Here is a 576,716-nt window from a genome sequence, read left to right on the forward strand (position 1 = left end):
ACTGAATAAACTTAAGTTGTCTCTACAGTAATAATTCTATTTCCATATCCTTATATACTGAGGCACAGACACGTGGGAGGTCCCTGTGGAGATGAGGGAGCAATGGGGTGGCACAGGGAAGAGCTGAAGGAGGCCCCAGAGAGAGCACGCTCCAACCTGCTAAAGAAGTCATCATTGCTCCTCTTTGCCAATAAATGTGTGAAAACCCCAGTGGCAAGCACAGATCACTCCAGCAGCTGATCCTCATCACGAATGGTAAGTACTGCCCATTACCTTGAGTCCATACTAGAATCCATGCTGAGAACCAAAAGCTTGCAAACATGATGCTCTACCGGTCAGGAATCAGTATGATTCTATGTAAAGAATTCCTGGGGCTTTTGCTCTTGTTTGATCTTTGATAACCACAAGAATGTGCACAGAAAACAAGTGAAAAGTATGTTCAAGTTGCAGTCTATTATGGAGAAGTTCTGAAATCTTAGGATTATCTTCATGACTTTGATTTATCCCTTTTGTCCTTGCACAAGGGTGGCAAAGTGAGCTTGAATTATGAGAGCACAGCTGGTTGGTATAATTTATTCAGATTTCAAAAAGGTTTTTGACAAAGTTCCATGCAAGGAGCTACTACAGAAACTAGGATATTGCCAGGGAAAAAAGGCAAACAAGTGTCATGGATGACTATCTGGTTGGAGCAAGTAAATCAAAAGTGTAAGATTAAATGTTTTAGGGTTTAGATTTTTTTTTATTATGACAAAAGATTGACAGCAGGATCCTTCTGCGTCCTATACTCAGTCTACTGTTCTTTAATATAATAACTCAGACCACAGAGAGAGGGAGAGATAGGAACAGGTAAAAAACAGTAATATGCCAGAATCTGCAGATATCAAAAATTTATTTAGGAGAAAGGGAGATTGAAAGTAAGTTCAGTACAACTTCTGTTACATGAATGAACAGTGCAATAACAAAAGATTCACCACCGAGATGAATATGAAACTGTGCATAAGAGAAACTTCAAACAAGCTATATAACCTCCAAAGCTGATAGAGCCCCATGCTCAGTATGTAGCAGCAGCCAAAGATACTGCATAACATGCTGGATTCCATAAAAAAACAGGTCACAGAGTACTATCAAATACATATATGTTGTAATCGGAGGCATAACCTTGCTTAGAATACCACATGCAGCGTAAGTCATCTTTACTGAAAACCAGAATATCGTAGCGTTATATAGAATTGGGAGAGAACCAAGGCAATGAGCAAAAGTTGGGAGTAATTCTCATAGGAAAAGGGTGAAAAATTTTCTGTCAAAAATCTGTCATGCTCAAAGTATATAAAATAATGAATAGTACAGAGAAGGTAAACATGAATTTATGGGGTTTTTTGGTCTTAAAGCACAAGATAATATTTAGTTAAATAGATAAGGAAAAAATCAAAAGAAATACATTTTTATGTAATTCACAACTCAACATGCTACTCTGCCACTCGCTGCCATTACAGAGTTTTAATGCTATGAAAATATTAAACTTTATACCAGTATAAAGACTACACACCTAGATCAGTAACAAAATCTGAAGACCTATTAAACTATTGCTCTAGTGCTTGTATCGAACTATTAAAGATTTGGATACTTATGGGAAAGTATTACCTCACATCTGCCTTCTGTAGCCTTTCCTTTTCCTCTGATACACTGAAACTAGTCAACATCATGGATAAGAAAAGGTGAAGAAGAATACCTGTGACCAACAGTAGCGATTCCTGTTTTCCCATGCACAGGACAGATTTATTCACTGGAAGTTGATTGTGGCATTGCGTTGCTCTTATTGCCATAGGTGTGACCTGCTCAACTGCGTTCTACCTAATTCTGTTCTGACTACAATTTAATACATTTTCTCATAAACATTTCAATGGCATCTAAGTATTCCATAAAGATTAATGGATTTATTTTCATAACATCGTGGGAGGGGATGCTATCTGGTTTTTAAATGGGAAACTGGAATAAAAAGACTGAGATAACAAAGATCCACAAGTCTGATTTGCCTAGGTCCTATCTTCCCAGAGTACTTCCTTCAATAGTTTCTATGCCCAAAACACAGCCTTGCCTTCAAAAGTTAAGCAAACACAGACCCAGGACCTCAAAGCAAAGCACTTGTAAAATAAAAAACATATAATTAGTCATGCAAGATATCACATGTGGCAATGTGACAAGGCAGAAACTTGCATACGACACCACAGTACATTGGTAAGTCTACAGACAATTATGGAGCAAATAAAAATCTAGCCCCTACAGTTTTTTTCATTTCCCTCCCTTCTTGGCATCCAGTTTTACAAATACTTACAGCGTGTCTACGCAGATGGGTCCAGACAGAGCTGAACTTGCTCTGAGTAAACCAAGCTGTTTAAACCTGTTGGCATAGATATATCTTGATGCACGTGTCTACCACTACTTACCCAAGGAGCTGCACAGATGCCAGAGGCTCATTGTGAAGCAGTGTGAACTGCTTCTAAGATATGATTATTAGTGCTCCTGTAGCTCCAGCAGATTAAGTAATACTAAAAACACAACTTCACCAACATGTGAAGGGAAAAGATAAACTGCAGAAAACTACATATTGTCTTCCATACTGTCTACTTCTGCTTGCTAGTGGAAGCCAATACCAACGCATCATCAATTTATGGGCCACCAGATTACGGCATTTGTTGTAAAACCAAGTCGTTCAATGAGTTGAGCTCAGGCAAATCACCTGCCCTCCTTGTTACAGCCTTGTTTCAGGTGTCAAAGCTTTACTAATAGAGAAGGTTGTGGGGGTTTTATCCACCCTAACGGCACGAATATGTACCAAGAGTCTTCAAGTGGCAAATGCAACCAGAATTTGTTGACAGACATGAGGTACTGCCTCAGGCAACAACTGCAATGGAAACTGCACAAACCCAATTTCTGTCTTTCCCAGTGGTCCCACGTCTGAGTATACCCCTCCGTACTCACACCTACGAACTAACTTAGTTCAAAACAATGACTCTTCATGCACTTTATACCAGGGCAGCTAGGAATGTACAGCCACTGGTCCACCACCTGCTCCTACCAGCTAAACAGCTGCCACACAAAGTCAAAATCGATCTTTTCTTAGGATCCTTTAAAAAAAAATCATGGGAAGCCACATTGCAGCAGAGCTAGAAAGGCTGTTTCTACAGCTCTCAAAAAAAAAAAAAAAAAAAAAAGAGAGAGAGAAAGAAAAAGAAAGCTGAATATAAAACTTTACTTTTTTCCTTTATAAAAGTGACCTTGCCAAAGAAGGGAGGAAAAAAAAAGTCAACCTCAACTTTAAAAAAGGAAGAAATAAAGAAGGAAAGGCAGAAAAGGGAGAGAGCTAGTTTCACAGATTTGCCGGTGGTCCCAAGGACAATGAACAGGCGTGAGGCGGCTCTGGCGGCACGGAGAAAAGGAAATCTCTCCGAATCCTTGACGTGTCTTTTGTTTAACTTCCCCTAATTGCTTTTTTGGCGTGACCAAAAAAGCCCGGACGGTCTGAACAACCAGTTCGAAGAGCCAGCCCTCACAGCTGGGAAGCTGGGCTTTTCCACAACAAAAACAAAACAGTAAAAAAACCAAAATAAAGCCATACGGCGGCGTGCGCGCACAACTCCCGCCCCCGAGCCACCAGTCCCTGGGGGGCACAGTTTAGTGTGAAAACACCCGCCCCCAGCGAGCCTCGTCCCCCGGGCTACGGAGCTGTGGCACCCCTGGACACAAGCGACGGGTGACGCGGGCAGGTCGGCGGGAATGAGGTGGGAAGGGCGGGCGAAGGGCACTCGGTCGGCGGGTAATGGCCCGGATCGCGCCACCGCCGGCGGGACCTCGGTCCGCGCCGCACAACTTCCCGCCTGGCGTGGCGCTGGCCCACGGCACCTTCAGTCAGTGTCAGTCAGTCAGTCAGTCAGTCAGTGTGCCGTGCCCGGCTCGCCTCACTGACCTACAGGCGCACTCGCCACGGAGCAGCCACCAGCCCCAAGGGTCACCCATCTCGGAGCGAGTCGCCAGCCTCCGGCTGCCACCAGGTCCTTGTTAACTGACGTGACTCACCAGCTGCCCTCCCTCCCCCCGGTCGGGATGTAACAGCTGTTTTATCTCCCGCTGTAATTGCGCCACATAAAAATAGTTACAAGGTACTTGGGGGAGGGTTTGCTGTTAAAACGCTGTTGCTTCCCCTGGTACAGCGAGTGCGGATTTGTGCGGGTGCTCGCACCGCCGGGAGCGGAGGGTAGTGTGCAGCGAGTGATCCCTGCTCTGCCGTAGGAATCGATTATTTCATCAGCCTTTTAAGGCGCCCGTTGCTCACTCCCCGCGCCTGCCCGGCCGGGAGTAACTCCGCACGTGCCGGTGCGGGAGCGACACAAACACGCTCCCGTGGAATCATTAATGCCGCACCCGCACGCCTGTTTCGAGGCGAAGCGGCTTCTTTTACTTTCCACGGGGAAACCTTCGCCCGTGACACTTCAGCACGCCGGCTGGGTGTCCTGCACTTTGGAGCAGGGGCACCTGGCTTTGTCAGGCGGGCGGCGGGGGGGGGGGGGGGAACGGGAGCAGCTGCCGAGGCCGTCCGTGCCGGTGGAGGGCTCTCCCCTCCGCGACGCTCGGAGGGAAGCTGGAGCGAGCTGCTGGTAGGTCCCGCGTTTCCCATACCGGAGGAAAATAAACTGTTGCTGTGCAGCGCGTGCTCGCCCGAGAGGGATGAGTCAAGCTGTGAGACTTCTCTCTTTTACAGCTACGAGCATGTGCCGTAGCAAAACCTACCGCGCGGGCGGGGGGAGTGGTGGGGGAGAAAAACAACCTTTTACGAACTGATGTAAAAATAACCGCAGAAATGGGGCTCGCCTTCCCCGCGGGGGCAGGAGGTGGCCAGCACCGGCCAACCAGGGCTCTGTCAGCACCACTGGGGATGGGGGGGGGGGAACAGCCTCCGCTCGGCAGCCGGAATGGGGGCGCCGGTCTTTGGAGGGCTCTTTTCCTTCCCCTGCCGTACGAACTCTTCTTTCTTCTCCCCTATTCACGCGAAGGAGTGGGTGGTTCGTCCGGCAGCAACAGGAGGAGGCTAGTCAAGGGCAGCTGTCACAATCTCCCCCCACCGCCTCTTCCTTCTCCTCCTTCCCAGTTTAATGATCAAACGTCTGCTTGGAAGAAAGGCGAGGGAGCGGGAAGCACGCAGAGCTCCCCCCGCCGCCGCTGTTGTGTGTGCATGAGCGAGCGGGTACGGGCGGACACCCCCCCGCTCCGGCCGGTCCCTCCCCTCCTGTCTGACAGAGCCCCAGCAGGCCGGGAGGGGAGGGAGGAGAGAGGAGGAGGAGGCAGCCGCCGCGAGTGCCAGTGCAGCGCTCGGTTACTCTCCCGTACTCAGTGCGGGGAGGTGGGGGAGGGCGGGCGCTGTGTACCTTTTTCTCCCGTGCCTTTCCTCACTTTAACAGGCCGGGGCCAATCGCCGGCAGAAGGGAACAAAGGGAAGGGGGGAGGGAAGCCCACCCCGGCCACACCAGAAAGCCCCCGGGGAGGCAGAGCCCTGCGGCTCCCGCTGACAGCAGCGCGGCCCCGGACCGGGCGCCTGGCTCCGCGGCGGTGCTGCTTCTTCCTTCGTCGACCTTCTCCTTCTCGCCGAGCTTAAAGGGGGAGCTGCGTCCGGCGAAGGGAGAGAAACTTGGGTCGGTGCGTGGGGTGTCCTGCGATCGGCTCGGTCCTCGCGATCAAGATGAAAAGTAAAAAAGGTAGTTGTGATGGGGCGCCGGGACAAAGCGGGGTGCCCCGCGCACCTGCCCGGGGTGGAAACGGGAAGGGGGGCTGTCGCTAAGCCAGGCGGAGGCTCTTTACCTTCTAGGCCGTTTTGTCCCCCGTGCCCCCCCCCCCCCCCGGCCTGGCTCCCGTGGGAGACTGCAGTGGATGCTCCACTCCCAGACAAAACATGCGGGGCTGTTGTTTGGAGGCGGTCGCCTCTCCGCGCTGCTGGCTCTCTGTCAGAAACATGTCCAGCCGCCCGCCTCGTGCCTCCTCCGCCAAGTTTTGTTCTCTCCCCCTCCGCCAACCCTCTTCCCCCCGTCCTCTCGTAAAACACTTTTAAACTGTTTTCCGCACCAAGCCCCGCCGTCCCGGTGTGGGGACGAGGGTGCAGGTCGTTTTCCCAACTTGGGGCGAGGAAACAGGGGCTGTCCGGCAACTCTTTGTTCGCGGGCACGGCATCATGGGGCTGGGGGGTGGGCATCGGCGGGAGGGCTTCAAACCCCCTCCCCGCCCTCGGCCGCCTTGATTTGCTGAAAGTTGATGCCTTTTCCGTCCCTTTTATCCCTTAGAACGGGACGAAAGAAAAAGTACAAAAGTTTTGACACGGGGTTAAAAGGAGAAAGACTTTTTTTTTCCTTATAAGCACAAGGCTCTTTGGGTTTTCTTTCTTTGTTCACTTCTAAACAGACAAACTTTACAGTTAAGAGGATCGTTAGTCATTGCGCTCGTGGTGCCTTTTAAGTGCCTTTAAATTACTCCTTGGCCACAAAGACTCGGAACGTGCTTTCGGATTTAACGCTCCTACGCTGGCTGGGAAGAAGTTCACAGGAAAGCAGTGTCTGTTCAGTTGCGATTTGCCAGTCGGTGGTGTGGCTGAGGGATGTTTTGCATTCAAAGACCATTAAATGCTCCGAAGTGGAGGGTTAGAGGGGAGCAGTGCGCATGTTCAGTACTCCAGAGTTGTGCTGTTTTCCCCCTGCTATGCATTCCTACGGCTCTGTAGTAGGGCAGCCTCCTCGCTCATTGTTAATATCCTTGGAGCAATTAAGGCATATGTAGTTCGTGAAATCATTGGGCTGCTGCAGACATGGTGTGTACTAATATGGTTTGTAGCCTTCGTCAAAAGTTTTTTTGGACGTGCCACTCGGCTAAGAGGAGCGCACACAAAAGGGAACTGAGCCACAAAGGCGAAGTTTAAAGAGCGGGCAGGGTGGTGCTGAGGAGCGCAGCGTCCCGCGGGAGCGGAGTGGGGCTTGATCCCGGTCACAGCCTGGGCTGCACGCCGAGCTCAGCCCCCTGCGCGCAGAGACGGTGGCAGCGCTGGCTTTTAAATGTTTCCGTCGTCTTAGGCAGGTTGAGATTCTTGACCCTATTGGGAGCAGTTTGTGGCTTTTCGTGTCCACCCCCTCCCCCCCCCTTTTTTTTATAGTTTCACTGAATTAATTTAGCCCAGTTATTTTTAGGACATTCCTATGCTCCCTATTTGCACAGCAGTGGTGAGCTGGTTTCCTGTCTGCTGTTGCTTCCATTGTTCAGACTTCTCTCCCCGAGGGCAGCTGCTGGTTGGTGAAATACCAAACTCCCTGCACTTTCAACTGTTGTTCTTGCCACCCCCGAAATAAATGCGTGTAGAAAACGCTGACGTAGTTTCTAGGTATGCATGTGTAGGGCTTTGTGTGTGAGAGTGTGTGTGTGTAAGCTCTGCTTTGAGGATTGCAAATCCTGGGCTGAAACAATGGAAACAATGAAAGGTGACAGGCGGGAGGGAGAACTTTTGAGAGGGGCCGTGGGCCTGGGGTTTGCGTGGCACAAATTAAAAGGTGGGGAGACAAAGACGGAAACTTTAAAAGATGTTAGGGCTGGGGTGCCTTTGTTTTAATAGAAGTTGGGCTTGTAGTTATTTGTGATCTGGCATTCGAGGCTCATTCAGGAAGTTTCAAAGAGTGACTTTATTACAGATTTCTTGCTTGCACTCCTAGCAAAATCCCATTTAAAAGCAAAAAAAGTATAGTACAGCCAAGTCTGGCTGGTTTAGAAGCAGTAGAGTGCAAGCTGTGAAGTGCAGAGAAAAAATAAGCTGGTTCCTAAATTATGAAACTTATTCAGAGGAAAGAGTTTTTTTACTCTGGAAATTCCCTTCTGCATCCTTGTAGTTCTTTGTTACTTATAAATAATTTTAAACCTTTATTTTTGTTGTTGGTTTTTAAACTCGCATTAAATTTTTATTCTTTTTTTGGTATGTGTTTTGGATTTTTAATTTTTTGTGTGTTTGAGTGTGGTGTGTTTTTCTTGTTGATTGGTTTTGATGGGCTTTTTGTTTGTTTTTGTGGCCTTTTTTTTTAAGCTAACAGTCTGTGGATTAAAACCCCGAGGACTCTTCTATGGGTAGTTTCATTTACAAATAATAACGTGATAGCAATCACACTGAACATACTCGGTTTGTTAATTAGCTGATTTAGAACACAGTCTCGCAAAGGCACAGGCATGTGCTCAAGTTTATACATGTGAAGAATCTTACTGCACTTGGTTTCAACAGGATCGGAGCCTCAGATGGGAACTGGTTCTGTTTATCTGTGCTCATAAAAAAATCTGGTTTAAGATATTCAGAGAACCCTAAGGGGTGGGAGGTTTTCTTTAAGGTGATTTTTGTCCATTCCTTCTTTGGAGGGCAGAGATTGTTCCTTGTGGCATACTTTGTCCTCTTTTGAGTAACAATTGGCTTCTGCCACTTCCTTAGTGAAGCTCTTCCTCGACACAATGGGATAGTTGTTTTTTGGTGTTGTTTTTTTTTTTTTCCCCTGATACTCAGCCTAAATTTTTCATTTGCTTAACTTCCATTTTATTTGTCTCAGTCTCTCTAAATACTTTGTCCTCCCCCTCAAAGTATTTCAGTATGCCTTTTTGAGTGGCAGTAGTTTATTTTGAAATCAGCTTTAGTCATCACTGTACTTTTACTCAAGTTGTTTCAAACTGTTAACTAACGTTTGGGTGTTGAGCCTAGACTCGAGATCCTAGGTGTAATCTTCCCTGAGCTGATTACAGGAGGACCTGTAAAGTCTTTTGGCTGTGATACAACGCAGTGGTGCATTCAATCATGTATATGACTTCATCTGGGAAGCCAGGAGGATAAAGTGATTGATAAAGAAGAGATGCTGATCATGTAGTTCTTAAGTCATTAGTAGTGGGGACTGCTCATTTAAGTGGCTATGGTGGAAGTGGAGGACTGGGATTTTGTGTGGTTTCTCAGACCTCTCTGCAAATGAACTCGTGCTGCTTTAATTTAGTCCTACTGAAGCAAGTTGGTTTTTTTTTTTTTGGATTAAATGTATTTAGGAGGAGGCAAAAAATAACGTGACCCTAGCCTGCTTTTAATACAAAATAAATTAGTGGGTCAGCTGGGGCTACTCGTCGTGTCCACAGGCCTTTATTCCGGGTGTAAATAACAGTAAGCCAATGGTCCAGTCGTGGAGCCTGGCCAGGAGCCTTTTCAGTTGGGCCCTGTTAAAACAGGAAACCAGCAGCGAATAGGCTGATTACTAACAAGACGGAAAAACAAAGCAGGGTTGTAATCAGCAGGAATGCTTTAATGAAAACAGAGCCTTGACACCAACAATGTGGCTCCTGCTCTAGTAAAAAATATCAGCTGGGTAGTGCGAGATTTCTAGCCATGACTTCCTGTTGCTGCTAACTCTGAACCGCGCCGGAGAGATCTGCCACGAGTTCAAAGGGCTGATCAGCTATTTAAATGAGCTCATCTGAATGAGCAGAACTTGTACTACACTGGGTTTCCTGCTTAACCAAAACCTGCTTTGTGTCACTAACTTACTGTGTCAATTAATATGACACACTAAGCGAGCGGGTCAAAGGGCTGGCTCTGCTGGTGACTCATTTCTCTCTAGTTAGGTTACGGTTAGTCAGATGGCAACTTTTACTTTAGCAAAAGATCTTGTTTGCAAAAGAGAGAAACGTTTTTATACTGCTGACTTTCAGACAGTATCTTGCCACACTTTTTTAAAGGTGAAATAGAGCAGCAGTTCTAGAAGAGGTTTTACTCTCATGTCAGTTTTCTGAAATTTGGTAGTCTTTTAGTTGTGTGGTAGATCTTGGAAAGGTTATTCCAGATGGGGTAGTGTGTGTCTGGAGTACTTTTTCTTATGCCATGTAAATATGGCACGATACCCATTAGATGCTTAACTTTCTTGTGTGAGTAGTTTCTTTGGCTTCTCTTCCTTCTTGTTTCCATCCCTTGCTGTTTGCCTCTCCCTGTTTTCAAAGGTCTTGCCTTACTGCCTTTTATATTTAAAAACAAACAAAAAACCCAACCCACTGAAGTGCTGCAACACTTCTGGTTTCTGACAAACAAGAACAGCGCACTTCACAACATTGTCTGAATAGCATAGGCTAGTTTTAGCTAGTTTTTAAATTCAATTTTAAAGGGATGAGCTGCTTTGCAGAGCTGTCCTGTTGTCTGCGTTAGGATCTTTGTTCCCAGAAGTGCTTCTCATGGCTCCAGGAGCCCATGGTACAAGGCAGGTTTTCAGTTTAGGTTGCAAGTGTGACAGCACTTTCCATGAAGCTATGACAAATACAAAGCGGTTTGCTTGGAATCATTTTAAAGCAAACTTGACATACTTTCTACATGAATTAAGAACCTGTTTACATAATTTGGAGTTTATCTTGTGTTGGCTATTTAAATATTGTCCTATTGTTCCTGTTCCATGAGTGGATAATTTATGTGGCTAATCAGCAGATGAAAAATTTGGTATGTCAGTTTGGTGGTTGTCGGTTACATAAATCAGCAATTGGGAGAATGAAAACAATACCAAGTAAGTTACTGAAGTAACTATGCCAGACGGATTGTAGATTGATCATCCTATTTGGAATGCTTGTGTATCAAAACTATGCGTTGCAAATTGGACAACTTAAACTAAATTTAAGGATGTTGGAGCTATTCACAAATAGGGGAAGGAAAGAACAATTTACCATGTCAGCTTTGGCTGAAGTTTGAAAGTGTGAGGAAAGGTCCTTCTCTGCTTTCCTCCCTACCATCCTGCCAAGTATTAAGGAAAACTTGCACATGTACAGCTTCTTTCTTTCTGTGGTGGTGGGGTTTTTGGTGATTGATTGGGGTTTTTTAAAGGACGTTAATTCCTTCTGTGTCTTTACTTATGGGTATAACAATACCTTTATATAGTTTTATACTTTCACAGGAACACTTTTTGTATTTTAGGGCTTACTTTGTTTCCTTCAATAGAATTTTTTAATTATGGGTGGTTGCCCATATAAAATTTTACTTTTGACATTTATCTGACTTTTACTATTAAGAGTTTTAGTTTTGATGTTACAAATGAGCAAGTTTCTTCCTCCCCACCCTCTCACCCCCAAATCTAAGTTCAAAAGACAGAAAGATTAAGGGCTTGTTTTCCTCCTATAGTTCCTAAAGAATGCTTCTGAAAGACAGTGTAAGTTCACTTGAGATTAGTATTAATTTGTACTAGCTGAACATAGGTAATATCTTATGTAAGATTCCTAAAATTTCTGGCAAATTTAACCTGGTGAGTATTTAAAGCCTGGTTTTTATTGTATTTTATAGTACTAATGACTTGTGTATCCTACCAAAGGAGTAGAATTGTAGCCTTCCTAACTATTGAATACTTGCTTGTTGGTTTGCTTTACATACCATAGCTTCATGTTCCTAGTAATGTGGTGTATGTATAAAGGGTTAATCAGATTTTGAAATCGTCTCTTCCTTTGTGTTGAATAGACAAGGTGTGCAGTTAACTTGTAAATTCAGAGACTTTGTAGTGAGCATAGCACAGAACACATTTCCATAGATTAAAATTTGAGATGAAAACCATAAAGTTGAAAAAAATAGCAGGATGGTTTTAAAACAAATTCACCTAAACATACAGAATGCGATTAAATTAGAGCTGGTGGACTTTTACGCACCTGATTCTTTCCTTTTCTTGCACTTTTTTTCCTTCATAAGTGAAAATTCCCTTTGGGGGGCAGGGCAGATACAGTTTTTCCCTTTCCTCTTCCCTTCTTCCATTAGTTTTTATTAATAGATATAATTATTCATTTATAAAATCTACAAGCTATCTCTCCCAGGAGGGAAGGATCAGCATGCTAAGAAGTAATTAAATAACCCATTGCTTGAGTTGGGTGTTTTTAAGTTCTTCCTTTCTTCATTATTGACCTTTTGCCCAGACACTGGATTGTTATCCTTGAAGAAAAGCGTAGGATGCATACCATAGCAAGCAAATTTGGACAATATTGGCATTAGATAGAAGCTATCTGATAACGTGCAGCAGATAAAAGGTTGCCAGGGGAACAAGGAAATGAAGGTTTGCAGTGAAGAATTCCTTTAGGAACAGATCATTGGTGCTACTTTTTGTTCAGCTGACAGAAAAGCTACAGCATGACAAGTTAACGCTGCGGGACGAATCTCCAGTATAAGAGCCTATACCCTCATTCGTAGTGAAGACAGTTAATGTGAAACGTCTGTACCATACAATGCTGGAGCTGAATAGTTTATGAATATAGGAGGCTGATTGTTCTTATCTTGTAATTGTAGGTGTAGTTGCAATATCAGGCAGTGAAACAGAGGATGATGACACTATGGATGTCCCACTGGATCTTTCCTCATCTGCTGGCTCAGGCAAACGGAGGAGACGTGGCAACCTGCCCAAGGAATCTGTGCAGATTCTTCGGGACTGGCTGTATGAGCACCGCTACAATGCTTATCCTTCAGAGCAAGAAAAAGCGCTGTTATCCCGACAAACACACCTTTCCACACTACAGGTATTTTAAAAAGTAGTTCTCTCTTCAGAAGGAGCTGTTTTCTATTTTAATTTACCTGTGATCTACTCATGGATACAAATGTTTACACTGCATGTGAGATTTCCTATTTTATTGTTACTATCCTGCTGATGGCACTTGTAAGGAGAGATACAGATTGATTGTGTGTTACGATGATCTTTGTTTGTTGGGATAAAATTATTTTTCTGGGAGAACAAACAGTTACGAATTTGAGCATGCATGCTAATTTCTTGTGGAATCGTGTCCCAAAAGACATAAAATGTCTGTACAAGGTAATTTATTGTGAGAGGAAGGTATTTATTTGTCAACAGAGGTTTTATGGTGATACATATGCAGCTTAACATATAACTCTTTGCTTCTTAAACTGCAACTTGAGGCTCGTTCCCGTAGAACATGCACATATATAATTATGTGTATGATGACTTCCATTATGATCAGTGGAACAACTTATACGGGATAGAGCTACTGAAGTGTGTTAGTACAGGTATGGTGAGGCTTTTGTGTGGTTACTTTGGATTCTCATCCTGGGATGCCACTGGCATCTGTGAGGTCCCTTGGACGCATCATTCTCATCTTCTGTGATCGATCATCTTTGGTGGAATAGCTGTTGACCATTGCTGCTTTTCATCCCTTGTGGGAAGGTGGCTGCATGAGAAGTTGGGTAAACCTGGGTTTGGTTTTGAGAGGTGCTAAATAGAGAGCAATCTTGTTGACCTCTGGGCTTTATTTTTCTATATTAATTAATTAGTAGAAATTTCATAATTGTCTATAAAGTAAGATTTCCTTAATATAACATCATAAAGAAAACTTCCTTTATGTAGTAAACAGAAAAAAGACATTGAACTATAAACTATCCTGTATTGCCCAGGAAACTGGTTTGATATTTAAACAAGGACAAACTTAAATGAGGTAATTCATGTTATGTCTGTCGACACAGTCAGTTGAACAAGGAAAATCAGTAACTATTGGAGGGAGGAGTGGCTCTCTTCAGAGAGAAAAAGTTTTCCTGTTGTTAATTAACCTGAGCTAGGGAACAATAGCCAATAGGTTAATGTGTGTGCACAGAGTTAAAAGCTAACCCATCAGTCTGGGCTTCTCAAAGCCTTCAGATGTCCAGGGGCTTTCTGTAACAGGAGCAGGGAGTCAGTGGTACAGCCAGGACAAGGGAAGGGCCTTTGCCAGGCGTGTCAGAACTTGTCAGTAGGTCTCTTTCTTTTGTTGTGTAGCGAAGGAAACTGCTTGGAGGGATTAATTAACCCAGTGGCTCTAATGGCACATAGTTGGAAATGAATAAAGGTAGAAATTAAGATGTCATTTTATTCCCAGGTCTGCAACTGGTTTATCAATGCACGCCGCAGGCTCTTACCTGACATGTTGAGGAAGGATGGCAAAGACCCAAATCAGTTCACTATCTCGCGGCGAGGGACCAAACTTCCCGAGGGCAGCCTGATGGAGTCTGCTATCAGCACAAAGAACTACATTCCCCTGCTGGAGGAGACTGCCTTCCTTCCCGCTGCTGCACCGCTTGGCAAGACTGTGTCCTCTTCCAAGCCAGCTTCCCCGGGATCGGTCCTGGCTCGGCCATCGGTGATTTGCCATACGACTGTGACTGCGTTGAAAGATGCCCCTTTCCACTTTTGCCAGCCAGCTGATGTAGGCCAGACCACGGACCTACAGCAGCCCCCAGCCGGCAGCTTCACAGACAACCCCCTTGCCTGCCATGAGGACGCATCTAAACTAGGACCTGGTACAAACACACAAAGTGGGCTCTTTAACACTCCTCCTCCAACACCACCAGACCTTAACCAGGATTTTAGTGGTTTTCAGCTACTGGTGGATGTTGCACTCAAAAGGGCGGCAGAAATGGAGTTGCAGGCGAAACTTATGGCCTAAATCCCCTTCCTTCTCCTTCCCCGTTTTGTTTTACCAGGCAGGGATCTAACAGCTGTGTGGTTATTGCCACCCACACAATATCAAAAGACTTCACTGCATTATTATTATTTTTTTTTATTAATCTTATTTGCACAAGGGGATTGCTGAAATGAAGCTTCCTGTCACTGAGATGGTCTTCAGTGGAATACGGTCATTCCAAGAATTATAAACTTAAAGCTACTGTAGAAAGAAAGGATTGTGTGTTTTGTTTTTTTTTTTTTTAATGTTTTCTTTGTAGGTTTTTCATAATGTGAGATGGTTCCCAAGATCATGTGATTTGTTTTCGTTTCTTTCAGACTGTGCAATATCTAGTAATGATATAGAGTCTTCTTATCATTCCCACGTGGAACGGAATATACCGACATGCTGTTTAAATTTTCAATTTTTTTAACAATACAAACTTTGGATGATCATGCTTTTTTCCCATAATGTAATAAAATATTTTCTTTAAAAATTACGTATACAGAGTATTTTGTTGCATACGAGCTTTGCAGAAAGCACAGCTTACCCCTGAAATAAATGGTAGAAATATTTTTGAGCTCATGCTGACTTTGTTTGGTTTAGACAGCTATGCTAACCGTTGTTGTTAACCAGATGTTTAAAGGAATGCTGAAAAGTAGGCCAGAAGTACCTGTGTTCTGGTATGTTGAAATTTTTTAAGGGGCCCAAGGGAGCTGTGTAGGCAACTGACTAAATTTCAGAGGGTTATCTTAGGCCCCTCTAAGAGTTCCAGCTTTTGGGTCCTAGAAGTACTTAAAGGCTGGGAAATGTGATGGTCCATGGGTAAGGTTTCATGAAGATGAAATGAAGAGACCAGAAGAGGGGTTGGGGCAAGTGTTCTTTAGAAGCAGGTTTTTGTGATGCAGGTAGTAGACATGACTGTTGACACATTTTGATGGGGGAGGGCAAGGACTTTCTACCCTTACTTTTCTTGGACTAGCAATGAGAAGGTTTTTACTCAGTAATTCTAGCAAATTGAAATAAAGTAGACTGTATTGTGTTGAAATCTGAGTTCCGGGAAGCCAGATCTTTGTGAGATGCTTAAACAGGTGGTTGGCTCAAATGTAGAAAAGGTCCCTGTTGTATTGGGGTGTATTTTTTTGCCAACAGAATCTGTATTACCTTTCAGAAAAGGACTTTGCTATCAAAATGACTTATTACTGAAAAATGTGAAGACTTGCAGCTCACATTTCAGCTTACTTGAATGTCAGTCACCCACCCTTATCCTTCCAACAACAGTGAAATAAGAGACCTCCAGGGTAAAAAATCGGTTCTGGCTAATCCTTAAAAACAAACGATTTGTCTATTTGGGAGGTTGGGGGAGGGCTTTGTGGAGCAGGAGAGTTGATGAATTTAAGGATATCGTGAGTAGAAGACTGCAGTATCCAGACTACAATATGTATGGATTCTGTTTTGCTGTGGCCTCTGTGGGTTTTTTTGTGTCTGAAATGCTTTGTTTTCTGGAGTGCTCTTTGAAATTCTGAACTTCTGCCTTCCTTTAACCTTCAAGTTTAAAATCAAAATGGCAAATAGTAAACATGGGCTTACTCCTGTCTGCATCAGCTTCAGTAACACAGAGTCATCCTAATATACTCTATGAATATGGGATTATTTTTTTTTAAATACTATGGAAATAAAACTGGAAAAGAATTTTGAACATAGAGATGGCTGTATACTCTGCCTTGAAGGAATTGCATGTGAGTACAGAAAGAGCCTTGTGTATTATCACTCTGGACACACTGTACTTGATACTTAAAAGCTATTTTTCCTGGGGATACCGATGTATGTATTATAATAATTTGGTTAGGTTTCTTTAATGCTTAATTATAAAACGAATGGAAGTATGCTTCTTTATGACTGAGGTAACTGTTGAGGGAAAAGTTGGTCAATAGACATGCTTTTTTGGCACAGGTGATTTATCTCAAGGGATGCTAGAGACCCTAAGATGAATGTTTGGGAGATGCTTCCTTCTTCTTTCCTGTCCTCGCAGGAAGGAACTTTATCACAACACTCCTTACACCCATGATGAAGGAAAAGCAGCCTCACACAAATGTTTGAATTGTTTGATTTGAATTGTTTGACATTTTCCTCTTAAGTTTTCTTTTTTCAGAGCATTTTGCTGGTGTGCTGTGGGGTAGAGGAAACGTGGGGCACTTGGATCATTAAAGGGCATTTTCAGAGAACTTTACTCTTCTTTACTCTGCCCTTTAAAATAAAAAAAATGTCAGCAAGTTTAGAAAGAAAAAAAAATGCTTTGCTGGCTGAGCTGACCAGTTCTGTAATTCCACTATAGCAGCTGCAGTACTGAAAATGAAAATAGGATGAGGAAGAAAGCTGTTGCCTTTCAGGTTAACAGTTTTCATTGAAAGTAAAAGCCTGTGGTGTCTCTGCTGTTTTCATCTACTGTTATGCCACACAAAATGGTGTTAGTGTAAATGAGCACCAAAGTCCTGTCTGTGTGATGAGCACTGCTTTTCCATTTTGCTGACTGACTTATCCTGGGAACTTCACTTGTGACCAGTTTTGCTTGAGGCTAGTTATATGCTTTTTAAGTTATTACTTATGTTAAGGTTACACCCAGAGGTTCAGCTGTAGTCATAAGTGAGACACCGTTGGCTGAGTAGCACCTGACACACTGTGTAAAGCTTTTCCTTACCCTGAGGTGTTATTTAACTTGGAGGAAGGAAATGACTCATTGAGTACCCACTAAAATGTATCAAAAGGGGAGTTTCTGCTTTCCTGAAATCTATAGCATTGATAGTTTTGGTGCAGGCTATTGAACTTTGTCTGAACCTCTGATTTCTGAGCAGAAACCTGAAGTAACTTCAGATAAAATTATCAAAGGTAGGTAGATGTAGGGCATTGGGTGGAGCTAAGATCCAGAACTGAGCAGGAGTCCTAGTAACAAACCAAAGGCTTCACATGCTGGTTGTACATCCCTGATAGAGCAAAGGAAAAGTTTTATTTCCTAAACTTGTTTTACTGTGGAAAAGAAAAGAAGGATAAAGAAACAATGAGACAACATGGGCGGTTTTGCTGTTCTTGAAGCAATAATAAACCTAATTGCAAAGCAGCTTTGTTAAAACCTGACCTCTGACTGAAAACTCACACTTTGGCTACTCTGAAGCTGAAGGGAAGGCATTGCTGTGTGTTATTGGAGACTGTGTGGCCAGCCAGGGCGTCAGCGAGCTAAGAGGTATGACAAATTCACGCCAGGGAAAACAGCTCACACGCAGACTTCATCAACCTTGTTTTCATGGCTTTTGTGTCTTGTAAACAAGTTGTGGCAGCTGCATGTGATAAATCTCTGCACAGAGCAAAAATAATTACAATAGGGAGGGAATCTTGAACCAGGCGTCGCTGCCTGCTTGCACAGGGGCTGTGGGGTGGTGTCTCACTGCCTGTTGGTGGGGGTGGCTTGTGGTATCCCACATGTCTCCCAGCTTCTGCCATGAGGTGAGTGTACATGTCTGTAAAACCGTTGAAGCTGTAACAGCTGGCCTTGTGCTATGGGGGAGGGAAGGGGTGTAAGGACAGCTGGAAGCTGGGCTAACTTGCACAGCTTCAACCTCCAGGGCAATGCCAGCTCTGCTGCCAGAAGGATGCTGCTGCCTAGGCAGAGCAGGGGGCAGGCAATAACTACATTGGAAAAGGGGTGGCAGGAGCAAGTAAGCAGAAACCAGTGAGAGAGAGTTGGTGGCGAAGAATAATCAGTTTTCCCCTTGGAGATGAAGTAAAGCTGCAGTGGGAAGCCCAGCCTGTAGAAGGTGCAGTGCAGCTGGGAGCCCAGGTGCACCATGACCCTGTTCAGTGTCACTCTTACACCTTTGATATTTAGGCCATTTGCTGTTAATGGTGTCCTGCCTGTCAAAATCTATTTTTGTTTTTCTTGTAGCACTCACGCAGTTTTTTTAGTAACCTTTGGAGTACTTCATACTCCTAAAACTAACTCATTTGAGTTTTCTTTTTTCTTCCTCGACTTGGCATCTTGCAGTTGTCAACTTCCTGCCTGGCTTTTCCCCAGTAGGGATTACTGGCATGAATACAGCTCATGTTCACTTTTCAGGACATTACTTGTTTTAAGTGTCTTATTCACCAACTACTGGAATTGTTATGTCTCTTTCCTGTTTCACTGGTTCAGCAGGCTCTTCTCCCATGAGTTCCAATGTTGAGACTGAAGGGGAAGAGATTAGATTAGCCACTCACTCTAGCAAAATGTCACTTAAAGCTGTTGCTGTTCCAGACATAATAATTGCACCCACGTGTGCTGTATGTGGTTCAGTGTGTATTCCAGTCCCTATCATGACAATCTGTGCCTGGAGTTCTCCACACACAGAAAATTACATAAACCGGTGCTAACTATGCTACAAAGTGAAAACTCAAGCTGCTTTTTCCATCTATGTTTTGCATGCATTTGTGCTGACAGCTCAAAGCCATTTTGCTCACCTTTCACTGTTATTCCTTAAAACTCCCTGTTCTTTCTGAAGCTTAGGCATCAGGTCTGGGACTAAAATTGGCAGGTATCTCAAGTCTTGCTACACAGGCTTGCAGGTAGGGTAGCTTCCACCAACAGGTAGACTTCACAGCCCTTTGTAGTGCTGTAATGCTGCCTCACTGTACAGTATGAATCACAGTTCCTGAAAGTGATGCAGACATGGATAAGTCACATCTGCCTCCCAGCTAATCCCTGTTCCACTGGATAGCAGGGTTTCTGCCAAATTCCACGTGTTTCTACTGACAAACAAGGTGTTGATCTTTCAGCTGCTTACACCGATGTGTAATAAACCTTCAAAGATGTACAGAGGTAGCAGTGCTTTGAATTAGTGACTTAACTGGGGGGGGGGAGGAGGTGGCAGCTTGTGAGTTGAATGAGTGCACACGTCAGTTATCTAACCTGGTTATTCTTGGACAGCTTCTCTGGGACCACAGACCAGCTCTGTGGCTACTTTCTCTAATTGCATCTTAGGCCGTGCCTGCCCTGGGTGTTGAGCCCTGTCTCTAGATGTGTAACAACGTGACACAGAGCAAATAACCCTTGTCTGGGCATATGTAAACCCTGCACGTGGTGTTTGTTATGAGCCTTTCGTCATATAATTTAGCTGACAGTGAAGAGGATTGACCAGACTACAGTGAGAGCAGGTCAGTCCCAGTGCTGTGGGGTTTGCAGTAGTTATATATGTTTCCATGGCTTCTCCGAGTCTTTCCCTCTTTGCAGCGCGTCCATGCTGCAGGGGAAATACTGTCCTGGAGCTCTTCAATCAGTGACATTTCACAAATTGGCAGGACTCAGCTTCTTTCTGAGAATATTCATTTTTATCAGTAGTAATACAGAAAAAATTCTCAACTGTGAGACCTGTAGTTTTACTAGTATAGTATTAAGTAAATATACAGAAAATGTTTGATCCTGCCTTTGAAGTCCCTACAGCCTGTTAGCTGTTTGGGAAATCATGTGTCATACACTTCATACTTGCTTCTGCTTCCTTCTTCAAATCAAACACTTAGGGCCTTGAGTGGCTTACATTAAGGATAAACCATTTGGTTTCTTTAACTGATGTGTCTTATCTAGTTTCAACATAAACCAAGTGTTCTTTGCTATCTCAGTGTTGCCTCTGGTGTCCTAGCTCTTTTGCCAGAGCAAAATTGTTTTCTCCTGACTGGCAAATAGATTTTAGTGCTTGGCTGGGGGCTTTCAGCCTTTTAAACTCTCCTTTAGAAGCTGTTGATGGAGAAGACAGTTTTCATTGTTATTTGCAACAGCTTATAGATTTTACATATATATATGTAAATTATATAAATGTGATGTGATATATATATATACACACACACACACACACACACATATATTGCAGAAAGGATACTATACATATATCAGTCCTGGTATTTATATAAAAAATAAACAAAATCACTTGACCGATTGTGAGAAGAACATGATGTCCTCCAGCTTGCTTTTATGGATTTGTGTAGCTTCTCTTGGAAATTGTTCTGGAGCAGACACGTAACTGGTGGTAAGGATCACAACAGTTTTGTAATTTTCCTGAGTAAGCATTCAGCTGTTTTGCCAGAGCCTGTAATTTCACTTCCTTTTCTAGCCTGCAGTGTTCTGATTGCCTGACCTTGTGTCCAACGTCTTATTTTGTTTTGTTTTGTACTTCTAGTCTCATTCCTTGTTTGAACTCTCATTCCAACATCTCTCTCTCTGTTTGACTTGAGAGTGCTTACATAATATCATCCATAGTCTATTTAACTAGGTTAGAGATATTTGACTAGTTTTGTACTGTTTTGAATCCCTGCTACCCCACTACACTAACCACAACAGCAAATCTTGCTCTGATGTAAACAACTCAACTTCTGTTCATGAGAAAAAGCACATTTTCCCTGTGTAGATAGCTTGACTTTTTTCTAACTTCTGCTTTCTATGTTGTAATGGGGTAAGCCAAAGAGAGAAGCAATTAATAATAAAATCCATCAGGCATTTTCAAAAATGGAGAGATTCTTTTTAGTTTCAAGTTGGTGGTGTTGCTTTCAGCACGCAGTTCTGGCTCTGTTGACATGATCCTTCCCCAGGTGAATGTCCCACCTGGTGAGGTGTGAAGCAGACATTCCTCTGCCAACCTCCACTAAAAGGTTAGTTCAGGTTATTGTATTAAATGCTACTTAGGCAGTTGTTGCTGTAACTCATTCTTCATGTTAAATTCAGCTGGCTTGTGTTCAGCCAAGGTATTTCCAGTGATGTGCTGCCAACTTTCTCCAAGGGCCTCCTCAAAAGTATTTCTTCCTTAGCTGGTGATACACAGAAAAAAAAGTCCTGTAAATATCTCCTTTTAGTGTGTAGATTTTCATCTGCAAAATACATAATGTCTGTGGTAAAGATATCAGTCCCTGCACCTTTCCTTCTACCAAATCAGGCCTCCTTGACCCCCTGCTACAGATATGCTACTGTGTCCATAATACCTGGGGCACGGGGTAATGTCCCAGTCACCCTCTGAAGGGAGGGTGGCATCCCTTGCCATCTCTTTGCACCCTAGAAGGAGGTGGTGGGTATGTGATCATGGGAGCAGTGGAAGTGGCACAGGTGGCCAGGCCAGAAGGGTGCTGGTGGTCTTAGGGAGGGCAGCATGTGAAGCCCGGCTGGGGAAGGTGCTAACAGCCAGCACCACTCTCTGAGTTTCCTCTGATGTGGCAATGTGAGTATAAATAAGCAGAAGGCATGGAGGGAGGTGTGGGGCCCTGCATCATTTTCTCCCATATTTGCACTGATAAGCGACACGTATTTCCACTCTGAAAAATCTGATTTCCTTTCCTTTCAAACTGCAGTGATGAAGAAGCTCAGGTTTCCTTCCACAGGGTCAGAAGAGCAAGGAGGGGTGCATGGACCAGCTGATGTCTGTGTTGGCCAGACTGTCCCTGTCCAGCAGAAGTGACTCATCGGTGGCATGACCCAGCTGCTCTGTGAGCCTTGTTGAACTTAGGGGGAATTTGACTTCAGATTCTCTACTTCCTTGAAGATTTTTGTCCTTGCCTTACCCCAGCCCTCTTATGCATTTGCTAGCCAGTCTGGGCTGAAGTAGGCTGCCCCAGGTGCCTTTGTGGCACTGGTGGCTCCCTTCTTAGGGTGTGGGGAGCTGCCATTGCAGAGCTGGAGCTGCTTCCTCCACCTGGGGCTCATTACATGCTGCTTCCTCTCCAGCTGCCAGGGGTCTGGACAGAGGACAGGGAAATCACATGCAAGATGCTTGTAAAATCTTCTGCCCTGTCTACCATTGAAGGAAGAGCTGGCTGAGCCTCCCTCCCTGCAGGACGGGCTTCCTGTCCTAGGAAATCCCTGCTGTAAGGCAGCCCAGAAGACCCACCTTGGGGATCTTAAACTGCAGCCAGTCAGCACTGGCTGGGTACAGGATGAGAGCTATAAGTTTTGAGAAAGCCTAATAAACCTTTTGATTATACATCAGAAAAAAAATAAATAATCCTCCCTGCTCCTCAGCTCTGTGGTTTGCCTAAACTTACTTCCCTGGGATACGTTGGAGTTTGATCTTTGAGAAATGGTATCTAAAAAGCCCACATGTAAAAACTTAACTGTTCCAGTGATAGGATCATAATCTGCCTTTGATCCCATAAATTGTTGAACCACAACTCTATCCGTTGCCCAAGGACTGCAGGAAATGTACACAGGGTTATGCAAATCTCTAGGAGAGGGAATGTTTTGCAGGACTGCGGGGCAGGAGGAGGGGGGGAAGATGGCTCTTGCTGCAACTGTCGGTTTCTGGATTGCAGCTGAATAGTTTGGCAGTCCCTACGCTCTCCTGTGTTACCCTGATGCCAGTTCCCACGGCTCCTACCCCTCTCTGCTCCCTGTCCAGTTGTGCAAGTCTGGAGCGGTGAGGTTTTTCAGAGCTCTCCCTGTGTATGCTGGTGGCATTTACAAGCAGTCTGCAAGCTTGGACCTTCATCTGCATTTTTCTCCAAACCACTACTGTGAGTGCACTGTTCATGTTTCACCTCTAAATCCCCAAGACTTTTGCTGGGTGGGGATATTTGCGTGGGAGTCGGTGAATCAGATGGTAAGGTACAAAATAGCTTTTTTGGAAACCTTGAGGAGAGGTAAGTCTGCACCAGAGCCCAGTCAAGGCAGGACACAGCAACAACACAGCAGGGACACAGCCTGCAGCTGGGGAGCTGTCAGGCAGAACTTTAATTTTGTGTAAAATGTGGATTTTCCTCCTTCCCAGACTTATAAGAGAATACTCAAACCCTTGTAAAGAGGCAGGTTGGGTGCAGTGTGGGAGTACATCCATCACAACATTCAAAACAATGGTGCTTTACATCTTAACCGTAGCTCAGGATAGCAGATCCTATTTAAAAAAAAAAAAATAAATAAAGATCCCTTGATCCTTTCTCCATTCTTTCTTTTTTTTTTTTTTTTTTTTCTCCTTTTGGTATGTAAGCTAAGTGACGTGACACTGGACTTTGGTACTTCACTCGATTTATTTTAATTTGCATGTTGAAGGAAGATGTGAAAAGGGCAAGATGAGCCCACCCTCGACCAGCTGCCCTGGCAGGGCTCCCCTGGCAGGGCTCCGCTGGCAGGCATGCCCTGATGCCATGCTGTGCCAGGGAAGGCTGTGCTGCATCCAGTGCACAGCCCGTCCTTTAGTGTAAGCTGCCTGTGCTGTACAGGTACAGCACTGTGCACACCAGAATGTGGGGCAGTGCTGCACGAGCTGGGTGCGAGTTTGTTTTGCTGTTTCTGTTTGGTTTTTTCACCTCGGTGATAATTCTTACCCAATGCGGGATCTCTGCTCTGTGTACTTTACTACTCCTTGTGATAATCAAAATCCGGCCCTGAACTTTTTCACTACAAAGGAAACAAGAACTTTGCCCTGTTGGCTGTTAATAGGACATTCAACGATGCTGCAGCCTCTTCTCACATGCAAAAAACCCCAAAGTCTGTGGAAATCAATGTTATGCTGATGGCAGAACACTCAGTGTTTTTCACCACCGTGGGTGGAGATCAGGCATTTTGACATGACATGAGATTTCTGGAGTCAGCCTCCTCTTGAAAAAAAAGCAGGCACCCAACCAGTTGGTGGAAAAAAACCTTTAGATGCCAGGACCGCCAATAACGCGCTGTATAAGGCTCAAAGTGCAACCTGTGATGGGCAAGTGCTGAAACATTAACCAGACCTTGGGACACTGTCTGTAGTTGCCGCTCGGTGCCCACACCATTGCTCCTGGAAGCGGGAAATGAGGTCTGCACTATTATTAGTCCGCGTGGAGAAAGGGCACCGTGGTGTTTGCACAGTGCGTACGGAAGTGCTGGCGGCCACCCCGAGGTGTTGTGTGTGGGGCAGCAATAAAAAGGTACGAGCTTCCCCATATGGCAAGAGGGAGAGGCCGAGCGCTTAAATCCCAGTCTCTTTCTCTTGCTGAAGTGCTCTGATGAGCACTGCAGTGGTGGTGGTGTGAAGCTGTCCTTCCACATATACTCTCATGTTTGCAGGTATAGCCCGCCTCATGTGAAACCTCTGACTCTAAGCCTCCCCCTGTCCTCAAATGAGGTAAGACTGGTAGGAAGAACAAATATAATTTATGAAGTTACAGGTTGCAATGTAAGGGGAAAGGACAATGCTAGAGCTGCTTCTGGGCCCACACCTCAGATGGTTTGGATCTAAGTGGTGTTTCAGTGTTGTTTTCTTTTTAACACTGGTGAGGTGTCCTGTAGATTGGATGAGGAGATATAAGGAGTCAGAAAGCATTTCTGAACACACAAGTGTTGTAATCACATTACTGCTCCCTAAGCTCAGCTGACTCAAGAGACAGGTAAACATCTCCCACTGCCCAGGTAGGTGACAGTATATAAATCTTCAGAACACCCTGAGGAATAACAAGTCTTTTGCAACTTTGTCTTTGAACTCTGAAGGAGTTATGCTTGCATGATGGATGACAGCAGCGGCCAGCCATACTCTGAGGGATAGTGCAGCTCCCAACTACCTTGCAGAGGTTTTATCCTCAGCTGGAGGAAGGGTATAGCCAAGCTGTGCATCATGCCGACACTTGCAGCTGTAGAAACTTGTTATTTCCTTTCCAAACATCAGCACCCTCAGCAAGGCACTTGGCATCGGGCCAAAATCCATTCCTATAGTGTCTTTTTGTGCTATATACATGTGTAATGTTAACTTACCTGATTCCTGCTGTGGGTTTCTCCACAACCACTGACACATATATATATATATCTTGTCTGTGTGGTGTCTTTGGGAGCAGCTTTTTCCATTAAGGCTTAGAATTTACCTGAGATTCTGTCCCCAGTTCAGGAGCAGCAAGTGATGCTTTACCCTGCTCATGCTGAATCATTCGTAGCTGGCAAGAGTTTGGGAACTGAGAGATCATACTTTATTGTAGTATATTACAGCTGCAGAAAAGGTAGTGGATTCTGAGTTTATATCAAAAGACTAATTCTTGGTCAGGATGATAAAGTCTTTAGGTCTAGAGCTTTGCCTTCACAGTTCTGTGTAAAGTAATTGCTCTTGTAGTAGTGGCAAAAGAAAGGACATGCTCATTTATGGTGCTGTAAATCATACAAATAATTTCCAAAGACAAATAAAAAAAAACATAACAGAGAGCTCTGGTGCAGGGCTCCTTCTTGGATTGTAAACACTGCAAGACAGAAATCATCAATATTTACACAGTATTCAGCCCAGCCCAGCTTCTCTGGTTGGGCCTTTGCAGGCACTAATAGTAATATTAAATCATGCTGAATACCTTCTTACAATATTTACAATTTAACGATAACCAGTGTGTGTGCCCAACACTGTGGATTGTGACCATGTGCCGCCAGAACCAGAAAACCCACGATCAGGCCAAGCGTTGCGATATGAGCCCTAGCTCTTCCCCCTGCTTATCAGACATTCCCTGTGGTGGCCAGGACCCTTTATGGTGCTGCCAACATTCATCAGAAGCAACTTCTTAGAAGGAACAATTCAAGAGTAACTTTGTTACTGTGTGAGCTGTCACCAGTTGTGCCAAGGACTGTGAGCTGAAAAGTCAGGGCAGGAAAAGAAGCATTACAGATACCATTGCCACTGCCCTCTGGGCTTGCAGAAATGTGACACAGAGAAAAATTAGCCTTTTGCAGTTTCATGTTGCCTTGACCTTTTGAAAGGAATTAAAAAACAGATCCAACTTCTGCTCCCAGTTACAATGCTGAAAGTCCAGAGTAAATGTAATACACTGGCTTCTGAGGTGCAAGAGCAGAATTTCATGTTGTCTATTAAAAAATCAGAGAGAGAGAAAAAGCTGAGGTGTAAAGATAATTGAACAAAAATGTGTGAGTTCAAAGCTAAACCTCCATCCCTGGTAAGTGTAATTATTGGTATTTGAGTGTAATTTTGGTGTTCAAGGAGATTCATTCAATGTGCTCTGGTGGGATTTCTGTCTTGGCATCATGAGAGGTAAAGAGAAAACATGTGCAATGCCCTCTTACCACATGAGTGAGAGATGTACCACAAGGGAAGGCTCCCGGACACCATCACTGCAGCTGACAAACTCTGGCAACTATGGCTAACGTGTGTGGCAGGGATGCTGTGACAGCACCTGCAATCACATCACTTGACACTTGGGAAGGCCTTGAACCATTAGCATTAAACTCACACATGCTGCCTTGACGTGAAAACAGTTCCAGTTAAAAATCATTTCAGAATTGTTATGTTGGCTCATGCAACTTTTGACAAACAAAATCCACTTGGATTACACTTGAATGAAAAAGTCTGCATGCTTTGAGAGGTTTTCTTTGTTTTGGTTTGGTTTCCTGGTTTTACTTCTCACCTTCCAATAAAAAACTTTGTAGCTTAGAGAGAGAGAAAATAGAGGAGGTGAGCTGCTTCCTACCTGAAATCTCAGCATTGCCTGGCAGAAGCTGATCGACATGAATCATTGGAGTGAATGCAGTACTGCACACAAGTAGCTTTTTTACAAGGACACGTCTCTTACGCAAAGGGTGGGAAACACGTGGAGTACACTGCAGTTTGCTAATGTATGGCTGGGTTCCCAGGTCCGTGTACATTCTTGCAGACAGGCTGCAGTTGTCATGATGCTATTGCCAGGAAAAACGTAAACAAAAGGAAACTTCTTGTCAGTTGAAGCATTAGGTCAGTAATACAAAAGAGTACTTCTTAGGGTCCTTCAGACTGGTACACACCATCTATTTGTCAAAAATGTTTTTTCTTGCATGTAGTCATACAGACTCATTGACGTAAGTCACCAGTTTTTACATTTTTTTTAAAATCACAGCAGTATTTACTATGTGGTGAGTCAGGGCAGTGAGTAAGGTCATAGGATTCTCTTGCAGAGGATCATGATTTAGAGTTCAAGTGTTTTAGACAAAGCTCTTTTGGGTTCACTTGAAGACTGACAAATGGATGTTTCCATTGAAGTTGCTAAAAGTTTGTCTTATGTATGCCTCCACTAAGTTTTATAGCTGGCCATTAGCCTGGGATGAAGTCTGGTTTCTCTTCCAACACTGCAAATGCAATTGTGTAACTTCACTAAAAATCCAAACCTGGTGTTTATGCTGGATTAAAACAGTAGTTAGCAACGTGAAAACAGGAGTCACCCTTTCAAACTCTTCTTTCCCACTACGGCAGCTTAATTCATGGAAGCAAGAGCCATCTGACCTGGATTACTTTTTGATTATGTTATTTGTGTTTAATCAACACCACATTCCCCCAGAGTTGTCATTGTTTCAATAGTGTGTAAGAAAGCCCTGCCCTGTGCAAGGGCTGCTGTTGCCCAGGGGCCTGCATTCCCCTGTCCTCAGCTGGTGCCATGATACTGCCCTGGTACCTCTGAGGCTTGCAAATAGCACCATGGAATTTGTGGGACTGTTATGGTGACACTGATGCACTGGGAAGGGATGTCACATATTTAGAAACTATTTACTGAAATGTTGCTCCAAGATGGGAAGGAATTTCTGCTTTCAGTTGTTGGTACAGGTTGTGATTTCACCCCAGTATCACAGCATGGCAAAATGCTGTCTCGGTTTTGGTGCATTATTTGTGAGCTCTCTGACCCATACCAATTTTTTTCCCTTTTGTTGTCAATTATTGAATGGAGACATGAGGAATGACACATGCTTAAGTGCATCAGTTATCTTTATTTGCTTCCCCTTAGGCCTAGCTTAGCCATGGTTTACCAGAACAGTTTACAAAATGAAGAAATTTGTTTCGTTTTGTTTTGTTTTTTTTCAGGTGATAGGAGCTTTCTTCCCAAGACTGGCAAAATGACTGGAGCACAGTGAGTTATTATTACGACCACTTACAACCACGTGATGTAAGGTGACAAATAATACAGCTCAACTCGTACAATGCATTAACTTCTCAGTGCTACTTATTTTGTGGAGCATGCACAGCAAAAGCAGGGATGATCACGGTTCTGAACACACACTCACAAAGCGATTCCAGATTGCAATTGGGAGCTCCCATAGTCAGTACAATAGGAAAAAATAAGACATAGTGTTTTAAGGACATGACTTTGATAATTCTCTAGTTAGAAGGCAGGGATAAGTGATGGGTTGGAGATTCCCACTGGGGAAATAGGTTAGTTCCACTGGAATGGGTTACCCTTTACTATTCAACATCTCAGCTCCCCAGTTACCATCTCCAAACTAAAGTGTTTGCCTCAGCACATGGTTGTTTACACAAGTGACTTATCTTACATTGGTAAGGCATTTGATACCCATAAAACATCCATCACACCTTGTCCTACTGCTTTTCTTTAACTCAAGATGAGGCCCTTCGCTCTCCCTGAACCTTTGACAGCTTTGAAATGTGGCAGAGCGTCACTGTCGGTGCAGCTCAGGGGCTGTGCAATGGTTGCCTTCTCCGGGGGCTCTGCAACACTTCAGCATTTCCCCCTCTTTGAATAGAGGTGGCAAATCAAGAATTGCTTCCATTCTGATTGGCTAAGAATGAGGAAAATCTCGGCACCCAATCACGGAGATAGTTAAGTGAAGAGTCAACACGATGAAGGCCTCTGCATCAGGAGTTGCCCATAATAGGTGGTGGTAATGTCACAGCCGAGCTTGTTTTTTAGTATAGTGCTTTTTTTTCTCCTTTCATGTGTTCGTTTTTTTCCCTCTGGGTGGAGCCAAGCTGGGGAGGTGATGACTTACCTGCCACAGCTTGGTAGATTGCAATCTGGAACTGGCAGAGTGTTAACACAATGCCCCAGCAGAGCTTTTCTGTCTCTAATTTCAATGATTATGTTGTCACTGGATCAGTGAAGAGAACCATGAAAAACACAATTACCAGGAAGCCCTGTTCCTTTCCTCGCCCCTTTGTCTCACTGTGAATCGGGCATGTGACTCACAGAGCAATAGAGGACCCGCTGTAATCACGCGCACTACCGAAAAGGGTGCTGTCCGCCGATGGGACCCAAGCGTGGGAAAGCCTGACTGCTGGCTGGAAGGGCTGGTCACGTCATGTTTTGCAGCTGGTGTCCAAATGCATCCCAATGAATCAAGTGATAGCAGCTACCTTCTCCTGCCACAACGGTGGCCAAGCAAACAGGCAGAAGAAGGGCTGTAAAAGGCCCCCCGCTGCATACAAAAGCATGGGGAAGGGAAGCTATTGTGGATGAGCTTGCCATGACAGGACAGCAATGTTTTTTAGGTCACTGGCATAGCATCAGACTAAAGGGAAAGGGGTTGAGTGTGTTTCAACTGTGGGTGCTGGTCCCAAGTTTGCTCAGTGGAAGACCACTGGTGCATCATGACTATTGGGGCTGACCCACATCATTATGTGATGCAGAGCTGAAAAAGAGAATTTCACTTGCTGACTGCAAATCATTTATAAACCTAAGACTTCAACAGCAAGTGCCCATAGCAGCAGAGCAGCCAATATTTTTATCATTAATTGCTATCAAAAATGCCAGCTCAAAGTAAACACCAACTCTGAACAGATCTGATAGGCGAGCATGCTCCAAACTGGTGGTTGGAAATGAATTATTTGCCTATTGCGTGCTGCAAAAACAATGTCTTGCAGGAGAGAACACACTTTGGCAAACAAACTGACATCGAGCTATGCTTGTGGGGAAGGCTCCTGATTTGATCTGGAAGGAAACATTGAGCTCAGATAGGGATAAAGTTTACCTTAAGCATGCATGAAAGGCAGGGCTGAGCCATGGTTCAGGATTCTTCATTAGTCTGCTGGAGAACAGCATGAAACATAGCTGCTATTTTACTCCCTCCGAGCTATTCTCATTACAAAAATGTACAAGACACTTCAGAAACGTTTTTAAATAATAAACCATTCCCCCCCCCCCCTCCGGTGCATCCATTTATCAGTGACCATGAGCACATAAATACCAGCAGGTGAAGAAAAATCTCTTCGTCTTGGTGGTAAGCAGAAGTTCCCCTGCCCAAAAGCCCCTAGCACAAGTCTTTCTCATCCTCCTGTGCTGAAGGTCTAAGCATGGGCAGACAGTCCATGGTGCAGCACTGATATGCTATTAATGTAACTATTAGGCTCTACAGACCAAATCAGGACCTGCTTAAGTACTGGTATAGACATGAACAACATAATCTAGGACATACTTCTGTGTGATTTGGCGACTGTCTTTATTTCACGTAGTGGGAAAAACCCCATTTGGAAGCAGGATTCCATTGACGGGAAAGTCAGCTATGCCTGCCAGGGATCTCTTTTGCCCCCAAAATTCAGACATCACTGGAGATAAGCAGAAGATGAAGGGAACCAGCGAGGGGAAAAACAAACAGGCTGGGGGTTTCTTGCCACGTCTTTTGAAGTCACCAGTGTAACTCCTGGCATCTTCAGTGGGGTTTGGCTGGGCTCCGTGCAGAAGCGCCTTTGAAGATTTTGCTAAGGCTCAAGGCCTTGATCACGGCAAGTTTTATGCCTGTGAGCAACTCTGTGCAGATGAGCACTTCCAGGGCACTCAGCAGGATGCTTCGGATGAGACTTTGCAGGATTGGTCTTAAGCAATGAGAGCTTAAGAGAAACATTCTGCTTGTCGTGCTTTTATCCTTGACCACATCAAATGAAAAGTCTTGGCAGTTCTGCGAGAACGAATTTGCATTGAAAACCCACAGCTCTTACAAGCAGTGCATTAATTATTTTATTAATTTGCTCTTTTTACATTATGGGAAACATTCATCTATTTACATTTTCCTGTCCACACACAAACCAGATAGATAATCCTATGGAAACCCAATTCGTTAAGCCATAGAAACACTCTTCTCTGTCTAAAGGCTTTCAAATTTGTGTCTTTTGTTTCAAATCAAAAACATTTCTAAAATCACGTTTGGGAATGCAGGTAGGCCAGTGATTTACATTCCAGTAAATTAAAATATGCATTTGACCATTTCCCTAAAAAAAAAATACCCAAACCAAAAAAACCCAATAAATTCACAAAGATACAGTTTAAATTAAAATGATAGTGCACATCAAAGCATTAAGGGAACACCAATAAATAAACTGAAATATATTACAAATAAATTATTTCTATTTACCTTTTCAAATATTAAAAATCTTTAATCCATTTCTTCATCTTTCTTTACAAAAAGATTATGAGAATTTTATGGAAACATCTGCAAAAAATATAATAAATACCTCTTTTTTTTTTTTTTTTAAACTTTTGAAGCAGGAGACGAAACCAACCTTTTCTAAAATTTCCCCTAAGAAAAAAAAAACCCAGTAGTTTAGTCCCAAAGTGAAACAGAATATAGGCATTTTTAATATACACTGGGCAGGTTAGACTAAAAACAAATAGTTACAAATTATACTGAAACAGATGATGGAGCAAATATACTAGCATTAGTGTTGGTAAATGAGTCAAGTGGCTAACTAGTGGCATTCTAGGGGCAGAATTATTTTATTTTATATTTTCTCGTATTGGCAGTATTTTTAATATTTTGCTAAAAAACTAGGCTAACACCATAATAACCTTTCCAGTGCCAAATGAACTAAGAAGCATTCAGCTAAGAATAAATTCATTTAAGATAGATACAAAAAATATTCTATGATATACATATACAATAATTTGTAATGTACAAGACTAGGTAGTCTTTGCTTTTCTGCTCTTTTAGGGGGGAACTTGCTGGATATAAATTTCTGTAGCCACTTGTCAACCAAAGTCTTAACTCATCTTTCATAAAACGTTCACAAAACTAAGTAAGTCTGCGACACAGTTGTGAATGTGGACTCTCACCTGGGTACTGCTTTGAATACTTCAGTACAAATGAGTTCCAAATAATTAGTACTTCTTATGACTATATATGCTCAAAAGTGGCAGTTGGCACTATTACGTACTGCAAACACGGTGATGTTTTGTTGCTGCTAAAAGTTAAATGCAGTGTTTCAAAACTAGCAAATACACTGGTATTCAAACACTTAGAGGGTCAAACCTTTCAAAGCTCCCGTAACACCAAGCACTCTAGGGTTACACTGGATTTCTGATCACTCTAGTTAAAAGTCTTTTATATATTAAATTATTAGCCCTTATCTTGTAAACCACAGCAGTAAATAGTTGTGCCCTGTTTATAAAGACATAGCTCAGATATCGATGGCTTTGAGAGGTAGCAAATTCTCTAGTGGTTTTAGTATGCTCTCATGAAAATACTTGGTGCCAGAACCTATTACCTCTCCTATTTTTTGAATAAAATTAAATTAGCACCTGGCTATGATGTCGTCGGAAAAGAAGCTGTCTGGCATGGTCTCGATGAATAGTTTTAGCAAGAGCTTAACTTTTCGATGACGATTTTCAATGCTTTTTAAGTGCAAGCTGCAGAATTACACCACACGTGCAGTGGGATTTTTCACTGGTTGGACTGTCCGTACAGGTTTAGCAGCTATGGGCACAGCCAGCCAGCACTGGCATGCGGCAAGGGCTGCAACCTGTGCCCCTCCGTGGGAGGGCTGTCCCTGTGCCTGTGCCCACTGGGAGCAGAAAGCAGCCTGCCTTCCTCTCCTGCGTACCCCTGCCCTGGCAGGCACAGGGTGAAGAGCATGTAGGGACCAGTGGAGTCCAGAAAGCCCTGCCTCAGGACTGTAAACACACTGAGGGCTGCACAGCGCTCCTCTGCCCCAGATCGGTCCTGTCACCCAAACCAGCTCACGCTAATTCTGCTGTCAGCAGCACATGCCAGCTAGGCACGCGTGTGCGCACACACACACACTCACACGCACACACACAACTTGCTTTCAGCAACATGCCTGACATTGCTTTCCTAATGTTGGCACAAGAGAATCCAGTAGCAGTGTGGTTGGCATCATCCCTCATCAGAGAAGCTGGAGGACGAGTCCCTGCCCCAGTCAGGGGTGGCTGGAGGGGACAGACACGCAGGAGCTGACCTCTCAGGCTCCTCTCCAGCCCTATTATCTGCCATTTCTGCCCACTATTAATGAGCTACTTAGGATGCATATTTTTCATGATTGCAAAACAATGGCAGAAGCCAGGGTCTGAAGGCTTGTCGTGAAAAATATTAAGTTCATATTGATCCCATAACTTGTGAAAAATAGTCTATTGTTCTTGCTCAAATGGGAACTTTATACTATTAAGAGGAGGCTGAATTAGAAATTTACTCCTAGACATGGATGGTTTGGTGATAAGCAATCTGAACTGTAGCATACAACTGGCTGTGGATAGAGCAAAGCAAGCCTGGCCTGAAAATGCATCAGGGGCTCCACGTACAGTAATGTGGCTGGCATCCTTGTGTGGCTGCGTGGACATATGAGATTGGATGGTCCCACCGAGATTAAGACATCAACAAAACCAAGCTTTTTTTCTTTTTTTTTTTTCTTTTTTTTTTTTTTTTACCAATATAATCCGTACAATACAATACAAGAGGAATTGACAATACAGTACAATTTTAAAAATTCTTAATACTTGGACAAGAAAATCCTTCTTTTATATTATCTCTTCAACTGTCATTACTTCTTATCTCCTTCCTTTTCACTCTTTTATTGCCTTTCAAAATAGATTATTTCCCTGGAAGATCGAATTTACAATCTTCTGCTGATTGAAATGTTTAAGTAGTGATTGATGACATAAAAATGAGGCAGTTTGTGCAGCTGTGAGTGTGCAGGTATCTTTCCACAGGATCTTTTATATCCCTTGCCTGTGGGATATACTTCCATCTCACCTGTGGGATACACTTCCACTTTTTCACCTGCCAGAGCTGTGGGGTTTTTTTTTAATTCCCCGCCTCCCCACTCCCACCCCAGCCCCCTCCCCTTGTGTGACTCCTTAATTCAGGTGAGAAGATGTGATTCGGAGGTTTAGAATAAAGTGCGCCATCTGCTTTAAAAAAAACAGTAATAAAAAGAAGGGAATCCAAGTAATAGCTCCTTTCATCTTTTGTGAGGAAGACGGCAGAGTCCAAAAGGATCACCCTGCATGACTGAAATTTCCGAAGTTCCCTACAGTTTGATATTGCTGTACACTGGGTAACTGACTAGCTTTAGACCAACTAAAGATCATGAGTAAGTTAAATGGAGCATCTACTGTACAGGTGCGCAGGTGCGTGGAAGTCTGAGCGCTGCGTTTATTTGTTTCAAACAGAAAAAAAAAAGGATCATACTCATTTACATGAGGCAAAGTGGCAGCATCAGTACATGTGACAAAGCATCGTGATGACATGGGCGAACCTTCAGAAAGCAAGGGTGATTAGAGGACATCTCTCGGAGGACCGACAACTACGCCACGGCAGTGGAGTTCACTGGGAGCATCGGGGCAGCTGTGTACAGAGAGAGGGGAGGGGGAGAGGAGGGAAGAGAGAGTGAGAGAGAGAAGAGGAGGTACAAATACTTCGTGGTGACCTTGAGCAGGAGCCTAGAGGGGCAGATTATACATGAGGCTTGTCTTGCCAGAGAGAGTCCTCCTGGTTGGATCCCTTCATAGCCTGGTCTGGGCTTCGGGGATGTATATCTCAATGCTTTCGGCGCTCTCGGTAGCTGAGTTCTGGCGGACCGATGCAGCGCGCTTGGCAGCCATCAGCCGTTTCCGGGCCTCTTGACGCTGCGAGCTTTCCAGAGAGCGTTCTCGTATGAGTGGCACCTGACCTTTCGATGGCTTCTTTGGCACTGGAGGAGGGACCCTTCTCTCCTGATCAAAGCAGAAGGTTAATGGCATTATACAGCTTCTCAGGGAAAGGTGGGAAAAACTAGGATACGTCAGTAGTTAGAACACACATTTTACCTAAGGTTTGTTAGCTCTTATCTGCCTTTCTGTCTTCAGTCAACTGGCTTTTGTGCTCAAGGGTTCATAAACATGGGACAAGGGCAAAGGGGAGGGGAGAGCTGGCCGCCGTGCTACTTCTCCTCAGGGATGGTGCTACTGGGGCCGAGGCCCCCACCGCTAACCGCTTAGTGCCGGGGACTAGGAGAGAGACCGGCCTCCCCTCGCCAGTGCAGCCAGCAGGGAACGCTGCTCTCAGCAGAGAAACTCTCGAGAGCCCCAGCTCCTGGGCCACCCTCTTCTATGTGTGCATAATGCTAGGTGCTCTTGCAACACGGAGGTGCCATGGCTTTGGCGTTCCCAAATGCAGATGGGAACTAGCTGTCTGCAGCTGGTGTATCTGAATAAGTAGCTTTAAAAAAAACATATATTTATGTATCTATTTTGTAGCAGTTTAATGACTGCTCAAGAACCCACATTTTGAGTCTCACTGTGCAAGCTCACACACTCTAGTCTCCTGCTAAATAGACATGAAGATACAATCAGCTAGAAAGAGAAAAAACTGGTAGGAAAAACTTAAAAATCATTAAGAGAACATGCATTAATCATCGTGGTGGCAGCTAGCTCCAGATACGTGATCAACACGGAGGACTTTAATGTATATCCTGGTGCATGTACACGCACACACACACACACACACACACAGGAAAAAAAAAGAAAAAAAAAGTCCAACAAAAAAAAACCCTTCAGAGAGGGATCTCTCCCGAAAAAGAAAAGTGTATTCAGGACTGAATTTCAGGCGGCCACAAAGACTTTGTCAAGTTAATTAGATTGTCTTTTAAGTTACATCCCCTTCCAACTGTGAACACGGTCTCTGAGTGAAGGGATTTTATCACACTACAAAGGTCCCATTCTGCCCTTTCGTTTTCTCTCATGCTGCTCACAACAGCTTCCATGGCTTGAAATATAAAGGTGCTTAGTAACCCTTATTCATACTTTGTTTTTTCTCTCCATCCAAGGATTGCTTATAAAGGGCCCAGTGGCAAAGGCCAAAGGCAAATATCAATTCCACAGAAAGTTTTTTCTATTTTTTTACCCTTTCAGAAAGGTGATGATCTGTTTCATCTAAAATCATAGACAAATGCTCTTGAAACAGGAACACAGTGTAATTCTTTAAAATCTTTACCTTCCTACTGTACGTCCCTTTCTTCAGCACTACTTAACCTGTTATAGTCTTCTTTTTGTTGGAAACTCTTTGAAATGTTTTTCAGAAGCAAAGAAAAGGCACATTTTTTTTAAGGAAAGCTCTTGTTTCTTACCGCTGCAATTGTGAACACTCAGCCTACCCGCTTTACCGTAAAAGCTAATCAAAGACCATATACCAGCATTTATGTGCATGCATGTTTGACAATTTTAACTTCCTTTTCTGACAGATACTGGAAAAAGAAAAAAAGAAGATAAGAAAATGACTTGCCTTCAGTACCTTGGGCTAGGAAAACACATTCCCATTCATTCCCCTACAAAACACACTAGGTGTGCACAAATGGTGTGAACATGGAACTCCTAAGTCAGGAATGAGTATTTAGTCTTGATTGGAGGAGGAGGAATAGTGCTACCAGCACTGGCTTTACAAGCTTCCTGCTGCAAGATTAATGGGGTTTGATATTATTATGGTTATTTGTCCAAAAGAAAATACCGCTTTGGTCATTGGCAGCCAGCTGAGCTGTAAGACTCCTGTCTGAGCCGCTGTACCTGTAAGTCATGTTTTCCCTCCTTCTGGAGATCCTACCTGTTGGCTGTATTCATTGCTATCAGACCAGCCACAGTGGAAATTCAGCCATCAAATTACATACCTATAGGAGCGCAACATTAGACCATTGATTCCTTTAGGAATGGGTCTGTGTTTTAAAGATTTTCTGAAACATTTGTGTATTTTGGCTCACCCAACTGATGTTTGTCTTGAGGTGGATAGTGAGGAGAAAAAAAGGCAATGGTGCCAAATGAGAATGTAAAGTGAAATGTGGCTCACACTTGGAGATGTGGTAGTTTTTCATGATGACAGAAGAAGACTACATTTACCAAAAAAAAAAAAAAAAAGACCAAAGTTCCAGATGATTTTTATGCTACCTTGGAAAAACAACACTACCAGCGAAGTGAACATGTTTGTGAAATCATCCATTTAAAGAAAGCCCAAAATAAATAAAAAAACAAACAAATGGACAAAAAAATGTAGTTCTTTCATGTAACATTTTGGAAGGCATATTTTTGATATTGCTCTGTTTGTAATCTGGCTACCAAAGTCAGCGATGGTTACAATGCTTCCCTAGTTTTTTCAGCAACACAACCTAGAACTCTTGCTGTATGCAATAATATGAACCGTAAATGTGATTTATTTAATTTTAAGAATCAATATATAAGGCAGTTCCTTCCAACGATTGATCGTCTAATATGATTAAATGTAAAGCTTAACAAAGTACCACATTCCCATTATCCGATTCACAAAGACAGATTTGGTTTAAAAATATGCCTGAAACATATTACAGATAATATCCCAGATGATTATTATGTAAACATTGTTATTACAATGAAATTAAGTTGATATGAGCTTCATTTCACATTTTTTAATGTCAACGCTGTAACACAGAGGCCTATTTAATCTGTCCAGTATTTGTGCAGGGTTTTAAATGAAGCATACAAAATCTACAGTGTTCTACCTTCTTGTCATGAGGATCCATCTGTTTCCAATTATTGGCCTTTAACTGATGAAGTTCATCAAATTTCATACTAATATTTTCTATGGACAACTGCAGCATATCCCAAAACCCTGCTAAATCCTGGGAAGTCGGCCGTGGATGTGCATTAGGATTCTGTGCAACAGAAGAAAAAAACATGTTGGCTTTAGTACTTCTTAATGTAAAACATTTGTGCAAATGGTTACGAATCTCACTAGCAAAGCACTTTCAGCAAATCCAAGCGAGTGGTAAGACACAGAGGGAGAAGCAGAGCAGAGCACTACTTACTGTCGAGTTTATTTCAAGGAGCCTGGCTTGGTGTTGAGCTGCTGTGCCCCTGCAAGCAGCCTCTCACCAAAGGCACCAGCTACCCTCCTCAGACTAGGGGTAAAGTCCATGTGTCAGGTTCCCTGTGGCAAGATCTGCCCAGGGATGTTCCTGGGCACAACTGGTGATAATCCTAACCGCACTGAAATTAATTGCCAGCCTCCTCTTCACCTTCACGAGCAAGGATTCCCTGCCATGTTCACACTTGTAAAAAGACTGATACCTGTGCAAATGTACATTTGCTGCATGTGCAAACAGTGATATACCGATGTGTGAACACTTTTCCCACCCTCTGAGATCCTAAGGTTTACAAAAATACACTATTTCAAGAAAAAATTGTCTCATTCACCTCAGGCCAATTTCCCCCTTTTTTTTTTTTTTTTTTTTTTTAAAGAATAACCTGTGCAGGATGAAAAGCTCAGAAGAAAACATGCAGAAACACAGTAAATCCATTTTTACAGGTGGATTTTTTGGAAGAATGAAACTGGGACACAGGTGGGGAGCATAGCTTTGTGTCCCAAAGGACAGCAAACTCATCAGCCCAAGAGTATTGCTCAGAAGAGTGTATCTGGATGGATAGCATCTTCAGCACAGGGTGGACCAGAGGCTGGTGACCCAAAAAGTTCTGTCCTACCTTCTGTCCCTTCACTGCAAACCAGCTCTGAACGCTTCTTGCATGCATAAGGCATACATGAAACCATCCCTGCTCCATTGGCAAGGTTTGTACGAGGGAAGGCTTTCTACAGGATGTCTCTATAAGCTGGTTCTCAGTTGAAGCTCTTTAAATGAGATGTTGCATACACTCACTTCAAGCATGTTTTTTCATAAATGCTGAGTGCCTACACAAATCTGAGTAAGCAAGATTTCATGGGTGCTGTGGCCTCATCAGATTGCATTGATATATTGTTATTAATTAATAAATAGATAAACTAGTAGTAGCACCTTGTATGATGTTTTACGTGGCTCAAGTTTTACTCTGCCTTTAAGTTTTCTTCCTCACCAGAAGCAATAACCCAAAAGAGTCAGTTGCTTGCCTTATGAAATTTCTATTTGTGCTTTTTGCAGCCACACTGACAAAAGATTTTATTAGGATAATTATACCATCAAAGGAGCAATTAATGAAAACAATGAAGTATATATTTTAGATTCATAAGGAGACCAGAGATTACATTTGGATTCCTAGTTTTTCAGTGCTTGATGCTAGCAGGTTGCACTTTATTTACGAAGATGTGCAATCAGAATGGTTTTTCAATTTTTGTGTCAAGAATTGGAAGTCTTATTCAGACAGAGCCAGTTTCTGTTGCATTTGTCCACTAAAGCAGGCTTGTTTCCCATGAACACATGGGAAAGCCCCACTCAGGAGATTTCTGATCCACCCTGAAAGACCTTAAGGTCTTTTTCCCCATCTGTGGGCCCAGGAACTTGGGGGTCAACGGACGGATCTTTGCTCCTCTGAAGTCAGTAGCAGAGCCACGGTGACAGTTCACTCAAAGTTTTTTGCCTGTCATTATTTTAAGGCTCTCAAGCTATTGTGAAACTCATGCTGACTCTGACAAGTTTGAGTTACTCCTGAATTCATATCAAGGCCCTCACTGGAAAAACTGTCATGTTAGTCAAAAAATCAGTCTAGTTTACATAGGATTATTCACAGGGTTAGTAGAAGGCACACAACAATGTGTAGTAGAAAAATTACATACCAGGTTTTCTTCACAAAGTTCTCTGAACTGGTAAAATTTCTGGGCCATGAGAAGCTGGGCACTGCCAACTGCAGTTCGAATTTTCCCTAGAACTAAGAGAAAAAGAAAAGTAAGTCACCTTAAGTAAGTCACAGTAAGCTTTCTTTGCTATAGGCAACTAAAAGCACAGAAAAAGAGAGAAGAAAGGTGCACAGTAGTCGGTTCTGGCTTTCAAAAAGCATCTTATCTTTCAGTCACAGATTAGAGAGAAGCTGACAAATCTAAGGCCAGATCTCCACTAGGCAAAAATATGTGAAAAGTTGCTGCATCTTACTCTCATTCCCCCAGTGAGACCAGTTGTATCCAGTTGCAATGACAGTGGCTAATCAAGAGCTTTTGCGGCCTCTATAGAAAGCTCACCAGAAATGTCACCAGGCCTCATCACTATGACCCAGGCTCAGGCTTTGAACATAAACCCAGCCCCCCACACAAGGACATGCAGCTCTCAAACCCTGTTTGCTTCTACACCTCTCTTAGCAACTCAGGCCTTACTGTCAGGTGTAGCTGAGTGTTGCTATATCAGAGCCCCAGAAAGGGAACATTTAGTGCATGCCAATTAATCTCATTTGGACCTTCTAAGTATTTTCCATGAGCACAATCTGAGGCTGCTTCTGCCTTTGAATTCAGGCAATCACACTTAAGGGAGCAATCACACCCTGGCTTCTCCTCCTTGATGGTGGCTTGGAGGGAGGTGTCAAAGAGTCCTAGCCCAGCTCTTGCACTGTCTGTGGACTCCTTTGTACTGACAGCTGGGTACTTACTGCCCCTTTAGACTGACCAGAGTGCTGTGAAGGACTGAAGTGAACCAGAAGACAGCCCACAGTAAATGCCTCTGAATAAAACAGAGGGTCATACTGTTTTGGTTGCATTCAACCTCACTGAAACATTGGGCTTTTACTGCTTCAAGAGGTAGTAGCTGGGAATATACTACCCATAACCGAGGCATAGACTGGTGTATTCAGAGAAGTTCCCTGGGGCTTTGCTGAGTTCTGGTCCAGGGGGAGACTCTGTGTGTACACGTTTCAATGTGTGTGTGTGTATATGTGTGTGTACCTGTACCTGTGTGTGTACCTGTACCTGTGTGTACATGTGTGTACCTCTGTGTGTGTATGTGAAAAAAGAAGCAAGAATGAAGAAACACAGCAGACAGACAGACATGGCCTCAGCTGGCAGTAGGACAGTGAATCCAGAAAAGAGAGTGTGAATTTGGGGACTGCTGATTGAAAGAAAATTGATATTATGAGCAAGAAAGCAGCTACTGGATTGTTTGAGACTTTCAATGCTCAGGAAAAGAAAAATAAAATTACGTTTATTCTCTGCCTATAAATAAACTGGTTGGCATCATGGATTTATCTGGCTCCATCATTAATTTTCCCTCTCGGCTTAAGCAACTTATGATCCCCAATTTTCTGGTTAACGACTGATTTAAAAATGAATTTAAATTAATTTTTAAAATTACCACTTCCTTAATGAAACACATGAATGGCAGCCACTGTGTCACAATTTTCGCTATCATTCATACTCAGAGATATTTGCATTGTCCCAGCCCTCAAATAAACACAGCAACTTTTCCATGATAAATTTACAGCCTGGATATATGAGAGAGGTGAAGAAAGAATAGGAAAAACAAAGAGATGAAGTGGCCTGCTCAAGGTGAGTACATTGTTAGCAGAGCCCAGAAGAGATACTAAGCTGCCATCTTCTGCACGATCCTTTGGGCATGGTCACTTTTTGAATAAAAGCTAACACAGCATTAACAGAGCTCCACTGGGGAAATACTGATAAGTAGTTTGACTTACCAGAGTGAAAAATAAATAAATAAATAGATATATACATAAATACATATGACTTTGCTACAACCCCTTCTAACAAAATTTTTAGGGTCTCATTGGTCCTGTGACTGGCTGCAGTGCTTGTGACCAGAATGCCACCATGCAGTGCTTGGTAAGAGAAAGGCCTCTCCAAGGGATTCACTTGTGAAGCCACATGCTAAGCAGACTGGCACAAAAACTCATGATAAACTGAAACCAGACACACAGTAATACGAAATCTCTGTTCTGCTCCTTCAAGGCAAATGGCTTTTCCTCAAGCAGCTTTAAAGCTCACTTTTAAGGCTGCTGAAGGAAAAGTGGGATGTGGAGTTCATTTATACTTCAGACATACAAAGAGGGGGGGAAAAGAAGGGGGAGGGAATAGAGTCTTTTCACATTTTTTTCAGAAACTATAGGAGAGAGCTCTGTGAACACACACAGAGCCCAGACTTTCATTTTGTTCCCAGAACTCGGCTCAGCACTGCCAGGAAATAGCCGTGAGCTGGAAGATTCACTAAGCAGAATATTTTCAGCATATTGCGCAGGGACTTTTGCACACAACTCTCATTATTGTTAGCAAGGCTTGCGTGTCTAATTCTATGCGCACAGTGCTGAAAATGGACCCCTTGGTGTGTCTAGTCATTTATGCAACCCAATATGCAAACCACTCAACTGAAAGGACTTTTCAATAGTAGGAGGAGCTACTCCGGGAGCTTTCATGTGGTTCCCATTGTTATGAAAACTCTTCCCACTGAGTATATTTGGGAACAGCTGCCTCATCTGGAGCTTGGCCACTCTGATGCTTCCTAAGATCTGAGAAGGGGAGAAAAACGGTCTCTTGACTTCTTGGGACAGAAATAAAGAGGATGAGGTGGGCTCTTTCTGGAAACCTGCGCCAACTGAGCTGGAAATCACATCCCAAGCATGAAGAAATGTAAATACAACTTGTTGGTGATGGATGGGAATGTGCCTCTTTCTTTCAGGGAAGAAGAGCTTAATATTCAGAGATCCCAGCAGAGGGAAAAGGAAGTCCTTGTCCTTGGCTGCCTAGCGACTGGCTATTTGCCTAAAAACCATCATCCCAGCTGACTGCGGGATGCATGCTGATGCTGTTCTCTATTGTTGCCACTTCTGCTGTAGCTGCGGCTGTATCTAGTCAAGTGTCACTGATTCCTTGCCCCTCAAAAGCAAGGGGTCTGTTAATGTGCAACCCGTCAACAACCAACTCTGTCACGGAACTCAGAGGGGAAAAGAAACCAAAAAACAAAGCATGCGAAAAGCTGAAAGGAATCGCTCCAGAAGGCACAAAACCTTATCAATAGCCTAATTTTTGTTTTCAAACCCAAGCTGCTTTTAGTGTTTCAAGGCAGAATGCTTACTCAGTCAAAACCTCCAGTGCCAAAGAGAAAGGCCAAGGTGTAGTGAAAAACCAAAAAGTAAAAATAGACTGATATTTCCTTAGAAGAAAAGCCTTCAAGGTTTGAAGCCAAATACCAAGAAATACATAGAATTGCAAAGATAATACTCAAAACACATCAGAAAAGAATTAGAGAAATTTTTAACAGCTAGGGAGATAGGGTACAGGAGGGAAAACATAAACATTCAAGTTGATGTGTTCAGCTAATAGGATACAAAGAAAATGTATAAAACCAAGCAACAAAAAACCCTGACCCATCAAGATGCAATCATAATGGATTTAAACACCTATATAATGTTATTCATGTCTGCTTTCTATTCCATACAGGGCTATACAGCACACTCAGCACTGTTGGATCTGAATGCCTTCCAGTAATGCATTAAGCAACATTATTAACATCCATCATATGCTTTGCTGTCACCCCTTCCCCAGAGGGAGAAGTGTGTGTACTGCAGTGTTTTGTTTTTATAGTTTGAATTTTTCCTTTTTTTTTTTTTCCTCCCTCCTTGCTTTGACCTCTCTTCCTTGTAAATCTCGTTCTCTCATGTGACAATTTTTTAAAAATAGGCAATTATGTCTATTCAGGAAGAACTGCTTCATATAGCTATTTGGATGGAATTCAGCTATTGTGGAGTGCCTTGTCACTATTACTGTTCTTAACTAGAGGTCGCAGAATGTTTTTCTAGGATAGACACATGCCAGTGAATTTCCTTGTGTCTCTAATCCCCAACGTGTTCTTTTAAAACTCTTAAAAATAGACTTGGACTATGTGCTGTTCAAGCAGTAAGTTCTTGCTTGGGCCTAAGAATTGCATAGGACCTGCTCCGAAATTGTAGAGCTCTATGTATCTCCCCCCTCCGTGTCTTCACAGGAAAAGAAATAAAACAACAAAAAAAGGAATTGCGAAACAAGCAAAAAATGGTGTTATTGTCATCTGCTCTACCTTGGAAGATGACTCTGTGTGTAACAAGAATAACAAAATATAAGAAAATAACAAAACCCACCTGAAGTCATGTGAAAAGTCATCACATAGAAGCCAGGGGAGTTTTGAGAAGGGGCAGCATTTTTTGGCCTTAAAACACCAACTGATGTATTTGCATTTCAACTTTGACAGCCCCAGGTTCTAACAAGTGACAAAAGAGGCATTTTAGGACTGTGACTGTAAAAAGCCCTTAATGTGAAAACACCTGGTTGATAGGCAGGGCCCAGGCTAGGGAACAGAATACCAGGGACTTGCTCATTGCATCCAGGAGCAAGTGGCAGGAACAACGGCTGAAATTACAGGGACACAGCCTGACATTTGCGTTTCAGATGGTGGCTGGGCACTATGCATATGAAGCAATTCTGCCATAGAGCTGTCACAATCCATTCCCAAGCCAGGATGGACCAGCATTTTAGCCTATTCATGTTGGCAGACCTACATTTAAATAACGCCAAGCATGACAAAAGCCAGGAAATTCAAAGTTAAAGCTACTGCTCAGGTCTTAAGCTCAGCTATTAAGGAGAAAACAGCCAAATGGAACAAACTAGGGAAGGAGCAGTTCTTGCTTTGAGTCATATACACTTATAGGAGTGATCTCACTGAAATTAATAGGGCTGTCTAGATGAGCAAATGCTGTTCATTTGGATTAAAGCACTTTCCATGTGTTCTTTGACTTTCTTGGCTTTTATTAGCACACAATGTTTTTTTTCCCCTAAATAGATTGTTTCCTTGCTTGTGGATTTCTCTTTTTGCCTTGCTGGCCTCTGGGCACTAGTAGGGCTTTCCTTGCTGACTTTCCTTGGAGAAACCCTGTGTATGGAGAAGTCCCTTTGGCAGAGAAAAGAAAACCAAAACATGAAAAGGATGAGTTGGGTACGTGGCCAAAGGCATGTAGCCAGGGGGATTTCAGCAAGCCTCAGCCGCATGTCAGGCTGGTGATCGTCCTCCTGCACGTCTTCCCCAGCCCACTGCAGGATGAGGCCGCCTTGCTCCTGAAGGTCAGGAGCCAAGATTGCTTGGGGAAGCTCTGCAGAGGAATGGCAAGTGGTTTTCCTTGCTCGTGGCTGAGAGTGAACGCACAGTCTCCTTTCCTTTTGCCATGCACAGCTATTAAAAAAAAAAAGTACCTTTTCCTTAACTTTTTTTCTCTTGTGTCTAGCCTTTACTCCCTAAGCTTTCCTTTGAAACTAACAAAACAAACCAAAACAGCAGATAGCGTGTAAGCACTGCATAAATTGCCCGAACTGGCTGAATTTGTAGGGGCTCTGATCCTAAGCAGTGAGGTTCCTGAAGATTTGAGGTCAACCTTTGTTCATGAACTAGCCCAGAGGACTATCATATGCATGCAAGAGAGTTATAACAGCATGTCTTGTCAGAGCCATGTTTTTCTCTTTTGATTCTTGTTTGATTGGCCTGGTTTGCCTCACCACTAAACCCACATTACACCTGACTTGTGGTGAATCAGGCCCACAGTTTACTTCCGATGATTATCTTACAGATTGCAGCCACAGTACAACCCCATGTGGAAGAGAAACTTCTCAAGGGAGGGTTTGGGGGTGGCAAAATTAAACCCTCTCGTTCTTTCAAGGAGGTCAGTGCCTCATGTGAAATTCAAACAACAGCAAAAAAATCCATCAAAAGCCAGGCTGAGGCCATAGGAGTATGTTCTTGTGCCCACCACTACTGGGAAAAGAAGCAGTCAGAGCTGTGCAGGGAGCCAGGTCTGTTGCTGCTAATTTTGTGTATAAATGGTTACAACAGGGGCCTGAGCCAAAAGTCACCAACAACAGTGGTGAGGCTCTGACTCTTTGAAATTTTGCAGGGGAGAGGTAGGAGGAGCAAGCAGACGGTTGAGGAGAAAACAAAAAAAAGGTCAACAGTTGATTTCACTTGAGGCCTGTCCAAAGTGTCAATCAACTCTCACAAGGTGTTTAGCCTCAAATGCTACACATCTTTTTCTTTTTTTTATGAGAGCCCCAGAATTTGTAGCCAACTTCCCTGTAGCAGCAAAATAAACTGAAACCATATCAAGTATCCTAGTTTAAACTGTGAGTAGTATTCATCTGCCTGTCACACATGCCAAGGCTTTATCAGAAAATTATTTCAGATAAAACCAGAATATACTGTACAATAAATAATTCATGGTAGAAGGGAAGCCACATTTCTCTCTATATTGGCATTTCATCGTGCAGCCACTGAACCACAGCTTGTTTTTATACAGAGCAGCAGACTCCATTTCCCAGCTAGAAACATTCAATCCCATCTGGTAGATTCATTCCCAGCTAGATAATACCCAACGTATCTATGTAACATACAAGCTACTGTCAAACAGCAGCGAGCCGTCTCCCTGAGACAGCTGTTCCGCACAAGGCCTGCATTGTCTGAAGGAAGCATGGATCGGTTTACGTGGAGCAACGGGGGGATGAGCCCTCTGTCAGCTGCCATGGCATCGAGAAAACCTCGCTCATCACACGTTCTCGTTATTTTGTTATCTGGCCAAACACATGCTGGGGATGTCAGGTTGAAAACAAAGGATGCATTCCCTGCTCTGGTTATATTTCACTAGGAAAAGCAAAGCAAACACACCTCTTCTCCTCCTTTCCTCCCTCTCTTTAAAGTTTATAGATGTATGAAAAAGACTTATTTCGGGACAGGGTTTGTAACAACCAGGCTTTTGTTTCTGGCACTGCTGAGTGGGCAGAGTGGCCCTGGCCATGTGTTTCTCCTTGGCACCAGGTAGAGTGGGGAGTGCTGAGCCGCGGCAGAAAGCCCCACGCAGCGTCTGTGGGAGGCAACTGCCACGTGCTGGAGCAGCTGACAGTGTCCCACCCAAATAAGTGCTTCTACAGTGACTACAAAACCCAGGTGACCCTTCTTCTCCTTCTATTTCCTGCAATCACAAGAAGTGCTGGTCAGAGAAGGGAAGAGAAGTAGTAATCTGCAGGACACATGCCATGTGCCCTGTAAGGAAGCATTGGGAATAGCCAGCCCAAACAGTCTATCTTCCCCATAACTGGCTCCTCCCACTGACTGCTCAAAGAAGAGCCCTTTAAAACTATCATATATCAAAGACACCAAGAAATTGAGAGAAAATTCTGTACACAGATATAGATGTTCTGCATCTATCAACCTGGTAAAATTCACCCCATGTTCCTTTCCCCAAGATTAATAACTATTTTGGTGCACAAAAAAAAATATTTATAGGTTTTTCCAGTATTATCAGTTCACAGAATGACAGAATAGTTTGGGTCGGAGATGACCTTTAAAGATCATCTAGTTCCAGCCCCCACTGCCATAAGCAGGGACATCTTCCACCAGACCAGGTTGCTCAAAGCCCCAACCAACATGGCCTCGAACACCTCCAGGAATGGGGCATCCACAACTTCTCTGGGCAACCTGTTCCAGTGCCTCCCCACCCTCATCACAGAATCTTTTCCTTATGTCCAGCCTAAGTTGTTGTGGCAAAGAGAAAGCAATTGAGCTTTGTGGTTTAGACTTCTAAATATTTTGTATTTCCTACTTGTGTGTTCACACTTCTTTTTCAAGAATCTCATAGTTCATGAGGTTTATTTCTTGCATAGTAACAACAGAAACCCTTTTATTCTGATATGTGTTCAAAGAGATTTTTGAATGTATTGAAGATGTAAATTAAAAATGAGATTCAAATATTCTAAAACTTGGGCAATGTGAATTTGCTTTGAAGGTCAAACCTTCTATATTTTTCCTTCAGAAGAAATTGTTAGCCTATTATATAGCAGAAATTTTGTAGAAATATGAAACCTTTACATATCTTAAGGTTATCTCATACTTGCCATTAAAAGTCAATTTCTAATTGCTTACAATAGTCACTATCTAGATCAAACTTTTTCATTCATTGGGTTGAACAGAAAGTTTCAGCAGAAGTAGCTTATGTATTTCTAAGAATGTAATTTTTTTTTGCCAGTGTTAATTTCTTTCCTTTCATAAATCAAAAGCTTCACATCTCAAACAAATTCAAATGTCTGTCTTCTTGAGAGAAGGGTTTAGAAATTTTGAAGAAGCAGTTCTGGAGCTGAAGTAGTAGTCTTTGCTTTGGTAGGAGCTAATCTGGGGGTCGTAAAAGTGTTACGTGTATATCCAGGAAAATATGCTTAGGTGTGCCTAAATTATACAAAAACTGAATTCTCTACATGCAGCTGCTTCTCTAGAAGCTCCTTGCCAGAATTTGAAAAAGCTTCATTCACAGAGAGCATGCTCCTTAGCTCACAGGTTTACCTATGTCCAAAATTTGACAGCTAGCAATAGTACTGCTCCTTGTAATGGAAGTAAATGGAAAAAACTTCAATTTTTACTGGGAGAAAAATAATATGGACAGAGAAGCACATGTTAAGACCTTCTGCCCTAACCGGAGTGAATGAATAAGACGTGAGCTACTCAACCCTCAACCTTCTTAGTAATGAAGGTTTATTAGACATTTCCATTACCTTACAGGTGGAATGATATTTCTGGCAGCAGTGACAACTGAGATGTACTTTGGATGTGTGTGTTTTTTGACACACATAAGAGCTTGTTTTACTGGGACAATCAAAGTCAAATGAGAACAGTAAGGTAGATGAAGGGAGGCTGGAGAGTGGAAGACAGAGAACAACTTGGAAGCATAACTGAAATATCTTTCAGTTGGGACAAGCATTTAAATACTCTGATGTCAATCACCATCTGAAAAGGCAACTAAAATATGAATTTAATGAAAAGGAACTACAATCTGTTGAATTATATTCTAAGGTTATGAGAAGTGATTTCAAATGGAAGACTTAAGAAACACTAATACTACAGGATCCCTAACCACACTCTCCTAATTATCCATTGAACTATGCAATCCCAAAAGCTAATACCACTGGAGTTTCAGAAGTGCTGAGCATTTGCATTCCCTGTCAGCTTTAATAAGGATTATTACATACATACATACATACAGTCCTTTTGAGAATCACAACCATAGTTTCATTAGCTAAATAAAAAAGGGGCACAACACAGAATTCACTGGAGTGAATTTGACCTATATTAAATATTTTGCAGTTGAAATATTATTGTATGCAGTTACTTACTGTCCTCAGGTAAGTTGTTTTCACGTTCTTCTCTCTCCATCTGTTGGCACCAACCCTCCATACGATCTCTCTCTGCCTGAAGTAGCTTCAGAAACCAGTGGCCGTCACGTGGGCACACTGACCTTTGAACAGCTTCCAGAGGATCTTCAGTAATAGAGTCAATCCAGGGGTCAGGAGGAGGTAAAATTGATGGATCAAAATCTGTCTCAAAGTCATCATCCACTGCACATGCATGGTAATGGTTTCCTGACCCTTGTATGCTAACGGTAGATGTGCTTGCATCTCGGGAAAATTGTCTTGATATTTGTCCAGAACATGTATTGTCCTCTTGAGGGTCGATTATTTCAAAGTTCTCATGGAAATCCAGGTCTGCTTGCACGGCTGTTGTTACACTGTTAGATCGCGTAAACCTGCGAAAGCTTTGGAGAGCACAAACAGAGCATGTTTAGAAAGCTTTTTCTGTGTAGCTCAGTGAGGAAGGAATTATTCAGATTCTGCCACTCTTCTTAAGACTGGCAGTCACACCTCACAGTGCTACACTCAGGTGTTTTTTCTTGAAATGATCAGCATAAACTTTTTTCCTCATTGCAAGCAAACAAACAAGCATCTCTCTTTTTCCACCCAAGCTCACTGTTAATTGAGGCAAGTACCTCTAATTGTTGTGCAGTTTAACAAAGACAGAGGCTAGCCCAAGAGGCAGCTAACACTCTCAGTAGCTCAGGATTTTAGGTTACTGATTAATGAAAAGTTAAAGGGGCCCAATTTTCAGAAGTGGTTTATCTTCCAATTTTTAAAACTCACACCTCTTTGAAGTTACACATCCAAACTCACAAGTCACATTTAAAAATCATACATATGAGAGTGATAAAAGAGTAATAGCAATGAGTCTACTATCTAAATAAAATTATACATTCCATTTATTAAAAAAAAAGTATTTTTAACTCGCATAAGTATTTTTATTGCTTCTTCATAATTAAGTGTCTGCCATCTCTTACAGTTTTAGTGCCCACTACCAGCACTGAGATATTTTGGTTTTTTACATACAGTTTCAAAATGGTCTTCTCTATTTACCAAAGCTAGCATGCTGCCTCTATGTTACCCTCATTGTGGTGGCTGCTACCCTGTAGGTAGGCTCCTTTCACCTTGCATAGTTTCCCTCTGTTGGACCTTCTGAAGGCAGAGAACAAACCCTGAGTGTAAAGGCAAAAACAGGGGAGAGAGGAGGTTTGGGGATTTGGGGTTTTGGATGGGTTTTCTTTATATAAACAGCACTCCAATTTCTGCAGTCCAAGGCATCTGAGGTGAAGAGACTGACAGAGGAGGAACAGAGGGAAGTGTAAAGAGTGAGAGATACTTAATGCTGTTGCAGGGGGTGGTAGAGGGAGCAGCAAATTGTGGTGGGAGACACCTGTCTCACCCCATGATGAAAAAGAAGGTAGAACCGTAAAGTAGTTAACATAGATGTTTCTTATATTAGTAATATTTAGGCTTCAGAATTAACACAGTTTTGAACTGAATAAGGACAGATTCCTACTGCTTCTTCTTACTCACTCAGGATGCCTGTGCACTTATGCAGCTAATTTGTTCACAATCTCACATCTGCACTTGAAACTAGTTTTAGGACCCATTTCCCTGTGATGTTTTGGCTGCTTTGCCCTTGCCAGTTTTATTTTAATTTGAGGTCAAACAGCAATGAAAATGCTGAAGAGATGGTGGAGATGGAGACTGGGCATGATTTCACTCCCTTTCATTTATATTCCACCTTCCACTGAAGAGCAATAGCTAATTAGACAAGTACAACTGACAGAAAAATTTCATCAAGTATATTTAGTTTGCATTTGGGGAGGGAGGAGATGGAAGGATAATGAGGGAGAATTTAATGTCCTGTATACCTGGTGCATCCAGATAGCTCAAGAGGAGTGCAGCAGACTTCGAGGAGGACCATAATAGGTCCTGCTGATAGAGGAAATTAGTGGCTGTTGATCTGGGGCTTTCAGAGGAGGAAAGCAAAGCAAAACAGGAGTTGAGAAAGGTTATCCAATTAAAAGAAAAAAAGCCAATTCCTCTGCAGAAGAAAGCCCAAATTAACTTCTCAGCCACACAGATCCCTGGAAAATTTTACTAATAAATTGTATACATATTTTGTTTTATAATGGCCTAGAATTTAAACATTTTATCATAGTGCCTGCTGCTTATGATTCTTTTGAAACAGGTATTGTTAAACGATGAAAAAGACATGGTTATGCCACTGTAGTTGTGCACAATATGCACCAGCAAACTGAAAAGTATGGAGTGAGCATTTTCAGCTTGGTAGTATTTATCCTTTGGCAAGCAGAGAAAAGCATTTTTCTAGGGACTGATATAGCAGAAAAAGTTAGAAAGAGAAGACAAGGATCATTGAAGAGATGATATGATTTCCGTAGGAGAAAATGTTTAGATGGCTGAAGAAGACTATGAGAGACCTGTGAAATCCTGACCAGGTGATGTTTCACTATTTCTCAGAGTGCAATAACTGTGCGGAGGAAAACAGCAAGCTGCAAGGCTTTGAGGTCTAAAGATCTACATCTAGTGAAAGGAAGTACTTCTTCACACAATATGTAATTAAATTGTCACAGAATCCTGGGAAAACCAAAGGTAAAAATAGGTTCAAAGAGAATCTGATCGAATTCACAGGAGATAGATCCAGGAAGAGCCATTACACAGATGTCATATCAGGCATAGGAAGTCCCTGAACAACAGAATACTAATCTGGGAATGTCTACTGGGAGAAGTAGTGTTTAATACACACCTTATACTTTACAGACACTCCTTTACACTTTTCCTAAGTATTTGCTACTAGCCCCTGGCAGAGAAAAGCTTGTTTTTTTTATACAGCTATTAGTGGCTAGAAAGACACTAGCTTTAGGCTGACATTAGTGAAAATCTATTGGTCCAATCTATGCTATTGTTTTTAGAAACTGCTTTAATTTGGCCACCAACCTGACAAATCCCTTATCTGCACTGAATTGTGTGCATGCAAACACACACACAACACAAAAACACAACACAGGCACATGCTCACACAGGATTTCTTTTAAGGCATTTAGTCAGGGTTCACTGAGATCCAAGTGTAGTGTTCCACACCTTCCGCAGCACTGGAGAGAAAAGCAAACGCCTTAATCCAGGCTCACTTTTCTCCATTCCCCTATCTCCACATCACAGCCACCCTCTGCTTTACCCAGAGTCCTAAACTCTGATAGCCTTCTGTTTCAGATGACCATTTGTATTTTCAGTAAACACTCCGGCTTCTCAGTGTACAGCAAAACCCAAATGTGAAAACATCAAGGTGTACTTGACAGGAGGATGTCTTGCTGGAGGCACTACATTTCAAGTCTTTCAAGAGTGTACTCTTACTGGGTTCAATATTAGCTAATACCACCAAGACTGGACTCTGCTTAACAAACAAAATAGAATGACCTACTTTTTTTGCCTTTGTTTTATCTATATAATAGTATGCTACAGGCTTGCTTGACAGATTCTTGGCACTGGATTATGTAACCTATCTTCAAAAGAAAAACAACTTGGCAATAGAATATAGCATGAGTTCAAAATTAAAAAAGAATACGTCCAAGGAAATGTATGTTGAATAAAATGGAAATGCAGGAAGGCACCCACTATCTGCCTGCCTCTAGCTCATCTATACAAAATGCCTAATAGTTGGTAATTTTAGCCTCTGACACAGCTTCCTCACTCATTTTCAGGATGTTTCACACTTGCAAAATACTGTCTGTGTCCCACATGAGCCTTTTTTTATTGGCACTCAGTTAAAGCTTCCTACTATAGGAATGCTGCTGAAGCTAATGCCTAAGTTTTCACTAATTCTACTATATAAAACATTCACAAGTCTACAAAAAAAAAGTTGTTGTAAGTTGCTGGTAATTGTTAAAAACAAGGTTTGCTTCTTCCTTTGCTTTCAGGTTTGGCCCTTTTGTACTCAGTTGTGCCCTGCAGGCACAAGATGTAATAATTACAGCTTCAGAGAACTGCAGCAGATATCTGGCCTAAGGTGCAGAAAGCCATGAAACCTCAGACCGGATAAACCAGTACGGAGAACAACAGAATGATGTGTTTTGAACAACAACAACACGGCCACTTGTTAGCATTCAAGTCTCAGCTTCTACGTCTTCTTTTGCTTTCTTTTGCAAAACATTTACAATTCAACTTAGAGAACTTATTTCAGTCCTAAAAAAAAGACTAAATCCAAAACCCCAGAAAAGATGCACGTTTCAGACCAAGTGATGCATGGTGAATCTCAGAGGCACTTACATTAAATTCAGTCTGCCTTACTTTACCCATTGGCTGTACTCTTCTCAGCGTGGGCTTCTCTGCTAAGGTTGCAGCTGCTGTCAGCAGAACAAAACAAACTGCAGAAGGAATTAGCAGATATGGTACCATGTCTTCTAATGGCCAGAACAATATTCCTGCTCCAACCCCATTCCCTACAGCAGTGTTCTTACTTCAGAAACTACTATTGTTTCAGTATTCAAAAATACTCATGATGGCAAATCAAGTACAATTACCAGCTGATGGTACATGTAGACCAATGAGCAAGGCAATTTTGGGGATGAGAATGTAATGGGAGGAGATATAGCGGCAGACAAGGTAAAATGCAAGAGAGACTAAAAGTGATTATAGATCTATGGGACTGAGAGCCCCTTGTTTAAGAAGGATGCATGCAGAATATATTACTTCTTTTTCTCTGGGTCATTAGAACTGGTTGACTTCTAACTGGTTGATTTCTAACAATTCAATTATCTTCTGTAAGTGAGAAATTGAAGGTGGTCCTTTGAGGTCAAGAAGTCACAGGTAGAGAGAAAGGACAAACAGAAATGGATAGAAATGGAAGTGCCCTGAGATTCCACTGATCAGCTTCATTAGATATACATTTCAAAATTGCCCTGGAAGCGGTAGGTCATGGAAGGAAAGGGGAGGAATATTTTGGTTAGGGTTTTGTCAGCATCATGGTGAAGATCAGGTGAGAGATAAGACAGTAACAGCAGGAAGATCACGGGGTGAAAAGAACTGCATACCAATTTTTTTCCCAAGAGAAGGACTTGACAGGGGTACTCTATAAATGCTAGAAATCACAGAGCTGCAGTTAGGGAATGAGCATGAAAAAGATTATTGAGACCAGGCAGCATAAAGAACTGATGATAAGATGAATAGCAGCGATTGATCCAGTTGTAATGTGGTCAGGTAGCAGTAGTCATGCTTTTCCTTTGAGCAGTACAAGAAGGGTAGGCGGACTGAGGCATTTTTCTTGGCAGGAAGCCCAGGTTACAGAGAGTGAAGGGCCAATGAAAGGTCTGAGTCGAGATGGAATATTGAAGAGAGAGAGCTGTCCTCTGAAGATGCTCTGTTTTTGCGTTACTTAGATCAAGAAATGGAGGTAAACCTTTTGCTTATTTGGTCCAAGCAGAGAAGCAGGAATATTTAAAAGGACATGAGGAGGTAAGACTCCTTAGTGTAAGAATGACAGTTGTCTGAGGTGAGGGAAAGGGGGAGGAAAAAGCAGGAAGCAAAGAAGAGGATTGAAAGTGTGGTAAGCTTTTGGTGCATTAGGCAAAGAGCTTTCTTATTTTGTAACAGTGCACTTAATAGCTTAGACTGGCAAGGAAACATGATCAATTGACTGTATTTATCCCTTCTGCAGTGTCATTCTTCTCATTTTATACTTATTTAACATTTCTGAAGACTGGAATATTTTTAAAAACATTAATTTCTCAAAGATTCAACTCAAAAGGGCTTTTTTAGGCTTTGCAGATGTTTTCGTGTGGGGGCAGTGAAGAATGCACTGTATTTACAATTCTATTCCTGCAACAGATAATCAATATATTGTGCCCTGCTGCGTTAGGGAAAAAAAAGAATATAAGTGCCCAACTGTGATGATAAGCCCTTTGTGTCTTGAGTGCACTCATTTTCTAAGGATTAGGGGCTGTCCTTTATCAGCCGGTTCATTTCTGAAAGTCCATGATAGATTGCTTTTTGCCTGTCTGCTCCAAACAGCAGCAAGCTCAACTTTATCAGCAAGGAAACCCCCAAACACAGCTGCCAGAAAGTAATGCAGAAATATTGCTTTCTTAGGGCAGACTCTCACAGGCAAATCTTATGTTTTTCTCTGGAGCAATAAAAACTGCAGTAGAGAGAGGACTTTGCAAGTAAGGTATTTACAAACAGCCATTTCTTTCTTTCTTTGCGGGGAAGGGGAGGGTTGGGCTTTTGGGGTAGTTATTTCCTTTGTGCTCTGGCTGAAGTGAAATGGTCCTTCAGCATCTATTCTAGTGTGCTCATTTATCTAGCTGGAAGAGTTGTGGGTAAATAGGGCTAAGGTCTAACATAAAGAAATGTCTAAAGCAAGAGATGTTTTAGCAGGTTAATGAGGAACTTGGTAACAGCCTAGCAGGGTCGTTGCAAAATCACATTTCTTTTTGCTGAAATCACTTTAGCCTTTTAAAACCACAAGAAAATACTCTGATACTTGACAGGAAGATATGGTTGAATTGAAAATGGTGTAGACAATGTGTTATTTTTGAGTATTTTTAGCAGATGCAGGAAAAAAACAGTGCAAAAAAGGACATCTCCACTTGCTCCTGCAGTTGCGAGGCAGAGGAGAGAGAGGGCCCTAATTTTGTCAGCTCAGATTTGCTCCACTCAGATTTTCTCTGAAGAGATTTCAAGGGTGACTCTTTCCTCATTGACCACCGAGGCTTTTCCTACGACACATCACGGTACAGAGAGTTATCAAGAAAATGGCTCCAGGACTGAAAAGTTTCACCATGCCCAAGTGGGTTGCAGAAAGCATGCAAAGACTTGGGTGGGTGCTTAGAGCCACAGCAACACTGGGCAGGCCTGCACATTCAGAGGCAAGGGGAGAGCCTGGCTTTTCTTCAGCCCCTGAGTCCAGTTTTTGGCAGGAATTAAAATCTGCAGTTGTGGTCAAGGACTCAAAACCCTTATGCGACTGGAAAGTGCTATGTCCAGTTATGCTGCCCTGCAATGTAACTGCAATTTGTCATCAGAAAGCTCTTTGTGCTTCTGTGACAACTGTTCTGTTTTTTTTTTTCTTTTTAAAATTTTTCTCAGACCGTATTTGTTGACTGATTCGTGGTATACTGCACACTGGAGAGAGAACCGAGTTTTGCAGGCTTGCTTTGCAATCTCAACGTTTTTTTTTGCAAGGGAGCAATTGTAATGAAGAGATGTCTGGGAGAGATACCTGAGCAAAAGCAATCAGTTTGGCTCTGCCACTGCACTGCTACACGTGGCTGATATTATTCTGCTGAAAAACAAGGTAAACTTTTCTGCATAATTTCCATGCTGCTGCAGCCATCTCAACACTAATACCCCAGCTGGAACACTGTCCACTGTTTAGGTAGATTTCCTGAGGAAAAAGAGCTTATTACAAGTGTATGTGGCACTTCTCTTCCAGTTCTCTCACTGGTCCTGAAAAATCCCCTCTGAGAAATAAGAGCTACAACATTTATAAGACTCAGCTTTTCAGCTGGGTGATCTAACAATTCATCCAGGAAGCAGGCTTATGTGGTCATGGGGTCAGAGGAACTAGGGCTCTTAAAAATTAGTTGTGACATAATTATTTACTTTAGAAAAACAGTATTAACTTTTACTCACCACTTCTCCTCCTCTACTTGAACTCCTATGGACTGGAACTTACTGGTTGCTTTATTTTCACCTGGTGTGGTGGATTCTTCAGCACCATCAACCTCAAAAAAACCAGAACACAGCAGCTAATTATAATGTATTTTAGCAGAGATATCACCCAGCTACTTGCAGTTTCTATGGAGTACAACTATGAGTGTCTGCACATAGAGCTTGTATCATGAATTCCTTCATCTAGTCAGATAGCTTGTCTGTGGTGTGCTCATTTCTGATGTTATTAGTGAATGTTCATAATTCCTGTTAATTATTTCTGGTAAGTCAGCATTCAGCTTGCAATATGCAGATGGAGTTTATTCAGTATTTTATGGAGGCTGGATGCTCACATTTGTCAGAGCACATCTCTGAGCAGCTATAACTTCAGTTACTGTGCTCCACCATGTCTGATTTTACCTTCTAGTCTGTATGTGCAGGCATATGTGAACTCATGTCAAAATTATGTATTTATTTTGTTTAAATGTTAGTGCCTTGAATCAGAGCAGAGGTCTTTCCTTCCCTTTTCCCTCACCTCATACAACTGTAATACTCACAATAAGGAGACACCCTGTACAGACAAGATTTAAAGAAAGCAGATATGACTCTTAGGTGCATTTTCTTTACTCCTTCATCATGCAAACAGGTGTCCCCAGGAGCACAGGGAGGCACTTTATACCACATGTCTGTCTCCATAAGCAGATTTATACCAATGGTATAAAGCAGATTTATACCAATGGTATAAAGCTAAAATTTACCCACAGATGTGTCTTTGAGTAAAATCACAAAATTTTTGGGTCCAATCAGTGTAGTTGTTAATTCCCAATGCTATGTATAACACCGTTAGTTATAAAAGAAAAAGATTTCCAGCAAATAGAATCTTTGGGCCACAGCAGTGTCATGAAGTGATCTGTGGATCCACGCTGACCACGGGTGTACAAAATCTCCAGCTGTAGTTAGTGGCTGTTCCATCACTAAGTAAGCTGCTTCTTGAGAGCCACTTGAACAGCCTATGCAGGAAAAGTGCTCAATGAGGGACAGGAGTTACAGAAGCTATTCTCTGAAGAGAGGTACTTACCTGATAGGAGGCCTCTGGGGAGATAACTACACCTTAAATCCCACAACTGACAGAGTGAAGCAACTTTTTGATGGAAGGGTTTTTCTTTGTTAACTGTGCTTGTTTGCTAAACAGATTTACAGCAAAGGCTTGCGATGTCCTTGGAATGACTGAGGGGTGCAGAGGACACTCATGGAGGTTCATCGTAAGTGCACATTAGGTTTATTTGCTAGAGAAGGAAACAAACTAAGAATATGCCTCTGGCTAATGCAGCTTGACCTGCTCTACAGAGATGGATCAAACTATAATTAAAGTGTGTACTTGGTCTGACTTCACACTAAGCCTGAATTAGGCTCCCTTTACAGTCAGTGGAGAGAAACTGACTCTATACTGCCAGTCAGAGGACTGAAAGTGTACTTACCTACTTTAGGGCAGTTGTTTGTAAGAGAAGTTATTTCTGGCATCAACAGCTATCTTATGGTATTTCTACTCCCACACTACCCCTTCAGCTGTACCAGCATGATTGCTTGTGCAATGATGCTGCAAAATGGATGAGACAGCATAGTGAAGTAGTTTTCTTTTATTTGTGAAGCCTGTCTGACTCTAAAAATTTCATTGATGGCCACAACTGTGAGGGTGGCACTGTACACAGGCAGGAAACTTATAAGGCTGTATTGCTGCCGAAGGTTTTGCTTCATGTAACCACAGCTTTAGGGATCTCCATTGGTTTGTACACAAAACCTATCCTGGCAGACTTTCATTTACCATCCCCAGAAAGCTTTAATGATTGTTTCATATGATTATATTGGTCACCTGTAAACTTAAAAGTTTTAAGAGGTAGATTTTTGAAGGCTTGAACACGTTTTGGAGCTCTGTTTTCCTCAGATCTTAGGAAACTAAGGCCTCTATACCTTTCAGAAGCAGCATTTGTTACTTGCAACACTACCTTAAGAAGAGACAGTGGGGAGACAGTCTCTCAAGAACCGTGATTCACATTACCGTTGTTCCTTTTGGCTTCTGCAAACATGGAAATTACTTCCTTGTACCCATTATTTTTCAGGGTGTTTCTCTGCTAAGGAGTCTTTGTTTCTTTGCTTGGTAAAGCAAGGGATTACAATAATAAAATGGCACCTTTGTCTTGGCTGGGAATGTGAATAAGTAATAGAAGAGCTTTCCTCTATCCCTGTTCCACCTGGACCTTGCTCCTGTGTTTTAACACTGAACATCAGCCCTTCTTTCAGAATATATCCAAAACAAACAGCTGTGAAGCAGAAAAGGTCTACAACAAAGGCAGTGAACTGAACCCACAGGCGATAGTAATTATTCCTCTTCCAAGAAGAAATAAAAGTCATAGCTTCTCCAGGAGCTGCCCCTGGAATGGCATACTTCAACAGAATGCCTCTCATCTATCTCATCAGGCTGATACAGAGATTTCACAGCAAATTCTTAGGCTCTGCTAATCAGATAAGCCTGTCCAGGCACATAGTGCTGTGCTTACAACCACCTTCTTCAAGAAAAAAACCATCATGGCTTCTTGTGAAGGCTGATAAACTGTGGATTGCTATTCTATTTGTTTGGGATTCATCTCTCATCAAAACCTGTGTTGATTCTCAGTTGATTTTAAGTTCAAGCACTTTGTTGCAAAAGCTAATCCTGCAAGCAGATAGTCAGGAGTCCCATGAACATTTTCTTTGTGGGGGGGAAGGGGGATATATAGGAAAGATTAATTAAGAAAGCAGATTACGTTGGTCTAGTTTATTTGCTCTTCTCCTTTCTGTAAACAGGAATGAACTTTGGCGGGGTTATTTTTCTTGTTTGTTTCCACTAGAGGTAAGAAAATGTAATTTTCTTTAACAAGGGCAAATCAGAAGGAACTTATCTTCTGCTCTTGAGGGTGAGATAGGAACAATGCTGCCTCATTCAAGTGGCTACCAGTCATTATGAAATGCATGAATAAGCAGCGACAATTAATTCAGTGAGGCTGGACGAAAATATTTTTTGGGTGATAGTGTAACGTAAATCATTGTTTTACACATTCCCTTTCAATGATTTAATTCATGCCTTTCTGACCCCCACTGTGTTATGATTCATAGATTAGTGCTCATGTGTATAATTTAACAGAGCTGAATAACAAGCAGCAAGAAGACTTAAACAAATCCTTGCATCTGATGTTTTTTATGATAAATTAAGAAAACATCATTAGTACCACGCAGAATGATTATGCTGATGCAATTTCTACATAGGTACCTGTCAGGACAAGTAGAAAAATACACAAAACATTGTATAATGAGCAGTAAAACAGATGTAGAAGTCCAAAACAATGGCAGGCAGATTATCCATGCCATGTACTGTACCTGTATTCCAATAGATAAGCATCTGTTTTTCTTGAAGTGGTCCTTCTTCCTATCTTCTACTGCAACAGTGGCAATGGTTGTGGTGGTGGTGACTGTGGCAGTGTTGTTCCCTACATGTTGACTTGCAGGGCCATGGATCTGTGCATTGGCAGCTTCGATAGCAGCTGTCAGCGCCTTCATACTATCCAAGCTTTCTGTGGAGTTGCTAAGTCCAGACTGACTGATGATATCTCCCCTCTGCCCATGCCCATCCATATATGCATCTTGGGCAGACTCTGTGCTGCTCTGGGCTGTGATGGAAATAAATGGTTTGGTGGTAGTTCTTGGTGGGACTGGAGGCGGTGTCTTCTTATAGGTGGTAATGCAGGATGACACTAGAAAAAACATATGAGAGTTCTTGATTTATTGATGCTGCAGGGAAAATGGATGCAAATATGATATCAATGCATCAGTAAGCATGGACAGAGCAGAGATGAGGAGGAGTCTGAGAGCCAAAGAGCCCCCAAAAACTCCAATCTAAGTGCCATGGAAATGCCTTGCCTATCAGTGTCTTCTATTCCTCCTAACATGAGTAGCAGAATTGCCAATAGAGAAAATAGAGAAAGTACCTATTTGCCAAGTTCCTCCTTGGTCTTTTTAGGATTATTTTCCTCAGTATATTTTCTCCTAACTGCTTTAAGTACCATGGGAACAAGTCCTCCCACCAAAATGTTTGTTCTGCTCATGGCCCCAAACAAGATTCACAAGGATAAATCTCCAACCACATATCCTAGCTAAACTGTACTTCAAGCAATTTTACTGCAATTATTTTTTGTCTCTCCACCCTGTCCTGTTATACTTACCAAGCTTTTGCAGAATTTTAACTACATTTTCTGATCAGAGAGAGATTCCCAAATCATCCTATCAAAGTTTGTTAACACTCACCATGCTTGGACTTGTGTATTTCTTTCTATAAAATGTCTCACTTGTTGCACAGACTTCTCAAATACTTTGAAATGATTTGTAAGCTGCGGAGGACATATTTAAAAGAACATTTTGCCATGCTTAATTTCTCATCATAAATATAACATCAGTTCTAGAAAAAAAAAATCGCTTGTTTTTACACATAGGGAATTAGTGCAATGAAGTCAACAGTTAAAACCTGTCAGTCATTGGGCTTACTTAAAGAAAAGTATAAATATAAATGTTTGCAACAAAAAAGGCTTTAATAAAGCTTTATGAGAACTCTTCATATTTTGAAGGCCATGCTTTCTTTCTAAGAGCTGCTATATGGATTTAGAAGCTTAGCTTGAAGTTCTCAGGTTAAAAATTATTGTTCTGTGTACACAGATTTACATGCAGAAAGCACTACACAGAGATAAAAACATCGTCTTTTAAGGGTTAGTTGGCAGCTCTGCATTACTGAAGTCCTGGAATGCTTTCAAGTGAGGAAAGAAAGCCCATTAAGAACAAAAAAACAACCATGATATGCTCTATTTTTTAAGAAAATAAATGCAGGCATGAACCTGTGCAAAGTTCAGACACAAACATGTTAACATAAATTCTTATTAACAGTAATCATATGGCTAGAAATGATTCATCAGATCATTTTAATTGGCAGACGTCTATGCCACCCACATAAAAGGTAACTCTACTACAGCTGTTCTGCTCTCTCTTTGCACTGTATCTGCTTGTCGAGCCAGAAGCCATTATGGCATTAATTTGACTAGCTCAGATCCATATGCCTCATATCTCCCCATTGCTGTAGGAATACTTATAGTGTAAAAGGTGTTTCCAGGGCATGAAATCACACGAGATTTTTTTAAAGGACTCTAGTATAAGTTTCTGATAACGTGTCTGAACCCATGTTAAACATGTTGAACGCTAATGGAAAAAGAGTGTTTCACGTAGTGAGGGTTTTGAAACTATGATTCACTTCTGAAGAATCAAACAGAAACCACAGCATCCCTGAGAGAAGAAATGGCTAAAAATGGACGTGCTAAATTTTAACTCCGGGGAAGTGAATAGTTAATAGGGGTTAAAGGTGTTTTATAAAGTGCTTATGACAAGACCAGTATCTGGAACTTACAGAAAGCATGATGATAGTTTTGCAAAAGAGATCACGCATGTTGTTCCATTCTTCATTGTTTTTGACACTGCCCAAAAGCATTTGCTGTGACTGTATGTTCAGGTAAATCAGCTGCATTTGCTGCAGCACAAGTATGTACTCCAGGACTCATGGAGAATTATGGAGGCTGCTGCTTGGGTCATGATATCCCAGAAACACCCCAGGTGGTTCATGGTCTGGAGAATGTTCTCTGAGTGGTGGAAATACAAACTGAAATTCAGCACTGGAGGAATTCAAAGCACATATATATGTATATATCCAGGTAACTCTTTGAGAAGCTGGTGCAAAACTTGTCTAATAGAGGTTTGTGCGCAATGCTACTTTGCAATTCAGCAAAGTATAAATTACACCATTTAAAATATGCTAGGCAAGGTCACTGGGGAACTTCTGGGGACATGCCAGCACCTTCAAGACATCCCAGCAAGGCACATGAGTCTAATTTTTCCTACATAGCAGAAAGGAAAATGATAATGAAACACACTTGAAAAGGGCTCTTAGGCAGGAAAGAGAGCATCAAAAAACAACAAGACTGGTCCCCACATCACTGGGCATCCCCCACTAGAAAAGGAGCCAATAGCAACTGTCTGTTGACAGCTACAATGCTCTCGGGACACAGCAGTACAAATACAGAGTCACCTGATTAAGATGTCTTTCATTTTGTTGGTAAATGTACTCAATGAGGAGTCTAATCCACACTGCAATGAAAGATGTTTGCACTCAGCTAATTAAATCTGAAGTTATTCTTAAGAGGGGGAGAGAATTGACAAGTCATATGGTGAAATTGTAAAGAGAAATAGCACAACGTTCTCTTAACAAGTCAAAACAAATCCTCAGTTTCCTGGAGTCACGCAGCACATACTGTACAGCTCCAGAGAAGCAGAGTGTGCAAGTCATAAAAGAACCCCAGGCACTTCATTACTGGAAATGATGTAAGCTCCTGCCGCTCCTCTGGAGAAACGACAACAAAACAATGTTGGGGCCGCTGCCGCTGTTGGAGGCAGCTGCACTCTAAACGTCGGAGCTGTCTGAGCCCTCTGAATGGCTGAAGCACAACAATGAAATGGATTTGGTGCACCACTTTTTCTTTCTCCATGTGCTTTCAAGTACCTGGCAACTTGTGACACGGCCACCGAAAGGATCTGCGGCTGCTCAAGTGGCTACGGTATTTTAAATGCTAAGCTGCTTGAAAACTGAAATGAGTACTCCCCCAGAAAATTGACAAACCCCTGGCATTCTCCTTGTCCGACCAAGAGAGCTTAAGCATTCAGATGGTGCAGCAAGAGCACATGTGGCATTCTGTCGCTGCGGGCAAAGAGGGGAAACTCATCTATTCAGCTTTCTTGCAGTAGAGACAGATTCCAAGGGCGAATACTACAGGATCAAAGGACACATGAAAAAGTAGGAGAAATCCTCATGTCACACAGGGAACTTTCAAAGGGTTTTGCACATGGAAGTTAGTTTAATTCACATAAGGAAGTGAATTTAAAGGGCTGTATAAATTCCCCGATAAATATGTTCTTGGACATAGATCAAGGAGTGAAGTTCTGAACGAAAACTGATCTGACTGGAGAGTCAAGTCAAAGTAGTCTCATGATGCATTAAAATTGTTTAGACATGCAGTTACTCAGAAATACCTTTATCTGGATAGTCAAAGTGCATATGAACCTACATTTTGACACAGTATAGACTAGCTATTCTCATTATTTTCCAGAGTGCACATGCTGCTGGAGCAAGTACGCATTCCTCTCCTAGGGTATATGCACGGTTTAATGCAGAAACTAGTTAAGTCATGCACAAGAATCTTCAGATTCCCAAAGCACCTTGAATCAGGCTCACTGTTTCCAGCTGCATCAATCCACCAAGTTATGCTTTCCATTTCCTTTTGATCTTTATCCTATTTCTGCAGACTACCTTTGGGTTACAGTTTAATCCCAAATACCTAGTGAAAAAAACCACATTCTCCAGATTAAAAAAAAAAAAAGAAAAAGAGAAGAGCCACGGTGTTTCTTCTCCTAGCCAGTATTTCCAAACAACTAGCTCATGGGACAGGAATTTGGAACAGGGAGTGTCAACCACCCAGTTCAGAAGGAAGTCTAATGATAAAAAAAAAAAATCCCAGATTGCATAATAATAAAGGCTTGAATTTGAATGTTTCATTGTAAGGGCACTTCAGTTGTTTAAACATGCTTACTAGGGGAGATGAGCCCTTGGGAACAGCATGCAAACATAGATTTTTAACTCAGTGAATGGGTGCTCAGGAGAACCCCAAGGCAGATTAATATTTGTGAAATGATCAAATTCATGCAAGTACTTTGAACAATTTAAGTGATGAGACACAAAAGCAGTATCTTTCTAATTTGACAGTCTTATATAAACTTGGTTAAAATATACAAGAATAAATGAAAGTGCAAATTTAAAGTTAAGTAACATAATAGTGTTTCTTTTGAGAAAAGGGGATCTCTGTGGTTTAAAAGGACCAACAAAGAACACAACTTTCTCAGCACAAGAAAGATGTGGACCTGTTGGAGTGGATCCAGAGGAGGTCCATGAAGGCTGAGAAGAGAAAGCTCCAGGAAGGCCTCATTGAGGCTTCCAGTATTTTAAGGAGCATTATAAAAAGAAGGGAGAGGGACTTTTTATACAGTCATGTAGTGACAGGACAAGGAGCAGTGGTTTTAAATGGAAAGAGGGCAGATTTAGATTAGATGCTAAGAAGTAATTAGTTACTCAGAGGGTGGTGAAGCACTGGAACAGGTTATCCAGAGAGGCTGTGGATGCCCCATCCCTGAAAGTGTTCAAGGGCAGGTTAGATGAGGCCCTGAGTAACCTTGTCTAGTGGGTGAAATAGATGACCTTTAGGGTCACTTTCAACCCAAACCATTCTATGATTCTATGATTCTAACTTGTACACAAATAAGTATTAAGGTACAAAGCAGGAGTTCTTCCACCGCACACAGATGGACGTCAGTGTCTTGATTTACTGCCTGTAAAATGGGTGTGGTAACAGCAGTGCCCTTGCATCTCACACAACTGCTACACAAACATGGATGTAGGGATCTCCCAGCAGACGTAAGCCTCAGAACGGCAGCTCCTGATTTCAGAGGTGCAGTGCTTGATTTGGCTTGTTACACTCCAACAGAGATGTTATTCTCTTTACCATACACTTATTTCCTTATTTTGCTGAGGTTTGCAGGGACTGCTTGGACGGAGGGTTTCAGGTCCCGTATTGTTATTTTTACATGCAAAGAATTGGTATGAAAACAGAGCATGCATTATCTTAATAAAAAACTAAGCAGATGGCTTCTGAGGATGTAGTGATTTACTTTTACAAAACTGAAATAAAGACTTTTATAAGAAGTTTTAAACCACCCAGGGGAATAATACCACAGTGAGTTATGGATGTCATTATCCCAAATGAGAACTACTGAAATCTATGTACTACGCCATCAGGAGTTCTGCCAAGGCCATGCTTTTTCCATAACTCCCTCACTGCCAAGCCAGATACCTTATTTGACAAAAGCCTAAGCTTCATTGGGTTAGGAAACAGGCATAACATATAACAAAAATCCTGTAGAAATTGATACCGAGTATTTAAACTATTTTTACCGCACACAGTAGGACCAAAGATTTAATATCCCGTGTACTCTGAGGTTTAAAGCCACTGCTGGTGACCTTTCCATAAGTCTGCACATTTTCGTTTGCAAGTAGGGTGCCTTCAGCTTCCCAACTGGATACAGTGAAGGATCTCCTAAAGGTGAGGCTAAATATGGTTCCTCCTGCAACTCAAATGAATTGAGCTGGAAAATCTACATGTCCATAGTCAGTGGATGACAGGTGAATATTTCTCCAGTAGATCTTTTTTCTCCTTTTAATTTCTTTTGCTGGAAGCTGCTGATGCCAGTCAGAAGTTTAATTGCTATCCCAGGGAAGCTGAATTAGTGTGCAGAGAACAGGTGAGACAGCCAAAGGTGTCAGCTAAATGCAGTTTATCACTAGGATATCACCACAAATTATGGATGCACAGAAAGAATTCAGGGCATGTAGGCTTCCTATGAGACCCACTTTACTCCTTGTACTACAGAGCCATAGCTGAACTTCTCTCTGTATAAATCCAACAACCAGTATATTAATAACACACAACTTCAGCAATTCAACTCTTTCAGATGAAAAGCCAGGAGTATATAAACAACGGAAACTCTGGAGAAAAGATTTCACATAAACTGAAAGTTATTACCCCAAATGGATCATTGATGGTTTATAAGACTTTACTCCCAAAACCTGTGATCTTTACTGGTGTCAAGCAATTAGCTTCTGGCTCTATCTTTTCTGAAGTCAAAGACAAAATATGTAAGAATATGAACATGTGAAAACACCAGATTTCATTTCACTTAATGCATATGAACCATCTTTCCTTTTTACACAGAGTGAGCAGTTGGAGACAGCAGGAGCAATTGCTTCTGCTGTTCCCTCAGCAGTCAGGCTGAGAGAGAAGTCAGGAGTGAAACTTTTGGCCTTGCCCCTAAACTTTGGCTACCAGCAAAGCATCTGGAAAAACACCATCAAGAACTGCAGGGATGAGGATATGAGTCTGTTCTGGACACATGCTCTCCTAGAGGTTTGATGGCTGAAAGTGCTTTAAAACAGTCATGGTAGAAGGTCTGTGATACCGAATGTCAACCTCTACGCACAATGAAACATGCTGAAGAAGAGGGTAAAAGAAAAAGAAAACAATACAGCAGAATGGTCTGTTTTAGTTCGCATGTAATTATTTGTCATCTCTCTTCACCTGTACAGCATTATGTCTGAGAAAATCAGGGAAACACTGCTTGATCTATTGCCTAAACTAAGTCTAGCAAACAATTCAAATGCTTTTTTTGCACTTTACCAAAACCTTCTTATTTCCCCCCATCTTGGAGCAGTAATGGAAAACAGGAGATGTTATAATTTTAGATAAAAAAGGGTACTTAAAAGTATTTTATGTTTCAGAACTTATATGTCATCAAATCATCATGGTAAGAAATTAATAAGCTTTCTACCTATCAGTACTTTCATTTTATAAAAGGCATTTATGGAAAACAGAGGAAACCTTGTGAAATATGGTAGTTTATACCACTTAGACCAAGAATGTGTAACAGTAAATAAATGTAATAATATGCAGCTTAATGCAGCTTAATTCTTTTCCCATATATTTTCCAGGAAGCAACTTCACTGGCACTTTGATATAACACTTTGTTAAGTGTTACTGCAGAACTCTAAAATTCCAGAATTTGCATTTTTTTCCCTGTGGCAATACTGTTAATAAAACAAAATGGGCATTTTCTTTTTTAATGTGGAGTTCTGCTAACCAAATACAGACATATATATGTAAACAGCTCTTTAAGTAAAAACACAGTGCAAGAACCAAAACCTGGATATTCACAAACACAAGGGTTTGAACTCTCTGCAAGTATCTACATCACTGGGAGATGTATTTAAAAATTTTCAAATTCGAGCATACTCTGAAAAACTAATCTTTTTTTTTTTTTTTTTTTGCCTACCAAAGAATGGTTAAATGTAAAGACTTTGTCTACAGGTGCACATTGCAAGTTCCTTGGGCTAACCTTGAAAACCTGTCTCTTATTTACATTTCTAAATGGTATTTGGATTCTTGAAAACCTGACCCGAACTGTGAATACACAACCTAATTTACAGACTATATCAGCAGCTCTTCCAATATGCCAAAAGCAAGTGTGCCACCGTGGACTCCACACTTGCCACTCTGTCTGGGCATATCACAGTAGGTGCTATTTCTTTAAATTACCATGTAATATTTGTAAGTACTGGTGCTGGACATCTTAATACACTCTTGTATCTATGTGTAACACTCTTTCTCATCAGTTACAGATGGAATAGTTAATATCTGAGCAGCCAATACATAGAAGACTTAAATCCCAGAGATACATGAGGGCAGATGTATGGTCAGAAGCAAGCCCACAAGTAAATAAAGAACTCCTGAAGCAAGTACTGTATGTTCTGCCCTCCTTCACAGTTTGTTAAGAAGCACTGCATTTTGTCCTTCCTGAGCCTCTGCTGCCAATATCTCATGCTCCCATGGTGGCAGTGGATCTGACTGGTGACAATGTAAGTTTAGCAGCTGATCACTTTAGGAGGAGCTTGTCACAAATTTGATGGAGAAATTGGAGGTTGAAATTGTGCAGCTATTGTCACAGAGGAGGTTGGACTAAAGAATAATTAGGATTCTCCTCTTCTAAATCCACAAATCCCAGAAACTAACCTGTGAACATAAAGGAGACTTAAGCAAGCCAATTACCTCTGAGTAATCTGATCATGTAGCATTTAAGACAGCTAGGTATTAACGTTGCATCACTCTTTTCAACATTACAATAAGGATTTTTTTTAAGCTTTTCACTGCAGCTAACTTTCAAAAGGCAGCACTTGGCTGGGGTATTGGCATTTAAAGTGTAATTTCTGTATGGAGAAAAGATTACTCTAAAAGTTGTTCCCTCTTCCTCAATAGGAAAATGTACCTTCTTTGTTTGGTGCTGATGTTAGCAACAAAACAAGTTTCTACTGGTTTTTACTCCCAATGGTTTTCTGAATACTTAATAAACTTAAGGTAGGGTAAGCAGAATTCTGTATTATTGCACACATTGGCACCAAGCTGGTCTCATAGAATTTGATTAGTCATGTATCTAAATTGGCTTAGAAATTAATTAGTTTAAATTGCTGCAACCCCCCCCCCCCGATGTGAACACATTTAGAAGTGGATATGTCTTTTTAAAAACTTAAATGAAAATGAATAGGAAATAAGAGTGATTCCCTAAAATAATTTACCAAATTGAAATTAACTGTATCAGTTCAATGATTTTAAAGTAATTTCCCTTCATGCCATGGTGTACAAACAAGCTGTACATTGTTATTAGTTATATTCCTTTAAATCCAGTGAAAACGGTTTAGGTATGATTAAACCCAGTAACAATTTGTGAAATTTAGTTTTTTGGGTCAAAATCATTTCTTGGGGTTGCAGTATTTGAGTTCGTTTGTGCCTGCATGGTATGCTTACTTTTATATCTGGAATTTTTTTAATGCTACAATAAAACAGAGAACACAATGAACAGGCATCGTTCTAATGCATTATTACTAGTGAAATTTTCAAAGTTGACCCATACTGAGGAAGTTCTGCACTATAAGACAGGTATCTCTCTCTCTCTCTCTGTCTCTCTCTCTCTCTCTCTAACAGTTATATTCCTCCAGTCATTAGGGGACTGGTATACACAGCAAATACAGAAATGTAGGTACACAAGCTTTGTATGTTATTCAACCCTAAGATTGTTCAGAAGCTTTTAAGCCATCAAGAAAGTTATTGCTCTGACATAGACTATTCAAATGTGTTCAATACAGCCTATATGAGGTGGAATTTACTATTTTTGGTGCAGTAGCCACCTACTTCACTAATCAAACTACCTTATGATGCTGATGTGAGGCTGTGGCTCCTCTTAGCAGAAAGCACTTTGTCACCTGATTCAGCAACCCACTCAAATCTCTTTAAACTCTTAAAAAGAAAGTATATGCTTAAGATTTTTTTGCTCAGTACCTGATGACATCAAGGCTTTACTGCTTTCATATTTTCTCAAAAGTCAGTATTTCAGTTTTGAGAATCTTATTTTATGCTATTTGATATCCAAGATTGTATTAAATAGTTTTGTTAGGAGTTAAAAGTTATTAAAATGACAGGGATGGTGAAGGTCTTCTTTCTTTTAATCAGATATATGTTGGGAAGAAACTGTACAAATGCCAAAGACAAGAAAATAAAAGCCAGTATCAACTAAAAGAAGAATGTAATTGATAAAAACAATATGAACAGCTTTTTAGATACTATGAAGTTCCATGAAGCACCACAACTATAACTCAAAAGTTCTGTGCAGGTATAACAACACACTATGTTATTCTCATAGATAATTACTAATAAACATTATGTAGAAAATGTAGAAAACCAACATCAGGAAGAAAAGTGTCATGTGCATATTGAGCAAGAACATCTGTTCAGACTGGGACGTACTGACTTTTTTTTAAACAGCCAGTACTGCATTTTTCAGCACACTTATCGCTTTTGGGGTGTTCCAATCCAAGTAGGAATTGCAAAAACAAGCAAGTCAGTCTCGTGCACTTCCTAAAGAAAACCAAACCAAAACCAAAAGCAAGAGCCACCTGTGGTAGGAGGAAGGAAGGGAAGAAGGAATATTACTACTAGATCTGTGCTCTGGGCTGAACAGTGATTTGTCACCTGAGAGAGAGAATTATGACCCAGCTCAAAAGTTCTGCCCCTGCTGATAAGGCTATCAGATGACCTGCAAAAAGTCACATGTCAGAGCAGATCCTCTAGTGCCGTGGGGGAAAATTCAATCCTTTCTTAAAGGAGGGGGAAATGTGGACAAAGGGTTTACACAAGAACTTATACCTATCTTCAGCCCATTTCAGGTAAAATAGCAAAACTGACTCAAGCTTGAGGATGTTGACATTTTTCTTGAGTTAAGTTGAAAAAATTTAATCGTTTGGTGAACAATATATGTGGAAAATGTGTTTGAAATACATATTTGTGTTGAGAGGAGTTAAAATCTACACCAAAACCTGATTTCTATCTTCTCATTTTACATTCAAATGGACAAGTTACGTCCCTGCTCAGGGACAGGTTTGAGGTCACTGTGAGTGACCTCATCCTTTTAGCTATTTGCTTGGTTTTATGACAAGAGTCCTATTTAATAATGCAACAAATCAGCTGAAAATACTTAGTGTGAAAAATTCCTAATGATCAACCCAAGTGCCCTGAGCACAAAAAACACTGACATTTAATTTACAGTCACTATAGTGTACAGATAAGAGTGCCCCAATAAATCTGAGCATTAAAATCATTTATTATTGGGAGTCCAAAACTAGCACCCAGAAGATATTTAGACAAAGAAAGGTGGTAGCCCAGGCATGCATGAAAGAGGACAGACCAGTCTTGTGTGGCTTTTAAGCAAGGTTTGAGTGAAAGACATTGTAATTTCTTTCCACATATTTCCCCATTTATTAAAGAAATGCCTCTAAACCAGGCCTGGAGGAACACAGATTCACAGTTTGCAGGAGACGTCAGACACAAACCACCACGACTTCCTTGGAGACACCAGCTGCGTGCCTGATGATAATACAACAGCTTTTCCCCCCTATTTTTGTTTGTTTCTTTTTTATGAAAAAAAAAATCATTCTGGTATAGGTGGAAATTTTTAAACTTGCCAACATGATCCTGAAACTCTGATGTCTGAATTCATATCATGTCATTCCAGTGGCAAAAATCAGAGGTTTATTTACATAATTTCCACAAGGACAATTTTGCAGTATAGAACCATGAGAATTAACTTTTCTCTCTACAAACCACACAGTATTTATTTTCCACTTAAAAATTCCTTTAGCCAGAGATTTTGGAATTAGTGCTCATCATGAGCACCTCCCTCTTCTCTAACCCATAGACAAAATAACATTAGCATTTCTCACGTTTACATAAATGTAAAAAAACGAATGATGCATTTTGATCTCACTTAGCTAAAAGATAAACCCAAACATGGTTAACCCAGCTGTTTAAGCTAAAAGGTAGACCCAGAGCCTCTATTTGATACACATGAAGGGAAAGCAAACACTCAAATAAATTTTGACACTTCAAATTATTTAGACCATTTGAATATCCACATTATATAAATGCTTTCTGAAGATCGCAAGGCCAATACAAAATCTTTGCAAAGCCAGAAAAGTAGATCCTACAAATCCATATACTTTCACATGCACATAGCAAATCCTCCACACTTCTAAGTGCATGAGATGTAGGAAAGATTAAATTTTTAACCGAAGCTCCAAATTTGAATTTTGTCCCTACTGTTTTCTGCCCCAGCCTGAAACTTCCTCTTCTGAGTCATCCCTGTAATAAGACCCCTTTATCACACACTCACATTACCCCTACCAACTTGGTGTTTCTTTTCAATTAAAAATCTGTTTCTGAGACTTTACTGGGTAACCCCAAATCTCTGACTGAAGATGCTATCACAGGCTTACAGGATGTGAAAGAAAGGGGAAGAATTGGGGAAGAATTAAGTCTGGACCCTCTTGTCCAAATTGGTCAGTAAAAAATAAATAAATAATTAATTAAATAAATACGAATAGCCATGAATGTTGGTCAAAACCATGAATGCTCAGCAGAGCAACCTGCAATCTGGTTCAACTCAGGCTGTTTCGTTAGGCTCTGCTTTGCTTGAAAACCTTTATGTGACCTCGATTTCTGTTTGCACGGATGTTTAAAGAATGGCTGTCTTAATACCAGCACCTTTATCTGCCTGGTTAACATGTGGTTATTCATTATTTGTTATTCTCATCAAATTACAGAGTCTGAGCAGCATCACTGTCAAGTGCCGATCACCCAGCACAAAACCCAAATAATTAAAAAGGACAGATGATGAATAATCCACAGGCCAGGATCTGCTTTTCCTAAATTGTCTGTTAACAAATGAAAAACAAATACATGTGTAATAATGAGGACTGTTCGCAAACAACTTTGGAACCGGGAAAAAGAATTTACAATTCAAGACTAAAATCAGTCCCAGTGAGTAAATCAGTCAGCTCTTGTTACCAACAATATTAATATCATTTGCTTTTTATCACAGGAGATCTGAGAGGATATACAGACTGTGCATAGCTGTAGGTCACAGCAGCATCATCCAGGGCTGCACTGCACCCTGCTGAGAGGAGGGGTTGAGGCTGCTTGGGCGCTTTCCAGAAGAGCTATTACTCTGGAATAATTATGCATTTTGGAAGTGGTTTAAACTGAATCACGGCACCCCCACCTTTTATTTGAGATTAAGGGTATCCAGATGAAGAGCTATTCTGGAATAACCACAGTACTTTTGGAGAATTTCCAGAGTCAGGGAGATTTTACTGCAGAGAGAAGTGCAGCACACTGAGCCAGCAGTCTCCTCCTGCAACCTTTGTTTTCTTCAAAGTCTGTCAAAGTGCTGGCAAGTCTAACTCCCTTCAGCTTTTAAAGACTGAAAAGCGTAATATTCAAGGTACTTTGGCTGAATGTCTTGGGTGAAGAAAACAGCAACAAAGTGTGTGCATGAACTTGCCTCTGTCTAAGATTTCTCAGGGCACAGACTTCCCTACCTGCACAATGATTAGAAAAAGTGTGAACAATTAGATTTTAATAATTTCAAAGGCATCTTATTCTTTTGTGTCTAAAACTGCTGTTTAATTCATGTACACCAGAAGTGAAATATAAGGTAAAAAGGAATTTTCTTAGCAGTTTTCCTGAATTTAGTGCTTAGGACTGTAGGTGAGTCATATTTTTCTTGTTATCCCATTCAGCTGACTTTTCTATACATGTGTTGAATGTGCTATGTATTAACAGCCAAGTAGGCCACCACAGCAGTTTTCTTTGAGATTGGGAACCTGCTGATTTGACCTGTTTATCAAGAGAAAAGTGTCATCTCTGTAGGACAAGACTGTTTTCTATTTCTCCTCCCTTTTTTCTTCTTGTGAGTAATTTCTTTTTAACCTCTTAGAGTCAAGTAAAAAGTCACAACTAGGATTTTTTTCCTTTTTCTTATTTTCTAATATTTTTACATAATTCAAAAAATACAGAAACAGTTTTCTTTATATAAAAGTTTAAAATGTGAAGTTGGAAAAGCATACCCTTAATGCTCTTTAGAGATGCTTGTGTGAAATTACTTTGGTCTATTTTTAAGCACATCAAGTGGAATTTAGACTCTTATGAGGGAAAAATAACTATCTATATTTTATGAAAAACCCTATAATGATAAAGGAAAAAGTGCAAAACCTGTCATGACAGAAATAAGTTCAAACCTTGCCATGATCACACAACAGAATGGGTGTTAGGTCTGTTGAGCACACAATCATAGAACCATTAAGGTTGGAGAAGATCTCCAAGATCATCAAGTCCAACCTTAGACCAAATACTACCTACTAAAACCATATCATGAATCACCACGTTTTCTTCTTTTTTGAACATTTCCAGGTATGTTGACTTCATCCCTTCACTAGGGAGCCTGTTCCACTGCTTAGCATGTTAAGAGTCCTCCAGAATGGAAGGCACTGTTCACTCTAATTTAAATTAGTGTTACAGTCAAAGAGCTTTTGGCTTTAAAACTGTCATAAGCTGCTCTGAAATGTTCCAGAGCTTTCTTTTCCTTACTTCTACTTTTACAAGTTAAAAGTAAGATGTCCTAGATCATTGTATTAGCCTCACTAAGGAGAACTGAGTGCACGATACTTCTCCCTCCACTATAAATTACACATCGTCAAAAGAAAAATTGGGTTTAAAAGCCTATATTTCACATTCTTCAGACTGCTGCATGCCTCTTGGTCAACATCTGAGGTTCCCATGACCTTTCACAGACTGCCATGTGCGAAATGCATCCTACGTGACAATTTTAACATCAGTTGCATCATTAACACATGTTTCTGACTGTACAGTGTTTTTTTGCAGTTTGCCAGATGAGGCGGAGGCTAGATGAATTGTTACTGTGCACATGCAATTTTTCTAATAAAAACAAGATGGGCATTATTATTCTTGGAAACGCATTTGGAAAGTCTTACTCTACATTGTATAATACACATTAGGGTGACAGGTAGGCGAGGCGCCGGATGTGGGGTAAGAAAGAGGAGTCCACAAGTACAATAAATACCCGTGTGCATGTACTTGCCTGAACACAGAAATACAGCCATCCATGCATACACGTACAAAGCTACGTTCATTTTGAGCTCCGCCTTTGAGTTTTGCTTTTGTTCTTATCTTACATGATGCAAAAAATGTCAAGGCATACATTTCTCCTGAATTTCAAATTGTATCTTCGGTTTTTTAATGAGATGCTCCTTTTGGATAACATTCTCAGCTTCCTCAGCATATGACACTGCGAGGGATTATTTAGTCTGTACACAGCTTTCATGCAATACATTCTGAGTCCCAAAGTATCTTGTAACACTAACCATTCAGACTCAAACCCCAAAACTAAATGAAAATACATAAAATGTGCAGTAAAAAAAGGCTAAATTCTAAAAACTGAAATGCTATGGGAAGTGAGCAGAAGAGCTTCAAGAGCTTGGCCAGTGTCCTGGGCCTTTCTAGGTGACGATGAAGCTGCCCAGGTGATCCTTTCCTACAGGTAAACTAGTTTATTTGAGACCACAGATTAAAGAGGTCAGTGTCCCCAGCATGAACTGGTTTGGATCCAGATGCAACTTAGTCCCCTGCCAGTTCTTCATTTCACAGAACAGCATATGAAGATATACTCAGAAATGGTTTTTCTTGAAACAGTCTTCTGCAGCTTTAAGGTAAGTGTACGTGCACGTGCATTTGTTTGTATAAAGGTGTTATGTTACTGGGACATGGAGGTAATTATAGTTAATAGCACCAGATGTCCACAGCTTTTTGTCAAAGACAAAAAACCTGAAGCTCAGTTGCTCACTATGGGCTAAAAAAAAAATCTGCTTATGAGGAAAATAATGCACATTATTTCACCGCTCATTCTAACACCAGCCCTATAATTACTGGATCCTCAACTATCTTCCACATTGCCCTTGAGCTGTGAATTACAAGTTTTCAGCATATTGGATATTAGTACTGTGGCATGATTAGATTACCATTTCCACAGGTTGCCAAAGCAGAAGAATGGCTCATCTAAGTATGAATAGATTCATTTACTTAAAGAGAATTTTCTTTACCTTCCAGACTAATCGTCGTGTTTAACATAGGGTAAAAAGAACAGAAATTATTTGCAGGCTAGCTTCTCTTAGAAAATAAAATGAACCCCCGAGCTTTTACATCCCAGTGTTTGAAGGTATGAAGATTTTGGGGTTTTGTCTGGCTGCTCAGAAGAAAGCTGTTGTTTGCAGAATGCAGATACAGACCTGTTTGCTGTTGTAGACAGAATCCATTAGTCACTAAGGAGGCTAAAGCATAATGGAGAGTAGCCATTTTGTGTTCATTTTAGTGCTCAGCCTTGGAGGGGAGAAGCACACAAATCTACGTCATTTTTGATGTGCTATTAAATAGAATATAAAGACCATAAATATTTTATTAGTCTTTTATGAGTTAAAAAGGTAATTTGCACAGAGTAAATACTTCCCTTTGGAATTCACAAAAACATAACGAGTTTGAATCTGAAATAAGAACCAGCATTTGGGGATATTTGTTATTTGCAGGCTATTTGTAATGTGAACACTTAAAAATGTATGCTCAGAAATACTCAGATCACCAGTATGCCAGGAACACCTGTTGCAGTGACACCAAGCAGCTGTAAGCCCAGCCTAATGGGCAGCACCTGTCAGATTCATAGCTCTCTTGTGCTGCCAGAACTGCAGGCAAAGCAGGCAGGTGAGTCCACTCTACTGTCCATTCAAAAAAATAGGCAATAGGTCTCCTGCAAGATGCTTAATTTTTCGTGCAAGCTGATATGCTGCATGTGGCAATGCAGGTCAGAATCAGCCTTGGTGGCTCACTGGCTCCACTCACCCTTTGTTGATGAGACCCTGGTTTTGCCAAAATGCATTCACATCCTTGCCTTACACAATAGGATAAAGCACGCAGTGCCACATGTTGCCTTCCCAGCTGTTCACATTTTATGACAGGTTTTTGGTGGATGCAAAGGCTGAACCATGCAGAATGCCAAAGAAATCTGTGCAAACTCATAGGTTTTTCCACCAGCAAGCATCCTTAGTGGGCCATCCCTTATGTTTGCAAATGAAATTCCTGCCACACATCTGTGGCCTGCTTGGCACTATTCTTGTCTGTGTTTTAACTCTCCGGTTTATGATTTTATTATTTTAATATGGTCTCCAGACCATCTGCAAACCACCTACAAGGCCTGGCAGCTTGCACAATTTGGGAAGCATTGCCTTATGATATTTCTCTCTAGTGATTACATTAAAACCTTGTTAAGAAGGCAAATCTAAACAACTTTGGCGATGTTCAAGAAGAACTACAGATTTGTTCTTGACATGCATCATTGTATAGTTACAGAACATTCCATGAAACACAAGGATATTTATTATTAAACAGATTACACTCTGTTACAGCTTAAGTTAGCCTGGAGAAAAAAAAAAGAACAACATTATTTAATTAATGATGGTCTTCAAATTACATCCAGAGAGAGAATAGCTGCCTTTTCAGTCTTTGTTAGCCCACATGTGCTCACAGAAATACTACTCCCTTCTCCCTTGCTTGCATACAGTCACACACAACATTCTCCTGACTTTGTCCTGACTGTTCCTGAACAGTTTTCCATTCAAACAAGCATCTAGGCAAACAGAAACATGCTTCCTGTAGGAAAAAGAAGCCCTTTACCTCAGGGTGTCCATGTCTCTCTGTAGGACAAACACTCATTGTGTTTTCTACTGTGGCCTCTCTCCAAGCTTTCCACCCCTGCCTGAGCCCTGCCTCGCATCAGAGCCTTGTGGATGCTCTTCCTGAGTCTCATTGCTTTTCCTCAAACAGGTGTGATTGCAGCAAATTCCTCCTTCTCTACAGACTCATACAATGCCTGGCAGTTCCACGCATCATTCTATTGCCAGCCTCTTGTGCATGTGCTGTTTTGCTTTCTATAACAACGTAGTAAAAGTCACACTCTTTGTCCAGAAGGATAAGTCCCTGTTTAAGTGCCTACTCACTGCACAGAGTATGTACAAAATACCTGAAGTTTTCCAACATGGTGTTTAAGCCCTGTTGCAGTACTGTCTGTCTGAAAATCCCAGATATGACCTCACTCCTGTGTGCTGAGCAGTTTCAATCTGGATAATTTCAGTTCCTTGCTGCAAAAGGAAATCCAAAACAAATACAGAACACACTCACAATCCACTTAGCAAATTTATCCAGAAAACAAATGAAGAGATGTTCTGGGAGAACATGTATAAATGGCTATAAATACCTGGAAACCATAGGCACTATGGCAAGTAATTTATCCCACTCTCCTTACAAGAGCTGTATTTGAAGGGGATGAACTGCCCTTTGGCAGTGTCTGCCTCCCTTCCTTTACTGAACATCAGGCCCAGATGACTAATTTTGGATGGCCAATTAGGCAAGAGGAATCCCAATGCTAAACAATTTCAGCATGTTGCTGCACAAAGTTGCCCCTGTTTATATTTGATCCCTTTTCTCCATTTTTATCGAGCTTTGGTATGAAAATCTAGAGACAAAGAGATATTATTCTAGCTGCAGAGTTTATCTGTTTTGGATGCAGTGCTTTTCTATATGCAGAAGAGCTCCACTTTGCTGTTTGTGTAGTTCTGTGCAATGGAAATCAGCAGCTTGTAGACAGCTCTTTCAAAGATGAGCAAGAACAAACACTTGTTTCTTTCCTCTCTGATTTCCTCTGGGTTAACAATAGATATTGACCTTATGGAGTCACTGTAGCACATTGTGAATTATGTATGAAATGCAATTTCCTTGTCTGCTGTAGACATGTTTGACTGTACTGTTTGCAGCACTCACCATCGGAGGGCTTTCAGTGTTCTCAGACACACAGCTAGGGCTACCAAACTGACAATAAACTGTAAATTTGCAACTCAAATAAAATCCTTTTTCATTTCTTAAAATCGTCCCAGCAAACAGCTTCTCATAACTCCTGTCCCGTCTCCTAAAACAGTTAAAATCTTTTCCTAGAATCATGGGATTGGTAAGGCTGGAGAAGACCCCCAAGATCACAGGTTCCAGCTGTTGACTCAGCACTGCCAAATCCACCACTATACCATAGACCCAAATGCCACATCCACATGTTTTCTGAACGCTTCCAGTGATTCCACCACTTCCTTGGGCAGCCTATTCCAACGCCTGACCACCCTTTCAGCGAAGAAATTTTTCCTGATATCTAACATAAACTTGCCTTGGCACAACTTGAGGCCATTTCCTCCTGTTCTGTCAGTAGTTACTAGGGAGACGAGACTGACTGCCACGTCGCTACACCTTCTTTTCAGGTAGTTGTAGAGAGCAATAAGATCTCCTCTGAGCCTCCTTTTCCTCAGGCTAAACAACCCCAGCTCCCTCAGCTTCTCCTCATGAGTTGTGCTCTAAAAGCATATTTTATTATCTGAGGATTCAGCATGGCCTTGTAGGTAAAATGCAAGTAAACTGAATGCTAGAGAACAGAATAGAATGGATTGGAATAGAAAGGAAAGGAATGGAATGGAATAGAATGGAATAGAATAGAATAGAAAGAATAGAATAGAATAGAATAGAATAGAATAGAATAGAATAGAATAGAATAGAATAGAATAGAATAGAATAGAATAGAATAGAATAGAATAGAATAGAATAGAATATTTTCTTTGGAAAGGTCCTACAACAATCACCTAGTCCAACTGCCTGACCACTTCAGGGCTGACCAGAAGTTAAACTGAATTATTAAGAATATTTTCCAAATGCCCCTTAAACACTGACAGGGATGGGGCATCAACCACCTCCCTAGGAAGTGTGTTAAAAAAACCAACAAACACAGAAACACAACAAAGGGAGATTCAAAAACATGGGCAGATGTCTCCCTAGCAAGTCTAGAGTCTAGAAATCAACAATTACTATAGCAATCTCTCAGATTGCATCAAGTGAGTGATCTCAAATACTGGGTCCCATACAGAGAAAACCTAACTTGTGCGCTCCAATTTGATCTTCTGTAAGGTTTATCCATGTGACTAGTTTCAGTGACTAAGGCAAATCAGAAAGAATTATCTGATGTCTCAGTGGGAAGACATTTTTAAAATTCTAATCAGGATATTTCTCCATAGCTGGGTTGTTAAGAAGTTGGAACATAAGCACATTTTTACAGTATTATTCATTTTTTTCCTCCTTTTGTTACATCCAGTTTTAAAGTTTCTAATGATTTTTTTTGCCCTCATCCTACTTTTATTATCATCCTAGAAAAAAAAGCCAATGTAACAATGTAAAATAAACGGAAGCACTAACTAACAATATATAAAAGCTGCAGAAGAGGACTGAATTACTGAAGCTATCATGAGGAAATTTCAGCCAGCTGGTTTTTTTTCTCTTTCCTCTCATGGAAGCCTCATTGACAATGTACAGTATGCACATTAGCATGGTCCTGGATATATAATGGGGTAGGAGTCTAGCAGAAGCCCCCAGCAACATGGGAACAGCATCCAGCCCCACTACTGTTTTTCTGAGACTGAAATTTTTTGGGGGGAGTAGAGATTACCCTCACACTTGAGATTGTAACATAAGTAGAAGCAGAAAGCATAAGCAAGCTACCTTCAACTGATGATGGCATGAGTAAATCAGACGAGTACTCAAGTAGGTTTTTTTTCATTTTTAATCAAGTAGATTTGCATCAATAGTTCATTCTGCTGATGCAGGGGTTGTCCTGTAAACTGCACCCAAAAGCAAGCAGAGTTGGCTTGGAATGTTTACTTCTGAAAATGAATCATAAAATGGATTATTTAAATGCACCGAATCCTGAGTTCTTTGTGGGCATGTATAATTTGTACTCATGGAAACCGTAGGAGCCTTCTTTTTTTCCTGCTCTCAAGTAATTAAAAGTGCAACTGTTCAGCTATTTGCATGCAATGAATTTGCTGTTCCCTCACACTGCTATGTCCTGTTATACATTACACATCCAAGGATTATGTATTTTATACACATAATTGCTTTTGATGTTGTGGTGGAAATAAATTTTATAAGCCAGCCAAACTTCTCTTAACCACGTATACATCTGCTGTCTCCCTGAAGCTTGCTTACAGTTAATTCCCTTCACATCTCCTGTAGCTGCACAAGAGGTACTGTTCCCAGTGCCCTTGCAAGGTTACAGCCAGCTCCCACCCCACATGATTAAATCAAAGCATTCCAAAAAACCAAAGGGACAGTCAAGTCTCTGGAATTTCAAAGCAAACATTTTCTGTATGTCTGGTGCTTCAACTCCTGCCAACTCATTTCTACTGGTAATCGTGTGTTTTGTTTAGCACACCAGCCCAGCTCCTGACTCCCATTTCACTGACAGAGCAGAGGCTTTGATTCTGGCCTGACATACACCTGGATAAATCCACCAAGGTCAACAGAACTACACAGGTATAAACTGAAATGAAATAGATCCAGATTTGTGACTGTGTACACATGTATCATGTCGTAAAAACACACCATGATTTTTGCAGTACATCCATAGGCACACTGACCAGCCATGCACAGTGCTCTGCTGGGAATGGGGCATCAGTGTGGCAAGAGAGTAGGCAGCTTGCGATGGATAATACACTGTTATCCATCTGAGGACAACTCAGGGCTGGGTATGGGACTGTGCCACATTGCAAAGCAGAGCTGTGAGCTTGTGCCACTCCACCGACTCAAGGCCATGTGGTTGTGTCAGAAGGTCAGATCCAACACTGCAAGGGCTAAACAGCAAGATTTGCCCAGCCATGCTGAAGGGGAAGCTGGGCAGAAGATGTTAGTAATAATGAAGAGCAAATGGACTAATCACAGTGAGTCTCACTTGGACGCTTCTCTGGGCCACATCCAGTATGGCACTATCTGTGATGGTATGGGGTGGTCATCACACAGTTCATAGAATCATAAAAGGGTTTGGCTTGAAAGGGACCTTAAAGATCATCTAGTTCCAATCCCCTGCCATGGGCAGGGACACCTTCTACTAGACCAGGCTGCTCAAAGCCCCATCCCACTTGGCCTTGATGCGATCCAGGTCTCCGTCCAGGTGCGATAATACGATCTCCTTTGGTGGATAACTGCCAGTACCTAGAGAGAACTGGCAAGAGCGGTAGCTCTTGTGCCTGCTCTGGGTGGATTTCCAAGGCAATGGTTCTCTGGCACCACCCTTGCCTTCCTGGGAGAAGGAGCCATCGACCACTCCTCTGCTCAACCCAGATTAACAGTAGTCTTCAGTAAAGAGTCCCATTTTCTTAAGAGGTGTAAATCTAACAAACCTTCATGAGAATCAATCCAAGTTTTTAATCTAAATATGGAGTCTGCACACAACAGGAGAGAGAAGCAGAAGGAAAAAAGAAAGGAAGGAAAGCAAGCAGGTCCAGACGCAACACTGGGCTGCACTCTCTGTATAACCTAAGGACAGGCATAATTTCCCAGCTTTACTCACACAAGAAAGAGCAGTTCCCTCTCACACACACACATGCTACTCCCTCACACTCTTTCCCTTCTGTCCTTACTCAATCAATGCCTGCTCTAAGTTTCTTTAAACTGCAATTGGATAATGTTCCCGGCTTTGAGGGAAGCACTGTCGGGGGGGATTCCTGGGAATGTCACTCCTATCTGATGAAACAAAGAGTAGCTAAATTGCCAAAACACTGACTAGAGATATGGTTCTTTCTTTGTAGTAGAATCCCCTTTTAACAGCAACTATTTTTAAGGATCCCTTAATACAATACATATGCTTATACATTCATGCTTCTTTATTTTATTTTCTATGGAATAAGATGCTGAATTTCTGAATATTGCAATCTCTGTCTGTGCCTAATTGGAACTTCTGATCTTAGCTTGTGTGCTTGTTACCTTCGACCTCAGAGATCCCAAATGTGTAGGCACCATTTGAACTTATTTCCTCCCAAATTTCATTTTTTTTACTCTCTCTGCATATGCATGTGGCTCTTATTCACATGCAAAATGTCTGTGCCTAACAACACACAGACAACACTGCAGTAAATGTAAAGAGGGGATTGCTTCATCCCTTTAGGTTTCGAGTGTCTTCTCTCTTTGCCCTGAGCCATGTCCCACAATCTAATTTGCTTTAAAGAATAGCCCTCCAAATACTTTTCAGGAACTTGGTTAATCTGGTATTACTTTTGCTTCTAATATTTCAAGGAAGACCTTGAGTGACATTTAGCTAACAGGCAGCATGTAACTACAGATATAATTATTTCTGAGGTAAAGACCCTGAGCTGAATGTGCATATGGTTTACATTTATTTTTAAGAGAAGTCTCTAATGAAGCACATTCCCTATACCACAAGGCATAAGAGTCTGCAAAAATGGTGGAGATGAAGTCTTATCATTAATAATTAAATTTTTGTTTTTGCCACAGTGGTGAGCATTAGGCAATTGCCTTTTGTCTTTGGAGCTATTTTCTCAGACAGATTTGTAAATAGATCCCTGCTTTCAAGGGTCTGATACATTAAAAAAAAAAACCAAACCCCAACCACAAGATACTTCTTTTCCAGAAGATGCCAAGGACTTCTGCGAATGTAATGGGTTCTGCACCAGCCACCATATGCATTTTGTCTGCATTTTGTTCAGTCTTTAGTGTATTTATCAATAAGCTATAAGAGGAAAGCAATATCCACTACTTTTACTCATTTCAAAATTAGGTAGAGAATATTTCTGAGGAAGTATAATGACTCTGAGTCAATGCAAGGAGTTGTTTAGGCCACCACTGTCAATACATGAAACTCTCGGGTTTGCTTCTGTGCTTAACAAGTGTAGGTGGTATGTCTCAGTCCCACCAATAACACAATCTTTCCAACAACCACCTGCACAGCTCAGTGTTGCAACCTCATGCACAAGTGACCCAGAAAGAGGAGGCAGAGCTCATGCACAGGTAGATTTGGGATGTCCTTCATACTGCCACTAGAGGGGACACAATGGATGGGACTCAGTGACTGCTGCTGGCCAAGTGTCCTCGACAAAGAGAGTTGTTGACCTGTTGATGCTGCCTCTTTCTTCAATGGCAGCATCCTTAGCAAGTCTTGCTTCCCAGGACCCCAGGCAGGCCAGGGCTCAGAAGCTTCCATGCACATGCTTGAGCCCATACAATTTACACTATGATCCTGTCTTAATACCCTCCTTTGATATCCATACCAAAATCCAGATGTTGGAACTTGAAGTTTGAAGGTGTGCTGGTTTTCTTTTTTTGTAAGTTTTCCAGCATCAGTACCATGTTTGAGATGCTGCTGCTTTTTCCTTTCTTTTTGCTTGCTCTTAAATAAAACACATTTTTTTGTGGAAAGGAACAATGAGGATGGCTCTATATTTTGGATCGTAGAAAGCTGTGAATGAGCCAGTGAAACTATGCTAAGAAGAAACCTGGGCTAAAGTCTTTATAACCAATAATGAATGTAGCCACCCCTTTTTCTATTCACAAAGCTTGCAAAAACTTTTTGGTATTTTTTTTGTTATGCAGCGTCATTCAGTAACACCTCTTATGGATCTAGGTCAGGTTTTAACACTTGTTAATAGACAGTTCACTGTAACTATATCTTAGCATATTCAGTGTTGATGGTTTGTTGCTGAGCAATTTTCATCACACCTGACTGTTAATGTTTGTTTGTTTGTTTGTTAATGGAAACTTTTGTAAAGGGCAGAGAGATTGGCACCTTCAAAATGCCTGCAAAACCAATCTGTGTGTCTGAGAAAGGAAAAGTGCTCTTTGAATTTTCCATGAAAAATACCTGGAAAGAGCAAAGAATGTTATTCAAAGAGACTTTATGTTACTTTTCAGACAAAAATTATATGGGGGATTTAGGGTTACAGGTCCCTGTTGCTGGGTGAGAATTAAAAAAATGGAACTCTGTAGCACTTATTCCTAAACCAAACATTATACAAGGTGGAATTCAACAGCAAAGTTAAATATAAAATAAATCCAACAAGATTATAGAAGGGCACCATAACCCTGTCCCTGCAGTGACCCATGTAATAGCTCTGTGCTGGTGCTTGTGATGACATGTCAGCAATCCCACATTAAATGTACTTTAAAGGTACATTAGCTTCTCCTCTTCTTTGTGTGTCTGGAGGTTTCCTTCACTCCTTTACAAACACATTTCGGCGCCTTCTACCCTCTTCCCCTTACCCCCACATTATCTGAGAGCAGTGTTACGTTGTTCTCTCTTGACCTTCCCCCTCAGCTGACTGCTGCAGCAAGGAAAGTATTTTGAGATACCAGGTCTTTTTTTTTTCTAGTCTGTTTTTAGCAGAAATTCTTTCATAGCAGCTTGTTCCAAATAGCTGCTGTGTGTAAGCGCTTTTGCAGCCACGTTTGCTTTAATGCTGGCAAACATTAAATGCATTAAAGCATTAAAACCGTCTTCCTGAGACACGGAGGTAACAGAGACAGACACAGTCCTAGAGCAGGCATAAATAAGGGCACAAGGAACAGTTCTGTGCGCCAGGTAAATACTATATGGGGTGAGTGGAATCAAATGTTCTTGATGAACTGGAGCATGGATAGATATAAGGGGTTATTTAATACCATAATTGACAGCTGTGAAGTTACATGTTACAGAGCATTCAATATAGGCTTTTGTCACTTTATTTCAATTAGCTCTTCCAGAAAATCAGTCCTAAAATTCTAAGCTTGTGAGAGCTTAAAACACTATAATTGCTCCATATATGGTTTGGGTAGGCAGAGAGAGTCTGAATGAAAACCCCACAAACTTCTTATTTTAAGGCCACAATTAAAATCTCCAAGTTTGAAGGCTGGCAAGAGTGAGGACAATTTTTCCATGAGAAACAGAGTGGATGAAGCCTGTTTTCCCCTGGATTACTTCTTTCTCACTTCAGCCCCTCCTCTCTCCATATATCCATCTCCCCTCTTCTTTCACCTCTTTTCAGTATCTCCAGGTCCCTCACAGCCCATGTGAAACGTGGCCAATTACATATTTTGGATGTAGGAGCCTTATTAAAATCCATTGGTTCATGCTATGTGCAAACAAAAAAAAGGTACATTCCTCTCGCATATATAGCTACTTTCTCCGTGCATATGCTTTTCATTTACTCCAAACTTTTTCAACACTTGCTTTTGTTTTTCTTGCTGAAAAATAACACAAAATTATTCCTTGTGCCTCTTAACAGTATTCCCTTTCCCAGTGTGCCAACATATAATATGGGAAAGTGGTCATGGCCTTGTAGAAAGCAATAATAGAAATTATCCATAATTCCTAGAAGTCCTATTTATACAAAGTATTGCCAATCTTGGCATTTTATCAGTAAGCTCTCAAAGCTCTGGCCCTTGAATTAGGTTAATATGCCTGTAATAAATCAATTGCACCTGAACTGTGTAGAACTCAAAGTCTAAGTATAGAGAAATTTCTTTTTAACATCTCATTATTGTGAGGTACTCATCCTACTCCCAGATTTGGAGTTGATGCTGCATACAAATGACAGTGAATGGTTTGGGATACTTTGGACCAGGGAAAACCTCATAACTAAAAAAATAACTAAAAATTTATTTTTCCATAAGTCATATATGGTGGTCCCAGATTTTCTGGGGGCCTCTGATAGGCAGGAAGAATAGAATGTACATGATTCCTCCTTTTCTCTTGTTTTTTTCTTCCCTTAATATTTTAAAATCTGAACCTTTCAAACCACTGCTCTAAGCTAGCAAAATCAATTTATGGGGGAAAGAACAATTTATGGGGGAAAAAAAGAAATGTTATATTCCGTTTTACTAATTCAAAAGAGAAAAGATATCGCACTGTGGTACTATTTTGAATTTTGTTTCGGGTATCACTGAAATAAAACACATAAAAGCAAGGTTAAAAGAGAAATTAACAGCCTCATAGTCTGAACAATAAATATTATTTCAGAAAAGGGAAGATTTCAAGCCCTCACACTGTCAGGCAGGGGCCTGTACCACCCTGGTATTACAGCCTCTCTTTTTTTTTAGGTCCTGAAAGCATAAACATGGAGTAATATTACTTTTGAGACACTCTGCCTAGCACAGTTTGTGTGGGAGTTTTCTGAAAGTTTGCCCTGATAAATGATTTACCAGGACTGTAAAAAGATCAAGAAAGCGCTGAGCTGGCCTCTCAAAATGAATTAGTTTCTTCACTCACTCCTTGAAATCCTTTAAAAACTTATTGTAATGATTAATTTTCAAGAATTCTAAAATCTGTTGAAGTCCTGAGCCCATGACTACCACATATCTCTCCTAGGATACAGGCACATTATGGTCTTGGATTGAATTTTGTCTGGTGCATCCACATGTCTGCTGTGGGTATCCATTTGCTTTACTTGTTTCCTGAATTTTCATACAGAGTCATTGGGGTTTTGATATTTTATAATGCTGCACATCTTACTACTAAACAAAACAGTGTTTTGCCCTCCTTCTTTACCTTTGTTTTGTCAAAATAGTTTGTTTCAGTCATAGTAAAGACAAAATCAGACTCACAAGGAGGAAGGAGGGAAGATGCCAATAAAGCCAGAGGAGACAGACAGGGAACATAGAAAGAAAAGACTGCACATACTCAGAGGCCTTCACTGCTTTTCTGTGATACTGGTGCCTCACTGGACCCCTGAGGAGTTTTGTGATACACATAATAAAGAAGTGGTGGTAGGAGACACATGGAGAAGCCCAATTAGGACAACAATGAGAAAAAAATTTACAGGAATAATTGTGCCTCATTAGAGGTATGATAATAAACAATGATATGTATTTCTGGCGATAATGATCCTGCAGTTCACTCTCTCCACTTATTCCAATTCCCCCTACAGTGCCACTGCTGTCTAATATAGGATAGTTATGCAAAAGATGAGTTAGAAGAAAATTGGATTCCATTATAAAAGCATCAGATATAATAACCAAAGCTATGGAAAATAACCTGTTCTGCTTCTGCACCTGTCATTTCCAGTGGTTTCCACCACCCACCCATAGACATTAAACATTTGACAGGCATTACTAAGTCTCATATTCTCTTCATTTTACTGAAGGAGAAACTGAGGCATAGAACAACTGTCCTATCAAGCAGCTGGGCTAGGCACCAGGCCAGCCTGCAGTCACACGCTTTAACTGTTTCTGATGCTTCCATATAGAATATTATTAATTACTCGTAATTTGTAGTAGGCAAATCCATGTGAAGGCGTTATTAGCAGTGTGTGAACATGGGGAGAAGAGCTTCTGCTCCCCAGAGGAGGTCCCAAACACTTTCAGTTTTAATAGCCTCTAGAAACTCACATTGGGAATAAAGATCTTTCAAAACATTGCTCCCATAGTAATCTTGATTATGGCAGATAATTAGTCAGCAAACCCAAGCTCAGGGACTGCTTATTGAGCAAAGAAAACCTCACATGCACAGCTGTGGCTGCGACTACAAGCTAGAGTGCCTCACAGTGCTTACAAAAGCAACTAGAGAAATAGTTTCAAGACCTTTAGCAGACTCTGGCAGGACAGCTTATTTACCTACCACTACTGGGCTGTTCAGCTCTCAAAACTAGGGAGGAGAAAAGGTGCTGGTGATGCAGACACTGCCATGGGGGCAGTCAAAGGTCAGGCTTTCATCCCCTATTTAGCAGTAATTTGGTACCTAAGGGCTGCATGTGCCTTTGAAGCGCAGTGCAGCTGTTTTTAAAGGCTCCCATCAACCAACCCATAGTGTAAGTGAGCAGAAACAGCAGTGTAATAGCAGACACAATATTCTTCTTGCAGAGTCTGCAATTCTCCGACACGTTTGCTTGACTCTCCTTTCATGGCGGACAAACCTCCCCTCAGGAACCAGTTAACAGGGACAGTGAGGAGCAGCACTAACATGCAGCAGCTTTGGAGGAAAGCAGTCATGTATTTAAAAAGGAAAACTACCACCAAGAAGCCCACAAAAAAGCCACACTATTTATTTTTCTGGGAGGTGAGTGGGAAGACTTTCAAAGCATGGCTGTTATGCTGTTTTGGCACAAAAAGCACTTTTCCAAATTGAAATCTTCCATCAGGCTGGCTTGGAAAACGGCATGTGGTTTATAACCATGGCTTGTTCCTTTAAGCTTTGCCTCCTCTTCCAGGTTAAAGTCAGCAGCTAGGAGCATCTCTTGGAGGAGAGAGGAGTATGTAAGGACCACAGTATCCCCAGTGTGTTTCCACTGGCTGGCCCTGGGATCTGCAGGTAGTAAACACAAGCGCTTTCCATAAAAGGACCTTGGTTGGCAGGATACTGAGGGGAAAAAAAAAGAGACTATTGCTGAGGTGGGTAACGAAAAGAAGTTATTTGCTGGCAGAGGGGAAAGGAATGAAGGATGCTGAAAGGGTACTGGGCAGCTGCTTTTCCGGCTGCTCTGGGAGCCAAGGGAAGAGCCTTTGATCTGCTGAGCAGGCCTGGGCTTGCTGCCAGGACCTACATCCTTTCTCCAGCACTGACAGCAGGCTTCCTCACTAGTTCCTCTCTGATTGCCGAGTCAAAAAATAAGTGACGTAACTCATACAGGGACCTCACTGAAATGTTTCTATTATCATCAGCTCTGCAGAAAACATATGCTACAGATCCTCAATCTGAAATTATCTTCTTGTCCAAGGCAATAAAAAAAAAAAGAAAAGAAACCATGAAGTCCTCTGGATTACATCTTGCAAAGCCTCATAAAAAACCCTCTAGCATAACAGTGGATTAAGCAAACCCATCGGCCAAGCAAGCTCTTCTCCAAATGGTCATGTACTCTTACCTCTTGTGACAGGGAGATTGAAATAGGGATATCATTTCCAGATCTATGCCTCAAATAATGGCATCAAGATAGCATTTACTAAAGAATGAGCTGTTTCAAAGTAATTGCCAACAATTTTTAGTATAGAGTAATCTGAAGACCAGTCTGATAGATTTGTGATGTTGCCCAAGAAAGGAGAACATGAAGGCAGCTGTGCTCCTCAGCTCTCAGACCAGAACAACCAGAGTGCACAGAATTTCCTCCAGTACCAGCATGTCTTTAGTATTTATCAGCATAAAACATTATTGTCATCACTGAAGGTAAATTCTGCTTCAACACGACCCAGGCTTACATCCTACCCCAGAATCAGCCAGGACTTGAAAGTCTCATCACTTGAAGCACAGAAACTTGCTACATTCTATTTCTAATGAAGCTGAATCATAAGTTTTTGCATGACAAAATCAAAAATTCACTTAACTTTCTTTGCAGAACAACAGCTTTTGCGCTGTTGTCTCCCCTTCCTTTTGATGCTCACCATCACTACCGAGAAAACAACCTTGCAAGACACTAGAAGTACTGGCTCAGGAGGTGCCATAAAGCTAATGCAACCAAGCACTTCTGTTGTGTCAATAATGCTTCCATCTTGCTCTCAGGTACTTGCTGCTCTGTATTAATGTTACTTGCATGGCAGTAGCAGCTTCTCTTGGGGGGATCATCTGCAAGATGCATTGGGTGGCTCTGTATTAGTTCTCTCTACAAGGTCACAGCTTAACTCTGCGGGATGCAATAACAATTGCACCAGGTGTGCTGTTTTCATGATGTTTAGCTCTGCTGTGCTCAGCTGGAGCCTTGATATTTGAGTCAGATTCTGTCTCCAGCCACAATTATATTGACTTCAACTTCACAGAATCATAGAATAACATGTCGGAAGGACCTCAAGGATCATCTGGTCCAAACTTTGCTGGCAAAAGCAGAGTCTAGACAGGATGGCCCAGCACACTGACCAGCTGAATCTTAGAAGTGTTCAGTGTTGGGGAATTCACCACCTCCCTGAGGAGATTATTTTCATTGTGATAAATTTTCTTCTAGTCTAATCAGAATCCACCCTGGCATAACTTGGACTCATTACTCCTTTTCCATGTGACTACTTGTGAAAAGGGAGTCTCTATCTTTGTATCCATCCTTTAAATAGTGGAACATACTGACAAGGTCTTCCCTAAACTTTCTTTTCTTGAGGCCAAACACACCCAGTTCTTTCCTCATATGGTAGGCTTTCCAGTCCTTTAATCATCCTTGTTTCCCCTCTCTGGACACTTTCCAGCCTGTTCACATCTTTTTCCTCCACAGAAGCTTTCCATGGGCACCACTGCCCCTCACTCTCCCCTTCTGCTTCCCACCTGAGCTTTGCATGAGCTGAAGTTTGCTCTTCTAAAGTCTAAACCCTGTGTTTTAGTACTAACCTTCAGCATGCCCAGCCAAATCCCAAACTCCACAATATTGTGATCACTGTAGCCAAGGTTATCACTAACCAAGATATTTCAAAGCAGGTTTTCTCTGTTTGTGAGTAGCACAAACAGCAGTGCCTCATTCCTGGTCAGCACATCTAACACCTGTGTGAGGAAGTAGGCCTCCTAAGCATTCCAAGAGCTTGATGGATGACATGTGAGCTGCTCTGCTGTTCTTCCAACAAATGTCTGGACAGTTGAAGTCACAAGAAACAGGTTCTGTTAACCTTCCAAAGCTCGCTTAAGTGACTCAAGTGCTGCTTCGTTGGTTTGGAGGTCAGTAGCAGTTGCCTACTGAAAGATCCCCACTGGAGATGACCTCTCTGATCTTGACCCAAAGACATGCTGTAGGGCTTCCACAATTGCCATAGTTGACTACTATACATTTAAGATTCTCCTTAACACAGAACGTGACTCCTTCTTTTTTGCCCTGTCTGTCTTTTGAAACAACTTGTAGCCATCCATCTCAATCCTCCAGTCACGTGAGTTGTCCCACCATTTTTCAGTTATTCTAGGCATAACTTTGCTCTTGATGAAACCCTTAGTCCCTGAGGCAACTTGAGGCACCAGTTTCAATCTGTGATGCTGCCTGCTGCTGTTCATGTGGACAGAAGTTGCAAAGATTTTGTGCTCTTTTCTCCTCCCGGCTGCTGAGTTTTACTGAACCTATCAGACATTGCTACACACGAGAAGACATTTCAAACAGAAACTTATTATTTATGAAGCTGGGTGTATTAAGAAAAGAACAAACCATAGAATACGTGTAACAAGTTTTCAAATCACTGGTTAAATTCTGCCTTCTAGCACACACAATGAACTTTTATAGAGTTCTTTTTGAATCTGTATACCTGAAACCTGATTTTTTTTCACTTGAGATGCTGTGTCAATTGTGTGTGATTACTTGAAAACAAGGCAACACAAATCTGTGGAACTCCTACCTGGAGTAAACCCATACCAACAATTAGGATTTCTGTTAAAGAAGCTGTTTTGCTCACTGGAAGAGCAATCAAACCTCCACTTCATTAGAGCTGTCTCGGATAGTGGCTGAGGCAGGCTGCACAAGACAAGAACAAAACAAGGAATATTCTCTCTTCCAGTCACTCTCCCAGCTCCAGTGACTTGCAGTACAGCACTTTCCCTAGTCTGATGTGGTATCCTTTGCAATCCCTTAGTGGATTTTAATTTATTTTTATAATTGCTTCTTGAATCCATATAGTAACAACAAAATATCTAAATAGTTTTGCACATTTCATAAAAACAGTGCATTTTTTTTCCTAGCCCTGTGCAATTCAATTTCAGAATTTTTTGCACACTTATATCAAAACCACACTTTAAAATAACATGTCTGACAAATGGAAAAGAGAAACATTGATTAGGAAAGAAATTATGCTATCCATCTTTCAACTGCACATTGCAAAAGATAGAAAGTTTCTTAAGAAGGATAACTTTGAAAAAGTTGACACTTTAATTTTTAAAATAACTGAATGATGAAATTTTCTGTGTAAAAACTGAAGCGTTATTCTTAATTTGTTTTCAGTAATAAATACACAAGTGTAGAGATGTTAGTAGCTGAGTTTAAAGGAACTTAACACAGATATAACTAGAGATAACTCTGGAAATATACAACAGCAAAGTCATCTTCACTCTATGCCCAGAGCTGCATAGGAACAAGTCAGCTGAAGGAGTTGTCAGAATTATCATGTGGCAAGGTATTAAAAAGATGAAATTTGGCCCAAATAGATGGCATAAAAAACCATTTTGTCATGCCAGATTTTGCCTGCCATTGGCTTCTTGAAGGTTAAGCTGCACGATGGCTTTATTTTTCTATGGCTGGGAAGCAGGTGTCCATAGCCTCCAACAGCCCTTGTCACTCACCTTCTTGATGTGGCATCAGCAAGAACCCTTAGCACCTTCCTTCTGGAATTCAGGGCCAAACAGCCCAAGTCTGGAGATCAGGAGGGAGATCTAATGCCAATAATTCTTCATCTAGTAGCTCTTCTTTCTACCCTTTTCTCATGCCTGTGACTCTGGCAAATGATTCATTCATTTAAAGGGCATCACATACTTAGAGAGCTTCCTAAATTGGTACCATCCAGATCCTACTTAGCAAAGCAGGCTCCTGGGACGTAGAGCTGGAACTTAGCCTGCTGAAAAACCAGCTTAGGCTATATGCTTTTGCAATCTGGTGGTAATAAAAACCAGCAGTAAATCTCCTAAGCCTCTTCTTCAGCCTGTTGACAGTTCTATGTGTCTAGTATGTAACTGGCATCAGACAAAGGGAGGAAAGCCTATAGAGTCAGAAATAGAAAACACTCACTAAACCAGATGCATTGCAGCTATCATAGTTTCCACTTATTTTTGCACATCTTTGATAATTGCCAATCTGAAATGGCACCAGCTGACTGGCTGCAATATATAACAAATATGTTCATGTTTATATATGACCCTAGTTTCCTTCCCCACATGTACACGTTTGAAAATCCTCATGTTTTGCAGCCTCACCCAAACATCTGCAATCATTTATGGAATAGAACAGTCTGCCATCTCAGCCTAGGTTTTGCAGTGCATACTACAACTGATGTCATTTTTGTATCTTGGATTTTCAAAAGAAACAGATATGTTTCCAGGCAAACCACATCACAGAACATGCCACGGTTATCACTTCAAAGAGTCTCACTGGCTCAGCAGCTAGTGCTGTGTTTCATTTAGTCTTCCTGAGGTCAGGCAGGGAAATACACACCAGGAATACACATCTGTATGTATACAAACAGCTTCAGTCTTCAGTCTTCTCCTTGACTGCCCCCCAAAACAATCCTCTGCAAACCACAAGAACTGTCAAGTACAGGCTTGGACAAAGGTAGACTTTAATACGAATCATGCAACATTATGGAGTGTGTGTGTTTTGTGTGTCGTTTTAGGGATGAAGGAAATCAGACTGATTGGAATGTAGATTGTTACTGCAGTGCCCCATCACATTACTATGAAAAGGTTCCTTAAACTTATATACAAAAGTGTATTCTGCTTACATTTTGTCTTTCATCTAAGCCATACCAGAGCTAGGGTGAGAAATATACTTCTTAAGGATCCCAGAGAGTGGAAGTAAGACCGGATTCAGGATGGACTACTTAAACTTTTGCTTCTCCAATTTAGCAAAAGAAGCTAGACGTAGTTTGGGTTCCCAAAGGACCTAGCATGGATCCAGGCTAGGTGATTAGACTGGACACAGCAGAGGCAAACCAGAACTGCCTCTGGGGCTGCTCCTGGCTAACTTGAACATGGTTTCAGTTACTAACTTCATGCTGATGCCTATGAAACTTTTCTGCAGCAAATGCAGCTGTATAAATGAAACTAAGGTTTTGTAGTAAAGGGGATGAGAGCGTAACAGCTCAGCATCGGTAGGCATCAATTAAACACTTTGCCGACTAATTCTGACAGGCTACTAGGGATAAAATTCCATCAGGTTCTGAAGGCATCCAGTAAACTTTCTAAAGAACTATCCTTTACTGAATTTAGACGAATAAACAGTTCAGGGAACTTAAAGGAGTGCTGAGTTTTTTAATACATAAATCTTTTGGATTTAGTCTGGTAAATGGGTTCAAATGTAGTTGAGATATAGAAAATATGCTGTAGTAGACATTGTATTTCAGATGAGGTGGAAAGGCTTCAGTTTCAGAGGACTGCAAACATCAAATGAAATGTCCTAATACCTCAATGTAGCAACTTAAGATGGAAATGAAGAAAATCCAAAAGATGGCTGTAAGAGTGACTCAGAAGTTTCACCCTTGAAAATCAGTCCCTGTGTTGTCACTGGGACTACTATCCAGTGCTTCTCTTCTCTGTTTGTGGTCTGACATGTGGAGGCAAACACTGCTGTGAATAAGATCAATTTTATCCTGGGTTACGTGTCCTTATGAAAGGGCTCCAGAAGGTGGGTGTTGTTCAAAGCAGGCATTCAAAAGCACAGGTTTCTAAAAATGTGTTATTAAAGCAGACTTATACGAGCTTTGCAAGCCATATCTTCTCAAGGGCAAGTTGACCTTTCTTTTTTTTTTCCATGTTCTTATCCCTGAGGTGTGGGATTTCTTTTCATAGACAGATCCTGAAAGTTCCTTTAGAGAAATGACTCTTTATGCTACAAATGCCTCCTCTGCTGTGTGTACACCTTGCCTGGCAGAGCCTTTTGAGCTTTAAAGTAACATCACAATGATTAGTTTTGAATGCAAATCATGTTTGGCTTTTCAAAATTTAACTTTTTGCAGTGCTCTGGGTTTACACAAATATGATAGCACCAATGTTTTAGGGGACTTGTTCCTTCCACAGGCGTGTTTATCTGATGAATACATTTAACATTCATAAGCATGTGACATTCCTTCACATCTGCCTTGTTCCAACAATATGGTACTGATATTCCTTTTGGACTTGAGATGTGAGTCAATTTTGGATTAGATGGCTGCTATTGCCAGGAAAGGACTGTGGTGATGGAGTAAGCATCAATCTTTGAAATTTTGCTAACAAAGAATAAAGGGAATCCGATGTTCTTCAACTCTGGAAGCATCAAAGAGACAACGATTTCTGTCTTGCAAATCTAAGCTGCTATCTGCACATATATTATTCCCATCTGCCTCCAGCATCTTGCCCTGAGGTTTTCTTTGCTATATCTAGTTTTGATGTACCTGTGTGAGTGTCTGTTGTTTCTGTCTCATGCTGATAGGTACAGCTCAACAAATTGATGCCCCAGCTCCTGTGTTTGCTATTGCACATTGGTCTTAAAAGATATTCACCATGCTTTTATGTTTTGGGTGATAACAACATACATATTGCTTCAGGTTTATAAACCAGTTTGTTTTGGATATCTGTACTCAAAGAAGGACAGTTGTTACAGCCACAAACTCCGGTGCAGCTTCTCCCCATTCCCCAGCAAGCCAATATTCTCCAGGCCAAACATCAGGATTAATCATAAAAGTTACTACAGAAAAAATGGTATTGCCCTTCACCTCAGTGCTACAATGCTGTTGCAGAAGAAACACATGCACTACTAAGGAGTTGTGGGCAAGTCACATAGAAATGTTTTAGCCTCACATAGAAGTGACACAAGGACATGTTTAAAAGTCTGCAATGGAAATGTCCCCATTGAATGGCTGTTCACAAAGGATCACTTCAGCTCCTTTCAGAGCATGTATTAAGGACAAGGTTTGATGGTAGCTGTCTTCAGTGCCAGCACTGATGCAGATACCTGTACTAAAACATACCAGTTGGATGGTGCTGTCAACCAGATCAGGTACATGATACGTATCCATCCTTTTACATTCAGTTTCCCCCTCCCTTTTCACTATTTTTATTTTTCTTCTTCTTTTTTTTTTTTTTTTTTTTTTTTTTTTTTTTAAGCCATATTCACAGCACAGGTCCAGAAAATAGCTGTATGAGCAGAGTTGCAGGGAGAAAGAAACCGAAATAGGAACAGAGATACAATATGACAATATCACTTCTGAAGACAGCATGCTATCACTACTGTCTAACTTAAGGTGCACAGAGAGCTCCTGTCTTTACACTGATTATGAGAGCTTCCCAAGGAGTTTTATTTTCCAAAGCTGAAGTTGGTCATATATATAACCTTTATTTCTCTCCATATTGTAGGAAGTATCAAATTTATACACTTATTCTTACCTTCAAAATGAGGAGAAATGTATTACTTTGCAACCAAGGAATCACAGCTGAAGTCACAGAGATACTGATATTTAAACGATTTGCAAAACTAAACCTACTTAAGCATCTGGTCTGCATAGAGTTTCTGTGAATTTCACCTGTCTGCATCATCAAATATCTAAACACATTTCTCCTCCTCTACCTTCACACTGGTGCAATTGAGACAAGAGTTTGATTCTAGTTCTCTCAGGGTTCTATTTTACTTATTGGAAGAAAAAGGTTTACTGCCTGGATAATTCATGTATGGTTCTGTTTTAATGAATCAACAATTAAACACCCACCTCTAATAACGCCCAGATCTTTTAAAAGATCTTGACAATGCAAGTCATCCACCCGGATGTATGAAGCGTCTTCTATGTTCGCCACTGTAACAATGCCAAGATCCTCTTTTTGTGCTGGTGAGCTCTGTAAAGCTGACACACCTAAGAAGAGAATAGGCTGATCTCCATTAGATCTTACACACCCGCAATAAAACTGTTAAGAAAAATAGTTTTGTTGCAGATCCTTTGCTTGGCAACATTGTGAAAGCCAGGGGTATGCAATTTAACATCAGGCTCAGCCAGGATTTACTTTGATATTCATCAATGAAAGGGTGATTTTTACAGGATACCCTTTTGAGAATAGAAAAGAACTTTGAAGTCTTCTGCTGAAAAGGCAGCTGAGTTATGTAATGAGCTGATCTTTGCTTCATATTCATATTCCACAGGTGGCACTCACTGTAATAGCTGTGGAAATTTAAGCACCATGTCAATGATAGAAACTAAAAGCAATCAGTGCAGAAGCATTAATTACAATTAAAAGCAGAGAATGACTCTTCACTTTAGTTCATTGTCTTGGAAGTTCATCAGTGAACTGGAGAAGCTTTCCACCTGCCCCAGCATTGTGTGAAGTGTAATGGAATTGGGTCGTTTTGTTCATTAAAATGATTTTCTAAAAGACACTGGCATAGATTCACCTTGGGGGTGAAGGTGTTTTTTCTTTCAATCAGTTACTGCAAATTGAGCAGTTGTAAGAGGCTCTGTATGGAGAGCCCGGGGGATGCACTTTTCCTGGTCATGGCCAGCTGAAACTTATGGGCAGAAGCACAGACTTTTAGGAGGTGCAAAATGCAGGTATAGCTGCTGAAAGGACAGCCTATTTCCAGGGGGTAGATAACCCACTCGCTTCTTTTCTATCTGTGTACCCAGATTTGCTTCCATGGAAGACCAGGGCATCTGGTTTCATCTTGGTCACTTTGCAGCATGCAGGACTCTAAGGAACCAGGACTCTGAGGGTCCAAGGACTTCATCAGTTAAGACAAAGACACTCTGACAGAGGAAGAGCATGCATGGATGGACCAGGAGAAAAGACTGCTTTAAAAAACAGGTGAAAAGGTTACTTCTTATTGCCTGCTCATCTGTCTCTGAACACTGAACTGAAAGCCTCTAGTACTGTGAAGAGATGTAAAAAAGTTACTGGAGGGTAAGTGGGTATTACATTGCTGGCACAAAGAATCAGTACACTGGAATCAGCACTGAAAATTGGTGAAGAACACAAACTCTTTCAAACAACACTAGAATGTGGTTTCACCATTTATATTTTGTACAGTCATGTCACCTGAACTTTTTCTTTGGCTAGAAACCTCACCCACACTATTAACAAACACTGTTGCCTGAGGCTTTCCTTTCCTAACTCTCCAGTAGAACAATTACTCCCTCTGGTGTTTGCCTGCTATTCTTGCTGCCTCAGCCATAGCTCTGGGAAACCCTGCCGAATGATATATGTACAATAAACTCTCTTTCCTTCGTCGATGGCATTTTACACTTTGGGCAGAAAGGCCAGTTTGCACCCATTGGGCCGGTCCCAGGAGTGCTCAGGTCTGCAGGGAACATTTCTGCATCAGGAAAAGTGGAAAGCCGAACTCCACTGCTGCCGAGCGCTCATGCTGCCAAAGACTCATTTATGTGCTCCCTGCATTCATTTAATTACAAGAACAGTACGCTTACTGCAATGTGTCTTGATGCTTTATTTGATGAATGCTGGAACTTACCAACCCAGTCCCGAGGGGGTCAGGATACACATAGGGGTACATCAAACGGCTGGATGTTAGTTCAGAGTTAATGAATTGCTGTGCTCTGCTCTTGGGACAGACAATGTGGAACTCTTATTCAGCGGCAAGCTTGTTTACAGGAATGCTGTAACAGATTCGAGGCTCAAATCTGACCTACAAGTGAGCTTCAAGCTACATGGAAGCAAACTGAGATGCAAGAGAATTAAGCTCATGCCCTTCGGGCTAGACCTTACCTATATGTTGCCATAGTAATGCCGATTGTCAATTTTATTAATTTAAAATTCACAAGAAAATCTAAACTTTTAATGTTAAATATATATTGAACAATATTTTTAAGTACATACTCAATAATTTTCTTTTTCAGATTTCATCTGTAATTAGATGATGAAAACAAATCTGCAAGACAAGATGAAGGGAACTAAAAGTTTGAGTTATGCATTTTGTCAAAAACAAGAGGCTATTTTGATGGGCTATTTAATAGAAATTCCTTCCTATGATCATTGAACTGGGTGCTCACTCCAAACAGCCCACAGGCTTTTTATATTTGACCTAAATGTCTGGATTTTTTTTCTTTTCTTCAGCATATCACAGAACAGGAATCTGTAAGCTGATTATTGTTGCTTAATTCACTTCTGAATGCAAACATCTTCGCATATTTCAAACACGGCCATATAGAGCTGAAATCAGAAAAGCTAAAAGAGGTTGAAAGCTCATTCTAAATCCCGACTGTCTGGCTCCCTGGCCAATGCATGGTATTATAGAAAGTGTGTAACCATACTACACCTTTGATGTAAAACAACCTTTTTTTAATGTGCTGTAATCTCTTATTCCTTTTGTTTCTGAAATAATAATCCTCTTGCACATGGTAATCCTCAAAATCACATATACTCTTTAAAGCTTTTCTTTTGGAAAGTATTCATATCCATTTTCTGGCCACTGGCAACTAAATATTACAGAAAATCTGATTCTTCTGACTTTGACCAAGACAGTTTGAATTTTTTTGTATTTCATATTTGCTGCTTGGCTGGAACTGGGTCAACAAAACGAGTAAACAGTTTCTAATTGTCCAACAGAGCCATAATGTGAGGACTGTTTGTTTGGCCAAGGCAGAAGCACAACATGGCTGTGAGACTTAACAGGAAACAAGTAAAATGACATTTTCTCTTTGTGTTGTAAAACAAAGAATGAGATTTAATTGTCTAGAATGATTTAAAAATATGTTCTCCTGGACTGCTAATACAAGCTAGTAAAAGAAAAATTCTCACCTCCTCAGCAGTAATAATCAAGCCCCCTAGCACTGTCTTCTGGACATTTACAAGCATGCTCCTGGCTACTCAAAAGTTTCATTATTGCATGCTACTGGCTACTCAAAGTTTCATTATTGCAAGGTTAAATGTTTTTAGATATTACCACCTTAAATCAGAAGTAGAGGTCTAGACTAGGATTACTTAATCAGATCAGCATGTTGATTTAAATGATCTAATCATGACAAAAGGTGATGACTATCACGGAGTCTCATCTAGTCAAATGTAAGATCCTAAATGACATAAACTGCATTAATTGCAGGACACGATGAATATTAGCCCTAGAGTTCAAAAAGAGAAATCTTTTAAAAGATCTTAAATGACCTTTTTATTTGTTGGCAAACATGCACATTGCCATAAGGAATTTGTAGCAAGTTAGGAGAAGTGCTGAGGTACAGCTTCCAATGATACAACAGCACAATCTGCTGATCAGACCACCTCATCTTGTCTGTCCAAGCCCAGCCAGTTTGCCTCACTTGCTCCCTGAAAGACCAAGCACAGAAATTTTTGCAGGTTTGCTTTTTACGGAGGGTAGAGTCTGCTCTTCTGTCAGCAGGGCAGATCCTGGTTGTACTGCTGAATATCTAGGGGCATTTTATTTTTGCCCTTGTTGGGAGGTGCTTCCCCCCATTTTTTGGCTTGGGCATCACCCGTCCATAACCCCTCTGCATTAATCTGTCTTACACAGGCATGTTATCCTCTCCCCTCCTGGGCCAGCATAGCAGGCAGACCAAGAATCAGCCATGGGCTCTGGGTCAGCTGCTGACTCACAGCAGCTGCCCTGGGGATGATGGATATAGACCTGAGCTAAACAGCACAGCTCTCTGGCATCCTGAGTTAACGTTTCACTGTGTTTGTCATTTGATCTTGTGACTACAAGAGGCTTAAAGTTTCTCCTAAAGTTCTGCGAAATGGTCATTCTTGTACAAAATCAAGATCACTTTGTACTTCCTTCATTCAGATTGTAACCTATACCTCATGAGTCACAAAACAGAACGCAAACTCCCCTATTTTGAGAGTCTGAGGCAAGGGATCTTGATGATCTCTCAGTCTAAGCAGATTTGAACCCTGTTGGAGGTTTAGGGATGCCCCAAAACTTGCAGGTCCCTCTTGGCAGTGAATTGTGGTAGCAAATATGTCGTAGCTCAAAGACTTCTATCCAGGCTTAACAAGAACAATAAATAGTGCCAATAAACGCTCCAAGTTGAAGTGGGCTCCATGTGGGAATCAGGCAGTACTATTTCTAAAAGAAAGGCAGGAAATTAGGCTCTCTTATGCCATTTCAAACGTTTACAGTAAATCAGCAAAATTAATGGTTGTAGCAGATAGAAACTCTACTCTGACTGAGAAATTCACTGTACTCCAAGCAAACAAGCCAAATATTAATTTCCTTACAGCTGTTTTCACCATTTATTTCCTTGATTTCCCAAAACGATGTCAGCTGAATTTTCTCATGAGTGCAAACATTTGTGTTGCAAAAAATAAGAAACTCAAGGATTTAATCCATTTTTAGGAAATCAAGTTAACTTGTCAACTATAAGTGTTAATCTTCCCATCTCACATGAAAGTCCAGAAACTTCAGATAGATATAAACACTTGGGTAACTTAACTGTTTGCAGTTAAGATTTAGATTCTAAACATTGAAGGCATACACCTGTCAAAAGGAACTAGGTTTAATTTGGTAAGCAGAAAAAAAGAGATGTAAAACACCAAGGTTAAAAACAAGATCCCTAGAAGGACGCTAAACAAAATTTTTCATACAGATGCATCAATGTATATAAAAAATAAATAACCTCATCTCCTTCATTCGTCTCTCTAAGGAAGATTAGAAGTCCAGCTGTCACAGGGAGCATCCTTCCTTTCTTTAGTTCTCATCTTGGTGATGACAAGTAACTCTAGTCTGCCAAAGCTTAATTAAGTAATCACTTTGCCAATCTTTGTTAGCAGTATATTGATTAGACAAACAGAACTTTTAAATTTTGAAATATGTTGCCTGGCTCAGTTTCTGAACTTTTAAAATCAGGATTTTCATTCCTAATTCACTGCTTCTATATTGATCGCAAAACAGTTCATTGAGGTAATTATATATATATATCTCACTACATTTTTTCTTTAATCTTAATTCTGAATTGAAATGAGATTAAATGAACAGGAATTAAAATAGAAGAAAATGTAAAACCATTGCATATATGTTATTACTATGAGGACAAGAAAACGTTAGTATTCAGATGGGAGTAAGACTGGAATCAGGAGGTCCAGATTAAAATTCAAACTCTAATTCCCTTTTTATTTCGGTTTTCTTTCTGAAAATGTTTATGCAGAAATTTTTGAAAGTTAATCTTATTACAAGCACAGCTATCTTTTGATGCGTGTATGAGTAGAGTCTAAGATTTTCATTTTACAGAAGAGTGGTTGTATAGACAAAGAACAGGAGTAGGGAACAAGTAAAATTTTGTAGATAAGTAGATTCTAAATCACCTAGTGATATCTGAAAAAGAAACTACAAACCCCTACTTAATTACCTATCTGTATTAAGAAAAAAAATAACCCTTCCACTTGGAGAATTCATGGAGGACATAAATGGCATAATAGTGTAACTAATCATATAAGAAGAAAAAAATCTCCTTAAAATATTAAAATTCATGTGGGCAGAAGTCATCAATCAGAGTTTAAGATAGCACATGACAAGTATAATCGGCTTATTATTTTTCCAGGCAGTCAGTAGAACAAGATGAATGACAAACCTTACAAGTTACAGCAATTTATCAGTTGCTTGTAAACTAATTTAGCTATATTGCTTTATAAATGTGTCTTGCTATACGTCAGGAAATGGTCTGACTCTCTTTTTTGCATCATGGACATCATCTGTTTACCTCTCCTCTGCAGTGGATTTTCAGGATTCACTCCACTGACAAACATGGGAGTGAAAATGCTTTGGAAAATTTGTCCTCTTAACTTTTTCACTCCTAATCTCAGCAAAATTTCACACCTGTTTATCACTCAAAACAATGTTACTTAGTGGACACAAGCATGTTTCCATGCAGAAGAGCCAGTCAAAATTAATCCTACATTTGCATTTATGGCTGAAACACAGAAATTCCAACTCACTTCACATTCTAGGCACTTGTAAATCAATATGAAGGCTCCATCACATGAACTCCAATGTGATTTTTGTTCTAATTTCATTTGTTTGGGTTGCAGGAACAGGCAACTGATTTAGTTATTTTTTTCAAAAATAAACTCAAGGTCATCTTATATTCTGTTCTAAAAAAAACCTTCAGGAGCAATTAAGTGAATCAGGGATATAACATGGATAACCTTTGGCAAGGTGTACAAATGTAGCTATTTGCTATGGAGAAATGTCAGCTCTTTTTATGATCTGTATATTATGATCTGTATGTTATGTAACAAGAAGATAAGACTAAAATGACAGAATTTTAAAAGTGACTCTAAAACTACTAGGTTTTGCATGCTGACACACTTACCTGTGTGGTACCTTTCTGTCCTGACTGATTAAAATGTGGAATCATTTTAAAATGAACCAACATGACATCAAAACTATGATACCACGAGTGTGCTTTGTTTTTCTGCAGAAATGGAATCCTTCATTAATTGCATTCACAGTTAATATGACAGTAATTTGAAGAAAAACAGTTTAATGACAGGCATTGGTCTAGATATTCAATTTCCACAGAAAAACAAGGAAGAACTCATGATAACATTTGACTGTCATAAAATCAAAGAATCATGGAATCATTTAGAATGGAAAACCCCCATAATATTATAAAGTCTAACCGTTAACCTAGCACTGCCAAGCCCATCACTAAACCATGTCCCCAGGTGTCACATCTACACAGCTTTTAAATACCTTCAGGGAGGATGACTCAACCACTTCCCTGGGCAGCCTGTTCTAATGCCTTGCCACTCTTCACTCTTTCAGTGAAGAAATTTTTCCTAATATTCAATCTAAACCTCTGCCAGTGCCATTTGAGGCCATTTCCTCTTGATCTGTTGCTTGTTACTTGGGAGAAGAGAGCAACATCAACCTCACTACAACCCCCTTTCAGCCTTCCTACAACACACTCACACCCAATTTGGTGTTTTCTCCAAACTGGCTGAAGGTGCACCCAATCCCCTTATTCAGATTACTGATGAAGATACTAAATGGTGCTGGCCCCAGTACTGAGCCCTGGAGACACCACCAGTGGCCAGATGCCAGCTGGATGTAATTCCATTCACCACCACTCCTTGGGCCTGGCCGTCCAGTCAGTTTTTTACTCAGTGAAGAGTGCAGCCAATCAAGCCATGGGCAGTCAGTTTCTTCAGGAGAATGCAGCGGGAAATGGTGTCATAGGCTTTACTAAAGTCCAAGTAGACAATATCTACAGCCTTTCTCTCATCCACTGTGCGGGTCAGGTTGGTCAAGTGGGACTTGCCTTTCTGAAACCCATGATGGCTGGGCTGATCACCTGGTTGTTCTGTACATGTTGCATGATGGCACTCAAGATAATCTGCTCCATGACCTTTGCTGGCACTGAGATCATGCTGATAGGCCTGTAGTTCCCTGGATCCTCCTTCCGGCCCTTCCTGTAGACAGGAGTCACACTGGCTCACCTCCAGTCAACTGGGACCTCCCTGGTCAGCCAGGACTGCTTGTAAATGATGCAAAGTAGCTCGGTGAGCACTTCTGCTAGCTCCCTCAGTACCCTTGGGTTGATCTCATCCAGACCCATAGACTTGTGTGTGTTTAAGTGGTGTAGCAGGTTGCTGACCATTTCCCCTTGGATTACGGGAGTTTCAGTCTGCTCCCTGTCCCTGTCTTCCAGCTCAGGGCACTGTGTACCTGAAGAACAACTGGTCTTACTATTCAAGACTAAGGCAAAGAAGGCATTAAGTACATTGGTCTTTTCCTCATCCATAAAGATATCATCTCTTCTCATTTCAAAGCAGTGTTAAAACCCTCAGTTAAGAGATGCAGTCTATCACTATGTCAAATCCCAGGCTTTTAACACCAAACACATGACTAGTGTTGTCAGCTCTGTCAAAATTCCACAACTTCAGCAGATACTAAATGCAGTAGCACGACTTGATTGTTGGCAGCTCGTCGGCTCTAGTGGGGCTCACCACAGGACCAGGGTCAGGATGCCTCTCTGGGAGGATTCTAAGGCTCCCTATCTCCTTCTGCTCCCAGCAGTCCATTAGGGTGACCTTGTGGGCTTTCACCTTCTCTAAGACACTCTGGGTGAGCCTGAGTATAGGGCAAGCTTTCTTGATGATGGACAGACAGTGAAGGAATTTAACAGGTGGCTGGTGGCTTGACTTTCTGTTTAATTGACCATCTTAATTCTACTGAGATCAAATTATATTGTTTACAGTGTGTTATGAAAGACTACTTTGGAATGGCTATTTTTCATTATTACTGAAATCAGGGAACTGAATGCAAAGGGCAGCTGTGCGGGAAACATATTTTGTAGCCAACACCATATTGTATTACACTATATTACCAAGAGTCACACAATGAATGTCAGAGGGTGTAAGTTTTCACTGGCTCAAGTCTTCTGAAGCTGCATCTTTCCCAAATAAAGATATATTACAAGAACAACTAAAAAAAATTTAGAGTTTCAGTTTTCAAAGAATTTCTTGTATAGTTGCTATGTGCCCAACTCTTTATGGCTCAAGCTTTGAAATCATAAAACCAAATAGATATATATATATTAGACTTATGAAAGCTTTTCATGCCAGAAATTGATAATTTCAACTTTGATACATCGGGTCCTTACAGAATTTGAAAGAAGCAGCTGCACAGAACAATTAGGCAGCTGGAGATCAACCCTCTGCAGCGATATAAAGCTCCAGTTTCTGAGCCTGCAGGGATATGCGATATCAGATTTTAAGTAGTGACGTCTTAACATGCAGAAGAGCTGTCACTGCTGTTTTCAGTTTCAAGAAGGGAAATTATTTCTGGGGGTAAAGCCAAATTTAAGGAGGAAATATTTTGGCAGTGTACTAAGGCTAAATCTTGAAACTCTTTGATATGGGAAACATGTTTGAAACAGCAAAGTTTAAGTCTTCCTTTTACTCATTACTTATCATTGCCTTTACCTTTTCCAAAATACTTGATTTTTAAGCTTGTTTACAATGTGTTCTAGTGCATTTGTGTGCAATAAGACTTACAATCCAAAGGACAACATGGTAACAGCCTGTGGGATCAACTTTGTTCCAGCCTTTTTCAGTTTCTGCAACTTTTTTTTTAATGATAGCTTTTTTATATTTGTGATTCTATTAAGATGACTGGTTAAATCTGTAGACCCTTAAATACTGCATGGAAAGCATATAAAAATGCTCTACATGTACCAACACTAAATACTGCAAAAACCGGGGGGAGCGCTCTGAGAGGTAGTCAGGTACTGTAGGATCCCCAACAGTGCTTAGCTGCGTTTGCATCTTCTGCTTATGAAAGAACTCTGTGTGACAGCTGAAATGACTTAGAGTCTCATTATTAACAAAAATGGTTATAATAGCCATATACTGGAGATACCAGGGGAAAGCATGCACACAGAGGCGTAAGCTACAATTTTGACTAAATTGAAACTGAGGAGAAATCAGATGACAAAAGATTAGTTATAAAGTGTATATTATATATTATATATTTTTCTGTATAATCAATGTAGCCATATATCTGAACATAATGCATAAGCCTTCCTTGAGGATACTCTCAATAAGTGACCTATAAGTAAATTGTAAAAAAAATCACAGCCCTTATAAGCCTTAAATTAGCGCAATTGACTATTTCTTTACAAAATGGCTGCTTATTAAGTACCCAGAAAAAACAGTGCTTATCTGATGAGCAACTCTGCCATACATTGGGTCTTCCTTCCTGTTCAAGGTGCAGTCCCATGACAGATCTATTGAACCCAGCTCACACTATACCCAAAAGACAGAATTTCTATTTACCTTGGTGACAATCATTTTCTTTCAGAAAAAAAAAAAGTATTTTAAAATCACCCTTCTGAGGAAAAATGAGTTTAATTACTGCCATTGCAGAGGTGGGGAAGTGAGAAGCAAAATAGCTGAATTTAAGATTACCTACAGTTCTGAGAGCCCAGTTTGAGACGCTGCCCAATTTTCCAGATTACATCACCTCCCACATGCACAGGAGAGCTACCTATGACTTCAGTTCTGCCTTGGAACTTAACCAACCGAGCTGACATCTCCAGAGACCTATGCAACAAGTTCAAAGCAAGCAGACATATCACTTCCAATGGCAGGAGGGTTGGGAACTAGCTGGTCTTTAAAGGTCCCTTCCAACCCAAACTGTGTCTGTGACGACACCTGCAGAAAATTATTTAACACCATGCAGGAGCTCTGTGTCAAAAGCTGGACAGAATCCAGCCCCCCAGGGCAGCTTTCCTCTGCTTTCCTGAGCAATTTTCACTCACAGCTTCTTCGCCAGAATGGTCTTCAGTCTTTCTTATTTCTATGCTGTCTCGTCGAGTCACTTTGAATTTTCTGTATTTTAGAAAGGAACTACTTGAGGTTAAAGTCTAGTAAAATTTATCTTTTCAAGTTTAAAAGCTCTTCTAGGTCTTTTTGGGAAACTCACTATAAGGAATAGGCTAAACATGATCTACATCAAAACATAACAGACTCAAGGTCCTTTCAGCTAGTCCCAGCTGAATCTCCCTATGATCATGGTGGGTCCTCTTAGAGATGACAGTTTAACACTTTTCTTCCTGTGGCTTGACACCTAAGTCTTTTTGCCTTGTCTGTCACTACCATCCTAATTTTAAGTCCCAGGTTTACCACAATGCCATTCAGTCTCTTCGTCCATCTCAAGTGTCATCAGCATTTTATAGGTGTCCTATGAGGTGACTACTTTGTCTTCCTGACATTTGCTCTTGCAGCTCCCCAAGAGAGCTTGCTTAGACAAACACCTGGCACTGGAGTTGAACATCTGTCTTTCAGTTGCCTTTTTTTTTTTTTAAACAAAGTACATCACCATGGTGTGGTGCTTCAGAGACTTTTTCCCCTCAGCATGTGAAAAAGCTTCAGTTTTGGGAAGAAAATGATCTTGTTGAACATGTTATGCATTATCTTTTTTTTTTTTTTTTAATTATGACTATGAAAGACAGTAACTGTGTTTATATTCTACTTTAGTCTCTTTACTAGGAAGCAATACTTGCTACAAACATGATTTTAAGGGAACCAGGTATCCATATGTTAGGTGAAGATCTCTGGAAGAAATCATTAGCTATTTTCTTTAAATGATTCCCTTTATTCCAACGTGATCACATATGCATAAGTAAAACCAGCTGTTCTCAGGCTTCACAAAAGTGATCTCTGTCTGTGTCAATGTGAAAGGCCAGAGAACCACAGCATTGCTTGGTAGGGCTTATTGCTGATGTTAATGAAGAACAATCATGCCAGAGGAGGAAGCAGCCACATCTCATTTTCATCATTGGTCTGCTGGAAAGCTATGACCCACATTTGCAGTTACCTCCAAGAAAGTTCTCATTTATTCATTTCCAGTTTGAAAAAGCACAAGCCTATATCTTTCAGGGGAATGTGAAGTTGTACTGCAACTTTCTGCCTGGGACCAATTTTTACACTATATTGGGGGTGGAAGCAATGCAAACTGATGCAAGTGATGCAAGTAATGCAAGTAATGTAAAGAGGAAAATTCACTGAATAAAGCTGACAAAACCAAAAATTCACAAAATGGAGGCATGACAAGCTTTCAAGAAAATAAGAATTGTTAATAATAAATTTGCAAACCTCTGAAATAGAACAGGCACAATTCAAGTAGAGCACCTGTTGAAGTATTTTAATAGCCTTCCAAATAAAAAATGTCATTTCACATTCCTTGTTTCCAGGATCAGATGTCAGTCTCCTTGGAAGCAGGAGGTGCAGCAGATAATGTCCTCTGTTTCACTTTCAACAGTGTTTGCTAACTGTAACTTTCCAAGCATGTCTTTCTGGTTTTCTAAACATTGTGAGAACAGTTTTAGTTTTTGCAAATGAGGGGAGTAGTGGTATCATGGCAGTTGCACAATTTCCAGAAAAGTGAAAGACAAAGGGCACGCTGGCGCCATTCATGCTGTGCTGCAGTTCACACTCAGATGAACTTCACTCTTTGGAACTGACTGTCCTCAGCACTGTCTGCAGCTGTGAAATTCAGAGCTGTGCCTTGGCTGCTGCTATCTACAGCATGGCACAGTCACACATCACAGGCTGTCAAGCACTCCTCTAATAAAGGAACTAGCACTAAGCACACCTGCACGATTTTGTTGTGATTTCACAGATATCCTCAGCTGCTTGGCTTCAAAAGACACGAAATTCATGGATTTACTTCTGATATACAAAAAAGATAATTTAGGATGCATTTATTTCAGGACAAAATTCACTGTGGCTATAGAAACAGTTTTGCCTTCAGTGTTCAGTAAGAATTTTTAACATTTCAGTTAAGGTACATTAAAAGAAAAAGGGATCAGCTCATAACTTTTCAGATATCGTAACTATACTTAATTCATACTACTTCTGTTATTATCAACCTAATTCTTGTAAAGGGAACTGTATTTAGTTTAAACCTATTTAACAGTTTTGTATCTTGTGCTGGAGTAGATCCTTATGGCCAATTCTGACCCATTAATAAAATGAGGGTTCCCTGAAAGCATCAAATAAGATAAATCAACAAATGCAAATGTAGTTATTAAAAAACTTGACCCTGTGCCACACAGTTCATGCATCTGAATGAAACATAGGCCTTACTTTTGCCAATATATGTTACATTTTAAAATCTGTAAGTTGAAACAACACAATATACTGTAATTGTACTGTATTTGTAAAAACTTGTTCAAAAAGAGATTTTTGTAAAAGAACAATCATGAAGGGGAACTGAGCCAGCCAGATTACTGGCAAAGCTTCCTGCTGAATATGATTAGATAAAGAGAAAACGGAGACTGGAGAAAATTGATCCTCTCAGCAGAATTTGCCATAATTATATGCAGGATGAGGAATTAGTTATTATTCTGCTGTTAAATTCCTCAAGTGGCCAGAAGGAACACTCTTGCATAATCTACTTTTTCAATCTAGTCCATGAAAAATGAAGATCCTGTTAAGAAAAATGGAGATGTGGCTGATCAAACTCTATAAACCTGGTAAATTTTTTTCCATAAGGAAAAGTGGAAAGTGGAAAGATCCATTGGTATTACCTTACCAGCACTTCTCCGATAGCTTGCTAGCTTTTGTTTAACAGAAGTTTTCATTTCAAGAAATAAAATCACTCAATTTCATACATGCATTAATCCCTGGCAAGTTGCAATGCAGAATAGCCTCACCTCAAATGCTGTTCTTGTAAGGCAACCTCTTTGCAATGGTTCACTGCTAGCATGACCTGAACTCTGTCTTGTTGCAAAAGTAATCACATTGTTGTGATTTGAATTCTTGTGTTTTTACTAATACAACAGGACTTCTCTGATTGCAAGCTCCTGTTTATGCAAGGAATGCATGGTTTGGAGCACAGCTTTCTCATTGTTACCTAATTCAGGTGGAGATGGTACTAATAAGACGAAATAATAATTCAGAAAAGATACAAAAGACTCATTAACACAAACAGAGAATAGGGTGTGTAGCCTAACAAGAAGGGAAGGTGGATTGTTCTTGATGTTACTGAGTGCAGTGAAATGGCAGCAACGAAATTGCGATAGGTGGGCATTCCTGGCCCACCGGCTGACAGCTGAGTTTGGTAACAGAGGGACCATGAGCAGAGCTATACAAGTAGAAATATCAGTGCTTCTCCTTTCCAAAAATCAGAAACGGTTACATAATTATTCAAATTAGCAACATGAAACAGAATCAGAGGATGAGGAAACAAAAGGAAAAAGCAGTGAAAAGGGACAGCTTGTCCGAAAGATAATTGCATACACTTGAAAAGATCAAGAAAAAAAGCACTGCTATTGTATGCCTCTAGATTAGCAATGATCTTTCCTTAAATGCAGTCTCATTTGCTAATTTCCCCCATTTCTTTTATTATAGAAGTTGCAAACATGATGGTTTCATAGTTCATGACTGGGTGGGTGACCTTAGCTGCAGTATTACTACAAGCCACTCATATCCAGTCTGCTGAGATGGCCTCACTGTAATTCTACTAATTAAAACACTAAAAGGAAAAAAAAAAGGACAATCTGATTTACTGGTAAGGGCCTAGAAAAATCTTTCAAGTTGTCAGAGCTGAAACACTGTCATCTCCTCTTCACTTCCTGCAGCCCCATGTGTAACCCATCCACTTTCCTCAGACAGCAATGACATTTGTCTGCTGGACCAGCTTATCCAACAGCACATTGGACTGGGAATGCAGAGAGTTCCTCTTCATGCTAACCAGAAAGGTGCAACTGGGAGAAATCAGAAAATTAACATATAGACAAAATTTAGAGAAAATGACTGTTACAGTGATTAATATGCATGTGCACAGTGGGGAGCTTTGCAGACCAGAAATGTTGTGCAGTAATGCTTTTAGCAGATATAAAATATGACTGTAAGGGATACTATTCCAGAGAAAGCAGCTGCATTCAAGAGGCGGCTGCAGAGGTGGAAATTCAATTAAAGGTCTTCAGACAACAAGTATCTAGCTATTTGGGCAAACAGCATCTAGAACACTATCTGGGAACTTTTCCCTAGGAATGTCTTTATTTATTCTGTACATACCACTGTCTCAGATGCAGCAAATACTTCTATGCCATATAATTTTTAGATATTCTAATTTACATATTTAAGATGGAAGCAGATAGCAGCATATCTTTAGAGGGTTTCTCAGAACATAGTTATCCACTACCGGAGGACAGTCCTTCAATTTTTGTGAAAATGTCAATTGATAAGTCTGTAGTCTAACTGCTGGAGGTGTTGCTGGCTGACAAACTAAAATGTATCTACATTTTTCATAGTCATGAAAAGGTGAAAGATAAAATTCCATGGGATAAAAATAATTATGGATACATCATTGGTTTTCTCCAAAGCAGTATAAAAGAATGGTTGGAGGGCCATTATTTGTAAAGAATCAGAATAAATGTTCTAGGAAAAATGGTGACTGACATGAATGTCATGAGGTCATCAGATACAGTTTACTAAACAGCAGGTTTTACTGAGGAAATGAGCTATCCCATTAGCTTCAACTTGTCCCCAAACAAATTTTCATTAACTAAGCACTTCTGTGAAGCATGGCAGTCTTGGTTATTGTGGGAAGTCATCAGGGACTGCACCAGAGAAATCAGTGCAAATACAAGTCCAGGAGAAGACATGCCAGTTGCCTTCAACATCAGCAAGTATTAAAATATTAATTAAAGGGAGATAAATAGTAAATATGCAATGAGAGTAAGGATGAATCAAAGGGTATGAAATTAAAAGTTCTCTACAAAAACACATTTTAAGCAGACAAACTGATAAAAATCAGCAAAGCAGCTAAAGTGAACAGTGGAAAGCTGACTGGCAGATGACTTTATGCATCAGCAGCATGTGAGGCATTAGCAGTCTTTGTTCTACAAAGTGATTTAATGACAGTACCACTTTCACGATGCTAAATTATTTTCATGTAATCTAATTTGAGAAATTCAACACTTTCCTTTATTTGATGAAAAAACACGATTTTGTAACTTATTGCACTTTTAGGAAGATGTATGATAATTTTGATTTTGCAAAATCTCTACAAACTGCCCCAGTAGAAAGATACTGACTTCTTCCTGATATATTATCAAAAAGCAAATGAGCACCAGTTCTATTTTACAAATGAAATGTTTTTCATAACAATATGAATGAGAGAGATATTGCTGACAGCTTGAATAAATAATTTCCCTGGGCTTCTTTCTATCTCTCCAAAGAAGCATATTGTCATGCTCTAATAATAGTAATAGACTTTTCAGGAGAATAAAATTAGATGTAAAAGATGATGCCAGATGATGCCAATGCAGCCAGTACACTTCAGTATCAGAAGATGACAATGCCTCAGGCCCCAAATTAGTTAATGTCACGTTGAAAGTGAGAAAAAGGAAGCTTAGACCAGGTCGGTAGGCCTAATTCCACACCTATGATTAATGTCACATATTCCCAATTACTACATTTATGTTGTTCAATAAGCACACTGTTTATTTTTGGAGATTAGTGATGGTGATTGGCAACATTTTGCAATTACGTAGGTTTTGACTTGGGATAAAAATACTTTCTTCCTCGTGCTTCTGCATAGGCATTGGCCTAAGTAACACCCTAACAGAGTCCCTGACTCCTCTCTATGCCTGCTGGAGAGGCAGTTGTCTGAAGATGGAGTAAGGCTTCCTCTCCTCATCAGAAGGATCTGTAAAAGTTAATTTTTTGCAATTTTCAAAAGATATGCATGTACTAAACCCAGTGTGCTGAGGAGGAGACAACACCAATGGTTTGGGGGAAGTGCACATGATTGCAGTGCAAATAGAAACAACCCCTTTAATGGAGTCATGCTAGTTTGGCAATGGGTGGTCTTTTTTTATCATTGTTTAGCACACCTACATGAAATATTGTGGTAGTGGTCAATTCACAACAAGGTGCTATGTACAGCAGGTACAAGGCATCCGGTATTGCTCCATCTCATTCTTCTGAGCTAATTTTGGAGGTGGAAAGAAAGATACAACTGCCCCTTCTATCTCTTACATTTATGAATGTGTCAAAAAATCTTGGGTAAAAAAATCAGTTTTTCTTATGCTGCAAATTTGTCTGCTACTACAGGATAGGGGAAGTGTAAATATTTATCTCACTGGCATTTCCTAAGATTTCATCTTTTTAACAGCATAATGGAAAAAACCCCACAGAATTTGAAAAGATTCCCTGAAAATTATGTTTTGCAAGCCATGTCTGTATTATTCCCTACAATCTGGTTGCACAATTTAAGCTTTCAACAGCAAAAGGACTAGAAATGCTTACATTTTTGTGTTCTAAAAAATATCATAAACTGGGTTCCAACAGATTTATACTCCTGATCCAGACTCTTCTGGTTGTAAAGGTACCTGCAGTGAAATAGAAGAGCCAGATGTTTCTGTGACACCAGGCATATGGAAATTTAGAACTGATTCTAAGATGTTGGCAGCTGAGGACCCTCAGCATCTTATAAAACTAGACCCTTAGCTGAGCAAAGCTTGCAGGAAAAGAAAAATCTGTCTCAATTTTGGAACTTAACAGACTGCTCTGATCTGCAATATTGCACTTATAATATTAAGAAGTGTATCTGCAAAAGAGATGGGAGAAAGCATTCCTCTTCATTTGATGAAATTCCAACAGCGCTACTGCAGTTCCACAAATTCCCACAGCTATTTAAGCTTTCTATCTAGTGCCTGCTTATCTGTCATGTTCATTATTTTCCATTCACTAACTTTGCCAACCCTTAGAAGACAATAAAGGGATTCTGGACACCATTAACTTGATGACCATCTCACATCCCTCTATATCTCCTGCCTGCAGGGACTCTGGAGTTTCATCACAATCAGAAAACATATTCTAAAATAAGTGTCAAAAACTGGCTACAGTGGGAGCTCAAACAGCATCAATAAAATGTGCTAGACAGCACACCATGTCCATCTATTCTACACACCAAGTCATATGTGATGAAGCAATAAAGAGAAGACAAAGCATTTTGGAAAAAATCAGGTTAAAAGCTCTGGGCATCTGTTTCTCACCATCAACTATTCACACAGTGAAATGTGTTAGTGATTCTACATAATGAATGATTTTTAAAGTGCAGGCCACATTTCCGTTTTAGAAAACCCTTTCGGACCTGCTTTTCGGACTTTTTTTTCTTGTCCTTCTCCCTCCCCTTTTGTCACTTTTCACCTTTTTTATTTAGCCATCAAACTCTTTGCCCTTCAATGAAAGGAAGTATGCAGAATTAAAAATAAATAAATAAATAAATAAATAAATAAATATATAGTCAAAACTGCTTTAACTGGTACTTATTTACATATACATATTTTCTCCTGTGGTGCATGTCACCTGTAGGGTGGGCTACTGTATCTTCTTAAATAAAAAAATACCCACTCACATGTTTTCAGGCTCAGTACCCCTTCACCCTACAAGTATCACTCAACCATCCCACCTTAACTCACAGGACATAAGACTGATCTTTGTACTCAGTGCAAGTCTTCTCAACTAACTTAGCAGCATCAACTCTCCGTAAGAGAGATACATACACTCTCAGTAAGCCTTGACAGAAACAGGAAAAGGCTCGCAGGACTACAGCACATATTTGAAGTCCAGAAAAAGGGATGACTGGGAATGTAAATCAGATTATGGGAGCGAGCTCTTATGTATAATGCCTTGTGTAAGACACTGGAACAGATGTTGATGTTGATGTGCCACAGCCTGCAGAGCCTGTGTAGACAAGGAGTGCCTGTTTAAGCATTAACCCCACAGGTAGCTGAAGTGAGGTTAAACACAACTGCCCATTTACACAAAATGACATTGTACACTTATGGGTGAATGTGACGCAGCTTCTTGGCTGTGGACAAAGTCCTAGAGGAAGATTTAGAAAGGGTGAATGTTGATATTGGAAATCTTAACTAATGACTCCTTGTGCTTACTTCTCTCCCTTTTTTTTTTTCTCTTAAAAGAGAATAAGCATTTTGATCAGAGCATGCAGCCTTGCCAACCACACAACCAGAGCTTTCAACACAGATGCTTCCCCTCACCCCACCTCCATCTCTTGGAATACCTTCTTCTCTTGCTTCCCCCTTTTTAAATAAAAAAAAAAGAATCAAATGATAAAATGTCACATGAGCATTCAGGGAACTGTGTGAGAAAGGACAGTGTAAGACCATGGCACTGGGCGACAACTAGTTCTGTCACCTGGATGTAAATTACCCTTCATGCAAAATGGAAAGCAGCAGATTTTCTCAGGACTTCCTGAGGCAGTCAGACTGGGGCTAGTAATTCATGGATGAGTTGGATTTTATTCATAACTTGGTTATTTTGGTCTAGTAAGACCCAGATTTTTTTTCTGCCACAGATGTATATAATTTCATTTGACTCTCACCAAAATTCAGAAGAGAGTTAAAAGAAATTGAGAGCAAGAAATTTCAAAACAGAATAGCCTGCTAGCATTTATTTTGCTATTCTATTACAATGTTCTGACTTCCATCTAAACTTTCCCGTGGGGATACAGATCTACATCTTACTTTAGCTAAAGACAGAATTAATTTGAAATATTATCACAGCAAAGAGAAGAGTTATCAAGCCACCATCATCTGCACTATGTAGAGACAAAAAGTAAGCATCTTTCTCAACAGAACAAGCAAGAAGTCTGTCACATTAGAGAGTTCTGTGATATTATTTATTGAGGGTTTTTTCTCCTCTTCTAGCTTAGGTCAAATCCTTGATCAAAGCAACCAGGAATTGTTCTGCTCAGATGGCTTACTGCATTTTAAGTGGAATGCAATTTAGCACTCTCCCATCTGACCAAAGCTAAATTCAGTAAGGGAAAACAATTTCTAAAGACCAACACATCAATTTCCCCCTCGAGAGGCCAGACAAAGGTTGTGGCATTAGAACAGATTACCAGCATCTGCCTACAGTGTGCCTTTGATAAAAGGCACTGTTAGACTGTAATGGCAGCCAGACTGTCCCTCTTTGCAAAATAGCATTAGGTGTTTTCCAGATCCCAGTGTTTAGGTTGCATTGTGCTTGTTACTGAGCACTGTAAGAAGCAGTGCAGTGAGATTGGTGTAATAGCAAGAAATAAAAACAGTAAATCACATCTCTGTGTATACTTCAGAGGCTTTGCAATTTTTTTTTAATGCACAGTTTTCTTTGCTGCCACATTTCCTTTGGGTTTGTCTGAGATATTATTAAAGAAACAAGGCAGTGTTTGTTTCAAAAAGTGGTTAATAATATGCATACCCCATAGTCTACCATAGCTTCAAAGAGTCAATTACTGTTAGACTGTTGCATAAACACATATTTAAGAAGCACGAAATTGTGCAATTATTTACAGGATTCAGTACTTAATACATCATATTTGAGCTCTGAAATGGGAATTACTGACATGATGAAATATAATGGCTCCAAACAAATTGCTGTAGTACAAGAGGGGCCCTGCAGAGCTGTACTCATTAAACACACTTACTAAAAATTCTTACTTAGTTTTTTGAAAATCCAAAATCATTCAGTCACTTTAAAAAGCTCATCATCACCAAATATCTCATCTGTAACTTCTTGGAAAATCCTATGGCTCAAGAGAGCTTTGTTAGTATTGTATCTGAGGACAACCAAAATACTTAGGTTTGTCTTAAAGAATTGGTGTGGAACTTACTGCAGCACATTGCTGGAGATTGGACAGTAGCACAAATGAAAAAAAAACAACCTGAGTTATTTTTATCCACTGGATGTATTAATTAAGCATAGCCCCTTCAGGAAAGAGGTCTAAGTCCTGCTTCCCAAAAGACAACTGTAGTTAAAAGCCTCCACATTAGTCTGTTTTAGGAAAATGGCAGGAATTATTACTGAAAATATGATCACATTATATAAATTGGGGCATGTCTTCAGTTTACTGATTCAGCTCATTTCTGTCACTGCATCACAAAAATATTGCATTGGAAATAAGACAGAACAAAGAAAAGATTCCAGGTTTTGTTGTCTTTTTCCATAAAGTGAAAATTTTATTATTTGCTCTTGATTTGTTATTGACATTTCAGCTAAGGAATGATGTATCTCTAATTCTCAGAGTTCTGTGTTTTTAGAGCAATGACCAGTGCCTGAGAACAACATTTTGACAAAGGTTATATTGTCCTCTAGCAATTTTCAAGTGGAAAAGGTTTGTGGTTTTATTTTATGTTCTGCTGCACATCCCACCCATTAGTTTGCAATTTTAAATCTGTTTCCTTATGATGTGATTTCAGGCATATTTCAAAGAAAGTTGATTCCTCCCCCTGTCTGCAAGTCAGAAAATGTTGTCCCCAAAAACACAGATATGCAAGGCTGCTGAGTCAGACCTGCTGAAGTCACACCAGCCTTGCCCTGTACCTGAGCTTGCTGTTAGGGCACCAGACCTGAGCTAAACTGCTGCTCCTATCTGAGGTAGACCTGCCAGCCAGCCCAAGCCTGATGGCAAAGGGCAGTCCTTGCTTGCAGCAGCGAGCAGGAGAGATAGTTTGCCATAATTCATGGCTCTGTGGATCGTGGCACAATCACTGATGTTTCATGCTTGTTTATAGGCTTAGAAAAATGTTAATTCTCAGCTAATGAGACTTGAGGCATGCAGTTCTCAGTCAACAGAGCAACTTTCAAACTACTATTTTGCTTGTAATGCCCTTTTGTTCATTTGCTATGGTAAATTAAGTGGCATCTTGTCTCATCTAGGTGCTGGATATTCAGGTTCTGTAACACTCTTAGGTATGGCTGCAGGCTCCATCAGGGGTACTTACACAAAGAACATGCACACCAGCAGGACCATGGGACCTGGGTTGTCTCACTGCATTAGTACATCAGAGGATCTCCATCTAACTGGGACCCTGAACACCCCTACAACAATCTCCAGGTAGCAGTGCATTTGATAACACACATGCCTACTCTGAAACTAAAGTGCAGTTCAGATCCAAACACACTCTGTATTCCTTTAGGCAGAACTATATAAGTCACATCACCTGAAATGATTATTACTATAGTATGTGCAGTATAAACAAAAGAAATTAATTAATGGCAAAATGTATTTAAGCACATTCCATATAGACATATGCAAAAGGCTTCCATAAAATTTTTCATATCTGTAAATTAATTAACAAATAACGAGACACTACATGTTTTGTAACTAATCCCTGTATCCTCTTTATTTGTGCTCCACTAGATAAACAATGCACTTAAAAGTTCTTTTCACAGAACAATTTCTGTGAAGAGATTTCTGTTAAGTTCTCCTTCTTCTCTAAATTTTTTTTTCCCATTTCACTTGAGACTGACAACTCACAGGTCTGATGGTCATCCTATTCCCAGTATCAGAACAGGTCCATAGGGTTCTGCAGAGCATCAGGCTGAGCAGATGCCAGCAGTGTATCTTTGCACCAAGGATTGCTGACTGCATGCCAAAGCACAGCTGGTGGTTTGAGGGAGGTGTAGTGCTGGTGAGACCACATCTCAAGTGTGTGCCCTGTGTGGCACTCCTCAGAATGAGAGAAACATGGACATTGACAGAGTTGGTGGGGAGTATGATATACCCATTTTCAACCTTGGAAATGTCCACATTGTTGAGACAACTGGAGAATTCAACCAAAAAAGTGCTGAACAAAATAGCAGAGTTGTTTCGTGTTTCTGGAAATGTTCACCAAGTAAGACATTATTGACATATAGACATATTCCTTCAAGACATATAAGATCACAGTTTTGAATGATTAAGATCTTTCTTGTATTCTTACCTCACTAAGAGCCTTAGCCCAGATGTTTAGGAGCTTATAAAGCAAATAAACAATAAGAATAATAAGAAAAGATTGAATACCATAGGGTAAAACTGATCTTTCATTTCCTGCATTTGAAACACACTCATAACTTTGGAGAGTCCTGTAAACTCCTGCAAGCTTAAAATTTTCAGAGGTGGAAAAAAATAAATAGGCCATGCCCTACAAAACAAAGTCCTTCTCTCACCTTTTTTCTTTATGAAGTACAGCGTGCTTTTAAGCTCAGCAAATTGCCTTGAGCTTTACCTGAAATTGCAAGGACTGAGCACTTTCCTGCTGCGCTGTGAGGGAAGGCAGACTTGTCATAAAGAAACCAAAATCACCAAGCTCTATGCTGAATGCCACAGGTTGTCTCTCTCCATATCTGGGCAGCATTTCAGATAGGACCAAATGGTTTAAATTTAATATTCATAATCACACAGAGAAAAGAGGTAGAACTAGGGAGTATGATAAAAAATCATGCAATACTTTCCACTATCTGATCACTCAAATTGTGAACCCTCTTTAACTACCAAGTAGTCTTAAAGTAGGGACCTGTATAATATTTATTCCAGCAACCCCTGACTTTCAGTCCACAAAGTTGCATGTGTCTTCAGGACACATGGACCTTACCCCCAAAAGGTAAAATGTGTTTTACCAAACTTACTACAGTTTCTGTTCTCAACTGGCATGAAACTACACCACATGTCAACAAACCTGGTGCAACCTGCCAAATATTTGGGTAGCATTTCCATGGCTGACTCCTTCTCATGGATCAGTTCTGCTCCTTCTCAGAGTCTCATTACAAGAGCAATGTCCATGAGTTCATTGCATCACACTTTACATCAGTTAGAAATGTTCCAGCAAGAGCTCTGTTGTGAGTTTCCCATTCAAAACCTTCACTGGCTTCAAAAACATGGGGGTGGTTTGGTGTGATGTGGAGCCTAACATTCATAAAGCTGACTACTGGGACAGACAAGATGAAACTTGTTCTAGCTGCAGTCAAATGCCTCTGAAATTGAAATAGGTATTTTACTCCAAGGTCAGCTCCTTATTAGTAAAGGAAAACATTTTTAAGTGCTTGTCTAAGCAATTTGATAGCAGATCGAAAGGCAGAATGCATTTCAGGATTACTCAAGGAAACAGAGGAAATGAACCATGTAAATTCTTTGTCAAACAGTTTTCTACACTCTTCAAATCTATTTTAAGGTTCAACATCTCTGTGAAGGCCTTGACTTAGTTATATTTCTTGAGACCTTCTGAAGAAATATCTTAATTTTGGTGCAGATACAGAAACCAACCCTAGCTTCAACTGGAAATCACATTTGAATTCCTAATCCCTTATTTCCTTTTGAACAGAGCAATTTCTGAAAGGACAGCTCTGAGGAGGCCAGGAGACCTTGAACACATCTGGCATACACTCAGTTACAGCCTCCTTATCCACAGGATTCGATTTTATTCTAGAATTCTGTCTGGAACATGTAAATTTTTAAACTTGTTTGCATTTCTATTTATTTATTTAATTAATTATTTGTTTATTTGTTTATCTTTAATTGGCTAGATAGCCCCTCAGAGATTTTCCACAAAATACCTGACTTATCTTGGTCAGTTGTTTAAATGGACAGAAGGAAAACAGCTTGCTCAGCTGAAACACCATAATTAGCATATACTGTGTTAGCTCTTTGTCCTTCCCTAACCTTCTGGGTCCACAGCATAATTTCCTTGGAATTTGTGTTTGTTTTGTTTTTAAGCAGAAGTGTAATATTACTGAGAATCACCAGATGGCATTGCTGCAGATAACTTTGATATTTCTCTTTTCCTGACTCTGCAGAGTACTGAGGCAGTACTTATTGCAATCTAGAGTAGAGTTTTTATGATGTTACTACTTGAGCTGTGCTAGAGAGACATAATTTTCAAATTAAACATATCCAGTCTCAATTATATATTTGTATGCAAGTCATAAGGTTTGTTTGCAGCAAAGGATCATGCATGGCTGCACAGGCATGGTTTAGAAACACAGACACAAGAAATGTGGGAGTAAGATGTTCTTTAGACTACTTTAACACTTCATTGTTTCTTTGTTACTGTATTCTTTAAGCTCATTGAAATGATTTACAGACTTTTAATTGTTAAAAGGCTACCTGTTTAGTGACTGAATTGGCTATTGGCCAAAGAGCTGCAGCTACAATAGTTGCATCTGCAAGTAACCTGGGATCAAATTGTGTAATAGCTCACAGCTCATTAAACTCCTCTGAAGAGATCAAATGACATGGGTTAATTTTTAGTGTTGGCTATAGTGTATAACATATGTCAGCACTTCAGAGCTGCTGTACCTCCCAGCCTTCACAGCCCCATGCCCAGGGATGGCCCCAGCCAGTATGCAGCTGCCTCCATGGGTACCACTGATGCTGAGGGAGCAAATATGAGGGTGAATGGACCTTTTCAACTGCTTAGCTTTCAAAGCATGATGAAACTGTGACATAGCACTTATTTATATTTCCATATAAAGTGTCAAGATTACTTTTACTCTTCTTCATTTCAAAATGCTTCATTTAAAAACAAGGATAAAGGACAAGTGTAGCTAGGTGGCTATGACCACTTGGTTGTAACCAGGTAGGGGCTGGCCTCTTCTCCCAGGCAACTAGTGACGGGATGAGAGAACATGGTCTTAAGCTGTGCCAGGGAAAGTTAGACATTAAGAAGAATTTCTTCACAGAAATGGTGATTAGATACTGGAATGGGCAGCCCAGGGAGGTGTTAGAGTCACCATTGCTGGAGGTGTTCAAGAAAAGACTGGATGTGGTGCTTAGCGCTGTGGTCTAGTTGGCATGGTAGTGTTGGGTCATAGGTTCCACTCAATAATGTCAGAGCTCTTTTTCAACCTAATTGATTCTGTGATTCTGTGATAAAACATCAAGATTCCCTTATGAACAAAGCAGTCAACCTCCCAGATATATGCAGACTTTGGTAAGGTTATGATTTTCCTCCCCACTCACAGTGTAACACTTCATCCCATTGGTGACAACAAGTTTGTACCTACACTCCCATTTTTACACTTGAGCTCAGTTTCAGCCATATGCAGTCACCCCTCAGTGTTTCTGCAGCAATGCTAAGATCAGTGCAGGCTGCAGAGGCCACCAGTCAGGCAGCCACCTGTAGCTGCGCTCTGTGCCATAGCAAGTGCACGAGCACCAGATTTATAGTTAAATTGAGCACGTTCTCAGGAACTGAGCTAGAGATGTATTCCTAATTGCAGAACTGAACCTCCAACACTATGTGGCAAAAGGAAATTAAAACCTGAGGCTGCCACCACCACAGCAAAGGCTAACAGGCAGAAGTAAGTGTGATTTTTGTCCATAGTGCTTATTTAATATTTTCATCCAGATGCCCTGGAAAGTTGTGGGTCATTGCTTTGGAGGAATAATTTTGAATCCAGTGGACAGGCAGCTCTCCTGTCTTTTCCATCATTATCAAGCTGTCATTTTCCTGGGCTTCCAGCAGTAAAGAGGTTCCCAATATCAGTGTATGATCACAGCTTTGCGTATCAGTTAATTAAAAGCAATGTCTTTGAGGGAATTGCTAATGTTGATGAAAAGAATCTTTCCTAGTTGAACAGGCAGAGTTGGTTTTGGGGCAGGAGGACAGTTCTCTCATTTGGGGATGTTACATCTGTAGTTTAGATCATAACTGCCCTCATGTCTCCCACAAAAGCATTTGAAAGATCACCTCGTGGAGATAAGTCTCATATACTGTTCTCATTTCTTCATGTCTGCCTAGCTGTTGTGCCACTTCCCATTTTATTGAAGCAGATAGAAATAGAAACCATCAATGATACCTTTCATGTTTCTCTTCTGTGAGCCAGCCACAGGCAACAGTGGTAGTCAATATAGATGCTTTCGAATGGAATTAATTCAATTCTAATCCCCATTAAACAGATAGTGATATGTAAGTCAGGTGGTAAAAAAGACAAGTTGTCTTAAATGCTACTGGCAGAAGGGATGGGCCCCTGGGAGCCTAAGAACTAAAAAATGAGTAAGATAACTCAGTAAAATTCCCACAGCAGAAAATAGGTACCTACATCAATCTTTAAATGCTTCTATGTACGTCCAAAGAGAGTTCTGCAAATAATTCCTCTCTGCATTTTAAGGGCCTCACCACAGAAGTGGTAACCCAAGACAGACCTACTGGATTATGTTTTTCCATAACATAGTTTTGTTCTTATAATTTTTAATAAAGCCAGCTACCCAGAGAAGAGACCAGGCCTCTGTTTGTGGCTGTACTACAAAGAAAGGAGCATAAACAAAACATAGTTTACAATAAAGATTTTCCTCTTTCAGGTTTTTCAGTGGTTTTGGCTGATATACACATCCAACTCTCTCCATTTATAGACCATCATCCCCAAACACAGGCATCATTTTCCTAAGTAACGGGAACAACCTCTTACATATACATAATGAAAATATAGTTGTACTCTTCTGTATTAATGATCATGGTTATTTTTATAAAGGAAAAGCATTAACAAAGCCATTGTCAAAGAACAGAAACCCACTCTGGGATCAACTCGAGCTGATCTAATAAAGGTTAATGCACACTGGAAAATCCCTGAAAACTCCCATCTTTTAGTTTTTGCCTCAGAACACATTTGACACAAACTAATACTGCACAATGACGTCATTGCATAAACACCTTATGCAAATCTTGTCTTTGTGGTGTGGTGTAAACCCTGTGTGCCCACAAGGGGTATTTCTATAGCAGAAATGCTGTCATGTGAATACTATTTCTTAAGGGTTAGTGATTTAGATGAGACCTGCTCTGCAGCATTGTTAAGAACGCTTTGATGTTTGCAATATACTGCCAATGTATTTCCAACAGTACTTAAACTTGCTGCTTTTAGAAAAATCTTGAATTTAGCTGAACATTTATGGTAAAAAGATTGAAAGTGTTTTTTGATGACATAAACCAATTGACAAGCAGCTTTAAAAAAGAGTGGAGGGAGAGATAAAGAATTTACAAGGAATAAACAACTGCACCTGTCAGATAACACACAAAAAGGCAAAAGTTTACAGAAAACAGAAATAAAAAAAGACAGGAAAAGAGACAGTAAGTACAGTGCAACATGTAGTCAATATTAGTCAAGAATATGAATATTATATGAAGATTGTGTAAAACAGTGAAATGTATGCACAGAAGTCAAAAGAAAGGCCTTCTCTCATCCTGCCACAGGGAAAAACACACACATGTAATGGCTCCTGCCTCTTCTTTTCCTGAATAAGAGGCATATTTGGATTTTTGTTTGACTTGCTTTTTCTTCCCCTTAAGCACTATTTTGGTGACAAAATCTGGAATTCATCATGGTTATTTCCAAAAGAAAAGCAATATCATACATTAAAAGGAAGGTTGGAAGTCTCATGTTGATACTGAAACATCTCTCTTGCAAGGCTTGAATAGTCTGAACTGCAGAAATAATGTAACAGCAAGATGTGAACGTGTAACCTGTAGCCTGCTTCTTTCCTTCTTTATTCCTACCTCTTATATTGGCCTAGAGAGCTGTAACAGTTTCTCTAAGCCAGTAAACACCACGTCTGATAACTTGTAAGATCACCTCATCTTTGTAAAAAACCTGAGCAGAGGGACCCTCCTCTGCTGGTAGGAGCCAGCAGAGCTGCTAACCCAGAGCCTTCTTGTTCAGCCTTGTCAAATTGTGATTGCTCTTTTGGGGAGGAGAGCAAGAGGAGACATGACTTTGAATTTCCCTTCTATGTGCTTTTAGCTCAGAATAAATTAGCTTGGACATAGCAGGAAACACGACTGCATCATCTTGATCCGTGTGTAGTTTGAGGCTGATTAGCCTGTCCAGCTCCCTTGTGAAACACAGACTCTCTTATGGGCTTGGTGCCTGAGAGAGAAGAGCTCATCGTTGATCTGATGGAGCCGCACAGAAAAGTACTTCCCTTTCTGCCACACCTCTGGATTTCCCTTTGTGTTACTCACCAGTACTGCTCTGGATGGTCCTCACTGTGGTGGTTGTACGTGGGGGAGATGAGGACCGCAGTGATATGCACTCATCGTCCTGGGAACAGCCCTTCTCAATGGCTCTGACATAGCTGTGGCTCCTCATGCGGAAGCATCCTGGCATAGGCAGATCCAGTGCTTCCACTGCCTGAGACTCGAGTTCACTGAACACCGACTCGCAGACAGATTCAAACTGACCGTTCACCTCCATCTCACTCACCTGCAGACAAAGACCAGGCATGTTCAGTACATCCTATACATGGATATTGCATGCTACCTGGTACAAACACAAGCTACAGTGGCACAATGGCCAACATCTGTTAGAAGGTCCCTTTGCACGTGAAGAAAGGTGAATGGCACATAAGCACATCCTGTAGCACAAAGCAACAATTGTAAGAGGAAAAAACAGGGTATGGAAAGGGGAGACAGAGGCATTGGGCAGAGATTCAGCTGAGTTGGGACTCTTGGTGGGAAACTGGGAGCCCTCAAAAGCAGAGTCTGTTTTATGTCACCCTGGGTACACAACACGTATTGAAAAATAACACTTTCTTTGCGGGACGAGGAAAACCCAAAAAGGTCAGCTTAACCTCAGTACATAATCAGTGCAACCCACAGTCAATCACAGTGATAAACCTGAGCAGCTGGGAAAATGGAGGGTAGAAGTAGTAACAAACAGCTGGGAAGGGGAGATTGATAAGGGAACCAGCCCTGTTGCAGGGGAAAAATGTATAACTACATCTCTGGCTGAAAGCAAGAGACACACGGGAATCCTTAGACCCTGTGTGGAACAGACACTAGGTGGTGACAAAGACTTGCACTCGTGCGGGTTAAGCATGCAGACTAGCTGCAGGTCTTACAAACCCGGAAACCATTTACCTTGGCTTAATTGGCAGTGGATGTTCATGTTTCTAAACTGGGAATCGAGCCCTGAGTTTGGCATTAAAACATCATAATTATCACTGTAAGAAATGTGCAGATGGAAACCAGCACTTGAGGATTTCGTTAGTTTTCAAGCATGCAAAAGGCCAAGATAGCCAGAAAAGATAAAACTATGTTAGGGTGGTAGGAATAAAACCATTAGAAATTATTTTCCAGGACTAATGTTACCAAGAAAAATGTTTCGCTGATCTTTGTACACATAATTGAATAATGTCAAAAAGTAGAACACATTTTTTTTTCCAAAAGGAAACTGAATTAATGCTTTTTAAAAACAAAAACCCAGCTTCTTCACATTGCAAATGATTGGCTGATGGCTTTGTGTAAGTGTTAGATGCCCAGCTAAATAAGGAGCCTAACCTAATGTTCATGTAGTTGCCTTTGACACCTGAATTTCAATGCTGTTTTCTCCTAGATACATCCTGACCCTCTTTTTAGAGTGTCAGCCCATGCCCTATGCAAAGTGCTTCGCTACAAAATACACAGGTGAATACTCTGAAGTTGAAGTGTCTAAATATAGTACACTGCAGAAATTAAAACTACAGCTCCAAGTTGAATGGCACACATATTTGTTAGGGCCATAGCTGAAGTCCTGGCATCACGGATGTCATGCACTTTTTTGACATTGCAATGACTTGATATGCCAGTTATATGGGGCCAGTATCTGGCCCCACAAATCCTGCCTGCTGCACTTCTGGACTAGTGTAATAAAGTTCTTTCATCCAAGTGATTTACCCAAATGATCCACTTAAGAAAACATGCCAAAAATCATACCAAGGAGCTACAGGATTTAGCAGATGAACTACTGGTCCACTGCTCTGTGGTGTGCTAGCACTTCTGCACTTCTTTCAGATCTGTTCCTTATGAATTCAAATGTACAAGCACACTGCATGGAAGAATGGGCTATTTTTTGAAATTAAGACTCATAAACTGAATGTGTCACAGTGGACTTAATTTTTCTTCTAGTTTAGAGTGAGCACGAAGAAGTCTTGCAGGATTTCAGGGCAACAATATAGACGGATCTTTGCACTTAATATATATACTGCAACACTTGTACTATATAGGTGAAAAGTTCAGAGGTGCACAAGGTTAAGAATGCGTAAAATAGCATAAAGAAAGCTCTAAAGTTTCTAATAAAATTCTGATAAAATTGTAAAATACAAATTACTAAGGACTTAATTTTCCTTTAGCATCTCACTCAGCATATGAACCTTTTTTTTTTAGGCATTCAATAATTTTTGACTGGAGGCACTAAGCACAAGATCCCTAAGAGAACCCTTTTTAAATACACTGTTGGTGAGAAAAATAAAAAGTTAGACTGCTCCTTCAAAGGAACTGCATGCTGTGCCATTCATCTGTTTGCAAAGAGCAGGTTATAGCACTGTCAAGTGTTCCCCTCCCACAAACAGTCCTTTTTCCTTAAAAAATGTTATGAAAATGTGCGGTATGGGATGGCCTGTTTCCACTCGAAGCAAAATTGAGTTTCTCCTATTGCAAGTGTTCAATCAGTGTCCAGCGTGACAGCTGCTCTCCAGGCTGCCACAGGTGCATGTCACCCACCTGACTGATGGTGCTCATGGCTCTCATGTAGCTCTCGTTGCGGGAGCGGAACTTTGGGGATGTCAGCAGCCCCGCAGGGTCCAGGCTGTCCAGACTCCTATTGATGGACACTTCGCTCACTGCCCTCAGGTAACTGTGGCTCCGGATCTGAAGCTTTGGTGAGTGTTCACTGGATATCCTGGGAGTTTTGAGAAGGAAAAAAAGAAAAAGAAAGAAAAAAGATATTTCGTCAAATCTAAATGGCCTTGCCAGGAGTGAGAATAACCAGGTGTTTTTCACTGGAACAGCATGATTTGAACAAGTCACTAAACAGTCCTTGTATAATTATAAAATAAGGATAATATCAGTACTTTTATTTGGATTGCCCAACCCTTTTTTTTGGTGGGAGAAAGAGAGAAGGAAGGAAAGGGTTTTCTTTTCATGTTTTTGTAAACCAAGTCTAAGCAGAATGGCAAAATCACTTCCATTTTGTTTACTAACAGCAGCATGGAAAAATTTTACAGTGTACTGACAGTGACAGCAACTAGCTCCAGCAAGTCCCCCACTATCAGGGACTTTTGAAGTGACAACACTGAAATTATTTCAGGTGTTGGATTTAAAAAAGCAAGGGGAGCCTTTGAGATGAGCCCATCAGCGAAAGCCTTGTGTCTTTACAGAGCTCAATGCAGCAACCACTAAAACCAGCTGGGGAGGGGGGGTAACGAAAGAAGAGGCCTGATAGTAAGATTGGCTGGATGATCCTAAACTTATCAGCTGAATGTCCACTTCTTGAAATGCTGCTGGTGATGTGACTCTGACATGTACTCATGTATGTACCCATTAACAGGGCTGCTTCTCATGGAGCTTTCAAGGGTGTACAGGCCAATAGGGCAGGCAGATCATACAAAACATGCAAAATGCACTCATAGTACACCTTAACCTGGGAAATCATTCCAAGAACTTAGGGCACCTGGTAAGGTTTGGTATGCTTTAAATTTTATTTTAATTGTGGCTTAAGCTGCAAGTTAACAAAATGTAGGCTAGGGAAGTAGCTTTACATGGTGATGTCAAATTAGAAGTTTAAAAGACACAGTCGTGTTTCTGAACTGATAACTTTGTCTATATTTTCTGTACAAGTGACAGATGAGATGTACAAGCAATCAAAACCAACCAGCAGCCCTGTTCCCTCCCACCAGGGAATGTGTACTGCTGTACTCCTGCCATGTGTGCTTAGAGTCAGCTAGCAAAGGTTGTAGAAACAATCATCCACCTGCAAGAGGTTGTATCCTCTGAACACGCTAGCTAAGTGCTGTCTTCACAGTCTGAAGCATTCTATAAAGATTCTATAAAGATTTGAGTCACGAAAAGTGATCCATGTCATAGCTCACATGAAATACAATAAATTTGGGGGATATTGCTCTTGAAATTCATCTCATCGATGAATAAAGTATTGAAAGGGTGGTTCTTCAATATATTTTTTGTTTCTTTAATATTTTCTAAGTATCACAAAGCAAGTTAATTAAAATATTAAATAAATTTTCCCTTTTAAAATGTAAATCTCCCATGGATGTTTACAGATATACGACAGACAAATCTGTAACATAATTACAGGCTTAATCTTGGTCCCCTAGTTTTTAGAAATACATACACAGCTGACCTGAAAGAAGAGAATCCATTTTATGTCTAATTCCTCAAGCATTTGCAGATATTTTGTATTCAAGTATCTAATGATGGTAATTAGTATGAGCAATTTCCCAGTGGCATGCACAATTCTGGTAATTGTAAGTGTATTTTAGGAGGACAATTCCATTGTGTAATCGCACACCTAAGTAGTTCAGAAACTGGGTCTGTTTCTGAATGGTATAATAGTGCAATAAAATCTAGGCCATCTCTGCAATACCTGGCTGCTAATTACCTGCCTAATAAAAATATGTAAACTTATGCTAATTACTTGATACTCCTGTCACCAGCTGAAGATAAAGCCTTTGCTTGTCATTTTCACTGTGTTGTACGGTGCAATACAGCAGCTGCATTCATTTTGACTCCTTACCCCACTTGATTTCACGTGACAAAAGTAGAAGGTTTTTAGACATCACAATTAGTGCTGTTCTAAAGAACTCAAAAAAGGCAGAGAAAGTGATGAAAAGGCGACTGCTACTAGTGGTTAGCTACAACATTTTGTTAACTAACGCTAGCTGTGCAACTCTTGAAGAAAAATCCTTGTCTTTACTGGATTAAAAAAAAAAAAAAGATAAAATAGAATGAATAATTCAACAGACATAAGTTTTCTGATTCATGTGAGCTACTTTGCCATGCTGCAGATCTGCAAACTCATCAGCACTGCCTGAAATGCATTTCTTAAATTAATTCAAAATGTATTCTATGAATATGTTGTGAAGAGTTTGCTGCCAGTATGTGACATGCAAAATTCAAATATGCTTGATTAGCTGCCAGTTTGTAAATACGTCACCTGGGGCTTGTCACTGTTCACTGATTAGCTGAGCTTGCAAGAAGACTGCAGCAATCACAAAATTCAATGCACAGATATTGCTAGACAGAAATCTGCAAGTACTGAGGCAGGTGCTCTTTAAAGACTGGAACCAATACAACAAGATGCAAGCACCCACACAAGATTTTGCTATGGCAGCTGGAGTAACAATCATATCAGATGTTCATGGAAGTGTCATGGAAAGCCACTATGTAGCCACTAAAAGAAAAGAAATTTATTTTCTGTATGCATTAGTGTTGCATAATATTTTCCCAACTCTGCTTGAAACAAGGGCATTCATCCATAAGAGTAAATGTTTCCCTGTTTCAGCGAAACATTTTGTTGTGGGTGGTCAGCACAGCTGCTTTCTTTTTCTTTTTGTTCCTGACTATATGACTGGCCAGTTTGACACAAATCCAGAACCATATTTTACGGGTGGCTACTTATCTGTGCATGTCTCCCATCTGTTGTATAAATCAAACTAGGTTATTGGCTGCTGTTGAAGGAGGTGGCTCCTTGCTTACTGATTACTATAATCTCTGTTTCACTAGATGTAGCGATGGGGAAAGGAAGAAAAAGAAGAAGGATTTAAACATAGAGAAAGAAACATCTGAAGGTTTATAGCTGTGTGATAAATTGTCCCTATGTTCTACAGTAAAGTTTAGTGAACAGCTGTAATTCCACTGGAAACTTTGATAGTATTCCATTTAGGAATAAATCTAACTACGCATGACGTGCAAGATCTGAATGTCTAATTTATTTTCTCAGAGTTACTATTACCAGTAACCTGTAAATCAAAATACTATTTTCTTCCTTAAGGGTTCAAGTCCATCACTTCTTTATTCTTTATTATATAAACTTCTGTTTGTACCATCATAATTTCCCCAGCTAAGTACAACATGCAAAGGACTGAGACTTTGGGACAGCTCTTTGGATCCACTCACTGCATTGGATATACTAACTGGCAGAAGGGGAATGTGAATCATTAAAGCTCTTAAACAAGCTCCTTAAGCATGCTTCATCATTTCTGTGCTGCCGTGTCTGCTGGTGTGATGTGGGACAAGTGGTGAAGCACTGACCTCAGAGCCTGAGTCCTTTCAGGGAGGTTTACACAATAGCTCATCCTTACTGCTATGGTAAAAGAGAGATTTTTCCTGGGAGGCTTCTAGCCCCTTATTGATACAAAATGTGATGATGTTGGTTGAAAGTGCACTCATGGAGCTTGCAGCACTCTTCGGGGTTGGGCTGTCCCCAAAGACAGCATGCTCCACTTACAAATGGCAGGTCCCCAAACCAACTGCACCATTGTTTTTTCCCATACTGCTGCCTTTGCCCCAGGCCTCACCACAGAGGATGGGAGCACAGCCACAACAGCAACACACTTACATCACATAGGGTGGAAGGTGCAACACTATTAGATGTGCTTCCCAAAAAACACAGCTAGAGGCACCAGAAGAAGATGAGGGCTTTGTGTCTCTGCTGCTCTGCTGATTGCCACTGTACGTGTCCCAAGGGGATTGACCAAAGAAGGAGCCAGCCCTGAGCTGAGGTGGGTGGAAATGGAGTCTGCTGAGTCCCAGTGGATAAATAAATGCTCCTCTGGACAGAGGAAGGCAAGTGCCTCTGATCCACACTATGCCTCAGGGAAGATTAAGGTACTCCACCAGTGAGGGCAAAATGGTACAGAAAGTCTGTGAGGGGCTCTGAGAGGCAGGACAGTGTTCATTTAATTGGAAAACATATTCTAGTGAAGCATCTAGAACAGAAAATAATGTAGATGTGTAAAGGAAATCTTTGCATATTACACCGTGATTTCCACTCCATATATTTCAAGCACACTGAGGCCGATCTTCCTGTTTTCATTCAAATAGAGAAATGAAAATATTTAAAACATGCCCATCCAATCACCCTACTACTGTTGCAACACATACGCTAAGAAATACTTTTAACCACTGTATGTTACAGATATGTTTGAATTTACAAAATATTAATAAAATTTACATGATTTAATTCAGATGGAAACACATTTTGGTCCCTCATTTATTCAGCTATTTCCAGAGTAAAGAATTGGTTGGCATAGGCAGGCATGAGAGGAGCTAGACTCAGCTGCTTTGTTCTGATTAGTACAGGGAAGTCTGAGATAGAGTCAGGAAATAGTCTTAGTGTGATGCCCAACTCAGATGATGATCCGGGATGAATGAAGGGGGAAGGAAAGCTATAGAATGTCTTTACACACTGCCTTGTCATTTCTGACTTGTATATGTTGACCAGAATTTAGCTCATTCAAATATATATATATGGCTGATGAACATATGAATATTATATATATACATATATATATATATATATATATATATGTATATATATATATATATATATATATACACGGTTGATGCAAAACTCAACATGAACTGGAAATGTGTGCTCACAGCTCATAATCTGCTGTCATGAGACTCCAACTGGAGTACTCCGTACAGTTCTGGTGTTCCCAACACATGAAGGACATGGAACTGTTGAAGCAAGTCCAGAAGAGGGCCATGAAGTTGATAAGAGGACTGGATCACCTCCCCTATGAAGACAGGCTGCCCCTATGAAGACAGGCTGAAAAAGTTGGAGCTGTTCAGCCTGGAGAAGAGAAGGTTGCGTGAAGACCACATAGCAACCTTCCAGTACCTGAAGGAGGCCTACAGGGAAGCTGGAGAGGGACTCTTCATCAGGAACTGTAGTGATAGGACAAGGAGTAATGGGTACAAATTGAAATGGGGAAATTTAGGTTAGATATTAGGAAGAAATTCTTGACTGTGAGAGTGGTGAAGAGGTTGGAAGAACTGGAAGAGGTTGCCCACAGAGATTGTGGATGCCCCAACCCTGGCAGTGTTCAAAACCAGGTTGGATAGGGCCTTGAGCAACCTGGTCTAGAGTAGGAGGTGTCCCTGCCCATGGCAGTGGGGGTGGGGACTGGATGATCTTCAAGATCCATTCCAGTCCCTTAAGATTCTATGATTCTGTGGTTCTATGATTCTACATCAAAGGGTTCAAAATGCAGTGTTAGCAATTAGCAGTGAAACAACTTTGAATATATTCCTGGAAGAGTTCCTTTGCCTTCAAAATGTCTTTCAAATGACAAAGAGAAGAATAGACAACAGGGATTTACAAGAGCAGGAAGCTTTAGTTTCAAATATTTCCTTTTAATTTAGGAATGCACAATGCATTCTGTCATATATGTAAAACACTTCCACTTATTACATTTCATTTCTGAATGAAAAAAGAAAAGGCCAAGATTAATGATTGATGGTGGCTGCTTTTTTCTCCCTTTAGGCCAGACACAATATAAAAAAAGTAGTCCTAAGACAGTACTGTCTTCTGCAAGTTCAGCATTCAGAATCACAGCACAAAGTGCAGTGATGTGCCAGATGGGTACTGTGTTCTGCCAACAGAAAATGACAAAGCAGAACAAAGTGAAAGTCCAAAAACATGTCCTGCATGCTTCTGTAAGCCAGCAGAGGAGTGTGCTAAAATTTGCCTTTGAAGAAAGAGGAAGCCCCCAAAAATACACCACACAAAACCTGAAGCCAAGAAAAAACAAACCTCACTGCCACCACTACTGTTAAGTATCTCAGCTCTCAATTTTGCAACCTACAAAGGACAGCTTAGTTCCCTGGGGATTAATTATCCTTGGCTGAACCTCCTACCTCTAGCATGACTGGTGGGTACATCCTATGTACATTTCTGCACTTAATTTTAATTGTATTTTAGTGTTGCTAGAAGGTAGAATAATCTAGTGGAGCCTGACATAAGGCAAACTGAAGGACATCAGGGAGGAACATGTACAGAACAAAGTTACTGAGGTGTATCTCTCTGATCCTGGTCATGACATGGGCGACCAGGCTGGGTAAATTTCTTCATGTTGGCACCTGTGTTCTGCTGCTTTTTTGGTGCAGTGAACACAGAGCTGTCATGTTACTGATTGAGACAAGGGCAGCACGTAAACAGTTTTGAGCATTCACCCCCCTCCCCTATTTTTCCAGGTTTGAAGATATCCTTTTGTGTTCTTGCTTATAAACAAGTGAACATCCTCATGGAGATTTCCTACCTTGAAGCTAAAAAGGAACCCCAAACAATAAAACCTCTCTTCAAGTCCTTATTGTGCTGCTAAAGGGTCAAGTGTGAGAAAGAAAAATCTAAAACTTGGATATATCCAGAAAAAGCTCATCTGCCAAAGAGTAATTCAAGGTAATCAGCACAAAAATGTCATTTACTTCCTTTTGCATTATAAAAGATTCTACTAACAGACTACAAATCATCCACGCTGCATGGATCAGCCAACACATACTAAAAAAACTGCAAGGACATGCCTGTGACACAGGGTTTTTCCCATGGTGAGAAGAGGCAGACATTGCAGTATGGTGCATTTGACTCTGTCTGATATATCAGATTCTAGTAGGGCTATAGAGGAAAGCACTTAGAAAGAAAAAAAATATAACCCAAAAGTCCCTACAGTTCGGTGTCACACATCTCTCTGTCTATCTCCAGCTGTTGTTCACTTTTTGAGTAAGCACATCGTGTCCTGCCAGTTTGTTTGATTGAGGGCAGCAGGAACTGGATCAATGTTTTTTTTGGTAGCAAATGTTTTTAAAAAGCCCCGTTCCTTTCTGCCAGCTTCAGAATCAGCCATGAGACCATTTCTCTGTGATTTTGTTACAAACATGCTTTCCTCTCAAAGGACACAAAAGCTTTGAGTTAGGTTGCTTTCTTTTTTTTTTCCTTTTTGGGACGTGGAGATATTGAAGCTGTATGGCTTTGTTTCAAGAGCAATCTTTGGTTATTAAAATATTAGCAAACAAAGACGACTACTGCATATGAATTCACATATACATTAAAACAAAGCTTTCCTTTTATCTCAAAGATCCTCTCAGGTGCTTTGTAAAATCAAAAAAAACCCCCAGGCTAACAAATTTAAGGAATATTTCCCTTGTCATTGACATACTGTATTTTTTTCTTGCTTTCTAGACATGGTGAAAGAATAGAGCACAGCACTAAAGTGGCACATATGTAATAGAATTGGCAAGAAAAGCAGATGGAAGATGATGCAGACAGACATTATACAATTCTCTTTAATCACAAATCTGGTCTACATGCTGGTTTTGATTCCTGTGTGCGGGTGTGTGTGTGGGAATAGTTCTGAGCACTTTTCTCTTCCCCCCCCTGGAGAGTGAAAAGAGATGCTGGAAGGTAGAAATAGTTCAACTCAGATGAACCAGCTCAAACCAGTGATGCCAGAGTAAGCTGCTTCTGTATAAAACCACACATTTTTTGTTTACACTGGAAGACAAATCCACCTTATCTTGTCACATGAAGCAGGGTAAAATATAACATTTTTGAGAGCAACCGGCTTGAGAAGAATAGCTCTCCTCTCAGAAGACCCTTTGAGGAAAGCTGTGGGCCCTAACATCCTCCTCTTGCAAATCTTACTGAGTACATGTTCAAAGGGGTTTTTGGATGTTCTTGCTGGAAAAGTTGTCTGAGCCTATACCAAATGCATGACACAAGACTCTTGCCTTTTTCAGCACAACTCTTTTGGGTTGGTACTAATAGCCCCAGGAACCAGTGCTGCCCAGTACAGAGGGATATATTTACGAGAACTGGAAAAGCTCTTGCTTTGTATCAAGTATATAGCACTAAGAATGTACACTGCCTGAGGGTCTGATCAGGTCAGCCATGCCCACAGCCCTCCTTGGAGCCCTTTGGACCCTGCTGGGATAAGGATGAATCTCTGGCTTCTTTTCCTATTAAAGTCTTCTACCATAACTTTGTTGAACTCCTTCTTTGTCAGCACAAAAGTTATACTCTCCTTCCTGCAGGAGCCACTCCTTCATCTCTGCTCATTGAGGTTAGGGTCATCTATCTGATCCCACATCACTTGGTTACTTCCGCGCCACCTCTCCTCACTAGTGAGACTCAAAATTCAACCCCAGTCTGCTCAGATGAAATTCTTACTTTAATAATTCAAGCATTTTGATATGCTGGCCAGCCACCTGCAAGCATGTGTATGAGGGCAAGCCCTCCAAGAAAGAGGGAAGGAGATGACTGCAGGTCCACTCAGGCACAGCTTTTGACATTGGACAAAGATCATTTCATTGCCACTTCTATCTTTGCAGCTATCACAAGTGAGTCAAATCACATTATTATTTTCCTTCTCTCTGGTATCTAGTGTATACACGCTGGAAACATCCTCTCACATACCTGTGGATTTGCATTTCCTTGCTTTCATGGCAAGCAGTTAGTCTCTCTTAGTCTGTGTTAATATTAAGGTTACTCCAACTCAGAATGCTGACAGGCAGCTTTTTTTCTGTTTTACCTCAGGGTATGTAGGATCATAGAATCATAGAACTGCTTGGGTTGGAAGGGACCTTATACCTTACAGATCATCTAGTTCCATCTAGTCTAGTTCCACTAGACCATATTGCTCAGAATTTCATCCATCCTGGCCTTGAACACTTCCAGGGACATCCACAGCTTCTCTGGGCAACCTGTTCCAGTGTCTCACTGCCCTAACAGAATTTCTTCCTAATATCTAATGTACTTCCTAATATCTAATTTTCTTTCTAATATCTAATCTAAACTTGCTCCTTTTCAGTTTGCCGCCATTCCCCTCCTTGTCCTATCACTATATGCACTGGTAAAAGGTCCTTCTCCAGCTCTCTTATAGGCCCTCTTTAGGTACTAGAAGGCTTCTCTAAGGTATTCCCTATTGTCATCATGGCTAGGTTTCGCGAACGAAGATTTGGGAAGGCTCTATCCACACTTCCTATTGTAGTCCTTGTAAAATCACAGTCTCTACAAGCTTGGACTTCACCTGCTTAGCTTAATTTTCAGGTCTCTCCCACTCATACATTAAAAGTTTGATTAATTCTGCCAGTGGGAACACCGAAGAATTACAGCTGTCTGCCAAACCACAAAAGGAAAGTAGTTACTTTTCAGGAATGTCACCTGGCTGCGTGCTGAGCTGGCAGCACAACCAGCCCTGACTACTTAGCACCCGAATTTATGCAGGAGCTCTGGCTTGTTCCTGAGAATGGGAGGGTAGAGCTCCAGCTCAGCTAAAAGGCATCTTCTAGGCAGACTTCCCATAACTGAAAGGTCCTCCCATGCTACTCCAAGTTACAATATTGGGCAGTATTTATCTACAAATAATGTTTTCTAGGCAAATACTAAGAAAGTATTTGCCCCATTGAATGTCACTGCAGTATTTATTTAAAGAGCAATTTTTTCTGAAAACTTGCAATGCATTTTCAGTGTTCAGTGTCCTCAACTCCACAGATCCTCCTGGACCTGAAACCAGGTGATGATCACCCACACACTGCAAAGCCATGAGCCTGCAAGCCCTGTCATGTATTTGCTTTTGAGTCACCTACTTCAGAAGACATTTCCAAACATCCAGGTTAGATCTGCATGAACATCTCCTAGTGAGATTAGTTTTGCATCTTTGTTTTGCAAGTCAACAACGTTACTCCAAAATCTTCACATGCATAAGCAGCCACCTGCATTTTCCAAAAAATGCATTTTACATATGCAGCAGTTTTTCACTTCCTATTCAGTTTTCTGCCATTTCGAAAGTTTCAGTTACCTTCTAAAGGAAAAAAAGAAAAGCAAAACCAGCAGATTCAACACCATCTGTACAGATGTGCAACATAAGCCAAACTACTGAGGAAACTGAAAAGCAAGCACATTTTAAAGCATTGAGGAGGGTAGGTTAGTAACTCTTCAAGGGAGAAGGGAAAAATCCCAAATTCAACTACGCTAAGGGTCTGAGCTCACCTCCTTACACCTCAAAGTAACAGTCCTACCTCCAAATGAAAGTCTGAGACAGCAAGATTCAACACAGGGCAAAGCATGCTACCTTACAAGTACTGTGAGTATATCACCTTTTGTGGGAACACATTATTTCCTGATAACACTTGCAAATTGTTGATCTGGAGTGCAATATGTGCTCGTGACCATGGAATTTCTCTCCTCTTCTCTATTGATGGGGTCATTTTGAAAGATCATATGTGCACTCTTACCAAGTGGCTATTTCAGTAATCCTCTATTTCAGCTGGCTTGTATTTGAAGAACACTATGCAGTTTAAAACGCCCGAAGGGAAGCCTGTTTTTTCTTCTTTTATAAGCAAGCACTTCTCACTTACACCTGGAAGATGATGACTTGAAATCCAATCCAGTTACTCCTGACAGCACAAATATTGGGTGTGGGGTGAGGAGGTGAGAGTGCGATAAGACTGTTCCTGGATAACTCTACAGCCAGTGTCTTGAGGTGTGTCTGGGTAAATACAGCTTGGAGCTCAGATGTGACTTTCAGCTGTCTCCTCCGGACAAAAAAAGCAAAGATTTTTGGAGGAATTGTTCAGCTGGGAGTTATCACTGACTAAGATAAAACTGTGGAATTTCTCCTGTCATACCAAAAAATCTGGAAATAGTAACTTTTAGTCTATATTTTTATTTAAAGTAATGTCTACATTGCAAGTAAAATAAAACAAGTGATGGTATGTAGTAGGGTTTCTGGTAACATCTTCACTGATTCTCTCTCTGGGCATCAGTCGGCTGCTCTGGGGGATTTTCCCTTTTCTCATTGATCTTGCTCAGCAAAAGTGATATCCCAGGAGCAGGGAGAATTTTTCTCCATGTAACTTTACCAGAGCTATTCCTCAGAGAAAAAGGAGCAGCTACCACTTTCCTTTCAGATGATTTTACATCAAAAGAAATCCCTCAAAACAAGCCCAACTAATTCCAAAAACCCAGTTATCCGTGTGTATTTTAATATTCTCTCTTTCCATTACAAAGTCTTTCCAGTTTTGTTCTGCAGTAATTACAAAAAGAGCTGTCTGCTGTACTAAGATACAACATGAGGTTATAACCTGTTATTTCAGGTATACATATATTGGTCTGGGTAACTCGTCTTGTCAAAGTTCTTATAAATAGGGCCAAAGCATCTCAAGGTGAAAGTGTGCAATTGATTTCCATTATGAAAATTTTTCTGATAAATAGAAATTTGCTGAAAAGATGTGAAATTGTGCTTAACACACATCTTTAGACTTTTTTTTCCTCCTCTTAAAAAACTCTCACATACCTTTTGTGTTACAGGCTATATAATGTTGGGCTGAACTTGTACAGAATAAATACTGATAAAATAGAGCTAATTTTATTTTGGAGAGAACCAAGGAAATAAATGTCTTAAGAAATCAGTAAATAATGCAAAATCCTTTTACTTTTTTTCTTCTTCTTCCCCCCTCCCCCCAGTTCTTTAGAATAGGAACACATGAAACATTTCTTTGAGTCTATGAGTAAAGGAATGGACAACCAGTTATCATGTCATCCATTAAGCTGTTAGTGTCAAGTGCAATGATTCAGATGGAGATAACGAGAATGTAAAAAATATTTCCAAAGAGTGGATGCACTTCAGAGTTGGGGAACTTCAAAAGGTTTGTGAAGCTCATTTTAAAGGAAGAAAGCCTTAACTTCTGAGAACATCAGGTGGCTTCTTGACCTGTAGCAGTAGGCATTCTTAAGTATTTTCAAATATTTATTTGAATTTAATTATCATACTTGAAATTAAAATATGTGGGTTACTGAACTGGTACACTCTTTTTTTCCAATGAAAAATTAAAGGAAAAAAGATAAAAAAATCCATCAATGTTGGATGAAAAAAAATAAAAAAAGCCCAAATGTCTGTGTTTTCATACTGAAGGGGATAAAGCCAGTTCCTTACAGACAGATGATTGATTAGTAGTATGCTCTCTATTCCATAATAGTCACAAACATCCAACCACTTAGTTAGTGAATGCATTAAGAAAACCTTCTCTCCCTTTTGGAACACAATGTTTGGATACAGGGTAAAGCTGAAGATGGCCTTCTGTCCTGCTCAGAAGGTGAAAATACTTGGATATCTATGCTTTTGATTAAAACACCATAACGGAAAAAAACAAACAACAAACCAACCAACCAACCAAACCAAATCAAACCAAAGCAACCAACCAACCAAAAAACCCCACAACTCTCTAAACTTTTTGGATAAATACCCTCTACCTGACATTCAAAACCACAGGCAATGGACTGTGGCTCATGGGTTCAGACTTCAGTGTTGACTGAAATTTGCTGTGTCACCTGCAGGAGAAGTCATATAAACTCTCGCTCTCAGAAAACAGTTATGTTAATACTTCCCTACAGCACCTCTGTGGCTGTAGATGGCTTTGTGATGATGAACTAAAGTCAACAAATGTAACTGAGATTCTTTGATGGAACTGAATAGCAGCACCATGTTTTTATTGTATTACTGGAGGCCTAAGTCACAGAACAACTTAAATAACTCTAGGCCCAGAGACTGATATTGTATATAAAGTAGAATGGTTAATAAAGAGTAAAAAATGTTTGGTGTGATGGTCAAAAGGTATTTTAGAAGAAGTATATTTTATGATTAAAACCATTATTAACTATGGATGGTGATTTATGATATCATCTCAAGTCAATAGTTTTGCTGAGGCAGGACAGAACTGCTTGAAAATATCTGCAGCCTACAAAAACTTCGGTGAGTACGGAAAAGTTTAATGTCTAAAATTTAAAGCAAACTGTAATGAAACCTGTATTACTTTCTAAATCCTTACAGCTCTTATAAGGGTGGCTGCAATTTTGCTCTGAAGTTACATAATTTAATTATGTTGTATGAGTAAGTACCCTCGTTCTCAGATGACCTCTTCCTCAGGCTGTCTGTCACCTTGATAAGGAAAACAACATTATGATAATATATTAATCCATTTCTTATTGTCAGGGTCATTGGGGCAGAGACCTGTCTGATGATGTTTGAACACCAGCAGGTAGGTTGCCACCTTCTAAGTGTCCTTAATGTCTCAGTGTCCTGGGACTTTGGTTTCTCTGTGATGTGCCAGGTAAGGGTCAGTTTGTCAACCCACTAAATTTTGTGGATATCTACTCCAACTAAGTAGATAAGGGTTGAAGATAGGTAAAATTAGGTCGAGCATTTCAATTCTGCAACTGCTTTACATTTTCTTGAACTATCCATGAAGGGATGTGTCAGTTCTCACTTATTGACATGAGCATGCCTTAGCTGCCCACTGGTGTATGAGCATGCACTGACACATCCAAGGAGATGGAAGAAACACTAGTCTTCTGCTCACTGTTCAAAACAGTTCTCTGTGTTGCGCCATTACTAGGCAAACTGAGCTGCTTCAAATTCATCACTTTTTCTGTTTAGTATACATCAGAGATCAACTGTGCTAAATTACCATGTGAAATCACAAAAATACAATAGAACTGGGTCGATCTTCCTTACCTGGGAATCATGTAATATCATGTACAGGAGGGACTGGGAAAGCTTGAAAACACTGTAAAGAGGTGACCTGGAAAAACTAAAACACTGGTCATATAGTCATGGATGTGTACACAGAGGCACCATGGATTACCAAGCAGGCAGGGAGCTGGAGGATGCTAACCTGAAAAAAGTAAGTTTCCAGTAGCTAAACTAATGGAATAATTCCTCAAGATCATAATAAAGAGCTACACTTATTCTCACTGGAGCCAGCCAGCCACTAGAGGGAGGAATGATCTAGTGCTGCCAATGATTGCTATTTATTATGCTTCTGCAATTCATTATATTTTTCTTAAAGTGCATCTCATGAGGCTTGCAAAACCTTCCCATTTAAAGGAAAAAAACCATCGAGCTTTCACAGCTGGTGAAGAAAACACACAAACATGAAGTGCAAGGACTCAAGAAACAGAAAGCATACAAAAAGAGAATCTGCACGTCTACTATATCTTAGAATATATTCTGATTTTTATAGCCCAGATGAATTGTGGACCTTATTTTCAATTAATTAGGATTCACAGGGCAAATTACTTTCATAGCATTCAGCATATCATTAGAAAAATTGTAGGATTGAAGGGTTTTTCTGTGCCTTTTGTGATTCAAAGTACTTTTCTCGGTGACTAGAAAGGTCAGGTCAGTACTGAGGTTGAAAAAGAAATTTTCCTTCTATACAGAAACCAGCAACTTGCTAAAAATGTAACTTCCATATTCTTTAACAATAAAGCTACTTGAAAGTAGAAACCAAAGAAAAGACCAACACAATAACACACTCTCAGTGGCTGCATTACTAATCTTGCACCTTTCACTCCAGATTACTATGCTAAATATCCATTTATAGCAGGAAGAAAGCAATTTAGATATGTGAAACAGGTTTTTTTGTGTAGAGCTATTCACTGCTCTCTGATAAGGAGATATTCACAAACAGGAGAATGCTAAATAAAATTAAAAAGTTGCTTTTATCTGAAGAAAAGCAAGTAATTAATGAGATAGGTAATTGCTAGACATTTAGTAGGTTTAAAAATCTTAGTTTGCTGAAGGTCTATCAATGGAAGAGTCTGAATCACATTTTTTTTCCTCAACTGAGACAAATTCTGCTTGAGTTAGCAGGCCCAGGTCTGCCCTCCCAAACAGGAAAAAAACAAGCTTAAACTCAGAAGAAAAAAATTCTTCATAAAAAGACTGGAAAGCTCAAGGATCATCTCTGTTTTGAGTGCACTAAAAGCTTGGGATCTAAGTAGAAAATTGCTCCTCCACTAGCTCTTCTGGATTTTACTGTCCCTGGCTCTTAGTGGGCAATTAGGCTGCCACCAGTGTAGAACCATCCACGCTGCTGTCTACCCTCTCCAAAAAAGAGAAATCAGGAGACAATAACAGAGACAAATGTTTCTCGCAGCCTTCCAAATGGCTTTTCATCAGAAAATTCACAGGTTTTCCAGGAATAGGCATGCACAGAGTATACAGTGGGAACCCCCTCCACTCAACCAGACTGCGATTTTCAGTTGGTGTGCTTGCTTCTCTCTGCAGTACACACCATGGCAGCTTAGGTTCTGAAAAGTACTAAAATATCTTTTCCTAGCTCTGAAGGCGTTCCCTATGGGGGGAAAAAAAACAGTTAAAAAAGGCATTTTAAGATTCCCTTCTGCTAGAGTGCGAAGGGTAACGAATACAGAGAAAATTTATAGAGGAGTGGGAAGCTGTGCGTTAGCGTATGTAGGCAGGGCGTAGACGGAAGAGCATGCCCCCTGTGAGAGTAGCTGAACCACCTCTAGGACATATGTTAGCAATGGGTGTGGGCTGCACGATGGCAAGAGACAAGGAGGTCTGTCAAGCTACGAGAAGATTGTACCTAGGAATTTCAATATACGCAGCAAAATGCATCATGACTTACTGTTACTCCTAGGAGTAGCATGCTCCCCTTTGGCTTTTACACATCACAGGGAGAGCAAAGATGTGCAGCAGGTGGAAGGAGAGAAAAGAAGGGAAGCACAGGTGAAGAGGTACTACCCCCTTTTATCCCTGGCTGGAGTCTTGCCAGCCTCTGCAGTTCTTCCTCTGGCAGGGAAGTATAAGGATGATTTAACTTCTCCCCATGCTGTGCTTCACTGCTCATGCAGTATGGTGGAGCTCTTCCCAGACATCTCAGTAAGCACAAGGGAGTGCTGCTGCAAGCCTTGCTTCAGGAGTACAAAACAGGAGCCAAGAGCAAGGGGGCAATGACTAACAATGACTGTATTAGCACCTCCGAAGCCTCTTTAGAAGGTTCTGTAATTTCTGCACTAGCTGTAATGAATCAATCCTCGTGACAATCCACTGTGCAGGAGGTGTGTTATTATCCTTTTTTACCCACAGCTGGAGTTACAGTGATGCCCGTGGCAGGGAAGAGGCCAGGAAGGGAACAGCAGCAATGGGGTGCCCAGCCCTCCATCCTCAGGCCCTGCTCCCAAAGCCAGAATCTCCTCCCATGGAGGCACAGAACGCTGGTGCGGGGGCCGGTCTCCCACCATTCTGCACCTCTTTGGCAGAGGAAGGGGCATGACACCTGAGAGCTTTGCAATTTCAGTCCTTCATTTTAATTGCTCAACTGATCCTCCCCTTCCCTATAGGAACACTGCAAGCCAGGCTCTTGTTCCAGGTGCACCTCTCAGGCTCTTTTTTGACCTGAGAAACACTGAGCAGCCAAATCATATGTTAGAGTGCTCCTGAACTATAATTAATCTCAGTGTATCATTTTTTATGGAAGAGAAAGCTGTTAAATTTGTCTGAATTCAAAAAACTTGGAAGAAGAGTGGCAAGATAATGTTTTTTAACAAGCAGCTTGATTAATTCATGGCAGAGGTTATCATCCCATTGTGTTGGGTAGGAGGCTGACATTTAAAACCTCATATCTACTTTGTCAGAAGGGAAAACCCCCCCTTGATAGCTCAGATTTTAAATGCTACACTTGAGACTTGTAAACAACACACTGCAGAATCCAACACTGAGGACCCAGATCCCAATTGCATAGTATTCCCAGGGACTATCAGAGAAACAGTCGACAATCATTTTTATGTGTCTTAGTCCTATTAAGTCTCATGCCTTAGGGAAAAAAAAGTGTTGATTTTATGTACGATGCATATGTCCCCGTGAAGCAGGATGCCATCCCAATGGATATCTAAGGCCTGCACTGGGGACAGTAGATAGCCCAGGGAGAAAGGCAAGGGATTTACATTCACCTCCGATCTAACCTGGATCAGGTCTAACCTTCCCATTCTGGCCGGCTTCAGTCCTGTCCATGATAGAAACACTGAGGGAGTAATTGTGAAATATAAGATAGTGTAATAGAAAGTGTAAGATTCAACTCAGAAGTAAACTTTTATCTGTTTTTAGCTACTAAACAAGACTAATTTTACTTTTCATCTCAAGAAATGAAAAAATACTCTATTTATGAGAAGGGTTTAGATTTTTAAAAAATATTGATAACTAAAAATGTTCTAAAACAGACTTGCAAATAAGCATCAAGAAAACCTAAAATCAGAGTTTCAAGTATTACTTTACATATCAATTTTATTTCATCCTCTTCTTTAAAAATATTCCTTAAAAATAAAGATTTTCCCTCTATTTATTTTTTATTACTGTCTATTTTGTACCTCATTTAAAGGACTTACACAAAACACATAATCTGAGAACATATTCAAAAGAAGATGAATCTCTGCAACTACCGTGTCAAAATATGGCCCTGTTTTTTAAAGAGACAGCTATTTGAGTGATTCATGGCTTGCATGAACCTCAAATGGATTATTTTATTATTCTTTGGGCTGTTGCCCTAAAGGGAACTAGTTACATTAAATAACAAACTTCCATTATATGGACATACTGATTCCGAGAACAGGGGAAAGAAATATAGTCATAACAGGCAATTTCAAAGGAAAATGAGGGCTTGTCTATCTTCTGCCAGAGGCAAAGCACTCAGATGGATACCACAGTCATCACAGAGATATAATGAATCTGATTAACTTCTCTGGAGATGGAACAATTAGAGCTGATGGGATAAAGCCTGCTTGGCGTTCACGTGTGTTTGCACAGGGATCAGTGTGCAAGGGCTTCCTGACCGCTGGTCAATGGCAAGGCTGCCGCAGCTGCTGGGCTGTGGTCCTGAGATACTGCAGAAGTTCTGTCTCGAGAAATGGAGCAGGGAGCAAACCCATTTGCTGAGGAAATCAAAGATAGCTTGAAGTCCAACTGAGTGCAACTACCCACCATGTCTGTGGCGGCAGCAATGCAGCACCAAAAGGAAGGAAGGCTTTTTAACACAAACTGCATGCCTTCCCAGTGAGAAAGGATGCAAAGAGAAGGATCCAAGAGTGCTAGCAACAGACCAGTTCTATTCGGGACAAGAAACTGTGGGATAAAAGAACTGTGAAAGGCTCACAAGGATGATATTAGTAACAGCACTAGTGAAAAAAAAAAATTAATAATTAAATGACCACTATTGAAAATTTAGCAGGAAGATGTGTTAGGATCAGGGCTATGACAAATGAAAGCAGAAGAAACTGCTACACACTCATTATTTCCAAAGGCTTAAAATTTACTATAAAAGGAAATAAATAAGCAGTAGGGAGATGGAAATATAGAAATAGTTGATATGTCATTCTGTCACTGTGTGAAGGGACAATGACTCTTAAGTGTAGTCTTCTTCATGCAAATCTTGTCTCTTTTAATGGAGAAAGGACATAGCTAAGTACTGCGTTTTATTACTTGAGAATATTAAGGAATCACTTATTAAAAAAAAAGAGAGAGAAAAGGGACCGCAGAAATAGTGGCTTAGTGCTGACACTCATTCCAGCCACTGTTAGTCTAATATCTTATTTATGAATAAGGCATCATCCACTCCTTCTTGTTCATCACAGGGAAACAACAACTGCTTTGTACCTCAAATCAAAGGATCTTTAAGTAGGGGGCAGGGAAGAGGTTGGGGGAGAGGGGGAAGAAATAGGCAGAGTTACTGCTCTGCCAGAAATGACATTCTACCCAACAGTAAATGTCTGAACAACTGCAGTGGAACAGCCTGACTCACCAGCATTTCAAACAAGTCTGAGCAGCGTATCTCTGCCAAAGCCCTGTTGTCTCACAGCTCTTACAGCCACATGGCTGACATGAGTCCGACAGATCCTACATCAGGCTGAAATCCATGGCTAGAGGTTTATATTGGACCTTATTGACTAGGCAGTGCCATCATTTCTGAGATTTCTAACACTTTTGATTGCAACTTCACAGGGTAGTTGAATGACATGTTGGTTACATCCCATTAGAATAAGGTAGAAAAGACTTTTCAAAGTAGAAATTTTCTCCCTGTGAAATTCCATCTTTTATAAATATAATTTCTATTACTGCTACAAACATAAATATTATGTGATTAAGCTGACTCAGTTGATGTCATTGACAGCATTTCGCCCAGAGTGTTTGTAAGCTTTCGGCATTATATATTTATCCTTGGTTTTGAGATTTATGCCAAGTTCAGAACCAAATAACTTATTTAAATGTGATAAAAGCGAAGTAGCAGTTTTATGTTTTGTAAAACAAAGAGTGAAAGTAAAAAATGAAATAAGAACCTTATATTATTTATCATTATAGTACATCTTCCAACTTTTGTTATGCAGACAGTACTAAATAAAGTTCATTATGAGAGAGTTTTAGTAAATGTCTATATCATAGCTATTTTTCTGTGATAAAGCAATAAATAACTGTGAACATTTTTTAGCAATAGCCCAAGGAGGACTACCTCCCCAAAGAAGTTTTTCAAGATTTCCTTTCACTTGTAGAGTAATGAAGGCTTAGCACAGATTTGCTGTAGCAATTTTCATTATATATAAAAGAGGACAAATTTGTATGCTAGTCCTGAAAGTTCCTGAGATTGCCTTCAGCATGAAACATCACTGTCACAGTGCAGAGTTGCACAGACACAACCCAAGCATGGCTGCCAGCCCAACGTCATATAAAGAGAGAGAAGGATTTGGGTGCTCTGGATGTGGCTGCTGGCATTTGGGGATGACAAAACCAGTTAGTGCTTTCTGTGGTCACTGGGCTTGCTGCAGGCAAAGCTGCTGGGCAGCTGGGGTGCAGGCTGGTTGGGTAGCACAGCCCTTCTGGGGGGACAATGGGAACCTGCATTTTTCACATCAGCGAATTAAACAAACAGTGATTACGTGATGGTTCTCTGTCTTTGTGGTGTACACTGATTAAGAAAGCAAACACGATGTAAAAAAATCTTTGAGGATTTTCTCTCATTTCTCCAGTCCTGAAAAGATTTATAACTTCATTAGGAGGGGAGGAGACTTTAAAAAGTCAAGTCTCTTCAGATGAACTTTCATTCACATGTGTCACAGGGACTAGAGTGATATTTGATGCTTGCAGCTACTTCAGTGGCTGTACACTTCCTTTGCTGCCATGTGCCCCTAACCTTCACCCCATACTGCACCCAAGCCAGCAGAGAATTACTAAATTAAGTTGAAAGTTGCTCTATCTTAGCAGTAATATAATCACAAAAAAATACAAGAAACAAATAACTGGACATCAATAAGACTTAGTATCTTTTATTCGTGAGGGCAGAGCCATTCTTCATTCTCAACTCTCTTTCTTCCACCCTAACACGATGCAAGTTAACAGGAGATTCAAAAACATGCCTGCAGAAATGCTATTTGTCTTTCATATTAAAACTAAAGCAATATACACTGTTTTAACTTTTCCATTTTTAATCTGAAAGGGCTCCACCATTTCACAGTGAAAAAAAAGATTGCACTTCTAGTTGATCAGAATAGAAATTTATTATGAATAATTAACTTAATTATTATTGCCTGTTTCCTTATTTTATTATGTAGAACACTAAGGACTCCAGAATGAATTTTGTGCAAATGCACATCTCTTTTTATGCCTGTGAATTTTCTGCATGACAGATTCAATACATCAGCTGAGCTCCCCTTAGCAAACTAAACCAGATAGTACAAGATCACATACCAAGGGTCAAGTATGGTATGGCTGGCAGCAGTGGGAACATAATTTCAAAATGCTAGTGATGAAATAACATTTAAAGAACATGAAAGAATTGCGCAGCACTGCTGTGGGTGGGATATCTATATTTACTGTTCAACAGCAGGCCTTCAGGAATAATTTGGTCCTGATGAGAATTTTATTTTTATATTTAAAAAATAAGTTAAGACAAGGAAGTAAGAACAGTGATAATGGGTATATTCAATAGCCTGAGAAAGACAGACAGAGAATCCTAAAAGGTAGATCTGGAGGGGTCTTCAGGAGGTCATTTGGTCCCTCCTTCTACCCTGAAGCAGAATCAGCAATACCTAAATTTGTCCTGACAGACATTTTTTACCATTTTCTTGAAAACGTCCAGTGAAGTGATTTCTTTTGGCAATCCACTCCCATGCTTAACTATCGTTACTGTTAGGAAAATTTTTGTAACATATAGCCCTTGTGTATGCCCTTGCAGTCTAAGGCAGTACTTTTTCTCCTGTCTCCACTGGACATTTTTAAGTCTATTTCTGAGGCAGCCTTTTAAGTCAGTGGGCAGAAGTAGGGTTAAAAATAAACAAGACCAGTTTGGCACACAAACATGCAGGTAGGCTGTGTACAGACTATACACTGAAAGAGGTGGCTGAAAAACACATTTTGGTGTTGTAATTGTAATTGTTTTTGTAATTGTAATTGTAACTGTTTTCTTAACACAAGCCTTAGAAGTGCCCATTTGATCCATAAAATGCAGTGATATGTTTTGCTTTTTAAAACAGACAATGAGGTGAATTTGCATTCATCAACATAATTTTCTGTAAAATGCATAATTATTTATAGGATCTAACAGAGAGAAGCAAAGAAGTTGGAAGTCCTAACTTTCATCTGTAACTATGTTGAACATAAAGCTAAATCTTATGCAAAGGTGAGCCAGATGACTAGATAGAGGACAAGGATTTTAATTTCTGCAAATAAAGCAATCATCTAAATGAGATTGGCATTTTTAATCAATTACTGACTTACAAAACTCTTCTTTAGTATTGCCGAAAAATCACACTTTGACTATTAAAGTTATAGGCTTTTTCTTTTTTGGCTAGTATTTATGCCTGGAAAACAGAAGGCTCCAGGTTGACCTTCCTGTGGCCTTTCAGTACCTAAAGGGGGCCTGTAAGAGAGCTGGAGAGGGGCTTCTGACAAGGGCATGTAGTGGTAAGACAAGGGGGAATGACTTTCAACTGAAAGAGGGCAGGTTTAGATTAACTATTAGGAAGAAATTCTTTACTGTGAGAGTGGTGAGCACTGGAGCAGGTTGCCCAGAGGAGTTGTGGATGCACCATTCTTGGAGGTGTTCAAGGACAGGTTGTGTGGAGCTGTGAGCAACCTCGTCTAGTGGAAGGTGTCCCTGCCCAAGGCAGGGGGGCTAGAATGAGGTGATCTGTAAGGTCCCTTCCATTCTATGATTCTATGATTCCATATTTATTTTTATGTAATTTAATGGTAACTGTTTCATTTCCTCAAATTTCGGCATACAAAGGTAAAAGTACAAGAGGGACAACAACAGTAGTATAGGTCACAGATTACAACAAAATTCTCACTTCTTGTCTTAGAGAAAAAAGAAATAACTTTATACAAATGTGACAGTATTGGTATAACAGGGCATATGAAGCTAGGTGTGGAATAACAGAAGGGTAAGTTTTAGGATGACATAAGCTACCAGTGAGATTGTAATATCTAGGGAGTCTCAGTTTCATTGTAAGATAAACTTATGGGGATCATCACAGAAGTAGAGAGGAGTGCTCATCCTACCCATGTACTATGCAGTGAACTGTAGGGATGTCCTGTCTCCACAGAGGGTTGTACAGAGAGATAAGTGGATTGATTTCTGTACTGTGAAGGCATACATGCCTTTGTGTGAGGGGAAACAAAGCCTAGAAGGGAAGCTGCCATGGGGCACAAGCTTTCTCTCATGCCCATCAGGGATACTAAGCCTTAACTGACTGCATATGCTTTATAAATTCATCAATAACAACTGTTCATTAAAAACTCCAAGCTCAAAGTTCCTTGAATAAATCAATATCCCCTGCTCCTTAAATGCCATGTACACAAAAGAGATGTCAGTTGCCATAAGGAAAGCATTGGCTTCAGAAGTATGACCACCTACTACCTCAAAATAAATATATTTTTCTTTGTCTTGCCTTTCAAATTTTCTTCTGACTTATAAATTATTCACTGAACTTAATCATACCTGACACACAAGCATGAAAAGTGAGGACTGTGTCCAACAGCTTCTCCCTAGTTTCAGATGGAAGAGAGAATGGATTGCAATAATATGAATAAAAAGTTAAGTAATATATCATGCATCAGTGACTACGAGCTAGGAAAGTTACTACCTAGGCAAATAATAGTTCCAGAATACTAATCCTCAGGCTGCATGTCCAAAGCTCAGGGAGATGCTCCTGTCTCTTTAATGTGAAATCCAAAAAACTCCCTCTTCCAGAGAACAAACAAAACACACCTCAAGGAAAATAAAAACAATTCTTTCCAGTTAGCTACAGGTTTGATGAAAATGAAAGAGACTGCAACATGAAACAATTAAACTAACTGTACTGAAAACATACTGCAAAACACTAGTGAAAGGTTAATCAGACTTATTCCTTTTGTACTAATTAGCAAAGTAGTTGTTCCCTAATTGGAAGTCACTCAACAAGAAAGAAAATTAACAAGCTTCCCTGCATGTGTCTAAAAATATTCACCATCATGAAAATGTGGTATTGTACCATCTCTCTTTTCCCTCTCCCTTCCCCCATGTCTGTGATCTGGGTCAGATCATTTCAGCAGAATGAGGACACCACGTAAATTAAAAAAAAAAAAAAAGTATGCTTTTGTTTATATGACACCTTTTTTTCTGGATATTTTGGGAGTACCTTATAGTAATATAGAAACACCTCAAGTAAATAGGAGCTCATTCCCAAGCCCGGAACGGTTATCACATCTAAGGATGTATGCTGTGCCTTGTGATGAAGTGTAGTGTAAGGACATCAGCTTCAATTTGCTCAAATGCCAGAAGAGCCTAGCCAGTGTTTCAGGCTACAATTATCTTTCCATCTCTTACGATTTCCCTCAGTATAGACACTTCCCCAGGATCAATTCTACAAGGATCAGGGGATTTTCTATCTGAAACATCTTATACTAAGTAACAATGCGGTGGTTTGATTCTCTTTTCAAGTCATCCTAGCAGAGTTGGTTCTGCAACTCTGTCAAGCTTTGATTAGTAATATAGGTTGACTCTAGCTTGGTAGTTTTTCCTCCAGAAACTGACTTGAACAATTCTCAGAAAGGTGATGAAAAAGTTGGAATTAAGGATGTATAAATCCGATCTACCTCTTTCTTCTTGCTCTTGTCACCGCTACTAAGCTTGCTACCAGATTCTACCACTTGACTGAGCTTGATTATCTATTGTGATTTTATAGGATATTAAGAAAAATGACACAGAGGTTTTCAAAACAGTTTTATCTTCAGATTCCCATAAACATACAAGTCAAAAGTACTTATGATATTTGTATTAACACATCAAAATGTAAGTGTGAGTAGGCACATATTTTGAAATATTAATTTTGGAATGTCTCTGATAAACTTTAGAGTTAGGAATTGTTTGGTTTATTCTAAGTATCACCCATCTAAGCAGTAAATCATAGGAATAGATTCAGTGGTGACAGAAGTTATATAGACCAATTCTTTACCAGGAGACAAAAAGGAGAAAAGCCTAATGCTTTTTGCTTATATACTCACATACTTTTTCATCATCAGTGGTGAAACCTGGTGCTTTAAAAAGTGTTTGTGGTGTTTAGAATTGTGTTTCTCCAAGTCACATCTGACTGGAAAAACAACAAATGTCTAGTAAAATACTTTGAAAATAAATATTTGCTAAGAAAAACTTAATTTCTGTTCTTACTTCTCTCCTTTTTACATAAATCCTATAAATGCATCTCCAAAGTATCAAGACAATTGACATTTTCAATTCACTAATGATCACAGAGTAGAACTTGTCTCAGAAAAAAATCTACATGATCAAATATGAGTTCAAAGGAACAATGCCACAGCTGTATATAACCCAAACCGATGTCAATAAATAGATTACCATTAAGTTCTGTAATATTTTGCAAAAACAAAAAACCCCACCAGCACCACCACCAGCACAAAAAAAGCCCCAAAAGCACCTCCCCCAAAAAAAACCCAACAAAAAAATCCACCCAAAACCCCAACAAGAGCAAACAAAAAATCCCACCCAGAATTCAAAAGACTCTAGTGGCTGAAGTCCCCACAATAGCAGCAATGTTGACTTTGGAAGCATAATCTGAAGCTGTACTTTTAACAGAGTGTGCCTGCAAAGGAAAAGAGGAAAGGGGGAAAATGAAGTGGAATAACTATGGTGACAGGATCCATCCCTTAGATTTCTTGTCCTCAACAGAGTTTTCCAGTTCTTTTCATATTCCTTATCTTTCAGGCTGGGAAAATGCTGCCATCACATTATTCCCAGTGCTGACTCACCAGCTAGTTTGCCCATAGTCTTTCAAAGGAACAAACAAGACGGCTGCAGATCCTTCTCTGACTTATCCAGCTACTTCACAAAGTTTGCTGGAGCTTCATATCTTTCAGATTTCAGTCTTTCTAGCAAACTTGCTGAGAGTTGGCCAATGGATTCAAAAGTTATTGGGAGGTGGATGTGACAGGTTGGCATGTGGACAGCAATGGAATTGCATACTTTTTTCCCAACAGAAACCAGGCTAAAAATGAACAAAGTACATACAGATAGTGAAGGGATATGTCCTGAATCAAACTCAGCTGTAACAGAATTGTCAGATATCTGTCACCTGCACCCTCTTTAGAAGTTAGATAACCAGTCCATTTTTAATCTGCTTACAGGTAAAAGATAAACTTCTGCCACTTCTCAGGAATGGGAAAGAAAATACCACCTTTGTTTTCAGCTGGATCAGTTTATCTAGTCTGTGAAAGCTTAAACACCAAGAGGATACTGCCACCAAAGACAGAGAAAAAAATCTGCTTACTTTCTGGTAGGATAATGAGAATGCAGCAGCGGAGGTGTGTATTTCAAAATCACAGCAAGCTGTGCTTTATCCAGAATGGTCCCACAGCATTTGACACATGTACTGTAACCACATGGAAACCATGGCAATGGAGGAAAATTGTAGGAGGGAGACTGTATGGTATAGCAAGGAAAAAACCTTGGCAAAACCAGGAAAATAAATTTTTATTATGTAAAGGAGATATGACACAGTTGTGCTGTTCAAAGGTTATTCCTCACATAAAAAGAAACATTGGTAATAATGAAAATCCTTTCTTAGAAGAGTAGGCGCATGAGCAATGGTAGGTAGGTAGGTGGGAGGAACAGTGTGGGTTGTGAGACCAATATTAGACTTAAAGTATTCAGAGAGGAAAAGTCCCACAAGATGAAAAATCCCTTTAAAAACAACAGTGAAAGCAAAAGGGAACCTGTTTTTAAGTTGTTTGCTTTGCCACAGATGAAAGTGAAGCCAACTAGAGGCTGTATATAGCAAACAGAGAAAGGGAGTAGCAGAAAGAAGTACAGAAGATCCCTGACAGTTACTGCTGTAGAAACACCTTTGTTCTTCACAGACAGAAAAAGCATAATTAAAGGAATGAACTAACACTCAGCTTTAAGGTGTTAATATCCTGCAAGGTCAACTAGAAGGTCCACTAGTGACAGCAAAAGGCTGCCTGCTGCCTAGAGTGGCTTTTGGCTCATTTCCACAAAGCTCTTATTCAGGTGCAAATTGAACTCAACTGAGTAAGCCAAGGAAATAACTTGTTATCACACATCACACATCTGCTTGATGACCTATGAGTGAGTTAGGGGTCCTAGTTTAGTCTCTATCCTACACACCAGCAAAAATATCACAACTCTCAGAGTAATCAGGGTAGACATGAGATGAAGAAGCAATGTCATGGTCAAGGCGAAGTCACATTGCTAAAAAAGTATGAAGAAGTCTGCAAGGATCTAGCTTAAGAAGACTTTAATTCCCAGAGCAAACACTTAGCTGTTTCTCATACCCCCCCCCCCCCCGAAATTATCATGTTCAGCAGAAAGGAATAAAAGCGATGCATAATTATATATCATACAAATTGCCTCTGAAAGTGAAAGCCTTCCCAGGAAGAGATATTTCTATAAAATATCAGCATAGATTAAAAGAGATCATTCTATGTCATTCCAATTTATGTTGCATAGTCATTGAAAAAGAAAAGTTATTTCATGTTTTCTCCTCTTTTTTGTTTTACTATCATTTACCATTTCCTTCTTCTATCTTGTGATTTACATCCTACTTCTGCACAGCTCTCAAACTTACATGAATTTTACAGAGTACAGCTTAAAATGAAAAAGATTCCTAAAAGCTTTTCTGAATAGGAAGGGATTAAAAACCATGTGAAATTAAGTATTTGTACAAGCACTTTGCTGAATTACAGTGACTTCAAAGCTAAACACAAAAACATTTGCTGCCTGGTCCCTCTGATCCAACATCCTCTGTGGCTGAATAGTGACATGCAGGACTTTTTATTTTTCATAATTTTATATATTCTTTTGCAAATCTTTTATCTACAGAGAACAGAAATGACCACAAGCAAATACACTCACTGTGGTGCATTGTACTTCATGCACATATTATGGAACTCTGGAACTCATGTTTCTAAAGATTCAAAAAGAATAAGCTCCGTGCCTGATAGTGTGTCCGTGCATAAAGCATGGCTTGATGGAGTTTGTGGTGGTATGTAACATTTATGTTCACCTTGCAGAGGTTGCAATTACTGGTCTCAGAGGAGGAGTTTTGGCTCAGAAAAGGATGTGGTAAAGTCTTCTGCATGATGAAAGGAATCGCTGGATCCCCTGAGCAAGCACCAGCTAGATTATGAAAATCCCTGCAGAAACTGAGACTGCTTTTGCCTTTGGACACTAATGGAAAGACAGAGCTGAAGCAATTGCTGACTTCCCTTGAGACAAAATCAGGCAGGCTGCTATGGGGAGCTGCAGTAAGCACGCCTTTTGCTGCTAGTCTATTCATTGCTGATGTCAAGAGCATGACATTCTTAACAAGGATCAAACACTTTTCTCTAAAATCTATTTCTCAGATAAGGTCTATGGGAAAAAATGGGGTAGAAGAGGACAAGGAAGGAGAGGAAATTAATAAGGGAAATGCAGAAGTATTCTTTTGATGCTAATCATGGATATCAGAAGATATAGAGATACTTTTAATTTTTTCTCCATTTTAAAGCTACAGCCTTGGGGAAATCATACTAAAATTAGGTTATTTTTGGTCCAGTGAACTATGATTCACTATTATATCTAAGAATTTTGTAGAAGACAGACAAGAACAATCGTTGATTTTAAATCCACACTATTTTCTTATATAGATATAATTTATTTTCTTGCTTTAGGGTACTTAATTTTAGAATTATTTAAAAAAAACCCACTAATACCAAAATTGTCAATTTGTGCAATTTTCCTGAGAATTTGGGTGGCTTTTTTAAAAGGCCCAAATAAAAGTAAAACACATAGTGACATTTAAAAACCATAAACTCATGATTCTTTTTGACTAGAACTTTCATAAACAATTAAACAAGTTCCAGGTTTTGGTTCTCCACAAAGTACAGTGCAATTCTGAGTGGAAAACACGGATTTGCCTACTTTCAAACAGACTTTGTTCTTTTTAATTAAATGTCAGACACCCTCTTATGAGTTGCAAAGACTAGCTTAGGGCTAATTTCACATGTTGAGTATATATAAATACACAGTTTTGCAAAGTTTTGTAGGCCAAATCTATAATTCAGGGAAGTACTTAAAGAGCAGACCTGCTCTTTACATATCTGGATACTCAACACTAACATGTTAAAATACTTTGCAATTTTCAGAATAATATCGAAATGCATCCCCAAATTTACTCTTGTTCAGAAAAAAAACATGCAAAATAAGCATGACCGAACACACTTGTTCAAATATTTTCTCAACCAATAGCTGGAAGTAAAGAGTAGAAACAAATAGGAACAGAAACTGTATGTCTTAATGGAGAGCTCTATATGTTGTAGAAAACATGGACTTACTTGAGGGTGGTGAGCTCTGTAAGGGATGGCTGGGTGGCCTTGAGATAGCTCTCTCTCCGTGCAGCAATCTTTGGAGATGGCTTCGGACTTGTGTCTGAGTCTCCACTGTCATCATCCCCCATGGCTTTGATGTAACTGCCACTACGCATTCGTCGGCAGGGAATCTCGTCATCTTTTCCTCGTGGGGTGTACCCAGTCCATTCATCTTGAGGAACCTAAAGTGATAAACACAATTCTCATTTTAGTACACTCCTGATGTTATTTCATAGCAAGATTTGACTGTGATAAGCCACAACAGAGCCATAACAAAAACTCTGATGGCCAAAGGCCCATTCTCAATCGTATTTGACCACGTGTTGCTGTTTGCAATGGAGACCCATTCTCCCTCTGCATAGTCACAAGCATGTCTGGAGTTCTTTGCTATTTTCCATTACTTCATTGGGAAGTTTCTAGCAAACATGCTGACACAGAAGCCTCAGTAAGGTCTAATACTGGGCTGGACAAATCTGTTTTTTTTGGGATATTTTCATTCGAAGCATTTATAAAACAGATCAGGGTGCTTTTGGTTCAACTCAACATACTGAACATCCCTGGGGAGGCACAAAGGCTGAAATGTGAATGTCTATATTACAATGTTTTGTGATAGAGTGTGCATAGGAACACTTACCGGGATGATTTTGGTTCAAGATACATTTCAGATTAGTGGAGCTATGTATTAATCATCACAAAAGTAGGTTTGCAAGTGTGAAATTTTACTACTATTGCTTCTATAGCATAATTTGTGTGACTGAACACCTGACAGTTTGCAGGGATCCTCCTTTTAAATTGTGTTAGGCTGAGTGTCTGAGTCATACATCTCTTTATTCCTTCCTTTTTTCTTCTTCTTATTGATGTGCATTATTTATCTGAAGTGTGTCTTGTCCCTTCTTTTTACTGGAAATCTGGAACACTGGGAATGTGCATTCATGAGATTTTGAGACATAACAAAGGACAGTCCAAGAGCAAAGTGCTCTTGCCCACTCATTGTCTCCTTTCCTCTGCTCTTGGGGCTTCTGACCATGTAAACCAACATCCTTCTTTTTCCTGTAACTACAGAAACAACACGCAGTGGAGTAGGGTTTTTGAAGCTATTTTGCAGAAACGCTGCTTTTTATGCTAAAGTTGAACCCTCAAAAGGGCTTTTTAGTAAACACAGTTTGTGTTAGACTTGAATACAAGTAGCTGTGAATTTTTAGTTTGCTGCTTTGATTATTCTCAGTGAATCAAGTCTATAAAGCCAGCTATAGCTATAATGCTCAGAAAACCTTAGGAGCCACATTAAACAAGGAGTCACGAATCTGGGTTACTAAATTTGTCTTGCAACTTACAAATACTAACACCTACCAGGATAATCAGTGTGTCTTTTCTATGGAAAGTCTGGTCTTCATCAACATTGAACTTTGGCTGAGGATCTTGTGTATCCATTGCTTCCCAGTTTACAACCAGGGCATATACACACCAGTTTGTTTAGAAAACCAAAACTGAAACATTGAAATGTTTGCTAACAGTTTAGCTGTTTATTCCCACGACAAATATAAGTCTAAGTCCAGAGGCTGTAAGGCCTTTCAACTGTTACCGTTAATATAAGTAAAATTTTTGATGGCCTTTTATCAACCTATACTGCTATAAACTGCAAATCAAAACCCACTGTGATATACAAAGGAACAAAGATTTTTAATGGTCCTAAGCCTTTATCAACTTATTACTAATTATAACCAATTTTATTAATTAAACTATTCACAAGCTATGCCTTTGCTTTGTTTCCTGATGATTTCAAACCCAAGACCCTGCCAACTTTCTTCCTCCATGGACTCTTCTTTCCCTGATACTGACATAATGATTTAGGGCTTTCCTTGAACTACCAGGCTCAAACAGCCCTTTCCTCTTGTGTTCTGTTCTCCCAGATCTCTCTTGGTCAAGTTTGGCCTTGAAACTCAATTGGAGCTTTAATATTTTCCTCAAAGGACTGAAGATTTAATCCAGGAAGTCTACTTTAGTTTGCACCTTTATCAATATTTCTTCTTATGACTCAGTCTTCCTTCTCAGGACTTAGACCTCCTTCTCAACTGCTACATGTTTTATTTAACTAATTCTTTCTATGTGCCTTTTTAAAGTAAATTTCCATGTTGTCTTTAAATATCCTTTAGTTAACAGCTCTGGTAGCTCTACTTCTGAGAGACATTTAATTTCTTATCTTCCAGCAGCTTGCAGTGTTTGTTGCATACTGATATTTTTTTTAGAAATACATTTTCCTGTCCTTCAAGAATATAAATTCCTTAAGGCAGGAATATAGCTCAAATTCCAGTTTTCTTACTGAATGATGGCATGCAGAATTGGGCATCTATAGGAAGTTATTGAATAAATACACCTAAACACTCTTAAAATATTTTTCTAGAAAAGGGTAAGACTGAGAGTATGGAATCCACTGGAGGAAAAGGATTGAATAAACAGCTCTGATATTTTTCCATGTTAAAAAAAAAAAAAAAGAAAAGAAAAAAAAAGAAAAAGCAATATTTCAGTTCTATGACTTCTAAGTTTATGCCTAGACAGCAGATCTGGAAAGCTGATGCTTTCCTGATATGTAAACCTTTTTAAAGTCCAAATGAAGCTGGGACTTGGTAGTGGTTTTGATTGTGATTTTTGATGTAGAAGAGTACACAGCATTTTACATTCCACCCCCAGCCCCTTATGACAGACAGAGAATAACATTTTTTTCAGGTCTTATTCTTGCACTGTTTCTAGGCCTAGAACATCATCAAACAGTGAATATACAATCATACCATCTCTCACATACATTATGGAACCTACAGCTTCTGCTTGTCAACTGTAAAATCTTGGCTTTTCAAATCACTCATAAAAAACAGAAGTTAAGATAGGTTTAGTAAAATCAAGCTCTGATGACATTTTGATGACATGCTCGAACTTCAGTCAGAAGTTTAAAACCTGTAACAGTGTATTTCCAATCAGTTTTTAGGCAGATATTAGATATCAAAGTCAGAGTATGTAGAGAATCTGTGAATTCTCAGAGGATATGCACTTCGATCTGTTTAATATTTTATTCATTATGCTTTAATTGAAGATATTTGCTTTTTCTCGTTAAGATAAATTAGTGAATTGATCTTTAGTGCACTAAATGAAATATGTTAGTATAATGTTAGGGTTGGTGTCTTTAATGGAAAAAAAGTCATAGGAGTTAAAGTTACAATGTTCATACAGCACCCTTAATTCAGTTAAGCTGAATGCTTGTAGTTTTATTAAATAATAGATATACTGTTAAATTTAATGTTGCATTTTATAAGTGCAGTACAAGTGATGAGACATAGTTACTGTGGGCACACTTTCTCTGGAATTATTGAGTTCTGTTATCAATAACCCCATGTATACATACAATACTTTTTATCCCAAAGCTTCTCAAAGTGATTTAGCTATGATAGGCCAGGTTTTGAATCCTGGTTGAAATGGATTTACCATGAAACTTCCTATTTACACATGCAAACACTATGATGAGGTTTGAATGCATTGCTCTAGTCCCACAATTTGTATGATGCGATCAGAAGTTTCCAGTTTGAGCTCTGCTCATATCTGTGAAGCAAGCAATCACTGAAAAACAACACTCTACCTTTTTAGTAGCTTTTCTGTCTTTTAAAAACACTAGATGCAGAGAAAGAAAGCTGAGCTGTTCACATAGAGACCAGGGCAAAGCAATCTCAATGAGTTCCACAAACCTACTGGCTTGGTTTGCACATTGAAAGTTACCTGCATGTGCAAAACCAAAGGAAATGATACCAAAGTGACCCAAGTTCCAATTCTGTATTATGGGTTTAAGGGTAAAGTCTGTATGCCCCAAAGAGAAAAGGATGGCTTTGGTTACAAAAGGCATCCAGATTCAGAGAAAAGCCTAAAATACCAATTCAGATATGCTTCTAATTTCAGTTAACACATTGAGGAAGTCAGAGTGTTTGTACAATCTTGCCTGCCTAGACAAAGCTGCAGTAAAAGAATGTGATGGATATCTGATTAAAAAGCTTTTTTAGTTAAGTAGTTTAACCAGGTTTTTTCTGTAGGCATTTAAGTCTGTTTATTTTTTAAAATTTTGGTTTTACTCCTTTTTTTTTTTTTTAATAGTAACATTTCAGTATATAAGAGAATATTAGGGGCAGAAATTTGGGTCCAGCTCCCTTTAATCTTGTTTTTTGTTTGGAGTAAGAGAAAACAGTAAGAACTCGTGTAACTGATAAAGAGCATTTGCAGTGTAAAGAGACACTTTAGAAGTTTTGCTTTGGCTATTACTAGTTGTAATACATTTTATGAAAGGGTCTCAGAGCACTGTCTGTGTATTATTTGAGTAGGACAAACAACCCTTAAAGCTCAGCGTTTCTTTTCATTGTACCTATTTTACTGTTTAAAAAATACAGACAGATAAAATAATGTCAACTGTTGTGCCTATAGTCAAAACCTCAAGCAATACCTACTAAAAGAAGTGACCTGTTTTTCAGAGTGCTTTCTTTGGTGCCTAAAAGTAATGGCTGTAACAGCTCATGCGGACAGTGCAATTTACTGTCACAGTAAAGTGTTTCACATTATGAGAAAAAAGTAAAACCCTCCAAAATACAAAGCCCTCTCCAAAATAAAACCTACAAAAATAAAATAAATCAGATTATTTAATACATTCTGTTTCTATACATATGGTACTAATCATCCTGTAGTGTGTTTTCTTCTGCTGATCCAGAAAAAATGCCGAGAGAAGTGTCTCTGTGAACCTCCATCTCTTTTATTTTTTTCAGTCAGGGAGTCTGCACAAATTTTCCCACAGGCTCTTACTTTGTTTGAATGTCCAAAATTATGTCTTGCAAGGTCACGTATTACACTGCACACAAGTGCATATGCAAGGTATCTGCTGCCTTAGAGGATTAATGAGATTAAGATTGACATACTTGAGATAAAGCTGTTTCATGCTTTTAAGAAAATCATATTATCCAATTACCTTAGCAATAGCATTTTTCCAGTATCAAAATATCAAGCAGGAACATCACTTGCATGATTGTTTTTACTCTCATGAAAAAAGGGGAAGAGCTAAACTCAGATCTAACAATGAACACGATTGTTTTTGATAAAATAGAACTATTATTATTCACACTATCAAAGTAATAGAGAACCTGGAAACATTTCATTCTGCAAATGATCTTTAGGCTAATGTACAATTCTTTCTTTACAAGCCTAAAAATGAAGAGTACACTTCACTTACACAAAAAGCATAGTGAATCAGAACACCATTATTACACGAAAATATATAGAAAATAGTTGACAAAGGCCTCTGAGACATGCAGCTTGCTGAAACTTAAGACTTCAGCATACACCTAGAAATAAATTGTTACATGTATGAAAGCTAAGTCTGACAATAGTTTCTTCTGGTTAAGTTGCTGATATTCTCTTGTAAACAGAGGAGACTATAAAGATGAAGTACTGCTACTAGCCAACATCTTACCTGGATTCAGCATCATTTAGTGTATAGATTACCTGTCCTGATCTTTAACTAAATTTATGTTATTCTGGAAGTGTTCACACTTTGTCATTAGCCAGGCTGGACTGACTAGTCATTTCCTTTAATGCATTTTTTGATCTAAAGGAACTGGATTTTTCTAATAGGTAGTCTAGGACCCCAAATACAGAGATCAAGCAAACAGGTATACTAGTCTCTCTCTTTTCAAACATTAATTTCAAAAGCTCACACATAGTGATATGTGAAATAAGACCAGAATGTAGTGACAAAAGTAAAGAAAACAGTTTTTATTCAATTTCTAAACAATTAAATTAGAATACTTAATTTCCTTCTTTTTTTGCCCCAAATAGTTATTAACTTACCTTACTGGATGAAATAGCAAACAGACTGTCTCTATAACAAATTAAGTTCATTATTGATCTCGTTTGATTTGGTTTATTGCAGCTGAAATCATTAAAGCTTCTCCCCATGCTTTGCCAAAGCAGTGTGGATGACTGTAGAAGTAAACAAAAGAACTGGAAGGAGTGGCTAGCGATTGCTCACAGCAGTAGACTTGTAACTTTAGCTTTCTATTAGTATGCAAATACTTAATGAATTGAAATCACATAACTGAAGAACAATGCTTAATGACTGCTCAGTGCAGATTTTTCAAACCCATGCAATTTGGTCTTAGTCATTATTATGCCTCTTCTGAATGCTGTAAAGGAAGTTTCAATTGCCATCTTCCATTTACTAAGCCTATTCCTGGCACTCATGAATATTGAATTAATCAGACCAATAAGTATGAGTAGCATTTTTTTCTTTCAATGTGCATATGTTAAGAATCATTGAAGTATGCAAAAAAAGGAAGCCTTAGAAAGCAGGAAGAACAATATATGTTTAATAAGCCTCAAGTGTTTTCATAAAGGCAGATAGGAGGGTTGCCTCTCTTTAGGACAAACTTAATATACTCAGTATCTGTAGCAACACTTGCTTTAGCTTGTACTCTTTGAGCAATCATGTTCTACTATAAATTAATTTAATTTAGCTGACTTATCTCCATATTTTTTTACGAGAAGAAAATTAATAGCCAGAAAATTAATAGCCAGAACAAAGAGCCTGTCCAAGAGGGAACATTATTTCCACAATTCTGTGCCTACCCCTTGCATCAAACATGAACAAACAGGGTGAAGAACTGCAATCCTCCTTCACACAACGGTAATTTGGAAATTCTTCTAAACCAGTATGAATCCTCATAGAGTCAGCCAATAGACAAAATTCTGCAAGCACCACTCCAGTTTATAATGTTCATCCATCAAAAAGTGTCTTACCCACTGGCTTGTCAATCTGATTCACATTCAGTTTTATGTAGAGGAATGTGTGTCTTTTACATGAAACTACCATGTCTTGATTCCAGATACATTTTCTCCTTCTGCTTTATGCATAAAAATCCAACCAACCAACCCTGAAAAGGGCCATGCCAATACAATGATTCCAGCCAAGTGCCTTACATGTTCTGCAGAAAGGAAGGCAAACAGCAACTACCATGTCCATTAGCTGAGGGAAACGTAACTGAAGATCACAGAACAGGACTCTCGGCTGGGACCTCAAACTAAAACTGCTTCAGTGATACTCATGTATGATATTCTCTCAGTGGCAGAGGGTAGACATTTGTTCTCATCTTTCACAATACCCTTGAAGCACTCTATGCCATTGTTTATAATGACATATGGCTTCTTGCCCAGTTAAGGACAACAGGATGACTGTTAACATGAATACCAATCCTTGAAAGGACACTTTCAATGACTAGCAATGGAGAAATGTTTTCTCATTTCTTCTATATATCTTCTTTTGTGGTGACTGGTTGCCATCAAAAGCAATCCTGTTAGATGAGATGTCATTTTATCTCTCTTTCACTACACACCACCACAAGCCCACTATCAAGCAGACAGCAGGAGACTAGCTAGTGGGTGGAGAACATGTAGCTGAATCTGAATCCTTGGAAGAAAACACATGTGGTGGAGAGAGCATTTTGAGAAACAGCGCTTACGCTGTTTCTTTTGGCTGACTGTAACTGGGTAGTCTCTGGTGCTTTGCTAATGTGCTCTCACAGGCAGTTGCTGTAAGTAATGCAGTTAAGATGCCATCTCCAGCTGGTTATTATCTTCTGTCACATTTTAGTGGCCAGTGGACAGACTTCACTGAATCTTCCACAACCCTTTGTTTGGATTACAGCAATGCAATATACCTGCATAAGAAGATTTCATTTGGCTGTAAGGAAACTTTCTTGGTTTCAGAAAACCACACTGTGTATTTGCAGTGACTCTAAATGGTCACCTCTCTTCTACACTAGTGTCCCCTTTGATATCAAATCTAGGTGACTGTCTTGACTCTTATCTGCTGGGAACTGAATTGCTGTAGACCAGGAAACCTCAAATATTTCCTAAAAACTGGTTAGCAGGCTGGGGTTATGTCAGTAAAACAAAATTAGACACAAACTTATTTGCATAAAAGACTCCTGGACACAATTCAAAGACTGTCTTTGGAAGCCCTGGCCCATCAGAACTGTCACAGTGCCTCATCCATCTGCATGACACATTGTTTAGCCTTTGGTGAGAGACATACATATCTATCAGAAATCTAAAGAAGACAGTCCATTGTACAATTTTAGGGTAAGAGGATGAAAGGACAAAGAATATACAACAGATTGATGTTCTTATTCCTTAATTCACTAGTGACAGGAGCTCACCTGTGCAACAAGCACAGCACAAGGCAGAATAGAAAATGTGGCCAGCTGACCAGGCTCAGACCACTCTTCTGGCACTGTAGTGTTTCCTCACTCAAGAGCTGTACTATAAATTCCATTTTTGAAACAAACAAACAAAATATCCAGTAACTGGATTAAGGGAAATACTCCTTATGACTTTGCACAGACTGAGGAAAATGTATTGCTGCTCAGCGTTTTCTTCCCCATCTACTTTGCATGTTTCCACAACAAAAGTTAAGCTTTCAAACTCAGATGCAGGTTGAAATGTTGTTTCTGTTGTTGTTGCTGTTTGTTTTTTTTTTTGTTTTTTTTTTTACAGTGACATTACTGAAAATGGTAAGATTAGAATTCTCCAAACATTTAAGGCTACAGAAAGAAGTCAGATCCAGGACTGAATCAAATCTTATCCATGAAGGAACTGAAATAGATACCAAGTGCCAACTGTTATGTGCAGCCATAATTTTAATAAACATTTCTCACATAACAGTGTATGTAATGTAGTGTCACCCAAGTATGTTGCTAACTCCTACTTATGCTATGCTAGCAATAGGATCCAGTTGCCAGAATTATGTTCCTTAATGGATGTGCTATTAGAATGTAAGGATGGTAACAGAATGAACTGATGGTAATTCAAGTTAATGTAGAAAAAATAAGATCAGTGCCAGTATATTCAATATTAAGAAGTTACAGGATGGTAATAAAACTAAAGGACAGAGAATTATCACTTAAAGAAACACGGGCAGATAAAACTGCAGCTAAATGTGAAGTACTCACATTGCTGTAGAACAGCTCTCTGTAGAACAGTACTTAGGAGGTCTCCATTACTGAATTACTGAAGACACCAAAGGTCAGTACAGGTTTTAATTAAATGAATAAGAACACAACAGTTGTTCGTGGTGAAATATGTGGCAAGATCACTCTTACCAACACAGTTGAAAATTTCTTTTTTTACTAATTTTTTTTTAGCTAAAATAAAGGACTGCAAAGATAAGGAAGACAATTATACTGAAATGCTCTCCTATATATTTGTCTCAGTATAGCACTGACATCTGAGTGGGTTTGCAGGTAGGCTAAATAACCAAGATATAGATTTAAAGGAATTACCTCTTAGTAATATAGTTTTTAAAAATACGTTATTTTGTGCTTTCTTTATATTTTCCACAAATTCCCTAATTGTATTCATTATTCCTATTACCTATGTCACTATTTAAAAACTGAAGTAAATTAGTTTTCTGTGAATATTTTTTTCAGTTTTAATGTTCCTAGATACTAGCTGATTTCAAAAATCATGAATATTTAAGAATTTCCAAATGTTTTCATGATTATCCTATTACCTGGAAGCTGACATAGAAAACATTAAAACATTTGATGCTTTATTTCACAATTGTCCAAATCATTTCCCTAGCTTTACCAGAAGTATGTTTCATATGAGCTCAATAAAAAAACTTGACACTTATACCTCATGTACTTCGTAGTTCTGACTGGAAAATTGAAGGAGAAATAACATATGCACTAATTTTCAATTTATAAGGGAATATGGAGAAAAAAAAGCAAGTCTTGAGATACATGAAAAATGGAAGGTCTATATTAATGGATATTAATACAACTTTCATCTACATATATACATATATATATAGGAAGATTTGAACATGGTAGTTGCATCTGAAATGCAAACACTACAAATGAGGAAAACATAGACATAACCTGAAAATGCAGATGGACTGGCATAGATAAGCCCAGTATAACAGATCTAACATAAATTGCTGTGGCGTAAGGATGAACACCTTGTAATTTAACATACCATGTTAACAAATCATAATGTACTTACTGGTCCTTATTAGCACCCTGAACCTAGGATCTATTTGGCCATCCATGGACATAGGCAACAGAAAGAGGCTGGAACTGGGACTGAGCAGTATCTCCTAAGAAACTATGGAAGTGCCTTGTCCTGAGACTGGAAAACAAGTCACTTAGATTATGAGTTTCTTAGCACTACACATGGCATAATAATGCCCATTATAGGCAACCTTCACACAGGAAACCCAGTGCAGTATGAACCGGAACCCTTTGCCACCAGAAAATTCTGACTACATCTAGAAACTTATATTTTTTTTATAGTATTTCTCAGTGTATCTCACCAAATGGCAAGCAATGCAAATGTGGAACTCTAAGGGTTGCACTGCTGTCTCCACCTACTGCACTTCAGTTTTGAGAAATAAAATTTCCATCCTCAGCCCCAAGTGTCTGACACAACTGACTTCAATCTCATCAGTTGTGACTAAAGGAAAACTTATGACTGACTCACATAAGAAGAAAAGAGGATTAACACAAAAAATGTCATCCTTTGTATTTTTCTCAATCTCTTAACAAATGGACCAAGGACAACGTGAACAGCAATTACGGGGAACATTGAATGGCAAAACTATAATCAGAGACAAACTCTGCAGTGTATTTTATACTCTATTAGCTCCAAAAATCATGAATTCATAGAAAACAAGACTGTCAAAAATATCCCAATGTATTTAGACCCTATTGTTCGAAGAAAAGAACTGCCGCTTACATTTTGTCTTTATAGCATTGCCTCATTTCATTTTTTCCAGAGGAGAAGCTAGTGGAGAAATAGAGGCTGTCCACTGCCTTATAAGTTTTTCTTTCAAGGGAGGGAAACCATTTTGAAGAAGAATTTTGATAAAACATGAACAGTTCTTTCTCACCTTCCTTCACTTTTGTCCAACCATAAACCCGGATCAAACAGAAGCACTTTCCTGAAGTAAAAATCAGCCAAAAAAAAGGACATTATCTTTGTACAATCCAGCTCATCACTCTTAAAAGAAGAAATAGAAAATAAAAATGCAATTCTGTTCCCAAAATGCAGGTAAGAGGAAAACATTTGCTTGGCGGTCTTTAGACTAGTCTGGGATAACATCTCTTTCTGAAGATGCACCTTTCTGAACCTCCCCTAGACCTCCAAGGATGAACATTGTGCCTCAGCACCAGGGCTGGAAACAGAGCCAGATGGGGTAAAGAAAGACAGTGCAATGCAGGAAGACTCTGCACTCGATACAAATTCCAAACTATGAGAAATAAGCCCATCTGCAATACAAACTACTGCCAACTCCTTCCACAGAACACTTATATGGAAAATATCACAGCAAGCTAGATAATTGTTTGTTATTTCCATGTATTTACACTGAGAATTCATGCAGATACATTTATGATAAAAGCCCTTACGAGCAAATGTGAAATCAATGTTGCCTGTGATCTCTAATGTACTCAGATCTGTCAAGATAAAGAAAATTATCCTGAGTACCCTGAGTTGAATTCTGATACTGTCACAAGATGAGCTTGCATAAACAAATAGTTGCCTCTTTGAAGGATCAGTTTAGGTCGTGAGAGTTTATGTCCTGGGCCACAGACAATAACTTAAATTACAAATGAGTTGATAAAAGCATCTATTAAACAGTTAATGGGTTAAATAAAGCAACAAAGAAGCATCATAATAATGAAATTAAATTCTCATTTGTCCACTGTGGTAATGAATTTCCAGCTTTCTTCTTACTTTGGGTATTTCTAATTGTTCTAACACAGGACACCAGCCTTTTGGTACAATTGTGAGAAGGTCACCAGGAAAACAACAGATATACAGAATAATTCTACAACCCACTAACAGACTAGTACTCTGCTGCTGTTAATACACATTTATATTGCAGGACAGCTAAAAGGCCTCAGTTAGGTCCTGTGCCCCATTGTAGAAATACAAAAGGGAACAAAGTCCAAGCCCCAAAGGGCTTGTAGTGTAAAAAGATAAGTGATACAGTGAAGAGAAAAGCAATGGGATGCATTCAAAATAGACTGACTCTTTTAATACCTATATGCATTTTTCATCCTTTCAAGCTGCCAAGAGTGAAGAATAATCCTGACTCGCTTCCTTGAATCTACTGTACTCTTTGAATATTACTTCCAATGTTAACTGATGCTTGGATAAGATTTTCCTTTAAAAAACCCCAACAATTTCAAACCTGTTATATTTCCCTTGTTTTTATAATGACATATCATTAAAAAAAATGAAACAAAATTAAGTGAAAACCAAAATGAAACTACCAGTAAGGATGGGAAACACAGCGAGAATTTAGTTATTCTAAGTGAGAATTTAGTTATTCTTACCCTTGACAATTGTTGGACGTATTTTCATACAGACACAGATAATGTCCTCTAATTCCACTTCAGGAGTCTATTCCTGTCAGCTAAACATTATCTAAAGGTCCCTATGGAGGTGTTCATTTAAAGCTGATGCTGGCACAGTTTTTCACTCTTTTCTAGCCATCTGGTCACATACTGAATTGTCAGCTATTTTATCTGAGACCAAGAGGAAGACTGAAGGAGTAAACAAAAACATCAACAAAAGAAATCTCAGAGTCCAAAGTAACCACAGCAATCAAGACTAAAGTTATGATTTCTTCTCACCCACAAAATTCAGACAAAAGAGACTTAATAAAAAGAAACCCCAAAGCTCAAAAGGTTGCAGCCTGAGGCTATTTTGAAACCCCTTTCCCTCTGCAGTCCATACACAGATCTGTAAACACACTCTGAGCATTTGTATTGCCTCCTCTTCCCCCACCCCACCCTCCTAACAATTAATATAAAATATACATATCCATTCATTTACATTTAAAAATTAGAATCCCAGAGGCTGGCTATCAAAATTATTTTGCATGCCACTCCATAAAACCTTTTAATATCAATTTTTAAATGCGGATGCCTCAGTCCTACGCTTTGTCTGCATACTGACTTAAAAAACAGAATGTGGAAGCTGACTGTCTCATTCAAGCAACCATATGAGAGATCTCGCTACAGTTTCTATACAGATAGACAAGAGTCCCACTACATTAAAATGAAACCAAATCATCTTAGCAAACCTCTTTTTTCCTCATGGTCTTCTCTCTTCTCTGTGCGACGTTGTTCCATCTTACACACACACTTAGATGTGCCATAAGTGCTTCATTTAAAGTGCATAAAAGCTATCCACAGCTCTCCTAAGAATGAAACAGTTTTAATATTTTCTGATCCATGTTCCTGCCACAAACATTCACCGGCAGTGTGATAGCTCCAAGAGGAGACATCTGATTCTTGACATTTAAAGATACAATACTGGTGAAAAATAGTGACGCTGTATTAACTGCAAACAGCTTGTGAGGGAGTAGGTGATGTACTCCTAAAGTGTATAATCAGAACAAGCAATAATTTCAACCTTTTGATTTTTTATTTTTGACTCAAAGCCATGAAAAAGAGGAATAGCCCAATAAACAAATCTGGACACGTTACAATAACTGTTTTAAGAGAATTTATATTCTATGTCTAAAAGAAAAGTATGCTGTTTTCCTGCTGGAGAAAGTACTCAGGTACCCTGAAGTTTCTCAAAAGGGTCTCAAAAGCTTTCATAAAAAAATGAGCAGTAAATGAAGGCAAATCTCAAAATTACAGAAATCAAAGAATTTGTATCCTGGTAACATTCAGTTAATTGACATTGTAATGCTAAATGCAAGCACTACAACATCAAATTCCCTATACCCCTACTGTGACAGCCTTATAAATTCAAAAAGTACACAGAAAGGTCTTATTTTTCTCACATGAAAAAAAATAATCCTGTTCTAACATGAACTGTTTGAAATACTGAATGCTGGCAAAAAAAAAAAAAAAAAAAGAAAAAAAGAAAAAGTTGATTTATTTTTAATTTCAGCAGCAGTACCACTTGTTTGTTGATCAGTTACTTCTGGGTAAAGTTGAGACATCAGAGCAAACCTCTATCCCCCACAAACACCTGAAACAAGGCAGAGCACAGTTAACAGCAATCAGTTCTCCACACTGTACCTGGAGGTACTGACATGACCGTTCCTGTTGACACGTCTCTGCCTTCACCACTGTCTGGTCCATGTTAACTGATGCTTTCTGGTAAACTTCACGGGCTCTGCTCACGGTTAATGTAGAGGACCAAGAGCTTTTCTTCATTAACTGGGAGTCCAAATTCACAGGCAGGTTTGCACAGGTAGAGCATTTGACATCGTTATTGCTTCTGGAGGACTTCACAGTATGTTCGCTAATAGTGTTATAGGCTTCCATAAAGTATTGGGAAGAAGAACGATCAGGGCATCTTCCCATGGTCATGACCCCACTGGGACCATGATAAATGCAAACATCATTGTCCAAGTTGTCATCTGAACTCCACCATCCTGATGCATTGGATCTGGGCTTACCTTCTGATCGCCTTTCTTTACTCTTGCTGCGCTTCCCATACCTCATTGTCTGTGACTCTTCTGGGCTTGCTTTCCCCCCATTGACATTCCCCTTGGATGGTCCCTCCAGTGAATGGGACTTGGTAAAGAGCTTTTGGACAGAATGAACCAGGTGCCGGATCCTCCCCGGGCTGTCACTGCGGTGCTCCATGGCAGTTCGTTTGTACTGCAGAGTGTGGTAGCCATCCCGATTCAGAGGCAGCTGCCGCTCAAACTGGTCCAAAAGGTTGGCAGGAATGCGATTGGTCTTGTTGGCAGTTCCATGGGGAACCAGAGCACACTCGTCCTTGAGTTCATGGTGGGAACTATAATGCCTCCTGGGAAATGTGCTGCTGGCAATCTGATCATTGTAGGGCACCATGCACTCTGCCTGAAAAGAGTTCCTTTGAGTGTAGTAAGGGTGGTCTGCAGGATGGGGGTCCACTGGGTTTAACAAATATGGCTTCCTGTCCTGGTGGTGTGGCAGACTGTCACATGGAGAGTCACAGGCAACCCCATGATGATGACTACGGCTGCTAGACAATCCCTTCATCGTTGATGGAAAGCAAGTCCCAAAGTCATCTAATACGTATGGCTGTGCAACAGGCAGATCTCAGAGAAAGGCCTAAAAGAATGAAATACAACAGAGGCCATAAGATATTCAAGCTAAGACAATAAACAGCATGTGTATGTTTAGCATTCTTTGTTTCTTATTGCAAAAATAGTTGGAATAAACATTTTCTGATTCTTTTTATCGCTTAATATTTCCCATGTCCAACATAGTGATAGGGATACCAAAATAGTATACAAGAAAAATTATCTTGTTCCATTAGCTGGAAAGCAGATGAAAGAAAATTTTCCTGATACAAAAAGTAAGATAAGTATCATCACCTGTACTCTAAAACCTCAGTCCTGAAAACATTCAAGGACAGGGGCCTTCCAGGATGTCTTAACTGCTCATCTGCATGTTTTCAGGGCCAAATGGATGCATTAAAAAAGATCATGTCCTTAATGGAACACTTTCTGGACTTCTTAGGCCACACACAAAGCATGGTGAAATTACTGGGAAATATTTCTCTGACTTAAATGCATATTTTTCATGACTTGAGTGCAGTTTTACTCAATGTGCATATTGTTTGCCCAGACTGTAAGCATCGCAAGACAATATTAATACGTTATTTCTGTAAGTTATTTTCAAATTAAGAATAAAATAACAATGCATTACACTAACTGCCAAAATGAAACCAAACTAACTATTTAATAACCTATATATTTGGAGGGTTGTATTTAATATTTGCTATTATTAATATATTAATGAATATATTAATATTTAATATTCACAAAAAAAAATCATCTTATTCTGCTAATGCATGACTTAGTTTAATTCTCCATAGATTTTCAGTGTACTAAGCAGTGTTCAAATATCCCTACCTGCTTCTACCATATAGAGGAACTGGTATAGCCACAACTTCCACATGGCAATAACAATGTAAGAGATTTCAACACTTAATTCTTGATTGCAGTTATTTGTCCCTGAAGTGACTCAAAATGCTATAGAATATTGATTACAACAAGTTGAAAATGGAAATCTTCATCCCAAGTGATATAATAACCACTCTGAGGCCAGATGCTCTTATTTCAGTCCTCAACACTAGCAAAAGTCTGTATGCAACTGCTACTGTAACCTCTGAGCTACTAATGTATAAATTATGGGTTTCAGATGTGCCAAAACAGTCTCGAGGTGCTGTCTCAGCTCCTGAAGGGCAGAGGACTTAGAGGATGTCCTCTTAAGAGGGCAGTGGCAGTCACTCAGCTACTTTATTCTTTTCCAGCACCCCTAATCACAAAATGCTTTTGGAAATGTAACTCTTGAGATCTCTCTTGTAGAACCAATAAACATCCATAGCAATCAGGTTTCCACTATGTTCCTCCAGTGTTCTCTCTGCTAAAGTTCACGTTTTAACAGGTTGTAGACATTGTACCTACTGACAAATTGGCAACAATGAAGTTTTCTAAAATAGCATTTAGTTAATGTCAGTCTGGAAAAGCATGCTCTGCATTTCATCAGAACATATTTTATATTTTCTTCTGAATCTGTGGTGAGCCAAAGAGGATTTTTTTTCAAAATGCTTCAAAGCTAATCTGGATGTCCTGCATTTCATTTCCCCTCACCGGATCCCTGCAATGCAGAAAATGTTCCTTCTCAAGAGACCTTTAATTCCAAAAAAAAAGAGTTTTCAAAATACTGCAAAAGGCTCTTGAAATATTCCGAAAGGAGAGGCTAACTGGTTTACCTTAAGAGGAGAAGGGCTAAAGGCACCTTTGAAAGCACAAAAATAATATATTCAGAGAACTGGACTTGTCAATTTTACTGTAGTGACAATACTTAGCACTTCCAAAGAGCATTTTATATCCCTACCAACTGTTTTAAAAATGTGATCTATTAGATTGTAATCAAGAAACATCCAAAAGGATGTAGTAGTAGATTCATTACTCAGGTAATTGAAAATATGACTTGAACAAAAATATGTCATCATGAAGAATATTTCTGAAGGATACAGAGACCAAATCAAAATACTCCAGTCCCTGGTATCTATGAATATCTTTCGCACATCAAGGCTTACGAAAACAAAGCTTCAGCCAGTTAAGTTTTATTTAAATCCATTTACTATCATTCAACTGTCCTTAAGATGATTGATAAGTTCTCTTAAAGCAATAGATTAGTGTGTTATATAAGATAAAAAAAAATTAGAATCTTTCCTTAAATAGTTCAATAAACTGGGACATGCCCAAACACAGTGATTTATTTTCATTTTTTCATTATCTGAGTGACTATGAAATTTTCATTTTTGTGCACTGTGGAAAAAGAGTATATGTAAACAAAGAACCAAAAGAACCGATAATTTATAGCATAGTGAAGCCATCGCAGGCATAGGAGATGTCATGGAATTATTTAGAATATGTAGTCTTATAGAGCAAAATGGCTGGGATGAGGAAACACTTGATCTGCTGGGACAGAATATTGTGGAACATCTTGAAGCTAAAGATGAGTTTAAAAGATATAACTATGGTTTGACCAATGGGAACAGCCATGTTACCAGCTGTGTTTTGGATGGACTGGCAATATGGATGCTAAGGAGGATGTGCAAGAAGTGGTAAAAAGAGAAAAAGTTACATTTGTCTATATAGAGTGACAGCGACAGGCTTTCAAAAAATTGTGGAGGAAGCTTGGCTAAGCACTGCTATATGAGCTTGGATGGCAAGTAGGATCGAAACGTTTAGGAGAAAAGATACATATAGTTCTACACCTATTTTGAGTCTGAGCTGTCAATGAATCTTCTATGAGGAAGTACCAGAGAAAAAAGCAGAAGATAGAGAGGATGATCTGCCCAAAAGGAATCAGATGAACAGATACAGAGAATAACAGAGAAAATATGCTTGTGAAAGCAAAAGATCATAGGGTTAAGAAAAAGCAGATTCAAAAGGGGAGGAAGAAAAGAAGAAACAAAAAAAGAAAGAAAGACCACAGAGTGATAGAAAAACCAAACCAAAACCAAAAGGGAGCAACAAATCTGTGTAACCAAAAGGAGTGACAGTAAAGGTTCCAAAACATGGGAGAAATTGCAATTCAGAGTAAAACCTCTTTATTCCCAAATCCTAGATTGCTGGATGCATTAAAAGAGGTTTTTTTTCTTTTTTTTCCCTGCTGTTACAACACTGAAAACATCTATTTTATCACGTCAATTGTGATTAAAAACATGAGCATGTAGTCGAATATAGCTTCATTTTACCTTAACAGTATTACTGCTATGAAGTAGGAAAAAAACCCTAAACAATCATGTACCATAGTGTGGGGGGAAGCACTAGGCCCGTTAAGCCCCTAGAAGTTGAACCCCTAGACAAGCACAATATATTGGATGGCATAAGACTGTTCCCGTGAGAGCAGAGAAGCTTATTAACCATTCCCATGAACAGTGCAGCCTTGAGAAGTGGGGAGTTAACTGGAAAGGTGATAAGTAGGTTTAGGGAGGATAAAATGTACAAGGACGAAAATGTTGGCTATGTTCATGGTGCAGGTGCATGGTGGTGGTGTTCTGTAGAAATTATATTATTTACAAAAAGTGTGTGAAAAAATGTGGGCTAGTTGTCCTAATAAAGGATGCTGCTGCGCTGAGGCAACAGACAGCACTTGTCTCAACTCCTTGTGCAGCGTGTGTATATATGTGTGTGTGCTTTTCTATCGGCCAAACCTAACAGCTACGATAGATACTCCGCGACACCATAGTGCACCTTCCAGGAGGGAAAGAATAAGTATAATATTCTGAATATTGAAGAAAGGAGTGTTGCTTTTCTTAAATATTTAGTGGACAGTTCCTCTGCACAAAAGTCCCATCCTACAGTCTCTGATTTCATTAGTATTTTTCAAAGAATATGCATAATTTTCCATAATTGTGTTGGCTGAACCTATACATCAATGTTTAGTGACATTAACAGCTGGAGACAGGGCTATCTGATCATGCCATGAATAGCTGAGAGGAAGCTGATTAAGACTTTTATTGTATTGTTATTTTTTGGCCAAAATAAGAACATTTAATTACTCATTAAATAAATTAAGACAATCGATGAACATAGTAATAAACAGTGGAAATAGTAATTCTACAGACAGCAGACCAAAACTACTCGATGGCATAGGATAAATGAGATGTTAAATAGATACAGCATTATAAGGCTGAAGAATGCTTATTACTTTCAACATTCATGTTACATTTGCTTTTGTTTTCTTAAGGATGCCCTGGGTAGGAAGGGTATGAATATATTCATCCTTGTTGTTAATGAAGTGTCCCTAATGCACAACAATTTGCTGGAATAGCCTAGTGGCTAGAAAAATACCTATTTAAATCCTATGTAATTAAAGTGAAAATGAATGCAAAATAACAAAACCTGAATGCAGAAACTACCTATTCTTTTACAAATTTCATTTAACTATATTGTCTGTATTGTTTCAAGTTTATACATAAAGCACATGTTCAAGAAATATGTTCTTTCTGTTAGATAAATGTGCAAACTTCTGTTCTATAAAAGATTTACTGATATGCCACAGAGCCCCTCCAACTTTATCTCACGAGACTACAGAATTATGTTTCTAACATTTTTAAAGGAAGCTGTGAAATCAATCAGATAACAAGTCTTTCCACTTAAATAATGTGTACATAGGTATGTACAGAGTATGTAGATAATATAGATGAATGTAGCAGGTAGTACAAAATAGATAATTAATAAATCAAAATTACTAATATAATAAAAAGGGTTTATGGCCATTAGCAACTTACAAAACTTCATAATTGACATACATTTTATAGGCTAATTATGAAGAGACAACGCTCATACTTTTTTTTTCAATAATTTGATTATGTTATAGCAGTTCAAGACCTAGAGCAAAGCAAACTGTCATATGCACAATATAATGCGTAATGTAAAGTTTAAGCTCAATAACTGCTAAGATAACTGATATTAGAAGGATGTGGACCTCTTGGAGCGAGACCAGAGGAGGCCACAAAGATCCTCAGAGGGCTGGAGCTCCTCTCCTATGAGCAAAGCCTGAGAAAGTTGGTGTTGTTCAGCCTGGAGACAAGAAGGCTCTGGAGAGACCTTAGAGCTCCTTCCAGTATCTAAAGGGGGCCTACAAGTGTGTTGGAGAGGGACTTTATACAAGGGCATGTAATGATAGCACAATAGGGGAATGGCTTCAAACTGAAGAGGAGCAAGTCTAGATTAGATATTAGGAAGAAATTCTTCACTGTGCCTGTGGTAAGACATTGGAACAGGTTGCCCAGAGAAGCTTGAATGACCCATCTAGCCTGGAAGTGTTCAAGGCCAGGTTGGATGGGGCTTTGAGCAGTGTGCTCTAGTGCAAGGTGCAGGGAGGGTGTAACTAGATGATTTCTAAGGTCCCTTGCAACCCAAACAATTCTATAATGATATATTCTACTATATCAAGGTGTATAACTTAACTATAAAAATATTCAAATAAGATACGTATGAGACACAGGCAGAGTGCCCTAGATCATATTACTCAGGATGTGTTCAGACAGCTTTTGAATATCTCCAGTGAGGGAGACACCACTTGATCTCTGGGCAATCTAGTCCAGTGCTTAGTCATTCCACAATAATGTTCTTCCTTATATTCAGGTGGAACTTCCTGAACATCAGTTTCTGCCAGTTGCCTCTTGTCCTATTGCTTGGCACCATCGAGCAGAGCCTGGCTCCATCCTCTTGGCATCCTCCCTTCAGATACTTGTTTCCATTGATGAGGTCCCTTCTCTGTTGTCTCTTTGTGAAGCCGAACAGGCCCAACTCTCTCAGGCTTTCCTCATAAGTGAGATGCTCCATTCTCTTAATCATCCCTGTAGCCCCCTGCTGGACCTGCTCCAGAAGCTCCACGTCTCTCTGGTACTGAGACACCCAGAACTGGACACAGCACTCCAGATGGGGCCTCACCAGGGCTGAGCAGAGGGAAAGGATCACCTCCTTTGCCCTACTGACAATGGCCTTCCTAATGCACCTCAGCAGATCACTGGCCTTCTTGGTAACAGGGGCACACTGCTGGCTCATGGACAGCTTGTTGTCCGTTGGGACTCCCAGAGTTGGGACTCTTTCTCCACAGAGCTACTTCCCAGCAGGCCAGTCCCCAACCTGTACTGGTGTCTGGCATCATTATTCCACAGGTGCAGGACCCTGCACTTGCCTTTGTGGAATTTCAGAATGTTTTCCTCTGCCCATCTCTCCAACATGCCAAGGTTCCTCTGAAGGGCTGCACATCACTCTGGGCTATTGGCCACTCCTCACAGCTTTGTTTCATCAGTGAACTTGCTGAGGAGGCATCTACCGCTTCATGCAAGTAATTGATGAATGTTAGACAATACTGGACCCAGTTTTGACCCTTGGGGGACACTGCTAGTGATAGGCCTCAAACTAGGCCCTATATCACTGATCATGAACCTCTGAGATCTGCCATTCAGACAGTTCTCAATCCACTGGTCCAGCCTGCACTTCCTTAGCCTGTCTATGAGGATATCATGGGAGACAGTGTCATAAGCCATGCTGAAGTCCAGGTAGACAACATCTACTGCTCTCCCTTCATCTATCCAGTCAGTTGTTCCATCATAGAAGGCAATCATTTTGGCTAAGCACAATTTCCCTTTGATGAATTCATGCTGACTACTCCTAATCACTTCTTTGTCTTCCTCATGCTTAGAGATGGCCTTCAGGATGAGCTGCTCCACCACCTTTCCAAGGCTTGAGGAGTGGTGGTGTATTGGGTTTGCATGACCAGGTTTTGGTAGCAGGGGGGACTACAAGGATGGCTTCTGTGAGAAGCTGCTAGAAGCTCACCCCATGTCCGACAAAGCCAATACCAGCTGGATCCAGGACAGACCCACCGCTGGCCAAGGCTGAACCTACTGGTGATGGTAGTAACACCTCTGTGATAACATTCAGGAGGGGGAAAAAAACCAACTTATTGTGCAGATGTAATTGTGACCAGAGAACAGAGGAGTTGAGAATATGTGAGAGGAACAATTCTGCAGACACCAAGGCCAGTGGAGAAAATAGGAGAGGAGGTGCTTCAGGTACCAGAGTTGAGATTCCCCTGCAGCCCATGGTGAAGACCATGGTGAAGCAAGCTGTCCTCCTGCAGTCCATGGAGGTTAATGGGAGTGCAGAGATCCACCTTCAGCCGGTGGAGGAGACCCACAACTGAGCAGGTTGATGCCTGAAGAAAGGCACTGTGACCCCATGGGAAGGCCGACTGGAGCAGGCTCCTGGCAGGGACCTGTGGACCTGTGAAGAGAGGAGCCCATGCTAAAGCAGGTTTCCTTGTACAATTTGTGACCCTGGGGTGGACCCCTATTTCAGCAGGCTCTTCTTGAACGACTGTGGAAGAGTGACCCACATTGGAGCAGTTTGTGAAGAACTGTTGCCCATGGGAAGGACTCATGCTGGAGAAGTTCACAGAGAACTGTCTCATGTGGGAGAGACCTCACACTGGAGCAGAGGAAGGATTCCTCTCCCTGAACAGCAGCAGAAAGTGTGATGAAGTGTGATGAATAGAGTGTAACCCCCTTCTCAACTCCCTGTGCCACTGACGGTGAGGAGGTAGAGCCCAGGAAGGAGGGGAGGGTGGAGGGAAGGTGTTTTTAAGATTTGTTTTACTTCTCATCATCCTGCTCTGATTTTGACTGGTAATAAATTCAATTATTTCCCCAAGTTGAGTCTGTTTTGCCCATTATGGTAATCAGTTTGTGATCTGTCCCTGTGATTATGAGCCTTTAATTTTTCTCTCCCTGGTCCAGTTGCAAAGGGGAGTGATAGAAGAGAGGTGGGCACCTGGCATCCAACCAGGGCTAACACACCACAGGCTGACTGGCCTGTAGTTGCTTGGGTCCTCCTTCTTTCCCTTTTTTAAGGCTGGGGTGACATTTGCTTTCTTCCAGTCCTCAAGTACTTTTCCTGACTGCCACGATCTTTCTAAGACAATTGAGAGTAGTTTAGCAATGATGTCCGCCAGTTCCCTCAACACTTGTGGATGCATCCCATCAGGGTCTATGGACTTGTGGATGTCAAGTTTGACTCCACGGTCTCTAACCTAGTCCTGCTCAACTAAAGGGAATTCTTCTTTTCTCAAAGAGAGAAATTACAGAGTTAATTACTACAAGAGACATGCTAACTAAGCACCATCAGGTCCACAGGACCTTGAGTCTAATAACCTTGTCTGTTCAGAAACTAAGCAGCGAGAAATGTTGATTTTTTTTTTATTTTTTGATGAATGTGGTTCTTCTAAGATACCATTCACTGAGTCAGAGGACAGTCCTGAATCCTCAGGTGTATGCCAGGTCCAGAAACCAAATGGCTGGGACACAAGTGGAAGGCAATGTAAATACATAATGTTATGTATGTAGAGCTTTGAGTCAGGAGGGTATTTAACCATGCGCACAAATCGAAGCACACGATATTGGTACTTATATTTCAGATTGTAGCAGTCTTTTCAAAGAAATGCTGTGTTACTGTTTGAACTGAGAGAGGACGTAAATGATGTTTTTTAGCAGTACTGTGTGTAGTTGTGATCTCATTTTATGCTCTGTGGCAAACAAAAAGAGGTTCTAATTTCCACGGTGAACTCAAAGATTCTCAGAATTTGCTTATTTATTTACTCCCACACCACGGAATGTTCCCAGAGAAATTCCTCTCCCTAATACTCAAACTTTTACAAACAAGTGGAAGATACGTTTATGCTGAGAATCACACTTCCACATGTTCCTCATGTAGCACATTGCTTTATCCCAAAGGTCTTGATATTTTGCAGTCATTATGTTTGGCCTTTCTGTTACATTACATCACATTAATGAAAATCTAGACATCAATAAAAGGATACATATTCTAAAATGCACCTATCCACATATTTTATTAAAGGTGTTCAGAAGAAAATGAGGTCTCAAATTATCTTCTTAATACATTTTGTCATGTAATATGGATATTTCAGTGCCTTGGGTAAAACTCTCAAGAGAATGTCTAATTTTTGCTTCCATGTCAGCAATCACACCAGGCAAGTGATATTTACAACATAATTTAATCTTGAGCAGTGGACTGGGAATCATAAGGGAAATGTTTTGGCCAGTAACATCAACTCATTCCAAGTACATGGGCAGATCAATAAGTGGGAGTTACTGGGAGAAAAAATGTAATTAAACTCTAGCTGATCTGTGAGGAGACCCTTGTGAATGGTACGCATACAGAAGAAAACGAGACATCCCACCAATGACGTAATAAAAATTGGTGTGTATTTTTTTTTCTGTCTGCATCCAACAATCTTTAGTTCGCATATACTTGTGGTGAGAAGTTTCACATTTACATTTGACAACTTTTTTCATTCATGTGCTTCTGGTGAGCAACTGTGGCAGTTAGTACCAGGATATTATGTGCCTTAAAGTTTTGGGTTTGGCTTTCTTTTCTTCTCCTAATTTCTGTGGCTAATAGCAAGTTGATTCTCCACTAAGATTGTCACGAAAACTGTAGTCACTGAAGTAACCTAACACATAATTAATCTCTGAGTCATATCTAAATACATTACAAGAATTGTAGCAGTAATATGTCAGCAAAATTTTGAAACGAATAGTCTGATTTTTTCAATCCTCTTAGGAATGTGACTGGCAATATGCAGGATTGCATGCAAAGATCTTGGGGCTACAAAAAGAAATACTAAACTGTGATTATCTGCTCTTCCACTCTCCTTATTTTTGCGCACAATTAACAGTCAACTTCAAAAACAAATTCTGATCTTCTTCAGTGAGTAATAATATACTGTGCAATTAGACTTCTTATGCCTTTCCTGTGGTCTAGGACACCAAGTCTCTCTGACTCAATAAGGTATAGCGCCTTGTTTGGAGAGCCTGTTGTGAATTTCACTGCAAATTCAGAACTGCCAAAGGACATTTTCTTTTCCCAGAAAGAGAACAACCAGATTATTACATCTGTATAATATGCATGTAAGAAAATATACTAAATTGAATCATTTCATAAATGTCATATAGGCAGTGTTGAAGCATACACCTCATACACAAATTTAGATGTCGCATTTTATCCTTTTCAGTCTCTGGGATGATGAACTTTATGATCTTAATATTTTTTAAGCAGAACTTACAGAATTTTTAGAATGCCATTTCATCTGGAGAAACAGCAAAAGGGAATCAAAAGGAAGGAAACTGAAAATTTGGAATGAGGTTAACACATACTTACCTGGGTTGCTCTCTTTTAAGTACCCTACTGTTGCACCTAAGTTTGCAACTCTAGAGATATTTTGCTTAATTTCTTCATAGAAGATTTCTTAAAATGAAAGTATTACAGTCACTACCTTCTATCAATTGCAGATAATCAGTGGGATATGGGTGTCTTATATATCTCAGATAATAAAAGGAAGCAAGTACAAGGGACAGGTCACACATTCCTACAGCACTGACATCTGGTAAAAATAGAGAGCCTATCAAAGTGGCATAAAACATATAAAATTAAATGACTAATACCCATATGGAGATATCAGGTATGTATCTAGATTTCTGAAACCCAGTCAGTTATGAATGTCAAAGGTTTATTTTTCTAGTAGGAATGAGGTGATCAGCAGATAAAACCTACATACAACATCTCCAATGGACTTCTCCTGTCAAAGTCAAATAAATTCATGCTCCACAATGTGGTCACATATTGAAAATGGACATCCTTGTACTAAAAGAAGATCCTGATCCTCTTTGCAAGGACACCAGGGTGACTAAGCAAAGGAGCCACTATAGGAACTAGTGACTGACAGTGATCTAATGGAAAATGCTAATCTGTGTCAGACCTTGAACCAACATTACACAAACCCCATCTGCATGGGTCAATAACTCATTTTCTACCAGTTTTTTAGTGTTCTGAAATTCTGTAGCATGGCAATTTTGTGACAGGTGTCACAGTAAATTGTTGCCCAAGCTACAGGTTTTCATGATCTCTAGAGTTTTTCTACACATATATTGAAAGAACAATATTTACTGTCAAGCCAGGGAAATGGCTTTGCTTAGTCCTGTGCACTACAGTGCACTCAAGGCACATGATACCTGAGAATCCATACTTTGATTTCTATGATGGCAGTGACAGTGTGATTGTGTGATTATATGATTTTGATGGTCTTAATCAGCAAATCTCATGATTAAAAGTGTCTCAGAGCTTTTTACTCTTTACTATTTAGAAATTAAGTGAAAGACTGTGTTAAATATTTCTTGCTCCGTAAAAAATCACTCAATTCACTCATTTCACTCGAAGCACTCATTTTAATTTAATGAAGCATAGTTTTATGAGACTCTCTACAGCTTCAGTCTTACTCACAAACCTAGACCTCATTTAGCAAAAATAGAGATTGATTTCCTTGAAAAATGTTCTTTCAAGTACATTATATTCTAAGTCCAAGAAAAGTGAATGCTACAAAAACATACAAGCACCAGAATCACTATGCTTGGAGATGGTCTCCCATCTTGGCTTTCAATTGGTAGCTCTATCTGAATGGTACCACCCCTGAACACCTCTTGTCAGCCTCAGAAACTAATGAAAAAGTGTCTTAGTGGAGAAAAGCCGTGAAAACATTACAGAAGCTCTATGAAGACCAAGGGTAAGAGTTGTGAAGATGTCACTTTTAACAGAATGACAATACAGGGCTTATTAATCATCACACTAGCCCCAGTAGTTCCCCTCACTAACTCTCCTCACTAGTCCACCAGGAAGAACCTGCAAAGCCTCAGAGAAACCGTCTCATATCGTAACTATGAGCAAGAACTTCCTGGAAAATTCACTTCATAGTCATACTAGTATTATGGAGCTTTGACTGTATCAACAAATGTCACCACTATGATCAACCAGCTTGGTCATGGATATGTTCCAGCTTCTGTGTGCCCAAGCCAGGTTTCTCCACTGAGGCAATAGGAAAAGAGATGAGGCATACAGTGCCAAGAACGTTCTGCTCATATCCAAGGCCAGTGAACTTCTACATGGGAGAAAACTGACTCCTGTAAGAAAGAGAAGCCCTCTCTGAAGGTATGAGATAAAAGAGCTCAGCCAGCAAGCCAGAAAAGCTCATTGGGTTAGTACAAAACAGTCATGCTTAGATCAAAACTTAATTTTTCTCATTTCAAGCTGTTTCTCCCAGCCCAATCTAAAAGTAAAAACCAGCAATTTTGAGCTCAGTTTGGCACTGAATATGAAACATCTGATTAAAAGACAGAGAGTAACAGAATAATTTTAACTAAATAATTCCCTAAATCAGGGCTTTAACACTGAACTTTCTGAGTTTAAGGTTTATAAAACTGCACAAAGAACTAAAAAACTGAACCAAACCCTCATATATACTGTGGAATATTAATGCAGTTAAATAACTTTTAACCATCTTATCTTTGATGGCTACAGTAACTGATCAATACTTGTTGTGTCATAGCAGATGAAATAGAAATAATTTATGGTTTTATAGCAATGTGTGGAATAGAGTTAGATTTGGCGGAAGTCTTAAGCCGCTTGCTCAAATCGACGTGTTTCATTTCACCTCTACTGGCATAAAAAATAATAAGATACATAAAAATTTTATTTTTAGAGGGCAACATTTACTACAAATAGTTTCTCATGCAGCTTCATTTCTTCTTATGAAGAAATTGAAATAGCAACCACTTTTAAAGGGGATTATTTTTCACAGAACTCCATGAAATATTTCTGAGCTATGGCAAACTGGGAAATAAATCCTAATTTATGAGAATGTCTGAAAAAAATGACTGGTACTTTCAAAAAGCTATTTATCAAGTACCTCATAGAGTAAAATGTGACAGCAAAAGTAAGAGAAATTCTGTGGGCAAAATGTTTTTCCCCAGGCACAGGACAAGACAGGGCTACATCTCCTCTGGGAGACTATTCTGCCCTTGAACAGAGGACACAAGTCCTCTTTACTGCTTTGAGGCTTCATTCAATTCCACCTAAACCACTGAACCACTAGCTACATTTAATCTATTAATTTACAACAGTAATAATTTAAAAGTTTTACAAAAACCTCATAACTAACTTTCATTTTATTTGGATATTATTCTGACTGAAAATATAAAAAATTAAAAAAGAGTACCATGCCTCTTTTTTGGTGTTTTTTTTTTTCGTTTGTTTGTTTTTTGTTTTTGTTTTGGGTTTGGGGTTTTTTTGGTGCATTTTCCAATGGTCTGCACATACCTAGAAAAAAGTAAATTTAAGGATTAAAGAATACTTTTGAAAAGTTCATTTTTAACTTTGTTCATGTATGGTGAGGTATGCATACAGATGGTATCTGATAAGAATCTGATTGTAGGAATTATGCTTATCCAATTCAGAATCAAAAAAAATGTTCTATTATTATACAGGTAAAATCAAAACAAAGCTTAATTACTGAGTACAAACTAATGAAATGATGCAAACATGCTAAAAAGCATTCATAGAAATAAAATTTTCAGAGCAGTGAATGTGCCTTAAGCATTCCAGAAAAGGCTTTCAGAATATCTTTTAAATCAGAAAGAGGTAAAAATAATTGAAAAAATTATTTTATGAAATTACTTATTATTGATAATATTCTGTTTGATGTTGGATGGCCAAAAAGGAAAAATGATTAAACATGCTTATATTCTGAATTGCGTAGTTCATCTTTTTAATGTCACAGGACTTAACTGTGATTTGTTTATTTCCACAGTTTGTGACTAATCTTTTATCAGGTTGATGAGGCCACAGAGGATTCACTCCAAGGCTTCGACACCATGAGCATAATGGTGATGGTACCCCTACGTTAGGTGCCACCTAAAATGCTTCTGCATGTACTTCATGTATATGTTTGTAAGAAACTCAGATCTGAAGGTGATTTCTTTTTCACTGTATGCATTCTGTACAGAAGCTTACCACAAATCATTGTGCTGACATACGCAAAATAGTAAATGAATATCTTACTGCTGAAGGATGACTGACTTAATCAGCACATTAGGCATTTATACACTGCATGTTTCACTCCTGGGGGCTCAGAGGGAATACCAAAGCACCAGACTGTTATTTTATACTATCCTTGACAGAACTTCACAGATTGTTGTTACTAAACACAATAATAAAGAATATATTTTGTATTATTATCTATTATAATTTCTTTATATAGCAGAACATAGAATAAAGAATTAGAATAAAAAATTATCTATTATAAATAATGACTTTACATAGAGGGAGTCAAGAAGTCAAAATCAAGGAAAATATAGTTAAGAATATTTCCTTTTCACTTGAACTTCATTGTACTAAAGAGTATTCATTGATACAGAAAAATCTAAGTGAGGGAGGGATTGGAAAAGAAAGCACTAAATTAAGAGGAGGAAAAGGAAGTATGAGCTTAATTCTCTTTTTTAGCATGTTACTATTTCCAGCAATACCCCAACTGATATAACTTCACAGATCTCAGTGGAATTGCACCTGAGTGAGACCAGCATGAATATCATGTAAGCGAACAGAATGAACTTAATCTCAGCTTTTAGTATTTACTGGTTTAAAGTAGTAACAGAAAATAAGTATTCTCCATAATATTAAGTAGGTACAGTTTTAAAACTATTAATAATGCACTTTAGAAGATAATGCTATTAGTAACTCATTGCTTCATCACATAGAACTGCCATAAATGAAATACACTTCAAGGAGCTCCTGAAATTTATTTTACATGTAATTGCAAATAATAGAGTGCACATCTACTGGAATAATGCACGCTTTAAAGAGAAAAGTTTTATTTCTAGGTTCTTTTGCAAAACATCTTGTAATAAATATTTAAAAAAATCATTTAAGTAATACATTCTAAGTTAGTTTTAGTTAAATTAAGTTCTAATATTGTGTAAAAACTGCCTACAGAATAATATGTGGGTGTGCATTAAATATTTCCTTAGCATTGAAAATACGTCAGAAAGATGATTCTTTAAAAGAGAAACACCATGGACAGACCGGTGATATATGCACCTTGTTGCTTACTCCTCCTAATTTAATTTCATTTCAAGGTGAACCGTAAATGTATTATTCATACAATCTTCTTTAATATGTGTACAAACAAGCCATGCTCCCTTAAACCCAAATAAAAAGTACACAGCCTTTTCACTTTATTACATCTTAGACACTCAACTGAAATCTCATCTTTTCTTTCAAAACATGAGGTTCATCATATGTTAAATGTCAGCATTATTGTGTAAGTTCAGGAGGAGCCACAGTGGGCTTCGCTGTTTGTCCTCATACATAAGGGTTATAAAAACCACCCATAACTGCTACTCTGGAACTACAATCTGTTGTTGACATAGAGTAAACCTTGTAGAAAGATAGCATTTCTGATTTTAAAGCTAAGAAGTAACAGAATCTGCCACATTTCCAAGAAAATTGTTCTGGTAATGAGCCACTGATACATAGCTGCATCTGAATGTGTCTGGTATCCAATTCCAGCTAATAGCTCTGGAGTTTTTTGAATAGACTTTTTCAGAAGCCCTTACTATGAGCCATGTTTCCTTCTGCTGCTACAAGATAGAATAATTTCATGCCCTTCTCTGTCATAAACTAAAATAACTGGGTTTCTCAATCGCATTTGAAGGTGGATTTCCAGGCCATTCGTCACTCCAGAAGCTTCCTCCCATCCAGCCTTTGACTACTTTATAAAATGCAGTTCTTATCAGATATGCAATAATGTTGTTAGGCTGCATCAGTAGCTACAGATTTGTTCTTCTGAATTCCTCAGTCTACAAAGAATTTAACTGAAAACGTCCAGTAAACTTCTCATAGCAGGGCTTGAGTTTTTCCTTGCTTTTCCCTATGAAGAACCTAGTTTGGACTGCAAACGCAATACAATGTATCGTAAAAGACACTTATTGACAGCTATTTTCAGTTCATACGATAGATTTTTTTGTTTGTTTGTTTAGATTTGGGATGTTAATTTAAAGCAATCATTTTTATATTCTTTAAATCATGCCCACACAGGAAGACAGATTCACAATTTAGCAATAATTAGATAAATTAAAAGCACTTCTCTGGAGAGCAGTCATATTAACCTACATTTTCACAAATGTACCTCAGAATCATACACAATGTTCACGTAAACTAATTTTATTTTTCTTTCATATTTTCAGCCACTACTGTTTACCAATGTTAAATCTGTACTGCAGAAACAAAATTGCATTAGCCCCATAAAACAGTACCTCATCTAAAATTTCATGTTTACCCTCTCTCTTGGGAAGCTCACAGTAAAGCCAGAGCCAGTGATTGTTATCTCCTCTGACAGTCAGTCTGACCCCTTCTGGAACATCAATGCATATGAGCACTAGCAAAGAACCAGGACACAGCACTTAGAAAAACTACACTACTGCAACTACAGTACTCAGTGTACTTTCAGACTGTACATTTTAAACACTGTAGAGAAGATCCAAGGAAAGAATTTTATAAGATAAAATGGATAGCTGCTTTCAGAAATGTACGATTTCGGTAGTACTATTTCCAGCAGATAAATGAAGAGCACTGGTTTTGGTAAATATCCATTTGAAAGTACTTGAGCATGAATCTTATTTAAAAATAAAAAAAAAAATGGAAAAGGTAAATAAATTACTTCTTTTAGCTTAAAGGATGACAGCTGCTTAAAGGATATTAGTAAACTAATTGTATTATCTTTATTCCAATGATAATATGCATTGATATTCTGAAACTTTTTAAAGGACTAGTAGCCAATGAGTATTTAGGGTAGAGATTAGTTCTTCTAGAGGTTATAAACCTCCTCATTATTTTCTGAATTAGTGAAGGTAAAACAGCAGCAAAACACAAGTGAATGGTAACATGGGTTGAATCTTGTGTTGTGGTGGGCAGAGTCCAGGAATTTTCAAACTGTACAGTCACAGAGAGTTTGGCCATTTGCACTTTGAATTCCTTTTTTTCCATCCTTGACTGAATGGAATAAGGTATGGTTCAGCAATATCAGAATATATATTTCTTTTATCCTGTCTCTTGCTTCCATTTTATTTCAGGCTTAAGAAGAAATGTGGTTAAGGTGAGATGAGAGGAAGGCCCATAATTTTATTGCACCATCTTCTGTAACAGGTTTTTGTAGAACAGTGTGAAACGGAAGACAAAACAAAACACATATATTCCACAAACTCACTGAAAATGCACCAAAGAAGAGCACACAAGCAGTTCCAATAAATACAGTTAATCTTTTCATGAGTGAATATGTGGAATGTTAAAAAGTGATGATCCTACTCTTTTTCTTTTTTTTATTATTAGGATAAGTACTTTATTGACTCATGATAAAACTGTGTTTAGAAGAGTCTTGAGTACTCTTAAAAAGTCATTCTTCTCTTTTCCAAAATGAACAGAGACCTGCAGGTCAAGTGTACACAAAGTTCAGAATAAAACTCTGGAAACAGCATGAAGAGGTCTATGATGTCTTCTACCCTAAGCGATTAGGAAAAAACCTGCCAAGCCTGCAAAGTCTGTTAACATTGGCTTAGTTTCATAAAACAGTGATTTAAAAAGAAGTTTTTATGGTCTTTATATAGCCATTAAGAGCATGGTCTCGGACAACTGCATTGTCTCTTTGAAGTCTACAGGAGAGATGATGGACAGCAATAAAAATGACCTGTTAAGCACTATTTGCCAGGTTTCCTTGGTAATAAGGTTTATACAATCCCCCTATCTGTGCACTCATGCCCATTCTCCCACCCACCACCCTACCTCCTGCCCTGCCTCCCTACTTCAAATTTGAACTGGCAAGGGTTGAAATACAAGATTTGTACAACCCCTGAAAGTTTTGGCAAAGAGAGGCAAATCCCACCTCTTTCCTGACAGTGGGAAGAACCATAAAAGAAGCCTGAATCTTCTTAAGAGATGAAAGAATCTTATTTTTGGACCTTTTCTGGCTCCAGTGGCACAAGGCATCAGGACACCATTCAGAGACAGGACCTTTTGAAGATTCACAGCGTTGGAAATGGTGGCAGCTGAACGTAACGGATAAGAGCAAAAGACACAGAGGGCATCATGTATACTCCAAGCTCTTCCTTCAGTATGCATTGTCCTCCCAAGTATGCTGCTTGGCAACCTGGGAAAGCCAATGGATTGATCCCTTCTTAGGTTTCTTGCAATCAGCCCTCAAGGTTTGCCTGATGCAGGAAGAGTTGTTAGGCTCAGATGTGGCCACCTAATTTGTTTTCTTTGGTCCTGCAGTTTGAATCTTCTGAGCTGACTGAGCATCTCCTATTGTACTACTCTTAAAGCAGACCTGGGAAACTTCCTCCATGTGCTCAGGTTGATTTGACCTCTGTTAATTCTTACACTACTGGGAAGTGTGCAAAAGAATATTTTTTCCCCTTTAGTTTTGAAGACTGTGTGATTGTTTTGACTGATATGTAGCTATATTTTCTGACATTTTCTTGTAAAATTTTGAACTCAAATCTGATTAAGGCAACTGTAGTACCTGTAAAGATGATTACATTCTTAAAAGTCTCATCAAAAAATAGGAACTCACACCAGGGCTGAACATTTAGAAGTTCATTTCTCATAACTTTTTATTCCTGTGTCTGATTACTCCAGTTGAAGAAAACAGCCTGTCTGCTGCTGCTAAAAAAAGGATATGGGAAAAGACTAAAGATATATATGGAGTAAGAGAAACACTACCATGATTCAACTAACTATTCATAAAGTTGACATGCACAAAGCTATAGAAAGTCATGTTTCCCAGTCAAGGCATTCAAATTACCTTGACAGGCTTGAGATGTGGGCCTATGTGAACCTAATGAAGTTCAATAAGGCCAAGTCCAAGCTCCTGCACGTGTCAGGCAATTCCAAGCACAAGTGCAAGCTAGGTAGAGAACTGATTGAGAGCACGTTTAGATTAGATATTAGGATGAAATTCATTACTGTGAAGGTGGTGAGGCACTGGAGCAGATTGCTCAGAGAAGCTGTGGATGCCCCATCCTTGAAAGTGTTCAAGGCCAGGTTGTATGGAGCTTTGAGCAACCTTGTCTAGTGGCATGTGTCCCTGCCCATGGAAGGGGGCTGGAACTAAATGATTTTTAAGTTCCCTCCCAACCCAACCACTTTATGATTCTATGAATTATGACAATTGTAAAAAGAATTATATCTGTCTCCTTTTCATGAATGTTCCTTTTTTTTTCATAGACAGAAGCTTAAGAAACTAGAATGTGTTGTAGTAGAAGTTTTTTTAGATTAGAATTCTACAGTAAAGTTTTAAATGGATGTTCTAAATCCAAAATGTTACTAAAACGAACACTTATTTTAACACTTCTATTAACCTTTTATTAAAAAATCTCAATTATTATAACAAGTCTGGTTGTCCCACAGTCATGAAGATAATAAAAGAAAAAAGTCTTTTATACTTTCAAATCCCTGACATTTGTAAATACAAACTTTATCAAATTTATCAGTCTTTGTTTCACACATTCTAAACCTTGTCCAAAGGGAGAAGTTCTGAAGGTTGCAATATTGTCTTGCTGGGCTGAGACTAGAGTGATTCTGTTCTGGGCCTGTGTTTCTCAGCAGAACCCTGCACCTCCTCCTGGAGGATGTGCCACCTCCTTATCAAAGGGATAGGTTTGCTGCAGCAACTTGCTCTGTGGGGTTGCAGTCACTCTTAACAGGCAAGATAGACTAGGTAATCACAGGCTTCTGCTTACTCCTTCTCACATGACAAATAAAACCATTGTGAACAGACTTTGCAGTTGCCATTCTCCCACGGCCTGAAGTCCTCAGCAATTGTTTGTGTTGGTTTTCCTCAGAACTAGTTGTGATTAGAAAATGGGTTAAGGGCAAGAATGCCAAGAAAACATTTTTGTAAGATGCACCGAATAACAAAGCTACATTTATTTTCCTAAACTAGTAATTTTCACGCCACTGGTCATCAACAGTATGGCTAAAACCAAGATGTCATGGATGAAATTTACCTGGAATGCAACAACTCTGCGGGAACATTCAGAAATTAACTTAACCTAAGGCTCCTGCTTCAAATCTCTTCTAATGACCAACTAAATGCCCTTTGTGAATCTAGAATAATTGGCAAATGGTTTTCTAATTGTCAGCAACTGGATATTTTTTGTTGAGCACTTAATGATAGGAGTTCTTTTCAGGCTAGTTGCAATTCTAAATGAACTCCATGGGCAGTATTTTTTTCTTTTATGACACAAGGGATATTATTTTTCCCTGTGTTTCCAAGTATAACTTCAGAACACAGATAACTTTCTCTGGCTTTAAGACGATTTGCCCTCAGAAGTATACTCTCAGGGACACATTAGCAGCACTATGATTCTAGAGCAACGTTCTGGTCGAAAGAGAAGATGTAACGAAGTCCAATACATGAAGAGGAGTGAGAGGAATATGAAATGCTCCATGGGTGACAGGGCCTGGCTGCCTTAGAGACAAAGAAGACAATAATAAGCAAAGAAACTGGCTGCCAGTATTAAACTACTGACAGAAGAAAACCTCTTCTGTTTCACCTCCTGGTCTGTTACAGCTTGTGGTGCATATTTCTTAACTTCTTGGACTTCAGGATATGCAATGCCATTCTACACGAAGCATGAAGAAACAGAATGTACACAGCTTCCCAGAACATCATATGATACTGAAGAGATGAAGTGAAACAGGAATGTCTCAGTGACGCCCACAGGAACAATCACCATTGCCAAATTGTCAGCATGCCTCTGCAATGCCAGACCACAGCGAGCATATGGATAGTTTAGGCTTTCTGCCATTAAACTAGATTAGTGAAGCATGTGGTTTATGCACATCTAGACTATCCTTGTGTCAGTGGAGAAAATATTTCCACTACACGTAGCCTCCCAGACCTAAGGAAGAAGGGCTAGTTCTTGGGCAACTTCCACAGAAAAAGACTGCTGCACTTGTCAGGTTCTCTGGTTCCGCCCTGGAGAAACTTTTCATGTGATCTGCGATTACACCTCTGAGACCATGAACCGAGGTGTGAAACAGAATACCCTTCCCTTCTGTCGAGCAAACATGACTGACAGTTCTGCAAAATCCCTCCAACAGATGACACTACTGGGGATTTTCATTCTGTTACAACTCACGCAGGTTGTATGGCAGCAATTCGTGCAAAGCCTGCTCTCCACAGCCTCTCCAGGCAAGAGGGCTTTAGTGAAAGATATACCCAGTGAAAGATATGCCCAGAACCTTTAATGAAAAAATGTTCTGTATCATTTGGAAGAGAAAACTTCCAAGTCTGGTGAAATTGTATATTTCAAGTTTCATTTTCTTTAGAAAAGCATTAAGCCCAAGCCACAAAAAATCCACTGTGTGAGTAGCACAGTGGATAACCTAACTCCAGTCTCTTTAGAAAAGACTCTGGTACAGTTGGCAGTGCTGTCATCTATGTTGCGAAATGACCAAGTCATTTAGTACATTTTCATGTATTTTTCTTATGGAAAATTATTCCCTCAGAAATTTAGTGCTCACCTTTGCAGTAAAATGACTAAACAAAGAAAATCAGAATATACTACCCTGTATTGCAGTTGACTAAGTAGCTTTCATCAGCCTTGAATGAGCTAAAAATATGGTTATAAAAAATGTTCTTCCTTTTGAAGCTGACCTGGTTATTTATATGGCTGTACATAACTCATATTACAACTTTGAGATCTGGGAAGGTTTCCAACTAATACGCTGCAGAGGTAACACAATATACCTGTACATTTGTTTCATTTCAGATAAGAAGCAAAACATAAAATTGGACAATGGTTAAATACCGAGTTAAATGCTAGTTAACATATACGTCTATCATTCTGTAAACACACGCAATTAATTATACTAACTTTAATAGCCCTATACAAATTAATCTATTTGTAAATAAAAATGCATAAATAAAATATTTGTGAAATAGAGGACAAAATGATTGTGCCAAACACACAGTTGAATACAGTGCTTGAGACATTCTTTTAGTGTTTGCTTTCCATTTTTTGGCATACTAATTGCATGTTTTCTTGAATGTTTTTCTAAAACTGAAAATAACGATTACCTATGCAAAATTTCAGTAAAAGAGTACTTCTAATTATCTCGCCTCCCTTATAAACTTTCAGGCCAGAGCTGAAAAAGAAACAACACATCACTATGTAGGCTTGTTCTTCAGAAAAAAAAAAAAATGCCATGTACAGCATTCTGCAAAACTGATCACATTCTTCACTAAAATTATCATTCAGTGCTGACAACAACTAGTAATTTTATGTCATACAGATTATTACAAGTAAAATATCTTTAAAATATGACCTGGAAACATTCTCTTTGTTATCTACAAATCAGAAAATACACATGTGTGATTTAGCATATTAATTATAGGAATCTAACTGTTCTGGCAAGCCTTCACATCCCTCTTGTTTGTTCCTACACACAAAACTTAGTCAGTGCTTGCACAAGGAAATATTGGAATGAAGATCACTCCAGACTGGGTGGACAAAAATAGGTATGCTTAAATAGGTCGTAGAAAGATGCTGTTGGTAGATACTGAGTAACCACTTTTATAAACTCTGACTTTGTACACATATTTTCCTAACAGCTCTTAGCTATATTGAATATTGTGTTCTCAGTACTTCCATGCAGCTCCGCTGCTGAAATCAGACCATGGAATGAAGTAAATTATACTGACAACTTCTTTAAGGTTCATTTACATTAATCTTCAGATGTACTGGATGAAGTTGTAAGCCTGTAAAAGAATATGTCATCGATGCCACTGCGAATTTCATGAGGGTTTAAGGTCTTATGATCACGCATAACAAATTACAAGACACTGGAAGTTTTACAGATATTGTAATTTCTAAGAACTACAAAAATCATAGAATGTTTTGGGTTGGAAGGGACCTTGAAGGTCATCTATTCCAACCTCCCTGCCTGCATTTAACTTACTTATCAAAGAATGTACATATACACTGTGCTTTCATGAGGCAGGAATAATTGTGGTTTATGTATTACATTATTTTGAAAAAATCTGCTTGCCATATTCATGACAATGCAAATATTCACATGTACTCTTACTCATCCTCTTCATAAATATTCATTTACCCAACTGATTTGGCAGTACTGGTTTTCTAACTGTTAGATAATCCTTCAGACAATTTTGCATTCTGAAATGGAAATAGTCTTTTTTTCCCCTGGACAGTAGTCAGTGATCAGAATAAAGGTGAAACTTACAACTTCCTTACAACTTCCTCCTTCCTTCAAGACCACCATAATCTATGCATTAAAAAAAAAACAAACAAACATGAGCTCAGCATTCTCTTACTGCTATCCATGATTCAATAAATTATGTTATTCCATGTTTGTAGAAGATTTTTTTAGTAATGACTTATCACTCAACTGTTATCTATAAAATACCAGATTTCTTCACCAGCCTAACAGATATCAAAGGGACTTCTAGGTATTTACAGATAGGACACAGACCAAAAATGGTGATTTGCAGTTTCTCACACACTGTTCATTGCACTCCTTGCTGCCCATCTCTTGCCCTCCTAACCTTGACATAGCAACTTTCCATTATCAGTGCTGCAATGCAATCATAAGGAACTCCACACAGCCTCTTCTGAATCAAATACTGATGCAGGGGAAAATCCCCATTATTAAGAGGCTGACAGAAATTGGCAGCTAGTATTTTGGAAGGTTGCTTTAAAATTCCTATTGCTTGCACTGCAAGGAAGAAAAACCCAGTTCTTAGAAGTTACATATTGTTGGATTATGACTACTTGTTCAGTGAAATATGCCATTGTCTGTAATTTGCTATTGCATTTTAATAGTTGAAATGTGCAATATGAATGAATCTGCAATATTATAAGTCGGAATTAAAAAAGAAGGGAAAAAAAGAATTGCTTTCCACCCCTTACCACTTCTGGACACTACATTTAAGGTGGTTTTGAGAAAGAATTAATTGAAAAATCCTTTCTGTAAAAGAAAAAGAAAAAAGAACATCCGTCTCGTCAAGTGAAGCAACAAATCAGTTTTACTGTAGAACACTTGTATCACTAAAATATTTGTAACATTTTTATGTGATTAGGCTATAAATAAATCTATTAATCAGGTTATAATACTGTAGAAAACTATGTTTGCATGTAAGTTACTGCAACACCCACAATGACTCGCGCTTTCACCCTACAGAAAAAATGCCAGACTTCCATAAGCATATTTATAATGCCTAAAACCAGCCTGATGCTTTGTAAGAAAAAAAAAAATCTTGATATGTTATCAGCTGCAACTAAGGAATAAAGGAAAAGGAAGGAGAACTGAACTGTGACAGATGATAACAGCAGGTTGCTGAATTTTTCAGTTACTTGCAGACTGCTTGTGGGGAGAGTTCAAGGCGCTGTGCTCTCAGCTCTGCTGCATTTCCACAGTGATATTCATAAAGCACTCCCTTTAAACCTGGGGGAATTAGACATGGCACAACTTGCTCTGGCTTTCACACAGCTCAAGCACTTACTTGGAAATATTGGTAAGAATGCCTTATGAGCTGACTTGATTAAGTATGCCATCATGTCAAACAGGTGGTACTAAGACTCTATGCATCATAATGGTATTGTTTATATATGAGATTAGTAGCACCATTTATTATGAAGACTGCCAAATACATTATAAAACTTCCTTATAACCTTAACACAGCTCTGTGTATAGGGGCTGACATTTTCTATTATTGGGAGTTTTCCTTTCATCTGAATATTCTTTGAAAATTTCAACCAAAAGAATCCCACTATAAACAAAGCTAGTGAAAATATTTTGTTTTCCTTATTAAAATAAAAAGAAGTGGTAATGTTTGAAATTTATGTACATCAACTCCTTTGTACTCACAGGTGGCAATGGCACAGTTGAGAGCCTCTGGATAAGAATCAAGGGGTAAACAAGTAATGTGTGAGTCTGCTATAGATCTCCCAGCCAGGATGATGATGGCACAAATTAGTCTTGAGGAACTAAGAGACTCTTCCAGGTCAACTGCCCTTGTCCTTATGGGGGACTTCAACTTATCAGAAATTAACTGGGAGGTTCAAACAGCCAATACAATCTGGTCCATAAGATTCCTAAAAAACCTGGATGACAACTTCATGGAACAGGTCCTAAGGGAGCTGACTCAGAAAGATGCTCTCTTTGCTCTTTTGTTTCTGAACAGAGTGGATCTCATGAACAAAGAGGAGATTGGTGGCATCTTGGCCACTGTGACCAAGAAGTGATCAAGTTTAAAATTTCTGCTGACAGGAGGAAAAGTGCCAGCAAAACCTCATCTATGGACTTGAGGAGAGTAGACTTCAGGTTGCCCGGGGAATTAATAAGTAAGGTCCCCTCAGAAAATGTTTTTGGAGATGCTGGGATCAATCAGTGCTGGCCACTTCTCAAACATCACCTCCCAAAGGCACAGGAACAGGCAATTCCCAAATGTTAGAAGTCAAGCAGGTGAGGCAGAAGGCCGGCTGGGCTGAACAGGGATCTTCTCTTGGAAATAAGGCAAAAAAGAATTCAGAGACGCTGCTCGCCACTGTAGGGAGAAAATTTGAGTGGCCAAAGCTCAGCTGGAGGTGAAGCTGGCCAGAAATGGGGGGGAGAGCTTTTTCAAATACATTAATGGCAATAGGCAGTATAGAAATATCATTGGCCTGTTACAGGATGAGGATGGTCACATCACAAACAGGGACAGAACACAAGACAGAGGTGTTTAACATTTTTTTTGCCTCTGTCTTCAACACGGATGCTGGACCAAGGGAGTCTCAGTGCCCTGAGTTGGAGGACCATGACTGAGAGAATGATCAGCTCCCAGTTGACTCTGAAATTTTGCAGAATCTGCTGCTCCAGCTGAATCTCTACAAATCTATTAGGCCTCATGGAATTCATCCCGGAATCCTCAAAGAGCTGGCTGATGTCATTGCAAAACCACTCTCAATGATTTTTCAGCAGTCTTGGGAATCCAGAGATGTCCCAGCTGACTGGAAACTGGTGAACGTTGTCTCGATTTTCAAGAAGAGCAAGAAGCAGGACCCTGGTAACTACAGGCCTATCAGTCTCACAGACCAGTGACTGGTAAAGTTATGGAGGAGGTTATTCTGGGAGATATTGAAAAACACCGGAAAGACAACACAGTCATTGGTCATAACCAGCACAACTTCATGAGAAGAAAGTCCTGCTTACCGAACCTGATTTCCTTTTATGACAGGGTAACCCACCTAGTTGATCAAGGGAAGCCAGTTGACGTAATCTTTTTGGATTTCAGTAAAGCTTTCGATCCTGTCTCTCACAGGAGACACAAAATGCCGAGCACACAGCTAGATAAACATATCATGTTTATCATTGGCTCAGGGGTCTAGCACAGAGGGTAATAGTGAATGGGGTGACATCAGACTGGTGACCTGTCACTAGTGGGGTTTCACAGGGCTCCATGTTAGGCCCTGTGCTCTTCAACATCTTCATAAATAACTTGGATGCAGGACTGGAAGGCATACTAAGCAAGTTTGCAGGTGACACAATACTTGGATGAGCTGTTGACTCCCTCAAAGGCAAAGAGGTCCTGTAGAGACACCTCAACAAATGAGAGGACTGGGCAATCACCAACCATATGAAGTTCAACAAGGGAAAGTGCTGGATTCTGCACCTGGGATGGGGCAACCCTGGATGTACATACAGACTGGGGAATGAGATGCTGGAAAGGCTTCAGATGCCACAGAGAAGAGATGCCACAGGAAGGCACCTGGGAGTCCTGGTTGATGGCAAGTTGAATATGAATCAACCAGGTGGGCCAACTGTGTCTTGGGATGCATCAGGCAAAGCATCACCAGCCGGTCAAGGGAGTGTGCTACCTGCCACACAGTGGAGATGGCAATGAATGACTGTGATCCTTGGCTGTCTGACTGGCACTCACTAAGCTGCTCTCTCACTTCCACTCCTCAGTAGATCATCATACTCACCAGCTATGGGAAAGAGTGAAATAGACACCATTTGAGGAAATTAATTTATTTTGTTGCCAATTAATAACAAAGTAAGATAATGAGAAATAAAAACAAAACTAAAAACACCACCTCCCCACATGCCTTCTTCCAAGGCTTAACTTCACTCTTTCAGTCCCATCTCTTCTACTTGTCCCAACTTGCGCAGTAGGAAAGTGAGTTTGTGGTCAGTTTGTAACAGTTTTCTCTGCCACTCCTTCCTTCTCGCAGTCTTCCCCTGCTCAACTGTGGGTCTTTCCTACAGGCTGCAATTCTACAAGAACTGCTCCAGTATGTGTCCTTTCCATAGAGTACAATCCTTCAGGTACAGACTGCTCCAGAAAACATGTTCCTGAATGGGTTGCAGCTTCCCTCAGGGCACGTCCACCTTCTGCAGTGTGAAATCCTCCATGGTCTGCAAATGGGTATCTGCTTCACTATGGACCTCCATGGACTTCAGGTGGACAGCTTGGTTGCCTCACCATGGTCTGCACCATGGAAGGTAGGGGAATCTCTTCTCTGGCACCAGAAGCACTTCCTCCCCTTCCTTCATTGCTGACCTTTGTGTCTTCATAGCTGTTCCTCTCTCATTTTTTTCTTACTTCTCACTATCAAATTGCTAACTAAATTTTTAGGGGAAATAGGGAGAGAAAATAGTGTGCTTATGCTTGATATCCATCTTAGTCAATATGGTCTTAGGCATGGTGTACTCAAGAGGTGTTTCTAGAGGGCAGTACAGTCCATTCTCTTATTGGATAACTTTGATCACTGATAGAAAGCACACAGACAAGATCTGGCCCTGCTTTCTCTTTAGCTTTCTGTCTCTTTATGTGGTTCATTAATTTTACACTATGTTTTTCTCTAGAAAACAGCTTTCAACCCCATGAATATCCAGATACTCCTATGTTTGCCATTTTTGAGAAATGAAGACTAAATGAAATAATTAGGCAAACCCCTGCTGTGATGCCACCTAATAAATTTTAAATGCTGCGTATTGAGAACCCCCCTCCCCAGTTTGTCAGTGTCTAATACCTCAACAGTTCCAGCCAGATAATCTGATCCATTGTGCAGATTCAAGTGAGTTTGAGTTTGAATTCAGTTGTACTGGCAACTTTATCTGAACTGTGGAGTAATTCAGGCTATGCTGGAAGAGGAAATTTATTGTATTCCATCTCTGTAACACCCCATGAAGAAGGAGGGTTTATGCAGTACCTCTAGGTTTTCTAACTATATATCACAAATGCCTAAAATTGTCTCATAGCAGAAGGATTTCAGTCTGCCCCTCCTCTTCTTTGCAACAGGACCATGTTTTTTCAGCAAAGGCACCGATAACTGCCTGTCCTCTACTACAATGAAGATGGCTGTCCTGTGACCAAAAGGGCTGTGCAGCGCTCTCTTCCTTCACTGCTATACCTAAATAGATTGCAAAGCTGATCAATTCACTAAAACGGGAATTGAACTCCCTTTGCAATTGTTCTCTTTTTAATCCTGGCTTTCTTTTTCTCGACATTTGCCATGTAATAACACCCCATACCCTGTTGGAGATATCATTGTTCTCATTTCTCAGCCACTCCACTGAGGCATTGAGTTGAGAGATGGTTCTAATTACTAGTGGTGAAAATGTCCAAGTGGACTTGGATAGAGGCAATACATTTACACATTTATTTATTCTGGTTCATTCTAATAATGTTTAAGTGTTTTAAGTTCTGACATTTTGCGCATGTTTAATTGACAGAATTTTCTTTCTTTTGTTAACAGTCACAAAACCAATGTAAGCCTAAGCCTGAATCCTTATAGAACACAGATTTTTAGAATGTGACCATATGGGAATATACATTGAAAGTGTTATATTTTATTTAGTGTTTGAGGGAGAAGAGACCCTGAAACATCAGCTTATTATTACCTAAATGCAACTGAAAGGTATCACAAGTCTAAGAAGTTGCCCCAAGCTTTTTTTCTCTTTTCTTTAAAAGCCAAATGAAACACTTGACAACAATTCATCCCAGTGGCATTCTCATTATTTCATGCAAGGGAGTGGGCTGTAATGGGCTGTAAGTTTTTCTTCAGGGATGCATGGTAATGCACATATTTAATAGAGTTGTACTTTCCAGCCAGTCACTTGGAGTGCTAAATGCATTGTTATGGTAGTCTTGGCTTGGGGTGGGGAGGAAAGAAGTGGAAATTAGAAGTATCAAAGTTAGGTGATGATATTCCAACAGAGTAATCTCCCTCTTTTCATGGAAGATAGAAATACAGTTTTTGTTTCTCATTTCCTAATGTACAGCACTGTTACCACAGCCCCACAGAGAGCAGTATTCCCCACAACTGAATGAGCTTTTATCTTGCATTCAGGTTTCTACACAACTGGTCATAAAAAGCTAATGTGAACTAGCCAAGAAACTCTAGGACAGGTACAAGACCTGAAAATTATTTAAGTTTTTTTTTTTCCCCAAGATTTACTAGATTTTAAATGCCCTTTTATATCCATTATTGTGTTGCCAAAGCACTTCTGCAAGGCTATCAATGGGCAGTTTCTCTTTTTTTGCATGATTTCCAAGTTATTTCTTTGTTCCCAAAAAGTAATGTCATTATTTCTTTCCCCTGGGGGAAAAAAAATCACAATATGAGGGGTGAGATGATAGGGATAATTAGACTAAATTGTGGCATAGAACACAATGGAAAAAATATCTTTTATGAAGAGCACCTGTCTACTTATTTTTGTAGCCTGAATGATGTTTTGTTTTGTTCAGGGAAACAAATTCACTTAATAAAATTCAAAACACAGATGGCAGCTGCTAGGAAAAACCCATACAAGATTTTTTGCAAAGGGTATAGAAGTGATCTGAGCTCCAAATGGAAGAATGAAAAATTTCGTGTCTCTGTTTATCAATGGTGCTGTTTTCCAAGAGTTCTCTCTCATTCAGTCTGGGATTTAGTTAGAGCAGAAATTCTAATTCTGAATGTTAGAAATAAGGCTTTCTTTTGTGTCACTCTAAGGTGTTTCTTATATATGTTCTTTTCATGCATTTTCAATATTTTATTGAAAATTATTAGAAAAATAGTGCTTGACTCTACATATTATTTACTCAGGTTACTTTGAAATGGATCAGGAGAAAATTCTTAAATCTCCATTCCTCTTACAGGTTCAAATGAATATTTTAATGCAAATTTACCTAGTAGTTTAAGGAAAGATACCAGATTCTGGTGGGGTTTGTTTGTTTGGTTTTGGTTTTTTTAGATAATTATGTCCTTTATTAGACTAAGTCCGTATCTGAGTTTAAATTCCAAAATTCACATCTACATCAAACACTGACATCCTACTTAGCTGAAAACATACCATGAGCTATCTACAAATAATAGTAAGAGCAAGAATTACTCAGAGAATTACTAAAACCCTATAATTTTGCATATTCATTCTCTCTCCTTGGAAAGTCCACAAAGCCAGAAACATGGATTTGTTATTAATTCAGACTGGTACTACTTGGGAGTTTAGGAGGACTGAGGCTTAATTGAGGGCATTTCTAGATGGAAGGTCAGAAACACATGAGGTATCTCAGGCTGATTTCAATCTGGCCTAAGTCCTTCAAAAACATTTATCTAAATATGCAGCTTAATTGGGAGGATAAAACAAGGATTGTGAATGGACAACAAAATCTGTTGTTTAGATATCAAAATAATCTTCTCCTAAGGAGAATTATCTTTCAAGGAATGAAAATTTAAGTTGAGGGCCTTCTTGATCACTTCCCCATAGAAAAGGAACCTCTCCCATGGGAATTTTACCTGTCCTTAGTGAGGAGGGCAGATGCTTACAGCACTGCAGTTCCTTCAGAAAAGCAGAACCCCACCCAGATTCACTTTCCTGGAGCCACTCTATGGGCAAGATCAGTGTCTGGCAGATGGATTCTGGTTGAGCATCAGAAAGGGTACTACCAACACAGCTTGTGGAAATGATTGGTTTGCAAGATTCACTTGATTATTGTAGAATCCGTTTATTAGATAGGATTGGATTATCATAGCATTCAGTTGATTATCATAGGATCATAGAATGGTTTGGGTTGGAAGGGACCTTAAAGATCATCTAGTTCCAACCCTCCTGCCATGGGCAGGGCTACCTTCCACTAGACCAGGCTGCTCAAAGCCCCATCCAACCTGCTCTTGTAAACTAGAAAATTTTCTATTTGCTCCCCGACTATATATATATGTTAAAAAAAAAAAGGAAAAAGAAAAAAAATAAGTAAGATTCCTCTTACAAAATCTTTCCCAGGAAGAATTCCACAGAGTTTCTTACCACATTAACAAAATGAGGTAATATTTTCTTAACTCATGCAGATGTGTTAAGTTCTTGGTTAACTGATTTTGAGACAACTGGCAATCATTATTCTAAGGGTTGGTCACGATAATAGAACATAAACTCACTTGGAACTGAAAAAGAAGGTGGAAACCACACAGGGAACAGAATGGAGTCTTGCCACTGAAATCATATAAACCACCAAAATTTTTACATATAAATGGACATGCATCATACAAAGCTCAATTCCCATATGTTTGAAAGCTTTTACTACTCTGACAGCAGAGTCACTGAAGGAAAATGGGAATGTAGCCTCAGTGAGTACAGGCTTGCCAGATATCACTGCCAATATCTGCTATGATGAGATTTATTCCATGCATTGAGAGACTCAGCAGTTTGTTCTATGGAAAACAGGTTCTAGAAATTTGAAATTCATTAGGATAACTTATCTAGAAGGCTTTTCTGGCAGACACATGGTAAAATATGTTTTGTTTTTCATATATGCAAAATCTCAAAAAATTAAGCACCAATTTTGAAAAAAACTTCCACTAAAACCCTAATGAACTCTCAACAAAGTATTAAATGATGATTTCTTACGTTCTTCCAAATAATTTACTGGAAATCAGGAGTGGACTTTGACCAATTACTTGATCTGTAAGCTTTTTTAAAACTAGGAGACCATTAATTTCAAAGCTTCTTTTGAAGCATTGATTTACAGCTTCTAGAGCATATGAATTGCCAACGTCTACAACATCCATATTAATATTATGCACTTTAAATCTCTGAGCCAATCAAAGAATGATGTTGAAAGTAACCTCCCTGTTTGAGGCAGTTTCTCCATAAATCCTGTTAAAAATCCTTTTGAATTGCTACATTCTCTTGTATTATTAAGATTGAGTATGACTAAGTCTACTAAATTAGGAGAGGCAGGTGGTATGTTAATGCCAGACCTCCTGTCTTACACACAAGGGCCCACAAACTCAGTTCTATCCAGCTTCAGGGTTCTGAAGTTGCAGCTTTTCTTCCTGTTAGCGCTCTAAAGATTGAAGACGATCGGAACACACAACTGCTCTCATTAGCAGCATCTGTGTGAGTATTTGACTAGGCAAAGTCTGAGGTCTGCAATCAGAAAATGACTAACTTAATTTACTGTATGCCTTTAAAAAGCAGACTGCCTGTGCTTCAAACAATATAATGTAATAGCTGCATGCCATTTCATAACAGGAAAGCTCAGTCAGAATGGCATTGCACAGAAAAAAAACTGGTTTGGCATTACTCTGTGCTTTAACAATTGACCCTTTTGTCCCATATGCTGAATCCACTAGAATCTGCAGAAAGACATTTCTAGATTTAGTATTTTAGTAGCATGGTTGTTAATTAAAGCATCCATAAAACAAATAGAGTAATTTCCGAAAATGATTTAGCTGCTTAAACTTATTGTAATTTGACAGTTTTAAAAAGGAAATTGTAAAGCTAGACTCCTTAAATGAAGAAAACACATCTAAATACCCAGGGAGCAAAATTACTATTGTAATGCTTTTATGAAAAGTCTTTAAAAGGGAGTTTCAAGGCAATAACCCCCTTGAAGTATATTCAGAATTTTCTTAGCAGACTGACAATTTTTGCTGACAAAGATTATTCATGAGCCTATCACCTCTGCCAGAAAACCATGATGATAACACAGTATTGCTAAAGCAGTATAAAGGGCCAATACTCTCCATCTATATATATATCTGTATGTCTGCATGTACACACCTGTGTATATGCAGTGTCTCCAACATGATGCCTCATGCACATGTTGTTACGGACAAGCAGGTAAGAAATAAGCTGAACAGATCACAAGATGGATGGAAAACCAGCTAATCTTGACTCAAAAGGCAGTGAGTAATGCCTTGAAGTGGTAGCTGGTTACCACTGGATGGTTCAACAGCCTGGACACTGGGTCCAATACTATTCAATATCTTTAGGAATAATCTGGGTAACAAGAGTGACTGCACCTTCACCAGGGTGATATCAAAATGGAAGGAGAGAGAGAACAGCCAAAAGAAGAGCAAACAGACAAACACATCAACCAGCTGGAAGATTGGGATAAGAAGATTTGTACAAGGTTTAACAAAGATAAATGTGAACTACTGCATCCAGAATAACTGCACACACCAATATGGGCTAGGGTCTGACTGTGAGGTTAGCAGCTCTTTGGAAAACACCCTGCAGGTCCTGGAGCACATGGACATGTTTATGTTCAAGCTGAACATGAACCAGCAGGCAAATGCATCCTACGCTCCATCAACAGTAGGAGTACAGCCAGCAGATGGAGGGACGTGGGAATGCCCCATCTGCCCCGCACTTGTTAGGCCAAAGCTGAAACACTGTTTATCCTGCTCTGCTCTCAAGTCCTTGTCTCCCCAGTTCAGGAGAGACATGTAAAATTTGAGGGAGTTCAGTGGAGAGTCACCAAGATCGTCACCGAGCTGGAGAAGTTGACAGGAAGAAAGGTTGCTGAAATTGGCTGTGTTCAGCCTAGAGAAGAGAAGGCTCAGGGAGGTGTAACCACAGTCTTGCAATATCTAAAAGGTAGTCATAGAGCAGACTGAGTTGCTCTCTTCACAAGGATGTCCAGTGATAAGAGATGAAGGGTTTTTCAAAGGGTGAAGTTGCTCCAGTGTAAATTCCATAAGAAAAGAAATTCTACACTGTGAGAACATTAAACATTGGAACAGGTTGCCCAGAGAAGTGGTGAAATCTTCACTGGGAACATTCGAGACAGCTTGAGAGGTCCTTGGCTAGTCTAACACAAGCCTTGCTCTGGGCCCAACCCAACAGGTTGGTCCAGATGATCTTCAAAGGTTCCTTCTAACCTTGACTTTTCTGGGATTATGTATGCAAATGAAGTAATAGAGTGCTACAAGTATTTCTAATGCACAAACGTTATGATGAATTTTTTACTCTGTATGAAGAATTTACCTGAATGTATTCATGAGCAACCAAGCCATGTCTGAGATATGCTATATATTCCAAACAAGTATATACCAAGTCCCTAAATCATATCTTAAACACACAAGTTTGGTGTTGTATTTACTGTGAAAGGGGAAAAACTTTGAAATGTTAATGGTATTTTCTAAGTGTAAAAAGTCTTTACTGGGCTATTCCTCTATGCATATTTGTAAGTTCTGTATATTGTTGTAAACATAATACTGGAGGATTGAGACAGAGAGTGAAGTAGAAATACATAATTTACAAAACAGTCTAAACCCATCACAATCTAAAGTGCTATATCAGATACTTCCATGCTGTAATGGGAACACTTCTGAGACTGTACTTATCAACGTTGTGGTAAGAAGGAATCCTGATAAACTACAAGATATTTGGTTGAGACTGAATATTGACCATTTTGGATCCTAGGTTTTAGCAAAATCAAGCAAAGTTATATCTCCATGAACTGAAAATACGAAACAGCTGCTACCTGACCGTGCTCAGAATCTTGAAAATATGTAAAGAGCTGAAGTTAAGCTGCAGCATGGGGCAATGTGTTCCTTCCTTTGCATATTGTTGCAGCTGATATAATGTGTTACACGAAGGATAGGGCTTTCTATACGACAGTGTCCTCACTCAAGCAATGTAATACCATGAGTCAAGTTAACTGAGGTACTCAGCACTTCAGTTATTCTTTTTCCAAAATTGATTTTTTTCCACAAGACCTAACCAAATATCGCTTTAGCCATTGCCTACATTTTTCCCTGGTGGGGCCAACCAGAACTCCTTTCTATCTGGGTAGCACAAGAACTCCCTGTGCTATCATTTCCTCTGAGGATCAACACCTGCTAACAGACTGAATTGATAAACGCAATTCTGCTACACTGTTACAGATAGAGTACAGCACTACTCTTGGTTTTCAATTTTTTATGGACCATGAGAAAGAAGGAATTCCTTATGTTGCAAGTTACAAGACAGCACAATAATCTTTCCACTACTATAGGGAAAGGAACAGGTAATTTTGCCCAGACCCAAAAAGGATTTGCATGTGTCCTTTCCTAAAATACTGCACAGAGGCTTTACTTATGCAAAACAAAATGAAAATCATGCATTACAAATAAGTAGGTACAAATACATAAATATAACTTGGAAACTTTTTAATGAAGTGTTATGTTCCATAAAACTTATTCTTCTGCTGAAAAAGTGCTGTCTGCTTCATATTTGAAAGAAGCATGCAAAGAGGCTGCTTGAAGCTATAGTTAAATAATAGATTATGCTCTTCCCAATGGAAAAACAGTAAGTGCCATGAAAGTACAGCAAAATGAAGAAAATCTGTGCTTAGAAGTTGCATGGAGCTGGGATTTCACATGAAAAAAAAGTGCTATTGTGTTTAAATTTGTAAATGATCACTAGATTTCTGGGTCAGTACCCATTCCCAAGTCAGAATAACTTTTGACACATTTTAAAGTGTTACTCACACTACTTCAAAGAGAATACAGGAAGAAGAAAGCGAGCTTTCAATGACAGAAACACAAACTAATCCCTTTCTCTAGTGTTACATTAAGCAAATGTCCCTGCACATTTGGAAATGTAAAAGACATGGTAACTTAATATTAACAGGTTATACTTTATTCCATTACAGAGGAAGGTATTTTATTTCCTGGTTAATTTTTAAATAAAGTCACAAAATGCAGTAACTATTCTCCTGAGACCAGGCAAAGATTTCCTTTCCAAGCATGAGAGAAAGAAATCTCTATTATATTCAGCCTAGCTATAAATGAGGTACTGAAACTTATGGATTTCATGAACAGGAGTAATTAAACATATCTTTGCATTCAAGAGTGAAAAGTCAGGAAACATAGACATTAGTCAAACAAGGAATGATGAACAAAGAATTCCAGTTACTTAGCATCTCCTGGAGTATAAGCCAGAAGATTGCTCTGGTTTCCATTTTAACACTGTTGTGAAAAGGCCAGGTCAGCAACCTGCTGAAAAACCTTGTAAGTGGAAGCGGAACATTTTGTAAGAAATCCTCTTCTCTCGCAGCAAAGGAGCTCTCTCTCAGAGCAGATCCTTTCCAACTCCTCTTCAGACAATTTCCAAACAGGCAGTCTGCTGTCTGCTTCCACAGGCTGTATCTATCATATCTCACAGCCTTTGAGAAGTTTTCTAGGAAACTTTATCCCATAAAATTAGATTTAAGACATATGCATTAGGTTGTCCACTAAATTGATAAAAAGTGTAATTGCAGAGTTAATATGCTCTGGAGGTTTTTTTGAGAAGTTAGAATGTTTTAATTTCTTCCAAAGGCTCATCTAACCCTCACCCTTATACTACTAGGATCTACTTGAAGCCCATCTCACAGTAATAGCATTGTTTTTAATGTGGAAAAATGTACAGGACAGAGAGAACAGATCTTTGAAGTACCAGAGCAACCACACCAGAATACTATAATCACAGAAGTTTTGGTATGCATACACCTCCATATATGCATAACCAGGTATGTTATTGCTCCAACATGTTTCAATGCTGAAATACTTTGTGCAGAGCGAAATCTTACTGTCATTCTCTAGTTTCCTACTGGATGTTAAAGTGTCTTAATTTCTTTAAATTAGAGACGTAACTGACCAAGCCATTTGCTTGAAAGGAAATGGCAAATAATTACACATTTACAGTGCAGAGCATACAATTAGTACTTTTGGCTCAATTCTTGCAGCTGAGTTAGTCCATAAATGAGCTTTTGCTGTACTCTAATAAGATATATAAAAAGAATTACTGTAATCTGTTATGAATTAGAATTTAAAGCACAGGTATAGTAAAGGACCTTGAGTGACACTATTTTTGTCACAATGATGTAAGCAATGGCTCAAGAGTTTGGATCTCCACTGAGACTGCCTGCTGCCAGTGGGATGAAACTTTTTTCATGCTGCAAGGAAGCAAACAGCTCCAAATGAGCTGCTTCACTATTTCAATTAAAGACATAATTTTAAAAGTGATTCACTCTGCTTCTTTTGCAATCTCAGCAAGGCCACCTACTCATTGTACAGATTTCTCTACTACATCCTTTCCTATTCCTACTACAGATGTGTTCGAAGGAAGACTCTTATTTTCAAATGATAAATATTAAAGTTTTGCAAGAAAGGCTCCTACCACTTGAAACTGGAATAAAATACACTCGGGGAAAAAAACCTGTTGCATTGCTGGTATGATCCTTCATTATTCCTCTGTATTATTCCTACTTTTTGCAACTGTTCATTGAACTCCTGCAAGGTGTGCAGTTTGGACAAGACAGGTGAAAAATGCTAATAAATAAGTATCCTGAGAAGTCAGCTGCTGTTATGAACCCAACACCTTAGTTTTCTATGCTCCCTGAGACTAAGGAATTATTTACTAATAGAACGGAAAACTTACACTGACAAGTATCTCATCCTGAGACTTTGAAAAATTCCAGATACTACTTTACCTCTTTGCCCACTGCATTAAGAAAAGGGCAAACCTGTTTATATTGAAATCTAGGGGGAAATTTCACTTTTTATTTGAAACCAGCCCTTCCTATAAGGGTGTTGCATAGAATCAAAACCTGACCTTCCAGTCAGCTCCATGTAAGCCTGAGAAGTTTCCAGCTGAATCAGCCATCGTAACAGGAGAAATACACTGTTTGGTCATGTAACTCAAGTTATCCTTGAAACCAGATTCATTCTACTGTTTTGTCTCCTGAATTCAAAGGATATTTTGTGGTCAATTTCAGTGGGGCCAGACACTCTATCAAATGTTCAGTGTGATCATACATTGCATGGTTAAAATGGGCTTTAAAAAACTTTTGTGTGGAGTTGGAAAGAGACATTATTAACACTTAGAAGATGCAAAACACCTTAAGGAATAACAAAACAACACTGTGTTGATTCCAAAAGTGCAATATTCTTTCCAGTCTTGGCAGAAGAGATTTCATAAATAATTTAACCAAAAATATGCACAAGAAGATAAACATTTCGTAGTCTAAATTCATATTTCTTTGCATAAAAAGTGACCATTTCAAAAAATATCTCATATGAGTTTGAGCAATGCTTTTGACAGTGTCAGTGCGTTGAAAAGAAGTAAAAAAAAATTATTCTTTACATATGTGTAATTTTTGTTAGTGATTCAGAAAAGTCAAAATGCTTGGGCTAAAGTATTCAATCTCTGCTTTATAAGTGGTAGATTTGTATCAAAGATGCATTTTATTTGGAAACAATCTATTTTATTTCTTGGTATGAACATCTGAGCACATCATCTTGAATTTTGTGCAAAGCCAAAACGTGATATAAAACCTAGTTGTTTTCCCCAAGATTGGGGATTGATTGATTGGACTCACATTTATAAACATTATAACACTATATTTCAGTGGAGAATGACAGTTTTTTCCCCCCAAATTATTCTTCAGGACTGATACAAGTAATAAAGTTAAAGCCCTTTTCAAAGTCAGCCTGTGCCCAGCCCATTATGAATAGCAAAACCGGATGCTGGAGTCTTTCCTATGGTGATGTACAAAATACAGGTTGTCTAAGAATGAACGGAGACTGGGTCTCATTTTACTTATGTCATACTTTCAGTGGCATCCTAGGTCATGAACTTCATGGATATATGTATTTACAAGGTAACTTTACCATCAGCTGTAGCTTGAAAATACGTATTTGCCCTCTGTGACATACATGGTAGATATATGCACAAAGGTAAGGTTCAATAACAGTAAGACTAACTTAAAAATGGTTGCCTATAAAGTGTCTTTAAAACAGAAGGGTAAGCTGGTAGGGAGGAATGAGAAATAGTAAAAAAAATTCACAAAAAATACAAGAGATGAATTTGAAAATTCAAAATACTTGGTTTTCTTCCCTGTTTTTAAACACAGTAATGGATAACAATTCTCAAGCTAGGTATCTTTTATTTGAGCAAGATAAAAAAGTATCTATTGGAAGAATTTAGGAGGGCAAAATATGCTCACATAATTTGAATTTTCCAGGTCACCAGAGCTATTATTAATACTCTTTCAAAATTCTGTAAGATCACAGAGTAATAGAATAACAGAATGGTTTAGTTCAAAAGGAACTTTTAAAAATCATCTAGTTCTAACCCTCTTGCCATGGGCAGGATCATCTTCCACTAGACAAGGTTGCTCAAAGCCCAATCTAACCTGGCCTTGAACACTTCCAGGATGGATGAGGCATCCATACCTTCTCAGGGCAACATGTTCCAGTGCCTTACCACTCTCATTGTGAAAAATTTCTTCCTTATATCCAATCTACCCTCTTTCAGTTTGAAGCCATTTCCCCTTGTCCTGCCACTAAAGGCCTTGGACAGAAAGTCTCCCTCCATCTTTCTTTTAAATCCTCTTTAAGTACTTAAAAGACTGCTATAAGGTCGCTTCAGAGCCTTCTCTTCTGAATTTTGAACAACCCCAACTCCTTCTTCACAGTAGAGGTGCTCCAGCCCTCTGACCATCTCATGGCCCTCCTCAGTACTCGTTCCAACACAAACTTTCTTCTTACTGTGGGGGCTCCACACATGAACACAGTACTCCAGGTGAGGTCTCATGACAACAGAGTAGAAGGGGCAGAATCACCCCCCTCGACCTGCTGGCCACACTTCTTCTGATGAAGCCAAGGATAGAATTGGCTTTTTTGGCTGCAAGAGCAACTGTCAGGTCATATCTAATTTTTTATCTACCAGTGCTAGTGGATGTTACAGCAGGGCTGCTCTCAATTATCTACCAAAGGTCTTGGGAGTGTGGGGAGGTGCCTGCTAGCTGGAAGCTAGACAACAGTATTCCAGTTTATAAGAAGGGCATGAGGGAAGACATAGGAAACTATGGACCTGAGGTCTAACCTCAGTTCCTGGAAAAATTATGATGATCCTACCAGGTACTATTCAAAGGCATTTAAAGGACAGTGCAATCGTTAGGCACAGTTAACATGAGTTCACAAAGGGAAGGTCGTGTCTAAACTAATTTCATATGGTGAGTTTTTCCATGTACTGGATGTGTGTAACATGATGTAGTTTTTCTGGATTTTTAGTAAGGCTTTTGATAATGTCCCTCATAGCATCCTTCAGGACAAGTTGCCCAACTGTGGGATGAGCAGGTTCATGATGTGCTGGGCAAAGAACTGGCTAAAGGGCAGAGGTCAAAGAGTTGTGGTGAATGGGACCACATCTGACTGACAATGGGTCACCAATGGTGTTCCTCAAGGCTCAGTTCTAGGGCCAGTTCTGTTCATTATATTTATCACTGGTCTGTATGCAGCAGTCAAATGCACCATTAGCAAGTTTGTTGTTGATACCAAAGTGGGAGGTGCTGTTCACTCTCTTGAGGGACAAGAGGCCTTGCAAAAGGATCTAGATGGATTGGAAAAGTGGGCTATGATGGATGGGATGAAATTTAACAAGTCCAAATGCTGGTTTCTGCAGCTGGGAGAAAGTAATGCTGGGCACAAGTACAAATTGCACCCCATCCTGGGGTGCATCTGTCAGAGACTGAAGTGTTTGATGATTTATGCATTCTAGGAGACTTTTGCAGGCTTTGACTTTTTGATGGGCAACTGGGCCCATCCCCCCTCCTCCAGCGCAGAAGATGTCAAGCCCCGAAAAGGCGGGAAGAGCCGAGCTTGCAGGCTTTTGACTGTTACACTGTACCTCTGATGGCCCATGGGAGCCCATCCCCCCCCTCTGCCTGTCGGGAAAAGGGCGGGAACCAGGCCAGACACAAAAACTCAGCACAGACCCAGGAGATGTTGGAGGCTCGAGGCACGGCCCGTGACACTAACCATGGATATAATAACCCATAATTTCTTGGAGTATGGGGGCTTCCCTCCTTCACCCCCAGGAGATCACTTCACCACTTCAACTGACAGACATGGAAGCATCGCTGGACCCCGTGGGCGGTGACTACAGACATCTGTCCTCTCTCAGCTTTTCTTTCTCTTACTCTCCCTTGCTCTTATCCTGCCTTTCTCTCCCCTATGCATTTTCTCCCCCCCCCGCAAAGGTTATCTCTGTGTCACACTGTGGTATGACAGCACCCAAAAATGTTAACTTACCTACTGGTTCAAAATTGTTAAAATAAATCTTATCAATATATGTTTTCATACACCGATTATTTAGTGTCGTTTCGCTTTAATCCACCCCAAAGGAATTATTGATAAAAACCTGACTTACCCCCCTCTCCCCTTTTCCTGAGGCGGGTCGTAACAGCATCCAACCCAACATCACCAGCTGGTCAAAAAAGGTGATTATCCCTCTGTATTCAACATTGGTGTAGCCTCACCTTCAGAGCCGTGAGCAGTTCTGGACCCCAGCATCTAAGAAGGATGTAAAAGTCCTTGAATGTGTTCAGGGGATGGCAACAAAGCTGGTGAAAGGTCTGAAAACAATGTCCTGTGTGGAGCACATGAGGACACTGTCATCAAAACAGACCATTTTGACTTGAACTGCTCCTGCTTGAAAAAACATAGAGAACTCCTTACAGAAGAGAGTCTCTTAAAGAAACTAACAGCTACTTTGAATTTGACACCAGTTAATTTACTGAGACATAAATAGAAGCAAAAGTTGAATACATGTTGTCTATGCAAATGAACACACCTCTGTTTGGAGAAACAGAGCAAGAAAAGATAACTGCAGCAAAACTTACCAGAGTTCATTTTAAAAGGCCAGATGATTGTCCATACATTGCATTGTTTTGCAGCTAAATTAAAGAAACTTGTCTTGCCAAAGAGATGACGAGTACAACACTAGGAAGACAAATTATGTCCTGGCCAGACTGAGGTAACAGAGCTGGCTTCTGCTGGTGTCTCTGGGATGTGCCTACATTTTAATGAGCTGATGGCTGTCCCCTTCCACCAAAAACAGATATGAGGCACAAGAAGCTACTGATACTAGTATTTGTATTTATATCATCAATACGAATTTTTATTCTATTGAGATTTAGCATTTTTACTCATGTGGGACTCATGTGGGGCTCAATCTACCAATTATGTTTCAGGGACTAGGAAAAATTTTATTCTTTGCCAAAATTTTGGCCTTTAACCTTATGAAGAAGACACAACTGGACTGGGTTAGGGAGAATTTATGTGCTTTCTTTTCCTGCTTTCTCAGATAGGTAAGGACTTTTCTGGGTTTAAAGTGATTATACTGTGCTTGACTAGGATTTGCAGTCAACTTGCTCTTCTCAGTTTAGAGTATGAGGAGTCACCTCAGAGTACCTCTTAAACTCTGCTTGCATTATGGATTCACACAAACTGTGTTTCGCTCCAGTTGTGTAAGCTATGTTTTATCCTCAGTAGCACTTGGGCTATTTCTAATGTTCACTCCTGTGAGAGTTCTGACTAAAAAGAAATTTCTGCTACTTTCACATAGGAAAAAAAAAAAGCAAACTTTTTCCTGAGAGGAAAACAGAAATGCTCAGGTAATTCTAATGTTACTGTGGAAAAACCAAGGATATTAAAAAAGATCTATATCCACCTTGTTCTAGACCACTGAGCATCCCAGCTATATGCGAAGCTGACATTCTTCTTTTAGAAACAACCGTTAACTTTTCTGACATACATTAAATGTTGACATATGGTGACAAAAGTATTGCCAGCAAGAGCAGTACCTGAATAATTCAACAATGGAGTCATGGCCAAAGAAGCGGAAAGAAGTAATATTTAAAGTAGACTTTTAAGGATGTGTTCTTGGAGTTTTTCCTATAGTGATGTCACCTGACACTATGCCACTTGCTGTCTGCCAGCATAAATAAAAATAAACAAGGTACACGACTGCATTTGTTACAATGATAAATAAGGTCACTTCTCTGCCGATTTCTTCTGAAGTGAGTTTGTGACTTTATCTAATACTTCTGATGAGACTGATTGGGCAAAATACCACCCAGAGGTAACGGTTGCTAATTTGACAAGATTAAATTTCTGATGGAGAAAAATACGGGGATACAGTATGTATCTCTAGCATTTCACAAATGATCAATGATAAAACTAAAAGCTAACAGTAAAGTTAAAATTAAACATGATGGTTGAATAAGTGCACAAACTGTTTTCCTATAGGTAACTAAATTCTCAAAAAATTAGGGGTTCTCTGCATGTCTTGTGGAGTAAGATGTGTCCTAAGTTAATCTGCAAGTTTGTTCTAACTATTCACTATATGAAAAAAATAATATTTAAGACAACATCTCTATTTTGAAAGGTCTGGCTTAAAAACAGTTGAATTCAGAGATGAGTTTTCTGATTTATTTTGAATATTCCTCTTACAGAGGCTAAAAGACAGCATTTCAAAATTCAGTTAGGAAATTACCAACAGGCTCATTTGACCCAAAAGCAAACTTGAGTGGGATTTGTTCTCTTTTCTGTCAGTTTACATGCCACACAAGAATAAAGTCACGTTATGTGCTATACAAGCAGATACTGCTTAAGAAGGCATAAAAGCCACATGTTTTGTTACATATGCATGAGACCTGGTACCTTCAGAAATACTTCCAACTATTGCCAAATGGACAAAAAGTGAATGTATATACATAGATATGTATATACATAGATATATACATACATATATATACACGTATATATATAATCAAGCAGATGTTATACATGTATATTCCCAGTCAGTATGTGACAGACGTCTAAAAACTAATCTTCCATCTGTGGAAGAGAAATGTTCAAGGAATGACATCTTTTTTTTGGTGATGGTGCAGGGACTAGTGCAGCTCTTGACTTCCCTGCTGTGTCTTAGAAGGATGTTTCCAAATGACAAACATAATGAGGCACTTATCTTGCAGTGGAAAAAATGGGGTTTAGATTTTTTTTTCCCCTAAGGGAATTTAGTATCTATAATAGAGACTTAGCAGATATAAAAACTTTGAGGGTCTCAGCTTAAGCCCACAACTATAGATCGGGAATGATTAAACCAGACTGCAGTCACAAAATTCTGGAGGACCTCAATGTCTGATACAAAACAGCCTCCTGGACTGTAGCATGATCTCCTCAATGCATCCATTTATTGTTTTTTGAATTAATTCGGAGTTTAGTCATCAAAGGAAACACCTTCTTGCATAAAGTCCCAGTATGACATGAATACATTGGCTTATACACCCTCCCACATAAAGTATATTTTTCTTTTTGCAAAGCAGTTCTGGTAATCATTAAACATATAATAACGCACCTTCACAAAATGTGACCAACACAAAATCCAAGAGTAGCCATGTCTCTTTAGTTGAAATATTAGTGACCTTTTAGGCTGATAGATCCTGGCCCAGTGTGAATCCAGCCTATTCAGCAGAAAGGTTAGCAACTCATTTCTCATCCTCACCAAACCTTGGGTTTAAGGCTCTTTTAGTCCTCGCTTTCCACTCTTTGCTCTTGAATGAAAAGGAATTACTCACTTCATAAGGTCTAATGCCTGTTTAAACAAGTCTCCTCTACAGTCCTGTACGTGTGACTAGGAGAGGTATTGCCTACTGCTGACAGCCTGCGAAATAGTTTATTTTCTGGGGCTGACATTTCAGTTATGGTAGATTTACAAAGGGGAAAAAAACATAAATGACTTAAAACTAGATAAAATTGAGGTTTATTTGGCAAGGGATTACAAAATTGTGACTATTTTAAAAGGAGGAAAATAGGTTTATTCATAGAATCAGAATCATTTGGACTGAAAAAGGCATGCAGAGGCACACAATGACCACCTACAGCTAGGTTTCACAGAACTTACCTGCTTTTCCTGTCACAAATATAAAGGAGGATGGTATGAAAAACAAGAGGCTAATTTTCCCTTTGAAGAACAGAGAGCAGAGTCAAAGAGGAAAAAAATAACCCACTCACTTACCATTTGAGCTACAGAGATGAGACGTGTACCCCTGCACTACTTTAACAACTCATCAAAACCAAGTTTTTGGAGATTTACCAAATAAAACTATCAGTCATGTACTTAAGCTAAAGTAAATCATGCAGTTTTGCTGGAATTTTGGGCAATAGCTTGAAGTTGTGTTAAATCATTTATTCCCTAGAATTACTTTGTAGGTCCATTAGGAAAGAGCAAATGAAACTCTTCCTATCAGGCATTTCTCTCAATTTCTCCAAGCAGACAGTAAGAGGCCATATTGCCATTTTTCCTAAAGCATTCCTTGGGGGAAGCTTTCCTTTGGGAAAAGCCATTTTAAGTTATTGCAGACTTTCTAAGTAGACACAGGAGGCAGAGGTATTGAAAGGAAGCACGGAGTAGCAGCCCCAGCCCCACTGTTTTCTGGCAATACAGAATTTTCTCCGCAGTGTTTAGCTGTTGGCTCTCCAGAGCCTATCTCTTTCAGCCAAGTGGAACTGCACCTGCTTTCCATTGCAAATAACCAGAAGAGCAAAGCCTCCCTGTTGCCAAACCCTTAAACCCATGTTTGTGTTCTCTAGCTCAGTGTAACACTAAATGGTCTATGTAACAGGAGCAATTCCTGTCGGTAATTAGCATTTTTCAAGTTGGTTTTTAGAAAACTCTCTTTCCTATGAGAAATCTTGCCACCCATGAGCAGAAACTTGAAATGTCCCCTCCACAGACTGCCTTGAGATGTTACATCTCTGCCTGTCAGCAGCCATCTTGCTGTTTTGAGGTGGCCTGATCTAGACTGAGTGCATATGCATTGAGAAAGACTTTCAACTCATTATATTGGGAATCACAAAACAGGATATCTGTGCAATAAAATAACACCTTGTGGTTTTTATATTGTTGTTAATCCTTTATTACTTTGGATGGTAGATACATAAAAGTGGTTGCCTTCTGCCTGTCTTATATCAGCAATGGTGTATTTAGCAAACCTAATGTACCAAGAATTGCTCAAGTGATTAATATTTAATTAATCTTAGCCTATAAATAAATAAATCCCTCAGTGTCACTGCACTGGTTTAATCTAGTGGTGGAAGACTGTGTTTTGAAAGCAACGGGAAGACACTCAGTTGCTACTGTACTGCTTCTGAACTACACAATTTCACTGGAAATTGGTAAATTCACATAAATTTTCTACAAAGAGTGACAATTATGAAACTGCAGATTTTAAAAAAATAGATTTAGTATTTGGGTTTTGTTTCATTTTAATAAGAAATTCTGAAGCCCAAGAAAGAAGTAAGTAACCTAGTAGGCTTCTCACATGATTGCTGTATATTAACTCTGGAGATTGTCCCCTTTTTACTTTGGATCCTCTTCAGGTTTTATGTGATATTTATTTACCTCAGATAATATTCCATTTCTGAGTACCAGCACTCTTCTTCTACTCCATCTCATTCTCATTATCTCTGTATGCATAAAACATCAGAGTGAATGTGTTTTGTTTGTGTTTGGATGTCAATATGTTCAAATCATTTTCTTAAAAAAAATTCAAGATTTACTTGTTGAGCAGATGTTTTAATTTCACCTCTTTTTTCTTGGATAAGCACTAATATGCTTTCTACTAAAAAAAAAGGAGCAATGAAGTCTGCTGCAGAGTTGATCGGTTATCATTATATATGCCACAAAAAGCCAAATACTGGATTAATTTTTCTCCTCTATAAATCCTTTTTTTTTGGTGCTAAACCAACTCCTATCTTGATTTTCTTAGATGTATACTGATGGAGCAATGGGCGTCAGCTGAAAGTGCGGTCCTTCCCAAACTCAATCTAGTTTCATTAAAATGCAAGTTTATCTGAGGAAGCTGTTCCCAAACACTCTAGATGCTGCCAGCTCACTAAATGTATGTCTGGACTGCATAAAGGCAGTAAATTTCAAATAAGATGGAAAAAGTATTCTTTCTTTCCTTGCTGGAAGTCTTGTAATTTATCCTTCTAACAAAAAGATGAACATATAACCTTTACTAGAAATTCTTAAGCAAAGATTATACTTTTGTGTTACAATGGAGATGTGGTATTACATATTAAATCTTAGAGATTTGATATTTTTCTATTGAAAAATATAGAGAAGTGAAGTCAGAAGAAATAACTAGTGGTCATAGAATCACAGGATCATTAAGGTTGGAAAAGACCTCCAAGATCATCAAGTCCAACCTTTGACTGAACATCACCACACAAACTAAACCAGAGCACCAAGTGCCATGTCCAGTTGTTTCTTGAACATTTCCAGGGATGGTGACCTCCCTGGGCAGCCTGTTCCAATGCTTAACCACTCTTTCAGTGAAGAAATTCTTCCTGACGTCCAATCTGAACCTTTCTTGGTGCAGCTTGAGACGATGTCCTCTTGTCCTGTCACCGGTTGCCTGGGAGTAGAGCTGACCCCCACCTGGCTACAGCCCCCTTTCAGGGAGTTGTGGAGAGCAATAAGGTCTCCCACAAACTTCCACTTCTCCAGACTAAACAAGTCCAGCTCCCCCAGCTGCTCCTCATATGACTCACTCTCCAGACCCTTCACCAGCTTCATTGGCCTTCTCTGGACATGCTCCAGGACCTCCATGCCTTTCTTGTAGTGAGGGGCACAAAACTGAACACAGGATTTGAAGTGTGGCCTCACCAGTCCTGAGCGCAGAAGGACAATCACCTCCCTAGTACTGCTGGCCACATTATTTCTGATACAATCCAGAATGCCACTGACCTTCTTGGCCACCTGGGCACGCTGCTAACTCATGTTCAGCTGCTATCAAACAGCACTCTCAGGCCCTTTCAGGCGTGGCAGCTTTCCAGTCACTCTGTCCCAAGTCAGTAATACAGCATGGGGTTGTTGTGATCCAAGTGCAGAACTTAGCACTTGGCTTTATTGAACCTCATACAATTGGCCTTGGCCCATCAATCCAGTAGATTAATACTCTTGTTTAACTTGGTGTCACCTGTGAACTTAACTGAGGGTGCACTTCATCCCCTCATCCAGATCATCGATGAAGATGTTTAACAGGACTGGCTGCAGTACTGAGCCCTGGGGAACACCGCTAGTGACCTTATGTCAGCTGGATATAACTCCATTCACTATCACTCTCTGGGCCTGACTATCCAGCCAGTTTTTAACCCAGTGAAGGCTGCACCTGTTAAAGCTTCTCCAGGAGCATGCTGTGAGAGACAGTGTGAAAGGCTTTGCTGAAGTCCAGGTAGACCACATCCACAGCCTTCCATTAGATGAGTCACCTGATCATAAAAAGAGATCAGGTTGAACACAAAGGACCTGCCTTTCCTAAACCCATGATGACTGGGCTTGATCCCCTGTTTGTTCTGTACGTTCTGTGTGATAGCACTCAAGATGATCTGTTCTATAACCTTCTCTGGCACCAAGGTCAGGCTGACAGGCCTGTAGTTCCCCAGAGTCTTCTTCGAACCCTTCTTGTGGGTGGACATCACATTGGCCAACCTCCAGTCATTTGGGATCTCATGGGTAACCATAACTGGTTAACCATAAATGATGGAGAGTGGCTTGGTGAGCTCTTCCACCAGCTCCCTTAGGACCCTCAGGTGGAAATGCAACAGGAGTTTCCTGTTACTCCTTTTACAGACTGTTCACTACTTCTGTGACACTGAGGAACTGAATCACAACCTTTACAACATTAAATATCAGAAAAATAATATAAATTGGAATGAGCTATTAACTATTCATCTAATAGGCATATATAGAAGTTTACATGACCATGCATACCATTGCACTGTGGAGATGCCTTGTTATTTACACTACAATTCCAGTACTATCATTAAGCCTTTACTATTATCCATTTAAATCCATACTGTCTAGATAAATTTTTCATACAAGTTTTGAATAATCTCATTCTGGACAGCATTATAGACTACACACCTAGCAGATAATTCTTCTGTCTGCTAAAGATAACTCAACCATATTTCTAATAGAGTTTATTCAGTATTTTTCAGTTCAACTACTGCCTGATTTGTGGCAATCTTCCAAGTGAAATAACATTCAGAGCAATGAGAAAACAACTAAACAAGTTCAGTTTTGCATTTTACAAGAGGCTTCCATAGTTTTTAACTGAGTATTTTTATTATCTTTTTAAGATTGCTGAAATTTTGCTTTGTATAGAATCCATTTTTTATTTCAAATATATCATAGAATAACTACTACAACAGCTGTAAAGTCTCGCTTAGGAAATTGCTCCCAAGCTGCTGGGAGATGAAAAGTGAAATCTTAAAGTACTTTCAAGCTTGGGAGGTTGTTCTGCCTCTGAAGGCTGGTAGTTTAGCTCAAGGTTTTATCTTGACAATAATATGTGCTTCTCTAGACTTCTGCTGTCTTTTTCCTTTTTATTTAGAAAAACTAGGATAGTCATTTTATATGCCAAGGTAATTAAATGTAACTGTGAGCTATTATCGTAAATTTATAAAATAGATAATAGATCAGGTGATAAAAAAGTAACAAATCTCCAATTTTGTTACTTAAATCTAGGCTTTACATGCTTTTGTATTCCATCTTGGTTTACCCTGTTTCCAAACTGAACTGAAAGATATTTTTCCAGACTCGTCACAGAGAATACAATGACAAAGAGTGGTAAAGCAGTTCCAGTTTACGGAGGGTTGGACAGTCTGGTTACAATTCCTTGATGGTTGCTACTGACTATCCTGTCAGCAGTAAGTCTAGCTTAAAATAATTTGTGTTGAACAAAATAAACTACAGATGAATCCTGCTGAGCCTATTAATCCATAGTCACAAAACACTGATTCACCTCAGGTTTCTCTCTAAAGATGCAACAATTATTTAATAGATGCCTATCCTACAATGATTCTATTCTCCCTCTTAAAGAGTATTGCTAAAATTTTAAACAGCATACTGCCTACATGAAGGAAATGTCCTTTCTCTTTATCCTAGAGAAAACAAAAGAAAACAAAAAAGCCCAAAAATCAATTTTGTGATGAAAGGTACATATGCCACTTTAAAAGATTCCCCTCATTTATACGAGAAGGAAGACCAAATCCATTCAAAATAACTAAAAACTGTGTATTTTGACCAACAGCTTTTACGAAAAAGTCTCAGAAGTATTTGAAAGCAGGGTGCAGGAGTACAACAAATGAAAAAATAAACTATCCACCTGCCTAATCCACCCAGCAATGCCACAGAACTTCATACCCAGAACTTGATAACGGTCTCAGAAATCTTAAATTAGTAGCTGGCCCTGCCCAGTTTTAAAAGAGAAAGAGAGTGGGGAAGAATACAAAAAAATTTCTCTTTTATATTTTTTCTTTATTAAAAACAGATTCTATACTGTATGTGAGCTATGGTCGAGTGACCTGAGCACCCAGAAGAACATGCCTTAAAGCAAGCAGAGGAGAGACAAAGGGAGCTGTGGAAGAGTACTAAACAGCAGGACAGATGCCAGGCCAATTACAGCAGAGAGAAGAGGGGAGAAAACCCCTAACCCTTCCCAAAACACCAAGATGATGTCTTAGGTTCTGTGACAACCAGCCTGTGAGGAGAAGAAACATGGCTACAAGATAGTCTTACTGGGGAATGTCAGAATGTCCTCATTCCAAATGCTAAAATCTATGTTATAAACTCCCAAAGCAGACCGAAGGGAACCCTGTAGGAATTTCGCTGTAGTAAAGCTGTTTTAAAATGGAATCTCTATGGTGCTTATGGGGGTTGATATTTTCCAATTTGTAGTTGAACTACGTTATACATAATTGTTTTGCAAAACAAAAAAGCAAATTAAAAAAATGCTTTACTCAAATTGCAAGTCCCTGTACTCTAAATGCTAATTGAGCCTATACATATCATAAACTTTGAGGCTTCTTCATGCGATGTCTCATCATTCATTTTACATATTTAGTTGACATGAGTACTGGAAATTAAGTATTTTGTATTTTTTCTTTACAGTGCTATCTCATTAATTTTGAAAGATATTAGTTAAAAGTTGGGGTTATCAGTTTATCACTAAGTTCTGAGAAAAATGCCATTAAATGAAAGCAGCAGTTGGCTTTCAGAGCATTTTTCATGGATGTAGAAGCATAAACATCTGCTTTTGTGTCTTTTTTTTTCCCCCAAGTTTCTCCAGGCTTGAAAAATAGTTATGCACCATAAATATCACTCTATGAGTCATTTACTTAAGTGAACAGCTGCCTGCTAATTAGCCAAATGCTCTCCATTTTAAATCATACAGTTAAATGAACACACTGCAACAGGCACAAGAATCAAGTGCAGGAACTTTACTAAAATGATGAAATTGCAGAAATTTGTTATTTCCGTAGCAGCAGACAGAGGTCATTTCCTTACTCTGTATCAATGGACCAAGACACATAATGATAATTTGCTGTAGATTGTGGGTCTGAATATAGAAAACCAGACAAACACTACAGAGCCTTAGTTAAATATATGAAATGATACAGCTCTTAGACCACCACTGTTTTCTGCCAATTTAATAATGCTAGCTTTGCTTTTTCTCGTGGAACTGCTTAACAGTGCTAACATCTGAAAAGCCAGACTGATAGGCATTAGCAAGGATGGCTGTTCATGTTTACTGGAAAACTCTTCTGTTCTACAGTGATTTAGAAAGATAATCCAATCTAGACAAAACATGGAGCAGGCATGCCTTCCTGGAAGAAACCAAACCAGACCCAAAACAAAACATATTTTTCTCTGGACCCTTCTCGCCCATCGTCAAATCTTGCAATTTTCTTTTTCTATTAGCATAATTGTTGGCAAGAGAAAAGAACTGTATGAGTCAGGACTTCACTTTGAGCCTCATATCCTGTTTTTTTAAACAGAAATTCTTTTAATTTGAAATATGATTAAAAACCAACACAAACCCACAGTTCTCAAATTAAACTCAAGTGGCTGAAACAACCCCATGTGCATATTGAGAACAAAGCATCTGATCCATCTGACTGTAACTAACGGTACAGAGGTCCAGTTTTGAAGGTCACTAAGCTTTGGGCATGCTTTTATAAAGTTACATCAGGGCAGGAGTTTTTCATCGTCTATTTTAATCGCTAAGCAATCAAGAAAACTCCGTTGACATAGGAGCTAAAAAAGTCAAAGACATAGGATACAAGAAATAAATATTTGAAATTCTTGCTTAAGTTTTTCAATAAATTTTCAATTCAGATTAAACCTGACATAATAAAAAAAAAAGAACAACAAACCAAAAAACCAAACCTTAACAACGAAAAAAAGCCAAACAAACCAACCAGGGAAAAATACTCAGGTATTTATTTCTTCCTGCATTCTCCACAGAAAACTGACATACCTTAGGGAGAGGGCTACTGTGTTGTAGGACACCTTCTGACCCGATTTTCACTAGGAAGAATAATGGACACATTTCTTCTTATTCTCTGTTCATTTAAACTTGAGAGGTACACTTAAACAACTAACCAGATCTGTAATATCATTACAACAGTGACCTCCAGTGAAAGATGACCATAAAATGAATCGGTCACTGATAGGATAGCCACTAGGAGGGGCTTTAAAAAGTAAATCGCTTTACAATATTTGCCATATTTCTATTTTATTTCAGAAATATTCAATAAAGATAGAAGCTATGAATACTTAATGAACAGAGTTTCAGAAGTCCAATACTCTACACCTTTGCTTACATTATCAAAATAATTACTGAAATGGTGTGTATTTAAAACAGAATTGTGTGAGATATGATTATTTGCAATAAAAAAAGAATTGACTCGATAGTTCCCCAAATCCTTTAAAATCCTATATTCATAATGATGATGAATACAGAAAAACCCCTGGGAGCTACAGGTACTTTGTGTTATTTTAATATGATCCCTGACAATACTTTTCTACCATCAGTTACCAATCAGACCCCGACCTCTCATTTCAAATGACCTTATGTTACTGGGTTTTTCTTTTTCTCATCAGCGCATAACAGATGGGGGCTTTAAGTGACAAACACCTAACTTCCTGATGTTTTACCAATTTTACATATACAATATAACCACTCATCGAGTCCCCCAATCTGTCCAGTAAACTTGGAAAAACTAAAATAAAAAATCCACTCCCCATACACACAGGCTGGAAGTGTATGTCCACAGACCCTGCTGATTTCGATTTAAAATGTAGTCTATGAGCTCTAGAATTTTGGGTTTACAGTTTCTATTCTGTTTTTTTTTGGCAGATGTAAATGACTTCTTGAGGCTTGGAGCCTATGAAAAACAATGACAAGTGGACAAACAACTTCTGCTGTAAATCTGTGCTGCCACTCAAGAATCAATTATTTTAAGGAAGATGCTTTGCAACGTCCTCCTTTCATTCTGCTTTCCTCTGTATTTGCAACAGAGTGAATATACCTCAGTAGCTAAAAAGATTTTATCTCAAAACAATGAATAGTCACAAATTGAAAAGCTTTTCACAGAACCTCAATTGTTTTACCAAGGAACCAGAGGGCAAAATTTGTTATTAAAAGACGTAGATGCCATCTGTTCATTGGGAAAATAAACTACATCACTCACCTAGTATGTCCCTCCTTCTTGCCAATATGCATGATTCAATCAGTCATATTTTTTGCAAAAATTATCCACATTACACATGGAGAATGAACACTTACTTTTTAAGTTTTGCCTCTTCTTACCAAGAGCCCTCAGGAAGGCTCTTTGCAACAAAAAGTGATCTAAATCTCATAAACCGTATCTTTCTGAATCAAACTTTCACCTGGCCAGCAATCCCCTTCTTTCTCTACTGACAACACCATCTGCCAAATAGGCAAATTGTTTTAGGAATGTAACAGCACAGGTACAGCTGGGGTAGGATTTGAGTACTGTTACATAAAGATTAACTATTTGAGCTCTCTCTTGTTGTGAGGAGATTAAACCCAACTGTAAAGAGAACAGTAACAGAAAAGGGCATAAGGAAAACAAGAAACTTTTTGGGAAAGGGAAAAACACCATACACTTTAGATATTTTCAGAGGAGATTAGAAATGTTCACATTTATGAAACCCACCTTAACTGTGGGTCAGGAGTTTGGGAACAGCCAAATGCATTTTTAGCTCAAACTGTCTACGGCTGTTGTGTGTACACAGAAAAGACATACTCCACAGAGACACACTAAAAAGCTGCAGGACATTTAAAACAAGTATGCAAGGATCCAAAACTGCAGCAGTAACAACAAAAACTGAAAACCATAATCAGAAGTTCTTAGCGTACACAGTCAATTAATTTAAATCCATATTTCTTTCACAGAAGAATAAATAACAAGACACAGGAAGTAGAAAATTTACTTTAGATGGATAGCTTCATTATTTCTACAAAGTAATAATGAGTCTCTTTCATCTTAAATATCCTAAAAATGCAGAAATTGGTCCAAAATGCTTCTCTCCACAGTTTAGGGGCAATTAGGTTTTTCCTCTTTGTTTGCAACACTCAAACTAAATCACAGTCACTTTGAAATTCTGTGCATTATTTTTCTGTAAGGAAGACATACAGGCTGAAGCAAATGGAAAATCAGTCAAGATGTTTGAAAATACAGGTCCTGCAGCAGTGAAATGAAATTAATTTGTATTCCCAGATTAGGGGGCAGAAAAGTCAAGCTTAACTTCCCTTTCTCATTCTCTCCTTCTCTCACTCTCCAACATGAAACTTAGAGTATTACTTGTCTGCAATAAGACAGCCATTCATTTTGCTGACACCCTCAGCTGTAAATTAAAAGTCTACATGCGGATTAAAATCTTCCTAGCAGGACCAGCACATGCACTGTGTGCTCAGAGACAGATCAATGCCTAGAGACTTTCCATCTACCTGTACAATTATGAAAGCAAATTTCACAAAATCACTATCTTCAGCTTTGTGTCTTTTAAGTGGGGTGCTATGTTTACTGTGCTATGTGCTGGAAAATGATGTATTTAATTTAAAAGTCTTTATGTATTGTCTCACCAGTGCATTAAACTCTGGTGAATTAAACTCTGAAGGCAGAGAACAGTTACTATCCTCACCTGTTTGCTCTACTTCTCTCCAATGAGTTGCCATTAAGACTGCAAGGATGGGCAAACCACATATGAAGCATGTCCTGAAATCATCACAGTTAACAGCCTCAGGCTGCTTTCAGGCAAACCAAAATTGATTCTGGGATGTAAATTGCAGCAGGATATGCTTAACAAAAAGCTCGGTAGTTTATACAGTGTGAGTAGGGCAGACTGCTCAGGAGACTTGCTTAATCAAACATCTTAAAAAACTCTCCCATCCCAACTGCAGTTCTCAAAATGTATCTAAGAAGCCTGGCACTGTGAAATTATGCAAGTGCTAACCAATCCTTTTCCAGCAATGTTGATGTATATTTCCTTTTGCAGGTAATCCAGGTATTTCTGTTAATCTTCTGCTTTGCAAATGCAGAAAAAATAAAAAAAGACTACAGGTCTGTCAGAGTGGCTTCTGTAAGGGCATAGGGAGTGATGTATTCCTTTCCAAGACAGTTAGCTAAGATATGGAATTGCTCTCCAAACTCTGACAATTCTTTGATCACAAAGCAAGACTTCTGGTGATGTTCTCAGACAATTCACCTAACTTTTAAACATTCTGTTGGATATCTCCTATGCTGGGCAAACTCCTGTTCTGATTCAGATTTCTCTTTGCCATGTATTTCCTCTTTTCTCAGACAGAGAAATAAAAAAGAAAAGAGAAAAGAATTTCAGCCACTTTGTACTAGATTTCTACCTGTCTACTGAATATGACATTAGAAAGATTTTCCTAATGCTCAGCCTAGGTTTTTCCTCTTTTTATGCTAACATACACTCTTAATTACACTCCCACTTTATTCTATGCTAAATAGATCCACTGTTACTATTTATGGAATTTAGAAGCGATATTTCCATGTCTATGAACAGCAAAAAGAGCTTGCCCTTGCATTTGATAAATGAGTAGACACCATATCAGAACAAAAGGAAATAACACACTTCCAAAGACATACTTGGCTTTGCCTTGTAGATCAACCACATGACTCATTTAAATCTCAAGTATTCTCTGCAGGATTGGAAGGATACCATACACATCTGAGGCTCAGATAAAACTAAAACTTCACAAATAGTCTATTCAGCCTAGGAGTTCTCACTGCTATGCATGAGTTACTTATTTTCTATGGAAATTCAAATTTGTGGATCGTTATTAACAACAGCAAAAAATGTGAGCTGAAAATATCAGATGAGATGTCAAAATGCATTTTCTCGTATTGCTGGCAAAATCCTGGCAAGAATACTCTTGAACAGACTAATACCCACTAGAGTAGAAGGAATTCTACCTGAAAGTCAATGTGGTTTCAGAGCCAACAGGAGTACCACAGACATGGTGTTTGTTCTCAGACAACTGCAAGAGAAGTGTAGGGAACAGAATAAAGGTCTCTATGTAACCTTTGTCGACCTCACCAAGGCTTTTGATACTGTGAACAGAAAAGGTCTATGGCAGATTTTGGAACGTCTAGGATGTCCCCCGAAGTTCCTTAAAATGATCACCTTACTTCACGAGGATCAGCGCGGCCAAGTCAGATATGGCAATGCACTTTCTGAGCCCTTTCTAATAAAGAATGGTGTGAAACAAGGCTGCGTTCTTGCTCCAACCCTATTCACAATCTTTTTCAGCATGATGCTCCAAAGGGCCACGGCAGACCTCAATGATGATGATGGAATCTGCATTCGATATCGTACTGATGGAAGCCTATTCAACCTAAGGCAACTGAAGGCCCACACTAAGACCTTAAACCATCTTGTCCGGGAGCTGCTTTATGCTGATGACACTGCCCTTGTTGCCCACACAGAAGCAGCTCTGCAGCGTTTAACATCCTGCTTTGCAGACGCCGCTGAGCTCTTTGGGCTGGAAGTCAGATTAAAGAAGACAGAAGTTCTCCATCAACTGGCACCTCAGGAAGTCTTCCTTCATCCTCATGTCACCATTGGCGAATCAGAGCTCAATTCAGTCCAGCAGTTTAATTACCTAGGTAGCCTCATCTCCTTGGATGGTAAGACTGACAGAGAGATAGACAACAGGTTAGCAAAGGCATATAGTGCCTTTGCAAAACTCCATAAAAGAGTTTGGCGAAATAAACACTTCAAGAAAAGTATAAAGATCAGTGTTTACAGAGCCATAGTGCTGTCTACTCTCTTATATGGATCTGAATCATGGGTCATCTACTGCCACCACCTGCGACTCTTAGAACGCTTCCATCAACGCTGTCTTCGTACAATCCTAAACATCCACTGATCAGATTATGTGGCCAATACATCTGTTCTTGAACAAGCAGCAATCACAAGTATTGAGGCCATGTCGCTGAGAACACAGCTGCGTTGGGCAGGACACGTCTCAAGGATGAAGGACCACCGCCTCCCTAACATCTTGCTTGATGGTGAACTTGCCACCGGCTGCCGCATGAGAGGAGCCTCAAAGAAAAGATACAAGGACTCCCTGAAACAACATATCAGCCTTGGTCATATTGATCTACATAACTGGTCTACTCTGGCCTCCAATCGAGAGGTCTGGAGACACACCATCTAAAACGCTGCTGCTTCCTTTGAGAACGCATGCAGGATCACTCTTGAGGAGAAAAGACAACGCAGAAAGATCCATGTCTCGCAGATACCACCTAAGGAGTCTTTCTGCTGTGCCTTTTGCAACTGGACATGTCTATCTCATATTGGTCTTTTTAGCCACCAGTGCACTTGTAGCAAATGTGGGTAGAGCCCTTCCCAAATCTTTGTTCCCAAAGCCTAGCCATGATTTTTTTTACAGTAGTTTGTACAATGGAGGCCTGACTGATTAAAGCATCTGGGTACTCTAAAATAAGCTGAGAAATAGTCATGAATATAAGGTTGAAGTCTTTTAAGAAACATATACTGAAACTGTTTTTTTCTCTTACCTTTTTTTTGCAGATAGTGCATCTGCCATTTTTTGTGAAGGGGAAAAAAAAACAAAAAAAGTTTTCAGACACTTAACATAATATTTTGCAATATTAACTCAATATGAAAGCAAAAAATAGTATGTCATCTCAGACATTCAAAATATTGGCATTTTTTTCATTAAAATTCATGGGAGTTATTTAAAGTTGCGTGGATTTTTTTTATATATTTTTGGAAATGAAAGTGAAAAATCCATACTAAGTATACAGAAATACGTAATATGGTTTATGAACAGCTTTTCAATTTGGAAAAAGAGTGGGATAATAAGAGGCAGGTTAAAAAATGAAATGAGAAAAAGATTTAATTGCATTATAGATGTACATTATTATTGTAATTCTCAGCCCTAAAATGAGGAAGAGAAAGTCTACCAGAAAACACAGCATATACTGGAACAAATTAGGTTTTAAGTCACACAAGGGAAAAAAAACCCTCAAACATGCGTCATTTGTAAGGGTTTCTTCTCCCTTAATTACAGATATTTGATATGACATTAAATGATTAAGAGGACCAGACTGTCAGTTTTCATCAGCAGGCACTTAAGATGACAACAAGTAGCTTTGAAGAAGTTGTTATAGAAAGGGGCATCTTTACAAGAAATCCCTTGTTACTGCAACGTGGAAATTCTTCTCTGAATTTTGTTAGTGAAATGAGAAGAATACCAAGAAAAAGGCAAAGGGGGACAAATGAGCACAAAGCAGTCCCTGATTGTCAATTCACAATGACTTGAGAGGGAAATCCAAGGATCCAGAATTATCAAGTGTCTTGTTTTCAGGAAATGCACATAATCAGGTATTTCCAGAAGTATTTACTTTCACATCTTGTTTTTGATGTTTAATCTGTGATAGAACTTGATATCTAAGGAAACTGGAGATGGATATTATGAAAAACTAGGATCTAAATTTTTTCCTCTATTTCAATGTTTTGTATCAATGAGGCATTAACAGCTAAGGAGTTGTATGAGAATCAAAGAGTCGAAAGCTGGAGAAACACCTCAAAAATGTGAACTGCAATTTAAAAGGTGAAACAGTAGCTGGGCTGGGCCCACACAGCCTCACTGAACTGGCTTCACAATACTGGCTGACTCTGAATTTACAGCACCTGCATTCAACAGGGCTTTCTGAGATGGAAAATAACCTAACAACACCATTCGTCTTTCCACTGAGTTGCGAAGTCTGTAAACTCCGTTGCTGGACACTGCATTTATTGATCTTAAAACTTGTTCTTGAAGCCTGTTGATCATAGAATCATAGAATCAGCTGGGTTGGAAAGGACCTCTGAGATCATCAAGTCCAACCCTTGATCCACTACCACCGTGGTTACTAGACCATGGCACTAAGTGCCACATCCAGTCTTATATTAAAAACCTCCAGGGACAGAGAATCCACCACTTCCCTGGGCAGCCCATTCCAATGCCTGATTACCCTCTTTGTAAAGAACTTCTTCCTAATATCTAACTTAAACCTCTCCTGGCAGAGCTTAAGACCATGCCCTCTTGTCTTACTGATAGCTGCCTGGGAGAAGAGACAAGTTCTTTGGTATTTCTCTGGTTCACCTACTGAAACAGAACAACCACCTGCAAAATCAAATCAAATATATTTGTTTGCATTAAGACTTTGTAACTATTTGTCAGTCCTACAATTTACTGTGTAATCACTCCTGTGGATTTTTCTCAATGTCCTCAAAGTAGTCATTCAAGAATTGGTTTTGCATTAAATACCTTTTTATCTTATTAATGAATTCCACCAATGGTAATTTAAATTTCAGCTTTCTCAGTTAGAGTGTTAAGCAAGAAAATATTCTCCTTCATGCATTAAATGGCATACCAAATAATTGCTCTAGCTAAAACTTATCATTTTTTGAAGAAGCTACAGCATTTTTGTTCACCTGCAGTGCTCGCTCTGGTTGCCTCAGTTTTGAGAATTAAAATGATCATGCTGTCAGCTTTGATCTCTGCTGACGCTTTTTAGGTTTCCCTGCTCCCTGGAACATAAACTTTAAAGTTAACTTAGATGAATTGCATTTAGTCATAATAACGCCTTGGCAATTTCTCTATCAGTCGAAATAGACAATTTAGGCAGCATGTAATATTTAAATCCGTTATGCTTACTTCACTTTTTGCAAAGGATGTCTAAGGCCTCTCCCTTGTATATTACAGCAGTCATTTTAAACAGTGGTTCCTAATAAGAAGGCTCTCTGGTAGCAATCTCTGCACGATGGAGAGATGCAGCTTTAAGTAAAAATAGAAGGAATTATTTGGTGTAAACTTTTGTCTGAGTGGCAAGGATGTTTATACATTCAAGATAAAAGAAAGCAGCGCGGTCCAAGCATTGTTACCCAAACAGCCTAGATTTGTTTCCTTACAATTAATTAGCTATGTGTCGCAGTTACGTAACATGAATTACATGTTCCAAACTCCCCTAGTCTTAAAAGCAAAAGGTAAAAAGGGAAAAAGAAACCCCAAAACCAAGCCCCAAATCAGAAGCCATTCCTTGATATTGTTGCCTTGGAGTTTTTGATTTTTTAAAATTTTTTAAATTTTTATAGGTTTTAGAAGTAGTTATGTAGTAAATGCAAGTTTTAGAAGTAGCTGTATTATATTCCTTACCCTTTAGTATAGTAGTTACACATATACCCAACCCTATTACCCCAATTCTATATCAATTCCCCTAAATTCCAGTAGAATATTTAGTCTTTTTTCAAGGTAGGCCTTCATTCTGTTTAAGAATGTTTGCACCCTAGCCTGGACAAACAGATATCACCCAGTCAAAGTAACCTTCAAGCCCAGAACTTTGGACAGTCTCCAACGACTTTATGTGCTGTGAAGAAGAAGATGAGGAAGAGAGAGTCCCAAAATGCCCCCAGACTCAATTCCCGATGGGCGGGTTGGGGGTGCAATGGGGCAAAGGCCGGGGGATGGACAAACGGGGATTGGCTGGACATTATTATAAAATTATAACGCCTGGGTCAAGGGGTGCGTGCGTGGTTTTGTACTTCCCAGAGCCTGAAAGGCTACGTTATAACCTTCCCTTATCTTACCTCCTATCTAAATTGCCCTGGAGTTTTTTTCTCCTGAATCTTTTAGGCAAAAATATCCATCTTGCAGTTTCCTAGTTGTCATCCCCTTCATAGTCCAGGCAACATGTCTCACCCCTTGCTATTTACATCATCTAAGTTCTGCAATACATTATTGCCTATGCTGATGCTTGTATGGACAACATCAGTCCGCACCAACACAAATGAGATTAACTTTGGAGTAGCAGTGCCTCAAAAGAATTTATGGACTGGGAGATTTGCCTACCATGACCAAGGAAATCTCTTGAAGAGCAAGAAAAAAACCTCATCTAACATTTCAATGTTTGATGCAATTTTAACAATAGAGCGCCTAAAACTAAGCACAAGGAACAGTGGTTTCATTAATGCCACAACTAGAAGAGTCCATGCCCTGACAGAGCTCTGTGAAGTATGGATTCTGCATGGTTTCTGCTCCTTTGGCTGTGGTTGGGATGTTTTTTTAATGTTGCGTGTAAGCAGCACTGAGAGCAAAGTATCAGAGCAGGGCCGTAGGAGAAAGCTGAGAAACAGCACGGCTTCTAATTTGTGCAGTAGCTCCATCTACCCAAGTGGCGTTTCCTTGTAAAGACCCCCTGCCTAGAAAATGTTCTGCACCGTTTTGGAAAACAATATTCAGTGCCTGTGATGAATACTTGTAAACCAGGAGCTTGTCAGAGTCTATGGAAAGAGCTACTGCAGCTTAATGTTATTGTGCGCATCATTATCACCCACGCAAACCTTTTGATGGATGGATGAATAATTCCCATGTGTGGGAAAGTAACACCAAGTGATGGATTTCACCAGCATAAATATCACCAGCAATTACTTGAAACTGGTAAGGAGAAAAAAAAGAAAAAGGAAAAGAAAAACGACAGTACAGTGAACACTTCAACTTGGAAATACATTAATTTTTAGATAAATGATTCTAATTGAGAGTTTTATATACCATGACATGAGCGCCTTCAAATTGGGATGAAGTTTGTTCTACCTCTACTATGATAGCAAAACAGATGCATAAATGGTGAATCAGCTTTCAAAGAAGAACAGTGAAGAATATTTTCACTTTATTTTTCCATCTGTTTTGCTAATACAGATTATAAATATTCTTGTGTAATACAATCTTCACATAGACAGATCCTCACAAATTATACAATTAAGTTCTCCATACTCAGTATTTGGCCAGCAAACATTTAACATTACTATGGATAAAATCAGTTTTGCTCATAACCAACACAGTAGATCATAACTACAAGAACAGGATGGCCCAGTACCTGCCATCCACATGCAGATGGATTAGAGAGCTCTTATTACAGAAGAAAAGCCACTAATATTCCTGTTAACAATGAAATATTCCTATTAACAATGAAATTATGCTTATTTTTTAAAAAAAATAGAGTATTTCCAAGAGAACTAAGACATACACTACTGCTCTGTTGCTCTTCTGCCCTAACTCAGTTCGTTCAAAATCTTGGTATGTATTCCACTTTGTAAGAAAAATAAAATTAATCTATACAGTGTTTTGTAAATTTTGCCAATATGTTCCAAGTTTCTGTGCATCCTGTAGTACAAAACATGCCTGTAAATTGCTTGTTTTTCTCCCAGGAATTGTTCTACTTCCAGATACTAAAAAATGACAAGATGACTGGTTGGAAAATGGAAGAAAAAACTGAATTTACTGATGAAGAATCTCTGAAGCACAAAAGTGATTTGTAAAGACAGAAGGAGAAAGGGTTGGTAAATCTTGAACAAGACTGGAGGAAGTTTCCTACAGTGGATATTAAGCAGGGCATGCAATCAAGGACTCAAGGGTAAAGCATCACAGTGGCTTCACCACCACCAAAATGGCTTGAGGGAGACTTTAAAAGCCTTTATTTGAGAGATGGGATGTCCTTTAAAGACATGCAGTTCTGTATCAGTATATACAAATATAAGTGATAGAAAGAAGAAAACAAAACAGTCCCTATCTTCTTGATGTAAAATTAAAGAAACAGATATGCCTGAAGCACAGTTCAGCAGCTTCATGTCCTTTAAAGGTCTCATTTTTGTATGAAATCAGTGTTGGACCAACAAATCAAATCTTAGGAACTTCACAGAGTTTAACTGATGGATGTTATATGGCATATACTCTTATATAATTGTTAGACACTCATGATTAACTAATAGGAGCATCATGTCACTGCTTATGTTGTACGAGGATTCTGCTTTATTCTATTCTACATATAAAACAAAACATTCCCATTGGCCTCATGCTCCCTACCATGCAATAGGTGTAGCATCAGTGTCCTTTTTGAAAAAAAACTCACAACAATAAAACAAAACAAGAACATTTCTGGGGCAACACCTAGGCTATTTTCAAGCCTGCTATGATGTATATGTAAGACAGTAAATAACTAGACCCATGATTCCTTGGCCTTGTACTGAGTATGCATATTAACCGAAAGATTAAATGACATTAGGTACTACATGAGTACCTAATGAGTACTACTATGAGTTTTGGGAATCCTTTAAGATACGCACTGAAAGTTATGAACTCCATTTAGCAGAACACAGGGCTATGTAGGAGGGTCTGTATGCAGCTCCTTGGTGTCCAGATGGCTGTTAGACCCTAACTTTTGGGTAAAGGCATTTGAAGGTACCATTTCCACAGGCATTAGGTACTGACTTTTATCTGTTTTTAACCGAGAGCTGTTTTGTTTGGTTCCCTCAGTTGATGTGGCACTTCTAAATTATTTACATCAATTTTGGGAATATGGAAACTCCAGCCCTGCTTTGCTGCTTCTTCCTTAGACACATCTCTTTCACTTACTTGCTATCCTTAAAACTGTGAAGGCCTTGAGATCAAGACAGATGGAAAGGCCTATTTAGTTACCAAATGTTCTTCTGAGAAGACAAATTCAGTTAGTGAAGGGGGATTACATATGGCTAGACCTAGATTTTAGCAGGTTACTGACACCACTGAAAACATTATTTCAAATCATACCATATGGATCTTCATATTTTCAAAAGGAATCCATTACTTGTATCTTTTGAGGCAAGCAGAGAGAAAGCAATCTTTAATTATATTATATTTTATAATTTTTACATCTTGAATCACCTGAAAGTGGATGTATTCAAGAACAAGAAATAAAGTCTCAGTTTTCCATTTTGGATTAGCAGAACTGTGTTTTCTGCTATAATTTTGATTTTTGAGACTTCTTTTACAATCCAGTATTCAGTACGGGATAAAAAATATGTATAAACACACACATGCTCTCTTTGTCTTTGTATTATACACTTACACAGTATGTGGCAAGCAGTGTAAGACATACAGTTTGTGGCAAACAATTGAAGTATGGCTTAAGATTCTGATGGGAAGTAGTCCTGTCATTTGTTTTGAGATTGGTACTCTGATAATTGTTGTATTATGTTAATTTCCTTTTTGACCATCAGATGTCTGTCTTTCCTTCTTGTTAAAGGTTCATTGGATTTGTATTGTCTCCTTTCACTCCTAGGTGCAGAAGCACTTTGCTTCTTCTTGCCTCTCTGTTTTGAGTCAGTTCCCCAAAGGTCTATACACGACTTGTGCATTTTTTAATAATCTTATCCCCACAGCTCCAGAATAAAACACACATGTGCAATATCTCATATGTCAGAGATTCTTTCTTGTGTACATTGGTTTTAAACTAAAAGGCAAGTGTGGGGTAAAGGTAGTCTTTCTGTTCTTGTGGATCTGGTCATAGAAGCTGGAAAACTAGTTATCCATGTGAAACACTTCCACAACGAGTTTTAATTGTTATTTATAGCCACCTGGGATTTCCTGTGCAATTCTTCAGACCCAGCTATGCAGTATTTCAAATGTCCAGCCCTGTCCTGCAAGTTTTTAAAACTATTATTTTAAGTCTGATTGAGTTGATGGAATTGCAATCACCATATGCACTAGGTGACTGTTAGCTCTCTTAAAGTCACCTTGGTTTCATTAGAAAGAAAATGTATTAGTACTACACTAAAAAGAAGATGGAGGGCAAAAGTAGGTATCCATATATAGATTCTTTATTAAGGTAATTAAGTTGGCTTAAAACCAATGCAATTTAGGGCAAAAATCTCTCCTTCGGAGGCAAGGTCTAAATCAAGTGCGGCATTACAGTACATAATAAAGATAGAAACATCAAACTAGTAGGATACCACAGATGGTTTCACCTTCATTTTCCACATTCTGCTCCCAAGCAAAGAGTTACAGAAAGAAAATAAAACAAAATATAAAATTATGCATACTTTTGATAGCAGTATAAATCAAAATCTCTGTCCCTCCACTGACCTTCCTGGAAAGGAAATGCCCCGAAGGACAGAGAGAAAGATATGCTGGCATCATCTGCTAGTTCATTCCAGAGAAAACAGACTGACTGCCTTTCACCTTGGGCTGAGGTGCCAGATTCCTACATGATCCTTCCTATGTTCATCTTCTGCAAAGATTGTCTCACAATTTATTGATCTTTTACAAATGGAATAATGACACTCATCCACCCATTTAAAAAAGTCTCTAAAGAAAATTGGTTACTACTTTTACTATTCTACAATCTTGTTGAGATTTCTAGTTCCTTTTCAGGAATTTTAGGGGCTTTTTTAAATTTATTTAATTTTTTTAATTACTTTTATTTTTATTTTTTTTATTTTTTAAGAAGCAAATATGACAGTTAAATTTCACATCACGTATTGACTGAATTGAAAGAATATTAAAAATTAATGAAGAGAATGCAATATTACTTAAAGAAGCAGAAAAAATAGAAAAGCAAGCTAGAGAAACAATTTAAGTTGTGACTCCAATGGGATAGTTAGATTCAAACTAGCTCGGCAAAGGAATTTGACATAGACAGTTAATGCTTTGATGTTTTTTAATCACAGTAAACAGTATTCTTATCTCAAGCTGGTTGAAAGGAAGCCTGGATAAATTAGACCACTGGGCCAATCAAAAGCCCTGGGTAGAAGAGCATTTTAAAATCACTTTAAAAGTATATCTTAGAGTACATTAATGGACAGGATTAATTTTCTTCTATATGCTTTACAAATGTAAAGGCTATACTGGCCTAAGTTGCTGATGTTATCTCATCTGAAAATGACAATATATTCTGCTTTAATACCCTGTTGCTTCAGAGGTTGACAGGTTGAGAAGTTGAGTGTCAACGGCAATTCAGCACAGGAAAATTTTTCTGCCAATAAGTCAAAATTAGTTTCCATATCTCTTCTCTCCTGAATAGAGATTTATAACAATTGGGTGGCCTTCCAATATATTTCAGTGGTTTTAATAATGCAGTCCTCAGAACAAACTACTGTAGATTTCAAAAAATACTTCAATAAAAGTACTTCAGAGAGCTGATCTACCTGAACATTCTTTCAGAAGTAACCTTGTTCTTTTTAAAGTAATTTCAACCTAAGCATAGTCTCGCTTGCTCCTTCACTACCTGCAAAAAATCTTATCCACTGACTTCAGTGACACTCTCAGCTTAGGCTTTCTTGAGCCTCTGGCTGAAAGCCAGCTGGAATTTTCCCAGTGGGAATGTAGAATAAGCCACGTGGGCTTTCCCAGTGCCTTTCTCTGATTTATTACTCTGCAGTCAAAAGGACAATCAAGTTCTAGACTTCACCACAAAGAAGAAAGAATACACAGCCACTCATCTTAACAAACACAAAGACCCACATATATCATGAAGTACTCCACATACCTCGGGCACATCCAGCAGCTTAGGCAGGGCCTTTCCGATGCTGCCAGTATTCTTAAGTCAGTTAACTCTGTGGCTCAGACCCAAATGTAGATCTTTCAAGCCTACATCCATGAACATATGCACACATGAAGGTTAAGTTGCTGCTAACTTAAGGCAAAAGAGAACCGAAATTGGAGAACTGTCAAAAGTGAGAGCTCTTCAGAAGGAAGAAACATAAATCATGGCTTTGCACCAGAACACTTTCTTTTTTTGTGTCTCCTATAACAGCGCCAATATCAATAATCTTATTATTGATTTAATACTTTATTCTAAGAAGAAAGCAATAGAAGATACTTCCTGAATTGAGTACAACCTTTATAGATGGCAAGTGTCTCAGTGGGAATCCCATATAATGGTACACCACAGGAAAATTAAGATAAATAGGGTGTAGTTACTCCTCTAAAGTTTTCTTTCCATTATGGGGAAAGAAAGACTTATTCTTCCCATTAATGCTGTCTCAGTGACTTTGTGGTAAGAATTGAAGCATCATACTCTCTTGTTCTTTATATCCTATTTCCCAGTGCATAGGAAAGAAGAAGATGGATTAATGAAGACATAAAGGAAACACAAAGACCGGAGAAAAAACATGAGTTCAGAGAAGGGATGGCAGGTAAAGAGAGGCCAAAGGAATGACTAGTTAGAAAAATAAATGGACTGTTGCCAGGGGTTTGCAGCAATGTACAAATCAAAAGAAGGCTGCTACACTCTGCATTTTGACTCTATGTTACATGAATATATTTCTTAGTAATGGTACCATCCCTGAATGCTGTTAACATTGTAAGTCCATATTTATGTGAATTTTTTTTTTTTCTTTTTAAATTTCCATACTAAGAGTTGTTCAGTTATTATTTGATGGCAGTTGATGTTAATGTGTCTTATAACAATGATCCTACAATTCATATCATATTTAGTTCACTAATTTCACCATCATAGAAGCATGGCAGGAATTATCCAGTGAAAGTATTATTTCACCTATTTCATATACAAAATATTTATAAGAGTATTAAGAAGCATTACTATTTCAACATATTAGTAAGTTTGTTATCATTGGATGCCAAACTCTCATCTGAAACTGAAAGGTGTTTTAGTTATCACTGAAAACACAAGAAAAAACTGTTGTAGGTTTTAATGAAAAGATGCACATCTATGTACACAGCTACAGATTACTTATAAGCACCACTAGCAATATATTAAAAATACCCATATTATTAACATTTCAGCTCCTTTTACTGACTTAAATGGAAAGTAATGTGACTTCTATTCAGAAAACTGAAAAAAATAACACTGAGAAAATTTGGGGTTTATGAGTTTAAATAACTCATAGGTGTAATGAATAAACAATAACAGTGTTTTCAAAGTTACTTCCTTTTTTGAAAGTACTGTTAATTGGCTAACCAACAATTTTGATGATTTAATGACTGAATTGACTAAAAGGTGTTTCAATCTCCGTGATCCTTATCTAAAGTCAACATTGAAATGAAGATGAGTCCTTCCAGGGACTTTTGTTGGTTGGAAGGCTGCAAAAGCTCAATGACTGATTATTTCTTTATTAATAATTTAAACTGAATATAAGTAGCGATATATCAAACTATCCCATCATACATTATTTTGATGGAAGTTTTTTAACATTGAATTTATCAGCAGCTGCCTAGCCTGCAGTTGCTGAGGGTCAGATAAAAAAGTCTAAACATTCACTGGAGGCATTTAAAAAAAGAAGTGTTAACACCTTACTCAAGGATCTGACATGCAAGACCAAGTTGCACTGAACTTTTTTTTTCTGACAAACTGAGCAGCAAGTTCGGAATGCATCTCATGTCCTCTAATATAACTCTTGTGGCACAAAATTGCTTTCCAAGTGTCTTGACCTCCCTAAGGGTGCATACTTTTGTCTGCCTTTCTTCAAGTTGTTTTCAGTTTTTCAAGCTTAACATCTGATATTTTATCTAGACCGAGAAATGCACTCGTGTCTATTTGTTTCTCCTCAAGGTGACTTCTAACATTTCTAATTAATAAAATTTGCATACACTTAATTTTCCTTTCTCAGCACTCATTTAAGTGTTAATGAAATTGAATCTAACCCTATTCCCAAGTTTTCTCCAAGATATCTCCTACATGTTGATTGTTGCTGTGTACCAGTCTAGTTTCAGGATAGAGCAGTTCAATGTACTCCCTAGCCTAGCAAGAGCAAGACCATGCTTCATTTTAGCAATAGCACATTGGCAGCACAGAAGGCACTAAGGAAGTTCCTACTTCTAGAAAAACACTCAGCACAACACAGAATGGAAAAAAAATCACTATTTGGGTGGAGTATATTTGGGTGGAAAATGCTAAAAACAACCATGCCAAACTTACTCTGCTTAAGCTCCAGAAAACAGCTGCAGAATGGGGGTACATATCAGGCATTGTATCAAAAGTCATCTGCAGCTGACCTGAACTTATTTCAAAGAATGTCCCAGCTGGAAAAGAAACTGGTTGTATACAGGAGACTTTCATGTTGGGCTAAGTCCTGTCTTTCTAATGAAATTCACCATTTGTATCTTTCAATCCTGAAGGACTTGCAAATGTAAGCTGAGCTTGAAAAGGGTATTATATTCAGATGATACTTTAATAACATGCCCTAGTGAGTGTTTTAATTAAAAGTGGCAGTATGTTTAGAACTGTCTACTCAATGTTCCAAATCAGAGAACACATAAATTCAATGAAATTTCAGAAAAGTCAGTAAAGGCAACATTGTACTAATTTTAGATGGGTGACAATGTTCTGTATCCCAGTGCAAACATCTTAAGAATCTTTCAACAGTGTGCTTTCTTCCTTGTGAGTCATACACATAATTTTCATGGATTGAAGTCACACATAAATTTCCCAACACTAGTACAATCTTCATTCTGCTATGTTAGGTACTGCATGCTTTCAGCTAGTGGGATACAGTCCAAATTATTTGTGGAAGAAATAAACTGTGATGAGTTTGACCTTGGATGACTGTCAAGCATCCACCCAACCACACGTTCTCTCTCTCTTTCTTTCCCCCCCTCAAGAGGAAAAGGAAAGAAAATAAGATGAAAAAGCTCAAGATAAAGGCAAGGAAATCACTCACCAATTACCAATACAGGCAAAACATACTTGACTTGGGAAATACTTTTAATTTATAACCAGTTAAAAATAGAGGAGGAGGGTAAGAAACAAAGACAAAAAAATACAAATACTTTCCCCCTATTCTTCTTCTCAGGATCAACTTCTTCATTCCTGACTCTTCAACTACCTGCTAGTAGCATAGGGGAATGGAGAATGTTTTTTTTTTCTACATCATAACATTCTGCCTCTGCTTCTCCTTCCTCCTCACACTTCTCCAGCATATGGTCCCTCCACTATGGTACAGTCCTTCATGAGCTGCTCTAAGGTGGGTCCTTTCCCCAGGCTGCAGTTCTACAAGAACAGCTCCAGTGTGGGTCTTTTCCATGGGGTACAAGTCCTTCAAGAACAGACTCCTCTAGTGTGGGTTTTGCATGGGTTACAGCTCATGTGAGAAAACCTGCTCCTCTATGGGCTCCTCTCCATGGGCCATAGGTCCTGCCAGGAGCCTGTTCCAGCAGGGCCTCTCCATGGGCTACAGCTTCCTTCAGGCCATGTCCACCTTCTCTGGCATGGGGTTCCCCACAGGTGGATAACTGCTCCAGTGTGGTCCCTCATGGGCTGCAGGGGCACAGCTGCCTCACCATGGTCTGCACCACAGACTGCAGGGGAATTTCTGCTCTGGTGCCTGAAGCACCTCCTCTCCCTCCTTCTTCACTGACCTTGGTGTCCCTCTTTCACATTTTTCTCACTCTCTCACACCTGATATGCAGTGTTTTTTACTTTCTCTTAAACATGTTATTATACAGGCACAATCAGTGCCCCACAATCCAGCCTGTGGGGCTCAGCTGTGCCCCGTTGGCTGGAGCTGGCTGGAACTATCTGTGTCCATCCCAGGACAGCCCCAGTGTCACCTCATAGAGGACATGGACACCCAGTGAAGAAATGAAAACAGCAAAGGTTATAAGCTATGATATATGATGCTTTAAAAAAAAAAAGTAGTATCTTTTTATTCCCTGTTAAAACAATAGTTTGAGAGTTCAGCTCAAGAACACGCATGGTGACTCAACTGACTGCTTTAGTTACCCCATTAAAAAAGTCATTTCGCTTGGACAGAAACACATTGAGATACTCAATAAGTAATTCAGAAAAATTCAGTAAAATAAAGAATTTGAGGGAAACCAGACAGACTTAAGGTGCACAGTTCACAATATCTACATTAACCACTCTATGATAAATGGTGTGACAAATGGTTATGATGTCTTCCCATTACATGGTACCGTAGGCTCAGAATTTTACTTGAATGTCAGAGAAAAAATCGATCAAGAATTAGGGCATGTAGGTAGACAGCATCAAAAAGTATTAAAAAACCTCATCATCATACATGGGTATGAAATTAACTTCATGACACCTTTTCTTTCAAAGCAAGTTGAAAGCCACGACTAGTACAGTCCTTTCTATCAGAAGGTCATTTCATTTATTCTCTCTACTGAGATCTGTGCCGAATGACTAAAATCAACAGGTATTGAAACATCAGGTAGGAACAGAATATTAAAACAGTGAATTAGCTGTTTGCAGAAGCTACACACAATGTAACTGGAACATAATCCCAGAAAGTAAAATTAATTTTCTAGTAAGAATATAAACATTAAGAGAAAGACTGGTGCGCCTAAGGCAAGAGAAACTCTAAGGCTCCTAATATTAGATATCTTCCATAGATTATTGTTTTCACAACATCATATAATTTGGCAGCAATGGGACCCTTTTTTTTTTTAATTATTTCTTAAAGTAGAATGATAGCCAAAGTAATACTCGTCTGTCACACTCAGTAGAACAGGTTTACATTTGCTTATTTTCATTATATGGTACTAAATTATTATTTTCTTCCTCAATTTCTTGATTTAACCACTAGTAATCCTGTTATGTGACCCTCAGACTTTCTTACAGTGATGCAGAGATAAATCTTAAAATTCTGATTAAAATGAGCAAAATCTTTCTTGATGTTTTAAAGATTTCTGGTGTCCTGACAAGTGACATTAATTTATTGACAGCTAATTTTTATTCTGAGTAGCTTTATGGACAAATTTCAGTACTATATTCAATAATAATCTATAACTCAAGAAAGCTGCATACAAGATGAAACCTCCTGGGGCAAAAAGAAAGTGACATTAATTACCTTGTGCTATTTGAAAGGTATTGATACTCTTTTTAGACATATGTAGAGGTTATTTAGAAAGCATGTAAACAATTTGCTTTATCTCAAGGGGGAAACTCCCTGAGGTCTAGGCAACACCAGCCTGATAACTAATGTTTTGCTTTAACACAATCGGGCCTATTTTGATTTACAAAAGGATAATTTTTTAATTAAAAGCTACTGTGATCCTTGGGCCACTGCTGATGAGCCAATCCATGACTCTAAAGCACAAGATTTAAAGATTGTTATTACAAAACCTGTTATCTGTTGCACTTGCACATCAAAGGCTCTGGTACCTATTATCAGCCCAGTCTGACTATATATTATATTACTATTGGAAGAAAAATAAATACAGAAGCCAATACTAACTTTCAGGGAATAGTCTGATTTCCTTCTTAGTCCCCTCTAGCTTGGATCTTAACTGAAACCCCAGTTTATAATGCATGAAATGTAAAGTAACTTTGTGTTATCTCTATGCTGAGTGTTATCTTAATCATAGAACACTGCATGGTTTAGTTCAGATCATCTAGTTCAACTCCTACTCTGCCATGGGCAGGGACACCTTCCACGAACAACCTTCCAGGTTGCTCCAAGCCCCATCCAACCTGGTCTTGAACACTTCCAGGGATGGGGCATCCACAGCTTCTCCAGGCAACCTGTTCCAGTGTCTCACCACCTTCACAGTGAAGAATTTCTCACTAATAGCTAATCCAAATGTGCCCTCACTCAGTTTAAAGCCATTATCCCTTGTCCCTACATGCCCATGTAAAAAGTCCCTCTCCAGCTCTTTTGCAGGCCCCCTTTAGGTACTGGAAGGCTTCTGTAAGATCTGGCTTCTCTTGTCCAGTCTGAACAACTCCGACTCTCTGTCTTTTCTCATAGGAGAGATGTTTGAGCCCTCTGATCATATTTGTGGCCCTGCTCTGGACTCACTTCAACAGGTCCACGCCCTTCCTGTGCTGGAGCTCCAGAGCTGGATGCTGTACTTCAGGTAGGTTCTCATGCTAAATGAGAACTTAGATCTAAGATAAAAAAAAAAAAAGAGCAAAACTACTCCAACCAAAAACTCCCTGACAGAAATAAAAGAGAGTCATGGTAGATTTTTACAAGTATGTTTGTGCATACAGAGATTCTACGTTTTTTATTAGACCAGATGACAGAGTGGAAGGAAATCAGGGAAGCTCTCATGCACAGAAGCTATTTTTCAGTTATAAATTGTAAATGCTTTTGTGCAGCTATCCAAATCGAAATGCACTTTCACTTTTCTCAAGAGAAAAAACATAAGCAACTCCTCCAAATTACTCTTGAACAGTACTGCTACATGCTAGTCACTAGAGAGACTAAAAGGTCTGAGAGGTCAAATTATGATTTCCAACTATGCAGCTTTCAAACACCTTCATCAACCCTGATTTATATAAATATGATAATTGCTTCAGCAGCTCCAGAGGAACAGGCAGAATCCTCACAAAATATTTAACATATTTATACCTAAATGGGTCTGAGTCTGCACTCTACAATACCTGATCTGAGGTGAGATGGGTGAAGGAGGCTGCACAGCTTATTCCAGCTGCACTGGACTTGGCACTCCAGAGACTGACAGTAACTGAAACAATGAAAATAACATGTAGTAGGACTTTGGCCTCAGCCCGTATCTACAGAGGTTGAAAAAGAAAACTCATTTAAATCTATTTCTGTGTGTTTTGGCCTAAATATAATTTAGGAGAAGATGACTGGAAGGTCTAAACAAATTTACTTGTTCAGATATCACTGACAACACACATTTGAATAAAATACTGAAGAATAAGAAGGCAATAGTCCAGCTGCAGTTTTAGATACCTAGTAGAGCTGACAGACCTGGAATCTGAAATGCACTACTTTATGAAAAAGTTGAAGGACAGCAAGGAACATGAATGGTGAAATGCTTTCATGGGTTTCTTTAGAGAACTATTTTCTTCAGACTAGAATGACATTGTGCACTATTTGACATTACTGAAATATTATATTTGAAAAAGCCAACAAACCATTTACAAATTTTAGTTTTTGAAGATAGAATGAAGTCAAAAAAATAAAAATGACATACTGTAATTTGTAAACTATTTACAGTTGTGCACAATGTTACGTTTTCCATTTATTTTAATAATATTGTGTTTGGTATAATAAGCATGTAGAACCCCATTGTGTATCTCAGAAAAAGAGTTAAAAAAAAAAAAAAGTTCATGGTCACTAGGAAAAAAACACACAACCCTTTTCCATAGTCAGTGACTATCAGAAGTAATAACCTGATCAAATTCCTAGAAGTTCTGTGCCAGCAAGTTGTTCCCTGCCTTAAAAATGGAAAAACAGTCATTGAAAAGAATCATCACGTTCAACATTCATTAGGTTGCACAAGAAAAGCCCTCAGTCTGGTGGGAAGGCCTAGTTCAATATATTCAGTGTATCTCAACAGATACCAAGACTCAGCAATTCAGTTCATCGCACAACAACCGGTGAAGTACGAATTGGATACTGCTCCCACTTTGGGAGAAACCCTCAAGGCCGTACAGCAGGTGAAAATAGGCAAGGCAGCTGGGGTTGATGGAATTCTGCCCGAAGTCTGGAAACATGGGGGCCTTGCACTCCATGCTAAATTTCACGAGTTTGTGGTGCGCTGTTGGGAACTAGGCGAACTACCATCAGACCTTCGTGATGCAGTCATCATCACTTTGTATAAGAAGAAAGGAATTAAATCGGACTGCTCAAATTACCGTGGTATTACTCTGCTCTTTATTGCTGGCAAAATCCTGGCAAGAATACTCTTGAACAGACTAATACCCACTATAGTCAGTGTGGGTTCAGAGCCAACAGAAGTGCCACAGACATGGTGTTTGTTCTCAGACAACTGCAAGAGAAGTGTAGGGAACAGAATAAAGGTCTCTATGTAACCTTTGTCGACCTCACCAAGGCTTTTGATACTGTGAACAGAAAAGGTCTATGGCAGATTTTGGAACGTTTAGGTTGTCCCCCGAAGTTCCTTAAAATGATCATCTCACTCCATGAGGATCAGCACGGCCAAGTCAGATATGGCAATGCACTTTCTGAGCCCTTTCTAATAAAGAATGGTGTGAAACCAGGCTGCGTTCTCACTCCAACCCTATTCACAATCATCTTCAGCATGATGCTCCAAAGGGCCACGGCAGACCTCGATGATGAAGATGGAATCTGCATTCGATATCGTACTGATGGAAGCCTATTCAACCCAAGGCAACTGAAGGCCCACACTAAGACCTTAAACCATCTTGTCCGGGAGCTGCTTTATGCTGATGACACTGCCCTTGTTGCCCACACAGAAGCAGCTCTGCAGCACTTAACATCCTGCTTTGCAGATGCTGCTGAGCTCTTTGGGCTGGAAGTCGGCTTAAAGAAGACAGAAGTTCTCTATCAACCTGCACCTCAGGAAGCCTTCCATCATCCCCATATCACCATTGGCCAATCAGAGCTCAATTCAGTCCAGCAGTTTAATTACCTAGGTAGCCTCATCTCCTCGGACGGTAAGATTGACGGAGAGATAGACAACAGGTTAGCAAAGACATACAGTGCCTTTGCAAAACTCCATAAAAGAGTTTGGCAAAATAAACACCTCAAGAAAAGTACAAAGATCAGTGTTTACAGAGCCATAGTGCTGTCTACTCTCTTATATGGATCTGAATCATGGGTCATCTACCGCCACCACCTGCATCTTCTAGAACGCTTCCATCAACGCTGTCTCCGCACAATCCTAAACATCCACTAGTCAGATTATGTGACCAATACATCTGTTCTAGAACAAGCAGCAGTCACAAGTATTGAGGCCATGTCGCTGAGAACACAGCTGCGTTGGGCAGGGTATGTCTCAAGGATGAAGGACCACCGCCTCCCTAACATCTTGCTTTATGGTGAACTTGCCACTGGCTGCTGCAAGAGAGAAGCCCCGAAGAGAAGATACAAGGACTCCCTGAAACAACATCTCAGCCTTGGTCATATTGATCTACATAACTGGTCTACTCTGGCCTCAAATCGGGAGGCCTGGAGACACACCATCTAAAACGCTGCTGCTTCCTTTGAGAACGCACGCAGGATCACTCTCAAGGAGAAAAGACAACTCAGAAAGAATCGTGTCCTGCATAATATACCACCTAAGGAGTCTTTCTGCTGTGCCTTTTGCAATCGGACATGTCTATCTCATATTGGCCTCATTAGCCACCAGCATGCTTGTAACAAACGTGGATAGAGCCTTTCCCAAATCTTCGTTCGCAAAGCCTAGCCATGATGATCCCAACAGATAGTGACATCTGAAGTGTGCATGGTTCTATACACAGACAGACCTCTAACGTGCCTCTTTGCTGTCAGTGGTATGTAAACCATATGTTTGCAGCTCTTCTCCCAGGAGGGGTTAGTAGATTCCCAAATATCCTACCTTTCCTAGTCCCACTGGTGATGCCAAGTAAAATATCAATATCCCATTCATTCACTACTGCCAAACTTGTCTCCTTTGTCTCCTGCTGAATGACGTCTTATCTCATTTCATTTGCAGCTTTCCAATATGCTGATCTTGCCTAGGCAGATAGAGAAGGCTGCAGATATTTAATTTGAAAAAGCTACTGTCATAACAAAATTGTTCTTTTGACAAGTTTTAGCTGAAAAAAAAAAAGATCAAACACAAGATCACCCCACTTCTTGCATAGTTGGGCTTCTGGAACTGAATTTCATCCATTCAATTAAATCCATTTTGAAATGTAAAAATAATATTTACTGTAAAAGAGTTGAATGCTTTCCTTGTTTATCTTGTTTTAGCATTTCTCAGTCTTTGGGATAAGAATAATGAGATTCCTCTGAATTAAAAATGCAAATTTGCCTGCCCCAGAAAGATGAAAACTGTATCTGAGGTTGCTGTATTAGGGGAATATTGATAGTTTTTGGTGATCTGGACAGCTCAGGAAACACTTATCATCCAAGGATATTTACACCATACTGCCTAGGATGAAATACTCTAGTGAACACTACATTTCAGCATTCATGCATTAACCTTCATTCCAGTGCTCCCACGTACCACCCCACTGTGCTGTGGACTAAAGACATTTTCACAGCTTGTCGCATTGCCATCACACCACTGACTTACTTGACACTATAAAAGATGCTAATGGCTATGTCTAGGGATTGATGTTTTCACCCCTTAATTATCAAAAGACTTGTTAAGTTTGTCTGTCAGCTCTGTGGAAAGTTGGGGGAGGCAAAATGCTTCTCTCTTGGTCATGGGTTGGCAGCAACAATTACAGCGTTCAGATTGCAGACCTGCATGCCTGTCTGAGAGACACTGCAGCAGGTCCTGCTCAGCTAAAATGTCTTCACCCCCACCTTCCTTTGCACTTCTCAACCCATATGCAGCCCCAGACGCGATGAGCCTTGCACTGAGCTGAGAACCACTGTAAAGTAAGATACTCAGACATCCCTAGAAATGCCAAGGCAGTGGAAAGAATTCAAAAATTTTATTTAGAAGGACAGAACACAAGAAACTTACAAATTGCCTAACAGTGAGGTTTACACACTGGGCCTCAGGGAGAAAAAGGCAAATTCCCGTCCTCTTAGGGCCTCTTTATCCTCTCTCTTTCTCCCCCGCCTTCCCAAGGCCTCTGCACATGTATGTTAGGATTATCTCTCTCCAGTGTAGGAGAGAGAGAGACTGAGAACTTCTCTTGCTACGCGGGGCAGGGAGAAAGCACTGAAACTCCCTTGGAGAAAGAGTTACTTTTAAGGCAGAAAGCCTTCCTAAGTGAAAACTGCCTCCTCGTAACAAAATCTTCTGGGCAAAAAGGGTATTCTGTCCTCACAACCACAACGCTCAAGGCCTCATGTCCTCACTCCTTTGATTTCTAATGCAGGGCCCACAGCCACCATTAAAAGCAAGCAGCTGGATTTGCCTCTGATGCAACTAGGAAGTCTAACCTGTTGAAGGATCTCTTCTTTTTTAAGGACAAAATCTACCAGGAGGAAGGTGTTCAGAAAGAAGATTTTCTTGCACAAACAAGGCTACTTCAGCTGAAGCTGGTTGCTCAGTGACTCCTGGAGGCAGTGGGAAGGGCTAACCAAATTATATGCCTGACTGCTGAAAGGGGAAGGGGAAGGCTTCCTTCTCACAACCCCAGACAGAAAAGCTGCAGCAATTTAAAATTAACATGACAGTCTTCTGAGGCAGGGAAATATGTAACTTACATATTTCTGAATATAATTTATTTAGTAAATGATACCTTTACTAGTGAAAGGACTACAATTAAGTATTTTCCATTTTTAAGGGATTTTTTTTTTTTAATGTTAAGAATGGGGCAAGAAAATAATTTCTATAATTAAACTGCTAAGTTGCCATGGTAGTTGGAAAAAACCCCAGAGATTCTCTCCCACCAGCTCTGTGAGCTGTCAGTACACAAGGCAGAGCAGGCATGCGGTGTGCTGTAAGGAACAGAGCATGCCATCAGCTCAGGCACCCTTACAGAGAAGACAGGATCAAACACAAGGCAGGTGCAAACCAAACGTTCTGCATTTGTAAGTCTTACAAGAACATAGGTCCCTTCAGAAACCATGGGACATTATTATTTCTAAGGACAAACACTCCCAGCAGTTTCTGCCTCCTGTTACATACATTTAGAAAAATGAGAGGGTTCTGTGCTGCCCCATTATATGGCACCCCTTTTAGAGATGGGAATAAGATTGGTTTTAATCCATCTTTCTGCAGGCTGAATTCTGGTTGGGGTCAGTCCCCAAACCTTAAATGGTCTTTATTCTCTTTTGAGCATATATACCTGATCTTCAGTACCCCTAGGCTGTCCCACACTGCACAGTCCCCTAATGATGCACTTATCTAACAGTAGATCTCTTCCTTTTCACTCAAATACTGCCCCAGACATTCCCAACACGAGATCTCACAAAGAAATCTACAGAGGACAACACCGTGGCTGTCTTTCCCTACCAGAGCAAGAAGCTCCAACACCAATTCACTAATCAGTCAATCAGTTCTGGACAGGAATTCAACACTGATTTTGGATTTTAATAAAACATCTTGCATAACAAACATTTTTCAAGGCATATGAGAATGTCCACATTAGTGAAAAAAACTTTCTTAAAATCTGAAACATTACTTAGAAGTAAAAACCAATTTAAATGGCATTTCATATATTAACAAAGTGTGAGTTTCTATTTTATATTAATGAAATACTATCAAATGTAATCTAAACAATTTAATGGTTGACTGGGTTAATTAGCATTTTTCAAAAATGGTAATTAGTATTTTTTTTAACCTCAAGGTCACAGTTCAGAGCCAAGATCTTACTAATTAAAGCAATGACAGTAATTAAGAGGACAAATATAACATTTTCATCTGAAGATCCTAATGCTTTACTTCAGCATGTGTTTCCTCAAAACAGCTACAAGTTAAATGACAATTTTTAAGACTTGTGTTACAAAGAAGTAGGCTGAGACATTGACACAAAGCAACATTTTCCTCAATCATCATAGTAGAATGCAGAAAAAAGATTTTGCACACAGGCTGGTAAACTGTCTTGACAACTTTGCAAGGCTGATAAAAATATATGTCCCTTTTTAACCTTCTCCAAAATGGAAGTATCTCTGTTGAGCTTGTCACAAACAGCGCCATATAAATACCTAAAAGTTCTTTCAGTGAAGCTAGTAAGGGCCAAAATACTCAGAATTGCTAACACCACTGAACATTTCCTTTATTTAATTAAAAATTTCTTTTACTAGAAATTAATATATTAAGTACAAAGCAACTCATATGGTACTCAAAAATATAAAACAATTTTTCATACAAAAGTAATTGATTTAGTGTTCCTAAACCCATTAATATTAATTAGAATACACATCTCCTACATTGGGTGTATTGACATTTACAGTTTAGGGCAGTTTAAGTCCCAAGAGCTTAATCTACAAATATCAGAATGAAGAGCTTCTTTCTCAAATGGTTATCATCTTTTCACTCATTTACTACTATCTGTACTACTTAAGCACAAGTAAGAGCACTTGAAATCACAGCTAAGATCATGAACCTCAGATCCCAAGGCCTTTCCACAGAAACTTTCCAGGTATCTAATCAAGACAGTTGAACAGTAGGAACAAGAAAATATTAGGACCTTTCAGGGAATTGAAGCAAACCCATCAACATATGAGAAGAAATTTGCTGGTAGTTAAGCAGAAAGTCTGCAGTGAAAATTCAGTTTGGTGCCTCACCAGCCCTCCAAGTGGTACAGTAAGAGGCAGGATTCAAGTACCTAAACATAGGCAGCTTGTGCCAGTCTGGATACTTTAATCATTGGCAATATCTGAGACATTTTTGTGGGGCTGGCAGGTACAAACTGGGAGCAAGACCTCAGCTGTGCCATTTTGGAGCAACAGCTTCAAGCCAGGCAGGATCTTACATCATCTAAAATGGCAACAGATTCTCAGTTCTCTAAACCTAAGTCCAACCTCTGATTTATGCTTGACAGAAAACAGACTCCAGTATTTTAAACAGGAAAATTTAAGTAATCTGTATGTTTTGGTTTTGTCTGATTTTGAACTCTACTTGCAAAAAGTGGTGGAAAACTGGTATGCTGCCAAAATCAGGGCAGCATTAGAAAATTCTCCTTTCAAACACAAATCTGTAAACATAAAGCAGCGTTAATGATTCAGTTTCAAATTTCCTGATTTTCTTCTACAGACTGGTGATCTTCTTGACTCCTTATTATTCTACAAAAAAATATAATTAATAAAGTAAAATCTGAAAAATTAATACAAAAAATCAAACTCCTTATAATTATATACTTTCACAGCAAAGATGGCACACTGTCCCACACATTAAGTTTTTTTCAGGTTTACCTCTTTTCTGTGAAACCAGTGAAAAAAAGCAAGCATGAAAGGAAAAACATCCAGTAAATTAAACATAAACTGACAATATCCCTAGGTACTGACTACTTCTGCATATGCACCTCTTCTAAATTCCCTTAAACATATTGTACTCTATACCACACGGGATACATAATTCTTACACTGATTTTCACTCCTTGTTCAGTAGTTTTCAGGGCATCTAGAAAAGTTTTATTTCTGCTATGAAGTCTAGGAGGCTCCTTTATTCTCTGATCAAAAGGAATCTACATAAACAACTTACAACAGTAAAAAAAAATATTGTTGGTTAAAATCATAGGACTAGAAAGAACAAAATTCCATCTTGTAGTCACAAAACATTAAAAAGTGCAGCCATTGCAATTCTGTGTGTATATACGTGCACAGAAATATATCTGTCCCTGTCAGTTTCAGCACTTTGGATAAGACAAAATATTTGCAATGGAGCTCAAATCCAAATCTATCCGTTTGACACTGCAAGATATTTGGAGTGGAAATCAAAGACTGCACTGCTTTAGAATGCAGAGGTTCCCTGTGATATGTCAAGCACATGGGCCCTGCTTCTCTGGGCAAACGGCCTTCAATCATCCTTCTGCTGTCAGGTGTGCTCAGGGGGAAAGAAGGGTTGTTTATCTTCATGTCTTTATATATTTTCTACAGCCTATTCACACTAAGTGCAAGAAAGCATCTTGGAAAACATGCTACTGACGTAATTCTGTGCTGTGCCTGAATAATATTAAACAAAATTTATCTAGCCTTTGAAGTACAACCTTTTTATTCTCTATTCTAGATAGTAAAATAAGTAAAATAAGTAAAAATTGAGGCTTTCATGTTAGCTGTCCCATCCTTATCTCCCTTTTCTCCAGCAAACACAAAGGAAGCTCAATGAAAGCTGGACTAGCAAGTGGACATTAATGTATCATAGAGAACCATGCATCTGTTGGAAAATTTGGTGGCACAATAGAGAGAAATTAGAACTTCACACAAGTGTTTATATAAGAAGTTTTACCTACATCTGCATTTTAATTTTTCCTCAAGAAAATGAGCCAAATTCTGCAGCTGTTTATACTCAGTCTATGGCAACCCAGAACAGAGTCCTGTTTCTCAGTGCAATTAATTGTTTGACACCAGATGTCCATGCCTGAACACCGGAAGCATATTCGCTTTTCCCCAATTTTTTTAAGCCCTTAACTGGATTGACGTAAGTATGTTGCCATGTCATAATTGAACACAGTGAAGCATTCCTCATAAAGATGTTGAATATGCTGGGTTAATATCTCTGTAATGCAGTACAAAACAGATCTGTAACAGCCTAACACAGATTAACACTAATGACTCATTTTTTATTAATACATGTATTTAAAAAAAGTGCCTAAACACCTGCTGGTTTCCAGACTGAGCTATTTTTGTCAGATGTTTTAAAAGAAACTGTCAAAGTACTTCAAACAGAAAGATCAAAGTTCCTATGAGGAATTCAAAGGCATTGACTCTCCATATTCAATTTTCTGTTGCACAGGGAGCCAAATAATAATGCCTGTACCACAGAGTTGATCATATCACAGGAGTAGCATGAGGGTGCTGTGGCTCAGATGATGTGTGCTCTTCCCATCCATACTTAGCAAAAAAAGGTGAGAGCCTGGTATGAGGCAGTGCCCGAGAATAGGCAAGGCAGGGACATACTGTACAACAGCAGCTCCTTTTTGGTTGCAGCACAGCTACATGCTGCCAAGTCAGTCAGCTTCAGGGGACAGAGTCATAAAATAATCTAGGCTGGCAGGGACCTCTGAAAGTCATCTGGTTCAACCTTTTGGTCAAAGCAAGGGCAGCTTCAAAGTTAAAGCTAACTTCAAAGTAAGATCAGGTTGCTCCAGGCCATGTCCAGTCAAGATCTGAGTATCTCCAAGGATGGAGGTGCCACAACCTTTCTCTCTGGAGATCTGCTCCAGTGCTTAATCACCACCCTACCCTACCCTGTAAATTATTTTCCCTAATATTAAAATGGAATTTCCTTGTCAACTGGTAAAGTTGAAGATAGCAGTATATTCACACTCCTTTCTGAGCAGTATTGAGCAAACCCAACTCCCCACGTTGCAAACCCTAATCATCTTGATGACCCTACTCACTGTATGGTGCCAATTTCACTCCTCTCTTGTTTTGCAGCTTCCTATCTGCAGTGGTGAAGGGCCCTTGTGAAAGGAGAATTATTTTGTAAAAGGCAATGGCCTGAGGGTATTTGAGTTTTACCTTCACTGTGTTTTTCTTGTGTGAATATGGAAAAGTCATCTCCTTGGGTTTGACTCTAGAAGGGACTGTTGACCTCTGTGACTTGAATTAAAACTACCTATTTTTAGGTATCTAATATGCAAAAATAATGCTTGTTTATAACGATTACATGAGAACAGAGTGTAGTTAGGCCTTTGAAATATCCAATTCAGTTAATTGCTGAAGGTAATCTGAAAGATGGATTAGGGTCTAATTTAATACAAAAAGGGGATGGTAAAAGGTTGAGTTAAATCTGCCTAACTGTGGTGTAACAAACGCCTGTGTTGACAACAGCATCAACTTTGAACTTGATCCCTTTTTTTTGATGGGCTTTTTTAAAAGGAGAGAATGTCCAAGGCAGAGTTATTAAAGTGTAAGTCAGACTGATGCCTTAAGATTCTTTTAGTTTTTTGGTTCTTCTAATTTTTATGAGCTTTATAAGTAGTTATATAAGTAGAAGTAAATTTTTAGAAGCAGCAACCCTAATTCCTTTATCCTTTAGCAGAGTAGTTTACACATTCTTCAACCCCTACATACCCATTCCATGCTCCCATATCGACATCCCCCGAATTCCAGCAGAAAATGTTTAGTCTCTCTTTAAGAGTGGGCCCTTTTGTTTAAGGACACTTGTGCCTTGGCCTGAACCGCAAAAGTACAGTCGAGAACTGGGTGACCGTGTACCCTTTGTGCTCTGAAGAAGATGAAGATGATGAAGAAAAGCCTCCAGCCCCAATTCCAAGGGGGTGGGACAGGGGTGGACCAAGGCAAAAGCTACAGGGTGGAAACGTTTGGGATTGGACAGACACTATTATAAATTGTAACACCTGTACACGGCCGGGGCGCGCATCTGGTTATTTCATTAAATCTTTTTCTTATCTCATCTCCAATTAAATTGCTTTGGGGTTTTTTTCCTCAGCTCCTGCAGGCAACAGACCCAAAAATCAAGAGTTGGGGCAAAAAAAATTATGAAGGCCCTAAAGAAGGTCAAGCCAGAATTCTTTTATCTACTTTCTAATTCTCCACCTCATTTCATGTATAAGTATAGTAATAATCACTTTACTAATCCTTGAAAATGGGCAGTCAGTTTAATATTCCTCCAGAGGCATGAGCTCTTAGCAGGGAATCAGGGTTCCATTGGGCTGGGCCATGACCCAGCAAATACTAAGGAATGCTGCTGCACTGAAGAACTAACAAAGCCCCTTGGACAGTGAAGTGGAAATTCACAAATTCACCAAAACTTCATCTTACAGATTTGCCAAATGTCTCCTAGATGGTAATGGCACTTAAAATCCTCTGAGCTGTGCAGGATTCAAACTGGACCTGCAAGGGAATAGTTTTATGCATGACTAGAAATAGCTTGAGACATCTCATGTCCTTAAAGAACTAGCTACATCTTTTAGAATGAGATGAAAGACAAGCTTATTAACTCAAACTTTAACATTTTTTGTAGCTTTCATCAGCAGATGTCCTGCTTATAAGAAATGGGCAGAAGATCCCATTACCCTCTCTGAATATACACATTCAGATGAATGCAAAACCATTTTCAAAGAAATAGCTTTTCTTAACTGAAAACATAAAAATTAACATTATAATATCAACCAAATTCACTTCTTAGTGCAAATGTTTTTCAGTATAAAAAAATATTTTCCATAATCCTGTTGAAAGACTGGCAAAACAAATGAGTTAATTCCAATGCAATAGAAATCTGAAGTCTGTTCCAAGCTCTGCTTAAAGTGACCTTGAAGAAGCTATGCAATATTTTGTGAAAATGAATGACTGAAAGATACTGTCAAAGTTAGAAATATGAACCATGTGTAATGTGAAGGAAATAGAAATATTAACAGCAATTAGGAGGAGAGCTGGAACTGAAATTTATGATTTCTGGGCTTCCTATCAAATGTATCTTTGCACATAATAACAGGGATAATAACAAGGACTGTCTGTGCCTCTTCCGCAGTTCTGGTTCAGATAAAATCACATGCTCTGGCTGTGGTGTTTATCTTAATGCTGTATATGAAATAAATGAACTGAAAATATTAAATGATGGAAATCTGACGGTCTAAACCAGAATCAGTGACACATAGGTTACTTCTTCTCCCCAAAAGCAAAACCCCCTGGTTTTTCCCTTTTGTAACTATGAAATAATTCGAAGTAGGAAGACTCAAAATACATTTCTTCAATTTTAAAGCACATCAGATTATAATTTCACTGAAGACACTTTTCTAATCTTCTTAAATAATCAAAAACATTTAAAGAAATATATATCATCATTCCCATTGCAATACAAGCTTTTCCCTTCTCTTAGAAGGGATCTCACCAGAAAAAGGACAAATATCAGGATTGCATTGCCTAAATGAGCCAGTATTTGTGTTGCAAATCACGATTAATGACAATAACTGCAAATAAAATAAATCCCACTTGACTCTCAGGAAAGGTTCAACATTTACAACACCAATTATTTTTTTAACTTGCAAAATGAATACTTGAGATAATGTGACATGAGCCACCATGAAGCTACTTTTATTGCAATTTTGAAGGTAAAGTTGGACCTGAAAATACTGGTGTAGACTTTTTATAGTATTAGAATAATAAAAAATAAAATTTGTTTAGACTGTGTTTCCACTAGAATACAGAAACAGGAGAACTATCATCTCGTCTGCAGTTTCTTCAGACATCAAAACTACATATTTTATAACAGCATAATATTTCTTTACAGGGTGTGCCTTTAAATTTTAGGACACCCAAATGGTTTAAAATTTTTATATGGAACTAAATTTATTAATAGCGAATTCTATGTCAGTATCATGCTGACTCTCTAATCAGTAATAAATGTATTTAAGGGCATGTCCTACGAGATTTAACAGGGACGTTTAGTTAAAAAAACATGAGCATTGAGAGTATTATATCGGACTTCAAGTTGCCATTTTCTAAGGGTAGTCTAAAGAAAGCTAATACACATCAAAGTCATCAATCATGTCAGTTCTTGACTAGAATTCTCCGTGTCTCCTTTTTCTGTCAGCTTTGGGTGTATTAGGAGTATCATCAGACATGATGGCCTATTCTGCACTTGCAGGCAGTTAAGCCAGAAGCAGCTTGCAGGATTGACAGGACCAACTTTGATATAAAGTAAAAAGATGAAAACTGGAACCGAGGTTTGTAAAATCCCCCAACAGTGTAATTATTTGTTTGTTTATCTTGACAGAGAAGTAGAGAGATCATAACACTGGTCAAAGGTCTTCAAAGAGACTGGAGAAACTGCAAAAAATGAACTACTCTTTGTAATTATAAGAGACAGCAGCTCTGTTAGCTCTGTTTCTCAGACCCTTCTCCTGATTTTAAGTGAGGAGTCTAATTTTTTCAATTTTCTTTTTCATCAATAACTATTTTTGTCCTGTAATATGAAAGGTTCATGTTGTTTTTTGATGACATATCAAGTCTTCCATTTCAGCCTGCAGAAATGTACTATATATGCACCTCTCTATCTATAAAAACATTGTATCTGCTGTCTAAATAGATGTGGCCTGCAGTGAAGAAAGTTCTCTCTTAGCAATATCTAAACTTTAAGCTTTTTTCTTCCTTTTCAATAGTGAATTACTCCCCTGCATTTCAATGTTTTCTGCTGGACAAGTGGGGGATATATGGGTTTGTCTGGATTTCTACTATGATCTGTTTTTTTAATTAGAGAAGGTTGACTTGTAAAAATTCTTAAAGTGAATTTATTAAGAATTTTATTTTAGTTTAGAAGTAAAACATATGTAGTCTGTCAATTTTATGAAGGACTTTTTTTGCTGAAGAGCTTTAAAAAATCTCTATAAAAGGGAAGTAATTAATTTATCTTTTTAAGAGAAACAACATCCTACATTTAATGCTGTTGAATTTGTCATCCCCTTCCATGAATCAAGCCATTAGCTCCAAGACAACTTTGGATGAACTATAAATTAACTGTACTACAGGATCACGTTTCATTGACTAGACATATAGAGCTTCTTCAAGCAGTGCCACCTCAGCACAATCAGAAAAAACCTCCAGTTTGCATTAGCAGCACAGTTATATTTTATGGTATGTGACAAAGAATGTGCATTAAAAATAAAATAAGCTTCCAATTGTCAGCCGTGTGAAAAGAAGATCCAAGGGAGTCCCAAAAACTGAGGTACTAGCAGCTGAATAAAAAGAAACATAAGTCAAGGCTTTCTGGAGCTTGATGGATGTTTTTGAACATCTGGAGTTGATGTTGCTCACTTTATTCTCCATTTAAATTATAATGGGTCCACTGTGACTATCATGTGTTGTATTTAAAGCTTACTTAGCCACCCAGAAAAATCTTGTGTTATGCTTAGGAGTTATCAGTTATAACATATATTTCTACTTCGAGTGGGCAAAATTAATTTGGAAGATCTAATTTACTTCCTGAATTTTTTTGTTAGTAAAAGAACTGATGCTTTTCTCACTAAAATACGTGTAAAGACCTCTACCTTTACTATTTTTCTGGTATTTTAAACAGTCTACATATTCAGAACGTCCAGCAGTACAATTATTGCAAATAGCCACTAAGCAGCTGTGATAGGACTCATCTATTTATTTATTTATTTATTTATTTATTTATTATCACTACTTAGCTGTATTATGCATTCACAATTAACATGGTGCAGCAGAAATTAAGGAGCAAATCTAGCAGCAGAGTTCAGGGGATTGTTGACTTTCTACTAACGCCATTTACTCCTGGATGCCCCTCTGTGATTGCTTTCAAGCATCCCGTGGAGATTGAAATGAATCTATAGAGTTCAAAATGGTGGAGGGGAAATTAACTTTGCATTTGTCCTCAGATCCTGAGATCTTCTGAAAGGCTAGAGAATTACGCAAATACTTGTCCTTGCTCTTTTGGCTTTCTTAAGGGAGATCTAGACTGACACCTACCATGAAACAGTAACTCACCATTCAAATTCACTGGAGGAACCACAGGGAGGCTCTTAAGGAGTGCTACTTAATCCCCCAAAAGAACGGCCAAAATGCCTCAGTTTTTTGGTAAAATGAGCACATACTTCCCATCCTCAACCATAGCATCATGGAAACATCTTGATGAGTCAGTGTAGACTGATAAGATTGAAAGTTAACTATTTTGACAGATAGGGGTGACATACCTTTGTATCAATAAAGACTTACTTTTTAATGTTACAAGTTCCAATAAAAGTTTGAATAGAATCATATGAACACTGAAAGCAAATTATGCTACATGCTACATTTTCTAAAGGGGTGGTGTTCAGTTATACTGCTCTAAATACATACAGACAATAAAACGGAAATATTTCAAGTGTGCACAGAAATTTTATTTAAGTTAGAACGTGATTACTGTTATTGGAAGAAGTCTCATTGCTGTTAGTGCTCAGTAGGTCTTGTCTCTTTCTCCCTGGGAAGAAAACCAATGTCTGGAGAATGCCATAACTAGTGTAGTGTCTTTCTACAATTAGCATAGAATTTTCTAATATTAGGTGCATTTATTTCCTAACTTTGTGGGAAGAAAGTCAACACAGTTTCTTTTTGAAAACCCTGCTGTGCCAGCATTATTTGTGTTCTAATATTTTCTAACAGCCTTTCCCAAGCATAAATAAGATGTCAAATCAAAATTAACACTGGAAACATGACCTACCCTGTTCTTTTGCTGCAAACTGACAGCTCCACCGCATATGTCAAATGTGAACCTCCCTCCCAGCTAACTAGAGGCTCAGGACTGGCATATTGCTGAACTGCAAAACTTACTAACAAAGCATCACTGTAAAGAACAAGAAATCCCAAACAATTCTATAAACTCTATTTTTCACTTCTTAATTAATTTTTAAAAACAATTTCAGAGTATTAATTCTTAAAAAAATAGATTTACCGGACATCGCAAAACCTTCCTGCTTAGCAAAAATATGGCTTTTGAATAACCCTCTCCCCCAGAGAACTAACTGCTTTTCCCACTGTGATTTCTTTCACTCTGTGATTTGGATTCTGCTTTGCCCCTTCCTTCCTCACGATCATAGAAAAACCACAAACAACCTGGGATAAATTGCAGATGGTCATTTTATCAACCACCCCACCAAAACTAAATATCTGAAAAGCAATCCTGTTAGTTTTTGTGGTATCTTTTATGGAACGGAAAAATAAATTTCCTTCCTCTTCATAGTAGCCTCCTGATTAAGTAAATGTTATAGTATCTCCTTTTCATTTTCTTTTCTTTACTAAGCAACCATTGTTAATGAAGCCTTTCCTTTCAATTATCATATTGAAAGGAAATGCTCATATAGAGCCTCATGTAGACTCATATAATTTCAATTGTGTTCTCCTGAACTTTGTCTTGCAGTCCTAACTTCTCAGAAGCTCAGGGTCTAGAAGCAGAAAGAGTCCATCCGCTGAAACCCTTCAGTAGTATTTCTTTCCCTTCTCTTGAAAGTTCTATGAAAAATCCTTTCAAAATAACAAATAAATCAAAACAACTAGTACAAAAATACATAATACTAGCAAAAAGGAAGATGTAGTGAAACCTGTGAGTCTTCATTTACCAAACTTTACTTATCTTCAGATCACCAAAAAAGAGGTTTCTAGTTCACATGGACTAAAAAAGATCTGAGAAACTTGAAGACTTGTAGTTTAACGTTTCATGTCAGATAAAAGTAAAGATGAAAACCTCCTATTCCTTTTCATGCAAATGATAAAACTACATCCTCCATGGAGCCCAAAAAGAACAGGAAGAAATATTTTGGAAAATCATGCCACCAAATCCATAGAAAAATAGAGGATGATCAAAAACAGAGGACTGACAAGGAAATAAGATGTACTATTTTTTTCATGTTGATTTACATTACCACGTATTCCAATATTGACTCATCAGTCATAGCTAAACATAGTTTATGCAATTGAACTACCTACTAGCCAAAATACCTTTTAGCTCTTAAGAACAAGAGACTCATCCATAGTCTTTTTCATTTGGCAAGTGAATACTTGATCAGCACCTTAAGTTTCAGTATATTTCCAGCTCAGTGGCCAGGCTCTAATTTCCTCTGTCATTTTACCTTATCTCTCTACTTTTCAAAATAAGATTTCTGCCTATAAATATCACTGCAATTCCTTGCTGATCCATTTTTTGAACAACATTCTTATTTCATGCAGGCAAGTTAACACTATTACTGATTCTCATCCAAAAAAGATCTATTTTAATGTAGAATTTGGAGGACATTGGTGTTGAACTAAAGTTAAATGCAAGTAACATCAGTAGAAAGGGAAGATGGAAACATTTCTAATTTACAGGATGGGAGAATTCCAGTCTGCCCCTTCAGCACTTCCAAGGCTGCTCTAGCAGCTGTCAGAGACTGGTGGCAGTGGGAGTACATTGGCATATGTTACAGAACAGGTACATAAAGGAGTCAAAACTATTTCTAGGTGAAATGAAGGGTGCAGTATTAAATCAAATGCATCTCACCTCGGGAACTAATATAGATGACAGCTATGTATAGGAAGAAGACATTTCCTGAGTGGCTGATTAGAATACTCCTCAGAATAAACGAGAATAACAACTAGTCATTATTGTAATTATCCATTCCTGTGCCAGTCACTTTGCCTTCTCAGTGGACATTAATGTGCTTTAAAGATGGCAAGCACAGCTGAACAAACATCTTATTGCACCTGAAATTACTGAAGCACAAAAAATCAACACAGTGTGTACACTGATGGTCCTGGGATAACAATATGAAGTCATTACTGAAAGTCAACAAACCAGATGCTGTTATATATAAAAGTCTAAGTCATGCTTTGGAAAGATGCATAATATATATACAAACTGCTGTTATACATCTAGATAATAAATGTATTGGTCATATAGGTTCAAACATCTGGCCCATATGCAAATATATGAATGTCCAACAATTGATTACATAAGTCTTATGTCCAGAACAGAAGTATATATATTTGAAATGTTTCAAGGATTGACAGTTGCACTACTTAATTCATATTCCATATTGCATGTGCAAAGTTTATTAACAAATATAGAGATGAAAGTTACCTCTGTGTATAGGGTTCTAGAATTCAGCAACTCAGTGATGTAGGAAAACCCATTTATTGCACTACACATTCATTTCACTACTCCATGAGCAGCTTTTGACTGAGTGACCAGATATTTTTACCGCAGACATCTATTGTCCTATGAAAACCTGATCTTACTTTAACTCCCCACAGCAAGTACCAGTCATGAGGTGAATTCTGTCCACAAGCTTGCTGTCACAAGTTTTTGTGTTTTGTGTGTGCAAGGATGACATTGAAAATTACTGCAATATTAAAAATTTTACAGCCATTTGCATTACAACTGTAAGCATATACTGCACTACCTGTAAAAACTGGCTATTGATAAATGTTAACTTCAATTCTCAATTACTCTAGTATTTGAACGAAACTGGTACAAGCAAAAATGTACCTCCACTGGATGATGCAATATGTGATGATTCTGCAGAATAATTACAGAATAATGAAGAAAAGCAATAGAAATATTTTTATGATAATGAAAAGGTCATAATAAATGTTTCTCAGAAGTCTTTTATCACTTCTCCTTTGACAATGTAACTGCCAAGCAATTGCATAACATAAGCAGACCAATATAAAATAAACATGTCATGTCAACAAATGACAACCACCCACTAGCAAACACCATGATAGATCAGAAATAATACAGGAGTAGGATGAATCCCTATGGCATTCCCAAATTAAAACCACAAAATATTGACTGGGAGCAATTTGGAACAACCACAATGTCTCATTGCATGAAAATTTTAAAATCTGATCATAACTGAGCTGAATAAGTGCAACATATGTTTTGCAGGTGTAGCTATATTCCAGAAATACACTTGAAAAAAGATGTAGTAATCCTTAATGGAAGGTTGTGTGGCATTTGCAAAAATGGCAGTAAAACAGTAGACACATTTGAAATCACCCTTCCCCCTTCTCTTACGATAAGATTTTTAATATATTCTTATTTTCATATAAGAGGACAATTCACTGTCTAGTACATCAGGACAGAATACACATTTTAATATTAGACAAAAGATGTGAGTACGATCTCAATGTGACTTCAGTTTCTAAAATTTCTCAGACTCAACTGGAAAAGCTGCCTGTATCTTAATTAACTGAAACACTTACGCATACTTGTGCCGAAGCTGGTACATGCAATTTGATCCAAATAGTAATGAAGAGGAAGGGAGAAGGAAGAAAATGTTTTCTACTTAAAATTACTGATACTATTTGTTGATCCTTAATCATAAGACCAAAAAAGACCAGTTCTTCTTTTACTCTAAGAACTGAAGTCCTGATTTGGCCTGTGTTAAAAGCCCCATTACTCTTTTGGGTCCCAATGGACAGATGGACTCAATATCTCTTTACCTCCACAAGATGTTGGTTGAAATGTGTGACAATATTTGACAACTTTACATCCTCTTGGAACAAGGTGTACATTCGCTTTTATCCATACCAAGCTCCAATGGACAGTCCTCTGAGATTTTGGACAGAAAAGCACTCTGGGCATCTTTTCACTCTCAAACGGAGAGGAAGGTTTCTCTGTTAAGCCTTGTACAGATCATGAAGAACATTTCTAAGAAATATGACAGGTATAAGATGGGGAGGCAGCCCCCTGCAGTAACAATGACTTTCTCACAGGTGTTTAGGGCATAAGGGAAAAAATTTCTGCCATCAGGAAATTAGGAGGGCAAAACAGTGCTCAGGCTCACCCCCATGCCCATACAACATTTTCACAGTCTGGAAGGAGAAGAATCACAGAATGTAGGTGAGGTTGGAAGGAACTGCTGGAGGTCATGTAATCTAACCTCCCTGCTCAAGCAAGGTCATCCCAGACCACATGGCACAGGATTGTATCCACATGGTTCTTGAATGTCTCCAGTGAGGGAGACTCCACGATCTCTCTGGGCAACCTGTTCCAGTTCACAGTCACCTCCAGTGTAAAGAAGATCTTCCTCATATTCAGGTGGAACTTCCTGTGCATCTTGTCCTATTGCTTGGCACCAGCGAGAAGAGCCTGGCTCCATTCTCTTGACCCCGTCTCTTCAGATCCTTGTATACATTGATGAAGTCCCCCTCAGTCCTTTCAAGGTTAAACAGGCCAAACTGTCTCAGCCTTTGCTCATAAGAAAGAAAGGGAAGGAGGGCAGAAAGAGGCTCTCTGGCTCTCACTGCCTGGACAAATTATGTGACAGTGTCATCAATGTTGTTTTGCAAAAGTAGTATGCCATGTCATTTCACTTCACAGAGACATGCTCAGTTTAAAATGAAAAATATATGTAAGTATTCTCAAGAAGGAAGCAGTTGGTTAAGCTGTTGGTTAATATTTGTAATTTTTCTGAAGTTTTTATTTAGTTACTTAAAATAAACTCCTACGCATATCCTGCCCAAGCTGCTCTATCAGCGAGGAGCGAGTATGCCATCAGGTTTTCTCTGCCAGTCATGAAATTGCTCTGTTAAACCCCCATGCTGGTGTGGAAAGAAGAGCCTGCTCCCCAGCCTCTGAGAATGGGCTCTCTGTTCACTCCTCATGGTCAGAAGTCTTTTATGCTGACACTGGTTTTCCTTTTGGAGGTGAAAGCATTCCTGCACCATGTGATAGGCTACTAAGCTTGTCTGGGGTCCTGCGAGGAGCTGACAGAAGAGCCAAGCTTATCAGTTGATTATGTTTCCTCTTTCCCACTAAATTTTCTGTGAATTCACACATCAAACTCCATCTGAAAAGCAGAGAACGTGCAAATCTGCGAAATTTCACAGGAAAGAGACTCAAACCCTAAAGATTAGTGTACAGACAGCTACAAAATGCATTTTTAAGTATAAAATTACTTACAACCCTATGTCAAGTCCTCCCATTAGTGATCCAGTGAACAGTTATTACAGCAGTTTCATTTAATCCAAATTATGTAATTCCATAAATTTGCAGTTTAGACATTTTAAGTGCAGAAGCTGGAGACATTTTATGTGTGGGTGTGCCTTTTGACACGGATGCTTCTGCTTCATTTCTGCAAAATAGCTTGCTGCAGCTTGTACTGTTTTTCATAATTTTCTGTCTCCCAACGACTGTTTTTAGCCCATCAACCATATTTCAAGACGTCCATTGCATCTTCTGCTTGGATCAACAACAATTTACATCTCTTCTTTCTTCTTTTGTTAGGCACTACCAACTGCAAAATGGAGTATTCAGAAGCATCTTTTATACATTTAGCTATATATGTTGATTGCAGCATGGCCAACCCATTTAACAAGTACTGTATTTAGCACAACACATTGCTAAACTAATAGAATTTCATTGTTTTGTACTAAACTTTGATGTTAAATGCTGTTTTTCCAAATATATGCCATGAATGTACATCTTCAAATAATTAAAATAATTTTTAGGGGTTTGTAACAAAGTAACAGAAATTCTGCAAATGCCGTTTTTTGCAATGTTCTCATTATGCTATTTTATGCTATCATTTCTATTTCTGGTGAGCAATAGAGTATCTCTGTCTTTTGTTTCATCATCAAATGTTTGCTGGTGAAGAAACCAGGTAGTACTTCCCATTTATGACACAGTACTTCATATTGTGTCATAAAATTAAGATGTGTGCAATAACCTGTGTGAAAACTTAGTTGCTTACTTTAATTTTTCTTATAAATATAACAAACAATTGCAAGAAAAAAATGTACATATGCATTTCAATATGTATATGTAAACAACATATTGAACAAAGAAACTACTGCAAAACAGTATCTGTGCAGCCTTTAATTCCCCAAAGGATTTATTTCTGAGGAAAAACTGTAGCTTGGCTACAGGGATTTTTTTCTTACAATGGAATCAGAGGTGGATCATCTCCAAGCTAGACAGATCTTTTAATCCAAATTGGTTGACTGATGTTGATCCTTGCATCTCACTCCCACTCCCCCCACTTAGGTACATATACACAAGAAGGTCTTTTAATCCCTTTCTATAACATTTTTTATTCTGTTCTCCATTCTGTTACACCATGCTACAACACTTTCAGACACCTTTTTTTTTTTTTTCAAAGAACTGCTTTGAATATCTATGCTTTCTGGATTGTCCACCTCAAAAAGTATCTTGAAAACATCAGGTTCTTTTCTTTGCTCACTGGAACCAAATGAACAGTAATATCTGAATAGCTCATGCTTAATATGCAGCAGAATCACTGCCTTGTTGGCAGACTTTCCTACAATGGGAATGGCCAGCACAGACCACTTAAGTATTTATAAAATCCTACTCTAATGAATTTCTTCTAGGCAGAATGAAGGTGGCAAGTACTGTAAGCACGAAATGAAAGATAAAGTGAAAACTGCTTCTAGGCTGACATTTCCAACCAGGACATTTAAATATACAGTGGAATGGAGTGAAAATCAATCACCTTAAGTGTGGAAAAGTTCATTTGAGAACACAAATGTGGAAAGACTGCTGTAGAAAATTAAGCTGGTAGCTCACAAAAGCCTGAAATGGTTATAGCTGGAAAAGCAAGTAGGGAAAATTTTCTACAGGGGCATCATGGTGCAGTCTAAAGCATGCTACTACATCAGGTAGGTACATAGAAACCTACAGTAGTACAAGAGTGCTGAGAGCTGCAAAAGTGGCTTAATACTACTACTACTAATTAAAGATCAAGTTCATCAGATGTCTCACCCAGCAAAAGTAACTGGAGGCAAGCTTCTAAGCACCAAGATGCTGAAATCTTGGCTGTACAATAAGCAAATTTCAGTTTGCTTGAACTGTGTTTGTCTCAACCTTTACATAAATGTTTGGATTAATTATCAGCTAATGTAATGAAATTTGGCAACAACTATGTGATTTTATTTTATTAATGTGGTGTACCAGTAGATAATCTTAAAAAGTTAGTAGTCCAAATTTCAAACAGAAACTAAAATTGATTCTAAATTGTAAAACTCCTCTAGTTCTTCACAGTAAGCCAAAACCAATCTTAAATCAACTCACTCTAAATGTTAACAGGTGCCAAAAAAAGCATCTTCAGAATTTGTGTTGCTCACTTCCTAACTCTGCCTAAATACAGTAGTTATTTAAAAGGATAAGATTAGTTGTGTATATTCTATGAGAGTTGTAAAAAAATGTACAATTTCTCTCCTGATTTCAAAATTTAGATGCATAAAACATACCAGAGATCCAGTTTGTTCATCAGAATATGACTTCGGATCAATAAACGGTTGTCATCTGTTTAAGCCAGAAAAAAACAATCTGGCAGTACTTAATAGGGACTACTTATTGCAAATGATACTAGACTTTCTCAGAAAACTTACTGATATCTTTTGTGTAGTAAACCATATATGATTTTTAGTTTACAAGTTTCGCAATTTCCTTCTCTTAAATGAACCTATTTATTTCGCTCATTGTTTTAGTACTACTAGTGGTCATGAAATGACAGTTCAATAAAAAACTTTATAATTTTAGTATCATAAATCTCCCAAGACCTAGTTTTGATGTTATAAAATTCTGTTATTTCCTTAAAAATGTTTTGTAGCTTCCAATCAAAAAGCATAGCATTTTGCTTATCAGAAATGTGACATCAGTTAATAAGATTTATTCAGCTCAGATTCAGAGCTCTGTTTTAAGCCAGTAAAATAACCAAGATATTGTACTATCTTATTTGGTTAAATTTAAAACCACGAGGTAATGAGGGAGAATTCTAATCTATCATTTTTATATTCTGTATCATTATGCTGGGCAGTATGAGACTCTAAAACAATAACTGACTACAGATATTATTATCTAAGATCATATTTTGTAAAAGTAAAATGGAACATTGTTTTGATTTACTACAAAGTTCATCCTTTGCATCCAGGTATTTGTGAAACCAGTGTCTGTAAGCTGGTGAAAAAAATAGTGTATTCTGAGACTACGTTTTGACCTGTGGTTTGTATCAACTACTACTATAAATGCATTTATAATTTCCAGGGCAGAAGTCTACTTACCAGCTTACAATCAAGAAAATTTCTATTAAAAATGTATGGGAAGAAGAGGAAACATAGCTTCCTGCATGAAATCTATTTGGCTTCAGTCACTTGATATTTGTTTGTTCTCTGCATGCTGTACAAAATTACTGAAACACACAGAAATGACACTTTGCCCTTGGGTGCAATGGAATGACAGATTAAATGAGTAAATGGAAGACTTGGAGCTTCCTCTAAAGGGAAAAAATAAGCTACTTAATACTTTCAAAGCCTTTTCAAGTATCAGCTTTATTCTGCAAATCAAGAGAGTAATTATTTAGTGAATCAACTTGTGTCTCTTAAAAAGGCAGGGAGCATGAAGGAAAAGGTTGGGACATGGAACTTGTTTAGTTCACCCACGACTGTGATCCCCTTCATAAACACCTGATTTTAACTTAAAGCTACATAAGTCTTTTGCTTGTGTGAGGAAACACAAATCGTGTCATCAGGTGATACACCAGAATGCTTCTTTCTGTTGCCTCACTGATGGAACAACTAACCGTGCTTCACCTCCAGACACTAAATATATATTATATTTTGACCCTTCGCCATAACTTTAGGGACTCTTATAAAGCACAGTAAAATAAGAGTCAACATTTCATTTAAGTCAGACTGCAGGCTCATACCAATTGAAATTGCTGTAATAATTAAAGACAAATTGCAAATAGCTTAGTACTAATACAGGGTTTTGTTGTATTCAAATACCTACCTAATATTCACTAACAATGGCATAGAGCAGAGACTCAAACTCTTATCTCTGAATTAAAGAACCTCCTCTGAGCCATTTTAGTATTTCACAAGGGATGCCTTGCAACATCTGAGTTCAATTATGTAATGCTTTTTCTGTTTACCCTTAGGTTACATTTTATAGATATTTGTTGCTAAAAGTTTTGTTCTCTTTTCAATTTACAAATTATATGCTCTTCATCAAAACAAATAACAAAGTTAAACCCTTACCTCTGAGACTTAAGTGGCAAATTTGAACTTAGCATGAATCAGAAATATTAATTTATTGAGCTTATTGATGAAATGAGCAAATTAAAGAAATAGGTAAGCATCACTTGGATTGTAGTCTTCTGGTCTCATTTTGAGCAGCTATTTTGAAAGGAAAGGAAATGACAATGTCAAGGTCAACAAGATTCACGCAAGAAATCAGTGTTTTCTGAAATAAAATATACAGATGCCTTTTGTATAGCACAAAAGAATTCTGTCAGCATTTAGACAGAACCATTTTAGTTGACAGAAAACTTTCAGGGAATAGAAAGCACAGGTGTTGTAGTACTGTGAGCTGAATATGAAAAAAGCAAAAACTAAAGACAGAGGAGAATAGCAGAAAGAAGTCCTGAGACATTTCTTCACACAACTGATGTCCTACACTTAAAGAAAACCACAACTTCAGTAGAAATATTACGTGAAGCAACATGTCTTCCCAGATAAAAGCAAGAAGGAACTGTGAAGATACTTGAGGGTATAAGTTAGCAAATACTTCTAATTCGCCTGCATTGAAAAATGATGACACATGTTAAGGACAACTCGTAGCTAATCACAGACTTTGCTGAACCAGACAGGTTTGACCTCCCATGTGAAAAACAGCTGAGAGAATTGTGGTTATTCAGTAGGGCCTGTAGTGACAGGACAAGGAGCAACAGTTTTAAAGTGAAAGACAGTAGTTTTTTTTTTTTTTATGAAGAGGATGGTAAGAGTATGGAATAGGTTTCTCATAGGAGTTGTGGATGCCCTATTGTGGATGTGGTGTGATTTGTGGATGTCCCATGATTATGGAGCAGTATCTCTAATTGCATGCTTTGCCCTAGTCCTATATTTTCCCCATGGTAGCTGCTATTACTCATGACTGAAGACAAGACATGGCATAGGCAGCTAAATGGACTCTTAACCTGATAAGATACTGCTGTCATTATATTCTTAGCAATGTCAAGCCCCTTGTTCTATCAGGCTGAACTGTTCACTGTCATTAAAGACTTAGCAAGCACAACCCACTATTTTTCTTGTATTGTCACAGGGAAGTCAACTTTCTATTGCAATAAAAGAACTGTGTCTGTGTGATGAAGTAGGCAGAAATTCCTGTAACTTCTCTATTAAAAACACATTATATTATGAAACGACACCTTCAAAATTCACCAGCAACAAAAAAACAAAGGTCAGGCAGCAGAAAATCAGTGGAGAAGTGTGACCATACAAGTGTCCTCATACAGAGATTAAAATAATAAACCCATGGTTCACAGGACAGAATGAAAAGGCAGCAATAGCATTTCAGGAAAGGAAATTGCCCTCTGTTTGTTTTTTCTGCATTCAGAAAAATATGCTTTCTGTGTCCTCTTTGTTAATAACCAGAAGATCATTAAAGAGATAGTTGACTCTCATGATCCATTTCACCTCCAAGCAGAAGCAGCTTGGCAAGAGTCCAAATACTGCCCTGAGTAATTTTGCCATCAGGCAGCAGAACTTTCCAGAATACAAACAATGATTCAGATACAGTGTTCCAAAGAAGGCAGGCATTTAAAAAAAAATAAAAAAATCACATAGTGATGCAAACAAATAAAAATAATTAATAATCACAATATTTTTAATTTACTGGTTTTCTCTCTCATTTTAGATCTGCAGTTTTCAGTGGTGCTCAGTGCTTTAGATCTTTATCAGGAGAGTACAGTCCTTCATATAGGAAACAGCCTGTTGACAAGAACCTATTTTTTCTTAGCGTTATTTCCTAGACCTTCTTGGAGTTGTCTACTGATATTGAGCATCCAAGGAACATAAATTTAAAAGGCCTGGGAAAACAGAAGACTGGTTGATTGACTTCCATCAGGCAGCAAACTATCAGGGATGAAAAACCAGCTAAGACTACACAATGTATCTCAATCTATTTTACTAAGATTTGATTCTGTCACTTTTCAGATTTGTTGTTCAGCTGCTGATAGAAAAGCCCACAGGCAAAGCAGAACACACAATTCTGCCAGTCTTTTTCATCATAATTGTCTAATCAAATCTTTGTTTATCTATTCATCAATATTTTTCATCGTGTAATGAAGACACTGCTAAAATAGTACACCCAGAAGCTTCCTCATACTACCTCCTACAAAAAAACTCAACAAACCACCAAGATTATTAGTTTGAACTCCGTGTGTGTCATACAGAAAACTACAGCACAGTGAAGACAAGATTTCTTGTTCTTTTCATAAGATTGACTAACTAGTCTATAAAATACCTATTTTTAGAAAAGAATTCCTAGCAAAGATTTCAAGCATCAAAATATGGATTTTTTTTTCTCTGATATGCAAAACATATCCTGCATACAGATACAACTTGGGTAGATAAGAATACCCTTAGAAACAATAAAGTCATGCACTGCCAACCATAACAGAAGTATATAACACTCCTGAGTATATATATTGTTACAAGCTTTCTGGAAGAGACTTGCAGATTCAGAACTGTTACTTGGGTGAAAAATTATGAATGTTTCTCACCTCCAAGCACCTGACCTTAATTGGGACACTAAACTCTGGATTTCAAAATGGTAAAAAATAAACACTGTGTGAGGATTATGAGGCACTACTTGAAGAGAATAAAAACTATATTATGTACTGCAGAAAAAAAAGAAGAATGCAAGACAATGGCTTGTCTTTGACAAACTTTGTAGTTTGTTCTGCTGTGAGCTTGCTACAAATGCATAACTGCATAGATATATCTGTTCAGCACATACATAAGCATATCAACATAAAGTATTTTTTATATATTTCTTAGATGTGGTAACATAAAGAGATAAAAAGGGAAAAAACAAGTGCTAGCGTAAAGAGTAAAGAAATGCAAGATATGTATCAAAGTGGTGGTAAGGGGCATATGTTCAAGGAACAGTGACTGAAAATACAGACTGATCCTCCCAAAATTGGTAACTTAAATATCAGAACAGAGACGAGAAGATGTGAAAGAGTTTCAGAATAGGGGAGGGATGAGGTTCAGGACATCATGAGATCATACTCTCAGGTTACCAGTATTTTTCTAAACTAAATGAAATTTGTTTACAGGTTCATGTTCATAGGACTTGATGGAAAGAAATCCAGTTCAGTTTCATAATGACAACCGGTGGAAATAAAAAGAGATGAGTTTTTTATTAAAACTTACAGGTACAGTCATGGCCTCTGTCACACCACCTGCACTGCTGATACTCCAGCCCAAAGAAAAAAATACCTTAAGAAATGTTTACACTGCAGTATGGGACAGAAAAATCTTGCAAAGATCCTTCAGACAAAGAATGCTGCCACTAATCCGGCAGGAGTTTTGAGCAGCCTGGTATAGTAGAAGATGTCCCTGCCCATGGTAGGGGGGTTAGAACAACATGATCTTCAAGGTCCCTTCCAAACCAAAACATTTTTATGATTCTAATTCAAGAACAGTCAACTTTTTCCCCTGGACTGACTGAATCCAGGGTTCAACAGCAAGAGCTGGCATGAACAATGAAAACAAAAAACACCATCTCTCACAAGCAGCAGAAACAAGATACTATCAAAGTACATGTTCTCTTATCACTTTCAGGACAAGTAATGGTGTTGTGTCATAGAAATAAGTAGCTACTTTTAATGACAGGAGAGCACATGTGCTTTCCAGAAAGCTTTGGGTCTGAGTAGACTTTGGGTCTGAGAAAGTTTCCCCTCTGCCTTGTGCACTCCTGTGTTGTAGATGGGGAGCACAATCCTCATTTTCATCAGGACATGACATCAGTGTTCTTTAAGAGCACTTATGAAGGCTTTTCTGGGGCATTTCCTTCAGTCAAGCTCTAAGTGTTTCACTTTCATATTACTTGCTGAGCAAGGGCAAGCTGACTCTCCCAGAACTCATTCAGACCAACAAGAGCAGAGTAGACAAGAGGACACTGAAGCGCTCCCTCTTCAAAAGCTGAGGTTCAGCCCCATGCAATACTAATTTTTGGCTGGGTCAGACATACCAGGACAAAAGGCATACCACACGTGTGGATAGGGGCAGAGGTCAGCCACCACAGATGGGGTCTGTGTATGTCTGCAGACATAGTACTGATTTTCAGACAGGAAGGGTGATGGGGAGGTAGGATACATCCCCTGAGCCCCAGCACGACTCCTCATACTGTAGCTTATGAGTACCAGCTGTGAGGCTCCATTCAGATAATATTCACTAGTATTTCTTTGACCACACAGCAACTTCTACTTTTTATTACTTAGGGATAGAAAGGGCATATGTATGTAAAGAGCAGAAGCAGCAACAGTAAAAATTTAGCCATCAGAGTATTTTTAAATTTTCACAGAATTTGCAATTTCTATCGATTTTTTTGTCTTTCATTCCAAAATAAAAGAAAATTAAGATAATGGTTTCCATTTCTATATTTTGAAACCAGAAAACATAAGCCAATAATTTTTTCTTTTTTTTCTTTAAATTAAAATTTTCTTTAATTAATTTTTTTTTTAATTTTTCTTTTTCTCTACCATTTCTGATAGCTGTACTGGTTAGGCATCTCAAAAGTAAGTACAAAATCACTCATAGTATTAAAAAGGTTTTCACAAGTATTTTTTGAAATGTTTTTCATTGCAGTTTAAATTTATGTCATTAGGGCCATGTCAACAGTACAACTGCATGGACAAAGAGAGCAATGGTAACTTTACTGTTTGATGGTCATGCCTTTTTCCTTGCTGCAATGCAACATTTAAACCCTATTAAACTAGAGAAAAGGCAGCATGAAGGAAGTTAATATTGAACAGGTAAAGAACCAGATAGACTTTTTTCATAAATTATAAGATCACAAGGAACATCTAACTCAGACTCTAGTGGATAGCTACTGAACAGCTTTCACTGCTCTTCCCTAAGCCAACCAGCCTTACAAAAAACAGAACATAGTTGAAGGATTTGGTCAAAAAGTTTCTTCTGAAACTTGTAAACTTCAATAATGATCCACAACAATTAAAGGTGTCTCATAAAATCTTCATATAAGTGAGAATGACTGTTGAATTGGCTCCCTCTAGCACTTTTCCAAAATTCTGCATCTAAAGCCATACACCAGAGAAGAGAGGAGTCAGTGACTGCTTACATGTAGGAGTTTTTTCCCAGAAATTGTTAGCAACAGCTGCCTAGAGAGAGCTCAGGGGAACTAAACTCATCTGACTCCCTGTCTTTTCACATCTTCACTGCACCTACACTTGTGCAGTGAAGATGCGAACTCTCTAGTCAAAGCTCCATTCCTGAAACTTCAGTGAGTAGTCAAAGGATTGCTGCTATTTGAACAAGGGTGAGAGTACACTTGAAACTTGTGAATGTTTAAACTGAAGGAAATGGCGACAGTGTAATAGCACTAAAAGAGACAGAAGGTGAAGAAATTATTTTGTAAAAATATTCAATATGAAGTACGTAGGATTCTTAGAGCACCACTGCAGTCTTTCCCCATACTGTCAAAACTCTTAGCCTGCAGTAACTGAACAAGATGTTGAAGAAAAGAGAAAACACAACCTGGAGAAATATTGGCATTACTAGCAAGTGAATTCAGTCACTTCTGGCTTTATCTGATGATAAGGCACAGAAGAAAAGTAAGTGCATAACTGCCCATAAAAACTACCTATTTTAAAAGAGCAATCTAGCAACCATCTAAGTTTTATGTGATAGAAGTTATACATCTATTTTATGATAGAGCTAACTTTTGAGGAGGAATGCAAAGAAGAGTAAGATTCTTGACTGAAATATAGCACTCCAAACATTATACAGATACATCATCTAACAGCAACTCCCCTTGTAAACTGCAATATAAAACACAGTGTAAGATAATACGAGAAAACCCTTAAATCACTGAACATTGATTGAAGCATGCATAAAAGGCTCAGAAAAGTTAGGTCATGCTTAACTTCAGTTATGGCAGCAGCAAAGATGACCAAAGAAAAACCTTAAAGAGAAGGAGATGTGGGACAGAATTGCCATGCGCTGAAGGGAGCAAATGATGAAAAACCAGAGATATGTTGTCTTCTAAAAATTTTGTATAAGAAACTAATGTATTTTGGCCCCATACAGTTTAAGAGGATTTGAAATATGTAACACCTCTTTGAATTATGTATTTAAAGAAATTTTTGTGTAAATAAAGACAGAAGAAGGGTTCAGCTCTGAGACATTGCTCCATCTACACTGTTAATGTAGATTCCCACTTCCATACGAGAGAAGTTACTTTTTGGAACACAGCCTCCAAAATCATAGAATCATAGAATCATTTAGGTTGGAAAAGTCTATCATGTCCAACTGTTAACCTAGAACTGCCAAGTCCATCATTAACCATGTCCCCGAATGCCATGTTTACATATCTTTTTAAATACCTCCAGGGATGGAGACTCAACCAGCTCCCTGAGGAGTCTGTTACAGTGCTTGGCAACCCTTCTGGTGAAGAATTTTTTCCTAATACCTAATCTAAACTTCCCCTGGCCCAACTTGAGGATGTTTCCTCTTGTCTTATCCCTTGTTACCTTGGAGAAGAGACCAACCCCCAACTTGCTACAGCCTTCTTTCAGGCAGTTGTAGAGAGTAATAAGGCCTCCCCGACCCTTCTTTCCTCCAGGCTAAACAATCCAGCTCTAAGACTTGTGTTCCAGACCCTTCACCAGCTTCGCTGCTCTAAAAATTATTTCTTTCATTTTCTTCCTTATACTTCTAACCCTCAGTCAGAAACAAATCGAATATTTGCGCTGTGGGATTAGTGTGCCCTACTGTCACAAGGTTCATTTTAAAGAAACAATGTGAAAATGTTAAGATTTCTAAGATACATGTTTCTTACATTTTTAGAACCTCTTTCCTTTTTTCTGACATACACTTATTTTCTTCCCCAAAAATATAAACGACAAACTAAATTAATCATGGTTTTCACTTATTCTTTGATTTTAAGCCATCCAGGTATAGGACAAAAAATTTACTGACATGGAATGACATTCATGCCTTAGCTGAATGTCAGCACAAGGCTTTTATAAGGTCTAAGAAAGAGCGATTGCTACTTAAGAACAAGTTTGCTGCATTCAGTAACAATGAAAGCACTAAACTTCGGAGACTGACTATTTATTTTAATAAACATTCCTAACAAGGGCTTGTGCTCATCAATGTTCAGACCATATTATATTTGCTGTGATCCTGCCATTCTCATTTTACATCAGGATCTGGGGTTGTTTTCTCATTCTTCCAGATCCTAGAAGCTCTGATTTTCTTTAGGAAATGAGTTATTGCAGTCCATTTTCAACTTGCAAAGATGAGTTTCCAAGGAAGAAGCACTCTACTGAATAACTGCCACCTAAGTTGTATTAACATATTTAAGCTAACCTTACTTATTTCATCCTTACACACTTACTGACTCCAAACAAATTTCTCTGTCTGTATGTCATTAGACCACAAGAGTTCTCCATCCTGATGTGTAAGAATTTAAGCAAGGCAGGCCGGAAACTGGAATGACTGAGCAAGGATCTGCTCCTTACATTGGGGAGTAAGAAGGAAATACACAGCCAGAGGAAGCAGGGACAGGTGACCTGGGAAGAGTACAGGAATATGGTTCAGATGGGTAGGAATGAGATCAGGAAAGCTAAGGCACAGATGGAATTGGACTTGGCACAGGTTGTGAAGAATAACAAGAAGGGATTCTATAATACATTTTGACATAGGTCAAAAAAGAAAAGTCAAGGAGAGTGGCAAGAGATAAACAAGAAGGGGAGAACTAGTGCAAATGGATATGGAGAAGTCTGAGGACTCTACCTCAGTCTTCATTGGCAGTCAGGTTTTCTACATCTCTTAAGTCCCTGAACCTCTATGTGGGGCCTGGGAAGCAAAGTCCGTACCACTGCACGTGAAGAGCAGGTTCAGAACACTTAATGAAGCTGAACAGCTGCAAGTCCATAGGGGCCTGATGAAATGCATCCCAGGGTCCTGATGAAACTGGATGATATTGCTAAGCCACTCTCCATCATATTTGAAAAGTCATGATGATCAGGCAAAGTCCCCAGTCATTGCAAAAAGGGAAACATCACTCCTATTTTTAAAAAGGGGAGAAAAGACGACTCAGGGAAATACCTGCCAGTGAACCTCATCTCTGTGCCTGGGAAGATCATGGAGTGGATCCTCATGAAAACAATGCTAAGGCACATAAAAAACAAGGAGTTAATCTGAGACAGCCAGCATGGCTTCACTAAGGGCAAATTGTCCTTGACCAACCTGGCCACCTATGATGGAGTGACCACAGTGGTCGACAAGAGAAGACTGATTGATGTCATCTACCTAGGCTTCTGTAAGGCCTTTGACATGGTCTCACATGACATCCTTATTTCCAAATTGGAAAGATGTGTATTTGAAGGGTGGACTATTCAGTGGATAAGGAATTGCAGCCGGGGAGTTGTGGTCAATGGCTCTATGTCCAGATGGAATCTGCTGTTGAGTGGTGTCCCTCAGGGCTCTGTTCTGGGATCAGTGTTCTTTAATATCTTTATCAATGACATAGACAGGGAGATTGAGTGCATCCTTAGCAAGTTTGCAGATGACACCAAGCTGAGTGGTGCATTTGGCACAACAAAAGGAAGAGGTGCCATCCAGAGGGACATGGACAAGCTTGAGAAGTGGCCCATGAGAGCATCATGAAGTTGAACAAGTTTGAGAGAAAGGTCCTGCATATGCGTCAGAGCCATCTCAAACATGAGCACAGACTGGGAGAAGAACTCTTTGAGAGCAGCCCTGCAGAAAAGGGCTTGGGGGTTCTTGTGAATGAAAAGCTGGACATGAGCCAACAGTGTGCACTTGCAGCCCAGAAGGCCAACAACATCTTGGGCTGCACCAAAAGCAATGTGGCCAGTGGGTTGAGGGAGGTGATTCTGCCCCTCTACTCCGCTCTTGTGAGACCCCAGCTGAAGTACTGTGCCCAGCTCTGGAGTCCTCAGCACAAGAAAGAAGTGGATCTGTTGGAGAGGAGGACTACAGAGATGATCAGAGGGGTGGAGCATCTCTCTTATAAAGATAGGCTGAGAGAGTTGGGATTGTTCAGCCTGGAGAAGAGAAGACTTTGGGGACACATTATTGTGACCTTTCAGTACTTAAAGGGGGTGTAAAAAAGGGGGAGATAGTGACAAAACAAAGGGTACAGTTTTAAACTAAAAGAAAGATTTATGTCAGATGTTAGGAAGAAATACTTTACTGTGAGAGTAATGAGGCACTGGAAGAGGTTGCCCAGAGAAGTTATGGATGCCCCATCCTCAGAAGTGTTCAAGGCCGGGTTGGGTGTTACCCTGAGCCACCTGATCTATCAGGTGACATCTCTGTCCATGTTAAGGTGGGAGTTGGAACTAGATGATCTTTAGGGTCTCTTCCAACTCAAGTCATTCTATGATTCTAGTGGGAGTTGTCCCTGCCAATGGCAGGGGGTTTGGGACTAGATAATCTTTAAGGTACCTTTCAACACTTAACATTCTATAATTCTATGTTGCTATGATCTACCTATCAAACTGGATAAACAATGCACTTCTCAGAAGAATGGAAGTTGAGTGCCCTACTGAAGACAGAAAGTTATAAAACAAAATATTAATGAGGCAAGACATTTTCTTTTGTCTTTTTTTAAGCTTTCCTACCTCTTCAGAGCTTTCCTTATTCTGAGTCTATGGCAGCATGGTATCACTCCTCCTCCTCTACTTTCACTGACTATGTATTCCAGGTTATATTTTCCTATGCATAGTAATTTGAAGTTGTGGAGTAACATTACTAATTAATAATTACTCTTTTAAGAAGTTATTATCTAATACTTTCATAATTGATTGATCACAACTTAGGTTCTACTATGAAGTGGAAACAAAGTAGCTCTGCTTTGAAAAAGCTCTCTGATTACATCCATATACAATAAAACAGTCTTTGCTTGTATAAACTTTCTTGCTTATTAACTTGCACAGCACACGCACAAACATTCTCACTCTGCATGATTCAATGACTCTGAATTTTAATAGTTCCTTTAGGTAGAACCATTGTAGAGAAAATGATTTAAAAAGCAAAATAAAAGTCAGTGAATAGTGATAGAACTTGAAGAATTACAGCCGACACTTCTATTGAGGGATTTTCTCAGAAACTTGCAATGATACAAGACTGTATGCATTCAATCAAAAATGCATTCTTCATACAAAGTCTACAAAACATTTCTCCAAAATTAAAACAGTACATTTAAGTATTTGTGACTTTTGTAAACACTGACAAAGCAACAAAAACAGTTTACCTAGAATTTACATTTACAGTTGCTAGGTTTTACTCTGCAAGTAAATATTATCAAACTGTCAAATTAATTCCTTAAAGACTATCAAATACTAAAGGTAAAAGTAGTTTCTTATCTTCTCTGGAAATGGAGCAGCCCAACAATAAAGGCCATATTTTTAATCCCTAATCTGACAGAAAATCGTTATGAAAAGGTTCTGTGTGACTTTTACTCCTCACTCAGTTTATTCCCTGTTACCCAGTAATTATTTTCCCTTTTTTCTTTTTTTTTTTTTTTTAATAAACACATCCAATAAGTATGAGTATAACTTAGGACTCGTGAAAGAGCTAAGTATAGTAACATGCATGTTGCCAGGTTGCACGTTGCAGAAGTGTGACATTTGGTATCCAAACTGCGATAATATGGAAAACAGGGAGGATAGAATGATCAGAAAAGGTCAGGCACTGCCATCTAAATAGGACACTACAGATACCTTACCAGTATACATTACTGGTATACAGGTATGTGTAAATCCTTTTTCCTTGCCTTTCTGCCAATTAGGACTTTACAAAATAGTCTGTGCTTGAGTTGTTACGAATTAGACACAAACAAAATAAATACTAAGTTGAAAATGAAAATGTAGGATGCCTTTACATATGCGCAAATGGGTTTTTTTTGATTGCTGGTCGAAAATTAGAATAGTTATTAAGCGTGGACTGTCCTCTGAGGTGTCCTAGTTTTTAGGCCTACACTATAAGTTGTTCTATATTGAATAACAATATACAATATCTTAAGTATATTGTCGCGTAAGTTCTGCTCTATAACGGAAACAGAAAAAGAACCAAGAAGAAAAACCCCAGTATAAAATATTAATAATGAAATCTGAGCTCTACAGAATATATTTTCAAAGACAAATGTATAACACCTTCATGTGCCTTGGTTTTTCTAGTAGGCAAGTCCAGAGAAAGAAGGAATCTGCTAAATGCAAGTAGAGCGAACTTCATGCCCCACCATAGCCTCCTGCCCAGCACCCTTCAGATCCATTCCAAGGCCTATGAAGAATTTAGATCCCACTTCAGCTATAGTTTGAATAATACATTCTGTCAAGTTATACTATTTTACAACAGATCATACACCACTTATTTGGTAGCAATATTTCCTACTGTAAGCTAAAGTGGTCTGCAAACTCACAGCTAGTAATAAATATTATGAAAAATGCAGATGATTTCTCAGTCTGAGATTACATAGCAGTAATATAAAAGGTGAAATTATGAATTTTAATAATTAAAAATGGGATGATTACAGACTACCAGAAGAGTATGCCTGGCATTGAAGGTTCTTAGGCCTATTAATATTCTGGGTTAAGAGATAGTTCATTGCACTTCAGAAAACTGCCAGACTTACACTTCATATAGTAAATTGTATTTTATGGAAAAGGATATTTAAAAAAAGACCTGGTAGTCTTTTTACCCCCCTGAAGTCCAGCCATTCCTCTATTATAACTAAACTTTCTCCTGCTAAGCAGGAAATGTTGGTTTCGCCCGCCAATCTGTTTTCTGCCATGAAAAGGCAACCCTGAATTCTGTTATGTAACAGGCTGAAGCAATGGCAAATGCTCTGGTCCTCTCCAAACCCATTTCTCCTGTCTCTATAATCCAGAGCAGGCAACTTTCTTGCTGTTAGGTCTGGCTACAGGATAAATTTCATAAACTAGATAATCCTTTCCTAGGGGAAGAATCATCCCTACTGGGATGAACTAAAAAGTGAGCAGAAAAAAGTGTTTGCTGCTAGACAAAAGCAGTTCAAGGAGGCTCTCCTGTGAACAGAAATGGCTGGGGTGACTGGTAGCATTAGTCCATATTCCTTAGCTCCTGTAAATGCAGGAGGATGGCAAGAAGAAAGAATGTATAACAAGCAAATAGAGACTTTCAGGCCAACGGGAAAATACATAAGTAAAATGCCTACCAAACACTTTCCTGTTCTCAAAAGCAGAAAAAGCACGCTGGGGAGATACTTCATTGAAGAAAAATCCCTTTTTTAAACCACGAGGAGGAGAAAGATGATGTTTGAAGAATACTTTCTAGGTGTTGGCATTTAATGTCACAGACCAGAGTCCGCAAATGTACATTAGATACTACATAGCACATGCCTTCCAGTACTTTGCATGGACTAAAAAAGCTTTTAAGAAATATGACTGTGAATAAATTCTGAATGAAATTTCTATTCTAAAGAACACACAGAGTGTAAAATATAGATGCTGCAAGTCTGATTGGTTTTTTTAATTTATGTTTTGAGAATAACAGGGAACGAAAGACATTTCTCTTACTAAGCAGAACTGCTTTCAGGTGGTTTCTTGTGATGCTGTATTTCTTTATTCATTTGAGAATACATGGATTACAAAATTACATATTGTAACTCATATTGGAAAGCTGCACACAACTAGAAATAAGTTCTGGTCTTAACTGTTCTTTTTTCAGCTGCTCTGCAAAAAACAGTCTATTATTGAATAACAGTAATTTAATAAACTCCCAGTAAGATTCATTTTTTTTAACATCGGTCACCTAGTCTCAGCTCTTTGCCAGTGATTCTGCTAGAGCTATAGAGAGGCATATCTAGAGACGGGAGCAGGGTAATTTGTCCTCATCATTTAGGGATTTGGTCACAAAAATTCTTTTTTTGCTGCTATTTTCATGGCCTAAAGGCAGATCCTAGACAACTATCATAGACTAAGCCACTGACTTCGGATAGGTTGCCTCCGGTAAGATGTACTCATCCATAGCACCCTGACCAATGCCACTTGTGGAAAGGATTTGAGAATGAGAATTGAGAATGAAAAGTAAATCATGAAACTTATTAAAGAGCAAGTATAATGCAGCAAAATAAAATTGTGACTGATATTAAATGGTAATTTCAGAATTGGTTCAATAGGTAGTACCTTCACATTTTAACAGAAAAAATAATTCATTTATAGGAAAAGATAATGTATACATTGAAGAAAAATACCTATTTACAGATATGGTTATTATATTCCCATCATTACAATCTCTGGGTAGCTGTACATAAATTGTGAAATAAATAACAGTATGCTATGGTAAGCAATAACACTTATCAATTACATTGCTGATTTTTCTAGCCCAATTTAAGACTCATTCATGCTCAGATAAATAGACAATCCTTGGCTATCCAAAGGATAATAATTTCTGGTATAATACTCTTCCCAGTGAGTACACATCTCTGCCAGCCTTTATATTATACCCACAAGCAGAAGGTCAGCAATCAAAGTTGAAAACCAAAATTACAACACTAACATTGACACAATCTATTTGTGGGCTAAGTGATGATGGCAGGTTTGAACTAATGGTGCTCAGCAATAGATTTATTTCCCAGAGAATCCCATGCACAGTAGAGCAAGCTTTCTTTGGCTTTATCAATAAAAGACTTCCTCAACCATGAGCCCATGGTAACAGCATGGGAGACAAGCATGCCCAGGAAATCAGCAACAGCAGAAACACTGTATTAATTGGGTCCTGTCAAACACCTGGATTTATCAGCATCGGTGGAAGGAATTAAAGACTATTAGTAGCCCACTAAGCTTTCCCATTTCCCAGAGGTGTTTCAAACACTGAAGTCTCCAATCTTATCTGATAACAGAGACACGGATTACTCAAGCACTAGCTTCGTCATTCACAAAAAAACTGCCTTCCTGAGACACCTATTTGCCCTCCAAAATTGCCGTAAATAGTACGTGTCCTCTTGGAGATCTGTCCACTTTCAGGACCCTCACATCACTACTCACACTAGAGGACATGAAGGAAATTAAATGCTTAATGTGTGTCAACATATCAGGTGCTGTCATGATGATTAGAACAGAAAAGTATAATTACTTTGTATAATTATTTACCAGTGCATTGGAAGATATTACTAACGTACCTTGGACAGACTTTCACTAGTCTGCAAGAACAAATTTGTCTTTTTTTTTGCACAGGTTTTGCAGGTTCCATCCCTGTAACACTGAACTAAAAAGATTATCTGAGTCACATTTTTTAACTGTGTTATTGCTGAGCTGTTATAATTAACCAACTACATGAATCAATTAAACCAGTTTTGCACCAAAATAATACTTAATTTTCCAAAAATAAAGAGATAAGATTTTTTTATGATTAGAAAAGAAATATATATCAATATAGCTACAGAGATCTACGGATCTAAATATATGTACATGAAAGTCCCAGCTTTCATAGATTCTGGGTGAGTCATGAGGATCACTAAAAACTTCAGGGCAAACTGTTGAAAAGATTAAGAGAATTCATATAAGTATAATCAGGATTTACCAGAGTAATGTTTGATATATAAATAATTCAAGTTTGAAAAATATGCCAAAAATTTGCATTCTGTTTTCCTGTAAGAAAACAATACAATATTCCTGCCTCATACACCTTCCCTTGTTTTAGCACTGCTGCAGCTATTAATAAGACTATAAGATAATAAACATTTAGAAGGATAACCAACACGAGTAATATTTCAAATTTAGAATTTTTGTCTCCTTTAGCACAGAGGTCCATCTACTCAGCAGAAAGCATTTCATTTTGTAAAGTTATAAAGGAATACCATATCATATCTCTGTAAAAAGCAAAGCTTTATATTTATTCAAGATTTCCTCACAGAAAATAAATAGGGTTTCATATCTTGAACATACATGAAATGAACAGTTTGATAGACTGTGTAGCAGTACAAATTATCAGTAACTACAACGATACAAATTACTCCACCAATTCATTTCAATCATTCTAACCAAGAAGGATCTCTGATGAAATATCTGAATTGTTATGAAGTGCCACAACATAATGATAGTTCGTATATAATCAGTAAATAAAGTGGAACTGCATTGGAGACAGAACAGGAAAGCAGTCCTCTACTGATTCAATAAACTGCATTTGTCATTCTCAATTTGTTCTACCATTTGGATCTTAATTACAAATCAAGTACCTAATCTAAGCTGAAACCAGATAATTTATGCCAGGTATATGTTTCCAGAAAGTAATTGGTCTGGAAGGATACACCGGAAGGGCTGATGCAGCTGCCCAGATGGAGCTCTGGTGGGAACAGGCTTCCACCCCAGTGCCAGCTGCAGGGCTGTGCCCTGCTCTTATGGCAGTACCTGACAAGAGCAGTGAGCGTCCCTGTGGGAGGTGTGCCCAGGTGGAGGAAGTCCTCTGCTTAGTGACAGAGCTTTGGGAGGAGGAGTATAGGTTGGTCCTTTGGTTGGAGCTTTGTATTGGTGCTGGTCCAGTTCAATATCTTTATTGATGACCTGGATGAGGGGATCAAGTACACTCTCAGTCAGTTTGGAGACACTACCAAGTTGAGCGGGAGTGTTGATCTGCTGGAGAGCAGGAAGGCACTGCAGAGGGATCTGGACAGGCTGCATGAGGTTCAACAAAGGCCAAGGGCTGGGTCCTGCACTTGGGTCACAACAATCCCATGCAAGGCTACAGGCTGGAGGCAGAGTGTCTGGAAAATTGCCAAGTGGAAAAGGACCTGGGGGTCAGGCTGCTTGACAGCCATCTGAACATGAGCCAGCGCTGTGCCCAGGTGACCAAAAATCCTGGCTTGTAACAGAAATATTGCGGCCAGCAAGACTAGAGAGGAGATGGTCCCCCTGTAGTCAGCACTTGTGAGGCCACATGTTCAATCCTGTATTCAGTTTTGGGCTGCTCAATACAAGAAGAACAATGAGATGCTGAACCACGTCCAGAAAAGGGAAATGAAGCTGGCAAATAGTCTGGAGCACAAGTCTTATAAAGGAGCTGAAGATGTTTAGCCTGGAGACAAGGAAGCTGAGGGGACACATTATTGCTCTTTACAACTAAAAAGAAAGTTGAGAAGAAAGGTGAGAGTTGGTCTCTTCTCCCAAGTAGCAAGTGACACAACCAGAGTAAATGGCCTCAAATTGTGCCACGGGAGATTTAGTTTGGATAATAGGAAAAATTTCTTCACGGAAGGGGTTTTCAAGCATTGGAACATGTTCCCTGCAAAGCAGTTGAGTCCCCAGTCCTGGAGGTATTTAAAAGATGTATAGATGCAGTTAGGGACATGATTTAGTGGTGGGGACCTGGCAGTGTTGGGTTAATAGTTGGACTTGATGATCTTTGGAAAACTAAATGATTCTATGGTTCTATGGTCAATTTCTGTAAATATAAGGAAACCCCAGAGAAAGTAAATCTAACTAAAAAAAATAGCCATACAGAGCTATACATATGACAGATGTTCAATATCAAAAACATTGAATTTAGAATTTAAGAGCTAAAAATTATTACTATTATTGATTTTTTTCATGATTCCTGACAGCTAACAAATTACTTAGAAAAGACACACTACAAGCCCCCAGTCTTACCATAGTATCATGTACAGTAAAGATTAGTAATCAAAAATAAAAAACTCACCATGTTGTTGAAGGCTATAATGGTCAGGAAGTGGAGGATGAATAAATTCTTCTAGTAAAAGAATATCAGGATGTAGCAATCATTTTCTGTTTTCTCAGATACTCAAGCTATTGACATCTCGACAAGAGATCAATTCTCTACCCAAACAGTCTCAAGGTACTAATTTGTCTAAACCTAAAACAGATGTTCTCTCAAATAAGGTAATTTCTAAAACTATGTATGCCCTGTTATACTTGTTTCTGTCATGCTTTCCCCACAGCATGGGCTTCTTTGCTTATTGTTGCTCTAAGACACTAGCTCTTCTCGTGACACTGAAAGAAATCTGACTTGTGTCAGCAAGTATCAAAGAATCAAAGTCAGATCAGAAATCTTGCTGCAGAACAAAGCTCATTCTTGTTACAAATTTCCACTAAGAATGATCCTACAATGGTCCAATGATGTCAGCATGGAGGTGCTGGTTTTAGAATCACAGCCTGCTTATTTTCTTATTTTCTGTGAGTTAAAATAGCTGCATCACCTACAAAGTTGCTTAGATATATCCCTCTTATATGGGATTGCTTCTGATCTTAAATCTAAGAAGCTCTGAGTTCAAGTCGCATTTCAACCCAGCAGTGTTATATCTTTCTTGATGTCATACTGACTGCCTTCAGTCCTGCCTAGTATTATTTTGCTTTTGGACAGATTCCACATCGTACATTAAAGAAAATATGTTTTGACCTAATCAGTCCATTTTGTACCTCCTGGAACAGCTATGTTGCCTCATTTCCTTGAGCACACTTTCTGAGTTACATTTTCAAATTGAATAGGTAGAAAGAAAAAATTACACTTATTTGTTATTTTTACTAAATACTCAGGGAAACTAGTTATACATATATGCATAAACAGGCACATAAAATGTAATGTAAAGAAAAATAATATAAAAGTTGCGTGACATTCGGTTGCAAGCATTTCTCAAAATCATTTGGCCAATAAAGAAGTGAACTTAATTATTTTATCATAAAGCAGCATAACTCAATTTTTACTGTGTTAAAAATTCCATCAGGAAGCAGTGCACCCTCCAGACCAGAGGGTATTTTCATGTAGTTCTCTGAAGCTAAAATCACAAGAGTCTTACAGGAAAGCATGACACTTCTCTGAGGCACGGGAGCAAATTAGAGTATGTAATTTGAATAGCTACATTGGAAAACTATTGATGTTAACAAGGACATATATTACTTTTTGGATGACTTAAATTACATTATTACTCACTCACTTATAGAAACCAAAAATCCCAAACTGCTAATGCTGCACTTTCCTCTTCTCAGTCACTAACATAAAACAATCCAATTTTTGGATGCTGAGCACCTTCAACTCAAGTACCTGGCTAGAATACCTTGATCTTCAAAATGTAATGTATTTTACATTTGGCTTTCTTAATTCTTCTTCCCTCATTGGGTATCACAATAGATGCTTTTTAGTTTGAACTTTGACAAGCTGCACAAAGAAGACTCACAGCAGTAGCTATCAGTAATCTGTCTAAAATACACGTTCCTTTTTCCCCATGTTGGACTTGACTGATCACATGAAAGATCTCCATGATAAGGATGAGAAATGCAGCAATCTCATCAGCATAATTTGCATTCCGGTAATGATGTGTCTTTCGTAAAGATGATGAATAGGTTTTATATACTTATACAGCCCAAACAACCCAGTATTATGACCCTGTTGTCATATTGATGTCTTAGATACAAAGATTTCTAATATATCTATGATATATCAACCACTATATAAACACTTACTTATCTCTGTATTTTATATTAGACTCAATTCACTTTTACACAAAATATAAACATTTATACCTTGGATTTATAACATAAGCTGGTTTTCTTATGAACAAAAAGTAAGTTTAAGAAACTGACTCATAAGTTGTAATTCCAGTAAGTGTTAATAAGGATAAGCAGACTACTCATTTTTCCACATTAATTGTTTTCATATTGTTAAAAAAAATTAAAGAGAAAAACAAAAAGCCTCAATATTCTAGGTTACTACACTATACTTAAATAGTGTTTATCAGGCAGAATTTGGATTTATAGAGCCTCATGAAACTCAGCTTTGTGAGTAAACAAAACTCAGGAAAGAATCCATCTATAATTCAAGGAATATAGTGATCTTCATTACTCAGAAGTGAGCTTTACTTTGCTCTCCATGACCATCCTATTTCAGATGGTATCTCTTAAAAGTAATGCTAGGAAATGGGCTTGCAAGTAGTACCTGTACTGATAACAAATATGGTTTACAGACGTATTTTAGTGATGCAGATCATAGCAAGTCAAGTGCAAAAAAGAAAGAAAATAGATCATGTCTAGAGTCAGGGCTGCAGTGCCCAGTGCCAACAAAATTACCGCTTGCACTTATGGGTGACTGGGTGCTTAACATGTTGATATAGCCTCTAATTCATTGTAGCTCTCATAAAAGCAAAATTGAGCCAGCCAGACATATTCATTTAAGATCAAAGTTTTCCTGGTGAGAAACAATGATCTGAAGTGAATTCTTTATATAGACAATATTATGGAAAACCAAGAAATGCTCAGTTAATGTACCTATCTAGTAATATTTCAGCACCTCCTCTGGTCAACATACTTGGATCACAGAGCAGGTCCTGAAATATGACTGACCATTTCTGCTTTGGCAATCCAATCAGTTGCTGAAAGCCTAACAGACACAAAGCTGTTTCTTAGATCCCATCTCCATGCCACCTCTGCACACAGGCCTGGTCTTTCAGTCTTTTCCCTACCAGCAGCAGAATGGAGTTGAAATAATATCCTACTGTAACATGAGTGAATTACAGTCATCTTCTTAAACAGATGGGCTGTAAGTACTTCAACAGCAATCTCGAGTAGCTCCTATTAGATCAGAACACTTTTTAGCTATTCTCACATACACATAAACAAACACACTGACTGTGAACAAAAGAGGCCACTGGGACAATATAGTCTAACCTGCTGTGTAACATTACAGAAACTGTCTCATACTACTTCACAGTGCCTTCCATCAAGTCCCGATTGTGAATCAGAAACAGCACACTCCTTTTAGCTCTGCTGCATTTCTAGAGGAACCCAAGAGATCTTGGAGAATTTAATGAGTACATTTCAAGGATGTTTGAGCATCTAATTCCCTAAATTGCTTCAACAATCCTAGACTTAATTCCAAATGAAATCTTTTAAGTTACAAGAATCCACAACACTGCTTGGTGAATTGTTCCAATGTGTATTTACTTCTGTTTAAATGTATGTACTTTGCTTCCATATCTAGGTTTAACTTGTATGTACTGGATCTTTCCTGTCACACTCACGAGTCTCAGATGTTCAATATTTTGTTGCCTTCCACAGAGAGAAAAGTTTTGCAACTCCACTCTTTCCCCCAGTACTGAATCAAACCTGACATTATTTTTACTCCCATTTGAACCAATCTTGTGGCGTCTCCCAAAGTCTCTAATTTTCAACAACTTTTTCAAATGTGAGTACCTAATGAAGTATATGTCCTGGAGTGGCCATATTTGGAACAGAAAGGTGACCTGCTTATATTAGTATGCCCGAGTAGTGCCTGCCACCTGCAGAATCCTGTTACAGATGGTAATGTACCATGCTCTTAAAAACCTTTTCAGAATTTTGATTTATGAGATCACATTCCCATTTTATACACCTTTATTCTTATACTGCCTAATAATTAACCATAATATTTGCTTAGATTTATGTCAATCCAGGACATGCAAAATGATACTTTACATACATACTCACTCCAAACATTTATGCAATTCACACTCCTCAGTATTTATCACTTCACTTATTTCTGAACTATTTCCAGACTTTACTTTTGATGATTTTATATTTTCTTTCATTCCTTAAAATTGCCCTGATTTTCAGGATTTACAAGATCTGAATTTTAGTTGTTTGAAGAACTTCCTAGACAGCTCATAAAACCTAGGTGTGAATTATTTCACTGTGCTGATTTTGTAACACTGAAATATTTCTTCTCATTTTTAAAATAAAAACACTACAATGAAATTTCTAGCCTACTTAAACTTCATCAATGTGATCAGATAAATTCATGCTTAAAGAGCGATGGCAATTCAGAAACCTTCAATAATATGCAGGGTTATACATTTTGTTCTTGATGAATTATACTTTGTTAAACCAGTTTCCTTGGGTTTTTTTCCCTTGGTCTTGAGAACATGATCACTGCATCCAAACATGGTTGTGGTCTCTCTTGAGCACACAAGTTCTGAGTACTAGAATTCTTTGCCATGTCCCTGCTGTGATCCCCTACTATAGTGCCCTTTCCTCAAATCATTAGACAGTTTTTTAAACTGTATCTGCAGCATACAGACTGTAGTTAAAAGAGCTGGCAGGAAAGGGCAACAAAACAAAAGGTAAATAGAAACTATACAATAGAAATAAAACAGATTGCAGCAAAAAATAATAACCATATGGTAGAGTTTAATATAAAATAAAGTTTTCAGAAGACTATAATTTTGAATTACCCAATGAATTGAAAGAGGTTACTAATACACCTTGGCCAGACTTTCACTACTCAGTAAGGACAAATTTATTTTTTTATTTTGCACAGTGCCAATTCCATCTCTGCAACACTGGACTCAGAGGATTATCTGAATCATATTTTTTTATTATGTTACTGCTGTAGTTGTAATAATAATATAAAAACATAAAGGAAGACCATATAAGGACAGATGTGATTTCTATACTCTTTCTTAATATTAAAAGGATAAAAAAACAGGATAAAAGTGCAGTTGGTGATTCCATGAAGCCATCAGGAGATGGTGAGATATTTATCATTATGCCTATGTCTGCTTATGATGTGCAATGGAAACCAAAGAAAGGCATCTCTCCTGCATCAGCAGCCTAAAATTAGTGTCAGTTCCTTAGACTGGTGTGTTTCTAAGATAGGTGAATTATTTCAGGGATATGATTTTATACCATAGGAGTAAATTGCATTTCCCACTGTGCTCAACTTGAATTTTTTTACTGGAAGAGAATAATGGGAATACAAGAAATATTCCATTTCTCAGAGTTAATGGTGTTACTACTTTTTGACCCACCATGAAAACTTCTTACAGGCATTCACTTCCAGTAGTGTGCACTTACAAAAATAGCCATGCTGAGTGAATTCAAAGGCTCATTGAGCCACTGTCATAAACCACAGTGAAAATATATACCTAAAGAAAAGTATATAAAAGTATAAAAAGGTAGAATAATTCTGGTATTTCCTGAGCTAGGGATGACCTCTTCTGAAAGACCTTACAAGAATGTTATCTATCTCTAGTACAGTGTCCCTTGCCTCAGGGATGTATGTCAACAGTCATGCATTCACATGCAGGTCTATTTTGGCTGTGATTCCCACCATAAGAAAAAAAGTCACAAAGACAGGTATTTTAAAATTAAAGGATCCTTTAGTATTCCATAGGATTAATAGGAAGAAGAGGTGTAACGAATAAAAAAGGACTAGATGCCTAAGTATTTAGCCTCACTTCTTCACCTGTCTTCTACAATCTCAACAAGGCAATGGGAGGTGGGCTCAGAATCAGGCAATGCTGGCTTGAAGGTACTTTATCTCTTTTTTCTCAAGGCTGTTCATTTGAGTTTACCAACCTTTTTACTTTGTTTAATACTATAAACCAAATAAAAACCTAAATATTTAAAATAAAAAGCAATGATTTAAAAATAAACAAAAGATTTTGTTTGGTACCTTATTGTTTAAATAAAAGTATAAATAGGCATATTTTTTTAATTATGCTGTTTAAATCCTGCAGGTGTAATGTAGTCATGCTTTAAAGACAGTGTAAAACAATCTGAAGGCTTCAAAAAAAGGGTCTAGACGACATAGAAAGAAGGACCACATCTTCATCTAGAATTCAGTCTATACATATCTGGATGACACCAACTGTCAAAAAGTAGGAGATCAAAGGTCCATTTCTGAAATAAATTTTGATACAAAAATGACTATAGCTGTGATGAATTGTCTTCTATTTCTGCTAGGTGTGATGAAGTGAAATTTTTTTATACACTGACACATTAAAAAAGTCTGTCTATGGTCTTAGCTATATCAAATATCAACCCTTCTATTTATTTTTCTTTTTTTCCCCCACTTACATATTTAATTCAGGTAAGTAAATTCCTCACGATTGTTCATTACTCAAAGATAAAACTCTACAGTTTCTAGTTGTTAATGATTGTTTCCTTACTTATAGTAGTAATGAAACTTTTGATCTAATATTTGACTCTGTTATCTCAGCACCTCTTCTTCTGAAGTTTTTGATCTTTTCTCCACCTATGCACTAGGTGTTGGAACTAGATGATCTTCAAGGTCTCTTCCAACCCAAGCCATTCTGTGGTTCCATGATTCTGTAACTTCGTATTTTTCCTTATTACTACACAGATGTTATGAAATTATTGTCACTACAGCACTCAAACCTAAGAAGTGTCCAAGACATTGCAGTATAGAGCTCATCCCAAAACGTTATGGATATTCCTTGGACTTCCAAATTGCCCTGGATACCAAAAAGCTTAAAAGAGTTATTCCTGTCTTTTATTTTGATATTTGCTTTTCCCAAAAGTTGAGAAGGAAATAGGTATGTATGAAATGTATTTTCATTTGAAATGTCCTACTTTATTTAATAGAGAGACAAATCATCTGTCTATCTCACAGTCAGTTTAGTTTCTTTTCTCTGATTCATGGGCTTTGTAAAACTGACCATGGAATTATTATTCAAGCTGTAATAAAAACTCTTGTTTAAATTTTTCTTTAAAATAACCCAAGCAAGTCATGATCATTTTTTTCAATTAGTACTTGAAATCTGTTTTTTTCTTTATATTTGATATCAGTACCTTTGCCTCATCCAAGCTTTTGTGCCTTCTCAGTGTACTTTACCTGAGGCAATATTTCTAATTTTTCTCATTACAGTTGTTACTTTCACACCAGGATTACTAGTAAAATACCTTATACTTTCCTTTGTACTGCATCAAAGATCATCATGTCTTTTAACTGGTAATTTGTTCTCTATGTCTTGTGTCCTTTTCCCCTAAGGAACAATATTTTGAAGGGCCCGAGACTGCTGCATAATTAGATCAAGCAAAGCATCCTCTATCCTGTCTCTCAATAAGACAAGAAGGCCTTAAGGTTTAAATTACTTCCATACATTCTCATTGTAGAAGATTAATTATACTTCTTTTGTTTAATCTCATTAAAGTTCAATTTCATCTGCATCCCTAACATATTTCATATAGATTCTCCTTATCTGACTTTTTCAAAGCCTAGTCATCTCCTCCCTGATGATAAACATATCTTGATTTAATAGGATATTTAAGTTCTTTCTGCATCTCCCTTGGACAGAAGAGTAACATTATATTCACAGAATCACAGATTATTCTGACTTGGGAGTGACTCGCAAAGATCATCGAGTCCAACTCGATATTGACAATATATTTCTTATGAAAATAAATGGACCACACCCTGTTCTTTCTGATAAATGTATCTCTGATCAAAATACCTTCTTCAATGCCACAATGTTTTCTTTTGTATTCCTTTGTTAAGAGATTTCTTATGCCCCTACCTTCCACCTGTTTGCCCTAAGCAAAAAGTTACCTTTATAGAAGGGCAATAAATTGACAGCAAGCTTCACAGAAACTGGTGTTTCTTCTGAAAAGGATCTATATCCTCAAGAGAGTTCTTAGTTTTGGTCATTTTGTCCATTCAGATTATTCTAACATGAATGGGTTTTTTTTTGTGTAGTTCTAACAGTGTATTTACAACAAAAAAATCACTTCCTTCTACATTTTCCAATACAATCTTCTGTATTGAAGAAGTTCCATTACACATCTTCTCCCAACACTCAGGTTAAAATTGTTTATTCCAAGACATGATACCTTTGCTTCTTGTTGATATATGAGGAGTATGTGTGTCTGTACATATCTACAAATACCTATCTAAAATATTAAATACCATATCTAAAACTAGGTGGATCAACTAAATAGGTGGACTCTACAAAACATCATAAGAAGAATCAAATTTAATCATTTAACAAATCACAAGGTTACTTCTAAGTCATTAAGAAAGGAAAACATCTATATTGAGGTGAACTTCAAGTAAAAGTACAGGCAAAAAATGGTACATGACATTGCTGGAAAGCAACTGTCATGATACATCTGAACTGACAACACGCATTTTGGCATTTCCTAATTTTTGCAGAGGTGACTGCACAGCAGTAATGATGTTCTCACTTCCTTGACCCTTCAAAAAGACACATTCCCAAATTCAGGAGCATAGGTACAAAAGCCAAAACTCAGCACAGCTGCAAGAAACTTAACTCTGGGAATGCTGCAGGTATCCATTTTATCCAAAACACTAGGAAGTGAGGGGATGAGGTTTATTTTTTGTCTGTATGACAATACATAATAATTGATATAAATATATATAACTGATAAGTAAATGTATTACTGAGAAAAACAAATTCCTAAGTTAAAAATCCAACTTCTACTTGGGAAAAAATCACACCACTGCAAACATTATGTCATCATTTCAATAAAGTTTTAGACTTTTATAGAAGGTCAACCTGAGGCAAAGGTAGATGAATTGTTCTAATTATTTCACATTATCAGAAAATGAACATCATTTCCAAGTCCTATTCTGCAAAGAAAATGTATCACTTTTTCTAGTGATACATAGAAATATATAATTCTAATATATAAATACATGCATGTATACTGCATATGTAACATGCAGAATCATATATAACATGTAGAATCATATATACATATATATATATAAAGTATAATGAGTCACCATGGATACAATTTTATGGCTATGAAAATGTTGCAGCACACTGCTATTTTCTCCTCTTAAGGTAATTTTACTAAAATACAAAGCAATTGTTGGATAATTAGATAATGTTCTAATTGTAAGAAATTATAAAGTGGGGTATCCATTGAATTTTTTTCCATGTAAATGGACAACAATGAAAAAAAGATCACTCTGGAGTGATACAAAGAGTATTCCTTAGATGTAAAACATTTAATTAAGTATCTTAAACTCACGCTCCACACAGGGAAATTTAAAAACTGAAGCACAGTATCATACCTAACATAATGTACCCATAACCAAATATATGATTAATTTAACATTACAGTTAAATTCCTTCTAGCTAAACTGTAAAGAGTCATGTCATAGTTCCAAGAGTTACTCTTAAAATCATATCAAATCATGAGCAGAATGACCAGCCTTTTAAAAAGACATACAAATTAAAAAACCTCTCCCTGTTTCTAGTGTATATATCTTAAGTCTGCCATGTGGTAATAAGGAAACAGGGCGTGGAATTGATTTTAATTTGTTTTGATATGATTAGCTTTGGGAAATGCCAATAGTTCACTATATGTAGATGTTTCACTGCTATTCCAGTTGTGTCCAAGAAACTAGAGGTCAGCTTATCTTCAGTATGTCTATCAGTTCAGCTCTTAATGTAAAGAAGAAACCAGACCAAACAGAAAAAAGAGCAAATAAAAATAGCTGTGGAAACTGCGGAAAAGGAAGTTCTTTCCTTACCAGAGCTTCTCCAGGTCGTTTCAATGTTGCTTCAAAGATGACTGTCTTCGATACTTCATTTTTGGCTCTGATCTATCCCTTTTCTTATACTCCTCTAGGCCAAATCAATGCTTTCCTCTTATATTCCCTACACTCTCTTCATAGGTATGGTACAGCTAGCTCTGTGGGGCTCTACTCAACATTTAACTTTATATGCTACATTTTTATGTTCATGTTAGACTTCTGAAAATCATTCACCACAACATTCAAAGACACCTGATATTAACACTGTCCTTGGCTGGCATAACTAGGTAAGTACAAAGATAAGTTATCGTATATATATAATTTTCTAGGCTATCTTCATTTCCATTAAAGCAGTTGAAAATTTGCAATCATTTGGCTCCCTGCCTTTGCAGGAAGCAAATCTGGAGAAAAAAGAATAAAAGTGATGCAGAAACAGATCAAGGAGAATGATCAGAGAATAAGAAGAAAGGACTCACCTCCTTTAGTCAGTTTTCCATTTTAGTTTGTTTCAACAGTTAAAGAGGGAAGAGATTTTTCACACACACTTTAATTCGGATGTCAGTTCCAATATTTGATGCTCGGCTGTTCTGAAACACAATCAAAGTGTAGCAGTTAAAACTACTAGCCTGAAACAAGATAAAATTATTAACATGGCAAGGACCTATGTATTCATTAAAAATCACAGCAATATTGAGAGGTTTTATATCAGTGTTCCATGGTAAGATTTTCACATGGTACCACACTCCCCTTCTTGCAAGAAAAAAGCACAAAAAAAGAGATTGTAAAATGTTGCATTTGTGGTGCCACCTCAAATGTTTTACTCTTTCCGCACAATGCTGAAGAGTTTGTCTGTTCTTTTACACAAAGATGCTGGTGTGTATGGCCAGTCTTCGCGAGCGAAGATTTGGGAAAGGTCATTAACCCTTTGAGCCTGCGCAGTGGATTTTTCAGGTGAGACACAGTGTGCGCTGAACTGAGCCCACCCTTTAATCCTAAGGTTCAACTGCCGGGGCCGAGCAAGCTTGGACAGTGGCAGCGAGGTCCTCAGGACGTAGGTTTGTTTAGAGTGACCTTCTCTTAGATGGATGGCCTTACAGGGCTGACGAGCTCCATCTGCCCGGGGGAGTTGCAAGGCCTAGGGATTGCTCAGTAAATCTCTGCAAGCTCACCTCTCCCCCATTCTCACCCTTCTACAACCTTTTCTCACACTACATAAGCACCATAGAGTCCTTCTGCCTCTGTCTGGAAAAGCAGAGGAGAATGGTGAGAAAACTTGAACAACTACCCAGCTATATAAACAGTGCTTCCCCACCAGTATTTCATGGGTAGTGGACAAAATTGCAATGGCAAGTCACTGCACATTAAAATATATGAATTTTAAAAATTATATAAACTGAAAATACTTATTTCCAAGCCATTTTCTCTCTCTTGTAAGGAAAATGATATATATGTTTTTCCCTTTTATTTCTCCAGTACTACTTACTCAGACTAACAGAAATAAATGGCTTTCCTCTGTGTTCTATATTTGTGCTATATGAGTCATCGCACTATTTCAAGTTTTGTTTCTCATCACCTAAAGGTCTAGCCTATTTTATTCAGTCTTTTTTTTAATGTGAACAATTGGTAAGTACAAGCCAGAATAAGCATGAATATTTTGTCTTGTAAATGCAGCTAACATCACAAATTGAACTTTTATTTTAAAGCATATTAAAGGAGAAAAAAAATGTGGCTAAGGGTGTTTTGATACTAGTCTTGGACTATACTGAAGATTTATCACTACAATAGCTTGTATGATATGTTCCTAAGTTATTTTAATCTCTTGATGCTCATTCAAAAAAATATCTTTACACATCACAGTTAACTATTGGGGATCAGTTGTCATAAAAAACAAGTAAAAATTTTCAGAGCAAAAATAACCTGCAAATATTACAAACTCAAGCTTACAAAACTGAAGATACTAACCCAGTCAGAGTCTGATGTCCCACTTCCCATTGGCTAGAAAACTTCCTTAAATGAATTCCTTGGAAGTGGGATGCACATCTTAGTAAAAAGCTTTGGGTTGAAATTGTTCCAAGTAACTGCTAAGAGGACAGGAACTGCCTTTATATGCAGAAGGAGGTTATTTCTGGGAATTCTTTGACCTCTAAAGCACCTGGGGCTTTAAAGCAGTGAAAGAGATGAAGGCTGCAGCCTCCCCTTTGTTACTGTCTTTATATTTACTATGAGTCCTGTTTCCAAGATGAACTAAATTTTGACACTGGTTCAGAGTCTCTGGAATTAATGTCAGGATAGAAACACATTCCACCAGTACTCCAATGACAGCACTTTGTGTAGAGTTAGCTTGGAGGGCCTGCCTCTCCCCTGAGGTATATAACTATCTTTAGTGTATTTCTTCTTAATTCTAGAATCAAATTTCTAGTTCCTTCTGTACAGTTGATCTTCCTTGGTTGATTGTGCAGGTTTTTCTGTCAGAAGGGGTAGAAAAATATGTTTAAAATGGAAAAATGGGATGATAAAATTATCAGATTGGCAGTGGGACCAAGAGAGAGTACAGAACCAGAAACTGCTTTTAAATTACCTCAGAAATGCACAGATTTCCTGTTGACAGGATGTCTTTTGAGAAAGGCTTTAATTTGACTACAACATTGACTACATCATAACCATTTCAGATTTTCTGTGAGAGTATAAAATCGAAAGGGTTGTAAGGACTTCTCTGAACTCATTGAAACTCCCATGTTTGAAGATTTGCTTGAGAACCTTGCTGAAGCTGGGCTCAGATGGATTTCACTTAGCTGACAACGTTTGCTTGGATAAGAGAAATTTTAACTTGTCAGATGTATTTAGTGATGACAGAGACACTGAAGTCTGGCAATGTAAAGACATCACCTGTATCACACTAGTGTTAAGCACACTGTAAGCTACTGCCTAACGTGTAAAAAAGATAAAATTTGAGAAGAATATGTAAGTATATATGATAAGAGTTTTCAGAAATAGTCATGGACTAGTGTGCTTCAAGCTCTGTACTACACATGGTACTATCCATGTCAACAGCCCAAACTAAATCAAAATATTATAATAGTTTTAAAATTTGTTTAATTCTTCATCCATTTTGCTTTTATTCCTTCTTATTTATGTATGTCTATGCATGCTAGCCTTCTTTGCCCATTTCCCTATATTTTATTTAATCTTGAGATACAACCAGAAAAGGTTCACACAACAGGAAGATGGTGATAGTATGTAAAGAATGACTTCTGCATGAGGGACAATGAATAGGGTAAGATTATAAAAAAAGAGAAAATTGAATCATGGGAGATTATGAAAGCATGATGACTGGCATGGAGAGGGTTAGTGACGTTATTTTTTTCAGGTTTTTTTCTTCATTCTGCCCAGTGCAAGAGCTAGAGGGCATGAAAAGAAGCTGGTTAGGAGTAAAATTCATAATAAGAAAGAAAGCTGAACAAATAAACAAAGTGGGGTGACCCTTTCTGCAACGTGCAGTTGCACTGTGGAACTGCTGCCACAAGGAGGTTGTGGACATCAAATCACACTTTCAAGAGAAGTCTGGAAAAGTGTGGGAAAATTAAACCCCCTGAATTAGATAACTATAAAAGTTCAGAAACATCCAGCTCAGAAAGAACCAAAGTTCAGGACATCCAGAGGCTATGAGCATTTGTTTGCCAAGTTCTTATATTCTTTCTTTTGATCCCTGACGCATGAAATAGGGCATGGGACAAAAATAATTTTGAAGTTGACATTGCAGCCATTTTTATTTTTTTTAAATTTTGTTTTAGCTAGATTTGGTTAAAAAGAAACCTGAAAAAAGTGTGGAAAAGAACAGGAAAAAAGAATAACCCGGAACATGTACCCAGGGAGGCTGTGGCATCTCCATTGTGGGAGATACTGAACACACAGTAAAACAAGGCACTCAGCAACTTGATGACTGCCTGTAATTCCTTTCTATGTAAATTATTCTGCAAATCTGTAATTCTAAGAAATAGACTATAATCATGTCTGTACCTCTCCTGTGCAGAATACCAATTCACAGTGTGACCATTATCATGAAACTAAATTTCAGCGCCAAAATGAAGGGCAGGTCTCCAAGTGTTTTATTACACAGTAAACCATTTGATTTCTCTTCTACATGATGCTTCTTTACATTCCTGGTGTTCTTCTGGCATGAACAATTTTTCATTAACAAATATATACTCTAAAGGAAATGGGTCACATTTTTATCTGATATTTTTACTTTCACTTCCCCCCCCACTTCTCATATTTTTATTAAGTAATTCAGTCAAAGTGCATGACTATCCATTTTTCTGTATGCAATATCAAGATACTGACCTACTTTAACAACTGAAACCTGTTCCATTACAAATGTGTACTTGGAAGGGCTTTATATATACTGTAACCTTTCAATGAAGGTATGTATCTAGGGTGACAAATGGCAGTTAACACCTCTGATGTTGACAAGAGGCCTCTTTCAGAACATAATTTAGTGCATATTAAGCCACTAGCATCAACAAGTTTTTACTTTTTCAGAAATAGGCAGGAACCTCATGTATTTGCAAATTTTAGCAAAATAATAATAATAAAGAAATTAGGACTGCCTAGTAACTACAGGCAAACAAACTTCTAAAAATTTAATTACAAGCATACTAGCATAGTAATAATGGGAATACCATAAAGCTTAGCAATGAACACAAAACTCAACCTTCTTCCTATATAGCCAAGACTGCTTACTGAACCTCATTGGTAAAATTAACAGTCTCCCTCAGACAATTAAAAATCATGCTGAGTACTCAGCCACAGTAAATTACAAATATAATTAAGTAAATAATAAGAAAGCCCAAGTCCCTACTTAAATATGCTGCCAATTCAGCTAATCCAAGCACAGCAAATATTAATGCAATACTTCAATGTCTACAGCTCAGCTCCTGATCTACAGTCATAATAACACATTAAGATTTTGTCCATACTCAGAGCAAATCACTTATTTTCCCCAAGACATCAAGAGCACCATGTTACCATAATAAACTGCTCATATCTTCCATCATCCTGCCAGAGAAGGCGGGTTGAGAAGTTGCGCACTTTTAGTCTGATTGTATTTGGCACCAGTTATAGTGACACAGTCTTTTGACTATACTTCACTCTAAACTGAAAAGAAGCCAACCTGAAGCTGTTTAACGATAAAGGATTAAAATCAATGCCAATTAAAAGGCTCTGCAAAATGTGATTTTTAATTACGCTACTTTAGGAAGTGACTAGACAATCACTATTGGCATTCCCTTGTTTCTGTATCCAAAGCACAAACAATTTATACCTTGGAAAAAACTTCTGATTTCAGCAGCTAGCACACCAATGAGAAAAAGTTTAAAGTTCTGAATTAGTGATAACTACTACGCAAGAAATGAAATGTGTCTAAAATTATGTTGACAGCACATCACTTTCCAATAATATGCACTAGTGTTGATATTCACTGGTATCTGTTTACAAGCTCACAGAGAAAGGATTAAATAAAATTTAATTAATTCAAACTTAAATATGTATTTATATCACTCTACAGCAGTGTGTGAATGGCAGACATTTCACCGTCGCACCGCAGTTGTATTATTCTCAGCCCAACCTCATAAATATTAATTGCTTTTGAAACTGAGTTATAAGTCTGTACATGAGATAAAGGAAAAATCCCAAGCACAGGCTTTCCCTCAACATCAATCCACAGGAGGAATAAAATATTCTTTATGAAATGTTCCTGCATCAGCACCAGTGGGAAGTTCTGCAGTCTATTCTAGTTGGAGGTAAATGGTTTTAATTTGCTCTTCATTGTAACTGAAAGAATCAGTTATATAAAGCCTTAATATTTCCAAATCTGGTTTTAGTAAGAAGCTTTCACAGCTCCTTACCCAAGATTGCCCCACTGTGAGATTTTCATGCTATGTGCATGAAGAATTTGGCTCTGAAGCAGGCAGAAAACTATAAACAGAGGCAAATTAAAAAAAAAAAAAGAAACCCCCAATTTTCTGTATCCACCACCCCTCTGAGAAGCCTATGTATATTAAACAGAAATAGTTACAAAACACTAAACTAACAACTGTGCTAAAGGGTTGAGAGAAAGAAAAAATTCTGATTGCAACCAGTGAGAGAGCAAAGAAAGAAAGGCCACAGGCAACACCTATGACCAGTCTCACTCTTACTGCTGCTGCATTACTCCTGTCGATAACCTCTCACCCTGCCTTGCTCGTGTCTGACTGACACAGGTACTTCCAGTGAGCTGAAACTCTCGCTCCATACTGACTGTGGAGGAAGAGCCAAGCAGCTAACACAAACAGCCTTGCAGCTGCTGCAGAGGTCAACAAAGAATGAGACATGTCTAGACCTAGCAAAGTGGCATCTGGCAAGTATGCACTATTATCTCAGTTTCACACAGAGTCACAGAATCAATTAGGTTGGAAAAGACCACTGAGATCATCGAGTCCAACCTATGACCTAACACCACCACTTCAACTAGACCATGGCACTAAGTGTCACATCCAGTCTTTTCTTAAACATGTCCAGGGACAGTGACTCCACACCCCCCTGGGGTGTGTAGAACTTCTTCCTAACGTCCAGCCTACACCTCCCCTGGTGCAGCTTAAGACTGTATCCTCTTGTGCTGTTGCTACTTTCCTGGGAGAAGAAACCAATCCCCCCCTGCCTACAACCTCCTTTCAGGTTAGTCATGAGCAATGGAAGAAAACACATAAAAAAGTCTCATGAAATTTGTAGAGCACATTAACAGGTCAGTCAGTCGGTCCTTTGCTCCTAAGTAAGGAAGGAAACGAGGCAAAAATTTTAGCCCATGATTATTATATATAAAATAATTTTAGTCTGAAATACTGAATAGAGACCCATTAATCCAATCCCTCTTATCTGATACTTGCATATATGGATAAATACTTATTCACACCACATATGTGAGGGAAGTTTCTGCATTGCACCTGCATATTCAAGTGAAATGTTACAAAAAAACCCCAACTACAATCTTTTTCTTTCACATACTGTTATACATTCTATGGAATTTATGACTAAAATATCTGTTCATAACAGAAGTGCTTGTAACACAACACAGGTTTAAAAACGTCTGTACCTCAAATAACATTTCCACTAGTGTATAATAATCCTTCATAAATTTTCTCACGGTCTTTACATTGCATCAATTCACCCTTACTTCTGTAGGTAGCAAAGCAAGAATTACCATGTTTTTAAACTGCTCTAAGTTTTCGTCTCTCTCTTCCTCAAAATAATGATAGGTAATAGAAGACAGGAAACAAAAAACACGGTTTACTGTTTTTCATGGTACACAGTGAAAAGTACACAATTTCAAAGTACATCTTCTGGAACCTGCATATGAATTTTAAACATGTCCAGCTCATGTTTTTATTGCATGAAGTCCTACTCCTGCAATCATGAAAATTCCCTTTGTTTTGAAATGCTGAAAAACTGCTTCCAGCCTAAATAGCAATCATGAGGCATTTGAGCAGTTTTTGATACTGAACAAAAAAATGGCATCCAGCTGTTGCAGGGAGAAATTCTCAATTACACAGTTGGTTGAAAATGTGCTGCGTAGTTAAGAACTCTACTTGTGCAGCATTATTAGAAATCTGAAAACGGGGATACTTTGATAATCTAGTCATAATTTTTCATAAAGGTTACATTTCTAGTAACATAAATGAATCTGTGTAACAGACCATCTGTCAAAATATTTAAGAGCACATTTATTTCTCTATCATTTCCTGGTGAAAAAAAGTCCTCTCTCTTTTCCTTCATGTGGTCCACTTTCACAGTGCTTTGGAGCCAAAACTAAATCTCACTGTATATGATATATATAAATATATATATATATACAATATATGTATATATATCCTCTGCCTATGTATATAAAGCCTCTATGTGTGACAGAGATTTTCCCTGAAAATTTTTATCTGGCTAGGTACTGGTTTTTGCATACAGTGCAAAAACTGGTTTTTTTGTTCAGTCATCATCCATTGGCTATACTTAAACTCAGACCTTCAAACCTGCTGAACAGGGCTCTGAATATTATACTGGATGTGGAAAAAAGAAGCTGTCAACAGAAAATTCATTATCTTTCCATCATGCTACACTGGGTGGTAAAATGAGAAAAGTTTACTCCTGCATGAATTCCCACCAAACTGAACTGTCTTTGTTAGTCAAGTCATGGCAGGGGTTATGTCCTGCACAAATAAGCATTCCTTTTGTTGGCAGAGAAATAGCCCTTTTTTTTTTTTTTTAAATCAGCATAAACCATGTATTTTTCCATCTTGTCAAGTTGAGAACAAAAGACCTAAGCAAGTTCAAACTACCTTGTCAATAGAGATGATTCAGAAGTCTGCAAATTAGGCTTAAATTATGGCAAGTATATGTATGTATATGCAAGTTCCTAGTGCACATAAGCAAGTAAAAAATTACAGTTTACAAAGTTTATTTTTATTAGCTGTAAATTATTTGTTATTTTTTCTAAAAAAAAAAAAAAAAAAAAAAATTAACAGACAATACTGCCAGGTTGACCCTAACAAAGATTTTTCTCTTTATTTTGTGCTACTAAGCAAGGTGTATCAAGACAATTTCACGGAATCATGAATGTGGTACCTTAGTCCCAGGAGTTTGCTGTTGGCCTATCAGTGTTCACACTGGCTGCCCATATTGCTGTTGATTTTAATGGGACCATAGGATGAGGTGAACAGCCTTTTAAAAATTCCACACAATGTAATCGGGTTTATTATATCTAACTAGACAAGCCCTGGTTTTCAATTACATTTTACTGTGACAAAATTGAAAAAAAAAATCACCTATTCAGGAGAACTTTTATACATATTTTTTTGATTACAGATTTCACAGAGTACCAGTAAGCAAGAGAACTGTACAAGGACAAAGAGAGAACAAAACTCCTGTAACTGTGTGTTGTTTTTTGCTTAATTCCTTTATTAACTGCTTGATTAGTTAGTTTGTGCAATACCTAGGAAATGTAAAGCAGTAATAAGTGCTAATTAATCATTTATATAACATTCAACTACTGTAGCAAATTGTACAAACATAGCAAAAAAAAAAAAAAGAACTGCATAATGATGAAGAATGAAGCCTACAATGCTGACAAACTTCCTTCATTAGGAAAAACAAAACAGGAAAGCAGTCATAGGCAGCAAACAGTAGGCTGTAGCTGCAGAAAGCCTGCTTCGTGGGGAGCAACAGAAGCAAGAGATGAGGTGAATGAATGATATAAAAGCACTGCCCAACTGCTTGTATTAAGGAGAACATACGGTGGAAAAGAAGCAGAACTGCAAGGGAAAAATGACAGTTTCATTGAATTGCAAATGAGAGGTAATAATTTCAACATCCACTGTGACAGACTACTTCTATGTGTTATTATAAGCTCAGGTGGATGCTGCTTTAAACCAATTAAGAAGAGGAACTACTTGATGCAACAGCATCTAGTGCAGTAAGTCTGGAAGTGGAAAGGTGCTTCTGCTAGTGCTTTCTGGTGACCTAATGAACCTGCTCTAACTGGAACAGCAGTTTCTGCTGTCAGAACAACTTAAAAGCAGAGTGATAAAGAGGAGACAGCATTTATCACTTCTTCCAAGTCCAAAATCATGCATAAATGGATGAAGCAAATGGAACAGAGTACCTAGTGAGGGTAAAAAAGCAGGAAAAATCATCTACTGATATGAAACACACAGAAAGGACAGAGAGATCTGCCGCTCTAAGAATAAAGCTATTTTGAGTTCTATGAAAACACCTGCAATGGATGAGAAGAAAAAAAGCCTACACATCATTTTTGCCAAAAGTTAAACACTTGATAGTTAACAAGAAAGAAAGAATAAAAAAGAAAGAAAGGAAAAGGAAGGAAGGAAGGAAGAAAATAGAAAGAAAGAAAGAAAAAGTTAAAGTATTCTACAGGTGAAAACAAAAATACTTCTGTGACTTTCAAAGTTATGCAATGAGTAATAATGATAGTTTAAATGTACAGCTAGATGTTAAAAGGTAAAACTAATAGGAGAAAAGATGAAAAATCAAGTTAACATATGCATCATCATAAATAATAATATTCACGGTATTAAATACTATTATTTCTATGATAAAAAAGTTTTCCATATGATACTAAAGAAAGATTTAGTGCAACTTCATGAGAAGATGCATTTCACTTCCTTATTTTTTGATTGGTTTATTTGCTTCAGTCTGGCAATATACACAAAACAGTCTGCAGAGATGATTTAGTAGCACAACATATAAGTGTTTTTTTACCTTGCTTTAAATATAGAGAATGCTGAAAATTCCGATGGATGTATATATTAAGAGAGAAAGAAGCCAAAACCATTTTGCAATTCCATTGTTAAATTTGTCTAATAATGCCCAAAATGTCCATCAGAGTTCATCTACAATTTTCAATTAATTTGCTCTGGCATGTTAGTATCTCTTTTTGTATTTCATTCTTGTTATCTTGTCCTACTGAGTCTTCCTTTTCCTAGTTTGGGGAATTTTAATTATTTATTATTTATTACATTCTCTTTCAGATCTAGTGCTAAGGCAAGCAAGGATAAACCTTTCTAGGTACCCTGTATTTTATACTGTTTACCATAATTAGAGCCAAGTATCCAGGAATCAGTTTTATTATTCTGGAAGGCATTATGAGCACCCTCTTTCTATGGTGAATCTTAAAATGAGATGTAAATCAGAGTTTTAACTTAATGGTCATGGAATGTAGGAAAAATTAGTTTATAAGTTGAAACCCTCAGTGGAAGTGCCAGGTCCTCAGCACCAACTGCTTCAGTGCACTGACCCCATTCTCTTCTGCTGCGGTAGTTTCTGAGCAGACACAGATATTGCCTGTGACACCCAGAGTCCAAACACCTTGCTGACCATCATTTGCATTTTCGGTACTTGTACTTTTTTGCTCGCAAAAAGTACATACGTCATCTCCACATGATGACAACAATCAAGTAGTTAGTAACCCAAGAGGAAGCAATTCTTCAAGTACATTTGTAACTTTGTCCTCTATCAAGCCAGACTGAAGTAATAGAGGACTATCCTAGACTCAGGTTGCTGAGGGGGAACAGGCATTTTTTTAGTGGTCATGGCTGCCATTTTGTTAGTGGTCCTTCCCTTCCAGATGATGCCTCCAGACACAGAATACATCATAAGATGTATTATGCTTAGATTAGAGTTTTATGCTGAAATGATGAGGCAAGAAGGCATTTTCCTTCATGAAAGCTGAAGTTAAGGCTCCAGAAGCCATTTTTCATCTGGCTTATCTAAGCCCTACTGAAGCAAAAAGAGGCTCAGCAGACTCCATCATATTTAGAGCATAAGGAAGTGCATCTGACCACTAATTGCAAAAGCTTTGGGGCTTTTTTTGTTGTCTGTATTTTTCAGTCCTTCCAGAAGATAATACTACACAACCAAGTGCACACCTTCAGTTTCTTCACACTTTAAAGCTTCACTTTATTTAGGTTGGTATCTTTTGCAGTTATTTCAAGTTTTGTAAATAGATTGTAATTGTATGTGTATATATCTTAGTGAAAGAAAAGGGGTTTTTAATTATTTTTTGCTACCGTCTGAAAAAAGTCCAGTCAACAGACCTTGTGTTTTGCTAGCTGAACACAAAGACCTTCATGTACTAAAACTTGACCATGTGGGGCATGGATGGACCATTTTATGCACAAAGCGACATACAAATTGCTCAACTTTGCACCTTGTGCATTTATGTGCCCCTACACAAAGAAGAAAATTAGTTGGAGCAACTTTATCTACCAAGTTTTCACAGGAATAAATAGTTAATTTTTAGTGTCTCTGAGATAACAAATCTCATAGAAGTCCCCTAGAATTCAGAAAATACCAGATGAATCTTCATGACACGCTACAAAAATTTTTATTGTCTAAGCCTATGATGACATACTGGGTGTTACATGACTCATGGTCCTAATGAAGACTTTGTAACAGAACTGGCAGTATCCTAAGTATATCAATCGTCTTTTTGCCAGATCATTTGGTAAATAATGGCAAATAACAACCTTAGGGTGGAAAACCATCCTCAAAACATCATCAAGTTATTTCTCAGATGCCTCTTGTCTTCTTCCATTTTTTAAATAGTCAGCTAATTACTGTGACAGAGAAATCAGTTCTTGATATGAGAAGACTCCTTCCAACAAATTCTCTGAATGAGTACAAAGTATTTTCTATTTTAATTTTCCCAACCATACAAACTCCATAACCTTCTAGAAATATTCTTCTACTATCTGGAACTTTGTTGCTACTGACTTTTCAAGTTCTCTTTTTGTTAACTATGTTTCTCTAAAGTCCTACTTAAAATGCAGTAATATTTATAAAATAACATTATTCAGAGATGGATAATTCAGAGATTTTTTTTAACATAAGCTCTTGAGGAAGTGATTAATAAATCCACTGGGAAAATAAGCAATTAATGACTTTGGCACTCTCTCTATATAATGTTGGCTGAATGTCTGAATGTGTTCACTTTGTTCCTTTGCAGTCTGAGCTGTTGATTGGTAACATTGGCTTCTGTCTGCTACATTACAGAAGACATCAGATCAGAGATGTCTAGGTTACTGAACGCGAAACACCAGAACAATACAGTATATAAATGCTGCAGCACTTGAATAATTCTCTGTTGTAGCAGCCACTTGTAACATAAACATCAAATTCACAGATCTGATTGATTTTGATGAATAAATGTTCTGTTCCAGACTTCCTCAACAAACGATGACTGTCTAGGTGTTTAGCAGCTTTTGTGCAGAATCCATCACTAAATGGTAGGTTTCACTTAAATAAGGTGGCACCCAAAACTTCTAATTTTGGCACATCATAGGCATGGCTTGAATGGTCAGACTGTCCAACCATAAGTCCTAGCCTGTGATTTCTAAAGAAACCTTCAGATGGGAGAAACCTTCCTTTAAACTGACATAGATTTCACTGAGGTTCCTCTTATCAAAAAGTTAAAAATGAAACGATGAGTCAAGTGTAAAGACTTGAAGAAACAAAAGTTTGACGTAAAAATTCAGATCACTACACCGAACGCTGAATTAGTTTTATTAATATTTTTCAATTAGACTTCTGGCCCAAAGCAACAGAAGTACTTCACTCAGTATTTAAAAATGTGTCATCATTATAAATGGATAAGTTTTCCCAAAAAGAAGACACAATACCTGTTCTTTTAAAATAATTTTAACAGGAAAGCAAAACAACTTTAAGGGAAAAAAGGCCTTTATTTTGAATGCAACTACAGTGAGTACTGGTTTTCTGTTCAAGAAAACAGTATGATTTGATGGGGTTTAAATAGTTTCCTAGCATTTTTTTGAGTAGCCTGTAGAAATAAATTTGTGAGCCTCATTTTTCATTTGCAACCAGAATGAGTCACAGTTAAAGATTTTTAATGATTTTTAAATCTTTAAAGATTTTTAAAGATTTTTAATGCACTCTTTGTAAAAAACATCAGATCGTGACATCACTGCATACAATTTGCATTCATTGTAAACTGCTTTTATAAAGAAATTCCTATTGCAATTGCATAAAACTTAGTAAAATAGAATTTTACCAGGTGTCTTCATCATTATTTGCTTTGATTTCTTTTTTTTTTCCATTATTAGGCTAGCAGAAATTAGCCTTGTTACTTGGCTGAACAATTTGTGGCTTTCTGTAAAAATAGGTTTTTCAGTTGAAGTTCTGGAGTACAAGATGAACAATCCAGTCAAACCTCTAAACTAAGTCTGACTGTAAGATGTATGTGCTGTTCTGCTGATTATGATGCCTGATGAAACATTCAAACCAATCGCATCAGGACACGAAACATAAATACCAATATGCTGCTTATTGAACTCAAACAAGTCTTCCTACACATTACTCAGAATCACTATTGTGCAGTAGTACTGAGTCCCAGCATCAATAAGCATGGTATGTTAAGGTTGGCCAAGCCAACAAAAAATTATACACTAACCCATCTGATTTACCAAGTCTGATTGCAACAACAACCAAACTTTCCTTACAACTCCATTATCCTCAGCTGTGCTCCAAGAACACAATTTCTTTTTGTCTTGGAAGAATTTTCTTCTCAAGAATAATTATCAGTAAGAATGTTCTGTAGCAATGTCCTCACTAGATCTGACCAGCAGCCAATGTACCTTAGTATCACATCTGCAACAGACATCAAAGCCAGGAAAGTCAAAGAAGGTCCAAGTCATGGAACTGTTGCGATGTGCCTTGCAGTAGCACAGCTGATCTTCCACTTCAGCTCCCAAAGGTCCTGCTAAGGTAATGCACGAGATTGAATTACTGACCTATAGCCAATCTACCCTATCTATGCGAGTTATTATCTTTTCTATCTCTTCTTTGCTCACTATCAAAATTAGAATCTCTTTTTCTATAGTTACATTTTCCCACAGTTCTTTCTTCCATTCTGAGGACAAAAAAAATACAGTTGAAAAGTGTCAACTTGTGATGGGCAAGAAATTATTGAAGAACACTCAGTATCTTGAGATCCTAAACGTTAGAATACAGAAATGTGGATGAAAAAGGATTTTGCATGTAAAATACTGAACTGCTATCATATCAGTTTTGAAACCAATTCATTGATGTGTCATTCCATACAAGGAGATGAACTGGCATACCACAATTGACAATTTCATTTGAAGTACTGAATTGGAAGCTATTAAGACTGTAATCAAAAGCCGAGGCAATTATATACAATAACAAAGAGGATAGTGTTTCTAGGGCAGTTGCTAATGTCATAAGTTGCTCAGCACTATGGTAAGCAAGTGTACCCTCTTTGCAACAAACTAGATAGAGATATCCTATGCACTTCTGGCATCTGTTTCTCTCTGACATAAAGAGAAAATATCAGAAGAATTTCTGTTGTGCACTTGTCAACCTTTGTCTTGGAATTCCACTGTGTTTAATTATTGTATACAAACATACTGAGAAAGTTAAAACAAGTATCAGAAAAAGTAATCATGTTACAAGATACAAAAGAAATTATAAATATCCCAACTCAAATATCAGTATACTTTTTCTTTTAAAAAAAAGCAAACATCTATCACGTAAAATAGTATTTGCTTAAGTTTTCATGAAGCATCAAAAAATTAGCAGTTTGTCTTTTTTTTAACCATCCAGTTTAACCCTGTTTCCCTGAAATTCAATTTCTTATGCAGGGCTCTCATATCCTTTATATTCTACACAGTATCTACAGAACCTGTACTTCTCCAAATCACAGCTATTTCAATCCTACAAAGGAGTTCTTTTCACTCCAGTTTAACTGTCCTTTAAGTATTTTATGTATATGTATGCATATACATAAATTCACAATGCCTCTAAACATAAAATCTGGGTATAACCACTTTGCAGTTCTGCCTGTGCAAGGCTGTATAGGTAGTGGTATGTGACAGTCTACCTGCAATAGAACAGTACTGATCTCAGGTTAGCCAGCTCTTCAGATCCAAGGGAAGTTTGCATCCCATCACCAGCAGAGGGTTCCGCAGTAAAGGATGATTAATGATTTTCCTACTTTTTCTTTTTCCAGGTTGTTCACATTTTCACAATTTGGAAATAAATTGCATAGTTTAATCTGCCAATGATTCATTTGCTATGAGTACCAGACACGCACAAGGAGGTCAGAAATTCTAATAGTGCTGATTACAACACAATTACTGACTCATTTTGCCTTCCTTTAACTATGCAGAGAGCTGTACAGAACTGGTTGGTGTGTCTACGTGTTCATAAGATACACATTTATTTTTGTCACATGAGGCGGATATGTGTTGTGTTTGGTGGTGTGGGACTGGATCACAGTTTTTAAGGATTCTTTTAATGTTTGCATTTCTTTTAACAATTCCCCATAGTGGGACTGGTTTGGGTTTTTTTTTTATAAATGTATGATGCCTAGAACCATAAGCCTTAGATTGTTGATCGGACTTCCCACATACTGCAATGACCTCCGTATTAAACAGCAGCACCATAATAGAATTAGGAGCCTTTTTTGATGGCAATGCATTAATGAAACAAAGCTCCAATTCACAGTATAAGCACATGAGAAAAAAAAAGCCAGCTAAAGCAGGGGAGAATGCTACTGAAGCAGGAAATGCTTTAATACCAGATGCAGCTGAGCTCCCTCAATAGAGCTCACTTTGACTGCAAGAAGAAGGGATGGATGAGATGGAATTCAGTCAGGACTGAATCAGATTGGTAGGGATATCTGTCAGGTATTTGGGTTTAATTTGGCTTTGCACAACCTAGAGATTGTCCTTGGTGGGTTAGACAGGTTTTCATATAGATAATTGTATATGTGTATTTCTGATTAAAATGAATTTCACTCAAAAATGTCAAGAAAAAATGTATTATTAGATCAAATTAATACTTCAGAGTCTATTTTGCAAAATATTTTTTTCAGTATACACAGAACAGTACTTAAACAGTTCTAAGAAGGAATATCCCCCTTTGACTTTTAGAGCTATATGTAGTGTAATAAAATGGCCAACCTGAACAGAGCACGGACTCTGTCACAGAGAAGATGGTATGGAACCTTTTAATGTTAACTTTATTTGCAGAATAGACACTGGTTTTAAGGATAGGGGTAAAAATAATTTACCAAGTCTTAGTCATCTGGCACATAGCCTAGATTTCAAACTTTCAAAAATTAGAGCACAATTAAACATACCATTCCAGCAGTAGCGTCATGACACACAAGATTTTCCACCTGCAGCTTCCCCTCAGCTGCTCACAAGCCCCTTCCTGTTAGACTTGACAACTCAACTGCACCTGTAGCCACTCTCTAATCCTGCCCCATCAAATGCAGTTTAGCTTGAACTCTTTTTATTATTTCTTCATTATTTAAAACAGGCCTTTTTTGAGAGAACAAGGCTGGGGAGCAGCCAAACTTCATAAGCATATTGGAGTTGATTTTACTAAGCATCATCCAAACTACACACTCCTCTGAATGACAGAGAAAAGCTGCTACATCAGAAAAAGGATTAATTACTTGCAAGATAAAACAAGAAGCAATTACAGATAACATGATCTCTCATTTAAGGTCTTCTTTTAGACACAGAATCTCTGAAATAAAAACAGATTAATTCATTGTCCCTTACTGTCTTTTTAAAAGCTCTTTTGAAATACTACACTATTTTATTTCATTGTATTGAACAGGTGTTACATTTTACAAAGGCTGAACAAATTTACAGTCTACCAAAGTAAAAATGAGCAATTTATCATTTATGAAGCGGATAATTCACAGTCCCTTAACAATTTTTTAACACTTTGATTCTCCTGCACTTTGGATTGAAACCTATGTGCTTAATTCAATTCAAATTATCTTTTATGCCCGTTTTTCCTGTAATCAAACCAAGTGTTCCAGTTAAAGCAAATTACATATATATTAATGTTTTGAAAGTTATTTGTAATATAATTATATTAAAGATGCAATTATGAATCTTAAAATTTCAAATTCATGCTGCATGTTGAAATAGTTTATCTGCAACAGTCATGAAAGGGTAAAGATATAAATATATCATGATTTCATAAATAGAGCTTTTGGAGATATTTAATGATAATCATATTCCCTGCATGTTATATAATCAGCAAAGTTGTTTTTTTTCTAACTATTTTGAGATGTTTATTTTCTCTTGAATTACATATCCAGTCAGGAGATGGCTACTAATTTCTAGTAAATTTTCCCCTAGATAAACACAGTTGGTTTAACATCTTTTAAAAACTACTGCTGTTTTTGCCGGTTATAGTCCACATCTGAAGGTGTATGAAAAGCAAAGGAATTTCATAAGAATTCCCCCAAAAGCTGCCAGAAATTCAGTTTTTCCTGTGTAGAGTTGGATACAATAAAAAGGTGACACAACCAGCAGTGAAAATGCAGCCGTTCTTGAACTCCTTTTTCAATGAACCGATGAAACAATGCTTATTCACACTCGGCGCTTCAGGGAAATACTAATAGTTTCCTAAAATGTAAACGGAAGGAGGTCTTACCTTGATACTATCTGAGTTTGAAGTTGTAAGTATTCTGACATGACTGTGACTTCCTTAGCGTGAGAGAGAAAGCCAACATTCCCACATTTCAACATGGATGCTGAGAATATAGAGCTAGAAAGACCTCTGCAATAGATTATCACATCTGACACGTTTAATCAGTTTTGACACACAGCCTCCTCCTTTTGCCAGTCCTAAAAAGATTGTCCTTGAAAGGGCAAACAAACTCTGGACTTCTGAAGGAACAGAGATTACTGTAAATCCAGGTAAGGGAGCGTATCTTCCCATAGGCCATCTTTTCTTTTTTTTTGTGTGGAGAAAATGGAGAAAAATTGCCTGTCGCAAGATTGTGTGCTCAGATCTGTCCTATTTTAAAGCTTTATAAATGCAGCAATTCAAAGGACTGTTGCTTATAGCAACAAATAAAAGATAGGACAGATGGAGAGGGGAAAAGCATTACTGCAAACCCATCATTGTGCTTAGCAAATTTACACCCTGAGAGTATGTTGGGGTTTGATAAAGGAAGCAAATGACAAACATTAATGGTGCAGTAATGAAGTCAGTGCAGTTGCTGGTCAGTGTTCACGTATCCTAAGTCACCCTTAAGAGGCCTTCTATAATTTAAACACAGGCACTTATCTCTCTAAAGTGTGTCTCAAGCCCATGGACTGATAAGGCTTTTTTCTTTTAGTGCAGCAAATAAATTCACTATCAACTAATTACCTCACTGTGTTTCATTTTACTTAGAGATAAATATTTCCAGGCATAGAGTAGTAAATATTACCAAGGAAAATAAAAATGTTCTCACTAAAGATCTGCCTTTCAGTAAAACCAGAGCAAGCTGAACAGCTATGATTGTGCCAGCATATGATTTTCATATGATAGAAAATAATATATTATATAATAACTGCATAATCATTACCTAAGAAAACATGAATTTTCAGTGATGGCACAAACATGTTTTCAATTGATCTACAGCAGTAGACAAGATCTGACTAACTACAGAAACAACCTGACGAAAGCGTACTCATAATTTGTTTGAGATCAACAGCAACATCAAAGGATCAGAGTTCTCCATCTACAGTTCTCCACCTACTGGCAAGTGAACTGAAACTACCCTCTTTTCATCACCAGTAATTTCTGCTGCTAAGACAAGGAAAATTATTTTTGGCAAATTCTTATGAAGAATTGATTTTTTATAACCACTCTTATCCCTGCTGTTGGTACATCTTTTCTCTCTTCAGTAATACATCCACAGTAGTCCTCAATGTTTATTCTTCCACAGCAAAGTCCAATACAGACAGTTGTTACTGATTCCCTCTCCCAACAAACCCACTGGTTATGCAAACTGGATGCATATTTTAATGAGCTGTTAGGCTGCTTCTGCATTGCCTACCAGCATCAGTCTTGCGTGTCAAACCACCACATGTTTAAGCTGAGTTTGCTTAAACAATACATAAGAACTCAGTCATCACAGGAGATGGGGCACCTCTAGGAATATAACATAGTCTCCTCTCTCCTAGCAGCACTGGCTTAGGCACACCAGTTAAAATAAATTTTGCACACAAACTCACATAGATACAAACCTGTTTTGTAAATAGCTTAATTTTTTAACATAATTACAGAGTAGAAGCCATTGTTGACAAGATGTGTCACCCCGGAAAGCCAGTGACAACACGTATCTTGCAAACTGGCATGGACTGTTATGCTAAAATTTGTGAAAGGCAAATTTTTGCATGTTTTCAGGAAGGCAGATGACTACTCTGGAAGCACTACAAACATGAAAAACGACTGCTTTCACTCTGAAATACTCTGAGCGATGTAGGAACAAGGAAATATAAAGCAAGGGTCATGACTTTGGTACCAGCCTGGAATCTGGTGCATGTGACATCAACTCTTATAGGTTCCATGAGAATTTTACAGGCCTGTAAGAACAGAAGTGTTGGATGTAAAGATAAAATACAAAGTATTTTTGCGCTTGCAAAAAGAAGTCATGCTTCATTATGCAGCATGTGTTCTTTAAAGGCATTTATGACCACATGGATAAAAACGATCCATTCATCTACTCTGCTGAATTTCCACTTCGATTTTCAAAATTACTCTGACAATGTTCCTCACAAAGGAAAAAACAGGGCCACTGAATTTTGGTGCATGAGGTCTTGACAGGCTTTCTTTGAATCAGTCTGCAGGGAAAGGCAGGCATGTGGTTCAGGTCAAGAACAACCTTGGTATCTGTTGAGTCTTCCAGTATCCAGGCACACTGGTTTGAAGAAGTTTCTCCTTCCAATTTAGTGCATCTCCTCATCTTCAGTGCTACTATTTTTAATGACTGATAGGAATGCTGTTTAGTAACACCTTCATAGCACATGACTGTGTCACCATAACCATCAGATTTGTAGGGAACTAGGCATGATGCTGTAGCTGAGTCCTTCTTTCCACAATGGATTGGGAAAGCCTTTTAGACACTGGTGCATATGTATCTTTTTCTCACAGTTTTCACTTGGCATAGACCCCTCAAAGAAAAAAATGAAAATTAAAAAAACAAGCTTTCATTTGGAACAGTGACATGCTTTCTGCAGGAAGAAGAAACATAGCTTCAATCTAATTCTAAGTCCTTTTCACCGGTGTGAAACAGCATTTTGTTGGCTGATTCAATTTGTGGTTGGAAAAGAGAATTCCATGTAAGTTTTCTGCAGAGGATCTTTACCATTTGTTTGCCTCAGCAAGATTCTATCTTATTGTGCAGTTCAGCAACTTCAAAATAATTGTTTTCTATCCATTCATTTGAAATTTTGGATAGCAGCCTTATTATGACAGGATGTGGATTTTTCAGTATGAATAGAGTATTTTGTTAATGTTTATATCCAATAATTTAGGAGCCAGCTGCTCCATAAATAATATCAAATCATCTTCACCATTTGAAAGACCAAATAACCTAATATTAATCTTGTGGATTCATCTCAGAGAATTTTGTTCACCTTTGAATGGTTACTAGCAGTCTGAGATAAAAAGTACATTTTATAATCCTTCTCTTTTTACAGTGTTTCAAGCTTTAAAAGTTTTGGTGTACAACACATCTATCTAGGTTTCCACATTTGATAAATGTACTCTTGCAAAATCCATTTACCATCAAAGCTGTTACAGTACCTGCGCACATTTAAAAGTTCTGTTAAACTATTTCATCAATAAATTATCAATTATCAAAACAGCTCTTTTTAGGCTCAAATTACTGGAGAAATGGCTAAATGACCATAGAAAAATATTTTTTTATATTTATTTTCTCCTCTCTTTATAAGATGATGTCATTCAGTATGCTCAGGCCAGATTTTGGCTTTCTCATTACCCTTCAATCTGTTACAGGCTAGAGCCTAAGTAAAACATCTGAACAAATGACAAAACTTCCCATAATTCTCAAAAGTGACAACTATCACAGTGAAGTCACATCATAGAAGAGGCTCAAGAAGAGCCCTGCACTTGCTATGAGATAAAATTTGCCTGTCATGGAAGACAAAGAATATTAATAGCTTTTTGCTGTGTGCTTAATGAAATACTTCCCAGACTACTCACAAGCTCCTTTATTAAGAACAATAACCTTTTTTTTTTTTTTCCTGAGATCAGTGCACAGTTTTAATACAGAACACCTTATCAAGTGAAGTTTGTTCTATTTTTGTTACTCCAGACAATAAAACCTACAACAGTAGTGATTCAAATATAAGCAATTTTCAGACATAAAAGATGACTGCAACTATCATTCAAACAAATTACCTTCAAATCAGCCAAGAATTGCAAGAATAGTTCTTGATTTGAATAACATACCACTATAAATTCATCGTGATGCAGTTAGATCTTAAACACAAAATGCTTTAGTACGAGAAAGGACATCAACAACAATCAGGTCACAAAGTTTCCTCAGAGAACCCTAGGTCAGTATTGATGTTATTTTTGTTGATCTCTTCTTTTGTTTCTTATAGTCAGAAAAGAGGAAATGAGGGACAATTTATTACGATTGTTTTACAAAATATTTGAGAGTGATCATAGGGAAGAGTTACTGACTCTTAAGTTTCAGTTATAAACATAGGAAAAAATAAGGAGAAAAAAACATTGAACACAGGACTGAGTCTGGAAATAAGAGTAGAAAAGGAAAAAAAATTACATTAAGGACAAAAACCACTAAACACGACAGCAAGGCTAGAAATAAGAGTGCAAAAGAGGAAAAACGCAGACTTGCTAAAGGTGTATAAAAGACTACTTACATCAACATTCTCACTTTTAGAATAGCTTTGTTTTCTGCTGGGCTTTTTAATGGGTCTTGAAATATTTATGATCCAATTTGCAGAGTCCATCCTCAGTTAATGAGCATTAAGTATCATAGTAGCAACATACTACTGCATGACAGAGTAGTTCACCTGGCCTGTCACCATAAAAACTGACCTAGAACTCTTTGCAAGATGGCCATCTGCAACACATCAGTTGCACAGCAGACATTTCCAACATCTCAAGAGAATTTACAAAAGTGTAAGAAAGCAATTCAGGAGTATTTTTCCCCCTGTACTATTAATAGTAGTAACATGAGAATGTTAGTACAGCCATTTGGCAGCTGTACTACCATACTGAAACCTGTGATATTAGGTACTTTACATTTAATTGCTTGCTGTTCTCAATTTCTTTTTAAAACCAAGTTCATCTTTAAAGCTGAGTGACTCAGCTGCTCCATTGAAAAGAGTTGTGTCCCTGCCACACATCTTGTCCTGTAAAAATAAACTACAATGATAAATGTTTCTATTTAATACAACGCTCCTTTAACCAGGAGTTAATTGGACTAATATCTTTCCCTCATTTAAGAGAAAGCTATGCAATGTTTCTTATGATCTCCCCTTTTCCATCTCCAAGATTTCTGACTTTTAGATTACACTGAGAATTTCCCTGTGGTTGCTAACAAGGTTGATCACACGCCAGGAACTCATCCTCTGCATGCAGGAGTACAGATTAGTTCAGTCTGACTATGCAGGCAAGCACTGGTCAAGACTTTCACTTAATCTCCCATGACGTGAATGAAGAAACACACCAAATTAGCTGTGTGGAATGATTGAATCACTACAGTTGAATGATCACATGCCAGCACAGAGCTGCCACAGAAGCTCAGGCCAGTAATGAAGCTTTTCTGCTTTACCAAATCAGTTTGGGTTTCAGGTCAGCTTTTTTAGCATGGTTCAGAAGCAGGAACCGAGCCCACATGAAGAAAGAAGAAAATGCACTACTTCTGCTTGCTGCTTCTTAAATCTAATTAAATGCTTTTACAACGGGTACTAAGGGTTCACTTCTTCAACATGATCCAAACTCTATAAGGAAATGGGTTCATTTGCTTTTAATCTACTGGGGTAGCTGCTTGCAAAGCTGCTTTTTAATTTCATATTGCCACAGAACAAACAGAACAAGCTGCTGCTTAATGTTATCATAGAGTGTAAGTACTAGAAAGTGCTTCTAGAGAAAGAAATTAAAATGCTAAAATAAGCACCATTTAATTCCAAATGGTAAAGTTTTGTATCGTGGTGTCATACTACAGAAATGAAAAACCAAAATTTCCAAAATAAAGAAAGCATGCCTGCTAAAATGATGACAATCTAGCCTAGAATCTCTTCCTAAAACATTTCATAGTGGAGCTTTTAACTCAAGTTGGCTACACAAAAACTGAAGCAACCTACAAGCTTTAATTCCTTTTTAAAATCATGGCCAACTTTTTATTTACAATCACCATGGAGATGTAGCCTACAGAATGTAATTCCATTTCACTTAGCAGTATCTGGGAGACAAATTGCCTATTTTACCTTCTCCAAATTATCATAAATGCATTCACAAGTTCTTCAATGCATTATTTCAAGTTGATATGCTGGCTCAGTAAATACATTTCTCCCTTATGGAATTTCTTCTGAACATTAAATAAGTAAAAGAAAGCATTTCTCATTTATGAACATCAGCTATCAGAACAAATTATGATGAGCTAAATGCTCATGATGTGCACAGAAGATCTGAATGACATCCTTAAGGATATATCTGTGACTTTTTATAGAAGATGCAGCAACTGGGAAAACTTCATGCGTCAGAAAATCAGAATTTTAAATGATTCAGTAAACCTTTTTCACCATTAGAAAGACCAGCATTTTAGTGACACTGAGCTGAACCTTAAATACATAATGAAATCCAGTTCAATTTGAAGCAGGGAAGATGATATTATATACTAAAACATGGAAGCATGAGTGGAACTCTGAAAATCTTTAAATACAACTGTGTTATTAGGTGTGCAATGGCACATGAATCTGACAAGGACTACTCTGGTTCAAGGAGAGCAGACTGAAGGCAAATTTATATCATCAAATTGCAGCCTCTGTTACAAATGGGCATGACAGTTCCTATCTACAACTGATTGAGAGCTCCTTAGTGTAGCAATACTCATGAACTCTGCTAAATTTAATTTTTATTTCCATTTGACAACAGGCAGGAAAGCACCCTGTCAGTCAGCTTTTAATAGCCACTACCTTTCACATTGCAAAAAGTCATTCTAGATTTTAATTTCTTTTCCAAAGCTATTTCAGAAAACATTTCAAGATGGAATAATAATGGAAACAGCTCTGAATTGCATATGGTTTAGTATGGTAGTAAAGGGGAATTGCTACCAACAAAGGCATCAGTCATAGCCCCACATCTTTTGGGAACTGACTTAAAGGGGAAGATAAGAAGCAATGTTCCAGCATAACCAAACCCCAAATTTGCCTCATTTCAGGGTTCTGGTTACATTTAGTATCACCAGGAGTGGTGTTTCCTATCTAGCTTAGTCACCATTTAAGAGTGCTTCTTCCCATGGAAAGCAGGATGTGGCAAGCAGAGCAGGAGGAAAGAAGCATTCTTGGTCTCACTCAGCAAGATGCTGGGACCCAGCTAGAATGCCTTCTCATATCTGGGAAACAAAGGAGCATTTCTACTATGAATTATAGGATCTCACCTTCAAGACATTCAGTCACCTTAACTGCCAAATGTTTCAGTACTTGTTCCTCAGTATGAATGGCTTTTGCTCATCTTTTTCCTAGGCAATAGGCCATTACTGAACAAAAGACTTGGCATGGTAGACAGGAAATATAATCACAGCTTGCCAGAAACAAGGTTGTCCAAAATTGATACAACTCCCTTATTCAACCTTAATGTTATATTCACAGTAATTCTTTGATATTTTTATTACCTATAACGGTAAACAGCATAAATCTGGACAGCTTTGTAATAAGAAACACAACTCTGATAAGCAGTTTCTGTTCTGATGATATCACCTTTGTAGTGTGTGGTGGGGGGAAACAGTTTTTCCCCTGAAGTTATAAAATGGTAAAACCCCCACGGGGTGGTAACCCTTGAGGTTTTACCCAATGAGCGCTTCTGCAAAATATAAACATACCACAAGTAAAACGGAAGAGAAGGTGATGTTGCAGTTGTTGTAGAAGAAGTAGTCATGTTGTAGAGCCACGAGGAAAAAAGGCAGGAGCTGCCCTGGGGGGTTCTGGCCCCCCAGCCCCCAGCTGGGGGGGGGGCTACAGGGACTTGGAACAGTGTAAGACTGGGCTAAGTACCTGTAGCTGACAGATAAAGAAGTTTCTCTACCGTAAGAAGCAGCAGGAGCAGTGGCAGAACTGCACTGACCAAAGAAATGGTGGCAGAGAGCCAGAAGAGATAAGACCCTCGCTTGAAGACGATGGGCCGAGGGGCTTGGATACCCCCTCGTGTGTACTGGCAGAGATCCAGCTACAGCTGCTGCATGGAAGAGAGAGACAGAGACGCCTGCTGCCTTAGAGACATTGGTGCTCTGAAAGTGGAAAGGATCTATTCCTTCTTCCCTCCTGGACTTTTATTTGGAGGAGAGAAGAGATTTGATCCATTGTAAATACTTTTATATCATGGTAGAGATAATTAAGATCATATATAATGTATTGTAGTATTTATTTTGTAGTCATTGTAACATATTCCCTTTCCCCCATTTGAGTCTCGTGTGGTGTCTGGAAAACACATCTCACACTGGGTTGAGATGTGGGAGGGGGTTTGGAGTAGGGAATTGGATTTTGGAGCTCTTAGTGAAATATATGATCAAAATAGCTGCATAATGTACTTTGATTAACACATGAAAAACATTCACCAGACAAAATTCAAGGCATCCATGAGACATTTCTACAACTGTGTCTTGATTTATAACAATTGAGGTTTTGACCTAAAATATTTGTGAGCTGTTTGTGAAAAATCAGGGTGAGTTTTGTCTGGGTAAAAATTGTTCCACTATAATTGATATGTTAGAGAATGATGTATTTTTAATTCAGATGTTCTACGTAAACAGCAGAGCTTATGAAGAGTTTATGAATATAAAATTAAGGATCTCTAAAATACAGGACTGCCACCTAAAACACCTTGTTAGTTCAAGATCTCTTAGTGTTTCTCTCCAGAAGTATGACATCATAAACCTGTACACTTGCAGTGCTTGCTTTCTTAACCACTGCGTGTTTCTTGTGAAGCTTTAGACAAGTACAGCCTAGCAATGCCCGATATTACTCCTTGCCTATCTCTGAAATATTATTGATCATACCTACTAATATATGCAAAAAAGAATGTAATTAAAAAACTTGCCAAAGGGACAAAAATGAGCAAATTATTTTCCAGGAAGATAATTAACTCTATTCCAGCAAAAGAAGGATAGAAATTTAGGATTTTATCACAAATAACATTTTTTAACATTTATTAAAAAGTTGAAACTACAAAAGTTTAATGCCCTTTTAAAGAGGAAATGTATTTAGTTGTTAAACCAGAATAATGGAATTGACATAATTTCAGTTAATAGCCTATTTTTGTGAAGGTCTTATTTTATATGAGTATGCAAATTACTTCTCATCTCTCTGCTCCACTTTTGCCCTCTGTAAAAGTGGGATGACAACCACATTTTGAAAAACAGACGTATTGAACCATCATTCCTTCAAGATGCAAAAGCACACACAGCCTTTAGATAACAAAGATTCTTTTACAGGATGCCCTTAACCACTTTTCTTTCTTTTTGAGCAGGGATGTGTGAAGGCTTTCCTAAACTATAACCTTGAGACTCTTATGAGAAGAGACCTTACTATTTGCACATTTAATTTCTTTTTTAATAACAAATCATGTTTATATGCTTAGATCTTATAACGGCAAAGAAACTAGCAGCATTTCAACATAAATCTATGCAAAAGAAAAAAATCATAACAGATCAGACTCATACTTTTGCTGAGTTTGTGGACTGCACAGTACAAACCCACGTGGCACATATTGAGGAGTAAATGCAGCCACAGGTGAGGAGCTCATATTGCTTATGCACATGTCATGAGTTAACTTCTTGCCTATTTCACGGTAAAAACAGTAACATAGAATCATAGAATAGTTTGGGTTGAAAGGGATCTTAAAGCCACCTAGTTCAACCCCTCTGCAATGAGCCCGGACATCTTCAACTAGATCAGGTTGCTCAGATCCCCATCCAACCTGACTCTGAAAGTTTCCAGGGATGGAGCATCTAGCACCTTTCTGGGCAACTTGTTCTGGTGTTTCATGGTTCTCATTGTAAAAATCTTCCTTATATGTAGTCTAAATCTACCCTCTTCTAGGTTAAAATCATTACTCCTTGTCCTATTGCTACAGGCCCTGCTTAAAAGTATGTGTCTATCTTTCTTGTAGGCCCCCTTTAGGTACTGGAAGGTTGATCTAAGGTCTCCCTGGAGCCTTATCTCCAGGCTGAAAAACCCCAACTCACAAAGACTGTCCTCACTGGAGAGGTGCTCCAACACTCTGACCATCTTTGTGGCCCTCCTCTGGACTTGCTCCAACAGGTCCACATCCTTCTTATTCTGAGAAACCCAGAGCTGAAAGCAGTGCTCCAGGTCGGGTCTCAGGAGAGTAGAGGGGAAGAACCACTTCCCTTGACCTATTGGCCACACTTCTTTTGATGCAGCCCAGGGTACAATTGGCTTTCTGGACTGCAAGCACTCCTTGCTGGCTCATATCCATTATTGTCCACTAGTACATCCCAGTCCTTTTCAGCAGGACTGCTCTCAATCCCTTCACCCCGCAGCCTGTATTGAAACTGGGGGTCGCCCCAACCCAGATGCAGGACCTTGCACTTGGCCTTGTTAAACCTCATGTGTGCCCACTTCCTGAGCCTGTCCATGTCCCCTTGGGTGGCATCCTGTCCCTAGGGTGTGTCAACCACACCACTCAGTATGACATAGTAATGTCTGTAGAAATAATGGTGATTACAAAAGATAGGTGCCACTGACACAGCCATTTTCCAAGAATTTTGCAGCCTACTTATGTCATCACATAAATTACCTCTTAACTGAAAAGTACATTCACTTAAGAGTTACCTGCAGTATTTTATTTCTTACTTATTCTACACATTGTCAGGTTTCATGTACTTGAACAAAGATGTCACCCAATTCTGTTCCTATATCTACTTTCTAATTTATAATAGTGTCCAGAGCCCTGGGTGGCAGATTGCAGCACTGATAAAGCTGCAGTCAAAGACAATGAAAGAAAGTCTCAGTTTTATTACCTAAGTGTCAACAGCTACTTTCAAACCCTTGTAAATATATGAACAACCTTGTTTTACAAATAAGAAGGAAAGCCAAATGACTCAACTCTGAATCCTATTAGATACTGGAAGAGGGAATTCCTGGTTCAGCCTGTTAAGCAGACCGGCTAGTAATTCTTAACACTTTTACTGAATTTTACTATTCTTTTCCTCGTTTCTCTCCCCTATTAAGACCTGGAGTAAACTCACACAAATTTCCACAGGTTCACATAATTCACTTAGACTCCCCTCTCACTCTCAACAGTGACTAAGAATAGATGTTATTTGATACCCTTTATTTTTATGTTGCATCACTGCAATCATATGTTTTATTTTCACTTTTAAAAAGGGTTTTTAAACCACTTAAATAGAGAATTTCAGTTTCTTGTCTTCCTCATCTTCTCTCTTCTTGAGACTGTTGGGCTAAATTTATCTAGTGTTTCCAGGACTCGATGCTGCAAGGTACATTAAAAGATTCATCTGAGATCCTCAAAACTGTGGAAGAATTTCTGTAATCCCCTAATGGAATGTGACTGAATGACAATTTGTAGTATTACCAATTTTTGTAAGTATATTTAGAGATTATGTTCAAATAACAGCATTTTCATATGCCTTTATGCATTATAACCAAAGAACTCTTGCATTAGCTGAAACCTATGCTCCAAGCAGATCTCATTCCTCCTGGAAATACATGTTCCACTTGGTTATACAGTATGGAAAGTAGGGAAAAGTGCCACTTCACCTGTAGCCAAAAAAATGGGTGGAGTTGGAGTTCTGTACAGAAAAAAAAAATGCTGTGATATCACTACACTTCATCTCAACCTCTTAAAAAACATTTCATTCTATCTATTCAATAGAAACTGTACATAAAGCTACTATAAATCCATATAAATCTATTTCGTATATGACTTGAAAGAGTAAATTCCATTCCTCTGACAGAACCCTGCACACCTCACTGAGAACAAAAAATCAAGAGCTGTGTTGGAGAACTGGTAAATACTTTCATGCAAAATATGGTGAAATCCAATCTCTGCAGTTGTATTCATTCTCCATTTCACATAGCAGTGTGCTTGCAACTACCACCAAGGGCACTCAACAGAAGCCTTTATTTTGGAAAAAAAAAAAAGGTAGCATGCCAAGAAGTTTGAAAGACTTTGTTTTTCGTGTATTTGAAACAGGTGTCTTACTCCTTGACAATTTCTAACACTAACCACCTTGTATGTGAAGCACTTACATACAATGATGAATATTCTTCACATAGTATGGAGAAGAATGCAGGAAGACAGTGGGGAGGGCAATCTGGACACAAGCAGAGAAGAGGTAAACTGGAGAATGGGAACATGAAAAAAGCTAACAGTGGAAGCCAGCACGGGCTCAAAGGTTTGGAGATGATTAAGGATCAAACAGAAAGCAGAAGCAAGTAATAGTGATATGGAGTAGCAGAGAGAGATGGAAATTTTCTTACTGAGCTATACTAACAAGCATAACCAGCAGCAATGGCTCTTCCTTTCTATTTGGCACTTGTGAGACCACCCTGTGAAAACTATGTCTGTTTTTGTGCTTCCCAAAAAGACATCAGTATACTGGGTCAAGTCCAGCAGAGAGCCACCACAGTGACTAGGGGCCTGGAGCAGATGACATACCAGGAGAGTATGAAGGAATTGGTTTCCTCAATATCAAGAAGAGGAGGCTATGGATGGATGGATATTACAGTAATATTCAACATTCAAGACAGAAACAGTGTCTCCTCAGTAGTGGTCAATGTAAGGTTGCAAGACAACAGATACAAGTTTTGACAAATGATATTCCAATTAAATTTCAGGAAAAAAAAGTTAACTGTATACATCAGTTACCAAATCCAGGATCAGGTTTGCCCAGAAAAACTGTATAATCTCCATTCTTGGAGACCCTTAAAACCTGACCGTCCAAAGTCCTGAGCAACCTACTTAAGACTGCAAACTGGCTCTGTCTTTGAAACTAGCCAGAAGTCCTTTCTACTTAACTTGGTCTGTGATTCTGTGAATTTGAAATAAGGATTACACCAAAAGGACACAAAGTGAGAGGATTTGAGATGACTAGCCGTAAGACCATACTCTACAGAGGCTAAAAATGAGGATTTTGTAACATCGCGAGACTTCTGCAACCAAGTATCTGCAAAAGTTCATGACAAAACATTTGTCTCATCCCCCCTCTAGTGGCTAGTACATATAGGACCAGTCACTGCTAAAACCAATTTGTAAACTCCAGTGGCAAGTACTAGAGGAGTGAAAGATATTTATCACACATTTGGTTATCAATATATTGACATCATGGAATTAATTTTGCTTGTTTCCATCTTTTTTTTTTTAGGTAAGCAAAAGGCACCTTATATATTCTTAGCATTTAAGATCTCCCTGTGTTCCTAAAGTCACCTTAAATGTGCTTTCTCCTGATTTTGAAGTATTTTTTTCTCTGTTTTCAAATAATTTTTGTAAGTTAGTATTTATGCATATATGCAAATATGTAGATATAGATTATTACCTTTCTGTGTATGTGCATAATTTTTGTGGTCTCATATATATTTACATTTGTGTGCATATTTCCTTAGTGGACTAAGTTAGTAAAGCATTTCCAAGACCCATTTATTCAGACAGTCGTTGGTATTTGTGCATTACCAATTATGTCAAAGATGTTCCTGTATTCAGATCAGAGAAAAACCATATCATGTCTCCATGCCTAAACATCAAAAGAGGTATGATAACTAAATGTTAAAAGAAAAATTGACCAAAATGCTTTGGTCAAGAATTTTAAGAAATGTGGTACTATCTACTACTTCTTAAAGAAAGTAAAAAAATAAACATTAAATTTTGCTTTTAAGTGGGCATAATATAAAAATGTTTATTTACAGAGCTACTGTTCATTGGTAATACTTGACATACGTAAAATATTCAGGGAAATATAGAAACAATTGATGTGAATTATGCAAATATGATTCTTATAGCAAATACAAGTAAAGAAGTCAAAATAAGAAGCATAAAATGTTCTTTGCAAAAAAAATATGTTTAGCTGCTGGGCAAAAGAACATGAATTTCTACATACATGAGAAAGCCAGAGAACATTTTCCAAATATTTTGATAATAGCAAATGAAATTAAATCATTAAAGTTCATAGAAAATGAAATTACTGAGGAAAACATGCAAGAAGTAATAATTTTTACCATAGTTCCAGCTATGGTAAAAGAATGAACATTCTCAGACTGCTTGGCCTCTAGTGTATCGAAAACATCTTTCCTTGCATCTGATCAGCAATAGTAAGGCAGCAGCTACCTTCCAGCATATCAAATACCAGTTCCTTGCTCAGGAAGCTAGACATGCCTTTTTCAGCTCTTTTAGGCAGGTGAGCGATTTGGGTTTCCTAAACACAGTCTTGCATATTCTCAACTGGGCAGTTTGAATTTAGGTACCAGTCTGTCAAATGGTCCCACATGCAATGTTAGTTTTAAGTATTCAAAAACCTAACAATTTCAACAGGACAAAGCACCTGCCTAAAGCAAACGTGTGCCAACCATGTGTGAGCGGGGCCACAAACATTTCATTTGGTAGCAACCAAATTTCATTTGTTACAACCAAGGGGACAGAAAGCACTTGTTTCCACAGCACAGAATGAAAGAGCATCTTTGACCACCAGTCACCTGCCTGATAGCCCTATTCTCCTACCTCCAACAGGTGCTACTAATAGTTCACAGTACCAAAAAAAATGTACTAGGCATTTCAGAGAAAACAGTAAAAACTGCAGCCAGTGTTACAACTCTTACTACAGAGAATGGCATTTAACAAAAGGGTGGAAAAAAGCTCCAGGTGGATACAATTTACAAGAACAATGTCTTTATCAAGCTGCTTTTGAAACTACATTTGTTAATCAATTGTTTTAAACACATTCTTCTACAGAAGCAACATATGCCACTCCTGGTCAGACAGTGGTGCCTATGTGCATACTCTACAGTTCAGTGTTGCCATACCTGAAAGAAACTTGGAAATACAGCTTATATTGGTATCACAAACCTCAGAAGCTGCCATTCAGTCTAAGCTTCCCTTAGTAGAAAATGACGAGAAACAGTGATCTCTGTATCCTCTAAATTGTGAAAGTATCTTAAATGGGAAGAAACATACTTTGTGAATGTCCTTATCTCACCACTGCCTATACAACCACCTAAAGCAACTAGCTTTGACTAGACACTTAGCTCTTAGGTCAAGTTAAATAAAATATCCACTTTTATTTTCATTCTTCAGATTTAGATACAACTGTTGGATTAATCAAGATATAACCAGTTTAGCACCAGCTAAAAAAAAAGAATAAATTAAAGGCTATGTGAGGAGGTAAGCTTTTTCACAAGTATGTGAGAACAAAAAGTATATTAATCAATCCTGTTTTAACACCCATAGCAGCATGTCAGAACTCCAGCTACAAAAACTTACTGAAATTCCATAATGCCAATGCAATGCTGGTGATTGCCAAGGGAAGGGACACCTTTTTCATACTCTTACAGACTCCAGGAAAAGAGTTGGGATGAACAAAGAGAGGAACAAAAAATCTGGTAAATAATTACTATTTTGACCAGAACAAAACCACGTTCACTAAAAAAATATGGTATCCTGAATATTGTCAAGAACTCAGAAGATATAATGCATGAAAGTAATTTTTCAGGTCTGCTGAAAAAAAAAAAGAAACAGAGCATCCTTAAAGCAAAAAGCTTGCTTCCTGAAAAGAAAAGTTTACAGAGCAGGACACAAAGTGAAGAGTCATAGTCCACAGAGAAGCACTTCCTCTAAGATTTTTTTCTTGCATTTTTCTTCTAAAATTACAAAATTTTCCTTAAGTTTTACAGTTCTAGATTACAAAATGAAAAAAAATTATTCAGATGGCAATTGACTGAGTCACAGACCGTTAAATATTTGAGGATATAAAAAATTGGTTCTTTTCCATAAAGGATAATAGTTAATTTAAATACCATATTTTTAAGTTCTGAAATACAGTTGCATTATCAATTTTTTATGGAAAAACAACAACTTGTACTATTCCATGGACTGATCCTGCCCATTTGTATTACACAGTTCAGAATCTGCTTGGACATACATGGGGTAAGATATATTTGTTATACCAATCTCTTGCAGCTAGAACTTCTCCAGCTTTCACTGATTCGGCTGATTAGTGAACTGTATAGCATTTATTAAGCCTTTCATTAAGATGAGCTTGCCTGATCAAATGACATGAAATCAAAATCCATCTGTGTGGTGAGTCACTACACTACTTTTCTCCAAAGTATTGGTTTAGGAAAAACAAGCACAAAAGCAAATCTACCTGTGACTTCACTTCATCCATTTGAAAGGTTTCGAGAACACACCAGTAATGTGTCTACCCAAATTACTTGCTCTTGGACTTTGTTAATTTATTTATCCACTGTGGGATTCGAAAAATGTTGTGTAACTATCAGCATAATAATATCCTATAAATAAGTTGAACTGAAATATGACATTATTTGTAGTAAAAATGACTGAAAGGAAAAAGCAAAGGGCACAGAATGGAAAGGATAAAGCACTTCCAAGCATGACTTTAAGAACAGAATGGAAAAATATCTTTTTAAAACAGTGAAGTTTACGGTAATGATAAGAAAAACAAAGGAATGGGATTTTATTTCATGCTATTCCATATTAATAATTCTCTGAGTTTCCCCTGTGGAAAAATGATACAACTCTAATAAAATTATTCATAGCACTAAACCACTTTCCTTAGTGAACATGGTGTACATTAGCAGGACTTCTGGAAGAGAATGTTTCTTTGGAAGATTTATTATTGTGAGATTATGGTAAGACGATCTGGATGGCTCAGTGTATGAAATCTTGTCATCCTGGCAGAAGTACTTTGCTCATCCAAGAGGCAGACACACATTTGGAAGCAGGCAACAGAACTCAGCTTCTGAAGCTACAGGGACAGAGTCTGCACAGCATGTTAACTTGACAATAGGCAGTAAAACTGCATTAAGTGTCAATAACTAACCCCACAAGAAGCAATACATGATGGCATGGGCAGTGGAAGAGGTCCACTTACCTGTTTAACTGAAGGACAGACTGCAATAGCAATAGCAACACAAGTGAACAGGGAGGTAAAGGAAGGAAAAGAATAATGCACTCTGACATTTTTAGTGTGGCTGCTAGAGGTTTGTTTACAAAAAGAAAAAAAATCTTTTCCTATGACCAGTATCAATATATCAGAAAATAACTAAAGAAAAAGCAAACTTGCTGAGCTAATTTCACATACACTATAAAGTATGTGAACTTAAAAATAAGGTTTTTGCAGATCAGATTTTCAAACCACAACATGAAAATATTTTATATCTAGCCCCTTGAAACAGATGGATTAAAAATAACACCATAAGCTGTAGTTTAAATAGTATCTGTCAGAGCTGCAAAGGTAGTGTGATTGACTGTATGAAGAGTTACATACACTAGTTCAGTTTAGGTTTCATCACTGTAAAAAATAATACAACATATCAGAAAACACAGTGGGTGATAAATGTTTTGAGATGACCCATGAGGAAAACCACATCGCCTAATGACTTTAGGAGTGAGCCCACCTCCAAGTCACTCTGAAAGGAAATCCAGTCAGCAGCTGGATTAATAGGCAATGTGGTTCATAGACACCAGCTCCTACTCTCCTGAGCTGTTCTCTGCCTTGTTTTTTCCCCCAAAGACTCCATATACAAAGCAAAATTCTCATGGCAGACCCCCACCTGACTGTAGGCACACTGGGCCACGGGAGAAAGTGAGGAGCATGGTTCCAGAGCTCAGCCTGCAGAGAGTGCCTTTCTACCATATCTCTTTTGACAGCAGGTCACAGCACAAACAGTGCAGCCTCCCTCCATTCTAGGAGCCTGCATGGCAGACCACGGACCCAGACTGAGCATCTTGGTGTAGTACACAAGAGATAAGAGATATATATTGGATTATTGGAGATATATATTGCATATATTGGAAGCATAGTTCCAGCTACAGCCCTAAGTCCATATGCCAAGCTTGCAATTTCTTGCAGATAGGGCATGCTGAGGTGAGGGAGTGTGCACAGAGTTGAACAGGTTGTAAGAGAAGCGCTTAGAGACAGAGGCAGTTCTGGAGCATTTGCAACCTGGTACGAGTACAGTTTGTACATTAGGGATGAGAAGCAGGGCAAGCGATGTAGAGTTGGAGCAGCCGGAAGGTGGGAGGACATGAATTTAGCTGAAGAAGAAGAAATACGGAATGAGGGAGTGGGGACTTATAGAAGGAATAGCGGAAGATACTATTTTGGATAGCTATAGGGAATCCGTCAGGAAGCTGTGGCTCTCTAACACTTTGCAACATGGCTTCAAGAGCCAGAAAGTTTAGCAACCCTTACTCTGTACTTTCTATTATAAAATTATTCTTTTATTTCAATTTCACTTGCTCTTGCATTAAACTGTTCTCCTCCTGCCCCACCCTGCTTTGCATCCCACACCTCCTCCAAACCCCACTTCACTTAGAATAACTTTTCTATATAAACTAGGGAATATACTTCCCAGGGGCTTGCATACCATATCTTTCTGTAACATCAAATAAAAATGCAAAATGAAGCATTTAAATTCAAATAGTGAAAGCGGACCAGTGAAGGAATCAGGCTGCATAGGTGCCCCCAGGAACCCATGTGCTCATCATTATCCTGGCAAGTGGCAGGGGAGCACTACACTAAAGCAAAACCATAAACTTGCTTGACTTTACTCATGCATGTGCACACATGGGCCCAAACTCCCCAGTCCTATCATAAAATGTAATTAATTTCATTGGGATTTAAGTGAATTTTGTTCATTACCCAGGTATACCATGTGGTACCTATAAAGTCCCAAGTGCCAACATGTTTAAAAAACTGGTGCTATCTCAATTATTTCTGTTAAACTCGGTGCAACATCACAGTACCACACAGTGGTAACCTTCCAGTAGAGCTAAGAGAAATACAGGCTAAACCCCCAGTGCTCAGACTTACTTTCTGTATCTGAGGGAAGTAATGATTAAAACCCTTTTGAAGATCACCATCAAAGCCTATTTTGCTATTGATTGATACTGAATGTTAATAATTAAACAGCTGACATATTTCTCAGCTTCCTCTCATTGAGACCCTGTAAAAGGTAATCTATTTATATTCCACTCAAGATCTCTAGTGGTACTTTACTACCTCAGTATCCAGTAAATACTCACTAAGCTTATTATGGAGCAAGACTAATATTTCACTTGAATTGGTAGGAAAATGGCTTCTTCAGCTCCCAACAATAGCTGTTGCTGAATTTGTGAAGTGGGAAGAATCTGCGTAACATGCAAAGAAGCTACCAATCCCTTTAACAGCTTCTTTAAAAAGGAATTGGACCCGATTCATGTAAAAAAAAGTGCATGTTCAGTGGGTGGTAACTTCGATGCAGTTCTTTTATGTATATAAGGGTTAGCCAAAGTGTCTGAATAAAAAAGGAAGCCAATCTGCTTTTATTCAGGCATAGCACCATGTGGGCTGAATGTGAAAAATAGAAACGGTTTATTAAATGTGATTCTGAGAAGAGACTAATTTTCTTGTTAGTATAAATTATGGGAATAGGAGCCCAGCTAAAATGTGTAACACAATGATGTGAATCAGTGATGACTGTAAATGTGGGTCTCAAAACAAAACTTGTTTTTCCGATAGCCAAGGATTATGGTGATATGATTTTTTCTGTCATCCTCACAGAAGAGCTGTAAACACCTGTGAGAGAAATGACTGATTCCTAGTGATGTTCCAGTCCTTCTCACACTCCTCCTTTGTCACAGTGGTCCAGTGTGTGTAAGATTGCCCTTTCAAGAGTCTGCAATAATTGCGACATTAAAACCAAACCACATTTGATATCAAAGGTACATTCTTCCTTCAGCCTGTATGTCCTTGTTTATATCCATTCTGAGGCAGAATGCCAGGGGACCAATTGCAGTGGAAAATTTGTGTACTTTTCCCAGATCAAATTTACATTTGTAACTCACTACACATCTCATAAAAGGAACAGCTTTTTAAAACTGATCAGATCAAAAACAATAAAAAAGAAGCAGCAATTTAAACCACATTTAAAATTCACAGGGGTTACTGCATTTTATTAAAACAGATGCAATATGATGCACCTTAGTCATTTAAATTCCATTGCTGCAAAGGGAAGAGTCCTTTCACAGGGGATAAGATTTTAGTACAGCTTCCTGATAATTTTGTAACTGGATTTCTACAAAAATGTCAGTGAAAAGGATCGAAAAAACTTAAAATTTCTGTACAAATTACTTTTTCTGCTTCCATGGAGAAATGGAAATGAAGAGTACCATTAAAAGTGGCCTTCATAAACTGATCAACACAGTACTAGCTAGGAGACTGAACTCTCTCAGTTTCTATCTTTCAAGCTTCTTCAAGAAGTCTTTGCCTCTACCATTTTTAACAAAGCTTGTATGACACAAGCATTTGAAAAAGAACTAGGCAGTAAATAATTTTACTATAAGTCAGAAAGGGCAAAATATCTGCAGGAAGCAGATCAATAATTTATGGCTCTCCAAGTAGACTGCCAGTATCACAAGCATGATTTACACTGTCTGTTGCATAACTGACTGATGGATTCGGGTTTAAAATTACAATCTGTGGTCTGTCCTGAACATGAAATTCCAATCCAAGTCTACTATTTTGTTTCAAAAAATGATCTTTTGATCATCTCCATTGAAGCAATAGTGCAATACATGAAGGTGCACGCCACTTGTGATAGACTGAAGTACATAAAAGTATACTCAGGTTAATAACATTCTAGGTGTGATATTCAGCACATATAATTTCATCTAGCCACGTTAAGACAAGATGTATCACTACTTTTCCAATGGCAGGAAAAGGCACCCAGGCAGCAGCTCAGAGTAGATGCACAGTTTTCAGACAGCTAAAATGTCCAAATCAAATGGTGAAATGAATCTTGCTTGCAATTACTAAGAGTACTGCACTCATTCACAGCCAAACAAGGCTTTTCAAGACTAGTCACTGTTCTGAGTATTTACCTGGAGTCTCCAGCCTTCACTGAAACTCACGATGTTCAAAGCTGTCACTTCACCTCACTGGATCAATGTCATCCTGCTCCTACCAACATCAATCTCGTGTTTGACAGAAGTGTAGTCATGTCTTTCAGAATGGCTGACAGAACAGTCAAATTATTTTATCGACCCTTGGTCATTTCCAAAGAAATCTGAAGTTATTAGCCTTGGGTTTATTCCTCCTGTGTTTGCATTAAAACATGTAGGTTCTTTCAGCACTATAAACTAGTCAGTGATCCAAGACAAGCTGCATACTTCTTATATAGCTACAGTGTAAGCATGGTAAACTAAACTAAAGCCAAACTACTACTGAGTTGAAGTGTCCCTATTGGATTGAAAGTATTTCAGTTTATACATACCATCTTCTTGGGTTTACTACTTGACATTAATTTTGCCTAAGGCTATTAAGCATGTCTTCTGGCCCATAACAGACTGATTTATCCCCTGTCACACAGGGATCTTTATGGTATTAACAACTCTACTGTCACTATCTGGAATTGTGCTATGCAGAAATACAGGGGCTAAACAACTATAATGTGACTATAACATGAAATTTGAGACTTATAAAGCAATACTCAGAATTATACTTCCACGTCAAATTTCTCCACTCCATCCTGACAAGCTGAAAACTATATGGTGAAAGCTTTCCTCCAAGTCATCTGACATGAGTTATTCTACAAAAAATGCAGGATGCTCTGTTTCATTAATATTCTTAACAGTTCCCTTAAAAGAATCCTGTTGTCATATGGTATTTTGGGGAAATAGGGTCATGGGGGAGGGAATTGCTCCTCTCCTAAGCCCCATAAATCTCTCTCTCTCCCAAGATTTAGGCAGGCCAAAGGCACTTATGGCTATTTAAATGGAAAGCCAAAGCTTACGTATAGTCTCTCAGTTTCTATGGCAGCACAGCTCCTATAAAAACACAGCTTAAAAACATATCTCTCCAAGCTCACTGCCATCCCATGTACTCCCAGACATTCCCTAAACAGTGAATTTCTCCTCAAAACATGCCAGACCATGTAAATTAGTTCTGATCCCACCACTGGTAGAGTGAACAGCGCAGTGCTGGGGAACACACTCGGTACGAATGGCCAACGGATACTGCCACTGCCTCCAGCCCTCTCTCCTGCCTCTCACCGGCATCCTCACAGGGACCACTGAGGGCTTGCCAGGCAAGCAGTGGGAAGAGAAAACCATGCCAAAAAGCACACTTTCCTTTTATATCCTGCTGCCTTCTCCTCTCCCTTCGAGTGAACTGAAAAATCCATCACCCAGAAAATTAAGATGGAAAAGGCTGAAATCACCGCTGCTTTCATCATTGCTAAGATTACACAATAGAAACACTTCCTAGCTAATGGGATTTGTCAGCATCAGCTGAAAAAAATGCCTACCATGTGATAATATTAAGAAGCCAACTACCCCTGCAAACAGGAAGTGGCTTACATTATTTTTTAGTTAATTCAATGCCTTAGGCAAAGTCATATATTACTGTTAACTCAATAGATAACTGGAGCACTTTTACGGTGTTTACTTAAATTTCATGTTGCAATTAAAGTGTCTGCTTTACATAGACACCTGCCTAATCTTCTTAATACTACCTTTCGCCATTCCTAGGAAGAATTATAAGATTTGCATTTTACTACTGGAACACCTAATTAATGCAAGTAAAAGAGAATATAATCCCTAGGGTATCAGAAAGAATCCTGTATGCTTATTAAAAACTAAATGTATTAACCTATAAAAATACATTACTTCAACTGAAAGTCCAATGGGAAGGATACTTTTATAGGGTGAAAAAGAAAAGAAAAATCTGCTTAGGACAAGAATATTCCTCACAAAAAAAATTTGGAAATTTCTTTACGTAAGTATCACATCATTACGTGACAGCTTTCCCTTCTGATGCTAGGAAAGCCTTGGATTGGCAGGAGATTTGGAAGTTTTGATTAACAACCTACTGGAGCTCTTGGCAATGTGCCTGGGTGTTTCAGATTACTGCTGCTATAGAAACTCCCCTGAGTGACTGCTGCTTTTCTTTTTCTCACATTTCTAAAATGTTGGTCTTCAGGTTTTTTTTGTCCTTCTGCAGTTTGTTCCACTTAGTAGCAATTGCTGCGTTACTGTTCTACTCTCACTCAGTGAATAGCACAGCTACACAAACAGCTATCATTACAGATAACAGGCATCATAAAAGAGTTTGCCATATGCCTTGTCAGCTGGTCAAACTGATGACATGATTCTTTTCGAGCAGTCTGGGTAGTTCATAGGAGGTATATACATTTCAGGAAGCTGGCAATTCATTAGCATTTCTCTGAGTATAATACTAGTTAACATACTTTAAGGGCTGATTATATATGAATTTAATATTAGCTTAAATTGCTATGTTAAATTCATAATTCTAATTTATCCAAGAGAAAAGGAGGTAGTGACTAAAAATCAAAAAAAAATAATTTATTTTTGCAAGATATTGCCTCCTTTCAGTTCACTTTTTCAGTTCTCTTTCTTTCTTCCCCTCTCAGGATAATCCAAATTATTCTAACATGATGTGAATGAACTATCTCTTTTTCCAACACCACCAACAGACTTTAGTGGGAGCAGAAGCAGGACCACAAGTATTTTCCATTGCTACTTAATGGAAAAAAGTACTAAACAGTGAAGCAACATAGAGTGCAGTTCCTGACTGTTGCCCTGAGCATCTGACCAGGATGTGTCACACAGTTACATCAGCTACACCAAAAGCCTATCCAGGCCACCATCAGTGAAGTGACTGTGTCTTCTGTACACACCAGTTCACCCATGCACACAGCTGCAATCGTGGTCCCAAGAAGCTCAGGGTTTAGCAAGCATGGACATATGTGGACACTGACACTGTGCCAAGTTCAGTCTGTGTGTACCGCACAACACAGGCACTCGGATTCCTGCACATGAGCCCTTGAGAGGATGCCAGCCACTGCTAGGCTAATCCATGCCACTTATTCCTGGTGTCCTGCTTGCCAGAGACTGCTTTCAGTGGGAATAGGCTGCAAGTGGGATAAGCTAGTTCACCGGTGACAACAAATTTCTTGGCATTTTATTTGCACACGTACAGACAAAGTCTGATCTGACAGGGCATAGCAGGACAATAGGCTCTGGCATCAGTGGAGCAATGGATGAGCTGCCCCTATCAGACTATCTCATGCAGCTCACACCTTGCTCCAAGTGCTCCTGGGAAAAGAGACATACTAGGAGACTTCCACAAGAGGAATGAACAGTCTTCAGCTGAGCTCAGGAGAGATGCCAAGTGACCTTCCTGAAAGGGGAGGCCCAAACACAGTGCACTGCTCAGATGTGCAGATGACTGACATAGGGCCATACAGAAACCATCTCAGTCAAGTACATCACATTGGTATGTGAAAATCCTTGGGAGATTTTTGTGTTAGCTGGATGGCTGCCCATCTGTGTGGGTTCAAAGCAGGTGAACCATTAAGCAACTTGAGCTCTCAAGATGGTCCATGAAAGCAGCCTCCAGAGAGTAAGTAACATCTAGCAAATGGGTTTAAAGCAAGCAAGTGATTTAAAGTAAAGCAACATAAAATGTACTTTTTGCATTCTTTCAAAGTAATGCCATCAGAGACTGGATTTCACTGGGTCTCACCTGTTTGGAAGACTGCTAGCTTTTTACCTTGTACTCCAAAACCTAAAATTACTACATTTGAAACAAGTTGCTAGAACCATGGTTCTGAAAACAGCCTTCTAAATATTGCTATAGCCCGTCATATCCATTTCATATCTGCTGGAGCTTGCTGAGAGCCTGAAGCAGAAACTGAGATACAGATAAGTGTAAATCATCTCTACTATTTACAGACAGTATCTAGGCAAAATCCAAACTGGAATAATTCAGAAACTGATTTTTTTATCCACTTCACTGACCAAAGCTTATAAAGAAATGAGGCCTTGGATCATCAAGGTCCTTATCAGTTGCTAGATATTATGAGAAAAAAGATATACTGTTAGGATTGCAAATCTGACAAACATACAAACAATCAAAACATCCGAAAATGAAAAATTATATAAACTTTGTCAAGTAAGTTAAGGTGAAAGTAAGAGCCAGAAGTGTTTTAGCAAAAAAACCTGACAAACTCCACTCTACAAACATTCATACAATTCTAACTACGGAGATGCCTCCTGTGCTGCATATCTCCATCAGAAATCCCATTTATCTCCCTCCTGTTCTTTTGCCAGCATGCACAAAACCAGTTGGCAGCAATTTCTAGAGCTCATCTCTTCCAAGCACCTATCTCAAAGCCAGTCCAGCCAAGTTCTGTGTACCTCCAAGGATGGAGATGGCTCTGCCTCTTGGGACATTTGCTCCAGTGATTTTCCCTCTGGTAATATCTCTAAACAACTACTAGTTAGTCAGAATTTCCTGCATTTCCTTTTATCTGTGGCTTCTGGTCCTTTCACTACACACCTCTGAGAAGGGTTTGTCCCTGTCTCGTCTGTATGCTTTAGGTACATGAAGACAGCGATAAGACCTCCCATCAGCCATCTCCTTTTAACGCTGAACGAACCCAGTTCTCAGCTTCACCTTTCACAACCTCAGAGGTACTCAAGACCCATGACCATTTTGATAGATCTCTGCTGGACTCAACCCAACATGTCAATGTATTTCTTTTATGGGGGAACTCTAAACTGGTTCCAGTTCTCCCAATGTGGTCTCACAAATGCCAAAGAGTGGAGGAGGAAAGACTGGCTGGTTATGCTTGCTAACATTGCCTGGGACATGATTGCCTATCTGCTACAAGGACACACTGCAGATTCATGCACAACTGGCCGCTCATGAATACTTCCAGAAGCTACCAAGCTGCTTTTTAGGAGCTGGCCTACCAGTCTGTGCTCCAGCTCGGCATATTCTGTGACTCTGTGTTGCACAAGGTTATCCCAGCCCAAACACTGGACTTTGCATTTGCTTCTGCAATGCAACATTTACAGTCTTTCAGTAGGGTCTGGGTTCAATTTCAGTCTTCTCCAGACCACTTAGCTTTAAAGGAATATAATCACACATTGCTATCTACTGTTTTACAGCATAGGGGAGAAAAATGGCCAGAGGAAACTAATAACTTCTACTGCAATTACCAATACAAAAAAACTTCAAGTCTAAACATGTAATATAAAGCAAAGTCATAAAGTAAAAATAAAGTAATATAAAGAAATTATATGAATTACTAGTCAAAAATCCCTCTATGTTGTATTTAAGGTTCAAACCTTAAAAATGCAGCCTATGTGATACCTAGCAGCAGTACTTTCCAGGAAGAATACACTGAACTTTTAAAATGTTCAAGAAGAAAATATTTAAATTTATTTTCATGAGAAAAAAAACCAACAATAAACATCAAGACTGGATTCAGAGCACTTTTAGAGTCTCATATTTTTTACTTTCCTCCCTTCACACTTCTAGTCCTCAGATAATATCATATCATAACTCACTTCTGAATCAGCTAAAAAAAGGGAGAATCCATCTCAGGACTCATAACATTCCTTCCACTGTGGTTGTGGTTTATCATTTGGGCAAATACAAAGAAGATGCAAAATATCAGCACATCATGGCCTAAACATGCCACTATCCCATAACATCCCAAACACCCATTAATCTGATGATTAAGGAAACGGGAATGACAAATAAGAATCTGCAGCTACACAATTTCATTTCAAAGAATCAAGACTTTGCCGATGCTTGAACCACCAAAACTGGTGAGACTGAATGTGAGACCAGAAATTACCATAGAAATGGGGAGAGATAACATTATAGTGAATTACTAGAAACGGTAATAGTCCAATATTCAGGAAGTATTCAAAGAAATTTAGGAGACAACTGACTGCAAGCTGCTTACATCTCCAGAAGAGAAGTGGAGATAGTGTGCTCCCCTTTTTCTCCCACATCTCATTAATCATTTCAAATGATGTGACATAGCTGTGGTGTCTCTACTCGTCATTTGCAAAATCACCATACATCACTGCATTACCACATACTCCTAATAAAATGCTGCCTCCCTGCTCCTCCTTGAAAGACAACTGTGGCTAGAGAATAACAATTTACCTCTCCATTTTAGTCTTCCCTTTTCCTTCTTTTTCCTTCCACCCTCCAATCTGGTTATTTTTGGACTGCCAGTTGGGATTATTGCTTTTTCCCTGCTAAAATAAAAACAAACAACAGTTATACTCCAGTTTCTGAGCTTAAGCATGAGTTCTGTCCCGAACATTAAACAGTCACATTTTCTTGCCTGAGGTGCAATGCTATCTCCTATGACACTGACTAAAGAAAGCCTTGCAACTAAAGGCAAATTCTGTTTCTGGAGTTGCATGTGCACTTTTCTGACTTCTCCAGTAACTACCTATCTGCAATCCTGAGCAGAACTGTGCCCTGAGAACTCAGCACTGGCCTAGACTTAGAGATTGAAAAAATTAGTATTTCTGAGCTGAACTACAATGATAATTGAAAATACACATTACTAAATTAGAATAATTATAACCTAAAATACCCTTTTCTTTTTGACACATCATCTTAATTTCAGACCACCTTTTAATATATTTTGCTTTTTTCCAAGCATCTGGAGGCCTACTATTTGCAAATGATATATTTGGAAGGGATTTAACATCTACAAAATATTAGACAATGTAATAGTGTCAATTTCCCACCTCTAAATGAAGGTCTGAAGTAGAGAGAACATGATGCCTTTCTGGGAAGCAAAATCAGATTCCTCCCATCCAAATCTTATAATGTCACACATGAAGTCTCAGCTGAAAGCAGTCTTAAGGTTTTTCAATATGTGCAATATCAAACACTCCTCAAACTAAACAAAAATACTACCAAGTGTTATTCAAATGCTCTTTTTTTTTTTCTTTCTTTTTTTTTTTCCCCCTGCATCAGAATACTTTTAACTATAAGAAGAGTTTTGCAGTGCCTGGAAAAAAATAATTTTCATGTGTAAAATTCAATGTGGCAAACAGTTGACAGGAATTGAAAGAAGAGTGATTTTCATTTCAATGAAAATGATTGCTTTCCCACTCTGGGCAAGAGATCAATGTGTATATACCTCCATTTTCCTGATTTTCCATATGCTGGTTATAGAGGGATAAATTCATGGGAATTCTGAGTTGTCCAAGATGCAAACTTGGTGTTTGCTTCCCTTCTGCAAGGCAGAGTCCCTCTGTCCTTCAAGAAATGTTATGGGCTACTTACTACCTGACAAAAATTTTTATTTATTTGCAAGATAGTAGGCAAAACGAAGCCAACATACAATAGTTTTCAACAGGGTGAGGCTCAAGGGAATCACAGGAAAAGTGACCTGCTTAAGAAGGTAGAAAAGACAAGCATGCTGACAACATGCTCGGAGAGGAAGAAAAAATCTAACAAACTTCATGAAGTATAGCAATGATTCCTCACCTTTCTGAAAAGGATTCTGTTAATAAAGCACCTGACAGCAACTTAGAAAAGGCGCATCTTCCAAGAATAAGGAGTCTAAAAATTATGCATAGAAGTTATCCAGTCACAGTAGGGTCTCTTCATAGTCCCGACACGAGAACTTTCAGACAGAACATAACAACAGAGAGAGTGGCTCAACACAGAGAAGTTTTAGACTGCCAGTTGTTAACCTGAACAATATCTACAGTGTTACTGGAAACATTTTTAAAACTACCATTAATATAACTGTAAGTGTATAAGACCTTTCTTGAAGAGTTATTACGAGGAGATGAGGGTTTTTTCACTTAAGAAAGCTTTCCTGCCTGGAAAAAGACATCTTTCCCAGAGACAGTTTAAGATGTTTTCTCCTGCATTCCGGAGGATCTGACTCCCAAGTAGAGAGAAAATAAGTCTTGCAGGTATGTTTGATGGCCCCACAGCTGGGAGGCCCGGAGACAATAAAAGTCCTAGGAAGAACAAAGGGTGTGTCTTTTCCTAGTCCCAGCGCAGATTTGTACTGAGATGTTAAATGTTCTTGACTTTGGAAATAAATTCTCCTAAATCCTTACACTGTCTGGTATTTTGGGGGTACCGGCATGCATTTGAACCTTACAATAATGTAATTTTCCTGGAGAGGGGGAAAGGGGTCCCTTCTTCCAGGTGGTGTGGTGCGGCAGAGGGAGCAGTCGGGTATTGTGGGGGCATTTCCACCTCACGGGGGCGAGCAGTCGTGTGAATATTTTGCCTTTTTTCTTGTATAATCTGTCATTAGTATTGTTGTTGTTACCATTAGTTCTCTTATTTCATTGCTGTTTCCAGTAAATTGTTTTTATCTCAACCCATGATCTTTACCATTTTTGCCTCTAATTCTCCTCTCCATCCCACCAGGAGGAGGGGGAGGCACAGTGATTGAGTGGCATGTGGTTTGGAGGGTTTCAGTGGGAACTCTAAATTGGGGAATACCATTCCTAAACCATGACATACTAATACAAGAATTTTCATTGCTAGGTTTACAAGACTGGTATCCTCATTTGGATATCCTCATCATATTTAAAGCTTACAAAAAATGATTCCTTTAAACTTAACTATTCTTATTAGAAAATTAAGTTGATATTTATAACTAGAAGTGAAGGTGTCTGTATCAGACAAAGGGGCAGCTAATTGAGCTACAAATCCACACAGTCCAGCACAATATATGGAACGGTTGAAGTCTCTGGAAGCAGCATTTCTGTCTTTATACAACTTGTTACCTCAGACAACAAATTGCACAAAAGAAGTCATGTCTCACCACCACTTCTGTTTCCAGTCATGACAATGTAAGCAGCTGTTCAGCCAGAGTCTGTAACTCTGCTCCAGAAAGTTTCCATCAGTTAGACTCTCCTTTTTCTCCTTCTTTTTAATCAAAAGAGAGAATTGATTTAGCTTCAGATACTAAGGTAATTTTTGGTAGAGAATAGCAAGGCAAAGATCTCTGAATTGTTGCCAACTAGTTACTCAAGGAGGCATCTATAGCATGCAAGTGAGCTGTCAGAAACAAAAAGGTAATACTGTATATAATCATCACTGCTACACTGCAATAAAGTCCCCAAATTTAGGGATCGGAAATAAATCAGAAGCAAATATAGAGGTTACTGAGACTAATAAATTATTTGACTCCCCAAAATAACTTCAGGGAGGTTAGTAAAACAAGGTCTGAAAAGGTATGAGACATCACCGTACTGTTGCTTCTGTAAGCTTACTGTGCCCTCTGTCGATCAGATACTCCTACATAAAGACACATTTTCCCAGTGACCTTGGGAAATGTTCAGGACAGTCCATGGCTGCCTAGTCAATGAAACATAACTGCACAGGTAAAGAGCAGGACAGTACCCTTTCTTTATTTTATGATGAGCTTGGGAAAATGCAGAGTGAATAGAACAAACAAAACGACTGTTTAATGACTAAAACCATCAAATACTGCACCAAAAAATCCTACATTCTTTCTAACTTCTGAATTCCTATGTGATAACAAATTAGAGCAAACAGAATCAATCAGATTTTTTATAGGTGGTCAATACCCTGAACAAGTCTTGTGATATAATCTGACAAAATGCTCAGAACTGAGGACACCATGGAACTGACAGCAGCATTGCTTTGACTGTGCAATGCTGAATAATTTGGAATATAATGGAACTAAAAATAGTTTACACGCATGTGCCAGTATTGTTACAGACATACAAATACAACTAGAATATAATTCTTATGCCTCAGATCCATAGGTCTAAATACGATATTCACTTAGCCACATTGAAATGGCCAGTCATGATACTACATGCTTGGGGTTTTTTTTCTTTTTTCTAAAAGTACTTTGGAAGGGAAGGATAGATCTTAATAGTTTTCCAAACTGTAGTCCCACACCTGTTGAGTTTCCTGAGGAAGTAAAGAGGATGAGAATTTTACTTCCTCATCTCCATCGTCAGGCACACAATTCTCTTCTGGGTGTGCTAGAAAATAATTAGGATTGAAGCACATCACTTTCTAAAAGTATTTACAGAATTGATTGTTTCCTAATGGCTTTTGCCAGTTTTTCAAACAGCTCAAAGTCTCAACACCAACATTTGGTTTAGTTTCTTCAAAGTTCAGTTAAGATGGCCTTCTTTGTTCATGCTGAACAACTACTACAGATGCAAAAGTCCTTATTCACCTCCCCACCAGAAACTCTGCTGGTTGTTGTCCAGACACAAACCGTGGTGACTGATGCACTGTAGAAGACTCTCTTAATATGATAAAAAAGCTGCCTAAAAATCTCCATTGCTCTTCTCAAACATCTCTGTGGTGGATAGTTAGATCAGGCCATTATCAGTAACATGCTGACATTCAAAGTTCGGTGAAAATGTTTCAGAAGTTAGCTGCATACAAAGACATTCCATACGCTGTTGAAGATCTATTTCTTTGCTGTCATCCAGTGCTAATGTTCCCTTTTGGATCTGTCTGTCTTACAAAATGTCTTTCCACTGATGTCTTACATATATGTCTTACCTTTTGCTGGAAGATTTTGCATTTTGTGGGTTGGTGCTCTATCTTCCACAGTTCCCTGTTGTGAACTTTGTATTTACCCTAAAGGGTGCATTTTCTCTAACTGTTTGGTTTGGGGTTTTTTATGGACATCTCTCTGGGACTGTCTTCTGCCTTATGCTGTCATCTCACAGACATTTATTTGCAATTACATGAATCTTCAACTTCGTTACAGAATCTGCTGAGTCTAAATTACTCTGTGCTGATGATAAAATGGTGCTTCTTTTGCCACCTTCTGTTCCTGTATCCTATTATTCCATCAGTCTTATGAAAATTCATATCTTTTCACAATATCTCAAACACTTAAAGCAAAATCTTCCTTTTTCCATATAATTCTAGCTCTTTCAGATATATTGGTTTTGGTTTGTTTTTTTTTCCCATGAATATATATTAAAGTGTTCTTTCTCCCTTTGCTGAGCAGACATTTTTCATATTGTAGTTAGGAAGTTCCTTCCTCTAGATATTTCCATTTAGCCTTTCTCATGACTGCAAAACCAGAAACCCTATCATCACTCCAAAGCAAGAAGATACAAGATGGAAACACTTTCACTGTCCCAAAAGCCCTACACACTGCTACTGTGCATGTAAGGATAATAAGTTTGTTGATGCACTGTCAATTTTGGAAACAACTTACTCTCTCTCAAAATAGTCCCTCAAGCAATAGTTCATTGAACTAGGCATTCCGAAAGGCTGAAGTGACAATAACATAGGCATCAATTACATTCCCAGAGTACAATTATTGTGAATATATTCAAAAGGACTTTGAAATTAGGGAGTGGAGATCTGAACACATAAAATGTATATTCTGATGTATCATCTAATAAAAAGCAGATGACAAAAATACCCATTTTTGGAATTAAGTATCTTAAATCAAAAGTTGCAAAGGATTTGGAATAAAACCCATACTATTATGGAGGCCAAACCACAGTTCTTCAACCTCCATCTGACTACCACTTCAATGACATGTTATTATCAAGAAAATTTCTGATGAAATATATTTAGTTCAACCATGTGCTTATGAGAACTAATAACTAACCTCTAATTTTTAAAGGTTCTCATTCATATTTTACCTTTAAATAAGAATTTGCACACAGACAATGACTACATTACCAGTTTTGCTTGTATGGCCTCATGCAGACTCCAAATTGCAGAATCATTTGCACAATATACTCCCAGAACCAAGAGGTATGAGAACAAACTGACCCTAATTCTACCTGAATAATTCTAAACACATATTAAGAAAAAAAAATCTTAATTTGGAAACTTGAAGAGATTACAAAATCTCAGCTACAGTCCTCATAGTGAAAACTACTGCTTTGCTCCTCATTCTGCAGTCAATACTTTAATTTTAAGTTCATAACAGTGTCTTCTGTAAAACCATCTCTGCATTGAGTTGGCAGCTTACATGATATGTATTCCAAACTACATTATGTCACTTTAACCTAGAGAGAAATACCAGAGCTTTGGACACAGAATTCGAGTACACTGCTGTCCTAATACTGTGATTAATGCTGTGAGCTACACCCTGCCTAGCCTTCCTAATCTCTGGGCTTTCTAATTTATAGCAGAGATGGATAGGCTATCAGTGGGGAATTATGAGGATTACTAGCTGTTTATCTCTCCTTTGCAGAGACACTTTGCCGCTTATAGAATTACCATAAACCCTCCAGCTACAGTGCCACTTCTATACTTATCCAGAAGTCTAGCTACCTATTGGGCATAAAATGTTTTGGTAGCCAAAATATTAGCAAATGTTGGAGTTGATGGATGTATTTCTTTCTGTAAATGATTTGAACATACTGTCAGGACCCGTCATGTTACTTCAGTGGTAATTTGTCTGCAGGTTATCTTGCATTCCCTTGAAATCCAGTGCTGTGATCTTGTCTACACTAATTAGAGTTCAGCATTAAGGCTTGGAGGTTGCCCTCAAGCATCACCACAGGTGAAACCATTAAACATGTATGCCAAGCCATCTCTGCACTTGCAGCAAGTTATGTAACCCATTTCAAAAGATTTCATCTTTATCATTACCAGGAACGTTACTGACTTACCTACTGTCTGAAACTTAAGGGCTGCCTAAATGCTTCTACAGAAAGTACCTATGCTATGGAGCACAAGTTTTGTTCTGGGGTGAAACTAATCACAGAGTTTGAGGGGAAACAGGTATGTCATTTGTTTTAGTTTCCTGAAGAAGGAAGAAAGAAAGGGACCCTATAACATTTATTTTCCACTAACTCAAAAATCTGAATCTGTACAGAAGAACTTGTTCATTTAGAAAGAAATTTATGAATGAGAGCCATCAGCAAGATAAATGTTAGCCATTGTACAGCACATTTTTGACAGTTACAAGTGTCCTTCAACAATAACTGTTAAATATGGACTGCATTTATAGGCAGGATATTTATAGTCAGGGTATCTCTGTAAGCACACTATAATTAAGTGACCATTTGAGAACTAACATTCAGCTAATTTGTACATATTTCATATTGCTTAGATAGAAATTTTTGCCCATATATAGCTTTATATAAGCATGTTCTTACTAAACTCCTCATAATTTTGCATTGTTCTTAAACTTTGCTGTACTTCTTAACCAGCCTGCTAAACGAGACATTAAGAACAGTTAATTTAAAAATTTTGAGTCTCTAATTCTGTGCATCAGAATAGGCACATGCATATTTATAAACATAATAAAAAGATGTACAAAACAAAGGTACTTCCCTGCTCAAAGTCACAACATACCATCTTTGTCATTGCACAGTCATTTGTATTTGTCTCATGCTCATTTTATATTCAAAGACTAACAAAAGAAAATTGTTAAAACATAATCTTTGGCTAAAATAAGAACTCTTTTATTTTCTACATTATCTTCATTCACTTGTTTTTTATACCTACACACATCTTTTAAAATACTTCCTTTCTTAATACTTAAAAAAACCCCAACAAACCAACCAAAACCAAAGTGCATCATGCCTGAATTTCTTCCAGAACATTATAAAATGTCTCAGCATATAAAACACACAGATGTAGTCATCCAGGTTCTTCCTTCAAGGTATCACATCTTGTAATAAGAAACAAAAATACAATTACCAAAGGAGAGGATCATTCCCTCTAGGAACCAGACAGTCCGACAGCCCAGTCTCAGCTCACATTTGTGCAATGCTGTCATGCAAGCTCCTGAGGTTTTATCTCATCTCTTAGTTTCTGGTCAGCGCCTCAGTGTGTATAAACCACCTGAGATTCATTCGTACTGTCTTGTTTTTTTCAAGTACTTCTCAATCCACTTCTGCAGCACAGGACCTCAATTGCCTGCTAGGACCAACTAGGCTTGTCCTATGTAGTTAATTCCCTCCCATCACAGTGGCTTTACACACTGAAGATACTTTGATCTTTCCTCTTCTCTGAACTCCAAATTTAGTCTCTGAAGGACAAAATTATTTTGTCTGAATAAAGTTATTTGGCTGAAGTGAACGGTATCTACATTAAATTTAACAACATACAGAGACAGAAGATCATACTAATTACCCAGTCCAGTCTCTCACTCTGTGAAAGCCTGATGACAAAAGGGGACTCATGACCGAGTCTATCCTCTGTTTCATGCCCAATGAATGTTAAGTCCTTGCCTCAGTGTGCTGTCATATCCTATCAGCAGGATGAAATCACCTTATTTTCTTCTGTCCTCGGTTTGTTTGCTTTTCTGGCAGGGTATGCTAAAAAGCTATCACATTGTTTGGATTTGTCAAAGCGTTGGCTAGATACAGAAGGGCAGAATTGGGAACCTTTCCAGCAGGTTCTTGAAATTAATAGCATATTTACATAAGATGTGAGGCTTTTACTTTAAAAATGGGTCATCTGAATAAGTATGTGTTAATGGATGAAGCATAGATAAGTCATGTTATCAATACAACTTGCACATTTTTCAAGTGTCCATAATCCTGGTCCCACTAAAACTGTTCTTGTCAGTTCTGTTTATATGCTTATTCCTCATATTCCCCTGCTGACTCCTCCACACCAGACTGTATTGCAGGGCCACAGCCTGTATTACCAAGGGACAACAGCATCACTTCAACACTAAGAAAACAAGACACAACTCCTTTGTGCACAAGGAGGACAGAAATTTGCTGCTGACAGCTGCAGCAAAACAGTCTCCAACCTCACTAGCTGTGCTGCACTGGTGAGTACACGTGCAAGCATGAAGCCACACACATTCCTTCCAGATCACCTCTCTTCTTTGGATGAATGCTTGTATACAAGGGCTTAAGGTCTGGATAGTGAAGAGACAGGTCTACAGCTCGCTGTTCAAGTTCTGATGTCCACATTATTTGTTTGGTTTTGCTTTTATTAGCTTTGCTGTATATATTTTTTCAATTCCAAATGGTAGGGGCTTCTTATCTCTTCTTAAATGATAACATATATTAAATTAAAAAGACATTTAAGAAATATGGATCCTAAAAACAAATTACAGATCCTAAATCATATTCTAATTAAACACCCTATGGACTATATTTTATATTAGAGGAAATATCCATCACTGCACTGGGAGATAGAGTAAATTTTATCCCAGTACTATTCACCTATTTTATTTACATGTGGAACACTAACAGAGATCAAGTACTGCATTTGGGGGTGTCGGTATTCTTTGCATTTTACGTAGCTTCCTTTTTATCTGTGAAAACGTGGAAGCACAAGTTCTTACTAGGATATGTTTGTAAGGAGTAAATTCTAGTTACACACAGACAAATTATTAAGATGAGTTCTATGGATTACCCAATTCATTTCTTCATATCATTCTGTATTTAGGACATGAGTGTTAGGCTCTACTGATGTAGTCCTGCTACCAACCTGTGTATAAGTCAATACAGAGTTTCTTTGTTTTGGTGTTGTTTTATGGAATTTTTCAGACCAAAAAGCACCACAGAGAGATTAATTCTCCCGCACTCCCAATTAGGCAGAACAGTACTTGCTTGCACATACAATACAAATACACAGTCTCTGACATTATTAAGAAGCCTTGTAAAGTGTAAAGGAATGTAGCACACGGCTAACTTACAGCAGTGGCACTACTTTTAAATCAGAAGAGTTTAAAACCTACTGCAAATAAGAAGACGATCTGTGACATTTTTAAAATGGAAAATTATTTCCCTTAGAAAGTGTTAGAAATTACTTACTTTGTTATCTTAGAGAATGAAAGAATATTAGAAAATAATTTATTTTTATATTTTTCTATCTAATAATTTCTAATTACTACTGTTCTAAATACAAGCAGATTACTCTAAATTCATGCTCTTCATCCAAACTGAAGTTTTTTATTTAGCAATTAGGAGCCACTATTCTGTCTTCACTGTAACCATTTTGTCATTGCAAAGTAATTACCCCTGTGTTTTCAAAACTCTATAAAGCTCAAGTAGGTACCTTTGAAAGAGAAAAATAACAGCAGGGTGTGACTGAGTAACAAAGTGGGGACCTTATCGTGGCAGGAATACAAGCACCTATGGTTCTCTAATAAATTTACAAACTGATTTCCATTATGAAAAATGTCTGCCATTATTAATTTTTTCTCATTATTTGCACAAGATTTGAAATGAGGGACTGTCAATATGAAAGGAATCGAAAGAGACACCTTCTCATTATCCTGCTAGCCTATATCACTATGTCCATTTTATTTATTACTTAGCTGAGCAGGTCTTCTCAAAACAAGCAAGCCAATAGAATAACCCCCAAGCACTTGCCAAAATGATGATAAATATTATTACAAATGAGAGCTTCTCATAAAACAGAGATATAAAGCAGACATGAGCTGCAAAAGTCTCTCCTTGGCTCAGATGCTAGGCACTGGTTGAAGAACATCACCTGGCTCTGAAGTTCATGCTCTGATCCTTCCCAGCTGAGGCCACCATGTAGCTATTCTTACCTTCGGATTACCAACAAATGCTGGGAGGGATAATGTCTTTCTAGAAATATCTGCACTCTGCTAAAACACACTCAGCACATCTTATTCCATAACTTACTTCCTTCAACTCCTTTTCCTTCCCTCCCCCAACACCCACAGGCACTCCCCCTTCCCACGCCACCTCTCCTAACTCATTTGGTTGAAAGTTTATAGAGAGAAAACAGGCAAAATAAAGTTCTATCCTTAAAATGAAAGATCCACTGCTGTATTGGTATATAGTATCACAGACTTATGATAGGAAGGAGAGGATTTACATTTCCTCCTCACAGATCTTCAGACCTGAAAGACAATTTTGTCTAGCAAAGAGTGACATGGCAATCAAGGAAGAAAATATCGTAAAAAATACGCCATTGCTTGCTGGATGATATTCAGGACAGTCAGGTTAAATGAGGCCTAAACTGTAATCAAAATCACAACCATCAAGCTGGAAAGACTGGCAAAGAAAGTGAAGACAGGAGTGCTTTTCCGGGGTAAGAATAATGCACACTGAATACAGTAGCAGTGAGAAGACTAAAACCTATCTAATGCAAATTATATAATGCTGTATAGTCAATCATAAAAGAGCTTTCTTAAAGTTGGAAGCATTAGTGCTAAGAGGCACACTCAGCTGAAGCAGAAGAGTGAGCCCTTTCCAACTCACAGGAATTGCTCTGTGGAACCTGCAGTGTTACCAGCTCTTGGTGGCATTTGGAAAGTAAGATCAGTGTCATGGTTTCACGCCGGCTGGAAACTTAAGTACCACGCAGTCACTTGCTCACTCCCCCATGCCACACCCCCAGTCATGTACGAGAATCAGAAAGAAAATGTAAACTTCAGGGGCTGAGATAGGAACAATTTAATAAATGAAACAAAATATAACATTAATGTTAATAACAACAGTAATATGAAAAATGTTATACTAATAATGATACTATTACTACTAACAACAATAACAACAGTAAAGATATTTGTAATGATAAGAAGAGGGAGAAAGAGTAACAGAACCCAGGAGAAGCATGCGATGCACAATACAATTGCTCATCACCCACTGACCGATGTCTATCACGTCCTTGAACCACAATCAGTGGCTTCTGGTCAACTCCCCCCAGCTTATATACTGGGCATTGATGTTCTTTGATATGGAACATCCCTTTGGCCAGCTTGGGTCAGCTGTTTTGGCTGTGTTCCCTCACAGGTTTTTGTGCAACTCCTCACTAGCAGAGAGTGAGACACTGAAAAGTCCTTGACTTAGTTTAAGCACTTGTGATGGTTTCACTCTCTAGGCCTTCCTGGAGTCTCCCGTCAAGCTCATGTCCGCCTCTACTACTGACAATTCTTGAGAGCACTACTTCGCAACAACCAACAATCAGTGTGCTATTAACATTACTCTCATACTAAATCCAAAAACACAGCACTGCACCAACCACGAAGAAGAAAATTAACTCTGTCTCACCAAAACCAGGACATCTAAGAGGCTTGCAGGAATTGGAAATGGTACCTGTAAAAGTAAGTATAGACGGCTTTTATTTTATTTGAGTTTTCAGCTATGCTTGGTATCACACAGCCAGGTATTAAACACAGAAAAGATAAACAAGCACATTCTCCTGAGCTGCTATGCATCATCATGTTAAATCAAGATTTTTGTGCCATAACAGAGCTGATTCCTTTACAGTAGAATTTTGTCTCAGAATTATGTTTATCAATGAAAAAAAAATCAATGGATTAGACTCAGAATGATAAATTATCAGATTTTTACTTGTGATACTTGCAATCAAGTATGGGTGATGCATAACAAGAACATTAGCTACTGATAAAGCTCATGTTAGCATCACACTCAGCACTTGGAAGTCATCCATCATGTAGTCAAGTTTTCTTTTATTAAGGCTGAAGAATTTCTAAGCAAAATAGCTGGCAAAGTTATTTAATTTTCTTTTGTGAAAACCTGCTCAAATTTTATTCTTTTATGTATATAAATTATGCTAACAAAAGGCATCCTGTATTTTTATTTCATCTTCCCATAAGACCTGGTGAAAAATAAACAGTATGAAGTATGCAAATGACACATTGTAAGAGAAGATTCATACACCACGGAGGGCATGCTGTGGGGCTCTATTCATGTTTCTGCATAACCTGATTTATCCATTAGCAGATAAATAGGAACTGTTAATACTCATGAGACTTTTGCTCAGGAAGCTGGAGTGGCCTAGGTTGTTCTGGTCCATTAATGGAGAAACTGTTGTACAAATCCTTCTCTTATACAACAGCCTACAGACAGTGTCTCCTTGACTGAGACTGCTCTACAGTGCTCTGCCAGCTCTGCCAGTAAAACCCCCTTGAATTCAACCATCTAATAATCAGGAATTACTCTGGTCAGGGGAAAAAAATTCAACCTAAAATAGGGGCAATGAAACGGCCCCTGTTCTCCTCCCTCCTGCTCTCCTGGGGCTGGAGAAGCTCTTCTGGGAACTTGTATATTGTGCCAAATGATCATGTACCCACAGGCAGAGAGCAGAGCAAACCTTGCGCTTCTCTAAGGTGTTGCATGGGATTTGGTTGATATTTGGCAGCTCAGTCACAGAATCACTAAATTGGTTCATATTTGTCATCATGCTGTCCACTCAAAATTTTAATGGTTTAAAAAAAAAGACTGATCTGGAAGATTCTTCATATATAATAGTCTTCTAATTTCCACAGAGCCTCAAATTCTTTTCCTGTCAGAAAGATGTCCATGACTCAGCATGAAGGTTTCAACAGCAGAGAAGCATACCACTTTACATAAACATTAAGGCAGGTGTTGTGTACCTCTGATAAATGTACATACTTGCGTAGAAAGAAAGATGGGAGGTTTTGGTCCTAAAAACTTTCTATTTCTCCAAGTTCTCCTATAGCTTATATGGGAAGACTTTACCACATGTTTAATTTAGGCAAAACTTATTTAGAAACTGCCAGCTTTACAGGAAGTTTGGCAGGCATTTGTAACTCAAAAATACTTATGATTTGGGGCTTTAAACTTCTCTTCTACAGACCTAAATATAAAAGAAATATGAAACTATTTCTGGCCAATTATTTCAAGACAGCAGTTGTCTTCTCTTTAATGACAAATTGTCCAAATTTCCCGTTTCATATGGCTACTTTGCACCTCGTTATTCCTGAAAGTACAAAAGGAAATCAGTTGTCACTCAAGTTTATCACTGTTTACTGTAAAGAACAGGATATGATATACATCTATGTAAACTCAGAAAAACATAGTTTTTTCAGACATGATAAATAAGAACTTCCCATAATAATTCAGTAGAATCAATTCACGCTATCATGATCAATCTGGGCATTTTATACTTTCTACATTTTTCTTAAGGCACTTTCTCTTCTGTGAGATTAATTTGTTTAGCATTGCTAATTTCTAGTGAATATCACATTAAAATATGCTTAAGGCTAGGAAAATGTGTAGAAATAATCTGAGATTAACCACAACAGATGCTCAAACGCAATTCAGTTTTCTAGAACGGTGCAGTTTGACAGAGAAATAAGGCACACTAATGTATAGAGGAGAAGTTACAAGTATGCACATTATCAAGAAAGATGTGAGGCTCCCCAGTCATAGTCAATATTAATTCCAAAACTCAGCTTCAGACTCTTGAGATGGAATTCTAGCTGCACGCAGGAAAAAATCTGAAGACAACTCCCAAAAATACAGAGGTAGTACAGGCAGATTAGATCTTAATTTTACATATGTTCTCTGTATCTTGTTATTTATGCTCACTGCTTTCCTACTGCAAGCTACAAGTAGTGAAGGGGGAAACACTCATTACACAGTCCCTATTTTCTAGTGGACACCATCTTGCAACTGAAATCTTCAGCACTGGTTGGGTAAGACTACTGAAAAGGGAGTCAGTGTCAAAACAGATCTGCAATTTTGGTACACAAAATAAAACCTCATTTGTGGCTAACACAAATATGAATGAAGCTGCAAAACAGTAAAAAGTGGTTTAAAATGCTTTGTCCTGCAGGAATATGCAATAGATCTCGGGTGATATTGTGTTAAAAATACAAAACAAAGCTAACAAAGATGAAAGAAAAAAAATTCAACTTCTTTCAGCAGAATATAGAAAACAGTAGAAGATTGTAAAAGCAATAGTAAAAGTTTACTATACAATTCATATTTAATATTACATATTAAATTTCTCATTGGCTACTAGCAAAATCTTATTGCAAATACTTACTAAAACTACACTATTTTCCTTTATTTATTTGTTTTCATATCTACAGAAGGATTTACAGCTGCCAACCTGAGGACAAGCAGACAAGTGTCCTGCGGTCAGAGGGAACTTAAGCTCAGTTTTATCAGACAATAGCAATAAAAAGATACCTATTTCATGTCCACATTTCAATACATGAGTCCAGATTTGCATCATCCTCTAGAGACAGACTTAAAGGCAAAACAAAGGTTTCTCAACAAAATTTGAGTGCTTATTGAACCAAGAATAGAACTGCTCAGACCATTTCAATGAAATGACCTTTTCGGATCAAAAGGTGTTTAACTGGAAAATACTTTTTGAGTGACATATATTGGAGGAAAGTATGAATCTCAATGTATTGTAAAGAACAGAGGCCACCTGTGCACGAGAGTTGCTGTGTGATTAGTGGAAATGGAACTACCAAATTCAAGTTTGCCTTCCAGCCTTCAAGTTTTTTGTACCCCCATATTTTCAGTATGGTTAGGCACGTGTTTCTCCCAGAAACTTTCAGTGCGTTTCAAATAAGTCAGATCTCTCAAAGTACAGTCAAGGTTCAAATTAATTTTGCTGCCTATGAGGAGAGTTTATACAACTAAAGCAGCTCTGATGACACTCATTTGTTAGACAAAGTAAAGCTTCCAGCAGGGGTCAGTCTCAGAAGAGAAGTTGTTGGAAATAAGTGAATAAAAAGGGAGAAAAAGTCTACTTGATTACTACTGAACATAACAGAGACCTGTTAATCTCCTTTCAATTACTATTAGCTCATCATATTCCCTTCAGTTTTAATACTAAAACACATAGATACATTATGTTTCATTAATATAAGTGACTGAGGCAGCTGGGATGACTTCATTTAGGAATTATAAAAATGGTGCTGAATGCAAGAACAGTAAGTGTGTAAAATAAACCTGGAATATTTATTAAGTACCTTTAACAGAGACAATCCCATAGTAACATTGGACTTGCATTACTTTAACTTACTAACTATACCTTATGAACTGTATATATGCACTGTTTAATTCTGCCTCAGATATGACCCTCACACTTTTTCCTGTGGTATTCGTAGCTGTAAGAGTTCCTCTTAACTTTATTGTGACTATTTTGTAAAATTGAATTCATACTTTAAAAACAACCAGCATTCTATGTGTCTATAAAAATGAAAGATACACATAACGACTTATGTTGGCATGTTAGTTGCAATGGTAAAATAAAATACTCTCAAGTGGTAATTTTGATGATAATATGAGAGTTAAAAAGGACCTACACTGTTATTCTTTTCTCACTCTTTCTGAAATCTGGTTGACTTTCAGGACTAGCTTCTAATGCAGAACTTGTTTGACAGAAAAACAACCCTTTTGTTTTAGCAAAAATAATCTCCCCACTTGGAAAAATTCCTACTCATGTATTGCAAAATTGGCTATCAACCCCCTTACTTTAGAACATATGGCTGGATTAGCTTCTTTGACTTTTTAGTGGTTAACTATTGCACTAAAGCTGCCTTGAAAAGAGATATCCCATTTGCAATGGATATAATTAATGAAACAGACAATATTCCATCAGCATGGTAAAATCACTAAATAATTTAATTCAAGATTTCTAAAGCCCATTAGCATATTGTGACTTTCATACCAATGTTATTTGATATCAACCCATTTATAGCATAATGCCCTGAAATCCCTTGTAACCTCTCCTTGTACCTTGGACGTATCCTTTCTTCTTTTAGTGGTGTAGTCTAAATGTTACTTCAAGATTAAAACTATGAATTACTTTAATTTTAACATTCCGATACTCAAGCTACTTTTTGTAATTTCATTGTGCTATGCACTGATTGCCAATTCCAAGGTAGATTTTATTTCAGAGGTGATCTATCATGTTACAAATGTAATTTTCTCACATGTAGCAAGAATAAATCTCATCACTTTACTAACTTTCAAGGCATCACCCCTCCTAATGACAAAATGATTTACCAACCTTGCTGAACTATTTTTCTTCTAAAAATTTGGAACCATCAGAAATATTTAATGACTTGATTTAAAGTGCTGAAATAGAAGCACACCAAAAGCATATTAAAATGTTGGTATTCCCCCAAGAATTAACACCTGTCAAATTAATAGATTGTGAAGTGGAAGACATCACGTCTATTTCAATTGCAAATTTGCACGTAAACACTGTAAAAGGAATGTGTCTTATTTCTGAAGAAGCATGAAAGCACCATGTTCCTTTCTGACTGCAAGATTTGCCTGCCATGGAAGGTCCATATTCTTTTTACTTCAAGAGCTAATCACGCATGAGAGGTAACCCCTCTCCTTTGGAAACTACTGGCAATAATTTAGAGAGATGAAAAAGATAATCCTGAGTCTTATTTAACTATTATAGCACACAAATAAAGCCTATAAGTTTTGCCATGCCATTTCCAATGGCCAAATGATAAATGCCACACTTTCCTGGATACATCCTACAAACATTACTCCATGCCATACAAAAAAAGATATATAACACACCATCAGTCTCAACATTATGCAACAAATCATAATCCAAATATTATACCTAGCATTCTGATAAAGCTTGACACAACTACTAGTACAATTATTATTTATTTACAAGCATCAGCATTTTTTAATAGAAATTCAAAATACACATTTATAATACCACTGTCATTAGGATGACAACTTTTCTAGGCAGCATAGTTACAGCTGACAAGTGTTAGCCTACATTTGAGAGAAAAACACACAAAAAATAGCCCAAAAAAACCCTACTACCAATTTCTTTTTTAAACATACAAATTTCTCCTTTAGGTTATTTTCTTTGAAGATGTGTCGTATAGGGTTAAAAGGTAAGATGTTTGTAAATACCTGAGAAATGTAGCAGTGTTTCTATTGCGGAACATTTCGAGCAAATGTCAAAATGAATTAGAGGAAATAAAAATCAAACAGTAGGTGAAAGATTCAGTAGAGGAACAAATCAAACAGAAATCAAGTATTTTTATATATAAATACCTATATTTATGTATATGTTTACATAAACAAAACCTCCAGCTAGAACTAATGAGTCTATAACTGTATAACGAGACACTTTTAAAAATTAGAAATAATTAAATGGATCAACCCATTTCACTAGGCAAGATAAAAATGTCAATATAGAATTCTTTTTTTTAATTGAACTATTTATAAATGTGTGAAACATCTTATGCATGCATGAATTCTCCAGAACCAGTATAACAATGTGTACATTTATGCAACTTTATGCTACTGACAACATATTTCATCAGTTCAAGGTTCAATCAGAAAAAAACTTCACAGCTAGTAGCATGAAAATAATGGAAGAGATAAAAAAGAAAAAAAAATCATGCTTGAGGGTTTGGGAATTGGATATTAAATCAGCAAAATGAAACAGATCTTCTTATAAGGTTTTATTGATCACCAATTTTACAGAACTTCCTTTACTTACTACAAAAGGGAAAAATCCTGAAACACTAATAAGTGGTACTACTGTAATAAACTGTTTATGAACTTCAATGGTACCCTTCTCAGAAACTAGCATAAGACAGTGTTAGAACAGTTAAGACTGTTGACAGTGTGAAGAAGCGTGAAAATAATTTTGGGACATAGCCAATGACTCTAAACAATCATTTTGACATTAATACTGTTCGATCTGTATTTTCCTGAATGTATCACTGAAAAGATTTAAGTTCTTGCAGATATCCTTCAACATTTTGACGCAACTAAGCTCCTTTGGTAGATAACCAGTACCTACCCTGGTTACACTCCACCAAAATTTTGTTTTTTCTAAGTTGTAGGAAAAGAACTGTGGCATTATGAGCACACTCTAAATTGTTTGCTGCTGTTGAAGAAACACAAGCCCTAGCATCCTACCTAATCTTGCAGCACACGTCAGACTTTTTTTAGAAAGGAGGTCACCAGCTCAGCGGTACATGGCCTCTGGTTATAGACAGGAGCAACCAAATTTCAAATACTCACAGCTACCTTTCTATTCAAGTATGCAACTGGCTTACACTGAATAACAAAGCAAGATCGCTGTTTCTGCGTTCCAAACAATGCTCTTTGAATTCATGCAGAACCACAGAATCACAGGATATGCTGAGTCAGAAGGGACCCATAAGGATCATCAAGACCAACCCTTAGCCCTGTACAGCACCATCCCTAAGTGCCACACCATGTGCCTGACAGTATCATCCAAATGCTCCTTGAACTCTGTCAGGCTTGGTGCTGTGACCACTTCACTTGGGAGCCTGTTCCAGTGCCCAACCACACTCTGGTTGAAGAGCCTTTTTCTAATATACAATGTAAACCTCCTCTGACACAGCTTTAGGCCATTCTTTGGGTCTTGTCACTGGTCATCACAGGGAAGAGATCAGTGCCTGTCCCTTCTCTTCCTCTCACAAGGAAGCTGTAGACCGTAATGAGGTCTCCCCTCATTTTCCTCTTCTCCAAGCTGAACAGACCAAGTGACCTCAGCCACTCCTCATATGGCTTCCCCTCAGGGCCCTTCACCATATTCGTTGTCCTCCTTTGGATGCTCTCCAATATCTTTCTTTATCTAATTGCAGTGACCAAAAGTGCACACAATATTCAAGGTGAGGCCACACCAGTTTTATTTTATATTTTATATTTTATTACTGTTCTATGACAACTATGCTTTACTATTTTATTTATATTCAATTTTTTTAAAATTTAAACCCACAATTTTTAATCCAAAACATTTCTATAATACAGGTTCTCTGTTTACGTATAATTTTGTGTACTTTTGCCACATTGTATCTTTTTGCTCACTACATCCAGGAATTGAGGTTTTTAACATTCCTTTTCATTTTTACCAGCTGTTTTATAATAGTAGTAAAGGCAAAAAGTAATTCAGTATCTTTTCACGTAATGCAACTCTCATTCTATGCAAATGTGTCATAATTCAAAATTAAGTAATTATTTTTTTGCATAGGGAAAGCTAGCGGTATGTGCCAGGTTATCTGCAATACGTATCTTATGATTAAGGAAACAAGGTATGGTTTCAATTAGAGAAGTAATAAAACCTATTTAAATGTTTCCTCAAATATACAGGGAAGTTTTTGCTCCACTGAGATGGGGCTGACTTGAAATTTATTTTCCCCGTGTTTTCCTTATTTTGAGAAAATGCTAGATTTCTATTTGCAAGTTAAACTGTTACCTTTTCTTTCTCCTTTCTGTGTGTTTGCCTTATTTCACTTATAAGGAAGTAGGATTTAATTTTACAAAACCCTCATATTTTCAAAGCAAAAAAGGTATAATATTAAGAAACAAAACCAATAAACAAAAAAACCCCACAAACCACTGTGTAAATACTTCTGCTGTTGTTTTTTGTTTGTTTGTTTGTTTGTTGGGAGGGGTTAAATTTTCCTGTGCCTATAAAATTTTTTAATGCTGGTTGTAACGAAAAAGATTCACAAACCATTTCTATTCCCAACCCTTATTTTATTTTGTACTACTACAGGGTTAATTCAATTATTTCTGTGGCCACTTTTTATTATCACCAAAGGAAAATTACCATCCTTGCACCTTCAGTTAAGGGGAAATAGTTCTGTCTTTGTCTAATTGGGCTTGAACAGAAATGCTATTGGCTTCACTTCTTGAAATAATGTATCTTAAGATCACAGAAAAATTCAGGTAGGAATGGACATCAGACAATTTCTAATTCAAGCACCTGTTCCAAGCAGGGTCAGCTGTGAGACTAGACTTCGGTGCTCATGGCTTTGTCTGACTGGGTCTTGAACACTTCAGAAAATGGAGCCAGTGCAATATCTCTGGACAACCCAACGCAGAGCCTGGCTGTCCTCAGAGTGAAAATGTTCCTCCTTACAACCGTTCTAAACCTCTTGTTTCAACTCATGACCATTAACCTGAGCTTCTGCCTCTGCACCTCAGTTTGCCAGCAGGCTTGCACTGGCAGCTGTTTCAACCCCAATTTTCATGGCCTGCCCTCAAAGAGTTCTCCTTGGTATAGTATAGTATTGTCAGACTTCTATAAAGGACCACAGTAAACAACAAAATCTGGATGACTCTTCTTAGTCTTTCTAGTTCTCTGCATGATTCTCATGTCAGTGAGGCTTTTTGCAGAAAATCCAACAGGCACAGTTATATATGATGAAGTTCAGTTCAGATTAACATACCCAGCATCTGTTGTCTACACGCAAGAAAGATGCTAAAGTTTGCTGTTACCTAAACAGCTAAGGCCCAATTCAGTTGCCCACAGAAATATACTGAAATATTCCTTCCTGGCTCCAGCTAGTGCTTCAGAAGGCTGCAGGTCTCCTACAGGTCCTGGGGCTTATTTATCGAGTCCAGATGAATGTCTCATATACGCTGCCACATTTCAAATGGTGCTAGTGGCATACAAAGGTGTCAGTGGTTTGAACCTACAGGAGACGGATATTTCAATCATTCTTTTGGCCTGACTACTGTGAAAACATATAGTCCATTTATTATATATAAGAATTTAGACACCTAGTAAGTATTTAGACACCTACATACATACGCCTGCACTGAAGTGTCCTCTTTACAAACTGAAAGCCAGCCACAGCCTAAGACTGTGGCAGATGACAGCAGACAATTACAGCTCATTAAATGAAATGTCAGTGCAACGTGGTATGGGCGAGAATGATGCTTGAAATGGTATTACCCTACACTGGGAAACAGCTTCTTCACATTTTGTCTCAGGCCTTCAATAAAATACACATTTAAGGTAAAAGTTCCACGTGAGAGAGTAACAATATTCTTTTACTCCTTTCTCTTTCCTGACCACTTCATCTGAGGGAAGACTACTACTCAAAGAGCAACAACTACTGAAGGCCAATATGGTCCATGAGGTAGAGATGAGAGGCAGAAGTCAAATCCCACCTAAACTCTAGTTCCCACTTTCTCTGAATCTAATAATGCTATGTTGCTCAGTAAAATTTCAACAATAACATAGAGAACTATCATGTACCTTTTGAGAAACAGAAAATAAACTAAGCTCTCAAATTCTGGAATACTAAAAGGGTCTCCCAGAATTCTTTCTCTTAGCTTGAGAATAGCAGAGGATTTCATTTTTTGTTGAATTACAGTGACAGCTCCTGACCACTAATAACTTCTATTCATGATTCTCTTCCTCTTTCTAGTAAGACTTTCATGTGGATTGAAAAAGTACACTAAAACGACCGAAATCTACCCTGCAGATGTGGAAGAACTATGAACAAGGAGGGAACATTTTAGGATTCTAAGTAAATATGCTTATGTAGTCAAAAGCAGACAATATTCCTGAGACATAGAATGTTCTTTCTGCTAGTTCTTTGTTGTTCTAGGGTTTATTTTGTAGTTTTGGTTTGGGTTTTTGTTTGTTTGTTTGTTTGTTTTTTTAATACGTCAAATTTCTAGGTCTTGATTGTACTTCTCCAAATGTTTTTCTCAACTTAGTCTGGCTTTTCTCAGCTGGGTAACCTTTATTTAACCTTATTTTCCCTGGCTTCTTTGTGAGCTAAAATGATGCAAAACCCAAATATCCAAACTACACAGAGGTATAAGCTGAGGTTGAAGGATTGCTTTGATAGTACTATCATTGTGAAACATGTGAAACAGTACAACATTGTGAAAATATTCAGCAGATGCCTTGATTAAATTCCTTTATATGAATGTTCATGAATTATTCACTTGATTAAAAGTGCAACGATTCATTTAAACAATATTGCAAAATGGTTTGAATAACCTATTTTATGATTTTATTCAATCTACCTCTGGCTACAAGTATTCTGAACCTATCTGGATGAATTCCTAGATGCCCTCCTAGATTATCCAAAATGTTTCTCTGTAAAAAATTTAGTTCTGTTCATTTGTCCTGTATCTAGGCCAATACACTCACCCTTGAGGAGAAAAGACAACTCAGAAAGAATCGTGCCTTGCAGAATATACCACCTAAGGAGTCTTTCTGCTGTGCTTTTTGCAATTGGACATGTCTATCTTGTATTGGCCTTTTTAGCCACCAATGTGCTTGCAACAAACGTGGGTAGAGCCCTTCCCAAATCTTCGTTCACAAAGTCTACCCATGATGATGAGGCAAATACAACTACTAAAAGGTAATACTACATTGTCCTTCTGATAATTGTGGTGTCTTATAGATCTATTAGTTATTTATTGCTGCAAAACAAACCCATCATCTTCCTATGAAAAATGCAGTTTTTCCCAAAGAATCTTTTTACCTAAAGCACAAATTTGTGTAGTGAACACAATGAGCAGCATTGGAGGACTCCTTTATTTGAGGAAGTCTTCATTTCATAAGTGAATAAAGCCATTTTTCATCTTGATATTTTGCAAAATACTTGTTTATGGCAAACTGTCACTTGTATTCAGATTTAGAATGTATAAACTACAGTGATGGTTCCTTGGAAATGCTTAAAATAGATAAAATGGATTGACTGATTGCATATTCCTTTGAATTATTGTGAAAGTACTAGATCTATCTAAATCATGCCATGAAACAAAGTGGAGTTGGAAGTTATGTAACTTCAAGTTGCTATAAATTGCTTCTTGTTGAAAGCTATATAAAACATTTTCAAATCTGTCATGTTCCACCTCTTCTGCCTAAAAAAAAAAAACAACGAAGTGAAAATGTCCAAGAAAAGTATGATTCAGGCTTATGTTGTTAAGCTGAAACAAAAGCTATGCCACCATCAAGATTGGATACTCTTTTGCAATTAAATCTAAAAACTTGGTCCGTTTTTATGTCCAGAATGTATTTATTACAGTAGGAATACTGTGTCTTATTAGATTAGCTAAACTAATGTAGCTAATTCAGCAACAAAACCAGCTCAGACATACTTTTTTTCCTCACAGACACACTATCCTCATCATTTTTTTAATCCAAGTTTTTTTCTTGAATACAGATTTTATCTATCTTCTTTCTGCAGATGATGTTCCCACATGTCCTCAGAACAAGCTATCTGGCAAAGCAGCCAGGAAAATGCATTTTCTGCTTCTCCTCCCACAGCAGCATGCAAGATAACCTCACAGCCACAGCATCCCAGAGAACATGCTCTACAAGGTCTGATCTGACCTCCAGTCTTCGTCAGAAAACAGTCTCAAGTCTTGGACTAGTCTCACCTACCACAAAGCAGGAGGAATGGAGTCTAAACAGATAGCATGAGGGAAACAAAAACTGCTTTATTTGTAGCATTGGGAACTGAAGAAATTAGCACAGCAGACAGCAGAAGATGTACAGAAGTTAAAGCTGTGGGACAGCACCCAAAGACTGCTCTTGCTAACCCTGTGTGTAAACACCATAGCCGGTAGGAACTGGAAAAAATGACAGTGAGATGAATGTCAGGTCCTTCTTTTCTATCCTGAAATCTCTATTGAAATTTAGAAAGGAACTACTTTTCCCTCATTTGGCTAATTTTTTTATATATATACACACACACACAGACATATATATACATATATGAGATTTTTATCGGCAGTGAAACTTTAAAAATCATTTTAAAGTTTCACTGGGACTAGAGAGAAACTACTCCAACTGAGGCTTTGAAAAAGAACAGCCAGAGAAGCCACTTATAATTTCCAGGACAGAATACCCCTCTGCAAAAAAACCTTGCTTATTAACAGAGCTGCCTTCCTCAATTAAACACAGAGGCTGGCAAAATAACAACAGGTCATGGTAGAATTGCAGTTCATATGCTGAAAGTGTGTATCACTCAGCATTGAGTATTACTCTATGATTATATTCTATGTACTCTGAAGAACAACAGCCTCCTACAGCAACAATTATAAGACAGATACCATTTATCCCAGGAAAACTCTTTGCTACTTGAAAAAAATACTAGAAAGGGAAAAACAACTCCTTGTGATGAAATTAGCTGAAATTAGCTCTGCTGATGATCTGTTCTTTAAATTGGGAAAGAAGGGATTTTTTTTTTTTCTGTTCAGCATGACTTATTTTTAGACTGGCAAAGACACAATGGTAAACAGAACTGAAGCTCTGTGGGCACCTTCTGAGGTTAAATTACCTTTCATGCCATTTGCACAGAAGACTGTTCTCAAGCAGCTTGAGCAGATGGTTGGGCCATCATTGTCCGTTTACTTGTATCCACAAAGATAAACGATTGCTCTTTGAAATCCTGAACAATATGTGCCTTGTGATGCTTTAGGCTGCCAAGCCCAAAAAAATAAAAAAACCCTAACCAACAAAAAAACCCAAGCAACCAGATAAATATAAAGTTAGCTGAAGAGGACAAAAGAGTTTGGATTGATGAAATTTCATTTTAAGCAAGTATGTATAGAATAACAGAATCATTTAGGTTGCAAAAGACCTCTAAGAGTCCAACTGTTAACCTAACATTGCCAAGTCCACCACCAAACCATGTCCCCAAGTGTCACATCTACATGTCTTTAAAATACCTCTAGGGATGGTGACTCCACCACTTCCCTGAGCAGCCTGTTCCAATGCTTGACAACCGCTTCCATGAAGACACCTTCCCTAACACCCAATCTAAATCTCCCCTGGTGCAACTTAAGGCCATATCCTCTGGTCCCATCATTTGTTACCTGGGAGAAAAGGCTGACTCCACCTCACTACAATCTCCTGTCAGAGAGTCATAGAGTGAGGTGAGGTCCACTCAGTCTCCTTTTCGACAGGCTAAACAACCCCAGCTCCCTCAGCTGCTCCTCATATGACTCACTCTCAAGACTCTTCATCAGCTTTGTTGACCTTCTCTGGCACCTCAATGTCTTTCTTATAGTAAAAGGCTTGAAACTGAACACAGTACCTGAGGTGTGGCCTCACTAGTGTTGAGTACAGAGGGACAATCCCTGCCCTAGTCCTGCTGGCCATGCTATTTCTGATATAAGCCAGGATGCCACTGGCCTTCTTGGCCACCCAGGCACACTGCTGGCTCATGTTCAGCTGCTGTCATCCAATACCCCCAGGTCCTTTTCCACTGGGCAGCTTTCCAGCCACTCTTCCCAAAGCCTGTAGCGCTGCATGGGGTTGTTGTGACCTGAGTGCAGGACCCAGTATTTAGCTTTGTTGAACCTCAAACCATTGGCCTTGGCCCAAAATATCTGTAATCTGGAATGATTTTGCGAAATGAACATAATATATTCACTTAGCAAAGTAGGAGAGGCAGGTAAAAACAAATCATATACTGTAACTCTGACTGAAATAAAAATATACCATCTCTGCACAATCGCTTCTACTACGTATAACATTTGCTGAAGCATGCTGCCAAAAATAACCCTCTTCTGCCTACTGGGCCATCAAGATGATCAGAGATGTCCAGGACTAAACCAGAGCAGACAACTGCCAGGGTACAGTGATCCACCCAACTATTGGTAGAGAAGGGAATTTCAGTTGTTTTAAGAACTTCACAAACTTCTTTGAGAGCAGTCCTGGTGAAACATCCCCAGCGTGAGCACTTTGTCAAGAACAACTTGCCAAAAAGGTGCTTTTATTATTAGAGTATGTTACTAATAAGAGAGATTAATTTAAAGGATTGGAGATATGTACAACTATGAAGAAAACTTTGAAATTTTAGCAGTCTTTGGGATTTAAGAGTGAAGTGAACAGATGTTAGTCTTTGGACTTGCAACTAATATTTGCATAGCCTGTCATTCTTAAAAGTTCTCAAAAGAAAAGGAAAAGCAAGGTTGCTGAATATGGAAAGAATCACATGGAGTCAGTGAAGGGAGCTAGACATAGAGTTCAATACACACAGCAAAATAAGATAGAATTTGGTTTAGAAAATAACAGTGAAATAAGATAACTGTGACTCACCAGCCACTCAACATCCTGAAGAAGCAGGTATTACAAAGCATTTAATTAACAAAAATTGCATATAAAGATGTATACTTGTTTCTGCAATAACTGCTTATTTAAATAATGACACAACAAATGAAATTCATGTCCTCTATCTAATACCACACACTCCACAGCAACAGCAAGTAAACAGTGGATACATTTCTCCCTTTCTCATTTCAATGATCAATTGACTTTTTTTAATTGCTTTATGCTGTGCTGCTGGCATATTCAACACACCTTACAATAAATGTACAATTTAGACATTTATGATTCTTGTCAGATTTTTAGAAATTGTTAACACTCATTGGAGTAACGAAAGAAAGGAAAAGACAGGTTGAGATAAACATCTAGCAGTGGTATCCAGCAAAACAAAGTATTATGCTCTGAATATGGAGAAGTAATTAGAGATCAAAGAAGAGGAAATAATTACAAAATAATGTAAACATGAACAGGAACTTAATAAAAATTATGTTAAACTTTAGGAAAAAAGAACAATTGATTTTCATATTGGAATACAAGAGAAAATCCAGATGGAAAGATTTTACCTCTCTGCCTCAGAAAAGCAAGGAAATCCAAAAGTGTGTTTGTTCTGAATATCAATGTCTTATGCTAATATCATTTCCATTAAAAAAAAAAAAAAAAGCCTTTCTTTCCCTAAAGGAGCAGTCCCTCTGTTTCACTTCCCCGACTTTTTTTCCCAAAATGAAATGAAAGGTCATTGTCTCTCAGTTGTTTGCCTCCCCTTAGCATCCCCAGCTACATTTGCCTTTTTGCAAGTAAAATATACTGAAAGTAATGAATACACTCATGAACATATAATCATAGGATTTCTTAGGTTGGAAAATGCCTCTAAGATCATTGGGTCCAACTGTAAACTTAGCACTGTCAAGTCCACCATTAACCATGTCCCCAGGTGTCATGTCTATTTAATCTCTCATTATCTGAGAGATTAAACTGGAAATACAATCATCCATCTCTAAGCAAAACAACACTATGTCTTACAATATCAGTGGAATTCACTAAGAAGTATGTCCATTATTAAGAACTGAACACTATTTTTTCTTTATAAGCTAATTGATAAATTGTAAAAAGAGTACAATATCTTTATATGAAAAGAAGTTATGACATGGATCTGGGAGGAACATGATAAAAATATCCCTGACCTAAAAAATAACACATTTGCACTGAAAACACCAGAGCATATTTTTTTGTGTTCTAGTAAAACAAAAAAGAAGACAATTTAATAATACTAAGGCAGCTGCATTGTAATCAGATATCCTGTTTGAATGATACTTGACATTTCATAAGAAATATGGCAAACCAGCAGTACTTACAAATGTGCTATTTAAAATGCATTCTAAATAACTTCCATACCAAATGAACTGAGGCATCCATAAATGTTTTAGCTCTCTATTTAACTCCCTCCAGACATGAAATTTCCCAAAAGCATACCAGCAAAATGAATTTGAAACTGCTGTGAATAAAAGTTCAGCAAAACAAATGAAATTTCACTTTGTTGCTCTTACCGGGAGCTAAGAAGGACCATGAAGGGTAGACTGGTAAAAGCAATACACACACCCAGAGAAGAAAATGCACACGTGTACAGATGGATTTTCAAGAAAGCCAGGGTGAAAACAGTGGCAGAAATGTTGGTAGTTAAAAAACTCGTTGGTTTTTTTTATTATTATTTTTCAGTAAAGCAGTAACAATTCCCTTCACATAAATTATTACCTAGATCCTGCCATAAGCTAGGCGATAATTAACGTGCAATAACAAGTTGTCAGCTGCTGCAAAAACTGAGGCAGAGATTTAGACTGTCTTTCTCTTTATACAACTGGGCATTAATATGTCTTCTGATGACCAAAGATAGTTTCCTTTCTGCAGGTTTTTAAGTGTAAGAGGTCCCAGTGAGAAAGTCAGGAAGGGGTTCCCATCTCTTTGGTATGCAGTAAGTTAAACTGATCATTATTTATGGAAAGGGAATATGCTGCACACTCTCGGAAATAAGACTCAATAAAAACATGGAAATAAAGAACAATTTCAGTTTTAACAGTTGTACAGCAGCTGATTCTGGAAGGAATTTCTCAGTACTTAACTCCTTTCATACTGCACTTCATTTGTGAGTCCCTATAAATGTAGCAGAAGAATTCAGTGAGATTACTGAAATCTCCTACATCTTCCAAGGAGCTGAAGATAAAACACGTATTATTCCATAATCACAGATGGGAGATAAAACAAAATGGAAAAGCTGTCTTTAGTCTCAGTACTATGAGTGACCAGTCTGGAACACATTTGGAACAGACAGCTATTCTGAAAGAGGTGTGTTAGAGGTAAAAGAGTTTAGAAGAAAAATGCCAATCAGAAAATCAGGTAAGTGACAATTTGGTTCGAAATTAGTAAAACTTGCCATTTAAATCTTGAAGTTTGCAGCTAAGATGTATCTACAGATTGAACCTCAGTGTAACAAACTTATGCACTGAGAAGGAAAGACTACTTAAAACTGCATATTGCAGAACTATAGTAATTCCTTATTTCTTAAATCTTTATTTCACTAAATGTAGCAGTACCAAAATGCTAATCTCCTCTATAACATCAGAGAAAGAATAGATATCCATTTTAATGATCTGATAAGTCAGTGGGAGAAAGGATGAGCTCCATGATTACATGGACTGATCACAGAACGTTCTATTAAGATCAAATAGAAACCTCTTCATGAGCAACCAATGCCATGATTGTTAATAAAATATTGGCTTCTGACTTGCTGAAACTAGTAGACCAAGAATTTACACACTGTTTGACTCAGGATTTTATAGTAGTAAATGAAATGGAAGCTTTCAAGTATAATATACATTACTAAGGACAGAAATATTTGTGACTTTAAATAAAAATTAATACCATGACATATTTGGAGCAATTTTTCACTTGAATATACACGTCTTTCAGATACTTGGTAGAAATCATCCCCAATCTGTGCATAACTACTTTTTCCTCAGCTGAACCACAACAATATCCAGAAGACAAGGTAGGAATTTGACTTGATCTACTTCAGGCACTTTCCAAAAAGAAGTGAAGCTGAGACAGGGTGTTCCAAATTATCTGAATTGCTTTGCAATGGCCATATGAGAATAGCACCTCAGCTTTATGATTCATAAAGACAATAGCTGCTCCAGTGCTTTAAAATCCTTAATTCCCAGCTCATGCTTCAGCACTGAGTACAAAGAAAGACTGCCAGAAGGCGAAAAATCACCTGCCACATCTGAGTTTTCCTTTGAGGTCTCCCATCTCGCTAATGATGAGGCTGACTTGGCTTTGCATACGAGATACAGCAAAGAAACAGCCTGCGGTGATACTGAAGTGGAAAATAGAGCAAATTAAACTGGTTGTCTTCCTGTTTTACAACCAGCTGCAATTACCATACTAGGTAGATGCCATCCAAAGAAAACTGTGAACCACACGAACGGGAATCTTCATTAGCACGCATAGAGTGAACCTTTCCCCAGGTGTAATTTAAGGAGTCCTTAAAATATGCAGTTCTATCTACTACTTTGAGTTCACAATCCCTTCCTACTGTAATTCTGGTTTCCTTCTACATCAAATCCTGCAGTTAAATCTACTTGCAGGATGACTGCCCTGATTAATAACTCTACAATGTCTGTACTCTCTGTGGGATAAAGCATTTCTTTGTTCAAAAGTAATCCTTTTCCTCTAAACGCTGGCAATTTCAGTGCCAAGGGAATGAATCACCGCAGCTTGGTGCTGCCATTCACACTGCTGGGATGCGTAGTCATTTGAAGTCATTCTGAGCCATAATTTCTCATCCTGCTCAGTCAGCTGTGCGTTCTGAAACTGGAAGGACTACAGGCATGCAAGTAACCCACAGGTCACCCAACATGTCCATCAAGAAGACCTGAGCAACTTCACAGACACTGAATTCTGAAATGCTAACTTGAGAAAAAATGTTTGCTGGAATGAACCAAGGCAACCAAAAAGGCAGAGCACACTAATACAGGATGTAGCTCCTGGAAAGAAATGGAAGGGAAGGCACCCTTTGTTTTACATAAAGTTCCACTACAGTTTGCTGAAAAATAAAACTACTTTGCAAAATTGGTCAGTATTTTGATGCATGTTATTATTTTATTAAGTCCCTCAATATGTTTATATCATACCAACACAGAGAACCATATTAGAGAAAAAACACAAATTGAGATATAAGCCTGATATCCAGCCTGAACTGTGGGTTGCAATGACTATGGGCAGAAAAGGAGCACTACTTGTTTAAAACTGATGCACCTACAATCTCTATCATTGAATCTTCTAGCTTTGATTGAGTTGGGTTTTGTTATAACTAAAATATGTAAATCTCTCTTTCAAACAAACAAACAAAAAAATTGCAGAGGTTTCCAACCACAAAAAAAAGCTCTTTAGGTAATAAGTTATATATATATTTGTTACTGTAAAGGTTCATTCTATCATAAATATAAATTTCAAACTTTCTGGTTTGATCTCCTTTAAGATTATCTGAGTGCATACTACTGCTTAGGAAGTGCTTTAATAGATGCAGAACTGGTAACTGTCTCCCAACACCAAATGAGTCACTTCAGTCTAAGGACAGTGGTGAATGGAAGCCCTGAAAAGCTCCATCTATATGGTACTTTACAGTACAATTTAATGAAAATTTCCAGTACCTAAATAAAGAACACATCTTCTGCTAATATGTAACTAAAGCTAGCATCTAGTAAGGAAATGGATCAAGTCTTTATACCTAACAGAATTCTCTTGTTTAATTAAGTACATATTTCTAAATGAAATATGCATTCTGGAGAACATTCTTTCCCTATTTCACACATTTTGTTTTTCTTTCACTCATTCTCAGATTTTACACCCTTTTCACCCTGCAAATGTGAAGGATCTATTTTGAAGTCTGTCAGAATAGTAACAAGTTTGGAAGTGCTGCAAACCCAGCTTAGCATGGACTGCGCCTGCACTGTTCTAAAGCCATCATTGACTGATTCCAGACCTCTTCTGGCACTGTATATTCCCATATTTATCACATCTCAAATTCAAATGTATACTTGAGTGCACTTGAAACTACCAGTAGCTACTAAGAACGGACAACATAAGCAAGTACTTTCCTAAGATCTTCCCTAAGAGAAGCACAGATCAAGAACTCCATTACGTCTGCATCAGCTCTTCCCCACCTGCCCAGTGAGGTTGACTGGGATGAGCCTGTTGCATTTCCCTTCTTCAGTGCTGCATAGGATTCACCCTATTTTCTCAGTCACTCCTCCTCTCAACAGACAGTGAGGTGCAGCCAATACTTTCACTCCTGCTCCCTCCAGTTGCTCACAGCATGTAATAGCAGGTAAAAAGTCATCCTTCTCTTCCTCTCAGCATTACTGCTGAGTTAAGGAAGAGGAATGACTCCCCAGTCAGCCACGAGGTAGCTGAGATGCTGTTTATAATGAGTTTTACAACCTGAAAATGTTGTTCTCAGCAGCTTTTCACAGCTCTTCAAAAATTTTAAGCTAATGTCTCAATATCTTTTAAAATGTCACATACAGACAGAGCTATATAAATATATGATTTCATGTTTTCTTGTCACTTTCAAGCACTTTAGTCGACAAACCCCTGAGGCCTTTGGACCACAGGACTGAAAAATGATCAATTAAAGCTGTTTCAACACGTGAAATAAGAGAGTAAAGAGAAGAGGGAGCTGAGAAGGCATCAGGGAGCTGTGATTATACAGAACATGCAGGATTTGCATACTGGCAACTTGCAGGCTCAAGGTTAAATTTTCCTGAAAGTTGCAAACAGACAAGAATTACAAGTGATATCAGCAAATTATAGCCATCGGACACAATTAAGATAGATTTCTAAGCTGTACATCTCCTTCTTGACTCTAAGCAAAGGGTGTCACACATAACGTCATATACCCTTGCAGAACCTTTGTAACAACTTTGCTTGGCAGAAAGAATTTTCTTCACACATTTTCCTGAAAGCCATCATTATTGCTGTTTGTGCAGACACATTAGACTGAACTAAAAGATTATTTTGATATAATCCGTGTCAATAGATACAATAAAATGCTGCTTTTTGAAAGTTGATAAAGGCAAGGCACGCAATGGACCAGATAAGAAGCACTGGCACAGAAAAATAAAATAGCTTGCTGGAGGTAAAACTTCAAATGACCAATAAAATTGGGAATACATTTGAGATTCTAGGAATCTTATTTGAAACGCTCTTCTGGAATATGTTTTCTCTGTAACATCATACTTTTTTTTTTTTGTTAAGATATAAAGTACTAGGATATACCAATATATGAGCAGATGAGGCAATCAGTGCATATATATTTCTAAACTCAATTCTGTAATGTTCAGAAGGTCATAAACTATTTTTGTGGCTCTACATAAGCTCAACATGCCATGGGGAATACATAAAAGATGGAAAAAGAGCCATTATTCCCTACTATAACTCAAAAATTTGATGCTGTTTTATGACCAAAACAGAAGGTTTAAAATTAACCAAAGGAAAAAAAATTGCACAGATTGTGCATGTATACTGAGGAACTCATTCTCTTAAGATATTAAAGAAGTCAAAAGTATAAAAAATTAAAAATTAGACAGAAAAGTTCACAGACAGTAAGCAACCGTCCAGAGTCTATAGGCAAAGACACCTGAAAGGCATAACCAGCCAAAAGCCAATCTGAAATGCAGTGTAATTATCTGTAGCAGTGTGACATCAGCTAACAGTGATACTCCTGTAAAAATATTCAGAACTCCTTGGCTTTGGACCCCCTTAGAGCATTTGTTTCTTTGGTGGGAAGAGTTGAGGGTGCTGAAGCAAGAGCTTAAAATGAGATGTGAGTTTTGAATTTCGAAATTTCATTAAACAGGTGGTTTGAGCCTAGCTTAAATCTCATGCATCTTGTAGGAGAGTACCAGACTACTGGAAAAAGTGTCACAATGTGAGGCATTAGAGCTCGCTTTGTTTCTGGGAAACATAAATAAAACCTGGCAAACACTTATTTCACAGCAGTGTGATTGCAGAAAGAAGCATTAGTTGCCTTTGACATTTACTGCTGCATCATTGCTACTTATTGAGCCTGAATTCCTGACCCACTTCTTTGTCTTCTAACAGTTATCAGAAAAAAGATAGTTAAAGACACTGTAATGACCCTAGAGAAGTGTACAACCTGCACAAGAAAGTAGAATCAAATTTCCATCTCTTTCACAAAATGTGCTTTCTTTCCCAGAGAAAAATAAGGTAGAAATAGATTTTCTTGATAAGCGAATGTTTATTTGTTTGACATTTAATAACTTTGACATGAAAAAAACATTCTAATTATGACAGATTTCAATGTATGTTACACATAAATGCCTCCTCTATACAGCTGTCTATTTTCCTGGGTACTTTTAAATTCTTCTAAATGTGATTTTCATAATGCAATCAGCTGCTTGAATAAACATAACCTAATAGAAGTAGTATGACTTCCCTGGTGCACAGCTGTAAACAGACAGCTGACTGATAGCAAATGACCTAGATAAATCTATCTTGATAGCTGTGGCTCCTTAGTCTTGACCTTCTGACACTGTTCCAGCTGTGCAATAGCTTGTCCTAGCATTAAGGGACAGACAATCTCAGGCGCATTCTATTCTGGGAAAACTACTAATATTTTTCTAAAGGGACACACAGTCTCATAAAATTAGTGGACTAACATTTATTTCTAATATAAAAGCAAAAGAAACATTGAACCTTTCCACAACTTTTCATCTTGCACTATAAAAATAAGTAATAAGTAAAGAATTAGAGTATTAAATTGAATGTTATTCATATTTTACTTGTAGTTAGATGGTTTTGCATTTATTTTCCTGAAATCTCCAAGTACTGTACAACACTGTACAACAAATTAAATGCAGTTTGGCTATAAAGCCTCACTGTAAAAAATTAACAATTACCTAAAATATTGCTATATAATTGAATTTAGATTAAACTAAACCCAGAGAATTTTCTTGAATATAATGTATACACAACTGTGTAATGTTCAAAAGTCTTCTTTCAGATACACACCTTGAACACCTTCAGGTGTCCTTAAATGCTTATTAGCAGTGGTGCTTCTGAAAGGCTATAGGAAGGGAAATCCTTATTCTCTAAGATTATATCCTCCAGGTAAAAGACATCCTCACTGAAGAGTCTGACCATACTGTATTCAGAACTGCACTACACTAAACTATTTTGATTCACTGAGATTTGATGTCCTTCTATAAACAAGAGCCAGAATTTAGGGCTCATTTGAAACTTAAATTCCAGTGTCAACTTCTTCCTGACACCTTTGACTTGAAAAAATAAAAGAAAGAAACTTCATTTTTGGCTATGTTTTTAGGTATTGTATTCAACTCTCCAACATAGTACTTTTGAAATTAGGATGCCTCAGTTTTGAATTTGGCTGCAATAAGATGACACCTTCCCTATGGCCCCTTCCATCAGGGAACCCCCTTCCTAGAGAGAGTACTCTACATGCTGCTCTAAACAGAAGAAAGCTAAAAACCTCTGAGAGATATAGGAAGGAAACAAAAGAATTACTTGATATCTGTAAAACTTACTTCCTAGTGAAAAATGTTGAAAGCTCAGACTATTTGAATTGTCTCTAAAAAACCACAATGCAGAAACAAACAAAAGCAAACCACCAAAAAACCCCAAGCCCCAGTAATCCCATGCCTGGTTCAATGGTAACTGCGCACCTAGAGCATTCATGATCCTCTTCCCACTCAAACTGCACTAAACAGTGTCATGTGGCCCATGAAAAAACCCAAACCAATTTGACCTCATTTTGTTTCATTATAATTCAGAGCTATGAAAGAAGTACAACTGTGAGATCAAATTGTAGACTCAAGAACAGAGATCATGCTGCGTTAATAAACTATCACCTTTGGTTTCAAACATACCTAGGCTGCTCAGAAACTCTTGAACTAAAAGGCCTCTATCCATCTGATTTGCACTTTTCTCTCATAAGCCGCCTGCTCATATAGACACTTAGCTAAATCAGTAAATACAATGTCAGTTTTATTCTGTTTTTCCTTTTATCTGAATCATGGGTTTCTCCTTTGAAAGAGTGACCTGTCTATGTAACTGGGTGATTAAAATGCTCACTTTGGAAAACCAGAGGGAGAGAAAGTGTTGAATTTCATAATTAAAAATTTTTAATCTATTCACTGGGTCCAGAATTTAACAGAGCTATGTTTGAGCTGACACATTTTTTTAAAAAAAATCAGTATAAGCATTAAGATCTTTCAGTTCTCATTCTTTCCCATTTTAATGAAAATTAGTAATAATAGAGCCTTTTGAGGCTATCACCTATCATTCTGAGGGAAAATTACTTAAAATCCATGTGTTTGCTGACTTCTTTGCTAACAGTGCTTTTACTTTCTCACCAAGCCAAAGCCAAAACGAATCTAATCCACTTTCCTGCTGATACTGAATTGATCCTTATTGTACTTATACCCTATCTAGGTTTACATGACCAAACATCAGTGTTTCAGTTCTATCTCTCAAAGAATATTTCTGCCTAACAGTCTTCATTGAGAAGTGAATGATCATGGCAACTTTTCTCAGTGTCTTGTCCTTATGCTTTGCTTTTAACCTCTGCAAGCAGGTCTTGGCTCACAGAAGTTGTCAAAGGCAGCAGCATCTAAGAGTGTCTGTGTCTTATTCACAGAGAGGGAAAATGTAGCTAATTTCACATTAATGAGACTTATAGATACATGTTTTTTAAGTTAAGGTTAAAAAGGATCTAAAAGGAAAACAGAGTAAATCAGACACTGGAATGAAAGACAGGGAAAAATATTTATTTCCTGTATAAACTCAAATCATTCCAACAACACATTTTTGTCTTTGGTTTTATGTAGCAGTTTTGATCCTAAGACATCCCAACATCTACATGTTTAATAAATACCCGTTGGAACTAAAATAATACATGCTTGAAAGCTGACCTAAAAGAATGCTCAACAGGGTCTAGACAAAATGGCAGTTATTTTGTTGTGATCTTTACTGTTTTAAGCCCTTGCCATCACTGGTAAGTCCTACTGAAATGAAGTATTCCAGGCTCCTCAGAAATAGAGGGATTTTTTTTTAATAACAGACACACAGATCTGCTGTAGTCCCTCTTATTTCTGTATGCACTGTTATAGCAATAGATAACATACTGAGCAATGAAGGACCTCTCCCCCAACGAGCATAACACTAAATGGGCAAAGCATGTTCAGTGCAGAATAATGTAGTTCAAATAGTGATATTTTCCTCTCCACAAAACAAAAATAAAGTGATCATTTTTGGTATTTGAGAAAAGGGAGACCAGTTAACATCAGCAAAATGCATCATCAACTTTTTAACAGACACCTTATTGCCACTGTGCTGACAGGTAGGAGATGAAGTTCACAACAAAGGTCACTAAGTCACCTCTATAATGAATAAAATATGCTACAGTTGAATAAGATGGGAATGTCCCCACCACTAAGACAACTTGGGCATCCATACAATTGGAAATGCATGCCCAGTACATTACCTCAGAGCCAAGATAAACAGTGTCTTAGCTATCCTGTGGGTATTGTAAGACATTGAGATACAGCATTTGGTAGCATTTCTAGAGGTCTCTGTTTGACAAGACCATAACAGGTATTACTTACATACTGTAAATTAAAACTTTTGTTGGCCTATATACTCCAGCTAAGATGGAGAACAACTGTACTACAGACTGCATGAGAGTCTTAGTCATTAAGAATATCCATTCTCAGCAAACAAGAGAATAATGAAGACTCTGGTTCCCCCTTTAGAGAAGCAGACTTTGGACACAGAAATGTTAATTCACCTGCCCAACACCACACAGAAACTCTAGGACAGAATGTACCCTTTATTTTAAAGGTTGCTATCTGACTACACCAGCCTTTGGTAAATCACAACTCAATGTTTCAGCATGTTCATCAAAGAAACAACCATGGACAAACCTGATTGTGCATCGACTCTTTTAATCAAAGTACTTGAAGTGCATCGAAATCATAAGATTTTCAATTTGATGTGAGTTCAGAACAAATACGCACATTCTGCCTGTGGCTACCAACTGGTAGATAGTATACTTCAGATATGAAAAAAATAATTGGCAGACATCGTAACTTAAAGAGGAGATCCTGACAGAATAGGAATATTATAGGTTAATTTTTAGCCTATTAGACATAGAGTGTACATAAATTATGAGTAGGTTGAATCTGCTTAATTAAAGAATAAATGGAAGAGAAAAATACAATGTAACATTCTCCAGCAACATTTCCCAGATGAATAAGCCTAAGTAGAGGAGACTTTTTTTTCTAAATGAAAACCACAATAGCACAAATTCTAGCATTATGATGGGAAAAGAGGAGTCTCTGCTTCCTCCCCAGAGACTCTTGATAGAAAATTTTACAGAAGAAAAAGATGAGACCACATTCTAAAAGCACAGGGTCCAAAGCCTCACAAATAAGGTTCGCAATTGATCATCTGGGTGAGAAAGAACAACAGAGGATTGGAAAAGAAAGCTGTACCTTAATTTCTACGTGAGAGTTCCAAGGAGGAGAACAAAACTTGCTCCAATTAAGAAAATATCAACGCCTCAAGCTAATGTAACTTTGATCTTATTCTTTGCCAGAGAAAGGAAATTTCATCTCTTCAAAGCTTCAACCAAGTAGAACCAAGTTATTAAGGAGCAAGAAAACTAAAGTAAGAGCCTTCTAGAGAGACCAAGGACAAAATGACATGTGTAATATTTTAATTGATTACTTACATCAGAGGAATTAAAATAATAATATTTCTCTATTGGTACAACAGTAGTCATATATATTCATCTGAGAACTGAGAGGCATAAAAATAGGAAAAATTTGTAGTAGCTTCATCCTTTTTATTCCTACTTTACCTTTTAGATTTGACGAGTCTATTTTTTTCTTAACAATATAATTTGCCATCACTTAATGCAATATTAAAAAAGTATTATAAAGTGTATTTTATTAAATTACATCATTGACTTTTGAAAGAACACTTAATATAAATTTACAGCATTAGACTGACAGCCACAGAAACTCAGAGGTCATATTACTGCCCAGTCAGATGTAGTGGGAGTTTTCAAACCAACTGTGAAACACATCCCTTACCCAGAAGGAACCTTATCACTTAGCCATACCATTCAGTACTGACCTCACTTAAGAGTGAGGTGGCATGGGTGGCACAGGTGACTCCTACAAGTGTTGGGGCAGGTATCACCTAGAGGCAGCTGAAATGGTCCCCAATCAAGTCACAAGGCAGCCTTTCCAAGAGCAGTTAAGTGACAATACTTTTCAGTCACTACTGGTGACTGAGCATTTACAGTAGAACTCAGAAGCTCTGAACAAGTGCAAACTTTTCAGTCTTTCAAAAGAGCTGAAAATCTTCAAGTAAAAAACAAGAAAGCAAAAACTCAGAGGAAAAAGAGAGTCTGGTATTGCAAACATGAGGTAAAAATAACAGGATGTTTTCAACCTTTTAAAGCTAAGTATAAGCAGCCAACCCATGTGGTAAAGCACACTTTTGCCATCTATCTGACCATTAAGATTGGGTCAGGAAACCAGAGGCAGTTATCAGCTATCTCCTCTAAGGCATTCAAACAGCAAGGGTTGTAGCAAAGGCTAACAGAAAAAAAGATGAATTTGGTTAAAAAATTATCCAAGGGCTCTGTATTTTAAACAATTAAACTTAAGATGAACACCAAGACATGCTCATATATGAGCCACCAGAGACAGATTTTGGTACATGTGTTTGGGTTCCCTGGCCTCAACTCTGTCATATTTACATAAAACACCTTTAACGTGGTACAACCTCTAGTCAATGTAAGTTTATAAATCCCAGGAAATCACCATGGTAAGCAAGTTCAGAGTCAGAATTTGAAGTTTTTACATGACAGTTGTTTGTCTCAATGTGAGGCAGCACATTGTCCTCATCTGGCTCTTCAGATGCCTCTGCCTTTTCTGCTGCTTGTACTGTAGGATTTGTATTAATTTTTATTTCCTGTTTGGAATTCTGCACTGGTATCTTATGGACATAAATAACTGGTGACTTGGATTGCTGTTAGATTTGCATCATCACAATCCATATCAAACAACAGAAAGGTCTTTATTTTGCCTTTTTAAATGCTTGTTTGCAATATATTGAAAAAAAAAAACCTCAGGAATGTAATGGGTTAAGTAAAAGAGGAAGACACCAGTCATTCACTTGGGAGGTACAGGGTCAGATTGTTGAAAATATTTGCCACAGACTACTGAAGAAAAAAAAAGCGTGATTTCTTGCATTGTGAAATTCTCAGTTTTGACTTTTATATTATTAAATCCTTCTTGAAGACAAACTAACACTTATGGACTTAGTCATTCCATAAGCTAATCAGCACCTAATATCTTTTTTATCTGGCTTTGAATGATATCTTAACAACTTAATACTAGCTCACACTGAAAGCCTGATTAGCAGAGACAGGTGACAATAGCAGTGATTTCTAGTGTGTGTGGGACCATTACTGTGCTGTTAAAATACAAAAGGAAAATATTACCTCCTACAATTCTTGCTTTTGAATTTGAGGAAAAGCACATGCAAAGATGTTTTATATTGAATCTAGTTTGATCTCCCTTCCCTCATCTACAGTCTGCATCTGGACCAAATGAATGAAACATTTTTCACTACCCCAGCACATGGCCTGAATCAGCGTTCCATTACCATCACAAATGAATGTATTCTGAACCTTAAATATGCACAAACAGTATTTTTCTCATCAGGAAGATGCAGTAAGCACAGTAGTTTATACAACCTCGAACCTAACAAAGGAAAGGCTTGGAATAGATACATTACATAAAACATAAATTTTGCCTCTAAAGGGGACTCAATTTGACTGTTAATTTTAAACCTGTATTGAGAAAATAATGCATGTATTGCAGGATATTATTCTGCATTTTGAGGAAGGTCTCCAGGCATGCTGAAGAAAGTGGTTACAGAATTTACACTGGAACTATTCTGCAGACTATAAAAATACTATTGCAGGGATTTTTGATTATAAGGACTCATAAACTAAGAAGAATCAGACTGTCCTTTCTCAGATGTTGATGACAAATGGGTCATGATGATACTGGTCCTAACAAAACTCAGTGGAGACCCCTTTGGTTTCTACCTTTAGTACTTAACGTCACACTGCCATAATAACAGGAAGAAAGATATTTACATGTAAGTTTAAAAATTGACTTACTTTGCAGAGGTAAATAAGAATGCCTATTCCCTGTTTTATAACTGATGAAAACAATGCACAGAGCAATTGTGTGACATATTCAGGAACACTACATATGACTTATTCATGATGCAAAGCCAGGAGTCTTTACATTTTGATGCTATCTAAATTGTGATGGTATCTATATGCTTTATATTACACAGATATTGTCAAGTAAAGCATAATTATATTTTTCATCTCTATTCCTACTACATGTATGCTATGTCTCAAGTCGTTATCACACTCATTAAAACACAGCAGTTCTGTATCCCATGTCAGCATTTAAATGAAGTATGAGGACAGATTAAATACAATTAACAGAAGTATTCCCAATGAATGGGCCTTGAAAAACAAAGTGAAGCCTTGATTGGAATGATTCTGCACTTGAGGCCTACACAGCAATCACTAGGGCTTTTCATCATGCTTTTTTAAAGAGAATTGACAAGTCTGATGGAGGAAGAAAGAGAGGAACTACAATTTTGAAGCTTCATTTTTATTCAAGATGTAGCAGCACAAGGACATACAGAGGCAGCCTAGGAAAAACCAGTTACAGTCAGAAATAAAGCCTGATTGAGTAGCTGAATCCATTTATGCTTTCCAAGGTTTTGCATAGCACCTGACATGAGGGCCTCTCTCCTGACTCATGTCTTTCAGAACTTTCATAATAAAAATAGCAAGTCTGTCTGAGAAAAAAAGGGTCCCAAAAGACAAAACAAACAGCAAGTTTGTACCTTATATTAAAACTTGTATACTTTATGCTCATGCAGCAAATACCTCTGCATATTTATGTACCTTGGACAACACAAAAGGTCACTTATAATGTGCATAATAAGCTAATCCCAATGGTAATTACACTGAAGAAGAAAAACCACTTTCTTCTGAAGGTTAACTAGATTCAAAATAACCCAGTTCTCATCAGGGTGTTGCATTTATTTCAATTAAGTCAATCAACTTAACAAGGATTTAATTAAAAACAAGTTAGCAAGTCAGAAGAAGTATTTGAAATATAATTAATAAATACTTTAAATAAGCAAGATGTAGTTAAATCAAATATATTATTATAAATGTACTAGCCTATTACTTCTTTGCTGATGCTTGCTACTGGTCAACAACAGAAAGCACTCCACCCTGGGAATTCTGGCAGGTAGTTCATCCTTGCAAAGGCAAATGAACACATTGTCCAGGAGGTGTAATATTGAACTTTCAAAGAATTAGATAGAGAGATGAGTACCTATTTCCATTTGTTTTACCAGAGGGAGAACTGAGGTTTCCCCACACTTTCTTTGCTTTATTTCAACCGGTGCAGTTGGTACAGAATAGTTTTTCAAGGCAGTTAAACAAAATATAAAGTGCCTTTTCACTGAACTGACATGTTTCTGAGTAGTTTCTTTGCGAGCACTGTGCAAGCTGGTGGAGAGAGAAGCAAAGCACTAATGAACAAAACCAGACAACCATCAGTATGGAGAGGCCATTGTTTATTACAACCACGCACTATCCCAAAACACATCCGTAACCTACATCAGACAGGTTCCCATTCTGTGCCTTTCCATTGTCTTTTGGACAATTATGTATCTCATCCCTGGCTTTGGAAACTAAGAGCAACAGTACTTAGACCTCTGCTGCCCACAGCACCCTTCAGTGTTTCCCAGGGAAAATCCCTATGTAATTCCATTGTATTCTTCCCCTTGTATTCATGGGGAAGAAGCAGGGAAAAAAAAAACACAATTCCTTGCCCTAAATTCCCTAACGACCCACAAGCAAGCTTCCTGTTCTCCTTAAGCTATCCTTAAAAATACTTCATTCTGTTGTCACCAGTGAAGACCAGTTTAATATAATACAGCAGATGTAACCGTATTTCAAGTAAACATACTTGAAAGTTAAGGGCATATATATACTCAAATGAAAGTTTTTGTCTACTTCATTGTTTACAACTGACTGAGCACATTTTCTTTCATATCTCTGACACATTGAGACCAGAAGCACAAAGATTAAGACAAGAATGAACAAAAGTGACAGCTCCTTTTGGGCAACCAAATTTGAGAAGCCTATGCCTGATCTTTCAGATTACTTCATGTTTTATTGCACTTTTCACCTTCAGACCACAGTTCCCAGCTGGTCCCAGCTACAGATATAAGTGCTCCCAACTTAAGTTTTTAAACCTGTAGTTCTTGATTATGAGTCCCTCAGAAAAAAGCAACACTGAGCGAGGAGTTATGCTTTAGAATCTTTATGTCTACATCATTTTTCCAGCACCATAGAGGAATTCTGGGGCAGAGGCAGAGCTGAAACCCAATTAGCCATGTCACAAACACAGTCGTCTTGGAGTCCTCTGCTTCACTTACAATGAGTTGCCATCTCTATATACAGCCCTAAAGTAAATCTACCTCATACATTGAGCCAGCAAATGTTTTGTGGAAAGTAGGAAGGAGACCCTCTCTAAGCATATAATTAACCAGATGCATGATAATGTGTATGCTTAAAGGTCCTAAATTAATTGCATATGGTTCAACTATAAACCCAGCATTCATAACTTGAAAGTTCTTGACTTTATGGGTTTCACAGCTACTTGTCAGAAAGGAGTGGTTATTGACTTGAATAATGAGTCCAAGTATAGAGAAGGACATTGAGCAGGCATTCTGCAGCCCTTTTCTTACCAGCATTTAGTTTTGGGGTTTTAGTTTTGGACACTCTATTGCCCCTCCCCCCCCCCCCCCCCTTATGCACCCATGTCCCTACCTCTAACTTGGCCCAGTTCCATCCATTTTTTTTTCATCAACTTCTCTTAAGGTTTAGTGAAACCACTTTAATCCATTTCTTCAGAAAATACTGGATGAGAACGGAAGTTCTTTGAGAGCTCTAAAATTTCTAGATGACTCCCTTCAAGTAAGTGATCTGAAGCAGAAAGAGAGAGAGAGCAAGAACAGGATTCTTTAGTGATACTGATATTGCACCATTCAGATGACAACCTGCAGAGAGCAACTAATATTGCTAAACAGTTTCCCTTTTCATCCAGATTACTTTGCAACCAAGCTGCCGTAAATTGGCAACTGTAACTTAGATTTGAGCCTTCCTATTTCAGCTTTACTGAGGATACTTTATTGGAAGTATTTTGAAAAAGACTATGCTGATATGTAAGAAATTACATGAATCTATTAAAAAACAAAGTTATATATGGTGAATCTTTAGACTGAAAAATAGAAAAAGTTTTGTGACTCTTGATATCAATTGGCACCAAAACCCTTATACAGTGCAGTGAATTTTTCAAGGACTTAGGTAGCATACTTCCAGAAAAGTGCATCTTAATATCAATTTCCTCATGATAGTGGCAACTCCTGTAAGAAAAAGTTTTTCTTTTTCATCATATCTTTGGATATCTGGACATCTTTGGTCTATCTGTAAGTACACATGCCTAGAAAACTTGGGAGTTTATCAGAGACAAAGAGGAAAACAATTGTAAATGTACCTTGTAAAAAATATTATCAAATACAGTACTGATGTCTCCACATCTACCTGGCTACCTTGGTTCCTCTATTCCCCCTTCTGCCCCATCCCAGATGAACAAAACAAAACAAATGAAGGATCCAATACTAATGTGCCATACAGAGGGAATTCTGCTATTCCCAAGAAGAAAAACAGAACACTGAACACCTTCTGTTCCCTCGTCAAACTTAATCATCTGGATAGAGCTGGTATTTCTGTTTGACTTCTTCCACGCCTTATAGCAGAAAGAAACATATTACCCTGAATAAGACAGACATAAAGCAATCAAAGATGTTTGGATGCAGTACAGAACGTGATTATTTTCTCTTTAACTGTTTTGACTCAATTTATTGCTGCCTACCATATTTTGCTTTATGAAGCAGCACTGGAGAAAAAACAGCCTCATTCTTTAGCTGAGATAGTATGCAATAGTTTGGGAGCCAGTTTCCCTCTCATCTCAGATAATGCTCAAAACCACAATGTAATACAGAGTAGTTCAATACAACCATTTGCACAGTGAATGATGCAGAATGTTTAATTGATTTATCTATGAAAAGCACCAGATTTCTACAGGAATATTATCTGAGATTTAAGGTGGCTGTTTCTGTGTTTTCCCTCAGACTCCATTCAGGTGTCATTCCTTCTCCTATTTTGAAGCAACTTGGAAAAAGAAATGGTGATTAACAAATAGCAGGAAGAGAATGCATACTTTGGTGAATTTAATGCATTTTGAGTTAGTTTTCCCCTGATTGCCAACTGTCAAATACAGTTAGAACAGATGATATAAAACACTTTGTCTCTCATTCAGAGGTAATTAAAGATATCCCTAGTACCATGTTACTGGAAGTCCACAGCATCAGATTACCAACATCCATAGAAGCTCTCTGAAGTGCAACATTTTTAATTTACCTAATATTCTTCTCATTCTGCTAAAGAAAAATAGTGGAGTTTGTTTTAAGGCTGTTCTCATGGCTTTCCCTGAAACCTGCAGCTCACCAGTCTCAGTGTAAAAAGGCATAAATACCAGGTAAAACTCTTTCAGTAAAATGCTATAAGATAATGAGACTTTTAGTACAGGATGAAAATATTTTCTTCTAAGGAATCCTTTAAAAATAGGGAGTCCCAACAAGAGTAAAGAAGAGAATATTTTTCTGCAAAAAGATGACAAACAAAATCATAGAAAGGATATCAAAACCTCTGGCTGAATATCTTGCTCTGATGAAGGACACATATATAGGCCATCTCTAAAACTGTTTTTTCTAATCTGATGTTTAAAATTTTCAGTAAGGAAGATTGCAAGACAGCTCACCCTCCTTTTGGCAGTACCTTATATGATAACAGATGTTGACTGCACTTCCCAATTAACTCCTTTTAAAAAATTAAATTTAAAATAAAACATTTCCCATAGATATATTTCTAGATCTCTAACAAATGTTCCTGCCATCAAAAATACATTCCTCAACCACTGCTGAAAAGTACAGTGTCCACAGTTAGCGGTACATCTGAGACCCGAGTGACATTTATTTAGTTGTGTAGACCAATTACCTCCCCACATTTCACAGAAGAGTAACAGTGGCCTCTTTTGTAACTGCATCACATTGCCAGATTTCCATTCAGCTTCAGATCCAAACAAATAGACCCTGCTATTCCAGCTGCATAGCTAGTCATTCCCCATGATGCATTTGCAAATCTCATGTTTCCTGAGAGCAGAATTTCATGCTTTCATTAAATTTGGATCAAATTTCATCTTGTTGCCATTGTGACAGACAGATCAACTCATGACCAAGAATCATGTCGCATTTTTCAACAGCCCCACTGGTGTGCTGGGTCACCTGGGAAAGGGGCTTCCCTCCTTGTTTCCCACAGATAGTTATGGAACACTGAAGCGCCTGTGACTGATGGAGTGCAGAAGTGTTCCCTTTAAACTACCATGTCAAATAAACCACCCTAACAGAGCAAGAGCAGCACTGGTCCCACATCTATATTTAGCAATTGAAGCTGACTAAACATGAAGGGAAACACTACAGCAATTCCAGGGAGATAGTAAGAGCTGCACACTGACTGAGAGTATCAGGTGCTCTAAGAAAAATGTCTTTCCAGGGTTTCCCCAGTAGCTGTAATACTTACAAAGGGCTGTATAGGCACTGCATGTTTGGACCCCAAATATCACTAGGCTAACAGAAAAAAATTAAAGTACTTTCAGTTTCAAGTGAAAATGTGAATTAAAAAAAAATCAGCTAAGTAATTTTAAATAAAACTGCTACTCAACAGGAAGGAAAAATAGATTCATCAATCACTCACTCACTACTTCTCATTTTCACTTAGCCACAAAATGAGAAGGATGTAACTGACAAGTACACCATAACCACCCATTATATCTGACACTGAGATCATTTACTGTATATTAAAAAGAATTGTTCTGGCACTTGTATACAGTGGTGTCAACCTTAATTGCTAAAAAGCACTGAACAGCTCTTCTAAACATAGCAACAATTTACATTTTAAAAGCAAACCAAAGACACAAACAGGTGGAAGCACTCCATTGTGCCATATGAGACCCTTGTTCCTACAGCTGCCAACCAGGATGAGTGCACATCTAGTAAAATATCAGCTTGGGTGTAAAAGGAAAGATGCACAGTGCTAAATCCTCAGAGTCCAAAAAACCCCAAATTCAATAGTGCAAATTTTATTCCAAAATTCTGAAACAACATGTTTGGAAATGAAAGGGTTTCACAGGCTAAAAAATGGTGTGTATAAATAAGCCATGGTTACTACATGATATCCTCACAGGCAAAATAAAGGAGACGTGGTCTAGGGCAGACAACGCTGAAACAAGCTTACAGCTATTGATAACAACATCTAATCACTGAAAAAAACAAGGATTACTTGGGTGAGGTTCACAAGAGATGATGTGCAGTATGGTATTATTTATTATTTTCATCAGTGAGATAGATGATGGAACAAGGACTATCACATAAGCTGGGAGGGATTACAAGAATTTTGGAGGCCATGAATATAATTCAAAAGGCACTCAAGTAAACAGAGAAACTGGAAGCTGCATTTCTCTTACGAAATGTGTGCAACACACTGCAGTAATATAGGAAAGTTAATTTGCACACATTCAGGACAGAAATTCAGCAAAGAATTGATTGTTGGAGATTCCACAAAACAGGACCTGATAGCTACAATTTATCACAAAATGAATGTACATCCACTATACTCATACTCTTAAATAACAAAAATCCAATCAGTAATCCCACTGAGTTGTATGATCCGCATAGGAGACATGAAGTAAATATCTATTGTCCTCCTGAGATCTTCGGATAGCAGTTTCTCCCTGGAAACTTCAGTGGGGAGTTCAGTGGGGCTGTGCTGACCTTGGTCAGACAGTAAAGGAAGCTGCCTGTAATCAATCAAAAGCTTGAGCTGATCAAACTCGATTCACACATGGATTGGGTAATTCTTGCAGTTCCTGGCAAGATTCCTGTTAAACATAGCTAAATGGTAAAATTGGGGAAAATTTATCTGGTAAACATAAACAGCTAACCTGGCCATAATTGGATATGTCACCCTAAAAGAATGCTGCAGCTTACACCCTTGATGGAAAAAAAAGTTTGTACTAAGGGAATAATGAGAAAGGATTGAGCATTTCCTCTTTAAAAAAAAAAAAAAAAAGGAAGGCTCCAGGTGGATTGATCGATATAACTGTATCCTTTCTAAAAGAACTGAAACCCTATAGGAGTTGCAAAGAAATGTGGCTGGGAAGAACAGCAAGAGTGAAAATGAACAGATGGGGAGATAATGGCAGACTGGCTGACGGAGCAAAGCAGCAGACAGAGTGAGCAAGAACAACTGGCAGGGAAGGCAGCTATTGGGAGCAGTAGGCAATGGTCCTGGCTGGCAGGGAATACCTGGAGGTGAGCAGTGTGAATATCAAGGTCGAAAGCATTGCTCCAGTGAGGTGTACAGATGCAACCAATAAACAGCAATCTCCTGGGCTAAACAAAAGAGCCTCAATACCTGTTTCAGCAGCAAGGTGAAACCTGCCCCTAGATGGACTCTTCTTACTGAATATTCTTCAAACTGATTTATCCCACAGACTTTGGTGGCTGTCATTCAGCATCAGGGAAAACAGCTATCATACCTCTTACGTCATGCTGCAACTCAGTCAAGCCTTTGGTGCCCAAGGTACACATGGTATGGTTGGTTTCCAGTTGAGTATTGCACCTCAGATGCCCGGAATGATTCATCTGAGAAGGCAACAACTGCGCAGAGCAAAAGCAGGTGGTCTCTCTCATGCTGGGCATGCACAATGGAGAGGAGGTTTACAGGTGTGCCAGGATAAATCAGGTATGGTCTGGAAGGGGATCTTGATAAACAGTCTGAAAAACTGGTGGATATCTCTCTCCTATGAGAAATGAACACTTAGAAATCTTCTCAACAGCACTCACGGACAAACAAATGCAGCACTGATCCGTGATGTAATTCAAATGGGACTCAGGACTGAATGCATAGAGGTTTGTGATGTTCTGCTGCAGACTCAGACTGGAACTCCCTTGGGAATTTTAGTTATTTGGAGTTTTGCCATGCTGTCCCATTCCCTGTTATACCGTATTACTGTCTCTGTGAATGACCAGACTTGGCTCACACAAACTGACTTTAACCATACAGCTTAAGTGAACACTTTCACTGCTGTCACATCACAGTTTATTGGCACTTCCTATTGGCATGTTAAGTGTCATGAGTGATACCTGCCTCAAAGTATTTTTTTCTTTGATTCTTCTCCAAAGAAAGAATTCTGCATTAAGAGTAACATTTGCTTTGGCAAGTAATAGTATTTGGAATTTCTGGTTTAAGTTTAAAGAGCAAAAGAAGTTAGTGGGTTCTTATTGCACTTTTGAAGGCATATCCTCCTTCTTCTGCTTGGAGGAAAAGGTAGTGAGGCTAACATTGCTCACTTGAAACATGAAGTAAAACTTCATAAAGAAAAAAACAGGTTCTGTGAAAGGTTTGGTTTTTTTTTTTCTCCTGCATGGATAAGGCTTTGTTTATTTATTTGTTTGTTTGGAGGGGAACAAGACAAAAAGGAAAAATAAGGCAACATAGGTTTACTCTGGAGAAAAAAGAAAAAAAATCACAATTTACAAAGAGGTTCAGAAACACTTGATTAGCAGAGATTAAAATAAAGAAAGAAGCTATACTTCCAGCTGTCACAGCTAAAACCACCTGGCTGGCAACTCTAAACCTTCTAATTATTATCCAGAAAAATGGGCTAGAGAAAGTTGCTTTCTTTTATTTTCATAAAGGCTTAGAAGTAATTGGCCTTGATGTATTTTTGAAAGCTGTTAGAAGTTTTTGATGTCATCTCTACATCAATAACAGGTTTTTTGTTTGTTGTTTATGAGATTGAAACAGCATAGGACTGTCCATCTATTTTTATAGAACCAAGAAAATATAGGATGGTAGGTGCAAGACCCCTAAAACAAGAAATTTGTTTTTAAATAGATTTACATTATCATTTACATCACATTTAGACCTCCAAACGGAGGCTGTATTATGGGTTAAATATGACACAGAAGCCTACATTAGAGCAAGGAGAGAGTTCTGCCATCCATTTCCCACACAAAACACTCAAATGGAGTATGTGCAGATTTTAGCTGATGATCCCTCTTGCAACACTGCATTCTGATTATTATTTCTACTTACAGTGCCATATACCTTACATAACCTGCTTGAATTACCTAGGACAAATAATGAATATGATCTATACAAATGAAATAAAAATATAAACCAGGATATTTTTATCTAAAGAATCACAAATAAAGACAAAATCAACTTTTGGCAAATTTTCACATGGTAATCTGTATGCCTTTTTTTTAAAATTTTATTAAATGTATAATCGTTGATGAATAGTATCTAAATACCCTGTAAAACTACTCCTGTAAAAATCCCAACAGTTCTTTATTGAGAAAAAAGCCTCCAAACCATCCAAAGTTTCCAACTTTCTATTTTTTTTTTTCAAAATAGTCCATTATTCAGGTTTAATTTTTAAAGGTTACAGCTTGTAATTTGCCCACAGAAAAAAAAATTAAAAGAGCAGTCTTCCTTCCAGAAACTGAGCTTACAAGTATGAGTGGCAGCTCTCACCGCTGGTGCCAGCAGATTTCTCAGAACAGAACCTGTAGAAGTATATTGAAATAACTGAAGGAGAGAATCAAATAATTGCTAGCTACAAGGATGCTTGAAGCAAAAGGAGGCCTGGGCTTCTTTTTCTGTAGTTATGTGCAAATACATCTTCTGACTTAAGGATAGAAAATAACCCTATCTCCAAGTGCATATATGGCATGTAAATATTTTATAAACAATTAAAAACCAGTATTTTCCCCTATAAAGTGCAGTGGGAAATGGCACTAACATCTTTTTGAATTTTTTTTAAGTATCAGACATACTTAAATACTTGCTCAGGAATTCATATATGGAAGAGTCAGAAAGAGGCAAAAGCCTTTTGAAATGAGATGAAGTACAAAATTCACATGCTTGGATCACTTCCTGAAGTCAACAATTGCTAATAGGTTTTCTTAGTAAAACAGGCTTGAATACTCAAGTGTGTATGCTTGAATGTTATGGTTATTTACATTTCCCTTTGCTTCGTTATTATTATTATACTATACAAGTACGGAAGCACATGATCTTTCAACAGGAAAATAATGAAACCAGTTTTCCTAGGTGGTTTGCTAGCTAGGTGGAAACTACACAGTGATGGCTGAAATTTTTCCAAGTTTTTTTTTTGGAAGAAAATATGGATTCGACAGACTTAAAATGTTTTGACAACTAATGAATTTTGTTGAATGTAGATGCAAAATCAATTATTTCTAAGTCAAAGTATTTCCTTTCAAAAGCATCAAAGCAAATATCAAAGACTTTGCTGTTTTACTGCAAGGTTGAGTCAAGAACATTTGAGCTCAATGCTGCCTCTTTATCCAACTTCACTGGGGATACCAATACCCAGACTCATTAATACCAGGACAACAGAAAAATAGAGATGATCTAATTTCCACTAACACTCAGAATCAAAACATGTATTAGCAATTTATTAAGTTGATTCCTATGACAAATATATGGCATAAATTATCAAATTTGTCTCAGTTTTACAAGGATTTTTTTCATTTCTATGAAGTAGGCTAGCCTTTTCCAAAAACCTACATTTGGTAAGGCCACAAGGTGAAAAAAAAAGGAGTCAGCAGTTGAAGCAAATGCTAAAATGTGTATCATCTTTTCTTTTTCTTCCATGATGATATTCTCAGGTGGAAGTGACATTAAAAAAACAAAGCATTTAATTTTTCTGTTGTCAAGGACAGCAGAAAATGTGATCCTAAGTTCAGACAACGTCACAGTAAGTTTACCTTTGATTCCTGACTACTATCATATAGCAAGTGAGTTTTAAAAGACAATTTTTAAGTGAATGCACTCTCACTAAAAGAAATAGGGTGGAGAAGAAGGCTGGAACAGAATGCTTGGGTGATTGTCCCATGCTGGAGACTGGTTACTGAACACTCAAGAAAATACAAGAACTGTCCACCATAAATGCTTTTTCTAATGCTAACCATAATGTTAATTTGCAGGAATAATCTCAGATACTTCAACTCTAAAACTGAACTCTAACAACAAAGAGAACTGATAAAATATGTTTCACATTTGAAACTTTTAATTACAAAAACTTGTTCAGTCTTGTTAATTATATTCCACCCTCTCTCTCAAAAGGCAGAAAATAAAGGGAAAAAAAGAAACAGAAAAAAAGCAGCAGGGACTAAAAGCATAAGGAGAGACAAAATTTCAAATTCTTAAGCTGATACATTTTTTCACAATTCGTTTTTAATCAATACAATCTACACATTCTTTCTAAGCTTCCTTCCACATGTAGAGCAAAGCAAAATACTGAGCTCAGCGAAAGAAACCTAGGATATAGTTTTTCAACCCACCACATAGTTGTATGTTTAATGATACATGTTAATAGAGAGATGATGAAAAATTATTTTGCAATAAAACTTTCTGGATAATAGCAACTACATTAATTTTAAACTACTATTCCACTCCCTGCTGATTCTACCTATTGGAATGCAGAGGATTGCATGGACTACAAAGTTCTGATGGTCTCTCAAATTAGCTTCCTTCTCCAAACCTCTGAAAACAACTATAAAGAAGCTGCAGAGAAACACTAAAATTTATGCTGCGGTTGAAAGCTGTCCCTCAAAACTCCCCCCAAAACAAAGGCAAAACCCTCTAACTTGCCACATGCAGAAAGGATAAACTGCTAAACCATTACTGGTAACTTCCTACAAGATCATAGTTAAAATACAGAAGCATTCAAGGTATTGTCCTCAGAGAACCACATTCACTTATATATTTATCAACACCTCACAGCCACCTATCCACTAGAAAAAAAAAACCCCTCAGTTAAGAATGCATGAATAATAAAACTAGAACTAAATCTGCAGCAGCTGAGACAGCTCTAACTTTACTCATAATGAAGCAGTGCCAGCAAAAAGGTATTGCTCAAAGTCTAGGCAAATCAAATGTCATCATCTTATTCACAGAAATTCTTACTGACAATTCAGCTGCAATCATCATGCTGAAGTAAACCCACCTAATCAGTTTGATCATTTTAAACTTACTCTTAATGATTAACTCATAAATTCTGCATTTATGGCAATGGATTAAAAAATATCTGTCGTCCTCTAATGCAATTGTATGATCCATGCTCTTAATGAACATAAATGTTGTTCTAATGACAATTATATTTCAGCTATGTATTTTCTTAAGGTAATTACTAATGAATGCAGAATTTATCCATATAAATGCAGAAGGTCAGTAATGTTCACATTAACAGAATCATAGAATGATTTGGGTTTGATGGGGCCTTTAAAGATCTGCTGCCTTTTCTTAGTTTGCAGTGGTTGTTATACAGGGAGCAGATCAGGCTGCCTTACTCAGTTCCAGCCTCTCTCTGGATGCAATTTGTCTTTGGCAGGGGAGCTGGAACTAGATGATCTATGACATCCTTTCCAACCCAAACCATTCTATGGTTCTATACTTCCTCTTCTGTCTGCAGAGTGATGAAGTGGTTCTGCAAGGGCACCTGAGGCTTCAGGGTAAGTCTCTTCCTCCTGCAGGTCCTTGCCATTGCAAACTTCCATTCTGATGCATTCTTGCCACTCCATCTCCTCTGTGTGTGCCAGTGGGGGAGTTTTTGGCTGACTGGCCATGGGCTGTGAGTCCACTGCAGATTGTGCTTGGAACCAGTTATCTAACTCCTTCTTGGTCTCCCAGATGTTATGCAGCCTTCTCACCACCTCCTGCTGCTCAGTCACCTGCAGCAGGAGGTCCTCCACCCGGGCACACCTTTTGCAGGCCAGGAAAAAGGTCTCGGCATGTCCTGAGGTCTGCACTGCACTGCACTCTCTTTCCTCAGCAGCTCCATCTGGGTGGAGGTACCGGCCACTGCTGGGATAGGTGGTGCAGACCCCACAGTTGCAGCTGCAGTTTTTGCTCTCAGACACGTGTCCACTGTTGCACCTTCAGGGTCAGATAGGATAAGTGCCCTTTGCCTATGCCTGGTCACAACAAGGTTTCTGACTTATGTGCACAACAAGTCTCTTCACTCAGCCTAGGAAAATGTATTTCCTAGAGCATCTGGACCTCACCATTAAACACACATAGGTGATTAAGATGTTTCAAGCACTGAACTATGGAAACAATAAATGAAGCTAGATTAGCAAATTGTTAAAAAAGGTATTCAAACACATCTCTGCCACAGAAGCAACAAAATTGGGAGAGAAAATTACATTGCTTTTTAATGACATTTTAGGACAATCTAATATGATATTACTTTGGCTGAGGCTGCATTGACCCTGACAATATGACCATTAAAGACTTTGATATGCTATTCACAACTTGCCAATTACCACTTACATTGACATAAACACTCAGTTTGGAAATTATTCCTTTTAATTAAAACGTGATTAGTATCATTTTAGTTAAAAAGATAAAAGTTTGTAACATTTCAGATAATTTTCTTTCCTAGCTCAGATTTCACTTAAAGCATTGTATATTTTGGCTTTTTTTTTGCAAGGGACAGAAACAGTTTGTAAATAATAAAGGCTATGTGGTAGCAAGTCCCAAAGCCCACAAAATCACTCACAAAAATAGGTCACAAAGCCGAGTGCCAGGAAAAAAAGAAAGCACCTACATAATACTCTGACAACATGGAGATTTAATTCAACTTTGCCACAGAGTATCTATTAAACCAAAGAACAGCAAGCTCACATTATTCATCCTGAAGGAAGCATAGAGTTATACCTGAGATACAAATGTTTCACCAGATCAGACCCCCAGGACCCTGTTCTTATTTACACAGGCCTTTCCTCACACACATTTGAGGTCAGCACACATACGTACCGAATTTCTTTACTGCCAAACAGAATTGTGAATGTATATTAATGCAAATGAGACTCCAGCCCCCCTAAAAAGCCTGTCTGCTTTAGTGTTAGACCTACCCTGAATAAATTAGAGTGAGTAACAAATGAGCATGCTTAATTCTGTTATAAAATCATTTACTACTGTGGGGTGTGGGAGAGTCTGTGTTATATTTTGCTTTTAATAGTGCTTGAAGGAAAGGGTGAGGCATTTAATACCTTCCTTGCCTCAGTCTTTAATAGTAAGACCAGCGTTCTTTGGGCACCCACCCCCCTGAACTGGAAAACAGACATATATGGAGCTAGATAGGATCCACCCAGCAGTATTGAGTGAGCTGGTGGGAGGGCTCACCAAGCCACATTCTGTCATTTTTTAGCAGTCCTGGCTGACTGGGGAGATCCCAGTTGACTGGGGGTTAGCCAATATGACACCTATCTACTAGAAAGGCCAGAAGGAGGATCCAGGAGGTCAGGCCTGTAAGTCTGACCTCTGTGCCCGGGAAGGTCATGGAGCAGATCAGCCTGAATGCCATCACACAGCACATGCAGGAAACCAGGGAATCAGGCCCTGCCATCATGGGTTTGTGAAAGGCAGGTCCTGCTTGGCCAACATGATCTCCTTCCTTGATAGGCAATATGACTGGTGTATGAAGGAAAGGCTACCTGGACTTCAGTAAAGTCTTTGCCACTGTCTCCCACAACATCTCCTGGAGAATCCGGCTGCTCATGGCTTGGATGGCTGTAATATTCACTGGGTAAAATGTATGTCTGATGGCTGGACCAAGGGAATGGTGGTGAACTGGTGTTACATCCAGCCGGTGGCTAGTCACAAGTGATGTTTCCCAGGGCTCAGTGTAGGGGCCTGTTCTGTTTAATATCTTTACTAATGATCTGGACGAGGGGATTGAGTGCACCCTTGGTCAGTTCACAGACAGGCACCACCAAGTTGGGCAAGAGTACTGATGTGCTGAAGGGTAAGAAGGCTCTACAGAGGGACCTGGACAGGCTGGATTGATGGGCTAAGGCCAACTGAATGAGGTTCAACAAGGCCAAATGCCAGGTCCTGCAACTGCGTCACTTCCCCAAGCAGCGCTACAGGCTGGGCGAAGAGTGGCTGGAAAGCTCCCCAGAGGGAAAGGACCTGGAGTTGCTAGCTGATAGAGGCTGCACATGATCCAGCAGTGCATCTGGGTGGGCAAGAAGGTCAGTGGTATCCTGACTTGTGTCTGAAATAGCGTGGCAGTAGGAGTAGGGCAGGGATCATTCCTCTGTATTTAGCACTGGTGAGGCTGCATCTCAAATCCTGTGTTCAGTTTTGTGCCTCTCACAATAAGAAATGCATTGAGGTGCTGGAGTATGTCCAAAGAAGGGCAATGAAGCTGGTGAAAGGGATGGAGCACAGGTCTTATGAGGAGCGCCTGAGGGAGCTGGGGTTGTTTAACCCGGAGACGAGGAGGCTCAGGGGAGACCTTATCACTTTACAACTACATCAAAGGAGGCTGTAGCCAGATGGGAGTCATTCTCTTCTCTCAAGTAGCAAGCAATAGGACAAGAGGAAGTGGTCTCAAGATGTACCTTGGGATATTTGGAAAATTTTTTTCACAGAAAGGGCAGTCAGGCATTGGAACAGGGCAGTTGCGGAGTCACCATCCCTGGGGTACTTTGGGATATTGTTGAGTGGTGGACTTGGTAATGCTGGGTTAATGCTTGGACTTGATGATCTTAGCGATCTTTTCTAATCTAAGGCATTCTATGATTCTACCCTGAGAACAATGGATAATTACTTTTTTCAGCTGACTCAGAGAGGTACAGCAGCACAGCAACCAGTTATGTACTTTCCCACTCTGGCTTTTGAAAACTGAAAATATGCTGTGTCACATATTGCTTTGACTAAACTAGGCTGTGGATCTCCATCAGAATATCTCCTATCTCTTATGCCAAAACCCTGACCGCCCAACTGTGGCAATAGATCCAGAAACTAATTTAAAAAGTAGAAGTAACATATAACAGTTGCATAATAATAATCATAATTATTATTGAAATAAGTTATGTGTAAGGAAACAATATATACATAAATCTATATATGCATGTGTGTATATAATCTATGGTATGTATAAATTTACATGGGTACAAATTTAATTTTGGAAAAGAGAGATAGCAATAGGAAAGCAACCCACAGATTATCTTGGTTTGATAGTATGGATGGTTTTATCACATTAGAATGGATGCTGTGTTCTATTTAGTCCAGTTTCTGGTACATTGTAAAACAGTCTCTGCACAATCACCTTGTGAAATTACTCCACCTAAAAGATGTACTACTTACACGAAGCACCTACACCAAAAATCCTATACTACAATCTAATTCAGGCAAAGGCATCTAAATGAAAATGAAAAATGGAAGCACAGAGAAATTGTGCAACAAGATATCAAAAAATATATCTGCTCAACAAATTTGTGGAACAAGTCTTTTCATTCCATGCAGCCAAAGAAACCACTGTACTCAAAAACAGAATTCACAAATAAATGATCACAGATGGATATTGTGGTGGGGTTTTTTTTGTGGTTTTGTTTTGTTTGTTTGTTTGTTTTAAGAAATATACTCTAAGCATAAGCCAAAATTTTGGTCTTGAAGAGGTGAATACAGAGTTTCAAGATACAGTAGAAAAAACAGTCTTTTGAAAGTTCCACTTTCAAAAAAGATTTTAACAGATTATTTTTATAGAGTTGATTTTAACAGCACAAAAAACCCTCTATATGATATGAAGGTAGCTTTGATGTTAGCATATTTATAATAATGTTTTATTCATGTATTTCTTTTGTAGCTCAGTCACTAACAATTGAATAAGCTACATACAACTTAATTCTACTACTGCTAGTTGTGCAATGAGAAGGATGATATTGCTTTCTGATTGCAGTAAAACAAAATGAAATACATTACTTGTCTGTTCTACTACCAGTAACAAATGCAGTGAGTGTGAGATATGACATGTATGGCTACTTTTCAACAGAGATGTCATACATATGGAACACTTCTTTTGTTATATATATACAAAAGATTTCTGTATTTTCCAAGACTGCATCTACATCTGTGGAGCCAAGCTGCTGAAGCATGTTGCCACACCATCCTTTATACTTGATTACAACAGATATTTTGTGATAACTATAGTTAAAGGGAAGGGGCATATTATGGACCTAAAGATTTCCATCCCTAAACAGTGTAGGTTTTAAATTGCTTTGTAAAAAGTAATAGTATAAAAAAAAAAAGCCATACTTATGTCCAACTCTTCCTTTCGGCTGTCATCTGAAATTTTTTTTAGTGCAGAATATGAGGGAAAATTATAATCTTTTTAAATCTATGGAAATGACAAATCAAATGTTAAGTTTCTCCTCAGATTAAATGAAGATTGCAGTTGAAAACTTTTTAAACTTTTTTGGCAAAGCAACTTGCCAATGGCTATGGATGATGACAATCGAGTGTCACATGAAAAAGTAGAGCATTGCATTGAAAACTTCATTATAGTGTTTGCAAGGTACTAAATTACCTTCAAAGAAAACTCCAAGCTATCTCTGCTCTAGAAAAAAGGAAGTAAATGACCAACTACAAAAATTATGCAGCGATAATACTCTTATATTTCAAGAAACATGAAGAAACACAACACTGGTGCCACCTTAACTAGAAGACAAACACCCAAACTTCACATCCTGCCACCCCAGATAAGCCATAAGGAGACCTGTTACTCATCCTAGCTCCCTCCTACAGCCCCTGCATAAACATGGCGTATCCCTTACATTAATACTCAAAGCCTAAAGGAAAAGTCATAGAATGTGCAAATTACAGAATCCCAAGGATAAAGAGTCTAAAATCTTACATTTAAACAGGAAATTTTGGAGAAGAAAAAGAATCCAGACATTGGAAGAGGAATTTTATGCATTACCCTGCACACATGAATTTATGTTTAATCTGATACCATCAGTGTCCTTGTCATTTTGTCCTCAATTTCAAAGGAACTTGGCGTACATTAAAAACAAATAGTAAGAGTAGTTTCATTTCAAAGATTATGACTACAAAATCTGTGGCTTTGGAAGCATAGTGGGAATCCTTAATTCACTGTAAGCATAACATGAATTTAGGATCCTTTTGAAACAGAAGAAATTACCACTCTAACTCATGCAGATGCTGATGTGGTGCTGTTGTGTAATGCAACAGGAATGATTCTCCTGGTGACTAAAAGCAATTCTGAAGTTGTTAGTTCTACTGTATATGCAAAAGAAAAAGACAGAAGCATCACAGATGTAGTCAGAAAAGGCAATGGAAAACTAAAAAAAATCTTAGAGGAACACTTGTAATACAAACATAGAAGAAAGCTCAGAGAGGGCATTTCAAGCATAATCTCGGCACTAAGGGGAGTTTTTAGAATAAAGAGACTCCCTTTATTATTTCTAATTTTCTTTCATTTAGGAAAATATAATTTTATGAAGATTTGTTCTGCAAACAAATAAAGATGCATTGAATATTATAGGCAATCCTCTCATCACTATTTCTTCCCAGCAGAATAACCTAGGAGAATCTAAATACCTACTAACCATTTAGCTTAAAAGACAGTATGCTATATACTCCCTTTTGGACATAACTGGACTACAGTCAAATATGACACCGATCCTAATTATAATTCTGATATTACACTTAAACCACTTAGCAGCACCCAAACCAATATTTGAAATAGCTAGGTACAGTTCTGTTAAACTGTTCATCAAGAATGCCATTGCTTTGCCATTGTAGGCACTCCAAATGATGCTGGAAGTTCCCTTGGAAGCACTGCTGAGAGAGAATTATGCACTGCATCTTTTTGACCGGTTGTCCAGGGGTTTACTGTGGATTCAGCTAATGCCACAGGCTTTTGGCAGCTGGCAGTATGCACAGTGTAAAACGTCATTCAGCTTTACTGTCTCAATCACTGTGCTCCACAGAGCAGAAAATTAAGTTCGACAGATTTAAAGGAGGTTCTCATCATTTACTGTAATTCATATAAATCATTATATATATGGCTTTAAAATCCGGTCTGTAACTTCCAAAGAACTATGACTGAGACAGAGTGGTTATTTTATAACATATTAGGAAAAAACCCCACAACCAAATCCAAATTATGAGTTCAGATCAAATGCTCATTTTCATTCCCATGGACAGACGCATTGTCATCATTTCTATCTTTAAACATTCTGTCTTTCATTTTCAGAGGAGAGTAACTTCTATATCATCTAACCTTAGTTAACATGAATAGTAGTATTTTCTTCCATATTGTAACTGGCTAAGAATTTTCTCCTGGAACTAAATTTTTATTGGAAAGAGAGGATTTTTAGGTGACTTCTTAGTATAAAATACATGTCAGGTTTCATGAACTTCCTGTAAAATTTAAGCAGCATTCTACTGAATTCTGCCTGGTACATACTACTTTCAGGATGCCACATTTACTCTGTTGGGGAGAGGTAACTCAGAAGCCAAGCCTCTCCAATGCCTCAGGGATGAAAACTGTCCCAAATCTGGAGAATCCATGAATTTATGTCATGGAAAGCACTATATTTCCAATGTTCCCAGGCATGCCATGAAGCACCCTACCTGGGAAAGACTTCTTTGAGTTGCTGGCCCCAACACACATGACAATTCCTATATACATAGCCAAATTATTTCCCTTTCTGTTTCACTGTACAGCCCTTGGCCTCTCAATGTCCACACTGCATACATATTAGTTTGCACACAGACTCCTGCTTAGAGCAATCCAAGTAGTTCCCTTAGTGAGAGAACCTGAACATAGAAGAAAAGATAGTACGGTCCAAGATCTGTACACTACACAGGCCAGTTCACATTGGCCACTGTAAGTCTTGCTTCTTGGTCCCATACCAAAGAGTCTCCCAAGAATGGTTCATCTCGGTCTTCAGCTATACTTTCTTTGGCACATACTTTCTTTAAAACTCAAAAATTTTCCATTGGCCAGACACAGCAACCCTGAAACTCAATTCATTTGCAGTAAAAGTCAGGGTTGAATGCAGGGCCTGTGATAATGCCCTTAAACATGATACTGAAAGTGCCACTGAGAAACTACCTCCCTTTCATGCCCCCTTTGTACCTCTATTGTTGACACCACCAGTTTAAGAAGTACAAGAGGTCTTGATGTGTCCTTGAAGCCTTTGATATTTACAGAAGTAGTGGTGTGTCACTTCTTTTCATATCATCCAACTGTCTTATTTTTATGACAATGATGGGGAAAAGAACAGATAAAATGCTAATGTATTAAATAATTTCTCCCATTTCTTATCTCAGATTTGAAATACTTGAGTGTTATCAGATATACTTGATCCTTTAAGGAAAGGTGCCTGTGATGAGATACTTAGTACATTTCGATCTCTAGTGACAATTATTTGAAGATTGAGAGAGGAAAATAAAGTCTCATTTCACTATGATCTTCAGAACCCTGGCAATTTCCTGGTTATTGAGAACTCTTGAACAGAAAACTTTTATCAAGTCTAGAGCTCATCACATAGTTTTAGTAACACAGTGTCTAGAAGAAAACACAGCTATCAACAACTTGGTTAAAGTTTCAGCAAGCATTGCAAAATACAGAACTGCTGCAGCTTCTTTTCCCTCACAAGCTAAACCTCTTCATTCAACTATTAATAGTCACACACTAGAGGCAGGACATTTTTTAGAATCTCTACAGCTATCTTGACTTAGTGGCTTCTGAAACTGAAAGCTTAATGTCCACCACTTTTCATCTTTGTTTATTGTCCTCTGTCACTGGGGCACACTGGACCCACATCTTAGGGGAAGCCTGCTGCCTTCATGGGGATTAGCTTAAAGAGGTGAAGAGAAAGTTTTCCTACCCTTAAGATTACTATCCACTATTGATTCCTCAGATAGGCAGCAATGAAGAAGGAGCATGCAAGTCCAATAGACTACAAAGATGTGTTGAGATTATGCGGCGAGAAAATTAGAAGTGCCAAAGCCTAACTAGAAGTTCATCTGACTACTGCTGTAAAACACAATAAAAATTTTCCTATAAATACATTACCAAAAAAAGGAAGGCTAAGGAGAATCTCCATCCTTTACAGGATGCAGGGAGAAACACAGTGACAAAGAATGAGGAAAAAGCTAAGATACTTAATGCCGCCTTTGCCTCAGTTTTTAACAGTAAGATCAGTTTTCTTCAGGTACGCAACCCCCTGAGCTGGAAGACAGGGACGGGGAGCAAAATGAAGCCTCCATAATCGAAGGGGAAATGGTCAGGGACATGCTACACTACCAGAGGAGACCTTATTGCTCTCTACAACTACCTGAAAGGAGGTTGTAGAGAGGTGGGGGTTAGTCTCTTCTCCGACGTAAAAAGTGATAGGATGAGAGGAAATGGCCTCATGTTGCACCAGGAGAGGTTTAGTTTGCATATTAGAAGTTTATTCACAAAATGTCTGGTGCTGGAAAAGGCTGCCCAGGTCATTAGTGGAGTCACCGTTGCTGGAGATATTTAAAAGACGGGTAGATGTGGTGCTTAGGGACATGGTAAATGAATGAATTTGGCAGTGTTAGCTTAAGAGTTGGATTTGATGATCTTAAAGAAGCCTAAAATCTTAACTAAATGTAGGCTTAAATTATTACTTTAAGCAAGACTTACAAATTACAGTTCCACAGGTACTCAGTTTCCCAAGCCACTAGCATGCAAACAGCAGATGGCACAAACTGCAATTAGTGAGGTATGAGTTGCAGATTACTACCATTGACTGCTGGCTTCTGTTATTCTCTAAGAATCTTCATGGGGAATGCGAGAAGGCATACTGTAAAGGTATTGGACAATTTTCCTTTTCCAGAAAGAATTTTACTTCAGTTCAAGAAGAACTGTAAATATTCTTCCTCATTTGTGAAACTTCAGTCTCAACCATGAGTGCTGAATTCAGTCTCAATCATGAATGCTGTCAGCTTCACGCATCCAGTTCTGCCTGAGTGTGCTCCTGATGCCCCCATGGTATATCCTACTTCCCCAAATAAAATCAAAATGCATGGGACACAGTCAAGTCTCACTCAGTTTCTACCAGTGGGTTGATTGATTTTTTTAAAAAAGAATAAAAAAATTATAAGAAATGTATAAGAAAGATCTAATGAAATAATTACCTCATCTGCATTTTTTAATTGGTTTTTGTACACTTGAATGCAAACTATACATACAGTTTGATTAGTCCTGCTGTGTACTTCTCAGGGTACTGCAATTGGTTTAGAAGCAAATCTGAGAGCCACTTCTGAGGTGCACCTAAACTCAGGAACTATGTCCTTACACATTTTTAATTGGAAAAAAAACCCACCAAAACACCAAAAACCTACCACCCCAGCAGCATCACCCAGTGCTTTGAGACTCCACAGCAGTTTTCTCAAAATAAAAAACTCAGAAACTGCCTATCTAGTGGTCAGCCCAAATGAAGTCAAATGAGAACCAACAAGAAGCTTCCCTTGCCTTCCCCCTTATGTTCCTTCAGGGGAACAGAAAAAGAAACGACAGTGATGGAAATAGAGGGAAGGACTACTATTTCCATTATAGTATTCATCTGTTTCTTTAAACATTGACCTTTAAAGTCTCAGATTTCAGGAACGGAAAAAGGTCTCATCACTGCATAGAAAGACGAGCAAAGGAAGACATTTACTCTTCTTCCTGCCCTGCAAGACACAACAGGAACAGAAGACAGAAATGTCCCCTGTAATAGCTATTTAAATGTCTTCATTTGAATAGAACCTGACATGTGATTTTTATCTGCTTAAGAAGGTTGTCAAAATTCCCTCTTCCACAGCAAACCATATGAAAAATCCTAACAACCAAGGGGTTTGGGTTGTGATGGGTAGGACTACACAACAAAGGAGGAAAGCAAAAGCAGACCATGTCTCACATGCACAACTCCTGCTCCAAACACATAGTTCAGACACCACTATGTGTTCCACAGTGCGTTTTACCACAGCAACACAGAGCATGTGGTTTGCTCAGGAACGGAATACACATAGTCAGAGTACCTGAAGTCTCTGAGAATCCACCCTCCCAATCCCCATGTAGGGAAGTAGATAGCACATTGTTAGTCAGAACAACAGCTTCGTTCAGTTAAGAAACCCACTTTACAACCTGGCTCTGAATTTGTTTTCACTGTCTCTTACTAAATCCTGGTATAAAAACTGGTTCAGAGGCCTTCCCCTCCCCTCTTTTACAACTGACAAGATAGAGGTTTCATTTCATTTGAAAGATGAATACTTAGTCCACATAGCTAATGCTTGGGCTGCGGTAGAGGAAGAAGTAATTCTCTGCTGAACTACCAAAGAACCAGATATGCAGCCAGGTTTATGATCATCAATTTGATACACATTATTTCATCATAATTTTTCTTATCTGCCTATTACATTTACTCACATTACATTCAGAAACATTTCAGGAGTCATATTTTATTCTCCCATCCTCCAGTGTGCCTGAGTTGACTTAAATCTTCACATGCCTTTTCTTTTTAAGTCTGCTTTTAGTTGAAAACATCACTTTCTTGAAGAGAATCTGTCTGGAATTGTCAACCAGATTTGCTCTCCCTTGAGCAGAGTCAGTCCATTCTTTCTTGTCTTTTAATCAGTCAGTCTGCTCCTTCTGTTATTAACCGATAAATACCTCCCCCCAAAATACATGTTCCTGGTTTTGGGCTGCAATCTGTGTTTCATATCTGAGACTGCAAATGTAATCTAAACATCCTTCCTCAGTCCTGCAGCAGCGTGTTTCACATATTTCAGTCAGAAAGATATGTGTCCATTTGTCTGTCTTACAGGCTCAAGAGTTGTCTTTGTGGGTTGATATTTATTGCCTTGCAGTCTTTTATGTTCAGTAGGTCTAAAAAGATCTTTTTTATAATCACTCCAGTATCTCACACCATCACCTTGACAGAATCATCAATAACATACAGCTCTGAAAATCCATTCATCCATCCCAGTCATCGTTCTACTTCCTCAAGTTTCTTTCTTATTCAGTACATGTTCTCTTGGGCAAGTAGCGTCTACAGGTCAGGGCCTTCGTGCTAGAAACCCTGACTTGGGTACCTCAGATCCTGCCAATTGGTGTCTCAGACACTTCTTCTCTTATAGCCAGCAAGCCCTTCATGGAAATCTTGCCCTGCTCCCCAGCTTCTTGATTGTCTTCAACACCAACCACTTCACAGCAGTCTCTACTGCTTCAGCTCAAAAGTCCTAGTGGCCTACTGGGCTTTGTCTGAGATTTTAACATGTTCTTTTAATGCCACAGAAATGGTTAATCTCTGCACATTAAAGAAAATAAAAACCAAGCTGCCATTCAAACAGAAAACAAAAGATATTAATCATTTGATATTATCACCACACAGCATGTGTGCACATATGACTAAGACATGAGGGAGGAGAACCATATGTGCCAAACTATTTGCAATGCAGACCTGAAGAGGTTTTCCAAATCAGGTCACAGATGACAAGAGAATGAATATAACATAGACCCAGATGCAGTATTTTCACAGTCCTAGTGGAGATGAGGTTGCATGAGGACCTCTTGGGTACAATTTATGCAATATGGGTTTTCATAAGACTGAGGTAACACTAGTAACATTGTGAAAGTAAAAAAAAAAAAAAAAAAAAAAACAACCCTGAAAAGATTTTGTAGAGTTTATTTCAGTTTAGTTCAGGAACTGGAGCTGCTCATTTGCGTTACTGACCAGGTGTCTGTAAAGGATCAGTAGCATCCATTTCCATCTCTGTATGGCTGACATGTTGCCATTTTTTTCTAGAAATAGACATTACAGAGGCTAGCTATCTCTTCTTACCTTCCATTTCAATCACTGCAATCTGCTCTGAACTTAGAAAATATTTGAAAAATTCAGCTGGCATAGAAGTAGGCAATATTTCAGAGGCAAACCATTTGGAAACAGCCATCTGTGCTTGATAATGGTTGGAAATTTTAGAAAAATGTTACTTTTTGCTCTCTTTTTTTGTCAAAAAAAATTCTCAAAGTTTTTTCACTAGTTCCACTCCTTTTACCCTTTCTGCAGTGGACTTCATTACTAGTTGTGAAAAAAAGACAGCTCTACAGTCAAATTTTGTGTGACAGTCTACAAAATACTAATTCATTTGTGTTGACCAGAGACTCTGGCATCCCTGTGCTCCTTCATGCCCCATTTTTATTAGTTACCTCATCTCTTCTAATGCCTACACTGTAGTATGTCCCTTCTATTTATTTTTTACTCTTTGCCTCCACCACCAAGACCACAAAAGCAGTGAAGGTGGGATCAGTTTAGGTGGGATGCAAGTGCCAGCAAGGGCACCTTCACCAAAAATCTATTTCAACAAAATAAGTTATTCTTTCCTTGTTCTGATAGAGCTTGAATTTTCTGAACATTGGACAAAGCACAAGCCTTCCTGCAGGTTTCTGAAAGAGACATTTATTATTAGATGGTTGCTGTTAATTTTAAATAAATGGTGATAGCAATGATTTCTTTATTAAGCAGCAGACCATTTCTTTTCCTCACAAATGTAGCAGATGATAGAGGCCTTCCTATGTTTTAAGCTAAAAAAAGCATTTCTATGGAGTAGATCACTGATTTCAGTTAAAGACAACCGATTGTCATTTGTAAGATGTTTAAGCATTCAGCAGGTCAATAGACTTTATACGCTTACAAATCTATCTGACCAGACAAAAAGACACTTTTCTTACTTAGTGTAAGTTTCTCACCAACATCAATTGTCTCCATAAGCACTTCTTCCCATTACATAGGATAAAATAAAAAGTTCCTTGCATTTGTAGTTGAAGTCATTAAATTGTAATTTAATACTTGATTCACAAAAGTAAACCAGAATCTGAAGACTAAAAACACTTCCATGTTTCATGGTAATTTCATGTTACTGGAAGTCTTTCTTTTCCTATTCATTCTAGGAGCTTCCTACTAGAGATGATTTAAGTAGCAAATACTTCATAACATTCAAATAGTAAATATCCATTTTGTTCCAAAAGATGATAAAACCATTTATATTGTTTCACTTAAGACCACATATACATTGACTATTTCACTGCTTTTCTTTCACTCCCGTCCTCCAAAATATTTAAACGAACATTAGAAAATCCTGTTAGTAGTATCAACTGAAGCTCAGAAAGCTGTTAGTTCAATGTATATACACTCGATTCACTGACCTAAATTATAAGAGACTAACTTCAAAATCACTGACTGAAAACTAATCTTAAACACTGAGCAAGTGTAACAGATCCTGTAACTATACCTCTAGAAGAAATGCATTAGAGATGCACTAGAAAAAAAAAAAGTCACAAAAAACCCCCCCAGAAGCATTAGGTGTCACATTAACTCCAAAATGAGTTTCTTTTTTGCAGGCCAGTATCCCAAGGCAGCTCTTCTCCAATTCATTGTGTTACTGAAGCACAAAACCAGTAACCTCAGAGTTACCACAGTGGGTCAGTTCTCCCACAGAAATGGGTGCTGTGGCTCAGCTACCAGCCTGTTATCAAACAAATTGCTTCTGTTCTTTTACCGACAGAGACACTTTGGCAAATAAAGAGAAAAAAGATGTGGTCCACTTGAATCTTCCCCAAATGCTCAGAGTTCCCAGTTGCATCCCACTACTTTGTGATATCAAAAAGCAGTCTGTTGACACAGGGCACCCCACTGTTTCCAGATACCAGCAAGGATCATCCTTCCTCCCTGAACCGTGAGCCCTGAGAAAACACAGAGTGCTTTGGCCACATATTCAAGTTTCAAGAGAGTTCAAAAATAAACATTAACACTTCCTGTTCCCAGGTACTGATGCAACAGAGATGTTGGGGCTTTTTAGGTGCTGAAAGAGTCTGGCCTTTTTCAGAAAAAATCTTTTTTATCCCTTAATACAAGTGACCCATTAGCATGTACAACTGTGAGGCTGCTGACCTACACGAGAGCAGGATAGTAGAAGCAGGTGCGACCTGTTTCTGAATCTGGACAAAGTCAATGCAATCCAAGTGCCTCCAGGTAGTCAGTTTTGCTGGCTAAAGAAATCTATTGCTTGCTACCTTTGAGCTCCTTCTAATAATTTCTTTGATACTGGCCTTTGCTCCACAGCTTGTTAAGTCCATTTTCCAGCTAGTTGCCATTCATCCCCTGGATTTTAAATGGCTTATCTAACTGAGTAAAAAGTCGTATCTATTTCTACTTTGAGCATTCCCAAAGTATTTCAAGCATGCACGATATGGCAGGTCTGTATCTTCAGGTAAAAATTAGCAAGTCATCCTGCCTTTAGCTTTGACTACAGTCCTTGCTTTAGGTCAAATTCAGGATGGCAACAACTATGGACAACTAATGCCTTTGGCATGATCCTGTATGAAAGCAGCATGACCTGGGGAGACTCAATGAAGAAGGAGCAAGACGAGGTATTTTTCTCACAGCATAGCCATATATACGTAGATATCATTTACTCATCCTGCTTTACTGCTGCCCAATATTCTGTGCAAATCAATGTAGTACCCATTTCCTCACATTCTTTCACAGAGAAATCTGGTTACCTCCCATGATTTTATTATCAACATCTCAAAAATAATCACGGTTTGAATACACATATTTTGCACTAGTTCTGATACTTTTCAGAACCATCATGTATCCCCTCATTTTAACATTGACTTAAAAAAAACAAAACAAACCAAAACAAAGAGTTAACTTTTCTAGAAGAGCTGTCCTCTTCCCTTCAGAGCATGGTTCTCTTTGTTCCTGCCTGACAGAACAGAGGGCGTCAAAAAAAAGTAACCATGTAGTTTGTCAGCTACAACTAATGAAGAAAGCATCTACTTTAAGACTTGAAGATAGCAGACTAAGATTAAGTTCATTGTGTCCTAGCCAAGAAAACCTGCAGTGAGGCATGCTTACAGTGAAAGCAAAGCTGGAAGCTTAGTCCACAAATTTTGGTTATTGATGAAATTAAAATAGTGAGGAAGGGAAAAGAGACTTCAAAATAGATCTTGGAATTGTTTAAAAACAAGTTTGAAAAAGATAGTCATTCCTGATCTGTGTCACAGGTATCAGTTTCATGCACATCTATTCGAGAATTGAACCACAATTTATTTTAGGGGTGCTTTACAGTCTCCTGCAATCACCTAGGATTAGCCTTCAGTGACTTTTCTAGTTTGAGAGTCCTCACAAAAACATTTATAAAACTAATGAATTTTCTCCCTCATGTCTGACTTATCTAGATATGAAACATAACAGGAGAGGAGATAGTTTCAAATTGCAAGAAGTCTCTGCTTTGAGTGATACAGCCAAATCATTGTGGCTCAGGAATCATTTCAGATACGGCAACTCAGGTCACTTCTAAGAACTTGCAAGTGCCCTTCTTAGAAGCAAAACTGAAGTCAGTGGGATGATCCACGTGGTCTGGTTTCCATCTGTACTCCAGTATATTTTAGCATTTAAATTGAATCTTTCTACAGTGTTGATTCAGAGCACATAGACCCGGGTCTGAAGCTCTTCAAAGCTCCACTCTCTACAGCCATGTGCCTTACTGCTTTGTATTTCAAGAGCTAATGACAGCATGAACGCAATTAAGCTGTCAGAAGCATCCCCAACAGCTTAGAGGCAATCTCAGCATAGAGGATTTTTCTCTCTATGGACTGTCATTTGCACCTTTCAAACAAGTACCCAAAATCCTGGATCCTACTTTATATCAGAATGGGTTCACTTCTCCATTTTTTTGCTATTTTTATACTAGCACCTTCCTCTCAGAAAAGAAAAAAAAAATCAAATTAAGTAAATTCCTGTAAAAGGCATGTGATGTTTTAAACTGCATGACTGCATTTAAGCACATGTCCACTGAGTCCACATATACTGAGTGTCCACTGCCTAAAGAAGCAGAAAAAAATGCTTAACTTCAACAACTATCCTAAATTTGATTCTAAAGCAAATATGACTATTAAAATTATTATTCTCAGCAACAACCTTTTAGAGTAACTGAAGTAAGAATTATCTGAAGTCAGCAGTATTTTCCCACGTATTAAACCAGAGGATTTCTTAAAAGTGCTGAGCATTCTTCCTAGTTCTTCTGCAATCAACATGAACTGAACTGAAATACATTATTTGCCTATGATCTCAAGATAGAAAAAAATAATATTTCTATTGTCAGGTAAAATTGTAAAAGCAGTTACATCAATTTAGCTATTATTAATCAATAAATAGTAAAAAAAGGTAAGTTTAAAAATCTGTATCTTTAACACTGTACACTTCATGCAACAATAGAAGTGGACTGCACGTAATTGTTACCTCAAAATTCATGCAGCATTCACCTTATAAAGCTGAATATATAACAGATAAGACATGCATAGTCTGGTTTAAACTGCAAACAACAAAAGTCATCGAATCAGTCTCCTGATCAACCTAATGTGTAAAAAACTTCAGTGCACACACTGCAGTTATTTTAAACACTGCACGTGGGCACAAGCAATAACCACCTGTTAAAGTACTGATGCTCCTACATGACATTTCAAAATACATTTTCTCCAGAACTGCAAGTAGCTATTTCTGGCACATGTTCTTATTTTGTAAACCTGTTCTCTTCTACTACCTCCACTATTATCTCAACCTAGCATTTTCCTTCTGCTCTGAAACTTCACTTTGAACACAGACAGAACCAAAACTTAGGGTTCTTCTGAGAATCAGAGGCAAGCTGTGATTGTAGCTACAGCAATGCAAATCCAAAGGAATGTAATGTACAGCTCCTTTGGATTTGCCCAGTATGGGAGGTAAGAAACTGTTAAGTCTAAACCAAAGGGACTACCCTGACAGTAAGAGCAAATAGACTCATTATGAGAAAGAGTCTAAGTGAAACAAGATACAATTAGCAATTTGCATTTAAAAGAACAATGGTTATTTGCATTTAAAAGAACAAAGATCAACATTTGGTAAACATCTTTTTGCAATGTAATCATGATCAATTTCTTTCAGAAAAAGAATGCCACTTGAAACAATTTTCTTTACTAACAAGATTTTAGGAAAAAAAGAATCAATTTTATAAAATATGCTTAGCAAGATTTAAATAGAAAAAAAATCAGACCATTTGCCTTCATGTACAATTTGATCAGATAGCATGTAATAGAGATGACAAAACCCTTTGAATTTTCCTCCAAGACTTGAATTTCAACTAATTTTCTTATCCAAATAAGGGCTAACTAGTTACTTTAAAAATTCCCTCTCTTTTCACTACAAAAACTCTAAATAGATTATTCGTAGCTCTTGAGTTTAAGTAGTTTTGAGTATATTCTCATCTCAGTGCACAGACAGCTATGCATAAGCCTTTCATTAAGGATAAACTGCTTCTCACTGAAATGAGAACATACCCGTAAGGGTTTCTGAATTAAATTCATGTTTTGTTATTCATCCAAGTTATTTTACATTTTCATAGCACATTAACCTAGTCTCTATAACTTCATGGTAAAGGTAGATATACTACTAATAATTTGCAGTAGAATATGAAAACATGCAAGACTGTGCAGTCTTAGCACATCTGTTAAAAGGTGTTGGTCTGGAAGATGCATTTGGCAAGACAGTTTTGCTACATGTCAGGACTTCTGTCAGTGCTCAAGGATTGTTTGCTATTTGTCAGGGCTTTTCTGTTATTTTTTTAGTACAGCTTAAGGTACCTTTTGCAAGACAGAAGATAGGCAAGAAGTTCTGTTTGACAGAGTAAATGGAATATCTGATAGAAACCCAGGATAAAGGGAGACAAAAAGTACAAAAGCTCAGGTTTAGCTCTCATTAATCCAAATTTGACTGTGTTTTGCTGCAGGGTCCACCATACCCTAGAAATATATATTATCTAGACACTGATCTTCACATCAATTTTTTTTTTTTATTTGAAGTATGTATGTAATCAATTTGTCAGTTTGTGTCACATTTCCCCTTTACCTCTACCTACAGAGGGAGGATACTTACCTATCAGCCTTCAGTTATGAACTCTAAACTTTTCAGTTTAAAGCTATTGCCAATTTTTACTTTGCTCTCTCTCAACTCAATTAGAAACCAATTATCTAACCAGTAAATCAAAACATGCTTGAAATCAAAACCTCATATACTTTTTTGTCCTCTAACCTTAATAATGGGAAAATAAAAGTTACATACATGCAATGACATGCAGAAGACATGAAAGAGAGCAAATTTTTTTCCTTTTTTTTTTTTTGTAAACCCATGTGCTTCTGAAGGCTAAGAGGAAGAGTGAAAAGTAATCATTTTAATGTTTGAATTGGTGCTTTCCCCCCCCCCCCTTCTCCATAGTTCTACAATTCATCTGATTGCTACAGTATGCATTAGGGAGAAATTTGCACAACAACTTTTCCAGATGTTGCTGAGCAATCTATTTCATTAAAACTTCCTCAGAATAACACAAGTATTTTAAAACAAAGTACTTAAAAATTTTCTTATTGTATATTTAATATATCCTGGTTTGAAAAACAAAAATGTCTATAAAGCAGTGGCCAGGATCATTTGACCTTTGATTCAAAACAAATGTCAAAAAATTATTTGACCCCATCTGTAGATTAGCATAGACTCTTTTTTAGTTACAAAAGTCTCAGATCTATTAGTTGAGTAGGTCCATACTCATTTGGAATGTTACACTGTGCTGAGCATCGCATGGCTGGTCAGAAAAATTCTCAGTTCTCACAAACTTCAGTAGGAAATGAAATTTCTCAGTCTATAGGACAGGTCTCCCAAAAACATGGTGCTTTAGACTGCTAACAGAACAGTCTCTTTCCAACAACAATATAAACCAGCATTTGTCTTTATCATTTATCATGTATTTTGGATTAGGAAACATACACAATCAATGCAATTGTAGAATTTCAGAAAGGAAATAAAATCCTTCAGCTATGTTGTTTCTTACTTTAAATGCTAGATGCTCCAGGATTTATTGAGATATCTTTCATAGAGCCAAACCCCAAGCTAACTGGGAGAAAACATTGTTTAGAGCATAATATTCATAGTTTAGAAGTCATTAACTTTGGTGAGATGAACATTTATTTAAAACACTAAAAATATTTATAAAGCAGAAAAGCAGAATTTACAGTGTATTCCAACATATTCTATGCTTTAGATTGTAATAATTTGGACCTTTCAAATGTGATCAAACTGGAAAAAAAAAGTCTGTGGGAGCATTCATTGCTGTACAACTGCCTCTTAAAACTTTTACACAAATTTTAATAAAATACTGAACATACAAAATAAAGCTTTGCATCCCAGCAAATCTTTACTGCTCATATTAGCTTACATTTCACACTCATTACAAAATAGAAACACCAAAGTAATATTAAACCTAGTGGCTTTCCTTGACTACAATTTTTTATTTTTTAGTTTTCTAAAGACAGTGAAAACAGTTTATCAAAGTCATAAAAGAGATCTGGTTATCTAGCTTCCGTTAATTTTAATAGGCAAACTAGAAAAATCTCAATGTTGGTGTTTAGTGTCTAAGATTACAAATGACAGAACTCCCCAGGTCACACTTTCTTACTATCAATTTCAACGTATTCTGCATACGGAATGATTGCAGCCCTCGTGGAGTTTCAGTAAAGCATTATAGAATGTGTTTTTGGGATATGTAGAGTATATAATTTATCAAACACGTGCACTCAGGTGGGAATTTTGTTCTGGAACATAATGAGTTAAAAGCACTTTGATACTCTCCAGAACCATTGAGCATAAGAAGATGAGAAACACTTGCGCATCGCGTCAGCAACAGCAGTGTGCACTGGACTAATGTGACTCAGAGGGATGCATCATACACCAAAACCTTTCTGAGTTCATATTCTGTCAGGACAGTTATTGCACTGCACTGGCTCAGAGTTTCACAGCTGCATAAAAATGTTCCTTTCCAACAGAAAATTTTCTGCCTTTGCTCTTGGCTCAGAGAATCCCCCCTTTTTCTTTTCTAATCGATTTTAAGCAGAAAATTTAAACATACAATGCAAAATATCCCCCAAATTCAAATGAGCTGGCTTCTGATATTGTATATTATCCAAAGGCTTATTCTGACTGACTTCTGCTGTTCACCAAGATGTCAAAAATGAGCAAATAACAGCCCTGAGTCAGCAAGGGAGCTCAGAGCCACTAATGACAGTAGCAGTACCAGAGTGTCAGTGTCTTTGCTTTATCAATGGGCAACATGAATGCCTCTTAAAATGGACAGTTACAGTATTGATTACTGCCTTTACAGGTAATTATAAGAGAGTCAAGCAAATCTGCACCTCAGTTGTAGTGCTTAAAATTAGAGTGGTAACTGAAACAGATGTGAAAATGAGAAAAGATAGGCATTACTTTAACCACACAAGCAGTCTACTTGGAAATCCCAGGGGTTGAGAGAAATATTCAGTAGGTCATAAAACCTCAAGCAAAAGGAGGTCTCCAACATATTTTTTTTTATATTCAAGCTTAAGTGAGATCTATAAATTTGCTTCCTGTCGATCAAGAAAAGTGTCTATAAATCACACTTCAAGCTTGCTGAGCACATGCCGTGCAGGCCAGATTCTGCTGCAACAGACATTGAAATGTAAACCCCTGCATGCTACTTTGAAGTAAGAAAGTTAAGAACTTAGATCATCAAGATAAACTGACAGTGTTATGACTCCACAGCAAGATTAATGTAGTCATATAATCCGATGCAATTTCCATCTTCAGGATTGCTTTTAAAAAGTCCTAGTAGTATTGTTGATTTAGACCTGTCTAAACCCTAAACTTCACAGCATAGAAACTCCTGAAGCTTTAGATCCTACGTTAATAGGACACTAGCACACTTTATATCTTTATATACAGATAAAATCTTTATATGAATACATACACAAATCAAAAGAAACTCTGGATAGGAGTTTTTTAAGTCAGAGATTGTTAATACTTGTCATTACTGCAAGTTGTCCAAACCCTGTGCCATTAAATGTGTTAGAATGAGTTCTCCAAGGAAAGAAGCGATATTTGGTAGAGATTTGGAAAGAACGTCTGAAGCTATGTGAAGAGAGCCCCTTGGAGACTCTTAACATTCATCAGAACAGCCTTCAGGTTTAATACAACTCCCAAGGTCAGTCAAACACACAAGTACAACATCCCTCTCTCCACTACAGCCAGACATGGAGCTCTATACTGGATGGAAATGATTGAAGATTCCTTATATTTCTTTGATGTTAAAAAATTCAGTTATTAAGTTATGAGTAGGAGTATGACAGCATAAATAATAATAATAGATGTATAAGATATGAATTAAAAATACTGCTGCCCTCCAAATCATATACTTCATTAGAATATGTTTTGAATCTCAGAAGCATGTATGTTTGAGTTTGATGCATTTCATGTACCAGCTTTCACAGCATGTTCTTCTTTCCACTGCATCAAGAATTTGCTCGAGGCTAATGGCTCCCAAGGGAACTGACATTTTATTTGTATTTTTCCAGTAAGTTACTGAAAATGATATTGTTGTGAAAGAATTACATAGTTTATGCTCTAAATACTCAGAAAAAGAAGTAAAAGAGGATTGCATCTTGCATACCTATTTTTTCTTTTTTTATTTCATCACATTCAACTATCTCAAATAGTTCTCTTTTAGAAGCCTGTTTCAGTCAGTGGACTGGACTACATTCCATACAGAAGGAGACCACATACCGTGCAACTGAGCCATATGCATCTATTCATCAAGGAATGCAAGTGACAGGTGCAATGACCAGTCATTTGAAGGATAGCTAAGCAATTTTTCCCATCAGGGTCAATGTAAAAGAGGTAAGATGTATGCAGGCTTTAAGCAAAGCACACAGTTTAAATGCACAGAGAAACATACTTGGCACAGAGGATGGAGAGGCAAGAGAAGGCACATTAGGGTTGTCAAATGAAGGAAATGCTAGCGTTTAAGAACAGATTTACATTCCAAAAGATCTCAATTTCTTTTTCTAAAAGACTGGATGACCATTATTGACTTTTCCATCCTTCACCCTTGGGGTGACAAGCAGCATTTTAATTCAAGTAAGGCAAGCGGTGATGATTATGATGATAAAAATGAAGCTGTTCAAAAGTAAGGAGCCAGAAAGCTCACAGTAACAGATTTAGATCAGGTGTTCAATTACACAGAAGCAGCAACTGAGATTTTCAGGTGACTGATCTTATCTGAAAAGAGAGCTACCAAAATGTCAGCATCTTAAATCGTGTGTCCTTAAGCCCTGGCACACAACTCCCTTCTTGTTAAGAAATCAAGTGAAAATTGCTTCTTAGCAAAAAAAGAAGTCAGCAATGCATTTCTGAGATAACCTGCCTCTGGATTATACCCTTGGATGCGTATGGGATTGTGTGGTCAGCTGTAGGTGCATGATTGAACTCAGGTATACTCTTGCTAGTATCTCCCCAAGAAGAGAAGCACTATTTTTCAAGAGGCATCTCTCTGCATAGCTCAGAAAGTCTATCTGTAACTAGAGTTGCAACTATAAAATGCTACATTGCAGCTTCTAAGCATGAGAGGTTCTATAAAGAAGGAATACAGCCTGGAGAGGTTTTAAGTTCTTCCTTTTAAAGTAATCTTTTTTGATTATATTTTTGTGAAGAAAAACTGCCTTCACCTGGCCTCTGGAAACTTGTCATAGAAATTAAGATGAGCCACAGAATGTGTACATGAATTGTTCTCTATGATGTTATTGTTAAAAAGCTCATAAGTAGGACTAATTCTTGCTTCTGTGTATTTTTACTGCCATGGACATTAACAAATCTGAAACAACCTTAAAGAAAAATTCACAACAGAAAATCTTCTGTCAAGCAAATCTTCAGATCTCATGATGTGTTTCTCCCAGATGTCTTTTCCTGAGTCAGGAAGGCTTGAAGGTAAATCACAGAAAACATCACTATAAACTTCACCTGTTGTTCTTATGTACTAGCACAGGTATTCAACCATGGCCAACTACAGGAGCCAGAATACTGGGACTAAGTGAAACCTATTCATATGTCACACTACAATTTTAAATTAAAACTGAATTACAATAAAGTAAATGAAACATAGCAAAGAATGTTCACAATGAAAAAATATTTTGATAGCAAGCACTGTAGATTGCAAAGGGAATACATTCAGAATGTAAAGAGGCAACTCATTAATGGAACAGAGAAATATTTCTTAATGGTTCATGTAGGTATAGATTCAATGACTTCTAGGGGCAAATCTCATGGCATTCATCCAAGAAAAACTCTGAGTGAAGTGAATGAGTATTCTCCCTAAAGACTGCAACATTTGGGCCTTAGAAATAGAAAACATTAAACAATAAATAGTTTGGATTAAGTGAATTCAATAGTAAATTAATTTGCACAAATACCAAAGAGAAAAATGCTAATTAAAGTTAATATGTTTCTAAAAGTCTACTATATTTCTACATTTACTTATGAATTATACATTTAATGTATGAATATCATAGTTTAGTTACTTAGAAACCCAGACCAAGCTTATAATAGCTACTGGCACAACTACTTAAACTGTTGGTATTTCACTGTAGATCCTGCAGTGCAGTCTGTAACTTGGTAGTTAGGAATAAAATGTTGCATAAAACATTTCTAAGCTGGTGAATTTAGAGATGCAATAGAATTCAGGCTATAAAAACAGATCTTACATAGACAAACTTTACATATGTGTTTGAAACATCATACCTATGGACACTGAACTGAATTGGTTTAAATTCATGTCCTGTGTATGCTTTAAAATGAGATGGCTTCTCACATCACAGTCCCAAAATCAGATTCCACTGGAAAAGGAAGACTCTCATAGAGATCAAAGAAGATGAAAATTTAGCATGTTTAATCCTAAAATTGAGGATAGGACATATATGAAGTCTGTGTACTTTTAGCACCAAATATGGTATCTACAGATAACTCTCATAATATTCAGAAGCTTGGTTCCCATAAACAGAGTAGATTTCTCTCTCATGCTGATCTTTATTTTGTTCTTCCCTCACTTAATCCATTATGCCTTCTCTGCAGCATTACCTTCCTTCATTTCTGCCTATTACAACTATTGAAGTATGTTAATCTTTCATAAAATACTTCATCATGAACATCTGGAAGATCAATTTCCTTATATTAAACAAAATTATACGTGAGTGTATTCTCAAAAACTACAAAACGGCAATTCAGAAAGTAAACAAAAACCTAGGAAACCACATGACATTTCTGAAAAAGCTCTGTTGTACAAGAAAAGGGAATAAACTTCACTCTTAAGCAAACTCTTGAGACTGAGAACTAACTCTAAAAAAAGTCAGTGTCTACTGTGTTATACAAAGTCTTCCCTGATTAGATTGGAAGAGGCCTCTAGGTTCACAAATATTTCTCCTTTGTTATCGCACAACCACATCATATAAGCCCTTAGATAAATTTATCTAATTTAATCTAAAAACTAATCTTGGACTGTTGCTCTAAAACTGCTTTAACTGGAAGTATTAATTTTATTTTGTTTTCATTTTTTCAGTCCATAACTATCCATGTGTGAGTCATCTGTATGACTGTAGTCACCAGCACTACCCTTTGACTCAAACAGTTGTTCCCTCCCTGGTGTTCAGTTCAGTTCCTTGTACAAATACAGAGAGCCATTTTGTCACCTTCTAGGCTTAAGAACAGCTTGACCTTTTCAGCCATACAATATAGTCTTTTTCTCAACCTTTTATGTGGTCTCTCTACAAATGTGAACCTTCTTCTGCCCGTGAGTGATCTGAGGTTTAGACAATATTTCAGACAATATCTAACCGCTAACATTTCGCAATAAAATGCATGCTTTTCTCCTTCCACGCCGAACAAAGCATTCTCACCCTGTAGGTAAAACTCTTCACAGCCATGAGGAAATGGCAAGGGTCATGGAGATTTCATCAGCACAACTGGAGAGGTAAAAAAGATAGTAAGTTTTCAGGGGAGTGAAGATCGTAGAATCATAGAATGATTTGGGTTGGAAGGGCCCTGAAAGATCCTCCAGTTTCAACCCTCCTGCCATGAAGCAGGAGCACCTTCCACCAGATCAACTGGCTCAAAGCCCCATCCAACCTGACCTTGAACACTTCAAGAGATGGGGCATCCACAACTTTTCTGGGTAACCTGTTCCAGTGCCTCACCATTCTCTCAGGAAAGAATTTCTTCCTAATATCTAGTCTACGTCTACCCTTTTTCATTTTGAAGCCATTCCCTTGTCCTGTCAGTACATGTCCTTCTAAAAAGTCCCTCTGCAGCTTTTTTGTAGGCCCCCAGTACTTCCAGTACTGGAAGACTGCTCTAAGGCATCCCCAGAGTCTTCTCCAGGCTGAACAAACTCAACTCTTTCCTCACTGGAGAGGTACTGCAGCCCTCTGGTCATCTTCAATGACAATGATGACCAAGACTACAGGAAAGCTGCAGGGTCTGTGGCAATCTCAGGGGGAAGGACTCTTGGTGGGAATGTAGAGATTTCCTTGGGAAGAAGGAAGAACCAAACACACAGAGTAAAGTCTTAGGGCCAGATAAGAGGAGACAGAAGGTTCATCTTTACAGGCATCACTGGAACCTACCCATCTCCCTCATACCTGCCCACTCGTGCATAAACCCTACCTTCCTTCTCAGTCTGAGACTGCTTCCCAGCCTCAAGCCCCCATGCCTTCTGGGCTGCTGATCTGCGAGTAGGCAGCTCTGGGACAGGTAACTCAGATGCACATGGGGCAAGCAGAACTATGGTACTGGCCAGCTTTCAGTGCAGGCAGAGCAGCACACACACCACCTCTGCAAGGCTGGCTTCCCAGGCAAACACCATAGCTGGCCTACATGTAAAGAAATATCTGTCCTTGAATGTTCTATGTTACAAGCGGCCTTCACCTACATTTGAGCTGTTATTATGAGCCTTCACAGACATTCTGTACTCAGCTAGTTATCCAGATTTCTCTCTCAAACAATGAAGTGCCTAGTGTAAGCAGAAATAATCTGAATTAGTCCCCAAGAACTAGCATGCTTGCACACTGATCTCTTGCACACTGTAAAGCTAAACTTCTTTCCATTTCTGCAAAACCAGTCCTCCTCTGAACTCTAAATATCTCTAAAACATTGACTCATTCCTTAGCATACTCCTACACTTTATACCAGGGTTGACAATGAATACTAAACTACAACAAATCTGAAGACTTGACTTTGATGAACACAGTGGTCTCCCTTGCCTGATATTGTCAGTGTTGAGTTGTGATGGCCGATAAAGATAAAAGGAGTCAGTTATGTACAGAAAAGATGTCTGATCTCTCTTTATTTTCTCATCTGCTTTTTTATACCCCTTGCTAGCAGCAAGCAGTGTCCTTATTTTAGGTAAGCAAGCAACAGCATTTTCATTGGCTAGGTTCTATGGGCGATACACTTGGCAAAGCTCAAGGCCTTACTGCAGTTCCCACATCCTAGGCCTACCAACTTTACAGTCTGCCTTTGTTTTCTCCATTAGGGCTGCGTACTGACTTCCTTATCATCAAGGATATACCCAAAAGTTTGCCCAGTCAATATCTTCATCCTGGGAGCTAATAGACCCTTGCCCGATATCTTGTCCATCTCAGTTTTTTGCTGTTCATATTTCAGTAAGTTCTCTTGTGGCAAAGCAAGTGCTTTATTTAAGCTCATATTGATATCCACCATATTTTCTTGCATTAAACACTATTTACTGATTATTTTTTAAAGGTAGAGCTTGTTTAACAACATATGCCTTTGCCAAGTCCGTATAAAATTTCATGAAACTTTTTACTGACCTCCTGACTGGTTTTACCCCCCAGTAGTATTTTTATCTAAATATTTACAGACTGTTAAGTCAAAATAAAGACCTTGCAGTTGCTCATAAGTGGAGGGGAAAAGTATCAGTAGCAATTCCATAACTCCCGTAAGATATCACTTCAACTGGCAGACACTGACATACATCCTGCTGTCACTAACATTCTTGTCCCTGTTCTGCTTTGCTCTCATAACCAGCTATATCACCCTTACTGACAGAAAAAACAATGTCAGTACACCTTTCAGTCTACACCTAAATGTCTATAATGAAAATGCTATTTAGTCTTCCCTCAGTATTTCTCATTTCTTGTTTTTTCTGTTCATTCGGCTGAAGAACTGTTTGATAAAACATCTCCTATGATACCTAACTAGCCCCTGTTTTCAGCAGTTTCCATTCTACCTTTTAATGTTTTTCTTTGCTGATTAGCCTAGAAGGAATGGAATAGACACTCTCTCTAATTCTAAATGATTTCTGGAGAATGACCATTGCATCCAGCTAAACCAGGAAACAACTCTTACTGGGTTTTTTTCTTGTACCACTAGTTTCAGATAACTTCTCCCAAGATAAAAGTAATGGTGTTCCCCTCCCACAAAACAAATCCTGAACTTCTCTGTCCAGCAACTTCCCTTTGTACTTTTCCCAGTACTTCTAAATTTTCTTTTTTGAAACTGAACACTGGAAACATATTACTAATACACTTTCATGTATGTTTCTATTTAAATCAAAATGAATGAGCTTATGAACACAACTCAGAGTGGTTTTGATAACTTTATTTTAAAATAAAATTAAATTCTCTACTGATTGCAACTTGCCAAATACAGAGCAAAGCATTTAAGGCTGTCACACTGATAACAGGATTTCCTCCCCTTCTCCATTTTCTGCGAGTTCTATCTTTGCTCATAACACTATAGGAATCTCTATCCACACTGAATCCTGTCTCTGGAGTATCAAGGTAGGTTTCTTTTCACAACCAACACAGTTTTTTTTATTGCCCCACCCAAAGGATTTTGATCTAACAGCATCTTTCTCTTTCTTGTGAGTCTATGGCATGACTAATTAATGATTTTCTTTTAAAGGAGCTGTATGTTTAATGAAGATACTGCACATTATTGCCATGGGAAAAAAAAATCTATCCTTGCAAAGGACTATAGATGTAATATCCAGCAGAATTTGTGTTATTAGCAAGTACTATGGTTCAGACAATTAAAAGTCGTTATTGAAATGACGAGTTCTGTAATAATAATAAAATAATAAATTAGAAGTGCACTCCAGCATCCCATAAAATGCTTTTTCACATTAAATAAGGAGGGCACACTTGACCTCCCAACTTCATTTATCCATGTTACATTGTTTCTCATTCTATGGTGCCTTCAAACTAAACAAGGATTCAAGACCTTGAGGAGGCTTTATACAGTACTGCAGTGTATTCATAAATTATTAATATTTTTAAGGGCATTCAAATAAAATGCTAATTATTACTGACTATTATGATACATGTAAAACTGGTATATGGGAACCAAATATAAAACCATCTCTTACTTAGAATTAACCATAGGGACAATGTGGAGACCACACACCTTATAAAACTATCGTATCATTCTTTCTCCCCCTACAAAAGAAATTATTGCTAAAGTAACACAGCTTTAGGGCTAATAATTTATCTATTGCTACTTGTCAAAGAACTTTCTATGAAAATATACACAAAATATAGGGAATATAAAATCACAGATCAGTAAAATAAATGAATGAAACAAAACCAAAAAAAGCCCTAACACAAAGCTCACCCTCCTCCTCAAAGAGAGTCGTTAACGTTAAACACAAACATTCACTTCTTTAATATTTTGAAGTTATTCAGAAAAGAAAAAATAAGGAGAAGAGGGTGTGCAAGAAACATAAGCAGAAAAAGGGGATCAGGAAATAAAAGTCAGGACCTTCTATTACAATAGGCTATCCTTTAGACACACTTCCTTTGGATTTTTTTGTAAGCAGAGATCTCAAACCAAAAATTTCACTGGGGCAGTGAAGATTGTGATTTTCTTACTTCCCTTACCTACACATTCAACAAACTTATTGCTTAAAAAACGGTAGATCTGCATGACGAAATCCTTCAGTGAAGTTACTGTGGTCAGTCACAAACTACTTAATATAGGTGCAGTGTAAAACGTAATATGAAATATCACACTTTAAAAAAAAACCCAACCCTGGAGTACTATTCTAGCTATTTCTCTCTTCAAAGCAAATATTCACTGTCATAAAAACAAAACAAAAAAGATGTCCTATTAAAATGTTGCAAAGTAGCTACCTCTACAACTGTAGCCACCAGGTTAAAAATTGTTAAAAATTATTAAGCCAATTGCTTCATTTTAATAGATACCATTTTCCCTTTATAAAAAAAACTAAGAAAATTTTCAGGAAAATAAAATGCTAAAATAATCATGCCTTGGGAATTGACATGACAATTAGCTTATATTTTTTTAGACCTTCTCAGAAGTCAACAACATTAAGATCAGGAACAATGTTAACTAATGAGATCAGACCTGCACATGACTTCATCTTGTTTATCTTCTCAGAGGACAATAATAGGTTTTCCTGAGCTTATGCTATATCCAGTCTGATCACATATACACATTGAACTTCAAGTTCCTGGGTGATTCGCTAAGATTTCAGGACTTCATTAACAAACTTCATCTAAAATTTACCAGGTGTTCCTAAGAATCTTTCCAGCAGCTCTAACATGATTAAAATAGCTGTCCCCAAATTCAGAGTCTACCTATGAGAAATTCAGAGTACCCAAGGAGTTAGATCTGTGATATAGTTTATGAAATTTTTGTTCATAATACCCATTCAGAGGCAAACCTGCAGTAAATTAAGCTTCTGGCACAAGTGGTGATGGCGAGGGAACTTTACATTCACTGTCTTGCTTCTTTATTTTACTGAGCAACAGGGTTTACTTTTTCTTTAAGCAAATATTGAAGTTGATTATCCCTCAGTCAACATAAACTTCTCAGGTCAATACATTTCGACACATGTCTCTTTTAATGTATGAAGTCATAAATGGTTATTACCCAAAAGGGAGTAGAGATTTCTGATTCAGCAGCTCATAAAAACCTTTGGGGAGTAGTTTATGTAGCATAAAACCATATTGAACCAAATTCTGCTAGCTACATGAGGGAGGAAGCCAAACTTTGCTAAGCTTTTAATAGTCTTTACCAAAGTACTGCAGACTATTGCTATACAGAGAATTTATCAAAAAAAGGTGTCTTGTCAGGAGACATCACTTAGTCTTCATTAAGCAACACTGCTGTAATGGCATGAAACAGAAGAATCTTAGGTGACCTTAGTTAATTTTTGGGAACCCTAGTCAAACAAATTCCGTGGGATTTCGCGTAACAGAAGACTGGCTCTTATTGAAGTAATATGGGGACGTAAATTTGGGTTTACACCTCAAAGTCCTCGCGTGCATGTACATCACTGATGACCTAGTTTTATACTAATTAAAGAACTACACAACTTTCGCTGTATCTCTTACCTGTAGGACACCTGAAAGAGGAAGACAATAATCAGATGATTGGCTTGCTGTCCTCCATGGAGAGCCCATAACCACCCTGAAGTGTCATTTAGATGTGTGAGGACATCTGTACAGTGTATTCTGTTGTGGCCAGCAAAATTTTTAGAAAGACAAAATATGTTTTAAACTCTAACCTAAATAATCCAAGAAGGTAAGGTTCAGGGAATGCAGTTTGACAATAAAAACAGTTCATCATGCATATTGATTATTAAGTAGATGATTAAGTAAAAGACAACTCTGTCTTTCGACTGACTATCTAAATGCATACCCATCACCTAGGATAGGCTGGATTTGGTGGGTTTTACTGTCTTATATCTTCATAGGGTAGTGATAATAAAGGGCAAGAAGAATAATGGTTTTCTACAAGAAGGTACCAATATCAGTCAGCCTTCAGAGGTGGCACTGCAACAACATGAACATCAACTAAAAATAGAAAACATTTACAGAATTGCAAAATATCAAAGAAAGCAAAATTTGGCCTCCATTCTTGCCCCCTCTCATGTAAAAGAAGATAAACTTCTTAACTAGGTTACCCCTGAGCACCACCACAGAAACATATGGAGTTGCACAAAAACTCAATTTAATTTTATGATCGAACATAACCCCAAAATATCCAAACACAGGTCTGCAGAGATTGAGACAGCATCTGTCTATCTGTACGAGGGTTTTGTAACTTTTATTTACATATACATATGCAAATCTGCAACATAAACTGAGGTGATTGAATTTGCATACTTGATTTTGTTCATGACAAAATCAGATCATCTAATAAGGAGTGAATTAGAGGGTCACTAAAATCAGATAAAAAGCATTGAGTTACTTATTGCATTTGCATTATGAGTCACATACTGTTGTCCTTGTTTTAAAATCATTACCTATTTGTATATCTGTATGCAGTCTGAGCCCAGCTCTCCCTTCCCAAATGAGCAGTGTATCTAAAACTAGCTCCCACTTTGGCATTTCCACTAATCCACAAGATAAACTGAGCTCCTCTTGCTAGCTCGGAAGAGACGACCTTTCAGGACTAAGCCTCAGGAGTGTAAGAAATATAAGTCTTCACACTCAGAGGGAGAAAAAGGAGACAACTAATGAAATTCTGGCTACTAAATGCAATGCCCCCAATGCAGCATCCTCTGGCCACAGTGACCCACAATAAAAGAGATATTGTTCTCCTGTGCTTTAACCTGGGTCACAGCTCACAAAACAACTCCATGTTACCAAGTCTAAAAAGTCACCAGATGCAAACCACATCAACAACACAAGAATTATTTCAAACAGTCAAATACTTTTTATAAGAACAGTGCTGTCACATGTTGGTAATATATATTTGCAGAAAAAAAAACCACACGTATTTTCTTGGTGTGACTCTGCATGCAGTAGGTATAAACCCCAAGTCATTATCCTTCTTGATGCACTCCTGCAAAAAGGTCTATAGGAATGAACACAAGATATAACCACTCCAAATGGCAGGCAAGTTGGAATCCATTGAATTTCAGCAAATTGTTGAAGTTTCCATATATCAGTTTTAACTCAAGCCTTATCATTATAGAGATACTGTAATAAAACATTTTCCTACACTAGTTCCAAATGTAATTCCAATTTTTTCCATCTTAACATTTGTCTAAAAAGTATCTGAAAATAGGTCATAATTTCCATACAGTTGCTTAGCATGCAGGAATTTCCACCCAATATGTTTGCAAAAGTCTTTTGTAGCTATGTGAGAGACACAGGAGTATTAAATATTCAAAGTTTATTTTGATATAAAATGATCAGAGTTAACTTATTTATGGTCCTTAACAAGATGTGATTATGAAAGAACAATAGTTTCAATGCCACAAAGGAACCATCAAAATGATCATAAAGGTACTTAATTTAGGTCTGTTTGAAGCCCATGTTAGGATCTGTCAAATTATATTAAATTTATATTAATTGCTGAAGCTTAAAATCCATTTATTCTCATCAAGAGTGCAGTTTAATCCTCTATAAAATCAGTTGATAGCCAAATAATACTGTTAAAATATGAAATTATTAATGTAATGTTTTTAACATCAAGGAAAACAAACAATGCTGATTTCCTCCCGTTGCAATGTGCCACACCCACAGTTAATAAAACCAGACAAACTAAGAGGTAACCTCTGAGCTCTGTAGAAAACAAGAAGCTGTGGTAAGACACTTAAATAACACATCAAAAAGCTGTAATTAGCTGGCCAGGAACGGTTCTTCTTTGGAACAGCTATTGCAGTTGTATTAGATATATATAATGGGTTGTCTGCTACAGGAGCAAAAGACCCATATCCTCTCAGGCTCCATAGAACACACAAAATCCAAGTAAAGCCTAAACAAAAAGACATCACGTAAATCTTTTCTGTGAGGGACAGCTACCCCTCCTGAATTGTCAGCTGAGCAGGAGCATTCTTCCAGAAGCTATTGCTTCTAAGATGCAGTACTAATGCAGAATAAAGAGATAAGCATTAAAAATATCCATAAGCAGAAACGGTTTCCCACACATAACACACAACGTTCCAGAGCTATATCCAACTGAGAACATGGAAAATATTATCTGACAGGTAACAGTGGTATTATCTCAAGACACAGAAATACACAGACTGTTTGGTCACCATTACAAGCTTATTTAAATGTGAATATAATTTGACAAATATGGTGATACTGAAGATTAATAACATTTTTATAGTGCAGATGGGAAAGAAAAGTGGTTTTATTATTAGCAACAGAATAAACTGTACTCTCTACCAAGAGGTCTCTAAAATATGAGCAACATACGTACTTTTTCTGCAAAGAATTCCAATGGAAAATAAAAGCTAAAATAATAAACAAGTTTACATTCCATTTGGGTGAAAACAGTCTCATTACTCACCCTATATAAAGAAGCTGACATTACACTACATTTGATTTCATTGCACTAAGGAGCATAGATCTGATCAAATCAAGTTAAAAAATGCTTCTGTTCAACTACTAATGATGACTAAAGGAGAACTTTAAATTCTTTAAAACCATTTCAAGCAGACTGCAAGTTCATATTTTTTAGGACAGAAATACTGAAAATTAACTTAATATTACAAAAAAAAAATTAAACTGGAAAAAAGAGCAAAGATCAGGAGATGAAGCTACCACTACAACTTTAAGATAGCACTGTTTAAAGCACACTACAGTTTTAGCAGGAATTAAAACAAAAATATTATCATTTAGCATCAGAAAACTAAAAGTTGAAGGCTGCAATATCAGCTGATGATGAATGTATTCACCATATTCAAGGTCAGCCTACATCACAGCACCCAGCAAGTAGTTTAGTTATTTTCTTACCCTTTTAGGCACTATTGCAGTCTTCCCAATATTTCACCAAGAAATGGCAGTATTTAGTAACATTTGTCCTCTCTTTTAAAGAAAGAATCCATTAATTGAACCTTCTCTTGAATTACAAATGCATCCTGTCATGAGGCCAGTTTACTCTTAATGGTGTAGAAATACCCCATGAAGTTTTCTGCTGGTATATCATGGACTGTACATTGCACATAGCATGTCTAAAGCAAGATCCCCTCTGTTGTTGGGAATATTTACTGGGATATACAACTGAGCATATCAGTGAATTTCTCAGGTCACCTTCACCTTCCTAAGAGCACTTTTCAAAACACCTACATCATCTTTTCCCAAAACAATCCTAATTAATTGCTTTTGTGTTAGGATATCAATTTCTCAGCTCACTGCCATAAGAAGTTTTTGTACCAAAAGTCCTGGTAACTCCTGTTAAGAGCAACCAAAAATTGCTCTTCCTGGCCAAGTTTCTCCAGCTGCCATCTCTCTCAAAGCACTTTTCTGTGCTACCTCTGAATTTTAGTTTTCTGTGAGTAATTAGCAGCATCCACTGCTAAATTATGGTCTCTGTAGACTGTCCTTGAAAGCAGCTCCACATGAGTGGCAAAGAGACTTTGCACAGTCCTGAGCCATTCATAATATCCTACAAAGTGCTTCCTGGTAAAGCAATCTCTTCCATGAACTGGAAACACTCCTTAAATGGCAAACGGCTGCCAGTTAAGTGTCTTGAAATGCTAAACAAAGAAAGAGATAGGCATTGACCCACAAAGCAGATGTGTAGCATCATTTAGCAGGCTTACAGACAATCTGATATTAGTTCTGATTGAATCTTTTAATTAATTTTGTTCAAACAAAAAAATCGTGAAATAATCTGTTTCACAAATGAACTGAAAATGCCCGAGTTGTTCAGTTCTTAAACTTTTTAAAAAGAGCAGCTGAGATATGCCTAAGCATATGAGTTAAAAAAAAAAACAAAACAAAAACAAACAAAAAAAACACACCAGCTTTGTTGAAATTAAATTCTTAAAAATATCTCACCGAAAAGCTACCACTCCCACTCTTAAAAATAGGGCAACAGGGTTATTCTGGCTTGAAAGTGATAAAAAACTCAAAAAGGTGGCCTTAGAAAATTGCTGTTTCATCTCACCCAACAGGAGCACATTAGAAGCTGTAAGAAAACTCCTCTTTGTCCCCCAGTTTTCTCCTGCACCAGTTACTGAATACACCTCAATCTGCAGGTGAGCAAGAGACTTTGTCTCTGGCTTATTGCTGTTCAACGGGGCACATGAATGTCAAAAATGAGATAAAAATGTACTGTTTCTAGTACCTTCTATCTTCCATCCATGCTCTACAGAAAGCGTGGCAGAGGTAGCATTCACCATAACACAGAAAAAGGGCATTAAGAAGCATGGTGCACACAGAAGGAACATGAGTCAAGATGAGGAGAGAAAGTAGTCAGACTAGGGAAGACAGATGAGACAGGGGCAGGGAGATACGCAGTCACTGAAATATATTTCATTCCAGAACTTGGAGTGGAGCCCAGAAAACCAAAGGCTCCAACCCTCCTCTGCTGTCAGCTAGTATTTACAAAAGCTAATTGCAAAGCTCTTCTCTCAGATTTGCAGCTGGACACAGAAAGGATAACAGTCCTCTACAGTAACTCATTCCTTCGCTATTCCAACAGCAAGACTGTTTTGAACTATAGTTCTTAACTTCTTGGGAACCCTATATGATACTATTAAACAGAAAAGGAATTCGGTTTTGTTTAAAAAATACATTATTTAATACCATAAAAATGTACCAAGACTAAAAGTGTTGGAAACAATTGATTTAATCCAGTGTGGGATGAATGAAACATTCAAATACTATAATTGTTCCTATATACACTGTAGCATGCACACACACAACTGGTGTACATCTCTGTTCATTTGCAACCCTGGGTAATTAACACAAGGCCCACATAAACATGTATGCCAGCATCAATCAGGTTTCCTTTCTTCAATTGTGAAAGAAACTTCGTTCTTGCTCTGTGACACATGGTTTCAGCCAAATGTAAAGGTTGCAATGCAAAGAAAATGGTCCCCTGAGCTGGTGTGAATGGAAAACCATGCAAGGAGAAAAAAGGAGAGTTCAGTCAGATGCATATCCAGGCAGTCTCTGTCTGCTGCTCCAGCATTCTGCTATGCAATCCATGGCACCTCACTCAATCCTTGCAACTTTTTCCCCCATTGCCTCATAATATGCCTCATGTACCAGGATGCCCACAGTCAGCAATGAGTTCCAGAACTGCTTTAGAAAGTGAAGACCATGAAGTTCACCAGAAAACATAATAAGTCCTCATCTCACAGAACTAAGCTGAATTCAACAATCACCCTCACAGAGAGAGATGACATTAACTCAGGGATTCTGAATATTAATTGCATGCATCTCTACAACACCTATTATTGAAATGTTTTTAACCTCTAGATGTCAAAAAATGCACATTTTCCACCATAGTTCTATGAAGTTGCTGTTATTTTCTGATTTATATTTATTCAGTTAGTAAATCAGAATTTTCCCCACGCAGTGCATTTCCCAAATAGTAAAGCTTCTATCTGCAAGCTCGGTCTAGTGAATGTCAAAGCATAGAATTCTGTTGAAATGTTAAACAAAGCAAGAGATAGGCATTGACCCACAAAGCAGACGTGTAGCATCATTTAACAGGCTTACAGATAAAATGTATTTCTGAAATGTTTCAGTGAGCATCTGCATAAAGCCGACTGTTGATGGGAACCAAAGCTGACAAAGGCATAGCAACATAAAAATGCATCTGTGATCTTACTCTGTACATAGTTAAAGCGACAGCCCATCAGTGTATAATTATCATATATTACTAATGGAATATTAATCAAACATTCATTACTCTAATTAGAAAAACTTGCCTTGAAAAGCAGTCTGACTTTTCACCTCTGGAACTGTAATTGACACACAAATGAATTTGACAGTCTTGACAACTACGAATCCTTAGTGGGAGAAATAGTGCCTTTATCTTCCAACATTTAGCTTAACTGCCAGTTTCCATCCTCTGTATGCAAAATTCAAGTCAGCTTAGATGATCTCATGCCCTATTCAACCTCCATTAAGTACTATACATATATCTAACATGAGGCAGAAATTAAACATAGGCTATGTGCAGGTTTACTGAGTGGGGATTAAGTTTTTCTTTGAAAGAAACCTGGAATATCTGTCTACAATGTACAAAGTCAAGCCTGAACCGGGATTTCAGTTATCTTGGACATTCACTTTTGAACTGTATAACTTTTTTGAGTCTTCAAAAGTGTCATTTTTGTACACATATACAATGTCAAGAAACTCAAATATTAACCACATGCAAAGGAGACCAAGTAGCAAGCAGTATAAAGTCTGCCTTTCAAATGACTCATGTGGAAAAGTAAAGAATTTAGGAGATAATATTCTGAACTGCCAATATCCCAGCAGGTCTCATTAAAAAAAAAAAAAAAAAAAGAAAAAACGATGTGATCTTTGTGCTCACATATTGACACAATCCAATGCCTGCTTAAGGCAATGATGGACATTACATTCACAGTGTGAGCCACGGATTTCAGTGAGTATCAGATCAAGCTTCTATGGATTATCCTAGCTATGCTCAATCATGAGATGCTTTTAGCAATAAAAATTATATGTGTATATGTTAGAGGCTCCATCAAGCTATGCTGGCTTAAGGACATGTTCTTTTTATACATCTTGTTGAAGATATTGAAATCTGGACCCATTTAAGTCCGTTTATTTCAAATGGTGTTCTGATTTTACCCAATCTAAAAATCATAGATAGAATATCTCCAATTGGAAGGGACCCACAAGGATCATAGAGACCAACTCCCTGAAGGACTACCTGAAACTAAACCACATGATTAAGAGCTTTGTCAAGAAGCTCCTTGAACTCTGACATGCACAAAACATTCCACTCCACCAGTAAAAAACTTATAAGACTGTTTGACCTTACAGAATAGTTGGAAAGGTTAATATAAATTGAAATTCACAATGTTGACAAAATATAATGGAGAATTAATTTGAATTTCGAACTACAAGCATATTTTTATCTGTCTTGACTTCATCTGCTAGGTAATTATTTAGGGAATATGCAGCACGTTACAATTTGTTTAACGGTGTAATTTTTTTTAATGTTACTGTTCCAAATTACTGTGCTATTTTCACTTATATTACTCGACATGGTCTGAAAGTAGGAATAGTCTATTTATCACATCTGAAACAAGAAATTCATTTGGAACTTATGTCATAAATAAAAGTCTAATTATTTGAAAATCTAAAAGCATAACTTTAAATTGTTTAATCTTTGTCCTTCGTTATGCATCTTTATTATGATATAAAATTAATTCAAATTATGTGTTTACTTGCAACTAAGCTGGCAAAGAAAACTCCGAAATTATCTGTACTGCTTCATTTTGATGTGATGTTCTGTTGTTCAAAACAATAATTTTCATATGACCTCATTTCTTCTTGCCCAATTCTAACATTTCAAATTCATTACCTGGACAACAACATCCTACCAAATAAACAGTGATCATTTTTTTACTACAGCAAGGATGGTAATACTGTGTTAGTCACTGCAGAGGAGACAGTGAACACACCTCATGCATTATTGTGCCCTGAACTACACAAATGATTTGCCAGTTGTGATATTCACTGCTTAAGACATTTCTTACACACAGTCTGCTCTTGCTTTACCCACAGACTATTCTGAGGCTTAATGTCCCACGTGCTAACCCTTAAGGTCTGAAAATTCAAATTCACTCCTTAATTGGCTATGGAAACTATTGTAACTGATAACCTTGAATTTTTTGTTGGTTTGTTTTGGGGTTTTTTTTCTTTGTTCCCCCCCCTCCAGTTGTCATATATTTCACTATCCAGATGATTAACTTTTACCCCTCTCTGCCTCAAAAAAACCCAAAACAAAAAACCAGTCCAGCGTGAGGCAAAATTTAAAAATCTCCAAATATTAGATGCCAAAAAAAGAAATTACATAACAAAACCAGGTTTTCACTTGGCTTTATGTATTTAAACTTCTACCTACTTGAATCTACCATTAAGTCAAATCCATTCCTGCTTTCATCCTACTTGCCTCCCTGTAAACACACCAGTCACAAACCTAGTTTTCTGCATTTTGCATCTACTGAAATAAACTCTACTGCAAATGCATTTCTCCTTCCTGTTAATGCTATCCATTGGTTGCATAGAAAGTTGGTGCATAGAAAGGAGTAAGATCTGGTCTATGTTGATAAAATATAGTTTTGAGTATTTGGTTTTTTTACAAAGTATTTTCTTCTGTGTATCTTTGGTTTAATTTCATCTTTGTTTATTAGGCACAAACAGAATTTTAGATAAAGTATGACTAATTTCATCCTACTTTCAAAAAGTATTTGACCTAGCAATAAATACAACAAATTTAATCCTACTTCTTAAAATATGTCCATGCAAACTAAGAAAATGCTTTACAAAACCATTAATACTACATTTTCCACAGTTCATTTTCCAGCATACACACAAACTTAGCTCTACAGAGACTCCGCTGAATTAATTTACTTACTTTAGCTGGTATATTGTAATGATAATAACAGAATCTATTAAGAAAGGACTACATGATTAGGCTCCATTAAATTGTGGGCAACAATCCATGACTAATCTGCAAATTCAGAGGAGGAAGCAAAATGATTTTTTTTCATTATTTATCAATTTTAAATAGATGAGATGTGGAGCACACATACTCATCAATGTATTTAAACATTTTCTTTCTAATACTGTGGCTTAACTTTTTTTACCACAAAACACCCAGCAGGCAGTTTACCTTAGAAAAAATCATATTACAGATGGACAAACTGGAAAGTGACTGAGCATTTGGGTTACACAGAAGTTTCAGTACTGGATGTTACGAGGGCCCAGTTTGGCTCCAGGATAACTTGTCATTGAAATTCAATTGGATCAAGAACTGTTCTCTTGATTGCTGAATCAAATGTTTCCTGATGATTGTTTAAATACTGTGTGCTGAAAGGTTTACTTTCTTCCCCTCAGAAATACATACAAATAAAATTAATATTTCAAGTATCGCAGTATCACACAAAACATGCATTCAGCTTTGAGTAATAAATTACTACACAAATGTAAACCAATTTGTTTGTATCCACTAAAATAGAATGATTCATACTCATGATACCAAATTGTACTAATAAATTACTGAGCTCTGCTATAGTGGAAAAAGCATTATCATATTAGATTTTACAATATAGCTCTATTACAGGCCTCTTGTATATATTTATTCATTCAGCCATACAACATGGTGTAATAAATAACATATTGGTTATTTATACTCTGTAGAAGGCACATATCAAACTCTTTAAAAACACTGTTTCCTTTACCATTAGTAAGGGGTGTTTACTATTATCAAAAATATGAGTGCAGTGTAACTGTGCCGCTGCTGCCCAAAAATTCTGGCCAGTCACTGTGACTATGCAGAAAAACTGTCTAATAATATATCCATCCACTGACTGATTATTCTTGAGAAGTGAACTTGTGACTAGTCAGGTTTACCACATGTGTGCAGTTAAGTGAGTAAGCGCTGTAGGTCTGACCTAGGGCTTGTGGAGTCTGCTACTGATTTAAGCTATCAGGTCTATAAATTCATGTTTCAAGGCCACCTGATAGCAATAGCTAAAGTTGCCACTTCAGCCCTGAGGTGGGAGTGAGGAGTACACTTACTGCCTTCAACACTTTTCAAAAAGGAATTCACCTTTCCTCCTTGAAGTTCTCATTGCTTCCACCAGAAAGACAAGAACTCTTTGAAGTGTCCCATGTGCCTGAACAGCTAATCTCAGCTTCTCTTCAGCCTTTCCTACAAGACCAAAGAGTAGGGAGAGATCAACATCAAGAACAAGGGAGTTTAAAGGCAACTCAGTCTCTCACTTTTGTTCTCCCTGTGGTTGAGAAAAAACAAAAAATCCCCACCAAAAGGTCAATCCTGATTTAACCCTAAATTCAAAGCATATATAAGCCTGAAGAGGTACTCCACATTTATCAAGTATATTGTTAATATAAGCAGTAGATGCCATGAGCTGGATATGGAAGGAAAGATGAGTATGGAGCACTTTATGATTAGACTAAATGTTAAGGCAAAAGTGACAGATAAATCTGAAATAATTGATGTTCTTCAACAACACAAAGCTCTCATGTACACACAATACCAGAGTCAACACGATGTTCACATTTTAAAACAAAGATATAAAAAACTAAACCAAACCCAAATGCTTAAAATCAGGGCACTTCTTCATTCACCAAGTGTTCAAACCAATGACTAAGTCAGATGCAAGGACTCTATGCTAAGGATGCCAGAAAGGCTAAACTAGATCTGGCAGACCCATCAATTAATTAATTAATTATACAACAAATTATCCCAGTTCTGTATAAAAACGAACAAACAAGTATCACAGTTGAATGAAGAAGAAAATCCATATCCAATTTATTCATCAGTATCCCTTTATTTGCAATAAAATAAAATACTGGGTTTTTCTGCAATAACCTCAGATTGAAGCATTCTTTCTTGGACAAGGGACACTATCACACAGAGATCACTGGTAGCATTTGTTTTAAATTATGCACTGTATTAAACATGAGGATAAACTTTAGCATCACACCATTACAGAATAATAATATTGAAGCTTTTAAACAAATCAGATTTATATTTGTGGGCTTTTCTACATATTAGTTTCTCTGTTCTTTGAGAGACTGAAAATCCTTGGGAAAAGACAAATTATTTTGATCTTATAGCATCTCAAGAAGCAAATTAAAGATAAAGTTGAAGGCCAAAAAGCAAATTATAGTTTCTATAGTCTGCTAGAAAAATTGAATATTGGACACACAGAACAAATTCCAAATTTTCTTCTCATTGTATGCCAAATTTCTTTTAGTTCCAAAAGAAACTGAAATGGACACTGAGATGAATCTTCATCTTTCTCTCACCATGCTTTCCTGTGCATTGCCATGGAAGCACCAGAAATTTAGAATGAAGAAACATGATGTAATTAATTTCTCCTAGATCCTGTAGAAATGCTGTGATCCTTGAATAATCACTTAGCAAATATTTTTGTCTTCAGAAGGGCTCTACAAGTGTAACAAACACAAGTGTTGGTACTGCATTTCGGCATTTCTTCTGATGAAAAAAGTCCCTCTAATGTGGCCCTGACCAATTGGTGCTCAATATTAAACATCTCATACAGGGCAGGCGACCTGCTCCTGTAGTTCATGTTCGAAATGCCAGTCAGCATAAAGAGCAAAGAATAGGTCAAGAACTTTAGTATACTCTCATATTTTGCCTTGATTCTGTCAAAAATATCCTCTGCAAAGTAATTTAACATAAGAGATTAACTATTTTGCAGCCTGCTGCACTGATTTTAGAAGTATCTTACATACTACCTGCTTTGTGAATGACCAAAGTACTTGAATACTGCCAAATGCCCTTTTGTTCAACTTTTCTCTTTATGTATTTAAGATCTCATTGCTAACTGTGCAAGGCTTTTTTTTGAATCATCAATTTCTGAAAATAGGAATGACATTTCCCTATTTTGTCTAAATGTACCTCTGAGAATTATTAAAATCTAGTAAACCCAAAAATGTGCAAATTACTATTCCTTTTTTTCCTATCCATCTGCCTTTATAAAGATATCCTTTTTTTCCTGAAAATACATTTTATTTGAAGACAAATAGTATGAAGGATTTAATCATATATACAGAATAGTCTTTTTTTTTTATTGAGCTCATTAGAATATTTGTGATGTGCGAGGAGTCTCGCAGGCTTAATGCTATTGGTTTTGCTCCTTGAGTGAGAAATTATTAGCATGACATAGCAAAAAAAAAAGAACATTTTCATTAATAAATACCTTTGTTCAAATATAATTCTGCTATACAACTCTCCCTGTAAAACACAGCATGTATATTACCAGTAGAAACATTTATATTATGCTATAGAGATGTAGAACACCATACAAGTAATTCTGGAAGTCAGACCACATGCCATCACAGTATGATAAGAAACTGCACAGATTTCCGGGGGGGGGAATTAAAGATGGTAATTTTTACATACAAAAAAAAAAAAAAAATCAACTCACACTTCAACCCAAGTTGAAATGAATGGTCTCAGACTACCATGCCACTGCAATTCTGTAAATGGTTTTAGGTGGATAAACAAGTTCTACAAAGAATATCATATTTGAAGTAGCTTTCACGGACCAAAAAAAAAAAAAACAAAACCCAAACCAAAAACCCAAAAATGAACCCAAAAGAAAACAAAGTGAAAGATGATACCATAGTTTTTACATGAATAAGGTTTTAATATTACAGGAATTAAAAACTTTTGTTTCTTCTGAGCTAAGAGAACTGCCAGCTGGTTTGAACACCATTCATTAGTCTCTTCTGAGTGCAGTATCAGTAGCTTGGGTTTTTTGTTTGTTTTTTTTTTGTGGGGTTTTTTTGGTTTGTTTGTTTTTTTTTTTTAAGAAAAGAAACCTGTATTGATCCTTTTTTCAAGAAAGGGTGAGATCCAAATGTGTAAGAAAAAGGCTCTCGAGCTTATAAATCCACTTGAGTTCATTTTATCATGTAGGTATCCATACCACCACTTTTAAGAAATCTATCTTTTTCACTAGAAGTTAAAATGCTTCCTAGATAGACACTGCATATCTTCTTCCAAAGTATTTAATTTCATACAGTGATATACACAATGGTACTTTTCAAAGTACCACTAATCTAGTAATCACTAACCCTATTTTGCTGCTGTCATTAAAGGACATACACCATGTGGAAAATAACTTTAATAATCTTCTCAAATATTACCTTTTATAGTTGTAAAGTTCTTCCATGAATGAATGGAATTACAGAATCACTGTTCATTTTTTAATCTAAATTGTTTTGACATGATGGGGCTTGCAATACTTTATTTGTACAAAATAACAATATATTCCCCTAATTCTACCTCTTTCATTCCTCGCTGTGGTGATTTTTCTGCTTTTAATTCTACTTTGCCATCTCACTGCCCCTAAAAAGGTACATTGGGATATTCATCACTATTATTTACAAAACTGTATATGAATGTATATATATATATATAAACTGTATATGGTAGTAAACACTTCTCTGCCAAGTAAAGTTCTGTCAGAAGAAACAGCTAGGTAGATCACAGAACCATAGAATAGTTTGGGTTGGAACAGACCTTAAAGATCATATAAGTCCAAAGCCCATCTTGGGCAGGGACACCTTCCACTAGATCAGGTTGCTCAGAGCTCATCCAATGGTATGTTCTTAGAACATGGGACGTGATAATGGAATTTAGTGATGTTTTAAAAGACAGCCAAAAAAAAAAAAAAAGGCAAATCTGACAACATTATCAGACGCAACAACAGTGGACACCTTTGAAGGACCAAACCATGCCTGAGCATTCTGCTCAACGAACAGAAAGCCAGAAGACACAGTGAAGAGAATAAGGGATCTCCTTTGATATCCTTGTGAAACCTTTGCACCAATGCAGTTCCAGCACCACAAACCAAAAGCTGCATTCTTCTATAAACCACGAAATGAAGCTCACCCTATGTGAATGGTGTGCTGCAAGGACTCCAAAATTCTTTCAACTGCAGGATGGAAAGAACATGAAGATTCTTGCATACTTTGGATATCTGTGAGACGCTATGTGTCACGGAGCACTCAATTCTTCTGACTGGACAAAGGCAAATGAACACTGCCTGTTGTCCAGCTATGCACAAATAGATACTGTTGAGACCACCATCATAAACCAGACCTGGATTTCACCTTCATTTCTCTTTAATTTTTTTCTTCTTCTCTCCTTTTTTTTTTTCTTTTTCTTTTTTTTTTTTTCTTTTTTTTTTTTTTTTTTTTTGCTGATGGCAAGACAGAAGAAACACACACAGGACAGTGGTGAGACAGTAATTCTCAGTGTTGACTTTCAATGTTGGATGCACACTGCTAAACCGGAAGTTATCACGACAACGTGAGACTGCTAATCATTGTCTCTTATTCTTATTGACCTCCAATCAGACAGACCTATATCATCCTCTTCCATCTGCAAAGCTAAACAGACACATTGGAAGAAAGTGTGTACAAGCACAGGATTAGCAACTGAAGTCAAACTCAGGAAGCTGGCTGAAAAAAAGCATTCCTTTCACTTGAAAATTAACTCAGCTACCAACCTATCAGCACTTGCCTTGAAATTCCTTCAGAGAGGATTTACACCCTGAACATCGAACAGACTTTCAAGCACAATTCTTGGGCAATTTTTTTTATCTCCCTTTTTCCCCAACAGAAAGAAAAACTCAAGAAAGTCTTGACTGGATCTAGCACAGTCATCGCATCAGTATATTAAGATGCTGAAACCTGTAAGATGTTGCAAGCTACTCAAGCTACTGCAACCTACATTCAAAATTAATCCACAAAGCTTCAAAAAGCACCTTCTAGGTATAAGACACCATCTTTAACTACTGAGACCTTTTGTTACAAGTTGATGCCACACGCTTTTGACACCTGAACCACAGGAACTGAGGTTTCAAATCTGGATCTAGATATCTAGAAGTGTACATTTCCTTCACACAGTTAGAAGTTAATTTCTCAAATCCCTACTTTCTGTAGCACGAGATGTCAGAAGAGGAAGAACCTCTTAAGTCAGTTAAAGGTGACAGCAAAATTTTCAAAAGGAGGGAAAAAACTGGAATGTATGACATTCATTGAAATGCTATCAATGCAGGGACAGGGCATCAGGTAGAAAGAGATCAGAAGTTTCTCAAAGGCTGAAGAAAAAGGCTTCACAGGCAACTATTCAAAAATGGTTCTCATCTAGCAGAAGACACTGAAGAGATGTATAAAGTCAAGTTTACTTAGCAAGACAGATTATGCAGTACCAGCTGCTATCATTACGGTTTCTTGAACAGATTTTCAAATTACACAGACAATTCTTTAAGAAACACAGAGATACAGAAAAGTAGAAATACTGTGATTTCAAAGCACTGCAAAGTGTTTCTATAGACAATCTCCCAGCTAGACAAGTTAAGAAGGCCAAAGTCAGCATCAGCATCTGTCTTCAATTAGAGAGCCACGAATGACATATTGCTCAGTGACAAATGATGACTGCTGTCTTATATTAAGATGGTTGCTCTAGCAGATGTTTTCAAATTATCCCAAGCTATGTCACAGGCAAAGGCAAAAGAACTGGAGATATGCCCAGGGAGACCTGGTGCACCACTAGCCTAAGGGAACCATTTAAAAAGCCATTTGGTATCCTCTCATGAGATCATAGCTACAAAAAGTGAATACAGAAAGGAAAAGGGGAACAGAAAATATGTTATATTCCTCAGTGAAAGTTTTAAGTATCTGACTACAGGATTATCTGGAATAAAAAGTGTTCACTTCATCTCAGCTTTGACAGAGACACAGTCTAGGCAGACAATTCTTCAAAGAAGAGAAGGGAAAAAAAAAACACCACCACAACGATTACTCCAGAAAGAGGTGCTCCATATTACTGCTCTGTGATGACAGAGTTAGGGCAAAAGAAACTCTTTTTACCCTGGACATCACCAAACAGTAATGCTGGTATCACATATCACATGCTGACTCAAAAAATAAAATTCAGCCTTGCTCTGTGGTGATAAGAGGTAGACTGCTTTGACTGCTACAAAATATCTGGGACTCCAAAAAGACAAATAACAGAGAAAACGGAGATGAACACACTTTCATCTGAAGTGGACTAATGAGTAAGGTTCTGTCAGCTATTATACACAGTTAGAGACAAGACCAGTCTTCAAATCAAAAACTTGATGGGGAAAACAAGTTATTTCTCAAAATCACACAGATATAGAAACAAATATAATGTAAGCAGAAGGGAGGATTAGAGCAGGGAGAAACACAGAGGCTGGGATCATCCAGCGTAGCATCATTCTTGAGAGCACCTCTCTGGAAGCATGAGGCAACAGTAAAAGCACACCCCAGGAGACAAAATACCCACTAAGAGGAAGGTGCCAATGAATGCTGCTGCAAGTTAAGGAATGGGTGGGTGTCTAGTCTTGACCTATGGTGAGGGAAAAATCCTTACTCTCTCTCTTCCTCTCTCTCGTTACCATGGAGATCCCCTTTTCAGGTTTCTTTGGAGGAGCTTTGTGCACAAGTGCAAAATTTGGCATAAGAGGAGAACAAGCAATAATTATGTGCCCCTGACAAAAATAGCTTTCTTGAATCTTGAGAGATAATACAAAAGAGGCAGTAAAAATTAAGTTTGGTTAGAGGTGAAGGGCTGAATAAAATATCTCGCATTAAAGTGCCTTGAGCTCCCGTCTGCTTAAAACGGCAATACCATTCTGAGGCCATTGCATCTGTCTATTTCAATTTGGTGAAAATTTGAGTTACTGGATGGTGTGAGATCAAGGTGAAAATTAAAATGAAAAAATTCCACGAAGACTACTTACTACTGTTCCTTGGTACAGGATTACCTTTACTTATTATACTATTTTATGAATTATTCATGCAGTTCTTTTTGTATTTTCAGGTGGCAACATCACTAGCCAGAACTGCACTGAAATACACCACCTTTATAGAAGGAACAACATTGCAAAGTTTAACACAAATAGATTACATTGATATGCTTCTGAGCGTTAATCCCACAAGAGACAGACCAGAATGAGCCTTGAATTAAACAAGGATATTCAACATGTACAGTTCTGATGAAGAACAAAAAAAAGAAAACTTTAATTCAGGGGAATGTATAAGGGGACACTACTGCACCCTTTAAACTACTTGATAAGTTCTCTAACAAACAGCATATTTTGCTCCCATATGTTTTAAATATTTCATACTAATTTAAGTAGTTACCTAATTTAAATACCTAATTTAGTTACCTAATTTAAATAGCGAGCTGAAATACACAGTATCGGACAGACAAGTAAGCTATACAGAAGAAAGCAAGGAACGGTGTTGTTGTCATTAACTATTCTTAATTTTCCTGTAATCATCACTATCAGCAGCAATTTTATCTTCAAATATATATCCTGTTTATCTTTGAATATGCAGCCTTTAGACTTTTGGATCCCTTGAATCAGTTTACTGCTTAAACTCTTAGTCTTTTACGAGAGGGGAAATACCTTAAATTTATACACCGGACCCACACAGGAGTAGAAATTAGTGTTGCCTTTTTAAAGGTACATTAACACTGAAATACAATCCAATACAACCAGCTGAGCATACACCATGCCTACAAGCACACCTACCTTTCACTTGTAGGCAGTCTATAAGTTAAGCAACTACTTTTTTATATATATAATCAACTTCATATGTCCACTACATTTCTCACAATTTTTGCTTGTGTTATTACTCTTTTTAAAAAAATCTTTCTGTCTTTACAGTGTATTTAGGCACCTCTGACAACTGTAGAAAACAACATGAATGAGACGAGATTATCCAAAAATCAATCATGTGTGAAACCAAAGCGCTTAAATATTAATTACTAAATATTTTTTTTCTCTGAGATCAAATAAAACCATCAGCCTCCTTCAGAAACAAGCACTATGTAGCCCTTTCCTTGCCGGCATCCGGAGCCGGGCTTAGTAACAGCAATAAGAAAGAAAGAAAGAAAAAAAAAAAAAAAAGCCGTAATTACATAACAGACCTCGCTAAATGCCTTGTTTGCCCGGCGGACGGGGAATGGGGGGACAGCGGCGGCCCATCCCACCCCGCTTTGGCACCCGCTCGGCGGGAGCGCAGCGGCACCGCTCCCGCTGCCCGGGAAGCGATGGGCACCGACACGGCCGAGGAAGGCCTGCCCTTCCCGGGGGGCGCTTTAACCTCCGCCCCGGGAGCTGCCCGGGCGCTCACCGGAGCTCTCCGCCGCTAAACGCCCACACCTGTCCGCCAGGGCCGCTGCTGGCCCGAGGAGGGGGGAGCGCCTACCCCGCCCGACCTCCCCTTCCCGGCAGCGGGGGCGCTCCGCTGCCCGAGGGGCCCGGGAGCACAGGGTCCTCAGCACCGCCTCCCTCCCGTCCCCTGCCGGTTAGAAGCGCTCTCCCAGGCACCCGCGCCTCTGGGCATGGGAGCCTAGACTGGGGTCCGGGCAAGCCCCGCGGGACGCGGTCCGCTCGGCGGGGCTGCGCGGTGCGGGACCTCTCGGTTCCACGGAAATCCCGCACCACTCAGGCTTGGCCGCGGGGGGAGGCAAATATCCACCCTGCTGCTCTCGTCCTGACGGGGAGGGGCGCGGGACAAACTCTGCCCGAACAACTGGCGACAACTAGTTATGGAGCCAGCGCTCCATATGGATTGCGGGGAACGGCGGGGCAGCACCCGGGACAGCGGATGCCCCCGCGTCGCTCGCCCGCAAGGCTCCCCGCGGAAGGGGGCGCCCCCCGGGGCAAAGAAGGAGGATGGCAGTCCGCGGCGGCTGGCAGAGCCCCGGCGAAGGGGGAAGAGAGCCCCGCAACGCAAGGCCAGCTAGGAATTACTCATTTGAATGATGCAGCAAGCGGGGAGGGGGACACAGTACGGGGACGCGGGGACAACGACTAGTCCTCCCGTTGCCACTCTCCAGCCGCGATTAATAAATAATGCCCAGGTTCCCTGCCAGAGGAAGCGCTCTCCTCTTCGGCGCAGACAGTAATTAATCGCCAACCTCCATCCCGCGAACCCCTGGTTAAGCGCTCCCGCACGCTCGCACCCGCGGTGCCAAGTGCGAGCAGCACAATAGCGGGGAACCTCTGTGCCTCGCAGAGTCGGAGGAAGGGAAGGGGGGGCTGGGGAAGCCAAACCTCTCGCGGCAAAACCCGATCCCCCGAGACGCCGAGTGTCGGGGAGCGGCGGCCGCGGCAGCCGCCGGCGCGGCGGGAGGGCAGGCGGGCGGGCGGGCGAGCCCGGCAGGCTGCCCGGCGAGCGGAGGGCGTAGCGCGCAGCACGCCTCCGAGCACCATCACCCCTCGGTACCGTCAGCAATCAGCACGCCCGCATTTACCTTTTCCTGCCTGCCGTCCGTCAGTCAGGCGTTTGAGGGAGAGAAGGAGAAAGGGAAGGAAGGGAGAAGAAAGAGACAGGGAAATACAGAGAGCGAGACGTGGCTGCTAATCCCTGTGTAGAAAGACTTCCAGCAGCAGAAGCAGCAGCAGCAGCAGCATGCGTGTGTGCGTGCCCGGAGTGAAGCACAGCCCTCCTGGCGATGCACCGGCGCTGGCACCCAAGTACTGTCATGTGCGTGTCTCGGTGTGTGTACCCATGGAAAAAAAAAATAATAAGAAGGAAAAAAAGAAAAAGAGAGACGGGGGGAGACTCGTCAGTCACACGCCCGGCTGTGCACTGCTGGGGGGGATGAGGAGGAGGAGCCCAGCGCTCCCCAGCCCAACCACCGGAGGAGCAGCTCGCTACTACGGCGGCGGCCGGGCTGCCCCTCCGCGCCCGCCCCGCACGCCCGACCGCCCTTCCCGCCCGCTCCCAAGGACGTGCCTTCGGGAAAGACCCTCAGGGCCTCCGTCCCAGGGGACCCTAGTGTACCCCGGCTACCAGCGCCCGGCAGGAAGCAGCTGGAAAAAAACAACCTACTCCCATGTTTCTGCCCATACAGTGCCACCCGGAGAGCGGCCCTGGGCACCGGGGATGCCCCGCGTGGGACGGGGATGCGGCGCCCTCACCCAGGGCTCACGGCCTCGCCGGGGAGCGCGGGGGGAGCGGGAGCGGGAGACGCGGCGTTTCCCGGGGGTGCTACTGCAGCCAGAGGCGGGGGCGCGACAGGTGGACCCCCCAAAGCACGCGGGTCCCCGCTGTCCGAGCTTGGGGGCGCCCGGCTGCACGGCCGTGGGTCTAGGGGCGGCTGGAACTGCGGAGTGTGAGCTGGGCGTTTGTGAGAGCTGTAGGTACAACTACAGATATTTGTGTTAGCATTACAGAAAGTGAAAACGCAGTGAAAGGCTGTGCTCATCCAGGCCACTGTGAGGGCACCCTGATACTCGCGTGTCCGATCAGGTACACTCAAATTTCCACCAGGGTTTATGACCTACTAAAAGGTGTTTCAACATTGATTGAAACCAGTTCTTTGCTAAGTAGTAAATACTATACCAATCTCTGGGTTGTATAGCCGCATATATGCATATAAATGAGATTTTGACATAAAATTCATGAAAGAGCTAAAACAGAATGTTCTGACTAATGTTATAGTCCTAAATTTACTAGTGGGTCCTGCCAGCAAGTTTCAAGATGTGATTTCTTAAGGCCCAAACCAGGAAAAGTTTGTGAGGAAGGTACTTGATATTTTATTCTTTGTACCCAACAAGTAATACATATGGACTAAAAGCTAATATTAGTCATAGAAAAAGGTTTATTAAATGACGAGCATGAAAAAAAAATCGTGGCAACATCATATGGTATACTGTTTATACTAATGTTTTGTTTGTAGTGGACAATGTAGACCTAATGTCTTAGGAGTAAAACAAGGAGGAAAGGATGAAGTGTTGTTGACATTTTTAATTAAAAATAGAGGTCATATCTACAGGCTAGGTAGGATAGGAAATTCTGACACCTGATAATTCTGTTAATTATCAAGCAGTCAACTTGCTGACTGGGGAAAAAATTGGTCAATCTATTTAAAAATACTTGTTGGGTTTTTTTTTTTAGTTGTAGATGTAGGTGATGTAGAGGGGAAATAAGTGAAAAGATTGTCGATTCTTGGATGTAGATGTTGACAATAAAATGCTTTGGGACTTCCCAGAAGTCCTACACTAAAATAAAAAAGACTAAATTTGTTGTTAATAAGTTGTATAAATCAAGTCACCGTGACATTGTTAAAAAACCAAATTGCACCCTGAAGCCATATTATTTGTTTGTTTGTTCATATAAAATAAAAGTACACATACTGTCTTAATTGTTTAACTGAAACACAGATGCTGAATCTGATGTAACTCAGGTAAATAAGCTAAATAGTAAAGGGTTCATTGTTTTATTTTGGTATATATACAACACTATCCTATGTCGTATATTACTTTATCACTTAGCAAGAATTTTTTGACTTGTCATCATGAACTGAATTTTCAAGCCAGTTTCAAATCTGACATTATCTGTTGTTTAAAATATGATGGTCTGCAAGGATCTCAGAGTAGAATTTGTGTAATGTTTCCTATATAATTATGTGAAGATTTAGCCTGCCTTTCTTAGGCCTACGAATTTATAAAGCAGATTTATTCATTTTATGTGTGATAGTCCTATGAGAGTATTTATACCAAACAGGTTGATTGTATTAGTTAGTAGTCATTAGTAAGTAGTCATGAAAACAGCTAAGATATTTTTAGCCTTCATCCAAACTTCCAGAAAATGAAGTAGGCGCAATTTCCTTTGAAGACTGAAGAGTAAGAAGAAAGAGGACATATTTGTGCATGAAATGATCCGACCTCAAAATAAAAGCCAGCAAGGTAATTTTTGTTTCTTTTTTTTACTCGCATTCCCTATTGTGAATGTAAACCATTCGATCAGTTTTCTGGATTTTCCTTGCTTGCCTGACTTTTGTCTGGCTGGGCCAAGGGATTGGGAGAAGGAAGTCTTCCTGTAAATTCTCACCTGATAGTTCTAGAGGAATCTGCAGCCTGGAGAAATAAGAAGTTCAAGCTGCTTTACATAATGATGTAGATGGTCTTTGTGAGGCACTAACTATTCTGATTTTAGGCATAACACTTGACTGTGCTGGTAGTCCTAATACTCATGGGTGTCTCAGAAGATGTGCAAATTGGAGGGAAGATTTCCAAGATGGGAGGAAAGATTCTTCACCTGGCTGTGGGAGAGATGGCACACATGAACAAAACTGAGAAGTGGCTGTGAAGCAGAGGGTTTCAGGAAGGACAGTAAGCGAATGTATGTGAGCGAGAAACAAATGAAGAAAGCAATGCTTGGAAGAAAAATATTCCAAAATAGTTTTTAGATCAGAAAAGTAGGATTCTGAAAGAAAACATTTAAATGGCTTGGGGAAGTGAGATAGTTCAGTATGAATATCTTCAACCATCTGCTGTTTATCAAATGACCCCAAATGCAAAAGACCTTATTATATGCTATATTCACACTTTGATCTCTTTCTTCTTGGAGGAAGTTCTCTTTGCTTTGACTGATGGTGAAAGAGGTCATCATATCGACTGTTGTTACTACATAATTAATCTGTATGCACACTTACATGAATTTCTTCCATATGCTGCTATTTACCACATTACAAATTCTTCAGTTTGAAAATACAGTGAGTTTTTGTGTATCGCTGCCCTCTACTGGAGAGAAGGTCAGAACTGCTCCATCAGGTCTCAGTCCGAAGCCTTAGAGCCGAGGCAGTTGCTAGTGGTCCTTTTTTGTTGGTGAATCACCTTTCCATGACCGAGGCGTAAAGGTGTGGAGATCTGGATGCCCAGCATCCATAAAAAGATTTCTTTTTGTCTGTGAGTTCAAATAAATGATCATACAATTTTATGTCTGAAGTTTATTGACACAGGCAAAATGATGACTAAGCAATGGTTGAGATTTTAAGATGCATGTCTTCCACTACCTTCTGGAAAAGAGGCATCTAAATTCAACACAGAGATGCTGAAAATTCTGAGCAGTGCTGCTCTGAAAAGTATTTGCCTATAACTTCATTTATAACCTCATCACTTTTCATATCTAAATACTTTGGTTCACTCTCCACTGCATTACAAAAAGACTGCCTTCCAGCCCTTTTCCTATCTGACCTTTCATGCCTCTATATTTACCTTTCACCATCTATATAAATACTGCCAGAGTACCACATTTATTTTACATTTTATTTTCATTTTTCTTCCAGACTGGGCATTAGCAGAACAACAGAAACATGAAGAGCACAGCAGTGATATTCTCTCAGTTCCTCAGTGTTTCATTCTCTCCACCCACTGTCATGACAACCTATGCACATCCAAAGCAGTTTCTGTTGGAATGCACTGAGTTTTTCAGCTGTCTGAGCACAAGCATCGCCAAGGCATGCTGAGAGCTGTGAAGGATGAGGCCTGCTCAGAGCATGCAGGAAAGAAAGTTTCACTATCACGTTCAAAATATGTCTTCTACACAGTAGATGCCACCAATTTCTGTGTTCATTTTTAACTCTGTCACATCTGTGTCAGATTTACAAAGATGGAGATCAGATGTGTGCACTTCTCATTCCCTCATGGCATCAGCTATTGCCGCAAGGCAAGAAGGTATTCTGAGTTTGGCTGTAAGGGTAGAATCACTGAATCACAGAATCATTTAGGTTGGAAAAAACTTCTGAGTTCATCAAGTCCAACCTTTAACTGATCACCACCTTGTCAACTAGAACATGGTATTAAGTGCTAAGACCAGTCATTTCTTGAACACCTCCAGGGATGGTGAATCCACCACCTCCCTGGGCAGTCCATTCCAATGTTTAACAACCCTTTCTATGAAGAAATTCCTCCTGATGTTCAACCTGAATCTCCCCTTGTGCACCTTAGGCTGTGTCCTCTCATCCTATCACTGGTTGCCTGAGAGAACGACCCCCACCTGGCTACAACCTCCTCTTATGTAGTTGTAGAGTGTGATGAGGTCATCCCTGAGCCTCCTCTTCTACAGCTCCCTCAGACGCTCCTCATAGGATTTACCCTCTAGACCCTTCACCAGCTTCATTGTCTTTCTTTAGACTTGCTCCAGCACCTCAGTATTTTTGAACTTTGTATCTTCAACACAGGCAAAAGAATAGCTTCGGTGGCTTCTACCCTAATCTGATTAATGGCAGAGCCATTCAGCCTAAAAATCTTCTTTCTCCTCCTCTTCTGAGTACCCTGAAGCACACGTCTGCCTAGAAAATTTTATTTTAAATATTTTTACTTTCCTGATGTTTTAAATGTCTATGGTTGAAAAGGTTTACTATCTGCCATGGCCACTGTATGTCTGTCATATTTTATTGGGCTGCACTGAAGATAGTATTGTCCTAGGTGGTTGAATTGTGTGGGTTCCTCATCTCATGTTACCTAATTAGTTGCTGTAAAAACCACTTTACTGCAGTAAATTCCTTTCCCTGTCCTAATGGCTAACATGAAGAAATTAATAGGGCATAGAGTAGAGTGGTTGTTCCCAATGAGTGACTCCTAAATGACAGGTGTCCTCCAAGGGAAAGGTAAGCAGGCATCAGCTCACTTTCGACATCCACACGGAATATTAACTGGTCAGTTAGAGATGGTTGATAAGGTGACCTGCTGAGCCACTCATTATGCATCCAGAAAAATCAGAAAACAATAGCAACTAATCTAGATACAGTGTCAGTTCAGCATAATTACTTAATGTAGAGAAAAAACCTTCATGATTAGCAAGCGTTTGCAATTGCTACATATTATTTTCTGATTTAGAACTAAAACAAGTGCTTTGTTGAAAGTATTATTCTTGTGATCTTTAGACTATCAAACACACAATTCTGCAAAACCCGTGACTTTCAACCTATATCAGCTAATAAGTCAGAAGTTGTCTTAAGAGGCTTCTCAGCATGGTTTCTGTTTTGGAAGATGTAAAAAAGAAGATTTGAGAAAGCCATCTTTCCCCATACTGCTCCAAATCTTTGTCTGGTATTAGAAACAAACAATTTGCTCTGATTTTCGGATATCAGAATGTATTTTAGTGGTATCAACAGCAGCATTATGAATAAGCATAAAGAGAGAGGAAGGAAAATTAGTTCAAACCAACAAACCTATGAAATTCTCTCAGTAGAATGAAAATACTTTTGCAGATATTAAAAGCTCTGAGAGAAGCACTAAGTGCATATTAGTTTGTAAACATCTGCAAGAGCATATATTGAATTTCTTAATTAAGGAGAGCTATAATAGCTTATAATATCATGTTTTTTAAATATGAGCGTATAATTCTAAAGTGAAGTGCAATAAAATATTTTTGCTTCTTTTGACAGAAAAATGAGGAAACAGAAAAAGAACTTTCTATGAACAAGAAGACTAGCAATCATGTAAAGAATTGTCTCTCACTTAAGATTTTAAGAAAGGTATTTTTAGATAAAAATATTTTATGTCTGCATTAATTCCAGGCGGCACAAATAGCACAAAGCAATCAGAGCTAGCTGAAAACTGCCATGTAGTTTGTACAGAAACCATCATTCTGTACTGTGTGAGCTAGGATTACTCTTTTCTTATAACAGGTAATAGTGGAAGATACTTTTCTACTCAGACCAATTGCACATCGAAGAGCTCACAACTGTCAACTGAGAGCCAAACTGAGACCTTGACTACCATTGCAGGTAGAAAATAGCGTATCAATAGAAGAAGAAACAAGAGTTGGACTCCAATATTCTGGTTTTGGATTTTAAGAGCAGTGCTATCATTTGCATCTACCTTGGTCTGTTTCAGCCACCAAAAGATTTTTAAAACAAAGGCCTTCACACAAAGCACCAGTGTCCTGGAGAGAAGCCTTAGGAACATTCAGCAGGGCTTTCTGATGTGACAACTCAACTCCCTCCCTCTCCTTAAATGGCTGGATGTCAAAAAGTGATAGCTAGATTTGTCCAGACATAATGTTATGCAATAATCTTGTCATTTGAACTGAAAAGGGAGTAAGGAGATAGCTGTTTTCTGCCACCTTATTAAACCTAACCCAGGATGAGAGAAACTGAGCATAAAATGTGCAGTAAAGCAGATGAAAGGACATCCAAAGCTTTTGAGATGGAATTGTTCATTTTTCTGAGCTTTGTGTTTGGTTTTTTATTTATTTTACATTATGGGAAAAGGAGTCAACAATTTGTTTTGTTAACCATTTTTCATGATCCTTTCATGTGAATCCCAATAAATCAAGTAGTAAGCACCACACAACTGTCAAAAGGTCCCAATATTTGAGATTAAACCCACATTTTTAAAATGCTCAATCATTTTCCACTTTGTGCCTGGAAGATATGCGGGTATCTCACAGTTAGGGTGTTTTTGAGGAGAGTTTTTAACAAAAACTTCTGAGTTAAACTCCAGAAAGACCGATAATTAAGACTTACATCAATAAAGGTGTCAGTCAAGTAGGGAAAAGGAATTACTTTAAGGCACAATAAAGAGCTGATAATGTCAATGAAGGTAGCAGAAAGAAATATTTCAGGCTTGTTTCTCCTCCTCTGGAAGTCAACCAGAGTTGTATGGTGAAGGTAGTAGCAGAGTAAGATAATGAAAGATCAGATTATATGAAATGTTTTTTCTGTTTTCCATCTGTAGTCTGTACAGAGCTACATGTATAACAGTTAAGTGTTATTATAATTAAGCGTCATCTTTTGTGGAAGGTCTGTAGTTAAAGACAAATTAAAAACAACACAGGAAGAAACTACTTAATTATACTCTTTAAAATATATGAGAACATATTCCAACATATTTAATCCCAAGTAGAAAAATTTTTCAGGTACCGATACAAATCTACAGTTGTTCAAAATATAGAGTTCTTGTATGGAAGGTCATACTAAAAGTTTTGGGTTAATATGAGCAATTTGACAAGAGAGGGCATCTCTTGAAATCCCCAGAATTTTGCATTTCATAACCTGAGAATTTCAGATTATGAATTGACAGTTCATAATTCTCATTCTGAGAATTTCATAGCCATATTCCAGAGAAGTCTTTTCTTGTTATATACATATACTGCAGTTACAGACAATCATGCGCACTGCTTTCTAAAGTTCACTATTAATGGGTATGGAAAAAAGCGTGTATCGAAAACAATTGACTCTATTCTGCCTTCTCTGTGGCAGTTTCTGCCAGCTATTTGGGGTAGTGGTGTTTATCCCTCAAAAGCAAGGAGAATAGTTTATTCAACACAACTGAATAAACTCTCCTCAGAGGGAGTTTTCTCCTCATCAGAAAGCCAGCAGCCGTTGAATGACACTGCCCTGCTCCCTGTGAATTATATCCTGATAGTGCCCTTTCCGCTTCCTAGCAGCCATATGTTAGTTCATTCAGTGTATTGCTATTGCTTACTTCCAAAAAGCTGAAGCAGCTCCCTGAACTCACCCCCCCCCCCCCCCCCCCAGACTTCTAATATGTGCAGGAAGGGGCAAGTTTTATAACTTCTGTAACAAGAAATCTTTTTGTAAGAGGAAATGAACTTCTTCCATTTCAGTGTTTTAGCTACCAGCTATTGAGAAATTTTTGTTTTCTAATAATCAGCAAACAATCTGTTTTCAGCTGAGCTAGCACCGCCTTGGAAATCTACAAGTGCCTGTAAAGTGCTGTGCAGCTCAGCTTATTTTGTAAAATTGTTTGGAGGCCACAATAAAATATATCTGACAGCATTCTTGTGTAAATCATTCCCGCAGAACAGATCTCCAACACCATAAGCTTTGATCTGACTTGGTAACATTTCACTCCTAGAAGCTTACAAATAAAAATAAAATGCTCAATTTGCTCCTTTTTTAGTACTCATTAAATTTTATTTTAACATTAAAATGGCATTCAGTAAAGGACAGCAAGCTACCTTGAATAAATCCCTAAGCATACAATGAAGCATCTCTGAATGTAGAAACCTTTGGCAAAAGCTAGACCAGAACACTGCACAGCGTCCATCACTAAGGTGTAGGGGAAAAGAGTTTGGCTGATGTCAAGAAAACAGATTCCTTGACTTACAAAAAGTGCCACAGTACAGCTTAGTCAGCATCTTGGTGATTAATTACAGCTTGAGGTAGACTCTCTGCTATAGAGCTTCTCTGTGCTGCTTCAGTGACACAGAGAACCTGTGAAGCTGGTATAATTGACTGTTGTGGAGAGAAGCTGAAGGCAAGCAAAAGTGCCATTTTGAACTTGTTCACAAAGGAATCACTTTGTGTAATATCTGACAATTAAACACACTGCTGTAATCATAAGGATGCAAAAGTCACCAGGATGACCAGAGATTAACAAAGGGAATAGAATATTTTAAACACAGGTAAAATATCAAAAGACATTACTATCAGTAGCATTCCAGGGTACTGTGTTGATTTCTTATAGTGCTGTCTTCATTTATGTATTCAAAAAGGGGTTTTTTTAAACTACCACACTTGATAACTGAAGCTCGGGTTGAAACCCAGGTGTGGTTCCTTCTGCATCACTGAAGGAAAGAGAGTGTCAGGAGCGTGCCATTGATGCAGTACTTAATAATGCTGCTCTTTAAGCTGCATATAAACCATTTCTATCTGTCACTGATACATTGTTTCCCAGGGTTAACAAGAATAAAAAGCGGTAATATATACTTTTGTCTTTCAAGAGAATTATAAGTACAGTTTTGAAGAAGGAATTCTTATGCTAAAAAATGCCATTGTTTTAATTGTATCATATTTCATTTCCTACCATAAATGCAGTAAAAATTGGGCCTGGGAAAGGAAGGGAAGAAAGAAAGGGGGAGATAAAATGCCTTACAGTTTTCTTAAAGTTAACCAGTCTAACCTGTTACTTCATCTGTACTGGGTTTCTGTTAGTCTCTGGAACAGACTCCTGAGGGAAACTGAAGGTCCTATTTCTTCATCTTTAACTACTGTTTTGGAGAAAGCACTTGAGATTATACTCTTGTTCTACCGAAGCAGCTAAATAAGCCTATTCAAATATAAAGATTTTTTTTAATCAATTTTCATTTATATTTAAATGGATGAATTTGCAGCCCGAAAATAAAGTAAGGAGTAAATTCTAGAGATCGCTAAACACTGTTATAAATACATCTGTGATAGATGACCATGGTGTTACTCCATCCTGATAATTTAATACTTTGTTTTCTTCTTACAGCCTGGTTATCCTTCAGGATTCTTTGATGGAAAGTGGCAGACTATAGGAACAAAGAACAGTCCATCTTTAAACTGCTTTTCATAGATGAGCTGTTCTAAATCCCATGGACATCTTTAAACTCAAGACCACCATATTCTCACTTGCTTTAACAGAAGCAAGTGGTGCCTACTTGAAGTAGACAGAATTTCATTCCAGAAAGAAATTAATACAGTTTAAGGTCAAAAGAGCTGGTAAGGGGGCCACCTATATGTATATCACCAATTTTTATATAAGGTCTGATAATTTGCTTTATTGTTAAAACAATCAACCTAGCCTGAAATGTGCTCAGAAAAAGAATGGTTCTTCTTCTTTTATATGAAAACAAACTCATCCAACCAGCATCAAATAAACCAGCTCTGAATAGTTACATACCAATATCAGACTGGGCTCATAGAGGAGTTAGCCAAAGGCCAATTACAAGCTGATCTAGCTAAAGCCAGTGTATTCTGGACCCAGGACAATCTGGATTTAGGCCAAGAACTAGGATGGAAAGAGCTTTACTGGATGATGAATTATCTCCTGCTGTCAGCAGACAGTAGAAAGACATACATTCTCCTTCTACTGGAATTACGCAGCATAAGATAAGATAACAAGTGCCACTTAAACGTAGCATGAATCCTAAGAAACACATTCTCAATTGCTTGTGATCCTGTGCCTGCTTATTTTTTAACATTTCTGTGAACATAATATGAACTATATATTGCAAAGTTCATCCCTCTGCATCCCATCCCTCTCTGCACATAAAGAGTGTACCCCAAAGTAGTAGTTGGCTTTAAAGAAAAGAAATTATTTAATATTCATATTGTTTTACTGCCTAAGAACTATGCTCAGGATGATCAGTTCTCCTGTGCCAAATGCTTTGTAAATATAGAATAAAATAGTATCTTTCAGAGAGCTAATAAAGTGAGAGCAAGACTAGAGATGAAAGATAAGGAAAATAGGGAAGTAACTGGTGACAGACAACATGGCTTCACTAAGGGCAAATTGCGCTCTACAAATTTTTTGACCTTCTGTGATGGAGTTACAGACTTGGTGGATAAGGGGAAAGCAACTGATATTGTCTACCTGCACTTCTGCAGAATATTTAATACTGTTCCACACAATATTCTTGTCTTGAAACTGGAGAGACATGGATTTGACAGATGAACCACTCAGTGGATAAGGAACTGGCTGGATGGTTGTAGTCAAAGGGTTATGGTCAAGAGCTTAGTGTCCAAGAGGAGACCATTGAGTGGTCCAAGAGTGACATTGGATGGGGCAGTAAACAACTTGGTCCAGTGGAAGGTCCCATGGCAGAGGGGACAGAACTACATGATCTCTAAGGTCCCTTCCAATCCAAATCATTGAATGATTCTATGATTCTAGAAAAATCACACAGAAAAGTAGAGAACACAAGGAAAGAATGTGGTTGAAGCTAGTCAAAGTAACACAGGCTTAGCTCTGCAACTAGCTGGGAGTGCAGGCTTAAGGCCAATTTATTCATTCAGCTAATAGAAGACTCTTTTAATTTCTAACATATTAATATTATCATTGAGATTTTGTTACCTGGGCTCAGGGATCCATTTCAGCTTCTAAATATATGTGAAAACATCAAGAAATCACTTACAAAATGCATTTACAAAATGCATTGTATGGAAAGGTATCAAAAACTTTTGCATCTCAGAATTTTCTCTATATTGGGTAAACATTTGATCTGGTTAAGCAACTGGATAAAAGTCCAATCCTCTGATTGCTCTGAAAATTGTACATAATCCATGCGTCTTAAAAGGTTGAAGGAAGAATCACAGACAGCTATGCTTTATAAAACATCTAAACTCAAGAACAAGGCCAATTAGTTTTAAAAGTTAAGTGCATGCTAGAAAGTCAATAAAAGTCAATCAGAATTAATGCTTGCACATATTCTTACAGCCGTGACATTAATCAAGTGTAAACATAAAGTGGTATATATGGCCAAATTCACCCTTTTCTGGAAAGGTTTTCCACAGAGGCTCACACAGTTTGGGAGGGAGCTCTACATCTTCAAATGTTTCAGTATTATGTAATATGTGTGATGGTGAAGGTGAAAACTCTACACAGTGGTATGCTCAAGAGCAGGACTGTTAGGCAGGATGTAGTAGGACAGGGAGAAAAGGTGTGTAGGATTTGAAAAGTAGCCTTATTGCCCTAAGCTGAGGTTCTTACTTTCTCCATACCCTCAGTAAAATGGTTATCACACACTTTTCTGTGTGATAAAAGAACATTTTATATATACACTGAAGCACATACCAGTCTCTCTCCTGGCTGGTACAAGAAGAATATAACCCATCAAGTCCCATTATTTCCCTGAGAGTTTGAAGCTGTGAGAGCCCAGTGCTCAGCGTGTTCCAGATGTAGATTCTCAGTGCAGTGACAGCTAGCAAGGTTACTCATAAGGATAAGGTGGAACACGCACATAAACATTTATAGAATTAGGTTTTTGGCCTCTGTCCTGGAGCATACACTCTCAATTTAGTACTTGAAGTTTGAAATATTGCCCTCTGAGAAGCTCTTTGTACCACTGTTCAAAATGCAGTTCATCAACTTGCCATTCCCTAGCTGGCTTCATTGATGCTTCACTAGCTCTACTTTTTCTTAGACAAGAATACATATCCCTGTATCCAGAGGCAGTGACAAACGAAGAGAATAAATGCCCTTTTAAGTGCTAAACCTTAAACTTTTATCACTGTTAAAAAAATTCTCTAGACATTATTAACTCTTATGTGGTAAGAAAATAGGTGAAATAAAATGAAAGTAGAAAGTGAATAAATAAGTGTTCCTTAAATAATTTCGGACATACACGTAAAAAGACAGTCTCTTCACCACATTTTTAGGCAATGGCTAATACTTCAGGCTCGTAGCTCATAACTAGAGTTTCTTGGTTCTTAGCTAATTTAACATAAATTTAATTTCTCTCCCCACCTAAGCAACTTATCCAAAAACCTTAATATGTGCTTTTGAGCCCCCACAATCTTATGTTTATGGCCAGGGCTGCAGTGCAGAACATTTCACACCAGAGGAACTCAGCAAGTGACTGGAGCTTGGCAGCAAGGTGCCAATTTGACCCGACACGAGGCTGTTTGCTCCAGGGACCTGTCAGAAGGTGCTGACTTGGCCAGAGAAGAAGAATTGTTCTTTTTACTGCCAATAACTGATCCGCTGCCATGTCAAGACTGCAAGGACTCCATACCCATGTGAACATCAGAGCCAAGAAAAACCTCAATCTGGCCTTTCCAGCAAAGTTGGAAAAGCCTTAATCTTTCAATCCTGAAAGAGGAGAAAATTATGGTTTCTGATTTGAATCTTGAAAAATATCTCGTACTCCATTCATTTAGACTAAACCCTCAGTATTAAAGTACTAAATTCTACAGCACTAAGGGAATACAAAGCCCTAAAATTCTATACAGACACACGAAGTCCCTCACCAAAGCCCATACCTTCCTCTGAAAAAGAGCACTTTGATGTCAAATTTAAAACTCCTGACCTATTTAGCTATTTTATAAAGAAATTGTGTCCTCAGAAAAGGTAACATTATAACTCATACCAATTCTTCCACTGGCCTTCTTCAACTTCAGGCTCTGTTCTAATCTCTTTTATTTTAGTTCATACAGCTAGTTCTCCCCCCAGTTTCAGTCTCAGTCAAACCTTGGGTCATTCATTCCACAGTTGGTTCTGGAGCAACAAAGACAGAAAATAGTTATGCATGATCAAGATGCAGATTATAATGTTTAAATTTGTGCATGTCAAAACTATTCTATTCAGAAAAAAAAAAAAGAAAAAAGTTACAGTTGAAATTAAGAAAGGCACATGCAGAGAGGAAGATAAACAATGTCATGAATATGGTTCATCACAGATTTATTTTTTCACTCCTTTGAAAGACATTCTTCCTAACACCAGCGACCTCGCACAATTTTTTATTTTTTTTTTTGTAACTAACAGGGCATGGAGAATAAAAGTGTGTTCTCTTATGAAATTATCAAACAAATCATCCTGTGTGATGTTGCTGCAATTCCTTGTTCTACTGAACAACGTATGTTAAATTGTTCTAATGCTCTTTGAAATGTGTGAAAATAAACAGGCAAGAGTTACTGAATAATTCATTTAAGTGATATTTGATAAACACAGAAGAAGAGCTTATGTTAAAAACGTCTCTGTGTTTATGTAGCAAAGATGTAGCCTTATGATTGGCTTGTATTTTGAGAAATTCACATTGCTAATTTCAAAAAAGAGTTTTCCTTGTAATAGTTTTGCCATTCAGCCAGTAGTATGTACCTTAGTACACTGTGTTTGAAAGCAAATGTAGTAGATTCATACAAATAGAAGCGAGGGCAATCAGGGACTTTAGAAGAGTCATAAGAGCTTGTTTATGCCATTTATTCAAGATAGGTGAATATTCACCAGGTACAGAAAACCAGTACCTTAAAACCAAGAGTTTGAATCATTCAGAGGCTAATAGTGTTCTCTGAGTCCATAAATAGCTACAAAAAGGCATGTAATTTCCTTTGTAGTTTTTGTTCTTTTTTTTTTTTTTTTTTTTTTTTTTTTGTATGTGTGTGTGTGTTGTTTTGGTTTTGCTTTGGCTTATTTTTTAAAAAAAAATCAAGCACGGGAAGTATATTTTATGACTTTGAAGAAATATTTTAGCTAATGGTATCTCATAGGGAAGATTCTTCTAACTTTATCATGTAAATACAAAGGCACCATTGCAAAGCATCATTAGCATTCTTGCTAAACTCGAAAAAAATATCAAACAAGCAACCTATAATCAAACAGCAGAGTAAATTAGAACCTTGCTTCTCTGCAGGGGAAAACTGAAATGTACAGTTGCCTTTGTGCGCTGCATTTCCACTACAATCAAATGCAAAGTTACCATTCTTAGTTTTACCATTGGAATGTTCAGCAGTGACTAGATAGGAAAAATGAACTGTGCAATGAAAGAAAATAAAACTTTAACTGCACACTATTTACTAGAAGACTATTAAAAACAGAAATGTAGATAGCTAGCAATGAAAGAGTGTGGGGAACCTACAGAATTGATCCTTGGTGATATAACTGTCCAGTGCATCTCAGTTTCTCCTTTTAGTACATCTATAGATGCAAACACTGTAGAACTGGTTTTTCCCATTGAAAAATTTTTATTATTACAAATCATGTGAGGATGTCTTCCCGAGTGTTCTTTTCCCAGGAGGGTTGCTAATAGTTAATGAAAAATATTAAAATCTACATGGTACTAAAAACTAAACTGGAAAATAAATATACAATAAATGAGAACGATTATACTGAACATTTATTAGCTTGTAAGCATACTAAATCAGAGTTTCTTTATTAATATAGCTCAAGCTGCTATCAGAATGTATTTGAATTTATGTCTAGCCTTACATAGTCTTTCTGGGAATTTGAACAATAGTAGTAGATTTGAAAGAATGTAACTGAAAGAGAAGTTTTTATCTAATAAATATAGAAACAATGGAAAAGCTATTATGAAAGAGTGTGTAACATAAAAGGAGTACAGTCATGCTATAGTGTATGGCTAGAAAAAGTTTCCTGGCTCTAAAAAAGAGTTTATTAGTTATTCAGATGCTTAATTTGCTATAACCCTGGTCTACCAACCCCTGAAGCGGCACTAGCATTTTGAAAGTGACCTGAGCAGGCTCACTTTATGGCAAGAAATGGAGAGATGGAATTTTTTGGCACATCGAAGTTATTAAAAGGCCAACATACATGCACATTCTCTCACTTTGGTCACAATTAAGAATGTTATCTCCACCCAATTAAAAAAAAAAACGGCACGATTGACCTCTTTTCATGTCGTTCTTGGTTTCCAGGGTGTAAAATTCCCTTACCTCTTTTCTCTTGACATACACAACCTTATGATTCTCTGTATAACCCTTTCTGCCTATAAGAGGAGCTGAACTAATGATGGATATTGCACAACCAGCAGATAATTTTGAAGGTGCAGATTTCCCCAGTGTACTGACTATGAACTTTAGTAGTTTCAGCATGTAGAGTATTAACTATAGCATAAAATATGAGACCAGTTAGGATGTGAGTTAGGGGCTAAAAGATGTTCAGGGTAAAGTATTCTGAGAATATATCAGTTTTTAAACATCATCTGACTGTGAATACAACGAATCCATCAACCTATCTTAAGCCCGGTTGGCTTGCTTAGTGATTCAAAATAAGTTTTCCAGGTGGTCTTTATCTAGTTAGAGAACAGTGAAGAACTCTCATTTGAAAAAGTTGGGAGCAGATATAATTCATGGCAAAGAATAAAAAATGGAGTTTCCTGGAACACATTACTTAAAATACATTTTGTCACAGTGTTAGCATTTGAAATAATTGTACTTGTTTAGAAATGCTGAATATCCAACTACAGCTAACCTCTTAATACACATCTCCCTTCCTTTTCCTATAGCCTCACCTGTATCCCATCTGGATTGAAATTCCTGAATTTTTATTTATTTTTTCCAGGTGGTAAGAAAGCTCGAAGAAGAGAACTTTCACCATTTACTGATTTCAATATCCACTAACATCCAAAACTCTGCAATATGAGTGCAAACAAAAAAAAAATCAATTATGTTTTCTGGGTTAGGAGACGTTGCAATAATAACAACAACAATAATAATAATTTCAATTTGGACAAATTTAAATCATAATCCTGATAAGGCATCATTTCATGATATAAAGGTAATGGGTAGTTTCATACTGAGCCAGCTTTATTCCTGGAGTGGTGAACACCTCCACTCTATTCTGGGAGACACCACAGACACTGAGCTCTGAAAAAACTTATTCTCCCTGCATGAAAAAAAGCTCTTCTGCATCCATGCAAAAGAAGATATTGCAGTCAAATGTGGACATTTATGGAAGAGGAAGCATGACAGTAAGCTCATAGGTGGGTTAGCTGTGATATGTCAGCTTTAAAGTCCTTAGTGGTAGTGGCAAGAGGAATTGCCTTCACCTTCTGGTGTGAACATTTATATGCTAAGTCTGCTTTCCAGCTCTTCTTATAGGAGTTAGGTGAATCAAAATACTTGGGGCAAATCCAAGTTAAGCACTTAAATGATGTGCAAGCTTTAGAGATAACCTTACATTGGTAATGTTACTAACAAATATATAGCTTTCTATAGAAACCGTCTCTGACTAGAAGTTTTAATAATAATGGGGGAAGGGTATGTTGGATGATATCCTATATAATGAGTATTACTACCAAAATAAAGGTAAAATGAAGAAATTGGTCTTTTTTTCAATATTGATCTCATGGGTATAAAATTGACATTATTCACCAAGAGCTGTCTATTTCTTTTTCTATTTAATTTATTTTTCTCAGCAATAATGCATTTCTTTGCTGCTGTGTTATCCTAACTATTTGATATGAAATCTGTTATGGGTTGCTTAGTCTGTAACGCTCTCACACAAGTTCAGGTTGTCAGTTTATTTTTGCTTCAATAGAAGCTAAGAATTTTTCTGCCATAGACTGATAGCAAAATATATAACTTCTATCTGATTTACACTTCCTTTTTTTGCAGCTTCTAGCTACAAAGAGATTTTAAAATTAAAATAATTATTCATAGGCATTAATTCATAAACAGTATTTGAAATTCTTCAGTATGCTTCCATATATTAGAACAGTAATAATAATTGTATTTCATTTCCATGGGATTTTCCAGGAGCTGACCTTTACAATATAAGCCAATTAGGCCAGTCGGTGTTCCTCTGCTCTTCTGAGAGAGGTGAAATTAGAAAATGTCTTGTTATAACTTTCTGGAAAAGGTGGAAAGCTGAAGAATTAAGAGTTTGAAGTCCTTTCAGTTAATCTCCGTGGACAAGAGATTTCCACATGATTGAGCTACACATGCAGATTTAAAGATCTAATCTCAGTCCCTCTCTGAAAATTTGTATTTTCTCTCTCAGTTCTTTGCTAGGAAGAAGCTCATCACAAATACTGAAGATGAAGCCCCAGCATGTTTCTGAGCTTACTAATACATATTGTTATTTTTAGGTTTTAAGCCATTTTAAGTGGAAATGTTTCTGCAGGCACTTATGGTCTCTCAGCTATCCAGGAGACAAGTTCTAGATTTTGAATCTTTGTCCTGTATCACTACATGATCAACATTTAAGAATTTCCCTAGAGATAATTTCAGCTATATGGACACAGAACTGATGTGTTAGCTTTTACTTTCCAGAATTAGTCAGAGGAGAAAAAATGCTTCACTTAGGACTTTTTATAATAACATGCATAAAAAGGTTTTTTTCAACAAGTGTTTTTAATTGTTTGCAGCTAACTGAAACAAAATCAAACAACATAGTAATGCATGCAATCTTGAAACTAATCACTACAGAATTTCCATTTTAAAAGTCAACCCATTAGATTTACTTCACATACCTTATTTTATAAATGGAGAAGAAATTTAATAAACAGAGAAAGATTAACGGAATTAGGATAGAAGGAATCAAGAGCTAAAGTCCATATGTCTAAAACAGTTTGGGGCATACTGGTTTATATCTACATAAAGAATACTTCCATTCTAAAATGCGGTAGTTTAAAGAAGGCAGTTTGACTGCAAATAAACTTAATCTAAACCAACTGTGAAAGATAGTCTGTTTTTTTTCCTCTTTTATGCTTTATAAATAAGGCAGAGAAATTTTATTTCAAACATATAGACTAATTCGGTAACTTCATTTAACTTTCAGTAATCAATTTTCACTAAAACAAAGAAGAATTTCTATCCAAATATTCTATCTAATTTTCTATCTCAATAGACAGACATGAAAGATTTTTTGTAAAAATTTTATCAAAATCCACCAGAGAAGTTGAAAAACACTGATGAATCATTCCTCCAAAGAGTCAGAATTCAATTAGTGTGCTATATTTACCAGAAAGGAAATTGAATTTTCTTTTTAAAGACGCCTTTTTTCAATTCACATTTCACCTTTTTTCTAACACTGCCTCTACTTTATCATTTTGGTTGAATGATTCAGCCCACTAGCAGTGAAGATGACAGTTCTCACTGTTTTCAAGGCCAGCTCATAGAATGTAGGTAAGCTTCTCCAAATTTCTGATTCACGGAAGTTCCATTGTTTGTGTTCATTGATTAATGCTTGGAGCCGAAGTTAAGCACACCTTCCAGAAAAGCTCCTCATGTTGATTTTTGACTACTATTCGTACAAGGTTTATCACGGGCCTTGGTTACAAGTCCCAGTAAATAACATCTCTTCAAATTGGCACATTAGTTTGATCTATGTTATGGCAAAAATTTCAGTATCATTATGTTTAAGTTCGCTTACACATATTTAGTTTTATCACTTTCTGTTTTCTAGACAGATTTGTCTTTTATCTGATTTGAAACACAGATTAATAATAATACTCTTTAATGCTCTGTTTGATAAACTAAATTGATTGAGACCCTTAATTCTCTACCCGTAAGATGTAGTTTCCACCTCTTTAATGGTGTCTGGGCTCTTCTCCAAACCTAGTTTAGTTTCTCGAGATCTTTCTTGAAATATGGACACTCAAATTACAAATCATGTTTCAGTAATGTTCACATCAGTAGCATAATAGTTACATCCTAAAGGACAATGTAACAGCAATTTTCTCACTGGAATTACGATTAGCTACTACCATGATCATAATACCTTATTTAGAGTCATTGCTCCCTGGAGTAGAATCTCCTGTCATATTTGATTGTCTGTACCTTGGCTTTAGACATAAAACCATCTGTCTCCTATTGAAGCGCATAGTGGGTTACTGTACCTATGAATCAAGTTACCCCGGTTTCTTTGTATTAGTAATTGCCCTTGTCATGTTTTCCCTCTCCTTCGCTAATGAATTTTTGTGTTTTCTTTCATGTCATTGACAGACACATTAAATGTCACAGCTCAAAAGCTGATTTAGAGAGGTAATGTTGTAATTGATGCATAAAGTTCTTCTTTTTCAATTTGTTTCTGAATTGTTGGTTGCAAGCAAACTGCCTGTTGAGACGTACAAACCCTCCTTGCCCTTTTTAGTTTCACAGTTACTCAGTTTGGCTGTGAACTGGTAAAATTAGACTTAAGCTGGACCAGTCTGTATTGTGTAATTCACCCTTTGGCTTAAACTTTCTTCTCCTACTTCATGGTGTTTTTCCATACATCACTGTAAATTCTATTAAGTATTTAACTATTAACACCTGTTAAATGTTAGAGACTTTCTATTTTAAAAGGCAACTATAAATACCATGCCAATGTTCAAAAGTAGCAGCAATACATAATCTCTTTTTTAAAACACCATATTATTGCAAACGCATGTGTGATTATATTACTCACTTTTAAAAAAATACTCAAAGCTTCTGTGTATTTAAAGATAAGCATGTACTTAATTACTCACCGGTTTCCTTTTTGAAATATCACATTGTTCTGATTCTTTCTGCTTCTCTAAAGGTACCATAAAAACCTTATTCACACAGAGTACTGGCTAGCAGCCATGAGATATGCCCAGGTTAGAGATCCCCTGCAGAAACACTCACATATCCTTTGGATACTCCTTTTTCAGAACTGCAGGTCCCCTTTCTCTAGCTCCTGCCACCTCAAATGCCAGTTGGTGCTGCTGGCTCTGCTGAAGGCAGCAGCAGGAGCAGCTGCAGCCACACGGGTGAGGCTGCTTGCCTACCTGAAATCTACTTTGAGTTCAATGCTTGATTTTTGTAATTTCTGTGGGCTAGATACACATTTGTCTTGTATACCTGAACTGCTTGCATGTATCTTTACATAGAGAACTCTGCAATAGGGAAAATAGTGAAAAGTACAAGGAACTAATTTAAAATAACCTAATGAGTATATTTTCCAGATAAAAATTTGAGATATTTTCTGATGAGAATCCACAGAAATGTGACTAAAATCCATGTTTCATCAAACATTCACCTTCTGTGGAAAGTATGCTGCTCAATCCATTTCTTAAAATGGCTTCACAAAACTGGCAGCTGATTTAAGTCAGTATTACCTTTGGAATGGTGCAGGTGAGTTCTAGTGACATGCTATAGTTTCCATGGACTTCCTTTGGGACCACAGATAACTCCACCACAAGTGACTCTTCAAACTTAGTGAAGTTTCCATTGCTATTTTCGGTTTTGTATATAATCAGTCTCTGTATAGTTTGGATCCTTAATACTTAAGGTTAGGAGTTTTTCAGCCAGGATTTTGATTCTGACCATACAATTTTAAGATAGATTCTGAAAACATAATCCTTTCAAACATTTTTGTCCATTCACGTAAGACCAATTTGCATGATCAAGCTCCTAGGGTTTCTCTGAAACATTTTCACTATTTTTCAAAAGGAACCTGAAATCTAGAATCACATTTGGGTTTTCTTCTGTGAGGAACAAAAACTTGGGATATCAGTGCTGATAATCTCATGAAATTGGATAGGAACTGCACAGGTTCTCCAACTGCTATTGGGCAATAATCTTGTCTCTTGACCAGAGACAATTACAAATTCCTTTAGAATAGAGATGGTATTTTCTTCTCTTTTTTGTGCCAATACTGTCAAATATTGCTTAGATATTAAACCATGCAGCTGACTTAAATTCCGTGCAAGTGCCTTATCCAGATTGCCATGGCTGTAATCTTAAAGTGTATTGCCTGAACACTGTAAACAGCAAGCTTTGTTTACTGGGTGATAATTACTTTTCTGGCTTGAACACTTTTCTAATGGGAAAATTAACTATAATAGGACCTTTTACTCAAGAGTGAAATTTCAGACTTTATTGTCTTTCTGAAGCAAAATATCTACAGAAGAGCTGACTGCTATATTTTTGTTAGAGATGAAAGATATGCATGCTTTCTATTTTCCAGCAAAGGAAATATGCTTAAATTCAGCTGCAATTTTCTTCATATTATCTGAGACACTTCTAATAAATGTTAGGGTCAGGAAAGGAATTAGAGTTCACCTGTAAAATAGCTGTGAAGCTTGGAATGGCCATTCCTTAATCTCTGCAGTGATCTATTTCTCTCCTTATTCCTATTAATACTTGTTGTTTACAAGCCACATCATTCTTTCTTCTTCTTAAATGTGGTATTGTAGAGTTCTGGCTAAGATAAGTTGCTCTGAATTACAAAGCAAATCAATGACTCTCACTATAGAGACTTTCAGTATACAAAGTTGAGTCATGTTGTATTTGGGAAACTAATCTTATAACCAGTAGCTGAGAATTGAAAACCCTTGAGTTACAGGTATCTTCAAAGTAAAGTGAAGTATGAAAAGGTAAAAGAATAGGCAAAGCAAATTTGGAAAATGGAAACCTGTGAACACATTTGTCTTGGGAGGTATATTTTAGAAAGGGTAGAGTTAAATATTAAAAATTCACTGTACTAAGGTTAATTGGCTAATTAAAAAAGAATGGTAACCTTTTTTTAAGTTTTAAATTATTGATAAAGTACAGACATTAAAAATAATTAGACTTATTAAGTATATAACATTGTGGCCAGTTTTGTAATACATTTTAAAATACATTTGGGGGTCAGAACTAGATGATATTTAAGATGCCTTCCAACCCAAATCATTCTATGATTCTATGTATTTTTTTATATATGGAATACAACAAAAATATTCTCTCACATAATCTAATCCAAGTCATAGCACTATAAAAGAGCAAGAATATTTTCCCTGTACAGTAAATCCTGTAGTCATTAACATTTCTGATGATTCATGCAGTGGCAAAGACAGAAATGCTACCATTCAAAGCTCTATTTCTTCCATTAATTTTCATGCAGAATGTTTGTTTTGCACTGCACCTCAGGCAAAACATTCCCCTCCTTTCATCCCAGTCTAGGAAAGCCCTGGCTAGGGGGTGATTCTGGAAAACATCTGTAAGCTGGAAGCCATTTAAGCAATCATGGTGTAACCCATCAACTGCCAAAATCCTCAAGCCATGTAGTTCACTTCGAGAAGGGCAGCTTGTGGCAAAGTTTTGTGAAAACATGGCAGGACACATCTTTCTGGCACTTTATTCTGAGAACTTCAGAAGAGAATCCCAAGTTAGGGGAGGATGAAAACCCCAGAAAAGAGCAGAGTTTCAGGACAGTGCTCACATAAACCATCAACACATGATAGGCTGGTCATGACAGAATGATAATTTGTGCATTTTTCTGTGTAGAACAAAAGGAATTCCAGTGATGTAAAGGAAAGGAGCAAAAGTTAAGGGCATCCAAAGCAATTTTAAGAGGGAAGTATTTGATGGAATTTTTGGATCTCTTGGAATTTGGGACCATGTGTCAATAGGTGGAAATAGGAATAGTTTTAGAAAAGGATACATAGATCAAATTATCCAATCTATGTTGATGGAAAGAGTTTAGGAGGCAACATGAGAAGGAACAGAGGTAGAAGTGCAGACAGTTCATAGCCAACAGGAGATTATGCTAAAAGTATTAGCAAATAAATCAAAAGCTCCAAAATAAGTATTTTCTCAGTATTACCTTTTCTAATTAAACTGCCCTTGCGAGAGGATGCTGTGCAATAGCCAATGAAACCTTCTGGGTTCAGGTCTCCATTACGGAAGTGTTTTACACTTTGACCCAACAAACTAAGTCACCTGAGTACTTTATATGCCCTTCTTTTAAAACCCATAAATATTTGGAAAAGGCTGATGCCTGAGTAGTTAACCTGGAGAAAACATAAAATTTGTTTAAGTAAAGATGGGTTTTGGTCACATCTAGCTGAATACAAGGAGTAGGTGTTGATTGATAGATTAGAAATACAAGCCCAGCTCGTCAAGTCTCTCTTCTATCCTTGAAATCCTGAAAACTCACCAACAACAGTTGCACGGGGAGTGCAGAATGGTAGTAGTCTTGGCCCAAATAAGACATTAACCTGCTGGTTAACAATAAAGATAATTTTAATTAAAAAAAAAGATGAAAAGTCAATTTATATTTTGTTAAATACATGTGGATAACTGACAACAGTATCTACAAAGCCTTGAAGAAATTAAAGTCTAGGAACAACTTTTCGTAAAGAACCTCCTGATTAGCAAAGACAAGGGCATGAAGACCTTGAATTTGACATATGGAAGCAAAGGTGTTAACATGCTTAATTAGTTAATTTCAGCAGATTTCATTCTGAGTAATTCAAATTAAGATGGTGAAAAGGGAAGCTGAAGATGAGGTTTTTGAAAAAAACATTGCTACTGAATCAGGGGAGTTTTGGGTTAGATATCAGGTAAGTTTTTCACACAGAGAAAGTTGGGCACTGGAACAGGCTCCCCAGGGAAGTTGTCACAGCACCAAGCCTGCCAGAGTTCAAGAAGCATTTGGACAGTGTTCTCAGACACATGGTGTGACTCTTGAGATCTCCTGTGCAGGGCCAGGAGTTGGACTCCATGATCCTGACAGTCTCTTCCAACTCAACATATTTTATGATTCTATGATTCTATTTGAGAAAAAATATTTCTTTTAAAAATAGGCACAAAGAAAGAGTTTGATTTCAGTTTACTATGAATGATCACAGTAGAATGACTGTGCTCAACAACATTAAAAAGTCCTATTCCAAAGTAAGGTTTAAAGAAGTCTCTAATTTTATGGTGCAAACCCGCACTGAGAACATTAGAGAACTACAATATGGAAAATTCCAATATTTGGCAAGCCAAAAAAGTTTGATTGACACACTAAAGCTAACATGCTACATGAAAAATTAGAAAATTTCTGATATTAGATTTGACAAAAGAACTACTGCAATATGCCATAAAACCTAGACAAAGGTACATAATATCATTCTGTAGTTTGCCAAACTTGAAAGTACCTTCACTTAGGCTCATGTATATTTTGAGGCATTTTTAAACAGCAATTGTTTTAGAAAAAGTTGTTACAAATGGCTTATTTCTGGACATGAAGAAATACTACTTGATAGAGAGTTCCTGTTTTCTGATTTGGCTGAGCATTATAGTTAGTTTTTCACCCGTGCTTTTCTTCTAAATTAGTTTGTTTTAGCATTCTTGCTATCTTATTGAGGTTAGAAATTCTGTGGACTAACCTCATTGCTCTCATACTTAGTTTTTGAACAGTGATTTAATTTTATCCCCAGGTGATTTAATTTTATCTCCAGGTGTCCTTAATCCTCTTTTTTGGTATGCGTGGTTACCTTAGTCTTAGTGAAATAATGTATTTGATCTTTTGAAGAAGTCAGCCCTGTGACATACCTTACTTCTCTATGTTGCATGGCCCAAATCCTTCGTAGCACTCCATTTTCATCAGGATGTGTTAAACTTTCTATTAAAAGAAACTAGGGTCTTAAACACACTTGATCATTTCAATGTGGGAAACTGAAACAGATGGCAAACAAGTTTAATGCACATGAAGTACAGTTCAACCATCTTTGTTAGGAATTATGAATTAAATGTGGCAAATTTATTCAACTTCTGTAGATAAGGACAAACTCAATTCTTAGTTGGCTTATGTATCTTGAGAGACTCTTCTATTAAAGCTACATGTATTTATGTGAGCTAGTAAATGGCAGAGAAACACTTCATATTCAGCTAAGCTTTTTCTACAGACAGCAGCTTTGTATTGCCGCCCAATGAATTTCACACTTAGCTATTCCCTACTTCTAGTCTTAAACAGTAATCCTAAAGATGAATGCAAAATTATTTGAAAGTGAAGTATGTTAATAACTCATAACTATTTTTCACTGTAGAGAAGCTTTCTTCCAGAAATCCTTATGAGTAAAACAGATCCCTAAAAGAATCGTAGTTAGAAAAGACTCTCCTTGCCAATTTGCTTAGAGGAAACGATGTATGGAAAAGGGAAATAAGCAATAAGTCTTTTCTGAAGTATGTTAAAGCCACCAAATATCGTTGAAGCTTCACCTGTACTTCAGAAGTGTAATTTCTTATTTTAAAAATTAAATAGAAACAAATCAGTGACTGTGTGATGGTGTAGCTTTATCACATATGAATGATGGTACAAGTGGTAGCTCTTCCCTTTCAAACAAGATGTGATAGTCATTAAAAACACACTTTGGTGTTGTTCATCATGGGGACAACTTTCCTGTGTTTAAAACTTTAACTTAATTTAAAATTAAATTCCACAAAGGTATGAGAGCAGGTTGTCCTACCCAAAGTGTGATCTTGACTCATGGAAGGCAGAAATAGGCATAATGAAAGCAATTTAAGTGTCCGCTAAGGTGTTAGATTATAAACTTAATTATAATAGGTGCTAATCCACAGACATCACAAAGGCATCTATTTTTATTGATTTTTCTTTCAAGTAGCAGGTTGTCAGATCGTGATCACTGTGGAAAATTTGCAGGGTATTAATCTCAAGTAAGCTACCTGTTCAGCCCTTAGGCTGCTACAAATCTTCCATGCTATCTCTCCTTAGAAGTAGTAGTGGATAGACTCCCATTCTCTTCCATCAGTTAAATCTCATCATTCCTGAAAGTGACTGCAGACCCAGAAGGTAGAAAGCCCCGAGAGGTCTCTTTTGCATAGGCAGAAAACGTCCAACAACAGCAGGCAGTTGTGAGCTACACAATGAGGTCTGGAACTGCAGCCTGAGGTTGCAGGAATACTGCTTTGATTCACTCCACAGCTCCAAAATACTCAGGCATTTATTTACAGACAAGTAAATTGGGGTGCATAATTACTTGTAGTGTTTTTATGAAACAATAGCTGTTCTTACAACAGAACAAATCCTTCATGTTCAATGAAGTTCAGTGATGTTTTCTGTTTTGATTTTCCAAAAAATATTTTACTTAGTATTGTAATTGTAAAAAACAGCCAAAATGCATGACAACAGTGTATTTGGAAGGCCTTAAAACTCACTTTGAGGCAAATAATTAAAAAGCAGCATTTAAAGTTTCATATTTGGGAGCTTAAATTTTCATTTTTGAATACCTGAATGTGGCCAGCACACACCACAAAACTGATCTGGACTTCTGGAAAAGCACAGTGTAAGCGCCTTTGGTCAGTTGGGTTTCTTGGCATAGAGATGCTAATGGGTTTACTCTGGTTCACAGAAAACCAGAAAAGAAGGCTTCAGTCATCCTTGGCTGGAAAGACAATCTGTTTCATCCTAGTGGATGATATTGAAGCCTTAATTATCTTTGCCACTTCTGGGGGAGGGGGCAAAGGTCATCAATCCTTAGGAAACTATTCATCAGTGTATGTGACTGTTCTCACCTCCACCTCAAATGAAAGGCATGGTCTTTCTGCTAAGATTTCTCAAACATTGTAGGATACATATTAGTAGGAAAATTAAAAACAGTCCCCCACTAAAACACTCTGGTGTTTTAGGTTCTTTTTTCCTCTGGAAAGCGGATGAAAGAGACCATGAGACACATGTGACATCTTACTGTGTGACTTAATGCGCTACTGGCAGCCACTTGGATGCTGTGGTGATAAGGGTGGCAAAAAAGCCTATATAGAAGAGATTAGCCAGGGATTTGGGAGAAAGGAAGCCAAGTGGCAATCAAGCTGGCTGAAGAAAATAGAGGGAGCACAGAGAGGATTGTACAAGAAGCACCTGCCTGCTCTGAGTGTGTATTTATTTCCCTTTAACTATTTCCCATGAGTTAGACAGCACTGGTAGCTGCAAATTCAAGCACCTTTAGAGTCATTGGATATCAGCTTGGCCCTGTGATCCAATAGCAGTAATTATCTGTCATTGTACAAGAGCACCTGAAAGCTGCTTTTGTATAGCTAGAACACTTTATGTTAGAAAAGCAAAATTGTATCTACTACTTGAAATTGCTGGGTGAGATATTTTATGACTAGGTCTGAGATACAGTAGATCTTCCCCTCTCTACCACAACCTCCTTTCTTTCTTTTCTATATTCTTTTTTTCTCTTCTGTTTTTTGATCCCCTCCAAAAATAGGAATATTGATTGCAATATGTAGGACATTGTCTTCAATGATACATAAACACCGAACAATAAAAAGAGAACATTTTTTGCCAGCCATAATACTATCTAGAACTTTATTTTAATATGATAAAGTCAAGTAATTGCCCTTTGGCCACTATTTAATTACATGAGAATATTAGTACTAAATGATGTACCTTAAGAACACTGAGTTAGGATTTTCTTGTTTATAGCCTAAAAATTTTCCCCAGGTTTTGTCTTTTATATGAAAGTAAAAAAAAAGAATCACACAAATAAATAAATGAAGCAGCAAGATTTTTTTTTTAAAAAGGAAGAGTAGTAATTTGTAGTACAACAATATATGAACAGCTGAACCTTGGCCTCAAATCTGATTAGTCTTACATGAGTTTGTAAGTAATGGTTAGTTCTTATTTTTCTACAATTTTTCATCCAGTGATCTTTATTTGGCCTATAGGACCAGCTACAATTAGAGCCCATCATTTTTATTCACACTGCCTTAAAAGCAGATGTATTCTTTGCCATCTTATGTTGCAGGTTGCAATATGGGACTACTTTTGCTAATATTCATCAGAGAACCAGCACACGCTATGTCTACTGTAGTTTTCGTTTCAGATAAGTATCTAGATACACATAACATTTTCTGGAAGATAAATATTTTTTATTAATAATTCAGCACAGAAGTCTATTAAATCAAAAGTTAAAACATGAAATAATTGAAATATCCCGTGGAGATGGTACTGTTCATAGATTTTTAATGAAACTTAGGAGTCTAAGTCATCAGACAATTCTAAGGTCTCACTTCTCAGTGAACGTGCCATAATGAGAAGTGACCCAACTTCTCTACCTTTTCTACAGATGACATGAATGGAAGAGAAGATATAAAAGCATCATAAGCTTATAAAAAACAGATATAAGACTTTCAGAATCTCAGCTAACGCTTCCCTCCCTAAAACAAACCCATAAACTGAAAATGTGGATGCCCCATCGCTAGAAGTGTTCAAGTCCAAGTTGGATGGGGCTTTCAGCAACCTGATTTAATGGAAGATGTCCCTGTCCACGATGAGGGGATTGGGTGATCTGTAAGGTCCCTTTCAACACAACCCATTCTGTGGTATTATGAAATGCTAGTTTTACATGATGAATGTGCTCCTTGCCTTGGAAAAACAAAATGAGGAATACTCAAAGGCTTGTAAAAAAAAAAAAAAATACAGGGCCTTTATAAAGATGGAATGGCCCTTGAGAGGTCACTTTGTTCAGTCTCAGTCCCTGAGAAAGCATCAGCCATCTCCAATTACCTCATTACCTTCTCTCATAAACCTGCAGTGATGGAAACCCTGCACAGTCTCTTTCACTGGCTTACTTAACAAGTGAAAAGCTTTCCTCACATTTAACATGGATCTTTCTTGCTGAAGCTTAAAGCTATTACATCTGGTCTCTACCCATTGTGAACATAAATAATAGATTATTCCCTTCTCTTTGCAATAGCCTTTTCATATTGTAAGCCTGTTGTGACATCCCCCTTAGACTCTATTTCTGTTTACTAAAAGAGCTGAAAAAAACAAAACAGCTTCTCCCATAAATAAAGCCTTGTAGACCTCTAGGCAAAGAATTGTTGTTTTTCTTAGTGCACTTCAATGGGTCTACATCTTCCTGAGGTGCCTCTTGAAACATCAAATGAGGTTAGGTCTAACCAGTGAGAATTATTACTAAAGAATATTTCCAATAGCCTGGCTGACATATTCAAGTACAATGATCTTCTGTGTACCTGCATGGCATTAAAAGGCTCATTTGGCTTGTGATCTACAGCAGTTCCCAGAGCCTTTCTTCAGAACAACTACCTACCTAGTTGTTTCACATCTGTTCTTGTGAACCTGAATAGTCCTACCTCTTTCACTGAGGTTTTATTTCAATGTCAAAAGATTTTTGTTCAAACCATATATCTTTATACATATATGATATGTATGACCATATTATTTTATATATATATATATCATGATATATAACCAAATATCATTATGAATTGTAAAATATGCTCTAACTTTCCAAATTTAGGTTGTTGGTAGCTTTCATCTCCTATGTCATTAGCAAAACCACTGAACATAAAAGACCTAACCTGTGAAACGTGTCTACTGAGTTTGGTTAGATGCTTCCTTCCAGTTTGACCGTGAACGCACTGATATCTGTTCTTCAGGTACTGTTATCACTTACTGTTAATCGCTTCTTCACTGCAAATTGTATTTCTTCATCTTCATGAAATCTTAGAATGATTTGGGGTGGAAGGGACCTGAAAGATCATCCTGTTCCAAACCCCCTGCCATGGGCAGGTACACCTTCCACTAGACCAGGTTGCTCAAAGCCCCCTCCAATCTGGCCTTGAACACTTCCAGGGATGGGAGATTCACAACTTCTCTGGGCAACCAGTTCCAGTGTTTCACCACTTTCAAAGTAAAGAATTTCTTCCCAATATATAATTTAAATCTCTCCTCTTTCGATTTAAAGTCATTGCTCCTTGTCCTATTGCTACATGCCCTTATAAAGAAGTCCCTCTCCAGCTCTCTTGTAGGCCCCCTTCACATACTAAAAGGCTTATAAAAGGTCTCTCTGGAGCCATCTCTTCTCAGGGCTGAACAATCCCACCTCTCTCAGCCTGTCTTCGTAGAAGAGGTTCTCCAGCCCTCTGATAATCTCCTCTGGATTGGCCCCACTATATACACTATATTCATATGTTCATGATCCCAGGGCTGGATGCAGTACTCCAGGTGAGGTCTCACCTTAGCAGAGTAGAGGTGGAGGAGAGGATCACCTCCCTTGACCTGCTGATCACACTTCTGAGAATATCACAGGAGACTCTGTTAGGAGCCTTACTAGTGCAAAGATACAGAACAGAACACAAGGTCAGGAAGGAAAGAAGGAATTCAGATTTATCTGATTTGCTAATCTGAATCCAGTTGGCTGCTACTAATCCTTTTCTTATCTTGTAGATGCTCACAAATATTTGATACCATCATTCTTTTGAGTTGTTTTTTTCGTGGGATCGGAGTTTAGATGTTTGACCTACAATTTACTAGATTAGCTACTTAAAGTAAAACCAGATAAATAAAATAAAATGATAGTTTCTTATCTGTATATGTATGTAGTTAATCTCATGTATCATGCCTACTTTACACCTTAATGGTTCTGAAGGTGCTCTGAGAGTCTTCTAGGATAAAGTTCACCAGGTCCAATTTGTGACAATAGGTGTCTTGTCATATTAACCTATAGACCAGATTTTTTCTGTGCTGTAAAATGAGTTCTAGCCACCGTGTTTTTGTGATAGTCATAGCTTGAATGCAGTCCTTGCCGACAGATCACAAAGATTTTAAAATCTGGTATAGCATCATTATGGAATACATTTGTAAGATAAAGCATCTAATTTTAAGTGGGTTTATAAATGTTGCAAGATTTAGCTCCAAAATGATCCTCCCTGGGTGTGCAATACAGTCACAACATAAGCAAACAGACACTTATATCTATATTGTCCCTGATCGAGCTACTGACAAGTGAACACAGGCCAGTCAGGCTGTAGTGCAAGTATGTCAAGCTTGCCAGAAAACCTAGGTACCTGTTCTGACTACTAATTAGGCTAATAAAGGTTCTACTGCTACATTTTCTCTGCTAATTATTATCCTCATTACTAAAACTAAACTTAAAGATATAGTAGGTATGTATGCCAATGCTCCAGTAACTCAGCTGATGATATATATCTCCTAAACCACAGTCATGTACCCCTTAATAAAATACCAGCAGAGACAAGGGAAGAATCAGTAGAGTTAAAATGTGTTCTGTTTATGGTATTTTTTGGCAACAGATAGTTATTTCCTGTAATTCCTTCTTTATGTGTCACTATGTGATAAATTACTTTGTGGTAGTGTTTTTTTCTTTAATCAAAAAGACTGAATTCAAGTGTCCTTTGCCTTAATTATCTATCAGACTTATTGTATAGCTCAGTTGAGTTATTTGGTCACTATATTTTAATTTACTGACTACATAAATATGTAAATGCTTAAGATATAAATTTAATCCACTTTAGTAGATATTTAGACCAGTAAGATGTATAATCATGTATGTACTGCCAGTATACATATTCTAATTTTCATATATAACTCAAATGCATAAAAACAAGACACATGAAAACAAGCAAATAAGTTTTAAATATGATACAGTATGTAAATAACTATAATCACTCACTATACATTCACAAAATAAAAAAATCATCATGCAACGTATTAGTACCATTTGCTATTTTCCTTTATTACTCCCTAGAACTTCACTTCGTGATGATCCTTTTATTTATTGAAACTATAAAGAAAATTGTTTGGAAGCCAGTGATAAAGCTTTCAGCATTGAAACATTTTGAAAGACCTTTGCAGTCCACTTGCTAAGTCTCAGGCACAAGCCAACATACAGAAGGAACATAAAATGCAGTGAAATGCTGAAGCCAAGGGGAAGGCAAGCGGTGTGGGTATGGCAGAACTGGAAACATATTTCAGGTTCAATTTAACATAATTTTAAATTAGTGCTGGAGCATTCAACTAGAATAACGCTTTCAAAAGCCATTAACGTACCCCAGAAACAGGCAGAGGGCACCCTGAGGGGTCATATGAAGCACAACCTGCCCTGTTTTCACTTCAGGGTTTGGTCTGACCCAGACCAGGCAATAGGAAAGGGAAAGGAGTTATCTCAAGAAGAATTAGGATTCCGTGAAACTTTGTGTAAAGGTAGTTTAAAACTGGAACAAAATATTTCTTTTGCTCCAGTCCTATGCCCTCCAAATCCTTCATTTCCCCCATGAAGAGAACTCAGAATTGACTAAGCCTGGAAAATGCTCATGGAGTTATTCATCTGATTTCTTGTTTTGTATCCATGGTAAAGCAATCTGCTTGATTGCCAAGAGACCTTTTTTGTTTGGTTGAATTCAGAGAGAGGTCAGAGAAGAGGAGAAGAAAAAGAGGTTTCAGGGAAAATGAAAACCACACAAGGAAGAAATAGTAATGCAGGTCAACTTAAAGTTTAGAGTTTGTTGGAAGACAAGCATTTGGTTTTGTCTGTAGGTTACCTAACCTTTTTCCTTGACTCCCACTCTTTATCAGTTACTTATTTCAAAAGAAAAGGCCATTTCAACATGAGAAGATGAACTATTTCTTTTAAAAAATGTCAAAAGTATTTTGAGTGTTCAGCTACTAGAATATTTTAACATTTTTGAATACTCCTTGTTTCACTTTTTTGGCAGAAAGTATTTGCCCACACAATCTCTTTAGAACTGCAAGTAATTGTGAATTTACTATTTGATAAGGAAAAAAACCCAACAATCCAAAGCTATCTGCTACTGAAAAACATAAGATTGCCCAGGTAATAATTATTTGTTGCATTTGTGTGGCTTTAGGCTTTACATCTGCAGATTACCATGGTACTTCTGTTTTTAAGCAAAATTCCTTGAGGCACATAGATCCTGAAGATTTAAACTGTTCACATCATTCTTTCTCTTAAAAAAACCCAAAACCAAACCAAATTTGTATTCCTGATAAACAGCATGCAAGAAAATACAGAATACTTCAGTTGGAGAAATCTTTGCAAAATCCTCAAAGCTTTTTTTTAAAAATCCTTTTCCTATTAGGACACCATCAAAACATTTCAAGGAACATTTTTGTCATTTTTATTTTAAACTAAAAACACAGTAAGACACTCCGTAGCTCCAAACATAGACACAGAAAGGCCCTCAATTTTAGAGCAGTTCAGTGGTAGGTTACACGTGGGAGACAGTCCTGTCTTCTCCCAGTACGCTCTGTTGAATCTTTTAAACATTACAAAAAAAGCCATCGACAGTCATGTCTGCCCCTGGATTATCAGAGACCCCAAATGAGCACTCTTATTATTAGACGAAAGCAAATCAATTTAGGCAACTGTAACCCAAGACTGAAAGATTATGAAAGATTAGGTTGAGGATTTGAACTATAGATTATAGAATATATGTTATACTAAAGAAGCATAGAATGGTTTGAGTGGGAAGGGATCTTAAATATCGTCTAGATCCAACTTCCCCTCCATGGGCAGGAATGCCACCCATTAGATCAGGTCGCACAGCCAACCTGACCTTGAGCACTTACTAGTGGTACTTAGGTGAAGCAAAACTACAAGTTTAAGATGTGAAGTAATCCAGTTGCTAGAACAAGAATTCACTACCAGCCCAGGGGAAGACTCCCACCTGCTTCAGTCTGAAACCTCTTTGTATCAAGTGAGTGTGTGATGTTGCTATGCCAAAATTAAGCTGAATCATGGTTTGCAGTAATTTTCTCAGTAGGCCTTAAAGTAGGCCTTAATTTTTAATTAAGGCTTGAATTAATTACCTTTCTATTAAAATTAGTGGGCTCTTGCTCCGTGTTTTTTTTTCCTTATAAGCAAAAGCTGTACTTGTGTGAGTCTGTTTGTGGTTATCCCAACATGAAATTCCACATCTGGTCATAGCACAACGTCTAAACCCTGTCAAATGGAGGAGTATTACCTTATTTATGTAAAGAAAAGTTAGTCTGCCAGCTCTCTAGTGATATGAGAAATTTATGTGATGAGAAAAATTGTTCCTTCCAGAAACAGATTTTTTCCAAATAAGTCCAATTTACCTCTTTACTCACTGTATCCTTTGGGATGCTTACTGCACTTCTGAGGATATCAACTTCTTTGACGGTCATGTCTGGAGATACCCACTGAGAAGGCTTGGTTTACTTTTTAATCCACTTTGTCAGTGCTTGTGATAAGATCAAATGTTTGTGCAAACGACTCTTCATTGTGCTAATGAGGGACTGAATTTTGTTGAAGTGGATTTTTCCTTTAAATTCTCAGAAAGTTTCACAAAGACTTTTGATACAAATCAAGTCCTTAGGAACAAAAGCCTTTACCTGTTACTGTAGTCTTGGGAAATGTAACATTTCTGTAAAAAGTTCTCCCTCCCTGTCCTAAGGGTCCATTGCTGATGATCTGACGTGGTTGAAAAGAATGACCTCAGTGAGAACCAAAACACTGGGTTAAGCTGTGCCACTATACTCGCTTCTATGATGGCAGGCAGCAGCAACACACAGCGTATACAGTTAAGATATCCTCAGCTCAGCTCTCTCAAATGCATCCATTCCTGCAAAGGCAAAGTAGCAGTAATTGGTGCTCAAAGCATTGAAGATTAATGATTAGAAATAGGACAGACCACAGCAGGGGAAAATTCTATCACAGCTTCCCAAAGGCATCCAAACAATAATGCATCAGCTTTTTCAGTCAGGTCTAATTTTATCTTCTAGCTTTTCCAGCTAGTAGTGGGGGAAAGGTGTTGCTGTGGATAGTTTAGTTAATGTACAAATACATCCTGGATAAAAGTGCTCTGCAAAATAGATACCAAAACAACTCAGGACTCTAATGAAGTAACTACAAGTTCAAAGACAAACATGAAGAGTATGGCAAATCTCAAAGACATTACTTAGGAGAAATTTTAGTTAAAGGTCTGTCACATGTGCCATGGAAAGACTGGCTGCAATACCAAACTTACCATGTTGTTCATAGATGCCAATTGAGAGAAAGAAAGAAAATGTTCTGGTAATGCACTGGCTGGTTCCCAGGATACCACTTTCAGCTCTAGTGTTCCCCATTCCTGAGGGATGTGAAGCAGCAGAAAGTGGTCTACCAGCTGGGACCATGTAGAAGGGGTCATCCGTAGGATGGAAACAGACCTTTGTGTTTAAAGCTTAGAGAGACCTTAAGACACTTGGGGACATTCATCTCATTCAGTATATTTCTCTGAAATACCTTTTATTTTGAAACTTAGATACAGAAAGTGGTGAACTGGGTGGGTCTTTGGGTTGATTTACTACTGTAATTCCAACATTCAGGTTGCATCCATACAGGATGAACAAAGAGCTTAAAGAAAGATAAGTTCACAGTGTCCTAGGTTTATAAAATTCCTGAAATTCAACAGACCCTTCCACCATTGCAGCAGTAACTATTTCCCTCAGTTCCTAATTGCTCTGAATTCAGCAATCTTTTAACAGTCAGGTGTGTACATTTGCCAGGTATGTGCATGAGCAAAGAGAGACAGAGAAGACAGCAAGGGCCATGGACCAAAGGAGAAATACATACTTCCTTTCAATGACAGGACACCTGCATGAACTCTTCTGTAGTTCTGAGATCAAAATTTTCTTCACCTGTCCAGGCTGCCAGTCTACAATCACTATCACAGTGTCACCGATACAGTACAATACACAAGCATGAGCAAACAAGCAGATAATAAGACACAAGGTTTCATTAGGTTGAACACTTATCATGGGTTTGTACACAATTAATTATCCATAATCAAAATCTGATCACTCAGTTCAGGTATACAGGCAGATAGGAAACCCTCATCTGAGGTCGAACTTCCAAGGAAAAAATGCGTGAGTCTGCTGAACACTGCACAAAATCAAAGAAGTAGTTGGCAAAACCCAAAGCAGTCTAAAACTATTAAGACAATAGTGAATTTGGGACCAATATTGGGACCAATACACCTAAGTGTAAGGCAAGTATGAGAAACTGCCTTTGGGTGAATATCATTGAAGTATAGTGAAAAGGAGTGTTGGCTTAGCAGGAGTTCTCACCAAGCCAAAACTAGCAAACAGGGCATAAAATCAGCAAACCCAGGGCTGGCGGGGGAAAGAGTAAAATTAGCTTGGGCTGTTTATGTGTGAGAAGGAAAAGAGAGAATAGTGGGGAAAGCAAACTGTGCAGTCAGGGCTGTTCTGGATCCCTCTGAGCAGCCCTGCAGCTGATCAACTCAGGGCAGTGCTGGTCAGGGAGCCTCCCGTTCTGGCTGCACTCCACGTCTGACCAGCTTCTTTAGCCCAAGGAACCAGGGTGCTGTCCTTCACGTGAATGCAGGGGCACTGTAAAAGGGATGGTAGAGGGACTGGACCTGCCCTAGCACATACATGGCTTAATGCTGATGCCACAGGCTTGGCTTCCTCTCCTACTTCTCTCTGCAAAGGAAATTCAGGAGATTAGTTGCAGTTTGATTGAGAGCACTTGCCAATCAATCTGACTCACTTTTCTATTAACTCTCACCACAGACTCTGAACAGTACTCAGAAGGCAGTAAATTAATCCTTGCTGATCGGAACTGGGAAATGCAGTGATCACATAGACACAAAGTACTTGGAACAACAGAAGCTGGACCAGAGTTATAGGGTCAAACAGAATATGGACTTCTGCAGTTAGGACATTGCATTCTCACTTCACTGCTGCTGTATTTCATGACTATATGCTAGGCATCCTTGCAAACTTCCTAAACTCTTGTGAGACTTTCCAGGAATTTGAGTAGAAGTTTAATGATGATATCTTGGCAAAGCAGACCTTTTTGCAGTATATGGTGATTCTAGTGGTAAATTATTCTTTTTAGTAAGAGCAGTATAATTTTCCAGTCCTGAGTCTAACACAGCAAGTCATTCTGGATATTACAGGGAAACTCCCAAACATTCTCTTTGATAAAGATTATTATATACTGCATGACATTCAACCTCCAGAAAAATATAGATTTTTAAAATAAAAACAGAAGTGCTTCACTGATAAAAACTAATTGACTTTTACAATTTTTACCAAGTAATTATCTGCATGAAAATAAGGATACTTCTCACGGTGTTTTATCAAAAATTTTTGTAGCATATGCATGATTTAATAATTCACATCTGCTTAAATAGTAACATCAAGTACCTTTATTTGAATTATTTCAATCAAAATGGAATCATATTGCCAAAGTAAGAACTTGTACATTGAATCATTCTAAACTAAAAAACTTCTGTGTAAGTCTTTGTAGGCAAAATTTACCACATCATTACAGAGTCAGTCCCATTTAAGGTGGAGAGCAACAGAATTCATCTACAAGCAATCCTTTTGGAACAACTATACAGGGACTACAGGATCGTCTTTATGAGAAATGTCAATACCTAGTGTGTTCTAAGACCATGCTATCACAGCAACTCTAAAACTTTTACAAAAAAGTTAAAAAAAAAACCCAAAAAAACCAAAACAAAAATCAAAAACCCAACAAAACAAAAAAGAAAAAACAAGAGAGAAAATCACATCATCTTCCAAAGCATGAGATGGTATGGATGAATGAACAGCAATGACACAAATGAGATAAGATTGGATTTAAAGAGTTAATTTTAAGGTTTACTTCTTGGATCCCCCTTTTTCTGAAAGCAATAATTGTACTGTTTATACAGCAGAAAGGTTCTTACTCCGATATAATATATGCCTTTTTAGGCTAATAGTCCTTGAAGACTGATCCATGCACAGTGCCTTTCACCCTGTAATGAAGTACAGCAAAAGAACAAAAGTATTGTTTCAGCATTTATATAGGTAAATATGATTAGTCACATAGGGTAGGAGGAAAAACAAATCCTGAAATCTATTACTGGAGACAAGGAGGTTTTGGTGGAAGTAACACCTGCAATAGCAGTTTTACTCTGATCCCTGGATAGTTACACCTAGAGGCAGAATTTTCATTGTGGTCTGGGGGGATATTGTGCATAATGAGCACAACTGGATTTAGTTTGCATTTTTGTTTTGATTTAATTGAGGATTTTTTTCATCATTTCAGACATAGATGTTCAAGAATAAATGTTGATATTTCATTAAGTACCTTAAAGTTGTACACTTCCATATTTAATATACATAATTTGAAGATTAGTACCAAATTATCTGCTCTGGACCATAACCCAAACTGATAAACATGGATGGTGTTGCCCATATGTAAAAGGGGATTTGGACACAATCACATTCCCATGGGACACTTCGGTGTGGGAAAAATGAGAGAAAGAGATTGCCACCATATTTTCTTACTGAAAGTTTTCTTCCCATTCATTCTAGTAGGGAAATAGAATTTGAGACCAGCTTGCTACGTTTGGATCTCATCAGTGGGTTCCTTTTTCTGAAAAAAAAAAAAAAAGAGATCTTTCGGAGAAAAGAGGAGGAGAGAGAGGGGACAAAGCAAGGAACTGGAGAAAAAACTGAAAGAATATGTCTGTCTCCCTTTCTTCTTTACTTTGGGAAAAAAGCAGGGACAACAATGAGTAAATGAGACACTGCATCCAGGCACAATTCCTTTAAAATCATATCGCTCCTTCCAATATTAAAATCAAGTGGCAAGAATCTCATTGAGGTGCTAGAAATAACCTCAGGGTAATGGTACACATTACTACCAGCACAGTACTAAGAGGAAATACTGTAGATCTATGCAATATTTTTATCACTTTACTGGGAAAATACAATTCTAGTCTATGATATTTTTTTCTACTCGAAAATTCCTGCAATGTGAATCTGTGTGTACATCCATGTGCAAGGAGGTTGGCTGTATTCTTCAACTCATTCAATGGAAAATGAGTAAAAACTGATTTCCTATTTTAGTAGCAGGCTAGCATGCATCACTGAGACATGTAAATTTCTTTTGCAGGTACAAGGCAGAAGGTAAAGAGACCTATGATATCTGTAGCTTGTAGTGTTGGTATATAGAGTTACATAGAACTAAACTGAAAGATATTTTTCCTAAACTGTGTAAATTTGCAGAGATTAATCTCCATATTTGATTTTTTTTTACTACCCAATCAGCATACTAACTGATTTCACTCATTTTTATAAATAACATTTGTCTTCCTATTGCCATTCAAATATAATTTATTCTAGGCGGAGAGATTACAGACCTTGATTTTATCTGAAATGTCTTTGAGTCATAGTGAGTAAAATGACTCACTTCCATCATCACTGTTCAGTAAAATGATTCTGGTATATCAAAATTATCTGTTCTGTCTAGTCCACCCTGTTCTATTTATTTTCCTAAAACTTGATTTCTGATGAGCAATGATTTAAGGCAACATTTCAAGTTTTCCCTTATTGTTTTTCAGACCAATCTTTCACTATTATATCTCCCAGCTTCCAGACCAGAAGAACCTGCTATTTTTGTAGCCATTGTCAAAGGTACTATTTTGCTTCAGATAGATTTTGCATTCTGATTCAGATTCCAGTCAGCAATATCAATATGAGATCCTACTGGGAAAGGAAGAGCTGATTGCTCCTCAGAAAATCTCACTCTGACAGACAAAGAGAAAGCTTGTCTGGTTGATTTAAAGGAATGTAAAGTCTAGGAAGTTATCTTAAGTTATCTTAAGCTCTGCCAGGGGAGGTTTAGGTTGGATATTAGGAAGAAATTCTTTACAGAGAGGGTAATCAGGCATTGGAATGGGCTGCCCAGGGAAGTGGTGGATTCTCCATCCCTGGAGGTTTTTAGGATGAGACTGGATGTGGCACTTAGTGCCATGGTCTAGTAACCACGGCAGTGTTGAATCAAGGGTTGGACTTATGATCCCAGAGGTCCTTTTCAACACGGCTGATTCTACAATTCTATGATTCTATGTGGTGCATGTGACACAGGGTCAACTTTAGTTCTAGACTCTCCAGAAGAAGAGAGACATGGACATATTGGAGTGAGTCCAAGAAAGGGCTATGGAGGTGACTAAGAGATGGAGGTACCTGACATAGGAGAAGAGGCTGGGAGAGAGGAGTCTGTTAAGCCTGGAGAAGAGAAGGCTTAGAGGGTTCTTAGTGTGTATCAATACCAGAATGGGGAGCTGCAGAAGATGGATGCAGACTCTTCTCAGTGGTGCCCACTGAGAGAACAGGAGTCAATGGGCACAGACTGAAATACAGGAAGTTTTGTTTAAACATAAGAAAAAAACCCACTTTTTTACTGTAAGGATGGTTGAACACGAGAACAGGTTATCTAGACAGGCTGTGGTGTCTATCTCTGGAGATATTCAAAATACAGGTGGACATGGTCCTGAGAAATCTGCTCTAGCTGACTGTGCTTTGAGGAGGGGTGTTGGAATGGGTGGCCTCTGGAGGTACCTTTCACACTCAACCATTGTGTGATTCTGGTAGGAGTTAACCCTGATAACAAACTATCCTTAGGATGTATACGGTGCAGCATTATAGGGGAATACTAAATAGATCTCTGTTCCCTGAGTCAACAATGCTTTTCCTTTAATAACAAAATGGAGTTATATTTAATGTGCTTCCTGTGTCCTTGTTTGACAACCATGTTTATGCTAAAATATCTGCATGCCTATAATAGCCAAGGTAAGGGTCTTTACCGATCAGCCTGAAAAACAAGAAACACATTTGCTTCTTTCAGTACTATACTAGCAAGCAAAGAAAAGCTGAAGAAAATAGAAGAATTTTATGCCAGAGAGTGTGCATCATTCCACTTTGAGGTAAATAAAACCTATTAGCACTAAAACATATAATGGAATTTTGTATAAAGCATATCAGTTTAGTACGGTTTAGTGCAATTTTTACAAGTTTCAACAAAACCAGTAATTAATCTTCCAAATGGAAGAAAAGGAGGTTTTGCTGATTTCTGAGGCATCAAGCTACAAATAATGTTTTCTCTTTTAGGAAACAAAATAACGTGAAAGGTATCACATGTATAGGAAGAACAAAAGAAACTTCCCATGCAGGCATGCAGGTACTATGCTGAAAATTGACTGGAAAGTGGTCTTTCTACATCTCTATAATTTTACTATTTTTTCCTCATCCCACTCCAAAAATATCACTGACTCCAAGCCTTGCATTTTGTTAACAATAGCAGAAGAAAAAAAAGGTGCAGCTTACTAAAGTTCTGGCTTCTACCTGTAAGGGGACTGATATTACCTACTTTGAACGCCTGATCAGCAGAACAGCATCCAACTGAGCAGAATATGGGGCAAGAGCAGATGTTTGCATAGCTCAAAAATTGTACCACTAGGCTAGATCTTGGAAAGTCGTTCCATTTTCTCTCGTGCGTTTTTAGACCTGCAGTTCATAGAGTAGTACAACCTCTTTTTCCCATTCCTCACTCAAAAGCAGAGGCCCTGAAATGTCAGATGCATATTCTCCAGCTATGTAGTGGTGTTTGGCCAAGGCAAAAGAGTCCTGGCCAAGCAGAAGCAGATAATTTTTATCTCCACGAGGTGCTTTCACTGTAATTTAGATAAAGGCACCCTCTGGCCCATTTCCTAGAGGTAAAGAAAAGAAAAAGCTGACCACACAGGGGCAAAAGGTAATACAGAAACTTCGAGCAAGGGACCTGCATTTCAAAGTTAAAATCCTGTCTAATCCCAAAGATACTATACCCTCTTGCTTCTTCAAGCTGTTCTTTGTGTTTCAGTACCTGCTATCTTCAAAATAGATGTTTTCCTTCCAAATAGGAAGCTATTAATTGTTAAACGATGGTATTTCTTTTGCTTTCCCAAAATCTATTCTAAAATTGCTTCCAATGTCCGTGCTATTACCCTATGATAAATACAAATTTATGTGTCAGTCCCTCCTTCCTAATGAATAAGTTACATTACATACAGGAGGCAGAACATGACTAAATAGTAATCCTAGAACATCTGATTTATTACAAATTCATACCCTTCATTAACACAGAATGTTTTGTACCCACAGTCTTCTCCTAGGCAACCTACCTGTTCTTCTGATGCAGTAGGTGGGAGAATGGTGACCCTGTTTCATGTTAAAATGTACTGCTTTTTTACCCTGCTGTGGCATGGATGTGGCACAGAAAGAATGATACAGTTTGTCAAAGTGCAGCTGGGGCAGCATATTCTCTTTCTTGATTTTACCACAAAATATCCACAGCAGTCATAATGATGATGCAGAGAATGTAAGAGTTTGGTTTGCATCAAAGGAATTCATGAAAGTTAATGCATATCAAAAATAAAAAGGCATCTGAGTCACTGCACAAAAGCTATTTTTGAACTTATATAATCAAATATACTTACGTATGATATAGAGAGACTGTGCCAGCTATGGCATGCATATCCCTCTACTGTAATTAATCTTTGCAAGCTCTTTCAGTCATTTTAGGTCTACATTTACTTCTGCCTCACACAGTTGTGGCATTATCTCAGTTTTACCATCTGTCACAGACATCAGAAAAAAAAGTACTTAAACCAAAGATCATAAAAATACTTTTTAAAGCATTTTAGTTTTCATACTTTACAGTTTCTGTACACATAGGTCTGTACACGTACTTAAGACAAAAAGCACCATGCTACTGAACGAGAATGGAAGAGTATCAGCAAAGAAGCTTTCAGAAGGCCTTGCTTAATATACTTACTTAGGTCTTTCACCCTTCACAACATGGTTCACATCTTACAGTTCAAGCTCCTCTCTGTTTTTAAATAAAAGATCCAATGGAAATAGCAAGGGCGGAAGAAATCTTTTTTCGCCGATCAGCAGTTGCCAGGGTGTCTTTTCATGCTTTGGCAGTTGTTAGGACACTTACCCAAGAGCTAGGCCATTAATGAGAAGTCTAATGACTTCCATTCCTTTTTGTAAAGCATTCAGCACGTCACCAGTATTTATGAGGAAGCCTGCTGTAGCTACAGGGACATTATGTGCCTCACTGTATTTCAAGCTGAGAAATGATAAAAATGGAGCATTAGTTTATCTTTTTTTTTTTTTTTTTTAAACAGTCTTCCTTTCCTTCTGTCCTTTGTAAATAGATGTGCCACATTTCTCACAGCCTGAAGCTAAAGAAATATCTTCAGGCTTGTTGCCAGATCTATTTTCCTCCAAATATCTACCAAATCACCAGAAGCTCTTATTAACTGAGGGAACTGAACCTTCAGACAACAACTGTTCCAGTCCCTCCTGGGGATTTTTTATCCGAGTATAGTAAACAATTCGAAGTTTGAAGTTCTGTATACTTATTCATTTATTTTGCTTTATTTTTCAAAGCAATCAATGGTCTTAACATTTTATAGACAAAATGGTGGTTTCTAATACAGAACAATTCTACCAATTAAGGAAAAAAAAATCCATCTAGATGGATCTGTTTTCAGTTTTCTTCTCACAACATAACCTCCTTTCAAATTTTCCAAAGAGAAATTTGTTTTCCTTACCTTCCTTAGACCACGGAAAGTAGTTAAGGTCCCAGTTTTGCACACACGTGCTGCTTTAGTCACTGAAAATCTCAGAATCACAGAATGGGTCAAGTTGGAAGGGACCACAGTGGGTCACCTGTTCCAACCTCCCTGCTCAGACAGGGTTATCCTACAGCACATGGCCCAGGATTGCATCCAGACAGTTCTTGAATATCTCCTGTGAAGCACAACCTCTCTAGGCAATTTGTTGCAGTGCATGGTCACTCACGCAGTTAAATAGTTCTTCCTTGTATTCAGGTGGAAATTCCTATGCATCAGTTTCTTCCTGTTGCTTCTTGTCCTGTTGCTTGGCAGAGCCGAGAAGAGCCTGACTCCATGTGTGCAAGGATAACCTTATGTATTTGTAAGACTTCTACCTTGATTCTTTACTATCTCTTTCTAGTTTATCCTCTGGGATCTGTTATTGTATTGGGTTTGCGTGGCCAGGTTTTGACAGCAGAGGGGCTATAGGGGAGGCTTCTGTGAGAAGCTGCTGGAAGCTTCTCCCATGTCTGGCAGAGCCAGTCAGCTCCAGATGGACCTGCCACTGGCCAAGGCCAAACCAATCAGGGATGATAGTAACACCTCTGTGATAACATACTTAAGAAGGGATAAAAAAAAGTTGTTGGGCAGATGAAAGTTGTAGCCGGAGAACAGTGGAGTGAGAACATTTGAACAGCTCTACAGGTGCCAGGGTCAGCAGAGAAGGAGGGGAAGGAGGTGCTCCAGGCCCTGGAGCTGAGGTTCCCCTGCAGCCCATGGTGAAGACCATGGTGAACCAGGCTGTGCCCCTGCAGCCCATGGAGGACCACGTGAGTGCAGATATCCACCTGCAGCCCATGGAGGAGCCCATGCCAGAGCATGTGGATGCCCAAAGGAGGCTGTGACCCCATGGGAGGCCCATGGTGGAGCCTCCCATGTAGGAGGGAGCTGTTGACCCCTGGAGAGAGGAGCCCATGCTGGAGCAGGTTTTTCCTGGTAGGACTTGTGGCCCTGTGGGGGACCCATCCTGGAGCAGCCTGTGCCTGCAGGATTGCACCCCGTGGAGAAGCAACCCAGTTGCAGCAGTTTGTGAGGAATCACTGCCCATGGGATAAACTCATGCTGGAGAAGTTCGTGAAGGACTGTCTCCCATGAGAGAGAGCTCAGGGAAGCAGGAGAAGAACTCCTCTCTGAGCAGTTGCAGAAACAACTGACGGTTGTTTCTTGTCCTGTCCCATTCCCTGTCTGCCTGCAATGCTGTGGAGGGGAGGAGGTAGAACTTGGAAGGTGGGAGGGGTGGGGGGAAGGTATTTTTAAGATTTATTTTACTTCTCATTCTCCTGCTCTGATTCTGCTAGTAATAAATTTAATTAATATGCCCACTTTGAGTCTGTTTTGCCTGTGACGGTGATAGGTAAGTGATCTGTCCTGTCCTTATCTCAACTCTGTCCAGTTGCAGAGGGGAGTGAGAGAGTGGCTTTAATGGGTAACCCTGGCATCCAGCCAGGGTTAATCCAGTGCAGTTATCTACTAAGTATTTTATTGAATACAAGCGACCCTTCCAAGATATTAATTTAAACCTTCTCTTGTTTTGTGCCAAGCTAACCATCTACCTAAAGGACTAAATATATGAAAAAGATAATCCTGGAGGTGCAGTGACAGTCAATAAGACCTAAATTATTTGAAGTGTAGAAATGCCACTGGAATGCTAATTCAGCTCTTAAAAAGTTTAAATTGTTCCCCTAACACATTTATTTTGCTATTGTTTCTCATGGAAGCAGAAAGGAGATTCTCTCTTCTTCTTCAACCTTTCAAATAGCTTTAAAAGTGCTATTACTATACTTGCTCTCCAAACCATCAGCCGTTGCCTTAAAGATGAAGTAGGTTATGTTTCTCAGCCAGTTCCATGATCATTTCTTGTAGTGATTATGCAAGTGATGATAAATACACAAATTCTCTTCCCATCTTTGAAATTGCAGGAACTAAATGCCTTGTGTGCAGAGAAAGCTCCTTTGAAATCAGAATTCTATTTTTTTTTCCCTAATGTATGGGAAAAGTTTTCTCCTTGTCATGACATCTCCATCTCATTGGTGTTTTCCTCTTGTACTCTCTTTTGGTCTTACAGTCTAAGGGAATTTTATATCAGTGTTCAGTGATAGGCTTCTGCCTTTTATAAATAATTTTGACTGTATATTAACTGGTGATTATAGAGAGATTAAACATTCACATCACTTGTCTTCAGCCTTCTTGCCACTGTAGACCCCCATTCTGATGATCTACTACACAGAGTGAAATTTTGAGAAGGAATCAAGAAACAAGACAAGAAGTTTGTACTTGACACTCAAGAATTTTATTGAATGTGCAAAAGTATTTCAATGCAAAGGTTTTGCTTCCAGTAAAAGCTACCTGAAAAAATACTGAAAACCAGCTATTATTTCACTTTTTGCAGTGTATCGTTATGGCATTTCATTGTGATTAAGTATCATGGTGTCTTAAATGAGTCATAGAACAGCACGGAATGATGTGTTAATATCCTCAGTTTTGTATTTTTTTTCTCTTGCTGTGACTGGAATTGTCCTATTATTCTGTATCTACTGGTACATTTGTGACATATAACTTTAGTTATAATGCAACTATGTGTTCTCTGGATGATAATGAAAAATGGAGTTGGATTTTATATCTTCATTGAGTCAATAATCTCCAAGTTTTTTGAGCACTTTTAAAACTCTCTTCTCTTAAATGACTCATAAGATTCCCCATGCAATGTGTACTCCCCCTAACTAGACTGATAAGACTTAACTATTGCTCATGAGTCTTTTAGAGCAATATTTGTCATAGCTTCTACTTGGTGTGCTCAGGCAGTAACAGAACACAAAAGCAGATTGTATCATTAATCTCAGATTTGATAGAAATAACACAAGGTTAGAAGAACGTATTACAATAAAAAGAAATATTATTACAGCCAAAGGTAAGTGTTAACCTAAACTTTTCTGAAAGCTAATGCACTAGCAATAATAATTCAACCCACTAACGTCCCCTGGCTGAACATGCTACCATCAATCAGGAAACTCTCCCAGGACTTCAAGATAAAACCAAATGGAAGGAGTTTTTGTGCAGAGCTGTTGTGCTTAGTGAGGAACAATCTCAAATGCCTGTGAGGTGAGAAGTGATACATAACAAGTAGAGGCAGATTTATAAAAGACTTAGGTCTAATCTCTGCTGGACTTGGGCCCCCTGAGACAGTACATCTTGGAGAAACAATGGATGCCATTAAAAATGGCTATTTATTGCACTGTGCTATTTTTGACTTACAGAATTTTCAGTATTCCCTCGAGAAATCTCTTAAATACCATGGAAAATAAATCAGTAGTCAACGGGAATTATAATGATCCTTAATGTGGGAGGTGTATTTTAAAGTTCAATCTAAAGCATAGGTCATAGAAATCAGACAAGGGAAAACCATAATTGTATACAGTCAATGAATCCAAATGACTCTCTAATTATGATGTAAGCTTTTATGAATCCACATGTTACTGCATAAAAGAGACTTATTACTCACAAAAAGCTTATTAATCCCCTCTGTCCCAAGGAAGGGACATTGCAATGCAAAAGGCTATTTTTGTAGTCAAAAGTGCTGTGAATTTGTTTCTTGTAGATGGAAGTTGTGGAAAATTTCAATAATCAGAAGAAAAATCAACCTTCATTACAGTTAATATTTCATTTTAAGCCCTGGGGACCATAAAGTGGAATTTTTCCCTAGTGTGATTTTTATTTGTCACAGGAACCTTAAGGAATGTCTGGTTCTTAGCAATATCCTGTGTATAAGTTTACACAACTCTAATTAGTAGATTAGAAAATGGTTTTACCAAACCAGCAAAATAAGGCCCGTAAGGATAGTCCAAGGGAGAGGGAGCAGAGCAGGTGAGGAGCAGGCTGCCTTGTCACACTCTGACCTCCAGAGCTTTCCAAAGGAAGGCTCTCACCTTCTATTGTTGGCATAAGCAAGTACACATATTTTAGCAAGTACAAATACTTGCTAAATAGTACAAATACTAAATAAGTATTGAATGGAGGCATGCACATAAATAAACGGCTGTCACATCTATTGGCCATCCTCTCTGTGCCCATAGGTGAGTCCTTGTAAATCAAGTCCACTAGGAGAAAACAGTTAGAAGCTCCACTCAGTCTTCCATTAGCAAGCATACACCCAGTTCCCTTACAAGTATTTTTTTAAAACTTGAGGAATGGCAGTGAGTGAGGGGAAGTGCCCTGCCTCAGAGCTAGTTCATCAGTAAGCAGCAAATGTGCTTGAAAGCCATTCAAGTTCATCAGTAGGCAGCAAATGTGTTTGAAAGCCACTACTGCCCAAAATAACCTTTTAGCAAATAGAGCCATTGAGAACCCTATTGTAATAGAGAAAAAGAGTGGAAAAACATTAGAAATGAGATTACATTTCTGCTGGAGCTGACAACTAGGTGAGTGAGCAAAGTGGTCCAGGAGGCAGTTTACCACCTTTTCATAATACCTACACTTGTCATATCTGACACCATCACAGCACGAGACACAGGAACATGATTTTCCATTTCCTAGTGGCCAGCCTCAGCATTTCCCTCATTCATCCAGCTTACTCCTGGGCTTTATTGTGAAAGACTGCAGATGTTTCAATATATGAATCCCCACAGGTGGATAAAACCCTTCTAGTTGGTAAATAATCTCCTCGTTACATGGTTCTAATACAAATGTTGACCCTACTACTTTGTCCCGTAGTTATGCAAACAGACATAGAATCTTGTGTACAGATTTTGTATTAGGTAAAGGGTTTATGAAGTACATCCAGCTAGTCAGTGCTTGTACAAGAGCTGTTTTTGACACTGCAACATTCATAAAATGATCTTCCCTGTTTACAAAATTTAAACCACCTTTAACATCAAATAAAATATAGAACCATGGAAGAACCATCTGCATATTAGAATGTGAGTAGAATCTCCATTTAATTTACTGCAACAATCATTTTCAAGAAGAAATATTACGCTGAATAATACATTTCTATTCTGAGCTGATAGCAAGGGTTTAAAAAGGACTTCCTATAAGATGCTTAGTATATTTTCTGTAATCTGACAGTACAATCATTACTGTGATTTAGAGAAATGAGGTAAATACTAATATTTGTATAATTAACCTAATCAGGGCAAGTTTCACACAGGGAAGAAGATTGTTGATGAAGCGTTTTAGGGTTCATCAACATTTCTCACTGTTTTGTGAGAAAAGGAACTTCTTAATGTTCCCTTCACCCCTCCTTTTTCAATATTCTTTCCTCTAATTTGATTTCACAGTATTTACATAACACATATTATGGGATTTTTTTTTAACTACCTTATAAAAGTGCTTTCAATCCCCTTCCACTAAAAAAAAATACCTTTCAATAATTTATAATGTTTAAACAATTATCAAGTAATGGAAAAATCCGTTCACGTGATGAACATTCATTCGCAAACTTACTTGCAGAACTATGTATGCAACTACAGCTACTGTGCTCATATCTCATCAATTTTCCCAGTGCCCCTCGAATAGAAGTTCACTTCTTGCAAAAAATAAAAATTTCTTACTGGTCACAAACCCCAACATATCACATGTGTTCTGAAATGTATATAAAGTCTTATATCGCCTCCTGTTTCCTTTGATATATATTGTTGAAGCTACAGCTTATTTTTCTCTCATTTTTCGTACGATGAAGGACAACTACATTAAAGTCTCACAAAGGAAAGAACATGAGGGTAAGCAAGTCCACATCCAGTACAAGTTAAACCTCAGCAGGAATTAGGAAAGACGTGTGCTTAGGATGATTGGCAGATTCAGCCCTGGGCAATGCTAGTCTCTCACGGCAGGGCTTGGCATCGGTCTCCTGTGATCTGGGACACTGGCTTACAGTCTGTGTGAGGTGTTTGAAGGGCAGGACATAGAAGAAAGTCACAAATCACCAGTCCTGTCAGCTGTTTGTGGTCATGTGCAAGAACATAAAGTAAGAAAGTTTATTTAATTCTCAGCTTCATCTTGGCTGTGCCTTCCCGCAACCCTGACTAGAAGTGGAGCACAGGCTTTCAGTGTATTAAGGCCTCTCTGATTGCCTTGGTCAGGATGACCATCCACCCACAAGTTCTTCCAACAGAGAACAATACAAAGATATCAAATGGAGAGAAATATCTTCAGTGGTAAAAGGAAAAACAAAAGGAATTCTAATTTCTCATCAAAATTATCAAGTCCAAACTGAGCAGACCCAGAAAATCTATATCCTCAGAAGTTCCCCCTTGTGATTGAATCTTGGAAGAGATGAACTGTCATAATATAGTTCCAAATATTGACAAAAGTTACCCTAAAAAGAGACAATGTCAACTCACAAGACATAACAAGTGTTCATGTGTTATCGAATGAGGCAATTATCTCAACAGAAATCCAGAACTCTCTGCTCTTCTGTCAGTGTCTTGTACTAATTACTCCTTCTGATAATTGTTCCTTACAGATTCATCTATGGTAATTTATTAGCACTAATGTCATCCTTTCTATCACTTCATAACCTCTAGAATTTTTAATCTAAAGAATAAAACAATATGATTTGAAAAATGTTGGTATAAATATTTGTGATTATAATGCAGCAATTAACTGCTTTTACCATGCTACCTGCTCTTTAAGCAAATTATGAACAATATCCACTAATATTTGTTTCCTTAGGTAACAGTGTGGAGAGAAATTTACTTTAAATAAATTAAAATTATTTGCTCCTTTCTATTACAGCTTATTCATATTATGACACTTTAGATGTTGTACCTCCTCCAAAACTCAAAACACTAGTTTAATATATATTATTGACATTTTAAAAATTCTTAAAAAGTACAGACGTTTATTTACTTCCTTTCTTAAGCTTCAGGATATCTTAGCTCTAAATCCTCCAAGTATATTAATACTCCTCTTTTGAAAAGGAAGATTCTTTCCTAAAAACTTGACTCATAAGGTTTGAGATTTGAAGAAAATACAAAAGTATTGTGAGTTTTAAGGATGTATTCATGACATTCAGCTTTACACCAAGATATGATAGGAGTGCTGTCCACTTAATGATGCAAACACTAATAGAGTCAAGATCAAACTCAGGGTGCTGCTGAAATTGTATTCTTGTTTTCCTCTTACAGATTTATATTATTCTGTGATTATCATTGCTCTGCATATATGTACTGGTTATTATTTACAGAAAATGAAAATTGTCAGATATTTCCAGAATTATAGAAATTTCTAACCTACAGGTTTCATCCAGCTGTGTTTTTTTCTTGGACTAGTCATGACAGTAAAGACCACAGGAAAAAATATGCACAGTTATTCCTTACAGACACTGGGTGTTTTTTTGAGAACTTATACTTTTTGATAGTGATTTGCAGTCATTGTTATGTGTATTTGTCTGAAGTAATAGTGTCTGCAGCTAAGACCTGAATACTGCAACAAATTCAATAACTTCAGATACACAAATGAGTTGAAACTCTCTTATAAATAAATTTAATGTGTTGAAATGTAAAGCTATTTCAATAATAAAACAATCTTTTGAATACTTTTTGCATAGAGAAGAACTAAAAGTATAGCATGAGAGGAGATTTCTAGGTAGCTGAACCCAAAGGTTTGACAGTGCTCTTTGAGTCTGACAAGGCTCAGAACGGCTGAACACACTGGTAAGTGCTGAAAGCTCAGACTTTTCCCCCTTGCCCTTTTATCTTTTCAAAATTGTTCATGTCTATAATACAGTAAAAGGAAAAGAAAAAAAAAGCAACCTTTTTCTTTTTGTAAGACTGTTGATTGCTGTCTCTTTTTGAGAAGTAGTATTTGCAGAAATGAGGTCACTGTCTGAAATCACTCCTCCATCTGCTCTGCTTAGCCTGTGAGTCATATGGAGTAAGAAAAAAGATTATATGAGCCAGAGTTAACATGGAACTGAAAACAATAGAATAGCACAGCAGCAAAAGAAATAACTACCCCACAGTTTGCTCTGTTCCCCTCTACTTGTTTACTAGCTTGGATGCATTAATTAAGAAAATCAGTCAAAAACAAGGCAGTGAGAAAAAATAGAGTGCCTAATTGTGATTAAAACAAGCAAAGAAGTGATCACAGGAGAACCATGGCAGTCATGATGGGAAGTGGATGTTTTCAACACGAAATCTATGAATTTCATCAGGGATGAGATAATACCATTACGTCTTGTAAGGGCAACAGACTACTGTGCCTTCTAGTCCCCAGAAATAAATCCCAAACAAGTCACAGCCACTATGTACATGGCAAGTGGGGGCAGAGATATGAATGTAAAATGATAACTTAACAGCATGGAGAAGGTATCAGCATTCTAGTGACACCTTGCACTCAACTCTTTTTCTGCTGGAAAGTTTGAGAAAAAGGAAGTTTTTTTCTGCGTTTTTCTCCCTTATTAATATTCAATCCAGATTTGACAAAGTTATCAGATTGTAAACAGAAATGATATCTTCCAAAATAGATAGTAATAAGATACATTTAAGTAAACACTTATTTTCCTTTCAAATTTTTGGGTTCATCTACAGAAGTAGGTCAAAATATTCCACAACTAGTTCATGACCTAAAAATGCCACTTCAGATGTTTCGAAACTATCTGTGAAATTGGGTCTTAAAAATACAGAATAATTTTGAGCAGAATAAAAACTGAATAATAAATAGAAGTAGATCAAGGAGTAGATGCGTCTTTTGACCAAAGAACTACAGATTTTGTGTCTTCTTGCAAAAATAAAGTGTTAAATGTTGCATATTTGTTGCTTGATATAGACAGCGTTAACAGGAAAAAAGCCCAACCTGAGATGTACTTTTCTGCACGACTCTGTGGATGGCTTGCATAGTGTTTATGTTTGTTTTAGGAAAGAGAGGAGAAACAGCTGCTTACACGCCTTCTGCAGTGAGAAACTGAGAGCTGGCATCACCTTCAGATCTACCTGAGAAGGTCCATCTGCACGCCTGGGGCTCAAAATCAGGCCAAGCTCAGCACCCACAAGAGAAAGCTGCTGCCCTACCACTGTGACCTGTCAAAGCCCCAGCCCAAAACTCAGCCCCCACAGCTCCGACAATCAAATCTCATTTGGGAAGGGATGTGTCAAAATCCAGCACTTCTCCATTTGCCTGAACGCTGACCCACTGCCTACAGTCTTTACTAACAGCACGTGGCCTGCCATTTTGACATAAAAGTAAAGTTTCAATGTGTGTTTTACTGCCCACACTTAGATTTTCATCTTGGCAGCAGAAGCAGAAAATAAGTGTTGGCATAGACTTAGTTAGCTCCCTTTTGGTTTTAGTCTTAAATTTATTGAAATATTTCTTGGTGTACTTTTTCAGGGATGCTAATGAAAGCAAGGGAAGCTACTAATGACACAGAGGAAAATACTGTCATAAAACATACAAGACTTCAGAGTTCATCAAACACCAGCTTAAGCAGGAAGATAATTTATTCCGTGCTTTGAAAGGGAGGAAGAGGGAGAAACTAATGCAGGGGTTACACAAAATGAGATATAAAACATTCATTAAAAAATAAAAATCTTGACAAAAAATAGAATTAATTTTAATTTAAACTGTTCAATATATTGAATTTAACAAACGTTGGAGTTTGTAACTTGCTTAGTATCTTATAGGCAGTACAGAGAATGAATATTTTAATGCATTCAACAAATGCTTATTTTAAAAAAACAGTTGACAAAGCCCATTCATGGTAAACAAACATATAAGCTCACTACAAGCCAAAATCAAACCCTTATTGATGTCTAAATATATAAAAATAAAAAATGTCAATTCAGATAAATTTCTGAGATTTTGTGGTTTGTTTGATTGGTTAATTTTTAATTTAAACCACTGTTCAAAACCACTCTCACTTAGGGTTGTATACTCCTGCCCCTCGTTCTTCTGACAAGAAATTGAGCATGCAGCAACCAATATGTAAACTAATAGCTGAACTCATAGATTCTAAGTCATAAAGGTGTGAATTCAGCTTATATTTCTAGGATCTGAATTTGCATTTTGAGCCAGTATGAATCTTGCTCTTACCTGAAAAAAATTTCTCCCAAGCACTAAAAAGAAGTTAAAAGGATTTTTATTGCTCCCTTGAACTCTAAACCAGCAAATTCTTCTCTGTTGGCTCAACTTTGCCAGCTGACACGGGGACCAGAAATATGATGCCATATTTCATTATTACCAGTTGAATCACTGAAATGCAGAAAAATCTGTGAGCAAAAAGAGCCAATGCATTTGCAGTAAAATTCATTTGGTGACTACATTGATCTGCTGAATATTAAAATTTGTAAAATCTTTCACTTTCCATTAACTGCAATGATAGTATTTCTACAGGTAAAACAAACTCAGCTCACTTCGTTCTTTCTCACTTCACCCCAGGCATGTTCTCATAAGGCATATCATAATACCCTAAACTAATAAGGCTAATTCAACAACCACATTCTCCTAACACTTCAAAAGCAGAACAGGAACCGCTGACAAAGCCAGCTGGAGTGTCAGCCCCAAAGGATTTACACCAATGGTTACAAAATGCTGGAGAAACCATGCAACTATACAGAAACATTTCCCATCCAAGACAGTCCTTATATATTTCTGAGAAGATCCAATAGCTCTGTTTGCAATCCCAGATGCTAGTAACACTCACCCCTCTGCAAAATTCTGCTGGCTCATCCTCACCCCCATAAATGCTCCAACCCTTACTGCATTAGTGACCCCTAGTTTGAGAACTGCTGCCTAGGTCTTTCCCTCCCCTATGCTATATTTGTATCCAGTCAATGAATCCGAAATCCCCTGCTAATTGCCATCTAAGCTGTTATAAAGAATCTACACGTGTTACTGCACGAAAGAGGATTACTGTACTTTAAACTTAGCAAGGCTTGGTAATCCCATGTACCGCAGGACTGGACACCATAACCAGTGTGAGTTTAGGGACAGCACTTTGGGTGCAGTTCCCTTAGTTGCATGGTTTAGTTGTTACTACTACTCTGCTTTTGCTGCAATGCCCAAGAGGTCTGTCCACGATAGATGTGTAACTTGCCAAGGAACACGTGCAAAAAAATAATACTAATATATATCAAGTCACACATTATTTAGTTAGGTGTTTTAACAACTCTTCTAGCATCCTTTCAAGGCAATGTTGGCAGATTTCACTGATGGTATTTATGGCTTTTCAAAATTCCTCTGAAATCCATTTTAAAGCTAATGGTTTTTGTTTACAGAAACCACGGGGGAAAAAAGCAAGCAGAGCTCCTACCCTAAGAGCTCAGACAGTGATCTTAAGCCGATGCTTATCTCCCAATCTAAGTATTTTAGATATCTGAAGTTCCCGTTTATTGAAAAAATTAGTAGTTGAAGACAGCATGAGAAAAGTAGCAAGTACTACATTACATTAAAATGTGTTTCCAAATTCAATCAGATAATTTTACAATAAGCAAATAAGAATGCTTTTATCTGCAGACAGGGAAAAAATCAATTTTGTTATTAACTTATACACTATCAAAATTTGACACAGCTCTATTAAGAGACACTGCAAAACATTTGCTACTAAAGACCTATATACTGTCTTCCAAGGCTCATGCCTTTTCCAGAGAAGGGAGAGGATTATCCAGTAGAGAAGATATTATCTCAAGAAACTCCAGGAAGGTGACTTTTGAGAAAGACAATGCCTACAAATTAAGGAAATATCCATTTTAGATCTAGGAAGTATTGGAAGACAGGCTGGGAGACAGTTGTGAGACAACTGGTACTGAAACTCCAGTCTTCATCTTTCAGAAAGAAATGGAATCAAAATGTTATTTGGGCAGTATGGAGCACAAAAAGTCATTCCCCACCATGTGTATAACTACAATTCAGCTCTAGAATTTTATTAATCTTAATCAATATTCTCTTGAATATGAAGAATATTGTACACCTTTACACAGAGTGAATAAAAAGGAAAGCTACAGAAACTAACCAATATACAAAAAAAAATCTCTATTTGCATGGAAATTTCTGGGGGTTTAGTTTAAAAAGACTTATGAAAAAATCAGTGATGACAAATCAATGAGTTAAATATTTTAGAAGACTGACTCTCCAGAACTCTTGGATTTTTCAAGCTTCTGATAATAAAGTAGGTTGAAAAATTACTGAGTTGGACATGACCAAAAAATCACAGTGTCAAGAAATTATTTTCATTATCAATAACACAAATAATCATGTCCACCACATAATGTCATAAGTTAATCAGCTGTTATGTTCATTTCTATCTGTGACACAGCTATCCTGAGGTGGGACACCATAATACCATGCCACCAAGGAAGGATTTGCTCATGCAGTTAAAAATTCCATATAAAGTATGAATATTTAAAAAAAAAATTAAAAACCCCAACTCCACCAACATATTTACAGTGAATATGCTCTACAGTAAAATTGTAGAAAAATCAAGCTAAGTATTTTATATGTGTCTGCCCTTGGATTGAGAACTCTTGTGTAGATGTTACTATAGATGTCACTTGTCTACAAAGGTCCAAATTTTACACAGTATTTCTTCATTGGAGCCAACTAGACTGTGCTCTGGTATCTCATGGCCTTGAAGTCTATGGTTAAACATCTCACCAAAAGTTTTTTAACTCAAAGTTAAGATTACTTCTCTTATGTCCTCAGTTGTTCTCAAACCACTGAAAACCAGGAAATAGTCTCACAAAAACATATGCTTTATAAGATTTTTAGCTCACACAAAAGTCTCAATCCATGAAGCCAGCAGACCAGTAATGTGCAGAAATGTGTTGGCAGCGTTGAAGTGAAACACAACAGACCTCCCCAAAAGCACCCCATTGCTTCCCAGCGGAGCGGTAACAGAGGACCACTTAATCCAAGATTTTTTTGGTGCATACATAAAAGTTTTTCTATTAGGAGAATGAGTATAAACTTTCCCTGGCTACTATTATCTCCCTGCCTTCTTTAAGCAACTTCACATTTCTACATAATAAGTTAACTGAGTTATATAAAGTGTGATGATAGCTGTCTATAAAGGGCCGAATTGTATGCTTTTGCTTCTCGACTGAATCCAGCTAAACTTTTTGTTCCAGCAACTTGTGGCTCTGAATTTCACAGATAAGGTCCTCATTTCTCCAAGAAGTCATTAACTCAAAATAAATATTGCCCACTGGCACTTTCTGTTATAATGGATATAGAAATCCAGTTATAGAAATCCACTTCAAATAAGAAAAGGTTATATATTTTTATATAATACGTTCAACACTCCTATTGACAGGTTTTCTGCATGACAGTATCTTCAATTTTCTTCTGATGGTGTCTGGTTATATTTTCTGAGTGGTTAGAATAAAGCCTCTTGGGAAGTGTCTGAGTGGTCCCAAATATACTTTCCCTGCATCGGTCTACTTAGCTTTCTCAGCCTCTCATCTTGGCAGCGTTCTTCTGAAGTTCCTGTGATCTCATGTCAGCTAACATCAATAATATCATCATGATAACAGCAAGCTTTGCTGTCCCTGTATATAAATCAAGTCATTCTAGTGTCTCCAACCTTCCAAATGTAAATGCCAAGACTGAGGACTTCATGTCTGAAAGAAGTCATCATTTGCCTCCTTCAATAGTATTTTCAAAATAAAAGGAAATCTCATAGATTTCTCTGGCTTCCTGCAGGGCAAATGTATTATCATCTTTTTCTCCAAAAACAAAATCTGAAGTTGTGTAAAGACCAGGGTTTTTAAATCTTATTCTAATTGAAATCTCTCTCACCATTCCTGACAGAGGACCCATTTAGAAGGGGTGATCAAAATATAAAATGTTGACAAGAGATTGTAGCCTTAGCTGCTTGCTAGAGTTAATTTTCATATAGAATACTGTTAAATTAGAATAGGGCCTTGCTTGCCTATGCTATCTTACAGACAAGATATGGTTAACTCTATAATGAGTATTCTAGCGGAAATGGAGGCCTTGGAGTTGTGAGAAGGAGCTCCAAGGGAGACCTTGAAGATTGATAAAGGGGGGCTCTGAGAGAAGGAGACAAGATGAAACCGGTTTTGAGGTGAGTGGCCAGTGCCAGCTCAGCATTCTTTGCAAAGCTGAAAAGATCAAGAGCCAAGGAAGACATCTTACTTCATCTGAAAGACCCTCAGTGAAGACCCCAAGGAGTTATAGGAGTGGTACATGTTAATGATTTCCCCTCACAATTTTCAAGAATTTGCTGACACTGCTAATGCATGTAACACAACTAATGTATATGTAACACAACTAATGCATGTGTAACATTGTATCACATTAAAAAGGCTGAACAAAGGCAATAGGTGTGCATGTGTGGCAAAATTATTCCCCACACACCCGGCGCTGTAAATAAACATACCCACTACAATACTCTTTGTGAGTTTGGGCATCTGTTTCTGCAAGTCACCATGGAGGAAATTTTACTCTGAGCTGCCCTTTTCAAAACTATTTAGCACAGTATGTTTATGGTTAACATTATTAACTTAGCTAAGACAAGTGTACAGTTATATATCTCTCCACACATGTGACTGAAAGTCATCTCAGAAGAAATAGCTGGTTAAAAACATCAGGTAGCATGATAAGGGAACCGCTGATTTTCTGCTTAGCTGCGTTTAACCTCTGCAGCAACCATGGTCCTTTTCAGACTTGCTCCACGAAAGGCGAGCAGTATGAAAGAGAAACAGATGATGATCAAGCATTAATTGAAATTCCAAAGTAAATGTGACTTTAATATTCCTTTTTCTACATAATGTTATTTCTTTAACATGTAGCAGTAGATTTACAGCATGATAGCCTAAGGATAAGAGCAAATTAAGGTTCGCAGGGAAAGCAGGAAAGGGTAGCTGTAAAAAAAACAAGGCAAACTTGAAGGTACCATTCCTTAAGAAACTGTTAAATTTACTCTGAGATAAAAACTCTTATATTTCCTGTGCTCCAGCTCATTATTAAGCCTAAGGAAAAGGTATTCCTTCTCCCTACAAATCCTTCTTCCTTTTTTCATGCTCTGATTGATAAAAAACGTCGTGTTTTCCCAAGTGGCGGAAAGAACTTGTAATTATATTCCTGCACCATAGAAGCAGACTTAGAAGGAGCCAACATCAATTAAGGCTGAGCAATGTTGGAGGAAAATAGGTGCAATTTACAGAGAGACTCTAGTCTTTCTGAATGTACCTATTCAGCTGCAGTAGCACTTTCTCAAAACATTTTCCCTTTCCCCCTCTATGACAGCATGCTGGAAACTGCTTTGCTAAGGTCTTTCCTCCCTTCCCCCACATCACATTATTCTTTACATCTTCTCTCTTACACTGAGAGAATGTTGCAGAAAGAGTAGCCAGTGTTTTCCACACAAAACAATTTGTTGACTGTTAGAGGGCATATGGGTAGGACAAGCACTGCCTTCAGCAGGGTATCTGTGCCCTCTGTCATTATTTTCTGCTCTTGATGCCCATTCCTAGCTCAAAGCAAGCCCTATTTCCGTCAGCTACTCAGAGCAGTCATTTAAAGGACAAGAGATTTTTTTGTAGCTGTGCTGCAATTCACAATGCCAACACAGGAAGCCTCCTTCCTTCTTTAGTTTTTGTCTAGGAATGAACACAAAAGATGGGGTGAGGGAAGGGAAGGAGAGATGGGAGAGTACCCCAACATTTCTTCTGGCATATACAAAATTCCTTTCAATGTTCACAGTCTTAATATGTATTAACTGTGTTACCTATAGAATATTAAATCATAGGGTCCTTAAAATATCCAAGGATAAGTTATTTTCATTTCTATAACTATAGGAGAACAAATACAGTTGTTTTTATTTAGAGTAATTATACATGTCTGACAACTACTTTTTAACTGGTATTTGAATCTAGTTGCTATTTTGGTAAGGTACTTACTTTTAACCACATGGTAGGTAGCCTCTGCAATTATTGCTGAGATTTATCTTCCATAATCCATTGCCACCATTTACATAAAAAAATTTAAATGAGATTTTCCAAGATATGTTCTTTTTCACATATAAATTAAGTTTTGAAGTCCTTTTGTGAGCCTCTTTATTCATAGCCGCAGTTTTATAATACACTATAATCATGTATACTTGCAGATTAAAGCAAAGAAGAGGCCTTTAAATTCCTGGAAATTTTGAAAATCATGTTTCCATGCCAAACAACAGAGACTAAAAAGTCCTTCTACTGTCAATCATCTCATCTCAATGTCTTTCTCATGTCTTTCTCAACTTACTGTGAAAGCCTATCTTTCTTCGCTCGTATTTGCAAAATATTTTCAAGGAGTTATTTGTGCCATGACGTGCGGGTGAAAATTCCCAATATCCAATTGAGTTTACCACTGTAAATTCAAGAGTGGATAAAGTTTTAGTGTACTTAAAACTGAGGTGAGCTATTTTAGATTTGGAAGAGAGCTCAGTTAAGGACCTACAGAGTTGCATAAGGCTCTTACCCCCAGAGGAAGTAACAAACACAAAGTTCCAGTGTCATAATTGCTTTACAATTAATTTAATTTATTTCTTAAATTATCATTTTACAATTACTATCCCTTCTAGTTTAAAAATGTAATGAAGTATAACAGTCAAAAAAGATATTGCAAACTTGTGCTATTGTCTTCAGTTTCTCTCTAAGAAGAAAACATACCTAGCCTGCCTTATAATAATTTTCTCAGTTATGCCACCCTCAACTAATCTCAAAATATCTCCAGGAAAGATCTCTGTTGTCTCCTTCTCTGGGGTGAATGTAGGTAAATTGCAATTCAATCAAAGTTTTGCTTTGAGGATAAGCATTTGACCCATTTGATACAGTGAGATGATCAACACTCGTAATTCAGTCACTGACACAGAAAAATTTCTTTCCATAAGTGATGTGCATACAATAAGCAACAAAATTAAAAGATCAAAAACTTCAGTGAGACAAGATGTACAAACACAATAAAATAAAACATTTCTTCCTCCAGATAACTTTTATCTACTAAAATCAATTGGAACTTCTTCATGTAAAATGTTGCAAATTTTGCAATACTTCATTTATTATGATATAGGAAAAAACATCATGCATCTAGGGAAAAGACGGGGTATGGCATACTTCATGTCTGCCTCCCTCTCCAAGAGTCAGAACCAGTTTGGTGCAAAGGTAAATAACAAGATGACAACAGAGCTTCCCACCATGAAGGCTTCCCATGGCTGTTCAGGCAGCAGCAGTGAGGGGGAAAGAGATGGACTTGCCCATACTGCACCTGATAGTAACGTCTGACTGGTAAATACAGAGATTTTAAAATAGAATTCTGATCCTTGTTCGAGGAGGAAAAAAAAAAAGAAATTATACTGCTTGTGAATTTAAACACTTGGAAGCCTTATGAAAGGTTCAAACAAGGTATTTTTCCATTTTGCACGTTTTTATATAAAGTTGAAATAAAATTTGCCACGTTATGGAAATGAAATCCTGAAATTGGGTTGAAAAGCTCTGCAATGAAAGAATGATGCTCTCACTTTGTCTGTACTTCAAAATGGCATTGTCTCAGTGCCAGTCTGAGTTATTGGAAAATTGTCAACTGATTTCAGGTAAGTAAATGACTTATGAGAGGTATATCTCCATCTATGGCATGAAGAAAAGTGGAAGCCATATACTGCCCCTCAGTCTTGTCCTAAAACAGTGCAACAGTGTGCTCTCTGATACATTAACCTGATGGCAAATCTAACTTACCTCCCTGCTACAAAAGCACCTCCGGTATATTTAGGTATAAAAGTATCAGAACTTTTTGTGTCCTGAACAGCACAGAATAGCTTGAGAGAAACATTAACTTTGTATGAACTGACATGACACATTCACAGCCTTATTTGTTAAATGCCAAATGATGTTTCATTTTTCAGTGCTTAAGCCCACCATCTCTGCTGCAGAATTCACTGGTTTCTCCAGCCTATCTCAACACTGAGATTTTTTTGTTCCTGCACGCAGCCGGTAGTCTGGCAAGCTAATAGTCCTCTGCTGATTCTGCCAGATGCCAGTGAAATAGAAAGCTGCCCACCACCAAACAGACTGGCAGTTTTATGACTGTGACAATTGCTTGTGGCAAAATTATAATTAGTACACCAATGTTGCTATGCATTCTAAACTGGATCACACTGATTCCTGCTCCTGTTTTTTAAAACACTCTGAATATGTTTTTTAAACAATGGTGAAAACAGCTGATCTTAGCATCAAGCACAGCAATTTCTCTCTCTCTACTTCAAGACGTGGTCTAAGAACTATGCTGTGTTGGTCCAAGGAAGGCTGTCAGTGTTGTTCCTAGAGTATAAAACATCCTTGAGCGATTAGAGATAACAGCTCATGTAATGTCTCCAAGTGGTTGCTAACATGCAGATTATACAGATTTTTTGCTAAACAGAACACTCTACACAAGGCTGTTGCTGTGATTAAATATTTTTCATGTGTTTCCATTCCAAACATTTTTAAACACCTCTAAGCAAGGGAGAGTAGGTGGAGAAATATGACATGCAGAGAAAAATACTTAGAAATTTAACATTTCACAAAAAACATTATTGAAAAGGTCAGAAATGCAATGTTTCTCCCTCAATGCTGCCCAAAAGTGGCTCTTATCTCACTGCCTGATCTCCACGAATGTGGAAGCTGCAATTCCACCAAACTATTTCTTTTTAGATACTGTTGGAGTTTCTTAGGAAGGGGACATGTAAGGTGCACATCTCTCTTTAACCAGTGCAGCAGGTTATTTTCAGCCTGGTGCAGCTGGTGTGAGGTCTCTAGGAAGTGGCTGTTGGTGGGGAAGGAGACATCTTTCCAGGGGAGGTGGGTTCTCCTGAACCAAACAGGAACTATCGTGGATGGCAATTTCTTACCACCCATTGTAAAACCTGGCTGCAATCAGCTGCAATGCACTTGCAGACTGGTAAAACCAGGCTAATGTGAAACGGAGAGCACAGCAGGCATGCTGGCTACCATTTTGAGTCACTTCAGATAAGAGCTGAGATGCTCTACTCATGCCAGACAACTCTGTTGCAGCCTAGTCAAACCTTCCCAGGGACTCTTCCCACTCCAGGGGTGATGACAGCTGCCAGGACTCTGGGCCTCCCAAATCCAACTCTCCTTTGGGTGGACCCACAAGAAGGCCCCAAGGGGCTGCCCAGAAAAGCTTCACTACCTGATACACACACAAAGCAGGTGGAGGGTGGGCAGCCCATGCAAAACCAGGAAAGTTTTGCCATGTATTTGCTAATCTATTGTTTGCGAGTTTTATAAATCATAGAATGATTTGGGTTGAAAGGGACCTTAAAAGTCATCTAGTTCCAACTGTCTGCAGTGGGCAAGGACACCTTTAGCACTTGATCGGTTACTCAGAGCTCTGTCCAGCCTGGTCTTGGACATTTCCAGGGATGGGACATCCACAGCTTCTCTGGGCAACCTGTTCCACTGCCTCACCACCCTCACAGTGAAGAACCAAAACCTACTCTCTCTCAGCTAACTGTCATTCCCTCTTGTCCCATTACTATATACCCTTGTAAAAAAAGTCTCTCTCCAGCTCTCTTGTAGGCTGCCTCCAGTGAAGGCTGCAATAAGGTCACCCTGAAGACTTTTCTTGTCTGGGCTGAACAATCTCAATTCCCTTAGACTTTATATGCAAGGTTTTGAGAACCAGAACAAGCATCGCGATATGAGATATCTTTGCATCACTTATAGCACAGAAGCACTTGGAAAAAAAAACACAACTTGCTGGGCAGAGTTCTCAATGGGGAATATTCAAAAGAACACACCAGGAGCAGTGGCTCTTGCTTGCCTAATGACAGCGTGCCTTGTAGGCTTTTAGTAATGGCTGCAACAGATACTAATAAAACAACATTCACATACTGCCACTGCAGTTCCAGTGATCTTCTGTCCCATTCTGATTTTCTACAAGGTAGGTTCAAGGTCATGAAGCCAGAAGGCTTGGCAAAAGAAATGAAAAAATCACACAGCAGTCAGAGCCATTTCAGCATTTGCTGTAAGGCAAAGAAATGGAGAACAGAAACCCGTGTGCCTGAGAATCTCCTGCACTCTACTCATCTGGGCATCTCAAAGGAACATCACAAAGGGAGTGATCATCAGTTAGCTTTGAAAATTCCAGCTTTGAAGCTGAGATGTACTGATTATAGATTGCTGTGGTCGCCATCATTGTGCTAATGACCTAAACACTGCTTACTGTTCAGGATAGGCCTTTCTGTTGCTGCCATGAAAGCCATCATCTTTTAAAAGAAAATACTCTTTTGAGACAATTTCATTATTCAAGGCCTGACAGCAAACAAGCAAATCACCTTTATACAGTGATTAGTCCACCCAGTATGAGAAGTTAAAAAACAGAGACAAAAACTCTCCTTCTGGGCATCTTCTTTTTCATTCTCCATAATGAATCTTAAAAAAGAACATAAGTAAAAAAGCCATAACTCTAAAATAATAATAATAATAATAAAAAAAACCAAACACAAAAACCACCATCTTAAAATATCTCCCTTGAATAAAGAAAAGCATCAAATAAATTGCGTGGGGATACAAGAATTATTTTACTGATTACAAATACTTTTGAAGCCTTGTAGGCCAGTTTCATTTATGAACAAGATAAAAATGCTATGAGTTTGATGTTTTGGTTTTGTTTTTATAAACGGAGATTTGCCCAATCGGTGATTAGAAAGAATCCCTGCAAAAGGTATCAGCTCTGCTATTAAAGATAAGTATTTCTTAGCAATATGACTCAAGTCTCCTGGGAATTCAAGACAAGTTTCACTGGAACTACTGTTAAGAAGTACAAGAAAATTCAATGTTCATAAAGTAGCCCTCTGTAATATACCAGTATTGACCTAAGATATTATTGAAGCTACTTGCAGATAAAAACCATGCTCCCATTCTCACACTAATATGTTTTCTCTGGAGTACAGGAAATTGAGGAAGGAAGCAAGGCAAGGAAAAAAACCAATATTGTAGAGACAATAGAAAAAGAGTCAATGGGGAAAAGCTCTTCTACTACTACAAATTGTAGATGAGCAATGAATAATGGATGGTTGAGGAACAGCTGGAAACACCAAAGAGACTAATAGCTTATAATTTTTTTCCAGGAATGGCATATAACAAGTAGAAAATACTGTCATGGAGCAATTGCTTGTGTATTACATGGGTTTCTCTCACTGGTGCTTGCTCTTTTTAGACAGTCTTTACAGTTTGGTATCATAGTATTTGGTACACTGTGGAAACAGACAGCAATTGGGAAACTATTGATTCAGTTAAACATTAGGGACTTATAGGCAGTTAGCAACTAATTGGATTCATCATTTTGGTGCAGCAATTTGGAAAGGAGCTAGAAGACTTCAGGTATGTAATGGAAAAACTACAATCAAAAGTAATCTCCCATCTTCTTCAAAACAGCTGCTTCTTTTCACTTAGGAATGCTAAAATTTCCTATTGATTCACACTTTGTGAAATGCATTTATTACATGATAACATCTTCTGTGAGGATTTTTGGTGATTAAAAATACAAGTTGCCAGAAATTCACAGCAAAATCCAAGCGAATTGATGACAGTGAGATATTGCCCACGAGGATTTGCTCACAGGGTTTCTCTCACCTTGTTTCATAGGTGCTAGTCTGCTATCTTCAATAACTTATGTAATTTAAACAATTAGCACAAAATCATCTTCTGAATACCATGGTTTGCACTGGAGAAACATCATGGTGATTAGCACTATGTAGCTAGAGTTACATGTGTGTGGTTAATGGATGAGGGAAAGCAGGATTCCTCCCTGTGCATATCTCCAGATGTTCAAAACAATACAAGCCATCATCTCTAGTATACAGCACAGACACTACAGTAATCAAAGCTCAACTGAAAAAAAAACAACACACACACCAACCTGTTATGCATTTCCAGGAACAGTGAAAATCTTAAAGTCACAAATGTAGGGGCTATATTCATGTTCCTCTGCCATCTCATCCGCTATTTCCTCCACAGTTGAACCCCCCAGTCCCTACCCCATAGCCCCCTCTGTGGAAAACCAGTACCAAAAGAATTAAATCCAGGGAAATATACAGCTTTTATACGATGTTAGGCAATTTAGCTATTAATAACACTTGACGTCACACCTTCAGGGAAGCAAAAATGCTACTGAAGGGGAGCTAAAATAGGCCAGCTCCGACTCAGTGTGACTACAATAGCTGCAGCTGGCCAAAGGCAGCCCTACTGTAACTCACTACTCTAGAATAATTGTGCTCTTTAAACTATCTGGTCAAGATCTGTGTTTTCAGTGATTTTTCTGTCAGTAAATTAAAACCAATAAAGAGACAGAAAATATATTGTGGTAATTTGAATGCTATTTCATGTTAATTAGCCAGGTCAGCCTTGCTGTAACACTTGAATTAACTGTGAGAAAGTGGTATCATCAGTTCACTGCTAGGTAGCACTGACAGAGTTGTTCAGCAGCTAATCCATCAGAGACAGAGGTAACATTTTGAAAGAAGATACAAAGCTTTGGGCATTGCTTTTGCTCTGTGACCCACTGATGGAGCCTGTTATTTGCATTAATGTTTTATTAATGAAGATGATAAAGGAAAGAGACATTTACAGACGTGCTTGGACTTGGGACTCCTAGCTGTCTGTACCATGGTCCATTTCCCAAAAGGACAGAGCACTTGTAATTCCAAAGGAGAATCAGCAGCTGCCTTTGCTTATCTGGCTAACACCGTGCCCACAGTCACACAGACATTAGGCACACACTGGGTGTTGTAAAGTAGTGCTCCCCTTTGGTACCACCAAACTCAGTGGAAGAAGGCATCAGTTTGACATTGCTGTGAGGCAAAACTTGTTAGCAAAAGGTTTAGCACTGCAGCAGCAGAGCTGTGTTTTCCCCCTGACTCCAGCACTGCTCTGTCTTGCTCGGTGCTAGCAATAAGTCTGTGCATCCCCAGGAGAGCCCACAGCATCCCTGCAATCTCCACTCTGATTTTCTGAACAGCCTTTTTCCTGTCTTCACTATAAAGTTATTATCACACTTTGTTCTTCATAAATGTTGCTCAGAAAGCCTAGTGGCAACCTGCTTAGAGGAGAAAAAAGGAGCATTTGTCCTCTCTGAATACAGTACAGCACACATACAAATATACCTCTTAGCTATGTGAGATTCCTTCCTCTTTCCAAAAGTAATTGCTAAAAGTTTGCTCTCCATAAGCCAAATACAGTTGATTAAGAGGGGTTACTGTTTGTATTAAAATAATTTTTCTAGTCATGACCAAACTTATTTAAATACTGTAAGAAACTACAGTTTGCTGCCATCAGTGAGAACTGTTTGTCATACTAAAATAAACAGTTAATGGGCATGTGAAATTATCTGATACTTATCCCAGGTCAACAGTTTATTATTACCCAATTTTCGGAGCAGTTTCCTGTTTCCTCAACTGAAGACATCAAATTGGGTAAGACACGTCCACTGGATTAGCCTACTGGGTCGTTTTCTGACTATTTGTACAACTCACTGTAGCAGTAGGCATGTTTTAAATATCAGCAAAATTGTTATTCCATTTATATACCTCATCATAAAAAAAATAGTTTAGCTGTAGCTTTTTGACCTAACCAAAAAAAAAGACAGTAAGTCAGTAGAAAGAGTCCAACCTCATTGATCACTCTTTTAGGTCCATGACCTCTAAGTGCAAAAGGTTAAAAATAAATAAACAAATAAATAAACCAGTAGTAACTGTCAAGACATTTTATTTTTGGTTGGGCAGCATGCAACTGTTTTGCTTTCCCGATGCTTCCACTGAAGATAGCATATGGCCATATAGGAAACTCTGCCAATGCAGTGCACAAAGCGTCCACATCCCTCCTCCCTATCACCATATTTAAAATGAAACAAAATTAGTTTTTCCTTCAAATGCAAGATCCTAGTGGATCTGCCACATTTTTTACCCCCAAGAAAGAAAAACATCATTTTACTCCCTGAAAAAAATAGAAGATTTTCAGTGTGGAGCCATTATGTATGGTTGCTATGGTGACATAACAGTTGGCTAAATTCAATCAGTTCTCCCTATTATATGGCATTTTGCTTAAGACATCACTACTTAAAGAAGAAAACTCCCTTCCCCCCTTCCCTTCACACACATCATTTAAGGGTACCCAACAGGCTTATCACTGTGGTGATCACTGTGACACAATCTCACCTTGAAGTAAAACCTCTTCTTGAGGAAACCCCCAATAAGCACCAAGAATAACCAGCTAACGAACTGTGAAGACATATGACACATTGCATTCTCCCTTTACCTTCCTTTATCTTACCTGATACATTCCTGTATCCTTATACACTAAGGTGTCTTTGCAGAGGCTATTTTTAACACCTCAGCTACCTAAGCGTCTGGCTTCTTTTTTCCAACTACATTTTCCTTTTCTGACTTTCTTCAAATAAGTAGAATTACATTTTCAGTAATGCAGAAATTTAGCCACAGTGGAATAATTTTGAAACCCAACAGTAACATGTGCAATGTTCAACATCACTAGGACTGGGAGCTTTTTAGAGTCACTAAAGGCAAATTTCACTTCCCAAATAGGAAAAGTATTAGGGCTTAGTGAAGGAGTTTGGAAAAAAAAATCTGATTCAAGTAGATGGGAGGTCACTTTAGTCCCATAAATATGTCGAAAATGGTCATAAAAACAGTGAAAAATGAGTGTAGTTAACATGGGATCAGAGAAATTTCAGCACAGGAAAGACATGGACCTGCTGGAGCAAGTCCAGAGGAAGGCCAAAAAAATTATCAGAGAGCTGAAACACCTCTCCTATGAAGACAGGCTGAGAGAACTGAGGTTGTTGAGCCTGGAGAACAAAAGGTTGCATGGAGACCTCCTTGCATCCTTCCAGTAGTTAAAGGGGGACTATAAGAAAGATGGGTATAGATTTTTTAGAAGGAACTGTAGCAATAGGAGAAGGGGTAATGGTTTTAAATTAAAAAAGGGCAGATTTAAAGTAGATATAAGGAAGACGTTTTTTACAATGAGGGTGGTGAAGTGGATTGCCCAAAGAGGTGCCCCATGCCTGGAAACATTCAAGGTCGCATTGGACAGGATTCTGAGCAGCCTGATCTAGTTTGAAGATGTCCTGCCTGTGGCAGGGGGATTGAACTACATGATGTAAATGTCCCTTCCAACCCAACCCATTCCATGATTTTGTAATTCTATAATTCTAAATGGCACCCAATGTATTTGTTTAGGCTTTAGGAAACTGGTTGTTAGATTATTAATGGGTCTGTCTTAAAACAGAGCCTTATGTGCCCTGTTTCACCATGCAAGCAGTCTCAAGAAAACTCCATAGCAAAAGCATAGAGAACAAGGACACAGAGTCTCTATCTTGCGGAGAGAGTAAAATAGTGGTCTCTATGCAATGCCTTGCAATGATTAAGGTAAACCTGGATTTGAGCAAGACTTTTATGTGGGTGTGTAGTGATAGACAAGGAGTAGTGGCTTTAAACTGAAAAAGGCTACCTTTAGATTAGATATTTGGAAGAAATTATTCATAATGAGGGTGGTGAGACACTGGAACAGGTTACCCAGAGAGAAGATGTCCCACCTCCAGAAGTTTTCAAGGATGGATGGGGCTTCGAGCAACCTGGTTTAGTGGAAGTTGTCCCTGTCCATGGCAGGGTGGGCAGAATTAGAGATTAATTAAGGTTCCTTCCAAGTCAAACTATTCTATGAAGACTGCAGATACAGATGTTAGCAAGATGTAGGGTTTTTGCACATGCAGAGGCATACTGAAATCCAGGATCTTCAGACATGCACTTCCCTTTCTTTTCAGCCCAGTCCACCCCTGTGTTTTCACCCATGGAAAAGGGTCTCAGGTTTACTGATGGCCTTGAGCCAGTTCCAGGAGAAATTAATTGTTCTACTTCCTCATCCTGCTGTTGGAAAAGAAATGCTACTGGAATTGGTGATCTCCTGAGACAGATCTCTTCCTCAACCTGAGCTGAGGAAAGCCTTGTGCTGCCTCTGCATCATCTCAGTAACCTTAGGGGTTCTTTTCAGCTTTCTGCTCTTCCTTCTCATCCTTGCTGTTCATTCGTCATAGAAACAGACAAGCTTATATTTTAATGACAACTTGAAAGATCTCTTTTCCTCCCTTTCTAGCTGAGGACATCAGATTCATCTCAAAATACTGTTTCAAAATGTTTTCCCTGCTTAAAAAGCTCGCTGAGTTTTTAATGCATACTTGAGGAATGCTAAAAAATGTACTTTATGCAGCAGCAAAATTATGCTAGTCCTGACAACTAGCTCCGAATTTCAAGCTGTTTCAATAATAGAATTGTGTATTTGTATTTTAAAAATGCTTTTCCCAATGATGCGGCAGCACAAAAAGCTCCCATCTAACCAAGGGAAAGGGTCTCAATAAGATGTATGGTTTGCACTGACAACAAGCCTGAGGCCATTAATTTGCCATACTTTTTCAATTCCACTTTTATTTTATTCTGAAGTTATGTGGTTAAGTTGACAGTAAAGAAAACAAAGTACACAGGTAGAGAGAATTTTAAGGCTTTGTGATGCCTCTTTAATGCGGTTTTACAAAGGATTGTCGGCTACAAATCTGCAAAGCAAACCTGAGACCATTGCAAAATGTGTTAGTATTATTTGCATTCATTTATTTGTGCTAAACCCTCACTGACTGATGCCTAGCAGAAGAGATTTATTTTGTGCATCAAAGGATCTTCCATTTGGAGTGTACAATGAGCAGATGGGAATGACTGAGAGTAAAGATCTTTTTCTTCCAGTGTACTTAAGTGAGACACCAGATATTGCCTGGTGATACAACAGAATGGAACTAATGCCATCTATAGATACTACTGCATTTTCTATGCTGAGAAATGCTTATGAATTTTGGACAGTTTTTTGGGTACTACCAAAGAGCCTTTTCAGGATCCTGGTTTCCACTGTGGAATAAGGTAAGCAGATAGTAATGGCATCAAGAAACTTTACTTGACAGGTACCATAGCAACACTGCTACCAAACTCTGATGAGCTCTGGAACGTGTCAGAAGCATTTCAGCAGTTTTATCGAATTTTCTAAACAGATTTACAAAGGTTAATGCACATCAATTATTTACTCACAAACCATCTGAATGTTGCTGGGTTTTGAAGCATGTAATTGAGGGAGGATCGTGAAAGTTCATGTTTTATGGACTGGCTCAGCTAGATGGGATAAACATGCCTGAGAGGCCACAGCCCTTCTTTAGAGCAAAAGTGTTCCAAAACTTTGGCCCAGGGACCTTGCCAGCAGTTCACAGTATTAGACAAAGTCCTTTAAGTTGCATCATCACTGCTAATTTGAGTCCTTTTGGTTTAACCTAACTTGAAAATGCAGTCGCATGTAAAGGAATGTTAAAGCTACCAAGACAAATTCTTTTGGCAGTATATGAGCTGTGCAAACTTGAGTGTAGGAGCAGAGATGGGACAACCAGGAAGCCAACATCAGAGAAAACACCCATGTGAACGCTTGTAGGAGACAGCAAGTTATTACAGGCAGCTTTCATAAACTCATCACGGAAATAGAACTTGCAGTTTCACATCCCTTTCTACTCTTGGCCAGCCCATAGTTCACCTTTTATTTTGCTGTTCTTGAGGCCCATGTCCTCAGTCATAATTTTTTTTCTTCAGAGAAAGACTTGGAACCAGTGAAGTCCCAGTACCAGCTGACATGAAAGCAAGCCCATTTCAGAAGAAGTATTACTAGGATGGCTACTGAACACTGGGACCTTGATTTTCCTAAAGATAACAGGAACTACAAGCTTAAAATTACTGCAAAATATGGAAGTGTTAACTGAATTCCTGTGTGTTGTCTTATTTATCAATATTTTGTTGTTTTGTTTTTTTTTTTAAATCATGACTTTTCTAGACTGCCTGTTCAGAGAAGACACTGCAGAGTAAATTTTAAAATAATTTCTGTGCAGCAGCATTAAAACATTTAACAAAGCGTTATAGAAAATATTTATTTCCAAATTTTTGCCAAAACAGAGAATACACAAAGAAAAAAAAATCTGCCCAATATTTAAACATACAGAGTATCCACACGTCTCACTAATTTAAGCAGAAGAAAGAAAATCTTTTTTTTTTCACAGAGAAGAAAAAAAGTTTGGAGAAATTGCTTTGGATTTGGTCCAAAAAGCAACCTGCAAAGTTTCAGGAACTTCCTTCAACCACACAGTTCTGAGATCTGCTCAGCTAGTGTTGAAGTTTCTTAGATTCTTTAAAGTTTTCCTTCTGCACAGATGTGAAAGAATAACCCAAATACCAAAGCAGCTCAGTGTTCAGCCGTACCTAAATCTAATTAAGACTCAACATTTCTGTGCCCATATCTCTGACAGTTTAATCCAATAAAACATACTCAGATTGGTACTACTGTAAGCAAACAGGATTAGTTCTTCTTGCCATCAAGCACATTTCACCTAAGGATGGCTAACGCCACTCTACCTTCTGAGAACATTCTATGAGAAAGAACCCTTTCCACTAACTTTCTGAAGAGGAGGAGTTTGCGAAGGAGAAATGAGCTGCAAGTTATCAGGATGGATTTTCAGGCAGGTGCTCTAAGTCAGCAGAGATGTGGTGTGTCTTGAAGTATGACTCAAACCCACCTCACTCCTCCATAGGCTTGTAATCAAGGTAAGGTAGTGTATTGACCTTGGATAATTTTCTTTTTGGAGTGCTCTCAGGTCCTTGTGCATCCCATCTTCTCTGCTAAGGAGTTTGGGCACCTGAGCTCAGCTTCACTTGGTACTGGTCCTGCTTCAGCACCCTCAACATTACCTTCATTGGTTTTAGCCCTTCATTTTCTATAGCAAACTGAGCAGTTTTCTCAGAAAGTGCAACAAAAGTCTGGAAGCAAGAAATGGAATGTCACTGACAGTCCTTTGGGCTACAACACAGCTCCTGGGAGAGCAGTGTAAATCAAAACTTTTACAACGCAGCATTTAAAACAAGCCATATGCACTTTACAAATGATGGTGTGAGGATATTCCAAGCACAGGCACATATCACTACCTGCCTTGCTCCAGCTTAGCCCAATTTCTCAAAAGGAAAGGCTCCTACTGGCCCCCATAAGGCTGCCTCACCCCAGTGAGAACCTCCGTTCTCACTGGCGTGAGGGTTTTTTTGCAGTTATAAGAAGGATCTCTTTCCTCGGCTCAGCATATAAGCAACACACAGCTTTCATTTAAAAAAATAATACTTCACTTAAAAGAAATGCACCACCTGGAATAGATCCTCTTTTTGAAATCTTGGACATGTATGTAACAAGGAAATAAGTTGCTATTTAAAAAGATCCTTCTGAATACCTTAATCAAGTAGGCATTGATGGATGGCTGAGATAAATATTTCTACCCTCTACATTTTTACTTGAAGTCTACAGCTTATACATGAAAGTCCCCACAGGATAAATACATTCCCAGGCTTCAGCAGCACCCAGAAATGATGCAATTTTTGTTACCTGTGATCATCTGTCCTCATCTGCTTGATTGCTAGGTTTTATCTTGAAATTGAAACGCCCAACGAAATTTCAAAGATTCATATTACATTCCACGGCGTGCTTGTGGTTTTTAATTTTTAAATAACTTGCCTGCAATACTGTGACTCAGAAGAAGTGTGAATGACAGAAGGAAACTTATTAGATTAAAGACAGTTTGTTGGAGAGAGTAGGGAAAATGAATTCACCCACAGGAACAGGTCCAATATTTTATTTTATTAGCAGAGGTTCAGGAGCCTTCTTCCATTCCACTCCAGCTCCATTGTTGTGAGGAGCCATTTGAGCCAGGGCCATACAAAGCCTGAAAATGGATTAAATTTGTCTCAAACAACATAAGAGTAGTCCCAAACTCAGGTTTAGTTTAGGTTACATCTTGAAGAAATCCATTCACCTCTGGGCATTCCAGAAGGTGGGATTTTCCCACCTTCTATCACAGAAGCCCACTATGGGGATAGGTACCCAAAAGCTCTTTGTCTTTAGGTATTCAGCAACCCTTCTTGGTCAGTCCATAGCCTGAAGTACCTTAGCAGATTCATACAATCTCTTATATCTACTTTAAATATTTTACTCAGAACTGCCCAAATCTTGGACATACAAGCCACATGGTTTCCTACTTGGAGGCTTTGCCTCTAGGATGCAGCAGTTTCTTTCCTACTACTGCAACTGAAGAAGTCAGGTGTATTTGCACACCCTGAGAACATAACCAAAGCAAACCTCTCAAAGAGTACAGCTGAAGTGGGAAAAGATAGCCACCTTTTACACTTGGTGCACAAGTAGTTGAAGTGAAGCCATCGAAGTCCCAGGCACAAAAGTCATATCTTTCTCAAGAAAGTGAAAGTTTGCATCACTGACTTGCCAAAACACCATCAGATATGTCCTGTGACTGCCTATGCACACTGTGCCCTACTACACATCAGCACAGAATTTGCACAGGAAAGGATTTCCATGCAGGGCTAGAACTAGACTGTGGCAAGTTTTTTTAACATTTGAGACAGATGAACTGTATTGGAAGAAAAGGCTGTGAAGTGAACATCTGGCATTGTTCAAAGGGGAACCCAAGGGACAGAGGCTGGTAGTTTGAGGGAAGGCAAAACGTGGGAATTGCTGTTGCAAACATGATGTGATGGTGATTAGTACTGCAAATGAAACAGATAGAGGGAGACTAGACCACAGTGGGCTGCGTGGCAGTGCTGAGTTTAAAAAAAATATCAGTTGTTAGTTATTCAAATGTATTATTAAGTATTTCTTCACAGAGTCTCACAATTTCTTTCATTGGAAGTGTTCCTCACACATGAACACATTGATATTTATTGAATAAGATAAAACACACTTTGATATCTCAATAGATCACTGACATGATCCGTCTGCCATGACAAAGATACTTAAGCACACATGTTCAAAAGGGCAAACACAGATTAGGAGATACTGAGCAGGTAGCAGTAGGGCAAAAGAAAGACCTGAGCCAGAAATTTCCATGTCCTGGGTTTGTGTCCTGATGTACCAGGTTATTCAGTAAAAGAGAAGTGATTCTTTTTTTAGTGGCTTTTTGTAAGGAACAGGCCAGTTATGCTATTCAGGGAGAGGTCACAGTTTGCAAGTGCACAATGAACAGTCCAGTCTAGCACCTGGACTGTGTGATGAACTTACACCCAAATTGAAATTAATTTCTGAAGGCAGTCACTCAGTCTTACAATAGTATATTATAATGTAAATGTATCATAATGTAAATGTATCATAATGTAAAAAGATCAACTGAATAGAACAGCATATTATCACAAGACACAATAGCCTTATAGGAGTTACTCCAAAAAGTAGAGTTCTTGAAGAGAGTGATTTTATTTATTTCAACAGATTTCTTATCACTAAAATCTCTCATTATTTTGAATAAAATATTAAAAAAAAAACAACAGCTGCTTAGTGAAACACTTTATTCTGGTTTCCCTTCATAGAAATGTCACAGAGAATATAGTAATTTTCTTAAGATAGGAATCCGAACATTAAAACCCAGTTATAAAAAACCTTTCAAATATATACATTATCATTAAATCAGTTTAATTAATTTGCTGTCTAAAGAGAAAACACTTTTTTCCTACTTATTCAAAATATTGGCATTAATTTTAATAAAAGAAACATTAATTCAAGATTTTTTTAATTAAAACAGGTTCCCACCCACACGACATTCCTCTCCCCCAGTTTGTGCTCAGAAACTTGGAGGCTATGTCTACATATCTGACCTCCACAGCTGCATTAGTACTTCATCAGAAGGTAAGAAACACAGTTACTCATTACTCACATGATATTTGGTGACCTGATAGATGTTTGACTAGCAGCTGGGAAAGAAATTGACAAATTGAGTACACACTAAAGCAACATGTTCTGCTTTTGAGAAGCAGCAATAGTGTTCAGGACTGAAATAGCCACATGCAGACAAGTGCTTTAGCAAGATATCCCAGGGAAGGAATAAAATTAACCGACCTCCTGACATAGAAAATGGCAGGCAAAGCATTTGAGGACAAAGAAAAAATAGGACTGTTTTACTTCTGATTTTGAAGAACGTGAACCTGGCTTAGATTCTCTGTAGCATGTTGTTGTTAAATACAGAAAAGGTAAAAGTATACGCCACATCAAAACTAAGCCATAGAAATTCTTGTAATTTTGGGGGGTTTTTTTTTGCCTACAAGCTAAATGGACGAGAAAAACGAAAAATTAGTCCAAAGCTACCAAATATGTCATCTCCAACTCGTTTGACAACTGATATTACAAGAGGACTATTATATCATTTTCTTCCTTCCTGTCTTTCAAAGCTACATGTAGCTTTCTCAGGTCCTCTGAGTGCAAGAAATGTCACATCAGATGAAATAACTATGGTAATGGCAAGGCAATTTCAGGTTGTGAAACAGAACTGCAAAGTGGAGCTGGAGAAAAGCCCTAAACTGAGCAAAAAGACTGCTGAATTAATGTAAGTACAAAGTATTTAACACAAGCTGTTGTGTTAGAAGCAGTTGCCTTGGTAAAGCAACATTTTTTAAAAACTCCGGTTATTATGCAAAACAAAATCATTACAGCTTGTAATGATTTTGTAATGAGCAGGAGCAAACAGGCAGGAAGGACAGAGCTGCACTAGTGTCTGCCTCTTCCTTGTGACTCTCAGTATCTTTATCCTCCTCATTCACCTTATGATTAAAAAGCAGTAACAACCAGAGGAAAGAAATCCTTAATGTCAGTATGGTTTCATGTCTAATCAGTGGTGATGGTCTGTAATTCATGTATTTAGATAGGAATGATCTTAGGTAGCTTCAGTTTTGGAGACTGAGGCCTAGAACTAAATCACAGAGTCATAGAGTGGTTTGAGTTGGAAGGGACCTTCAGAGGTCATCTAGTCCGATCCCACTACCATGGAACAGACACCTTCCACTACACCAGGTTGCTCAAAGCTCTGTTGAACCTTGAGTCTTGAACACTTCAGGAGTGACGCATACAAAATCTCTCTGGGCAACCTGTTCCAGTGCCCCACCACCCTCACCATAAACAATTTCTTCTTTATATCCAATCTAAATCTACCCTCTTTTATTTTAAAATCATTGCCCCTTCTCCTGTAGCCTTTTATCAAGGCTACAAGCCTTGATAAAAATTATTTCTCTGTATTTCTTATAAGTACCTTGAAGATCTTATACTTGAGGCGAAGGTGCACCACGCTGTATACCACCAACATTCCATCCATAAGAGATTCTCAGAGTGCTTAATAAACACCTAATGAGCTTTATAAAACTCTGGGACATGTGCATGACATTTTATGGAGGGATGAATAGAGACACTGAAAGATTAATTGACTTGCCATACACTGACTTTGCATCAAGCACCTGTCAGATATTTTGAAATGCACAGATTACTTCAAGGAAAGTCAGAGCTCTAGTGACTTTTACACAGTTATATCTACAGGCACCTGCTGAGTATCAGACCAAAGCAATAAGATTGCTTAGTAGAAATGTGAAAAGCAAACTGAGATTTGGTCCTGGTAAAATTTGGATCTGACATCTATTTCATATCTGTAAGATTAAGATATTGGTCCCATGCAATATACCCTGAAAAGTTTCTTCAGGAGCATGATTTCTAATCAAAGGGTTTAAAGTTGAGGTTTTTGAAAAAGTCTAAAAGTCTTTTCAGAACATGGGGAAAAAGTCTTCCAGACTTTTTCAAATGTTTCATATCAGTATTTTTATTGTTGCAGAGGTCCAAATTTGGCATTACCTAAGCACATGCAACCATCAGCAAGTGCGCAAGTTATCCATCACGAGTTCAACAATACAAATGCACCTAGAAGGTGATATGGTGAATCAGTTTTATTTAGAAGGTCTTGAACATAAACATGCATTTTCCAAATTTATTCCAGGTTCATCTTTCTATTCCTCCTTTTGTTCTAAACTGCTGTTGTAGTACAAAGGTGTACAATAAAAGGGTTTGACAGAGTATCCTCTACCTTCAATTCAAATAACTTGAATAAGAAATTATGCAGTGTTAATCAAAGTTAAGAATTTCAAACCGTTTTCACAGAAGACAAGTGAATGTACGTCAAAATACATTAATGTTTCAGAAAAAACATTTTGTATTGGCAGGAATTGTTAAAAGCTGTAGACACCACACCTTTCTCAGGCATTGTGATCGGTGTTTCAAGGACAAATGAAGCCGCTAAGCAAAGCAAGAAATGCTACTCAGGTTGTCCATTTATTTAAAGAAGTATTTTCACTGAAATTAATGTAGTGTGCATTGTCAAGATTATCTTTTGAGAATAAAGCAGTCATAGTCTCCATGGAAATATTGCATACCAAAGAGCAAAAAAAATAGGCTAAAAAATGTAGGGTGGGATTTTTTATTTGGTTTGGGTTAAGTTTTTTACAGTTCTACTATGTAGCCTCTTAGAAATGTTTACAGTATCCCCTGTGACATCAAGGTCTAGTGACCCTTAAAAGATCTTCAGGTCTAGGCCCTGAAGTATCCGAAATTTTCACATATCTCCCCATGGGAGAGGAATACTAGCTTTACAAGCCATTTATCTGAAGCAATTAATGTGTAAATAATTTCTTTTATATGATTTGTGTTCTCTTCCAAATAACCGTATGAGTATCCACTTAGTGGTTGGCCCTGCTTCATTCTCACCCTTTAAAAAAATAAATTGCATATGATATATTAATATTACATAAGCCCACCAAAGTCCAGTGGCTATTTTGGTGATTTTTTTCAGTCCTGAGGAAATACATCATTTTTACTTTATATTTTAAACCCTCACCCCCCTTTTTTTCTGTTTTGTGGAGTCCAACTGCAAAGCACAAGCTAAGTTGTCAGGTTTTGGAGTGCGTTGTTTCAAAAAGGTACTGTCAAATACTCAACCAATTTGTGTAAGCTGCTATTCATGTGGAAAAGGATGTACCTGTCTTACTCCAGCCAACACGACTCATCTCACTTCTGTCAGTATAAATGTAGCTGGACTTCACCAACAATGCTTGAGGTCAATGATTTCCATACCAGCTTATTTCTCCGCTGCACAGACCGAAACAGCAGCAAAACACTGGTCTATTTCTGTTCTTAACATTTAGCTCTTTTTCACCTTTTACCTGGGCTCATGACTCCCTTTTGTGCTGCATATTCACAGACTGCCTTGCTGTGTTGAAAGATAGATGCAGAAGAAGAAGCTACTGCATTGTTATAAGGTAAACAACACCCAATCCTATTTATTTTCTTCCTAAAGTATTGAAGAGTTGGCTCCATTTTATAAGCTCTGCCTTCAGTTCGTGAAAAATAACTGTTGCATAAGGCGTGAATAATATTGTGTTATATAAATATCTTCTAGTATATGAACATGAAAGTGTGTATTTATGGAGTGGAAAATGCGTAAAAAGCCAAATGCTTTCTTCCCCTTTAACTTAGTGGGAGTTTTCTCCAACAGTTTTTTAACTATACTCTTTAAAGCTTAAGCATTTTCCAGGTGGATTTGGGAAAAGCTGGCAAAATTCCTTTAACTTTAAACCCTACAAAATGGGTATCATTTCTCCCCAGCTTCTTATGTCCTCACAGATATGAGCTGCTTAAGAAGTCTCTTGCTATCATGCTGCTTGTCAAATTATTAGTGTTGTATCTGAAATATAAACCAGTAATAAGACAAGGAGGCCTGGGAAATATATGCTACAGTAACAATATCATGTCGATGTTGCATTCCAGTATTCCCTAGCTGTCACAGCAGTGGTGGCTAATTCTATTCAAATGGAATATGTGCTATTAAATTGACTTTCCTATGTTCCTTTGCATGTCATTGTGAAAGTCCTTTATTTTCCAGCTGGGTTATTTTCCTTTGATCTTGTTTTCTCAGTGTGCATATCCCTTCTGTTTTGCTCGTGCAAAAGGCTAAAGTAGAAAGCCAAAAAGAAAACTGCAATAATTACCATTCTGTACTTTTACTCTCTGAAAGGACTAGCTGGCATAAGAGATTTGTAAGAGCTTTTATATATTTTTGAATCCAACATAAGGCAGTTGTCTACTGTTTGCACATAATTCTGCTCTTTTTTAACTTATTTTTTATGCTTAGTTTTTATCCATTTTAGAACAAATACATCTTTTTTTTAATGCAAATATTTTTCACTCTCAGTGCTGTAGCACTGAGGTAACTTAATCCATTTGTTTACCAATGCAAGCCAAAGCGGTTTTAAGTGTCCCCCTTGCTGCTTCAGGCAAGATAAACCTATCTTCCAGAAGGCTTGCCTTCATCTTTGCCTTCAAATGTTGTATGTTTTGCTGAGGTACAACAATAAAGAAGCCAGCCTGCAATGTCACCACCTCGAGGTACTTCCACGCTTTCATTAAAATGTACCTTTCTGAAAACTCAATCAAGATTACTTTTCTCCTTAGCAAGACATAAAAATGCTTTTGAACAAAACAGAAAGGAAGCGGCCAAACTGAAAGCTGGGGCTCAAATTAGTTTTGAAAACCAAGGAAGCGAAACTGCCTTAGGACGTCTTTCATACATGATTTTTATCTGTCTGTAGAAGTATGGATAGCAGCTATTTGTTACAGTAGCTGTTTATTACAGAAGCAGCCTTTCCCTGGGTATGATAAATTCATTACCTAACAGAATGGCCCCCTTACATAAACCACGGACAGAACTGCAACTCCTATCAACCCAATGGATACATGCATGGCACTGATCAGAGCACACATTTGCACCACCATCAACAGAGAAGCTCTACAGGTACGTAATTTATCAGCACAGGCAAAAATTAATCTTGCAAATAAGAAAAGCCAAAGGTGAGTAAGACATAAAGAGAAGACAGGATGCTTTAGGTAAGTTGTAAGCAACTGTAATTAAGCTTTCATTTGATTGCAGCATTTCTTGCCCTTTCTTCTTACATTGAAAGGAAAACCTCTCATCACTACTGCTTTACACTGTGTTCATCCCAGGGGTGACCATGAGATCATGGAACCTCAAGGCCATCAACACTTGGACCAAGCCAAAATCCAGTAAGATATGAAAGCAGACATTGGTCCATACCACCTGGCTCCACTCCATGAGCTGAGGCAGTGGGGAGAGGTGGGAGCTGCAGTGGAGGTGATACTGAGCAGGCACCAGTTAACCCCAGAGACTCCAATCAGAGGGAGAGAGAAACTGTGCTGTGGAGCATGCAAGATGTGTCATACTGTAAATCACAACTCTGCAGCAGTTGCTGTGGTAACCACACCTTTTTAAAAATCTGTTAGAAGATAAAACATTTATACACTCTCACACCCATCCTTTGCACATAGGTGAAGGCTGCAAAAGTATGCATCCCTTCATTGGAAGAGACTTTTATTTTCCTTCCATGAATTCTCTACCACACCTCTCCAAGTACTCGAGACAGGTCTGCAAAGAAGCAGAAATAGACTGGGTTCCCCAGTTTCCCTGTACAGCTGTGAATAGCAGCAGCCACTCAGAGAAAAAACTTTCATCCTTTATTGCTTTTATCTCCTTTCCCAATTTTCTCAAGGTTATGAATGCATCATTCTTAACCTGAATTTCAGCTGAGCTGTCTTGCTTATTTTGATACATAATCAGTTCTCTTTCATAAATTCACAGAAGAAATGTTAGCATATTACAGTGGTGCTAGGAAGCTTTATTACTTTTATTATTAGAAGGTACTGGCTTAAATGCATCAATATAATATCTTATCAATTAAAGAATCTTCCACAGCCCAATAAATCCTCATGCTTGCCCTGCAGAGGACAAATGTGGGACCTATATTTGAACCTGATCCCAGTTCACTCTACGTGTCTTAGTTTGGCATGAAGAAACCACTAATGTCACTAACATTGTTTCATGTAATAGAACTATGCTTGCAACCTCTCCTTTGAGCTTTCCCTTGGTGTGCTGGATCTGCTTTTCTCCAAATCACTTAGAAAAGACATAAATGTTTATCCTACAAGAGACTTCATGGCGCACTACAAGCCAACCCAACACAGTCCAAAAGCTTATGGATGGATTGTTTTAGATTTACGGAATTTCTGTATCTTCCCAGAGATTCTGTATGTTTATTGATGGATGAATCATCACAAAAGCCTAATAGCTAGCTGCTACTGAAGGCCAGTTCAGTGTGGTTCATTAGACCTGAAAACATGATAAAGTATATTATAGGCACATATGTAAAATGCAATTGTCAACACTAAGCTTGAAATGTGTAGATTTTTAGCTTACTGTCCTCAGGATCCTGAAAACAGAAAGTTTATCTATGGTATCATGGGATCTGTATAATGCTCCTTAGTATTAACTAGCTCTAAGTCAAAAGGAAGAAAAAAAACAATCCATGATACACTGCTTTTGTCCTTAAGGAAGTCAAAGTACAACACAACACAGTGTCCAGACATTTTTTATTTTTCTTAGGGGGGAAAACATGGCAGAAAACAAGCCAATCATGTCCTGTGCTAATCTACAGAAATATATTAGGAATTTATTTAGAAGATACCTTGCCAGCCAAATAGATGTGTTATAGCAGTTGAGAGTGAGACTTTACATATGTAGTTGTTCAGCACCGTCAAAAAGGCTATTTGTGACCAAAACAAATGCATATCAGAGGTCAAGATACAGAATCAGAACCGAAGTGAGAGTTTGATAGAATGCAAACACTGGAGGTTAAAATGCTGCCATGGTTCATGCAGCATCTATATACTCACGCACGAGAATTCAGGACCCAATTTATTCTCTGATGATATTCAGAGAGAGAAGAAAAATTTGAACAAATGTTGTCATTGCAGTTTCCTCATTTTGAAGGAAGAAAAGAAAGCAATCAAATCTGGGTCTAGCCAATACACGGGAAGGTGATAAATGTGCATTCCCACTGCCTGTTGTGCCAGTGGAAGGTGACACCTCCTTCCTGCCAGCCCACCCCAGCTCCTCACTAGCAGCCAGTTCTGGGCGTTTCTGCCTTCCTCAAGTCCCCTTCCATCAAAACACACAAAGACTGATCTTTGCAGCTTGAACCAACCCAGATAATTTTGCTCAAGTTGGGAGAATTGCTCACTTGCACAGCTCAGCCAATAAAAATGAGGGGGAATGACACTGACACAGGGTGGGGAAAACAAGACAGGTTAGTAAGCAGAGGTTTTCTGCTTATAATTTAAGTGTTGATGAGATGACTACCTTTTTTTTTAATTATTAATTTCTTAAACTTGAAATATTTCTCCAAATTAACATCTCAGATTTAATTGAATGTTGAAAAACTGAATTGAGTATTATAACAGAGGCAGAGTATAGCCTATCTTTTCAAAAGGGCAGGTACTTGTCAGTGAGCCAACAGCTCAGGAGATAATATTTCACTCAGGAAAGATGGTGCAGCTTCACTAACTTTGTCCATTAATGCCTACCTGCAAGGATCTTCTGCATGTGTGATAGATGACCATTCCCAAACCGTTATTGGAGGTGGTCCTCACTGTTTTCATTTCATATGGTACACTCCCCAAGGCATTTTTGTTATTTCCCCTATATATGATTAAAACCCCCCAAACAAACAAAAAAAACCACACAAAAAAACCCCAAAACAAAAAAAACCAAACCTCCCCTCAAAAACCACTCCGAAACTTCATGTAAGTACTAACTCTTGTGTTGTTTTTTCTTCACCAAAAGGCCACAAATCAAAAAATCTAAACTAGGAATAATACTTTATTTCAGTTGCACATTATTACTGTTATGCTCTACTCATTGATTTTAATAGCAGAGAATTAGAGTGCATTATAAGGCTATTTGTGTATCTTGCAAAACTGGGACTTCTATCTTATTCATCTCTTGAATATGTAACTATGTTTACTTTCAATATAACCATAATTGTTCTCATCAGGAGGGAATCTGGCTTATTATCTCAAATGCTATTGCCATAAAGTAATTGCACAAAAATACTAGTAAGATATGTTTTCTCCCTCCCATAAGACAAAGATTATTTTGCTCTAATGAACTTGCCTGTTATTAGAAGAGAAAAAGGTAAAAAGCAAGAGCGTCCTCCAAAAAGGAAACAAAACTTCCACACATGTTGCTATCACACTTTTGTATGAATCATGATTTCTGTCTATGCTATCCTAGATATCAAAACCATTTCTAATGCTGTTGCTATAACAAAGCATCCTGCTTCTACAGTGGGAAAGATCTTTTACCCTCCCCCTGCCTTTTTCACTAGTTGTTCACATACAGCATGTCTTCAAAGCCCTGTCAAAGCCTGAAAAACACAGCACTTACTCACTGATGATTCCACTATTGATTCAGTGGCATTCAAGTTATTATTAGTCTCTCTCTATGGATGTATCATCAGCAATACCCTGCTGACTTCCAGTGGTAATAGTCCACCTCTGTTACACTGAAATTGTCAATATCTCAAATCAAAACAATGCTTGAGACCAACTTAGATCAATAGAGCTGATGAATGATGCACACTCCCACCTCACTTAGATTGTTAATATAAGAGATTTTAATGGTATTTCATTCTGTAGTTCCTACAGCCCTGTCGTTAGCACTCTAGGATAATTGGAGTTGAAGGATTATTGAAGGGAGAAGTGTGAAATTCAACCAAGGTATTGTTCTTTCCCCACACTTGTTTCCAACCCCCATCAAGCATGGTAAAGTCTGAGCAGCTGTTGTGTCCAATCCATGTCAGGTATGAAGCAACTCAGCTCTACCTTTTGTTTTTTGATCTTTACAGCATGTCAATGTTGTTGCAAACTGAAGCAGGAGAGAAGCAAAAGGAAGGGACAGAAAAGGAATAGAAAAGAATGGAAGGTAGAAAGAAAAGTCCACCATCAGCTTCCTCCTCAGAAAGACCACTTAATCATTTTTTTAGTCCTAAACTGATTATTAATGACTAAGTGTAGCCATTAAACTGGTCCTGTTGATCATAAGTTAAATGTTCTCAAGATGTGGAGCTATGTTAGAAGTAAGCACAGAAATGTCTGCAAGACCAGGAATATCTGCAACACCTGACACGCTGCTTAAAAAAATTAGTTTTTATACCAGGAAACTAGCAAAAAAAAAATTAAAAAACCCCCAAGCTTCCCAATTTCAGAGTCACTATGCCAAGATGTCTACGAAGGTCTAAAGCACAGCCGGCTCCAACCCTAAGTCTCCTGCAGTTGCTATAAGAGAGGCTTTGGATACTTTGAACTCCACTACCTAATCCCAATTTTTACTTTCTATTGATGCTCCAAGGCACACTACAAAACATAAACAGTTGAGTCTTATGATGGACATCAACTCCTCTCTGATAGCGCCCAGGCTCAAACCAAAGGTAGTGTCACATACTTAGGAAATCAAATTTCACAAAAGCACTGGGCTGCATTTGCCTGCAACAAGTGTCTCCATTGACACTCTTGTAATTTATCATATGACTAATTTTTAAATAGAACTAAGGTCTGCAAGAACAAGTTCTTTCGGCTCTAAAACTTAATCCTTCAAAAAAAATTTCCTCCTGTCCTTTCAAGGACTCTGCCAGCCACTTTCCTTAACACTTTAATGTCTTAGAAGGCTTAGAGCATGCTTTACTGTGCTTCTATCAGAGCACTACATTGTTAGTTTTATGCAGATGTTCAAAAAAGTGTCATTTTATCAACATATTGTGTGCATACTAGCTAGTTCAGAAGGTCCTCTCTCCAGAAACCTTCTCTACTTCTCAGTTTTCTCTGTTGAATTCAACATCAATAACTTTCCATAGAATGGTGTGCCATTTTAATGTCATTGTAAGATCACAAGCATCAAAGGTCTTCTAACATGAATACACTGTTTTTCTCTTCAGTCAGCAACAAACCTCACCAAGCCCTCTGTATTTTTTTTTAAATTTTTGATAGGTATTTCAGAACTGAGAAATCAAAGTCAATGCCTTTCAAAATGAGGTCATACATAGCTCCAAACTTATTTCCCTGTCAGGCTTCCATTTTAAAATAAAAATAGAAGAGCAGAATTTATTTTTACAGCAGAGGAATAATCTCTGTTCAGGGGTAGAGATTTTGTTTATCCAAACATCTGAAAACAAACATCTGGCTCTACGGGGGGGCTGAAAAATATCAGTTTAAAAGATGAAAACAAGAAGTCACTGCCATTAACCAGAAAAAGGAAGCTGAACAGAGAATATTATACAGCAGATGCCAAAATAAGTCCTGCTGAGGCCCAACAGTAATACTTAGCATTCAACAGGTTGCATCCTCAGAGACATGCAATAGTGCACACCAGCAATTTCTGCACAGAACTAGAGCTCCCACTTCAGTCTTGGAGTGTTTTACTTCAGTCATAACATAATAATTCAATTTTACAGTGCACCTTGACATTGTAGGAGAAAGTAATTTACTAACAGGGGGACATGATGTGCTCCAACAGGAAGCCCATTACCTCTCAGCTCTGCCTGATTTATTAATTTCAAAGGGAAAGAGAATGGCAACTGCAGCTAAAACAAGGTGTTTATTCTCTTTCCAAAACCTGTTAAGGAAACTAGAGAGAAAGAAACTTTCAACAACCATAACACACTAAATGCAGTGTAAGCCCCAACATGTATAACACCCAAGGTAGTGGTGGTAACGTTTGCTCAAGCCCTATCTTGAAACAGCTTGTTTTGTACTGTTGAAAAACATTCATACGTCAAAATGATGGGTGCAAGCATCACCAGCAAGACAACTTCCTGCAAGATCACGGAGTAAAGTGGATTCTGCTGTTCAGCCTTTCATATCCAGACAATATCATTCCTATCATTATCCCCACCACAGTGTATTGAAGTAGTTCTTTCAGTGGTATACACGCATGAAATATGTTGTTTTTCATCTCCACCTGACTGGTGACTTAGGAAGCTTAAAAAAACTGTGCCACTACATCTTTCAATGGACAGACCTGAAAATTCAGTTTCTGGGAGACACTTATTTCAGGTTGTGTCTTGTTGAGCGAAAAGGAGACTAATAGCAGGCAAGAGGTAAATAGAGGTATTTTCCTATAACATCTAGTTTCAGGATTAGTTTGAAAAAGGTGTTCATGCAAGAGTAATACTTAAAACTTTTTCTTTGAGGTTGTTTTTGCTTACTGATCTTTCTTTCTGAATTTGTTGTTTTTTCAGATCTTAAGTTAGCTATCAACATCCTCAAGAAGCAGTTCCCAAGCAATATATATCTGTGAGGCCTTCTCGGAGATAACTGCAAATTACAAGACAGTAATCATTCATTACTAGTGAGGTAGTTTTGTCTTTCTGATAGGTTAGATCTAGGCGAAGCTACCTTTATGTTAGTAAACAGACTTGTGAAGTCCTCCTGAGGTTAAATATCTTCTAAAATTGACTTGGCATCTTGTCCCTTTCAGGTACTTCAATCCCCTTTAATTTTTGTATAAAAAAAAAAACAACTGAAAGTTTCAGAAGTTTACAGGGCACTCTAAGTTTTATGCACATTCTATACATAGTGAAGGTTTCTTACCCACCTGTTTTAATTTTCTTTTGCTGAAATGTGGCCCCAAAGTGATTTATTTGTTCTATCCTGGGTAAAGTAGCTTGTGCCTGTGTACAATATTGACAAACTGTAGTACCACACTGATTACAGGATTGGGATGGGCTATCTGTACGTTGCATGAAATGCGCAATCACCGCGCAGTATCACAGTCAGAGCTAATACGCAACACAAATTCTTAACTACAAATGTCAAGTACTGTCCTCAACATCTAGACTTGTTCCCTGTTGCTAGAAGCATAGACACTTTCTTCTTAGGCAACTCTCTCTACATATTTTCAGAAGCAAGGAAGAGATTGGCAAGAGTCAAGACAAAAGTGCTACTCCTAGAGAGATATTGCAGAACCCAAATTTTACTAGGGTGCTAATGGAACCTCATTTCTCCCTTCCCCTTGTGAAAAGCCCAATGTAAATTTTGTTATGTACAGACTAATCTGCTCAACAAATAAAACATTGAATTTAATGGCCTACTGTTGCAACCACGGAGATGCTTGTGCTGTTCTGGTTTTGGGGTTTTCTTGATAACCCAAGAGAAGGTCCACTCACAGAGTTTCAAAAATCAGCTGAAAAAGTGAGGTTTCATGAAGTCCAAAGGTGTAATTCTTCAGCTCTGGCTCAAGTGTCTTTCTCCCCCTCACTGTTACCCCCAGTTTAACTACGCAGTTTTGCTTCCAAGAATAAATTTCCATAAGCACGCTATTTTTTACAGTTCAAGTTTCCTGCTTAGTGATTTCAAAACCGAATATTTTAGACTGTTATTTTACCAACTGTAAAATCTTGCAAACTGCAGAGCTTTGGCCCTCTTACTGTTTGATAGTACAAAAAGCTGTAGCTTACAGACATGCCAAAAATATGTTGTCATACTTCAAATAGCATCTTATACTTATCATGATCATTCCAGCATAGATAAGATTTTGGAAAGCAATTGGCACCTTTGTGTTCAATTTTAAGCAACATAGGAGAGATCCATATTGCAGACAAATGCTTACTGTTCTCTGAGATTAGAGACCCATTCAAGGTCAATTGAGCAACAGATTTGAAACAAGATATTTTTGGCTATTTCTAGAAACCTTGGCTGCATAGCTTGCAATTTGTTGATTACTGGTACTTTATTAACTTGCAGTTATGCTAAAAACATGACACACTTTGCTTCTTCTGTGTAAACAGTGCATGGGAAGTGATTTCTGTTCCAGTCAGGTGCAGTGTGTTAAGACTCAAACAATATGAAAAAGAAAAATTCCTATACAACCATAACAATAATGCATCACTTGCTTAAAATGTTTAGATAAAATTTTAAATACGTGCAGAAAGTAGATAACACAATCTTGTAGTGGTTATAATAATTACCAAGTAAGCTTTTTGAAATTTTAACGTTAATGGCATTGCACATTGAGCAGAGACTAAGCAAAGGAAGTAGCAATTGTAAAACAATTAACCTTGTTCTACTGCTGTAACTTTTTAGGCTAATATTAAAATTAAAAATGCCATTTTGGACCTTTACAGAATAGTGCAAGACTAGGAGATATTTTTCAACCAAGAAAAAATTTTGTTTAAATGTGTGTTTCCTTAGCACAATTTGGAGTGATTGGAACCAAATTTCAGCTCAAAGAACAATCTCATGCTGTAGTAAATAGCTTCTGAGATATTAAACCTCAGTTACTGGTCAGGTTAAACCTTGTTCAGGCTGGTGAATTTAACTCTCTGTTTTAAGTAGTTTAGATAGCTTCAAAAAATAGTAGACATACCTCCGTTGAATGGGCAAGTGCAAAGGACTTCATGAATAGAATGCTCTGGCTTGAGGGACTGCAATAGTATTATATGAGAACCAAGATAGAGAGGAAGCAGTAGGCATGGTATTATTTGACCTTGACCTTGACCAAAGTAAAAACCTCATATTTGGGAGGCTATACACAAGCATGGATGAAATGCATGACCAGTTACAGCAAAACATACTAGCAAAGATTATTACTAAGCTTGGGAAAGTACCTCCAATGTAAAGCACCTGTGTATCCTGAGACAGTCTCTCTTCTGCATCTCCCCTGATGACTTTGAGGGAAGAACAGATTCATATAAAAATTAGAAAAAAAAGGAAGTACATAGATGACACCAAGATGAAGAAGTAGGAAAACAGTCTCGAGGACAAAGTCAGCATGACTAGGATAAATTGGACAAGTGGTACAAGAAGATAAAAGACAATAAAGAATGGAGTGATTGATTTCCTATTGCTAAATCTAACACCCAGCTGCAAAACAAGGACCACAGCCACCATGGACTGGAGTTTCAAGTGCACAAGAACTAAGTAGGAGTTCTTCTCACCAGAATCACTCTCTAATGGATATGAAATTTTGTAGATGTGCTGCATTTCTGACAGGGAAAGGATCTATTCTACTCAATACTGGTGATGGCATCACTGAGTCTTCAGTTCAGAGCACTACACTTACAGAGACAATAAAAATAAATAATAAAAAAAAAAGTAGAATAAGACACCAAACTGCTCATTCCTATTGCCCCCAATGTGAGAGGGGTCAGGTTGTATGGCACCTGAAGGACAGGCTCCTAATGTAGCTGCCACCTCTCCCATGCTTTCCATTTCACCCAGTAACAATGATCTCGCTCTTTCTCCCCTTGCCCTCCTGTGTCTTTGATGTCTCATAAGAAGTGTTGAGTTCTATTGTTTTATTTTCAGTTCTCATGTAAGCATGACTGTACTTGTACTTTCCAATCTGGAAACATACACTGAAATCAAGATGTACTCTTAAGTCTGAATATCCCAGGTAGATTCAGCTTGCTCAACTGATAAAAAGTTCTATGAGTAGCAATGCTACTAACCAAAGAGATTAAATTGATAAACTGATGTTTTGGCCTTTTGGTGTTTAATCTCAGAAGGGGGGTAGTTGTATATGTTGACACAAATAAGCAAATAGAAAAAGTGTTGGATTGCATGCTGCTAGAGAGATGGTTTTGTGTTTAAAATTTGACCAACACTTCCCTTGGATTGATATTCATGCTGTATTCATCCAATCTTGCAATTCATATAAACAGCCTTGAGGGAAGAAAAAAAAATTACATAAGACACTGTGGTTCAAATATTTCAGTGCAGAAGTTTCCCATTCAATTAGATTTTCATGCCTTGGGTCAAGTTCTGTGTCACACCAAGTTTTCTGTGCTGTTCTATATACTATCAGCATTGTGATAAACACCTTTATCTTTAAATTTTATACGGTGATATTTCACTTTAAAAAAAAACACTTTTCATGCAGTACTGTTACATTAATTCTGTGCTCTAGTTTAAAATTCTAGTTTGTAACAGCATTGTGAACCTACATGTTCCCTTACTGCATGATTACTCTGCTGTTTAATTGCTATAGCAAAAAAAGTGAAAAATTGCATGCCATATATTATTATTTTATGTTTTCTGTTCTTCTTGGATATCTTACTATTGAAAAGGCATGATTACAGCTTAGAACATGTGCAGGTTTTGTCACAGCAATATAAGAAAAGACATTAAGTTATTAAAGAGTGTCCAAAGGAGAGCAACAAAGACGGTGAAGGGAAGTCGCATGAGAAGTGGCTGAGGTCGCTTGCTCTGTTCAGCCTAGAGAAGAGGAGATTAAGGGGAGACCTCATTGCAGTCTTGAACTTCCTCATAAGGAGAAGAGGAGGCGGATGCTGAACTCTTCCCTGTGGTGACCAGTAACAAGACCCAAGGCAATGGCATGAAGTTATGTCAGGGAAGTTTTAGGTGGATATTAAAAAAGGGTTCTGCAGCCAAAAGGTGGTTGGGTGCTGGAACAGGCTCCCCATGGAAGTGGTCACAGCACCAAGCTGTGTTCAGAGCTCAAGACAGCATTTGGACAATACCCTCAGGCACAGGGTGTGACTCTAAGGGATGATCCTGTGCAGGGCTAAGAGTTGGACTCAATGATCCTTGTGGGTCCCTACCAACTCAGTGTATTCTTTGATTCTGTGAATGACAGTAATTCTTATTCTAACCTTTGATTTTGCTTAAAATATCATCTACAACTACAACTGAAAAGTTTGTGCATATTGGAGTTCTCCATAGAGTAGAATTCTTCAGGGCCTTCTGAATAACCATATTCCTTCGAACTCAGTGATGTCCATTGAAATGTGAAGTATAGTTAAAAGTATAACATACACTTGTTTAAACTATAAAATAACCTACAAGATTCAGTTTTGAGAAAAAAAAAATCTCTTGTATATCACCACAAAGTTGTTTTCTTCTCTTCATGTTTGAGATTTTTTTTTTTTTTTTTTTTTGGTGGTGATGGTGATTATGTGATAGTGGCAACTTTTTTGTCCAGGAATCAGGGTTTCCATCCAGAGATGTAGAACAGTAGAGTCCAAGACTACCATTATCCTGTGTTCATGTTTCAAGGAACTAAGGTGGCTCAGGTATTTAGGACTCACCTTCCCCCATATTTTCAGAGGACCATTTGGCGGCTTCTCTTTCTAAATTCATTGTTGAACTAAATTATGGTTATGAACATCTTCAGAAAAAAAAAAAGAAACTTAAAACTCAGTTATGTTTTGAGGGGGTCAATGCCCACCCTTTAGCACTGCCCCATTTTTAAAGATATCCACTACTCACACATCAGAGTGGTTTGATGCCTCCCTCAGAAGCAGGGGGACAGGAGAATGGATGGGTAAGCAAACACCTGCCCTCCTTGGGGACTGAGCCAGCTGGCTCAGTCCCTAGACTGAATTTTTCAGGAGTGAACCAGTAACTGTTCTCCATAGGGAAATAGTGGGTATGTGTGCATTCTTCCTGTTTCTCCTCCACCTGTGAATATACTCTAAACTTTTGCCAAGTCTGTAGCTACAACATAAAGAATTAAAGATCGTGATATTTGCACTACCTTTACCTGCCTTGTATAATTTGACCCAAACTTCCAACATTTTAGGGAGCTTGAGCAGATGCTATTTCAGAACAAGAATAGACTTTATGAAGGTGGATGCTTACCTTATCACACAGAATAGGTAGGGTTGGAAGGGACCTCTGGGGATCATCTAGTCCAGCCCCCTTGCCAAGGAAAAGTCACCTAGATCAGATTACACAGGAACACGTCCAGGTGGATTTTAAATATCTCCAGAGAGGGACACTCCACAACCACCCTGCGCAGCCTGTTCCAGAAGTTATTCCCTGTTCCAAAAAGTAAGTTCTTCCTGATGTTGAGGCAGAACTTCCTGTGGTTTAGTTTATGGCCATTACTCCTTGTCCTGACACTGGGCACCACTGAAAAGAGTCTGGCACCATCCTTTTGGCACCCATCTCTGAGATATTTGTGTGTATTGATGAGATCTCTTCTCAGTCTTCTCTAGACTGAATGGGCTCAGCCCTCACAGTCTCTCCTCATAAGAGGGATGCTCCAGACTCCTAATCACCTTAGTGTCCCCCCTCCCTAGACCTGCTGGACATGCTGCTTTTGATGTTGCCCAGGACACAACTGGCTTTCTGTGTTGCAAGCGCACATTGCTGGGTCATGTCCGACCGCTCATCCATCAGAACCCCTAAGTCCTTCTTGGCAGGGCTGCTCTCAGTCTGTTCATTCTCCAGCCTGTGTTGATACTGGGTATTGCCCCGACCCAGGTGCAGCACCTTGTACTTCTCTTGTCAAACCTGGTGAGATTCCCACTTCTCCAGTTTGTCCAGGTCCCTTTGGATGGCATCTCATCCTTCAAGTGTACCTGTATCTCTCTTGTACCATTGAGCCCAGAACTGAACACCGTGCTACTGGCTTCACACAAGTGTTTTTGCAGTACTAGACCAACATATGCAAATATGACAAGTTTTCTCCCTATAATTTCTGACTTTCCTATTGTGAATGCCACTTGCAATTTTCTAGTTTACCTAACTGTCTTACCCTTTTACACAGTCATTTAGCATTTGGGCCAAGCTACCGCAACAAGTTCTAACTGACACTGCGCACCTCACAGTATCTGTCACCGAGGGTTTGGTTTTGTTTTTTTTAAAAGATAAATCTCTCTCCTTGCATTAAGCAGAACACAGAGAATTTTCCATTACAGTTTTCTCTAGCAAAACAGTGAGAGGTTTGTTATCTTTTCTGTTGCTCTTAAGCGCAGTGACATTTTACAGAAAACTGTGCTGTGCATAAGAACATCAGGGAGAGATCAGGGTCTTCTCAAAAAACCCACAAAAAACCAAACCAAACACAAACCAAACAACCAACAAAAAAACCGAAACCAAAACCAACCAAGCAAAAACAACTCCCCCCCCAAAAAAAACAAACAAAACCAACAAAAACCTCACACACAGTAAAAAGAATAGCTGAGAAAACAAAAACAATCAGATACTGTGTAATGGCTAATTGAAATGCTGCTTCATTTTACAATTCTCTGATGAGGTGCACTATAACAGTGACTGAAATAACTTCACGTAATGGGACTACCTCTATTAATCTACTTATAAGGAAGCTGTTCATTAATTAGGGTGGACAGAGCAATCACAGGGTTGCTGAACAAAAGCAATACCAATTCATGTTGTTGACAAGTATCTAATTAGGAATTAATGGCAGAAAACTGTCCAAATATATAAGCTCCATCTATCAGAGAAGCACATGGCACAGGTGTACATAATGAGAGACTAGCACATCCATCTTCAAAATAGATTCAGGAATCTATTTAAAAAGCATTAACTCTTCATTACACAACTAGTTCAAAGCAGGTTCCTTGTAAAACTATCTCATTGCTGCTATTGTGAGTCCTTTGTAAACATCCAGATTTTTAGTTACTTTAAGATTAACATCCCCACACCCACCAAAGAATTAAAAAAAACCAAACAAATAAACAAAGCACAACCCAGCAACCACAACCCAAACCAAACAAAAGCACAAAGCCCACCCAAACACATCAACCAGTATTAGGAGCTGATGAGCAGTTTGACCAAAGCCTGTCTGGAAAGATTTTTAGAACTTCCCAGTGTTTCTCTGTGCAATAAAGACAACATAGTCCAACCCAAGTTATTTAGGAGACATCGTTCCACCTCAGGACAGCATGTTATGAAAAAATTATTTATTCGAGGCTAACATAGCTAGTTGTGCATGGGCTTAAATATCTGGATTTATTTGGGTTTGGTTTTGTTTAAACTTTCAGAAAGTTGAATATCTGACAGTGGTGTTTTCTGTCATCCGTCTCAAGCAGGGCACAACAAATATTTCACAGACAGTTTATTAATCTGGAAATGTTGATGCACTTAAAAGATTGCAAGACCAAGGGCTTGATAAGCAAGCATATTGCAGTGCATATCTTACCTCCTCAACAATTTTTTATTTTTTAATAATAAACAACATTTATTAATCCCATATCTCCTCACACACCATGTGAAACTAAGTAATTAGTGCAACATCTTTCATAAGCTATGTTAATAAACCCCAGCATCTCTGTGCACGCTTTGGGAGAAATTCAGTAAACAAAAGTACTAAGACTTCCAAAGAACATTTGAGAAATTCATGTCTGAGGCAATTTGTCTTCCCTCTCAAAAACCCTTAAATATGTCTTTTGTTCGTGATATCCTAGAGAAGGAGGAAGACCTGAACTGACCTGTTTGTATGTCTGTGTTCTGGGAGTGTCACTGGGTCAGACTGCTCACCGTTGGGGACCAGAAATGTATACTTATTCCCCTGAGTTATGTTAGGCTTCTCAAAACAGGCCTTTGGACTAGGCAATGTTTTCTGGCTGTATTTTACATGCAAATGTTTGGATGCTCTGGCCCAGAAGTTTTCTTCAGTTCGGTGCTCTAGTTTTCTAGGTTGAACAAGAAAGGGTTTGTTTCTTTTTTTAGACTATCTAGTAGATATCTGTCTTCTGATCCTCAGCTTTCCAGAATGTATTTCTGCTAGTACAATAGACTCTTTCAACAGGCAGAAGCAGCCTCCACCATAAGGGAAGGCCAGTGCCCAGGCCAGACCCTGAAAGTGCCAGGTAAGTAGCCCACACTCTTGCTTTGGAGGCACAGACAGACTCCAGCTCCATCCCACACAGCACACAGCTGCAGTAGCACTCACTTGGTTATTCCTGAACCCTTAGCTGAGGTGCTGGCTCTTCCTCTATCTGAAGGAAAAAGCTGGCAAGCCAGTGTCTTGGTTTCAGCTGAAGTAAAGGTAATTTTCTTCTTCGTATCTGGTACAGTGCTGTGTTATGGGTTTAGTATGAGAATAATGTTAATAGCACACTGATGTTTTAGTTGTTGCTAGGTAGTACTTCCTCTGAATCAAGGTATTTTCAGTTTCCCATGTTCAGCCAAGACACCAGGAGGGAGCATGATCTGGACAAGTGACCTGAAATGGCCAAAGGGATATTCCATACCATAGGATGTCATTCTCACTATATAAACCGTGGGAAATTAGCTGGGAGCCACAGATAGCTGCTCAGGGACAGGCTGGGCATTGGTCAATGGGTGGTGAGCAATCATACTGTGCATCACTTTTTTCTCTTGTGGTTTTTTCCCCTCTCTCATTTTCCTCACAATTATTATCGTTATCAGTATTATTATCACAACCCACAAGGAGTGCCTTTACTTTCCAATTCTCCTCTTCACTGAGGAGGAAGGGAAGAGATTGTGTGGTACTTGACTGATAGCTGGGTTTAAACCATGACAGCTGGATAACTTCTCTGCACCTAGAGGCCAAACCACTCTGCAGTTAGCTGAGTACCACTTACATTGTAACTGAAATGCAGATTTTACAGCTTTTTACCTTGCTTGTTTGCAGAAACATGTAATAGGAAGACACTCAGCATTCCAGCCCTGTTGATTAAAAATTTTTAAATCAAGGCCAGTAAGTTAGTCCACCTTTCCATGTTTTGCACATCTTTTGCAGGCTACAGAATGTGGTGACCTCCTGTCCTGGCACTGCAATACTTGGTTGTGAGAGAACCAGTACAGACTTGTCTCCTGTTATTTGAAGTTGAGCAGAGAAAGAAACCTGTATTTTTCTTACTGCTGTAGCCCACACTGCTTCATCCTTGAAATTAAAGGTGGGGGACGAAGCAGAGGGAAAACAGACAGACCACCACTGTGAATGTTGTCTCACCAATTTACTTTTTGTATTAAATGTGAACATTTCCCTCTGTTTAAGTACCATACAGCTTTACTTTATTAGTTGCAGCCAACTATGATGCTAGAAGATAATGATTCCTTACTGTAAATTAGATCCTATTGTATGAGTTGTTTCAGATTGGCATCTCGACATTGAGACAATGTTATATTTTTAGAAGTGGACGGGAAATTTGGTCTTTTACTTTGGAAACTGTAAGCAAAATTTTGCTTTTTCAAAATGCAGACATTCATGAATGTCTAAACCAACCAATTTTCCCATGGACATGCATCATTTATCAAATAACCTGGAGAATCTGATCCTGCAATCCCTGTCACACAACAGTCCCATTGAGGCCAGTAAGGTCATTCTCAGAGCTACAGGATCAGGCCTTTGTGTTTGCTAGCAAAAAAGCAAGCAAACAACTATTTTGCAGACTATACTGAATCCACTCTTTTGAAATATCCTGAGTTTCAAACAGTGACCTTTGGATAAGCTCTCACTGCTGATCTATCCTGACAATTTGGCAATAACCTCCAATCTCAACATTTCAGAATTGCAAGTAGGGATTGAGAAGATGATCTGTCTCTCTACAGTATGAGAGTACAGTATATTTATCTCAGAGAAGCAGCTCATCTTTAGAAAAAAGCACATCTAGGAACAGCTAAAAAAGGGGTAGAGAAATAAGAAAAAGAAAGGAGATGACATTGAAAGGTGATGGACAACACAAGAAAGAGAGCATGAGCTGCAATCAGATGCAAGAGCAGTGGTGCTGCCTCAATTGTTTATTGTTGTGTACATGCCAAGGACAGAGGTGAAAGCAGAAAAGTACATGGTTATCTGTTCCTGTGACTAAGCAGTCTGACACCACACTGGCAGCTGCTATTATCAGGAGCATTGGTAATCAAGCAAATTTTCATGGGCATGCATGTTATACTGGAGTACTTGCATAAATTACATTGGTTTGTAATACAAATAGAATTTGGGATAATTATTTTCTTTCCCATTAAATCTTTAAGTACTTCTGAAAATGCTAACAGGGAATTGCATCATTAACAACTATCAAGGCAGCTTATATTTTACTGAATTAACATCTCCAGATGACACAGCACTGGTCTTGAACGAAGACCAGTAAGGTAAACATGATTAGATTTACAGAGCTTTCTTCAGAGAAAAGGTAAGTCAATTTTCCATACAGGCAATGAAGACATAAGGGCATTTCAAGAGTACTCCAGAGTCCTTCAGTCACTGCCTGTGGAGCACCATCTTCTGAAAGGCCCTAGAGGTCATGAAGGACAGCAAGCTGAATGCGAGCCAGCAGCATGCCCTGACAGCGTGGAAGGTTATATAGCAATCATATATTATCAGAGGCACAGTCAGCAGATCAAGAGAGGGGATGGTCCCTCTTGGATAAGCATTTTCTTATATTGTGTTTAGAATATTGTGCACAGATTTTGGGTCCCCCAACACAGGAAAGACATTGTTAAACTGAATGAGCTCAGCAGAGGACCACTAGGTTAGTCAGAGCTAAAACACCTGCCCTCTGAAGACAGGTTGAAGGACCAAGGCTTGTTCAACCTGAAGAAAAGACAGCTCCAAGCACATCTAACAGCAGAATTTCAGTACCTATGAGGTTACTGAAATAGAGGCATGCTTACCACAGCAGTGCACAGAGAAAAGACACTGGGCATAAAGAGTATGAGAGGCACAGACAGGATACAAACAGAAACTTTTCACCCTGAGAACAGCTGTACACTGATTCAGATTGGCAAGGGAGGCTGTGCAGGATATATCTTGAGGTTTTCAAGACCAGAAATACCAGAGTAATATGATCTGATCACACAGCTGACTCTGCTTGAGAAGAAGGCTAGACCAGAGATCTGCTGAAGTCCCTCCCAGCCTCTATTATTCCATCCTACAATCCACTTTGTCTGCAGTCCCTACTCCCAATGCAGTCTTTTGCTGTACATGTCCATGAAGCAGAAACCAACCTTGAAAGACAACTGTACTCCAGCATATCATCCTCACAGCAGCTCCACTTCCACACAGTTGTCCCACTGCTTACTCATCTGAGATCTGCTCAAGCTGGTAGCTCATCTTCCTTTGGGTGCACAACCAGGTCTCTAGCCTGGTAACAGGGGCAGCATGTTGAAGCTCAGAGCTGTGGATCTCAGAAGAGAAGGGGCTTAGGTCCAGGTCTCCTGCTTCCCAGAGAAGAGAAGGACAGAAATAGCAGCAACATCACTGACTGCTGTGGTGCTGGGTATGAGCTGGACATAAAGCTACCTGTTTCTCCAGCAAAACTGACTGGATTTCAGGTCTGCCTCAAAAGCAAACTGGCTACTAATGAACAAGAATATCCAAGCCTGGAGTACAAGCTTTCTTCAACAGCTGAAGCTCTGTTGGATTTGAGGGGTCATCACTGTTAAATGGCACCATGCATGGTCAGACTGAAGAGCTTTCTTGCCTGTGGAAGACAAGATTTCACTTAAAATGGACTCATGCCCCTTTGTGGGCAATCCATAGCTTTCAGTGATTGGGGCTGGGGGAGTTGTCAAAATTTAGTGCTTATGGCACAGCAGAGCTTTCAAAAGAAAGAAAAATCTCATACTTATATTTAGCAAGTGAGCAATGAAGCAAAATGGCATAGCAAATGCTGACGGTAGTGGTGAGGCTGTGGGGGTGGGAGGGAGGCGTGAAAACTGGCAAGAGCTTCAGAAGAGTGAGTTTTGGTATTTCAATTTAAGAGGTAAAGACTAGATGCTCTACAGCAGGTATTGAAATTCCAGTGCCGTAAAAATTTAAACATCATCTGAGCTTTCTCCCATCTCCCACCCCTCTGTCTTGTTTAAAAAATATTTACAAGGGGGTGAAAGGCAACCTTTAGATGTGTGACCATAGCTGTGTGCTGATGGTTTCTATAAATAGGGATTTGCTGAAGCACTAAACTATGTTTTGCTGCAGTATGGCATTATGGCTTCTGCTCAGTAAAAGCTGTTCCCATTCTCATTTCAGACCCCTGCTAGTGTTGGCATCTGGCTCTCAACTACATGACTTTTTTGCCCTCCATCATCAGAACAGAGGAAATTCCAGCTTTGTCTTCAAAGAACAAAATTTGGTTTTATAGCTCAGACCTACCTAATGAACAACACAAAATTCATTTAAAAAGTCTGATGATTCCAGACTATATTTTGGGCAATAAAAATGATTTTGTGCTTAGTCATCATTCATTTTGTGGTTTTGTCTGGGTCTGTTCAGAGTTCTCTGATGCATAATTTAGACAGTGCAAACAATTTGCATTTTATTTCCCCTCCTACCTTTTCACAACTTACTCTCCCTTTTTTCAACAGTCCTGACACCTGTAGGTGTGTCATAGGCCTGTTTGAAAACCAATTGCCGTGGGGTACTAGCATGAATAAATTTATGTGCACGGCTCTTCAGTGATGGCAGGAAGCTTGCAAAAAGTGTGGGGTTTTTATTCCCACAAAATCATATACCTTTTACGCCTTGTCCATACTATGGAGAGGCAAGTCCAGTTCACACTACAAAGAGAGAAACTTGGTTAACCTAAATGTAAGAAAGGGATATGTGCTGGAATAATAATTTTTATTTTATACCAGTAAGCTCAAAACAAAATGGCTAAAACTTCTAAAAAGGTCTGTAGCTACAATTATATATAGAATCAGTAGCCAGGAAATGTTTTGCCTCCTTACATCATCATCTTCCTCCGTTGAGAAAACAAATGAAGTCAATAAAACTTGCAAGCGTAAGACTTTCAAAAAACTCCGTTTTCTTCCTCCAGTTCTTCTCTTCCCCTTTACCATTACTAACTACTCTCTTTTTCCCTTGTATTTTTCTCCTTTTAAAAGCAGATAACTTGTTTATGTACTTATCTTAGCTTTATTTTATCTGTACAAAGAAAAAAACCAAACAATTTTTTTCATGCATTTTGTTATTGAACTTCTTCAATTCACACATTGTAGGTTCACAAGGCCTAAGATGATCACCATGCAGATTAGTTCAGACTAAATAGTATTGTGTGGTTATGGGTGTGCCCACCCATGAAATAACCTCATGCCTGACCTAGCAGCAAAAATTACTTCCAAATTCTATTTGTCTAAAGGCCTTCCTGCTTTGGCATCTATGCCGACTTGCTTTGGTAGTTTGGGGAACAGCCAAGAGGGAGATCAATTTGAGTGGGTTTTTTTTTAAATCATCTTCCCAAAAGCATCTGTTTCAAACATGCCTGGAAAGAAGCTGTTGGGCTAGATGAACCTCTGGTCTGACCCAGTGTGGCTGTTCTGCATCCTTTGAGGGCAAAGGCTCTATCACATTTAAAGGAATTGCAGCTAAATAGTTCATTCCAAAGAGTGTTGAGATACATGTTTGAATCAAAATACAACACATGTTGTGAAAGACAAGGCGTTGGAAAACCTGCTCAAGAACTGATAAATATGTTGTGGATAGACATGTTCAAGAAGCAACAAAAACAAACAGAAAGCAGTTGTAAGCAAGTGGTGGAGATTTGTTAATCCAAAATTTTCAGATTCAATCACTGAGAGCAGGTTTATTATTTAGTCTTTAACATTCCCTTCCTTCCAGTTTTTTTTAAATAAAAACCTATTCTAGTAAGCAACACAATTTTGAAAATAAAAACAAAGTTTTAAATATACCTGTATCTTTCAGATTTGTTCATGCTATTTTAATCTAGTAGCAAAGATTTAGAGAAAAAAATATAATCTGAAAGAAGAGGAAATCATGAAAACAAACCCCAAAAGAGAAACAGCTATACTAATTCAACCTTGGAATAAGATGCTTTTTCTTAGCTGTGACAATAATTAGACATTGAAAGAGCTTATCTGGTAGGTGGTAGACTCAACAGAGACTGGAGCTTTTAAAGATCAAATATTTAAAGAGAAAACTCAATCTAATGTAGGAAAGAAAAAACCCTGAGGTCATAATATAAAAAACCCCAACAAAGAGTAGATGACCAGAATAGTCTCTTGTGACCATCTCTACATATAGATAACACTATATATTTCCTCCTCTGGTAACCATACAGGGGACAGTTTCAGACACTTTGGAGGCAGCAGGAAAAAAAGGCTCTCCTTTCTCCTGAGCTTTGGATCATGCTGTCAGACAGGAGCTCTCAGGCTCCATAAACCTCCAGACCGATCTACACTTGCTTCAGGCACCCGTGTACAGGGAGCAGAAAAGGCTGCTCACCCAATTTGTGTCACTGGGTGGACATACAACAGAACTTTCATGTGGCACCTTCCTCTCCCAAGAAAACTAGCTGGCTGAAGGCTGGATTGGGCACTGTAGTCTCTAACTGAAGGGTATGTTGTGTTTTGTTTTGGTTTTGTTGTTGTTGTTTTGTTGTGGTTTTTTTTAAGCAGACTCCAGCACAATTCCCCCTCTCACACAAACTGCATATGACATTTCACCAACTTCCCTGCTGTTTTGGGAGTCCTGAGCACTGGGAACAGTCACTCTTGCTCTCTGCCTGCAAGTTTGTTTTGCAGGGACCAAACTGTATCAGGCTAATGAAAGATCCACTGGGCATAGGTTAGGTCATCTGAGGGAAACTGGATAGCTTAAAGCTCAGAAGCAGTCAGGCAAGCCAACAGATAGGTTTTTGTAATTTAAGACCTGAAAAGCCTTTTTAAGCTGCAGGTTTGCTTTTCACTGTAGCTTCCCTACAAAGCACGAGCAGAAAAACAGCAGCAAAGCACAGTGCTATTCTTATGAATCATTCCCCTGTTCTGCTGCATCTCTATTTGTGTTTAATGTATGACATTAAGGGCTTTACAGAGTGTCTAGAATCACAGAGCAAATGACAATAATGTCTTATCAAATAGTCTCCCAAGTATATAAATAACACTTCATACAAGTCTTCCCATAGCATACATTTACATAACTTTTTTTAAAGCCCACGAAAATTTACCTGCCTCACACTGTTCTTCAAAACAATAAAAATCTATTCAAGACTCTTGAATGACTGTGTAAAAGATTAACATGCTGTGAAGCAACTGTTCTCTTGGAGCTACTGGGGACCTAAAGATATTTTTATCCTTTTAGAGCTGTGGATTTTTTTCTTGTTGCTTGGAGAAGGGCCATTGTCAAGTACAGGTTTTACTTTCATCACAGATGCAGCCAGCAGTCAAACCAAGCTCCACTTTCTTTTCAAACTCTATCCCTCAGCATATGCCCCCAAGCAAGCACAGAGTTTGGGAAAGCTTGTGTGGCTATCAGGGAGCACAACTGATGCACCTTTCATTTCAGTAAGGGCTGACTAGATACAGCAAAACACTTGTGTCAGTGGTGACAGAAAGCTCTCTAAAACCGAAGCTGGTTATCTTCCTCCAGTTCTAACAAGTGTTAAAGGATAATTCTAATTTAACCATCTTTGACACTGGAACATCTTATTGCCTCAAAGTTCAGGTTTACATCTGCCTCACTTTTTGTAGCTCTTCTAGGCCATATTGCTGCTGGAGGACTGGCCAGTCTTTCCACTGCAAGATGAAGTCCAGTACAAGTCAGATCATGTCACTATTTTGGCCTCAGCAATCTCACACCAGAGTTCTTGGACACTGTCCTTGGCAAGAAGCCCACAAAGAAGTTCCCATAACAAAACATCTAGATATGTGAGGTGGGGAAGAGGGGTGTTTGCCATGTCAGCCAAACTCCCTCCTCTGGGAAGCTGCTGCTCTCTTATTCAAAATTTTAAAGAGCCAGGTGTCAATAAATTTGATCTCATACCCTCCAAGGACTAGACAACTCTTCTTAGTAAAACTATAACATGCTTTTGCCCAACACTTTGTTTTAAGCACCCAATTATCAAATTCAATGATTCCCACAAACTTAAAAAAAAAAATCACAGACCTTGCAGTACTTTGTCCAATTTGACCCCAAGTCCACATGCTCATGTAGCAGCCCTACAGATGCAAACCACTCTTTGTCTTCCCTTCAAAGCAACAAGCACCATGGCTGCCCAAGGAATAAAATTTCCCCTAAGCTCTTACTTAAGAGAAGAAGCAGAAAAAACCCCATCAAGTCACCTGGCAGATGTTAGTGATGTGCTCTGCTGCACCAGTAAGTCATGTTTTGCTGCCAGCCATACAGCAAGAGTGGTGCAGCTCCAGCAGATCAGGGCCCACTACTTTGTATTGTGCCTGCCTCCACCCCTTCATATTCCTTGGTGGCATGGAGAATATGGGAAAGTTTTAGTCACCTCTAGTCTCCTGCAGTTAAGTTTCAGTTTTTAGGTAAATGATACCCAGAAGACAGGTACTAATCAGTCTTTACCCAGAATACATGAACTAAGAATAGACTCACCAGCAATTTGGATACATCTTCTTCTAACTAACTTCTTTCTAATGATCCATAGCAGCTAGAACTTGCACACTTATGTAGTTTCCCCAAGAAATATATTCAGCTATTTTACAACTCTCAGCATTGGTCTGTCACTGAAAAACATGGAGTATAAAACAATTCTTGCTGGGCTTTCATTTTTACGTAATATAAACATTCCCACTTTCCTCAACCTGGAGGGATTTCTATTTAATGAATATGGTCATTGAAAATTTGGTGCAAGTCAAGCTAAAAAGTTCTCTTTGGCTTCTAATTTAGGTATTCGCTCAGTTGCTTTTCATCACCTCAGAAACTGGCCCAGAGTCTAGATAAAGTTTCAGTTTAATCTTTTTTACTACTGTAACCAGTAATGTGATATTAGTGGTTCATCAGGGGATGGTTTCATTTGGTGCATCTTTCTTCCATCCTCAAAGGGCTCCTACTGAGAATTGTCCCACTTGCTGCTATGAATTGGGTCCTTTCATTATTCCTGTGGTGATTTTTGAATGGCCACAGCCTGGTTCTCTGAATGGTCTTGAACTGGTCAGGAGTTTTCATTCCTCTTTTTGTCACCTTCCTGAAATCACCAGGGCTCTGCCACCACTGCACAGCCTCCTCAGAGTAACTCCCATTAAAACTCTGCAGCTTATTGTGAACTTGGTAAATCAGAAGCATTAGGTCAAAGATTAGAACAGATATAGAATTTCAAACAGTGATGTTAACCTCAAAAGTTAGAGACTGCCCTTTCCAGGCCATCTGAGTCACTTCCAATAGCTGTGACAGCCACATCTCTCTGCCACTTTGCAGGGAAAAGCAGAGAGGCAACACTCTTAACATACAAATGCGCAGTTTTTACCCCCTCTTCTCTGGCTGACCACTAATCTCCCAGCCAGATGTGCCCACTCACATTTGCAGTTTACTGAATATCTATCTGTTAAAGGGAGATGCTGAAAGTCCTGAAAGTAACATGTCAGTCAGAATTTTCACTTCTAACCCTACTGCCTCTTTCAGATACCAATCTCTGTTAGATGAAGACTTCTGTTTTGCAAGAGTTTGTGAGAATTTCTGACAACCTTCCAAGATCAAGGATTAAAGTAAGCAAATTGGAGTCCTCTTGTACAAGTCATTCAAGCCAGAACATAAGAAATAATTAGTAATTAAGAGTTACAATACAAGTTTTTCTGCAGTGATCCAAGTTAGCAAGGTTAAGAAGAGAAACAAAATGCACAATCAGCTATTTCCCACTAGACTAAATCACAATAACTCTCTCCAGGTAGTTGTGCAACTCAATCCACATAAGTTGGGTCCAGAAAAAGCTGCTTTCTCTCGTACATATCTAGATTCAAGTGCTTGAGCCAACAGTAGGTGTAGATGTGGTCAAGATATTTTCTAATCACAAATCAAATTTGAATGCTAGTACATATTCTCATTTAACACATGAAGTCACTCAACACCCTTGCAAATAGATTTCCTAGGTTTGCTCTATCTTATAATTAGCACTAGCTGATGAAGAATCTTCAAAAAAGCTTTTTCTATAAATGTTATATCTTACTTCAAATTCAGATCCCACAACTTGTGGTCTACTTATTGGCTTATACAAACAAAATAGAGTAATTAAAGCCTAGGCTAATAGCATTTCATATTTACTCCTAAAACACATCTACTAAACAGTTCAGACCATTGCATGACTAGGGATTGGATAGTCTTGATTTATCATACAAATAGCCAAGATGTTCAGACACTCAGCAAGTCTGGGCCCAGAGCCTAATATTAATAATCTTTTAGCTTATGCCAAATGAGCCATATCTTCTCTACAAAAATATTTTCCTGTAAACCAGTCACAGGAAATAGCCAACACAACCAACTAGGGACTCAACATCATCAGATGAGGTATTATTTGCTTGAAAGTTTAACAAAGAGTCTACAAATCCAATGTGAAGATGTCCAACTGTGTTTGCAGTAAAATCCTTGGTAAAATCCTTGGTAAAATCCTTGGTAAAAGTCCGACTGGAAAAATTTGTAAGGCCTGTGCAACGATGATTGGAATGGGTTGCCCAGGAAAGTGGTTGATTCGCCATCCCTGGAGGTTTTTAAGATGAGACTGGATGTGGCACTTAGTGCCATGGTCTAGTAACCGCAGCAGTAGTGGATCAAGGATTGGACTTGATGATCTCGGAGGTCCCTTCCAACCCAGCTGATTCTATGATTCTATGATCTAAACTCCACTTTTGACTGGATCTTCATATTCATTGTTTCCATTGGCAAGATCTTCCAAATATGTGCCTGCTGTTGTATTCGCAACACCATCTTCAGTGTGTTTGCTTTGCTCTGGGTGCACAGCCACCAGTCCCTGTACAGTTCCCTCTACTCCTCCACGCTCCCTGTTCCTTGTCCCACTTACTTGCTGCTTAAAGCTAAGATGGGAAAGGTGCATCACCAACCTATTCGCTTAGGAAGTTCCTTAACTATTCTTCTGTGATACAACTCAAGCCTCAATTTTCTCCCCTTCCTCCTTTCTGGCCCTATACCAACCCCTGATTCTTTCTTTCTGCTCTCTGCTCTTTTCCACTGCTTATTGCACTTCCGATCTGCTCCTTGCTGCTCACATCCCCCCTGCAACCCACTGGATTTTAGCAACTTCATCCCAGCTGAGCATTAGCTAAATATAGTGGGGTTGGGGAGGAAATCCAAAAAACAAACCACAAATCAATCTCTATTCTGCAGACAGTCACAAAAGGTCCTCAGCCGCAAAGTTCTTAAGATGCATGTAGTCATGTACACAATTGATGAGTGTGCAGAGAGTGGAAGGGGAGATACAGTGACTATTGCTGCCTGCAGGCAGAATATTCCAAGGATTCAGGATGTGTTCATAAATTAACAAATATCCTGGGATATATAAATTGATTTTTTCTCCCTCAGGTGTTTAGCAAACCCTGGCAAAAGCAAAACCCTTGCTTTACTTTTGAAGGCAACAAGCTGACAGATTTTAAATCCCTGCATCAAGTCACAAGCACAGAATCATCTTAAAGAGATTGACAGCCCATCAATTAAAAAAACAACAACAAACAACCAAATGCCACAAAACTCACACACTCTCAAAAAATCCATACACAAACAAAAAACCCTCCCCATATATTTTTCCCTTAGCTTCGTCTTCAGCTAACATGGTGTAGTGGTTTGGATTTTGTTTTCCCCCAGAGGCTAAAAAAAGTGGGAGACCCCAAGGGGTGGAAACCCCTGGAAGTTTTGAAATTCTGCCCAATGGGCGCTCCTGCAGAAATGTAAACATATCACAACCAGACCGGAAGAGATGAGTTGTAGTTTGGTTGTTGTAAAGGGGTGGCCATGTTGTAGAGCCACGAGGTAGGGGCTCTGGGCCCCTCGGGGCCTCTGGGGCCTCCCAGCCCCTGGCTAGGGGGGGGACTGCAAAGACCTGGAACAGTGCTAGACTGGACTAAGTGCCTGTAGTTATGCCGGGAGATGTTTTCTCCATAGGCGCAGAGCAGCAGCAGGCACTGACCAGAGAAACGGTGGCAGAGAGCCAGGACTGATAAGGACCTGAACCGGAGGAGCAGAAGAAGCAATATGCAGCACCGCAGAGAAGACTCCTGGAAGACAGAGACGAGAGAAAGAGAGCCAGCAGCAGAGGGACAGAGTTTGGGGTAAGACTGTACCAACCCCCCCAAACTCCTTTGAGATCCCTCTTGGAGAAGAGGGACATGGACTCCTATTTTGGAGAGCAGTTTTAGACATGCAGCACCGAGAGAGAGAGGAGCTGAGAAGCTCAAAAGACGTCCTGGAGCTGGACCGGGACGGCCAGATGGAATGCGGGGGGAGTTGACCTTGGCTCCCCCCTCGCACTGCTGCCACGGTGGCAGCCTGAGAGACAGGGCACAGAGGCCCTGCAAGAGATACCAGACCGTCACGCAGACCCCCCTGTGTCTTCGTGATATGACGTGGTGAAACGACCTTGTCTGGGGTTATGAAGTCCACGGAAGACCCCTCAGTTGTGAGGCGATGGGGCCGAGAGAGAGAGAGGCTTGGATACCTCCCTCGTTGAGTGCTGGCAGAAAGCCAGCCACAGCTGCTGCATGCATTAGATGAGGAGACAGACTGCTGCCTTAGAAGATGCTGCTGCTTAAGGACTGGAAGGGATCTGTCCTTCTTTCCCTCCTGGACTTTTATTTGGAGGGGAGAAGAGATCTGGTCCATTGTAAATACTATATGTCATGGTAGAGATAGTTGTGATCGTGTGTATAATGTGATATGGTATTTATTTGTACAGTCATTGTAATATATTCCCTTTCCCCCACTTTGAGTCTGGCATGTTTTGTCTGGAAAAACCCATCTCACATTAGGTTGAGATGTGGGAGGGGGGATGGAGCTAGGGAATTGGATTTTGGGGCTATCTCAAACCATGACACATGGTGCTGTCATTTCTTGAATTAACTGAAGTCATTGCAAGCATAGGAAATCTGGGGAGTAAGTTATTAACTTGAAAAATTAAGGACTAGGAAAATGGTAAGTAACCAAGAAAAATATCTTGGAATGAAAAGTGCTATGTAGCTCTCATTGTAAGTGTAGTGTCTGAGTATCATTCCATTTACCATTGCCTTAACAAACAAAGACTTTACTGTACCTAAAACCAAGTGATAAGATATAAAAAAGAGAAAGGTTAACACAACATTAATTCTTACTAAGTATTAATTCTTAGTATGTATCCTGCTGGGGAAGACTTTTAAAATAGAAAGTGAACATCTCTGTGGTTCTCTCCTGCTGCACTTGTGAACTAGAAAGTAGGATTTATTCTCCTACAAGGGAACACAATTGCCTACATCAATCTCAGGTGCATTAGCAGGGAAAACAAATGCTTTCAAATAGGGAAAAAAACCCCAATGACATAAATATAAATGAATCAGTAAAATTGCATAATCAGATGCATCAATGACCTTTTTTACAATTATAGACAGTGCCCTGGAGGGCAGTCACATCAAAGTAAATAATTTTTTTTAATGTCATATGGGTTATATATTGCTAGTTGGAGTGAGAACGACAGTCTAAGATGAAAGTCAATACAGAATTTAAGCTTTTTAAGCTGCTCTTTCATGTCTACTTGAGCTGTATATAATCAGGGACATCCATCTTAGAAAAACATTCTTCCAACACATTGAGATTACTGCTGCCTGGAAATTTTTTCAATCCCATTTCACTTATAGCTTCTGACAATGTTAGTGACAGGCATGTCACAAAGCATTAGGTAAAATTGTGAGAATTAATTACATGCTATTTGTTTAACTTCTCTTGTCATCCATCTCTGCTCCTTCTATTTGAAAATTCATTCGCTTACCTAAATCATCTTCCCCTCACTCGCACTGTGTGTTACCCAGTCCCACTTTTGCATTGAGCACCTATGTCTTTTTCTTCAAGAAAGGAACAAATGGAAAATGCTTAAAGTGTTTATGCTCCATTAAAACTTAATTCTGCTTTTAATCCCAGACCAGAGTGTTGATATATCCATTCATATTAAATAGAACTTGAATCTCTGTGGTCCCTTTCTCTATGATGAGGCTAGAACAGAAAGAGGATGCTACTCATTGTGAGCAGAAATATAATTTTCTGGTCTCACTATTTAATTCTGTTTACTATAAGTGCTCAAAACTGTATGTTATCCTATAGCTCCCTTTTTAACTTCCATTAACTACATTGTCACAGTTCACAGAACAGAACTGGAGCAATTGCTACGAGGGACACAGTTATTTAAGAGGGAAGAGGTAGATGAGAAATGCTATGCTCTCCAATTGTTAGAACATAGCTGTTTGGCTCAAATATTCCTTTTACCATGCCAGGCTATCTCTAGGACACATACAGGTCCAACACTTACCTCAAGAAAAGCTATAACACTAGCATGCTTGGAAATATCTGTTAGTTTGATTTGCTACTAATAAGGTTCCTGAAAACAAACTGCAAGCAGAACATCATTGAAATATTGTCAGTTTACCAGGTACATGTAAAAAAAAATAACAACAATAAAACTCAAAAAACCAACAAAACAAACAAAACCACCGAAGCACATACCAGCACACCTTAACTCTGCTAATTGTTTCTATTTATCAAAGCAATCCAATCCCAACGAGACTAAAATAGAAACAAATATTCAGCCAAATCAGATTGTTTTTCAGAATTAAAGGTAACATTTAATACCTTTATGCACCAAGTTTTCTTTCTAATCATTGCAATTCTTTGAAGATATAATATAACTTTGCAGAAAGCCTTGTTCTCTAAATCCCTGCAATGCCAAGTCCTTCCCTTCACATTTGGGAGGGGTAAGGGAGGGGAGTCACCAGGGAAAGAATATTTTCCCTGTTATATCACAGTTGTACTCAAAGTGAACCCACATTTGACAACGCTCACTTTCTCGGCTCAGCCCCTGGGGTTTTTTCTCTGGGGTCACTGCTGTCTCTTGAGCAGGCAGTGGCATGGTCAGCTGCCAGAGGCACCACCAGGCAAGCACTGTCCTCTTCTCACAGTTTGATGCTATCCTCATATAAAAGAAGTTGTTTCCCATGTTAACAACACTACGCTGACAATGAAGATAACTTCTTGCCCGCCAGTCAGGCAGCTGCTCCCACTCCCGTGGAGCTGCACATTGGCAGAGCCTGCCTGTCTCCACTGACCTCAGTGCCACTCGGTCTGCCACGGCTCACTCCACAGTGGACAGTGCTGTCCATCTTCTGCAAAGGTCTTTTGGCTTTCTGTATCCCTCAGGACAGGGGGATAATGTGTGTTTATTTTGGCATCTTTGTCACCCCTGCACCCGCTGGCAGATCCCAAATCATATTTCCTTCAGCCCAAGAGGAGTACGCGACAGGGCAGAAAAGGCAGTGTATTCTGCTGAGGATAAAAAGGGATTTGGGGCGACCAGACTTTGACTGCCACACAGCTTTTCTTACAGTAAGGTTTTTCTAGGAACACACTTTTGCTTTCCAGCAAAACTGCTCAGTCTAGCAGAGGTCTGATTAACCCAGCAACCCTTGTGATTGTGTCAGTTTCTGCTATGCTGCCCCGTGGTATCAAATTTACTGGGCAGGATTTGACTACGCTTTGCTGCCCGGCAGACATGTGTGAGAAACAGGCACTTCAGCTGCCCCAAGAGGGTAAACCCTGCTGGCAGTATGGAGCTTTACAGCTTCTCTGAAATATTTAGTAAAGAAAATGTTCACCCGAACACGGAGACACAAAGTGCTCCTTTCCCTCTGGACAGGAGGCAGCAAAAGCAAGGGGAATGGTAAGTGGAAATAAAAAGAAAACCAATTATTAACTGTGGTTTTTCCAATGGAAATGGACCTGCATGTGAGCCCCATCACTCCTGCTTATTCTTTAGCTTGTAAGCTTACAACTGTCCTGATCTGATGCAAGTAGAAGCAGCAGTGTACCTGGATGCAGAAAAGAGCCGGTAGGTCCAGGCAGTGGTCCTTTGGAAGCAAACAGCAAGAACTGCTAATAGTATAACATATGAACAAGTCCAAGTGCATCTGTAAACAGACACCTTAGGCATGCTAGAAGGGCATTACGAGTCACACAATCCTCACCACTACAACATTTAGATCACATAAGCTCACTGACTACTGTGGCAACATCCTTAAAATTGTTTTCTTCTCCACATAAGTAAAGAATGGTGGTTGAGCCAGTAACTATTTATTGCCCTATGCCAACCTTGAAGAGAGAGGAAAAGGTCAGTAAGGTATGTTCAGCAGTATGGTAATGTGCAGAAGGAAAATCATCTGCGCTGCCATAGGCTGTGGAGAACACCACCCTTAACTCCTGGGTTAGATGTAACAGATGAAACAAGCATAGAAGCATCTGAAGGGACTCAGAAACCCATTAAAAAAAAGTCACACAACACTAGCCAATAGAAGCAATGAATTGTCTTGTTTGGGTCAGGGTAATTTAAGTAATAATTACTTTTTGAGCAAAGCACACCAAGTGATAAATGCAAGACGTATGTCGCAACAAACTGAACTTGTTCAGCAGCACTAAGACACTTCCCTCTTGGAGAGGGAAGAGAGTAGGAAGCCTCCTTCTCTAATAAAGACAAACTGGAAATCTTTATTATAGTCAGATCAAAATACTACCTTTTTGAAAACAACATTTTACAAGCTTTCTGTAAACACATTTTCTTTTGACTTCATCTATCTTCATAAAAGCTTTCCTCCCCTTTAATCTCTCCAGATGAAACCTCCACTTCCTTTCACTTCGGTTTCGGCAAACACTTGCACACTAAGCAGCTCCCTACCTTTAATTAGCTGTCAGCAGCAGCTATCAGGACAAGGAAAATGGAAATTGGAGCATTTATCAAGTTGCAGCCAGCAATGCATGGCAGGTAACTACCCACTGGCCAGTTTGCAGCCAAAGCCCCACACCTTTTCTGCCTTCCCTCACTAGGCTGTTGGAGAGATACTTAGACAAGCACCTTGACACTTCCTTTGAGAAGCACAAAGTTGATCACAGCATGTGCATACTCTGAATTATATGGCATTAACATTTTTTTTAGAAAAACAGAGGTACTCCGTCACTTACATCCTTAGTGAGAAAGGGGGGAAAAAAAGATAGTGTTCCTCCTCTCAAAGGATCATGCTGTGAATTATATCACATACATTTCAGCAGCTTAAGCACTAATCCGGAAAGGTGTACAGAGAGGGGAGGGGCTGCAACTGCATACGGCAAAGCTGAAGGGATTACAGCATAACATATATTTTGCTTTTGGTAATCTTAGTTATTGAACCTTATATCTAAACACAAACTCAACAGACAATCCACAGACAAATCCCCAGTGTGATATTTAAAGGCAGTTGGTGTAAATAATGCATAAGAATAACAGATGGAGCCTCTAGCCAGCACAGGGTGATTCAAGTTACACATTCTCAGACTCCACTCTTAACATATAGAATCCAATCGTAGTTTCCACACTGAAATATTTGTGACACTTCACTGCCACCAAGAGCTTCAAGGACTGTATTGTGCCATTTATTTTTTGAAACAGGCCTTCTCCCTACTTCAGCAGAGAAGACACTGACAGACAATAAAGAGCTAAGGCTATTTTGGTTGGAGTCATTCTTTTTCTTTGCCATTTTGGTTGGAGTCATTCTTTTTCTTTGCCACTGCGAGTGTTCCCTCTCCCAGCTTATCATAACATTCCATTACACAGGGAAGCAAGTGTTTCACTTCCAGGGCTTCCGCTGCTTCTGTTTAATATCAGCAACTCTTATTTCTGATGCAGAGCTTGTTGTGATTAAAGCCGGTTAGAACTTCAAGAAAGAGGAAGCAAGAACATACTATGTTATTTGTACAGGAGCAAAAATATCATTTGCAGGAATCAACTGTAGCAATATAAGTCAGAACACAGGGGAGGGTATGCTCTACAGTATATCAAGATGTTTGGTAGCAAGTGTTACCTGATGTCAATAGGTACTTTATGAAAAGGATGCATATACCTTTATGATTTGCAGTATGAAGAACATCCTAAATGCACATCCAACAGGTCTTGCAAGGCAGTGCAATCTCTCCCTTGTCACCATAGCAGGCTGCAGCATCAAAAAGTTACACTCTCACTTTCCTACCCATTGCTCAGGCATGTCTTTTTCTCCTCATTCACCTATGTGAGATGAGGGAACAGAAGTTTCCCCATAACTCGGTTAGTCTGGTCTGGTCTGGTCTGGTCTGGTCCATCACCCTGCTGCCGGTATTATCTCCAAATCATTGCATAGACACCTGGAAAAGCAAACAGGTGACAAAACACTAAAGCTCCCTAAAAACCAAATCTTTCACAGCTGCTGATTTTGAGTTTTACCTTCCAAAGAGCAAGTATTCTGTGTTTGTTCAGGCACTGAGAGGAAAAACTTGGAGAAAGTGTCAGTTCTCAGTTCTGCTGTTACCTGGGTTCTTTTCAATATGTAACAAAATCCATCACAAAACCAAACCCACAATGCAGCCCTTCTGTGCCTTTCTAATCCTCTGTTTGAATATGTGACCATTCATATATCAAATAGATATTTCATTGAAAAACATTTTGTTCTTTGGAATTTTAACATTTGTTTCTGTAATTGCCAGTAACGCAGAAACACTAAAATAAAAATTCTGTTGTGTGTGTCACTGTTTCCTGTGAGGATTCCCATCATACTTTGGAAACCTTATGGACCAGGACACAATAAATTACTTAACTATATACTGTAATTCCACATTTCTAGAACAGGTAGCAAACATTTAGATGACAACTTTTGTCTAGGATTTTTTCATATTGGATTATTGCATAATAATTCTATCTGAGAATTTCCTGCTTGTGTAAGTTGATATAAACCTGATTTCTGCAGTCTAGGGTTTGGAGTAATTCAGATGAATTCATATTTCTAATGTTTTACAAACACGGCAGGAGGAAACAACTTCAAATATTACTCAATTAACCACCGATCAAGTAGTCATTAGTCACATAAGTGATAACAGTAACAAGTCACAAAGTACATGAAATAACATCCTCACCATTTGTAAATGTTAGAACAGTGCCTGAGGGCTTCTAATAGGAAGTCACTGTTCCAGTAACACACAAAGAAGTTGGCCATTATCCTTGGGAGGCTTTTGGGTTCTGAATGCATGAGAACAGCAGAGGAAGCAGGTAAAAATAGTAAGATAGAAGCAAAACAAATAGAGTTATGACACTCAAGTATCGGATTTTTAAAAAAAAATTTAAATTTTAGTCCAGGACTTACTTAGAAAAGGAGCATTAAAAAGAGATAAAGCCTAATGAAAGGTAAGAAAATGAGGGGAGTAACCAGAAGAAGGGAGTCAGCCCAGGTCACAGGAAGGGAGAAGTGCCTCTCAAAAATCCAACTAACCCCACAGGGCAGAACAGCCCCCCTAGCCACAGATCCTCCAAGCCCACTACCATAGTACCTTTGCCTGGCAATCTCTTCTTCTCAGTGCTCAGGGCATAGCTTTTCCCTAGAGTGCTCCTAAACTTTGAGAACCAGCAGAGTTGAGATAGAAACAATAAGTACCAAATCTCTCAAGAGAGGCACATCATCACATCATCACCCCCTCATGAAGTAGCACAGCTGACAGCTCAGGCAGGTCTCTGTGTCTGATAGGCAGGTGCAATGTAATGTGCATTATATGAGAGAAAAATAAAGCTTCACATGACCATCACACTCCTAAGGAAACTCTAATCGTCACATAAACCACTGAGGTTTTCCTTCGACTGAAATTACAACTTCGGAATGAGGTTACTTGTTGATAATGGGCTGCATCTTCAGCCACTGTAAATCTGCATGACTCTGCAAACGCCCGACCAGTTGTGCTGATTTAAACCAGCTAAGTACCTGGCCCTGATCACTGACCAAAGAGGTATCCTCTGCCTGCTGGATTTATGGGCATGCTGTGTTAGCATGGACAGGCTCATTCTTATAATTCACACCTTTGTGTGGTCCTGATGTTTTGAGCCTGGAGCCAGCTCATCCATGTCTGTGCTGTACAGCTGGTGTGCTTAGCCCAGACCAGAGTGCCCTGCTTGTCCATGTGCCATGTGGAGAGGCAGGGATGCTGCATCCTGATGTCCCACTGGGATTCAACTGAGACACTTGCTCAGTCTTGGGGCTCCCTGGCTCCCTCTGTGACCCTGCTCTCCCGAGGTGGAGGAGCATCCCTGTCCAGCCCTGGTTTCACCAGTGCTGCAGTGGGAGGTGGAGAGCACACAGGACTGCTGTGCAGTACTCCATGATACTGCATCGCGGTCTGGCCATTAGTAAGTATAAGAGAAGGTGTAACACTCCAGCACTGGAGCTGCGGGCTCACAGTTTTACTCTAATATATGTATATATAGGGTTTGATAGCATTAAAAGAATAAGCCATGGACTTGTTCCCAAGAGGTATCTTTATTATTTTAGGGAAGAAAATAAGGAAACTTGGCAAAGGTTCAAAAAAGGCACTACACAAGATAGACAAAATGTTCCACCACAATACTGATTCAGTATGTACTAATCCACAACACTTAAGTAAAAATCCAATCCCTCCAGCTCCAAGCCACCCAAAGCATCAAGAAAGGAGCAAAGAAAGAGAAGCAGAGGGAGTAAGAAGAGAAAAGGAGAAACAGGGAGAGACAGATCAAATAACTACTGCTGAAACTTTCTAGAGATCAGCTCTCACATGTCCAGGTGGCAGGGCCATGACACGAGGCAAACACATGCCTTTGGTTTTATCTGCCCTGGTCCCTGTGGCCAACCCCTTCAGGTGGGGTCTCTGACCCACCAGCCACTCTGGGGTTCCAGGCCAGGGTGAGGGGCAGTGTTCTCGCTGTCCCTGCCATTCTGACTCTGGCTTAGGGGCTCCAGGAGGTGTGGTGTCTCATAGTTTTCCTGGGCTGTTTGTGACTGACAGCTACTCCGGGGCTTCCCTGTGTGGGCACCAGGGACCTACCATGAGGGATACACCACTACCCCACCTCTGTGAGGTTCGACCCATCTCTTCCCCCTCCACACACACACACTCCCCAGAAGGTGGTTCTGACCCAATAATTACTGATCTGGTGTCTAACAGAAGGCATTAGATGTCACCTGAAAAATTAAAGTTTCTCTGGCTGCTTTTGTCTTGGGGTTCACAGCATAAAGCCCATTTGGAGCTGTGTTCCCAACAACACCTATTTATGTAATTAAGAGTGGCTTCTGCTCTAACCCACAACCTGGGCTTTTTCTCATGGCATAAGGAGGTCGAAAAGTGCACATTGCTTTTGAAATCTATCTCTGAACATTTCTTCTAGCAGCAACCACAGATCTCATCTCACATTTTTCAATACATTTCAATACATTTTTCAGCCACATTTTTCAATACAAGTAAAACATTTCTTGGTTCTAATCTAATTATTTATAGAAATGTCCTTTTCCTGTGATCCACAATCTTTTCAAACCTCAGTGGTTTCTTGCTGTGAGAAATGATTCACTCTGGGCTGATTGTATCATGGTAGCTGCATATTTGTTTATTGTGGTGCAATTTTTGATCCAGAAAACTCAGTTTTATGGTTTATAATGGTTCCTGGGGAACGGCTCTCATGAGGAGCTCTGCCAATGGGGTAATCCAGTCCCCAAATGTTCAAGATCCTCCTGAAATTAACTGGAAGTGCATGCAGAGGTATGAGTAAGTGTCCTTGCACATATTCTATCAAATATTTATAGTATCTATTTTCTCCTAATTGACAGATTTTGCAACAAATGTTTTGAGGCATTTACATTCATGGAAGATTAGCTCTTTGAATCTACAGAGTTAATTCTAGTGATTGGATGGACCCACACAGGTTTAAATTGACAGTCAAAATGAGAACTGGAAAGCTCAAATGTCTGAGATGAACTTACACTTGAAACCACACCATTCAGTTGCATGTGAAAGTGAGAAAACTGTTCACTGACCATAAGGCGTACGTGTCAACCATTATAGGGGCACTCTGGCAGAGCACTCTGAAGGGCTTATTGAGATCTACTCTTAAAAAAAAAAGGAAAGGCCTAAAAAACCAGAAGATAACATGACCACGAGGCAAAGTGCAATTAAAGTATCCTCCATTTGTTACAGAGCACAATATTAGGAAAACTAATCAAGTTATGGCCCTGACTGAGGAACCAGAGGTGCAAAAGTGCAAGTTGTGCGAGGGTGTAAGGGGAAAGAATGGTCCTGAAGCTGGTAGTGAAAAACCTTACTGACACTGGGTTGCTGGTTTCACATGAGAAATATGATTAAGAGATAACCTGATACTTCTTGTGTGTCATTAAAGCAAGTATTAATTGATGTTATGTCCCGGAGGACTAATACTAGGTACTGGAACATTCCTCGTATCCAGTGTGTGGGGAGGGGTCCTTTATGTATAAGTTAATATTGGGTAGGTTTTAATCCAAGGTAATGAATTTATTCCTAGAACATTACATGTTTATTCCTTGATGTGGGAATGTGCCTGGGTCTGTTATTGTCTTGGTTGGTGGCTTATGGGGTAAAGCATAAAAATTAATGTAGATCATGCATACAAGTTGTGTATAATATTCCTACATGGATAGTGTGTATAATATGGCAATGCAAAGTAATACATATTATAAAATATGGATTACTTGGGGGGGGGGGGGGGCAGGGGGTTTGTGTGAAGGTCTACTAAGCCTTCTTGGTCCTTGAAACCAGACACAAACAGGGGCTGTAGTCCTTCCAAGGCAGAGGGTAAGAGCAAAGGAAATGAAGTTCTTGGGAAGGAAATTGACCCTAATTTTGGTGATCTTAGAGAGCTTCATTCATATCTGGTTTACCACAGGACCACACCAGTGTGCAAACAGTCAGAAATTTCCCTGAAATTTTTTATAGTATAATTTTAATAGTACTATTCAAGGTAAAAGTTTGTAACCAGTATTTTTTTCCCTTTGAAGACACATTTTTACCCTGGAGTGGAGAAAGAGGTATGTTCTTTCACCATTGACAAAGATCCCATCCAATTATTTCAAAGGATGGAATTATTTGTTTTAAGAAATCACTTGGGCAATCCATATTAGCGTGTTAACCATGATTTAGCAAGTTTTCCTTGGCAGCCTAATGTTGATGTTGATTTCTCTGGTTAAGTTTTGTTAAGAACTACTGTAGCATGGTAAATGGAAAACAGATCATTGCCGGAAGGGTTTGCTTTGTCAGGTGTCATCCTAATTGGTGACGACTGCAGCTGCATGGGGAGGGTTAGATGCATGGGGCTTTCCCATGCGACTGAGCTGCAAAAAGGAGCATTGCAAGCCAGTTGTGTTTCAATCAATAATTGGACTCATTAGCATTGCATGGTGACTAGGCCTCATGCTTACCTCAGTGGCTGTGGGGTACTGAATTTGTGTCGTTTCTGATTTCTCCCTTCCACATCACAGCTGCTTAGTGTAGATAGTTTTCACAGGCAATTAAAGGACCTAAGATGGGAACAGGAGTGAGAGGGAAGACACTGTGTGTTAATTAGATTTTTTTTCAAATTATTGACCCAGTCATGCAAAGGCAATATCCGAGATTTGTTGTTGTTTTTCCTATTTTCACCACTCCAATATCTGAAGCAGTTTTACATTGAATTGACTTAAAACCTATGACAGACATGTAAAGTTTCAATAATGAAAGATTTTGTTCTTTAAGGGTTTTGGGGTGGAAAAAAGGACCCACTTCTCAACTGTATCTAAAATATCTACACCAAAACAATACTAACATTGTTTTCTAGAATGAAGAAATGAACATATATATAAATATAAAAACTATTATCACAATGAATAAAACAATTTTGGTATTACTACCCCAATAATCATTTGGTAAAACATACAATTTTTTAGAAATAATTTGAACAGAAAAATTGTCCCAGTTGGGTTGTTAATCATTACCCTAACACCTTTTTATAAATTTCAAAAGGAATAATAATAATAATAATAATAACAACTTCTTTCTTAAATGAAATTAGATTTGAGCTATCAAGCTGTGTGGGTGTCTACTGCACTTCCCCTCTCCTTCTTCCACAGCCTTTGGATGCTGCTGAACAGCTTCAAGGAAGCAGCTAGCAGAGGTGCATGTCTGATGTTTTGAAAACTAGAGCAAGATGTCTGACAGAAGAGAAATCTTGTCAATGTACTCACTGGAAAAGCCCATGGAAAAAAAACATACCAGAAAAAAGTGCAGAAAAAAAGATTTCAACATTTCTACATAGAGCAGGGTACATTCTGCTGGGCTCTGTACTCCAGAGCTGAGCCACTCTGTTCTCTGGGTGAACTCAGGGATATTAAGGGTATAGGAAACAGTCATGAAAAAAATACTGAAATGTGTCTAAATGAGATTAAAAAAAAAAAAAAAAAAAAAGAAAGAAAGAAAAAGGACTACATTTGTGTTGATCTTTATTTCCCTAATTTAGTCTCCTAGGTCAGTCTTTGGTGGCTAAATCTTGTTCCCTATCCAATCTTTCAAGGTTTGCTGGGGCACTGACTGTTTGAACATGCTAGAAATCTTGATTTGGATGCATGTGATCTTCTTTCACACATGTACAGGCTTTATCTCAACAGCATAACATCTGTCTTTTGTCCAGGTACCGTGCTGATGCACTTCTTCCATGCTATGCCTTCTAAGTCTTACCTCCATCATTTGGAAAGCCATTAATTCTCACCATGTCCAGGGACGTGTGACTTCTGCCCTGGCAGTAAGGCTCTTTCATCAGTAGAAAGGGGACAGCTTTGTGATAGCAGTCAGATCGAGCAGAGAGGCTGGAGAATTAGCAGTCAGAATTAGTGGGTTTGCCAGCAGCTACTTAGATTAGATTAGAAAAGGTGTTAGGAGCGATTAGCTGGGGATGGGCTTGGAGATAGTGATAGGAGTCAGTGGGGACATTAGAGGGCACCCAGGGACGATACTTTCTGGACAGCAGCATTCCCCAGTCTCAGGGGAAAGGTTGTGTCAGGTATCACTCAGTGAATGGGAGGAGGAGGCGATGGACACAGCACGAAGTCATCACGTCCCATGGGTTCTGTCTGAACCATCCCAAACTGTAAATTGCCCCTGGTAATCAGCTGGTCTGATGCCTTCAGGATCCAGGGGAAATTCACAGCAATGTTGTGAATACTTGGCAATGTTGAGCACTTCCCTGGTGGACCTGGGTTCCTCGGGCCCGACCATGAGCTGATTTTACAAAACAGGTAGCTTTCAGGACAATGTAGTTTCTGACAGGACTTATGTAAACAAGAGATCCTTACCTCCCACAGTGGCACTGCCTTCATCAAGCAACAGCTGATCTTCACTATGAACATTGCCTGACATGTGACACAGTGGCATGTTCATCCTCTCCTTTAGCCCCTACTCTGTGTTTCTGGGGTCTTCCCATGCTGCCATGCTCTGGTTGCAGTTCTGCAGCATCTCAATCTTCATCTGGAAACAACTGTCTTTTTCTTTCCTCTGCTGCTCTTCCGTCTCTCACCTGGAGTTGATGGAAATGAGCTTGGAGGGGACACATCTGGCTTTTTTTTTCTTTGGCCTTGTAGATAGATGACTGCTGAAAAGTGTTCTCCATTTTTTATTTCTTTCCACAAGCTAATATGCTCTTACTTCTTGCCTCTGGATCCTTCCTCCCCATTGTCCCCTCCTAAGCACTTCTCAACACCCCAGTGATTATAGTTACCAGATCCACCACAGGGTGAGACAGGAGCCTTGTGAGTTTGCAGTTTTCCCTGCTGGCATCTGCAGGGATTCAGGGGGCTTAATCCCTCCTCTGCATAACACACTCCTGTCTCAAAATCCACCTTTTCTCTAGTAATATTGAGAAGCATCAGCAAAGGTGACTATGTGGGCAAGGTGGTCCTCAAATCTAGAGGCCGAGAACAGCCACGGCAGGAGGAGTATGATAGGTGGGTAAAGGACATTCTCCATGGAGAAGAAACCCCTACATCTGTAGGTGGCATGGTCTGAAAAAATAGCCATAGGAAAGAGGGCCCAATAGACCGGGAAGTAAAATGCTTTTACAAATTTAGAGAATGAAAATCGAGAGAGTAATTTTTATGTCTTGGCTCTACCCTGAGCATATAATGAGTATAAATTCCAAGTGGACAAAGATGATAATGGCAAAAATAAAGGACGTGCCATAAACTGCATTTGCTCTTTTAAAAAATGCAGACGCTGCAGTGAGCATCCACAGGTCTGTGAGTCACTTTGTTCAAACCCAAAAACCACCACCAGCAAAAAAACCACACCCCAAAACAACAACAAAAAAATCAAAACCCAAACAAAATAAACTTATAGCTATACAAAATAAAGAACTTTTTGCCACGTGGTAGCTAGTCTGCTTACTCCAGAACAATGACAGCGCTAACAAGGATAGCAGCTAGGGTGGGAGTGTTTGGAACACTGAAGGTAAAATCTTCAAAGTAACAGAATAACAAAGCTTGAACACAAAGTATCTTTTGTTGATGAGCTGCTCGTGTTTGTTAGACCATTGTTTTACCAGTATAAATAAATATTTCTAATTTCATTGACAGCTGCCGGGGTTGATTTGACTCTCTTCACAACTCATGCTCGTTTGTCACAGCTGCTGCTGGCAGTGCCGTGCCCGCCCTAAGCGGCTGCATCCCGCTTATCCTCAGGGAGCAGCTCCCGGCCGGGGAGCGGCGCTGCCCCCGCGCAGGGTCGCGGAGACACCGCGGCTGCGGTGGCGGCGGAGCGGCGCCAGGTGGTGCTATCGCACCGCCGGCCGCCCCCGCATCTCCCGGGCACCGGCACGGCACCGCCCGGCACCCACCTGGCACCGAATTGGCACCGGCCTGGCAGCCCCGGCACCCACCCGGCATCTCTCTGGCACCACCCGGCATCAACCACCCTGGCACTGTTGGTTATTGTTCTGGCACCGATCTGGCAACACCTAGCACTGCCCTAGCACCTCTCTGGCACCACCCACATCACTTGGCATTGCTTGACGTTGTTGCGCTGCTTGACAGCTCCTGGCAGTGCCTGACATGGCTTGGGCACCACCCCAGCACTGCCCCACATCACTGCAGCATTGCCCAGCATTGCCCAGCATCACCTGGCACCAAGCCTGCACTGCCCTGGCATCACCTGACATCAGCCCATCAGCAGCTGGACACTGCCCCAGCAGTCCCCCAGCACTGCCCAGCATTGCCCTGGCATTGCTTTGGTATCACTCTGGCCTTGCTCCAGCACTGACCAACAGCCCTGGGGAGACTCAACAAGACCTGTTCATTTTCCTTTGTACAATTATTATAAACACAATTTACTCAATACATACATTGCTTTCCATTTTTAATCCAATGAATTATTCAGGATGAGTACTTTATTAGGCTATTTTTCTTCCCTCCTTCCCCCTCTGGCCGGATCTCCCATGTTTATAACCACAGGGATGTGGCACAATCTTTTCTGCAGGAGAAATACTTTGTGTGGGGACTGGTTCTGGGTTTATGCTGTGTGGGCAGGTTTTCAAGTGAAGTCAAATTTTTCTTTTTCCAGGAGTAGAGGTGGGGTACATGAAACAAAAGTTTCATGTTGGAAAGTTGAAACGCAGTTGATCACTCAGTGTATTTAAAGCAATTCATTGGACTGTGGTGCCTTATGTGACTTCTCAGTGCATCCACATAAATCATAAAATCATTTAGGTTAGAAAAGACCTTTAAGATTATCAGTTCCAACTGTTCAGCCCAGCACTGTCAAGTCCACCACTAAATCAAGTGCCACATCTACATGTCCTTTAAATACCTCTAGGGACAGTGACTCTACCAGTTCCTTGGACAGTCTGTTACAATGCTTGACAACCTTTTTCATGAAGAATTTTTTCTTAATATCCAATCTAAACCCCCCTTAGTGCAACTGGAGGTCATTTTCTCTCATCCTGACACTTGTTACCTGGGAGAAGAGACAGACACCTTCCTGCCCTCGCTACAACCTCCTTTCAGGTAGTTGTAGAGAGTGATAAACCTCCTTTTCTCCAGGCTAAAGAACTCTAGCTCCCTCAGCTGCTCCTCATAAGACTCGTGTTCCAGGCCCTTTACCAGCTCCGTTGCCTTCTCTGGACCTGCTCCAGAACCTCAATCTGTGAATATCAATGAAGTGTGCAAAATAACTACTTTTGCCCTGAGCAAGTGTTTCTCGCTTTTCTAGTACAGACTCCAAAGTGGCTATAAAAAAGCTGTTTCCGAATGAGGGGAAAAGCCCACCAGATTAGGAAAAAGTTGGGTGGAATACTTCTGTTCTGTCAGCACTGCCCGCAGAAGCTGGGGCATGCAGTTGGGTGACAGGAGACACATCAGCAAACTCAGTGGGCTTCAGCTCTGTGCATTTCATCTGTCCTCCCTACACCTTGAGAGGCACTTCAAGAGAAACAAAAAAGAATAAAACAAACAAAAAAAGAATCAGGAATTAAAATGTATACAACTGTTGATAAATTTTGACAGATTCTCTGTCAATTGGTTTTCTGTGCAAGTTAGATATGCTTTTTCAACAGCTTTATGAAATGCAATCGCTTAAAGCCACTTGGCCACTATTCTTTCCCTTAAGAGAAAGATTTCTGGAATGCTTCTCAGGATCACTGCAGAAATCATTCTTCAGCAAAGGATTATGAGGATTTCCATGCCATAACAGCCACAGAGGGAATGTCATCCTGCAACCTCTTGTTCATACAAATATGATTTTCAGAAGGTCCCTTCCAACTTCAACTATTCTGTGATTTTGTGAAATAGCTTCTACTCTCCTAACTGGCTATCCACCTTTCCATTGCCTTGTTTTACTGCTTCTGGGAGGTGTCGCTCATTCTCAGTGCCCGTAAGAATTCATGGGACCTGAATTATTCAGCACTGCCCTTTCCTAGACTGAGCCCAAAAAGTCTAGAGCTAAGCAAGTTTTGGAGAGCAACTTCCCAGAAATGGTGTTGAAAACACCAGTCCTTTCAACAGCTCTCAAACAGCCACAGCAGAGATCCTTCTCAGCTGGGCTGCCCAAAAATACCTGCAGAGGACAACTGATGTGTCTGTATCCAACCTGAAGAGACTCACTGCAGGGGCTACACCCTGACACCTCACAGAGGAAGGACAAAGCAAAGCAAAAAGGTCCAAACACCACAACTGAGTTTCAAAAGAAAGTGAGTGGCTTGCTACCTTGTTACAGAGAGATAAGCAAAGACTTATTCTTTCTTTTAAAAACATAGTAGAATGGCATTGGTATGCATTTAATCAGTAACCCGTAAAACACATGGAAGTTTTATCCCAGAAACTCATTTCTGTCCCAAATGATTTAGTAATAAAACTTGGGACACATGAGATTATGAAAAAACATATTAAACATTTTTTAAAATGCCTAATGACATATTCTCTTAAAATATTTGGAGAAAGAAATGCTGGAATCCTTTGAAGTGACTTTCAATTAAGCTTTTAAATTAATTAGGATGTTATTTTTGTCTAACAACTAGACTATAAATTTGTTTTCTAATTAAATACTGTATGAAAACTTCATATCACATGTCACTGCTTGTGAATTTATTTGCTGTCGGATTTGACCGAAGTTACTTGGAGAGATGCTCTTTTCTCCTTCTCTGGGGGGAGAACAACTTCTCTCTGGGAAAACAAAGGAAAGCTAATGGACTCACCATTGTGTTATTGTATGAAAAAAATAACAGTTTAATTACTATTTTCGCACAACAAGATTTCTTTTGTAGTTCTGGTCAAGATTTCACTGTAATTTCTCTGTCACAGTCCTCCAAGGCCTGTCTCTGTTCTCTGGAGGAAGCTGCTAATGCCTGGTGTCACATTAGTCCTCAAAGGGTTAATTCATTTTTATTGGACCATTTTTAGTCATATCATATTTTAAGAAACATATGAGCAGGTTCCACTATTTTTTCACAAAAGCTAAGGAGCAGATAATGCCAAGTCCTACCAGCAGCAATATTGAGCAATGCATTTTTAATTATCACACAGTGTTACAGGTATAGCTATTTCTCTGAATATTAGGCCCGAATAACTCTTTTGTCTCTGTCCTTTATTACCCTTTAATTCCTCTGTCTCTTCTAAGCATCTCTTCAATTTCTTCACCTAATTTAAAATAAAATCCCACTATATTTCTGGCTGTAAAAATAACCCTACCCTTTTCCTTTTGTTCTCTCCTCTTTGATCCCAAATGACATCAGTTCAAAGCAAAATGTTACTGTACACCTGAGCTTTTTTTTCCAAGGTAACCCTAAAGTTTTTCCAGCACTTAATGATGACCAGTTACATGAATAAGGTTAATAGTTCGCTGGGACAAAAAGAACATAAATTTCTTTCAGCCTAAATAATTTGATAATAGTAGTCATCAGGGAATCACCTGAGGCTGGTTTTTGAGCTTAGCTGAAGAAATGTGTCTCTCTATCAGCCAAATTGCTGTGGGTTTTTTTCCCTGGACCATCATGTTAAAGCTATGTGACTATCTGGTCAACAGACTGAGTGCAGTATGAGTATGGTGTTGGGGGAGGGGGGGAACACGATGCAATACAATGCCTGACCCTGCCTCTTGCAGCTTCCCACTCAGAATGAAATCACCCCCTTAAGATGGCATTGCAGAATTACTTGATATGACACACCAGCCTGCAGCCTACTCCAAGGGTAACTTGGTGATATATTGCTAAGAAGCTCATGGAGGCATTGGTAGCACACGTTATTTCCCCTGTGCTGAACAATACCCAAATGCACTATGAACTCTACTCTGTGTTTCTGTCTGAAGCATTCATGCCATCACAAGCCTGCAGGGTCTGGGACACCAAAGATACAGCCATGGGTTTATGCTGCTGAATACTACACTGTCCAGTTGCTCTGCCTTGACCATTCAGAAGGGCTTTGGATAACGTTTCACACTTTTCAATCTAAATCTTCTCATGCATCTGTGATTTAGGATTCCCCACGTTAACCATATATAAAGAGTTTCCACAGTCCCTGTCTTTCATTCCTGAAGCCAAGGAATAAAACTGTGCTCTAGTTTTTACATAAAGCAATATAGCATAGATGATTGTTAATATTTAACTGTACCCTAAATTTCATTTTCATGAGTAATATTTGCCCAAACTATGTGGGGGTGAGAGATGCCTGAAACAATCAGGACTTGGAGACCGTCATGCATTTTTGTTTTTAAACGACTGAGCTGGAAACAGAAGTCTTCTCAGTCCCATGCAAAATAGCCTAATGTCAGAAGTGTGTAGTAGACACTGATCTGGGTATTCAAGAACCTAGAAACAGATCTTTTTTCTTGGAGATGCTGTAGGCAATTAGAGTCTCAAAAAAAACCCAACCAAACACCTCAACTGGAGCCTGTCCATGCTTAGACTGGAGAGGCTGTAGAGCCCCCAGAAAAGTCTACATATCCATTGTAACTCTTGACAACTACTGCAGTCTAAATCCTGACACTTTTACTAGTAATTATTTTTCCTACTTAGCAGGCTTTACCATTTTTTTTATTTAATATTAATATGAACATAAGGCAAGATTTCAAAACTGTTGACTGATTCTGAGTGTTTGATTTGCCATCTCTCCAAGGCCCTCATCTTCCAAGTGATTCTCAGACCACATTAAAATGTCACGAGTTAGACAAAATACAGGCTTCTCGAAGTGCCAGTGATAAATGGCATGACTAAAAGAGTCATAAGTGAGATGAAGAAATTTTATTACCAGAAAACATCATTACAGGGCTCCACTAAAAGCCATGTTCAAATTAAGGCTTTTACAAATACATGGCTAAAGAGCTTTCAGATGAACAGAAATGGGAAGGTGAAGTCTGCTGAGTCTCTTTTCTGTTTTCATACAGGTTTGACAAAGGTTCAGCAAAGAGAGAAATTAAACTCTTGCAAAGTCTGTGAAAATGGCCGGCTGCACAGACCATTCAGGGAGTGTCTGTGGTGGGAGCTCCTACATTACGGGACACAGAGGAATCCACTTAACAGAGAGATTTGTCCAGATGCCATCATTAAGGAAAATATTTTTTTTTGATATGGCAGTCATAAGACTTCAACTCTAAAACCAGTTCCAATTAGCACTGTGCTTACAGAGCAACTTCTACCTTTGGCTTTACAATACTTCATTACTCCAGAATTTTTCCCTCCAATGAGTCCCTAGGTAACTTCTGAGAAGTCCTTCTGCTGACCTGTGTCTTAGAGGATGTTATTTTACTTTTCAAGGTCATGCAGTGACTTCGTTGGCACTCCATGAAAGTCACAGAAATGCAGGTTCCAGCTTTACAAAATCCACTACATAGATGAAATGACAGCTCAAATGCCTCTCTTGCCATTTCTGAAAGGACTCAGCTTCTACTAGAAAGAGTGCAAGTACATCGGTTTGTTTATTGACCACACTCCTGCTGACTTTTTGCCTGAAGGCAACTCTTTCCTGTCATGATATTTACCATCCACTTGGGTACGTAATTCTCACTAACCACTGGGGAGTGTCCTTCATCCTTAGCACTGCAGGTCCTCTCCCCTCTTCCCACATGCTTTTACCAATCCAGCTTCTTGAGTTGCCAAGAAGAAGAAAAAACCCTCTCTCTTGCTGATCTTCAGTGTGAGTCATAGATCAGAATTAGACAAAAGGATTATTCAAAAGAGTTAGCCTAATGGTGTCAAAATAACCAATATATTCTAATATTCTGCTTGGAAAGCATTTTCTGCTGGAAGATTTATGATCTTTTATCTACAGAAGACATTAAAAATATTCAGAATTGTGCTAAATATGCAAAATGAAAATAATTACTTGGAGTGTCCTATGATATTTCAATATGCAGTGGCAAGAAGTGGAAAAGGTGTGTTCATGTGGAAAATTCTTAATTAACATTTGAGTAAGTATTCTCTGTCTGCTTCCTCCTCAGCTCGCTGTGCAAGATTTTAATATTCTCATATATTCTCTGTGCTATAAATCCTCAGTTCAACATCTGGGAGTGGCATGTATGATCAACAGTTTCTTATTATAAATTGTGATAGACCCTATTGATCTACCTTCCAACGCGATACTTACCTTTGACTTAAAATGAATATTAATAAAGCTGTTAGTCCTCCATCAAAAAAAAAAAGTACTTTCTCCGTTTCAGTAACTGAGCACGATAATTGTCATCAGTATCCCTAAATATCAAATTCATTATTTCACCTCCAGAGCAGTCAGCCTAAAAAGAGATTTAACATAGTTTTTGAACATCAAAATTATTTCATTTTATTTTGAGAGAACTTGCAAGAACTTTCTCTGTTTGTCAGGAGCAGTTCTTCTGTTTTAACAGTGATGAAAAGGTGTATCAAACATCATTGAAAATCTGTGTTTTCCCCATTGGCTTTCTATGTTAGCAAGGCTCCAACTCATTTCTGATCAATGAAGACAACGGTAGATGAAGGAAAAAAGTGACAGATACTCCTGCAGGGCTGAAGGGCACACACCACATAATTTTGTTGCTGTCAGTTTATTTCTTTTTTTCCTGTGTAAAATAAAGGATCCTGTGGCTGGTGATCAGGATTGCTAGCTGTTGCTGGTTTCTGGTAAAAAGCCTTTTAATACCTCTCCCAGCTGTGCAGCCTATGCTAAATTTTTTGTAAGAAAAAATGACAGGTCCCAAAAGTGCAACCAAGAACATGTGGAACACCCTGGAGTTATTGGAGCAGGTGGGCAAAGATGGGATGGAGATATGTGGGAGGCTGGACTGCAGTATGAGAGATGCATGGGACACTACATCACTTCTCTCTCTTCTGTGCCAGTTGTATACTCTGCAAGAATCAGACAATTGCTAGAAGTCTGGGAGAGTGAATGAAGTACTGTGGAAATAAATAAAAAAAGAAAGGAAGGTACAAAAGGCATTCAAAGAATCATAGGAGATCTTCCTCTTCTTGCTAGACAGTCAAATTTTGAATCTAATTGTCATGTAAACTGATCTAAAATATTCGTAGTTTACAAGACCCCAGATTACACTGTAAAAACCCATACAGTGAGAGTGAGCAGAGAAAAACTAAAATTTCATGTGTTCTAAGCTCAGGGGAAGGTGTTCACAATACAGGTTAATTTAGGGACTTAATTAATGACAAATTAATGTGGGTGTTGTGCTCAAGAAGCTATACATCTTTCAAAATCTCAAGTATTGCGTTACTGGTTGATGAGAAGCTCAACATGAGCCAGCAATGGGCACTCACAGCCCAGAAAGCCAAACATATCCTGGGCTGCATCAAAAGAAATTAGGCCAGCAAGTCGAGGAAGGTGACCTCTTGCAAGATCCCACCTGGAGTTCTGCATCCATCTCTGGGGTCCTCAGCACAGGAAGGACATGGACCTGTTGGAGTGCATCCAGAGGAGGGCCACAAAGATGATCAGAGGTTAGAGCACCTCTCCTGAGAAGACGGACTGAGAGTGCTGGTGTTTTTCATCTTGGAGAAGAGATGGCTCTGGGAAGACCTTAGAGCACCTTTCAGTGCCTAAAGGGGCCTACAGGAGAGGGAGAGCCGGAGAGGGACTTTTTACAAGGGTGTATAGTGACAGGACAAGGGCAAATGGCTTCAAACAGAAATAGGGTAGATCTAGAATAGATACTTGAAAGAAATTCTTCACTGTGAGGGTGATGAGGCCCTGGAACATGTTGTCCAGAGAAGTTGTGGATGTCCCATCCCTGGAAGTGTTCATGGCCAGGTTGGATGGGGCTCTGAGCAACCTGGTCTAGTGGAAGGTGTCCCTGCTCATGGCAGGGGGGATGGGACTAGATGATCTTAAAAAGTCACTTCCAACCCAAACCATTCTATGATTCTATGATACAGCATCAAAATTCATTGAGAAAATAGTTACTTTCTAATATTTGTCCCGAACAATACTGAAGAGACAGCCACTAAAAATGACCCATGAGCCACCAGTGACAAATGAATTGTCAGATCAAAAAGTGCTTGGTATAGCAGGAGTGATTTTGCATCCTCTTTTGTAGGTCTGTTTTCAGAACAGGAAATGGTTCAGAAAATGTCAAGACTGTAAGGGCAACTGAGGTTAAAAAGCAGGAGCTCAGTTAGAGTTGCACCAACTAAGTTGGCCAACCAAATTAGAGGCTGCCATTCCCTGCTTCATGTGAATGTCCACACTTCACACCCATATGCAGCTTGCTCTGCAGAAGATGGCAGCAGCTTTTCACCCTCCTCACAATTGGTGCACTAATTGTACCATTTTAAACAGCTCTAAAATAAACCAGATTGCAGTCACATTGAAAAATATATATATGTGTGTGTGTGTATGTCTGAAACCTGACTAAAATCTAATTTATTTAAAGGTCGCCTGATGCTGATATCACAAGAAACAGTTCTGCAGAAGCAGAGATTGATTCCACTTTCCCTCTTTTGCCAGGCAATAACCTTAGAAAAACTTACATATTGATGGTGATTCACTAGTTTCAAAGGCCAGACAAAATAAATCTTTAATAAAGAGGTTTGCCCCAAGAAGGAACAGGCAGTTTAAAGAGCTTGGACCTCCAAATTGTCAGCCTGTGTGCTCCCTGTAATTTAATACTGTGGATCTTGCCTAACTTCATTAAGAGGATGACAGTGAAATTGAGATAGATCATCCCATGGTGAGTGAAGGACCAATACAGGCAAAATTATAACCAGCACGACAAATAGGTTATATTATCACACAGATAACTTACTTCCACACTAGTACTAAAATGATTTTCATTAACACAAACTACATATTTTACATAAGGCTCCTGCTATTGTGAAATTAAGTACATTGTATGATTCACACAAATGCATCTGTAGTTGATGGACCATTCTTAGGTTTAGTTCTGGATTATTTTCAGCCCCTTCTTTGAGCGTGAATTTTCTTATCTTTTGTAGTAACTTCTCAGTTGAAAAAAGTTACTGTTTTGACGTGTATAAAGACTTTTCCTCCAGAAAGCTGAGTCACTTTTTTGATTAAACACATTCAGCAAAAAATGTGCATTTCAATAACTTTTTTCCCTGGAATTTTGATAAAAATTGCACAGAATAACATTGAGTTCATCCTACCTGGAAAAAATTTAAATTCGGAGACTTTATTTCAGGTCTTGCAATAGCAGCTTTTCAACACCAGCCCACTGTAGCTCCTCACTCTTTTGTGTCTATTCCTTTTCACAGGCAGAGTGCTTGATGCTGAGGGAAAGGCTGCCCCGGCATAGCCATTCTCTTATGTCATCTTTGGGCCACTGGTGGTGCATATCTGCAGCATTGTTTTCATTCCGTGTTTTGGAGGTGACCTGGAAGGGGTAGGTGTGGTTTTTCACTTTGTTTTTGGCTGAGCACCATCCTTCTGCTCTCATCTTATCACCTCAAGGACACTTATGGACTACAGACATAACTTTAGCAAATGAAGTTTAGTCAGTACAGATAAGGAGGACACACACCAAAATGGGTTCTGTGCTACTCCTTGCCCAATTCTACTTCTGGACTCTGCGATTGTGAATATATTAATTTCCTGAAACAAAGTTTGTACTTCAGCATAAAATACTGTAATGTAAGGCC

The 576,716-nt window shown here is 38.6% G+C and overlaps 2 protein-coding genes and 2 long non-coding RNA genes across 14 annotated transcripts; 3 read left to right on the forward strand and 1 right to left on the reverse strand.

Annotated features, from left to right (window-relative positions):
* Positions 1 to 3,645: 3,645 nt before the first annotated feature.
* TGIF1 (TGFB induced factor homeobox 1) lies at positions 3,646 to 14,968 on the forward strand. 2 transcript variants are annotated; one of them, XM_064656070.1, is made up of 3 exons: positions 3,646 to 3,779; positions 12,335 to 12,561; positions 13,906 to 14,968. In XM_064656070.1, the coding sequence occupies exons 2-3, from the start codon at positions 12,379 to 12,381 to the stop codon at positions 14,470 to 14,472; spliced, it is 750 nt and encodes a 249-aa protein (XP_064512140.1). In that variant the 5' UTR covers positions 3,646 to 3,779; positions 12,335 to 12,378; the 3' UTR covers positions 14,473 to 14,968. The 2 variants fall into 2 exon arrangements, with proteins under 2 accessions (XP_064512140.1, XP_064512133.1); XM_064656063.1 differs by lacking the exon at positions 3,646 to 3,779 and adding an exon at positions 5,315 to 5,747.
* A 16,143-nt stretch (positions 14,969 to 31,111) lies between these two features.
* Positions 31,112 to 445,254, reverse strand: DLGAP1 (DLG associated protein 1). Of its 8 annotated transcripts, XM_064656086.1 has the most exons (15): positions 445,139 to 445,228; positions 385,182 to 385,337; positions 341,759 to 341,853; positions 297,402 to 297,512; positions 171,494 to 172,519; positions 157,341 to 157,555; positions 128,374 to 128,551; positions 125,857 to 126,097; positions 97,366 to 97,506; positions 60,377 to 60,750; positions 56,948 to 57,039; positions 49,280 to 49,698; positions 39,950 to 40,041; positions 37,908 to 38,060; positions 31,112 to 35,121 (listed from the first exon to the last, which is right to left on the reverse strand). In XM_064656086.1, the coding sequence occupies exons 5-15, from the start codon at positions 172,445 to 172,447 to the stop codon at positions 34,912 to 34,914; spliced, it is 3,069 nt and encodes a 1,022-aa protein (XP_064512156.1). In that variant the 5' UTR covers positions 172,448 to 172,519; positions 297,402 to 297,512; positions 341,759 to 341,853; positions 385,182 to 385,337; positions 445,139 to 445,228; the 3' UTR covers positions 31,112 to 34,911. The 8 variants fall into 8 exon arrangements, with proteins under 8 accessions (XP_064512156.1, XP_064512152.1, XP_064512174.1 ...); XM_064656082.1 differs by lacking the exons at positions 341,759 to 341,853; positions 385,182 to 385,337 and adding an exon at positions 179,527 to 179,733 and having other exon boundaries at positions 445,139 to 445,254; XM_064656104.1 differs by lacking the exon at positions 341,759 to 341,853.
* LOC135414869 (uncharacterized) lies at positions 398,823 to 403,453 on the forward strand. The gene is made up of 2 exons (XR_010430872.1): positions 398,823 to 399,508; positions 403,311 to 403,453. It is a non-coding gene; the product is annotated as an uncharacterized LOC135414869 (long non-coding RNA).
* Positions 445,255 to 485,213: 39,959 nt separating the features above from the next.
* LOC135417384 (uncharacterized) lies at positions 485,214 to 498,025 on the forward strand. Of its 3 annotated transcripts, none has more exons than XR_010432028.1 (3): positions 485,214 to 485,296; positions 486,267 to 486,336; positions 497,674 to 498,025. It is a non-coding gene; the product is annotated as an uncharacterized LOC135417384 (long non-coding RNA). The 3 variants fall into 3 exon arrangements; XR_010432016.1 differs by having other exon boundaries at positions 485,235 to 485,321; XR_010432021.1 differs by having other exon boundaries at positions 485,254 to 485,338.
* Positions 498,026 to 576,716: the final 78,691 nt, after the last annotated feature.

Source organism: Pseudopipra pipra, chromosome 1, assembly GCF_036250125.1.
Source record: "Pseudopipra pipra isolate bDixPip1 chromosome 1, bDixPip1.hap1, whole genome shotgun sequence".
In the NCBI taxonomy this organism is placed as follows: domain Eukaryota; kingdom Metazoa; phylum Chordata; class Aves; order Passeriformes; family Pipridae; genus Pseudopipra; species Pseudopipra pipra.

Excerpts from the sequence above, each read along its gene's own strand:
- TGIF1 (XM_064656063.1), top strand. Across the intron at positions 12,562-13,905 it reads CACACCTTTCCACACTACAG|GTCTGCAACTGGTTTATCAA; the intron begins GTATTTTAAAAA and ends TTTTATTCCCAG.
- DLGAP1 (XM_064656077.1), bottom strand. The coding sequence starts at position 172,447 with ATGAAGGGATTGTCTAGCAGCCGTAGTCATCATCATGGGGTTGCCTGT. Across the intron at positions 57,040-60,376 it reads GCTTATCTATTGGAATACAG|GTTGATGGTGCTGAAGAATC; the intron begins GTACAGTACATG and ends GGTTTTTTTGAG. Across the intron at positions 38,061-39,949 it reads AACTTTGTGAAGAAAACCTG|AATCCTAATGCACATCCACG; the intron begins GTATGTAATTTT and ends TCTGTTGCACAG.